We start from the raw sequence: 576,716 nt of genomic DNA on the forward strand, positions 1-576,716 counted from the left end.
GGAATACAAGGATTCTTCAGTGTACGCAAATCAATCAGTGTGATACACCATATTAACAAACTGAAGAATAAAAACCATATGATCATCTCAATAGATGCAGAAAAAGCTTTTGACAAAATTCAACACCCATTTATGACAAAAACCTTCCAGAAAGGGCATAGAGGAAACTTACCTCAACATAATAAAGGCCATGTATGACAAACCCACAGTCAACATTGTCCTCAATGGTGAAAAACTGAAACCATTTCAACTAAGATCAGGAAGAAGACAAGGTTGCCCACTCTCACCACTATTATTCAACATAGTTTTGGAAGTGTTAGCCACAGCAATCAGAGAAGAAAAAGAAATAAAGGAATCCAAATCAGAAAAGAAGAAGTAAAGCTGTCACTGTTTGCAGATGACGTGATACTATATATAGAGAATCCTAAAGATGCTACCAGAAAACTACTAGAGCTAATCAGTGAAATTGGTAAAGTAGCAGGATACAAAATTAATGCACAGAAATCTCTTGCATTCCTATACACTAATGATGAAAAATCTGAAAGTGAAATTAAGAAAACACTCCCATTTACCATTGCAACAAAAAGAATAAAATACCTAGGAATAAACCTACCTAAGGAGACAAAAGACCTGTATGCAGAAAATTATAAGACACTGATGAAAGAAATCAAAGATGATACAAATAGATGGAGAGATATACCATGTTCTTGGATTGGAAGAATCAACATTGTGAAAATGACTCTACTACCCAAAGCAATCTACAGATTCAATGCAATCCCTATCAAACTACCACTGGCATTTTTCACAGAACTAGAACAAAAATTTCACAATTTTGTATGGAAACACAAAAGACTCCGAATAGCCAAAGCAATCTTGAGAACGAAAAATAGAGCTGGAGGAATCAGGCTCCCTGACTTCAGACTATATTACAAAGCTACAGTAATCAAGACAGTTTGGTACTGGCACAAAAACAGAAACATAGATCAATGGAACAGGATAGAAAGCCCAGAGATAAACCCACGCACATATGGTCACCTTGTCTTTGATAAAGGAGGCGAGCAAATACAGTGGAGAAAAGACAGCCTCTTCAATAAGTTGTGCTGGGAAAACTGGACAGGTACATGTAAAACTATGAAATTAGAACACTCCCTAATACCATACACAAAAATAAACTCAAAATGGATTAAAGACCTAAATGTAAGGCCAGACACTGTGGAACTCTTAGAGGAAAACATAGGCAGAACACTCTATGACATAAATCACAGCAAGATCCTTTTTGACCCAACTCCTAGAGAAATGGAAATAAGAACACAAATAAACAAATGGGACCTAATGAAACTTAAAAGCTTTTGCACAGCAAAGGAAACCATAAACAAGACCAAAGACAACCCTCAGAATGGGAGAAAATATTTGCAAATGAAGCAACTGACAAAGGATTAATCTCCAAGATTTACAAGCAGCTCATGCAGCTCAATAACAAAAAAACAACCAATCCAAAAATGGGCAGAAGACCTAAATAGACATTTCTCCAAAGAAGATATACAGATGGCCAACAGACACATGAAAGAATGCTCAACATCATCAATCATTAGAGAAATGCAAATCAAAACTACAATGAGACATCATCTCACACTGGTCAGAATGGCCATCATCAAAAAGTCTAGAAACAATAAATGCTGGAGAGGGTGTGGAGAAAAGGGAACACTCCTGCACTGTTGGTGGGAATGTAAATTGATACAGCCACTATGGAGAACAGTATGGAGGTTCCTTTAAAAACTAAAAATAGAACTACCATACGACCCAGCAATCCCACTACTGGGCATATACCTGAGAAAACCATAATTCAAAAGAGTCATGTACCAAAAATGTTCATAGCAGCTCTATTTACAATAGCCAGGACATGGAAGCAACCTAAGTGTCCATCATCGGATGAATGGATAAAGAAGATGTGGCACATATATACAATGGAATATTACTCAGCCATAAAAAGAAACGAATGGAGTTATTTGTAGTGAGGTGGATGGAGTTAGAGTCTGTCATACAGAGTGAAGTAAGTCAGAAAGAGAAAAACTAATACAGTATGCTAACACATATATATGGAATCTAAGGAAAAAAAAAAAAAGGTCAGGAAGAACCTAGTGGCAAGACGGGAATAAAGACACAGACCTACTAGAGAATGGACTTGAGGATATGGGGAGGGGGAGGGGTAAGATGTGACAGGGTGAGAGAGTGGCACGGACATATATACTCTACCAAATGTAAAATAGATAGCTAGTGGGAAGCAGCCGCATAGCACAGGGAGATCAGCTCGGTGCTTTGTGACCACCTAGAGGGGTGGGATAGGGAGGGTGGGAGGGAGGGAGACGCAAGAGGGAAGAGATATGGGAACATATGTATTTGTATAACTGGTTCACTTTGTTATAAAGCAGAAACTAACACACCATTGTAAAGCAATTATACTCCAATAAAGATGTTAAAAAAATAAAAGAAGGTAGATCAAAAAAGAAGTGATGTTTGAAAAAACAAAGTACCATGAGTGCAAAAATGTTCTTTTCCTATCATAATGTAATTATACTGAAACTTTATTACGTTTCATATTAGTCATTTCTAATCTATCTTTAGTAATTGATAATAAGGAACTACTTCATTTTACATAAGATCAGATTCAAGTGTTATTATTTTCCTGAGCTGCTTTTATTTGAAAATAAGTTCATGTGACTTTACAGAAAGTGACCCCCACAAAAAATTAAGTGACATATCCTAAATTATTTCATAAGATCTCTGAGTAATGATTTATTTGTTCAATACCCATGAAGGTGATATATTTTAATATGTCTTTTTTTGATATTTTAATTATTTATTGCCAGTTAGGTGCCCATGTTATTTATATTAGTGTTGACCAGATTCCACTGAGTCTCAAAAGTAACTAAATATTAATTATTAATAATGAGTTATGGCAATTATATTTCTATAGCCCATACACTGAAGTTGATGTATCACTGTAAATAAGAAAACCATTCAAAGACAGAAGATGATAGCCAGACCTGGAATTTCAATAAATGTTCTTTGTTTTTATTTTTTTCCTATTTATTTATTTATTTAATTTTTCTGTTTTGTAAATATATGTTCATTTGTATCATTTCTTTTTAGATTCTGCATATAAGTGATATCATATACTTCACTCGGTGACAATCTCTAGGTCCGTCCATGTTGCTGCAAATGGCAGGATTTCATTCTTTTTATGCTGAGTAATATTCCATTGTATATATGTACCACATCTTTATCCATTCTCTGTCGATGGACATTTAGGTTGCTTCCATGTCTTGGCTATTGTAAACAATGAATGCAATGAAAAATGCGGTGCATTAGCCTTTTGGACCATGTTTTTCTCCAGATATATGCCCAGGAGTAGGATTGCAGGGTCATATGGTAGCTCTATTTTTAGTTTTTTAAGGAACCTCTACTGTTCTCCATAGTGGCTGTTACCAATTTACATTCCCACCAACAGTATAGGAGGGTCCCCTTCTCTCCACACCCTCTCCAGCATTTATTCTTTGTGGATTTTTGTTGATAGCCATTTTGACTGGTGTGAGGTGATATCTCATTGTAGTTTTGATCTGCATTTCTCTAATCATTAGTGATATTGAACATCTTTTCATTGGCCATCCATATGTCTTCTTTGGAAAAATGTCTGTTTAGGTCTTCTGCCCATTTTTTGATTGGGTTGTTTATTTTGATGATATTAAGCCACTTGAGCTGTTTGTAAATTTTGGAGTCTAATCCCTTGTCGTTCAAATAATTTGCAGATATTTTCTCCCAGTCTGTAGGTGGTCTTTTCATTCTATTTATGGTTTCCTTTGCTGTGAGAAAGCTTTTGAGTTTAATTAGATTCCATTTGTTTATTTTTGTTTTTATTTCCATTATTCTGGGAGACACATCAGAAAAGACATTGCTGCAATTTATGTCAGAGAGTGTTCTGCCTATGTTTTCCTCTAGGAGTTTTATAGTGTCTGGTCTCACATTTAGGTTTTTAACCCATTTTTAGCTTGTTTTTGTGTATGGTGTTAGAGAATGATCTAATTTCATTTTTTTGCCTGTAGCTGTCCAGTTTTCCCAGCATCATTTGTTGAAGAGACTGTGTTTCCACCATTGTATAGTCTTGTCTCCTTTGTCGTAGATTAACTGACCATAGGTGTGTGGGTTTATTTCTGGCCTTTCTATCCTGTTCCATTGATCTATAGTTCTATTTTTGTGCCAGTACCATACTGTTTTGATGAATATAGCTTTGTAGTATAGTCTAAGGTCAGGGAGCCTGATTCCTCCAGCTCCATTTTTCTTTCTCAAGATTGCTTTGGCTACTCGAGGTCTTTGGTGTCCCCATACAAATTTTAAGATTTTTTCTTCTAGTTCTATGAAAAATGCCATTGGTAATTTGATATGGATTGGATTGAATCTATAGATTGCCTTGGGTAGTATAGTCATTTTGACAATATTTATTCTTCTAATCCAAGAACATGGTATATATTTCCATCTGTTTGTGTCTTTGATTTCTTTCATCAGTGCCTTTTATTTTTTGGAGTACAGGTCTTTTGTCTCCTTAGGCAGGTTTATTCCTAGGTATTTTATTCTTTTTGATGCCATGGTAAATGGGATTGTTTCTTGAACTTCTCTTTCTGATCTTGCATTGTCAGTGTATAGAAATGCAACAGATTTTTGTGTATTAATTTTATATCCTTCAATTTTATCAGATTCATTGCTGAGCTCTAGTAGTTTTCTGGTAGCGTCTTTAGGACCTTCTATGTATAGTATCATGTCATCTGCAAACAGTGACAGTTTTACTTCTTGTTTTCCAATTTGGGTTCCTTGTATTTCTTTTTCTTCTCTGATTGCCATGGCTAGGACTTCCAAAACTTTGTTGAATAAAAGTGGTGAGCATGGGCATCCTTGTCTTGTTCCTGATATTAGAGGAAATGCTTTCATCTTTTCACTGTTGAGTATGATGCTAGCTGTAGGTTTGTTGAATATGGCCTTTATTATGTTGAGGTAGGTTCACTCTATGCCCACTTTCTGGAAAGTTTTTATCATAAATGGGTGTTGAATTTGTCAAAAGTTTTTTTCTGCATCTATTGAGATGTTCATATTGTTTTTATTCTTCAATTTGTTGATGTGGTATATCACTCTGATTGATTTACCGATACTGAAAAATCCTTGCATCCCTGGGATAAATCCCACTTGATCATGTTGTATGATCCTTTTAATGTATTGTTGGATTTGAACTGCTAGTATCTTGTTGAGGATTTTTGCATCTATGTTCATCAGTGATATTGGCCTGTAATTTTCTTTTTTAGTGGTATCTTTTTCTGGTTTCTTTATCAGGATGACAGTGGCCCCATAGAATGAGTTTGGAAGTTTTCCTTCCTCTGACATTTTTTGGAACACTTTCAGCAGGTTAAGTGTTAGTTCTTCTCTAAATGTTTGATAGAATTCGCCTGTGAAGCCATCAGGTCCTTGACTTTTGTTTGTTGGGAGTTTTTAAATTACAGTTTCAATTTCAGTGCTTGTATTGGTCTGTTCATTTTTTCTAATTCTTCCTGGCTCAGTCTTGGGAGACTGTACCTTTCTAAGAAGTTGTCCATTTCTTTCAGGTTGTCCATTTTATTGGCATACAGTTGCATATAGTAGTCTCTTATGATCCTTTGTATTTCTGTGGTGTCAGTGTAACTTCTTTTTTGTTTCTAATTTTATTGATGTGAGTCCTATCCCTTTTTTTCTTGATGAGTCTGGCTAAAGTTTTATCAATTTTGTTTATCTTTTCAAAGAACCATCTTTTAGTTTCATTGATCTTTGCTATTGTCTTCTTTGTCTCTATTTCATTTATTTTTGCTCTGATCTTTATGATTTCTTTCCTTCTACTAACTTTTGGTTTTGTTTGTTCTTCTTTCTCCAGTAACTTTAGGTGTAAGGTTGGGTTGTTTATTTGAGATTTTTCTTGTTTCCTGAGGTAAGATTGTATTGCTATATACTTTCCTCTTAGAACTGCTTTTGCTGTATTCCATAGGTTTTGGATCATTGTGCTTTCATTTTCATTTGTCTCTAGGTATTTTCTGATTTCCTCTTTGATTTCTTCAGTGATCCATTGGTTGTTTAGTAGCATATTGTTTAGCCTCCATGTGTTTGTGTTTTTTATAGTTTTTTTCTTATAGTTTATTTCTAATCTCATAGCATTGTGGTTGGAAAAGATGCTTAATATGATTTCAATTTTCTTAAATTTACTGAGGCTCGTTTTGTGGCCTAGGATGTGGTCAATCCTGGAGAATGTTCTGTGTGCATGTGAGAATAATGTGTATTCTGCTTTTGAGTGGAGAGCTCTATAAATATCAATTAAGTCCATCTGTTCTAATGTGTCATTTAAGACCTGTGTTTCCGTATTGATTTTTCTGTCTGGATGATCTCTCCATTGACCAAAGTGGGGTGTTAAAGCCCCCCACTATTATTGTGTTAGTGTCAATTTCCCCCTTTATGACTGTTAGTATTTGCCTTATGTAGTTAGGTGCTCATAAGTTGGGTGCATATATGTTTACAATTATTATATCTTCTTCCTGGATTGATCCCTTGATTGCTATGTAGTGTCCTTCTTTGTCTATTATAACAGTCTTTATTTTTAAGTTTATTTTGCCTGATATGAGTATTGCTACTCCAGCTTTCTTTCGATTTCCCTTTGCATGGAATACCTTCTTCCATCCCCTCATTTTCAGTCTGTATGTGTCCCTAGGTCTGAGGTGGATCTCTTGTAGACAGCATATAAATGGATCTTGTTTTCATATCCATTCAGCCAGTCTGTTTTTCTTTTTGGTTGGAGCTTTTAACCCATTTACATTTAAGGTAATTATTGGTATGTGTGTTCCTATTGCCATTTTCTTAATTGTTTTTGGTTTGTTTTTGTGGGTCTTTTTTCTTTCCTTCCTCTTTTGTTCTCTTCTCTTGTGGTTTGATGACCATCTTTAGTGTTGTTTGGGGGTTGCTTTTTCTTTTTTTGTGTGTATCTATTGTAGTTTTTGGGTTTGCTGTTCCTATGAGGTTTTGATATAGCAGTATCTATATGAACAAGGTTGGTTTAAGTTGCTAGTCTCTTTCCCACCTAGAGGAGTTCCTTTAGCATTTGTTGCAAAGCTGGTCCGGTGGTGCTGAATTCTATTAGCTTTTGCTTGTCTGTAAAGCTTTTGATTTCTCCATCAAATCTGAATAAGAGGCTTGCTGGATAGAGTATTCTTAGTTGTAGTTTCTTCCCTTTCATCTCTTTAAATATATCTTGTCATTCCCTTCTGGCTTGCAGAGTTTCTACTGAGAAATCAGCTGTTAAGCTGATGGGAGTTCCTGTATATGTTATTTGTTGTTTTTCCCTTGTTGCTTTTAATAATTTTTCTTTGTCTTTAATTTTTGTCCATTTGATTACTATGTGTCTCGTCATGTTTCTCCTTGGGTTTATCCTGCCTGGGACTCTCTGCTCTTCCTGGACTTGGGTGGTTTTTTCTTTTCCCATGTTAGGGAATTTTTCCACTATAATCTCTTCAAATAATTTCTTGGGTCCTTTCTCTCTCTTCTCCTTCTGGGAACCCTATAATGCAAATGTTGGTGCATTTTTGTTTTTCCAGTGGTCTCTTAGGCTGTCTTCATTTTTTTTCATTCTTTTTTCCTTACTCTGTTCTGTGGCAGTGATTTCCACCATTCTGTCTTCCAAGTCACTTATTCCTTCTTCTGCCTCAGTTATTATGCTATTGATTCCTTCTAGTGTAGTTTTCATTTCAGTTATTATATTGTTCATCTCTGTTTGTTTGTTCTTTAATTCTTCTAGGTCTTTGTTAAACATTTCTTGCATCTTCTCAATCCTTGCCTCCATTCTTTTTCCAACGTCCTGGATCATCTTCACTATCATTATTCTGAATCCTTTTTCTGGAAGATTGCCTATCTCCACTTCATGTAGTTGTTTTTCTGGGGTTTTATCTTGTTTCTTCATCTTGGACATAATCCTCTGCCTTTTCATTTTGTCTATCTTTCTGTGATTGTGGTGTTCATTCCATAGACTGCAGGACTGTAGTTATTCTTCCTTCTACTGTCAGCCCTCTGGTGGATGAGGCTATCTAAGAGTCTTGTACAAGCTTCCTGATGGGAGGCACTGGTGGTGGGTAGAGCTGGGTGCTGCTCTGGTGGGCAGAACTCAATAAAACTATAATCCACTTGTTTACTGATGGGTAGGGCTGTGTGTCCTCCCTGTTGGTTGTTTGGCCTGAGGCGACCCAGCACTGGAGACTACAGGCTTTTTGGTGGGGCTAATGGAGGACTCCAGGAGGGCTCACACTAAGGAGTACTTCCCAGAACTTTTGCTGCCATTGTCCTTGTTCCTGTGGTGAGCCAGACACCCTCCTGCCTCTGCAGGAGACCCTCCAACACAAGCAGGTAGGTCTGGTTAAGTCTTCTATGGGGTCACTACTCCTTCCCCCTGGGTCCTGGTGTGCACAAGACTTTGTGTGTGCCCTCCAAGAGTGGAGTCTCTGTTTCCACGAATCCTATCAAAGTCCTGCAATCAAATCCTGCTGGCCTTCAAAGTCTGATTCTCTGGGGATTCCTCCTCCCATTGCTAGACTCCCAGGTTGGAAAACCCAAGGTTGGGCTCAGAACCTTCACTCCAGTGGGTAGACTTCTCTGGTATAATTGTTCTCCAGTTTGTGAGTCACCTACCCAGCAGTTATGGGATTTGATTTTATCGTGATTGCACCCCTCCTACCGTCTAATTGTGGCTTCTCCTTTGTCTTTGGATGTGGGATATCTTTTTTGGTGAGTTCCAGTGTCTTCCTGTCAATGATTGTTCAGCAGTTAGTTGTGATTCTGGTGCTCTCACAAGAAGGAGTGAGCGCACGTCCTTCTCCTCCCCATCTTGAACCAATCTCCAGTAGATGTTTTAATCTAGAAGTCTTTATTCAATTTCACTGCAATATGTAGAATAGTTTTTGATATATTATATACAATGCTTAGAATAGTGTGTATCTCACAATAGGTGCCTTTTAAATTTTTGTTGAAGAAATGACTCAAGGGATCAATGGTACAATAAAATTTTAAAAAACAATAGCAAGATGAGTTTCTCCCTCCAAGGACCATTACTTTTTCCCATAACCAAAGAACTGAATATCTTTCTTGTTAATTGATATGTTCTAATCCTCCCGATCAACCCAAAGAATTAAAAAGTGTGGTAATAGTTCTTATTATTAGGACTCTATTTTTCAGTAGATTTGGTCACCTTGCAATTACTGGAATTACATTGAGATGGACATGTTTTTAGGATGGATTATGTTTGTTTTTATTTACCATTTTGTAGATATATACAAGCCATCCAACTTTCAAGGCCTTATGTAACCAACGGTTCCTTCCTTGCTGTCACAGCAAGCCTACTCCTTTCACAGCCCATTATCAATATATGCTCTACACAGCATATGTCATCTTCACCTAATCAGTCCATAATATTATTGAACTGCGGTGAGCATTTGTAGCCCAAGAGAGTTTTGAGTTTCTCCAAACCCTATGATGCTAGAATCTACAATGTAGTAGGAAGAAACCAGACTTTTTATTTAAATCTATGAGATTCTATTAACCTCTACTGATCTATTATTAAATACTCTTTAATGACATTAACCTTCATATTTTTATTAAATGAAATAAAAAGATGTTGGAAATTCCCTGGTGGTCCAGTGGTTGGGACTCCATGCTCTCACTGCCTGGTTCAATCCCTGGTCAGGGGACTAAGAGGTGGGGTGTGGAATAAAAACAAAAACAAAGCAAAACACAGGAATTTTGAAAAATAAATAAATAAAAAAAAAATTTTAAGGTGATGTTATTATGAACCTTTTCCATGGTAAAATGGCTGATGAAAGAGCTCTTTACAACTAACAGTAAGGTTGAGGTAGGAGTGCTATTGCAGAATAGGTATAACTTGTATTTATAACTAAAATGTCATATTTATCTTTTTTCTCCTCTGCAATGTGGTGAAGTCAATGTTTACAACCAGTCCACACATTTACAGACAGCCAGTTAATTTTCTGGTGTCACTAGGATGGCTATACATATACTTGAACATATACTTTTGAACATGTACACATTAAAAAATCCTGTAGGGTGAAAAAGCATGAGAAGTGTTTTCCAGAATTCTTTATTCTTTATTATTATTAAAGTATAATTAATATAAAATATATTAGTTTCAGGTATACAACAGTGATTCAATGTCTGTATACATTATCAAATGATCATCACAATAAATTTAGTCACCATCCATCCCTATAAAAAGTTAATACAACAAAAAAAGTTAATACAATATTATTGACTGCATTCACCATGGTTTACGTTAGATTTCCCATGGCCCATTCTCTTTATAACTGGAAATTTGTACCACCCAATCCCCATCATCCATTTTGCCCACCCCGAAACCCTGCTCCCTTCTGGCAACCACCGGTCTGTCCTCTGTATCTATGAGCCTGGTTTTGTTTGTCCATTTGTTTTGTTTTTTATATTTTGCATATATGTGAAATCATACAGTATTTGTCTTTCTCTGACTCATTTCACTTAGCATAATACCATCAAGTTCCATCCATGTTGTTGCAGATGGCAAGATTTCATTCTTTTTTATGGCTAAAATTTTGCATATTCTTTATCCATTCATTCATTAACACTGTTTGTATCCCTATTGTAACATTTGGCTATTGTAAATAATGCTGCAGTGAACATAAGGGTATGTATATCTTTACAATGAGTGTTTTTTATTTCTTCAGATAAACCCCTAGAAGTAGAATTGCTGAATTTTATGGTAGTTCTATTTTTAATTTTTTGAGGAATCTTTAAACTGTTTTCCTTAGTGGCTGCATGAATTTACATTCCCACCAACAGTTTACAAGTGTTTCCTTTTCTCCACATCCTTGCCAACACTTACTGTCTTTTTGATAATAGCCATTTTGACAGGTGTGAGGAGATATCATGGTTTTGGTTTCATTTCCCTGATGACTAGTGAAGCTGAGCATCTTTTCATGTGCCTGTTGGCCATCTATATGTCTTCTTTTGACAAAGGTCTATTCAGGTGCTCTGCCCATTTTTAACTGGATTTTTTTTTATGTTGAATTGCATAAGTCCCTTATATACTTTGAATATTTGCCCCTTATCAGATGTATGATTTGCAAATATCTTCTCCCATTCAGTAGGCAGCCTTTTCATTTTTTTTTTATTATGGTGCTTTAATTTTTTTTTTTTTTACATTATTTATTTATTTATTTATTTTATTTTTTTAGCTGTGTTGGGTCTTCATTTCGTGCGAGGGCTTTCTCTAGTTGCGGCAAGCGGGGGCCACTCTTCATCGTGGTGCAGGGACCACTCTTCATCACAGTGCGCAGGCCTCTCACTATCACGGCCCCTCCCATTGCGGGGCACAGGCTCCAGACGCGCAGGCTCATCAGGTGTGGCTCACGGGCCCAGTTGCTCCGCGGCATGTGGGATCCTCCCAGACCAGGGCTCGAACCCGTGTCCCCTGCATTAGCAGGCAGATTCTCAACCACTGCGCCACCAGGGAAGCCCAGCCTTTTCATTTTGTTGATGTTTATTCTTCACTGTGTAAAAGCTTGTTAGTTTGATATAATCCCATTTTTAATTTTCACTTTTGCCTTTGCCTGTGGAATCAGATTCAAAAAAATATCACTAAAATCAATGTCAAAAAGGTTACTGCCTATGTTTTCTTTGAGGAAATTTATGGTCTCAGGTCTTACATTCAAGGCTTTAATCCATTTTGAGTTAATTTTTTATATGGTGTAAAATAATGGTCCAGTTTTATTCTTTTGCATGAAGCTGTCCACTTTTCTCAACATCATTGTTGAAGAGACGACATATCTCTTTTCCCTGTTGTATATTCTTGCTTCCTTTGTCATAGATTAATTGACCATATAAGAATAGGTTTATTTCTGAGCTCTCTATTCTGCTCTATTGATCTCTGTCTATTTTTGTGCCAGTACCATACTGTTTTGCTTACTATAGCTTTGTGGTATATTTTGAAATCAGGGAGCATTATTCCTCTGGATTTGTTCTTCTTTCTCAATTTGCTTTGGCTACTTGGGGTCTTTGGTGTTTCTATATATATTTTAGGATTTTTTTTTAGTTCTGTGAAAAATATCATTGGTATTTTGATAGGGGTTATATTGAATCCATAGATTTCTTTGGGTAGTAGAGGTATTTGAAAATATTAATTTTTCCAATCCAAGAACATTGTTTATGTTTTTATTTATTTGTGTCTTCTTCAATTTTCTTCATCAATGTCTTATAGTTTTCATAGTACAAATTTTTCACCTCCTTAGTTAAATTTATTCCTAGGTATTTTATTTTTTGTTGTGATTGTAAATGGAATTGTTTTCTTAGATTTTCTTTCTGAAAGTTTGTTATTAGTGTATAGAAAAGTAATAACATATTAATTCTGTGTCTTTCATCTTTACTGAATTTATTAGTTCGAACAGCTTTTTGATGGAGTCTTTAGAGTTTCTTGTGCATAGTATCATGTCATCTGCAAATAGTGACAATTTTACTTCTTCCTTTCCAATTGGTGCCATTTATTATTTTTTCTTGCCTAATTGCTGTGGCTAGAATCTTTTTTTGGTTTTCTTTCTTTCTTCTTTTTTTTTTTTGCTGCAAGGATATGTCTTTTTTGTTTTTTTTGGGGGGGGTGCTGTTTGTCCTTATTTTTAACCTTGCCAAGGAATCCAGCAATACAGATTTTAATTGTCTGGCACAGTCACTGACCAGAGCAATTTTCTCTGGGCTCAAAAAATCTGGGTGACATTTTGAGCAAATTTACTATCTCTTTTCTTTCAGGGTAAAAAATATTCTTTCTACCCATCATGACATGGTGTTGTCCTGGGAACTCCATCAAAGCACAGACTCACTAATCAAGTTTCTTTGCATAGGATTAAGATGGAAATGTTCATTTTTAAAAAATACAATCCACGTTTTCTTAAAATCTGTTGTCATTATTCCATAGGAGGAGTGGGGAATCCAATGTTACATGGAGATCATTGATCCCAGGGTGTGCAGACAGGGAGATAGCATTCAGGCTTGTTATAGTTGTTTGGTTTGGAATTTTTTTGTTCTTTCAGATCTGATCCTTCTTTATCCTCTTGTTGCCTAGGGTTGGGGTTGGAGTAGGAGGGGGAAGTGAGCAGTCCTCTGACTGAGGGAGGAGATGGAGTGGAGGCCTTTGTTTTAAGACCACGTTCTAATTATGTGGTTAGAATTTCCAATACTGTGTTGAATGAAAGTGGTGAGAGTTGGCATCTTGTCTTGTTCCTGATCTTAGAGGAAAAGGTTTCAGCTTTTCACCATTGAGTATGATAGCTGTGTGTTTGTCATAAATGGCATTTATTATGTTGATGCATATACCACTATGTTGAGAATTTTTATCATAAATGGATATGAAACTTTTTCGAATGCTTTTTATGCATCTATTGAAAGGATTATATGATTTTTGTCTTTTATTTTGTTAATGTGGTGTATCACATTGGTTGATTTGCAGATGTTGAACCATCCTTGCAGCCCTGGAATAAATCCTACTTGTTCATGGTGTATGATCCTTTTAATGCATTGTTGAATTCAGTTTGCTAATATTTTGTTGAGGATTTTTGCATCTGTACTCATCAGGCATATTGGCCTGTAATTTTTTTTAATGTGTGTGGTGTCTTTGGTTTTGGTATCAGGGTGATGCTGGCTTTGTAAAATGAATTTGAAAGCCATCTCTCTTATTCAGTTTTTTTTGAATAGTTTGAGAAGGATAGGTATTAAATCTTCTTTGAATATTTGGTAGAATTCACCAGTGAAGCTGTCTAATCCTAGACATTTGTTTGTTGAGAATTTTTTGATTACTGATTCAATCTCATTACTAGTAATTGGTCTATTTAGGTTTTCTATTTCATCATGATTCATGGAATTGGAAGATTGTAAATTTCTAGGAACTTATCCATTTCTTCCTGGTTGTCCAATTTGTTGGTGTATAATTGTTCATAGTAGTCTCATAATCATTTGTATTTCTGTGGTATAAGTTATAATGTCTCCTCTTTTATTTCCAATTTTATTTATTTGGCCCATCTCCTTTTTTTTCTTGCTGAGTCTGGCTAAATGTTTGTCAGTTTTGTTTATTGTTTTAAAAAACAGCTCTTAGTTTCATTGATATTTTCTAAGTTTTTAGTCTCTATTTCATTTATTTTCACTCCGATCTTTATTATTTCCTTCCTTCTACTAATTTTGGGTTTTGTTTCTTCTTCTTTTTCTAGTTCCTTTAAGTATAAGATTAGATTGTTTGAATTTTTTATTGTCTTTTGAGGTGGGCTTGTAATGCTATAATCTCCCTTCTTAGAACTGATTTTGGTGCATTCCATAGACTTTAGAATGTTGTGTTTCCATTTTCATTTGTCTCCAGGTAATTTTTGATTCTCAACTTGATTTCTTCAGTTACCGATTTGTTGTTCAATAGCATGTTGTTTAGTCTCTTTGTGTTTGTGTTTTTCCTTGTGTTTTACAAGTTTTCTTCTTGTAATTGATTTGTACTTTCATATCACTGAGGTTGGAAAAGATGCTTGCTATGATTTCAATGTTCTTAAATTTATTGAGACTTGTTTTATGACCTAACATGTGATCTATCCTGGATAATGTTCCATGTGCACATGAAAAAAAAAATGTGTATTTTTATGCTTTCAGATGGAATGTTCTCTATATATCTATTAAATTCATCTGCTCTTAATGTGTTGTTTAAGGCTAGTGTTTTCTTATTGATTTTTTGTCTGGAAGACCTATCCATTGATGTAAATGGGGTATTAAAGCCTCCTATTATTGCTGTGAATTTCTCCCTTTATGTGTGTTAATATCTGCTTTATATATATTTAGGTGCTCCTATGTTGGGTGCATAAATATGTACAAATGTTATTTCTTCTTGTTGGACTGATTCTTTATCATTATGTTATGCTGTTCTCTGTCATTGTTAGAGTCTTTGTTTTAAGGCCTATTTTGCCCAATAGACCTAGTATTTTGCCTAGTACTGTTACCCCAGCTTTTTTTTGGTTTCCATTTTCATGGAATATCTTTTTCCATCCTTTCCGTTTCAGTCTCTGTGTGTTTTTATCTGTAGTGAGTCTCTTATAGGCAGCATATATATGGGTCTTGTTTTTTTTATCCATTTAGCCATGCTTTGTCTTTTGATTGGAGCATTTAGTCAATTTACATTGAAAATAATTGTTGTTAGGTATGTACTTATTGCCATTTTATTCCTTGTTTTCTGATTGTTTTTGTAGCTCTTCTCTGTTTCTTTCTTCTTCTCTTGTTCTCTTCCCTTGTGGTTTGATGACTTACTTTAGTGCTTTGTTTAGATTTCTTTCCTATTATTTTTTTTTTGTGTATCTGTTATAGGTTTTTGGTTTATAGTTACCATGAGATGTGTATATGTGTTTGTAGTTACCATGAGATGTGTATATATATATATATGTGTATATGAGATGTATATATATGTGTGTATATGAGATGCATATATATATATGAGAGAGAGAGAGAGCAGTCTATTTTGACAGTCAAGTTAGAACACATTTCAAAAGCGCTATATTTTTACTCTTCTCCACATTTTGTTTCCGTTGTCTTATTTTACAACTTTAATTTTGTGCATTTCTTAACTAATTATTGTAGTTAAAGTTGATTTAACTAATTTTGTCTTTTGACCTTCATGTTAGCTTTATAAGTGGTTGATCCACTACCTTTAGTTTGTTTGCCTTTACTATTGAGGATTTTTTCTTGCATATATTTTTTTATTTCTAGTTATAGCTTTTTGTTTCAGCTTAGAGAAGTAAGTCCCTTGAACATTTCTTGTAAGGCGGGTTTAGTGGTGATGAACTCTTTTAGTCTTTGCTTGTCTGGGAAACTCTTATCTCTCCTTCAACTCTGTATGACAACCTAGCTGTGTAGAGTATTCTTGGTTGGAGTTTTTTTCCTTTCTGTCTTTTGTCCTGCAAAGTTTCTGCTGACAAATCAGCTAATAGTCTTATGGTGGTTCCCTTGTACATAACTGGTTGTTTTTCTCTTGCTGCTTTTAGATTTTTCCTTTATCTTTAATTTTCAATATTTTAATTATGTTTCTTGGTGTGGATCTCATTGGATTCATCTTGTTTAAAGCTCTCTTTGCTTCCTGGACCTGGATCTCTTTTTTCTTTCCCAGGTTAGGGAAGTTTTCAGCCAGAATTTCTTCAAGTAAATTTTCTGCCAATTTTATTTCCTATGGCAGATTTCCTATGGTGAAAGTGGAATTAGGAATTAGAATATGTGTGAATTATATTGCTTTCCAAAATGTTTGTATCAAATTAGTAGGAGATAGGTATCCATTTTCACTAAAACAATGTTGTAATTTGCTGTAATTTTTGATGTCCTTTTTTGTTTGTATGTTAGTTTTGTTTTGATTTGGGGGGGCACTTCGCCAAGCAAAAGTGAAAATATTAAGGTTTTATTTAGTTTGCATCTTGGGTTCACTTGCAAAGATAACTTGTGTTAGAAATATGAATTGCCAGATGGAATCAGTGAGACCCTTATTTTGCTGTAGAAGTAATATAGTGAAAAAGAAAGAAAGTGAGATTTGGAGTTGAAACAACTATATCTGCTAATAAAATACAATTTTCTTGTTTTTTTTAAGAAGGTTATTTTTTCTCTTTTCAAAAATTTTTTTTTCTTCCCCTAAACTAAGGGATGTTTAAAATCCAGCTATTCAATGATTTTTTTTATAATAAAATTAAAGGCATGTAAAAGGAAATCTGATTTATGTTGTCTGAATGAACTAAAAAATTTAATGTAACATGAGTAGTTGTTTCATGAACAAAAGTGCTCCTTTACATTCTTAAACATCTTTAATTTATAGAAAGCATTTCAAGTTCTTTCAAAATTCATTTTTATAGTTCTCCCTGGAAAGTTATTTGTCTTATGCATTTAGAACTTTCATTAGATTTACATCTCTCTTATTCTGTCATTCCAACTGGACTTTGAGCTTCTCATGGGTTACATCCTTCCCTTTATAAGAATACCTTACATAGGACCTACTATAATCCTGGGGACATACAAACATTTCAATAGAATTCAATCGGCCTGATCATCATCTTATTAGGGAATATGATTAGAATGTTATATCTCCATTTTGCTGAGGAGAATCAGTATTACTGGGGACAGAGGAATTTTATCACATGATTCATTTCATAGGGCTTGGGGTATGGAGTGATGGTAGAGTGACAATGTTTTCTGATCTGTGCTCAGCTGGATGCTTTTTTATAAAAGGCCACTCTCTCAGGTTCCTTTCCACAGTTAAACATCTTTTCTTTTAAGAGAGAGAGGAAGAGGCCATGTAACTGCCAGTTATACCTAAGCTATGTTTATTAAGTGTGTTGATATATGATCTCCGACATCTAGCAATTTGAGGGCTTCCCTGTTGACACCTTCAGGTTACCTGAGATTCCTGATTAAACCTCAAAAATAAAGGTAATATATATTTTTGTTTTCTGAAGTTACAGCTGTCTTGGAGCTCAGGGACATCCCTGCCTGTGACCACCTCTGAAAAGGCTTCAGTGTCTTCTGGTCACTTGCCCAGTAGTTCCTCCTGGTATGAAAAAGGTCTCTTAAAGTGTATAAGAAGGTATTGTGTCTACCTCAGCTGAAGCAATCCTAACTGTATATTATAGAGCCGAGGAAGCTTGTTTCTGGTCTGGCATGTAAGGAGCTTGGGAGTTATACACCACCCTAATAACAAGTAAAAAGCTGAACAAACTGAAAATCAACAACTCTTCCATATGAGAAGTGAGGTCACAGGGCAAATTGCTGCCCCCTAAACTAGAGACAAGAGGACACAGAGAATCACAACTTACTTAAGCAAAAAGTCAAGAGCAGAAACCTCTATGGGAAGCAGTGCCAAGGTGAGAAAACTAAATTGTAATTGATAGAAGCTCAGTGTGGAAAAGTGTGAGAGTTAAAAATTCCAGGATGTCACAGTCATACTGAGGCTTCCATACACTTTTTTGAGCTTTACTTCTAAGAGCTCTACGAGGTTCTGACAGTGGAGATTGGGGAAAATCTCTCAGGCTTCTGGCAGGAGGAAGAAAAAGGAAGCATTTTGAAATAGGCCAGAGCATTCTGTTCTTAACAAGGTCAAGAGAAACTGAGTTACTACAGCCTACCTGCTTGGAGCTTTATCAGAATCTAATTGACCTGGAGGAAGGGAAATACCCATCTCTAGTTCCCTATAGTCATCTTGTTCCACTTAAGGGAAAAAAAAAAAAACCTGAGAACTTGTGAAGTTCATAGCCCAGGGCACAGGCCTCACTAAAAATACTGAGACCTAATCACAGAACTATAGAACACTTCTCCTCCACCCACACCCTATGTCTGTATCACTAAAGGCCTATTTATTGGAGGTTCCTTTATCCAGTATGTCAAGTCCATCTTTCAACAAAAAAATTACGAGGCATACTAAGAGGTAAAAAACACAGCTTGAAGAGACAGAACAGCATCAAATCAGATTCAGATATGCCAATGATGTTGAAATTATCAACTGAGAATTTGTTGTAACTATGATTAATTTGCTAAAGACTCTAATGGAAAAAGTAGACATATGCAAGAGCAGAGGGGTAATGTAAGCAGAGAGATGAGAGTTCAAGAAAGAATCTATTCTTTCAATAAAAGAAATGCTAAAGCTCAAAAACATTTTGACAGAATGAAGACTGACTTTGATGGGTTCATTAATAGATTGGAAACGGCTCAGAAAAGAATCCCTGAACTTGAGAATATGTCAACAGAACTTTCAAACTAAAATCAAAGAGAAAAAAGACTTAAAAAATTGAACAGAATATCCAAGAATGTGGGACAATTCCAAAAGGTGGTAACATACATGTAATGGAAATATCAGAAGGAGAAGAAGAAATAGAAGAAAATATTGAAGCAATAATGACTGAGAATTTCCTCAAATTTATGTCAGATAACAGATCAATGATCTAGGAAGCTCAGATAAATGCCAAAAAACCTACACTTAGGCATGTCATATTCAAACTGCAGAAAATCAAAAATAAAGAAAAAAATCTTGAAGGAAGCCAGAGGAAAAAAACACCTTACTTATGGAGGAGAAATATTAGAATTACATCTGATTTCTCAGAAACCAGGTAAGTAGGAAGAGAGTGGAGTGAAATATTTAAAGTGTTGAGAGAAAAAAACAACAACAGAAACACACCAACCTTGAATTCTGGATCCTGTAAAATTATCCTTCAAAAGTGAAGAAGAAATAGATCTTCTCAGATGAAAATTGAGGGAATTTGTTGCCATAAGACCTGACTTGCAAGAAATGTTAAAAGAAGTTCTTCAGAGAGAAAGAAAATGATGTAGGTCAGAAACTTGGCAACAACAAAAAGAATGAGTGAAGGTAAATTAAAAACTTTTATTTTTCTTATTCATAATTGATTGAACAAATAGTTTATTCAAAATAATAACAACACGGCATTCAATGTATAACTTATGTACAAGTGAAATGAATGAGAGCAGAAATAAAAGGAACAGAAATGAGAAATTAGGAATATTTTGTTATTATATGGTACTTATTCTACCTGTGAAGGAGTATAGTGTTATTTGAAATGGACTTATATTAGTTGCACACACATATTGCAAACTAGGGCAACCGCTTTAAAAAAGTGAGGAAAAAAAGTATAATTGATACACTAAGAACAAAGAGGAATGGGATCATATAATATGTTCAATTAAAACCCCAAAGGGCAGAAAAAGTAGAAAAAATAGGAACACAGAACAAAGGCAACAAATAGAAAAGAGTAACAAATATGATAGACATTACATCACTTTAAATGTCAATGGTCTAAATACACCAATTAAAAAGTGGATTGTCACAGTGGATCAAAAAACAAGACCCAACAATATGTTGCCTTCAAGAAACCCACTTTAAATATAAAGACACATATAGATTAAAAGTAAAGGGATGGAGAAAGAAATACCAAGCTAACACTAATTAAAAGAAGCTGGAGTAGCTATATTCATTTCAGACAGAGAACAGTTTAGAGCAAGGAAACTTATTAGGATTCTGAAGGTTAATTCATAAATGTAAATTTGGGCATGTTTTCAGAAATTACTGATCATTTTTGACTTTAACTAAATCCTAATCCTTTCACATTTGACTCTAAATTATACTGTCAGTTTTATCCAGTAGTTATGTTTTAGTTCCTAAATCCATAACCAGAGACCCTGCAGGAAGAAAATAGTACAAAAATTTTCAGATAGAGGCAGGTATCAATTTTTCCATGATAAAGCTCATTGTAAAAAACAACAACAACAATAAAGGGAAGTGGTTAAAAGTGACAGAAACTGACCTGGGTCTAAGTTCAGACTCTACAAGTTATGCTACTGAATATGTTACATTACTTCCTGTGACTCAATTATTTCCTCATTCATAAAGTTGTGGTAATAACAGTCTTTTTTGTATAGGGTTTTTGTGAGGATAGAATAAAATGATGTATGCAAAGTATCTGTCATATGAGTTGTTGTCTATAAAGAAAACATAGAAATAGATTAATTTATTATAAAACACGCAAATTCCACCCCAAGCTTGCTATCCTAATATTTAATAATTTTGTTATTATCAATAGATTTCCCCTTCTTTTAACAGGAATCATAACAAACAAAATTTATCATCCAAATGTGTTTATGTGAATACACATGCATTCATATACCACACGGAATTTGCTGTTTGATTATAACAGCTTTCCTATACAGAGGTTCATTTTCAAACCATGCTTGTTGATATTGTCCGGGTGCCATGGTGTCATTTTCATCATTATTTTAGCCCAGAAAAATCTTCCACTGTTTCTTTGTGGACCAAAGGAGCACCTGTGATGCATGCATCCATTTATTCTTCAAATATTTATTGAGCACATATTATATGCTAGGTGTTGTATGAGGTGCTGGAGGCAGTTCAGGGGTAAATAATACAAGTTCCCTGCTCTCATGCTGTGGTGTATTCTATTGGGAGAAACAGACAAGAAATAAGAAAAATAATTCTCAAATAGTGATAACACTCGGAAAGAAAATAAAACAAGGTACCTGATAATGTCATGGGGAGGAAGGGAGTAAATTAAGTTGTATAATCAGGTAGCCTCAGAGATGATTTTGAGCTGACATTGAATAACAAAAAAGAATTAGATGCACAAATAGGGTGATGAGCATACCAGGCAAAGGTAAAACCATGTGCAACACCCCTGAGTGTCAGTGACTTAGCTTTATGAATTCCTAAGTAACTTGAAGATAATCCGCTCAATTAGTTCATATTCAGTAGATGAGCTTACCATTTGAAAGAAAAACATGCTGACTCCTTTTAAAGTGATGATTTCAAAATTCTAATGCAATGGTTCTCACACAATCATGTGCTTAAGAATCACCTGGAGAGTTTGTTAAATTACAGTTTCCTGATCTAAAAGAGTTGAACTTATAAAAACAGAGAGTAGAATAGTGGTTACCAGAGACCCGGGGTTAGAGGAATTGGGGAGATGATTAAGGTTACAAACTTGGAATTAGTGGACAAATAAGGCCTGGTGAGCTTTATAGACAATATTGTATTATAAACTTCAAAGCTGCAAAGAGACTAGATCTTTTTTTTTTTTTTTTTTAAGGAGACTGATATCTTAATTGTTCTCACCACAAAAAAGAAATGTTATGTGATATGATAGAAGTATTACCTAACTCTATGGTGGTACTTCTATTGCAATAATATAATGTATCAAATCAATACATTGTATACCTTAAACTTACACAGTGTTACATATGTCAATTATATTTAAAAAAACGTTTCCTGGGCTGCAATTCCAGAGATTCTGATTCAGTAGGTCGGGTAAAGTCCACAGATTTGCATTTGTAATAAACTCACAGGTGATGCTAGTGCTACTAGTCTGGGGACAACACTTTGAGAACCACTGCTCTATCAGATCTGTCTTGTGAGTTTAATATCTATTTGACAAAAGTAAAGCATGCCAATATTTTCTTTCATGTAAAAAATTTACTTACCATGCATGGTGATCATCTGAAATTAAGTTTTGTAAGTGTAGTGGAAAAGTGCATGAAATACTGGAGGTAAAAAATACCTCCAATGTTTCATGTTGAATTCATAGCATCTATAATAATATGAGCTTAATTTCAATATAGCCTGTTGGTAAAAGGGTTAATGTCAGTTGTCATTCAGAGAGGATTTCAAAATTATTTTTTAAATGCTGAAAAGAATTTAAATGATAATTAACTGAGGGGTTTTTTAAAACTATTTTTTCATGGCTGGGAGATCACATAAATAGAAATTATATATTACATCCTGTTAATCTGGAGAAAATGAGAAGGTTGTGTTCTTATCAGCTGTGCCATTCAGGAGGATGCTAATGGAAAAGAGGTGGAGAAAGGAAGAGGGATATCAGGTTAGTCAGCGAGATCCGCTCAAACAATTCTGGTCAGCAGAGAGCTTGGCTGTTGCGCTCACACAGCCTGCATGACGTGTCAAAGAAGCCCATGTGCTCCTGTCCCTATGCACATCATGACCTTAGCATCAGGGATAGCATATGGGCGATGATACTAAGAACAGCCAACAGTTATCCAGCACTTACTATGTGCCATTCCTCTAAGTGCTTTACATGACTAACCAATGTGACCCCTCCCTGCCACAACACATATATGAGGTAGATAGTAACATCTCCATTTTATAGATAAGAAGGTGAGGCAAAGAGTAACTCAGTGATTTAGGGTACCAGGCAGTAAGTGGAAACGCTGGGATCCAAACCTAGATAATTTGTATCAGTCTGACCTCTTAAACAATGTATTATACAGATCTTCCTCATTCTGATGGGGTTACATCCTGACAAGCCAATCCTAAATTGAAAATACACTTAATACTAACCTACTGAAATCATTGCTTAGCCCAGCCTACCTCAAATGTGCTCAGAATACTTACATTAGCCTGCAGTTGGGCAAAATCATTTAACACAAAGCCTGTATTACAATAAAATGTTGAGTATCTCATGTAATTTATTGAATACTGTTTTGAAAGTGAAAACAGAATGGTTGTGTGGGTATGGGATGGTTATAAGCGTATCAGTTGTTCACCCTGGTGACAGCGTGCCTGACTGGGAGCTGTGGCTGCTGCCCTGCCCAGCATCACAAGAGAGACTATCGTACCACATGTGGCTAGCCCAGGAAAAGATCAAAATTAAAAATTCAAAGTACAGCTTCTACTAAATATGAATCACTTTCACATTATCTTATAGTTGAAAAATTAAGTTGTACCACTTTAAGTTGGAAACCATTTGTATACTGCTTCATATTTGGAAAAGAATCCCCAAATTAAAGGTTTTCAAGATTTGTGTCTATAGTCTAGGTTAAAATGAGGTATCTGATTCTTTTTCTTCACACCCTTTAAGTTATAATACAGCAATAACATGATGTCTATTTTTTAATCTTTCTGCCTGGATCTGACAAGAAGACATTCCAAATGAGGATCAAGAGAGAAAGAGTGTGGTGTAGTCACTGCAGAGAAAAATTTTGTACACACTTCCTAGTGTGTGATCTTGAGCAAATCACCAAAATGTTCTGAACTTAAGTTTTAGTATCCACAAAAGTATGACAACATTTACCCCACAAGATTAGACAATTAAATGAAGACTTTTCTGACCACCGATACAGATATGAACTGCACTATTCAGGTGTTCAGATGAGTGGACACTTTACGCATAACTTATGGGATTTTCAAGGGTCATTTTGACTGTAGGATTTTTGCCTTACCTGCTGACATCAGAATCCTTGCTTAAGATGCAACTCCATTGTAAGCCTTTGAGTGACAGTGGATCTAGTGTCTTCAGAGGATCTCCTCAGACTAGTTCTATAGTTGGGCTCAGGATGGCACACCCTAACTATGGAGATAAGTCTGATGGCTGCCCAGATCAAACAATAAAATAATGCTTACTAATAAAATCTACAGTTGGGGCAGAATGGCAATGGAGAGCAGCAGAATTCCAAAAGAACTGCCAACTGGTCATCCAGCAGGTATTTTGTTTTCATTTACAAAGCAACAACCATAAACAATTTTTGTCAATCTGACACAATGGTTCATGTCAACATCTGGTTCTGACAACAATAAGAAATAATATTTCAAGGATTTCTGAGTACTTCATTTCAAAGTTTTATATTTAGAATAACTCCTTGCAATAATTTTTAGGTATTATAAAATATTTTCAAAGGTAGTTAAGTTTAACCATGGTCAAAAAGAGGTAAAATATCATTAAAATGAGTAGTATTGCATAAATATATAGAGGTAGGTAATCTTTGTAAGTGCTTTTACTTTGTAACCTAGATCCTAAAATCCAAGGAAAAGAATTGGATAAAATACAAAACTGCAAGGGAGATAAATGAGTAGTGAATTGTCTTAACTTTTATTTGACTATTTTCATTTACAGTTCTGGCACTGACACTTTTTTTAAAAAAAGATTTAAATTTTATGTAAAGATTGAACTTCAATAAAATAACTTAAAAAACATTTACATATACATCACTAAATCTCCATAAAATATACAATACTTTTGATACAACTATAGGCTACAATGACTTTGAAGGAAATGATACGTATTCATAATTTTTAAGAGCTATCCCATGTGTCACACGTAGGAATAAATATTTATATTGGATTTGCTAAGACATGTGGAGTATTAAACACTATATAACATGCACTCTCAGAAATTAAAATATACTTTTGAAAACATATTTTAAAAGCATAAAACTGTGTTTTCATTTAATCTAGATGTACATTAGAGCTTTTAAATAGAAATTTGAACATTTATTACAAATAAAAGATACTATAACATCAAGTGAGATATAGTCCAAAAGCTGCTAGGAACCAGTTTGGACATGTAGAATATAAATTTCAACTTTGGCTAGAGATAAGTATCATTTTTTTTAAACCTCAAATGAGAAGGAATAATGTTAAATTTGCTAAAATTTTAAAACTTGACAAAATATTGGTGGTTTTTAATTTTTAGTACTTGTAAGCTATATTTCTTTTTCCCATTTATATAGATATGATAAAATCAAATGCATGGACTTAACTGTCTAAAATCAAAACCTGAATATTACTGCTAAATGAAGGTATATATTTAACATTCCATAGACCAAATCACTCAAGTGCAACAGACTGTGTTTTATACATACAAAGTAAAGATTTATAAGAATTATATTGTTTTACACTCACAAGAAAATTATGAGATAAAATTCTTTCATGTACTTCTGAACATCATTAACACTTACAAAATAACTCTCTGATGATTATTGGCACATGAAAATCTCCTTCTCTAAGAGATGATGTTTAAGAGAGTTGGTAGCAGTAAGCTGTTTGGCATTTTAAAATGATTGCTATTTCTAGAAAATAGCAGCAATATTGCTCACCCAGAAGAACTGAAAATTGATACATTGCTACAACCTGAATCACTTCATCAAATTAGCTTAACATTACTGTACATGAGGCTAAGAAAATGAATAGAAAGTGACAGAAAACAGGATGTTAAAACTAATGCAGAGAACAGTTCTGAGTCTTTTAATAGGCAGAAGCTACACATGAGCTGTAAATTTTACCCACAATTCAATACATTTTGGTATAACGCACATATTATGAATTCTCTGCTCTGGCATGGTATGTCATTCTTTTATTCGTAGTTAGTGAAAATGTCTGAATTTGGCAACTTAAGACATGATACAACAACTGTATAAATGTCAATTGTTAGGTACTTAGTATAATTTGAGATATTATAACTAAGAGAATAGTAAAAAAATCTGATTATAACAAAAATCTTATTTTATTGTTCTTAATTACTGTGCTGATGAAATAAAGTCAAAACAATTTTCCCACTCCCCTTACTGTATTACAGTATTTGTAAAATATATTAGTGTCATTAAACTAATGAGACTAGTGAGACTTTCTTAGATAACATGTGAAGAGTATTTTCTAGAATATCCTCCCCCCAAGATCTATGGATTATTATAGTACATTTCAGTTTTACTTTCTGATATAAAAGGAAAAGGATAAGTTGTCAACTTATATTTTTCCTGTTAATTCTTCCTCTACATAACTGATTTTGAAATTATATTAAACAATTTCTAAATTCTCTGCTTTAAAAGATTTCCCATTTTAGAGTGAATAACTTAAGAAATAATATTTAGACTCTTTTATATTAAAATGTTTCAGTGGGAAAATAAAAATATGGAAAGCACTTGATAGCATTACACTCATAGCATTTTCCATCTGGGAACTAACTACTGCATATGACTGGGAACAAAATTTCAAATGGAAATATTACCTTTTAAATCTAGTTTTAATTTAGATCTTTTACATATACATTAAAAATCATGTTTTGGGCCATTATTGACTAAGGTGCAACAATCAAAATCATAAGAAATTTTATATTTAAGAAAAATATTAATACCAAATCTTTAAAATCTATCTGACATCACATTCAGCCCTATGTGTTCAGATGCAGATGAAATGTTACATTCTCTTAAATCTAGTGCAGATCTCACCAGCCATCCAGCTAAGCCTCAGTAAGGGTTATGACTGTCTTCCCTATATTTTCCTAAATCACAATATACCTCTATTAAATTTGCAGCATGTTTAGAAGGAAACATATAATTTCAGCTAAAAGCATGATTCTTAATGTGTTTTAATATGGTAGGACAAATCATACCATATATAAATTGTTCTACAAAATATATATTTGATGATATTTCAAATGGAATGTATTCAAGTTGATAGTGGTAGCCAAAGATGCTTGATAACTTAAAAGGTGCATAATACTAAAAAACCTGCAAAATTCAAACATTTAATTTTTAATATACTATAAATGTTCACTGAATCTAAAAATAATACCCTAATTGTATAAGGTTCCTTTTCAAGTAGTTGTTATTAAAAAATTATAAATAATTCTTATACTGTGCCTCTCTGTCTTATACTTCAAAGATATGGAATATTATCTTTATCACTATATAAATAACAAGTAGTCCTTTATAGAAGGAATTGAGGAGAATAGAGGAAGAGAACTGTGGCTATTTTTCCCTGTTATTATGTGCATTTATGGATATAAAGTTGAAAACACCACTTGCTTATGTCAAGGAGAACAGGCTATGTTCTGCTTTAGGAAATAATGAGCCCAGGTGCTCCTTTAATAAAGTTACTGTGCATTCAGCTCAGCTGAGTATAAGCATATAGTTAAGGCTATGTATACAATAAAGAGAAGAATTGAGGCAATTATTTGGATAAATCAGGAAAACAAACTTCTAAAGAGATCACTTTATGGGTCTAAATATTTTTTCTCCACATTATATTCTGATATATATTACCACACAATAGTTCATTTTCCGCTTCACTTTACCTGTGTGAAATATTATACAGATAAGAAATTTCTTATGGGAAAAGAAATATTGATAGAATAATAACTTTCTCTATCAAAGCACATCTGTTTTCTGGGGAAAATCAAAATCAATATCCCCTTAGAAATCAATTGCCAAAGTGCCTAATTCAAGGAAAGAAGCTCTCTAATTTTTTTTTAATTACATGAAATTATCAAAGGGAGATAACTCTTTTTTGGCTGAAGGATTTTTAGGTTTAGAGAATGAACCTCCTTGGCTACATTCTCAGCTGTGATCATTGTGATAAGAACAAGCAAGAGAGACCAAACCATCTCGGAGACTGGCAGAAACATACTGAATTTAGAGACAGCCACTTTTTCACTCCAAAGAGTACCTTATTAGATATTTAGGGCTATTTTAAAATGCATCAAATGTACGCACTCTTAACTGACCACAGAAGAGTCATTCATATTTCCACTGGAACTAGCAAGTAATTTTGTGAGTGATTTTGTACATACTATATAGTTCTTAACATATGAGTGAAAATTGGAGTTCATTGATGAATGAGCATAAAAACCAATGAACACTTTGAAAAGATATTGTAGAAATGTAGTAAGTCAACATTTCTTGAAGACGTATTATATGAGAACCATTAATCTGTTCCAGTAGAAAATACCAATTTTTAGACAAGGAGGAAAAAATTCCAAGCCAAGCATGAGACAAAGGAAACACCCACAGACAAATCTATGTATCTTTTTACATAGAATGCCAGGTAAAATGAGAAAGGGTGTGCAAAATAAAAACCAGTTTATGCTCTTAGAATTAAAAGAAAAAAAAGATGAGTATCGTAAGTAACAAAATGTGACAATTCCCTTAGGAAGAGTTAGTAAAAAGTTAAGAAAAATAGAAGTCCCACTACTTAATTAAACAAACATCAGTAACAGCAGGATTATTTCTGCCACCGATTTTCTTCCTTCCTTTCTTGTTTCAGAAATTATTTGATTAAAAGAAGGGGAAAAATAGTCTGCTAGAAGTTATTTATATCACACAAATGAAGGCACAAATAGTAGGACTCCAGAGTGGATGAGTGAAGGCATGGTGAATATCAGGTGATTTTGGCATGAACAAAAACTGACCCTGAAACACAGTTGAAGATCTAGTGCTATTTTGTGTTTACAGTTGCACACTTAAATGACTAACTCAGGGTTAAAAATCTTTAAGGTCCATAAAAATCTTTTCTTTCTTACTTTCTAGCAATAAAATATACTTATCAAAACTTGCTAGCTAATCTGTGCAAATGTATACTTCTCACTGATGCAAAAAATATGTAGGAAAATAAACCCTAAAAGACCTGCTTTTCATAATGTTCAAATGATCCTATACAGAGTCAGCTTCTGAAGAACTTTCCAGATTTGAATTGGAGAGAGAAACCAAAATGTGGGATCCAAAGGATAAAAGGACAGCTGTGCCCCTGTAGGATGCACTTTTGAATTTGTTGATGAAAGCTTAAATGGAGTTTACTTTCTAATAGCTGATCACAGGTAAGCTCCATGTCCTTAGGAGAATTTAGGGCCAACAGGCCATGCTTTGACAGAAAATACCCTTGGACCATACTTCAGAATCCTTTGCTGTAAGTATATCACATATATATGATTTGGCTAGATTAGCACTGACTCAATTGCCACTAATAATTATATATAGTCTTAGGAAAAAAGGATTATCAAGGAAGTCACTGGGTACAATATTCATTTTAAACTACCTCAGGAAGGAATTATACACATTTGCTCAATAACTATTAGTTTAAAATCTCTGTAGATTTTTTTTTACATCTCTGCTTGTGAAAAAAAATGTCATTGTGATTGTATCTTCCTTGGAATCAAATAGTCTAGAATATGAAGTCATTCAAAACTAGACTGTGGAAAGAACCAGATTAAAAGCAGGGCAGTGAGGTCACCAATTGCTGTTCTTCTCTCCCAAGTTTGTTTAAATGACTAAATATATCAGCAGCTGACAATTATTCCACATCAGAAGCGTCATTGTCAGAAAGATGATAGTTACTTCCTTTCACCCGAATATATTCAATATATCTCCCTTCATCAGAATCTGAAGTACCACATGTACATAGCCTGTTATCAAAGAGTGATTCAATTTCCTCTAATTTTTTCCCTTTGGTCTCAGGAAGACAGCCGTAGATGAAAAGGAGACCCACAGCAGCGAATCCAGCATAGAGGAAGAAGGCTCCTGCAATGGGAAATAATATATATGTATAGGTTTACATTGGAAAGGGTACTTGATCTTAACTTTTCTTTCTGGTCAATCATGCATGACTGTGGTCTGAGAAGGAACCAAAAAATTGCTTCCAACCTCGTTTATTCTAATTGCTCTAATGCTGTGAATATAATGCAATTTGTCTTTCTAAACTTAAGTCATGTAATCAAACTCAAGAAGAATGACAGATCAGGCTCAGATGTAACTTCTGCTTTGAAGTCTTTCCTCACTTCCCTGGTTAGAGTTAATTGTGTTTTCATGAAACTCTGCTGAGGTAAAGTGGTATATAACAACCAAGAAGTATTATAATTATGTGAATATATTTGTCTGTCTTGTCTACTAGACTGGAGGCACTTTGAGGGAGAAATTAACTTCTCATTTGTCTTGTATTTCCAGAACCACATTCAATGACGATATTGCTGAATTCATGGGTCAATGCCCAAAGTCTGGGAGTCAACTTTGAGTTTTCTCTTACTCTCCCACCCAATACCCACTCTGTTAGAAAATCCTGTTGGATCTACCTTCAATCACAATCCAAAGATGACCACCTCTCACCATTCCTGGATATCTCTGGTCTTAAAAGACAAATGGCTGGAGAAAGGATATCAGATTGGGAGTTGGAAGATCTGGTTTAAGTCTTGCTATGTGACTTCCAGATAGTCATTTAACCTCCTCCCTGGACCTCAGTTTCCTCATTAAGTAAAATAAGATCATTTCTCAGCTCCTATTTAAATTTATGGTTTAAATTATAATTCTGTAGGTTTTACAACCCAAATCAGGACCAGGTATAGGAAAGATGGTTATGAGATGCTTGAGGAGGAGACCAGCAAAAGTGGTCTCCTCAATGACAGAGTCTATGGCTTGTCTTTGGGTTCCTAGTACAGTGCGGACACATTGGAGTGTTTAGAGAATGAACGTTCTCTTGTTGACTGCCAGATGGAACACACTGGATAGCAGATCTGAAATAAAGGGCTATACTAGACATCATGAAGACATATTTGAAAGTCAAGCTATAAGCTAAATAGTACAGCAATTAAAGAACTGAATAGTATTTCTCAGTTCTGCTGAATCATTACAGAATATGGAAAAACATTACTAAAACTACTTTCTTAAAGTAGTTTTTAGGCCTATAAAGTAGTTTAGTAGGCCTACAAGTAACCATTTCAGTACTATCCACAGAAACATTTCTTGGGAAGACTCAAGGAAAACTACAGAGGAAAAATGCTGCTGAATTGGCCACTCCAAAGCATCTGCTCTTTGGAATGAGGAGCCATGAGAAAATAAAAGGGAAACAGAGGTAAACTATGAGACATTAGGAAAAATATGAAAGGGCTGACTAAACCAAGACATAATTTGTTAGATTAAATCATCAGAAGCTATATAATTCTTAAGGAGTGGGACCTGCATAAATCAAATTCTTTCTTTAATAAAAATACAATTCCATTTACAAATATAAATAAATAAAATTAGTTCATTTCAGTGTGGTTTACATTAAACACTTACTACAAGTTTATATATTTTTATGTCTTATACTTGATAAATAATCAGAAAATAATAATAGGTCATCTGGAATGAATAGTTGAGTGTTATAGTGAGAGAAAGGCACCATGTCTCTGTAGACAGTGTAGGTCTGAAAGTCACTAAGTGATGCAGGCTGAATCCTTGAGCAGTTTCTTGAATTGTCTTGACCTTAGTTTCCTGATCTGACAGGGAAAATAAATTCTGCCTGGTTAAACTGCAAAGAATAGAAACAATGTATGTTATAGTCCTGTTAGAATTTTGGATGTTAGTTCCTCCAAAGAGTGATAGACAGCATTATTAAATTCTACTAAATGGCTAGTAAGATCAGCATGACTAATAAATTGGTAATGTTTTCATCTAAAGGGTGATACTGACAAGCTAGGTCTTGGAGAATGTGGAATTTTGAGAAAAAAATGATAGGAGATGAAGTCCTGTGTTCTGAATACAGATAAACAAAATTGTGGACATAAGAGAAATGGAATCTCTTATGAGATGGGGAGGGGCAAAGAAAGGATGGTAATCATGTTGATGATACAGAAAAAAATAAGTGCGGAGTGTAAAACATTTTAGACCAAATCAGGACACTAAACTCTAAAATATCTAACATAGTAAATATAGTCTGGCTTTATAAAATATAATATTGAGAAATATTCATCATCTTTCACAATTTAGGTGCAGTGGCATGATTAGAAGTAACAAATCAAATCTGTTAGCACTAAACTCATACAGTCAAAAACAATTAGATGGATTATGAAGATTCTTAAAGGCCATGAGGTTTCTTGTGTGTGAACCAGATTCCCAAAGCCAAATAACATTAAGGAAATTCTATTCCTTTTATAAAAATCTGAGTAATCTAAAGAAGGCAAATGTCAAAATTGCATACATGGGCTTCACTGGTGAGACCTGTGGTTAAGCCACAGAGGTGAGGTGTAGGCAGGCCTGGGAGGCTGTGACCTGCTCCATGTAATGGGCAAGTCAATTATGTAACTCACTTTCTTAATTATGCCCCCTTGGAATGAAAATGAAAAAAATGTCTGTAACAAGTCTGTCAGGATTGTTAAAGAGTGCAGATATTCCTCAGCTTTATTCTAAAGGAAATAAATCTTATTAGAATCCTATATTAAATTTCAGATTAAAACAAATATTTAATTGAATCATATAAAATGAGGAATTAAAGACCATGTTTGATTGAATTTCAGTACTTCAACACAGGAACTTTAATAATAATGCTCAACAAGGGATCTATTTAGTCACATGTGTTATAAATAAAGTGATATACTGGTGACATTTTAATGATAATTTTTAGTAATAAACATTATTGAATGGGGTCCAAGGCAGACCTTTCTAGGCAGTATAGTTTAGGAAGGAATCAAAACCTGAGGTCTCCAGAATGGCCGTCATCAAAAAGTCTACAAACAGTAAATGCTGGAGAGGGTGTGGAGAAAAGGGAACACTCCTGCACTGTTGGTGGGAATGTAAATTGATACAGCCACTATGGAGAACAGTATGGAGGTTCCTTTAAAAACTAAAAATAGAACTACCATACGACCCAGCAATCCCACTACTGGGCATATACCCTGAGAAAACCATAATTCAAAAAACGTTATGTACCACAATGTGCATTGCAGCGCTATTTACAATAGCCAGGACATGGAAGCAACCTAAGTGCCCATCGACAGATGAATGGATAAAGAAGATGTGGCACGTATATACAATGGAATATTACTCAGACATAAAAAGAAATGAAATTGAGTTATTTGTAGTGAGGTGGATAGACCTACAGTTTGTCAAACAGAGTTTAGTAAGTCAGAAAAAGAAAAACGAATACTGTATGCTAACACATATATATGGAATCTAAAAAAAAAAAAAAAAAAAAAAGGTTCTGAAGAACCTAGGGGTAGGACAGGAATAAAGATGCAGATGTAGAGAATGGACTTGAGGACACGGGGAGGGGGAAGGGTAAGCTGGGACGAAGTGAGAGAGTGGCATGGACATATATACACTACTAAATGTAGAATGGATGGCTGGTGGGACGCAGCTGCATAGCACAGGGAGATCAGCTCGGTGCTTTGTGATCACCTAGAGGGTTGGGATAGGGAGAATGGGAGGGAGACGTAAGAGGGAGGGGATATGGGGATATGTGTATATGTATGGCTGATTCACTTTGTTATACAGCAGAAGCTAACGCACCATTGTAGAGCAATTATACTTCAATAAAGATGTTGGAAAACAAACAAACAAACAAAAAATACTTGAGGTCTTATGAAACAATAAAAAAGGAAGTAAAAGAAGACATGAATATTTCCAGAGAAATACATCATTATGGTGCATATTTGTTAAATCAGGAATATAAACATATACCTTACATAAATCAGTAACCTATAGATTAAAATATAGAGCAATAAACAGAGAAAATCTAACCTGAGCTGAGATATTCTTCCACTAGTGAGGACCTAATGGACAGTGTGCTGACATGATAGAAGCTTGGCTTAATGCAAAGCAAAAAGCTTCTTCTAAGGAGATATTTTTGAAAGTAGCCTGGCTATGCCATATTTAAATTTTGTTTCTGTTGCCTCATGTTTTTCTGACAGAATGTATTCAAGGAAGAGGTGCTTTGCTATCAAAAGTCTTACCACATAGACTTTTATTATTTGGTCTATGACTTTCTATTAAAAAATGCTTTCTCAAGATATTAGTCTATATTTAGGTCTTCAAATATTTACGTGTTCTTAAGAATCAGAAAATATGGATAAATATTTATTGTGTTCATATTTATGCTGTTAGGAAGATAAGCTTATAAATTTATGTAAAACATTTTAATTGTCAAATGGGATAAGGCTGAATATACTAAATATATATCCAGTTTAAAATGCCAGTGCGTTCCCTTTCCAAGAAAATAAATATTTCTAAATGTCCCAAATGGTGATCGGCAGAGAGAGGAGTTTTATAAAGATAAAAAAAGCATTAGATAAATAGTTTTAAATAGAAGTAAATATCAATTCAGCATGTTCAGAAGAGAGGAGGAATAGACTTTTATAATGTTTCCTCATATTCACCATTCAGCCAAAAGTTCATCCGTGTATTTATTCATTTGACAAATACTTCTGAGTGCTTATTAAGTGAATAGGATGCCCTGGAGGGCACTGGGAATATAATGGTGAACAAAGCATAATCCTGGCCTAAGCGCAAGGGATTTATGGTCCAGTAGTGAGGGGTGGGGAAGGGGAGCTGACAAATAAACCTGTTCTTACAAAAAGGAATTATAAGTAGCCAGAACATGGGATGAGATGAGATGAGGTGAGAGATGGGGGAGGGGATCAGAGAATGGTCTAAGCAATAGGCATTCAATATACAATCACAGAGGCTCATGAGAAGATTAGAATGAAAACCTCCTATTTCATCATTTAGAATCCAATCACAGCTATACACTCATACAATGAAGAAATCCTCTTGCTAAAAAGCCAAAATCATTTCATTTTAGCAAAGATAAACTTGAAGTAGCTTCCCAAAGTTTTTTCCTAACTCAGTCACTTCTCAAGATTGTTTTCTTCGAGTTACGGTCTCCACACATTTTCACTTGAACACTTCTGCCACATTTATAGTTTTGGCAGTGGTAAGCGCTGGTCTCAGTGGATCCTGAAATGCTTTGGCCTGAACAGCACAGATGATAGAGTGGAAGGCATAACTCATAGCACAACATTTGGGGGAGCTACTTTAACACTACTTCCACTCTTGGATACCACTCCATCCTGTTATGAGACATCTTCAAGCATTAGCCCTAGACTCCTGCAGTTTTCTACCATTCTCTGTTTATGTTTTTTCATTAAACTAAAGGCCTTGTTGTTTAGATTTCCAACTGGGGAGATGGGTGGGAGATGTTTGGGTTTGAAGTGTAGGTGGGTGGGTGAAGGCTATAAGCAATACTGCTTAGGAAAGGAGAGTTCCTCTTATTTTTTCCCAGAAACATTTCCAAGGGCTGTGGGGAATAACAAAGCCATATAGAGACATTTATAATAGCAAAAATATAACCATCTAATCTTTCAATCACAAATGATAGCATATCTAAAAATAGAGTAGGAAAATAAAAATGAAACTATAGCTGGAAAAAATATTCTCTTACCATAGTATGTAAGATACTCTGCTGTGTGTAAAAATGTCAATGAAACCAGAACATTGAAAATCCAATTTATTCCAGATGAACATGCATTTCCTGTACTTCTTGCCCAAAGGGGATATATTTCAGAATTCACAGTCCAAGGCATTGGTCCCATTCCTGAGAAATACAAAATGAATTTCAGTAAATGTAGTAAGAAATTTAAAAGCTTAGTTTTTCTCCTTTAAATAGAGACAATTTAATTAACATAACAATAATAACAACAAAGCCTTTGTTTACCAGGTGCGAAGAAAACAAGATATAAAATAAGGCCCAGAAGTGCAGTCCAGGAGTATGGAGTAGGGCAGAAATTGTAAGCCCAAAATACTTCTTCTGTTTTGAATTTGGTTTCATTTTCACACCTGAAAAATAAGGCAATATAAATATTAACTTAGGGTTTTAGGGTATAGTTGCAGAAATTCAGTGTGATCATCTAGAAGGTATTTGGAAGTTCCTTAATGTCATTAAGGAAAAGAATCCAAGATGCTTCTCTTGAAAAATAATTTAAGATTTAAATAGGAGGATTAGATATGTAAGCTCACATAAAACTTTTTAGAGCTGAATATAATTCAAGAACAACAACACATTGTGCATTCAACTCGACAGCAAAAAAAAATCCGAATGAAAAATGGGCAGAGGATCTGAATAGACATTTTTCGAAAGAAGACATACAGATGGCCAACAAGCACATGAAAAGGTGCACAACATCACTATTCATCAGGTAAATGCAAATCAAAACCACAACGAGATATCGTCTAACATCTGTTAGAATGACTATCATCAAAAAGACAAGAAATAAAAAGTGTTGGCGAGGATGTGGAGAGAAGGGAACCCTCACGCATTGTTGGTGTGAATGTAAATTGGTGCAGCCACTATGGAAAACAGTGTGGAGATTCTTCAAAAACTTAAAAATAGAACTACCATATGATCCAGCAATTCTACTTCTGGGTATTTTTCAGAAGTAAACAAAAACACTAACTTGAAAAAATATCGGCACTCCCATGTTCACAGCAGCATTATTTTCAATAGCCGAGACATGGAATCAACCTAAGTATCCATCAATGGATGAATGGATAAAAAAAAATGTGGTGTATATATATAGTATACACATATATATAGTATTCAGTCATTAAAAGATGGAAATCTTGCCATTTGAGACAACATGGATGGACCTTGAGGGCATTATGCTTAGTGAAATAAATCAGAAAAAGACAAATACTATATGATCTCACTTATATGTGTAATATTAAAAAAAACAAAAACAAAAAAGAGCTCATAGATACAGAGAACAGATTGGTGGTTGCCAGGGGTGAGGGGTAATGTGAGGTGAAAATGGGTCAAAAGGTACAAATTCCAGTTATATAATAAATGAGTCATGAGGATGTAATATATGCCATGGTAGGTATAGTTAATAATACTGTATTGCATAAGAGAGTAGATCTTAAAAGTTATCATAAGAAATAAAATGTAAATATGTGTGGTGACGGATGATAGACTTATTGTGTTGATTTCCCAATATATTCAAATATTGAATCATTGTGTTGTACACCTGAAAGTAATATAATGTTGTATATGTAAAAATATACCTAAAAAAAAAAATTGTGTTTCATACCCATTTCATACGTCAGACATGATTTCCAGTTAGTCCTTGAAGGCTGCAGCAACAGTTTAAAACCACTGAGAGTAAGTAGGTTGTGGTAGAAAGCTTTAGATTTTGCAGTTAGGACACGATTCAAATTCCAGAACCAGATTTTTTTTTCATCTGTAAAATGGGGTATAATGCTTAACAGGTAATTTTAGGGATTAGAAGGGTCACCTGGAAAGGGGTGATAGGGGAACGTGGGCAGGGAGCAATGCTTATTTTTTATTCAAACTAACCCTTTACTTTCCTGTTGTGTGTACTTGCTTCTCTATCAGTCACTCCCTGCTGACTTTGCTTCCTAGTTCTACAGTGAAGCAAAGTCTCCTATTGTTCTAGACTGATTCTCAAGTTGAACTTCCAATTCTTTACCTTAATTGAAATCTGAATTGCACCTGAAGACATGATCAGCCTGAAAAACTTTCTCATCCTTTACTGTCATTTTTTTAGGCTATTGTTTTCTCTCTACCAACCTCTATTATTGAACCTTGACATCTAAGCCCTGTTATTATTGCTGTGTTTATGACCTCCATCGTAACACCCCATCTGACTTGATGCCTGGTCAGTCATCTTCTCCATCCCTCTCATCCTCTGTCACATTCATTTATGTCTACTTCTGGCCTGTCTGATAACTTGGCTTCATAGTTCCTTATTTAACCTCTGAAACTGTGGAAAGGGCATTATAATTAGCTTGATTTGGGACTATTTTACTTCAAAATTTTACTGTTTTACTTCTCAAACTTAGAGCATTCCATTTCTGATTACAAGCACTTTATTTCTTCATTTCTGGTAGCTTGTTCCACACCCAAATTACAATCTTTAGATTCTACACTCCTCTCAGTATTCATTCACATCACTGCTTAGACCATGCCAATACTGTCTTCGCTGACCTCTAGAATCCATCTTTCATTCCTCCATGCTTGCCTGTCATTCTCACAGTTTCAGTTCCCAACCCTGAGCAGGACCATTAACTTCCTTTAATAACTGCTTTTCAGAAGCTGGGCAAAATTATGAAACCATGCTGCTGAGTTCTATTAAAAGTTCATGCTATTTCTTCTCAGTTGGGTTCCTAATTATGCTTATTTTTATCCTTTATTGTCTTCTGTACTGAATTTTCTGCTTATTTCAGAGTAGACATTGAATAAACTTTTTGTCAACTGTTGCCTCAATTAATTAAAATATTTCTTACTATCCTCTAGTCATGAAATCTTTCCCTCTCTTTCTGGGTATGAAGAACTTGCCTCCATCTTTAAGACAATTGAGGACTTTCAATTTGAATACGCTCAATTTTTCTCTACTGGACCTCTACTTTTCTATATTTTATTTTAGATTCTTCTCCTACCTAGAATGGTAACATGTCCCTTTCTAAGGTCTGCCCTTCCTATTAGTGGTCCTGCATCTCATTCTCCTTCTGTCTCCTCTGGGGTCATGTTCCATCAGTAGTCAATTCTCTTTATGCGATCTTTAGTTTCTTCCTACTTGAGCCTACCCTTCTGTTTACAACACAAAAAATTACTCCTATTAAAATCTTTCATCCCTCTCATATTACTACTACTAGCTCATCTGAAATTACAAAGAAGTTTATACTAGTGAGCTCTGTATCCTTACTATCCACTCTTTCCTACACAAGCCCATTTCCCCACCTACTCAGACACCTGCCCGATTCTTACTCAGTCTCTATTTTTTTCCGAATCTGCTCACCCCAGAATCGAAGACCTCCTAATCCCCAAATGCACTTATCTTGCCTTAATTCTGAGGCTCTTTGATTACCCTGTGGTGGTTGATATTGCTGAAAACCCTCCTTCCTTCTCTTTCCCCTTTGCTTTTATATCTATATATCCATCTCAACTCTCTGATACATATGTCTTCATTGCTTTTTAAAATGCCTCTTCCTCCCCTCAGCCTCTAAACATAGGTGTTCTCTAAGGTTCTGGTTTGGAGCTTATACCCTCTCCCTTAATCATCTCATCTAATTTTAGGGACTTTTGATCTCCACATGGATGCTCCCTGACAGGGAGCCTAGCCTTGACCATTTCCTCAAGCTCCATTTAATAGAATTTATATATCTGCTGAATATCCATATCTAGATTTCCTGCTATGGCTACAATGGAATGCATTGTCTACTCCAGGAGGTAGAGTGAGGCTGTTCTGAGTTCAACTCATGACTCTACCACTTATAAGCTCATTCATTCAAAAATTTATATAATGAACACTTTTATATGTGTCAGACATTAGAGATAGAGCTATGAACAAAATGACCCTTTGCACTTATGGAAACGAGGGTTTAGTGGGCACAGGCACAGTCCTGTTTTCTGATCTGTAAAATAGGGGAAAGGACTATTTTCATAGGCTGTTGGCAACATTAAATGTGATTATGCGTGCTGAGTGCTTAGCACACTGCCTGGCATGTAGTGTACGCACAATAAATATTACTTTAATAGTGCTTCTCACGACGTTTCTCTGAGTTGAAATGGAGTTGAAAATAGTTGAAATCTTGGAGTTATCGGCAATATTTTCTTATCCATCTCTCTTTAAATTCTCTATACTTTTAGGTCCAAGTAAAGAAGGGTGGCCACAACTATGAGCTCTGGGACTGCCATCCTACTTTCAAATCTAGGTTAGGACACTCAGATTTGAAGCTCATATGTATGTGATCTAGGCACTTAACTTTTAAAAGCCTGTATTCCCACCTGTGAAATAAGGATTTTCCTGGCACCTACGTCAAAGAGATATTTTGAGGCATATATGAGTTAATGTAGGCAAAGAATTTCAAAAGAAATCATAATTATATTTCCTAGATGTAATTTCTTGAATCTAACTCTTCCTCTCTATGTGCATTCATACCACCCTAATTCAGACTCTTGAGTGTTTGTTTCACCAACTGTATCTGTCTGTGGCAGACTCTAGAGTAGACACTCTATGACCCATGTTTCCTGATGTTCACGCTCTTGGATCATCCTCTCCCCTTAAGTGTGGGGGTGACCTTTGATTTGTTGGTTAGAAACCAACAGAATATGGCAAAAGTGACAGGACACATGTGATTAAGATTACAGTGCTATTTAGCTGAAGTCTCTCACTCCCTTGCTGGCTTTCAAAAAGCAAGCTGCCACGTTACGGAATGCCAGTGTTGGAATGCTCATGGCAAGAACTGAGAGAAGTCTTTAGGAGCTGAGGGTAGCCTTTGGTTGACAGCTAGCAAGAAATTGAGTCCTTGATACAAAAGTTACTGAATTCTGCTAACAAAAACTAATCCTTTCCTAGTTGAGCCTCAGATGAAATCACAGCCCCAGTCAACACTTTGATTGTAGCCTTGTGAGACCCTAAGCAGAGGACCTAGCTAAGCTGTGCCTAGACTCCTGACCCACAGAAACTGATATCATAAATGTTGGTTGTTTTAAGCTGTTAAGTTTGTGGTAACATTGTTATGCAGCAATAGAAAACAAATACAGTTTCTGAATCATTTTTCCTGCTTCTAGCATTCCTTTCTTCAAACTACTACCCCATCAAGTTGAGCTCTTTAGAGCATTGTTCTTGCCACCTCATTGCTCAAAACCTCTCACCCTCCTTATTCCAAATGCCTATGAAATGGGGCCTGCAAAATTTGGCTGTAGCCTACCTTATCCGGTACTGTTGTATACAATCTCTTTCTCCAACTAAACTAAACTACTTATTTTCTGAATCTACCTTCCAGACCCAGCATCTTCTACGCATGCCATTTCCTCTAACTGAAAGCAAATTCTCACTCCTGATCTCCACCATCAAAATCTACCTCAGTCCTCAAGGCTAGTACAGATGCCACCCATTCACCTGTCTGAAATATTCTCTCCCTCCTCTCAATGCCTTTTCATTTTCCTCATCTATATTGTTATCACATAGTGCTCTGTATTATGCTGTCTGAATATACTCCCTCTTCTACTGTCCTGAGCTCTCATCCCAGGCAGCGTAGCACAAAGGTTAAGGACACAGGGTCTAGAGTCAGGCTGCATGGTTTTGAATCTCAGTTCTGCCACGTACCCACTGTTTAACTTTGGGCAAGTTACTTAACCTCTTTGTACCTTGGTTTTCTAATCCGTAAAATGGGAGTCCCTAATAATAGACTTGTTACAAAGATTAATTGCTCAGCACAAAGAAAGCAAGTTATCTAAGTGTTTGCCAAAGAATAGTCATTTTTGTGTCTCCCTTCTAAAAATCTCAATCTCTAGTCCATAATAGTACTCTGTATAGAGAAAAATGCTCATTGAATGATGAATGAAGCATACATTTGTTTAATAGTGAGTAGTAAACAGCATTAGAAATCCCCTGATCAATAATCCTCCACCTTCACTTCCCACTAGTCAAATAGTCTTTTGGGTTGTGAACATCTTAAAATGAGAAAATAGGATAGAAAGTGGGAGAGGGGAGGGGAATGATGGGAGAAAGGGATGGAGGGGGAAGAAAGGGAAAAGACAGGCTGCTGTGGAGAGAAATGCTTACAAATAATCAAATCACTAAAATTCACTAAAAAATTCTATTTACTATTTACACTGATTATTATCAAAGTTCCTTGCACGATCGCTTGCTGGAACAATGGAAAGCAGGATATTTTCAGGTACACTCTGTGCTTGCTGTGATGTAGCTTTTAACCATCTGGACACACACATTTATATGCATAAAAGGCTAACGCCTCTTCATCCTCATGCTGATTTTAGGAAAGCACTGCAGGCATGGACCTGGCAGAGTTACATACCCAGCAATACGTAGACAGCTAATGACTAAGAATGTGACATCACACATGACCTTCAAAATATAAACGCTAGAAATTCCAACTAAAAAATAAAAAATGTATATTCCAAGTGTTATTGCAAAATACCCTCATGTTTTCCTGGCTTAGTGACTGCTGGTGGAAGAACACAATGCTCTGGGGAAAGAACAAAAATACTCTCACATCAGTGTGTGGGTTGGGATAAGAAAAAGTCATGCTCTCTGATAGGGCGCCTTCTCACCACATCCTAGAGCAAAACCAGAAAATAATTACAATAATGGCAGCTGTGCAGATAGTGCTGCAGTGGACAAAGCAGAAGAATCATATGCAAACAGGCAAAATAGGTCTCATTTTGGCAGAGTGAGAGAACTACTCTTTACTAGCAGACTAGACTAACACCTGATATGTAGACCAAAAAAATGATTAGTTCCCTGTTTCAGCCATGGAGCCCACAGTGCTTCCCTTAATAATGCAGCTAGAAATTAACAGCCTTCTTTGAAGGTAGAACAATCCTCCCTTGCCTACTCAACACCCACCCCAAAATCAGTTCATACATAGAGCTATTTCTGCCTATTTTTTGGTGTTGCTTCTCCATCAGATCTCTAAAGAGTTTTGAACCAAAGAAATAACCAAAGGAACTAAGTGGTGCAATTGCTCTTGCCACAATTAACCATAAGGAACTTATTCTTTGCTTCCTACACAGGACATGCTTTTTGTTTTGTTCCTTTATTTACTATGATGGAATTATTTAAGTGCTTCATGTTCATGTATGGGGGATGGGTGAAAATACAACTTGTATTTATAGCACAAAACTTCTAATTTTATCTATCCAATCCTAATCATTGAGAAACCTACAGAACTTTGCCACCTTCCCAAAAGAGTTTATAAAAGACCTGGGGTTTTGGAGAAGGGAAGGGACAGGTTACTACGATTTGTGTGACACATCTACCATTCTTCTACTGTGTTTACTGCACATGCTTTACTTGTCAATTCATTGCGTAGAAGTGTGAGTGAAGCATGATTTCATCTCCAATTCCTGATGCAGGAGTGTGGTTTCTTTGAACAAGATCATTAAGCTATCACCTCAGAACCAAATGGATACTGCTAAGGGTTAAATTTAATAGTTCTTTATCTATAGGAATTTATGATCTGATTACACATTTATAGTCTGATGTTGGTGGTAGAGAGGTACCTAGAAAAGGATAGAGTATCTCCCCAGGAAAGGACACCTTCACTTTTGTCTGAGGAGAAATAAAGAAACACAATGCCAATCAATCAGAGGACTAGGATGATATAAATTTATAAATAACCCTAGCCATGAGAAATTTCAAATCAGCAAAGCAACCAGAAAAAGTTACTCTTACAAACGTGAATCATTACTACACAGACAGTGTAATTTCTGTTCACTAGTATAATTCCTGTATAATAAACTAACATGAAATAAACTTATGTCAAGCATAAGTTGAACTGCAACATAGCATTTAAACTCTAACATATCTGTAGTTGAATAATTTTAGGGAAGTATGGCTCCCGAGCTTGCAGTATGCAGACCATGATGAACATCTTGGCCTTGGATAATTTTCTATTGTCAAGCCTTTTCCCCTGTTTTCATGTTTTACGTTTTTCCTGCAGAGGACTGTCACATAAAGGCAAGTTGAAAAAAATCACCTCTTTTGTTAATTACTATTATTTTCTGGTGAAAATAAAACCTTTAGAATTATTGAGATGATTAAACATGGACATCAGTAAATTTCAAAAGCACTAGAAATTTGGAACTAAAAGCCATTTTTATTGAATAATAAAGAATTAATAAAGTCTTATTTATATATAAATCACTGAATATAAACCATATACCAGTATGTTGGCTAGCTTATATGTCCTAAATATGTGAAAAAGATGGACAGAATATGAGTGGGCAAGCAAATGAAAATAATAATAATACTTAAAGCTGATGAAGATACAGTGGTATTGGTATAGTCTCTAATTCTGGTAAGAATTTAAGTTAGTATAACTTCCTCTTGGGATGAAATCTGGCAGTTTTATGTAAGAATATTCACACCCAAATATTCCTGACCCAAAGTTTCATTCCTAAAATTTATCCTTAGAAAATGATCTAAATGGAAAAATATTATATGCTGAAAGATATACTTTCACTGTACTTTTATTTATCACAAGCATAACATAGTTAAATAATTAGAAAAATTGCTGATATACTACAATGGAGGGTAGTTAAGTCAATTAAGGTACCACAACTGAATAGAATAAAGGAGCCATTAAAATAATAATTATAAAGTAAGCTGGGCCAAGCCACAAAGGATGGTCTGGGTTTGAAGATTGGTCAAAATGTCTTAGATTTAACTTCAGTTACTTTCATTTTGGTATCAAACTGGCAAACAAACAGTACAATGGATGCACAATTAAGGACCCAAGTAAGAGGACATGGTCCCCTGTTGCCTGTCTGGCCCCTCCCAGACTTGTCTCTGAAGTTCTGTGCTCAATGTAGAGTAAAGAATCTGCCAAGTCAGAGGAGCCCTGAACTCTGCCTTGGAGAGAGCTCACATTAGCATTCAGGGTTCAACTCCATTTCTGTGTAAGAAAAATTTTCCACTGTATTACTTAATAAGAAAATACTTCATTCTTTTTCTTACTGCATCATCACACCTACCTGGTCATGGTCTACTTTGTAAAGATTACCTGGGAACATGGAAAATGCCATGAAGTTGGCAGTATAGGGGATATCAAACTCAAAATATTATCTAGGATATAAGGTTATATGGGTAAGAGTAAATGGAAACATGGAAAATTGGGGGGAAAGTAAATCTATTAAGATGATGATTGTTTTCACTTTTGAATTTATAGTTGTGATAGTGTCACTCTGACAAGGTGGGAAAACCTTTAGTGACTCGTAGACAACTAATCTTGGGATTCTTCTTCCATTTTTTTTCACTCTAAAATTTTTCCCATAGTAAAGGCAGACATTAAAGTTATTAGCTATTCTTCTGCTTCGACTGGCACTGAAAGGAAGGGAAATCTTGCCTTTGAATTACATACCTTCTCCATCACGCTGTTACCCAAAAGGGTTCAAAAGCTTTGGTTTGCATATTTATATGCCATAGTCATCACTACACTGCTTCCCTTCTCAGAAGTCTCACAGGGCCTGCCTCTATCCACAGCTTAGGGGTCTCCCATGTGCAAATGGTAATGCTCTGTCCCACAAACTGCCTGCCTAGCTCTAACTATGTTTGACACCAAGGCTGTCAATAGCCTTGGCATAGGGTGGATGCTTTATACCAGAGAATGTTGAGAAACGATTTATATTTTCTCTCTCTCAGGAAGACAGAATATGAAATATCTGAAGAGGATAGAGCAATACAGAAGTGAAAAGACTCAGAGAGAGAAGAATAGGCAGAGGTCATAAGAAGGGTCATGTAGCTGATAGCCATGGGGGACATGCAGAAGAGAGAGGCCAAGAGCAGACAGCTACCAGTCTGATGATTAGTATTCTAGATATCCATGAAGCAGGGCTGGGTAGAAGTTGAGACTTTTTTCTTTCTCATTTCCCCCCTTACTTTTCTATGCAACTTTACCATAAAACTTCCATTAACTGAGGAAATCAAGTGTGTCTCTGTTCTTCTCAACATGAGAAGTTCTAACAAGATAAAGGCTAAGTTCTATGATAGAGTACTGATCCTGATTCTAAATCTATAAATTCCACAGGTCCTCAAAAGAGTGTACAGAGTGTATCACAATGGCCATACAGATCCATTCCTGCAACAAGGTTTTTTCAAACATCACAACATTTCCCCATGTAGTCACTGTGGGAGGTGCTACACTTATTCTAATTATGCTGTATTATATTGCTCATATTTTCTAGAATTCCTTTGGGAATCATATTCAGAATCTGCTTCTTTGTCAGTCAAGAAAATCAACCTTATTTTTTTTTTCTTTTACTTTCTACTTCAGGCTCTCTTCCTTTCCTTTCCTTCCCTCTTTTTTTTATTTCTTGCTATCGTGAGGCAATCATGAGGAATTCTGAATTACTGGGTGGAAAGAAGAGACTGAACCAATGGAGTGGAGGTAGGGAAACAGTGTAATGGAAATAACAGCAACAAACACAGAGAAAAAGTGCATTTGTGTGTTATGGGCTCTAGAACAGTGAGAAATGAGAGGGATGATGCTAAATGGGGTTTGCTGAAGGCACCCTTCTCCAATCATCAGTATATAAGCTGATAGCCACTTGCTGTGATATCTTAAATGATGTTCATTACCTGGCACAATGTATACATTCGTCAAATAAATGAATGAAGAAAAGGCTTAATGTGTTCAATAGAGTTATTCTGCTGGTTACTACTGATTTAATAATTTAATAACAATTTAATAATTAAAAACAAATTTTCAAATAAAAAATACTAAAGCAAGTAAAATTAGTAATACAATTTATATATTATATATATAAAGGGTTAGGATTGGTCCTCATGTGATTGTGCTGTGACAAGGATCTCAGGATGGGGAGTTATACCACCCCTCTCAAGTTTCAATCAGAGACTTGAGGTTTTTCCACACTGAAGGGTTCTCTCTCCTACCTGACTTCTTTTACTGCTCCCGTTTTACTTGGGGACCTTTCTCCAGTGAGGACACAGCACCTCTATCTTCCTTCTTCCTTCCCTGGGCTTCACAGGCCAGTACTCAGTACAACATTTTACACATAAGCAATGCTCAATTAATGTTTGTTAAATAAAACAATAAAAATAATTTAATCAGTTCCCATTAAGCTGGTCTTTGATCATCTGACACTCATTTCTTATATTGTAATTTAATTTCACCAATTAAATTACAATACTATTTTACAATTATATTGTAAGCATTAGAGAAGACAGATATATTTGTCATTAAAATTTTTTAAATTCTAAGAAGGTTATTGCTACTTACTTAAAAGAGTTATTGCCTGTGGTAGTACATGTTTCCATACCATAGGCATTGCAAAATCCATCTGTATCATTTCAAACCACACCAAGACTCTGATCTGATTTTCTTTCCACTGCAAGAATGCTTGCACAGGATCCCTCACTTGTTTTTATTTGCAGGTGCATGGGAATGAATGTAGCTGATATTGCTGTAGGCTATCTTGATACAAACAATGGTATAATTTGTTCTTGGATTCTTTTCAATCCATGCTACAGCTGCCTTCCATCAAGTGTGAGTTCTATGGCTTCTTTATGAAAATTGTGCTCCCAACAGAAATGTCCTTGAATAACTGTAAATCTTCACGTGATGAAACTGACTAATATTTGTATAAAGTATTACACTATACAATACACCTTAATGTACATTAACTCATTTAATTCTCATAATAATCCAAAGCAATAGCACCATTCTTCCCATTTTGCATATGCTACAAGCCTTTTTAAAATACTGTGATTTTCCCAAGATTACACAGCAGAGGTAACAAAGATTTGAAATTCAGTGTTATCTGTTTCCTTCACCTTCAACATAATCATCCCACCAGTTAACGTATATATGAAAACCTCTCTCTCGGGGTACTTAACTTTTTGTGGAATTTAAATGGAAAAAGAATTGAGATGAAAACTCTGCTTGAAATCTCCCCTAAGTCAGTGTTCTGCCTTAATGTCGGGAGTAAAGTCAGTCATTTAAACCTCTATCTAAAATGAGGAGAATAAAATGCTTCCTAAAGAGCATTAGGAATTAAAATAAGCAGCATCATGGCAAACCTGGGCCTCTGTGTGTTGTACATTCTCTTTTGACTCAGCATCCATTTTTTCTCCAAAGCACAAAACAATAATTAGAAGAAAAAGAATGCTTATATAAGCTGGACACTAAAATATCATATAACAATCTCAATAACTGGCTAACTCATTTGAGGACAACACTACAAATGTATGACAAGGAAAACAGTCATTCTAATATTATAAGATGGCAGTATAGCAGTCTTTAAGTAATACATATTCTAAAACACAAAGCTACCTAATGACTTTGTCTGATACAGTTATAAGGAATTTAAAAAAAGTTTTCCCAGAAGTTTCTTGGAGGATGATGAAAATACATATGGAATGTCTCAGCAATTACTTAAAAAGAAATAGTGCCATTAGTTATTGACATAAAAATTTTGTAAATATGAGATGGAAAGTCAATATAATAAAACTGTAAGACAGTTTCACATTATTTTATCTCAAATTACTGCTAAAGTGAAAATGTAATAGCTTAACAAATTAAGCATTATAACTGCAATTGCCTGTTTTCTCACTTCCTGATTTGTAATAGAAATTTCTGAAACACCTTTTATCAGCAATGAAACAGAACTATAAAACAGAAAAGATGCGCCTCAGTCGTTCTAAGCAAAGGATGGTTTTTCTACCATTTCGGTGAATACAGCTAAACAGGTCCATTGAAATCCACCATATCCTTCCTTCTGATCTGTTCCTGGCACTGGAGCAAAGCAAACTGTGTCATACTCACCATCACACTCATCCTCCTAAAAACAGCTGTGGCTTCAAGCTGGGGGAGGCCCCTGCATCAGCCTTACCTGGCACCTCCTCCACTTCACTACCATCAATCACCCCTGTGCCTCCAACCCCAGCCCAGAGGCAGGTTCACAGTTGGGGCTCATTAAATATTTGTTAAATGAATTACTTTATTTCCAAAACAATTTTATGTTAAGGATAGAATGAATTAGCAATGTAATGTATCTTTTATTCTTTGTGTGAATTTTCATATATTTTGATAATCTACAGCAGGTATTTAAAGCTACATAAATTTTAACTCCAAGTAATTACTCATTTGATTATTATTTCAACAAATAAATGTCTGTGTGTTCTAGGCATGAGAATAAGCATTAGAATAGATGAAATTAAATATTAAATCATTCTATCATTCAACAATCATTTACTACAAGCTAAGTGCCAACTGAAATTATTAGAAACACAGCCAAAAAGAAATTGTCAGGTGAAGTGAGATGGGAGTTTTTATATTTCCCAACACACAGACACACATACCATAAAAGAAATATTTGTGGAAATCTGTGGTATTTTTCTTCACAGAGAGAGAAAAGGGTCTGGTAGCAATGGACAAAAGTGGAGGGTGGGCTTGGGTAGGACTCTGACGTATCTTGAAGGAGGGGACTTAGGCACATTTGCCTGTATTTGTAGGGTTGTTTAGGCGATCATCTCTAATGCCTGGTAATGAGGACTATTCTGGGCAAGTGAATAAGCAATGGACAATCTGAGATTATGGGTGTTGCATGAACATGTGAACTGAGAATTACTCAATGTTTGGGTTCTATCTTGGATCCTAGATAAACTTGTACTCTGTGGGGTGAGGGTAACCATGGTCATGGAATTATGCCTAGAAATAAGGCCAAGGTCTTAGCAGATACAGACAAATTTTAGGGTGAAAAGCATATACTCAAACTTAAGGAAGGCTTGCTATGCTTTTATTACAAAGTAAAAGGTAGTCTCCTATTGAGAAAACCTTGAATTTACCTTGGGAGAAGTTTTCCCAGAAGGACCCTTGGAGCTAGTAATATGTCTCAAAGTTCTTTCACTTAAGGGAAAGGAGGTTCCAAAGCATCTGAAATACATTCTCAGCAGATACTGGTATATACAGAGAGAACACAAAATTCAGCGGTGGGTCCTCAGGGATAGTTAGATCAGTCTGGCTACCCTAATCACACCTAGAAAACCCAGTGTCACAAAATTTAGGAGTTGGGGACACTTCAGACAAAGAATGTTAAATATGGGCTCAACCCTGGTGAGTGGATCATTTTTGCACTATCTTTACCGTATGTGGAGTGTGGAGTGTGGGAGATAGCTCATGGGCCTCTCTCTCTCCTATAACAGGTAAAAGACTATTCTCCCTGGAAAGTGAGTGCTACTTAAATTTAAGATTGCAGTAAATGGGCTACCCTGAGCTCCTTTTTGTCCCACTTGTGTTTGTTCTTGGCTTAGTACCTATAATAGCAGGAACATTTTTATATGAGTCAAATCATAGCCACAATTAAATTTTCTGTAAATGTTTTTTCTTTTAAAAAAGTTAAAATTAGGGCCCTGTAATGTAGTAAAACAATGTAATCAACCTAGATGTTAAGATAAACCTCTGATCCATATACCAGGAATGACTCAATCTGGTTAAAAGCTACAGAGGAAATGAAGATGGATTTGGGCATGTGGCCAGTTTTACACAGAGTTTGTTTAACAGAAACAAACTTTGCAATAGAGCAGACCAGGGTTTGAATTCTAGCTCAACTACTTACTAGCTTCCACCAATGACTTTAAGCAAGTTATTTAACCTACCTGAGGCTTGCTACCTTTCTTTAAAAATGCTTAGCATGTAATGAAATTATTATTATTATGAAAATAACAGTAATTATTCTTGCTATTAATAAAATGCATGTATTCAGCAGGCCTGGGCTCCAAAGACAAGAAAGAATATTTTTTCCTTCTATAAAGTTCTATACATTACAATACTCCCTTGTGGATATGATGTGTTTCCTAAAGGAGAAGGAAGTAACGTCATCTGGATTCCTAGGACATTATTTTTTTCTTCAGCTTATTTTATGTATTTATGCCAGTCACAAGCTTTTTGTTAGTCTTTTAATAAATTGTTATACTTCCTTAGCTTTCTCTTTTGTTCTTATTGAAACAATTTTTCCCTTCATTCAATCATGAATGAACTTATTGGTATTTCTATACAGTAATGTAAGCATTGTCTTTCAGACCATTATGATAAATTTTAGGATGAAAATGAATAAATAGCAAGGGTAAGAGACAAGAGAAGGTGGCCTGTGAATAAATAGATGAATCATGATGCAAAGTGAATGGAAATATTTGAGAGACTTAGCTCATATTTCTTCTTTGTCTAAAAATATAAAAGGGCGAATTCACCAAGTTTATTGATGATAAACTGATATTTGCTAGCCATGAATCGACCAAGAGAGGAGAGGTATTGTTACTTACTAAATGTACAATACAAGTTTACTGGTACTAAGATAATATGTGATACTGTTACATGTGATAGGGTTCATTCATCATAGAAATTTGACCGAAGCATGAGAATATATCCTAAGAACAATTACATAGTAATCAAAATAATATTCTATTACATACTTGTTGAAGTATATAAAAAAAGTTTTCCACTTCTAGGAGACTTATGTACATTGAAATGAACTAATCATAACTTTCTATATGTGCAAAAGAATTAGAAAGCATCTAGAACGTTCCTAAAAATACTCAAGCTTGCCTGTTAGGTCTGTAGTGATATAATGCTGCTTATGTTTTTGATAAGCACAATTAGCAGAATGCTGACTTCTATTAGAAAGTAGCTCAACAATCAAAGCTGCCCTGCAACCTGAATGTCCAAACTTCTACTTGAATTACTCATCTACATGTATCCTTTCATCATTAAATAAATATTTTGGTGTACTTCCTTAGAGCTCTTTTCCCACACATATTTAAAAATCTAGTTTTTGTGTGTGTGTGTGCAAATAAAATTAGGTTCATGATATAGTTGTTTTATAGCCTGTCTTAATTTATTAAAATTTATCATACATACAAGGAACTTCTTATAAGATATTTATGTATACTTTAAAGAACAATAATAAGATAATCACTGATATACTCAACAACCAGGTTAAGCACTACATCATTATCAGACTGCAGAAGCTGTCCGTGGGCCACTTTCTGATTGTATCCCCTCCCTTGGCCCACAGATAATCACTATCATTAATTCTGTGATAATTACGCTGTCTCTCTATTATGATCCTATTTATACACTCATTCCTAAAAAATAAATTTCTTGGTTGTGCCTGATTTTGAATTTAATATAATGGGATTATATGCTTTCTCTTATGACTTGCTTCATTCTTTAATATTATGCTTTTGAGATTTGTCCATGGTGATTCCTTTAGCTTATAGCTGATTTTCAGTGCTCTATAGTATATAGTTGTATAAAAATACCAGTTTATCCATTCAATTGTTTTTTTCCAGTTTTAAAAAGTTGCATATAATGCTGCTATGAGTATATTTTTAACGTGTCTCCTGGTGCATGTGTCAAAGAGTTTCTCTATTAAATACAGGGAAGTAGAATTGTGGGATGATAGGTATATACAAAGTCAACTTCATAGATAACACAAATCGTGTCCTAAGGAGTTGTACCAGTTTAGATTCTCCCCAGCAGTAGACAAGGGATAGCTCTGCACGGAACCTAAACAGTTTTTTTTTTTTTTTTTTTTAAAACATCTGCTAATCTGATAGATGAAATGGTAATCCATTATAGTTTTAATTTGCATTTCCTTAATTAAGAGCTAGAAGTATTATAATTATGTGAATATATTTGTCTATCTTGTCTACTAGACTGGAGGCACTTGAGGGAGAAATTTCCTTTTTATTTATCTTGTATTTCCAGAACCACATTCAATGTGATATATATATATATATAAAACAAATCTAATATCTGAAACCTCTGCAGGCAATTACTGCTGTTGTGTGTTTCTTTGATTCCCATTCATGGTGCCTAGTACCCTTGGATGTTTTGTGATTTGCTCTGTGAACTGCTTGTTTTCCTTGGAATTTTATCTATGGGAATGATTTGAGGCTTTGATTGAGGTTGATATTTCCAGATAGGATTTACATTTGCTTCTGTTAGACCCGCAGGAGCTGCTGTAAAACCAGGACCACTTTAGATTAAGTCCTCAGCTGGAGGTTTTACAGACACAGGGAGCATGAAGCCACACATAAGGGCTGACTTCTGGTTTTAAATTCTTGGGGTGGAGTGGTTTCCCCTTCTATCCACCTGAGGGCTAAGAAAGGAAAGTTTCCTTGTACTTTTCTGCAAGGGAACATTTTTTTTTTCTTTTATAACAGTTTTATCGAAGTATAATTCACATGCCATAAAATTCATCATTTTCCAGTATATACTTCAATGATTTTTAAGTGTATTCACATAGTTGTGCCACCATCATCACTATCTAATTTTGGAACATTTTCATCACCCCAAAAAGAACCCCCATCCTCGTTAGCAGTCTCCCCAATCCTTCTTCCTTCTAGCCACTGACAACCATAATTCTACTTTCTGTCTCTAGATTTGCCCATTATGGACATTTCATGGAATCGTATAGTATGTGGCCTTTTATAACTGGCTTCTTTCACTTAAAATAATGTTTTCAAGGTTATACATGGAAACTCATATTTCATTCCCTCTCAAATGCAGAGTGTAGCCCTTGACATCCTAACTTTACCTCAGTGTGACCAAGTTACTAAGTTTTAGCCATTGGAACGTGAGCAGAAATAATGTATGTGACTTCTAGGTCATTTTCTTAAAAGAAAGCTGCTTGCTCTCCCTTTCCTTTTTCCCCATTCCCATGGGCTGGCGCAAAGTGATGGTGATGGTGAGTTGGCTGAAACTATGTAGAAGGTATTATTCTTCAAATTAACAGAGAAAGAGAGTGGAGACCTAGGTGCCTGACCATGTTTTGGTGCATAGTCACAAGGTTTAGTATCTCTGGAATATTGAAATTGACTGAAATAAACCTTATTTAGATAGATCTTTTGGTTACAACAGTTTAACCTGTATACTAAATAACATAATTAGAATGTAGCATCATTTATTTTATCATTTGCTAACTGGATATTATTCCAATATTTTTAATAATAATAATGCTGCCATGAACATATATGTCCTTAACTTACTCTCCAGTTATTTCCTTATAACACATTTCTAGAAGTAGGGTTGCTAATCATGGGTTGAAGACATCATTAAGTCTCTCGATAGGTATTCACAAATTTCCATTTAGAAAGATGATTTGTTTTATTCTTGACAGTACAGTAGAGTGCTTTTTGATCATTTTTTAAAAGTTAAAACTTAAAAAAAAAACCTAAAAAGTGCTATTTGATAACGTGCTTAGGGTAAATAATAGTAACTAATGAATAGTGAAAACTATTCATTTTATTATTTGTATAAGTTCTGATGCTAAGAAAATAACACATATCTCTTCAAGGGATGTAAAGTAAGCATGTGATCATCCCTAAGCCCTTCAACTGGGAAACAATGGTAAAAATTGTATTATGTTTGCAATATAGTTATCTTTAAGTACATTAAAAAATGCTAACGTTTTCAGCGTACACTGAACTTATTTTGGATTTCTGACTTGCATTTCCTGACCTATAATTATAATGTTATTTTCCCATTTCAGCTCAATATTTTCTCATTTATGTTGTGGTTCTGTAGCAGAAAATGGTTTTCTGTTTTCATAAACAATAGCAATATGTAAAAAATATGTAAGTGGTGATTTGACACAAAATGAGGAACTAATCCAATAACCCATCTCCTCTTAGCTAAATATTTCAATCCGTTTCACATAGATGATGAGGACAGTTGCCTAATTTTTGTTGTCTCGTATTGGTAGCTTTTATGCTGTGAGAATGATAAACATAAATCAGATAATTTAACCATAGTCCCAGATACAAGTGTGCTCTAAAATAAAAAAGTTAATGGATACATGTTATATGCCAGTTATGGTAAACACAGACATACATAGACACAGACTGAAAAGCATACATTCTGCCCATATGAATATAAAAGCTATTGTTTTGATTAAAATCTACTTCACACATGACTTCTATTTGGAGTTATGGGAAACAGCCTGCAAGATGTCCCCCAGTGATCCCACTTCCTGGTACTCATGCCTTTGTGTATTTCCCACTGAAAACGGTTACCTGTGTAACTAATATTGTGGAATGATAGAGTATGATTTCTGAAGCTAGGTTCATGAAAGATATTGTGACTCCTGCCTGACTGTCTCTTGGATCATTTGTTCTGGGGAAGCCAGATGCCATGTCACGGGAACACTCAATCAGCCGGACGGGGAGTTACACATGAAAAGAAGCTAGGCATGACTGACAACAACCGGCATTATCTTGTCAGGCACATGAGTGAATCGCTTTGGAAGTGGATCCTTTAACTCTAGTTAAGACTTCAGATGAGAGCAGTCTATGAGCAACACTGAGCTAGAATTTCTCAGCTAGGCTATTTCTGGACTGCTGACCCATAGAAACTATATGGCACAATAAATGTTTATTGTTTGATGCTGCTAAATTTGGGATTTTTATTACATAGAAATAGATTACTAATATAAGGGCTTTTGAATATAAAATGAGGATCAGTTAACCTGAATAAGAAATTGAAAGGCAAAAGGAGAAACCTTAATAGTAAATTAAAATCTATATTCCCAAGTAACTTTTTTTTTTTTTTACAACTTTATTGGAGTATAATTGCTTTACAATGGTATGTTAGTTTCTGCTTTATAACAAAGTGAATCAGCTATACATATACATATATCCCCATATCTCTTCCCTCTTGCATCTTCCGCCCTCCCACCCTCCGTATCCCACCCCTCTAGGTGGTCACAAAGCACCGAGCTGATCTCCCTGGACTAGGCGGCTGCTTCTCACTAGCTATCGATTTTAGATTTGGTAGTGTATATATGTCCATGCCACTCCCTCACTTTGTCCCAGCTTACCCTTCCCCCTCCCCGTGTCCTCAAGTCCATTTTCTAGTAGGTCTGCATCTTTACTCCTGTCTTGCCCCTAGGTTCTTCATAACCATTTTTTTTTGATTCCATATATGTATTAGCATACGGTATTGGTTTTTCTCTTTCTGACTTACTTCAGTCTGTATGACAGACTCTAGGTCCATCCACCTCACTACAAATAACTTAATTTCGTTTCTTTTTATGGCTGAGTAATACTCCATTGTATATATGTGCCACATCTTCTTTATCCATTCATCTGTTGATGGACACTTAGGCTGCTTCATGTCCTGGCTATTGTAAATAGAGCTGCAATGAACATTGTGGTCCATGACTCTTTTTCAATTATGGTTTTCTCAGGGTATATGCCCAGTAGTGGGATTGCTGTGTCATATGGTAGTTCTATTTTTAGTTTTTTAAGGAACTTCCATACTGTTCTCCATAGTGGCTGTATCAATTTACATTCCCACCAACAGTGAAAGAGTGTTCCCTTTTCTCCACACCCTCTCCAGCACTTACTGTTTGTAGATTTTTTGATGATGGCCATTCTGACTAGTGTGAGGTGATACCTCATTGTAGTTTAGATTTGCATTTCTCTAATGATTAATGATGTTGAGCATTCTTTCATGTATTTGTTAGCAATCTGTATATCTTCTTTGGAGAAATGTCTATTTAGGTTTTCTGCCCATTTTTTGTATAGGGTTGTTTGTTTTTTTGATATTGAGCTGCATGAGCTGCTCGTAAATTTTGGAGATTAATCTTTTGTCAGTTGCTTCATTTACAAATAGTTTCTCCCATTCTGAGGGTTGTCTTTTTGTCTTGTTTATGGTTTCCTTTGCTATGCAAAACTTTTCAGTTTCATTAGGTTCCATTTGTTTATTTTTGTTTTTATTTCCATTTCTCTAGGAGGTGGGTCAAAAAGGATCTTGCTGTGATTTATGTCATAGAGTGTTCTGCCTATGTTTTCCTCTAAGAGTTTTTAGTGTCTGGCCTTACATTTAGGCCTTTAATCCATTTTGAGTTTATTCCATTGTATGTTCTTGCCTCTTTTATCAAAAATTAGGTGACCATATGTGCGTGGGTTTATTTCTGGGCTTTCCATCCTGTTCCATTGATCTATATTTCTATTTTTGTGCCAGTACCATACTGTCTTGATTACTGTATCTTTGTAGTATAGTCTGAAGCCATGGAGCCTGATTCCTCCAGCTCTGTTTTGCTTTCTCAAGATTGCTTTGGCTATTAGGGGTCTTTTGTGTTTCCATACAAATTGTGAAATTTTTTGTTCTAGTTCTGTGAAAAATGCCAGTGGTAGTTTGATAGGGATTGCATTGAATCTGTAGATTGCTTTGGGTAGCACAGTCATTTTCACAAGGTTGATTCTTCCAATCCAAGAACATGGTATATCTCTCCATCCACTTGTATCATCTTTAATTTCTTTCATCAGTGTCTTATAGTTTTCTTCATACAGGTCTTTTATCTCCTAACATAGGTTTTTTCCTAGGTATTTTATTCTTTTTTTTTTACAATGGTATATGGGGGTGTTCCCTTAATTTCACTTAAAGATTTTTCATCATTAGTGTATAGGAATGCAAGAGATTTCTGTGCATTAATTTTGTATCCTGCTACTTTACCAAATTCATTGATTAGCTCTAGTATTCTTCTGGTATCGTCTTTAGGATTCTCTATGTATAGTATTATCATGTCATCTGCAAAGAGTGACAGCTTTACTTCTTCTTTCCTATTTGGATTCCTTTTATTTCTTTTTCTTCTCTGACTGCTGTGGCTAAAACTTCCAAAACTATGTTGAATAATAGTGGTGAGAGTGGGCAACCTTGTCTTGTTCCTGATCTTAGTGGAAATGGTTTCAGTTTTTCACCATTGAGGACGATTTTGGCTGTGGGTTTGTCATATATGGCCTTTATTATGTTGAGGTAAGTTCTCTCTATGCCCTTTCTGGAGGGTTTTTATCATAAATGGGGGCTGAATTTTGTCAAAAGCTTTTTCTGCATCTATTGAGATGATCATATGGTTTTTCTCTTCCAATTTGTTAATATGGTGTATCATATTGATTGATTTGCGTATACTGAAGAATCCTTGCATTCCTGGGATAAACCTCACTTGATCACGGTGTATGATCCTTTTAATGTGCTGTTGGATTCTGTTTGCTAGTATTTTGTTGAAGATTTTTGCATCTATGTTCATCAGTGATATTGGCCTGTAGTTTTCTTTTTTTGTGACATCTTTGTCTGGTTTTGGTATCAGGGTGATGGGGTCCTCGTAGAATGAGTTTGGGAGTGTTCCTCCCTCCATCATACTTTGGAAGAGTTTGAGAAGGCTAGGTGTTAGCTCTTCTCTAAATGTTTGAGAGAATTCACCTGTGAAGCCATCTGGTCCTGGGCTTTTGTTTGTTGGAAGGTTTTAAATCACAGTTTCAAGTTCAGTGCTTGTGATTTGTCTGTTTATATTTTCTATTTCTTCCTGGTTCAGTCTCAGAAGGTTGTGCTTTTCTAAGAATTTGTCCATTTCTTCGAAGTTGTCCATTTTATTGGCATAGAGTTGTTTGTAGTAATCTCTCATGATCCTTTGTATTTCTGCAGTGTCAGTTGTTAATTCTCCTTTTTCATTTCTAATTCTATTGATTTGAGTCTTCTCCCTTTTTTTCTTGATGAGTCTGGCTAACGGTTTATCAATTTTGTTTATATTCTCAAAGAACCAGCTTTTAGTTTTATTGATCTTTGCTACTGTTTCCTTCATTTCTTTTTCATTTATTTCTGATCTGATTTTTATGATTTCTCTCCTTCTGCTAACTTTGGGGATTTTTTGTTCTTCTTTCTCTAATTGCTTTAGGTGTAAGGTTAGGTTGTTTATTTGAGATGTTTCTTGTTTCTTGAGGTAGGATTGTATTGTTACAAACTTCCCTCTTAGAACTGCTTTTGCTGCATCCCACAGGTTTTGGGTCATCCTGTTTTCATTGTCATTTGTTTCTAGGTATTTTTTAATTTCCTCATTGATTTCTTCAGTTATCTCTTGGTTATTTAGTAGCATATTATTTAGCCCCCATGTGTTTGTATTTTTTACAGAGTTTTTACTGTAATTGATATCTAGTCTCATGACGTTGTGTTTGGAAAAGATACTTTATATGAATTCAATTTTCTTAAATTTACCAAGGCTTGATTTGTGACCGAAGATACGATGTATCCTGGAGAATGTTCCATGAGCACTTGAGAAGATAGTGTATTCTGTTGTTTTTGGATGGAATGTCCTATAAATATAAATTAAGTCCATCTTGTTTAATGTATCATGTAAAGCTTGTGTTTCCTTATTTATTTTCATTTTGGGAGATCTGTCCATTGGTGAAAGTGGGGTGTTAAAGTCCCCTACTATGATTGTGTTACTGTCAATTTCCCCTTTTATGGCTGTTAGCATTTGCCTTATGTATTGAGGTGCTCTTATGTTGGGTGCAGAAATATTTACAATTGTTATAACTTCTTCTTGGATTGATCCCTTGATCATTATATAGTGTCCTTCTTTCTCTCTTGTGATAGTCTTTATTTTAAAGTCTATTTTGTCGGATATGAGAATTGCTACTCCAGCTTTCTTTTGATTTCCATTTGCATGGAATATCTTTTTCCATCCCCTCACTTTCAGCCTGTATGTGTCCCTAGGTCAGAAGTGGGTCTCTTTTAGACAGCATATATACAGGTCTTGTTTTTGTATCTATTTGGCCAGTCTATGTCCTTTGGTTGGAGCATTTAATCCATTTACAGTTAAGGTAATTATCAATATGTATGTTCCTATTATGATTTTCTTAATTGTTTTGGGTTTGTTATCATAAGTCTTTTTCTTCTCTTGTGTTTCCTGGCTAGAGAAGTTCCTTTAGGATTTGCTGTAAAGCTGGTTTGGTGGTGCTGAATTCTCTTAGCTTTTGCTTGTCTGTAAAGGTTTTAATTTCTCCGTTGAATCTGAATGAGATCCTTGCTGGGTAGAGTAATCTTGGTTGTAGGTTTTTCCCTTTCATCACTTTAAATATGTCCTGCCACTCCCTTCTTGCTTGCAGAGTTTCTGCTGAAAGAGCAGCTATTAACCTTATGGGGATTCCCTTGTATGTTATTTGTTGTTTTTCCCTTGCTGAATTTAATATTTTTTCTTTGTATTTAACTTTTGATAGTTTGATTATTAGGTGTCTTGGTGTGTTTCTTCTTGGATTTATCCTGTATAGGACTCTCTGTGCTTCCTGGACTTGTTAACTATTTCCTTTCCCATATTAGGGAAGTTTTCAACTATAATCTCTTTAAATATTTTCTCAGTCCCTTTCTTTTTCTATTCTTCTTCTGGGACCCCTGTAATTAGAATGTTGTTGTGTTTAATGTTGTCCCAGAGGTCTCTGAGAGTGTCCTCAGTTCTTTTCATTCTTTTTTCTTTATTCTACTCTGCAGTAGTTATTTCCACTATTTTATCTTCCAGGTCACTTATCCGTTCTTCTGCCTCAGTTATTCTGCTATTGATTCCTTCTAGAGAATTTTAAATTTCACTTATTGTGTTGTTCATCATTGTTTGTTTGCTCTTTAGTTCTTCTAGGTTCTTGTTAAACATTTCTTGTATTTTCTCCATTCTATTTCCAAGATTTTGATTCATCTTTACTATCATTACTCTGAATTCTTTTTCAGGTAGACTGCCTATTTCCTCTTCATTTGTTTCGTCTGGTGGTTTTTTACCTTGTTCCTTCATCTGCTGTGTGTTTCTCTGTTTATCATTTTGCCTAATGTACTGTGTTTGGGGTCTCCTTTTTGCAGGCTGCAGGTTCATAGTTCCCGTTGTTTTTGGTGTCTGCCCCTAGTGGGTAAGGTTGGTTCAGTGGGTTGTGTAGGCTTCCTGGTGGAGGGGACTACTGCCTGTGTTCTGGTGGATGTGGCTGGATCTTGTCTTTCTGGTGGGCAGGTCCACGTCTGGTGGTGTGTTTTGGGGTGTCTATGACCTTATTATGATTTTAGGCACCCTCTGTGCCAATGGGTGAGTTTGTATTCCTGTCTTGCTAGTTGTTTGGCATAGGGTGTCCAGCACTGTATATCTTGCTGGTCATTGAGTGGAGCTGGGTCTTGGCATTGAGATGGAGATATCTGGGAGATTTTTGCCGTTTGATATTACATGGTGCTGGGAGGTCTCTGGTGGACCAATGTCCTGAACTTGGCTCTCCCACCTCAGAGCCACAGGCCTGACACCCGGCCAAAGCACCAAGACCCTGTCAACCACATGGCTCAGAACAAAAGGGAGAAAAAAAGAAAGAAAGAAAGAAAAAAGAAAGTTATTAAAATAAAAAATAATTATTAAAAAAAAGAATTAAAACGTAATTAAAAAAAAAGAAAAAAAGGAAGAAAGAAGAGAGCAACCAAACCAAGAAACAAATCCACCAATGATAACAAGTGCTAAATATTATACTAAAAAAACCCCCAGAAAAACAAAAAACCAGAATATGGACAGACAGAACCCTAGGACAAATGGTAAAAGCAAAGCTATACAAACAAAATCACACACAGAAGCATACACATACACACTCACAAAGAGAAAAAGGAAAAAAAAAAATATTGCTTCTCCCAAAGTTCACTGCATCAATTTGGGATGATTTGTTGTCTATTCAGGTGTTCTAGAGATGTGGGTTACATGAAGTTGATTGTGGAGATTTAATCCACTGCTTCCGGGGCTGCTAGGAGAGATTTCCCTTTCTCTTCATTGTTCGCACAGCTCCTGGGTTTCAGCTTTGGATTTGGCCCCACCTCTGAGTGTAGGTTGCCTGAGAGCATCTGTTCTTTGCTCAGACAGGACAGGGTTAAATGAGCAGCTGATTAGGGGGCTCTGGCTCACTCAGGACGGGTGGAGGGAGGGTTACGGAATGTGGGGCAAGCCTGTGGTGGCAGAGGCTGGCGTGACATTGCACCAGCCTGAGGCACCCCGTGTGTTCTCCCGGGGAAGTTGTCCCTGGATCACGGGATCCTGGCAGTGGCGGGCTACACAGGCTTCCAGGAGGGGAGGTGTGGATAGTGACCTGTGCTTGCACACAGGCTTCTTGGTGGCTGTAGCAGCAGCCTTAGTGTCTCTTGCCCGTCTCTGGGTTCCATGCTGATAGCCACGGCTCACGTCATCTCTGGAGCTCGTTTAGGCGGTGCTCTTAATCCCCTTTCCTCTTGCACCACGAAACAAAGAGGTAAGAAAAAGTCTCTTGCCTCTTTGGCAGTTCCAGACTTTTTCCCGGACTCCCTCCCAGCTAGCTGTGGCGCACTAGCCCCCTTCAGGCTGTGTTCACGCATCCAACACCAGTCCTCTCCCTGGGGTCTGACCTCTGAAGCCCGAGCCTCAGCTCCCAGCCCCAACCCACCACAGCAGGTGAGTAGACAAGCCTCTCAGGCTGGTGAGGGCTGGTCAGCACTGATCCTCTGTGCGGGAATCTCTCCGCTTTGCCCTCTGCACCCCTGCTGCTGTGCTCTCCTCCATAGCTCCAAAGCTTACCCCACGCCACCCTCCATCTCCACCAGTGAAGGGGCTTCCTAGTGTGTGGAAACTTTTCCTCCTTCACAGCTCCATCCCACTAGTGCAGGTACCATCCCTATTCTTTCGTCTCTGTTTTTTCTTTCTTCTTTTGCCCTACCCAGGTACGTGGGGGAGTTTCTTGCCTTTTGGGAGGTCTGAGGTCTTCTGCCAGCGTTCAGTAGGTGTTCTGTAGGAGTTGTTCCACATGTAGATGTATTTCTGTTGTATTTGTGGGGAGGAAGGTGATCTCCACATCTTACTGTTCCACCATCTTGAAGGTCTCTCCAAGTAACTTTTAATTCATCAAAAATTTACAAGATACTATTATGAATAAGAGCCCTTTAACTCTGTCAACTGTAGAGCCAGTGCTTCACTCCTAAGTAGGCCATCTAGCCTGTGTTCAGCCTCTTTGCAAGGTACATGAATACACCTCCCAGGAATATTCTAGGCTAGTGCTAAGGCAGAGGAGAGACTCATGGGACACATCAGCTCCATTCAAGGTTTTCCTAAGTTTTAGAACATTTCCATGACACCTTTGTATAAACATAAAAATCTCTCACACCCCTTTATACTAAATGAAGTTGAAAATACTTTATAAATGGTTCCCAAAATAAATCAAGGTAATGAAACAAAGGTACTGCCTCTCTTCAAACTATATGCAGTCTCATCACCCTTATCCCCCATTCCCACCTCAAGAAAGGTACAACCACCTGGAAAATCAGTGTTGTACTTTAATTTTGAACATTAGCACCCCCAAGGTACACTTTTACAGGGACATACACAGAGTAATCTCAAGATTACAGTAAAAATAAGTTTCATTTCCATGGCCACTGGCTGAGTAAGGCAAATAAAGGAAACAAATATGACAGCTCAAAACAAAAATCTGAAATATAGCTAGTAGGTGGGTCAAAAAGATTGGAAAAATTAAGGCTACAGATTGGTCTGTACAACTAATAGCAATTCAAAAGGTGGAGACTGGATATCAGTGAAATGCAGCAACTGAGTGCATTTTGAAGGCCAATTATAAAAAAACATGCACAGAGACAAAGAGGAATAATGCCTTCCCATTACTAAAGTTTGACAATTGAGGAGGATTTGCTGAACCATGAGTTCACATTATCCAGAAAGAAACTTGGTAGACCTTTCAGTTCACTGGTCCAGAGAGAATCAAATTTATAACAGTATAATTTGTAACCTGTCAGAATCCTTAGAGTAAGAATTTGTTCCCGATCTGCATTGAAGCAACTGTTACATACAAAATATGTAATGAAGATAGATCAGCTTTTTCTTCAATTCATGAAAACAGATCCTTGCTGAGAAAACATACACAATACTTATCGTGTATTTAGTTGGAACTATTCCAATCTTCTTAGTACATGGAGAAATCAGGGCAACGCTAAAACTGCCGCTGAGCTTCCCACACCAGTCATACATCTTCAAACCCTTGGCATTTTTGCAGAGAGGTAATTGGTACTGACATGTTCTGAATAAGAACTGTAAACAAAAGAAAAATTTGTGGCTAAATTCCCTTTTGAAAATATTGATAATATAAATAGGAATGCAAGTTATGCTGAGTAAGATTTTGCAGACCCATTTCCAAGAGGGGGCTCTGTGGGTAGCAGAGTCATAAACAGAGAAGTTCCCTCAGAGATGATGACAATGTACTTGAGAGGGCTGACCTTCTGGCTAGCCTGATTCCCACTGGCACAAAGGTAGGATTCAAAATTGGTAGTATTCCATTACAAGATTATTTAAAAGTCAGGTAGTTGATCCCATAACTGACTCCCATCTATCCCCAATATCTTCTTTTGTCTTTAGCTGGAGATGTTACTTAAGTGAGGGGTTGGACCATTTTAGGGAGTTACTCAGTTTTCCTGGGTATCTTCCATGTTACAAGGAGGTATACATGTTATTAAATTTGTTTTTTTTTTTTTTTAAGTCAGGTAGTTGAATAAAAAGATGACTAGAATAGGAAAATTCACTGAAGGTACTAGTGCTGAGAGAAAGAAGATTTAATTGGGAGTCAGCTGACTTATTCTCTTGTCCCAGCTTGGCCATTAATTAGTTGGCTTTGTGAGTCTAAGCAAATCATCTAAAATGTCTGAGATTCAGTTTCCTCATCTGTATAATGAAAGAACTAGACTAGGATCTAGGAATTACTAGTTTGTGGAAAATCAATATTGTGCTGAGGAAAATTCTCAGGCTGCTTGGACCCCATTAGGAAAGGAGACTGTAACCAGATAGTAATGTCTGCCAGGGCAAGACATGGTGAAGGAATGGCTGGAGAAGGGCACAGTCACTACTCTTGGACTCAATCATCCTTAAGGGCACTTGCAACTATAACTTTCTATCATTTATTCATTGAACATAACTAACCAGAAAACCCATGGTAGGTTATTTCAAGAGCTTAGTAATGAACAGAAGGAAAATCCTTTATTGCTAAAGGTTGTTAATTTGCAGAGGTAATAATGACTATATAAGAAATTCATGTTCAGTTAAAAAAGAAAAGTAAACTTATGGTAGGTACTAGGTTGCATAGATAAAAATTCAAGATCATGACCAGAACATGGTTATGCATTTCACAGGCGTGAAGCAATATTATACCTATCAATCACAGGTATAATATCCAGCACTTCATTAAAATGCCTTGTACTTTGCCTGTTACCTCACTGTAAAACTCTAAATAGCTAGAGCAGCATTTTAAAAAAACATTGTAGGCTTTACCACCTAAATTTGAAAAGAAAATGGATTAAAAAATAGAGCTGTCAATTTACTGTCACATTTTTAATCCATGGTTTTTCTGCTGCTATTGGGGAGATCATTAACCTATTTCTCAATTATGAATTAACAAAAGCTTAGTTAAAATGTACATTTATCAAACAACAAACTAGAAAATATTTTAAGTGATTTTAGTCTAGAATAATTTACACATTCATAAAAATATTTTAAAGTACATTCTGATAAAGTTGTAAAATCATACAAGTATAGGAAAACCACAGAAGTTAATGAATTCAAATTCATTTCCTCTTGTAAGGCTTGGTACTAAGTTATCTGACCATAATGGATTGACTGTCCTTGGATCAAAAAAAACATGATGAAATCTAGCAGTAAGAGAATATGCTAATGATAAATTTCAATATCACTGACATTTTCAAGACAATAAAACCTGCTTAAGTCCATATGATAGTTTTGAGCTTTACTTGAACTCTGAAAAGAATAAAATAAAATTGCTATTCAAAAAAAATAAGTAAAATTTGCCCTCACAAGTTCTTGGGAACCTTGGTAACATTAACCTTTTTCTTTTTGTAATAGACAACATCACCAAACATCATTTCATATTAGATGAACAAAAACATAAATCATTTAAGGTCTCTCTTTTTCTTGGGTCCTAGAATCCATCTTCAAGCATCTGAATGGGAAGAATATTTTTCTTGCTTCTAAGCTAATCTTTTAAAATTCTGATTGTGGGTTTACTTTTATATCTATCAAATGCATATGTTGTTTGAGATTTTCTGGCTTTAGGGATAGGGTAAGTCATTCTAGAATATCTCTGGCCTTAAAGTAGATTGTTTTTGTAACACTGAAAATAATGGACTAAGTTATTCACTCATAAAAGAAAATATTTATGGGGCCAGGCAAAATTCTATGCTACAGCAGTGAACAATATGGAAGTCCCTGTTTGCAAAGATTTTATATTCTAGCAGTTGGAGATAGGCAATAAATAAGTAAGCAAATAATTTCAGATAATGGTAATTGTCATGAAGAAAGAAATACCAGAGTGAAAAACATAGAGAAAATCTAAGTGGAAATGGGCATTCGATTGGCTAGTCAGGGAAAGTGGGGCCAGCTTCTTCATTGTGTGACATGTGTGATTGTACAGGCCCATGCTTAGGAGAGCTTGTTTAATGCTCTGCTGTCACTGTCTTGAAGTTTTTAATAAAGGATCTTAAATTTTCATTTTACACTGAGCCTCACATGTCCCTGGTCTTGCAGAGAAGTGAGACCTGAAGGGCAAGAAGGAGCGAGAGCTCTGTGATAATGGTGGAGGGACATTCTACAAGAGGGAACAGCAACAAAATCTTGACGTGTTTGAGAAACAGAAGACTAAGAAGACTGATGCATGGAACTGAGAGAAATGCAGTGGCAGCAGGTGAGGCCAGAGAAGTAGGTAAGGGCCAGTTCATATACGGTCTTGTAGGAGATTAGATTTTATCTAGTACAAGGATCGTGTATTTGATAAAATTGTATAAGAAGGAAATTTCACTCAGTGGCAGAGGGACACAAGAAAGCTTGTCCATATACACATATTTATATATGATTATATCTACAAGCCAAATAGCACATCAGATTGAGATTTCTTGGTATAAACTGAATGATTTAGGAATGCCCAAATAGAGAAATTAACATAAAAATATGTACTAGGACAGTAAAGCCCACTAGAAGGGCAACTCAACCAGTATGGAGTAATCCAAGATAATTACATTTGAAAAGAAGTCTCAATGTAGGTATCTTCCATGGGGCCTCTGGGATACTAAAGTGACAGAAATGTCTAAATTTATTTGTAAAAGTGTTCAGAAAAGAGGAGTAACATACAGCTCCCTCCAACTGAAATATAGGACATAGGGCAGCCACTCTAGGTGCCCTTTTAAGGGACCAACCTGCAGGTTGGTGACAGCCCTGCACAGTACATAACAGAAGCAAATGGAAAAAATTTCTGGAAGAACAATCTCAATACACAGGATTTCCAAGATAAAACCATGTTGAAAATAAACTTATGCTATAATTATACAGAGCACATAAGGAAAAAAAATCTACTGTGATCAATTGCTAGTAGATAACAATAAATCACAGATTCACAGCTGCAAAAAACTTTAAACTGTAAAACTCATCTACAAGCAAAAATAAAGAATAATTAAATGATTAAAAGAAGATATCTAAGATATAAATAAGACACCATAAAATATTCATATTTGAAAAAGAATCAAATATAATTTAAAATATATAGTCATTGGAAAGAAATCCTTCAATAGATGTGCTAATCATCAGATTAGATACCAGTGAAGAAAATTAGAGAACTGGATGATCTGAGAAAATGTCCCAGAACATGGCACTAAAAAAGACATGAAATAAGAGACAAAGAAGGCAGAACGTGAAGGCCAACATGCATCTCACTGGAATTCCAGAAGGACAGAAGAGAGAGAATTTGGGGAGAGAAACAATATTTTGAGATATAATGCTGGGAACTTTTCGTAAGTGATGAGAAACAAGACTCTTAATATTCAGAAAGTACAATGATCACTTAGCAGGATAAGTAAAATTAAATTCACATCAAGGTACATTATTTGCACTACAGAATACTAAAGACAAGCAACAGGGCTTAAAGCATGCAAAGAAAGCAAAGAATACTTAAAAATGAATGATAACTACCCTGGCAGCTGGCTATTCAGAAGACTAAGAAATGACATTTTCAAAGTATTGTGAGGAAAAAAACCCTAAATCTAGATTTCTATGTCCAGGTTATTATCAATAAATAGTGATGCAAAAATAAGTAAAATTTCAGACAACTCTTGGTAGAGTTGTCTCTCAATACTCTTGCAGAAAAGGCTTCTAAAGGATACAATAGAAAGAAGAAATATATATACATATTTCTTCTTACATATATTCATATATTTATGAATATAAGTTTAGCAAAAACAGAAGGAAAAAAAATATAGAACAAGAAATTATGAGGGAGTGGCCAAGATGGTAGAGAAGGAAGACCCTGAAATAATCTCCCCTCATGGACACACCAAAATTACAGCTACTTACAGAGCAATTATCTATGAGAATGACCTAGAGACTACCAGGAAAGATTTTCCACAGCTAAAAACATAAAGAAGGAACCACAATGACATGGGTAGTAGGGACAAAGATGGGGTATAATCAGGACTCCCATGTGGGTGACCCACAAATGGGAGGAATATCACAATCATAGAGGTCCTCCTCAGAGAGTCATGGGTCTGAGCCCCACATTGGGTTCCTTAGCCTGGGGGCCCTGCACCAGGAAGACAAACTCCCAGAAGGTCTGGCTCTAAAAGCCAGTGGGGCTTATGTTCAGAAGAGCTTTAGGACTACAAGACAGAGACTCCATTATTAAGGGCGTGTGCAAAAATCTCACATGCTCTGACTCCCAGCACAGAGAGGCCTGCGTCAGGCCCACCTGCTGATATTGGAGAGCCACACAGAGAGGCAGGAGGCAATTGGGACTTCCCTTGGGGAAGGAGATGCTGGTGTCAGCCATTTTGGAGAGCTTATTCTACTGCGATAACACTGGCACTGGCAAGTGCTATTTGGGAATCTTCCCTCTAGCCTATTAGCACTGGGGACCTGGTCCAATGTCAGCACCAGCACTGAGGTGCTGATGCAGAAAGCCTGGCAGGGACCTGGCCCAATATAAGAGCAGAACTGCAGTCACCACATGAGCCAACCAGGCAGGGCTGGTTCCCAGCCTCCCACATGCCCACAGTAGTCATGTCCCCCACCCCACAACAGAAGAGCACATACAACCCCCTTATAAGGTACCCCAGGAGCATATAGTTGAACAGAGGGGACTGTGCTGCTGGGCCACATAGGAGGTCTCCTATATAAGATCACTTCTCCAAGATTGGGAAATGTTAATGACCTGCCTAACATATAGAAATAAACACAGAGAACTGAGCAAAATGAGGAGACAGAGAAATACATTCCAAATGAAGGAACAAGAAATAACCTCAGAAAATGAGCTACACAAAATGGAGATAAGCAATCTACCCAATAAAGAGTTCAAGGTAATGATCATAAAGATGCTCAATGAACCTGGGAGAAGAATGGATGAACACAGTGAGAATTTCAACAGAGTTACAAAATATGAAGAAGAACCAAACAGCTGAAGAATGCAATAACTGAAATTAAAAGTACACTAGAAGGACTCATCAGTAGATTAGATATTACAGAGAAACAGATAAGTGATCTAGAAGACAGAGTAGTGGAAATCACCCAAACTGAACAGAAAAAAAAAAAAAAAAAAGAATTAAAAAAATGAAGATAAGTTTAAGAGACTTTGGAGACAATAACTGCTATACCTAAATTTATATTTTAGGGATCCCATAGGAGAGATAGGAGAAGAGAGGGAGGAAAAAGCAGAGAAACTATCTGAAGAAAGAATAGCTGAAAATTTCCCTAACCTGGCAAGGAAACAGACATCCAGGTCATGGAAGTAAAGAGAGTTCCAAACAAGATCAACCCAAAGAGGTCGATACCAAGGCACATTGAATAAAATGTGTGAATAAAATGGCAAAAATTAAATATATAGAGAGAACCTTAGGAAAGCAGCAAGAGAAAAGTAACTAGTTAAGTAGAAGTAAACTCCCAAAAGACTACCAGCTGACTTTACAGCAGAAACTTTGAAGCCAGAAGAGTGGCAAGATATACTCAAAGTAATCAAAGGAAAAAACCTCTGAAAAGAATACTCTATCTGGCTAAGTTATCATTCAGATTTGAAGAAGAGATAAAGAGTTTTACAGACAGGTAAAAGCTAAAAGAATTCAGTACCACTGAACCAGCTTTACAAGAAATGTTAAAGAGACTTCTCTAAGTGGAAAAGAAAAGGCCACAACTAGAAATATAAAAATTATAAAAGGAAAAATCTCATTGCCAAAAGAAAACATACAGTAAAGGTAGCAAATCAAAAACTCATAAAGCTAGAAGGGGCTTTCCTGCTGGTGCAGTGGTTAAGAATCAGCTGTCAATGCAGGGGACATGGGTTCAAGACCTGGTCCAGGAAGATCCCACATGCCATGGAGTAACTAAGCCCACGAGCCACAACTACTGAGCCCGTGTGCCACAACTATTGAACCTGTGCATCTAGAGTCTGTGTTCCACAACAAGAGAAGCCACTGCAATAAGAAGCCCATGCACCACAGCAAAGAGTAGCCCCCGCTCGCCGCAACTAGAGAAAGCCCATGCGCAGCAATGAATACCCAATGCAGCCAAAAATAAATAAATAAAATAAATTTATTTAAAAAACTCATAAAGCTAGAAGGAATGTTAAAATCATCTATATCCACAATAAAAGGTTGAGATACACAAAAACAAAAAGATGTAAAATATGATGTCAAAAATATTAGATGTTGGGGGGTAGTAAATATGTAAGGTGGTAAGAATGTGCTTGAATTTAAGAGATTATCAACTTAAAATAATATATTTATGTGTATATGTGTATATTTGTGTACTACATACATAGTTATATATAGTTATATATGAACTTCATGGTAATAACAAACCAAAAACCTATAATAGGTACACACACAAAAAAAGAGAAAGGAATTCAAGCATAACACTCAAGATAGTCATCAAATTACAAAGGAAGAGAGCAAAAGCAAAAGGAGCCAAAAAAATAAATAAATAAAACTACAAAACAACCAGAAAAAATTAACAAAAGAGCAATAAGTACATACCAAACAATAACTACTTTAAATTTAAATGGATAATATGCTCCAATCCAAAGATATAGACTGGCTGAATGGATACAAAAACAAGACTTGCATATTTGCTGCTTACAAGAGACTGACTTCAGATCTAAAGGCACACAGAAAGTGAAATTGAAAGGATGGAAAAAGATATTCGATGAAAATGGAAATCAAAAGAAAGCTGGGGTATCAATACTTGTATCAGACAAAACAGACTTTAAAACAAAGACTGTAACAAGAGACAAAGAAGGACGTTACATAATGATAAAGGGATCAAACCAAGAAGAAAATATAACAATTGCAAATATATATTCACCCAGTGTAGGAGCACCTAAATACATAAAGCAAAAAGAAACAAACATAAAGGGGGAAATTGACAGTAAGACAATAATAGTTGGGGGGACTAACATGCCACATATATCAATGGAAAGATGATCCAGACAGAAAATCAATAAAGAAATACTGGCAGTAAACAGCACATTAGACCAGATGGATTTAATAGATATATAGAAAACATTCCATGCAAAACAGGCAGAATTACACATTTTTTAAAAAAGTGCACAAGGAACATTCTTCAGGATAGATGACATGCTAGGCCACAAAACAAGTCTCAAAATTTAAGAATATTAAAATTAAAAAAAAGAATATTAAAATTACATTAAATATATTTCTGACCACAAATGTATTGACTATAAATCAACTAACAGAAAAAACTACAAAAACCAAACATGTGGAGTCTAAATAATATGCTACTAAACAACCAATGGATCACTGACAAAATCAAAGAGTAATTAAAAAATATCTAGAGACAAATAAAAAATAGATAAAAACAATCCAAAATATACCATATGTAGCAAAACCAGTTCTAAGATTATAGTGATAAAAGCCTACCTCAGAAAATAAGAAAAATCACAACTAAACAATCTAATCTTACACCTAAAGGGACTAGAAGAAGAAAACAAAAAATCCAACATTAGTAGAAAGAAAGAAATAATAAAGATCAGAGCAGAAATAAAATAAATAGAGACTAGAAAAACAATAGAAAAGATCAATGAAACCAGAGACGGTCTCTAGTAAATATAAACAAAATTGGGAAAAATTTAGCCAGACACATCAATAAAAAAAGAGAGAGGGCTCAGATCAATAAAATCATAAATGAAAGAGGAGAAGTACAATCAACATCACAGAAATACAAAGGATCAAAAAGGTTACTATGAACAATATATGCCAATGAAATGGACAACCTAGAGGACATGGATAAATTCCTAGAAGTCTACAATCCCCCAAGATTGACTCGGGAAGAAATAGAAAATATGAAGCAGACTAAATTACCAGCAAAGAGTGAATCAGTAAATCAAAACATCTCCCAAAAAACAAAAGTCCAGGCCATATGACTTCAGAGGTGAATTCTACAAAACACTTAAAGAAGAGTTAACACCTATCCTTCTTAAACTATGTCCAAAAATGTGAAGAGGAAGGACAGTTGTAACTTCATGTACAAGGCAGCATCATCTTGATAGCAAAAGCAGACAAAGACACTACAAAAAAAAAAATCACTGATGAAAATAGATGCCAAAATCTTCAACAAAATATTAGCAAACCTAATTCAACAATACATTAAAAGGATCATACACCATGATTAAGTGGGATTAATCCTAGGGATGCAAGGATGGTTCAATATTTACAAATCCATCAATGTGAAACCCCACATCAAAAAGAAGAATAAAAATCATATGATCATCGCAATAGATGCAAAAAAACTTTTTGGCAAAATTCAAAATCTATTTATGATACAAACTGTCAACAAAGTGGGTATAGAGGGAACATACCTCAATATAATAAAGGCCATATATGACAGCCAACTTCATATTCAACAGTGAAAAGCTGAAAGCATTTCCTCTAAGATCAAAGAGATGATAAGCATGCCCATTCTGGCCACTTTTATTCAACACAGTATTGGAATTCCTAGCCACAGCAATCAGACAAGAATACAAAATAAAAGGAATCTAAATGAGAAGGGGAGAAGTAAAACAGTCATTGTTCACAGATGACATGATACACTACATGGAAAACCCAAAAGACGCTACCAAAAACTATTAGAACAAATAAGTGAATTCAGTAATGTTGTAGGATACAAAGTTAATACTTGTACTCTGAAAACGATATGACATTAATGAAAGAAACTGAAGATGACACAAACAAATGGAAAGACATATCATGCTCATGGACTGGAAGAATAATATTGTTAAAATGTCACTACTACCCCAGGCAACCTACAGATTCAATGCAATGCCTATGAAAATACCAAATGCATTTTTTTTTCACAAAACTGAACAAGTAATTCTAAAGTTTTTATGGAAACACAAAGACTCAATAGCCAAAGAAAAAAGCTGGAGGTATCATGCTGCCTGATTTCAAACTATACTAAAAAGCTGTAGTCATCAAAACAGTGTGGTACTAGCACAGCAACAGACACATAGATCAAAGGAACAGAAATGAGAGCACAGAAATAAACCCACACATACATGGTCAATTAATCTACAACAAAGAATGTAAGATTATACAATGGGGAAAAGTCACTCTCCAATAAATGGTGTTAAGAAAACTGGACATCTACATGCAAAAGAATCAAACTGAATTACTTTCTCACACAATGTACAAAAATAAACTCAAATGGATAAAAGACTTGAAAAGTAGGAACTGAAACCATTAAAATCCTAGATGAACACATAGGCAGTGGGCTCTCTGACATCAGACTTAGGAATGTTTTTTTTGGATCTGTCTCCTCAGGCAAGAGAAACAAAAGCAAAAATACATAAATGGGACTATATCCAAATAAAAAGCTTTTGCACAGTGAAGGAAACTATCAACTAAATAAAAAAGCCATCTACAGAATGGGAGGAGATATATGCAAATGATACACTTGATAAGAGGTTAATAACCAAAATACATAAAGAATTCATACAACTCAACATCAAAAAAACAAACCATGCAATTAAAATATGGATAGATGACCTGCATAGACATTTTTCCAAAGAAGACATACAGATGGGCAGCAGGCATACAAAAAGATACTCAGCATCACTAATCATCAGGGAAATGCAAATCAAAACCACAATGAGCTATCACTTCACACCTGTCAGAAAGACTATTATTAAAAAGGTCATAAATAACAAGTATTGGCAAGGATTTAGAGAAAAGGGAACCCTCACGCACTGTTGGTGGGAATGTAAATTGGTGCAGCCACTGTGGAAAACACTATGGAGGTTCCTCAAAAGATTCAAAGTAGAACTACCATATGATCCATGAATTTCATTTCTGGGTGTTCACCCAAAGAAAACAAAAATAGTAATTCAAAAAGATAAATGTACCCCAATGTTCACTGTAGCATTACTTACAACAGCTTAGATATGGAAGCAACCTAAGTGCCCACAGATAGATGAATGGATAAAAAAGATGTTATACACACACACACATGCATGTGCATGCACACACACACACAATGAAATATTACTCAGCCATAAAAAATTGAAATCTTGCCTTTTGTGACAACATGGATGGACCTGGAGGGTATTATGCTAAGTGAAATAAGTCAGACAAAGACAAATACCATGTGATCTCACTTATATGTGTGATCTAAAAACAAAAACAGACAATGAAAACAGACTCATAGGTACAGAAAACAAACAGGTGGTTGTCAGAAGGGAAGCAGGTAGAGGGTGTTGGGAAAAATAGGTGAAGGGAATTATGAGGTACAAACCTCCAGTTAGAAAATAAATAAGCCATGGGGATGTAATATACAGCATAAGGAATATGGTCAATACTATTGTAATAACTTTGTATGGGGAGAGATGACTACTAGACTTATGGTGATCATTTCATAATGCATGCAAATGTCAAATCATTAAGTACACCTGAAACTAATATAAAATTGTACATCAACTATATTTTATTAAAAAAGAAAGAAATTATGAACAGAAAACTGGTTTGCATGTGGATAAATGTAAACAAGCAGTGATTTGATGAAAAGGCACTGGTTAGAATGTTGGGAAAAAAATACTATGTTTGCTATTCAGAAGACATACCTAAATATATGGATGCAGATAGTTGAAATAATAATGAAGAAAAAGATATAACAAACAAAATTAACAAAAAGAAAACTGGTGAAACTACACAATGATAGACATGGATTTTAAGGCAAAAATAGTTATCAGGAATAAATGATTCATAATAATAAAAGGTTCATTTCATCAGAAAAATATAATAGTTCTCATCTTGTAAACACCTGATTAAATATGCTTCAAGCTATGTAGAGCAACACTAGGATTTCAAATAAAACTGACAACTTCACAATCATGAGGATAGAATTGAACATTCATTCTCGAAAACTCCTAGGTTAATAATAATTATTATCTGTCAAAACCAATTTACTTATCATTCTCATGTTATAAACATATGCTTGCTTTAGTATTCCCTGATTCCTCTGCTCTTAGGTTGTTCTGCCACTTTTGCTAATGCAGTGTAACATAAAGGGGACACAGACTGGTTAATTAATTTACTCAACAAATATTTACTGCTTGAGTCCTAGGCTCCAGGCATTTTTCTAGTCTGTGGTGTCAGAAAAGGTCTCTACTCTCATGGAGCTTACATTCTAGGTGGGCACACAGAAAACAAACAGATAAACATACAAATATGTTTGTATTTACATGTTAAATATAAACATAGTATTATAAATACTAAAAAGGGAAACAAAACAGAGTGAGAAGTACAAGGAGTAGGGCAGGGGTAGTTTGCTATTTTTATAGGGCTCTCAGTTAAGGGCTCTAATGTAAGGTGATGATTGAGCAGAGATGGAAGAGAGCACTCCCTGTAGGTATCTGAAGAGAGGCAAGTGTGAAACCCAAAGACGGAAGCCTGCTCAGTACCTGCAAGAACAGAGGCTGCAGCAAAGTGAGCAAGGAAGACTGCATTGGGAGGCCAGGTCAGAGAAGTGTGTGTTCCATGTGCTCAGAGTGTGTAGGACTTTGTAGGGGTGGTTTTTATTCCAAGTGACACGGGAAGCCATGAGAGCGTTCTGAACAGAATAGTAGTGTGAACTGGCTTCCAGTTTAAAGGGTCACTGTGGCAGTTTTGTGGAGAACATAGTACAGGGGAGGCTGTGCAGGTGCCGGGGCTAACACAGGCAGATGAGTTAGGAGGCTTCTAAAGTAATCCAGGGGAGAGAGGACAGTAGCTGGAAACAAGGGTACAAGAAGTGGACGGGATGGGAAGAAGTAGGATTCTGGGTCTATTGTGAAGAGGGCCCACAGGATAAATGATGAGCCTTTTCCAGCCAGCAGCAGCCACCCACATTATACTCTTTCTTTCAGGTTCTTAATGCCTCTGATTTGTTGTTCTTTTCACAGTCCTAACCCCCATAGGCTATTGGCCTGAAAAAACTGTATTGAAAAACTGATCTATTGCAACATGTGTAAAAAAAAAAAAAAAAAAGCTTTGAAGAAGTTGTAAATACTGTTAAGAGCTCTCATTAAAAAATCTGTTCTTTGAAAAATGCTATTGGTATTTTGATAGGGATTGCAATGAATCTGAGATTGTCTTGGGTAGTATGGTCATTTTAACAATACTAATTTTTCTAATTCATGAACACAGTATACCTTTCCATCTGTTTGTGTCATCTTCAATTTCTTTCATCAGTGTCCTAGTAGGTTTTGAGTACAACAGGTCTTTTACCTCCTTAGGTAAGTCTATTCTTAGATTAAGTTTATTCTTTTTGATGCAATGGTAAATGATATTGTTTCCTTAAATTCTCTTTCTGATAGCTCATTGTTACTGTATAGCAGTGCAACAGATTTCTGTATATTGATCTTGTATCCTGCAACTTTACCAAATTCACTGATGAGCTCTAGTGGTTTTTTGGTATCATCTTTAGGATTTTCTGTGTATAGTATCATGTCACCTGCAAACAGTGACAGTTTTACTTCTCCCTTTGCAACCTGGATTCCTTTTATTTTTCTTGTCTGATCACTGTTGGCTAAAACTTCTAAGACTATGTTGAATAAAAGTGGCAAGAGTGGGCATCCTTGTCTTGCTTCTGATCTTAGAGGAAATGCTTTCAGCTTTTCAACACTGAGTGTCATGTTTGCCATTGGCTTATCATATATGGCCTTTATTATGCTGAATTATGTTCCCTTTATACCCACCTTCTGGAGACTTTTTATCATAAATCGATGTTGAATTTTGTCAAAAGCTTTTTCTGCATCTATTGAGATGATCATATGGTTTTTATTCTCCAAATTGTTAATGTGATGTATCACATTGACTGATTTGTGGATACTGAACCATCCTTGCATCCATGAGATAAATCTCACTTGATCACAGTGTATATTTTTAATGTATTGTTGGATTGAGTTTGATAATATTTTGCTGAGGATATTTATATCTATGTTCATCAGTGATATTGACCTGTAATCTTTTTGTACGTGTTTGATATCTTTCTCTGGTTTTGGTATCGGGGTGATTCTGGCCTCTTAGAATGCATTCAGAAGCATTCCTTCCTCTGCCATTTTTTGGTATAGTCTGAGAACGATAGATGTTAATTCTCCTCTAAATGTTTGGTAGAATTCACCTGTGAAGCCATTTGGTCCTGTACTTTCATTTGTTGGGAGTTTTTATTACTGGTCAATTTCAGTACTGGTAATGGGTCTGTTCATATTTTCTATTTCTTCTTGGTTCAGTCTCGGGAGACTGTACATTTCTAGGAATTTGTCCATTTCTTATAGGTTATCCATTTTATTGGCATATAGTTGTTTGCAGTAATCAATTTGTATGGAAACACAAAACACCCTAAATAGTGAAAACAATCTTGAGAAAAAAGAACAGAGCTAGAGGTATCACCCTCTCTGACTTCAGACTATACTACAGAACTATAGTAATCTAAATAGTATGGTACTGGCAGAAAAACAGACACATAGATCATTGGAACATAACAGAGAGCTCAGAAATAAACCCACACACTTATGGCCAGTTAATCAATGACAAAGGAGGCAAGAATATACAATGGAGAAAAGACAGTCTCTTCAATAAGTGATGCTGGGAAAACTGGAAAGCTACACATAAAAGAATGAGATTAGAACACTTCCTCACACCATATACAAAAGTAAACTCAAAATGGATTAAAAACCTAAATGTAAGACCAGAAACCATAAAAATTGTAGGAGAAAACATAGGCAAAACACTTTGACATAAATCATAGTACTATTCTTTTGGATTTGTCCCCTAAGGCAAAGGAAACAAAAGCAAAAATAAACAAATGGGACCTAATTAAACTTAAAAGCTTTTGCATAGCACTAGAAACCACTGACAAAATGTAAAGACAACATACTGAATGTGAGAATATATTTGCAAATGATATGAGTGATAAAGGGTTAATATCCAAAAATACAAATAGTTCAAATAACTCAATATCAAAAACCAAACAATCTGATTAAAAAATTGGCTAGAAGACCTGAACAGACCTTTTTCCAAAGAAGACATACAGATGGCCTACAGGCCCATGAAAAGGTGCTCAACATCACTAATCATCAGGGAAATACAAATAAAAAAACATGAGATATCGCCTCACACCTGTCAGAACAGCTATCATCAAAAAGACCACAAATAACAAATGTTGGGAAGGATGTGGAGAAAAGGGAACCCTTGTATACTTTTGGTATGAATGTAATTTGGTGTAGCCACTGTGGAAAACAGTATGGAGGTTCTTCAAAACCTAAAAATAGAACTACCATATGATCCAGCAATTCTACTCCTGGGTATTTATCTGAAGAAAATGAAAACTAACTAACTTGAGAAGATACATGCATCTCAGTGTTATTAGCAGCATTATTTACAATAGTCAACATATGGAAGCAATCTAAGTGTCCATCAATAGATGAATGGATAAAGAAGATGTGGTATATATATGTACAATTGGATACTACTCAGCCATAAAAAAGAATGGAATTTTGCTGTTTGCAACAACATGGATGAACTTGGATGGTATTATGCTTAGCGAAATAAGTCAGGTAGAGAAAGTCAAATACTGTATGATATGACTTATGTGTGAAATCTAAAAATAACACAAACTAGTAAATACAACAAAAAAGAAACAGACTGACAGATATAGAGAAAAAAACTAGTGGTTACCAGTGCAAAGAGAGAAGAGGGGAGAGGCAAGATAGGGGTAGGGAATTAAGAGGTGCAAACAACTATGTGTAAAATAAATGAAATACAATGATATACTGTACAGCATAGGGAATATAGCCAATATTTTATAATAACTATAAATGGAGTATAATATTCAAAAATTGTGAATCACTATGTTGTACACCTAAAACTTATATAATATTGTAAATCAACTATACCTCAATAAAAATCTATTCTACATAAACAATCTGTTCATTAAAAGGCAAAGGGAAGTAAAGGGAGTTTGGGGGGTGGCACCTCCTCAGTAACTCAGGTACCCAGGAAACTGGATCTGAGTGGGCAATGCAGTCAAGGTCTTAGACAAATGACAGAGAAAGAGGAGTTACCTGGCCTTTTCTTCACTTTTGTTTGCTGAACGGAAAAAGGAAAGATAGCTGAATGGACATTTTAGAAACATAGGCAGAAAGCAGAAAGCTGTGGGGAGAATTCACCTAGTTTCATGTGTAAATGGGTAAATCAGCAAGAGACAATTAATGGTTGGTGTATTCATTAAACACTTTACTTAGCTATAGCAGCTTGCCTGAAATTTTTACAACTTTCTTTCTGATATTGGCTGCTGCCTGAGAAAGCTTAGAGTGACAAAATCTTAGCTACAGCAGAACAGATTATTTAAAATCACAAGATCATTTGTATATGAATGCATAAAACAGGCTCCTGAGAATGTAATTTCAAAATCAAAAAATTAATAAAAATGTGTTGAGAAGTTTATATTTTAGAGTTGATTTCCCTGATCTTGCCTGAAACCCCTGAAGCTGAACTATCAGACCAAAAGCTCTCAATCCTTTTGAAAATGAAATGAAGGATATGTCGGAACCATACCTTTGTCCAACAAAGTGTAAGGTATTCTTAAGGGAAATATCTAATTGACGCTAGGTGCCTGATGAATTACCCTTTTCCAGGACAAAAGGGTATTCTGTCTTTTTCCCCTAAATGATACTGGATACATTTCGCCTAGGCTCCAATTAGAAGCGACACAGGATGCTGACTGCATTTATCATTACCTGCATATTATAAAATGTCCATAAAAAGGCATGTTTTCAGTTGAGATAAAATCTAATCTGAGACAGATCTAGGTGCTAGATAAATGAAATACTACTGTGCTTGAAAAGCTATAACTTCTTCAAGAAAACTTCCTTATAGTTCAACTCAGGAAAAAGATCTCAAGGGTACTTTAGACAGTATACAAACGGTCAACATCATAATATTTGAAAATTCTCCTAAGTGCTTAAATTACATATGGGAAACAATTTAGTTGTTATAAGTTTTGTCATGTAATAATGAAATCAAGATATTTGAAAATAACTTTTTAGCATTTAAAATGGGAAACAACCCAGATGTCCTTCAATTGGTGAATGGTTAAAAATGATACATTCAGTTCTATGCAATACGAGTTAGCAATACAAAGGAACAAACTACTGATATATCAATACAAACCTCTAGAGAATTATGTTGATAAAAAAGCCAGCCCCCGAAGGTTACATACTTTATGATAAAATTTATTGAACATTCTTGAAATGACAAAATTATCGTAATAGAAATCATAGTGTTTGTCAGGGGTAAAGGCCAGGGGTGGAGAGGTTTGAGGGGAGGGGAGTGGAGGAAAGTGAATATCACTATAACAGAGCAATATCTGGGATCCTTGTGGTGATGGAACTGTACCTCGACTGTGCTGGTGGATATGCAGGTGTACAACTGTGATGAAATACACACACACACATACAAGTAAAACTTGGGAAACCTAAATAAGATCAGTGGGTCAATATCCAGGTTGTGATACTGTAGTACAGGTATGCAAAATGTTATCACTGAGGGAAACTGGGTAAGGAGTACATGGGATCTCTTTCCATTTTTTTTTTAAATTGAGGTAAAATTGGCTTATAACATTACATAATTTTCATGTGAACAGTATAATTTGAATTCTTGTACACACTACAGTGTACTCAGCACTAAAAGGCTAATAATAATATTGCATTCCACTGATTTTAGTAATAGTATCCTTTGCTGTACAGAAGCTTTTCAGTTTAATGGCAGTCCCATTTGTTTATTTTCGCTTTTGTTTCCCTTGCCAGTATCCAAAAAGACACTACCAAGACCAATGTCAAAGTGTACTGCCTATGATTTGTTCTAGGAGTTTTATGGTTTCAGGTCTTACATTCAAGTATTTAATCCATTTGATTCATTTTTAATCCATGGTGTAAGATAGTGACCTAGCTTTATTATTTTTTGTGTGGCTGTCCAGTTTTCCCAACATCACTTATTGAAGAGACTTTCCTTTCTCTAGTGTATGTTTTGGGTAATTTTTTGTAGATTAGTTGTCCATGTATTTGTGGGTTTATTTCTGGGCTCTCACTTCTGTTCCATTGATCTGTGTGTCTGTTTTTCTGCCAGTATCATGCTGTTTTGATGACTGTAGCTTTGTAGTATACCTTAAAATCAGAGAGCATGGTACTTCCAGATTTGTTCTTTTTTCTCAGGATTGCTTTGGTTATTCAGGGTCTTCTGTGGTTACAAACAAATTTTAGAATTTTTTGTTCTGTATTTGTGGAAAATGTCATTGGGATTTTGATAGGGATTGCTTTGAATCTGTAGATTGCATTAGGTAATACGGACATTTTAACAATGTTAATTCTTCCAATCCATAAGCATGAAGTATCTTTCCATTTCTTTGTGTCTTCAATTTCTTTCAACAATGGGTTATAGCTTTCAGTGTACAGGTCTTTCACCTACTTGGTTAAATTTTTCCTATGTATTTTATTCTTTTTGTAGTGGATGAAAATGGGATCATTTTCTTAATTTCTCTTTCTGCTAGTTCATTGTAAGTGTATAGAAACACAACAAATTTTTTTGTACATTAATTTTGTACCCTGAAACTTTATTATATTGGTTTATTATTTCTAATAATTTTTTGTGGGTGTCTTTAGGGTTTTCCACATCTAAAATCATTTCATGCACAAATAGTGACAGTTTTACTTCTTTATTTCTAATTTGGATGCCATGTATTTCTTTTTCTTGACTAATTGCTCTGGCTAGGACTTCCAATACTATGTTGAATAAGAGTGGAGAGAGTGGGGATCCTTGTCTTGTTCCTGATCTTAGAGGAATAGGTTTCAGCTTTTCATCATGGAGTATGATGTTAGCTGTGGGTTTGTCATGTATGGCCTTTATTATGTTGAGGTACCTTCCTTCTATACCCATTTTATTGGAAGTTTTTATCATAAATGAATGTTGAAGCTTGTCAAATGCATCTTTTGAGATGATCACATCATATGATTTTTACCCTTCAGTTTGTTAATGTGGTCTGTCACATTGACTAATTGGCAGATGTTAAACCATCCTTGCATCCCTGGAATAAATCCCACTTGATCTTCATGCATGATCCTTTTAATGTATTGTTTATTTGGTTGCTACTATCTTGTTTAGTATTTTTTCATCTATGTTCAAGATATATTAGGCTGCAACTTCTTTTCAGGGGTATTCCTTGTCTTGTTTTGTTATTAGGGTAATATAGGCCTCATAAAATCATTTAGGAAGCATTGCCTCTTCTTCAGTTTTTTGGAAGAGTTTGAGAAGGACAGGTATTAAATCTTTTTTTAATTTGTTTGGTAGAATTCATCAGTGCAGCCCTCTGGTCCTGGACTTTTATGTTTTGGGAGCTTTTTGATCTTACTAATGACTTGTCTGTTCAGATTTTCTATTTCTTCATGATTCTGTCATGGACAGTTGTATGATTTTAAGAATGTATCCATTTTCTTCCAGATTGTTCACTCTGTTGGCATGTAGCTGTTCATAGCAGTTTCTTATAATCCTTTTATTTCTGTGGAATCCATTGTAACTTCTCCTCTTTCATTTCTGGTTTTATTTATTGAGGCTTCTCTCTTTTCTTTTCTTAGTGAGTCTAGCTAACATTTGTCAATTTTGTTTATCATTTTGAAAAACCAGCTCTTAGTTTCATTGATCTTTTGTTTTTTCAGTCTTCACTTCATTTATTTCCACTCTTATTTTATTATTTCCTTCCTTTCGACTGACTTTGGGCTTCATTTCTTCTTCTTTTTCTAGTTCCATTAGGTGTAAGCTAAGATTTGTGTATTTGAGATTTATCTCTTTTTTTGTGATGGGCCTATATTGCTATAAAAGTACCACTTTTGCTGCTTCCCATAGATTTTGGTGGGTCTATTTTCATTTTCATTTGTCTTGAGGTATTTTTTTTAATCCTCCTTTGATTTTTTCTATGACCCAATAGTTGTTCAGTAGCTGCTGTTTATTTTCCACGTATTTGATTTTTTTCAGCTTTCTTCTTCTTATTGCTGATTTCAAGTTTCTTACTGTTGTGTTCAGAAAAGATGTTTGATATGATTTCAAACTTTTTAAGTTTACTGAGACCTGTTTTGTGGCCCTAGCATGTGATCTATTCTGGAGAATGTTCCATGTGCACTTGAGAATGTGTATTCTGCTGCTCTTGGATGGAATGTACTGTATATACGTATTAAGTCCATCTGATCCACTATTTCCTTTAAGGCTGATATTTCCTTGCTACTTTCTGTCAGGATTATCTATCCATTGTTGTAAATGGGTGTGTTAAAGGTCCCTACTAGTATTGCTGCCAATTGCTACCCTTAGGTCTGTTAATAATTGCTTTATACATTTTGGTGCTCCTATGTTAAGTGCATATATGTTAATAAATGTCATGTCTTCTTAATATATTGACCCCTTTGTTATTATATAATATCCATCTTTGTCTCTTGATACCTCTTTTGGCATGAAGTCTTTTCTGTCTGATATGAGTATGGTTACACCTGCTTCTGTTGGTTACCATATACTTGGGGAATCATCTTCTATCACTTTACTTCCAGCCTATTTGTCTTTAGAGCTGAGATGAGTCTCCTGGGGGAAGCATATATTAGTTGGATCTTGTTTTTCTTTTTTTTTTTTTTTTTTTTTATAAATTTATTTATTTATTTATTTATTTATTTATGGCTGTGTTGGGTCTTCGTTTCTGTGTGAGGGCTTCCTTTAATTGCGGCGAGCGGGGGCCACTCTTCATCCCCGTGCGTGGGCCTCTCACTATCGCGGCCTCTCTTGTTGCAGAGCACAGGCTCCAGACGCGCAGGCTCAGTAGTTGTGGAGCATGGGCCTAGTTGCTCCGTGGCATGTGGGATCTTCCCAGACCAGGGCTCAAACCCGTGGTCCCCTGCATTGGCAGGCAGATTCTCAACCACTGCGCCACCAGGGAAGCCTGGATCTTGTTTTTCAATCCATCCAGCCATTCTGTGTATTTTGATTGGTGAATTCAATCTATTTACATTTAGGGTGATTACTGATAGATGAGGACTTAGTACTGCCATTTATCTTTTGTTTTCTGGTTCTCAATATCTCCATTGTTTATTTGTCCTTGTGTTTCTGTCTGCTATTTTAATTTGGTGGCTTTCTATAATTTTTTTCTGTTTTTTAATTTTTTTATGTTTTGTGTCTATTCTAGATTTTTGTTTTGTGGTTACCACGAGGTTTGTAATAAAACCTTTAATAGATAAAATAGTCCTTTTTCTGCTGATATCATTTATCTTCATTTGCCTATACAGGTTGCATCCTTTTCTTCTTCCCCTTTGCTTTTATTGTCACAGATTGACCCCTTTTATTTTGCAAGTTTGTTACCAAATCAAAGTAGCTATAGTTATTTTTAATGCTTTCTTCCCCTTTAACATTTATGATATAATTCTTTAACAACCTATTCTCATATAGAGTTGCAATTTTCTGATTCTGTCTGTCTATTTATCACCTTACTCAAGTTTTGTGTACTTTTGCAATTTCATTTCAGGTAGAAAAGCTCCTTTCAACATTTCTTGTTAGGTAGGTTCTAGTGGTGATGAACTCCCTCAGCTTTTGTTTGTCTTGGGAAAGCCTTTACTTCTCCTTCATATCTGAATGATAACTTTGCTGGATAGAGTATTCTTGGCTGACATGTTTTTTATCTTTCAATATTTTAAGTATGTCATTCATTCTGGTCTGTAGAATTTCTTCTGAGAAATGTGCTGATAGCCTAGTGAGATATCAGCCTAATTGGTGCCTTTTTATCCCCCCTAGCTGCCTTTAAAATTCTTTCCTTATGACTGACTTTTTAATATAATGTGTTTTGGAGAAGGTCTTTCTGCATTTAGATAATTAGGTGTTCTATTAGCTTTGTTGATTTGCATATATAGTTCCATCCTCAGGTTTGGAAAATTCTCAGATGTTATTTCTTCTTAATAAAACTCTCTGCTACCTTCTCTCTCTCTTCTTCTTCTGGGATACTCATTAACTTTATGTTGCCTTTTCTAATGGTGTGGAATAGTTACTGTAGAGTTTTTTTTCATTAAAAAAAATCTTAATTCTCTCTCCTATTTAAATCATTTCTAGATTTCTATCTTCAAGTTTGCTAATTCTCTCTTCAATATGGTCAGCTCTACTTCCAATGCTTTCTAATGAATTCTTCATCTCATTTAGTGAGTTTTTCAGCTCCACAATTTCTGTTTGGTTCTTTATTAGAGCTTTGATCTCTAGTAAAGTATTCCTTCTGTTCATTAATTTTATTCCTGAGCTCACTGAACTGCCTGTCTGAGTTTTCTTTTAGCTCACTGAGTTTCTTCATGACAACTATTTTGAATTCTCTGTCAGTTAGATATCAACATTATGTGACTTTGGTTTTAGATGTTTTATCATTTTCTTTTTGTGATACTGTGTTATTGTGGTTTTTCATGGTGCTTGATGAGTTGTTCCTCTGCTGGTGTATTTGATGTAGCAAACAACTTTCTTAGTGGGGGGGCCCCACATCAAGCCCCCGCCCACCACACCCATAAATTTTTTTTTTAAATAAAATAAATAAATTTATTAAAAAAAAAAAAAGAAAGAAAGAAACAGAAGCAGCCCACCCTCATGGCCATCAGGCGCAGCTGCTGAAGAGCTGCTCTGAGCCTAGGGGCAGACTCTTTTTTTGCCTTAGGGGCAAAGCTTTGATTTTAACAAGTGGAAAGATTGGCAATTCGAGATCTTTGTTTTGTTTTTCAGTAGGTGGCACTATAGCCCAAGTTTCTGATATCTCTCACCTGAGGTGCTTCTGGCTAGATTGGAGAATCAGCACTTTCCACCCTCTACCAAAACCACCGCCTCTGCCAGAGGTGTCCCTAGTGCCTTTGTCTTTGTTGCTTGTTCCTCCAGGGTTCCTGGTGCCTTGCTGCTGCTGCTGTTAATGGTGTTGGTGTCACCACCAGGGGCATGGTGATGGAAGGCACCTCTGATGTGTCTGGGGTCACCTGGGTCATGGGCACCATCACCATGTTGGAGGAAGGGAGAAGGTGGTGGGGAGAGCTGGGGTCAGGGATGCCTCCACTGCATCCAAGGTTGTTAGGTTTGTGGGTACAACCACTGTAACAGGGTGGCCTGAGTTACATCACTGTGGCTAGAGGGTCCAAGCTTACAGGACCTGCCACCTCTGCCCAGTTCCCTGCCTGTGGGTGCCGCTGTGACTGGGAGGCTGGAGTCATGTGCACTACCTCCACTGCTGTTACTGGGTTTGTCTGGGGATGTGGCCTCAGCCACTGTGGTCAGGGACCAGGATTGTGGGCACCGTCTCTGCTGTTCCCCTTGTTCTGCCTCCTCTATGTGTTCCAATCTACCCATGTTCAGATGCACAGATGTATGGATCTCTCCAGAATCTTGCTGTGTTGGGTGGAGGAACCCTTGTAGAGTTACGGATGTTTAACTAGATGTAGATTGAAGGGGAGAGACAAAGGAACCATCCCATAATGCTATGATGCTGATATCACTCACCCTTAATTTCTTAAAGCTGCCTGTAAATCTAAAATTATTTAAAATTAAAAGGTTAAAAAGTTTTAAATAAAGCATGGCTAGAAGACATGATAAATGTATGAGCTTGGCTAATCATTCACTTTCAAAGGTAAACTGATAAAGTTATTCAGAATTTGGCTTTTAATAACTACCAGCAGAATCTTGCAGTAGCTCATGGTGTCACCAAACGCTGCTTGCTAAAAGGAGAATCAGTCTGCCCTTTGAAAACAGCTAGAAAAACGTAATTTTGTATCTTAGGATCTGCTTTTGGTCACTAGAGATTCGTTTTGCTTTTCTAGAATTTCAAATAAAGACAACTATACATTATATATTGCTTTGTGTCTAGATTCTTCTGCCCAATATAGTGTTTTGAAATTCTACCAAGGTATTGGATATACCAGTCATTCATTTTGTTTATTTCTGAGTGGTATTCAACTGTTAGGGTATATCATAGTTTGTTTATCCATTCACCTATTGATGTAATCTTTGGAGTAGTTTCCAGTTTTGTCTATTATGAATGAGGCTGCTATGAACAATAACATATAAATCTTTCTTGGACACATGTTTTTATCACACTTGAGTAAATACGTAGTAGTTGGATTACTGGATTGTACAGAAAATGTATGATAAGCTTTATACGAAACTTCCCAGCTGATTTCCAAAGTGTTTGTACCAGTTTACATTCCTACAAACATGCTTTGCAACCTCACTAACACTTGGTAGTGGTCAGTCTTTTTCATTTTAGCTATTCTAGTGGTTAGCTGTGGCGTGGCATGTCACAGTGATTTTTATTTGCATTTCTCTGATGACTAACAATGTTAAACATCTCATTATGTGCTTATTTGCCATCTCTATATTGTGTTTGGTAAAGTGTCTGTTCAAATCTTTTGGTCTTTATTTGGGTTATTGTTTCCTTGTTTATCTTATTATTAAGTTGTAAAAATTCTTTTTTTTTTTTTTTTAATGGTTTCATGAGCAGTGATGGGGGGCCTCTGTGTTTTGTTTTTGTTTTTTAAATTTATTTATTTTTATTTATTTATGGCTATGTTGGGTCTTCGTTTCTGTGCGAGGGCTTTCTCTAGTTGTGGCAAGCAGGGGCCACTCTTCATTGCGGTGCGTGGGCCTCTCACTATCGCGGCCTCTCTTGTTGTGGAGCACAGGCTCCAGACGCGCAGGCTAGGTAATTGTGGCTCACGGGCCCAGTTGCTCCGCGGCATGTGGGATCTTCCCGGACCAGGGCTCGAACCCGTGTCCCCTGCATTGGCAGGCAGATTCTCAACCACTGTGCCACCAGGGAAGCCTGTAAAAATTCTTTATCCATAAAGTTCTTTGTCAGATACATGTATTGCAAATATTTACTTCTGGTCTGTAAATATTACTTCTAGTCTGTATGCTTTTCACTCTTTTAACAGTGTCTTTCAGAGTAGATGATTTTAATTTTGATGAACTCTAATATATCAAAAAATTTTCTCTTTTATTGTCTGTGCTTTTGAGTCCCTACCTTCCTAAAAATTATTTGCCTATCTTGAAGTCACAAAGACTTCCTCCTACGTTTTCCTATAGAAGTTTTATGATTCTAAAGTTTTACATTTAGGTCTATGATCCATTTTGAGTTATTTATTGTTTATGGTGTGAGGTAAGGATTGAGGTCCATTTCTCCCTGATTCAGATAGCCAATTTTTCTAGTGCCATTTGTTGAAAAGAATATCCTTTCCTCATTGAATTAACTTTGTATCTCTGTTAAAAATCAACTGGTCATACATGTATGGATTTATTTCTAGACTCTATTCTGTTTCATTCATGTGTATATCTGTCCTACCAATACCACTTGTCTTGATTACTGTAATTTTATAGTAAGTCTTGAAATCCTTCAAGCCAAATCTTCATTGTTCTTCTTTTTCAAAACGTTTTGGCCACTCCACTTCTTTTGTATTTCTGTATAAACCTTAGAATCGACTGGCCATTTTTACAGAATAAGCTGTTAGGATTTTGATTGGTATTATTTGAATGTATAGATCAATTTTGAGAAAACTGACATCTTAACAATACTGATCTTCCAATTCATGAGCCTGTTATATCTCTCTACTTAGATCGTCAGTTCATTCAGCAAACATTCTGTAGTTTTCAGTGTAGTGGTCTTGACATTTCTTGTTCTATTTATCTTTTAAGAATTTATACATTTTGGTGTATTATAATTAGCTTTGTTTTTAAAACACATTTCACTTGCCAGTTGTTAAGTATTAGAAATAAAACTTATTGTTGTATATTGACCTTTTTAAGAACTTGCTAACCTCACTTATTTGTTCTAGTAGCTTTTGTGTAAAAATAGTGTCATCTGAAAATAGAAATACATGTTCTTTTCCAACCTGTATGCTTTTTCTTGCCTTATTATACCAGATAAACTTCAATAAATGTTGCATGGAAGTAGTAATAGACATTCTAACCTTGTTCCCAAGGTTAGAAGGAAAATTTTCAGTTTTCACCATTAAGTATGATGTTAGCTGTAGGGCTTTCCCACAAATGTCCTTTATCAGTGTTGAGGAAGTTTCCTTCTAATACTATCCTTCTGAGAGTCTTTATCACAAATGGGTGTTGAATTTTGTCAAAAACTTTTCTGTATATATTGAGATGATCATATGTGCTTTTACCTTTATTTTATTAGTATGATGAATTACATCCAACCGATTTCAGAGGATAAATCAATCTAGCATTCCTTTATATTGCTGTTTCAATTTGAGAATTTCTGTATCTATATATATGAGGATATTAGGATATTGTTCTATAATTCTCCTTTTTTTGGAGTTTTTGTATGGCTTTGGTACCAAGATGATACCAATCTTAAGTTCCCCTGCCCTCCACTTCCCCTGCTACTTTCTGAAAGAGTTTATGTAAGATTGGCATTATTTCTTCCTTAAATATCTGGTATCATTCACCAAGGAAGCCATCTGGGTTTGGGTTTTCTTTGTGGGGAGGTTTTTAATTACAAATTTGATTTTTAAAATAGATATAAGATGATTTAAGTTTTTAATTTTTGTGTGTGTTTTGGTAATTTGTATCTTCAAAGATTTTTGTCCACTTCATCTAAGTCTTCTCTTTTAATTCTAATAGTAATGAGTTATATATTCTCTATCTTTTTTTTCCCCTTGATGAATCTAGGTATAGTTAATCAACTTTATTGCTCTCTTTAAAAATAGCTTTTGATTGCATTTACTTTACTGCTTTATCTACTGTCCTGTATTCTATTTTTTTGATTTCTGTGTATCCTTTCTTTTCTTCTACTTACTATGGGTTTTATTTGCTCTTCATTTCCTAGCTTCATAATTGGAAGTTGTTAGATTATTGATTTGAGACCTTTCTTATTTTCTAATATAATTATTTTAAACTAACATTTGCCCTAAGCATTGCTTTAAGCTGCATCCCAAGATTTTTGATGTATTTTCATTTTCACTGGGTTAAAAATATTTTCTAATTTACTTTGTGAGTTCTTCCTTACACTATGGGCTACCTGGCAGTGTGCTGTTTAATTTCTAAATGTGTGGAAATTTTTGTGAAAACTTTTTTTTTTTTACTGATTTCTAAGTTAATTTTACTGTGGTCAGAAAATGCACTTTATATGAATTCACTTATTTAACATGTTGAGACTTGTTTTATAACCCAGAATATTGTAGATCTTAGTAATGTTCCATGTTCATTTGAGAAGAGTATGTATTCTGCTGTTGTTGGGTGGAATGTTCTGCAAATATCCAGTCGGTTAGGTCCTGTTGGTTGACAGTACTGTTCAAGTCTTCCATGTCTTTAGTATTTTTTGTCTGTTTGTACTATCAACTACTCAGACAGTGGTGAAAAACTCTCCAATTATAATTGTAGATTCAGTTTTTGCTTTATGCAGTTTTAAGCTTTCCTATTAGAGATATATACACTTAAGATTTTTATATCTTTTTGATGAATTGGCCCTTTTATTATGAAGTGTCTCTCTTTATCTCTAATAATATTCCCATCCCTTTACTTCTAACCCATAATTGTCTTTATATTTAAATTGCTTTTTCTCCCCTAGACAGCAAATAGTTAAGTATTGTTTTTTTAAAATCCACTTGGACAATTTCTGTTTTTTATTTATTTGGAGTTTCTAGACAACTTACATTTAATTTGTCAATATAGTTGGTTTAAATCTACCACCTGTTTGTCTTGTATTTCTCCCATCTGACCTTCATTACTCCTCCTATTCTTTTTTTAGGATTTCTGTTGCCATAACTGCATATGTTTTCATATTCCATTTTATCTCTTCTATTTGCTTCTTAGCTATCACTTTTGTTTTAGTTTTTAGTCATTAATCTAGGCCATCATTTATTTTGATATAATATGAACATTTTCTTTTACTACAAATATGTTCATATATACTCAAAAGACAACCAATATAATTAATTTGATATACCCATAATAAACCTTCAACAACTATAAATACATTTGTTTCATCTAAACACCCACTAACTCTCCTCTCTTAGACTATTTAGACGCAAATTCCAGACATCATATTACAGGCATACCTCATTTTCTTATTCTTTACAGATATTGCATTTTTTAGAAATCAAAGGTTTGTAGCAACTCTGTATTGTCAGATGGTCAGCATTTTTTAACAATAAAGTATTTTTCAAATTAAGATATCTACACTGTTTTTGTAGACATAATGCTATTGCATATTTAACAGACTGCAGTATAGCGTAAACATAACTTTTATATGTACTGGGAAACCAAAAAATTCGTGTGACTGGCTTTATTGTGATATTTGCTTTACTGCAATGATCTGGAACCAAACCTGCAATATCTCAAAGGTATGCCTATATTTCATCTGTAACTATTTCAGTATGTATCTCTGCAAGGACTTTTAAAAATGTAAAAGCAATATAATTAGTGCATTTAAAAAATTAACAATAAATTCTTAATAGCATTAAATACCCAATCACTGTTTCAGATTTCTCTGGTTGAACTTTAAAAGATTTTTTTTCCACATGTTATTTGAATTGAGATTCAAATAAGGTCATTCCTTGCAATTGTTTTGCTTTTATTGGGGTGGTGGGAATGAAAGATTCAGGGAGATTTAAAAAACACTGCTGCTATCATTACCATCTTTGAATCCCATCATGACTTCCGTTTTGATTTAAAATTTAAAATAATATTAAGAGATTTAATTTGTAATATTAATTAAACCAAACTCCTACACTACATACATTTTTTGAATTATGGTCTCCATTTTATATCGAAGAATGTCAATCTTGGAAATTCTCTAATGCCTACCCTCACAAATCTTAGGTAACTCCATATTTTAAAAGTCTCAATTTTGGACAATATCCAGTAGGAGTGATTTCCTATTGCTTCATTAATATTATATTGCCAATTCCTGTAAGGCCATAATCACAAACACCTTTCAGGAGGAGGAAAACTGCTCAAGAATATTCTCTTAAATTTTGCCTGCACAATGTTGTTTATTTCTTTATGACAATTAGGGGTTAAGTTAACTTAAAATGTGAAGACTAGGGACAAGACTCCAAAATATTAACCAACCATTCTGATGTAGACTGTACTTCTTGGAGTTGTAATGTCATTACTTCATTCACCCGCTCAAGGCAATGAGCTACAGATATAGACAGCAGTTGATAGTTTACGAGGAATAAGCTCATTGATGACATTTAATGAATTATTTATAATTTCCTCAGCATACATTTTTTTTTACCAGCCTAAACTTTTTACAAGTAGAGGGTAAAGTGGAAACATCTATTACTTTAAGAAAAACACAAGGCTTGAGCTGATTTTATTATGTCATCAAATAACATACTGTCTTACTAAAGAAATTTAATAAAAATTCTGATAATACTAAGCATTGGTATAATTGTATAAAGTATAATGAAAATGAATTGTGAAAGTTCTTATAAACTTAAGAATGCATTTGTAGGAAATGAACTTTTTATCTCAAAATACTTGCATGCTTAATAAAGAAATTTTTAATTTTACATTTGCCAATTAGGTATGCAATTCCAGTTTGCAAAGTTAGTTAAATCAGGAAGTTATCTTAGATTGTGGAAGTTATCTATAGATTGTGGAAATGAGATTTACAATCAGGTCTTTTTAATCAAGTGTACATATTCTTTTCACATATATTTTCATTTGACTTTTTCAATGATCTTGCATGGCAAGTAAAATCCTTCTTTCCATTTTAAAGATAAGCAAACTGATAACAAGACAGGTAAAATAAATGACCCAATGGCACACTGTGGTCAGCTACTGAGTCCAGATAAAAATCAAAGTCTTCTGACTCCATGTAGTGCATTCTTTCTGCTATACCAGAGGTCAATTCATTTTAGACTTTTGAAAAAAACTTCCGGAATCCCATATACTCAACTATGAGTCAGAAATAGAAAAAGAGACAATAGAATAAGGCTTAGAATCCTGTGAGCTGTGGTGGATATGATAATGGTCTGGCCTTTATTGTTAACTATTGTCATTTCTACTACAAGTTTCTCAAAAAAGTCTGGCCTTGTCTATATTACACAAAATCATCCAGAAGAATACAATTGACAGATTCTTTGTCAAAACACCTATAGAGGACTGGTGGCTGTAGCACTGTCATTTTCCTTATTACTATTCTTTCAACAATTTTCACACATACTGAGAGATTTCTATGTGCCAGGCATAATGCCTGGCAGATAGAACAACACTGTCTAACTTTGCCCTTGAGAAGTTTCCAGTTTGAGGATAGTCAGAGGAAAACAGGTATATAAATTGCCGTAATGCAACATAAGGAAATAGTTATAGATTATTGATAAAGTACTAGAGAGCAGCTGTACTTAAGGCATTGAGAATAGGGTGTTTTGGAGTAATAGCTGAAAAGTATCTTAATATATGCTAGCTGTAATGAAATAACTTCCTATATTTCCAGTCTGAGAAAAATAATTAACTACTATTTTACAATAGTTGATAAATTATATCACAGGCCACCACTCTGTAAGAGATTTTTGAGAGTTTTCTGTAAGGCCACACTTTTTATATATTTTATGTATAAAACAAATGTAGCCAAAAAACTGGAGAAGTAAAATAATCTTTTAATGTTTACACTTCAGAATCAGTGGGTGATATTATAAATCCAGAGGTTTCTGAAATATTTTCCCTTTTGTTCAGAGAAATATGTTTTGTTCAAGAAATTCAATTAGATGTTCAAGTATTAACCAGTTAGCTATACTGTAGATCCTACAGTGTTCACAAAATTCTAACTATAACATTTAAATCCATGAGGCATACAGTGTGTCCTAGAGTGATACTGAAGTTTGAAATAGTTTCACTTGAATTTGCCTCTTCCTCTTAAAATTTTAGTGAACTGATTGTTTGTTTCTGGGTTGGGTCTATGCTTTATTGTCACGCTTCTCAAATTAGCACATGTGCTACAGAATAAAAGCACATTTCCAAAGAACAAAAATTTTCCTTTTTTTACTGATGGGATGAAGGATGAGAGGTGGTAGGTTGGTGTTGTCTAGAAAAATTAATGGATAAGTAGTAACAATTATAATACTAAACTGAACGTGGCTATACTTTAGAATATAAAGGAGAATTCATATAAATTTAAAAAAACACTAGATTAAAAACCAAACAAATACAAACAAATAAACCTGCCCTCTCATGCGTCTCTTTGGACTATGCTGCCAGAACCTCTATCCATTGGCTTTTATTCTACTTAGCTCTTAGGGATAAGTTTGTGATAAGCAACGTTTTATTGAATTCAGAATAATTCTGAATATTATTATTTTTAAGAGTTTGAAAGACTTTAATAAAAAAAGGCATAGAGGATCAGATGCTTTGAACATGTTTTATATCCAATAACACTAGATGTGCCTATCATTTCTCTTATCTTGGGCAAGTATATTATTATTCCAGTGTCGTTTGGGTCATTTCCAATTTTAGAAAGACAACAGCCACAAACGCCTTGAAGGGGGGAAAAGAATATGTAGGTAGTGAGTGACTTTCTCCTTCTCTTTTCAAAACAGCACACACAGAATATCTCATTCAATTTTTTGAGTTGGAAGATAAAAGAAGAATGAATGGTACTGGGAAAACACTAACTTCTTTGAACATCTCACTCAGGAGTACTGAAAACAAATTCATAAGGGCTAGAAAGTGTCTTTCCAAAAACTCAGATTAATTCACAACCAGTTTTATGTCACTCATTTCAGGAGTGGTGTGTATGTGTGGGGTGGGATGGAGGAGGTCATCAGTCAAGGTTACACTGCTGCTACAAATCACAAGTAAATTCACGGGGTGATCAGCTCTATTCCTATTTCAATTTAGGATGGGCTCTGCCAGCTTCCAATTTTGGATTACATGCTCCACAAATTTAGGCTCACAATAATTTATACTCTATCACCTCCTCATCTAAAGCAGAAAACAATACCTTGCCTGAAATGAAATGGCTGCACTACAGGACATGAAAAATTTATAGAAACCAGTTGAGAAAAGAAACTGATGATTGCTGAGGGGTTTAATGAAACAAAGATATAGTACCCTTCATCTACATTCAAAAAAAAGTTATTTGTACACAGTAGATATAATAAAATCAATGCTATATATACTATTTCATCTTTAGTTTTTGTATATGTTAAATATATACTTAAGAAATTTCTATACCCAATGTATACAGCTACTAAATACTAAATCCGTAAGAAAAATTCAAAGCTGTCAATCTTATGAGGACTTTATCAACATCTAGAGCAATTCTGCTTACTTCAAAGGCAGTTCTTTGCCCAGGCAAGAGAGATCTGCAAATAAGAAAAAACTCACTACAGAGAATACTGACTATGTCCACAGTGTGTTTCCTGAGCTGCCTTCCTGGAACTTGTCTACCTTTGCCCTTTTTATCTCCAGATTCTTCTCTACTTTATCATTCCAATTTGGATATCTTTATGATAACATCTTCCAGCTCTTTATCCTCTCCCCATACTCCTAATTTACTTCCTGCATTATACTCTGCTGCTGAGCTTTCTTGAGCCGCTCCTATGACCCAACTGACATACTTAAGAGTGTGATCCCCCTTCATAGTTATGCCAAATAAATGAAACCAGAATACGTCATGCCAAAATAGCCTTTTCCATATAAGAATTATTTTTGATCTAAAGGCAATTAAAAAGCAGCAAAAGCAGGAAAGCTCTCTGCCCTTCTCCTATGTGCCTAAAAGCAGGACATAAATTTAGAAAGATGTCCCTCCTTCCCTCTCTAAAAATCACAGGAACAACTTTAGGCTCTTACCAGCCTGGAGATGGCACCAGAGGAATCTATGTAACAGACTTTACCAACTAGCCTTGATCTCCCATTCCTTTCCCATATATTTGCCTTCCTACAATTTGCCACCTCTAGGGACTCAAGGTCCTTTGCTTTTGCCTTGTCACTTTCTAAAATTTATTGTTCTTTGTTGAAAATGCTACATAAGCCTGAATTCTGAGCCACCTCTTTGAGTTATTCATTCCTGAGCTTCTCACATTAACATGTATATATGAGATATAGATGTTAATAAACTCCTGTTTGTTTTCTCTGGTTAGTCTGTCTTGTTACAGAGCCTAGCCGAGAACCTAGGATGGATAGAGGAAGAATTTTCTCCCCTATGTGAATTCTCAGAGCTTGCCTCCCTCCTGGCTCAGGGCAGACAGAACTAATCACATAGAAATTCTCAGGCTTAAATAAGCAGCAGTACTAAATATGTTTCCTGGTTTAATTGTAAAAGATATAGACTATTTCCTTCTTAATTTCTATTTAAAGGAGCAAAGTTGTAACACTATATCAAGAATTATTTGCTAAATGTTCACTGCTCCCAAGATATCAGATATCTTACAAATCAATGAAGAACTCAGAATAATAGCTTTGTTAACAAGGAAGAGGATGTTCTGGGCAATAATACATCTTTGCTGAACTCTGATGTTACTAAAAGTGGCTTCTGTGACATTGCCGAAGACAAGGACATTTCTGTGCTTCGTAATCACCTTTGAAATTCTTTTTCAAGTCTGTCTAACTGTCCTACTTGATCTCTCCCAATTCTTAAGAATACTAAACTTTGCAATCCTATTTTAGGTTATAGGCAAAGTTATTAGTTAATGTTTGTTGAATAAATAGGCAGAATATATATAGATAATAAGTTTCATACATGTTTTCCCCCACATGACAACTACAGTCTGAATGCACAGATGTAGAAAAGAGTTTCAGATGTTATTGAAATATAAAATGTTGACTTAACTCTGTTCTGCCCTTTCCTTCATCCCTAGATTCTCTTGAGCAGAATTCTGATCTCCTGTTTCCTAAGCCAAATAATTAAAAAGTAACAATAGGTCTGCATAATCAACTACTTCCTAAAAGCTCAATGCTAAAACAAGTAAGATGATTTTCCATTACTAATCAGTTTTCAGTCAACCAGCATGCACCCACAAGGAAACAAAATCAGTACAGTTATCTGAACAATAGTTTCCCATCCCTGATGCTTCAAAAGTTTGGATAGCTCTAATATTTTAATAAATGGGATTCCATGCATCACACATCAATCTCATTTTTAAGCTTTCAATGAAATTTTCATCAAGAATAATAAAGAACATTCACTGCAGTGTTATTCACAAGAGCCAAGATACTGAAACGACCCAAGTGTCTGTCCATGGATGTATGGACAAAGAAAACATGGTTTTATGTATGTGTGTGTATACACACACACACACACAATGGAATATTATTCAACCATAAAAAGAGGAATATCCTGCTATTTGTGACAAAATGGATGAGCCAGGAGAGCATTATGCTAAGTGAAATAAATCAGACACAGAAAGACAAATACTGTATGATCTCACTTATATGTGGAATCTAAAAAGTCAAGCTCATAGAACCAGAGAGTAGAATGGAGGTTGTCAAGGTCCAGGGGAATGCAAGAAATAGAGAGACGTTGGTCAAGGGGCACAAACTTTCACTTATAAGATGAGTAAGTTCTGGGGACCTAATGTACACCACAGTGATTGCAGTTAACAATACAGAATTTTATATTTGAAATTTGCTGAGAGAGTAAATCTTAAATGTTCTCACCACACACAAACACATAAAAGGTAACTATGTGAAGTGCTGGGTGTGATAACTAACTTGATGATGGTAGGCATTTCACGATGTATATGTATGTTAAATCACCATGTTATACACCTTAAGAAAATCATATTGTACAACCTAAATATAAACAACTTTTATTTGTCAATCATATCTCAATAAAGCTGGAAAAAATAATAATAAAGAATAATATATGCTATATCTTCATGAGGCTTAAAAGCTCATAAAATTAATTAATGATTTATTAATGGGTTTACAGTTTAGAGACATTTTCCTTAGTTATGTCATAGAAAGTTCAAGTAAGTTACCATGATAGGGCGTATTCACCATTATTTTAAAATATACTTAAAGTGGGAACACATAATTTTATAAATATTTACAGTCTATACTTTATATCTGAAATACTCTGCCTCATAGCTTGCCATAAACATTTATTCCTCAAGCCTTCCATTATTTGAAATTGGTAAAGCCAGGTTTGGTTTTTAAACTCATTCCATATTTGCACATGCTACAACACATTTTCACACACCTTCTCTCCAAATGGCCTTGACCTTAAGTAGTATACATGGTAAATACTTTTCTTTTTTACGTATTTGTAAAAAGAAACATTCATTTATTTACAATTACTTTAAAATTTGCTTGCATAAATGTTTCTATCTGTCCTAGATTATAAGTCTTGAGGTAATGTCTGTGTCTTTTTATCAATAAATACATTTTTTTTTGTTTTCACAGAAGAAAATATTTATAAGCCTTGTAAATCATCACATACATCACATACAAAGGACAAAGCAGAAAAGAGGGAAGATAAGATCCAATATGCAGAATATTGTAGAAAGATCACAGAGCTCTTTAGAGGCAGAGCTGAGTCTGAATTTCTGCTCTGCTGCTTATTTTGTGACTTCAGTCAAGTTTCCTAACATCCCTGGCCTTATTTTTTTTCCCTACCTCAGAGGATAGTAATGAGGACTAAGCTAATGTATATAAAATACTTGGTGGAGTTGCTGGAACGTAAAAAGTTTCCAGTAATGGTAGTAACTGCAGTTTATCATCATTGTTGTAGACATTATTTTTGTCTTCCTCTCATTATTGGAGCTGGTTATTCAGCGTCCTAAGGCCTTTTTCATCTCCTCACCCTTCACCTTCCTTTTGACCCCTGTTCTTTACTGCAGAACTCTTTTTCCTGCTCTTCTCATGAGTGCCCTAAGCTTCAGATACCACCCTTTCATCGTTAACTCCCAAACTGATATCTCCAGTCTGGCTTCCTATTCTACATCTCCAGTTAAATGCTGAAATGTTGTTTCAAATTTAACATGTCTAAAACTAATTTATGTCTCTCATAATCTTTCCCACATCAGTAGGAGTGGTGGACAAGAAGCCACAAGTGCACAGAGAACTAGGCCAGGCTTAGGTACACGAAGATCCCCTAAATCTCTCAGCCTTCAGCTCCTGACCCTGTAAAGTTCCTCCGGGATGGGGAGAGCCTTGCTCACACAGACTTTATATCTCATGTGTACTGCTGGTGTCCAAATCCTGGCCATGGCAGTCACTGCCATTACCTTGTTACTGGTGAGTCCTGGCATTGAATAGGAAGACTTCTAGATATTTCTGGGTTTTAATTCCGGTCCCTTCCTAAGTCCATAACTTTGTCTAAGTCACAGCCCTGCTCTGTGGCTTGGTTTCCTCACTTGTAACACAAGGGTGAAGATACTAACACTAAGGTAACCATATAATTTTAGTGCAAACCAAGACACTTTTGAGAATGAAAGGGAGCTGTTAATAATTATGATTAGAGTCACAAGCATACCATGACTATCCTGGGCAAACCAGGAAGTAGAGTGGCCCTAGCTATCACTCAAATCCCTTCCTGCATTTCTAATAGTTGAAATAAATACATTTTTAATAGCATATAGCACAATATCAAATTTCAATTGTTATAAAATGACTTCAGAAAAAAAAACCTCTTTGTATTTCCAGTTACAAATAGATAGAATTTAAACATGAATAGAATTTAAATTGTTACAAAAAGCCAACCTACCAATAATTAAACGTAAAAATATTAACATATATGAATTTGTACATGCATAACAGGTTTATTTCCAACCTTTTCCCCATACTCATATATCAAATAAATAAATAACGACAAAAAGGAAAAAAAAAATTTATTTTTTAGAGGGTTCCAGGGCACATGTGCCTCTGAAATGAAAATAAAGTTGGTTAATACTTTGGAACTATTTACTTTAAAACTAAATTCTTAGATGACATGGGGAGCACTTATCATAACAGATGACAAGTGATGATACAGTGAACAGTGTTATAATGAATTCTTCCCAGAAATCACAGGGATAGAGTATTGTGTTCTCAGTTTCCAGGTTGCCATTTTGGTATTATTTTGAAACAGTAAGAATTCTGATTGGTTCTGGTTCATGAATGTCTATGCAAATTCCAAGTGATAAAACATGCAGTTGTTACTGTACAAACTGTAGAAGTTGTAAACCCAGATAATAACTAATGGAAAACCAATTTTGTTCACTTTTTCTGAAGCTAGCACTGAAACCATGAGAGTAGGAAGGACTTGAGTGCTAAATTATGTGTACTGAGGCAGCAGCTCTTTAATGTGAGTAACTGGATTTTAGTTCACACCTGCTATCTAGCAAGAAACTTCCTGAGAGTATTTGGATTTCTAATGCTATCCTTCTTTCTGTATCTTAGCAATGCGTATAGTCTTCCCTTTAAATGTCTTTATTAAAAAATATAACAACATTTTAAACTGCAGATACCATTACTCTATATATCCCTTATATTAATAAATTTCCAAATGCCTTGCCTTACCTTCTACCCATGCTTTTAAAAATTCTTCCCTCTTTTTTCTATCAGAATTTTACCTTCTAAACCCAAAGCCATTCACGTTAGCCCCTACTTAAAAACCTAACAGCTCCTACCACGTATAGCAATATCCTTCAAAGTTAAGGCATTTGGTAACCACCATGTCTTTCTTTTTCCTGTATTATTATTTGTTTAATAGTTTTTTAAAATGAGCTTCCTTTTATAGCGTAAGTAAATTTTGTGCCACTTGCACAGTGGAATGCAGTTCATCTTGCTTTATCAGTCAGAAGAGAATAGGTTATGCAGAGGTAACAAAAGAGCCCCAAATCCCAGTGCCATAAACTGGGTTAATTTATTGCTCATGCTACTGGTCCATTGAGGTTAGTCGTGATTCTGCTCCACATTTTCTTTACTCTGTGACCAAAGCTAATGGAACACCTTCTATACTGGGACATTGACAACTTTACTGCAGAGGGAAAAGAGGATATGGCCAATCATTGCTCTTAAAGCTTCAGTTTAGAAATGACACAGATTGGTTCCACTTTCATTTCCTTGGCCAGAGCAAGGCATGTGGATAAGACTGAATGGGCCAGGGAAATCTAATCCTTTCCTAGCGAGTGCAGCAGATAGTTTGAACAATAATAGAATCAAACACACTTATCAAAAATAGAAGATAATTAAAATAAAATGGAATGAAAACAAAATGTTATTAATTTCTAGTTAGATAATATTTCCTACCAAGTGTTAAAATTTTGCCAACTGATTTTCTTCTTAATATATTTAGAATATTTGAAAGAGAACTATATCTCTCTATATGATATAATTCATATCCACATCCAGGTATAACATAAAGTCATTCACCAAAAATCATTACCAGTATGATTTCCACACCTATGAAAATACATCTACAAAAGTCAAAATAGAACTCCTAAATAAGGCTCTCTGAAACTCTGATCCAACTCACATTTCCAGTATCAGCTCCAGCCATGCATTTTCCTTCCTCTTGTTCCCACTGCTCCCTATGCCCCCTTTTTGACAAATCCCAACCTCCCCAGACTTCATCTCTGCGGTACCACACCTTCTGTTGCTTAATTGCACCATTACTTGATGAACCAAGACTCACTTCTGTTATATTTACCAAGCACATGCAATTCATGCCTCGGCCCTTATTCTCATACAAAAAGTCTTACAGTCTTCTTTAGTGAGAAATAACTCACAGATTACTTTTCAGATGAAGTATAAACTGAAGAGTAATTTTAAAAATGTAAAAGGAAAAGGAAGTGACCAGAAATGTAAGGTTTTGGCCTAAGATGAAGGGTAGTCAAAACATTATGAACATTACTACTTAGATAAAACTGTTAAAATGTGTTTATTTATTATAATTAAATGTCAATGAAGAAATTGGACAAACTAACATGGAGGAGGGAGATAAATTATTCAGAAATGTTTTGCTCTTTTCTGATTTGTACACTTTGCAACATAAATAGCACCAGAATCTGCAATATAGATAATCACTAAATCCAAGAAAGTCTTAGTTTCTGGACTTGAAAAAAGAGGCTTGCCATCTCTGAAATTATTTATGGATAGATAAAACTTACAAATATATACTATACAGCTACAGATCTTAAAGGGATTAATCTAACATAATGATTTCTATTCAAGCAAAAGCATGAAGAAAAGTGTAATTTAAAAAGCAAAATTGTGAGGCTACCATCACCTTGATATGAAAACCAGACAAAGGTATCACATAAAAAAGAAAATTACAGGCCAATATCACTGATGAACATAGATGCAAGAATTCTCAACAAAATACTAGCAAACCAAATGCAACTATACATTAAAAGGATCATACACCATGATCAAGTGGGATTTATCCCAGGGATGCAAGGATTATTCAATATCCACAAATCAATCAATGTGATACACCACATTAACAAAACGAAGAATAAAAACCATATGATCATCTCAAATAGATGCAGAAAAAGCTTTTGATAAAATTCAACATCCATTTATGGCAAAAACTCACCAGAAAGTGGGCATAGAGGGAACATACCTCAACATAATAAAGGCCATATATGACAAACCCACAGATAACATCTTAGTCAATGGTGAAGAGCTGAAAGCATCTCCTGTAAGATCAGGAACAAGACAAGGATGTCCACTCTCGTCACTTTTATTCAACATAGTTTGGGAATTCTCAGCCATAGCAATCAGAGAAGAAAAGGAATCCAAATTGAAAAGGAAGATGTAAAACTGTCACTATTTGCAGATGACACGATACTATACATAGAAAATTCTAAAGGCACCAGCAGAAAACTACCAGAGCTCATCAATGAATTAGGTAAAGATTCAGGATACAAAATTAATATACAGAAATATGCTGCATTTCTATACACTAACAATGAAATATCAGAAAGAGAAACTATGGAAACAATCCCATTTACTATCACATCAGAAAGACAAAAAGCTAGGAATAAACCTCCCTAAGGAGGCAAAAGACCTGTACTCTTAAAACTATAAAATGCTGATGAAAGATACTGAAGACCACATGAACAGGTGGAAAGATACACCGTGTTCTTGGATTGGACAAATCAACATTGTTAAAATGACCATACTACCCAAGGCAATCTACAGATTCAGTGTAATCCCTATTAAATTACCAATGGCATTTTTCACAGAACAGGAACAAAAAATTTTAAAATTTTTATGGAAACACAAAAGACATCGAATAGCCAAAACAATCTTGAGAAAGAAGAATGGAGCTGGAGGAATCACACCCCCTGACTTCAGACTATACTACAAAGCTACAGTCATCAAAACAGTATGGTACTGGCACAAAAACAGACACATAGATCAACGGAACAGGATAGAAAGCCCAGAAATACACCCACATGCTTATGGTCAATTAATCTACAATAAAGGAGGCAAGAATACGCATTAGAGAAAAGGCAGTCTCTTCAATAAGTGGTGCTGGGAAAACTGGACAGCTACATGTAAAAGAATGAAATTAGAACATTCTCTAACACCATATACAAAAATAAACTCAAAATAGATTAAAGACCTAAATGTAAGACAGGATACTATAAAACTCCTAGAGGAAAACATAGGTAGGACACTCTTTGACATAAATTGCAGCAATATTTTTTCGGCTCTGTCTCCTAGAGTACTGGAAACAAAACCAAAAATAAACAAATGGGATATAATTAAACTTAAAAGCTTTTGCACAGTAAAGGGAACTATAAATAAAACGAGAAGATAATCTATGGAATAGGAGAACATATTTGCAAATGATGTGACTGACATGGGATTAATTTCCAAAATATACAAACAGCTCATGAAGCTCAATATCAAAAAACAAACAACCCAATCAAAAAATAGGCAGAAGACCTAAACAGGCATTTCTACACAGAAGACATACAGATGGACAACAGACACATGAAAAGATGCTCAACATTACTAATTATTAGAGAAATGCAAATCAAACCAGAATGAGGTATCACCTCACACCAGTCAGAATGGTCATCATTTAAAAGTCTACAAACAATAAATGCTCTGAGAGGGTGTGGAGAAAAGGGAACCCTCCTACATTGTTGGTGGGAATGTAAACTGGTGCAACCATTATGGAGAACAGTAGTTCCTTAAAAAACTGAAAATAGAGTTGCCATATGATCCAGCAATCCCACTCCTGGGAGTATATCCAAAGAAAACTCTAAGTTGAAAAGATAAACGCACCCCAATGTTCATAGTGGCACTATTTACAATAGCCAAGACAAGGAAGCAAACTAAATGTCCATTGACAGATGAATGGATAAAGAAGATGTGGTATATATACACAATAGCATACTACTCAGCCATAGAAAAAGAGTGAAATAATGCCATTTTCAGCAACATGGATGGACCTAGAGATTATCATAGTCAGTGAAGTACACCAGACACAGAAAGACAAATATCATGTCACTTTTATGTGGAATCTAAAAAAGTGATACAAATGAACTTATTTACAAAACAGAAAGAGACTCACAGATGTAGAAAACAAACTTATGGCTACCAAAGGGGAACTTGGGGTTAACAGATACAGACTACTACATATAAAATAGATAAACAACAAGGACCTACTCTATAGCACAGGGAACTATATTCAGTATCTTGTAATAACCTATAATGGAAAAGAATCTGAAAAAGAATATATATATATGTACAATTGAATCACTTTTCTCTACACCTGAAAGATTACCAATCAACTCTACCTCAATAAAAAAATAAAAATTATAAAAATTTAAAACAGCAAAATTGATTAAAAGTATCCTATGTTAGATTCTCTATTACTTCTCTCTATATATAAAATATATGCTAGCAAAAATTAATTTTGAACTATACTGTTATTAGTTTAGGAGCAGAGCTTGAGGATTTTAAATCCCTAATATGAATAACTAATAAAAATATCAATCTTGTACATGAATAATTAAGATACTGATATAGTTTGTTAATGATAAAATAAATTCCTTTTTCTAAATGCAAAACTGATACATGTCTTTAAAAATTAAAAAAGAAGAGGTGATAAAGGGAAAATCCCCTTTTTACTATTTGGCCTACTTCTGTAATACATCTGATCTTATACTGTCACCATAGATACATTGCTTCCCTAGCATACCAATGAATGTTTGGAGGAAATTTGCTGAATACTTCTTCCAATAATTATTAAAAAGTATTTTTCATGTAGTATGACCACAAGCAATATGCAGTATGCATATTTGGAGTACACGGTTAATTTTTATTTTTTAAACTTTCTTAGTGTTTTAATGAGTACCAAGTAAACATTTAAGATTGTTTACTAAAAATCACATCATTCTCATTTTTCCTTTAGAATGAATGTAGAAGATATCACTAAAATGAAATAATGGGAACATCATATCCTCTCATTTGGAACTTTGTTACTTTCAAACCCTTATATATTTTCTGGTGATGGCAGACTTTTCCCTTTTTGTTATTTAGTGATTATTGACTGAATGGTAAGGCACTGAGGCATTTAAAATACTGCAGGATACAGACATTGGAATTTATAATCTAATAAAAGAGAAGATATATCCAAACTCAAATCACTATCACATAAGACAGTATAATTATCATAAGTTATACAGGTAAGTGCTAGAGGGGACAACAGGGGATATAATAAGCATTGTTCTCTGGGGCTAATCAGAGAGATTGCAAAGAAAAAGTGATACCTAATCTGGGCAAAACATGATGCTTAGAAGTCAGAGTCAGAGATTCAAAAGAGGGAGAAGGAGGGTAAATCCTAGGCAGAAAGCACAGCATGAGGAAAGGCAAAGAGATCAGAAATCATAATGGATATTAGGGTGACAGCAGGGGGTTTCGATTGACTAGACTTCTGTGTGGGAGAGTGGTGGGTAGCTGGGAAGACAGGCTGGTGTTGTATCAGAGTGCAGCTTTGAGAAAAATATCTGCTGAATGAATACAATAAACCAGACGTTCAGTGCAAGTTAGAACAATGAATTGCCAAATAAGGGTCTATCTGGCTATTTTGGTGTGTCTAATTACAGAGCGAAAATGTTGTATTATAGGAAACAAATACTGAATCAGCATATTAAGAAAGTATCCCTAATTAACAATACTTTTAAAGAGTCAGGATATTTGAAGTACCAGAATAGATTATTTTTGTTTTTGTGTGTATAGAAAGCCAGGAGAGATGGAGGTGCATGAATAGACACAGATAAATAAATAGAAAGTATTCTAATGCACTTATCTGTTAGGAAGTGCTTATTCTAGTCTAGAAAATGTGTTATTGACAAATGTAAGAAAAATAAAAATTATTACAGGATATTTACTACTTATATGTGTGCAGAACATTACATTTTTATGAGTGTCTTCAGAAATACTCATTTAAAGTTCATAAAAACCATACTGCTGTGGATAAAAGGGAACCCTCAAATGTTGGTGGGAATGTAAATTGGTGCAGCCACTTTGGAAACAGTATGAAGGTTTCTTAAAACACTAAAAATAGAGCTACCCACATGATCAAGCAATCCCACTCCTGGGTACATATCCAGAAAAAATGAAAACTCTAATTCGAAAAGATATATGTACCCCAGTGTTCATAGCAGCACTATTTATAATAGCTAAGACACAGAAGCAACCTAAATGTCCATTGACAGATGAATGGATAGAGAAGATGTGTGTGTGTGTGTGTGTGTGTGTCTATAGATATATATATACACACATACACACGCATATATATATACATATATATATATCTATAGACACACACACACACAATGGAATATTGTATGTTATATTGTATATTAGGAGTATGAGATTAACAGACACAACTACTATTACATAAATAGACAAGCAACAAGGATTTACTGTATAGCACAGGGAATTATATTCAATATCTTGAATAACCTATAATGGAATATTACCTGAAAAAAATAACTGAATCACTGTGCTATACATCTTAAACTAACACAGTATTGTAAACCAACTATACTTCAATAAAAACAAATAAAAACCATATTATTCAACACAGCAATTATATTATTCCCATTTTAAAGATGAAGATTGGGGCTCAGAGAGGCCCAGGCTATCCCAGTGCCAATGATGAGGGAAATGGTAAAAGCTCAAATTTGAAACCGACTCAAAAATGTGCATCTTTCTTCTACCCAACTGTTGCTACCCTAAAAGCAATGGACTTACTGGCTTTTTGACTTTGAGAAAGTAATTCAGACCCTCTAAGCCTCACTGTCTTCATCTGTACAATGGGAATAAAAATCACACTTCACAGAGGTATCAAGCTGGCTCTGGAAAGTTATGTTTTTTCTAGAAAACTGTCTATTTTATTTGTTTCCAAATGCACTGGACAGCATTATTCATAATATTCTCTTATGAAGTTTAAAATCTTTACTATCTTTATATGTCCTTTTTTCTCATTCTAAATACTGTCTGTGCCTTCTCTCTCTTCTTAACCAGTATTGCCAGAGGTTTCTCCATTAAATTTGTCTTCTCTAAGAACCAACTTTTGTTTTTGGATCTTCTCTAGTATTTCTTTGCTTTGCATTATTTTTTCCTCTTGTCTTTTAATTTCCATCCTCTGCTTACTCTACAGGCTAACTCTGTATTCTAGCTCTCACTTCTTGTGGATCTTCTCAGTTACTAATTTCAGTGTCCTGGTTTCCATTATGATTCCTTCTTAACCCATTAATTAATTTGAAGATTTTTTTTAAGTTTACAGACTAAAGTAAAAGACGTGATAAATATCTTTCTATTGCTTTGCAGTGTTATCACTGAAAAGACATTTTACACAATACTGATTATCTGGATTTACTTAGAATTTATTGGAATTTACATTTATATAAATTTATTCTTTGTGCTTGAATATGGTAAATCTTCATAGTGTTTTATGTTTGCTTGAAAAGAATGAAGTTCTCTGTGTGTTAGGTTCATTATTTAACTCTTACATCAAGCTTGTTATTAAGTTTTCCAAATTCGCTAACCTCTGCTATTTTTTGTCTTCTTGATTGAGCACTTATCTAATTTTTTCCACTCCTTTATTTCCAACTTTTCAATGATTGTCTCTTGTAAACAGCATATAACTGCATTAAAAAAATCTAGTGCGAGGAACTTTGTCTTTCATAGGTATGTTTAATTGAGTTATTTTCACTCTAATAACAGGTACATTTACATGTAACTAATTTTGCTGGGTTTTTTTTTTTTTTTTTTTTTGGTGGTTTCTCTTAACCATGTTTTTTTCCTGTAATTTTCCCCTTTTCCTGTCTTTATTAGTTTGACTGATTCTCTTTTTTCTCTCTGTACTAGTATATATCTTTAAGAGATTATACTTATATTTTTAACACCTATATTTAACAAGTTGCAAAACTAATTATAATCTCCATTTCCTTCTGAAAACAAACAAAAGAATATAGAGGGCTTTTTTTTTCCCCCAAAGTTCCCATACCACATTCTATGTTATTTATCCAGAAATTTAGCTTTCCAAGTTTTTTATTTTTTTACAAAATTTACTTAAGTATAACATTTGTTATATATGTATATATATGTGTATATATATACACACACGCACATACATACCCATATACTGCACAAATCATGTGTGCAGCTTTCAGTATAATTGAAAAAATTATACTATTTCCTTTTTTTCTTTTAAACATATTAAAGTCTCTTAAAATTTTTTTTTTTTGGTAATACAAGGTTCTTTAGGTATTCATTCTTCCATCTGTCACACTTGGTGGCTTCCTTTCCTTCATAAATTGATGTAGTTTAAAATTTTTGACTATCTCATATTTGCTTTCCATGGAAGTCTCATGTTGTCCTGGATTCTGACAATTGCATGTTTCTTTCTGAGTTAGCTCTATAGATGTCTCCAGTTTGGGACCCACTTTTTTTTTTTCACTCTTCATGTTTCTCCTATGGTTCCCCCTTCACAAAGGCAGTGTGAAATTAGAAGCCATATTTCCCCACAGCAAATGCTCCTGGTTTTGATTTCTCATGTGTGACGCTATTTCTATTCAAGGTCCCAAGTGGGCCACAGAGAATTTAGCAGCTTGCCTAGCCCAGGCCAACAGCTTTTCCTGTCTCTATTTCAGAGCCTTTGGTAGTCCATCATAGCTCCAGAGTCAAGACCTGCACCTTTGTCTTCTCAGCACCTAAAATACTAGCCTCTCACCCTTTAGGCCGGCTTCTGATATTCCCATGGGCTGCTAGGTTTCCACATGGGCTAACTGCTCTCATTCTCATTGGTGGCACGTGGGCATTTCTCTCAAGTTCAGCTGTGAATTAAACCTGTATTTGCCTGTGTGGGGGAGGCATGTGGGAGGTACAGAGGACGATGGACGGGAGGAGGTTTTCTATCAGCTAAGTGTACTATATTTTCTAGACGTATGTTAAATGATTTTAACACGGATTTTCCTTCTTAAAAGTTTTAATTGTAAAGTACACATTACATAAAAGTTACCATCTTAACTAACCATTTTAAATTTTAATCATTTTTTATTGTACAGTTCAGTAGTGTTAAGCATATTCACCTTAGTGTGCAAGCAACCTCCAAAACTCATTCCATTTCCGAAACTGAAACTCCATGCCCATTAAACAAACTCCTTATTCCCTTCTTGCCCCTGCCTGTGGCAACCACCATTCTTCTTCCTGTCTCTATAAACCTGACTACTCTAGGTACCTCATATTAGTGGAGTCATACGGTATTTGTTCATTTCACTTATCATCATGTCTTCAAGGTTCATTCATGTTGTAGTAGCCAGAATTTCTTTCCTTTAAATATGAATAATATGTCATTGTTTGTATATACAGTTTGTTTATCCATTCATCTGTCAAATAACACTCGAGTTGCTTCCATCTTTTAGCTATTATGAATAATGCTGCTATGAACATGGGTATTCAAATATAACTTCAAGACCTTGTTTTCAATTCTTTTGGACATATACCCAGAAATGGAATCGTTAAATGATATATAATTCTGTCTTAAAATACTGTTTTCCATACTGGTTGCACCATTTCACATTCCTATCCACAGTGCATACAGTTTGTAATTTTTCCACATCCTTCACAACAATTGTTGTTTTGTTTTTGTTGTTGTTTTTTATCCTAAGGGTCTGAGGTATAACTCATTGTAGTTTTGACTTGCATTCCCTAATGATTAGTGATGCTGAACCGTTTTTCATGTGCTTGGTCATTTGTATATCTCTTTTGAGAACTAACTGATTTTAAACAATCTTTTGATTGAAATATAACTACATAGATATAGAAAAGCATGCTGATTGACTTAAAGTTTGTTTCCAACTAATTATAGTTGATTATATGGACAAATGGTTTTCATTATGTTGAGATAATTCAGAGTACATCAAAATCAGCATACTATCCCCATCATGAATGGTATTATCATTTTACCTGGTGTCTTTTCAGAAAAGAGCTACAATTAGAGATCTCAGTTTCTGTCTATGAATTGCCTCAATACTTGACCCTAAAACATCTAGAAATAGTATATCTCAAATATGAATCCAAGGTAATGGTAGATTTTACCCTGAAAATTCCATTCTAGGTAACTGCATAAAACCTGTCAACCAACTAATAAACAAAAATATAGTGAATGCTATTTTACCTACAAATGGAAAATCTGTCGTAGGAATTTTTCATGGTTAACACATCCTGCATTTTTTGCTTCCTTTCTAGAACAGATTGAGGCAACCCACCACAGTGGCCAAGCTAGGAGGAGGGTTGTTGCTTAGCACAGAGAAGAGTGAGAAAACCTGTTTTTTTTTTCAGGGGGGCGGGCAGTAAAGAATTTGAGGTTATTCTAAGAATAGTCCACAAACATGAAAGTTCTTTGTATATTTTGTTTAGTTCTTTGTATTTTTCCTACTTGGGTATTATCTGTTTTCACTTTTCTCTAGTAGTGTGTGTAACCAAGGAATAATGGTACAAAAATATAAATAAAATCTAAGAATAAGTTGAAATGAAAGAAGTAATACACATTTCTATTAAAAAGTTGTACAATTTGTTATTTGCAAAAAGAACAAGATTCTTATTTTGAGACCTCTGACCTCTAGACCTTCTACTGAGGAAGAGAGAAACATCTAATTTTAGCATCCCTTTACCATCAGTAGACAGTTCCCTTAAGTTTGTATATTAATTCTATGAAATACAGGAAACTACATACACAGATTTCATAATGTTCATAATTCTTGACTAGTAACTTTCAGGTTTTTTCTATTGAAAAAAATCATAAGGGTTAAAGCTGTAAACTATTACATCTAAAAATATTTAATCAATTAACTTCCTAATAAAGCTTGACTGATGAAAAGTATGCGCTGGGTGTTTTTAAAAGAAGCTCTTTCATGTTTTCATTTTAAGTAATAATTGCATTTCTTTTACATATTTCTTTTTAATCAGTGTATTTAAAATGTGGTCTAGATTTTCACTCAACTACCATATAATTATTTCCACTTCTTGAGTAATTCCCTAATAAAATGATTAACGACAACAGCATAATGATTAATAATGATATATTAACTTCATGGCTCTAGGAGATACAAGCATTTTATACAGATTTCATTGCCTTCATCAGTATTAGGAGACAGAATGAGAGGGATACTACTCTTTTTTATGAGAATATTAAACACAAAGAGGTTAAAGCATGTCAAATAATACTTACATGTTTTTGTGTCCATGAATATGAATATTAGTTCATATTTGTTCTATACTATATTTCTTTTTATGTGCCTACTATAAACCAATGTGATCTGTCAAAAAGAGAAAGGTTTATACTTTCTCATACATGCCTATAATTACCAACTTTATCCTTACTTTGTTTAATTTCTCTGACTTCCAGGAAAGTACTAAAAGAATAAAGAATTAAAGTGATAGTAATTCATTTTGACTTGACAATTTTCTGTCTTTCACTTAAGTTTGGGAGTTTGGAAATTATTAGTATAATTTAAAAATACCCAAACAGGAAGAAACTGCCTTGGCAATATTTAGAAATACCTGCCTCAAGATCCAAACTCCTGTAGCTTATTAGGACAACACTGGGTCTGAAATTTGGATTTCCTGAAGTCTAGGCTAGAGTTTATATTCTAAGTTTGTGAAACGTACAGTTGCAATGTTGTCTACCCACACTCATCAGGAATATGCTGCAAAAGTAATGTAGTTATAAAGACCAGTTTCAAAGATCTTTAAAGACGACCAATTTAAAAGAAGTAGAGTCATTGAGCGTAAGTGCAGTCATTCTGTAAGTTTAAAAATAAGACTCATTCTGAAATTTTATTGTATATTCTTATGGTATATACTGAGCTACATACCTGCCCCAGGCTGCCTCGTTTGTAGATGCTTTATTAACTGGAACACAGGAGGAGTCACTGACAGCTGATTTATTCATCTTATAGCAGAAACCGCAGTCTGGATCCAACATACATTCATTACAGTAACTGTAAAATGAAACGAGTTGTAGTCATGTTAGCAGAGACAATTGCTGCTCAGTCAGTACACAATATGTGCTCCCCTGCATTTTCCACTTTACTTTGCAGTAAGCTTGGAGCCATGGCACTTGTTTTGGCCATGGCAAATGACATGTGCTGAGACAGGTGAGAGCTGGCTGGTCTCTTCCATCTCTCCCTCCTCTGGTTGCAGCAACTCTGGAAACTACTTTGAGATGGAGGAGGATTGGATGTGCAATATTGGATGTAGAAGAACCCCTGTCTACCTACAGCAAATATACTTTTGTTTTCCTAAGCCACTGAGATTTGTTACTGGAGCATGGACTGGTCCATCTTGAACCAGCTTGCCTGGTTCCTAACTGTACCAAAGCATTTATTTCTCTTAAATGTCTCCATCATGTACCATATCTTCTAAAAAATGGAATTTTCCCCTAATATATATCATGAAATAGAAAATTCAAAGAATGAAAAAAATTATATCTAGAGAAAAAAGTTAAAAAATAAAAATGCCACCACCCAAATAATGGTCACTGTTAACATCTTGGTGGACATCTGTATTTTTAATAAATATATATTGAAAATCAACTATGTTGTGTGCTTAATTTAAAAAAGTTGTAACCTTTCAAAATTGTATAATTTTTTTTTTATTTTTTAGGCTGCACCATGTGGCATGTGGGATCTCAGTTCCCCGACCAGGGATCAAACCCAGGACCCTGCATTGGGAGCACAGAGTCTTAACCACTGGACCACCAGGGAAGTCCGTAAATTTTTTTTTAAAAAGAGAAAAGAAAAAAAAGTTGGTGTAGGGAAAAAGGCTAACTTTTCTCTAAGTTAATTACATCCACTGATTGGATTACAGAGTCATAACCAATTAATCATTGCTCACCTAACAGCAGTATCCTAAATGCAGGAAAATTTTAAAGAGGCAAAATCCTTTAGAGGGCAGGGTTTTCCAACATAAGCCTACAGTGTGCTTGTAGAATGAGTTTTCTCACTGTCATACTATTTGCCAGACAAACCTGGAGCACTTTATACATAGCAGGCACACACAAGGTATGGAGACCCTAAGGTGAATAAGCTAAAGTCCCCTCACCTTGATAGATAAAAGGCAATGATGAGAAATAGCTACACCAGTAAATAATGGTAATATGATAGAAAACAGTTAAGAACTACTCTAAGGACAGAGACCTGATTATTCGCCTGTAAGAGTGGGGGATAATTTCAGAAACGATATTTGAACTGGATCATAAGAGAAATTTACCCAGCAAAGAGGTAGAGAGAAAGGCATTTCAGAGAACTGCTTGTTCTTGAGTTGGCCAAAAAGTTCATTCGGGTTTTTCCATAACATCTCACAGAAAAAACCTGAACGAACTCCATACATAATTAAAGAACAGTCAATACAGACTTATTAAATATCTACTGTGTACAAGTAATTACACAGTGGGGTGTGGGAGAGAAACAGGGTAAGAACTACCACAAGTTACCCAAAGAAGACATGAATCCTCAAAACCAAAATACTTCTTTGATACATTTAGCTAAATGGAAAAAAACTGGCGTTGTTTAAAAATTAGATTATTGCCATTTCAGCCTCTGTCTGTAAACCTTTCCTTTGCAAATAGTCTATTTTTAATGAGACTTCAATCGTATTCTAAAAGCAAAAAAGAGGTCTTTCAAAGCCTACCAAAAGATCAATACACTTTAGAAAGGTGATACAGTATTGTGAATCTAAAATTTCCCACACTGGTGATAAGCGAAATAAAACAATAGAAAGCATAAGAAGTATTCCGAGCTTCTGGCTTTGAGAACTAGACTAGGCTAATTTGGAAAGGAAGATCATTCCTACTAGTATTTTGTTTATTTATTTGTTTGTTTGCTTTTTTATTCTGTCCATATGAGGTAGAATTAACAACTTTGATTGCTTCAATGGCTTTAAATGATACTTATTTGGGAAATGTCAATTCATCCATTTGTAGAGAAGTGACTCTCTACTTAATTTCTCAAAAAATACTTATTTCCTATAAAAGGCCAAAAAACTTAATGATAAAGACTAATAGTTACCAAGAACCTACTGTATGTGCATGTCAGACATACAAGGTGTTACCCATAATGCTCTGCCTCTCTATCACCATTCAAGCATCCAACTCTGACCACAACCTTCCATTCTTCCAGCTTTCTTCCTAAATGATCCCTGCTCTGCCATGATCATTCATGCAACAAATACAAATATTTTACACTTACTCTGTGCCAGGCACTATTCCAGGGGCTGGGACTCATTAGCGAACAAAACAGTTTCTCTGCCCTCATGAAGCCGATTTGTATATTAGACCTCCTGGTGACCTCCAATTAAGTGATCTATTTGCTCCCTATTCCTTAGCTTTTTCCTTTCTTTAGTTCTGTCCTTAACTAGCTTATTGACCACGACCCATCATTTCAACATCCTAAATTTCCCTGCCTATTTATCTTCTCATTTCACCCATCTAGCTATATATGAACACAAACATTTGCCTTTTCTGTGCCTTCACCCACCTACCCAAATGCAGTTGAAGGAATTACACAACACGGCAGATCAGTAGTTCCTCTGTAACACACTACTACCAGCCTCAAAAGGATCCTCAACAGCCTGAAATTCTCAATAGTTTTCTCTAGTCAACTCTATAGGAGGACTATTTTAACCATTCTACACAAAAACTATTCCTCAAATCTACAATGCTCCATTTCCCTTTACTCTCTGCAAATGACCTCAACTTCAGCTTTACAGAGAAAACAGATGAAAGTGGTAAAGATGGGAAATTTATAATCTTATAGCAAACATATAAACCATTCTACTTTCCTATGCTCCAGTTATGAAGAGAAGCCATTCTTCTCAGCTGAGGTCAACTTCTCCATCTGGGCTTTCATCCCATTCCATCTCCTCAGGTCATCTCAAACCTGATTATTGCTCCTTCTTTCTCTTAAGATAAAAGATTAGATTTTTGATTGTGATATTTTTCTCCTTTTAATGTAGGCATTTATAGCTATAAATTTCCCCCTAAGCACTGCTTTAATTGCATCCCATATTTGGTGTGTTATGTCTTCATTTTCATTCATCTCAAAGTATTTTGTAATTTCCCTTGTGATTTCATCTTTGATCCATTAACAATTGAGGAGTGCATTATTTAATTTTCATATACTTGTGAATTTCCCAGATTTCTTTGTTAGTGATTTGTGATTTCTAATTTCACTCCACTGTGATCAGAGAACATACTCTGTATTATTTCAATCCTTTTAAAATTTACCAAGGCTCGCTTTGTGGCCTAGCATATGATCTGTCCTGGAGAATGTTCCTTGTACATTTATGAAGAATGTGTTATTCTGTTGTTGTTGGGTGAAGTGTTCTCTAGATGTCTGTTAGATCTAGATGGTTTATATACAATATACTAATCTTAAAGCATCTTGGCCCCTTGGTTTCTATCAGCCTTCACCTCCACTTAACTTCCTCCACATCCTGGTAATTGTCATTATCTTGAAGAGGGGTCAGCAAACTATAGCCCTTGAGACAAATACAGACCACCCCCTGTTTTTGTAAATAAAGTTTTACTGAAACATAGCCATGCCCATTTGTTTACTTATCTATGAATACCTTCAACTTCAAGGGCAGAGTTGAGAAGTCTAACAGAATCCATATGGCCTGCAAAGCCACAGACATTTACTATCTTACCCTTTACAGGAAGTCTGCTGATCCCTGATCTTAATCACAAACACAGATTTCTTATACCTTTCCTTCAAGATCTCTTACTTCTTTACTCCTAGGATAACTGTTCTTCTGTCTCAGAGATCTTCCACACTCCTTTTTTCCTGATGCTTCACTAACTTCATGGCTTTGCATCCTGCTCTGTCAGACTTTCATGGTAAACGACTTTAACCACTTTCACCAGACCCTCAACGTTTTTGTATTTAGGTTCTCCTATAAAGTCAACCTATAAACTTTTATGTTTGTTTCTTTCTATGTTTTTACTTTCTACATCTAAGTTGCTCTTCACTGGTGGAGAATTAACATAACCAGGCATATTGGTGAAACTCCACAATCACAGTATTCAACTGCAGCTGGATCCTCACTGCTGAGAGGAAACTTTTACCTGTCCCTAATCAGTGATTTTCCCCACTCCCACAACTGATATCCCAAATGCCCACAACTCTCCTACAATCCCAATCCTTATTTCCTCCTACAAATCTTTTTGAAAATGGCCTTGCCTTGCTTCCCAGTGAAAACTGAAGAGATTAGGAATGAACTTTTTCAACTTTAAACTCAGACGTGAACAAAGATATCTATAGCCACATCTATCCTCGCCTGTTTTCCTCCAGGCTCTGAAAAAGAATTGCTCAAAGGTCATCCTATCAGAGCTTTTAATCTTACTCCCCTTGGTCTTCACTAGGACCAACACTTTGTCCCATTGGTTATTTTCTTCTCTTTATACTTTTAGACCTCTCCTAGAACATACCCCATAGTTTATGTGCAGGCTCTGGCCTTTCTCATATTAAAAAAGCATGAAAAACTTTCTTTTGTACTACTTCACACCAGTTCATGGAGTCGGTCAGTGAAAAGAGGCCAAATATTAAAAAGAATTCAATTTCCTTGCCATCTCAGGGAGTGGGCCACTGTTGGGAACTGATTGGCCAACTGATCTGGCCTTGGAGCCTCTCAGGCTTCTGAAGGCAAAGTATGATTCCCTACCACTCCCTTATCCTTGACCTGGAATATTTGTTTTTCATCATTTGGACTATTTTATGGCAAAATTCTCCCAAATGTAACATTTCTAACTTCAACTTGACATTTAGAAGATAACACAAAACTTTAAATATCCTGGGGAATCTGCTAATTGACCTTTTACAGAGAGCATATATCAAACTGTGGCTTTAACAAATAGTGTTGAAAAAAGGAACAACTTCTAGAAGTGGCTATTTTTTATTCATGATTTGCTCTTTAAGGCTTTCTTGAACATGACCTGATAAATTTACATGAGATTTTCTAAATATAAAATTTGAGAATTTAAATATTCTGTTACTAAATATATTGTTACTAAATCAATGCTCATAAGAACATTCTAAGCATAGATTAAAATATTTTTTTGTGAAAAGCAGACTGGTATATTAGGCCCTATTTGTCCCCTTTCACAGTATGACCTGGTGAGTTCTAAATTTTGGACTTCAAGTTTTCCATCCCAAGAGCACATGATCTCTAAGAACCCACCCAGTTGCAAGATTCTACATGAAAGAAAAAGAAATACATATACTCTCACTCTAAATTCACACAAACTTTAACAGCGTAAAACATATTAGGATGCTGTAACATCTCACAAATATTTACTCTTACATACTTATTTCAAGGGCAGAATTATTAGTGTGCCTTACTTTAAGAAATTCTAAAGTTACAAAGGAAACGAATTAAGAAAGCATTTACAAAAGGGCTATGTTTTATCAAAGGAATTGCTGAATTAATTACATAAAATGGGGATCCCTCTCTTTTGATACAAAATATTTTAAACTTCAGACAAGTCAGTATATAGTACAGTTGATGGTGATGGCCTTCCTCTCTGCTCTGTGCACACCTCCATTGTAGAACTTACAATGTTCTTTACTGACTGGTTTGCAAGGACCTGAGGGAAAAGGCCATGCTTATGAACTCTGCAAATGCAGCACCCCAGTGTAGGCTAGATACCCAACCCAATGCATGTTTATTGAATGAATCAAAGCATGGTAGCTCTATAAATCAAGGCACACTGTAGGTTCATTAATCTGTTTCTGCTCGTTAATAGAAAATAATTTTGGGGGGTGGGTAGCTTGGAGTGAATATTTGAGTCATTTTTTGGAATAAAATTAAAAGAAGGTAAAAGCTAGTGTCAGATGGTACTTTAAGCTAAGCCCAGTTTTTAAATTGTCAGAGGCTAAAGCTGCCATTTGCAAACATTTAATCCACAACCTAAATGGAACTGGTTAGTAATTTTGATAACTCACTTTCAGAAACAGCAGCTGCAAGGGCCAATTTCCTTGAAGCCCAAAGAAAAGAGCCACACAGAGAGAGGGCTCTTTTTACATCATAGCCTGCAAAATTTCGTAGTAAAAGGACATTATGATATTTAGAGAGAAATTGTGGTAAATAAGTGTGCCCAGAATGCATGCTGTTGTTCTTGACTGGGGATATTTTCAATTGGGGAGAATATACAATAGCCAATGTTCTACTAGGGGATGAAACTGCTGGGGAAACTAGCAGAGCACACTAGAAACTCTACTATGAAACTGGAAAATATATAATCCAGACAATAACTACAATTAGAACCAAACAGTTCTTTTCTTGCTAGTTTCAAGGAAGGAAGATTTAACTTTTTAATCTCTGACATTTCTTTTTAGAAAGGGAGAAAAATAAGTATTCAGATATTTAGAAAAAAACTGGTTCTAAAATCTTAAAATATTTCCAATTAAAGTAAAAAAGAGTAGAATAAAAGGTGGCTTAGTGTCTAAGGGAGAGAAAGGATGGCCTATTTTCATTCAGTCAATCTTTTACATGTTTCATATGGCACTCAGGGTCTTAACCAAATGTGTCCTCTTCTCTCTCCTGAGAAAATCTTTTAAAAATTGATTTCGGTTAATTTCAAACATTTTAAGTTTCTACTCTGTGAAGTCGAGTGTGAATCTGGCCCTATAGAAAACAGTCCATTTGTTTTTAAGTATGTCTCCTTAAATCCAATAAGATAAGAACATTAAGAACAGTGGTCTTAAAATGCCTGTCTTGGCATGGCCTAAATTAAAAAAAAAAATCAGTTGTGGTAAATGCAGGTGTTAGGACAATCCATTGCCACAGGTCCACTTTCATTCTCTGTGGGTAACTGTTCACTCATTTATTCCTTATGCATGAGTTTAATACCCTACTTTGTGTAATTATGTCACTCTGTTTCCCAGACAGCTATTCTAAATTTTCTCTACTCCTTACTATGCCCTCCTTACTCCTAACTGTCCCCATTGCCTTCAAGTAGGCAACCTGGAATCCAGTTTACTCTTACTGGGGGGACAGCTGGCCTTGCTTGTAGCTCTCTGCAGGGCCAGATTTCTTCACGAGTTCTGCAAAGAGAACTCCAGGACACCTGCCTTCTTTCTCAGCCAGACAGTAGATGTCAGGGGACTCCCCCTCCTCATTTGGACTGTGAAAGTAGGGAACTTGTGAGAATTTTTTTAAAAATAAGAAATTCTGGGGGACTTAAGTAAATCGTTGGAAATTAATTTAAAAAGCTAGGGACTACTGGTGCTGATTTTATGAAGTAAGTCATGCCTCACCACTTCATGAAAACTGCCCTAACAGAGATTGCTGGTGATCTTCTCATTGTTAACTCTGGGTGCTTTTCTTTCCTAAACTTATCATTCTATGATAAAATTTCCTAAACATTTTCCCTCTTTCCTAAAATTTTCTCATTCCTTGACACCATGCCCTTTATGTTTCTTCCACCTCTCAGACTGATGCATCTTTTCTTTCTCCTTGGTTCTGTTCTTGGCAATCTTCTTTCATTACTCTGTATAACTTTTGCTGGGAAACATCAGCAGTACACAACCATTATTATCAGTGATACACAGAGACTCCATGACCTGTTTCTCTAGTTTGTTTCTCCTCCCTAAGTGCCAGACCCATATTTCCACCACCCAATTTTCTGAATGTTCACAAGTACCTAAAACTCCACCTTTGACTTTCCCCTCAAAGCTTTCCTACTGCTCTTCTGTGTCTCACAATTTAATAACCTGAGCATGATCTGAGACCACTCACATTTAAATAGTTACAACTCCATCATGTCTATCTCCAAAGCATGTGTAGTTTCTCTACTCTCCATTCTTACCACTTCTCACTGGGACTTTGACTTGAACTTGCCACCTCTCACCTGAACTCTTCCAATAGTCTTCTACTGAGTCTTCCTGCTTCTAGACTCCTTCCACTTCATCTTCTACATTGTCCTAAATCTAACCTGATCCAAACTCTCTCTTGTTTAAATCCTGCAATAGCTTTCCATTGCCTATAGGATGAAGACCAATCTTATTATGGCATGATCTAGTCCCTTCTTGTCAATCTTTTGTGCTATTTCTCCACAGATGTCATGGGTTGTAGCCATTCCATACAAACTGCAGGATTCAGAATATGACATGTTCTTATGTTTTTCCTCGTAATGTTTTCTCTGTCTGAACTATTACTTTCCACCTTTGTTTTCCTACACATTTGCCTCGAGACTCATATTTGGCATCACCTCCTCTGTGAAACTCAGACCCCAGCAGAATTAGATGTATCACTATGTTATCAGAGGATCACAAAAGTCTATTATTATTACTGCCCATCCCACCATTTCTCTAAGGGTTTGTGATATGTTTGCCTTCCCTTAATGCACTGTGACCTTTTCAAGGTAGAGACTTTTGTCTTGTACATCTTTTATTCCTAGTGATTTCCATGTTGCCTGATAGCTAAGTGTTCAATAAATACCTGTTGTGTAAATAAAGGGATGAATGAATGTCACTTATATTGACAACAGATTTGGTAGTTCTCCCTGCAGTTCCATTAGAGAAGTGACATCTCATTCACCACATCTTGGTCCATGAGATCATAGGGTTGAAGCTTGAAATCAAGCTATGAATTGTTCCTTACAATTCATGGCTCTCAGATCAAATCCACATATAATTTGCTGCAACCTTTTGGAACACAGTCATATTTCTCATCACTTCCCCTTAGAAACTGAGGCTGAAAAAGCAGTGGATTCCTGAGTTAGAGGCAAAAAGTAATTCACAGAAGTGAGGCTTGCTGATTAAAAGCAAGCACAGGATCTTGCTCTTCGGTGCTATTAAATAAGGAAAGTTTAGCTGATTTGTCAGAGTGGGTTTCTTTTTTTAAAAAAAAAATTTTATTAGTACTTTAGGCTCTAATTTCTAGTCACTGATTGTCTAACCTTCTTTTATGAATTCTTGGATTTGTTCTCCTATTTTATCTCAGAAAAGTACACCAATAAACTCTCTAAAGGGGAGGGGGGTAGAAGAAGAGAGTTCTATCTGCCAAGCCCATCACCTTCAATAGGGCTAAGTGCTTTCCTATTATACTACATAAACTTTTGGTCAACATACTTAAAAACAAAACCCTCAATTCCAACTTTGCAAATATAAGATGACATGTATATGCATGTGTTTATATACGTACATATGTGTATTTATGTAAGTAAATCTGTGTGTGTGTGTATATATATATATATATATATGCACACGTATTTAAATACAAATTTTTCAGTCTATAAGTTGAGAGTAAATTCAGATTTACAATACTATTTGGTAATCAACACATAGGCACCCAAATACAATATAATTAGTGTGCAACATGTCACCTTCAAAGGAAAAAAACAGTAATTCATCTTCTCTGGTGACAGTATATGTTATTCATTTTGATGGGACAGAAAAAATATTAGAAGAAACATTAAGAGATTGGAATTTTTAGGTTTGCCAACAGACCAAGTCGATTAGCATTTGTAGATTTGAAGAGAATTGTGGAGGGTGTGTTTTATTGTGGCGCTATCACAGAGCTCACCACATGCAGAACACTGTACATGTGCTTAGTTAATCCTTACATGGGCTTTATGAGAGATGCTTTACTTTCCTTTTTGTTAGATGAGAAACCTGACATTTAGAGAGATTAAGCTATCTAAGCAAGGTCACACAGCTAAAATGTGGCAGAGCCGGAATTCAGACCTAAGTGTATTGACTCCAAATGCCCAGATTTTTATAAGTTTATTTAAAGTGAAATAGGCTAAAAGTTTTAAAGGAAATATGCTAAAATTAATATTGGAAAGAAAAGAACTACAGCTTCTATAGCAGTGTAAAGTTTACAAAGCACTTTCACATACACTGTGTCATCTGGTCTTTCCAACAAGTTGGTGAGGTATGCATTAAAATTCCTACTTTACAGATGAGAAAACCAAAGCTCAGAAAAGCAAGCCTTGCTCATGTCCCTAATGCAGGTTCTCTGACTCCAAACGCAATTTTTACTCTACTTAGCCTTTAATTTGTTGAAATTTAAAGTTATCCTTGTGAGAAAATTGATTAGCATATTGAAGATACTGACATTGTGATAGATAAAATAAATACTTATTCTGCATAGATGATTTGGAATCTTCTGTTGTCTTGTGTAGAGAGCATACGAAGCAGTGGTTACACTCCCAGGAAAATGAAGGCAGAGAGGTCAACACAATTTGGAAAAGTGGTGACCACTATGGCACATACTTTTATTTTAATTAAAATTTTTTATTGAGAAAAAACTCACATAATATAAAATTTACTATTTTAACCATTTTAGAGTTTACAATTCAGTAATTTTTATTATATTCAGAGTTGTGCAACCATCACCACTATCCAATTCCAGAAAATTTCCAACACCCAAAATAAACCTCATATCTCCCAATTTCCACCTCTCACCATTTCATGGCACCCACTAAACTACTGCATGTCTCAACAGATTTCTGTATATAAATGCAATCATATAATATGTGGTCTTCTGTTTCTGGCTTCTTTCAATATGATGTTTTCAAGGTTCATCCAAATTTTAGTACTTCATTCTTTTCTATAGCTGTGTAATATTTCATTGTGTGGATATACCATATTTTGTTTATCCATTCATCAGCTGATGGAACAATTGGGTTATTTCTACTTTTTGGCTATTATGAATAATGCTGCTAGAAACATTTGTGTACAAGGTTTTATGTGAGCGTTTTAAAAAATTCTTTTGAGTATATGCCTAGGAGTGGAATTGCTGGGTCCCATGGTAGATAACTCTATGTTTAATGCTTTGAAAACTGACAAACTGTTTCATGCATGTCAAACATGTTTCATGTTCTGATATTTAATCTTCAACCAATTGTACTGGTACAGGCATAGTCTTGAATGTCATCAATTTTTCCAGAGCAGTAGTCAACTGAAGAACTTTGTCATTTTTAATGGGTACCACCAAAAAAGAAGATGTTTTCCAGATAACAGTGCTATCAATCAGCAGAAAGAAAATTCTTTACGCCTTTCTGCAGAAAGAATGATAGGGAATCTTGGCCAATAAAAGCAGCAAATAAATTGTGGGAAGATACAAGTAATGTTCACCAATGTCTCGTTGCCCTCCATTTCAAGGTTTATGGAGGATTATAATTCCCTATCCTCTTGAAGTTAGGAGCAGCCAAGTGACTAGCTGTGGTCATATATTGTGAGTAAGTAATAGTGGTAGGTCACTATTTATCTCTGCGATGAATCCTAAAGCCTTGAGGTAAGAGGTGGCATCATAAAATGTGGGAACTTCCATTAGCCTAGGTTCCTGAGACATGAGCAGAGCCTTTATTGCTTTAAACCACTAATATTTTGGTGTTTTTCTTTTTTTGTGTGTGTGTTATAAGGTAATGCCTTTCCTAACCTGACTGCTATAACAGCTGAAATTATTTATGTATCATCCTGGTTATCAGCTACAGTAATATGATTATTGACACGTGATTTTATTGAAGAGTTACAAACTGATCACTATTTTGTTGACAGATACTTTATATTAAGTCACATAGTTTTACCAAAATAATAATAAATAAAAATAATGTAAGAACACAGTTTTGTTTGGGGCTCATCATTACCATTTGAAGACTTTTATATAAGCCTTATTTTATGTATTTGTGATTGTATTTGTATAAACACTGTCCCTAAAAAGCTGTATAACACACTCCTAAGATATGCATTTAACTAATCACACCACCAGATATGAGTTGCTGATTTCTGCATAGTGCTCCTAACACTAGCTCTTCTACTTATTGAGAGCTTTCCAATATTTCAAGGTCTAGGTCTGTTGTTAACTTTCACTGTTTGGAGTATAAAAAGTGAAATGTGAATATATAGTATAGTATCTGCATTCTTTGTGAATACATGGTTATATTGACTTTCATATATTTTCTTTAGGTCAACACGAAAAAATAGGTTGTTTTAAAATAACAATATTTTTTTTATCCATCTGTGCAAACACTTCTTAAAACTGCCTCTCTTTGGGGGACCCATTTTTGTTTGTTCATTTGCTTTGATAATTCACAATTATATTTTAAGTATTACCCAAGTATCTCCTTATGCAGCAAGAAAGAAACTTGGTGATCAAGCCTGTTTTATATTTTTCATCAAACCCTACAACACCTGGCACTATGTTTAACATACTGGCAAGTGCTTCACACAGAGAAAACAAAATCAGGAGGTAAAATACATTTTGGTTTATTTGGCTTTGCTTATCAGCTCTTCCATGGTTGCTTGGAGGACTTTTTGATTTTCATAGGAAATGATATGTTTGAACGTGAAGGACAAAGTGAGTTTTACTTGGAGAGTGAGAGAAACAATCAGCCCTGAAGCCCCAGAATGATGCTTGATTTGGAAGTTGCGCTGCTTCATGGAGATGAAATGAGGTGGCCTGGACGTCATCTCTCTGGACATGATTATGTCCTTTGATGCCTGCAACTCTAGTGTGATCATGTGCTCTTTCAAACTAGAACCTGCCTCACTGACAGCATTTTACAAAATAAAAAGAATTCAAAGTAGATGAAACCAATAGGAACCAGTAAAGTGATGTCAGGGGTTGGGTCAAAATACTAATACCAGCACACAGTGATTCTTCCTCTCTAAGGAAAATATTCAGATTCACACATATCATACATCTCTCCATAACTAAAGAAGGAAGATAAGAAGAGAACAGCTTTCATAGTCTTTTTTTTTTTTTCTCATCTGAGTGTATAGGTACAGTCTAATTTGCCCAAAAGGTATTTCTTTGTGAGTGCAACTCATCTCTTTGTTTCTTTTCTTAAATTACTTTCTCCATATTTATCTATCTGTGTAACAGAGGCCTAAAAAACAACACTCACCACAAACCAACTAAACAAAATAAAAACTACAATTAAACTTGCATCAGATACTCAAATTCAAAACTATGTGGTTAAGGCCACTCTGCTCAAAGGAAACCAAAGGTAGTGAATCATTTAAAACACTTAAGAATGATTTCACTTTATGTTAAGCACTTGCTTTTATAGCAAAGATGTTCTATGATGATACTGCTAACAGCAGAAAAAGAATTTTCTGAGCAGAGTAAATACGTGTAAATGAAAATAAATGAACGAAATAAAAATAAATGAACGAAATAAAAATAAATCTTCTTTAAGTCCCAAATAGACTACCACTCACAAAAATGGTTTCTTAGAGAAAGAATCTCAATTACACTGAATGAGTGAAAATACACCAACATAGGTATTTTTAGACCTACTGGCTTTTGATCATCAGGAATTACTGTCCACTTCCCAAAGAGTGTGTAACACCTGTCAGTAGAAGCATCCTGCTGCTTAACTGGTAAATTTCAGAATGATAAGTGTAGTGCTAGCTGGGCTCTTACTTAAAGCTAGTTTTACTGTCTGCTAAGCGATATGATCTTCTAAACTTCTTCACTCAACTTATTTAAGCCTCAGTGTCATTGGTAACATGGGGGAAATAATACCATCTACCTCCGTTTTGCTGAAGGATAAAAGAGAGAATCCATGTAAGCCTTAGCACAGCAGTTGGCACATCGTGACTATACGATAAATGGTAGCTGACATGATTACTCCTTTTGAATAGACGAGCAAACCACACAACAAAGAGCAGCTATTTCACTGGTTTCCAAGGCCAAAAGAAATGCAATAAATGAAGAGACTGTAATGATTCTTCCTCCCTTGCAAAGCTGGAGGTACATTATCTAATGTGGCCATATTTCTTGCCACCTGCAAAGCTGACCTTAGACTTCCAGTCACTATAAAGAGAACGAAACCAAAAAAAGTAAGTAGCTAGAGCCCTATTTAATCAGTTAATTCATCCTTCCTGCTGTCAAGCAGAACCACCTATTCATGTCCCATAAAGTTAACTCCAGTACTGTTGTGTCAAAGATTGTTAGTGTTCTATCCCTAGATTCCTTCTTTGCTTCCTCCTTTGTAAGAGAATTCTGATTCTTAACTGGGAACACTGTGCCCCTTGTCCCTTCCTCTCCCAACCACTGAAGAAAAGAATACATTTCCCAGTTTCCATTAAAACTAGATATGACCAGGGGACTAATTCTGACTTGTGAGAAGTATTGTGTGGGATTTCAGGAAGGCTTCAATTCAAAGGGAGCTGATTCAGCCAGGAAGCATTGCTCCTTCTACATTTTGTCCTTCTGGCCTGTGTCACAGACATGACTGTGGTGCTCCTGCAGCCATCCTGGACCTTCCTCATGAACTTGTGAAGAATACTTATATGGGTACAGCAAAAAGACAGGTGCCTGGATCCCAGATGACACTAGGTATAGCACAATGATTCCAAAATCCCTGCCTTTGAATTTATCTTACATGAGCAAGAAAGAAACTCCTTTCTTGTTTAAGAGTTATTTTGGGTTCTTTTGTTATCCACAGCCAAACACAATTCCTCACTGATAGAAAAATACTTATTCAAATGCTTAAAACATATTTTTGCTAATTTCTATATATATATTCTGAAATATCAGCTTCTACCCAAGTCGCAACATCTCTGAAGATATGAGACTTGAGTATGGGTTCAAAATGTAAATAAAAGCCATTCTAAGATATTGCCAGCTCCTGACAAGGGGCTATATCTCATGTTTTGTTTTCTTAACAGCTGGCACAACACTTGGTAAATGGTCAGTAATGGAGGCCAAATGAAAGAATAAAAAGTGGGAAAAAAAATCCCTAATAGTGTCTCTGTGTACCTATAATTGCATATTTGTAATTCTGGATCTTCTCAGTGATGCAGTCAATGTCTAGTGGTGAATGGGGCATTTACCAAGCATGCTGGTTCCTTCAAGTTACTTGGACACCAAGAAAGGTGACCTAAAAGTCTCTAAGAGTTAATGCTTCACCCAGTTAATTGCACTCACCCCAGAATGGCTGAGCCTTCATGGCTGGCCTCTCATCTGTGAGACTCCAGCTTGGTGACGATGAGGGCAGTGAGTGCTCTAGCTTGTCACGGTTATTTTGCTTTGTGATTCTGTTTTTTGAGGTGCTTATGACTGCATCTATCTTACTTCAGCACCTCTCTGAGATGGTAAATTGTTCCTCTGTGACTCTTCCTTATAGGGTAATGGAGCAATTAAGCTTCTTTTTTAGTGCTACAATTTCTGTTGCTCTGATTTCTCTCTGACAGAATAATTACCATGTGTGTCCCTCTTGGAGTCTCAAAGATTCATATTTATTTGAGTTTCATTTATGTGTAAATTTCTTAGCTTTTTCTACTGTATGTTCAATTTGTTGCCTTTATTTTTTAATACTTTAATCCTCAAAGATCTTGTAGACCCTAACTTTCAGAATTATATGGCCATTCCCCTCTTTTCTTTCCTGGTTAGATTTCAAAGCTCTGTTTACTTTTTTTTTTTTTTTTAATTCTCTCAGAGGGGTATTTTTCTTCTGTTTTGTTATTAATATATAAATATATAGTTAATATAACAGTAATATATATAAATTTATTTTAGACCTGCAGTTTAAAATCTATAGATTCTTGTGTCTTTCCACATCTTCCTTGATAACTCAATTCAAATTGAGTTTATCAGGACAAAATAGACAAGTGCTGAAAGCTCAGTGCAAGAATCCAATCAAACAGCAATGAAGCATTATCAGTGTTATCACCAGGACTGAGGAGCGGTTTAGAGTACTGCAATGGACTTGTTTGAAAACCTTGAATTAGCTGAGGTAGGCATAAGACCGATGGAAAAATTTCTTATTGAATTTCAGATCAGTTTATGTAATTATTACAGTTACAGAGGAAAAATACATGTCAACACCATAGTCATGCACACATCAGTCTCAATACTTGGCTAAATCAGTAAACAAATACATTATATAAGACATGATTTTAGCTGCTAGGTATATAAAGAAGAAAGCAGAGAGGAAAAAAAACAAGAAAAAAAAAAAACAGGAAACATAATTCCTCCTTTCAAGTTACAAATTTCCATTTGGAAAGACAAGCTACAAAAACTGGGCAGTTAAGTAACATTAACATTAACTTGTAAATAATAAGTCATTCCAGTCACCAAGACCTGACAAGAGCCCATCCCTTCACTTCAGGTCTCAATTTAGACCCAAAGGTTTGCTCCTCTGCCATCTCTACTTTGCTGCCAGAGTGGCCTCTGTAAAACACATATCTGATAATGATATTCTTAATAGCTTCACATAATTTTTTTTTAAATGAGAGAGTCCAAAATCTTATTACCTTTATACATGACTTTTTTTTTTTCCACAGAAGATGTCTTAAATGAATTTTTTTTCTTTTTAAATCTTTATTGGAGTATAATTGCCTTACAATGGTGTGTTAGTTTCTGCTTTATAACAAAGTGAATCAGCTCTACATATACATACATCCCCATATCTCCTCCCTCTTGTGTCTCCCTCCCACCCTCCCTATCCCACCCCTCTAGGTGGTCACAAAGCACTGAGCTGATCTCCCTGTGCTATGTGACTGCTTCCCACTAGCTATCGGTTTTACATTTGGTAGTGTATATATGTCCATGCCACTCTCTCATTTTGCCCCAGCTTACCCTTCCCCCTCCCCGTGTCCTCAAGTCCATTCTCTAGTAGGTCTGCTTCTTTATTCCCGTCCTGCCCCTAGATTCTTCATGACCATTTTTTTTTTTTTTTAGATTCCATATATATGTGTTAGCATACAGTATTTGTTTTTCTCTTTCTGACTTACTTCACTCTGTATGACAGACTCTAGGTCCATCCACCTCACTACAAAACTCAATTTCGTTTCTTTTATGCTGAGTAATATTCCATTGTATATATGTGCCACATCTTCTTTATCCATTCATCTGTCGATGGACAATTAGGTTGCTTCCGTGTCCTGGCTATTGTAAATAGAGCTGTAATGAACATTGTGGTACATGACTCTTTTTGAATTATGGTTTTCTTAGGGTATATGCCCAGTAGTGGGATTGCTGGGTCATATGATAGTTCTATTTTTAGTTTTTTAAGGAACCTCCATACTTTTCTCCATAGTGGCTGTATCAATTTACACTCCCACCAACAGTGCAAGAGGGTTCCCTTTTCTCCACACCCTCTCCAGCATTTATTGTTTGTAGATTTTTTTACACATGACTTCTTATAACTTAAATTCCCAACAGTCTCTTCAGGTTTTATTTCTTGCCATTTCCTACTTCTGTTTAGAGATCACCATATGTCTCCTAAATGGAATTATAGGCAGCATCTCATTTCTGAAAATTTGTCTGAAATTCAGCATCTGAAAGTAGGAGAGGTATCTGCTACAGAAGAACTACCATAGAGCCTTCCCTGGGAAGTGTCTCCTTTCCAGGCCTCTGCCTCTCTGCCACAGGGCTGGGAAAGATGGTTGGAAAGCCCCTGCTCTTTGAACTTCTGAACTAGCCTGTGACAGACACCTGGAGCAGGTGTTGTCAAGGCTGCTGGGGGTGGGGAGTGGGGGGTCTCTATCCTCACTATCCTCCACAGCCTCAGCAGCAGAGACCACCATGGGGGCGAGGCCTTGGCTGTTCTCCTCTACAAACCCAGGTGACCCTGGTAAAGCTCGCCACATGCCTAACTGTCTAATAGAGGCAGGGGATGGGAGGGTGATTGGGCCAGGCCCTGGGAACTGATGCTCACTGGTGACGCTGACCCTGATTGGCAAGTGAGCCCCTCTGCTTGGAAAAGAAAGGGAAAGGGACAGGAGACAGTTGTAGATCCTCTGAGCTGGGCTGATGCAGCTCTGCTAAGCTCAGCATAAGCACTTTTGAGAACCTTCAGGACCCCCTTACATGGCTTAGCCTTTTCTCTTACTCTCAGTGCTCCCATACCAGAAATTAAAATTACTGTTCCACAGAACATCTCCAAAAAATTAGGCATATAAGGCACATAGTTCAATGAAATGGAAAATATGAATTTTGTGAAATCGAGTATCTGAAACTAGAGAATATCCTGTACTTGTAGTTTCTAGAAAATATTAAGCTTTCTCCTGTTTCTGTACACACGCTATTTCCTCTGTCTGGGATGCTGTCTTCCTCTGCTTATTCCATCTAACTCCAACCAGTTCCTCACTGCCCAGCTTTGGGAAGCCTTCTATAATAAGGAGTAATTGCTTTAAAACATAATTAGATGAATGGCTCTTTAAAATACTGAGTTCCTCTACTGCAGTGATATATTTTTCAACAATCTAGGGATTAAGTAAAATAAGGTGGCCTATAGACATTAGTAGAATAGATATTAAAAAAGTACAACACTCTAACTCCTCTTGTAATTCTTCTGTAGTTGAACTGAAAATGGCACTCTCAGTTTGCATAAGAATGTAAGACCACTTTGGTACACACATTTGCAAGATGAAAAGCAGTAATATTAAATTTAGCCTGTTTAGATTTCTGAAGTTTATTTTTATAATTTATAGCAAGCCATCACACACATACATTATACACTTATATAATATGAAAGATGAAAATAAAGTTAACAAATAGTTATAACTGTGTAAACATTAGTATGTGTTAACTGCCAAGAATTTATACGTTCATTTACTAGTGGTTTTTCTATAATACAACACACAATTGCATAGCATATATGAGTAAGGATAATATACTTTCTTGCTGAATTTGATTACACAGGCCAAGATTTGAGGGATTTATTGTTTTGAGGGATAAACTACTATCTTAAATTTCAAATATTTATTATTTTACACTAAAATTCTGTGAAGATATCTAACTGACATAGTCACAAATCAATTTCACAATGATAAAAATTAAAAATCAGGAAGAACTAAATATTTAGGTCCCACAAAGTTAAACATTTATATAAATACTAATCAATTTAAATAAAATAAAGATTTCCTTTGCTTTCAAAATGAATGAACTAGAAAATGCTAATAAGTACTCTCAATGAAATAATTTTTATTCCTGATTTGAAAAGACTAATCAGCATGCATTTATCATAAAAATCAAAATCAAACAAAAGAAAGGGGAATAAGAAGCTTAAAAAATTAAATTCTGACCCTCATCTGGGCTACTGGCAATGACTTTATGATTCATTGATAATTATAAAAATGAGCAGTACATTTTTAACCTCTGTGAAGGGTGGAAACTTTATTATCTACCAGCAAGTTGGTTGTAATGTACAACATCATTTCAAAAAATTTTGTTCTATGATGAAATTAGCATAGAATTTACATAATGATCAATGTTAATTGCCAAGGAGTAACAGGTTTCCACAAAAACCGGTAACTATGCAATTTAGATGCACATGGAGAAAAATGCCAGTTACTCTAGATGTATCAAGTGAAAAGCAGGGGAATAAAGGACTGATTTGTATTATCAGCTACTTAATAATATGGCATGCTCAAGATATGCTGAGCTTTGAGTATCAATCACTATAAATTAAGTACCCCTACACAGTTTAAAATAAATTTTCTAAGTTTACCTTCCAAAAATGATAGAATCATCTATTTCACTGTCAAGAACACTGTCACAGGACTGGATAATGTATTCCTTTTTTAAATATAGGACAAAATAGGGATGATATTCTAGAGTGGATTGACTTGAAATGTGAACAAAATTCCAGGTTGATTTTATTTACTCATTGTAATGATCAGAGCTCTAGAATGAGAATAAAAGTCCTTGAGTTTAGGAGATACATGTTTTCCCCTTTACCTCTTTGTGTTACTTCAGATCTAAATGGATAAGTTCAGAAGAGCTTTTCTCAAAAGTCTTTTGAGTTCAAGAGGGAGTAAAAATGATATTTCAAATAAAAGTATAAGTGACAGCAAATACTGTTCTTATTATGGGACTGCTGTACTTAACTGGAAAGCAAGGGAAAGGCTCTCCTGATTTATATCTTTGAAATTGTGTTCTAAGAAGTAAGCTACAGTGAGATTTCAGAGTCCCAGACTCATGTTACATAAGTACTATCCTAACCACATGTAAAGCATCTGTTCTTGTATGTCATTCATCCAATCACCCAGCCCTGTTACGCCCCTCCAAAATATCTCTTGAGTCTCTACTGCCACTGTCAAGGCTGCATTATTTTCTTACCTAGGCTACTGATTTCTTTTATCTGATCTCCTTTCACTGCCCTTTGTCCTGCTCTAATCAACTCTCCTAAGCAGCCAGAGTGATCTTTTAGAAACACAAATCTGATTAAATCATTCTTATCTTATCATTCTTTAAAGGCTTCTCAGTATTCTGATGCTGTCTAAAATTCTCATGGTTTATGAGGGTCCCAGTGTGGTCTGTCACTGGCCTGCCATCCAGTCTATCTTTGTGCTGTTCTCTTGCTCATGCTTAGGGCCTGTACACATGATGTCCCCTCTTCCTGGAATGCTCTTCCCCCACTCTTTGCAAACCTAAAATAAAAAGCTTTCTTTTTTGTCTTTAAGGCTTCCCAAAAAGCACTTCTTGACTGTGGAAAATAAGGTTTGAGTAGGGGATCTTGCCACTGTGGGGGCCTGGCAGGTCCTCGGTCAAAAGCCCAGGCATCAAGATAAAAAGGTCATGAGGAACTCAATGAATATGTCCCATAAGTGGTCAACTTCCACCATCCTCCTATCCAGATGTCAAATTCGGTACTGGGTATTTAAGTGCTAGCAAAAGACATGTACAATTATTGGAGATAAAGGTACATGATAAGGTTATGTGGGCTTTATGTTTCAAATCTCATTTTCCCTTTCAACTAATTTAATTACATCTATCTTTATCTTAAGTCTGTGGATATTATTCAACAGATATAGCATATTTTCTTCCGTAGTTTTATTAATATTAACCTCAAGGCCTATTAGCTTGTACCATCAGGCCAAAAAAAATTAAAATATGTTATTTTTAAAGGAAATCAGTAAGTTTTAGAAAACAAAATTCAACAAAAGTAAAAGTCTCATTCACAGTATAACACTATATTCATTGTCAAGTTGCTAAGAATTATTAGAAACAAACACATTATCAGTCAGCAGGATGCCAAATACTGAAAGAAAAGGGGGGGGGGTAATAGGGTTTCTGCACATTTCTAAGGTCAGATAAGAGTTTTATGATTGAAACTAACAGTCTCATAGTGCTAATGCCAATGACATGTGCTCAATCACACAAGGTTGGCAAAAGGAGAAGAAAAGTGTAGTGAATGCAAAATTATTTTTTATTGTAAATGAACTTTGACAAGACTAACTATAATTAGTTAGGCATATACAGTTTCTCAAAACTAGTGTCACCACCATAGGGAGGTCTATAGATGAAGGAACGGTTTGTCAACCTGGATATTTGGAAACTTCATTTAGAGAGGGAAATATGAAAATATTACTCTATAGAAAAAGAGCCACATTGATTATTTTTGTACTCTTGGTTTAATAATGTTCAAGAAGAAAAAAAAAGGAAAGAAAGAAAGCTGGCAGTTACGCAGTTAAAAATTACTGAAGCGGGCTTCCCTGGTGGTGCAGTGGTTAAGAATCCACCTGCCAATGCAGGGGCCACGGGTTTGAGCCCTGGTCCAGGAAGAACCCACATGCCACGGAGCAACTAAGCCCGTGCGTCACGACTACTGAGCCTGTGCTCTAGAGCCCGCAAGCCACAACTACTGAAGCCCGTGTGCCTAGAGCCCATGCTCGGCAACAAGAGAAGCCACTGCAATGAGAAGCCCGCGCATCGCAACGAAGAGTAGCCTGCGCTCGCTGCAAGTAGAGAATGCCCGTGCACAGCAACGAAGACCCAACACAGCCGAAAATAAATAAATAAAATAAATAAATTAAAAAAAAATACTGACGCGTATGGCAGTGGTTCTTAATTAAACATGTACTGGAATCACCTATTCTCCACTGTCCTGGTGAGGCAGATCTGTGGGAGTGAGGGACGGGCAGCTTTAAGTACCTCCTCAGATGGTTCTAGGTAAGACTCTCAAATGAAAAATATTAATAGCAAAAAGAGCAGTGAATTAGAGGCAGAGTCCCTTTAGTCAATTTCTCTTTCAATTACCCCAACTCATTTCCATGATATATTCTACCTGGTTGCTCATAGTTAATCAATTACTTATTTTTAATTCCTGTTGATTTTTCTCTCTTAGATATATCTAGAATCTGTCTACCTATTTATCTTGAGTATCACCTTCATAGTCCAGGCAGTTATCAATCTCTCTCATAGACAATTCTAATAATCAGTCCGCCTATATCAACATGTGCTCTCTGTGCCCCAGAGAGAAAGTTTAGAATAGAAAATCTGGTCAAGTCACGACTTAAAACTGCTTAAAATTAAAACACTACTTAATACTGCTTAAAACTCCTCTTCTTCAAAAGATGGGAAATATTTCTACCCATCATCACAATCTCATCTCTTATAATAGGTTTATGGATGATAACAATGGCTATAATATTTATTGAGTGCTTATTATGTGCTGAGCACTGTTTTAGGTGCTTTCCATATATTAATTCATCCTTACTACAATCCTATGAATAGGTGTTCCAAAATATTTTTTAAATGCATGCATGCATGAATGAATGAATTAGTGGCAATGTGATGAAAGCCCTAGGACAAGAGTACCTTGCAATTCTACAGCTGTATACTTTAAGACATATGTTTACTTTGAAGGGTTTGAATATAATGAGATCATACTTACAAATAATAAAAAGTCAAAAGATTCGAGGGAAGTGTTACATAGGAAATGTTTAAATCCTCAAAGCTTGGATAGCTCTCATAAGAAAATATGTTTATTAGTAATTTGAGAGCATGGAGCTTAAGGCCGTATTAGGAGTATGCATGTGTATTCTTATACGGATATATGATTCAGATGATACCCCCACTAGAGTTATTTCTCCTAGCCTTAGTTGGCACCCTGTGACTGTACACAGTTTTAGCTGCAAGAAAGTGGATCTGAAAGATGTTCTTTAATACATTTGGTTCACAAAATCTAACCAGGACTTGGAACAAAATATCATCAATTAAAAAATTAAAAATTCTAAAAAGGGTAAGTTCTTATTAGAAATTATTTAGGGTAGTCAATGTCTTGGGTCCAAAGTCATTAGTGAGCCCCAACCTACAATACTTTTGGTTCTAACCTACCTGGTGATGCTACACAATCAATATTTATTGAATTAAAATAAAGAACAACCATTTTTCCTGAACCATTCACTTTCTTAAATCTTCTACTCTAGTCAGAATGCATTACATACTAGTCACTGTAGAATATAGATTTCTACAAGTGGAGGTGCTGAATCGAGGGGTCTATGTATTTAAGTTTTAATTAGGTGAAAGTATATTAATTTCCAAAATGGAGAAAATTTACACTCCACCAATAGTATACAATGTTCTTAAGATACGGGGAGGGGGAAGGGTAAGCTGGGACAAAGTGAGAGAGTGGCATGGACATATATACACTACCAAATGTAAAATAGATAGCTAGTGGGAAGCAGCCGCATAGCACAGGGAGATCAGCTCGGTGTTTTGTGACCACCTAGAGGGGTGGGATAGGGAGGGTGGAGGTGAGGGAGACGCAAGAGGGAGGAGATATGGGGATATATGTATATGTATAGCTGATTCACTTTGTTATAAAGCAGAAACTAACACACCATTGTAAAGCAATTATACTCCAATAAAGATGTTAAACAAAAAAAAAAGATTGGGCTTCCCGGTGGCGCAGCGGTTAAGAATCCACCTGCCAATGCAGGGGACACGGGTTCGAGCCCTGGTCCGGGAAGATCCCACATGCTGCAGAGCAACTAAGCCCGGGCGCTACAACTACTGAGCCTGCGCTCTAGGGCCCGCAAGCCACAGCTACTGAGCCCATGCACAACTACTGAAGCCTGCGCACCTAGAGCCCGTGCTCCACAACAAGAGAAGCCACCGCAATGAGAAGCCCGTTGACACAACTAGAGAAAGCCCACGCACAGCAATGAAGACCCAATGCAGCCAAAAATAAATAAATAAAATAAATAAAATAAAAAAAAAAGATAGATACTAAACCATCTCTCCTTTGTTATAAAGCAGAAACTAACACACCATTGTAAAGCAATTATACTCCAATAAAGATGTTAAAAAAAAAAAAAAGATAGATACTAAACCATCTCTCCCTTTAAATCTGTTTTCTTTTTTCAATTTTCCTATATGGATCATTCCAAGAGGAAAACATACCACCTATACTTACAGCATGAACATTACTCATCCTAAGGTCAGGCAAACATAACTGTTTCATGTTTATCTCCTTTTTAATTTTTATTTTTCTTCCAGTCTTATTGAGATATAACTGACATAAAGCATTGTATAGTTTAAGGTTTACAGTATAATGATTTGACTTATATACATCATGAAATGAGTATCAGAGTAAGTTTAGTGAACATCCATCATCTCGTATAGATACAAAATTAAAGAAATAAAATAAATCTTTTTCTTGTGATGAGAACTCAGGATTTACTCTCTTAACAACTTTCATATATGTTGTATATTGTATGTTTCATGTTTATTGTAAAGAGATGAGAAATGTGTATAGGTAGTTTTAACAACAACAAAATCAGTAAGGGAACTGTAGATATATTTTATAAAATCACTCAGACTATAAATACATGTTATCAAATTCTCACAAAGCCTAATATGTTACTCTGAAAGAAAGCACAAAAGAAATAAGTGTTTTGCATACTCAGTGACTCCCAGAGGACATCTAAAATTTGGTTCTGTTTTCAAAAATTGCTGCCCATTTTTGTGATAAGAATAAAATTAGGTTGTACCACTTCTCTCACTCCACTACAACTTTATATTATATTGGTAGGTGATAGTATCTTATTGTCACTTACCTATATTGGTAGGTAGATGATAATAACTTAGATGGATCAGGAGGATTAATAGATTGATGACCATAAATTGCTGTGCAGTGAACTATACTATGGCAATAAATATTTTTATTTAAATTTTAAAAGTCAATGTCAGGAAAATTATTTCATTATGTAAATCATTAAAAAGTTAGTTATTCCTTTCCTATATCAGAACTTCATAAAAATTTTTTTCATATTCTCTGGCTGACTTTCTGCCTTTAGTTGACCTGACAGTGTATCAATCTTATTCTGAATCTAAATTGCTGCATCTAAATCATACATCAGATCTAGAGGGTATTCTAAGTTGTTCAAACAATAGTAATTTTTTAATAATTTGTTAGAGGTAACTGTGTTAAAAAACATTTAACTTAAAATATCTGGCAAGAAAAACAAAATTAGAGCATGCAGAATTCTAGCAATGGTCTGTCATCTTTCTAGCAGTTGAGGTGAGATGTCCAAGAGAAAGTAAAGATCACTACATCAGAAATAGTCTACACTAAGGGTAACTTCTTTAAGACACCTTTCAATCTCCTTTAGAACATAAAGACTGTTAAAAAAAAAAACAAACAGTAAAGCGATAAACATATAAACTATTCATTTCCAAGGCAAGTGGATATCACAAATTGCAACCAGAAAGACATAATAATATATGTCTTCCTCATTGTTGTAATGAGAAGGCACCATAAATTCTGTTCAGTGAGAAGCTCCTAGTGATTCCAAGTGGAATTTAGTATATCAGTGTAATGTTTTAATTTCACATAGGAGTATCTGACTTAATAAATCATTTACCCATTGATTTGAGACTTAGGTCTGGTTAGTTGTAGCTGAAGGAATATCATTTTTTGTTTTTAAAGCTATTCTATCCATATATTTTAAAGGGGTCATTAGCCTTTCCAGCCACTAAACTGAAGTAAAAAACTTTGAAACTCTCCTGACAAATTTATTAATTGATCTGTTCAATCATTCAATCTTTAATTAATTCACTTGCTCATTCTTCAGTCCATCTGTCAGCCCATGTATGCATCCATCCATTTCTCCATCTATCAATCTATCACGTAGGGTGTAAACTGTTAAACTTAATGAGCTCTTAAACCTGCAGCTGACCATTAAAACACTCTCTTCTACCAACTCTTTCCACTTTTTATTGCTCTGCAAGAAACCTAGTAGTCAGAGGAAACATTATTTTCTGCTTAAATGAATGAGGCGATACCTGTGGAACACAGTGAAGATTAATTGCTAGAATATCCAGATGATAAACAACTGTATCAGACCTGTACATCATGGAAAAGTTTAATTACTGATGAAAGTTCTTTATTTCATCTAGAATGTAGATGTCACCGAGTCATATACGATATAAAATAGTTTCACAGTATTCCTGCTTAGATTCTGTATCAATATATATACTTTCAACTTCCAGAGAAACATCACCAAAATTGTGTCTAATAATTCACTTTTCCTTAAGCATGCATTTACACATGCTGTTCTTTGTATATGCTCTTCCTCCTCCTGGTGGTCCCTCCCTAACACCTTTCCCATTTTCTTCCTTTCCACCATTAAGTCTGGATACCTAGCAAGCTCCTACTCACCTTTCCTATTTTAGGAAAGTTATAAGCAAAACAAAAAAGTTACCACAGTTAGGTTAAGGAAGGGGACCATTATAAAATCTCACCTGTATCTTGTGCAAGAAGTGTTCTGATCTAAAGGAGCTATTGGATTAAAAGTGATGGGTGGAGAAACCTGGGCTGATAGCAGAAATCCCAAAGCAAGAATAATGAGTGCTACGGTGGTACCTAAAAAAAAAAAAAAAAAAAAAAAAAAAAGGAAAAGAAAAAAAAGTTTTACATCAGAAAAGAATTGACAACATTCTTCCAAAGCGGACTGGGTTTGGCAAGACATATCTCTAAAAAAATACCTTGATCTATCTTCATTGGATTAAAAAAAAAAAATGATCCTTATACATATATATTGTCATAAAAACTCACTAGCATATTCACTGTGAGAAATGACAAGAGTAAAATTCAAATCAAATACATTTGCTAGCCAAGCAGTAGGTTGGTTAATAACTTTCTAAACAAACACCATCTTGCATTGCTGTCTCAAAATCAATTAATGTAACCAATATTATTGAGTGCCTAACATGTTAGAAGTATGAAAGGCAACAGATTTACACCAAGTGTTCCTTTCATTACCAAGAAAATTGTTCTAATGTCAATCAATCTGCGAAGACCCAAATAAGTAAACTAAAAAGTAACAAACTAAATATTTCAAAAGCAGTTGAAAGAGTATTTCTCATTAAAAAGGAGTGGCATTTGGTAAAGACTTAAAATGTCAGAAATGACATAACACATATATTCAGTTTTCTTTCCTGTTGGCACTTGGAAGTGGAATATTTGTCTTTTGATTTTAAGGTGCAGAATGTGATTATATGTATCACTTAAAAAGCTCATTTTTGAGTCCCTGATAGAAATACTGATAGTAAATAAGAAAGTTTTCAAATTTCTGACTATTGTTCCAGCCATTGTGAAGATTAAAAAAAGGGTCATGGGAAGAAAGGAGAAAGAAAATATGGCTGCATTTGTTTGTACAATTTATTAGAACGAGGCAACGTGTTTAAAATATGGAATTCAGGGAGGTCATTTATGTAGCAGTAAAGTTTCTATTAGATAAATGGGAAAGTAATTTAAGAATGACCAAAAATATTTTTTAAATGGACAAAAGAACAACTTTGGGAGGCACTGTGAAAGTGCAATTGGATTACATAATAGGTTTGTGTTTAAGATAGAGGGGATGTGTCAAGTTAAGCACTGTGGTTAAGTCCTAGCTCTGCTGTTTCTTGACTCAGTGATCTTGGGCAAAACACAAGACCTTTCCAAAATTCTATTCTTTCTGCTGAAACTGGGGTTTAGTGAGAATACTCACCTTGCAGAATTGCAGTGAATTTTAAATATCACAATACATTTGAAAGATTTTTATAATGCTAAAAAATGTTAATCATTGTACTATAATTATCATTAGAAACAGCAGCAGCAGCATATTTTTAAAACTCTAGAAAAAAGTTGAAAAAGGGGGAGGAGGCTTGAAGAAAAGATCAGAAGCCATTTTACCACACCAGGATGAAGAGGCATGAATCTAAAATCACAGTTCATTTTCCCCTTGTTGGCTTAAAATTCAAACCAGAACTAGGAATAGTTTGAGGTATTATTTTCTCAAAAATCTACCAGGCCATGAATTGGGAAACAAAACAGAAGTCTGTCTCTTAGAAAGAGAAAAGATATATTAGGCCTGTAAATAAAAATTATCCCTCTCTCCTCAAACAAAGCAAAATAAACCATGAGTTTTACTGTTACTTTGTCTATGAAAGAAGCTGGGTCCCTAGGTATTTTCCCAAATTACCTCCATAGAATATTGTCATGGGACAGGTAAGATTTGTTTCAACCTGGAAAAGTTGATACTTTTGGATGTGATGGAAAGATGATACTCTTCTTTCATAACACTACTTAAATAACTTGTCTGTGATAAACTGTAAACTCTTAGATAGTATACCTAACACATACTAATATATGTTCAATTCTAGTGCCTGGCATAGAGCAGATCCCATAGAACCACAGATTTTTGCAATACTGGCTATTTTTGAAGAAAACAACAAAACATGTTAAGACTATTCAGTTGAGGTCATGGGGTTAGTATGGGACAAATATCCTAGATGAGAGTTCTGCAGTATTGATATTATATCTCGTGGATCCATCTCTGAAAAAGTCCAACCAACTTGCAAAATTTGGGGGAAAACCCATTTTGGATACAAAAAATCCCTAAATAGTTGAAGGTTTATCCTTCTTAAACACAAATTTATTTTTATTTTGACCCATTGGGGATGGAAATCTTTTAAAAGTCAGTATCATTCCTTTACTTTATTACATATAGTAGTGTTTCTCAATCCTGGCTTCCTTTGGAAAGCAAATCTTTAGAATGTACCTCAACCTCTGAATCAGAGTCTCCAGAAAATGGGGATCCGATAACATGACTCCACAGGTGATTGTGATACCCAGACAGGGTAAAAATCCTTATGAGACGATAAACTCCTTAAGGGAAGGGAATGGCGTCTTACGTGACTTTATTTATGGAATAAATTTTAAAACGATCACCTCAACCCTTCATATACTCATATATCTTTAAGGCTTAAAACTACTTGAATTATCTATTTCCTTTAATTTAACAAATTACAGATGTCTTATCAGTCATTTGTTAGTATTTAAAGTTGTTATAGTTGTTGTCAATGATCCATTATTGCAACCTAGATTTGAGTCCAATACAGGAAGGCCTTGTATGAAAGGATCTTCTCCACTGTACTGGGTAGGTTGGGGACATTCTTTATATTTTAAGAGAAGAGTCCCTCTTAACCAAGTATACTGTCACATTTTGGAATTCTGATATTATTTTCCTAATTAAAATGTTCTCCATAGGAGGTGAAGTGTGTTGGATAAAAACATCTGATGAAATAAGTTACCTTAATTACCTGGTACAGGGTTTGGATTATTAGTAAATACTCAGAAAAAAATAATTTCCCTCCCTAAGACTCTAACAGAGCACACTTTTTGTGTGTAAGTATCACCTGCACATACTCCAGACCTCATCTTCAGAGATTCTAATTTAGTTGATCTGGGGTTGGGTCCCAAGAATTCACAATTTAAAATAAGTATCCCTGGCAACTCTGATGAAGACAGCCTGTGAGTAATGTTTTAGGAAATATTCCACTACCAAAATATCTGGCAGAAAATAACACAGTGTTTCTGGCTTTCTGATTTATAAGCAATAAAGCTACATAGATATAAGCCTTCCTCTATTAAAAGGATCAAGAGGTTGTCATTAAATTCGTAATATTTACAAGAAAGACCAGTTCTCTTAGGGAGCTTTGAAAATATTAAAAGTCAGAACACCACAAAATGTCCTACGTTTAAAATTATTCATGGACTATATATTTTACATTTCTTTGTATAAAGAGTTTCTTTGTCCCGGTTTAACTAAATACAGTTTATTTGTAGTAATTTTTAAAGAACAAGTTCCTATTGAAAAAGTTATTTTGATATTTTTTTTTTTACTATTTTTCACCCAATATAATAAAATAAATCATAATAAAAACACAAAATAGGGAATAAAACTGAATCAAAAGTTTAAAAATTCTATTAGGTGAAAATAGTGAAAAAAAACATATCAAATTAATTTCTTTAAAATTTTTAAAAATAAATAAATAAATAAAATCTTAAAAAATTTTTTGGTGCTAATTCTTTAAAAAGTACGACAAATAATCTGTATTTAGCTAGACCCAGGACAAAGAAATTCTTTATACAAAGAAATACAAATATACAGTCCACGAATAATTTAAAAGTAGGACATTTTGTGGCTTTTAATATTTTCAAAGCTTGCTAACAGAACTGGTCTTTCTTGTAAATATTACAAGTTTAATGACAACCTCTTAATTCTGCAGGAAAGAAAAGTGCCTCCAGGTTGCTCATAAAGGCAGTCCCTGGAATCTCTTGGTCTTTCCCCCAAGTCTTAATACTTTCTTTTAATAGTCAGGGATGGGCTCTGGAAATCCTTGGGGCAGAGGACCTACGTGGCAGGGTGAAACATGACATCAGCAAGAGGAGTTCAGGAAAGTTCCTGGATTCTGATGCAAGTTGATTTTACGTTATGGTTAAAACAACAAAGAATCACTCTTTGGCAGTAACACTACTGTGATAGCAAAATGCTTTGGGCATTTTACTGTCTGTGTCAGGCACTGTTTGAAATGTTATACATGTATAAATGTGTTTAGTCTTCATTACAACCCTATGAAGTGGAGACTATAATTAACCCCGATTTACAAATGAGAAAATAGAACCTTGCTCAATATCACACAATTCAAACCCAAACAGTCTGGCTTTATATCTATAATGCCTCAAAATCCTGGAATACAACAAACGAAGGGACAGAGGTTGCTAGTAAAAGCATTTTCCCCCATCTCAAAAATCAGCATTTTTCTCCAAATCTCAAAACCCAAATCCCAAATTCAAGACCTGAAATTCTATTTAAAAAATAGGCCTCTTGAGGTAGCAATATACTAAGGCCCTGTCAAATGTGTCCATTTAAAAAATTTTAAAGCAGCTATTACCTCTTCTTAGAGTTGACCTGAACCTCAGGCGTCGGCAAATCCAATTTTCAACCCACTGTAGGAATTTGTTTCTAGCACATCACTGCCTGATGGCCATCTACCCTTTTGTTGAGAGTTTACCGTCCTAATGAGGCAGCCCAATTCATTGTTGGATAGCTCTGATTATTAGGAATATTTTTCTTATATTAAGTAAAAAATCTATGTCCTCATAACAGCTACCATCTGTGAGAATAAGATATCTATTAGGTGTCTCTTTAGTCTTTTTTCTGGGCCTAAACACTTCTGGTTCCTTGAACAGCTTTATAAATATATGGTTTTTAACCCTCACTTGTCCCTCATCTTTCCTCACTTACCCTCCCGCTTCCCTATATACATTGGTTGTTGCGATTACCTTTGCCTTTTAATCAGACAGTCTTCCCCCTACCTTCCCCTCAGTGCTGATACTGCAGTTCAACTTACATTATTGAATTCAAGGCTTCCACTCAAGGCAAGAACAGAGGGCGGAAGCATTCCACTCTTCCTTCTGGAGTTAAGGGTCGGAGGGAGTATGTGCTCTTAATAACTGAGTATGAAACTCCAAATGTATTTTCTCATCAAAATCTGGGACAACTGCCTTGAGCAGTTCTATTAGATCAGTGTTTTAGGTATAATTTAGTTACAATAGAATTTAGTTAATGCAGGCCTGGAAACTTTACATTTTAATACAAAAATGTATTCTTACTCTAAATAAACTTATAAAGGAGTTATTAGAGGACAGCTAATTGATAAGTAGGAATCTGCTTGTATATTTGAAAAAGATTAGAAAATTATATGATGCAAACATGTGAAGACAATGACAGAGATGGGTCTCCTTTTGGCAAGTGAAACGGCCCTTGCATTACAGAGAAATAATAAATGAAACGGGTGGGATTTAAAGACAAAAGATACTTGAATGTGAGAAGGGTTTTTCTTATTTAGTTATCATAGGAAACATACTTAACCAACCAGAATTTACACTAGGATTTAGGCCTCGTTCAAACACAAAAAGAGTCTGTTCCTGCTTTGTGAAGAAATTATATTGTTCTAATGTTCCACTGGTGAAAGAACTTTGAAAAAAAATGCTCCAAATTTACTTCCACATTATCCCAAATTTAAAAAAACTATGTTAAAAAGTGAGTTTATGAATACCAAGTTTTCTTTTTCATTTTGTACCTTTGAGCAAAACTCAAAATAATAACAGCAAAATGCTACCCTCAGTAGGTTCAAATTGTTATCACAATTCTAATTTCTAGTTATATATCATAATAAGTTCTTATTAAAAAAATTTTTCAGAGGAACTCTATTATTTAGCTATGAAAACTATATCAGAAGTGGTATTGGTACTGTATTTTAAAAGGTTAACTTGCCATCATTAGAGAAAAGTTTATAACTGAATTCTTCGGCACCTACCTGCTAAACTACCAAACGTAAGCTTTCTGCGACCCACTTTCTCAACAAGCCAGACACCCACAAGTGTGAAAATGAAATTTGTGAAGGCTGTAACTGAAGCCAGCCATATTGCAAGTCTATCATCTTCAACACCAGACATCTGCAGAATGGTTGCACTGTAGTACCTGGGAGGCAAGAATAAAACAATTGTTAGTTATTCAAAGAAACAGTTATTCATATAGAAAAATATCTACCCGACTAAAACAGACCAGGAATAACTATTAATAACACCAAGTTAAGATGGGAATTCATGCAGACTATTTAAAGGATCACAATATAGAGACTGTATTCAGATGAATTCATTTCTAACTTTGTATCAGTACGAAGAAATACTCAAGCAAGTGAATAGAGGGCTGAAGCCTTTAAAAGTTGAATGTACCCCACACCTAGGGACAGTTGACAGCTGGTAGTTTCACTAAAACTACCAAGGATAAAGCTCCAAATCCATGGAATGAATCAGAAGTCACCATACGCTGTAAATTTAGTACTTAAAAGAATAAAGAGAACTGCTACATATACTAAAGAAAATGTGATATAATGGCAAAAATCTGGTACAAGTAAAGAACTTCTTCAAAGACACAAGGAGTAAGAATATATCAGTTTATCTGGCATCTGGTAAGGAGATAAGAAACTTACATGATGTACACAAAGAATGCCTTTGTGGTTCCTAGAAGGGTATACTCTTTGGTAAGTCTCCAGCACAATGTGCCTAGTTAGGTTCTATAGACTCATTTTGTTCCAAATAAATACACTGGAAACTGGCTCTAAAAAATCATAATGCCAACTTGTTGATGCACAATGGGAGATATGTCTGGTATGTTTAAGTGACAGGTTTCTCACAGGACATTTTTTTTCCGGGGGAAACATCAGGAGCTGTATCAGAAGATTACTTTAAAGTGGCCCTTAAAACAAAGGAAGCAAAATACTCCTGGCAAATCATCTACGAAATGTGACAAAATTATAATCCTGAAGATACATTCTGAACCATGGCTTTGCCTAGCTTTTAAGCCATTCCAAAACAACAAGTTAGCTTTACCAAAATCCAACAGTTGGCATCTGAGCAATGTATTCAGTCAAGCTGGATATTTCCATAGTTACAATCTACAGTTTCTGGATATTAGTCAACTTTTTCATAATATTTCAAAAATAAAATCTGCTTGAATACATTTAAGTCTCATTGATTCATCAATGGCTACTGTCTACTATTTTTTAAATTCTTATTTTACTTTTTAAAATTTTTATTGGAGTGTAGTTGATTTACAATGTTGTGTTAGTTTCTGTTGTGTTAGTTTAACAAGGTGAATCAGTTATACATATACATATATCCATTCTTTTTTAGATTCTTTTCCCATATAGGTCATTACAGAGTATTGAGTAGAGTTCCCTGTGCTATACAGTAGGTCCTTATTAGTTATCTATTTTACATACAGTAGTGTGTATATGTCAATTCCAATCTCCCAATTTATCCCTTCCCCCTCTTTCTCCACTGGTAACTATAGTTTGTTTTCTACATTTGTGACTCTATTTCTGTTTTGTAAATAAGTTCATTTGTACCATTTTTTTTTAGATTCCACATATAAGCGATATCATATGATATTTGTGTTAGTCTGACTCAGTATGACAATTCTAGGTCCATCCATGTTGCTGCAAATGGCATTACTTTGTTTTTTTTATGGCTGAGTAATATTCCATTGCATATATGTACCACATCTTCTTTATCCATTCCTCTGTTGATGGACAGTTAGGTTGTTTCCATATCTTGGCTATTGTAAATAGTGCTGCATTGAATATAGGGGTGCATGTATCTTTTTGAATTATAATTTCTTCTGGATATATGCTCAAGAGTGGGATTGCTGGATAATGTTGGGCAGGGCCATGTCGAGGGGTGCATTTTGAGGTAGCTATGAGCTCAGTACGACTTTAGGCAGCCTGTCTGCTAATGGGTGGAGCTATGTTCCTGTCTTGCTGGTTGTTTGGCCTGAGGCATTCCAGCTCTGGAGCCTGTAGGCTGTTGGATGGGGCCGCATCTTGGTGCTGAAATGGGGACCTCCAGGAGAGCTCACGCAGATCAGTCTTTCCTGGGGCCTCTGCCACCAGTGTCCTTGCCCCCACAGTGAGCTACAGCTGACCCCCGCCTCCTCAGGATACCCTCCAAGACCCCTAGTTAGGTGTAGCCCCGGTTCCTATGGAGGTATTTCTTTGTGCTGGGTCCCAGTGCACCTGAGACCTTTGTGCACCCTCCGAGAGTGGAGTCTCTGTTTCTCCCTGAGTGTGAAGCTCCTGCACTCAGGCCCTGCTGGCCTTCAAAGCCAAGTGCTCTGTGGGTTCTTCCTCCTGATGCCTGACCCTCAGACTGTCTTGGAGGGCTATTTTCATGTGGGAACATCCCTGTGTAGGCTGTGTGGGTTTAATATTTTTTGGTGTGAGTGCTGTTTTTAGTATGGATGTCTGCTACCTCTCACCTCAGTGCATGCTGGCTGTTATCCCCTTGATAGGAGGTGTGACTGTTGTTGTGGTGACCAGAGTCTGCACTGGATATTGAGCGGGGCCTCCCCTTTGCTCTGTGGTTGTCACTGTCCTGTCAGGGGCAGGGCCTGCTCCCTAGATGTTGGAGTACAGGGCCCCAGATCTGTTTCTGAGCTGTGTTTCTGAGCTGTGGTATGAGGTAGGCAGGACTGGAGCACCCCCACTGGGAGAGAAGCCTTTGAGTTTTTCTCTTCTGGAGCTGTTCACCTGTAAGTGTACTCTGTTGTGTCACTTTTCACCCGTTGTGTGGTCTCACAAATTACACTGTTGTTGGAAATGCTCTCAGCCCCATCTTAACCATGGGTATGCTGGCAATTGGCCCTGGTGTCTCTAAGGCATTGTTTTCACTAGGCCTCCAGTGCAGATCCACCAAAGTCAGGTCCCAGGACTGCAGTAATCGTGCACCTGCACCCGCTGGCGGAGTTATGGAGGCACCTCAGACTCTGGCCTGGCCCAATCCTCACCTGTACGTGCCCACAAAGCCCACAGCTGCCAAAGCTAGACCTGTCTCAGCTGCAGTAGCGCTCTTCCATTCGGATGTTCTACAGGTGCTGAAGTTACAAAGCCGGCAGCGGGGCTGTAAATCCGTGGTTCCCGCAGCCACAAGAAGAGATTTCAGCTCTTCTTCATTAGATGCATGGCCTCTGGGGCTTAGCTGTGGTTTCAGCCCCACCTCTGTGTGGCCTCTCACCAGAGTCTGCTCCATAGGCTACCCAGGAGAACCGGTGCCCACCCAGGCAGGCGGGGGCGGAGCGGGAGACAGGCGGGTCATGGGAGCCTGTTCTAGTGGGAGCCCCTCCTAGTGCCTGCGGAGGCTGGGGCCTGCACGTAGGCAACGCGGCTGCAATGGTGGCCCCGCCCCTTGCGTGCCACTCAACAATGGCGCCCTGCCTCTATGGCAGCCCAAGCTTCTAACGTGAACATTCCCAGTTGTGGAGCTCCTCACTCCCGTCCCTTCAGGCTGTCTCTTGTCAGCTAACAGCTGTCCACTCCCTGGGTCTACTCTCCAAACCCTACGTTCCAGCACCCAGCCCCCGTGCACCACGGCGGACACCTGTCTCAGGCTGAGGCACGCAGGGCTGTGGCAGGGACCATCTGTGTACCTCTCACTCTGTCCTACCTGCCACAGACCAATTGCCGCGCTCTCCTCTGAGCCCCCGAAGCTACCCTTCTGTCCCAGCTGATCTCCCCGCTGGTGAGGGGGCTTCCTCGGTGCGGGAACTTCTTCTCCAGCTCCGCACCAGGGGTGCAGGTTCCGTCCCGTTTCTTTTTTTATTTCTTTCATCCTACCTGGCTGCATGGGGATTTTACTGGTCCTTTTAGGTGTCCAAGGTCCTCTGCTAGTGTTCAGCAGGTGCTCTGTGAGAGCTGTTCCATTTGTAGATGTATTCTTGATGTACTTGTGCGGAGAGGTGAACTCCACGTCCTCCTATTCCGCCACCTTCAGTAGTGATTTTTAAAAAGTCTGTTTTTTAAATTAATGATGATCTTCTTATGTAAAATAGTAACACCAACATGAACTCATTCATCTTAATAAAAAGTGTTTTCCTTTTTTAAAGTGGTAAACTAATAACTTACTATGCAGCGTGAAGGATGTATTTTACTGATCACACTAAAAGTTATGTTAACCATTTTAAGATTTTGAATTCTGACAGCTGTTATAAAAAAAACTCCCAGTGAAACCTCTCCCATCATTGTGACAATTGTGAACATTTTGCAGTCAGACTGTAAAGTGATAATAAAGATTATGAAAACAATTCAGTCCATATGAATGGTACTATACAGTTTCCAAGTGCTACTCCATACATTATCGCATTTTCATAAAGACCTGGGCAGCAAGATCATACCTGTATGTAACCACTGAGAAACTCACATAAATCTAGAAAGGCAGAAAACAGAAATGCTGAGAGAAAATTCAAATATTTAAAGCCAAAAGAATTTGATACTTGTCATGCTATTCTATTACATTTTAGAATCTTCTCAATGTTTTAGGAATAACAACAGATACACTGCACAAAGTAATGCTTCCAAATAGAGCGAGAATAAACTAAACAAAACAGATATATTACAAAAGGCCCCCCCCTCTCTATTTGGGGATGCAGAACCTACAGACACTGAGGGCTGACTGTACTTTGTCATTTTATATGAGGGACTTCAGCATCCACTGATTTGAGTATCCATGGAGGTCCTTGAACCAATCTCCCGTGGGTACTGAGGGACAACTGTATTTCGATGTTTTCATTTTTGACACAATAAAATCATGAAATTACAGGTGTTAAATTAATGGCTAGAAATGGGAGTGGTATCAAACAAAATAAGTTGGTCAGTTTATTTTATTTATTTATTTAGTGATTTTTAACAAAATATTTATTTATTTAGGCTGTGCCAGGTGTTAGTTGCAGCATGCATGCGGGATCTAGTTTTCCGACCAGGGATCGAACCCGGGCCCCCTGCATTGGGAGTGCAGAGTCTTACCCACTAGACCACCAGGGAAGTCCCCAGAATTTTATTTAAAATGAAAAATGTGTCCTAGGTATGTAAAATAATTTCTTTTATGGTACTTAATTTATAGAGGACTATAAGTAAAGAGTGGCCTGGGAATCAGAAACTGTCATTCTAAAGGCATCTCTGTGGTGTGCTGGCCAGATCAGGTAACATAAGCATTTGTTCACTTAATATTTATGTATTGAGGACATACTATTAAGCTATGTGAGTTACTGAGAGCCCACAGATATGTTATTAGATCCAGTTGTTGCCCTAAAGAAACTCACAGTTTAGTGTAAGACAATGAAACGGAAAGAAATAATTTTAATATCGCAAGGTATACAAATCACAATGTGGCATAAAGGACAGACCAAATAATTTTCTTTGATGTATAAAGTTCCTTGACTTTCTAGTAAATTTAATGTTTGAGTTGAGTTTTGAAGAATTCATAGGGGTTTGCCAGCAGGTGTGATGATCTGGGAGGACATTGGTGGTAAAGGAAATGACACGTACGAACGAAAAAGTACAAAATACTATGCTGGGCTCATAGACCAAAAGTATGTTACCATGGCTGAACATAAGAAGGTCCATAGGAAAGAGAAGTATGACATAAGGCTGTAGCAGAAGGTTTTGTTATAGAGGGGTCTTGATTGCCATGCTACACGTTTGGTTTTTATTCTGTAGGCAATGGAGAACCATGAAATGGACTTTAAAGAGAAGTAACACAATTAAGTCTGTTCTGTGAAAAGATCACTCTAACTACAGCAAACTGGGCAGACAGGATGCAGACGGAAACAAGGGTATATTTCTTTAAAGCATTTTCAGGTCATTATACTGGAAACGGGACCCTGTAGATGTTCTGTATTAATGTGAAACAGTGAGAGCAAAGGCTGGAATTCAATGATGGCCTTATATCCTCCTGTCATCAAGAGTTGCAACTTCAACCCACACTAAATCTTTTTCTGGATGGAGTGTCTTGAGTTTTCATCCTCATTTTTCTTTGTAAAACATTGGTAAATGTATTAGGTTTTACTGCTGCCATAAATTACCACAAACTTAATGGCTTAAATCAACATAAATTTATTTTCTAACAGGTCTATCAGTCAGAAATCTGACACAGGTTTCATTGGGTGTCAAAAATCAAAGATGCCAGCTGGAGAGGCTCCAGGGGAAATAGATTTCTTTGCTTTTTTTGGCTTTTACAAGTCTCCCACATGCCCTGGCTTGAGGGTCCCCCTTCCTCAATATTCAAAGCCAACAAAGGCAGGTCCAGTCCCTCTCAGGTCCTTTCACTCTGATATTCCCTTCTGCTTCCTCTACATTTAAAGACCTTTGTGATTACACTATCCCAGATAACCAGGATAATCTCCTTATTTTAAGGTAAATTGATTAGCAGATTTAATTCGATCTGCAACCTTAATTTCCCTTTGCCATGTAATGTAAAATATTCACAGGTTGTTTACAACATGCACATCTTTGGAGGGGATTGTTCTAGTACATAAAGGTGCTAATAAACAGTAAAATAAGCAAAAGGCCAACAGTTAGAACGAGAAGGGGAGGAATGAAGATAAGGATATTCACTTAAAGGGTAATCAGTTCCAGAAGAATTTAGACAATAACTATATTCCCTTTCATAGACTCTTTCAAGGGCAGGGGATGACATATCTAGGTCAGAATAATTCATGAACCTAGTTTTTAAAAGTCAGGTCATGGAGTGGTGAAAAGACACATTTAATTTACATTTTAAAATGTGTGAATTGCAATGTTTTTGTAAATGATGCTATCAGCCAACCATTTATGTAATAGGCTACCACTGTACTTAGTCTGAGCCTTTATGTAGTAGTTTAAATTTGCACAAAGCAAACAGAGTTTTCGTCATAAGAGAACAATATGAACAACTAAAAAAGGTTTTCTTTCCTTTTTAGACTCAAAGGAGGGATGCCTTCTCTTTTCAAAATCATTTTATACTATCTATCTGACAAACTATCATCATCTTCAAAGATTCCCTGGGTAACCTTTGGTTATCTCACACATACTATCTGTTCCCCAGAGTGAATATGAAAGGCCTGAAGGCAGTGTGTTCTCACAGAAGACCAGCTTCACAAATCTCTATAGATGTCTAAGAACAGAAACAGCCAGATTGTATGTATATCGCTATCTTAGAGATTATGTGAGAGGCAGCTTCCAGTTCTGAATTTTAAATTTGAATAAAACAAAGTAGCTCTGGAAAACATGTAGGCTTTGCTAATAGCAATCTATCCTAATGATGACTTTTAACTAGCAATAAAAGCATAAACATGAGCACTTTATATGCTGAGCAAAATACATATGTTATGTTCCTATTTGAATAAAGCATTTCATAGGGATTTCTGAAAAAGTTATTTTTTTCAGCTTCTTGAAGCCACAGCCTGTCTTTTTCACTATTGCTAATATAAGTGTTAATTTAACAGCAAGAAGTTGGTACCCAATAATTGTTTGTTAAATTTATTGAACTTATCTACCACCAACTTTTAAAAAGGAATTAAGAATATTTATAATAAAAAACATGACAGAATTGCTAACATAAAAATAAAAGACTGAGAAGAGAGAGTAGGAGGGATAAAAGATAAAGATAACTATACGAAAACTTTGGATGTATAATCACTATAAGCTAGCGCTAAAATTTCTGGCAGCCAAGGCAAAATAGTAAATGATTGTTTTAACTGTCTGACAAAAAAAAAAAAAAAAACAATTCAAAATGAAACTAAACTTTTTCGGGCAGGAAATTATAAAGAATTTAATTTCATGAGTAAAAGAGATATGGAATATACTCTTCCTGACACTGTCAGCCAGTCTAAATACAACAAATTAACAGATGAAACTTAGTCATAATTATTTTAATTCATGTGGCACAAAGGTGATATGTACTAGCAGTGCTGCGGATAGTTTCCAAATACAAACCTTGTCTTACTCAATAGCCTTACAGGTCACGTTCACACTTGGGAGAACGACCAAGTTAAATGAGAAGATTGGAACTTATGGAGCATAGCTGAAGGGCTATAAACTCTGAAAGATTCCCATTATCTAAGTTATGTTGTTTGATTCTTTTGGCCCCTATTTGTATCATATGCCAGAATACACTGACTACAGATTTAAGATTCTATTCTAATAGAGATGTTCTTTTAATGGAAAATATTATATTTTCCTACTGGGATGGTGTTTATACAGTCAAAAACATGGGTAACTATGGTAACTACATCAATAGCTTTAAGAGAAGAATATTTCACCCAAATAAAAAAATCTTAAAAACAGTTTACAAAATAATTAAACTTTTTGAATCTATTTTATGTATTTTGTATATTGAGAAATCTTCTTTGTGTATTATTAGATGCAAACCATAAAGCCAAAAATAGAAGTTAGAAAAGTAGAAATTAGGATTTCATTTATATCATACATATGTTTAAGCTAGTATACTAGTTTACTGTTGTCATACTATTCTTAAATCAGGCAATGATCCAAAAATTATAGTAATCCACAGAAAGCATAATTACTTACCACATTTAATATATTACAAGACAGTTTTCGTAATTTAAATGATTTTATTAATCTTTTGGGAAGAAAAAAGTAAAAATGTGCCAAAGGAAATTAGGGATTTCTACAGACCCTCAGGGTACCCAATGTGACTGGTACTCCATCTCAGAGACCAGTCCCTCACCCTGGCTTCACATGACTGGAAACCTCAGGAGAAATAACTGATCTCACCCAGCTTAACCACATCATTAACCTTCCCCTGTGCATCATTAAGAACAATGATAGAAGCTCTCTAATCTGACCTCCAATTCATCAATACGCCAGATTAACCTATTAATTCTTTCTATAAAATATATGGCCACAGGGCATTGAATATTTGGGACTTCATGCAGGCTCACATTCCCCATTTGTTGAATGTATGTGTATCAAATCAGGTGTGTTTGTTCCCAAACCTGTTTATGCCTGTCATTATAATTATGTAATTTAATCAAATAATACCTAAATCAATAAAATATAAGATGCTAAAAGAGAGTTACATTAAAAACAAAACTGTATGCTTTTAAAAAGTCAATAACAGTTAAATTATTTTAAAAAAATTTGTGGGCAACACAACCACAAAAAAATTGGGGATAAGATGTAAAAGTCTAAGAAGATTCTGCCCTTAGGATTCTTCTCGTATGTCTTTCAGTTCTTGTTCTATTTGAAAGAAACTAAACCTGGAATTCATAGATGACAATATTGAGTGTGGTTTATGAAAGAAAAACAATTTGGAAGTTCAAGCAGTGGATGTGATGAATTATTGTACAACTAAAAATAAAATGTTGAAGGTATATATGTATCATTTCCTCATAACTGTCTGTTTCAGTTAACTAAACAAGAGCCGATCTTCATCATGTCAGTTAAGAGGGTTTCCACCTTTCCTCACCATATCTCACAACCCTACTTATTTCAGCAACAAGCAGCAATCCAAGGCTTTCAGCTCACCTATTTCCAGCTGGTCACTTACTTCCATATTAACCTGTAGATTCAGTAATTTGCCTCAATCTTCCTCTTGTCCCAGCCCTCCCACACTCTTTCCCTGGGCCCTGTTAACTAAGTCTGGACATGAGGGTACCACCTTCTTACAGCTTGGATCTAGAGTCCAGGCTGTTTTTCTCTCACATCCTGTAAACTCAAGGAGACCTGAAGAAGAGGAGAGGGTAGCAAGGGGAATAAATGAACTACAGCATCCTCTAACCCTCCTTTTTCAGTTGTAGGCCTATTTCTGGTCACTCCTCATTCAGTGGCAATTTCAGTACCTGCCTCACAATTTCTTCTCCACTTCTACCTCTGTGTCATGATTCTTTGTAAGAGTAGCGTCAACATGGTCCACCCATAAAACACCTAGTCTCTTAACTGCTTCACTTCTAAAATCCTTCAATTATCTTAGTCTCTGACCAGCACCACCTGGTCACAGCTCGCTTACTTGAATTCCTCCACCCACACAATTCTTCACTCTTGTGGAGACTTTTACGCCATACATTCTACCTCTTTTTGGTTATCCATCATCACCCATTTCTGCTTCTTTCCTATAACTGTACTTAGAGTCTTAAGTAGTTTAGATTTCCCAATCCGGTGGTTCTCAGGTATTGATGTGCTACAGAATGACCTGGAGGACCTGTTAAAACACAAATTGCTAGGCCCCACTCTGAATTTTTGATTCAGTAGGTCTAAGACCAAGAATTTGCACTTCCAACAAGTTTCCAGGTGATGCTGACACTGCTTTGAAAACTTACTCCCCAAACCATTATTATAATCATTTTCTTTTTACCATTCTCAAATTCCCTGGCCTATTCCCCCTTTGTAATATTCATGCCATAAAATCCAACTCTGTCTACTTACATTCAGCTATTCTTCCACTCTGCAATTACACCTAGCAGCTGAAAGGTTCTAGAGAGAAACACACAAATTGACCTCACATGAAATTCCCTAAGGTGCAAACTCTACAGCTCTCAAAAGGATGATTTCATAGTATCTCCCTTCTTTCCACTGTTCCAGTCTAAATAGCCTCAGGTGAAATCTCGCCTAATATTCACTGAGAAAGTGTGAACAATCAGAGAGGTACAACCTCATCTTACCACCACCAAATCTATCAACTTACCTGATCAATTCTACATTAATTCATGGAAAATCAACTAGCATTCAAATATTTCTCTTCTAGATTCCTTCTTCAATATTTGCTACTTGAATTATTAATCTTTTCATCTGCTATTCCTCAGCAATTTATGTGTACCTCTCTTACAATACATACCACTTCCCTTCTGGTATTGGAGTTAACTTACCTTTTTAAAGTGTATAATTCAGTGGTTTTTAGTATACCTATGACTAAATTTAAATCCCTTAATTAAAATAATGTTCACAATAAAGTATTAAAGCAACCCAGAGGGTTTAAAGAAATAAAAATGTTTCTGGAGTAGGGTGAGAGGGAAGGGTAGAGTTTCAATACACTCCTCACCACCATGCATTCCTGATTCAGCTGCACTCCTTTCCACTCCACTGGCCAGCCTGGTACCCGGGTACCCTCAAGGCTAGGGAAGAGAACCTTAAAAGTGACTGTCTGACTTGTGAGCCTTTTTACTCAAACAATGACAAATTTTCTCTTTAGCTCCAAGTTGTATACGTATAACACCTCTTTAAAGCAAACAAGAGGCAAAAAGGTGATGGTCTATTTAAAATTTTTCTCAGGGGGTCTAAGAGCCTGAGTGAGAAAAAAGGGCAGGTCATGTCATTTACTTTATGAAAAAACTGCTTTTGGCACTATCAAAAGGGTATAAAATGGTATTTTATTTTAAGCTACAAGGCACTCAAAAGTTTGTTTGTAAGCAAAAGTTTACAAGAACTTTCATTCTATGTAAAAGCAACATTTCACAGCATGGTCAACAAAACTGTGATTATGCAAAGATATGTAGTTTTATGCACATTATTTATAACTGTAAATCTCTGCAGAATCACAGATTGGGAAAACAGACCAAGAATATGGAAGATGAAGTAAAAAAAAAGAAAAAACAAAATGCAAAATTATTTAGAGAGCAGAATCTCAACTATTAAAATTAATCACAGAAAAATAAGACAAATAAATACACCAAAATGTTAAGATACACTAAATCAAAGATTTTAGATGCCTTTTCTTCTTTATAGGTTTCCACTTTTCCATAATAAACATATGCTATTTAAAAGTATTAAAATTTTGTAGATTAGAATATGTCATACATTGTATTCAGGCACCATAAACCTCCAACTCTGTGAACTAAATCCAATATTATTTTAAGTAAAACAAACATGAAATAATAATCATGAGGAACTAATATATGTCTGTTTCTCTTCAGATAAAGCCACTTACAACTTGTTTTTTCTTTGCCAAATTTAGTATTTTCTTAGATGAAATGATATATTTTTTTATGTCTTAGTGCCCAAAACACCACACTGTAATAAATTTGTAATTTATCTATTTAATTCAACAAAAATTTACATGATAATAGTAATAGATGTTTTAGTGGAAGATAAGTATATAATGGCTGAATGTCTCAATTATATGCAATTAAAATATATTTATTCGAGGCGTACTATGTGCTAGAGATAGTGGGATATAAAAAGACAAGTAATATCTGGGACTGTTTGGGGAGGGCAGGGTCTCTCATTCCACTGAGGGAAACTGCCATACATATAAAAAATTACATCCCAATGGGCCAAGTTTTATGGGAGCTGTAAGATTAAAGTGCTATTCAAACATAAAGGCAGTGATCAACTCCACCCAACAGTCCAAATTGTTAATCAGTGATTCCAATTAGCCATATTACCACATCTCATATTCCAACATTGAAAAAAATACAAAAGGTCAAGGAATTTAGGGTGCTAGTTACCACAAGACTTAGTCTGGGACAGCCTTTGAAACCAGCTCAAGGATCATGCACAGAGAGAAGTAGAAAGGACTTGTGAGACTATAAATCATAATCAGAATGACAAACACCTATTTGGTTCACTGACTAGAAAAACTGTAGTGGCAGAGATGGATGTTATAGCCAGGAAGGAAATTCTTGATTTTGATTTCATAGGAGATGGCAATGATCTGAATGTGACTACATTTAAGGTGAGCCTTTGATGCAGGGGATCCATGATAAATGGGAACGGAGCTCCATTCACTGGTGCTCATGAAGCCAAAGTGTTGAGTGAGGAAGAAGGCATACTGGAAGGAAAGGATGCTATAAAGGTCAACAGGATTGCTCACTTCTCAAAGAGTGAGAACAACACACTGCCTGGCTGTACTTGAAATTCCCTAATATGCTCACTCTTCCACTCTCCAAAATGATGAGTCCATCTCCTGAGGAAGAGTGGGCTTGTGGAACAAGAGAAGGCAGCAGAAGTAGAATGCAATTCTGTGAACAAGGTACCAGAGAATTCCGTCACCTATCATGTAAAAAGTATACAGATAATTTTCTTTGTTTCCCTATTTCCTGCTATACTGTGGATGAAGGAATTGCATGGCGTGACTTAACTGTTCTAGATATGAAAACCAATACCTATAAGTTTAGATGATTACAATAAACTTTCTATGAAAAGATAAATATTAATGGATAGTATAGTCACCACAAGGACCCAGAGAGAAGTTCTCTCTGACCTTAGTAAGGAGGAGTTCTTGTGCTTCTCTGGGATAATTGATTTTTTTCAATCTTAGGGACACTGTGAAACATGTATTGTCTATATTGTATTGGCTGCTAAAACATTTAGAGTAACACGATTCTCAAACTGTAGTGTGAATAAAAATCAATCTGGAGATTGTAACAAACACAAGATTCTAAGTTGTCCATCCTCTTTGCTCATCCCCACCCACTCACCACTGCCCAGAATTGATTCATTTTAAGAGATTCTAACTTAGGGGGTTCCAAGAACACTTTGAAAATGATAGGCTTTGTGACCTAGTTCATACAGACACTACTCTACAGCAAGTTTCTTTTACAGAAATCATCTTATCTTGTCCTACTTTGTCCTCTTTCCTAAATCACTATCTTTAAAGATTGTACCTACTGCCTCTCTATATGTTTATTTAAGTCCTCTTAAACTTCTTCTGGAATAAGGAAGGGTTGAAGTGAATAAAGACTTTTGAATTAGTATGAATAAATCTTATTTTTCCCTTTCCAAATATTGGGGAAAGAAAGCTGATCAATTTTTTAACAGCAGAGGAACAAGTTGAGCTGTAACAGCCTTGGGCAAAAAACACTGCAAAGAGACGGCTCCCACACCAGTGTATTATTAAACAGTAAATTAGGCTGACTTGATGCAGGCACGTTGACAGCACTGTGCCCTTTGATGTTCAAAGAAAGACCTAAAACTGCACTTGGTTCATTTCAAGTGCATGCAGGCAGCACCAGGACATGCTTGTTCAATTATTAGTGGAAGTGCAGGACCTTTCACCAATGACAGAAAAAATTCTGCCTATGTGTACACATGAAGTTTGACCTCAAGAAGAAAAAGCAATTATCAGTGAGTCAGCATACATTTATTGAGGTGATACATCATGAAAGACATTCATTTTAATGTTTAAATACTATAGAAAAGCATTGAATCATCTTGTTAATTCTGAAAAACCAGAATTAGGAAAATACTTTTGAGTTAAATATTTTTGTGTGTCTGAATTGACTGGATTGCCTTAATTCTCCACTTTCTTTTAAATATGTAGAATTGGTTCTATAAATGCCCTTTTCATTTCTTGTTTTTTATGATGAAAACCTAAAGCTGCTTCATAAGAAACATGGAAGAGAAAAACAACAAGAATAATGGCTAACATTTATTAGCATTTTCTGAGTCTATGAAACTCAATTTTAGAGTTGGAGCTGATGGCAGAACTTCTCTCCTGATAAAAGTGGAAAAGGAGAAATAACATCTATTGAGCATTTACCATATGCCAAGTAGTAGCCAGATGTGATTTACCCATATTATATCATTCAATCATCATACTTTATGAAAATGTAAACTCAATAAGAGTCAATAATAAGTATTTTTAGGGTATAATTAACTCAACATAAAGCTCTCCATTCTCACACATACTCAGGATCCCAAAGAGACTGTTATGGAAATTCTTACTCAGTTTATTCACTCTATGCACAGCGCAAAACATAAACCCTATGTGCACATTTACAACTTTACAATTTTTTTCTGCATGAAAACTATTTTCATTTTCTGCAGCTAGAGTCTTTTGTATTGTTTAACACTTTTGCTGCCAAATAAATTGTCGTTAATTCATAAAATATAAAAATCATAAAATTACACTTAGTTAGAAAGAGACCTTCAGAGATGGGCCAATGGATGGGCAGCCAGCCTGTTACAAGAGATATCCCAGAAGCATGCTGCCCCTTAAGGGGGCTATAGAGCACTAGCTTGTCCCAGAAGCCCAAAGCCAACTAAACTCTCCTCTCCACTGGGAACTCTGGAATCAATTAAAATAAACTTAAGTAACAGACTTAAAGGGGAATATAAATAACAAAAAGAGCATCTTTACAAACGTAGGAGAAAAAGGAGAAGTAGAATTACTCACACATTCTGTCTATTATGGTGATGGTGGGGCAAGGAACTATTGGATACTGAACAGGAGTTTTGTTTTGTTTTGTTTTTTAAACACCGGAGATTAGACTTCCTTCTCCTTCCAGCTGCTTCTATTTTAATGACCTGACTGTGGTTGAGGATTACTTACTTATTCCAGTTCTATGAGAAAGCAACCTGTTATTCTGTTGTGAAGACTATTGTTATATTTTAACTAAATCTGTGTGTGTGTGTGTGTGTGTGTTTTGATTTCTAGAAGTTCTTTCTTCTTGGCAAGGAAGGCACAGAAGTGACAGTATTACTACAGAGAGGAAAGAGCATGGACCTGGAGCCAAGAAGTATGTGCTTATTCTTGTCACTGTATGAGGCCCCTCTTCTGTTTTGCCTTCCCCTTATTGATTAAATAAGGCAGAAGCCAGAGGGGTATGGTGTGAACAGACCAGTGATCAACAACTCTTTTCCTTCTAATTTCAGGAACCTTCAAAAAATGGGTTTGCCCCTGCTCTGTACCCTACATCCCAGACCCACTCGCAGCCTTGTGATGGATTGCCTGGAAACTCTATGGAACTGATCTGGCAGATATCAACTAATGAATCGATTGGGCTGACTTAGTAAAAACCCCTGGAGAATCCATGTTCCTCTGGAGAAGTAGCAGAGCCATGTAAGTAGGCTGCCTCAAATGCCCAAGTTCTGCTGCTTGTCTAGTTCACGGGAGAAAATGCTTATGTACTTAACCGTTCTAGGTTCTTTACTTAAAACATACAATTTAGCGACGTACTTACAATTAGTGACAGTATGCAAAACTTATCCTGTTTTTGAATATTTACCCTTTATCAGACAGGACAGAATTGCAAGAGGGCACTGAACTAACTTTTCGTGATCCCTTTTTAAATATGATGTTAACAGTGGCATAACAGGCAAAGAAGTTCAACATAGAGATCCCTTTGAATATAGACAGTATTTCCTTCTGTATGGAATTCTTATAATCAAAATTTTATAATATAATACTACTTGATGAGACTTAGCTTTATATCCTGACTCATACAGCTATAATCTCATACAGTTATGATCTGCTTATATCTGAATAAAAACAACTAAAATTATTCCAGGATTTCAAATAACCATAAACACTGAACTATTTTTCTTCTGAATGGTTCAAAGTGTTTACTTTTCAAAAATACAAATGAAAACTCTCCCTATATTGAACAATATAACTTAAAATGTTAGCCATGATACTGTGGTTTTAGAAATATTTACAAACTAGATGAAGGGATTGCTCTTATTTTTACTAAAAGCAAACCAGATGTTGGCTTACGTTATCATGTCATACTATTCATTTTAAAGTTTATTAGGCCTATCTTTTTGCAGATCATACATATCTGACTGCTCACTTATTTATCATTTATAATTCCAATTCAAATCTCAAAATTTGTTATCAATCTCATATTTGTTGCTAAATTTTTCATTATGTATTTCTAAATTATTACCTTATTTTCTCAGGATGCTATATATTTCTCTTAAAATTTAAAGTACTGGCAGATTCTTGTGCTTTTTTATATTAAATGAGAAATTTTAACATACATTAATACAAGTATATGCTTCCTCTCAAACAAGTTATTCTATATTTTATAATTATTAGAGTGTGAACGTACTTTACACCCCCACACACTATTATACACTTCAAGTGAGTACAGGCAGAGTTTATGCTTTAGTGGTGAAAAATATTTTACTTTAAGTTCTAAACCCTCATTTGTTCTTATTATCCCATATGATTATTTCAACTAAAAAATAAATATAATTATTCATATCTTTATCTGCTTCCGCTTCCAACTTGTCTCTGGCTAATAATATTTTTTATTTCTATAATAAGTTAAAATTGCTACATGTGAGTAGAAACTCTACAATCTGTAAAATAATCCCAGTCACCAGTATTAAGTATTATATGTCTGTATCACTTTTTTAGTATGAAATCATGCAATTATTAGTATATAAAATCTTGAGTCATATGTAATGAAGAAGTAAGGAGAATATTATTCAATTTACAGGAAAATGTTGGCCATCTGTTTACCTTAAAAAAAGAGATGTAATTGAAAACTCATGTAGTTCATTAGAGCATCATTATTATTATACAACATGGTTTATGAAACTGAAAAAAATTAAAACCACGTTGTGCCTGGCAGAGTAATGGTCTTCCAAAGGTGTCCATGTCCTAATGTCCAGAATCTGTGAAAATGTTATTTACTTTACACAGTAAAGGAAAATTAAGGTTGCAGATGGAATTAAGGTTGACCTTGAGATAGGGAAATGATAGTTGATTATTCAGGTGGGCCCAACATAACCACAAGAGTCTTAAAAGTGAAAGATGGAGGCAGAGAAGAGTCAGAGAGACATGTGACTAAGAAGGAGGTCAAAGTGACGTGATGTGAGGATTCAACTCACCATTGCTGGCTTTGAAGATGGATTTTTGGGTGGAGGATGGGAGGGGGCATGAACTGAGGGTTGCCTTTAGAAGTTGGACAGGCAAGGAAATGGATTCTTCCCTACACATTCCAGAATGGAATGCAGTCTTGCTGACATCTTGATCTCAGCCCATTGAGACCCCTGTCACATTTCTGACATAGAGGATTTAAGATAATAAATTTGTAGGATTTTTGTAAGTCACTAAATTTGTGGGGTTTTGCAGCAGCAACAGAAAACTAATACATTGATACCCTACCATTATGAGATTGGTTAAACAAACTATGGCCTAGCTATACAAAATAATTCTATAAACTATTAAAAACATTTTAAAATGATAAGTAATAACATGGAAAATAGTAACATCCTACTATTAAGTATAAAACTAATAAATGGGTATATATGACATGATTTTAATTCTGTAAGTCAAAGTATATACACATAACATAAAAAGGGAAATGTCATCTCTGAGAGATGGGATTATGAAAAATTTAAATATATTTCTTTTTACTTTTTCATGTTAATGATTAATTTTATTACATACATATTCTTAAAAAACAAATGGTAACAGAAAAATGTTGGGAACCTAAATTACTAAGTCCCTCAAAGTTTCAAAAGTACTTTTTCAGATCTAATTTGAAGATGCATATAAGAAGCTTCTTCTCTTGGAAAACTTTACCAACCATTCCCCATCCCCATCACCCTTTCCATTAAGCACTAAGCTCCCATCTATGCACTGTGATTACTATTAACATGGGATCTTCGCATTGTAGGATAACTGCTTCTTTATTTCTGTGACTCCTCCATTGAACTCTCAATAACCTTAAGGAAGGCACCCTATTTTGCTCATGATTGCATATTCCTATCCATTCACAGAGCTTGGCTCATGAGTAAAATCATTAATAGTTTAGGCCAGAGAAGATGGGGGGTTTATAATTTATTTTAAGAAAGCATATGAACACCTCTGATATACTTACTCAACCCTACTGCTTCTTCAGTTAATGAATTATAAGAGCAATGAAAGTATGTTACTTCATGAGTTCTATAGTGAAGATTAAGACAGGAATTTGAAAATAATGGATATTTTCTGCAGGCCTATTTTACTGCCAACAGTCCTCAAGGTTTGCAATTCTGCATCTTAGAAACCTGGAGGCTTAGAGAGGTTAAGAACTTGCCTGAGGTTAGTGGTAGGGATGGGTTCAGATAAGGACTCATCCCCCTAAATCACACTGCTGCTTAAATCTGTATGAGTTCAACATTTATCTATAGCCTTTCCTAGTCACTCAGCTGAGACAATCTGTCTCCTTTACTGTGAAATTAACATTTTTATAAGTGGTCTCATCATCATCATTATTGCCTATGGTTCTGCTTTTTTTTTTTAAAAAAAAATAGGTTTGTAAAGATACAGGAGGAAAATAATCCTTATCTTGGGAAATATGTTTATCTCAATAATGAATATGGTTTTGTTAGTAGGTTTAATCAAGCCTATTAATTCTCTCCTGTGGAGAAGAGCAGACTTAACTTCTGTTCTCAAAAATTTGCAAACCATCAGGGAGCATGCATTTTATTGTAGTTTATGTTTCCACTTCTGCACCACATAGTATACTATTTATATTGTAAGTAATAAAAGGAGCCTGAGCTGAGAGAAAGCCATGGTTACATTTCTGTAACTATTAAGGCTGTCTCTTACCCCATCTATATCATTAGTCTGCATGTCTTGGAGCAGGTTGGCAAGGGCACATTTCCTTATCCTTTCACTGGTTGGGTCACAGGGATAGATATGCTGGCTTGTGCATGTCTTTACTCCTCCCTGAGGGGATCCATGATACTGTTTGGCCCGGCCACAGGAGCTGCCATTGGTGCTATGCTATAACAGATTTCACTGGATGAGCTCTAGATTGCTTATGATTTTATCACTGTGCCTTGATCTGTAGACTGTTGAGGCTTAACTTTAGTCAAGAGGAAGACACTATAGAAAAAAAATTGCTATCCTCATTTTAATTTTCATTGGTTTCTTGTTTTTTTTTTTTTAAATGATAATTTGAGTGCATTAAACAATAAACCTATTTCTTTGAGCAGATTCTCATGAATCTGCCTTTCATCTCAACCACAGAAAATAGCGATTAATGAATATCAATAGTAGCCTGGTCAATTAATTTGGACCTAGTTGGTTTTCTTTAAAAACAAACAAGAAGGGCTTCCCTGGTGGCGCAGTGGTTGAGAATCTGCCTGCCAATGCAGGGGACAAGGGTTCGAGCCCTGGTCTGGGAGGATCCCACGTGCCGCGGAGCAACTGGGCCTGTGAGCCACAATTACTGAGCCTGCGCGTCTGGAGCCTGTGCTCCGCAACAAGAGAGGCCGCGATAGCGAGAGGCCCGCGCACCGCAATGAAGAGTGGCCCCTGCTTGCCGCAACTAGAGAAAGCCCTCACACAGAAACGAAGACCCAACACAGCCATAAATAAGTAAATAAATAAATAAAACCCAAAACCAACTAATTATTAAAAACAAACAAACAAACAAGAAGTATCATATTTGTTCCAAACTGGTAATAGAAAAACTCTCTGTAACAGAGGGGATAAAAATTTGTCCCTAACATGAGTATAGACCTAAGTTTAAAAGCAGAGGTCAAATCAGCCAAAGTTCTACTAGATTTTCTGCCTTTTACATAAGCCAAAATTGTAGAGCATCATGAAGTTTGCAAAGAAAGCAAATCCTGACATTTATACTGATACTCGGCCAAACCTTATATTGAAAAATAAAATTAAAAATTTTAACTAGATTCTAATTTTGATATTACAATCTGAATTCAAGTTACTCAATTCAATTAATTGAATTCAATCTCCATATTACTGAAATGAAAACCATGATAATGTACTCTTTGCATATTCTCTACTGAGAAAGACAGTACAAAACATTAAATAAGAGAAACCAATGAGGGTTACAGAGAATAAGAAAGTGAAACCATATAAGTCATACCATTTAAGTTAGGCTGGCCAATTCTCTACGAAAATACCTGATGGCATTTTAAACAGATGGTTGTCTTCTTCCAATAATTTATTTTATCTGTATCTATTTTACAGAAAATAAAATATTTATTTGAAAATTTACAGCTCTTTTCTACTAAAAATAAAATTTAGGGTTAATTTAAAAGTAAGAAGTCAGATTCCAAATAGAAAAACTAACCTTTTGTACAATAAATAATATGTGCTTTTGGGGGGGGGACAAGGTTTGTTTATGGGAGGAGTCCTGGACCTGGTTTTAAAGTCTTCATTTTCAAGTTATTTATTTAACTAACCTTAAAAGAAACATATTTTCTGCAATTTATTTTAAGCATAAAAAATAATGGCTTCAGATTCTGTTAATAATTGAAAACATAAAAAGTCAATCCATTCTTTTTGTTAAACAATAAATTAATTTTTACAACTGATAAATGTGTTAGTAGGGAGTAACATAAATATTGAAAAAATTAACATGTACAATATTTCAAAAGGCAAAGCAATTTACTTTTTTTTTTTTTTTTTTAATATTTTTTTTTTTTTTTTTTTTTAATATTTATTTTTGGCTGTGTTGGGTCTTCGTTTCTGTGCGAGGGCTTTCTCCAGCTGCGGCAAGTGGGGGCCACTCTTCATCGCGGTGCACAGGCCTCTCACTATAGCGGCCTCTCTTGTTGCGGAGCACAGGCTCCAGACGTGCAGGCTCAGTAGTTGTGGCTCACGGGCCCAGTTGCTCCGTGGCATGTGGGATCCTCCCAGACCAGGGCTCGAACCCGTGTCCCCTGCATTGGCAGGCAGATTCTCAACCACTGCACCACCAGGGAAGCCCCGCAATTTACTTTTAAATGTTTTAGTACACTTGGTAGGCAGTTGGTACATTATGGTTAGCACATTTTAATAAATGTTTTTGCAAGCATTTAGCAAGCATGGTCATACCAGCATTCTACTAGCTACAGTACCATATCACTAGGTCTTTGCATATAGCAGCAGCTCTATTAACTAAATTGAAAATGAAGGACTCTGAAAGTCTTGATTTGTCTTCAATTGTTATCAGTAAAAAATACGGCCATCACAGCTTTTGAGTTAAAACTTTATTTTGCTTTACTTTGTTTAATTCTAATTCACCGAATACTAGTTATCCACATTTTCAATCTGATTAACAGAACATTCATGAACATGATGAATAAAAGTAGATTACAACAAGATTTTTGTAGAATTTTTTCTCTGAGCTACTATAATCAACATTCAGACATGTAAGTCACTAAACCTTTAAGGAAAACATTTGCTTGATATGAGAAAAGAATGTCAAGAAGAGGTAAAATTAGCCTTCAAGTCTACAAAAATAATTTGTCCTGCTGAATTGATTTAGCTTGGATATTGGCATGGTTAAACCCAGACCATATTTGAAACGGATTAAAAATTCTAACACTGAACTGATTAAAGGGCAAAATAAAATTAAACCGATCTTTTTGTGTTACTTCAAAGGTATATATTTTAGAATCAGGGTAAACAACTACAGCAGACATCAGCAATCATTACGTTCAAGGTCAATCCAAAGGACTAGCTAGGCTCATGGGAGAATACTGGCCTTCGGTGGCAATAAAAAATACAAGTAAAACAAATGTAAAGATTAGGGAAGAAAGCAGGGAGATGAAACAAAGATAAAGAGAGAAAAAGCAAGCAAAAAGGGAAAGAAAGGAAAAGGAAGGTAAGACAAAAAAGAAGAAGAAATGGAGATGAAACCACAGAGTACTAACAATAACTGTCCAAGCTACTGCTACACAGAAAGCTGGTGAGCAAACCCTACTATACCTGTACTTAAAATGCACTCTAGGACCATGACCTAAATCCTGTAGGAAAGAGAAGGAACCACAACCAGCAGCAGAAGAACACTAAGTAATAGGTGGTGAGTGGGTCTGCCACTCTTGGATGCACCTTAGGATGTACTAAACTGCAAAAGTTACAGGTATTTTTCAAAGAAAAATACGATTTCCAGAAGAAAATAATAGTGCTCAACAGCATTTAAATATGTCCAAAGTTTTCTTAGAAATTGAAGACTTCAGATATTATTCAGTATATCCCAGTAAAACACCTTGTACTTCATATTTATTAGTTTTTCATACAATCAAAAGCTTGTAAAGTTATATACACTTTTATTGAAAAACAAATTATTTTGCCAATAGTGAGTTAAAATATTTGCAACTTTTATAATTGTTACAATCAAGTTACATGCATGAAAAAACCCATGTCTTTTTTTTTTTTTTAACTGGAATTTCAACTTGCTATATGGTGGAGTGTATATGTAATATATGTCTTCACTTATCTTATTTTAACCAAAAAGATGGGATAGCAAAAGGAAAAAAAAAACTGAAGAAGAGACAATTTCTAACCCTTAGTTCAGTGCTTACTTTCACGAGGGCAAGCAATTGATATTAATTGTTATTTCTGTATCAGTATTCCTGTGAATAAAGAGACCTCTGGAGTAAGAGACATATTATGCCTTTTGGCCAATCTTTCTGTGACCTAATCCTTCCATCCATTAAAAAAAAGGATGGTGACAACTGATATCTATATAATACACACATTTAAAACAAAGAGACTAGCTCAAACCCTTTATTATTTTTTATTGTTAATTTTTTAAAATTGAAGTAGAGCTGATTTGTAATATAGTGTTAGTTTTAGGTATATAGCATAATGACTCAGTATTCTTGCAGATTAAATTCCATTACGGGTTATTACAATGTATTGAATATAATTCCCTGTGCTATATAGTCTATCGTTGGTCCTTATCTATTTTAAATATAGTAGTTTGTATCTGTTAATCCCATATCCTTAATTTGTCCCTCCCCTGCCTTTTACTCTTCCTTTGCTAACCACAATTTTGTTGTCTATGAGTCTCTCTCTGTTTTGCATATACATTCATTTTTATTATTTTTTAGATTCCACTATTCCACTATGTATATAAGTGATATTACATAGGATTTGTCTTTGTCTAACTTACTTCACTAAAGCATAATATCTTCTAGGTCCATCCATGTTGCTGCAAGTGGCAGTATTTCATTCTTGTTTAATGGCTGAGTAATATTTCACTGTATATATACCACATCTTCTTAATCCAATTGTCTGTTGATGGACATTTAGGTTATTCTCGTATGTTGGCTATTGTAAATAATGCTGCTGTGAACACTGGGGTGCATGTATCTTTTCAAATTAGTGTTTTTGTTTTTTTCTGGATATATACCCAGGAGTAGCACTGCTGGGTCATACGGTAGTTCTATTTTTAGTTTTTTGAGGAACCTCCATACTGTTTTCCAGAGTGTCTGCACCAATTTACATCCCTACTAACAGTGTACAAGGGTCCACTTTTCTCTGCATCCTTGTCAGCATTTGCTATTTGTGGTCTTTTTGATAACAACCATTCTGACAGGTGTGAGGTAATCAAGCACTTTGAAAGAACACGGTTATATTTCTGCTGGTCTTCAAAGACAGACTTTAAGCTATGCCCAAATAGGGCTCCCAATTTCAGAATCTCATCCCTCTGCTTAACAGACAGCTGTTATAACAATCAATTGCCTACCACAAGTATGCAGGAAAAGATATAACAATTACACTGCTATAACTAGTAGGATGGAGATGTTTTACTGTTTCTACAAGGAACTGCTGTTGAACTACAGCCTTTAATTCAAGAGTTAGGCAGCACTGGCCCAATAGAGCATTGTGTGATGATGGAAATGTGTTATATTTGCTTGTCCAATATGAAAGAAACACCAACCACCTGTGGTTATTGAATACTGGAAATGCGGCAAGTGCTACTGAGGAAGTGAATTTTAGATTTTACTTAATTTCAAATTAATTTTCATTAAAATGCATGTGGCCATTCTATTCCACAGAGCTATTCTATTGACAGCACAGAGTTAGAGAATCTGTAACTAAAGGCCCAAATGAAGTTAATATCTCCAGTTTATAAAAATTAGAAAACACAATATTAAAAAAAAATCATTCCACTGAGGGCAATCAAGATGGCGAGTAAGAGGACGTGGAGCTCACATCCCCCCACAAACACAACAAAAATACATCTACATATGGAACGATCCTCACTGAAAACTAATTGGAAACTGGCAGAAGGACTCCTATACAACCAAGGCTGTAAGAAAGATACATATGTTCTTGGATAGGAGGGGAAGAACAGTGATTAGGTTGGGACCTGTGCCCCTGGGAGGGGACTGAGAGGAGAAGGGAGATTACATGAGTGGACACTCACCATGGGGAATGAGCAGGTTGAGCCATAGACTGTGCATTCCAGTCCTGGGGTCCTACAAGGAGGAGACAAGCCCCCTTGGGTGGTTGGAGGACCGCTGGGTCAGACAGAAAGGCTGGAGAAACCTGGACGGTGCTCACAAGGGGCGCACAAACTAGCCCGAGGCAGGGTGCAGAGAGGTCTGCCCTATCAGCAGTCAGCTTTCCTGTGACAGACTCACTGTGGGCTCCAGTCTGAGCTGAGCAAGTGCTCCAGCCCTGCTCACTCCACACCACAGTGCAGCACTGGATCTGGGGCTGCCAGAACCAGGGGAAAGACTCAACCTGGTCCCAAGGTGGAGCCTGGGTGGGATAGCAGTGGCCATTGCTGGTGCTTACTCAGGCAGAGACTCATAAGCAGCCCAGATCCCTGATGGTGGCTGCTGTACCACAGCTAATCCCCAGACATGAGCTGAGAGTCCACATGGGTCCCCACCTGGCCTGCAGAGTGGTTCCACAACAGTGGGGGAGCAGTGAAGGCTGGGAGCAGTGATAAGCTGTGAGAGACAAAGGGGTCTTGCATGTAAGGCTGCATCTGAGCAGAGCCACAGACGCCTACACTGGCAGCTCCTCGGATCTCTGTTGGTGAACAGGCCTCACTTGTTTCAGCATTCCCCTTCTCTGGGGCAAAGGTCCCAGTGCAGGTAGAGGGAAAAACACACACTTAAAGGGAACAGAGCCAGTTCAAGCCTGAACCTCAGGGCTTCTGCTCCAGTAACTTAGAATCTAGTGGTAAGCAACTTAGACTGGGTGGTGAGCAGAAAAGTCTAGCCTCATATCTGCAGCCTGTTCTAGCCCGTCCATCTCCAGCCCCACCCACTACCAAGGTGACTGCTGCCAGCACACCCAGAGGAAAGACGACTGCATCCATGTTAAACCCAGCTCTCCCATCAAAGGCATTGGGCACATGCAGTCTGTATAGATACAGTACCACACAACAATACCCCTTTAAGGCTGTAATAAGTAACTGTTTCACCTAAATTCATAGAGGTAGAGAAAGTTAAAGCAAAATGAAAAGGCAGAGGAACTACTCTTAATTGAAAGAGCAAAAGAAAAATCCCTGAAAAAATAAATAATGAAACAGAAATAAACAGTTTACCAGATAAAGAATTCAAAACATTGCTGTAAGAATGTTAACTGAATTAGGGAAAAGAATTGATCTAAACACTGAATATTTTAACAAGGAACCAGAAAATATTAAAAAAAATCAGAAATGGATAATTCAACAGCTGAAATTAAAAAAACACACAGTAAAAGGAATGAATAGCAGACTCAATGATACAGAAGAATGCATAAGTGATCTAGATGGAATGATGGAAATCTCCCAATCAGAACAGAAGAAAGAAAAGAAAACTTTCAAAAATGAAAGCAATTTAAGAGATCACTGAAATAACATAAAGCATTCTGACATTCACATTATAGGGGTTCCAGAAGGAGAAGAGAAAAGGAAGGGGATAGAAAAGGTATTTGAGGAAATTATGGCTGATAACTTCCTAAACCTGAAGAAAGAAACAGATATCCAGGTACAGGAAGCTCAGAGGATCCCAAACTAGATGAACTCAAACAGACCCACTCTAAGACACATCAGAATTAACATAGCAAATGTTAAATATAAAGAGAGAATTCTAAAGGCAGCAATAGAAAAAAAAAAAAAGACACATACACAGGGATCCCTATGAGACTATCAGTTGATTTCTCTGCAGAAACTTTTCAGGCCAGAAGGTAGTGGCATAATATATTCAAAGTGTTAAGGTAAAAATCCTGCAACCTAGGATACTCTACCAAGCAAGATTATCATTTAGAACAGGAGGGGAGATAAAGAACTTCTCAGACAAGGACAAACTAAAAGAATTCATCAATACTAAACCTACCCTAAGAAAAATGTAGAAGAGCCTTGTCTAAATGGAAAGGAAGTATGAATCTATAGGAAAGGGAAAATTCCACAAAGAAAGGGAAATATATATTAAGAATTGAGGACCAACCAATTAAGTAAGCCAGGGCATAGATTAAAAGACAAAAAACTGTAAAAGAAACAATAACTACAGTAAACAGTTAAGGGATAACCATAAAGATGTAAAATATAACATCAGAAACACAAAATGTGGGAGAAGGGAGTAAAAAATGTAGATCTTTTAGAATATGTTTGAACATAAATGACTACCAGTTTAAAACAAGTAGATATAATTATAGGTCAACATATATGAACCCCACGGTAACCACAAATCAAAAAACCTAAAATAGATACACAAAACACAAAAAAGAAATGAACACAAGCATACTACTAGAGAAAATCATCAAACCACAAGGGAAGAAGCAAAAAGAAGAAGAAATGAACAGAAACAGAAAAGAACTATAAAAACAACTAGAAAAGTTATAAAATGATGATAAGTACATACCTACCAATAACTTTATTTATTAACATCTTTATTGGAGTATAATTGCCTTACAATGGTGTGTTAGTTTCTGCTTTATAACAAAGTGAATCAGCTATACATATACATATATCCCCATATCTCACACCAGTCAGAATGGCCATCATCAAAAAATCTACAAACAGTAAATGCTGGAGAGGGTGTGGAGAAAAGGGAACCGTCTTGCACTGTTAGTGGGAATGTAAATTGATACAGCCACTATGGAGAACAGTATGGAGGTTCCTTAAAAAACTAAAAATAGAACTACCGTACGACCCAGCAATCCTGCTACTGGGCATATACCCTGAGAAAACCATAATTCAAAAAGAGTCATGTACCACAATGTTCACTGCAGCTCTATTTATGATAGCCAGAACATGGAAGCAACCTAAGTGTCCATTGACAGTTGAATAGATAAAGAAGATGTGGCATATATATACAATGGAATATTACTCAGCCATAAAAAGAAACGAAATTGAGTTATTTGTAGTGAGGTGGATGGTCTTAGAGACTGTCATACAAGTAAGTCAGAAAGAGAAAAACAAATACTGTATGCTAACACATATATATGGAATCTAAAAAAAAAAAAAAAAAAAAAAAAAAAATTGTTCTGAAGAACCTAGGGCCAGGACAGGAATAAAGACACAGACGTAGAGAATGGACTTGAGGACATGGGGAGGGGAGAAGGGTAAGCTCGGACAAAGTGAGGGAGTGGCATGGACATATATACACTACCAAATGTAAAATAGATAGCTAGTGGGAAGCAGCCACACAGTACAGGGAGATCAGCTTGGGGCTTTGTGTCCACCTAGAAGGGTGGATAGAAAGGGTAGGAGGGAGTTGTAAGATGGAGGAGATATGGGGATATATGTTCATGTATAGCTGATTCACTTTGTTATACAGCAGAAACTAACACACCATTGTAAAGCAATTATACTCCAATAAAGATGTTGAAAAAAAAAAAATAAAGAGCTCCATGTTGTATTCAGGTTTGTTTCCTCTATCACTGAACAAATTACTATTTCCTTAGCTAGACCCCAGGCAAAGTATAATAGCTGACTTGTCCTTAGGTCTATTTTATATGAAACATATGTATCTTTAAATTAAGGATTCCCACACAAGTCAGCATTATATTCACATTATTACATATACAGGTAATTGAGACATCATGAGAAAACAGCAGATTGTAATTTCCCATTTTACTGCTCAATCTGGGACATATGTTCATGGACTGGAACTTTAGTCACCCACACAATTTATATCTCTTGGATTATTCTCTTTCAGCATGAACAAGTTAAATGTATAAATTGTGTGACTTTGCTGTATAGGATATTTAACACATTCTTCATCTTTGTGTATAAAATGAAAGATGGAAGAAAAAGGAGGGTGAGAAGGAAAACAAATGAGTGAAAAAAATGTGTGTATGCACATGAGAGAGAACTATTTTTAAACTGAAATGTGTCCTTTTCTCCCCCTACCAGTGTGCAGTATTATTTCAATGCTCTGTTTATCCTGCTTGTAATGAATTAAACAGTGGTATATCCTTGGTACACACCATAGAAGGTCTATGTTGTTTTTAAGCTCTGCCAGGTGTACTTAAATTAAAATCATAAGAGATAAGAAATATTCTTTTTTGTACCAAAGTGAACCCTAGAAAAAGATGTGTCTAAATTAGGCTTAGCATGTCAGAGGCAGAGGTTACCATTTTCTTGCACTGCCTTGTAACTCATGTATCCCATAGAGTCATCTTCATTTACCTTATAGGCTAATAGAAAGAATAAAATATAATGGGATTTATATAATTTTACATTTACATAATTTATGTAATTTTAGTTATCTACTGTGAATGAGATGACTGACACAGCAGTTTCATGTTCAAACTCAAAAGAAATAAGCAACTGGGAAATGAATTCCCTTAAGAATTCAATGTCTTATTCTGCATCTTATTCCCTATTGAGTTGCATACAAAAGGTTGACCACATTCTGGGAAACATTTGTTCATAAAAAACTAATTTCCTTCTTCAAGGCGATGGAAAGTTAAATTACTGTGCTTAGTAGACAAGTAATAAGGCGAAGAGACAGAATTAAAAGGCCATAGGAATACAGTAATTAACTTAATTTGAATCCAGTTAGCCAATCTAGGTGGAAAAATAGGCTGAAAATCTAAATTGATATGATAGGCATAGGCTCAATTACTTAGAGAAAGTCTGAATAATATTCTGAACCTGAAATATGGCATTCATCTCATTAATCTAGGTATAGGACTTAACTGGAATACAATAAAAGGATTTCAGACTGATCTATGTGATCAGCCCTTTAATCAAAAAAGTGTATTGGATAGATTAGCTACTTTGGGCAGAATTTTTTCAAAAGGCACAAAAATATTGAAGACACAGTTATAAAATTTATCATGTGTACCAGGGATTTTAAAAATTTGATATATGAATATATTGGTTAGTTAACACATCCTTCACCTTACATAGTTACAATTGTGTGTGTGTGGGGTGAGAAATTTCAAGACCTATTCTCTTAGCAACTTTCAAATATACAATACAGTATTGTTAACTATGGTCACCTTGTTGTACATTACATCCCCAGAATGTACTTATCTTATAACTGGAAGTTTGGTTTTTTAGATTCCACATATATGTGAGATCATGTAGTATTTGTCTTTCTCTGACTTATTTCACTTAGCATAATGTCCTCAAGGTTCAGCCACACTGTTGCAAATGACAGGATTTCTTTCTAATTTAAGGCTGAATAATATCCTACTGTATATGTGTGCATAAGTCTGTGTGTGTATATATATATACATTAGTGTTTGGATATATATATATATATGTGTGTGTGTGTGTGTGTGTGTGTGTGTAATTTTCTTTAACCATTTATCTGTTCACCAACACTTAGGCTATTTCCATGTCTTGGCTATTGCAGATAATGCTGCAATGAACATGAGAGTGTACACATCTCTTAGAGATATTTCATCTCTTTTGGAAATATACCCAGAAATGAAATTGCTAGATCATATGCTGGTCCTATTTTTAATTTCTTGAGGAAATGCCATACTGTTTTCCTCAGTGGGTGTACCAACCTACATTCCCATCAACAGTGTACAAGGGTTCCCTTTTCTCCACATCCTTGCCAACACTTGTTATCTCTTGTGTTTTTAATAATAGCCTTCATAACAGTGTAATGCAATATCTCATGGTGGTTTTGATTTGGATTCCTTTGATGATAAGTGATGTTGAGTGTCTTTTCATGTAACTGTAGGCCATTTGTATATCTTCTTTGGAAAATGTCTATTCAACTCCTTTGCCTATTTTTTAATCAGATTATTATTATTTTTTTGCTGTTGAGTTGTATGAGTTCCTTATAAATTTTGGATATTAAGGCCTTATCAGATGTATAGTTTGAAAATATTTTTTTCTCTTGTTCCATAGGTTACCTTTTCTTTTTGTTGATCATTTCTTTTGCTTTGCAGAAGACTTTCAGTTTGATATAACCACTCTTGTTTATTTTTGTTTTTGTTTTTTGTTGCTTGTGCTTTTGGTGTCATATCCACAAAATCATTGCCAACACCAACGTCAAGGAGCTTTTTCCTCATGTTTTCTTCTAGGATTTTTATGGTTTCAGGTCTTACATGTAAGTTTTTAACCAACTTTGAGCTAATTTCTGTGAGTGGTGTAAGTTAGGCATCCTTTCATTATTTTGCATGTAAATACCCAGTTTTTCCAGCAGTATTTATTGAAGAGACTACCTTTTCTTCAGTAAGTATTCTTGGCTCCCTTGTCAAGTATAAGTTGACTATATATGTATGGGTTTGTTCCTGGAATCTCTATTCTGCCCATTGTTCTGTGTCTGTTTTTATGCCCATACCACATTGTTTTGATTACTATAGCTTTGTAATATAGTTCGAAATCAAGAAGTGTGATGCCTTCAGCTTTGTTCTTCTTTCTCAAGATTGCTTTGGCTATTCAGGGTCTTTTGTTGTTCCATACAAATTTTATGGTTGTTTTTATAATTTTGTAAAAAAAATGCCATTGGAATCTTGATAGGGAATGAATTGAATCCATAGATGACTTTGGATAGTATGAATATCTTAACAACATTAATTCTTCCAATTCATAAACAAAAGCTATCTTTCTATTTATTTGTGTCTTCTTCAATATCTTTCACCAATGTCTTAGAGTTTTCAGTATACTCAGAGATTTCGGTATCTCTTTCACCTCCTTGGTTAAATTTATTCTAAGTTTTTAATTCTTTTTGATGCTACTGTAAACAGAATTTTTTTAATTTATTTATTTTTCAGATAATTCATTTTTAGTGTATAGAAATGCTACTTATTTTTGTATGTTCATTTTGTGTTCTGCAATTTTATTGAATTTGTCTATTAGTTCTAGCAGTTTTTGTTGGACTTTTTGGGATTTTTTTTAATATATGTAATATTATGTCATCTGCAAACAGAAACCATTTTACTTCTTCTTTTCCAATTTGGATAGCTTTTATTTCTTTTTCTTGCCTGATTGTGCTGGCTAAAACTTCCAGTATTATGTTAAATAGGAGTGGTGATAGTGGGCATATTTGTCTTGTCCCTGATCATAGAAGAAAGTGTCATTTGAGCTGAGCATCAAACCGAAACAAGTTCTATCCCAGAATTGTTCAGTTATGAGAATCAATAAATTCCAATTTAGCTTAAGTTTCCCATCACTCAACACTAATGGGCATGGAGGCGGAAAAAACAGGGTAGACTGAATGCCTCTTGTATTGTCAGAGGAAGTGAAGAAAAGGTACTTCAAACTGGACCAATATCTCTTGGAGTCTCATATTTGGACTTATGGACAATAAATAAGATACTGCTATCCATCAGATCTCCTGCTGTTACATATTAGTTTGAAATTCAGATTCTGCCTTTGTTGGGGGGGGGTCCCTACAACCATCCTCAGTCTCAATGATTCAGTGGACAGTCTCACAGAACCAAGAAGTTGTTATATTTATGATTACAATGTACTACAGCAAAAGGATTCAAAGTAAAAAGCAGCAAGGGAAAGGCCTATTACAGTGAAATCTTTAGGAAACCAGGTGCAAACTTCCAAGAGTCTAACAGTTTAGTTACACAGGACATACTTAATTTCTTCAGTAATGAGTTGTCACAGCACCTGTGAAATGTCTACCAGGGAAGATCATTAAAGAATGAGTGCCCAGGGTATTTTACTGGGGGACAGTCACATAGGCTGGAGGATCTTGCCCTTGTAACAGAGTCCCCTCACTGATGATGCAGTGCAGGTGGCTTTGGAGGCTGTTAAATTTATGGCCTGTGTCATTCTTTTATTTACTCCCTGAATTGCAGCTGTTTGTGTTTTTTATATTTTCTATATTTCCTTGGTTCTTTAAAAACGAATGATAGAAATAGTTATTTGCTTTAAATTTTTTTTTGTAACATGTACAAAATTTCCAGCCTCTCTGAAGGAAAACGGATATTCAGTATAAAACACATTGTAGAGCTTCCCTGGTGGCGCAGTGGTTGAGAATCTGCCTGCCAATGCAGGGGACACGGGTTCGAGCCCTGGTCTGGGAAGATCCCACATGCCACGGAGCAACTAGGCCCATGCTCCACAACTACTGAGCCTGCGCGTCTGGAGCCTGTGCTCCGCAACAAGAGAGGCCGCGACAGTGAGAGGCCCGCGCACCGCAATGAAGAGTGGCTCCCGCTTGCCGCAACTAGAGAAAGCCCTAGCACAGAAACGAAGATCCAACACAGCCAAAAATAAATAAATAAATTAATTTAAAAAAAAATAAAAATAAAAAAATAAAACACATTGTAAAAATAGTTTAGACATAGTACACAGTGAGCCACTCCTGCCATTTAGAGAAAGTTTTAAATCAGTCTAGGAAACTTTATCATTCAAGTTCCCAAACACCAGCCAAAGGCCAACCTTAAAAGCCAGTGTTCCTAAGGATAGCAGTCTTAGACCTGCTATGTTGACTCTTCCCTGCACGCTATCTTTCTTTTAGGATATTTCAAGACTTCGAGTTGAATACTCCTCCAACTGCTGCCCACCACATGCTGTGGAGACTTGTTTGCTACACTGGACATCATAGATATTGCAGATGAATTTAATGTCCTACCATTTGCCCTCTTCTGATAGAAGGATGGACCTCATTTCAAGCTCCAGCCTTTCTTTATATGCCCTGCTCTGCTGCAGCCAAGTAAACTAGACTACAAACCACTGGAGATCAGGTCAATGCTCTATTTATTTTTGTATCCAGAGTTCTTAGCCCTTCATACTTCTTTAAAACATATTTTTTGGATGAATACCTACCTCCCAAGATGTAAACCTGCCATGCCCCTGAATTAATGGATCTTCCACACTGTCTTTTTGTTGTGTTGCTATCCTTTGAATGTATGTGCACATGTTCATAGACACATAAAAGGCATGACACTTTCTGACACAGACATACAGTTTAGGCAAACTAACCAAGTGTCAGCAGTAGAATGGCTGCTTCAGTTGCCGGAGCTAAAACTAGTTTACCACTTCAGCTACAAAGTCACTAAATTAACTTGAAGAACACAAATATGCCCATAGCAAAGGGCTTATGATCATATGAACAATTTTAAAATCAAAATTTTAAAATCAGAGTAACCTGCTGATCTTACCAGGAACAACAGTTAAAATGGAAATATATTTTGGTTTTTACTGCATTCTGAACATTGTATTGAAGAAAAGTGGTGAGCATTTAGGTGGCTAGGAAATCTACCTAGAAAATACCCTGCATTCAGCATTGCTGTCTTGCTGCTCTGGCTGCTCTCCACAGATCCCAGATGTAATATGCTCATAAGCAGCCTGTAATACTGTTCATCCAAGCTGCACAGTGTGTTGTGAGACTGGCAATCTCCCTCTGTGGGAAGCAAGGCTGCAGATGACTAGCTGAAAATAAAACGAAACTCAAGGCTGAATGTATCATCATGATTTTAATTAAGTTTATAGAAGAGTTGCTTCATTTTGTGGCATCTTGCCCCGTTTCTTATTTACAATACTATCTCTAAGTAAATAAGGCATTTTGAATCAAAGTACAGTAAACATCTATGAGTGAATTTTCCTCATTTTAAGTCTTACAAATGTTGCTGATTTTAATTTAGAATGCTATCTTTAAGACACCTAATACCTATAAATATTAATATTCTAAAGTATACTGCAGAATCACAGAGCTCGAGAAACCTCAGGAAGCAATTGTGTATATCCTTTTAACCTAAAGAGAAAAGGTCTGCTCCAAATTCAAACAGACGCTCATATGGCACTAGTCTTTTATTATATGAAAATACTCTCTTAAAAAATTTCCTTACCCCCGTGGGTAACTCATTCCATTACCTCTCATAGATGAGATATTCTTTGAATTTTTTTTATCAATATGTCTTTGGCTGTGATGAATAATAATTTCTGTTAGGTTAAATTATATCTGGCTTTAACATATTTATAATTTTACTTCTCAAGTGAAAACAAACAGCTGATTAAAAAGATTCTTATAATCTGAAAAGCATCCAAAATCCTAAAAACACTTCAACTTTACTGCTACAGACAAACCTGTTTGTGATAAAATTCATATGTTAGTTAGATAAGCTCTAATTCTTGCATATAAAGAACTGTGGTTTGTTTTCAATTGAGACCGTTTTACAAGGCACACCTTTCTATTGGCTTTTATACCCCCAGTCCTCAATCCCTGAGGGCAATAACTCCAATTCTCATATTCTATCTTAAGGAAAGAAATTGAGGCTATGGGCAAATTACTACCTGAAACTCTATTTAAATAACTAAAGCAAGCTTGTTAACTAAATTTCATCAGAGGTAACTGTCACAACTCCTACTGTTTATGAGGATTAAATTTATATGTACATACTCGCACATATTAGATATGTAAATCATGAGATAACTCTCCCCAGTGTTTTATCTAATCTGGAAGAAATAGTTTCTTTTCATCAGTTTCTGTGATCCTTAAGCCTGTTTTTGTTCTGCTGGGTCTCTGCTCTGTTCTATGTTGCTGGGCAACCAAGAGGATGAGGATGGAGTGGTGGCAGAGAATTTCACTTTCATTATTCAGGCCAAATAAATATTAAATCAATTACTGAAATTCTTATTAAAGTGAGAGCTACTTAAACGTAGGGGGCTCATATGTCTTCTGTGATTATTTTAAATTACAAGTTGATAAAGTGGAGATGACTGCATTAATGTTTTTTCCCCTCTTTTCCTTGAAGTATGAAAGTAGGCAAAACCATTATGAGGGAAGACAAAATAGGTAAGATAAAATTTGTTTTGCAGTGTCCATTAGGAAGTAAAAATGTATATTTACTTGATTCATTTTATAAATAGAAAAGTCAATTTTTTTTCTCTCTTAGATTTCTCCATTGTATACACTGAGCTATTTCTAAGCAGGAACTAAGCAAATTAACACATAAATCAAGGTAAATGAATAGAAGTCTTATTATATTTATATGCTATTAATGCTTAATTTATTGTTGTTATTGCATTTTAGTAACCCTTTGCAATTTTCTTGGTAATTAAAATAATATATGAATCTTATAAACAGGAAAGCTATTCTATTTTATTGGCTCTAACAAGTATGGGTATGTATTTAGTCATTAAAATATCTACATATTCATGAAAATCCATCAAGATATAAAATATTGAAAGAGAACATACTTGTATTATTTATAAACACAGTGAGCAAATTTAAATTGATTATGCTGATTTCCTTATTTTTCTCAGTTGAGAAACAGAAAATATTTGTTCACTGAGTTTACAAGCTGATCTCTAGTTTACAAGATTCCAAAAATCTATTTGTGTGGTCCTCAGGATGAGTTTTCTCATAAAACAAAAGGAAGTTAGAGGCCCTGGCCTCTCACAAAACCCTATTAAATCCATAATGTACCTGATATATAATACTAATAGAATATAGGACCCATCCATAACATAGAGTGATATTTTAGTGGGATAGTGTGTTAAATGATCCAGTTTTGAGTGCTAAAATTACCTATCCCCTGCACGTTGTCTTGGAAATAGAATCAGGCACATCTCACTCACCAATCTTCTGTAGAAAACTCTCTGCCTGTAAAATAGAAAGCTCTAAAGGTCTGGAAAGTATCTGGGCTAGATGCTCATCCTGGGAGTAATTTCTTTTTTACATGTATTTGCCTATCTGATTGTTTATCCACTGATTCTAACTCTACTTCAGCTCAAGTGCTCTCTCTCCTTCCCTAGGTACTAGAAAGAGAATGGAACCTTGGAGTCTACACTCCCAATCCACCCATTCTCTTTCCCTGATCATTCCACCTTTACAGCCACACCTTCAAAAGTTTCAGTGTGTTGGAGCCATGGTGGGAGCCACATGGGAACCACAAAGGAAGCAAGGGGGAGCTGCAAAATTTATGAATCACAAGAACTGTACAGACCATCTATTACAGGGATTGGAGATTGAGGGGCATCTTTCTTCTTAAATTTCTCTTCTCAATTTATTCCAACAACAGTGAGAAAAACAGATAAAGTTGCATGAAGGTGGTATAGATTCTAATGGTGAAGCTTGAAATGTGAACATTCTCCTGTTATTTCTACCCATTGTTGGACACCCTAATGTTTCTAATAGTAAATTCCCCTCAGACCACCACAAAGACTTATATGCTTGCTTTGGGATTATAGGTAAAGGGAAAACTGTATATGGCTGCATTCCTTTCCTCAAAACACAAGGAGGAAGAGAAACCTGGAGTTGACACAACAGATTGTATTAATGGAGGAAAAGAGAGGAGAAGAGACAGAAGGAAAGAGGGAGGGAAGGGAAAGGAAACCAGGGTGTGGCTGAGGAGAACGAGATGAAGGTCAAGGGGTAGATGCCGGGGATGCAAAAATACCAGGATGGTGGTTTTAGAGGTGAGTTTTATGGGAGTGAGGAGGTGTTTCCTTGACTTCACTTTCATCCTAATATCCAGATCAGTACTTCTTGCACCACAACTGCTGTGAGGCCTTGACTGCAGGGGTAAAGCAAAAAGCAAAATGGGTTTGCTATCTGGAAGGACCAGAAAAACAGACTTTGTATGTATGAAGAAGATGGAAGGAAATTCTATGGGGCAATTCAGAACAGGTGTGTAGCTGATAACAGGGCCTGAACAGTTATTTATAAGTGAAGGATACAGACAAGTCAGAGATGGACTATATCAAGATAAGATTTGAAAATTAGTAAGTATTAAGAGAGGTTTTTTTTTTTTTTTTAATGACTATATTAAAAAGGGAGTAATTCATGGGGGTAGAGACAAGTAGTACTCACAAGACATCTAGTGACACACATATATTTTCCATGTTTGGAAACCTCTAGGATAGAGATTAACGACAGAGGAAGAAAATTAATATTTTGTACTAATCAATTTTCAAATAAAGATAAAAGGATTATAATAAGATCTTTCTATCATACACTGCTGTGAGGTCTAAATTTATAATATTCCTCAATCATATAATTCCTTTTAAGTCATTTCTTCTTATTTCTAAATTCTATTTTAAATATGCTTTTCTTTTCTGAAATTAGTTTTACAGAATGAGAGGAATGGCATTTACAACAGGACTAACAAATTTACCCAATGACAAAATATGAATAGCTTGTATCTGTCAATAATGTGGCAAAAAAAATTTGCCAACGAATTTTTAAAACTTGATGTTCTTTGTTTTGCCTACCATGAATATTTCAGAAGAATGTGTTAACCTTCAACATATTGCTATAATATTGCTGAATACTCATTACATTCATACAGTCCTGATATAATATGTCCAAAGCCACAAAAAAACCCAAAAATCAATGTTGACTCTATGAATAAATTTATTTTATCTTTTTAAAGAGATATTCAAAGACAATTTATTCAATCTTTCTGAGTACAAGTCGTTCAAATTGTGCTAATAAAAAATACTTAGGGAATTTCATTGAAAATTAAATGAGAAAATGTAGGCAATTTGTACAGCGTGGGTACTCAACGAATACCAGTTCTCTTCTCACTTCTTTCCTTTCAGGGTATTTTTTTTTTTTTTTTTGAGGAGGTTAAGTAACATAGAGAATGTCTCCCTAATACATAGGGAATCCATAAATGTTTGGCTCTCTCCACCCTCCTTTGTCACAACTCCAGGTTACAGTAAAAAAAAAATAAATAAATAAATCATAGATGTTTGAAATAAAAGGCAAGTTAAAAGGAGCTCTGGTATTTTACCACACACACACACACACAGACACACACACAGACACAAATGCGAGAGGAGGGAAGGAGCTCTGGCCTACTATTCTATCTGGGGGTAGTTAAGGTACTACAATTTCCCCCCTTTTAGGGAGGGCCTTTAGATCCACTAGGGTTATGTGGCTTTCTCAAGAGCTCCTGGAAGAGGAAGGACTATACCCTCATTACCTGTCTCCCTGTGCAGTAATGTCCACTGTGTCACATATATTGTATATACATTTCCTTCCTGAATAATTAATGACATTAGCAATCCTGGAAATTGATATTTATTATTACATGAGTATTTCAATTTTTAATAATTGCTATATTTAAATAAATATATGTATATTTTTATAATTTAACCATTTCTTTGAGGCAAATGGTCTTTTAGTCTATACTTATGGAAAGTATGTATTTATGCTCTAACCACCCATATGGTATAGTTAATACTTGGATAAATGTCAAGTGATTTTTTTTTAAGGATACAACCATTATCAAGCCACCAATGTGTTATAGGTGATATTTTTGTAAGTCTGAGGTAATTTTTTCAGATATAATCACTGACTGGCTTCAATACATAAATACATTTGGAATACTAATATGCCTGCCTCCTGTTAGGTAGAAATTCTCTTCTGTTCTCTTGCACTCCATCTGTTATGGCAGAGGAAAATCAACAACCTCAGGAACCCACAGAACACGTCTGATAGCTGCAGGACTCAAATCCTTAGTTTAACAAATTGTCATTCACTAAGACTTCCTGACAGGAAAAACTACTACAACCTGGTGGGGCTGTGTGTGTGAGCATGATTGTGTGTGAGTGGTTTAATTAATAAGTTTGGCTTATTAAGGGAAGAACAAAATGCCCAACCTTTTTCATTTTAATAGGAATTGGTATTTCATTAATATTTCATGAGCTTCTATTTAGAGCACATGGCAAGGGTGAATATGTTCAAATTTTGGCCTTGGCAAGAACATGACTAAATTTAGCTTAAAACAACAATAGAATTTTGGTTTTTATTAATGTCTGCTTTTAATTTACTGAGCTGCCTTTAGAACATCACTGTTGTTCTGATACTTTCTTTCACTTACTGACATTATTTTAAAGTCAAATCTTTTGCTGTTTGGTGACTTAATATAAGTATTACTGTAGGTATATAACCTGTTTTGCTGTTGTTTTAGGATACTGTTACCTCATCCTGTTGTCTCCCTTTGTGATAATTAGATTTAATAAAAATTAGGGAATAAAAGGAAAAAAGCACAAGAGGATTTATTAAATGGGGGGTTTAATATAGCCCTTACCCTTTCTTGGCATTTGTTCCAGCCTCCAATTTATACTATGTTTCAATGTAAGAACAGTACCCAAAATTCACAGGCTTCCCTGACACGGCCCCTTTTTTTTCAGTTACTACTAGACAAAGGTCCATTTCCACTGCCTTCTGCAGTGTTGGCACCCTTCCCTGAAATAGGGTCTGAGAATTTCTGAGTACCAAGGAAATTACTGAGCTGTAAACTAAGATAAAATCCAATACTAAAGTCCTTTACGTGGAAATTTAAAGAAGAGTCAAGGACAGTGGGTAGTGTGTCCAAAAATTAGGGCTACATAGACAGGAACAGGGAATGGTCTCAATCAAAGGTGTGCAAGACAAACTGCCAGGCAGGACAGTACACTGTCAGATGGACAATATGGCTTGGTCACTTGCAGCTGCTCTTTAAGAGAGATTCCTGTCTCCACTTCTTTGAAATTCAGGACTGGTTCTGAGCCTCTGACTAGAGAACACTCATTCCTGACTCCTGTGATGAGCTGGAAGTGGGAGGTGGTCCAGCCTCCTGAAACCATGTAGAAAAGGGTCACTCAGTGATCCTCAGCCTCTCCTCTGAGTCCCCTTTTCCCACAATGCTCAGCTCTCCTAGGAGTTTAGCAGATAAAACCATCCTAAGATTCTGATAATTTCTAGGCTAATAGGCCACATATATAATTAAATTTCATAGCTTTTCTCTTTTAACTTAAGAATGTGTTTGATAATCATCTGTGAAAACTCTCTCGGCATTAATTCCCATTTGCATTTGCATCCCAAAACAATAGTAAATAATAATAATAAATGATAATAAATTCTATGAGGACTACCAATTCTGGACAAGATGAAGAACTACCATGGGCTGATGGATTCCTTTCCCAGCCAAATCTCAGAGCTATTACAGGTAATATTGAGTTTTGAGGTTTTCAGAACCTTACTTGGAAAATAAAACAACAGCTAAAACAATAAAAACAACCACAAACAAGAAACCCTGGGGAATAGGAAGAAATTGTCCTAACATGGTAGGTAAAGTTATAATCTAAAGAGAAAGAGTCAAAAGCCAAAGACTTGGGATGGATTGGGAATGGCTCTCTAACTGGCCTTTTTTCTCTACTGGAATTCCCTGATTAAAATATCACGTGCCCAGTCATACTGATGTGACAAGAAAGGAATACCTCCTGCTCAGTATCATCCAGAAACAGCAGGTTAACATCAAGGCAGCTCTGGAGCTCTGTTGAAGTGTAGAGCTTTTACCAGAGACTGACTGCTGACCAGGCCCCTAGTGTTCTCTACCCCTCTTTTCTGTACCTTGTGTAAACTCCAGAGGGCAGATATTTTTATTGGCTTTGTTTCCTTCCTCAGACCTAGGATAATACCTGTTACAAAACAAGTAACCACTAAATAGCTGCTGAATGAACAGGGGAAACAAAAAGAATGGTCTGAGATGTGACCACAGATGCATAGCCTAGGAAGAGGTACTAGTCTCAGACAATGAATCACATAATTACAGATACTCTGAAGATATCTTGCAGGATGTTCTGTAACAAGAAGAAAAATGAATTTTAGACAAAGCAAAGAAATAAGGGAATCAATGGCAAGTAATAACTTAGTAAATTTATTGCTAACAGAATAAGCATAAAAATTATAGAACAAAAACTCTAAAACCTTCCAACATGAAAGGAAGGGAGGTCATAGTAGAGAAGTGAGTTGAGAGACTGCTAAGATTCTTGTTGAGGGAGAAGACAGGGATACAAATTTTACACATTAGAAGGGAAAAAACAAGTATAATGAATCTTAATAAGTTAGAGATAACAAAAGAAAAAATAGAATTTGTAACTTTCTAACAAAAAAAATGAAGTCTGAGTTGTCAACATAATAGAAGGTAGGAAAGGAGGAAAAATTAAGAAAACATGATGGATAAAAACATGAAATAAGATGGCAGAAATAAAGTCTCCATACAATAACAAAGACAATAAGAATACATTTCTCAAACTCAATGATCAAAAGACTCAGATCAGATTTACAAAAAATCTAGTATTAAACTGTCCACAAAAGGCAAAGAATGGTTGATGGAGAAGATGGAAAAAAATACATAAAGTAAATGTTAACCAAATGAAAGATTAAATAGCAGTTTAAATACTAGAGCAAGCAATTTAAGAAGAAAAGAAACATACTTTGCTCCTAAATATAGTGTATTAATAAGACATAATCATAAATATATATCCATCTGAAATGAAACCACTAACAGAACAGGTACAATTTTCCACTGGAAATTTTAATACAGATTTCTTAGAAATGGATCGATCATGCAGAAAAAAAGAAGCAAATGCACAGTAAATGTGAATTACACCATTAACAAGCTCAATCTAAAAATATAAATATAGTAAAACTTTACCCAACAAACTAAATGCTCATTTTCTCCAAGATCATATGAATGTTTTATGCATTAGACCAAAAGGACCTCTCAACAAATTCCAAAAAATTAATGTATGCATCATGATTTCTATATAAATTTCAAAACTTTAATAATAAAAGAAAAGCTAAAGAAAGGTCAAGAAACTAAATAGTTAAATGAATGATCTCATAGCTAAATGAAGTGGAAGTAACAAGACAAATTATACAATGCTTAAGAGCTGAATGACAGTGAAAGTGCCACATGTCAAAGGCTGTGTGAGATGCATCTAAAGCACTAGGAAGAAATGCAGAGACTTAAATAGTTTTTCACATAAAACAAAACAGTGATAACATACAAGCTAAGCATTCTACTTGAGAAATTAAGAAATGGAATGTCTGCTTACAACAATGGTGGAATAACAGGTACTGAATTTACCCTACTATGCTAAACAATCAGAAAATCAAGTGACATATAAGAAACTAGGGTTTTGAGACTTTGGACAACAGTCAGCACAGGACAGAGAACACTGAGAGAAGGGGGGACAATGAGGTGACCTCTACAGATGTCACAGCTAGCTTCCAGACTGTAGCACAAGGGAACTCAGAGTAGTGGAGAGGAGGGTTGCACAGAGGAAAGAGTACTCCAGAGGTCTGCCATCAGTTCTCCTGAAGCCTTTGGTAAGTAATGCTCAGTGCATATGTATGGAGAAACTACTGAGGCTGGACAAAGAACCACCAAATGAGCAAGTGGAAAAAAATCCCCCAGAGCTCACATGGGGTCAGGAATAGTTTGTATACACACCAGCCAGAGTGACACACAGGGCACTGAGTAAAGTCCTTAGCATGGCATTACCTCAATAGTGTGCACACTGAAACTAGTTCTGGAACTTTCTCAACAAAATTTAAAAGCAAGCCTTGAAAAGGACAATGTTATTTACAAGTAACTGAACTATGTCCTGTCAGAATCTGTGAGGGGTCTATTTTACCCTCTTTGTAAGCTGAAAGTTAACTTGTTATTGTTTCATGGATGCTGGCAGAAGACACAGACTACTATGTCAGAGACAAAGGATTTTGTTACACAAGGAAGAGTAAGCAGCATGAATATCATATTACTTGGCAATGGTTCTCCCTTGAACACGAAGTCCCTTGGTGGCAAACACAAGTGGACCTATACAGTTGTCTGCACATGCAGAGGGTTAAATTATAGGAGATAAACACTGACCTTGGTAGAATGTGTCACTTTTAAAGCAAGTGGGAGTAAGTTTGTTAAACACTGACCTTGGTAGAATGTGCTACTTTTAAAGCAAGTGGGAGTAAGTTTGTTGTTTGTCTGAGGAAAGATGTTATCTATTTCTCAAGGCTGTTCACTGCAAATACCACCCTGTGAAATGGCCCTATAGGTGGTAAAGTATATATAAAAACTCTTAGAACTCAGTAACAACAAGACAAACAACTCAATAAAATAAGGGCATAAGATTTGACCAAATGTTTCATCTAAAAAGGTTTATAGATGGCAGAACCAACATCCTGGGGAAAGAATGTCATAGTTCAGGAATCCAGACCAAGATGGTAACACAGGAGGCTTCTGAATTTCCCTCCTCCCATGGACACATCAAATGTACAGCTAAGAAATGGAGCAATTCCCTGAGAGAATTCCAGAAACTAGCTGAGTGACTCCTATACATCAGATGACTGAGAAAATATGCACATCATCAAAACTGATAGGAAAGGCTAAAATACACCCCACCCTTGGCACAGCACCATAATCAAGAGGGAACCCTCAACTTCCAGCTTCTCTCTGAGAAACGATGGGTTTGGACTACACATCAAGTGCCCCAACTTTTAAGGCTACCATCCAAGGGATGGACCCCCAAATGAACTAGCTCTGAAAGCCAGTGGGGCTTGCATTCACAAGTCCCACAGGACTATAGCAAACAAAGAATCAGTTGTTAATGGGTGCATGAACACTTGCTGTGGCTATCCCCCCAGGGCTCAGCAAAGAGGGAGCAGGCAAAAATGCTCAACTCCCAGTCTTTCCCTGGAAGAGGTCTGACTACATACTTTACCAGCTGCTCCCTGAGGGCTTGACTTTTAATCAACCTGCATCTAGATGCTGACTGTCTTCCTCCTCTTTGGGCTACTGATGGGTCTTGGCACACCCTCTACTACTGGGAGACACTAAGAACAAAGATGGTGGCTCAGACATCACAAAGGTTTATTAGAGGGAACCAGAAGCTCAGGCCAGGTTGATCTGCAAGTTTCATCTCCTACACAAGACCAGTCTGTCAAAACTGGGAAAGGTGACTTCTATCTAACGTGTAAAAACCAACATGGAGAGTCAAGGACAATGAAGAAACAGGAATATGTCCCAAACAAAACAACAAGATAAAGCTCCAAAAACTGATCATAATGAAAAGGAGATAAGTGACTTACTGGATAGAGAATTCAAAATAATGAAAATAAAGATGCTCACTGAGGTCAGGAGAGCAATGCATGAACAAAGTCAGAATTTAAACTAAGTGAAAGAAAACACAAATGCCAAACAGAAATCAAAGAGCTGAAGAACACAATAGCTAAAGTGAAAAATTCAGTACAAGGATTCAACAACAAACTAGGTCTAGCGAAAAAAGGATAAGAGAACATGAAGGCTGGGCAGTGGAATTCACCCAATCAAAGGAGAAAAAAGAAAAAAAGAATAAAAAAGAGTGACGATAGGTTAAGAGACTTATGGGACATGATCAAGTATACCAATACCTACATGATAGGGATTCCAGAAGAGAAAAAAAAAGCAGAAAGATTATATAAATAAGTAATTGCTGAAAACTTCCCTGAACTTAGAAAAGAACCAGACATAAAGCTCCAGGAAGCCCAGAGAATTCTAAATAAGATGAATCTAAAGACATCCACAAAGATACACTATAACTAAGTTGTCAAAAGCTAAAGACAAGGAGAGAATCTTAAAAGCAGCAAGAGAAAAGCAATTTGTTACATACAAGAGAAGCCCCATAAGACTATCAGTGGATTTTTCAGCAGATACTTTGCAGGCCAGAAAAGAATAGAATGATATATTCAAAGTACCAAAAGAAAAAAAAAAACAAAACCTGCCAACCAAGAATCCCCTACCCAGCAAAGTTGTCCTTCAGAAACAAAAGAGAAATAAAGAGTTTCCAAACAAATGAAAGATGAAACAGTTCATTGCCACTAGACCAGCCTTACAGGAAATGTTAAAGGAGGTTCTTTAAGCAGAAATGAAAGGATGCTAAAGTATAAAACTCAATGGTAAAACTAAACATATAGTTAAATCCTATATAATGAGATTTATAATGGTGGTGGGGAAATCACTTATAACTCTAGTGTAAAGGATAAAAGACAAAAGTATTAAATATAACTATAACTATAATAATTTGTTGATAGATACACAATATAAAAAGATATAAAGTATGACACCAAAAGCATAAAATTTGGGAGGAGCAAAGGTAAAAATGTAGAGCTTTATTATTCATTTGAAGTTAAGTTGTTACCAACTTAAAATAGACCTTTATAGGATGTTTTATGTAAGCCTTTCAGTAACCACAAAGCGAAAACCCACAATAGATACAGTAAGATACAGAGAAAGGAATCAAAGCATACCACTGAAGGAAATCATCAAAACAAAGGAAGAGAGTAAGAGAGTAAGAACAAAGAAAGGAACTACAAAACGGCCATTAAAAATGAACACAATGGCAATAGTAACTCATTACCTGCCAATAATTACTTTAAATGTAAAGGAACTAAATTCTCAAGTCAAAAGACATAGAGTGGCTGAATGGATAAAATAATAAAACATAACTATATGTTACCTATAAGAGATTCACCTCAGCTTAAGGACACACACAGATTAAAGGTGAAGGGATGAAAAAAGATGTTCTATGAAAATGGGAACCAAAATAAAATAGGGTAGTGGACAAGAGAGATTGTAAGCCAGAACTGTAACAAGAGACAAAGGTTATTATATAATGATAAAGGGGTCAATTCATCAAGAGGATATAACGTTTGTAAATATTTATATATCTAACATGGGAGCACCTGAACACATAAAGCAAATATTAACAGATCTAAAGAAAGAAATAGACAGCAATACAATAATAGTAGGAGACTTCATTACCCCATTCTCAAAAATGCATAGATTATCCAGAAAGAAAATCAATAAAGAAATATTGGATACACACTACATGTTATACCACACTGACTTAACAGATATATGTGGAATGTTCCATCCAACAGCAGCATACACATTCTTATCAAGTGTACATTCTGCAGGATAGATCATATGTTAGGCCACAAAACAAGTATTAATAAATTTAGGAGGAATGAAAGCACATCAAGCATCTTTTCTGACCACAACTGTATAAACTTGAAATCAATTATAAGAGGAAAACTAGAAAATTCACAAGTATACAGAGATTAAACAACACTTTTCTGAACAACCAATTTCAAAGAAGAAATCAAAAATGTCTTAATACAAAGGATTAAAGATGATACAAACAGATGGAGAGAGAAATCATGTTCTTGGATTGGAAGAATGAATAATGTGAAATGACTATACTACCCAAAGCAATCTACAGATTCAATGCAATCCCTACCAAACTACCACTGGCATTTTTTACAGAACTAGAACAAAAAATCTTAAAATTTGTATGGAGACACAAAAGACCTAGAATAGCCAAAGCAGTCTTGAGGGAAAAAAACGGAGCTGGAGGAATCAGACTCCATGACTTCAGACTATACTACAAAGCTACAGTAATCAAGACAATAGGGTACTGGCACAAAAACAGGAATATAGATCAATGGAACAGGATAGAAAGCCCAGAGATAAACCCATGCACATATGGTCAACTAATCTATGACAAAAGGAGGCAAGGATATACAATGGAGAAAAGACAGTCTCTTCAATAAGTGGTGCTGGGAAAACTGGACAGCTACATGTAAAAGAATGAAATTAGAACACTCCCTAACACCATACACAAAAATAAACTCAAAATGGATTAGAGACCTAAATGTAAGACTGGACACTATAAAACTCTTAGAGGAAAACATAGGAAGAACCCTCTATGACATAAATCACAGCAACATCTTTTTTGATCCACCTCCTAGAGTAATGGAGATTAAAAACAAAAATAAACAAATGGGACCTAATGAAACTTCAAAGCTTTTGCAAACCAAAGGAAACTACAAACAAGACGAAAAGACAACCCTCAGAATGGGAGAAAATATTTGCAAATGAATCAACAGACAAAAGATTAATCTCCAAAATAAACAGCTAATGCAGCTCAATATTAAAAAAACAAACAACCCAATCAAAAAATGGTCAGAAGACCTAAATAGACATTTTTCCAAAGAAGTCATACAAATGGCCAATAGGCACATGAAAACCTGCTCAACATCACTAATTATTACAGAAATGCAAATCAAAACTACAATGAGGAATCATGTCACACCAGTTAGAATAGGCATCATCAGAAAATGTACAAACAACAAATGCTGGAGAGGGTGTGGAGAAAAGGGAACTCTTTTGCACTGTTGGTGGGAATGTAAATTGATACAGCCACTATGGAGAACAGTATGGAGGTTCCTCAAAAAACTAAAAATAGAATTACCATATGACCCAGCAATCCCACTACTGGGCATACACCCAGAGGAAACCATAATTCAAAAAGACACATGCACCCCAGTGTTCACTGCAGCACTATTTACAATAGTCAGGTCATGGAAGCAACCCAAATGCCCATCGACAGATGAATGGATAAAGATGTGGTACATATACACAATGGAATATTACTCAGCCATAAAAGGGAACGAAATTGGGTTATTTGTAGAGATGTGGATGAATCTAGAGACTGTCATACAGAGTGAAGTAAGTCAGAAAGAGAAAAACAAATATTGTATATTAATGCATATATGTGGAACCTAGAAAAATGGTACATATGAACTGGTTTGCAGGGCAGAAATTGAGACACAGATGTAGAGAACAAACGTATGGACACCAAAGTGGGAAAGCGGTGGGGGGGTGGGAGGCGTGGTGGTGTGATGAATTGGGAGATTGGGATTGACATATATACACTAATATGTATAAAATGGATAACTAGTAACAAACTGCTGTATAAAAAAATAAATAAAATTCGAAAATTAAAAAAAAAAAAAAAATTAAAAGAAACATCTCATGCATGACCTGAACATCCTAGACAAGAAGTAGATTGATGTTGCATTTTATTTTACCCAATAGATATATTCTATCAGAATGTAATTTTTGTATATAACATGTTTACAAATTGAATTAAAATTTTTTCTTTTTTACAAAAAAAAAAAAAAAAGACAAAGGAAAATGGAAGCACAACATACCAAAACTTATGGGGTGTACCAAAAGCAGCTCTAAAAAGGAAGTTTATAGCAATAAGTGCTTACATTAAGGAAAAAAATTTTCAAACAACATAACTTTACACCTCAAGGAACTCTAATAGCAAATGAAGATTAATGTAAGTAGAAGGCAGAAAATAAAGATCAGAGTAGAAATAAATGAAATAGCAACTAAAAAGACAATAGAAAAGATCAATAAAACTAAGAGATGGTCCTTTGAAAAGAAATGCTGGTTGACAAATATTTTGTTAGACTCACTAAGAAAAAAAGGAGACAAATAAAATCAGAAACAAAACAGAAGACATTACAACTGATAACACAAACATACTAAGGATCATAATAAACTACTATAAACAGTTTTACACCAACAAATTAGATAACTTGGGAGACATGGACAAATTGCTAGAAACATATAACCTACTAAGACTGGATCATGAAGAAATAGGAAATTTGAGCAGACCACTTACTAGTAAGGAGATTGAATCAGTAATCAGAAATCTCTAAACAAAGAAAAGCCCAGGACCAGATGGCTTGAACGGCAGATTCTACCAACATTTAAAGAAGAATCAATGCCTATCTTTCCAACACTCTTCCAAAAAATAAAAAAAGGAGGAAACACTTCCAAACTCATTTCATGAGGCCAGCATTACTCTGACACCAAAGACAAACAAAGGCATTATAAGAAAAGAAAGTTACAGGTCAATATCCCAGATGAGCATAGATGTAAAAGTGCTCAACAAAATATTAGCAAACCTAGTTCAAGAGCACATTATAAGGATCATACAAAATTAATCAAGCATGATGTATTTCAGGAATGCACACAAATCAATTTGAAACACCACATTAATAAAATGAAGGATAAAAATCACATGAAAATCTCAAGAGACACAGAAAAGCATTTGACAAAATTCAGTATGTTATCACAATAAAAAATCTCGACAAATTGTGTGTAGAAAGAATGTACCTCAACATAATAAATGCCATATATGACCAACCTACAGCTAACATCACACAAAACAGTGAAAAGCTTAAAGCTTTTCCTCTAACATCAGGAACAAGAAAAGAATGCCCACTCTAGTCACCTTTATTCAATAGCACTGGAAATCCTAGCCAGAGTATTAAGCAAAAAAAAAAATTTTAAAGGCATCCAAATGGGAAAGAAAGAAATAAAACTGTTTCCATTTTCAGATGACATATTATATTTAAAAAAACCTTTAAGGCTCCAGTAAAACAATGCTAGAACTAATAAAGGAATTCAGTCAAGTTGTAGGATACAAAATTGATGTATATAAAAATCAGTTGAGCTTCCACATACTAACTCTGAACTATTGGAAAGAGAAATTAAGAAAATAATTACAATTAAAATAGTACCTTGCACTCATCTTGGCCTGAGATGAGAGCAGTGAGTGTGCATACACACACCCACGGGAAGAGCTCCTCGTCCACCAGGAATGCGCTGCTCCAGCAGAATAGATGAACACAAAAAGCAAAGATCAGTTGGGGAATTTCTGTGTATCACAGAAGGATTCACTAGAGCAACTGAGTATCTTAAATCTCAGAACACTGTCAATTTTATGTATCCATTAAAGAACTAATGTTTCAAAGTAAGTTAAGCAAAATGGGAAGACAGAGAAATATGCAGCAGATGAAGGAGCAAGGTAAAAACCCACTAGACCAAACAAATGAAGAGAAAACAGGCAGTCTACTTGAAAAAGAATTCAGAATAATGAGAGTAAAGATGAGCTGAAACCTTGGAAATAGAATGGAGAAAATATAAAAAACGTTTAATAAGAACTAGAAGAACTAAAGAGCAAATAATGATGAACAACACAATAAATGAAATTAAAAATTCCCTAGAAGGAATCAATAGCAGAATAACTAAGGCAGAAGAATGGATAAGTGACCTGGAAGATAAAAAAGTGGAAATAACTACCGCAGAGAAGAATAAAGAAAAAAGAAAGAAAAGAATTGAGGACAGTCTAAGAAACCTCTGGGACAACATGAAATGCACCAACATTCGAATTATAGGGGTCTCAGAAGAAAAGAAAAAGAAAGAGTCTGAGAAAATATGTGAAGAGATTACAGTTTAAAACTTCCCTAACATAGGAAAGGAAATAGTCAATCAAGGCCAGGAAGTGCAGAGAGCCCCATACAGGAAAACTCCATGGAGAAACACGCCAAGACATATATTAATCAAACTATCAAAAATTAAATACAAAGAAAAATTATTAAAAGCAGCAAGGGAAAAGCAACAAATAACATACAAGGGAATTCCCATAAGATTAACAGCTGATCTTTCAGCAGAAACTCTGCAAGCCAGAAGGGAGTGGCAGGACATAATTAAAGTGATGAAAGGGAAAGACCTACAACCAAGATTACTCCACCCAGCACGGATCTCATTCAGATTCGATGGAGAAATTAAAAACTTTACAGACAAGCAAAAGCTAAGAGAATTCAGCAACAGAAAACCAGCTTTACAACAAATCCTAAAGGAATTTCTCTAAGTGGGAAACATTTCTCTAAGTGGGAAACACAATGCTAAAGGAAAAGACCTACAAAAACAAACCCAAAACAATTAAGAAAATGGTAATAGGAACATACATATCGATAATTACCTTAAATGTAAATGGATTAAATTATCCAGCCAAGACACAGATTGGCTGAAAGGATACAAAAACAAGACCCGTATACATGCTGTCTATAAGGACCCACTTCAGACCTAGGGACACATACAGACTGAAAGTGAGGGGATGGAAAAAGATATTCCATGCAAATGGAAATAAAAAAAAAGCTGGAGTAGCAATTCTCATATCAGACAAAATAGACTTTAAAATAAAGACTATTACAAGAGACAAAGAAGGACACTACATAACGATCAAGGGATCAATCCAATAAGAAGATATAACAATTGTAAATATTTCTGCACCCAACATAGGAGCACCTCAATACATAAGGCAAATGCTAAGAGCCATAAAAGGGGAAATGGACAGCAACACAATCATAGTAGGGGACTTTAACACCCCACTTTCACCAATGGACAGATCATCCAAAATGAAAATAAATAAGGAAACATAAGCTTTAAATAATACATTAAACAAGATGGACTTAATTTATATTTATAGGACATTCCATCCAAAAACAACAGAATACACTTTCTTCTCAAGTGCTCATGGAACATTCTCCAGGATACATCATATCTTGGGTCACAAATCAAGCCTTGGTAAATTTAAGAAAATTGAAATCATAGCAAGTATCTTTTCTGACCACAGCGCTATGAGACTAGATATCAATTACAGTAAAAACCCTGTAAAAAATACAAACACACAGAGGCTAAACAATACATTACTAAATAACCAAGAGATGACTGAAGAAATCAATGAGGAAATAAAAAATAAGTAGAAACAAATGACAATGAAAACATGACGACCCAAAACCTATGGGATGCAGCAAAAGCAGTTCTAAGAGGGAAGTTTATAGCAACACAATCCTACCTCAAGAAACAAGAAACATCTCAAATAAACAAGCTAACCATACACCTAAAGCAATCAGAGAAAGAAGAACAAAAAAACCCCAAAGGTAGCAGAAGGAAAGGAATCATAAAGATCAGATAAGAAATAAATGAAAACGAAAAGAATGAAACAATAGCAAAGATAATAAAACTAAGTGTTGGTTCTTTGAGAAGATAAACAAAATTGATAAACCACTAGGCAGACTCAACAAGAAAAAAAGGGAGGACTCAAATCAACACAATTAGAAAGGAAAAAGGAGAAGGAACAACTGACCCTGCAGAAATACAAAGAATCATGAGGGATTACTACAAGCAACTATATGCCAATAAAATGGACAACCTGGAAGAAATGGACAAATTCTTACCACAACCTTCTGAGCTGAACCAGGGAGAAAAGAAAATATAAACAGACCAATCTGAAATTGGTCTGAAATTCACTGAAATTCAAATAGTGATTAATAATCTTGCAACAAACAAAAGCCCAGGACCAGATGGCTTCACAGGCGAATTCTATCAAACGTTTAGAGAAGAGCTAACACTTATCCTTCTCAAACTCTTGCAAAATATAGCAGAGGGAGGAACACTCCCAAACTCATTCTACGAGGCCACCATCACCCTGATACCAAAACCAGACAAAGATGCCACAAAGAAAGAAAACTACAGGCCAGTTTCACTGATGAACATACATGCAAAAATCCTCAGCAAAATACTAGCAAACAGAATCCAACAGCACATTAAAAGGATCATACACTATGATCAAGTGGGTTTTATCCCAGGAATGCAAGGATTCTTCAATATGCCAATCAATCAACGTGATACACCATATTAACAAATTGGAGGAGAAAAACCATATGATCATCTCAATAGATGCAGAGAAAGCTTTTGACAAAATTCAACACCCATTTATGATAAAAAACCCTCCAGAAAGTAGGCATAGAAGGAACTTACTTCAACATAATACAGGCCATATATGACAAATCCACAGGCAACATCGTTCTCAATGGTGAAAAACTGAAACCATTTCCACTAAGATCAGGAACAAGACAAGGCTGTCCACTCTCACCACTATTACTCAACATCGTTTTGGAAGTTTTAGCCACAGCAATCAGAGAAGAAAAAGAAATAAAAGGAATCCAAATTGGAAAAGAAGAAGTAAAGCTGTCACTGTTTGCAGATGACATGATACTATACTATACTATAGAGAATCCTAAAGATGCTACCAGAAAACTACTAGAGCTAATCAATGAATTTGGTAAACTAGCAGAATACAAAATTAATGCACAGAAATCTCCTGCATTCCTATACACTAATGATGAAAATCTGAAAGAGAAATTAAGGAAACACTCCCATTTACCATTGCAACAAAAAGAATAAAATACCTAGGAATACACCTACCTAAGGAGAGAAAAGACCTGTGTGCAGAAAACTGTAAGACACTGTTGAAAGAAATTAAAGATGACACACATGGAAACAGATGGAGAGATATACCATGTTCTTGGATTGGAAGAATCAACATTGTGAAAATGACTATATGACCCAAAGCAATATACAGATTCAATGCAATCCCTCTTAAACTACCAATGGCATTTTTCACAGAAGTAGAACAAAAAATTTCACAAAAGATCCCAAATAGCCAAAGCAATCTTGAGAAAGAAATACAGAGCTGGAGGAATCAGACTCCCTGACTTCAGACTATACTACACAGCTACAGTAATCAAGACATTATGGTACTGGCACAAAAACAGAAATAAAGATCAATGGAACTGGATAGAAAGCCGAGAGATAAACCCATGCACATATGGTCACTTTATCTTTGATAAAGGAGGCAAGAATATACAATGGAAAAAAGACAGCCTCTTCAATAAGTGGTGCTGGGAAAACTGGACAGCTACACGGAAAAGAATGAAATTAGAACACTTCCTAACACCACACACAAAAATAAACTCAAAATGGATTGAAGACCTAAATGTAAGGCCAGACATTATAAACTCGTAGAGGAAAACATAGGAAGAACAATGCTTGATGTAAATCACAGCAAGATCCTTTTTGACGCACCTCCTAGAGAAATGGAAAAAAACAAAAATAAACAAATGGGACCTAATGAAACTTAAAAGCTTTTGCACAGCAACGGAAACCATAAACAAGACAAAAAGACAACCCTCAGAATGGGAGAAAATATTTGCAAACAAAGCAACTGACAAAGGATTCATCTCCAGAATACACAAGCAGCTCATGCAGCTCAATATTAAAAAGCAAACCACCTAATCCAAAAATGGACAGAAGACCTAACAGACATTTCTCCAAAGAGGATATACAGATTGCAAACAAACACATGAAAGGATGCTCAACATCACTAATCATTAGAGAAATGTGAATCAAAACTACAATGAGGTATCACCTCACACCAGTCAGAATGGCCATCATCAAAAAATCTACAAACAATAAATGCTGGACAGGGTGTGGAGAAAAGGGAACCCTCTTGCACTGTTGGTGGGAATGTAAATTGATACAGCCACTATGGAGAACAGTATTTAGGTTCCTTAAAAAACTAAAAATAGAACTACCATACGACCCAGCAATCCCACTACTGGGCATATACCCTAAGAAAATCATAATCAAAAAGAGACATGCACCACAATGTTCACTGCAGCACTATTTACAATAGCCAGGACATGGAAGCAACCTAGATGTCCACTGACAGATGAATGGATAAAGAAGATGTGGCACATATATACAATGGAATATTACTCAGCCATAAAAAGAAATGAAATTGAGTTATTTGTAGTGAGGTGGAAGGACCTAGAGTCTGTCATACAGAGTGAAGTTCTTCATAAAGAGAAAAACAAATACTGTATGCTAACCCACATGTATGGAATCTAAAAAAAAGAAAAAAATGGTTCTGATGAACCTAGGGGCAGGACAGGAATAAAGTCACAGATGTAGAGAATGGACTTGAGGACACGGGGAGGGGGAAGGGTAAGCTGGGACGAAGTGAGAGAGTAGCATTAACATATATACACTACCAAATATAAAATAGCTAGTGGGAATCAACTATATAGCACAGGGAGATCAGCTTGGTGCTTGTGACCACCTACAGGTGCTGGATAGGAAGGGTGGGAGGGAGGCGCAAGAGCGAGGGGATATTGGGATATATGTATACATACAGCTGATTCACTTTGTTATACAGCAGAAACTAACACAACATTGTAAAGCAATTATACTCCAATAAAGATGTTAAAATAAATAAGTAAATAAAATAAAATAGTAGCAAAAGAACAAAATACTTAGCACTAAATTTAACCAAGGAGGTGAAAGATCTGTACACTTAAAACTCTAATACATTAGTTAAAAAATTAAAGACACATATAAATGGAAAGATATTCCACACTCACAGACTGGAAGAATTAATATTGTTAAAATGTCCATAATAGCAAAAACAATCTACAGATTAAATGCAATACCTATCAAAATTCCAATGACATTTTTCACAGAAGTAGAACATAAAAAATTCTAAAATTTGTATGGAACCACAAGAGACTCCAAATAGCCAAAGCAATCTTGAAAACGAAAAACAAAGCTGGAGGCATCATGCTCTGTGATTTCAAACTATATTACAAAGCTGCAGTAATAAAAATAATATGGTATTGGCATTAAAATCAAACACATAGGTCAATGGAACAGAACAGAGTCCAGAAATAAATCCATGCATATATGGTCAATTGTATTTCAACAAAGGAACCAAAATTATGCAATGGGGAAAGGATAAATAGCACTGAGGAAACTAGATATCCACACAAAAGACTAGATTGCTATCTTATACATAAAAATCAACTCAAAATGGATTAAAGATTTGATCATAAGATTGTTAAACACTAAACTCCCAGAAGAAAATATAGGGAAAAAGCTTATTGACATTGATCTTACCAGTGATTTTTTGGATTTGAAACCAAAACCAAGGTGGCAAAAGCAAAAATCAACAAGTGGGACGACAACAAACTAAAAAGTTTCTGCACAGCAAAAGAAAGAATCAACAAAATGAAAAGGCAACCTGTGGAATGGGAGGAAATCTTTCCCAACCACATATACTATTTGTAATTTCCAAAATATAAAAGATAAAATGCAATAGCAAAAAACAACCCAATTAAAAAAGGACATAGGTACTGAATAGACAGTTTTGCAAAGAAGATTTACATGGCCAACAGGGACATGAAAGTTGCTCAACATCAATAATCCTCAGGGAAATGCAAATCGAAATCACAATGAGTTGTCACTTCACACCTGTTAGGATGGCTATTATCAATAAGATAAGAGATAACAAATGGTGGGAAGATGTGGAGAAAATAGAGTTGCCATACACTATTTTAGGAATGTAAACTGGTACAGACATTATGGAAAATAGTATTCCTGGTCTGAGTATTGAGGGCATTTCTCAAGAATAAAAAATAGAACTATCATGTGATACAGCAATTCTAATTCTGGATATATAACTGAAGGAAACAAAATCACTATCTCAAATAGATATCTGTACTCCCATGTTCACTTAAGCATTATTCAGAATAGCCAAGACATTCACTAGATACTCAGGTTGTTTCCATGTCTTAGAAAATAATAAATAAATATGTGAGGTGATGGATGTGTTAATTGATGGGGGTAAAAACTCTTTCACAATGTATATGTTTACCAAATCCTTATGTCATGTACTTTAAATATATTACAATTTTATTTCTCAATTATACTTTTATAAAGTTGAAAAAAGATATATGGATGGCAAATAAACACATAAAGGAATATTGAACATCATTTAGTCATTAGGGAAATGCAAATGAAAACCACAGTGAGATTCCAGTTCACCTCTACTAGAATGGCTAAAATTACCAAGACTGACTATACCAAACATTGGCAGGATATGGAAGAACCAGAACTCTCATGGAGATGCAAAATATTACAGCCACTTGGGAAAACAATTTGGCAATTTCTCAAAATGTTAAAATTACACCATATGACCCAACAGTTCTATTTCTAACTATTTACCCAAGAAAAGTGAAAATATATGTCTACACAATGATTTATATATATACATTAACAGCAGCTTTATTTGTAATGGCAAAAACTGGAATAGATTAAAATCTTCATCAACAAACAAATAATCTTAAAAAGTATATCTATGATGGAATATTACCTAGCAATAAAAGGAAAAAATGACTGATATATACAACATAAGTGAGATTCAAAAGTCTTATACTAACTGAAAGAACCAGACACAAAAGACTCCATACTGTATGATTATTCCATTTATATGAAATTCTAGAAAAGGCAAGCCTATAGTTACAAAATCAACTGAGTAGCTGTCAGGGGTAAGGGGCAGGGTGATAAATTGACTCCAAAGTGTCATGAGAAAGCTTTTGGGGGTAACAGAACTATTTTTTATTATGATTGTATACATTTGTCAAAACTCAAAACTTGTTTACTTAAAATGGTAAATTTTATTTTATATAAACCATACCTCACTAGAGTTGAATAGCCTCCCTCTAAGTGGAATGATTAACAAAACCAAAAATTGACTCTTCGAAAAGATTTATAAGATAGACAAACCTCTGGTAAGACAGATCAAAAGGAATAGACAGAAAATATAAATTAACCATAGAGTGAATCTATGGGTAACTACTATCATGAAGTATTACACAGATTAAGCACAAAATAGATGAATGAATATTATGAACAAGTATAAGCCAATGACTTGAATACTTGAATGGAATAGATCCATTCTGAAAAACAAAAACCAAAAAAAAAAAAAAAGTGAAACGGAAAACATGATGAGTTCAGTAATTTTTTAAGAAGTTGAAACAGTATCTAAAACCTTATACCACCATCCTCCCCCACCTCCCAATAAAAAACTGTTTCATGTCCAAATCATTTTCAGGACTATCTTATAAATGTTTATTATCAAACAATTATAATAAAAACTCAGAAAACAAGATATCAAGGAGAACTTTGATAACTCAATAAAGAATAGCTATCAAATTCTATAGGAAACACCATACTTAGTGAAGGAACTTTAGACATTCCCTTTAAGTCTGGGGCAAGGATGCCTGTTTTTCCATTTATGTTCAGCAGTATCATAGTCCTGGCTCATCAAATCAACCTATAAATTTTCTTAACTTTTCTCTACATCAAAAATAAACAAGTTGAACATGTGAAAGAAAATGAGATAACATTTGCAATAAGAAGAAAAACATCTGGGAATCAACCTAACAAAGAATGCACTGGATCTTCATAGGAATATTTAATAAATCCTATTAAGGGTGCAGAAGAATAAAGTTCCATGTTATAATCATGCCTATGTATATATACATACTTATGATATAGATAGCATAACAAACCAGTGGGAAATGACAGACTATATGTTAAGTGGAGAATGAAAAATTGACTCAGTATATAGAATTGAATTCCCAACCTTACATTACCAAAAAAAATCCAAAAGAATATAAGAACTAAATGCCTAAGATAAAACTATAAACTAATAGAAGGAAATGTAAGAAAATATCTTTGTGACTTTATTAAAAAGCAGAATATCTTACATATCTAAAGTGCACAAATTATGAAGGAAAAAATTGTTGACTACATCAACAAAGGACAACACAGAATTAACAGGTAGGTGATAGACTTGGAACAAAAGACTTCAAGGGATTGATATATGCAATACATAAGATACACCTTCAAGTCAGACAGAAAAAGCCAGGAAGACCAATAGAGAAATGGGTAAAGGATATGGATGGTCATGCATGGAAAAGGAATTTTCAATAAATAATAATTTTAATAATCAGAGTAAAGTTAAATCTAAAATATTAGGTAAAAATATATACCTGCCAGATTGCCAAAATTTATAAAGTTGCATAATATAAAGTGTTAGGAGGGGTGGGAATTGGGAATGGTGACACTTACACAAATACTTATAATGAATATGGATGAAGTCATATGTGAGAATAATATGAAAAGACTTGGCAAAGTTAAGAATAATATCCTAGGACTTCCCTAGTGGCACAGTGGTTAAGAATCTGCCTGCCAAAGCAAGGGACACGGGTTCGAGCCCCGGTCCGGGAAGATCCCACATGCCGCAGAGCAACTAAGCCCATGCGCCACAACTACTGAGCCTGTGCTTTAGAGCCTGCAAGCCACAACTCCTGAAGCCTGTGAGCCTAGAGCCCGTACTCCACACCAAGAGAAGCCACTGCAATGAGAAGCCCACACACCGCAACGAAGAGTAGCCTCTGCTCGCTGCAACTAGAGAAAGCCCGTGCTCAGCAACGAAGACCCAACACAGCCAAAAATAAATAAATAAATAAATAAATACATTTATTTATTTAAAAAAAAAAAAAGCCTTAAAATGATTGACCTGAAGTTGAGGTAAAAATTATTAAAAAAAAAAAAGAAGAAGAAGAATATCCTAGAACTCATAAACTCCATTCCAGGATATATATTAATACCTCAGAAATATGCTCATAGAAATTAATATGGAGATATGTAACAGGAAGTTCGTCCACGATTGTCTATAAAAGCTAAGAGATGGAGGCACCAAGGTTCTCTATCAGTAGGAAAATGGATACATTAAATGTGTTACATAAATATGCTAGGATAAAATACAGCAGTCGAAGTATTAATAATGCATATAACAACCTAACATTATGGGGGAAAGTTAGAGAACAAGATTTCTAGGACAATACCACAAAACAAAATTAATCAAAATAAGAATTTAGTAGATTGAAAGAATATATATTAAATACACTGAGTATTAAATACATAGGTACATTGAGTTCCTATAGAGAAGGAAAGATGGGGAGTGGATAATAAAAAACAGAAGAATGGCAATGATAACGTGCAAACACCTAAGAAACTAGGACAGGGCCTTGGTTATGTTTTATATTGGCATAAAAACCAGTAAGAGCTAATATAAAATTTTCAGTTAAGGTAATCACATTGACAAATGAATTAACAGTGACATGAAAAGAATGAAGCAAAGTCAAGAGCAATGTTGTCATTGGGCAGACAATCATAGTGATGCATAAGACAGTCATACAAACACCCTCACAAGGAAGTAAAATACTCATAGGGGAAGGTCAGATACCAGATTCAGTCACAAAGACAAATCATGGCTGAAGAGTTAAAAGTATATGGATCCCTTCTGAAAGGAAAGTTGAACATAGAAGTTTTGAAAAAAACTAGCCCATCAATTTTCAGTGAGTAAAAGATATAACATTTATTGTCATCTTTCACAGGGAACTTAAAAATAGTCAGTGATGAAAGGGAATTTTTGAGTATTACATATAAAGAAAGCACAAAATTCTAGGGTTAAAAATATCAAGACCAAGTTGGTTCATCAAAATGACAACCTGACAACCGAGCACATTGCTGACTTAAAAATAGCTGCAGAATCCAAACTGTCCAAACATTAATCACAGTCATCATGAAGAAATTTTGAAGCTTAAGAATATATGTGACATAAAGAGCTCAATGATTGACTCCATCATGACAAATATGATTCACAGCACATTTTCTAAGAAAAAGTTAAAAAAATAATCAAGAAGGCTTGATCACATACCTTAATTCAAAAGACATAGAATGTCTTCTAAATGCCTTTTATTCCTGCCTATTTCCAACAATCTAACCATCCTCAAAGGACAAAGATCCACCACTGAGAATATTTAAAAGAACTTGCCTTAGGAATTGATAAGCAAATTAAAAAGGAAAAATTTTTTTAAAAAACAGCAATCTTCTTTGATTCCTAAGGTGACTACTATGAAGGGACAACATTAAGAAGTATAAATTATGTATGATTTTTAAGTTCCATTATGGCACAGATACATCTCAAGTAAGGCAGTACATAATAAAGAACATAACTGAACATAATCAGCTGCCAAAATGTACTGCATTTTTCTTTTGCTCTCAGTTGTCTGGAGGAAATTTTCTGAGAAATTGAGGCCAGCAGTGCTTCCCCTTACAAAAATAAAAAACATAGATCTCCCTGTTTACTGCTAAGGAAAGTGAAAGTGAGAGTCAAAACTAATTTCTTCCTACTACTGCTAAAATCTTAATTCTGAAAATGGAAATCTCAGCTGCTAGCTTAATTATACATACTATTTGTATCCCAATATCACACACATCGACATTCTAAAACTAAATGGTATTAACAACGAAGGTTAATTATTATTTTTTCATGTGAGGAGAAAAACACTTTTAAAATTAGTCATGTTTTCCAGAAATGTTCCCTTGGAACACAGACCTCACCAGGCAGCCAGGTCAGCTTTGGCTCGCACCATCATTATATATTAAAAACATCAAGAGCACAGCAATAACCTGACTTCTACAAGAATTTGAAGTTCATGTGTTTACGTAATTAATGAACTTAGTATCTCTATCCTCCTAATTCTGTAGTCATGGTTCCGGGGAAGGAGTATAATTTAAATAATCAAAGTGGAAACAGGGACAGTTCTTCTCCTGGGGTATGCACAGGTACTAGCAATTTCATCTTCTTCCCTAATATATAGGACAGGGAAAACACAGCTTTATTCATTCTCCACCTTGGATGACCTCATGAGATTTCAAGAATCCTCTTTCTTAATTACACCAGTAAAATATGTCACATTTCACATACTCATCAACAAATAGTTATTGAACACCTGCTATGGGTCATCCACTATGCTGGTAGCAAAACCAAACATGGTCCCTCTGTTCCCGGAGGTTCTGGTTTAGGGTAGGATACACACATCAATCAAATACATACAAATAAGTTAGAATGTGATGATGACTCCAGAGAAGCATATGGAGCTTTGAGAATACAACCTAATCAGAGTGGTCAGAAGAGTCTTTCCTGAGGAAGGGATGATTAAATAGAGTTCTGAAGAGTTAACTCAGAAAAAAGGGAAAGGAAGGCTATTTATTCAGAAGACACAGCATGTACAAAGGTCTCTGGTAACACAAATGCCCATGTGGCTGAAAAGCAAAGCAGCCTTTTCCTCTTCCTTTCCCTTCTCCTCTATTATTCACTTTATCTTAATTTTATTTCTTCCCTAATCTGTTTCCAAAGATGAAAAAAATAGCTTAAGTGCAAAAAACAAACAAAAAAACCTTAATTGAAAACAAACCTTAATTGTCAATGAGGAAATGTACATAAAAATATCAATTAAACACTCATTTAGTATCTACCATGCAAAGCCCTTAGGATTAAGAAACACGGTCACTACAACATTCATATATCCAGCGTACAAGAAAGTTCACACTGTCTGTAACTTTTAGTGTTCACACCCCCAGGATCACAACCTTGTCCTAGGCAGTATAAAATCCCAGGAGTTAATATGGTACATTTTCTTTGAGCTTGAACTTAACTCAAGTTTTTGAGGAAGTGGAGCAAATTAAAATAAACATGAACATGTAGCAGAATGGAATATAGGATTCCAATTTTTGTGTGTGGTGGGGGAAATATACACAAGAGTCTTCATGGAGAACTACTTCAGGCAAGATCCTCAGGGATATTCAGGAGTCTACACTGACATTATTTTCTGTGAAAAGCATGAAAAGATCTGCTTGACATGTTGAGCGAACAACAAAACATGCCACATATTGAAAAAAGAATAGCATACCTGTGCTACCCAATTCACTCTATGTGAGTAAAGAATCTTGGCTCCTACTTAACGAAGGCCTGCACTCTCTCCATTTTTCTGTTGTGATAAACATTCACACACTAATTCCTCCCTCTTTTTGCATAGAGAAGTCAGACAATGAAGGGGTTGAAGGGAGAAGAAGACACAGGCAGCTTAAAAGACAGGGGAAGTAACTAGGTTCTAATTTCAAGTTCTAGGATCCTCCTTGACAAGACACATCATTTCCAGTGCTTGGATGCTATGAAAGTTTCTGTTGTATCCTTTCAATGATGTTACTCTTTTTTTCTTCACTTAGTTGAAGTGGGTTTTACTTCAACACAAATCAGAGACATGTCTGGAAAACAAAATCTTTACGTTCTTTATTATATTAGCTACTTCCCCTCATTCCTTAAGCATACCAAAGCCTCTCCTGTTTTATAACAAACCCAGACAAAACAACCAATCAAATAAAACTGTGTACTAGGTTGAACAGTGTTTCCACACAACTTCGGAATGTGACCTTATTTGGAAATAGGGTCTCTGCAGATGTAGTTAGTTAAGGTTAGGCCATACTGGCATAGGGTAGGCTCTAAATCCAATGACTGGTGTCTTTATAAGAAAAATGAAAGGGGGATTTAGATACAGACAGAGAAACACACAGGAAAGAAGAGCATGTGACAATGGAGGCAGAGATTGGAGTGATGTGTCTAGAAGGCCAAAAATGGCCAGCAACCACTGGAAGTTGGAAGAGGCAAGGAAGGATTCTTCTCTAGAGCCTCCAGTGGGAACATGACCCAGCAGACATCTTGATTTCAGGCTTCTGGCCTTCAGACCTGTGAGAGAATGTTTCATTTGTTTCAAGCCACCCCATTTTTGGTACTTTGTTACAGCAGCCTTAGAAAATTAATACAACCTTCTTAATACAACGTCTAGGGTGACCACACATATTGATTTGTACCTGTTGTCCAGGACAAATTATCATTGACAACCCTTTCCATTCTCAAAAGCATCCCCATTTGGATGACAAATTATGGTCACTCCACACATCCTGTATGTTAACTACTGCTCTCTCTCCACTGAAGCCAGGTTTCTTCAAAGAGATGCATTCTCCTCAGAAATTTATTTATTATCCTTTCATTCTAGCAGTGAAGAATAATTAACAAATTTGAAACTGTTTTTTGGTTTTACTTTTATTCTCAAGATTAATCACTTTCTTCCACATTTTTATTGTGAGAATTTTTAGAATTCTACAGAAAAATTTAAAATGTAGCACAATAAACATCAATTTGTTCTTTACCAGATCGAGATGACAAATGGCCCAGGGGCCAAATTTGGCCTGCCACTTGTTTTTGTATAGTCCACCAAATAAGAATGAAAACAATTTAAAAATTAAGAAAGTGTCAATTGCTATTCTTTATTGTAAACATTCTTTATCTATGACTAATTAATCATTTATCAATTATCAGGATGGAAAACTCAGTATTTTCACCATTTTCTCATTGTTCAGACTTGCAATGCCTTTCTACTTTGTCTCCTTATATATAGTCTCTCCACTACCTATTTATCTTGTCCACTTATGCCAGGTCAATTGTCTCAAATGAGGATCTTGTCAGTCTCTTATTCAGAACCCTGTAACAGCATCTCACTACCTACAAAATAAAGTTCACTTCTCCTTTGTCTCAAAGCACTCTATAGCCTATTTCCACTACTAGATTCTCACATGAACTTTGAAGTCGTCACACTCTTGAACAAAATGTGTTTACCTCTAAAACTTGAACTCTTCTGCTCAAATGGAAACACTTTACCTACTCAAGAGCATCACTCAGCAATCTTCCTTCTTTCTCCTGCATCATTTGTTTTCTCTCTACTGGAACATTCCCATCAACCAAAAAACATGCAACTTGCTTGACTCCACTTCCCCCTTTTAAAAAAAAAAAGGCAACTCAAAAGACTTGGCTGTACTCATTGTGATTCTTTTGCTCTTATTCTTCTAATTAGGTTTTTGATTGCCCCACCCTATCTCAAGGTCACCAACATCCTCCATGTTTTAAGTGTAATAGCCAATTCTTAGTCCTTCCATTAATCGGCTTATCAGCAACATCTGACACAGCTGATTACTCCCTCCTCCCTTAAATCAGCTTTTCCCCCCTACTAGGTTTGCATGAGACAGCACTTTCTAGGCTGCTCCTTCTCCTTGGTTGGATCCATCGAATGCAAAGTGCCACAGGAACATCCTTGGATCTATTCTTGTCTTTTAGCTTCTTTGTTGATTCCACCCAGTTTCAGGACTTTAAATACCATCTACCCACTGTTGACTTCTAGGTTCATATCCCCAGCCTGGACAGCTTCCCTGAACTCCTGTCCCCATTTATACATGAATATATAGGCTACTGAAACTTCATGTGAGCTCCTCATCCTTCCCCAAATTGACTGAATACAGAGTCCTCTGCATTTCAGCTCCTATAACTAATCCCTTTTACTTCTCTGACCTCATTTCCCTCACCCACTCACTGCCAGCCTTACTGGCCTCCTTGGTGCTCTTCTAACATGCCAGGCGCTTCTTAGAGTCTTGGCATGTTTTCTCTCCTCCACTTGGAATGCCCTTCCCCCAGACATACTCATGGCCTATTCCTTCAATTCTTTTATGACTTATTTTCAATTGTTACCTTCACAGTGAGGCCTCCCCTTAACACTTTAAAATTCAACCTCCTCTCTACCCCAGCCCCCATATAATCCCTTCCATTTTATTTTTCTCTACAGTATTTGCTTTCTAAAATATTACATAATTGCTTTATGTTGCTTATTATCTATCTTCCATTAGAATTTAAACTCCATGAAGGCAGCAAATTTGTGTGTTTTGTTCCCAAGGAATCCCCAGTGCCTAGAATACTACCTGATGTATAGTAGGTGCTCAAAAAGATGTTATATTCTTTAATTGAAAGGACCTTATCTACTTTATTTTGCTGTACTCCAGTGTTAATATATATATATATATATACACCATGTGAACTAATTATATTTGAGTAGAATTAAATTATTCACTAAAGTGAAAGATGAACATTATTTTAATATTTAACTCACATAGCTTACATCATCAGATGCTATGCTCTGAGACACTTCACTATACTGGCTTTTTATTCTTCTTTTTAAAACAAAACAAAAACAAAAAACAGCTTTATTGAGGTAAAATAACAAACAAATTTTGTATATATTTAAGGAGTATAACTTGATATCTTGATATACATATACATTGTGAAACGATCACCACAGTCAAGCTAATATATCTATCACTTTACATAGTTACCATTGTCTTTCCTCTTGCTTTCCTACATAAAAATTATTTGACTAATTAGAACCCTTTCCTGATTAACAAGAACTTTTTTCACATCTTAACCTCTAAAATAAAGAATTTAATTCAAATAAAATAATTTTATATCAGACATTAATCCCCCCATGCAAATTTTACAGTTAGTCCTAAATAAGGTCAAGGAAGCTTCTATTCAACCTTTGACAGGGAAGAGCCAAATCTTGACTGCACGTTGGATCTGTTTCTTTTACTTTAACATTTGCTTTCTGATGCTTTTGTTCACCAAAAGGATACTGTCTATACATAATATCTGCTCGGGGAACCCTGACCCTCTGCCTGAATGTTAAACCAAAGTGCCTTTGTTCAGGCAAACATCCAGACGCTGTCCATCTGTGGATGGCTACAAGAAAGAAGAAATTAACACATCCCCTCCCAGAAGCTGGCCACTCCAGGTGATGTCTGCAAAACTCATGGCCTTTTTACTTTACTTCCTTATCTCCTCTCCCTCTCTATGCTGTAAGAGAAACTGGCATCCAAACCCTGATAAGATGGTTATTTTGAGACTTTAGTCTGCCATCTTCTCAGTCTGCCGGCTTTCCGAATAAAGTTGTATTCTTTGCCTCAACACCTTGTCTCCGATTCGTTGGCCTGTCGTGCAGCGAGCAGACCGAGCTTGGACTTGGTAACATTTATACTGAGCAATGACTATGAATATTAGAAAGCTGACTTCATGGTACAGTAAATCATCATTCATGAGAAACAAATATACAATTATTTTTACCATATTTTATATGTATCTACAAAATAGGATGGATGGTGAGTGCGCATGTGCACAGGATTTTAGAAAGAGTTAAAGAAAAACTTTTTAGTTATAACCAGACCTGAAGTTTCTAGATGCTTGCAGATTATGAATATTTTAATGTGGAAGAATATAAACTGTATATGTGATAAATATTCTTCTTGGCTAATGCTGAAGTAAAATGCTACAATGAAAAAAAATCCCTTAGTATTTCAATATTAAAAGAGATATAATTGTGATTATGGATAACTACATCACAGATGACCTTATTGATATCTTTGTATCTTGTTTCATGTTAAGGTAAATAAAGGTACCTTATGAAAGAAAAATAATCAAGATGAACTGATACTTTTAACAATATATTACATTACTCCTTTTTTTGTTTTTCAAGAATGTTTACTCATATGTGTAAAATTTCTCTATGATACTGTCAACAACAAATTGGCACTTGCCAGCTACCTCTACAAGGATTAAATCATGAGCTGCTGCAGCTGCTGATTTTCAACACCACCTGAAAGGAGTTCATGGTGGAGAGCAGAAAGAGGCCCTCTGTGCTCTGGGAAAACTGGCAGAACAGGTCTTCAGATAGATAGATATTTTCAGGAGCCGTTTTTGAGCCCAATTCTTGTATCTCCTCATATCTAGAAAAGCACTAAAATCCTTCCTGGTGATAACTGCTCCTCGTGACTAGCAGAAACCTTCTGCAAAAAAATATGTGCTTGATTGTATGTACTCCCCCTTCACCAAAATAACATATATACTGACTTTCCCCCTTACTTCTTTGGAGCAGTTTCTCAGAACTATCTGAAATGCTGTCTCCCGGCTATAGTCCTCATTTTGCCCCAAATAAAACCTGACACAACTCTCACGTTGTGCATTTTTTTAAGTCGATAGTACATAATTAATACAGTAATTAAAAAAAAATCTATCAACCCACAGGTTTCAAAGTATAGTTATCCTAACATGTTCCAAGAAAACTGTGTAAATAAGATAATGTTTTAGACCATAATATAAAATCTTAAAAGTATAAACATACATAAACATAACAAAGAAAATCTACAAGTGCCTAATATTTTATAAACTTCATTAAAAAAACAGCAATTTTTACCTTACCTGGTGGTCATATATTAATGTAAATCACCATTGCTTTAATTAGATTTTATTTATCTAAAGAGAATTCTTCCCACATGTTCCCATATTTTGTGATGATGATTAGATGTGAAAAGCTCTACAGTGCATTCTTTCTCATTCCCCAAAGCTATTATATTAAAGCTATTATATTAAATTTCAAATATTATATTAAATTTCAAATAATTTTACCTAAACCATACTTGGCACCTTGATACACTTATTATCTCTGAATAACATTATTTTAATCAGCTTTGTTACTTAAGAGTTCAGCTGTGAAATATTAGCAAACTGATCCTTGGTAAAAGGAGTCTCAGCTGGCCTGTGCTCATCAAGGAAAATGCACCTTCTTATATTCCTCATCATCCAAGACACGTTCTAAGATGCTCGCACTACAACATATTTAAAAGCAAACCCTTCCAATACTTATAGAGTGTATGGATATATATATATATATTTTTTTTTAACCTTTTTTTCTGTATGTAACTAGAATCAGCCATATCCTACATGTATGTATGTATAATATATAATAAGAGGCTATGAATTTCTACATATTAATTATCTCCTAGGAAACCTAGCACATTAGTTAAGAACATGCTTAACCAATTCCTCTTACTGGTTAATGGCTTATACTACGGAAAAAGGCAAGTTAGGATAAGGTTGGCTAGTGGTAGAGAGAACTGTACCAGAGTTCTTCTTAACTTCTGTACTTCTTCATAACCTCTATACTGCTGAGAACTGGGGTATAAACCTAAAAACTGAACAGAACACAATGGCAGAATATATCCTGGCTTCTTCCTTCATTTAACAAAGCACTCTGGTCAACAATCATTTATAAACACAGTATAGTTGAGTAGTTAAGAGCTCTGGGGTGAAGTTCAGGCTCTGAATCTCAGCTATACTGATCACTGCTCTAAGACCTCAGGCGAAACAGGTCACTGAGCTCCAGCTTCCTTATCTGTAAAATCAGCATAGTATTCAAACCAACCATACAAAGGTATTGTGAGGATTAAAGAAAGTCATCTATGCAAAGCATTCTGGCACACAAACACAACTGAATAGACCTTAACTATCATTAGAATGCCTACTAAATGCCAGGTACTATGCCAAAAGCTAGGGACAGATAATTGAAGGAAAGCCGGTTCCTGCCCTCATTAGCTGGGAATAATAAGCAGGAATAATAAGCAGGCCTAAACAACATTGGAACTAAGCATTTCAGTACTTTGTATAAAATTTTTTGCAAAGAGTAGTTCAAATACAGAAAACCACAAGTCTGATAGGATTAAGGGTGATACTGAAATGTAAACCAAAAATAATTGAAACATAACTGACTGATTTTGGCTTTATGTATAGGATTTCTAACTGGGATATTTAGCACTGGGATTGAAATGGAGCAGGAGCCTGTGGGGCCCTCTCCAGTACAAATCCTTTCCTTGTCCGCTGCTTCTTGTTTGTAGGAAATAGGCTTCATTCAGCCTTCCTGACCTCCCCTGAGTTCCAAAGGGCAGATTCAAACAGTTGCTAGTCAGGGAAGGGAGGGAATGCAGAAAATAAGGAGGGGTGGTCAAGAAACAATACTACAGGGCTTCCCTGGTGGCGCAGTGGTTGAGAATCTGCCTGCTAATGCAGGGGACACGGGTTCGAGCCCTGGTCTGGGAAGATCCCACATGCCGCGGAGCAACTAGGCCCGTGAGCCACAACTGCTGAGCCTGCGCGTCTGGAGCCTGTGCCCCGCAACGGGAGGGGCCGCGATAGTGAAAGGCCCGCGCACGGCGATGAAGAGCGGTCCCCGCACCGCGATGAAGAGTGGCCCCCACTTGCCGCCAACTAGAGAAAGCCCTCGCACGAACCGAAGACCCAACACAGTCAAATAAATAAATAAATAAATAAATAAATAAATAAAGTAGCTATAAAAAAAAAAAATTGGAAAATAAAAGAAACAATACTACAGCCTTGGGGCAGGGTCCTGGTTCTTCCTGAAGGAAGAATATACTTAACAGTACCTTTGAGTTCTCCTGCAGGAACTAAGGCCCCCACCCAGGAGGAGGATGGTAACTACAGGCTGAGCACAAGAGTCCTGGAACACTGCCCTGTTACCTCACAACAATCAATCAGAAGAAAGTCACAGACCCTGTAGGTCTCATCCCAAATTTTGCCTATAAAAGCTTCTCCCTGAAAACCATTGGGGAGTTCAGGGTTTTGGGGGGCACAAGCCACTCGACTCCTTGCATGGCTCTACAACCTTTCTCTGCTCCGAACTCCAAGGTTTCAGTTTGTTTGGCCTCACTGTGCATCAGGCACATGATCTTGCGTTTGGTAACAGGATTGCCTATATAAGAGCTGCAAAAGGGGTAATTTTCAAGTGTTAGAATTGAGTTTTGTGCACAATCTCTGGTGTTCGCCTTGGAAGATTAGCTTGTTTTCAGGTGCCTGAATTTCCCTCTTTCTGGTCCTGGAAAATGATAATCTTCAGTTATTAATAACATCTTGTAGAGTCTTTCTGAAGCAGGAGGTTCCTCTTAGTTCAAAGAAGCCACTGACAAAGAAAGGGAGATCTCTCCTGCCCTGCTGTCACATTTCCCCCATTTCAGGAGCTTTCAGTGTGTTTTAAGTATACAGGAATGTATCCCAGCCATCCTTGCATAGGAAAGTCACCAGGGAGCTTCTAGCACCTCTAGTTGCTTATATTGAGTACACTGTTCTCAAGTGATACACATTACTGCTTATGAGTCCATGACTGATGACCAACAAAATATTCTACAAAGGGTATCAGTGCAGGGCATAAGTATTACCATATTTTTGTATTCTATTTTAGTTTGGCAATTCACAATTCTGATTTGGCCACGAGGCAGCATCTAAGAGTAACATACCTGCATTGAAGTACCCCAACTGATTATATTGGAAATGATAGTAATCCTTGTATGTGTGTCTTAAACATTCTAGCTAAGGGAAAAGGAAAATTAATTTAAATTACTACATCATAATTAGAATGCATTTCATGTGCCAATAGACTAATTCAAATAACAGGTAAAGTAATATTGAAATCAACCTTTCAATAAGGTAAAGCCACTTAACCTAAATATAACAATAAATATTATTTATAACATATCATATTATTTGTAAATACATTTTGTTTATATTTTATTTTTATTAAAAATACCTCAATAAATAAACTAGACATTATCAGAGACTGAGGGAAAGCAGAAATGGGGAATTATTGCTTAATGGGTATACATTTTCTGTTTGGGGTGATGAAAAGTTCTAGCAGTAGATAGTGGTGATGGCTGTACAACATGTGAATGTAATTAATGCCACTGAACTGTACATTTAAAAATGGTAAAAATGGTAAATTTTGTTAGATATATTTTACCACAATAAAAATACACTAAAAAAGAAGCAAAAATGGAAAAACTACAAAAAACAAAAATACTTTACAAATCTCTTAGCACCTCAGTATCTGTTCTGTCTCCCTCAAAGCACATTTTACCTGTTTATGAGGTAAAATTAGCATAAGCACATCCTTTTTTATAAACACATAAGACATGTAAATAATACAAACGTGGGAAAAGAATTAAAACCAAAAACATGCTATTATTTTCATTTATCCACTAAAGCTATAATAATTCTATTTTTTTGTGAAGGCTTTTATACTTAAAGCTCCAAAATTACTTGTATTGAATATAGCTTATCAAGGTAAATAACAAAAACAAAATAGAAAGAAGAAGTGTTATTTTAAAATGACTTTCTTTCATTTCTCTTCTGAATACATTAATAATGTAAACTCTTAAACAAATATAATTAATGTTTGCACAAAATATCCTACAGTCTTTAACTGTCAGAAAACCCAAAACATTCTTGAAAACAAAATGTTTAAACTTGTTAAAATGAAGACTTTTACCAAATATTCAAGCATAAGAGATATCCAGGTTTTTATTTTGATGTCAGTAAGTTATGTGGGAAGCTGAATTAGTCATTTAGCAAGTTGAAAGGGCTTCGCCTTTTTCTGACTCCACAGAGATACTAATTATGAAGAACAAGTTTCTTTGTCTGTCTATGTTAATACACTGCAGAAAATCTGCCAAGGACTGTTCCTTTAAAAACATTCTTCAACATTTGTTAATATCACCATACATATTACGGAATATGATATGTAATATACCACATGAATGAAAAGGTCAGCTTTCATATATATATATATATACAGATATATTATTTGCATTTGTAATATCAACCTAAAACAAGTCAGAAAGTAATAAGATGAGTTGAATGAGTGTATTTTACTTCAATCTTTCAGCTTCTGTCATTTATCTTTTACCACTGAATGTCAATCTTTAAAAAAAGAAAGTAGCCATAGTAATACATGTCAATGACTGAATTTACTTATACCAGCTGAGCATGTACAATGACAGCACATTAGTACTTTTCGTTCGTATATTTAAAAAAATTAAACAAGAGAAGTACTTTTGAAATAAGGGTAAAGAAATATTCAAAAGTCTAAAAGCTATGGTTTGGAAATTTTATAATTTTTCATGGCTTAATTTCTTTTAGATAAATTATTTTGGTTTTTATTATTAAAAAAGTCACACAAGTATCTAATAATACTAGTTCCCTATATCACTTCTAACTCATTTCTGAGGTCATTGCCACTTTACTTTCAGTTGTTATTTACTTCTATATCTGTCTGTATGTTGATGTTTTTTGATAAAAAGTTTTCAGCAATTCCTATCCATTATTCCCTTAATCATCGGGATTTAGCACCCTGTTACTATTCCTACTACCACCCACACAAACACCTTGTTCATATTCCTATCCTCCCAATACTGTTACAATAGTCCCCCCTTATCCATGGGGGATACGTTCCAAGACCCCCATTGGATGCCTGAAACCACCAAACCCTACATATACTACATTTTTTTCCAAACATACCTATGATAAAGTTTAATTTATAAATCGGCCACAGTAAGAGATTAACAACAATAACAATAAAATAGAACAATTATAACGGTATACTATAATAAAAGTTATGTGAATGTGGTCTCCCTCTTTCTCTCAAAATATCTCACTGTATAAATTCTATGCCTTTTCATCTTAACTAAGCACTCATCACACATTGAGGCCATAACTTCTGCAGTTTAAGGTGTGAAAGCAAAACTAGCATAAATTTCATTCTCTCTTCACAATTTAATGGATAGAAGATTCATTCTTACCACAGATCTTAGCAACCTTGGCAAAAGACTTTTTTCTTTCCTTATCAAGTCAAGAACTTTCACCTTTCCACTTAAAGGAAGCAGTTTATGACTATTCTTTGGTATATCCAAATTGCCAGCATTATTACTCTTGTGCTTTGGAGCCTTTATCAAGTAAAATAAGTGTTGCTTGAATACAAGTACTGTGATACTTCAACAATCGCTATGATTACTGATTTTCATCTTCCTCAAGAAGAACCTTCAGAAACCTTGTTACACTCAAATCAGGAGACTTCAATAGCTTCCTCTTAATAATGGAACAGCCAGACAGAAGATAAGTAAGGAAACAGAGAACTTAACACAACTAGACCTAACAGACATATACAAAATAGTCTCCTTAAGTGCACACAGAACATTTTCCAGAATAGACCATGTGTTTTTAGGCCATTAATTAAAGTCTCAATAGATTTAAAAATACATATCATATAAAGTATCTTCTCTGACCACAATGGGATGGAGTTAGAAATCAATAACAGAAGTAAAACTGGAAAATTCACAAATTTGTGGAAATAAAACAACATAATCTTAAACAATCAATAGATCAAAAAAGAAAAATCACAATGGAAATTGGAAAATATGTAAAGACTAATAAAAACAAAAACACAACATACAAAACTTATGGGATGCAGCAAAAGCAGTGTTAAGGGGAAAATTTATAGCCATAAGCCCTTACATTAAAAAATAAGAGAGATCTCAAATCAACAACCTAACTTTACAATTTAAGGAACTAGAAAAAGAGGAATAAACTAAACCCAAAGCTAGCAGTAGGAAGGAAATAATTGAGATTAGAGGTAAACAAAGTAAAGAAAAGAAAAATAATGCAGTCAAAAGTTGGTCCTGGACTTCCCTGGTGGTGCAGAGGTTAAGAATCTGCCTGCCAATGCAGGGGACATGGGTTCAAGCCCTGGTCCAGGAAGATCCCACATGCCACAGAGCAAGTAAGCATGTGCGCCACAACTACTGAGCCTGTGCTCTAGAGCCTGCGAGCCACAACTACTGAGCCCACATGCCACAACTGCTGAAGCCTGTGTGCCTAGAGCCCATGCTCCGCAACAAGAGAAGCCACCGCAATGAGAAGCCCGTGCACTGCAACGAAGAGTAGCCTCCACTCGCCACAACTAGAGAAAAGCCTGCGCGCAGCAGCAAAGATCCAATGCAGCCAAAACTAAATAAATAAATTTTTTAAAAAAGCAATAGAAGAATTAAAAAAAAGAAGTTGGTTCTTTGAAAAGATCAATAAATTTGACAAATCTTTAGCTAGATGGACTAAATAAAAAAGAGAAGACTCAAGTACTAAAATCAGAAATGAAAGTGGGGACATTACTACAGATACTACAGCAATAAAAAGGATTATAAGAGAGTACTATGAACAATTATATCCAATAAATTGGATAAACTACATGTAATGGACTACATGTAATTCCAAGAAACACAAAACTTACTAAGACTAAATTATGAAGAAACAGAACATCTGAATAAACCTACAATTATTAAGGTGTTTAAATCAGTAGTCAAAAATCTTCCAACAAAGAAAAGCCCTGGATTAGATGGCTTCACTAGTGAATTCTACCAAACATTTAAACAACTACTATCAATCCTTTCCAAACTTTTCCAAAAAATTGAAGAGGAAGGAACACTTTCTAACTCATTCAATGAGGTCAGCATTACCCAGACACCAAAGCCAGAGAGACATTATAAAATTAAAGACCAACAGTCTTTATGAACAAACTAGCGAACCAAATTTAGCAGCATATTAAAAGGATTATACATCATGAACAAGTGGGATTTATTATGGGAATGTAAGGATGGTTCAACATATGAAAATCAATCAATGCAATATGTCATATCAACAAAAGGAAAAAATCACATGATCACATCTTAACTGATGCAGAAAAAGCATTTGATAAAATTCAACACCCTTTTGTGATAAAGACAGTCAACAAACCAGGAATAGAAGAAAACTACCTCAACATAATAAAAGCAATATAAGAAAAACCCATAGTAAACATTATACTCAATGGTGAAAGACTAAATGCTTTTCCTCCAAGATCAGGAACAAGACAAGGATGCCCATTTTCCACTTTGATTCAGCATAGTATTGGAAGTTCTAGCCAGAGCAATTAGGCAAGAAAAATAAAGGAGAAGTAAAATGATCTCTGTTAGCAGATAACATGGTCTTTTACGCCAAAACCCCTAAAGTTTCTATAAAAATTCTGCCAGAAGTAATAAACAAATTCAGCAAAGTAGCAGGATATAAAGCCAACAGACAAAAATCAGTTGCATTTCTATACAATGACAATGAACAATCTCAAAGGAAATAAAGAAAATAATTCCATGTACAACAGCATCAAAAAAAATAAAATACTTAGAAATTAACTTAAGCAAGGAGGTGAAAGACTCGTACAACGAAAACTACAATTTTTTCTAAAAGAAATTAAGGAAGACATAAATACATGGAAACACATCCCATGTTCATGGATTGGAGGACTTAATATTGCTAAGATGTCAGACTTAATATTGCTAAGATGTCAATACTATCCACAGTGTTCTACAGATTCAATGCAATTCCTACAAATGTCTCAGGGATTTTTTTTCAGAAATAGAAATAGAAAATTCATATGGAATTTTGACAGTCTTTTCAACAAATGGTTCTGGGAAAACTGGATATCTAAATGCAAAAGAAAGGAATTGGATCCTTACCTAACACCACATTCAAAAATTAACTCAATATGGGTCAAAGATCTAAATGTAAGACCTAAAATTATAAAACTCTTAGAAGAAGACACAGGACAAAATCTTCATGAAATGATTTCTTATATATAACACCAGAGGCACAGGCAACAAAAGAAAAAAATACACAAATTAGATTTCTTAAAAATTTTGTGCATCAAAAGACAATATCAACAGAGTAACAAAGTAGCCCACAGAATGGGAGAACATTTTGCAAATCATATATCCTATAAGAGATTAATAGCCACAATACATAGAATACTCTTAAAACTAAATAACCAAACACAGATTGTTGAGTCCATAAATCTGTAAATTTGTATCTCCTAACAAATTTCAGAGGCTTTTCTGCCAGTACTTTTTCTATTTCTTTTTTCTGCTCCATTATTGCACTCTCTCCATCTGAGACTCCATTTTTCTTCTGAAATTGCCTCACATAATCTGAGGCTATCTTTACTCAAAAAAAAACTTTTTTCTTTCTCTTCTTCAGATTTTTATTGTCTTCATTCTGATATTAAAGCCATCTAGTAAACACTTTACTTCTGGTACTTTATTTTTCAGTTGTAAAATTTGCATTTGGTTATTCTTCATAGTTTCTTGAGATTCCCTTTCTTTTCATTCATTACAAACATATCATCTTACATCTCTTGGAGCATAGTTATAACCCATGCTTTAAAATTGTTATCTAATGACTCCAACGTCTGGGTCATTCTGGGGTTGCCTATGGAATAATTAATGAAAACAAAACCAAAACAACCATTATTTTAGAAAAGCTGCATTTTAATTAGATTCTTAACATGGAGGATTCAATGATTTAATAAAATAAAATAAAATGCATATTTCTTTCCCTCTAAGATGCTTCAGTTTTATTAAATGGAAAGATGAATGATAAATTAATTGAATATGAAAAAAACTGTCTAAAGCATTTAAAACCAAATCAACTAATAGCACATTTAAGTCACATCAATATTTACCAATCTTTCATAGCAGTACAGAGTTTAATAAAAAATAAATAATTTTCCTATTTTATTTAAGTTAACCACATTAATTTCTTTAGTGACTCTCACCTAGTTGTTAGGATATCCTATGCAGTCCTTTAAGAAAGGGATAGATTCCAAAATACAAAAGGAGCCTATTGCTTCAACTGGGCATGGATTTGATGCACTTCTTTATTTGGTTGGTTAAATATTTATAATACTGAAACAAAGGTTGTTCGGAATTTCTTGGAAAAATTCAAATAATGTGCAGAACATTAAAGCAGTGAGAAATAAAATGTCCCTCAAAACACAATAAATTCATCCTCAGTCATTAAAATATGTGAATAATAGTAATCCTTTTTATTTAAGTAATTCTTTCCACTCAAAGACAAGGAAGATTTTATTAAATAGTGACTGATAACTATTTTGAGGAAGTGAATAATACCCCTTTAGTCAGTTTTTAAGAATATCCTACATGTACGTTTCAGGTTTAGAGGCTTGGGAAGTTTCAAAGACATATGTTATAACGAGTGCTCTCAGGAAACATTATAGATACTTTTCTTATGAGGAATTTCAAAAATTCAAACATATTTATATGGTTCTGACATTTATAAAAGTGGGAGCCGAGAGATGAACTGCATGGTCAGCATTCTATAATAAATGAGTGAGACATGTAATATTGTTTTGTAAACTGCTCTTAAGTATTTTGACATATCTTTCCCTGGTATTTTAACAGCCATATCATAATTTCAATAGATAATAAATCTTTACAATTTTATAAACTGTATATATTTCTAACTTTAAATGTGAAGAATTCTTATAGGTTTCATTTATAGAGAAAATTCTCTTCCTGATGCTACTTGATTGAGAAAGGCTGCTCAGCTGATGGAGCAATCCATCAAGGTGTCAGTACATAATTAATAGTACCTTTAGAACCAATGCATTTAGTTTGTTCACATACAAATTAAACAGTAATAGATTGTGTACTAAGCATTTTAAAGAGATAAGATTCCTGTCAGCCAAATATCTATAGTTCTTGTATTAAAATCAAATGGCGTGGTGCTTCTGAGTCGAGAAATAATGTTTCTCTCTCATTCTCTTTATGAAATGCTCCATTACATTTTGTGCATTTTATAGAATTTTTTAAAATCTTGAATTTCACAAGTTTACTTCTACCTTTGATCCCTGATACCAAAATACTTGTAGAATTTAATATTTTCTTCTAGGTATAGAATAATGATCAATGTACGAAGTAAACTAATTGAAAACTGGTGAGGCATATGAATTAAAAAGTTTCGTGGAAAAAGTATAAACATATTAATCAAAGCATATCCTTGCCTTTTTCTCCCCCAAATGTCATTTAAAATATAAAATCTTTACTATACAATACGTTAGTTCAGGATTACATGGGCTATTAAAGTTAATAAATGTTTTATATTTCAAAGAAGCATATTCATTATATCTGGCCTACATCTAATTAGAATGTATCTTTTCTAAAAGAATAACACCAAACAAGAAAAGAATATTGCATTTGCTATTGTTACCCTCAAAGCTGTTTTTCAAAATCAATATGCAATGCTATAGAAACTTGGCTAAATTTTGTTTCATATCCAAAATTTTTATTTTAAGGGACATTCAGAAAAGCTAAAGGATATGCTTTAATTTGATGAATTTATTAAGCTTCAGTATGTTCAAAGCACTGTGCTGATATACAAAACATGACTGTTTTATTTTAACATTTATTGAGCTCCTATGGAATTTTGGAATACAAAAATAAACGGTACATACCCTTGAAGTCCCTGAAATAAGTAATTAAATAAATTAAACTTCAAGTTAACTGGACACACAAACATTAAAGTATAAATTAAAACGTATTTGTAATTGTAAGCTTAGTATCAAATGTATATATTGTTGAAAAATGAATTAAATTTCCAGTAACAAGAGCCTGGTATATGTTTAAGAATTTATTACTTACATTACTTCATTTTGATTCTCTCCTATAGCAACATTATTTCTAAAAGGGAAACAATGTTTTAACACAACAACATCTATTTCAAAGATCAAACAATGATATTTCACACATCAGAAAAACAAATTTAATGTCACAGAGCACTAAGTTTTGATATGCTTTTGCCCAGTTTCTGCTTACTAATTCGAGTAAAAAATCTTACTCAGACTAAAAAAGTCTATAAAGTAAATCCATGCTATTTCTTTCTCTTTTTTTAATTGAAGTATAGTTGATTTACAATGCGATTTCTAATATGTAAATTTACTGATTTAATTTGAGAGCCTGCCAATCCTTCATTCAGGCTCTGACTGCACTTTCTGTGTAAGTGGTGGTACCAAGAGTGCTTCTTCTAATAAAAGAGCAATACATAAAATAGAACCAAAATGCTAGATTCTCTACTATACAGATGATGAGAGTTAAGATTTTTAAATCTTAAAAATTTTGAAGATATATTAAATACAGAACCAATTTTTATAGTGAAATAGTTGTTTATTTTTGTTTTGCATTACTTTCCTTTTTTAATTGAAGTATGTTGATTTACAATATCATGTTACTTTCAGGTGTACAGCACAGCGATTCAGTTATACACACACACACACACACACACACATTCTTCTTCAAATTCTCTTCCCTTATAGGTCATTACAAAACACTGAGTGTAGTTCCCTGAGCTATACAGTAGGTCCTTTTAGGTTATCTATGTGCTATATAGTAGTGTATATATGTTAATCCTAACCTCCTAATTTATCCCTCCTCCTACCACCCATCCCCCTTTGATAATATAAATCTGTTTTCTATGTTGATGAGTTTCTCTGTGTTTTGGAAATAAGTTCATTTGTACCTTTTTTGTTTTTTTTAGATTCCATATATAAGTGATATCGTATGATATGAATCTTTCTCTGTCTGGCTTACTTCACCGAGTACGATAATCTCTAGGTCCACTCATGTTGCTACAAATGGCATTATTACATTTTTTATGGCTAAATTGTATTCCATTGTATATATATATATACCACATCTTCTTTATCCATTCATCTATCAATGGACATTTAGGTTACTTCCATGTCTTGGTTATTGTAGTGATGCAGTGAACACTGGGGTGCATGTATGTTTTCAAATTATGGTTTTCTCCAGATATATGCCCAGGAGTGGGATTGCAGGATCATATGGTAGCTCTATTTTTAGTTTTTTAAGGAACCCCATACTGTTGCCCATAGTGGCTGTAGCTGTACCAATTTACATTCCCACCAACAGGGTAGGAGGGTTCCTTTTTCTCTACACCCTCTCCAGGATTTATTATTTGTAAGCTTTTTGATGATGGCCATTCTGACCAGTGTGAGGTCATACCTCTTTGTAGTTTTGATTTGCATTTCTCTAATAATTAGCAATGTTGAGCATCTTTTTATGTGCCTTGTGGCCATCTGTATGTCTTCTCTGGAGAAATATTTAGAACTTCTGCTCAATTTTTGATTGGGTTGTTTGCTTTTTTGATTTGAGCTGTAGGAGCTGTTTGTACTTTTTGGAGAATAATCCCTTGTCGGTTGCACTGTTTGCAAATATTTTCTCCCATTCTGTAGGTTGTCTTTTTGTTTTGTTTATGGTTTCTTTTGCTGTGCAGCAAAAGCTTTTAAGTTTAATTAGGTCTGATTTGTTTATTTATTTCCATTACTCTAGCAGACGGATCCAAAAAGATATTGCTGCAATTTATGTGAAAGAGTGTCCTGCCTATGTTTTCTTCTAGGAGTTTTATAGTATTTGGTCTTACAGTTAGGTCTTTAATCCATTTTGAGTTTACTTTTGTGTATGGTGTTAGAGAATATTCTAATTTCATTCTTTCACATGTAGCTGTCCAGTTTTCCCAGCACCACTTACTGAAGAGACTGTTTTTTCTCCAATGCATATTCTTGCCTCCTTTGTCATAGATTAATTGAGATCAGGAACAAGACAAGGATGTTCACTCTCACCACTTTTATTCAACATAGTTTTCGAAGCTCTAGCCATGACAGAGAAGAAAAAGAAATAAAAGGGATCCAAATTGGAAAAGAAGAGGTAAAACTCTCACTGTTTGCAGATGACATAATACTACACACAGAAAATCCTAAAGATGCTACCAGAATGTTACTAGAGTTCATCAATGAATTCAGTAAAGTTGCAGGATACAAAATTAATACACAGAAATCTGTTGCATTTCTATACACTAACAATGAAAGATTAGAAAGAGAAATTTAGAAAACAGTCCCATTTACCGTTGCATCAAAAAAAAAAAAAAAACCTAGCAATAAACCTACCTAAGGAGGCAAAAGATCTGTACTCCAAAAACTATAAAATGCTGATGAAAGAAACTGAAGCTGACAGAAACAGATGGAAAGATATACCATGTTCCTGGATTGGAAGAAGCAAAATTGTCAAAATGACCATACTACTAAAGGCAATCTACAGATTCAATGCAATTCCTATGAAATTACCAATGGCATTTTTCACAGAACTAGAATAAAATATCTTTAAATTTGTTTGGAAACACAAAAGACCTTGAATAGCCAAAGCAATCTTGAGAAAGAAAAACAGAGCTGGAGGAATCAGACTCCCTGACTTCCGACTACACTACAAAGCTGCAGTAATCAAAATAGTATGGTACTGGCACAAAAACAGAAATATAGATCAATGGAACAGGATATGGTCCTCTAATCTATGACAGAACTAATATTTTAAAACAACATGTATTTTACTTCAGAGAAGCATTTCAATTATGAACTCAACTATATTTTGCCTTAATATTTTAAAATACTTATGTCCAGTTAAACCCAGTACCTTTATTTCCTCAACTTGTCCACTAAAACTACTATAAAATAAGTTAAAAGTTTTAAAAACTATGCAAAGATAAAGAACATTAGACTAGAAGTTTCAGACTGATCAGAGATTAGACATGTGATGACTTGCTTAAAACATCAGAACATATGGGAGTGGGGGAGCAAGGGATGAGTTACATGACAGAACTCCAGAAAAGTCCAAGGATTGGAGGTACCAGATATTTCAGACACTGACTGAAAACAAGTTGAGAGGCTTTATAACAATCAGTTAGAGCCCCTCGTCTCCCTCCCAGATCTCTCACCCTACCCACACCTGGAAGGAGGCAGAGGTTTAATGTCTAGAGACTGAGCAACCAAGCTTGCAGATTTGAGGAGAACAGGTACAATGAAGGCCAGCTGGAAGGCATGGTCTGAAAATGAGAGTCTATGGCTTGAAAATTCTGAGGGAGAACAACAATTAAGTCTGGGGGCAGAATAGAGATTTTCACAGTCTCAGTGTTTTTTTACTTCCCATTGAGCTTTTCACAGTCAACTACTGCATTGTAAGGCTAAAGAGAGGAAATGAGATCCAGGAAACAGGGAAGCTAATGAGAAGAGAAGTAAAGAGAATTCCTACAGCTGTGCCTGGACAGCATCCTGATGGGGGAATGGGGCAGGCAGGATAATGGAGGCTCCAGGAGGAGGATCAGCAAGGAAGGCAAGGCGTGGGGAAGCAGAAGTACAAGGATGGATTTCCTGATGTTTCTTATTAGGTTTAACCAACAAGAGAGGGGTTTCACAGTTCCACTGAGGAGTGTGCAGACAGGATTAATGAGGGGTACACAGAACACTGAGCAAATTAAAGGAGGAGGCAATTATTTACAATAGGGGAGGAAAAAATGTTGGTACGCATGTATCAATCAGTTCACCAGGCCAGGCTCAGGCACAGTAAGGTAGAGAAAGATGGAGGTGTCACCTGAGTAGCAAACAGAAGATGTGCAGCACAACAGAAGTACACATACTCACAGCGCACTGAGTTGCTCAGTTGGAAACAATGTTTCTGTGGTCACAATGCTGAAAACAGTGAACATTAGTTAATCCCAAAACTTGAGATATAATTATAAAGGTGGGGGGAATTGTGTGAATGTGAATGTGAATGGAGGTGGTTGGAAGAAGTATCTTCTGTAATGGAAAGTCAATACAGAATTGCAAACATTGAAATCAATAAAAATTATATAAATATTATTTACTTAGAAATACAGATAGTGTTAATATGGAAAGAAATATCTAAAAGAAGTGAAAGTAATTGTCCTTGGAGAGTAGAACTTGAGGTAAAGGATGAGGGACAGGGATAACTGCTTTTCATGGTAAACCTTATACTACCTTCACTCTTGTATATGTAATACCACAATAAAAATTAAACTCAAAATATAAAATATGAATAACGTTAAAATGAGTCTGTGACTTTTTTAACCCACCACATAAATGACTGAGATTCAAGAGCATAGTTTATTGTTTATTGAAAATACTTTAAAATCAGGAAAATAGGAAAACTTGTTTTACTGTGCTTTAATAGATCAGTCTTCAAATCAGTCAAGTCTTCAAAATCAAATAGAATTTGATTCATATTCTACTATCAAAATAACCAGCTAACCAATATTTTTCACCTGGTTGTTGAAACATTATATACATGGAACCTAAGTTACCAGTATAATTTTAATAACCAAATTAATTCATAAATTGGCTTTCTAATGAACTTGTGGGAACAAATGATTACTATACGATCTATGCTGAGAAGCCCTAATCGTTTCAGATTTTTTGGTTTTAGAAATCATTTGAATTATCAACTAATATATCCATATTAGAGATAACCATTTAAATACAAACATACTAACAATTGATACATGGGAATGATCTTGTGCACCTTTCACCTCTAACACTGTCAGAACAATTATAAGCATCATCTACTTCCTTCTTCCCCTACCAGGGGCAAGACAAACACCCTACAATAACCAGAGTTCTCATCACTACAACCAGCTGCCCTTGCCAATGCCTTTGCTGTTGCCACTCCCTCTCCTGTGCACCCATTCTCCTGCTGACAGGGTCTGGTACCTACTTACACCCACACCTGTACCTGGGCCTCCTGACCATCTGTGTTCTCTCATTCTACTCCCGTCTGGAACTGGTGCCACAGGAATTCTGGGGCTGAGGGAAAATACACTTGGAATCTTGAGTTGTAACTTGGAAGTTTTCCTACAACAGCAATGATATGATTGTTTCAGCACTTCAGATATGGTAAGGCATAAGGGGATTTTGTATAACAGTTTAACATAGCCACATAGTTAACCACCGGGAAATTTCCAACTGAATTTTAAATTCTTAGAAGATAACCAATTAGTAAGTTTGAGGTACACTCTGTAAAGATTAGTGAAAGAAAGAAATACTCTCCCACAAAAAAACAGCCAGAACATAAATACCTACAATTGTAAATACTTATCTGAATTTACTTGTTTGCATTTTACCCTAATTACAAAAATGTTATTATAGATTTAATTTATTGTATATTATTCTGTATTATTATACTATAGATTTATTGAGGTCCAATCACGGAGTCCTCATTTTGTTACTCATGAAGCTATTCTTCTCTTTACTGATTGTTGCAAAGATTCATCTCACTGAACTGCAAACTGACCCTGTGCAATACAATTTGGCAATCCAGTTCGTTCATTTGGGATAAACCCAAAGTCTATATAAAAACCTTTCTTCCATGCTGTTCTCAGTTCTGTGTTTTAATGGAATGAGGGATATACGGGAGTGATTTTGATTTTACTATATATTACTCCAATACTTCTCCACCTACAAGGTTTGCCAATTCAGAGATTTGGGTAAAGAGGAAAATAGAAAAGGAATTTTTTCTCAGTTGTTTAATAAATTTACTAAGGATTTGGAAAAGTCAGGCACTTCAAATAAAGGTAGCATGCAGTATGACTACATTTCTTGACTATTAAAGCAAAATAAATAAATGCTCCAACATTTGACCCACCAAGACACTTAGTTCCCCATCTTTCAAAACTTCAGCAAGACTTTACTATAAAGAAACAGCAAAGGGCACATGATCATCAGTGACATCATTTGGTTCTAAAGAAGGGAAACAGAACAAGCATTTGTCCACATTTCCAATGCTACCAATATTTTCTGAGTGTCTACTGTATGCTGAGCAAAATTTAAAGGTGAATAAGACAGATGAGGGCTCTACTCTCATGAGCTTATTAACAAACAAGTAAACAAAGAGGATAATTTTAGGCAGTGATAAATACTATGAAGAAAATAAATGGAGAGATATAACAGTGAAGGGAGGAGGTCAAATAGGGTCAAGGCCTATCTGAGGTGTTGACATTTTAATTTAGACACAAGTGACAAGGAACCGCCACTGGGAAGATCTAGAGAAAGATCTTTCCAGGCAGAAGGAAAAGCAACTGCAAAGTCTCTAAGGTGGGAAACAAACATAGAGAGTTTGAGAAACAAATGAAAGGAAAAAAGCCATTGTGCTTGAAACCTGGTGAGTGCTGGGGTGAGTAGCAGGAGATGAGGATGGTAAACAAGATGTGAGCCCAAAGAGCAGAGTCACAGGAACATGGTGAAAAGCTGGGCTGACTTTAAGTGTGATGGAAAGCTACCAGAAGTTTCTGAGTAATAGAGAGTTAAGATCTTAATTCTGGCTGCTCTGTGGAGAATGGTTTATGGAGGGTAAACATGGAAACAGAAAGACCAGTTAGGAGACTGACAATTGCAATAAATGAGACAATAGTGGCTAGTGTGGCTGGTAGTAGTGGAGATGAAGATAAGCGGAAGGATATACACTACCATAGTGCTGAAGTTCCCAAACTTGTTTGCTTCATGGAGCCCTTAGTGTCTGAGTAATTTTTTTCAGCACCTCTAAGCCAAAAGAAATACCTAATGGTTCTGTTTATTAAAGTAAAACTACTTAATACTGGTAGTCTGAGCATGTAGTGTTTCCCTCACACATTTAATTTAAAATATCCCTCGGCTCCCCTGTAAGGAGTGTCTCATGCCTCTGCACAGTTTGAAAATCATGGTTTTGGGGCTAAGACTTACTGGAGAACTGGATTGGGAAGTAAAAAGAGAAGAAAATCAACGATGACTCCTGGGTTTTGGGCCTGAGCAACTGGATAGATGGGAGCACTGCTCACTGAGATGGGTAAGAATGAAGGAAAACACAACCACCCTGGAAGGTAGATTATATCCCATTTGTAAATAAGAAAGCTGAGACTTCGAGTGGCTGTGTAAGTCATGCAAGGTAGCACAACTGGTCAGGAAACATGGTAAAATTTGACTCCAGATCTGTCTGATGCCAAATAAAATAATAATGTAATAAATAATGAGCTGCTGTAAGTTAGTCACCTTAGAGTACATTAAATATGGTATCTCATTTAATTCTAACAACATTGTTAGATAGATCTGTCTGATTCAGACGTCACCTACAGCACATTCCCTCTTAGGTGATAAAAATGATTGTAAAGTGTTGGCAAATGGTAGTCTCATCCACTTAGTCTCAAAAACATTTTTTTTAATGTGGAATGAAGGTCTTGAGGGTAGAAGATGAAACTGAACATTTTACAAATATCCACAGCTTTGCTGTAATGATTAGACTATACTGCTATTCCTAAAATCAGAGCAATCTAAATTATCTGCCCTCATTTTTATCCATTATTGAACAGGACATACATGCGAAAGTTCTAAGTAGACTATTAATTGAATGTTGATTTCTTAGGGCAGGTGGCACAACCTTAACTGTCTTGATGGTGTCCAGCCATGGAGACTAGCAGGGAATGTGGGGAACTGGAGAGGACATATAGGCTCCAAGAGGCAATGCAGTCCCCTTGAAATCCGGACTTTAGTGTGAAGTTTAACAAGTGCAAAAATTCTGTCCTTTCCAAAGAAAACATGTCTCGGGGCTAAATTTAGTCCTTGTAAATAGTCTTACATACAGAATTAAACTTCTCCAACAAAGTTATGACAAGTGACTGAGGGGAGAACCTTAAGGAAGTTGAAGAAGATCATCAGAAGAATCCAGGGGGAGACTGTTAATTCTATGCAGGAAACTGTAGTTAAAATCACATAGTTAAATATACTCTATATGTTTTCTATTTTCTGGTACTGTGTGTTTTTACAGAAATGGAAACAGGAGCACCTTATATTTCGTTCTGTATATTTTAATCTGCCCAGTAAAAAATAATCTTATCAAAATAAATGAAGATGTTCCAGCAGGGAACACTGTTCATTTTTCTCCCTGCCATGAATGACATGTCATTAGACTATTTGTCTCTGCATCTAGCAGCTTAATAGCATTTGAAATCCTGTAATTCTATCAGCCACAGGAAGTACTATCACAAATGTGGACAGAAGTCACTACCTTAGCTCTTCAGTTGCCCTAAGAAGGAACCAAGAGCTCTGTCTTCAGAATTTTTGTCATGGGACCTTCAGTGTTGAAACCCAAACTAAACTTAAAGAGTATCTAACCAATATTATACATTAGTAGAAATGTCATTATAGCTTGTCACTAATTCTAAAGATAAGAACTCATCTGGCAGTGGTTTTGAAAAATCCTGTTCTCAAATCTTGAATGTCATTGGTTTTGTTTTCCTGAGGTCATAACTGCAAACTAGTTAAGGAAGACACTCACATAGTCAGACAGAAACAGACCCAGCATAACACGATACTATGACCATGGTGATGAACAGAATAAAAACAGAACAGTCAGTAGGAACAAAAATCTAGCTGGCTCTCCCTGGGGAGTACTTTGAGGGGGGGCAATTTTATTATTTGTATAGTCTTTCTGGGGAAATAAAAAAATAAATCTGCAGTTTTATAAAGCATAAATGTTAAATAAAGCACAAACAAATAAAGCACAATAATTGTTATGACAGATATCTACTCAGACTGTTATAGGAGGCTAAAGGAGGATCGTCTGAATTAGCTCCTGAGTGTAGGGAGATGGCATGTGACCTGAGTTGGGAGAACGGTATGTATGAAGGCCCTGAGGCTTCAATTAATCATCACCTAAAGCAGAGGACGTTCCACATAGCAGGAGGCAAAAGCATGTGAGAAGTGGTCGGACACAGGACAGTGCAGAGATGGACAAAAGTCAGACCACGAAGGGCTCTAGACTTTGAGCTCTGCTGAACGCTATGCCTACCATTAAATGATTTTAAGTCAAGATGGGGTAGGATTTGACTTTGTTTCGGAAAGTTCACACGCAGAGATAAGAAGGATGAAATGAGGGACGTGAGATTTATTGCAGAAAAATTCTCCGTGCATCTCCTCCTATGGTATTGCCCAGCTGTCTGGCCTCAAATCCTCCCTCACAAAGGGAGGTTCACTTTGATTTTTCTCTCTTAGGAATTAGGAATTGAGACAATTCCAGTCAATCTTTTGTGACGCTTGAACTTAGAAGTATATCCAAGGTTATGGTGGCAGAGTGTGATCATATATGAGCAAAACCAGAGAAAGATCTCAAAGAGAAAGAAGGAAGAGAATGCATATAGCCAGAGAGAAACAAGAACACAATACCACGTGGACACAGAGGCTGCGTTTCTGGTTTCAGCCCTGATGAAATAAAAATTTAGATTTTAAGGCAAGACAAGAAAAAATTTAAATGTAAAATTTTTCTCTGCCCATTTTGGCCTCTACCCTTCCTTCTACTGTACATCTACATTATGCCTTAACCAGACCTCCCCAATAGGAGAAATACCGGCTCAACCACATAGATCAATTTTTCCCCTTCTGGCACCAGTGATGTAGCTCCTTAGAAGGTAACACTTCTTTCTCAATCCTGTAAGGGGTCACAATGACCCACTATTTTCCTTGTAGGTGCAGACATCTTTGGTGAACTTTATGCATGTCCAATGCCAATTTATCATTTCCCTTAAAGATAACAATTGGTGCAGAACAGACTAGTCAGACAACCTGAGGAGATACTGGGCCAAACCTACTGGAAGTTCTTGGCTTAAATATTTACTTATGACCTACTAGCTATATTACTTCTATTCTGCCTATTTTATAAGATTATTGTTTCTTGCATTACCAAATGTGTGACTGAGCATCAGATAAAATTAATGATGATTAGGTAACTTGAAACGATTGATCAAATATATAGTTCTATAAGATCAATGATTGTAATAATACTGTAACTCTAGATATGGGAAGAAGCAATGAGAGGGAACCATTTCCTGGATCATAACAGACTAGTAAAGCAGTGGTCCAGAGGCTTTGGCTACTGGTAACAGGGCCTAGTCCAGTAATAGCACATTGAGTGACCTATCAATGGAATCCTTGCCTGATCTGGGAATGAGCGTTCCTAGCACTGTGGGACAAACTGGTCACGAAATGCCTCCCAAACCTTGGTCAAAATTAAGACTGAAAGGGAAGGGATTGTAAAATAAAGAATGTTGCCCACCACTTCTACAAGAATCAAGTCATTAATCACTGCAGTCGCTGACCTACAATATACCCAGAAAGGAATTCCAGGCAAAGATCAGGATGAGGTAAAAGTGACAGAACTGCCCCTCAGATAGTTAGATATTTTCAGGAGAAATTTTTATGAACCTGATTCTTGTGTCTTCCCATACCTATAAAAGCACTAAAACCATTAACTAAGATGTCTATTCCTAGTGACTAGCAGTGACCTTCTACTGAGATGTGTGCTTGGTTGCATGTACTCCCTTCACCAAAATCACACATATATTGGCCTCCCCCTTTACCTCTTCAGAAGATTCTCAGAGCTCTCTGAGAGACTGTCTCCCAGGTTATAATCCTCAGGTTGGCCCAAATAAAGAAAATTTCCATTTCTTTCTTAGATTTGACTATTGATTGATTTTTTTGTTGACAGCCTCTTGGTAGGTGCAGCTGTATTTCTTGACTTCAGTCCCTGTGCCCTTACTGTAAACTGCCCTGATTTTTCTTAAGTTAGGTTGGAGTAAAATTCAAATACTTGCAAATACAATGAGCCCTAACTAAAGCAGGGCCTAAACTCGGACAGATAATGAAAATGAAGAGAATAGGAAGGATATAAAAGGTGTTAAGGGAGTAAAGTTAAGGAAATTGCAACTGGTTGCATTTGGGTGTCTTGGCTCCCCAGCCATAGTCTTGGGCACCCACTAGTCATACCCTTCACTGAGATGGGGAGAATAGGAGGAGGGGCAGAATTGGTGAGAAACAATAGGGATTCAGTTTTGTGCATGTAGAGATTGATGAGAGTAGGATATCCAAATAAAAATGCCCAGCAGTTGAATATGACTGTGCATCTCAGAGGAGTTCTGATCTGAAAATGTAGGCTAAGCCACCTCTTCCATGTAGTTGGTCATTGAAACTATGGAAGTGAACAGAATCTCCCAGCAGAGTTGTAAGCCAAGGCCTGCGGAGTACCAGCCTTAAAGTATAAATTGAGAAGAAAAAGTCATGAAGGAGACTCAAGATGAAATGCTATGACGTGCCAATAAGGGAAAATTTTTAAAGAGAATGCTGGCCAAGTGAGGACATCCCAGATACCTGACTAATTGAGAGGATAACAAATGTGAGTGTGTGAGAAGAGGAGAACCAAACTCCCCAACATCCTCTAAGTACCTCCTGGGTGGCAGACATTTCATGCCTCACTTCATCTTCAAAGCAACCTTTCAAGACAGGTGACAGTATATCCTTTTAAAGATAAAGGAAAAGACCAAAGTTCCCTGGGGATGGGCTATGTCATATTGTGTTTATCTAGTCCCTGGAGGAGTGCCTTCCACCGATTTGTTTAAAGAATGAACATTTTTACAATTTTGTAATAGTCTACCTGGAACTAACTGGACTGGTTACTCTCAAACTCACATATGATTTGGGGGGCAAGGTTCTGCTTTAGGGACACAGCAGGCCTATTTCCTGGGGCACATCCCTGGATTTCATGCTGTTATTTCAACTCATTAACAGCATCTTCATTTCTTCTGCTTACCTTTCAGCAAAACACATCAGTCAGAGAAAGGGCAGTCAAGGAAACCATATTTTCATATCACCAAAGATGTCCTGAGGAACCCAAATCTTAGTTGCTGATACTTTACAAACCAGTGGAGATAAATTTTGATTAATTATCACAGAACCTTAAATTCACATCTGACTTGGAAAACATGCCAAAAGGATCTGACTATCTTTTGATGTAAACCGCAAGTCATGCCACCCAGGGTATACTTAGTCACAGATCCCCCACTTCCTAAGGAGGCATTATTAGCTCTTATTGTTCAAAAGTCATTGAGGTCTTTTCTGGTTTGCTTATATGTGGAATCTAGAAAAATGGTACAGATGAACTTATTTGTAAAGCAGAAACAGAGTCACAGATGTAGAGAACAAACTTATGGTTACCAAGGAGGGAAGAGGGGATGCAATGAGTTGGGAGATTGGGACTGACATACATACAATACTATGTATAAAAGAGATAACTAATGAGAACCTACTGTATAGCACAGGGAACTCTACTCAGTGTTCTGTGGTGACCTAAATGGGAAGGAAATCTAAAAAAGAGTGGATATATGTATACGTATGACTGACTCACTTTGCTGTACAGCAAGAAACTAACACAACACTGTAAAGCAACTATACTCCAATAACAATTAATTAAAAATAAAATTCATTGAAGTCTTTTCTCCCTGACTTAAGAGGTAAAGAATGTATCTAACACTGAAGCAGACAACACTCCTACCACATTTATAAGTTAGAAGAAAAACACTATTTTGACTTCTTTCTATATTTTGAAAATTAGAGACAAGTATGAAAAAAAGGGTATTACAACAATTTTGCTTCTACAAAGGATGCTTCAAATGCTGGACTGATGGATAGGTTTGGGCCAAAGAGAATGAATCAACTATGGAATGGCCCTGCTTTCCACAAATGCTCTGGAATTTCTAAGCTGCAACACACAGTGAGCGGAAGGGAAGTTAACATGGTCTCAGTTCCCCTCTTGGGCATGAACCATACAGGATATTTCATTTAATCACAAGAAGCACAGGAGGTATTTTTCCTGATTTTCAGATCACTGAGGCTCTGAGAAGTTAAGAAGCTTGTGGAGTTTACACAGCTAGCAAGCGTGATGGGTTTCAATTTAAATTCAGATCTAACACCATAGGTTGTGTTAATATTTGATGTACCATGTTTCTACCCCCAAAATGACTCCATATAAAGAAAAATTTTAAAATAACAAAAAGTCGTTTATATGTTCCCTCTGTATTTTCGAGGTAGAATTAGTCACTCATTTTTTCTGTGTTCATATAGCATATTAATTTGTTTTTTTATAATACTGCATTATAATTATTTGGTCTGTCTGCTTAGGTAGAATATAGACTTCTCAAAGACAAGAATTTTAGTTTCCAAATATTTGAAGCTCTATCAACAATATAGTAAATGCTGGTTGAAGAATAAATAAATGAATACTTTAGCAGATGTAGTCTTAAGATTCCTATTACAGGACACAATTATTTGTGAATTATAAAAAGAAAACAAAAGATTATAATATTCAAGAAAATATACTCTCACCATCTCTTATGAAACTCCCATTTTATTGCTTACATTTTTCTTTTTATATTAAAATCAATCTGCTGATAACTTTTCACTCAAGAAAGGTTTAAAGTATTTCAAACACAAATGTTTGAGCTTCCACTTTCACTTGAAACTCCATTTTTCCTCATTCAAATGTACATTAAAGTCCATCTATTTCACTTTATAGGTAATTAGAATGAAGGCAGTTACCTGGCATGCCCAAAGTTCCATGGTGGAGACAGATCTCTTGAAACTAATTATCCTGATTCCTGGGTCAATATTCTTCCCAGCACTCTAAACTCATCTTTCAAAGAGTGAACATGAAACTGAACCATTTTCTCATTCATTCAATGACTTTCACCCAATGAACACAAATGACTAAAATACACTCATCTTGAAACATTCCAATGAGATAAGCATATTATCTTTCAATAGCTTTTTGGATTATGTTATGAGCCCTACTGAGGATGCAGAGAGAGGAGAAGGTTCACATTAGTGAGTTAGTATTTTGGTCCACTCATGCTGCCTGCTGAGGACCTCAGAGAGAGTAAAATGTCTCCTCTGGTTCAGACTTACAACATAAGAGAGCATAAATCCTTATTCTTTTCTTCTTATTTCCTGTCACCTTTATTTTTCTCTGCATTTACCACCATCTGGCCTGCTTGTTGTGCCATGTTTCCTGATTGCATGGTAATTTTTTACACTAGGAGAGCTTGTTGGGGATAAAATATGAGAATGGAACAGATTCAGAAATACTGCACTTATGAAATTAAATTAATTAAATATGATTAACAAATATCATACCATCAGCCTGGCCTGCCCAAGAACTCTAGATCAGAATATAGAGCAAAGGCCTCAACTGGGTACCAATAGATTAAATAGTTTGATGAGTTTTATGATTCTTGAGATGGATGCAATTTTATTAGCACAGAGTCGTTTTGGACTTTTATCCTTGGGTGGTAGTGAATTTCATTAACTTTTATTTGTTGACTTATATTACCCCCAAACAAGCTTTAAAGATTCAGCCCTGGGCATTTCAGGTGTTTTACAACTGAAGGGTAGCCCAGGTGACCTAGAGTCAGAAAATCAGCGTTCTACCCTCAGCTCTAAAACTTATTGTGTGAGTGGACAAGTCACTTTAACTCATTAAGCCTTTGCTGCCTTGGCTTGAGAATAAACAGAACTGCCCTGCCTACTCAACAGGATTTTTATAAAGAACAAGGGAGATCATGTCTATGAAAATATTTTATAGTGTTAGATATATATATATAAAACAGTAAACATTTTTGTTTTTATCATGACAATAATAAATAATTACACCATTAGACAGGCTAAGAGTTTTGTCCTATTTTTCCTTTTCTGTTAATATTTATTGAGCTAATACATGCTAGAGTAGTACTGGTATTAATGCTCAATAAGCATACCTATTAAGATTATTATTGCAAGGGCATATTTTCCAAATATTTTCCGAAATATTTTCTATTATCTCTTATAAATACAATAGAAGTGACCCACTGGGGATTAAGGTAAAGCAGTTATAGAGGTAAGAATGATCTGCCCAGCCAATATAATTGCCTATTTCCCACCCCTACTTTAAGTTAGTAGAAAAGGGAAGAGTAAGAAGAGATGAAGCTGGGAGCATTAACCTAAAAGAAGAGCAGCTTAAAAATAAAGGACTGGTATGGAGTGTCCAAAAGAAGTTTACACACCTACAGTTCCTTTTACCTGAAGATGACATAAAAAGATTAAAATTCTGGATTTCCTTTTCTTTACTGCGGATTTTCTGTGTAACCTTAAAATAAGCCATTGAACCTCTTGGTCTTCCCAGGTAAAAATCTGATACCTTCCACCTGTCCAAGATGGACTGATTTTATGTTTATCAACACATATCAAAATATAGCTTATTTTAAGTTCCTCAAAAGAAGCAAGATGCTATCAAACCCAGATGGAACCAGTTGTTTTCTTTCTTTCTCTTTTTTTCCTTTCTCTCTCCCTCCCTACCTACCTGCATACCTTCCTAATTACTCACCCATACACATTTTGGTTGTGGTAATAATAATGTGGGAAGGATCCATTTATTAATAAAATAAAAATTCTTAGTCAGAAAATTGAAAATTATTGACACTATAACTAGGGTTTAGAATAGATCACATGAGAATTTCTTAAGAGAGCTGTCTTCACATTAACCATCATCATCTTCATCTATCATTACTCTCCCTTTTATTTTGACAGATGTGGAAATATTTTATTGGTCTGTGAGGCAGTGCAATAATATAGCAGGAATTTATTAGGAAAACAGAACTCCATTTGCTCTGTTCTTTCTCTCTTGTGAATAGAGAATAATCTATTCAGCTGCATGTTTGAAATTATTAAGTGATCAGAGTCATAACAGAAAATTGCCTCCTCTAAAAGTTAAATGTACTGTTTGAAGTATGTAATCGTTTTAAGATCTTAGAAGTCCTATGCACAATAGGATAGAAGAGGATGATAAGGTATGGGTTAGGATATAAACATAAGTTATACAAATAAAAGATACTTAAATACACTCACACCACATATATATTTTTTTCATGGTAGAGAATGAAAAAACTAAATATTCCAAGAAGTAAATCTATTTCCTTAACTGAGACAGAACATTAAATAATTCATGGAGATAGAAATAAAGATCCCATGAGGGAGAAAAGAGAAAACTAAACATGGTAAGATTACATAATACAATTTTAAGGATGATTTATCTTTCAATATTTTCCCATATGATCTTTCTATGAACTTTTCTTGGCAAAAAATAGAATTCAAAATACCTCATATTTCAGGTTCACACAAACTTGGGGTGAAAGATGGATTTCATAAAAAACATTTCAACTTCTACAGATTATTGAGTAGAACAAACAAAAAAGATTTTCAGAAATAGGGCATATTTTAATTTAGGTTAATAAACTAGATTTTCACATAGGGTTATTACTGCATTGCATTATTTGAAAGCATGGTGCTAGTCTTGTTACAATTCCATATCATCACCACACTGAGGACAGTGGACGTGCCTCAGAAAAGTCATGGTGTGCCACATCCAGAAACAAAAATGCTGGGCACCATACCAACAGATGGGCCTAAATAGAGCTGATAAAGGTGAGGAAAAAAATGAAAGTAAATGTTAGAGGGAAGGAGGAGAAAACCAATATTAAAAATGTAGTCCAGGAAGCTGAAGTCCAACAAGAATTACCATCAAAGTCAAATTCACAAATGGCATGGATGTATTCAAGGTGGAGTTTCTTAGCAAATTCCAATTTAATCTAATTGGTCATTGGGCCCTAGCCATTATTTTAACTAATTCACTCTCCTCAAATTACCGTGGAATAATTCATTATAACCCAAGTAATTTTAAAGGAAAATATCAAGACTCCCAAATACAAACGGTTTACTAGGTAAAATTTAATTTTACATAATTTGTATTTTTCTAATGAATAATTTTAACAACAGGTAGTGGGGGAACGCTTCTAAGATTTAGGAGCTTTTCACCCAACAACTAGATTCTCAGCAAAAATCGTGGCTTTTCTCTAACCCACATTCTATCACCTAGGATCTTAAAAGTCCCCCCTTGGAATAGTCCTACATAGACTTTATGACAATTTGAAATTCTGTATTAAACTGTGAGTTTATTTAATGTGTTGTTTGCTCCACCAGCCTGTATGCTCTGTAGGGCCAAGGACCATGTCTACTTTATTCACTGCTATGTACCTAGTACAAAATAGACCATCAAAAATGGGTTTAATATTGAATGAATGAAACATGGTAGAACCCCCACTATTCCCCCTGCTCCACCCACAACACACATATAACTTTGGGAATTAGTCTGAAAACTAGAAAACAGGAAACTTGTGTGTCTTCCCTACTTCTCTGCTCCCACTCGATCTCTGGCCCACTGTACTCTGGTTGTAAAAAACATACTTCTATTAATGTTATCACATTGCATTGTAACTGACTGCCCTAAAAGGAAATGAACTAGTTATCTGTGTGTCCATTAATCTCTAATAATGCCAGGTGATTTCCTTTTGTTTTACTTTTTAATGTGAATCAAGAAATAGCTTATGAAAATGATACATTCAGTAGCTCAGAATATAGGGACATATTGGATGGCATAAAAGAGAAATTGTGTAAAATCAAGTAAAGTCAATAATTACAACAAACAAAAGGTCACTTCCTTCTAGTTACAATTTTACAGGATTTAAACAATTGTAAAGTTAAGTATCTTCCAAAAGGAGAATTCTACACATTTAATAAAAACAAATCACCAAGAGTCCTACACTTTTTTCCATATAAAATAATTCCTTCACAATCTTTTCAGTAAAAAAACAGAAAGAAATACATACATGATGGTGTTAATGCCTGAGAGCTGTTGGAACATTTGTAGGCCACAACCCACAATTAAAGCTCGGCGAGTTGGGGGATAACTCAGCATTCTGCAGATCACAGGTCCGGCTTTTATAAAAAAGAAAGAAAAAGAAGGACATGTCTATTATTTTTAGCTCCCAGAGTAATTATTCCCATTAGGATAAATTTCCCCAAATCTCTGTGAAATCAACATGACTGGGCATTTAAAAATAGAACATATGTACTTTTACAGAAACCTGGGCACAATATATTTTTGAAAACAGTACATATTTGAGTTAAAACTATAAAATCAACAAGAGAGAATTCAAGTTAAAGCAATTTATAGATACTAGAAAGATCTACATAACTGTAACGGCCACAAATTATTCTTCCTTAAATCCCTACGAGCTGTATTAACCACTCTTTGTTCTTCTGCTTCCTGGGCAATTAATTACTATTTAAATCCATTCAATGTGGGACTACTTACAAAGTCACTGGAAAAATTGCTTTAATCAACTGAAAGAATGGCATTCATTAAAAACAATTAAACAAGTAACAGAATTCATTACAATTTATTTGGCTAAAGTAACAAAATTCATTCCAGTCTATTTAATTCAAGTTAAGGAATTTGGGGGTGATATCAGAATTGGTTATGACTGTAATGGATATTATTAATAAAAATTACCCAAAAGGTAAAAAAAAGGATGAAATTTAATGTCTATTTTATATAGGCATATATGTATGATATTTCTAGATATTTTTAATAGTTCCCTAAGAGGTATTCAATGATCATTTCAAAATATAAATGGGCTTTCAAAACGGTGCAGATCCCTTGGTCCCTATGTCAGAACTCTAGATCAATTCTGAAAAGCTGTAGATCTGAACCACTGAGGCCTTAAGTAAGATGACTAACCAACTGATGCCTGTTGTCTGGGCATAATTACCTAAAGTGCCCCTTCTATTCCCAGAAGTGCTTGTTATGCCTTCACCTTAGCCTTAAGAGGCATTCTATATAGTGTCCTTATGGGACCAGAGTTGACTCCTAGGACCTATGGTATAGTCTGGGATCACTGGGATGTTAATTGCTTCATTAGCAGCATTTTTCCTGGAGGCAATTTTCATTAGTGAACCCTAAACCAAGTCAGGTAAATTAAATTCTGAGGAAATTTCACCATTTCAGAATCTTTTGGAAATCTAATATTCCAGTTCACAGAAACGGAATATGGAATAGAACATGTTATTGTCTGAGCAATAAAAGTTAATACAGGATGTTAAGCCAGGGGATTAATTAGAACTGAACATTACTGGGGTGAGGATATTCATCTCTACACAGGTATGATTACAATCACGTGAAGACTTGATTTACTGCAAACAATTTTGTCTCTAAATGCTAAGACTGGACACACCCATTTAGAAAGCAGGGTGAGAGTATTATAAATGTCAAAATGTTTTAGATGCAAGTAAAGTGGTATTAAAACCTAGTATATCAGAAAGGTTATATGAAATAGGTAGACTTTGTGACAATATTGAAATATATCTGGATCAGTTCTCTGAAAGATAAGCAGACTCATCTGCAAATTTAGGTATCTATGAATGAGCCACAAAATAAGAAATGTGCACAGCATTAGATAAATATCTATTTCCATAAATCAAAATATTCAAATAAAAGATTATAATTTACCTTATATACCATGGAAAAATTTTAAAATGACATCTATGATGTTGTAACAAAACAAAACAAAACAAGAAACACCCAACCCTTTTTTCAGCTTTTAAGAAACTCCACAGATGAGAAACTGGCCTTCTGCAAGAAATCTATCATAATCTTTGGAGAGCTGTATCCACTTTCACTAATAAACTGTTCCATGGTTTGATAGACAGATTAGGTAATACTGATTTTGGAGGGCAGAAAAATAAAGAGAAAATTATGACAAATTCGGATTAAAGTTTGACTTGCCAAAATATCAAGAGATAAATTATCACATAAACATCACATATTTATTTCCTAGTTTTAAAAAATCTGGGCTCTGAAAAAAGGAGCTGGAGGAATCAGGCTCCCTGACTTCAGACTATACTACAAAGCTACAGTAGTCAAAACAGTATGGAACTGGCACAAAAACTGAAATACAGATCAGTGGAACAGGATAGAAAGTCCAGAGAAAAACCCAAGCACCTATGGTCACCTAGTCTATGACAAAGGAGGCAAGAATATACAATGGAGAAAAGACAAGTCTTTTCAATAAGTGGCGCTGGGAAAACTGGACAGCTACCTGTAAAAGAATGAAATTAGAACACTCCTTAACACCATACACAAAATAAACTCAAAATGGATTAAAGACCTAAATGTAAAGCCAGATATTATAAAACTCTTAGAGGAAAACATAGGCAGAACACTCTTTGACATAAATTGAAGCAAGATCTTTTTTAATCCACCTTCTAGAGTAATAAAAATAAAAACAAAAATAACAAATGGAACCTGATTAAACTTAAAAGCTTTTGCACAGCAAAGGAAACCATAAACAAAATGAAAAGGCAACCCACATAATGAGAGAAGATATTTGCAAAAGAAGCAGCTTACAAGGGATTAATCTCCAAAATATACAAATAGCTCATGCAGCTCAATATCAAAAAAACCCAAACAACTCATCAAAAAGTGGGTGGAAGATCTAAATAGACATTTCTCCAAAGAAGACATACAGATGGCCAAAAAGCACATGAAAAGATGCTCAACATCACTAATTATTAGAGAAATGCAAATCAAAACTACAATGAGGTATCACCTCACGCCGGTCAGAATGGCCAACATCAAAAAATCTACGAACAGTAAATGCTGGAGAGGGTGTGGAGAAAAGGGAGCCCTCCTATGCTGTTGGTGGCAATGTAAATTGGTACAACCATTATGGAGAACAGTATGGAGGTTCCTTAAAAAACTAAAAATAGAGCTACCATATGATCCTGCAATCCCACTCCTGGGCATATGTCTGGAGAAAACCATAATTTGAAAACATACATGCACCCCAATGTTAACTGCAGCACTATTTACGATAGCCAGGACACGTAAGCAACCTAAATGTTCATTGACAGAGGAATGGATAAAGAAGATGTGGTATATATATACAATGGAATATTACTCAGCCATAAAACAGAATGAAATGTCATTTGCAGCAACATGGATGGACCTAGAGATTGTCATACTGAGTGAAGTAAGTCAGACAGAGAAACACAAATATCTTATGATATCACTTATATGTGCAATCTAAAAGAAAATGGTACAAATGAACTTATTTACAAAACAGAAATATAGTCTCAGATGTAGAAAACAAACTTATGGTTACCAAGGGGGAAAGCAGTGGGGGAGGGGAGGGATATACTGGGAGATTGGGATTGACATATACACACTATTATATATAAAATAGATAACTAAGAAGGACCTACTGAATAGTATAGGGAACTCTTCTCAATACTCTGTAATGACCTACATGGGAAAAGAATCTAAAAAAGAGTGGATGTATGTATATGTGTAACTGATTCACTTTGCTGTACAGCAGAAACTAACACAATATTTTAAATCAACTATACTCCAATAAAAATTAAAAAAAAAAACAACATGGTTACATCTAAAAAAAATCTGGGTTTTGGACTTTCTTTTGGATTTCCTGTAAAAAATAAACAATGGTAGTTCCTTTATAAGACTGGATTTTTTTTTTAAAGATAAATTTTGGTCACAGCAGCTGCATATCTGATTATGCATAAACAAAAGTAAAAAATTTCCTTTTATTAAAATCATAAACCTAGCTTTATTAGGCAGTAAAACTAACTTAACAAATGCAAACCATTAATCTTTATATCACAGAAGCTGAGGCGAAGACAAATTCAAATACATGAATTGGTTGAATGTTCATAAGTGAAAATTTAAAATGTCATGCTCTACTTATTACATTTCTTTTGACTTTTGTAATTAAAAACATTTTTATGTATACAACCATTTCACACCTTATTTTTAACAAAACATCTGTGTCTTTGAAATACAGAAATTCCCACACAATAAAAACTAAAACCTCTAGATAACAAAAGCAGAATGGAAACGCAGAACTCAAAATATAACACATAATAAAACAATAGAGGCAAAAACCGCAAATGGGTTCATCTTTTCCATCATTCTGGACACCTCATACTAAGTAACTTTCACAATGGTTGTCCAGGTGTGGCAGGTGCTCTGGTGGCTCTGGTGGCAGGGCTGAAAAGGACAGTGCAACAAGTGCAACCACTCCTGTGGACAGGATGTCTGTGAGGAAGCTGAGTCTACAAAAGTTTCTCCAGGTATGATTAAAAATGTACTAGAACACACTTCGTATAAAAGTCCAGCTCTTGACTTCCACTTCCAGCCAAGATGGAGTAACAGTTATCAGATTTACCTCCAACATGAAACAACTAAAAAGTCAGGCAAAACTGCATGAAACAGTAGTTCTCATGATAATGGGACAAAGAATAGTGACCCCTGATATTCAGGAAGCAAATGAGATGAACCCTCCAAATGCCCCAGCCTAAGCCTGGAAAAAAGTATCCAGGCTATAGCACAGGGAGGGGAAAGCAGGCAGACGCTGGTGGTCTCCTTGAGTTGAAAAGATGCAGCTCAGGATCCAGGTGGCTAGAGTTCACAGGGCAGCGTGCTGGAGAGGAGAGACTCACGGAGAGGACACTGGAGATCTGCAGGGCTCCTTGATTTTTCAGTTGAATACTGATCAGTGGATGTGTGTGAGGAAACTACCCAGTCAGGGGAAAGAGCCACAGGAAAGGATGAAAGAAATGAACCCCAGGAATTTACACAGGACTGAGAGTGAAAAACCTAGAGCATAAGGAAGAATATTCAGAAGGGTTTTTACCTCAGTAATGGTATAAATTTAGTCCTGGCTTAAACATTACTTGGGCACCATCTAAACAGTTTAAATGAAAGACCCAAATGCTTCCAAGGAACTGAATAGCATCCCACAACTAAGTTCAACAGTAAGATAAAATTGATAATGTCTGGCATACCATATAAAATTACGAGGCATGCAAAAAGGCAGGAAAGTACAACTTGTAATGATAAAGGGATTAATTCAGCAAGAGGATATAGCAATCCTAAATGTCTCTGCACCTAATAAAAGCTTCAAAATATATGAAACAAAAAACACAACTGCAAGGGAAAATAGAAAAACCCACAATTATACTTGGATATTTCATCACCTCTTTCTGAGTAATAGTAAAAGTAGGCTGATAATCAGCAAAGATACAGAAGACGACATCAACAGTACTATCAACAAACTTGACCTGACATTTAGACAATACCCTACAGACCAAATGTTCTTTCCAAGAGTAAATGCATGGTAAATGTCTTGGAACATTTACTGAGATAGATTATATTATATTCTGAGCTCTAAATCCAGTCTCAATTAACTTAAAAGGATTCAAGTCATACAAAGAATGTTCTTTGATCATAATAAAATTAATATACAAATCAATAAACTGAAAGATAACTGGAAAATTCCCTCCAGACCAGAAACTGAATAACATATTTCCATGGATCAAAGAAAGAATGGGAAATGAGAAAGTATTCTGAACTGAAAGAATATGAAAATGCATCATATGAAAATTTGTGGAATGGAGCTAAAGTATAACAGAGGAAAATTTATAGCAGTGACTTTGGCTTCCACCTTACAAAACCAGAAGAAGAGTGACAAAGCAAACCTCAAAAAAGCACAAGATAAAAAAATAAGAAAGATCAGAATGGAAATCCATTAAATAGATAAGGAGACAATTGAGAAAAAAATTAATGAAACCAAAATCTGGTTCTTTGAAAACATCAATAAAATTGATAAACTTTGAGCAAGACTATGGAAGGCTGAATAATGGCCCCTCAAAAGATACATACCTGCTAATCCCTGGAACTTGTTAATGTTACCTTAGATGTCAAAAAAAAAAGACTGTGCAGATGTGATTAAGTTAAGGATTTTTGATGTGGGAAGATCATCCTGGATTATTTGGGTTGGCCCTAAATGTCAATCACATGTATCCCTATAAGAGGGAGGCAGAGGGAGATTCAGGACAGAATGGGAGAAGGCAGTGTGACCATGAATGCAGATACTGAATTGTGTAGCCATAAGCCAAGGAATAATGGAGGGAGGGAGGGAGGGAAAAAGGGAGAGAGGGAGGGAGGGAAAAAGGGAGAGAGGGAGGGAGGGAAAAAGGGAGAGAGGGAAGGAGGGAGGGGGGGAGAAAGGGAGAGAGGGAGGGAGGGAGGGAGGGAGGAAAAGGGAGGAGGGAGGGAGGGAGGGAGGGGGGGGGGAGGGGGAGGGAGAGAGGGAAAGGGAGGGAAGGAAGGAGGGAGGGAGAGACAGAGGGAGGGAGGGAAGGAGGGAGGGAGGGAGAAAGGGAGAGAGGGAAGGAGGGAGGGAGGGAGGGAGGGAGAAAGGGAAGGAGGGAGAGAGGGAAGGGGAGAGAAGGAAGGAGGGAGGGAGGGAGAAAGGGAGAGAGGAAAGGAGGGAGGGAGGGAGAAAGGGAGAGAGGGAAGGAGGGAGGGAGGGGGGGAGAGGGGGAGGGAGAGGTCTGTTTTCTTCTTCATGAGAGAGGGTTCCACTCTCATGACCTCATCTAAACCAATTGTCTCCCAAAAACTCCATCTCCAAACACCGTCACTTTGGGCATTAGGGCTTCAACATATGAATTTTGGGGAGACACAAACATTCAGTCCATAACACCAAGAATATTAGGCATCTGTTCAAATCTCAGTGAATTTTCTAATATTTTGATACCTCTTCATGACTTATGAACCATTTTTCATCATCGTAAGAGTGCTACCAAGTAAGAAAGAACAGGTAATATTATTGAGGAAAGAAGTACATAGAGATCAGGTAACTTTCCAAAGGTCACAAACTATTAAGTATGTAGAGCTAGGACTTGAGCTAACTTCTGTTCATGCCATAAATGACAAGAAATTTTATATGTATACTTAAATGAGCTGATTTTCCTTAGCATAAAAAGAAAATCAACACTTATGAATAGTATGAGTAACAAAACACAAAACTAAAGCACTTTCAAGCTACAGGAATACACATTCTCTGTGTTCATCATGACTCGATCCCTCCATCTCTTTTTTTTCTCTTATCTTTTTTATGGCCTCACTTGCCACTATCGCCAGTCTTTACTCTCGAGTTATCTATCTCAAATCATTCATTTCAATCTGTTCTTTTCTCCAATCCTATATCCAGGGAGTTGAACATTGTTTACAAATAATTAGGAAAATAGACCTGGTTTCTTGGCAAATTAAGGGTTTCTGTGAGTCAGGCCCTCCATGCTACCTGAGGAGTGCCATTCATCTCGAGATGGCTCTCAATTACATTCTCAACCACATCCATTTCAAACACTCCTCCTTGGACTTCCATTGTTCTCTGCAGCCTTTCAGACCAAGTATTCCCTAGCTCACTTAGCATACTTGAAGCACCGACCATCAGCCTACTCTTTGCTAGGTACAGAAACATGAAGAGGTCCTGCCCTGCAAGAGCTCATAATATCAGAGTGGGGAGGGAATCACACACAGAAACAAAACGAGTTGCACCACAAAAATCTAAGGGCTCTAACAGAGGTACATGTAAAGTATTATCAGACTGAGGAATAGGGAAGAACCCAGAAAGGGTGTGCCAGCTCAAGGTCATATAAAAGAGAAGTCATCATTTCTCACCCCAAACACTATGGTACCTAATTTCACATTAAGTCAGGATAAAAAAATGTGGCATTTGGCTATTCATTCCCTCTTCCTAATTTCCATATCCAATGAGTTGCCAAATTCTTATGAAAATTAATGTATATATACCTGACTTCTTTCCACAAAATGTCAGAAAAACTTCTCTTGCTTTTGCATCCGTGCCCTCCCCAGCTCTCTACTGCCCTGCTGGGCTCTCATCTGAGGGCTCTCATCCGTGTCCTTGGTGAGACCGCATGGCAGTGGACAGTACTTGCGCAGGCCACCGTTGATATTCCAGCTCCCCCACTCAGCTGCCATGAGGTTTTGCCCATGTTATTCAATCTTGCTAAGCCTCTATCTCCTCCTTGGTTAAGTGGACATAGTAGTAGTACTTGTCATTATGAAGATTAGAGATAGTAAACTACCAGGCATACACTATGTGTAATGGTTAATCTGTGTGTCAGCTTTACTGGGTTACAGGGTGCCCAGATATTTGATTAAACATTACTTCTGGATGTGTCTATAAGGGTATCTGGATAAGATTAACATTTGAATCGGTAGACTGAGTAAAGCAGACTGCCCTCTCCAATGTGGATGGGCCTCATACAATCCATGAGGACCTAAAATACAACAAAAAGAGGAGGAAGGGAAGGTCTGTTCTCTCAGTCTGCCTATTATAGAGCTAGGACATTGGTTTTCTCCTGCCCTCTGACTAGGATTTTCACCATCAGCTCTCCTGGGTCTCCAGCTTGCCAAGGGCAGAGTAGACTGTCTTATCAGCCTCCATTATCATGTGAGCCCATTCCCCATAATACATAAATCTCATAGAAGATATATATATATATATATACACACATATTAGATATAAATATAGATATAGATACAGATATAGATATAGACATAGATGTCCTATTGGTTCTATTTCTTTGGAAAACCCTGACTAATACTAACTCACATGTTATGTATTCAATAACAATGCCTTGTTTGTGTATGGTCTCCACATCTCCAGTCTCTACTGAATCAATCCAGCCTCTCCACATTGCTTCCATCCTGTCTACTAAAGCATAACACTGATCACTTTCTTCACTGACCTGTTCAAAACTTTTGATAACAGACCCATCAGGGTCTACTTCATGAAAGGCACACTCCTGCCTTTCAAGACTTATCTCACACTACTTCTTCTCTAACACACATGGCTTCAACAATCTTTGGGTAGCCTGTTTTACACAAAGAAGCCTCATATTTTTACATTTCTGTCTCGTATAATGTTCCTGTTCTATGAGGTCGCCCCTGATCCCAAAAGAAGATATTCTCTCATCAGAATGATGGTGTCAGTTTCATACTTCTCTTATGTTCTCACTGATGGCTAATTTGTTTTACAGGTTATGTAGCTGATGTCTCTTCCATACTGGATTACGATCTTTATACTGGATTATGTGGGGTGAATGGCCCAGGTTTTATCTCTGTTTTATCATTTTGCTTCCCATTGTACTTAGCTTAGGGTCATGCAAATAGAAGAGATTCAATAAATATCTGTTTAATGAACATGAAGAAGAAAAGAAGGAGGAAAGGGAAGAAGGGAGAAAGAAACACTGGAGCGAATAATGGTTACTGAGATCAAGAATGAAGCAATCTGAATACACTGCAAGTTGCTTAACAATGTTGTGATTAATTATAAACTACCACTAAGATCTTGAGCACAGCCATGCTGTTTTCCTCTTCAATATGCAGCAGATGATGTTTGTGATTACAAGCTGGTGCTTGGCACATGTTCTGTTCGGAAGAATGGACTGCTGCTATTGATAAATTCAACCCCATGTGGTTCAATCATTCCTTCACAGTCTGGCATTTATACCAATACATTCTGAAATCCTTCTAAAGAATCAATTTGCCAAGATGTTGTGTTGGGCTGATTGTCTATAGCTGCCTGTTTGTGAGCTGATCATGGTACAGTATGCACTGACTCAGTAATCTAGTCATTATTATTCCAGGTTGCTAAAGTAAAGACTGTTTTCTGTGATAGGGCTTAATGTTACTAAAATACTGTTTTTCAAAAACCTACTCTTGTTACTACCAAGAATTCTTTTTAAATTCTAAAAATATTTCCTTCATCAAAGGTATCTACATAAACAAAAGCCATCATAAAATATATCCCCTAGCCAAGCAATTCTCAAACAAGAGATCTCTGAACTTCATAACAGCCATGGGAGTGTGGTGTGTTACTGAGGGGAAGAATGTTAAGAATTACTACTTCAGAAAACCTTTCTTGAGCAAAGTGAAGTATCTTTTTTTTTAAAGAAATGAGTAATTCTTAGTAAATAAATAAATGAGTAGTCCTTAAACCATTATATTCTTAACATTAATACTGTCTTTAGCAAAGCAATTTTTAAGTGAAAGGACACATACTTTTAACCTGATGGTATTCTGAGAGTATTTTCATAACAAGTTGTCATCCTTAGTGATATAAAGTTTCTCACTTACCTAACTTTTCAATAGATATTAAACACTAAGATATAAGACAGTGTATGACTTGCATCTGCTAAAGGCTATACAACCATAAGCAGTGTTGAACAGTATAAAGAGTAAGAGTCTCCAAAACAGGAAAACCCAGATTCAAATCCAGCTCAGCTATGTAGAAGCTGTGTGACCCTGGGCGGGTTCCTTACCCTTTCTGAGCCTCGCATGCCTCATATGAGATAACATCTACTTCACAATTGTATTTTGATAATTAAAGGTGGTAATACATGTGAAGTATATTGCACCAAAACTCAAATAATGATGCTATGATTTCATCTATCAGCTCTGTAGAATTTCTCCGTAGTTGAATACAATTTGAAAGTTTTGAATAAAAAACAACTGTCAATAAATTACATAGGGTTTCCTTCTATGTAAACAAAGAGATTTCATTCTTAAGGTCCCATAAAATAATTCAAAAAGCTTCATTAACATAAAAATAGATTAATTTTATAGTTATAATTTCTATATCTTTTATAATTAACAGAACACTCCTACACAGATGATTGATAAACACAAGGTGATAAATCAATAGGAATTATACTTCAGGCTCCTGTAATAAATGGCAGTTCTATCAAATTCATTTATATATACTGCCAAACTATTCATACAAATACAGATAAATTAGAATGATCTTATTCCCCTGGCTTCATTTTAGATCACATGTAGCCTTCCTAGAATCTAAGTATTTCTACATTACTATCAGTTAAACATTTTAAGATATATGAACTATGTTTCTAAACATTAATCATTTGCTTGGTTAAAAAAGTATGTATTTATATGGATATTTGAATTCTATATGTATATTTGGACATATTCGATTAACATGATTTTTTTTTAGATTCAAGCATTCAACAAATAAGTACTATTGAGAATAAAGATGAAAATCTAACCATGATTCATGTATTTCATACTGTTCTTTCTTGCTATATTTAGCTTTACATGTGATAGTTACTATGAATAAATATACCAAAAAGATAAAAACCAGGCCGAATTAAATGGTCCATGATCTTACAGTGGGGCAGAATATCTAAAATCACGTTTGTTCCACCAGATTCTGGAAGCATGACTGCTGCAAACATATGTGGTACCTTGAAATATAATATCTTAAAGGAAAGAGACTGTGTTTTCTGTCAGCATGATTCTTGGAAAACCATATTTATTTCAAAAATATCCAGGAATGAGAAACAAAAAAGAACCAAAACAAATTTATAAGGATATATATATATATACATATTTTCTAATTCCAAAGCAGTTCTCCTGTCACAACTCTCTGCCTACTTTTCAATTACATCTTATAAAGAAAAAAGATAAATAAAAATAAAAATAATTGTCTCCTACCTGTGAAAAAAATATGTGATAGTTATTAAATATAGAGTAAGAAATAAAGATGTTCTGAGGTGTGGCCAAGATGGTGGAGTAGGAAGACCCTGAGCTTACCTCCTCCCATGGGCACACCAAAATCACAACTATTTACAGAGTAACTATTAAAGAGAAAGACTGGAAGACTAGAAAAAAAGATGCTCTACAACCGAAGAAATGAAGAAGAAACCACAACAAGTTGGGTAAGAGGGGCAGAGACGTATAGTCAAGACCCATACCCCAGGGTGAACATCCCACAAATGGGAGGATAATTACAATTGCAGAGGTTCTCCCCAAGAAGTGAGGGGTCTGAGGTCCACATTGGGCTCCCCAGTCAGGAAGTCCTACACTCAGAAGATGAGCCCCCAGAGTGTTTCACTTTGAAGGCCAGCAAACTTTAATTTTTGGAGAGCCAGAGGCTTGTGGGAAATAAAAGACTCCACTCTTATAGGGTGCACACAAAATCTCACATGCTCTGGGACCCAGGGCAGAAGCAGTAATTTGACAGGTGCCTGGGTCAGACCTACCTGCTCATCTTAGAGAGCATTCCAGAGAGGCAGGAGGCAACTGGAGCTCACACTGGGGACACAGACCCTGGCAGCAGCCATTTCTGGGAGCTTCTTCTACCACAAGGACACTACTGCAGGCAAGCACCATTTTGGAATCCTCCCTCAGCTTATTAGATTCAGGACATGGCACCACCTACCAGCCTGTTACCACCTGTACTGGGATGCCTCAGGCCAAGCATCTACCCAGGCAAGGACACAGCATCTACCCACCAGACCTGTTGCCTTAAGACCCCCTGAGCCCTCAGCTGTCCTGGGACACGGCCTTGTCCACCAGAGGGTCCAGGACACAGCCCTGCACACCAGGTGATAAACTAGGCCCAGGACCCATAGAGCCCTGCAGCTAGAGACCCCAGGATGCAGTTCAGCCCATCAGTGGGCCTATACTAGACACAGGACCAGCTTTACCCACCAGTGGGCAGGCACCAGCCCCAGGATAGCAGAGACCCAGGCCCAACCCACCAGCAGGCCACACATCAATTCTGGGACCCCAAGGGCCCTACAGCCAGAGACCCCAGGATATGCCTTGCCCAACAACGGGCAGGCACTAGTCCCAGGTCAAGGTCTCACCTATCAATGGGTGGGCACCAGCTGTGGAATCCCCTGGGCTCTGACCCCACCCACCAGTGGGTGAACATGAGCCCCAGGACAACCACGGACCTGCAGCCTATCAGTACCCAGGTCACAAAACAGCAGGCAGGCACCAGAGCAGGGAACTCTTGAACCCTGGCCCCACTCACCAGCATGCCAACACCAACTCTGGGACACCTTGGGTCCCTCAGTAAGCCACCCTAAGATTCCTCCCCTCCCCACCATTGGGCAAACACAAGCTTCAGGACACCCTGGCCTCTGCAGCCAGCTATGTAAGGAGCTAGCATCACCCATCAGCAGGCTGAAACTAGATCTGAGACCCCTGGCACAACTATCCATCCGAGATACCAGCACTGCTTAACAGTGGGCCAGCACTAGACCTGGCCCCACTCACTAGCAGCCAACAGCTTCCACACAAGGAAGGGCCTGGCAACCAACCAGGTCAGAAGCCAGACACACTTACCAGAACACCCACAGTTCTAAGCTCGTCATGACAGAATGACCCACATAGCCCACATGGGGGGCACCCATAGAGCATATACTTCTAATGACCAGAGCAGAGTAAGCTGCTGGGACACATAGGATGTCTCCTACAAAAGGTAACTTCTCCAAGGTTGGGAAACATAATCAACTTATTAAATACATAGAAATAAAAACAGGAGCTTAGGCAAAATGAGGTAACAGACAAATATGTTCCAAACAAAGGAACAAAATAAAGCCCCAGAAGAAATACAAAGTGAAGTGAAGATAAGAAATCTACCCAATAAAGAGTTTAAGGTCATGATTATAAAGCTGTTCCAAGAACTCAGGAGAAGATTGGATGAACAGAGTAAGAGGTTAGAAGCTTTTAAAAGAGTTAGAAAATACAAAGAAGAACCAAAAACTGATGACGACTACAATAACTGAAATAAAAAATACACCAGAAGGAATCAACAGTAGATTAGATGATATCAGCGAATGGAAGACAGAGTACTGGAAAACACTGAAGATGAACAGAAGAAGGTAAAAGAAGAAAAGAAAATGAGGACAGTTTAAGAGACCTCAGTGACAGCATCAAGTGTACTAATATTCACGTTACAGGGAGAAAGAGAAAGCTAGAGAAAGGGGCAGAGAATATATTTGAAGATATAATAGCTGAAAACTTCACTAACCTGAGAAAGGAAACAGATGTCCAGGTCCGGGAAGCACATACAGTCCCAAACAGAATCAGTACAAGGAAGAACACACCAAGACACATTGTAATTAAATGGCAAAAATCCAAGATAATGAGAGAATATTAAAAGCAGCAAGGGACTGTCTCTATTGCTGCTGCTACTGCTGCTGCTGCCGCCACTGCCACCACTGCTACTGCTGCCGGCAGAGCTGCTGGGAGTGGGCATCTCCTGTCTGGGATACCCACCATTGCAGCATCTCCTGCACACCCTGGCCCCAAACGGACCTGCCAGCCCCAGGGAACAAAAGTTGAGCCCCCCCTGTCCTCTCCTGCTGAAGCCAGAGGATGACTTGAGAGGGCTGAGTGGAGAGTGTGGTCCTCAGCGGCGGGCGGGGAAGGAGACCTTCAAAATGGTGGAGGAGTAAGACGCGGAAATCACCTTCCTCCCCACAAATACATCAAAATACATCTACATGTGGAACAACTCCTACAGAACACCTACTGAACATAGTAGAAGACCTCAGACTTCCCAAAAGGCAAGAAACTCCCCACGTACCTGGGCAGGGAAAAAGAAAAAAGAAAAAATGGAGACAAAAGAACAGGGACAGGACCTGCACCTCTGGGAGGGAGCTGTGAAGGAGGAAAAGTTTCCACACACTAGGAAGCCCCTTCACTGCCGGGGATGAGGGGTGGGTGGGGGGAAAGCTTCGGAGCCACAGAGGAGAGCGCAGCAACCGGGGTGTGGAGGGCAAAGCGGAGAGATTCCCGCACAGAGGATCAGTGCCGACCAGCATTCACCAGCCTGAGAGGCTTGTCTGCTCCCCGCCGGGGTGGGTGGGGGCTGGGAGCTGAGTCCTGGGGCTTCAGAGGTCAGATCCCAGGGAGAGGACTGGGGTTGGCTGTGTGAACACAGCCTGAAGGGGGCTAGTGAACCAGAGCTAGCCGGGATAGAGTCCAGGAAAAAGTCTGCACTTGCCTCAGAGGTAAGAGACCATTGTTTTGGGGTGCACAAGAGGAGGGGATTCCTTCCCCGTCTGCCCACAGAAGGCAGAGCATGGCCTAAACAAGCTCCAGAGATGGATGTGAGCCATGGCTATCAGCTCGGACCCCAGAGACAGGCATGAAACAATAATGCTGTCACGGCTGCCACCAAGAATCCTGTGTGCAAAGAGTTCACTACCCACACCACACCCCTCGGTGAACCTGTGCAGCCCGCCACTGCCAGGGTCCCAAGATCCAGGGACAACCAACTTCCCCAGGAGAACACACGGCATGCATCAGGCTGTTACAATGTCACACTGGCCTCTGCCACTGCAGCCTAGCCTGCATTCCAATTATGACTACCATGCCCCTCCCTCTCTCCGGCCCGAGTGAGCAAGAGAGCCCTAATTAGCCACTGTTTTAACCCCCTCCTGTCTGGGCAGAGAACAGATGCCTGAGGGTGGCCTACACACAAAGGCAAGGTCAAAACCAAAGCTGAAACCCAGGAGCTGTGTGAACAAAGAAGAGAAAGGGAAATTTCTCCGTGCAGCTTCAGGAGCAGCAGATTAAATGCCTACAATCAACTTGATGAACCCTGCATCTGTGGAATACCTGAATAGACAACAAATGCTCCCAAAATTGAGGCGGTGGACTTTGGGAGCAACTGTAGACTCGGGGTTTGCTTTCTGCATTTGATTTGTTTCTGGTTTTTAGGTTTATCTTAGATTAGCTTTTAGTGCTTGTTCTCATTGGTGGATTTGTTTATTGGTTTGGTGGTTTTCTTCTTTTTTTTCTTTTTTATTTTTTTTTCTTTTATTCTTTTTTTATATAAAAATTTTTTTTTTCCTTTTTTCTCTTTTTGTGAGTGTGTATGGTATGTTTCTTTGTGTGATATTCTCTGTTTAGCTTTGCTTTTACCATTTGTCCTAGGGTTCTGACTGTTCGTTTTGTTGTTGTTGTGGTTTGTTTTCTTTTTATGGGTGTGTGTGTGTGTATGTTTCTTTGTGTGATTTTGTTAGTTTAGCTTTACTTTTACCATTTGGTTTGGAGCTCTATCTGTTCATTTTGTTTGTTTGTTTGTTTGTTTGTTTTCCTTTCTTTCTTTCTTTTCTGCTGAGACGTGTGGCTGACAGGGTCTTAGTGCTCTGGCCGGGTGTCTGGCCTGAGCCTTCAAGGTGGGAGAGCCAGGTCCAGGACATTGGACCACCAGAGGCCTCCCGGTCCCACGTATTATCAATCGGCAAGAGATCTCCCAGAGATCTCCGTCTCAACACTAAGACCCAGCTCCACCCAACGGCCAGCAAGCTCCACTGCTGGACGTCCCATGCCAAACAACTAGCAAGACAGGAACACAACCCCAACCATTAGCAGACAGGCTGCCTAAAGTCATACTAAGTTAACATATACCCCAAAACACACTACCAGACGTGGCCCTCCCTACCAGAAGAACAAGATTCACCCCACCCACTAGAACACAGGCAAGAGTCGCTTCCACTAGGAAGCCAACACAAGCCACTGAACCAATCTCACCCATTGCGGGCAGACAACAAAAACAACGGAAATTACAAACCTGGAGCCAGCGAAAAGGAGACCCCAAACACAGTAAGTTAAACAGACTGAGAAGACACAGAAATATGCAGCACATGAAGGAGCAAGGTAAAAACCTACAGACTAAACAAATGAAGAGGAAATAGGTAGTCTACCTGAAAAAGAATTCAGAGTAATGATAGTAAAGATGATCCAAGATCTTGGTAATAGGATGGAGAAAATACAAGAAACGTTTAACAAGGACACAGAAGAACAAAAGAGCAAACAAACAATGATGAACAACACAATAAATGAAATTAAAATTCTCTAGAAGGAATCACCATCAAAATAACTGAGGGAGAAGAGTGGATAAGTGACCTGGAATATAAAATAGTGGAAATAACTGCCACAGAGCAGAATAAAGAAAAAAAGAATGGAAAGAATTGGGGACAGTCTCAGAGACCTCTGGGACAACACTGAACGCACCAACATTCGAATAATAGGGGTCGCAGAATAAGAAGAGGAAAATAAAACGTCTGACAAAATATATGAAGAGATTATAGTTGAAAACTTCCCTAAAGCGGAAAGGAAAATCGTCAATCAAGTCCAGGAAGCACAGAGTCCCATACAGAATAAATCCAAGGATAAACACACCAACACACATATTAATCCAACTATCAAAAATTAAATACAAAGAAAAAATATTAAAAGCAGAAAGGGAAAAGCAACAAATAACATACAATGGAATCCCCAAAAGGTTAACAGCTGATCTTTCAGCAGAAAAACTGCAAACTAGAAGGGAGTGGAAGGACATATTTAAAATGATGAAAGCGAAAAACTTACAAGATTACTCTACCCAGCAAGGAACTCAGGCAGATTCGACGGAGAAATTAAAACCTTTACAGACAAGCAAAAGTTAAGAGAATTCAGCACCACCAAACCAGCTTTACAACAAATGCTAAAGGAACTTCTCTAGCCAGGAAACATGAGAGAAGGAAAACACTTACAATAACAAATCCAAAACAATTAAGAAAAATGGTAATAGGAACATACATATCGATAATTACCTTAAATGTAAATGGATTACATGCTCCAACCAAAGACATAGACTGGCTGAACGGATACAAAAATAAGACTCATATATATGCTGTCTACAAGAGACCCACTTCAGACCTAGGGACACATACAGACTGAAAGTGACGGGATGGAAAAAGATATTCCATGCAAATGGAAATCAAAAGAAAGCTGGAGTAGCAATTCTCATATGAGACAAAATAGACTTTACAATAAAGACTATTACAAGACACAAAGAAGGACATTACATAATGATCAAGGGATCAATCCAAGAAGTTATAACAATTGTAAATATTTATGCACCCAACATAGGAGCACCTCAATACATAAGGCAAATGCTAACAGTCATAAAAGGGGAAATCGACAGTAACACAATCATAGTTGAGGACTTTAACAGCCCACTTTCACTGATGGACAGATCATCCAAAATGAAATTAACAGAGAAACACAAGCTTTAAATGACACATTAAACCAGAGGGACTTAACTGATATTTATTGCACATTCCATCCAAAAACAACAGAATACACTTTCTTCTCAACTGCTCATGGAACATTCTCCAGGACAGATCATATCTTGGGTCACAAATCAAGCCTTGACAAATTTAATAAAATTGAAATCATACCAAGTATCTTTTCCGACCACAATGCTATGAGACTAGATATCAATTAAAGGAAAAAAACTGTAAAAAATAAAAACACATGGAGGCTAAACAATACACTACTAAATGACCAAGAGATCACTGAAGAAATCAAAAAATACCTAGAAAAAAATGACAATGAAAACATGACGACTCAAAACCTATGGGGTGCAGCAAAAGGAATTCTAACAGGGAAGTTTATAGCAATACAATCCTACCTCAATAAACAAGAAACATCTCAAACAACCTAACCTTACACCAAAAGCAATTAGAGAAAAATAACAAAGAAAACCCAAAGTTAGCAGAAGGAAAGAAACCATAAAGATCAGATCAGAAATAAACGAAAAAGAAATCAAGGAAGCAACAGCAAAGATCAATAAAACTAAAAGCTGGTTCTTTGACAAAATAAACAAAATTGATAAACCACTAGCCAGACTCATTAAGAAAAACAGGGAGAAGACGCACATCAACAGAATTAGAAAGGAAAAAGGAGAAGGAACAGCTGACCCTGAAGAAATACAAAGAATCACAAGGGATTACTACAAGCAACTATATGCCAATAAAATGGACAACCTGGAAGAAATGGACAAATTCTTAGAAAAGCACAAACTTCAGAGACTAAACCAGGAAGAAACAGAAAATATGAACAGCCCAATCACAAGCATTGAAATTGAAACTGTGATTAAAAATCTTCCAACAAACAAAAGCCCAGGACAAGATGCCTTCACAGATGAATTCTATCAAACATTTAGAGAAGAGCTAACACCTATCCTTCTCAAACTCTTCCAAAATATAATGGAGGGAGAAACACTCCCAAACTCATTCTATGAGGCCACCATCACACCTGATACCAAAACCAGACAATGATGTCACAAAAAAGAAAACTACAGACCAATATCACTGATGAACATACATGAAAAAATCCTCAACAAAATACTACCAACAGAATCCAACACGCACATTAAAAGGATCATACACCATGATCAAGTGGGGTTTATCCTTGGAATGCAAAGATTCTTCAGTATACGCAAATCAATCAATTGTGATTCACCATATTAACATATTGAAGGAGAAAACCATATATAATCTCAATAGATGCAGAAAAATTTTTCGACAAAATTCAACACCCATTTATGATAAAAACTCTCCAGAAATGGGCATAGAGGGAAACTTCACCTCAACCTGATAAAGGCCTATATGACAAACCCACAGCCAAATCATTTTCAATGGTGAAAAAACTGAAACCATTTCCTCTAAGATCAGGAAAGAAGCCAAGGTTGTGCACTCTCACCACTATTATTCAAAATAGTTTGGGAAGTATTAGCCACGGTTAATCAGGAAGAAAATGAAATAAAACGAATCCAACCTGTAAAAGAAGAAGTAAAACGTGAATGTTTGCAGATGACATGATACTATACATAGAGGAATCTTAAAGATGCTACAAGAAATTACTGGAGCTAATGAATGAATTGGTAAAGTCGTGGGATACAAAATTAATGCACAGAAATCTCTTGCTATCCTATATACTGACAAAAAAATCTGAAGAAAGATTCAGGAAAGGAACACTCCCATTTATCATCTGCAACAAAAAGAATATAAATACCTAGGAATAAACTACCTAAGGAGACCAAAGACCTGTGATGCCAGAAACTGTAGACACAGAGAAAGAAATGAAACGTGATAACAAACAGATGGAGAGCTATAGCATGTTCTTGGTTAGAAGAAAGCAACATGTGAAATGACTATTACTACGCAAAGCAATCTACCAATTCTAATGCAATCCCTATCAACCATCAATGGCATTTTTCACAGAACCATAACCAAAAAATTTTACAATTTGTATGGAAATACAAAAGACCCTGAATAGCCAAAGCAGTTCTTGAGAAAGAAAAAACGGAGCTGGAGGAATCAAGGCTCCCTGACTTCAGGCTATACTACAAAGATACATAATCAAGGACAGTATGGTACTGGTACAAAAACCGAATAAAAGATCAATGGAAAAGGATAGAAAGCCCCGAGATAAACCCACACATAGGGTCATTTATCTTTGACAAAGGAGGCCAAGAATATACAATGGAGAAAAGAACAGCCTCTTCAATAAGTGGTGCTGGAAAACTGGACCAGCTACCATGTAAAAGAATATGAAATTAGAACACTCCCTAACACCATACACAAAAATAAACTCAAAATGGATTAAAGACCTAAATGTAAGGCCAGACACTAGACAACTCTTAGAGGAAAACACAAGCAGAACACTCTATGACATACACCACAGCAAGATCCTTTTTGACCCACCTCCTAGAGAAATGGAAATAAAAAGAAAAATAAACAAATGGGACCTAATGAAACTTAAAACCTTTTGCACAGCAAAGGGAAACAAACAAGATGAAAAGACAACCCTCAGAATGGGAGAAAATATTTGCAAATGATGTAACTGACATAGGATTAATCTCCAAAATATAGAGGCAGCTCATGAAGCTCAATATCAAAAAAAAAAAAAGAAACAACCCATTCCAAAAATGGGTGGAAGACCTAAATAGACATTTCTCCACAGAAGACATACAGATTACCAACAAACACATATGCTCAACATTACTAATCATTAGAGAAATGCAAATCAGAACCACAATGAGGTATCACCTCACTCCGGTCAGAATGGCCATCATCAACAAATCTACAAGCAATAAATCTGGAGAGGTGTGGAGAAAAGAGAACCCTTTTGCACTGTTGGTGGAATGTAAATTGATACAGCCACTATGAGAACAGTATGGAGGTTCCTTCAAAAACTAAAAGTAGAACAACCACATGACCCAGCAAACCCACTACTGGGCATATACCCTGAGAAAACCATAATTCAAAAAGAGTCATGTACCACAATGTTCATTGCAGGACTATTTACAATAGCCAGGACATGGAAGCAACCTAAGTGTCCATCGACAGATGAATGGATAAAGATGTGCCACATATATACAATGGAATATTACTCAGCCATAAAATGAAACAAAATTGAGTTATTTGTAGTGAGGTGGATGGACCTAGAGTCTGTCATACAGAGTGAAGTAAGTCAGAAATAGAAAAACAAATACCATATACTAACACATATATATGGAATCTAAAAAAAAAAAAAAATTGGTCCTGATGAACCTAGGGGCAGGACAGTAATAAAGATGCAGACGTAGAGAATGGACTTGAGGACGTGGGAGGGGGAAGGGTAAGGTGGAACAAAGTGAGACAGTAGCATTGACATACATACACAACCAAGTATAGAATAGATAGATAGTGGGAAGCAGCTGCATAGCACAGGGAGATCAGCTCAGTGCTTTGTGACCACCTAGAGGGGTGGGATAGGGAGGATGGGAGGGAGGCACAAGAGTGAGGGGATATGGGGATATATGTATACATATAGCTGATTCACTTTGTTATATAGCAGAAACTAACAGAACATTGTAAAGCAATTATACTCCAATAAAGATGTTAAAAAAATTTATTACATGCCAAAAAATAAAATAAAATAAAATAAAAAATAAAAGCAGCATGGGAAGAGCCACAGGTTATATATAACAGAACCCCCTTAAGGCTATCAGATGACTTTTCAGGAGAAACACTGCAGGCCAGAAGGGAGTGGCATGATATATTTAAAGGGATGAAAGGGAAAACTTAAAACCAAGAATACTTCACCTGGCAAGGTTTTCATTCAGATTTTATGGAGAGATAAAAGTTTTACAGAGAAGCAACAGCTGAAAGAGTTCAGCACCACAAAACCAGTTTTACAACCGATATTAAAGGGACTACTCTAAGTGAAAAAGGCCACAACTAGAACCTGGAATATTACAAAAAGAAAATTCTCTCTGGTAAAGGCAATACACAGTTAAGTTGGTAAATCAAGCACATATAACCTAGTAGGAAAGTTAAAAGACAAAAGTAGTAAAATCATCTGTATCTGCAATAAGTAGTTATATATACATATTATATATAATATATATTTATATAAATTATATAAATGTATATATTTATATATTTATAAACATTATTTATATTATATTTATATATATATAAAATGTTGCTGATCTATTAAATTTAAATGCATTTTAAGAACCCTGCATTTTTATTAATATATAATTATATATATAATTATATATATAATTATATATAATTAATTATATGTATACAATTAATTATATATTATATAAAAAATATATATATTTATATATATTATACACATGCATTTGAACTTAATAGATCAGCAACTTTATATATATATACAGAGAGAGACAGAGAGAGAGAGAGAGAGAGATTGCTATATACAGAAACTGATTTCAGATCTAAAGATCAACACAGACTGAAAGTTCGGAGATAGAAAAAGGTATTACATGCAAATGCAAATGAAAAGAAAGCCAGGTTATCAATACTTGTATCAGACAAAATAGACTTTAAAAGAAAGACTGTAACAAGAGGCAAAGAAGGACATTACAATATGATCAAGGGATCAATCCAAGAATAGGACATAACAATTGCAAATATATATTCATCCAACATAGAAGCACCTAAACACAGAAAGCAAATATTGACAGTCATAATGGAAGAAACTGACAGTAACACAATAATAGTAGGGAACATTAACACCTCACTTACATCAATGAACAGATCGTCCAGACAGAAAATCAATAATGAATAACTGGCCTTACATGACACATTACACCAGATGGATTTATGTGTGTGTGTGGTGTGTGTGTGTGTGTGTGTGTGTGTGTGTGTGTAACATTCCATCCAAAACAGCAAGTTACACATTCTTTTCAAAGGCAAATGAAACATTTTCCAGCAGGATATAACACTTGAAAGGTAATAATCAAGTCTCAGTAAATTAAAATAACTGAAATCATACCAAGCATCTTTTCTTAACACAGTGATATTAGACTAGAAGGAAAAATCAACTACAAGAAAAAAATGCAAAGAAACACAAACACGTGGAGGCTAAACAATATGCTATTAAACAAACAATGGATTACTGAAGAAATCAAAGAAGAATCAGAAAGTAATGTAAGGCAAATGAAAACGAAAACACAAAGATCCAAAATTTATGGGATGCAGCAAAAGCAGTTCTAAGAGAGAAGATTAGAGCTATACAAGCTTACCTCAGGAAAAAAGAAAAATCTTAAATAAATGATATAACCTTAACACCTAAAGGAACTACATAAAGAACAAACAAAGTCCAAAGGTAGTAGTAGGAAAAAAATGATAAAGTTCAGAGCAGAAATAAATGAAATAGAGACCATGAAAAACAATAGCAAAGATCAATGAAACAGAGCTGGTTCTATGAAAAGATAAACAAAATTGATAAACATTTAGACAGACTCATCAAGAAAAAAAAGTGAAAAGGCCCAAATCAGGAAAATCAGAAATGAAAAAAGGAAAGTTACAATTGACACCACAGAAATGCAAAGGATCATAAGAGATTTCTATGAACATTTATATGCCAATAAAATGGACAAATTCCTAGAAATGTATAATCTCCCAAGACTTAACCAAGGAAGAAAAAGAAAATATGAACAGACCAATTATCAGTAATGAAACTGAATCAGTAATAAAGAAATTCCCAACAAACAAAAATCCAGAATCAGATGGCTTCACAGGTGAATTTTACCAAATATTTAGAGAAGAGTTAACACCTATCCTTCTCAAACTACTCCAAAAAACTGCAGAGGAAGGAACCACTTCTGAACTCATTCTAAGAAGCCAGTGTCACCCTGATACCAAAACCAGACAAAGGTATTACAACAAAAAGAAAATTACATACCAATATCACTGATGAACACAGATGCAAAAATCCTCAACAAAGTATTAGCAAACCAAATTCAACAATATATTAAGAGGATCATACAGCATGATCAAGTGTTATTTATCCCAGGCATGCAAGGAGGGTTCAATATTCATAAATCAATCAATGTGATACACCACAATAACAAATTGAAGAATATAAATCTTATGATCATCTAAATAGATGCAGAAAAAGTTTTGACAAAATCCAACAACATTTATGATAAAAACCCTCAACAAAGTGGATTTACAGGGAATATATCTCAACATAATAAAGGCCATACATGACAAGCCCACAGCTAACATCATACTCAATGGTGAAAAACTGAAACCATTTCCTCTAATATCAGGAACAAGACAAGGATGCCTACTTTCACTACTTTTATTCAACATATTATTGGAAGTCCTAGCCACAGCATTAAGACAAGAAAAAGAAATAAAAGGAATCCAAATTGGAAAGAAAAGTAAAACCGTCAGTGTTTGTAGATGACCTGATAATATACATAGAAAATCCTGAACACCACCAAAAAAGTACTAGAGCTCATCAATAAATTTGGTAAAGTTGCAGGATACTAAATTAATATACAGAAATCTGTTGCATTTCTATACACTAAGAGCAAACTATCAGAAAGAGAAATTAAGAAAACAACCTTATTCACAATCACATCAAAAAGAATAAAATACCTGGCATAAATCTAACTAAGGAGGTAAAAGAACTGTACTCAGAAAACTATAAGACATTAATGAAATAAATTGAAGACTACACAAACAGATGGAATGAGATACTGTGTCCAGTTTGGAAGAATTAATATTGTTAAAATGACCACACTACCCAAGGTAATCTACAGATTCAATGCAATCCCTATCAAAACACCAATAGCATTCTTTATAGAACTAGAACAAATAATTCTAAAATTATATGGAAACACAAAAGACCCCAAATAGCCCAAAGAGTCTTGATAAAGAACAAAGCTGGAGATATCATGCTCCCTGATTTCAAACTCTATTACAAAGCTACAGTAATCAGAAAAGTCTGGTACTGGCACAAATACAGACCCATAGATCAACTGAGTAGAATAGAGAGACTAGACATGAATCCACACCTATATGGGCAATGAATGTATGACAAAGGAAGCAAGAATATGCAGTGGGGAAAAGACACCCTCTTCAGTAAATGGTGTTGGGAAAACTAGACAGCTACATGTAAAAGAATCAAACTGGACTACAGTTCCACACCATGCACAAAAATAAATTAAAAGTGCCTTAAAGACTTAACTGTAAGACCTGAAACCATAAAACTACTACTAGAAGAAAACATAGGCAAGTAAGCTTTTTGCCATAGGTCTTATTAATATTTTTTTTGGATATGTCTCCTCAGGTAAGGGAAACAAATGGGACTACATCCAACTAAAAAGCTTTTTCACAGCTAAGGAAACTATCAACAAAATGAAAAGGCCACCTGTTGACTGGGAGAAGATATATGCAAATGATATATCTGATAAGGGGTTAATATCCAAATATACAAAGAACTCATGCAACTCAACATCAAAAAAACAAACAACCCAATTAAAATATGGGCAGAGGATCTGAACAGATATTTTTCCAAAAGGATATACAGATGGGCACAAGACACATGAAAAGATGATCAACATCACTAACCAGTAGGGAAATGCAAATCAAAACCACAATGAGATATCACCTCATACATGTCAGAATGGCAATTATCAAAAAGACAAAAAATAACAAGTATTGGTAAGGATGTGGATAAAAGGAACCCTTGTGCACTGTTGGTGGGAATGTAAACTGTTGCAGCCACTATGGAATACAGTATGGAGATTCCTAGGAAATTAAAAATAGAAGTACCATGTGATCCAGCAATTCCACTTCTGGGTATTTATCCAAATAAAACAAATAATAATTAGAGAAGATATATGCATCCCTTGTTCATTCCAGTATTATTTCCAATAGCCAAAGTGTGGAAGCAACCTACATGCCCATTGACAGATGAATGAATAAAGAAGATGTGGTATATATATGTATATATGGAATATTACTCACCCTACTCAGCCATCAAAAAAAAAAGAAAGAAACCTTGCCATTTGTGACAATATGGATGGACCTAGAGGGTATTATGCTAAGTGAAATACAGACAGAGAAAGACAAAACTGTATGATTTTGCTTACATGTTATATCTACAAAAACAAAAGAAATGAACAAACATAACAAAACAGAAACAGAGTTATAGATATAAGGAATAAACAGGTGTTTGCCAGGGGGAGGGAGCTGGGAGTAAGAAAGGAATAGGTAAGGAAGATCTGGAGGTATAAACTTCCAGTTACAAAACACATGAGTCAAGAGGATGAAATGTACAGGATGAGGAATACAGTCAGTAATTATGTAATATTTTTGTATGATGACATCTGTAACTAGAGTTATGCTGGTGATCATTTTGAAGTGTACAGAAATAGTGAATCACTATGCTGTGTAATAGGAATTAACATAGTGTTGTAGGTCAATTAAACTTTCAAAAACAAACAAACAACAAACTTATAGAAAAAGAGATCAGATTTGTGGTTACCAGAGGCAGGGGGTTGGGGGGGAGGATTAGATGAAGGCAGTCAAAAGGTATAAAGTTCTAGTTATAAGATACATAAGTTCTAGGGATGTACTGTACAACGTGATAAATATAATTAACTCTGCTGTGTGTTATATATGAAAGTTGTTAAGAGAGTAAATCCTAAGAGTTCTCATCACAGGGAAATTTTTTTCTATTTAACTCTGTATCTATATGAGATGATGGATATTCACTAGACCTATTGTAGTTATTTCATGATGTATGTAAATCAAATCATTGTGCTGTACACCTTGAACTTACACAGTGCTATATGTCAATTATATCTCAATAAAACTGGAAGAAAATATCAAAAAAAGAAATAAAGATATTCTGTAAAAAGAACTTAGTGCTAAGTTCTCCAAAATAGAATGATCTTTAAATAGAGCTTTGGGTTCATGGAAAAGAAGAGTTGATTAAAAATATGGATTTTCCAGTACTCTCATCTTTCACTTATAGGTTTAACTCCTAAAATAAATAAAACTTATGTCGGAATGTAAATGCTGCTGAAAAAGGAACAAAGCAATAACCTTATCTTCAATTTGTTCAGGTATGCTAGGACACGTGAGATTTAAAATGTCTTTACCACACCATGAACACAACAGACAGATCCTACAAGGGAGCTCCATAAATGTGTTTGGTCCCTAAATGCAAGAGAGTTGGTACACAGGATCCTGAAGGCCACAAGGTCGATGATGGATTCTAGAATGTATTTTGCTCACAGTGTCATTCAAGAAACATCCTATATCATAGTATATAAATAAAACAAATCTCTCTTCTTAGGGATGCTTTTATTCATGGCATCTCAGCAATTAAGGTCTTTCCGCCAAAGCTCTGCATGGCTGCTGAGCTTGCTTTGAGTTAGTAAAGGATACCAGTCACTTCGGCAGACCTAGAGAAAAGGTTGATCTATAGAGCAAGTATGAATCAAACCCTGGATTTCCATAGAAAAATTCACTATATATGCCATTTAGTCTTCTCGTCTTTATTTACAAAATTTCAGAAGAAAACAATCACCAGTAAAATGTTCCATACAAATGAGAAATATAATCATTGTATTTCCCAAATCTAATAACTTAAATAACAGTAAGACCAGTTAACTGGCATAAACACAGCTTCATTTATTCCAGAAGGATATGCTAAGAACAATACAGTACCACAATAATCATTTTAACTTTCTTTTCCACAAAACATTTTATGGCCTAAAGTGATCAACTAAACACCCCCTCCTCATGCGATCAATACCTAAGGCAAATCAATATTGAAAAGGAAGTTCATGCACATTAACAAGCTGGTATATTAGTTTTAGTTTTAGTTTTGTTTTAGTTTTAAAAAGCTATTGGATTTCCATAATGAATCAATCTTTTTATTGTTTCTCTGCTAACAACTCATCCTGTTACTTTTAGCAAAGCTGAAAGAACAAAATGAGATAACTAGAAAAGGTGGAGAGATTGATAACTCTGGGTGAGTTCAAAATACTTTTAAAAACCACTTATAAATCTGGGTTAGAATGAAGTAATCTTCTAAATTAACACGAAACAAAAAAGAATTTCAAAAATAAATTTTCACAAATTTCTACTTACAAATACAGTGATATATATCTCTATCCATCCATCCATCCATCCATCCATCCATCTATATGAGGGGGCTCAGCTTTGTAAATCTATGGTTTAGGTTTATTCATATATTATAAAGATTGGTTCAGAAATTTCAGTGACCTTTTACGCAGAGTGTAATTTTCAGTGTTCTTGGTCTATGAGGGCGGTTTCCTTCAAGGTCACAACTTTATTTTAAGATAAATCTATGACATATCACTACCTGAAACATAACTCATCACTCAATGAAACCCAATAAAATAGTACTACATCCAAAGGAAAGCAAAGGGAAACTAAAGCTCTCAAATAACATTTAGGAGTGATTAATATTATTTTATTAACTTTAGGCACATAGCATATCTCTGAGTACCCAGGGCTACTTAGGCATCTGGAGAAATATCTTTTGAATTCTCCTTGCCCAGTTGTTATACACAGCAGGATAACACATAAAAGCAACATTAAAAGCTATCCTGTGCTATGGTGGTCAAAATGGATTTAGTGAAAATGCTGAAGGGATGATCAGCAGGAGTTTTGTTTAAATCAAATCTTGGACATGAGAGGTACGCTAGCATAATACAGCATCTACGGGAAACGGGGCTTTCCTGTACACTACAAGGGTGTTAAAATTGTTAAAATCTTCCTTTTTCCCTCATACGTACATACATGTACACACAGACATATGTATGTTTATGGATATATAAATATATGTGTGTGTGTATATGTATGTGTATATATTATTTACACACACACAGACACACACACACACACACACACACACACACAGATTTTGCAATTCAATGATCACCATTACAGAATCTCTTATTACTTACAGAAATTTAGTTCCTCATCCCCCTTTTTGACCTCTTTTCCACTCCTACTTAGATGAGGAAAATGAGGTATCATTAAAGATATAAATAAATTTTTCAAATTGCTACAACAATTCTGTTCCTTCTTCCTTGCTTTTGTTTAATTCATAGGCACATGCCCACAAGACTAAAACTTCTGAAAAACCGTGGCAGAATTTCAGCAGAGAACAATTGGCAGCAGGAAATGGGAGAAGTGAGTTCCACATGTCCTGCTCTAGAAACTGTATGGTAAGAATGAGAAAAATAATAATATTGGTGTTCGATTAGCACAGCCAGCAGAGCCTGCTAGCCTGAAAACAGATACACACAATGAGCGTCCCTGCTGATCACACCTTCAGTATTTTCACTAAATCCATTTTGACGACCATAGCACAAGATAGATTTTAATGCTGCTTTTATGTATTAAGCTACTGTGTATAACAACTGGGCTAAGAGAATTCGAAAGACATTTCTCCAGATGTGCTTGCTTTTAGATGTCTGTGGGTATCTAACCTTATTTCCTTGATATTTTTAACTTGTGATTGTTTTCCATTAGGCAGATTCTTCCAATCTTTTAACATGACACAACCTAAATTTTACTTGATGTGGTTTAAGAAGCTCTTCTAGATAAATATGGCTCTCTAGGGATGAGGTCAGTACTGCAAATCTACATATGGCCGTTTTATTTTGAGGCATGTCTGTAGTTACCATATGGTCAATAGCAGTCTGTGAAGGGAGTCAGGATGTGTCTATTTAAAATACTGACTGAAATTTGAGTTTCTACTTAGAAATGCTTTGATCCTTCTACTTTTTCTGAATGCTGAAACTTAGTCTTTTAAAAATGCAACCTGCTCACTGTACCACAAAATTCAATTACAAAATAAAACTCATTTCTATGTATTTTTCAGTTATGCATATATAAAAAAGCAGAGCATTATATTCATTGTCAGAGATGTGGAAGTGATTCTAATCTCGATACTCAATTTGTTTATGGTTTACTTAGACTATATCCTTGTATGGCTCGTGATCATTTGAATACAAAATTTAATTAGGGGTGAAGCAATGTGTGGCCGAATGCTTTTCAGGGATGTTCTAGAACATCCTGTCCTCTGAGGTCCCTTAAAACAAAAAGATTCTAAGACTCTGTTAAATGAAACTATTTTAGCAACATTTATGTTAAAAAATATATGGCTCTTCATGTGAAATATAGCCATGATGTAGCTGTTACGTAGGAGTATAAACAAATGTTGTATTTGAGTGAGGTCTGTAGCTATTATGAATTATTCCCATTCATTATTCATCAAGTTACTATAAATGTTTTAGGAAAATAGTGAAAAGTCATTTTTTCAGCACTCTCCTAAAAGCTACTCTTCATAAATATTCTATTTAGCTTATTAGTATAAAGCTTTCACTTTACTGCTATATATCCATTTGGTATTTTAAGGAAAAAGCAACACATCTGTGGGGGAATTGAGTGGTTCTAAAGGGACAAAGCAAACTAAATTATTCCTGATAAAACAAAAAACTGACATTTAAAACCAGGAAATGGCATTTTCATAACCTCAAAAATATCTGTTCTAAAATGATGTTTTGACTTAAGAGAGTCATGACTTAAATAGAATCCCCATCCACACATACTTTCAACTCACTTTGCAGATTACCTCAAATCTTCAAGCAATTCAGAAGCCATGTGATGTAAATTCCTGTAACTTACTTAGCTCCTTTCCAATACAAAGTTCCTCAATTCCATTACCTGTTTCTCTTCCCCTTCCAGCTCACTGAAAGTAATCCTTTCCTCCCTGAGCCTCCATTTACATGGTCCTGTCTCCTTCCTCCTCTGAGATCTTGGACATCATTATTCCCCTTTCTTCCCTTTCAATCAGTTCCTCTATCCCAATTATGCCAAACTACAATTTTATCATTTGTGAAAGAATATCTACACATGCTTTCTCGATTTCTGCCACTGTAAGCTCCCCCACCCCCATCCCTCACCATTCTACTGAAACAACTCTCTCAAAAGGTCATTAATGATATTCTAATTGCTAATTCTAATAATGAAGTAGTCATTTTCTTTGAACTCCTTACATTTCATGTTATGTCCAGTTCTTTTGCAAAACTCTCTTATCCTTTGCTTTCTCTGACACTACAGAATTTTGTTTCTCCTCTAACATTTCTTTGTTTTATTTCATTGACCCCTGCTGGATCCTTTTCTTCTTTCATCCTTCATGTAGGCATTCTCCAAGGTTCTTCCCCAAGTCCTTTAAATTCTATTGTAGCCAGTCTTTTTTACTTCTAAAACACCATCTTTTAATTTAAAAAAATTTTAAAATGCACACACAAAAAATTTTTACTGATAATTCCATACTTTTTGAACACCAAAGTACTATATTAATATAATAAGTACCCTGATGTTTCAAGAACTAACTTTATAAACCACATTACTGCATTTGCTGTCCTAGAGGACATTTTCTCCTATCCACACTGGGTATCTCCTATATGAAGCCTCATGTAAGAAAATATGTAAATGCCAGTGAAAGTATGCGGGGGACATGAGTTTGAGCCCTGGCCCGGGAAGATCCCACATACCATAGAGCAACTAAGCCCATGTGCCACAACTACTGAGCCTGCACTCTAGAGCCCGCGAGCCACAACTACTGAAGCCCGCACACCTAGAGCCTGTGCTCCGCAACAAGAGAAGCCACCACGACGAGAAGCCTGCACACCGCAACGAAGAGTAGCCTCCGCTTGCCACAACTAGAGAAGGCCTGCATGCAGCAACAAAGACCCAATGCAGCCAAAAATAAGCTAATTTAAAAAAAAAAATTTGTTGCGTTTGCTGTCCTGGAGGACATTTTCTCTTATCCACACTGGGTATCCCCTATATGAAGCCTCATGTAAGAAAATATGTAAATGCCAGTGAAAGTATCATTCCATTTTTCTTCCTCGTGGACAGTGAGAATCATGTACCTGATTGTATTATTCTTCCTGTTATGGCTGATAGGAGGCTCAGAATCAAGTACGCAACCAATCGTTACTGTTTACGCCTCTATGGTCAATAATATATATCTACACATTAGTTGTCCCCCTGGTATTGACTTTCTCTTCTAATTTTCAATTTCCCACATCATTATGTTTTTATTTTTATTTTAGCTCCATTTATTTAATATATTTACCATAAGTTTCCCCAAATCATTTAGGGAATAAGACATAACAAAACAAGCAAACAAATAAAACAGAACAACTGTGGGTACTCAGCAAATTCAAAATCAAATTCATTAAATAACTCACAGTTATACACACAAAAACAAATAAATATGATATCCCTGCTCTGTGTCCCTTTTTGGGGATAAAAGGTATAAAAAAAAAAGTCTTTCTAGAACTATCAGCTCATTTTTTGTTTCTCTGCTCCTTATATACTACTTTGGGTTGATCAACAAATATGCTTGTCAAATGGCCTCAGACTATCCCCTACTTCCATTTCATACTTTGTGACCAATTATCAAACTAATGAGCAGCCATAATCATTTCACTCCCTTCTTCAAGATATAATTTCAGTGTTTCCCCTGATGCTTAGAGACTCCTTATTATGGTGCTCAAAATAGTTTCAAATCTAACTCCCATAATATAACCACACTGAACCTGTCACCACTCAGTAACACATACACTGCCACCCCTCTATGCCTTATTCCAAGTTCTTCATCTTCCTGGAGTGCTTAAACCAGTAGCAAATCTCCTCCTCCCAAATCCTACCCATCCCTTGAGGTCCAGCTCAAATAAGATCTTATCCATGGAGTCCTTCTCTAATGTGGCACAAATGTCAGAATTATTTGCTTGCTCCTATTTTTCACACTCCTCTCATATCTCTTATATTTTGACTTGCACGATGACCATTTTTATACATATCTTTATCTATCAGGTGTTTAAGCTCCTTAACAGCTTAGTTCATGTGTTATAGATATATCTGTCTCCTTGGTGTGGCTTACAGCACGTGCTCACTGAGAGATTACTGAACTGAATTATTAAAAAGAATTTGGTTTATATAAAACATTTCCTTTAAATGGTTTTCATCTAATAAACATTTATTTCTTTTAAGGTCTAACATTAACAAATAATTTTAAATGTGGTAACCTTTGTCAAAAGGTACAAGAAGCTTATTAACCATAAGCTTTTCCATCATTTCAGAATTGGCTTGCATCATGTCAGCATCTCTGGGTGGATGAAAATCTCTCTGCTATAGATTCTTATGGCAGTGAGTAAATAAATAGGTGGTTCCTCTCATTACCTTATGACTTACTACATATACTATATATAGCTATAAATTATAATTATAATTTATATTAGGCGTTTGGAACAATATACATGTCTACAATGAAAAATGAAGATATTGTGTATGTATAAAGGTTGACTGAGATGCCCTACTTCTTAGGAAATCATCTGATAAAAACACAGTGAAAAACTGAAGGAATAAAATACGTTGTTCATTGGGACCTTTCATTCACACCTCACTGGTCAACTGAAATCTGTAAGAATCATATGGTAGAAACAGAGGAACAGCATTTATGGCTAAAGTAGGGCAGAGAACATAGTCCATAAAGTCTAAAGCCCTTCTGTTGGGAAACATATCTCCCAGGATCCTGCTGCCCAAGAATGCAGTTTATGCAGATATTGGTTAATTAACATGACTCATCCATTATAATTACTGCACTTCCTAATGACCTTGGTTCTTATTTTACTGAGAAAAGAGAAGCAATTAGAGGAGAACTAATTCATCTTCTCACCACCACAAAGGCAATCTCCCTGTATCTTGACCCATATGTATACTCTGCCATCTCCTCAGTACAAGGCTAGCCTCCCTACTTAAGATCTGAATCCTAGCCCTTCGAGCCCACAGAGAATATAATTATATTCCCTCTATCCCAACATCAGTTTTCCCTGTCAATTGGATCCTTCCCATTAGCACATAATCTCGATGTAGTTAACATCCACAGTAAAATAAACTGAAATGTCAACTTTCAGAAAATCCACATCATCCTCCAGTTCATGCCTAATTTTTCTGACCTAGTTTACAGAAAAGCTCCTTAAGAGTCATCTTACATCTCTGCTTCCTTACCTCCTGCTCTCTTCTCAACCCCATTCTCAGCAGGCTTTCATGCCCACCGACCCATTGAAATTGTTCTTGTCAAGGTCTCCAGCTACCTCCACTTTGCATATTCAATGATCAATCCTAAGCTATGAGCAACACAGAAAACAGCTGTTTTCCCTTCCATCCTGAAACACTTCCATCACTAACTTCCAGAAGCCACTTTCTCCTAGATTTACTCCTCCATCACTGGATGCCTCTGCTCAGTCTCCTCTGCTGGATCCACATTTTGGGATGCCCTAAGGCCCAGATCCTTTCTTTTCTCTCCATGTATGCATTCTCCATGGATCTCCTCCAATCCCACGACTCCCAAATTAACATTGCCATGCCAACCTCACCTCTGAGCTCCAAACTTACACATTCAACTTTTTACCCCACATCTGCATTTGAATATATAATCATCACCTCACATGATACTATCCAAAACAGTACTCTTGATTCCCAAGCAATTTACTTCTTTAGCATTCCTCTTTGCACGAAATAAAACCTCCATTCACCCAGCTGCTTAAGCAACTAGAGGCATCTCTCCCTCACACCTGTCAATAAAATGTATACACTTAGGCTGCTTTTTTCTCCATAGCACAATATATTTGTTTTCTAGGGTACTGTTTCTCTCCCTCACCAGACAAGTTTCTATGCGGGTGGGGTCCTCGACTCTAATGCCTATCCCCCAAACAGTCCATGCCTTGCATATTTGTTGAGAGAATTCTTTTGCTTCAAAAACTACAACTGCTTTTGATTCAAGGCATATTTCCATACCATTCTGTCCGATCTTTCCAGTATCAGAGTCAGTGGAAAAAGCACGTATTCCGGAATTATAGATATGCCTGAGTTTCTGTATGAGCTCTGCTCTACTACCCCACCCCCACCAGCATCATTATCCTTGTCAGTGACATCATTTATTCAGCACTTACTATATTCCACAAACTATGTTAACTTCCTCATACACATCATTTAATTATAACAACATTTATATGAGGCAAGTGTTATCATTCCTGTTTCATGAATCACAGAAATGCTAACTGGTATACCCAGAATTTAGTTGAGGATCTGATTCCAAAGCTCCTCCTCTTAATCCATATGTTCTCCTACAACCCCAGTTCAACAAATTGCCCAAGGCCTCCTGCATAGTTATGAATGGCACAGAGAGGACTCAGGCCATATCTGACCCCAACTCATGTTCTTACTGTGCTGATATAATCAGTGTCCTCATCTATAGAGCAGGGTGATGATGACACAAATCAAGATGATGATGTATGCACACTGCCTGGACAAGGTATGCAGTCATCAGCTACTAGCCCCCTGTCCTGAGTTCTGACACTTGTATGCACTAGACTGCATTTTCAAAAGGTTTACATTATTTCCAAAAGTTTTTAGTCCCTGTATTATCTTCCAGTATTTTTGAAGCACCTCTTCATTGAGAATCTAAGTGTAAATGCTACAAAATTATTTTACAAGATACGTTCAAACTTATTAAAGTACCATATTATATAGCAACTTGTACAATTTTAGAAAAATGGCATGGAACAATGACAAACATCACTGAAAACGACTGCCTTTAAACTATCTGAGAAGTTTCACAGTATGAATTCTGATAAATTACACTATACATTTTCTTTGTAAACTTTTACATAATTTTTCACAGAAAACTTAGTGGCAAAATCCATTTCTGTTGTCAACATTTCCTAAATGTCAAATTAATCAAATGTTTTGTGTTCAAGCACTTTTACGTGTTATAACCGAATTATAGCTCAATTTTACTTTGCTATTCAGAAATTGTAAATTTCATAGTAGCATCAAAAAGCATGCATTCTTTCTCTCCAAGATTTTTCTTTTATATCACATAACCAAATACTTTTGCTATGCCTGGAAAGGGCTGAACTGCTGCTCACCATGGAGATCCTTTTAACCCATGCCTCCAGTTTAGACAGACATTTAACAGACAGATTTGGAGAGCGCATTTCATGTAGGCAAACTATATACTTTCTGTTAAACAGTAAGTGTTAAAAATTAAGGTAGAGGAAAAAAATTATCCCCTCCACCTGGCTTACACTTTGTTAATTTGCTATGGAATAGGAAGAAGATAATGCCCCAAGGAGGGGACCGAGAAAGGTTTGTACTTCCTAATATTAAACCAATACAGCAATTTTAACTACACACATCCTATCTGCATTTTGAATTTCCATACAAAAATAAGTCCATGTAATAAGCTTTATTCAAGTGACTACTTGGACAGTGTCTATATTTTTACTATATTTGTGACACTGAAAGGTAGTGAAATTTTTCTAAATTTCTCCATGATAGATGCCATTAATTTTAATTGAAGCTTCCCATTCCCTGCTTATCCTTGGCAGATAAAACAGTTTAGAAATTGCAACCAAATATAAGATTTCCCAAGAGGAATCTGAAAATAAGTTATAAGTATTCAAGTAAGCCACCTGTCTGAAGATTTACTTATTTGATCAGAATAGCTTTCCAAACTTCAAACAACCCATGCAGATATAGCTCTTTAAACACAACTGTTTTTATTTCATTTTCTATTAACATGCATCACAAATGCATACAACAACTCTAAAGAGTCAAAGTATATAAATATTCAACAAAGCATATTTCTTATAAATCCTGAGTTATAAATAAAGGTCAAACCATGTTCTTAAATTTGAACATTCTAAATAATTATATGTACTAACAGCAGACTAGGAGTGCTCCCTTCTAAGTTAAGTATCCAAATATAACAACTCATGCATCATCAGAACAATGACACCATTCAGAAATGTGAATCACACAGTTGTCATAGGCGTCAGCCTTGCTCAGGAGTGCATCTTCTTGTCTTCTAATAGGGCTGAAAACAGACCTTGAAATAGCTGCTCCCTTAAAAAATAGTCTCAGGTACCCATTATGACCACACCAAAGTAAGTTCTTTGTAGTTACCATCAAATGCAATTTATCATCATCATCAGGACTGTAATAACTGCTAGGCTCAAAGATAAATTGGACATGTTCCTTATCCTCAAGAAACCTACACTGTAGATGGCACTGATCACAGTAGGCTAAGGTAAGAGCTATCAAAGGTGAATGAAAGACCTGAGAGTTGAGAACAGAAGAGAGCTATTCTAGCTGAAGTAGACTCTATAGGAACACCTACATAATATGTAATCCCATTTATTATTTTTAAAGTGATTATTTATTAGTTCCATGATTCATTTCAAGTTATAATCATTAACTTTCATAAATGCAATTTATGGTGTTTCCTATGTATAACAGTGTTTTAACTTTAAATCAGAAATATATCATTTGAGCGTGGAGGACCAAACTGACTTACCTTATCAAATATTTTATATAAGAACTTTTCATTGTATATTTTCCATCTACCAAAGCCCAAACTCCCATCTTTCTAGACACTTACATCTCTTGAAGCTTTCTAGCCTTATCATTAGATGAAGAATAAAATCTACTTCTAGAAAAACTTTAGTCTGGTCTTTCTCTACCCCTAATCCTACTATTGCTACCTCATGTAATATACTAACATGTTTTACTAAAAATTAAATTTTAAAAAATCAGAAAGGAAAGCATGAAAACAACATATATATTTTAAGCTAATGACTGGATTTCATTAGGTTTGATGCCTATGGTAAAACTGGGGGCTGAAGGGATTAGAGAGAGGAAGGTTGGCATGGACTAATATTTATTTAATTCCTACTAGATTCAAACTCTATGCAAATTAATCTGCACTGTTACCTAAGAGATTTGTAATATTAATCTCATTTGGCAGATTAGAAAACAAAGGCTCAGAGAGGCAAAGTAACTTTTTAAAGATCAAAGAACTAGTAAATGCTAAGGTCAATGCCCATCTGACTTCAAAGTCCCAAAAAGTCCCTAATCTTTCCACATATCAAACTGTTTCTCTAATTTCTTTCAGACATTGAACAGCAACTGAGGCAAACAGAACTTCATTCATGATTACAGAGATTGTTTTGTCTCAATCTTCACTTTCCCTAGAAGAAAAAGCGACCCTCTCTAAAAAGAAGTACAGCCTTTTACTATTCTTATTACATTAAAAATGGTTATGGAAGAAGCATTTCATATGTCATTAGTAGAAATGGGGCTTGCAGACCGAGATGAATGACGTATACAGTACAGAGCATCTATAGCAGCCCAGAAGAAAGTTTTCTGTTATATGTAGACCATTTCAGGCTTACTTTTCTTGACTTGTCTGCAATAGTGCTGGCCTTTTTTTTTTTCTTACATGTTGAACCATTAGGAATTTTTCAAAAAAATTTAATAAATATTTGCTTTCAAGTAAAAAAAAAAAACGTTATGAAGTAATGTGGCTCATTTTTGAAGAAACATATCAGAACTTCAAAATCTGTTTCCTTCAAAGTCACCTTGGGAAGGAAATTATACAATCATTTCAGTGATGATGTTACAGATCAAAGTATTTCTGAAAATCTTCTAGAACATCTTCAGCACCAGTGGCACACTATGAATATCCTCAGTGGTCACAAAGTTTCATCCTTTGCAAAAGAATTTGGTTTTTGAGAGTGGAGTCATCCAAAGGCAAGCCTTATTGATAAGATGGCTTGTTTAGTTGAGTAAAAGCATTTGAGATGAAAAAGAGGTGCCAATAAATTAACAAGCTATGCCAAGCTATTGTGTATTCTTCGCCTGCTTTAAATACCCACCCCTCTTCTATCTAAATTATCTTTCATAAGCACATGTTTGTTTTCTTTATAGTCCTTATTACTACTTTTAAAAGTATTTACTGTGTGTTTTTATTAATATTGTCTCCCCTACTACATTATAAGCTTTTGAGCTCAATAACCATGTGATTTTGTCACCACAGTATATCTGGCATCTAGAGAGAACTGATACAAGAGTAAGAATACAGTAAATTTTTGTTGAGTGAGTGAATGAAACATTGGTTTGTGACTCAAGAACTGGCTCTCAAGGTAATTCTAATAAAAGCAGAACTCTTCTGAGCAGCAAATGGCAGTATCACTAAAGTATAGTCCTTCTCCCTCAAAATGAGAGAATAGGTAAATTCTTCTTGGTTGATTAAGAAATTTTTACTTTTAGAGTCATACTCTCTCTTTAATAAACTGCTCACAAAATAGTATAATAAAGCAATAATAAATGTAATATTTTATAAATAAGGAGTTTAATGAAAAAAAGATATAGGAATAATTTTTTGATCTAATTTTTGTTTCTATCCAATTTAAATGTAAATTTCTGGTACATAAACTATGAATCAATATGCTATACTATATATATAAAGAAAGTAAATTATTAGAAAACCATTACTACCACTGATTATAAAGGTTTAATGCAGAAATTTCTGGGTTATTAACAACCAGTAAATAATCCCATTTATTATTTTTAAAGTGATTATTTTAAAATCAAACCATTTACTTCTTTAATAATGTTTCATAAAAAGTAGCCAATAGTTTCTTTCAGTTAATTTTTCAAGTGGCTGATGTCCTTGTTGACTAAAACTTGAGAGTATTCTATAGGGATTGAAAGATGTTTGTTAACATCTTTATGGTTTTGAAAATAGCAAAGCAAACAGCTCTTAAACAAATAGCTTTTCAGGTGCTCATTAACTGCCAGAGATTTGCTGTCATATATCTTTGGAAAGATGGAAGAAGCATTCTATAGGATGTCACTGGGGAAATCACAAAGAAGTTTGACAATAATTTTTAAGCTCTTCAAAAGCAAGAACATCAAAACTAGAATACCAAATCCACCAACTTGCTTCTTCAACCTGTAGTTAGTTTACTTATATGTTTGGGGGAGGACTATATGGAAACAATTTTTATAATAATAATAATATACAGTTAATGTTGATAATCTGGAAAGTTCCAAAAAATGAAAAACAGGGGAGACAATCTCCAGAGTCATAGTCTAGAAGAAACTACTCTTATTATGGTCTTGTTTCTCTTCCTGGTGCTTTATTGTGTATACTGCTCATCCTGCTGTTTGTTGCTTATTATCAGATGGCTTGATAAAAATTCCCATAGCTTCCCTTTACTTTTATTCCTCACAGCTGCTTATTTCCTTTTTCTGAAATTACCAGGTTAGCTTTTAATTGCATTCTTTGAGGCATATTACCATTGCTTGTTGATAAAAATGAAATAAAATTATTCATGGGAGGTAAAAATGGTTAGGGAAAGTATTAAAGAACTGACCAAAATGATTATTAATTCACAGTGTGTCTTTTGATAATTTCCTTTTGAAGTGTCAAAAAGATAAATGAAAGGTGTAAAAATGCTCCAGAAGCTAAGAAACAAGGTTAAGTATTTGATGCATAGATGAGTTGTAGACCAGAAGATTACTTTTAGGAAACCATAAAACAACACACTGACATGTGAAGAAACATCTAAAGTTTGGGTGCTAAAAGGAAATGTTTACAAACCCCGGCAGTGGTCCTATACCTTATAATCCACCCACCAAAATGTCAGATTTAGGATCATAGGCAGCTTGACCAACCAAAAATTAAACAAATCCCTCAGTTTTTTAGTTTCCTTGTAGTAGAGTGGTTCTTTTACCACTTTTCATGCTACCGTATCATAGCTCCCCTCATCAATGTCATCACATGAATATAAAGAATTTTTTCAATGTACACTTATCCTCTAGAGATACTAACCATGCTTGTTGGCTACATTTTCAACCAATTCCAGTGAGAATTACTGATTTAGCTGAGTCTTCAATTAATGAAGTGCCTTCTGATATAATGAACCACTATATTGCTTCTCAAACTATCTGCGATGGACCAAATTAAAAAAAATTTTTCAATTTGCTGCAGACTGACATTTTGTTAAATACAAAAAAATGAATTACTAGGAAAATGAAATTTCAAAAAGACACACAAAATACAAGCAATTTTCATTAGATTCAACAGACATAAAATTACTCTGTCCAATGCTATAAAAGCTTCTAAATGCTTATTCTCGATTTCTGTATTTAACCCATAGTAGATTAAAAAAGGGGGTGGTGAATTAAAGACAGGCACCAGTTTATGGGCCTCACTTTATGTCACACTGATGAAGCTGACCAATTTCAAACAGCATAAATCTTAGGCATATATATGGTGCTTGCCAACATGTTGCAGGTCTGGGTTTACATGAAGTTTATTTCCTTCAGGGTTTCTAAGGCACTGGTCTTGATTAAAGTTGCCACGTCAGATTTCCATGAACAAAATATTTAAATGTCAAAAAGATGCAGTCTCTGCCCTCAAGGATCTTAACCTAAACAGACAGATACGCAACAAACAATGACAAAATAATGAAGTAAGTGCTATAACTGAGACATGTATAAAGATCATGGTCTCAGATACCATCTATACACCAATGATTCCCAAATTCACATCACCAAATTTACCCTGTCTCCTTAACCGAAAATTTACTCATCTAGCTGTCTGCTGAATTTCTTCTTTGGATGACTAAAGGCATCTCAAACTAAGTGTGTTGAATGCAAACTCCTAATTCCCCTCCCCCAAATAATAATAATAACAACCTGCTGCTTTCACTGTCTCTCTCAATTAATGGCTACCTTATCTTCTAAAATGCTCAAGCCAAAAAATGTCAGGTCATCTTAACTCCTCTATTTCTCTTATAACCCATTTCCAGTGCATCAGCAAATACTGTCAATTCTACACTCCACCACTTCTCACCCCTCACCCCACCCCCAGCAATCACCTAGGCCTAGACCTCTTGTTTCTGGGTTATTCCAGTGGCCTTCAATTTAAGGGACCTGATTCAACCACTGTCTCACCATTGTCTATTCTGAGCACAGGAGCCAGATGAACCTTTCTAAACCCAAGTCAGTTGTGTTAGTTCTCTGCTCATAACCCTCCAGTGGCTTCCCTTCTCATTCAGAAAAAAGCCTAAATCCTTTTAGTCCCTACATAACCTGCTCTTCTTTCTGACCTTACCTCCTAAAACTTTCCAGGTCATTGTACTTTAGCCATGCTGGCCCAGATATCTGCATGGCTCACTCTCCTAACTTACTTTAGCCTTTTGAACACATGCCACCTTTCTGACCTTCCTGAAACAACCTATTAAAAAAGTGCAACCACTTTGTCCCACTGTCATCTACCATCCTTCATCTGCTCATTAATTTTTATCACCATCGCTCTTTATTAACACCTGTTATTCATATGTTTATGTGTTCATTGGTCACCTCTCGCCACTAGGAAGAAAACTTTAAGAAGGTTTCCTTTTGTTCACTGCTAAATTGTCAGTGCCCAGAACTGTACCTGGTATGTAATAGGCATTCAAAAAATATTTTCTGAATGAATGAATAATCAAAGTTGGATACCTTGCTCCAGTTGTTTATGGGGAGTATCAGGGACAGATTTACACAAACCAGATGACACTGAAACTAAGTCTTGAAAGATTCAAGCTTGTCTGATGTGGAAAGGGCTAAAAATATCATTGTCATATGCGCAATATTTTCCACAAAATCTTGAAGCAGAAGAATATATTGTAGGAAAGACTATTAACTTTCCAACTGAGAAAAACCCCAGGAAAGAAATTAATCCCCATAATCCAGAAAAGAATCAGGGTACAGATTAGCAATAAGAAAATTACCACAGTTCTCATGAAATTTTACAGATAAGAAATTAGTATAAAATATATTAAGCTCCTGAATAATATAAACGTACTCCCAGTAATCTGTTTATTATTGCCTCGACTTTTTTTTCTTTTGCTGTAAGATTTCAATTTTATTCTCCTAGAATTTTCCCTATATGATAGGACTATAGCTCTGATTTTAAAAAAGGAAACCAGGACTTCCTTGGTGGCGCAGTGGTTAAGAATCTGCCTGCCAATGCACGGGACACGGGTTCTAGCCCTGGTCCAGGAAGATCCCACATGCCGCAGAGCAACTAAGCCCATGCGCCACAACTGCTGAGCCTGCGCTCTAGAGCCCGCAAGCCACAACTACTGAACCCACGTGCCACAATTACTGAAGCCTATGCGACAAGAGAAGCCACTGCAATGAGAAGCCTGCACACCACAACTAAGAATAGCCCTCACACGCCACAACTAGAGAAAACCTGCACACGGCAACAAAGACCCAATGCAGCCAAAAGTAAATAAATAAAATAAATAATAAAAAAGGAAACCAAGGAGAAGAAAAAAGTATTCAATATGTAGCACTTCAGAGTTCTGTGGAAAATCTATTCTACTGACACCTATGCCATGCACTCTGAAATCATATTTCTCAAATATTACCTCATTTTACTAACTGCCTTATACATATTTATGTATTTTCTTGCTTATTTCTTACATTCTCATTAGAAAATGAATTCCTTCAAACAGAGTAGGGACTTGTCTATCTTTCCCACAGTACCCCTAGGGTCTGATAGGTGCCAACCACACAGAGCAATCAATAAATGCTCAATGAATAAATAAAAATAAATATTTATTGAATAAATAAAATTCAAGTAATAAATAAATGAATGTTTCACACAGGGAGTTAAGACTTTAACTTCCAGCACGTATTTTAGCAGTACATTTTCTCCTGAGTAAGAGGTCTTCTCCTTAACGACATCATCAAAAGTATAAGTAGAATTGTGTCCACACTTGCATTTCTGGCTTTACCACCTCTGGGAATAGTATCTCAGCACATACTAGAGAAGCATAAAGTGTGGGAAAAGTTGCTCTGATGATATAGTGCTTGGAGAAACAGGACCAAAGAAGGCAAAGGGATTCTTGCAACCTTGGTTTCAGGGCGGCAACTAGGTATCTCTGCCTCACAGAGGTGACACTTGGGGCCTTCTGTCATCCTCTCGTGGCAGCTGTGCTTGGGACACTTCAATGTATTACTAAGCATACTTAATGTATGCATTATATAACGTGATCACAGTTTAAAAACTTTAAGCAATGCCAATTGTCTCTATAATAAAACCTTTAGTAAAAGCCAAAATAGTATTGCTCCTTAAATCTCTAAACTCCCACACACACACTCAAATTAGTCTCAATTGTATTAAATTTACAAACCTAAGCATCAAGGCCTAAATCTTCTCTATTTTTTCCTTCACTGCAGCATCCATTTCTCCCTCCCTCCACCTCATCTTCTGCTGCTCACCATCAAAATTCACTCATTCATTCATTTATGCATTCATTTAGTTATACATTTCATGAACGGCTATTAGCATCATTCAAAAGACGTTTTTGTGTTTATAACACATGTGAAATAATGTTTCACTGGTTGATGAAGGAACCTCAACTCCTGCTAATTCCCTGTCAATCATTGCAGGTAGTAATCAACAGTGCCTTCTGTATTGGTTCAGACAGCTGCCCGGGAACCGTCTTTCTTTCCTGGTTCAGGTCTCCTCAGGCTGTGGCAGCTCCCTAATTGGCTTTGTGAACAAAAACACTTCACCACTGCCTTCCCCACCCACTTTAGGGACCTTCTCTCAGCCTCTCCTCCCCCCACACCAGCCAGAGAAGCCAGATACCTGGAAAGCTCACTGATGGTCAGTGATCTGGAGAAAGCTGTAAAACCTGCCATAACTGCTGTTTCTCTCTTTTTAAATTGCCTGCAGGGTAATAGTGGGTGCACCTTATTCAGACCTTAAGTGTAATCAAAGTGAAAAAAGGGGAAAAAGAATGCCTAGAGAATATTTGGGTTTACCAACCAGGATGTGTGAGGTAGAAGGGGCTGGCAACTTTTAATTTTTCCATCAAAAACAAACAAAAAAACCAATTACACTCTTCTATCACCATTTCATACAGAAAAGAATTTTAAAAGTAGAAAGAATATGATCTTAGCATAAGGTGAAGTACTTCCAGAGAAAGACCCCTAGGCAACCTTATACCAAGACACATGAAAAAATAATAGCATGGTGAGTGGGACATTTTTTAATTGCCCTGAATTGATATGTGAATAGTGTCGAAAGCTTTGGTAGATCAACGGCAATTAAGTAACCTATATTCTAAAAAGGGCTCCCATGTGAGAAGAGATGGGTTGTTCCTTGTCTCCTAAGCCAACAGATAAGGGATCAAGAAAATCATCCATAAAGATAGGAGGTGCCTGCATGAATGGGGGAGTCCAGCATCTCACTGCCTAGCTGGACACGTGTTTATGAGGTATCCTTGCTGATCTGCCCCCTGTGTGTATTTGAAAAGAAGGTGGGAGATGTGGAGAGTAATGGCAGCAGGAGTAGTAGGTGGGAAGTAGGAGAGGGGAGAGTAGGGGAGTCGAATGGAGTAGCCTGAACAACTGTCATGTGGCAGAACAACTGTGATGCTTTGAGCTCATCTTAGATGAAGGGCAACGCTTTAATTCAGATATGAAATTGAAGTTTTAAATCAAATGGACTTATAAAAAATGGGGAACAGAATTTGAGAACTCTGCTTACCTATGAGAAAAGGCAGTTCTAAAAAACACAGCTGGGCTCAATGAGTAAAGAAAAATAAACTATTTTTATGTTGGAAATCTTTGAAGTTAAGACTATATAATGAACCCAATGTAAAATACTTAGTTTTCTAAGTTGGCTGCAAATCAAGGAAAATGTCTCTATGGATCAACACAGGTCCACCGTGTAGCTTTTGGGAAAGACTTGATCTAATCCAAGCTTTTATTTCACACTTGAGGAAAATGGTGCTCAGCTCACACTTAAGGACCCAGGTGATTATGCTTTCTACCCTTAACCTTTCTTCCATCTGAATATGTCATGGATAACACCAGTTGCCCCTAGTAGGGGCTAGCTGGTTAGCAAACTCAATACTGGGCAGGAGAATAACAGAATAATATTTTATAGAGGCAGTAGGCAGAAAGATGTAAATTCCACCGCCCTTCCACTCATTGGTTGTAGCCATTTTTTTTTTCACTCATGCTTCAGCTTTCCTTCCATTTTCCTCTTGCTCTCTTTTCCCATCTTCACCCATCACTCTTCTTTTTTTTTTTTTTTATTAATGTATCATCTTTTTCTTTTTTTTTAAAAATTTATTTATTTATTTTTGGCTGCGTTGGGTCTTCGTTTCTGTGTGAGGGGTTTCTCTAGTTGCGGCAAGCGGGGGCCACTCTTCATCGCGGTGCGCGGGCCTCTCACTATCAGGCCTCTCTTGTGGCGGAGCACAGGCTCCAGACGCGCAGGCTCAGTAGCTGTGGCTCACGGGCCTAGTTGCTCCGCGGCATGTGGGATCTTCCCAGACCAGGGCTCGAACCCGTGTCCCCTGCATTGGCAGGCAGATTCTCAACCACTGCGCCACCAGGGAAGCCCCATCACTCTTCTTTTTTATCTCCTTTCCTAGCTAGGGTCAATTACAGCAAATGGCAGAGTGACAGTTAAAAAAGGAAGAGACATCATTTCAGATTCTTGTCATCTGAAAGCCATTATTTTCTAATAGATATGTCATTATTATTATTATTAACAGGTTAATATCATTATATTTTACATTTTAGACCACCAAAATTAAGTGATAAGATCAAATGACCATAAAAATATATAAAAGTACAAAATCATAGTTTCCATTTTAAACATGTGCTAAAGCTGACAAAATCAAATTACTATCAATTTCTCATAAACAGAAATTGGGGCTCAGTTGGTGTTATTTTTCTTAGCTTAAACATAATGAAATTTATCATTTAGTTCACAAAGCATTTTTCAAATTGCCAACCTAAAGGTTTAAAATTCACAGATGTGTGTACAACAGTTACATATACATGCATATATGTTAATATATTTACAGTACATTGGCCTCCTTTCTTTTAAGGAAAAAAACTGAAGATACATCTTATTTTATAAATATGAACAAGTAATTAGGCATCTAAGAGGACTATCCTTATAATAGTAAAGATTTTAATTTTCAAGTATAAAACAGAATTGATTTCATCTCCTTATCCCAGTAACTATCAATTCAAGATTACATAAATAGCAATGACTATTTAAAACATATTACCACTGATGAAACTTTCCAATAATTTGAAAGTTTTTTATCATCACTACTCAATTTTTCATGCTCATCTTCTATGACTATCCTTTTTAGAAGCTAATAAATGTGCATGCTTTTAGTAGGAACCATGAAGAGAAACAATGTAATCTGGGTACCATTTCTCAGATGCTGTTTGAGAAATGCAGAGCAAGTCCCTGATGGCTTTCCTTCTGCATCCTCCACGTGAGTCAGTTGCTAGGAAACGTCAAAGAGGGATTCAGTATTAGGTCTAGGGAACAAAGAGCTAGCTTAATCGTTATCTGAACACTAACATATAACCTTCTTTAACTGTTGCCTACCTTAGAAAGCTAAAGATTGCAGGTGATGTTTTTGCAGAGAAGCAGACTTTGAGTTGTACCCTTTAACTATTTTAAACAGATTTTATTACCTACTGAAATAAGAAATAACAGCCGTAGATACCTTAAAATATTCTTTTCAGCCAGGAGTTGCACCCATCCTGCTATCCAAACTTACAGATGATAAGAACTAATCTCTTCACTGCTTCAAGCTGTATTTTGATACTGCTACACATATATACGTGTATGCACATTCACCTTTGTGTACACACACACACAATACACAAGAAATGAAAAAGAATAAGAAAGAAAGCACACACATCACCACTACCACAATAAAATACTTGGCTCAAAATAACCAGAGGAGAAAAAGGAGAAACAACTAGAAACAACTTAAGGGAAAACACACACATACACACACACACACACACACACACACACTGCACACACAGGCACATGTGTACACATATGCTCCCATACACATCAAATGCATTTCTCAGTCCTTGGGGCTTGGTTTACTTGGGCCTAAGGAAAAATAAAAGAGCTCTGAATGGGGAGCTGGGAAACATGAGATCCATTAATTCACTGTGTGACTCTGAAAAAGTGTCTTAACTTCTCTGGGAATCATTTCCCAGAAAATTAAGAGAATAATGCTAGCATAAGTAGGTTTTGGGGGGGATGGGATGAGATGATGCATGTGCAAGCATTTTAAAATTGTATAGCACCGCACATGAAAAGGGAGTATTGTTATCTTATTTATAAAATGGCCAATTCAGTGAATAGACATGTGAATAGGACTCAATATTTGAAAATCAAAATTAAGCCAACTAAAAATCATTAGTGGATGAGGTAGGGTTTTTTCCAAAATTTCATACATAAATTAGACTGTTTCATTGATATTAACATCAAAACACTTGGTGTGATTTACTAATATGGGAAAGCAATGATTCAAAACAAACAAAAAAAAAAACACAAGAAAGAATTTACCTTGTGCATGTCTCTAAAAAGGTTTTAAGTCATTTGCATTAATTCCTCCATAATTTCAAAGTAGAACAGTATATCAAACTATGAAAGATGTAAAAGTAAGCTTTTAAATAAACTATCTAAAATAATGACGTCTTCGTCTTTTCCATGCTAAAAGTAGCTTTGCCATCACTTCTAACTTCAAGAGAATGAACTTACAAGCTGTAGGATCTGTGACCCTCTACCAAATTCAAATTGAAACTGAATTTACATGTGGGTTATGCACCCTTTTTAGGGTGTTTCTTACAATCCCAGTGGCCAACACATACGCAAGGAATTCCAGCACCTGGGATCTGGGGGATTCCATGTATTAGTTTGCCAAGTCTGCCACAACAAAATACCAGAGATTGAGTAGCTTAAACAACAGGTATGTATTTTCTCACAGTTCTGGAGGCTGGAAGTCCAAGATCAAGGTGTGAGCATGTTTGGCTTCTCCAGAGGCCTCTCCTCTTGGCTTGTAGATGCTGCCTTTTCACTGCGCCCTCACATGGTCTTTCCTCCCTTCACATGCACCCCTGGTGTCTCTTCTTCTTCTTATAAGGACACCATAGTGAATTAGGACCCACCAACGTGACCTCATTTAATCTTAATTACCTCTGTAAAGGCCCTATTGCCCAAATACAGTCACTTCTATGGTAGTAGGGGTTAGGATGTCATAAATTTTGGAGAGGCACAATTTAGTCCATAACATTCCACTTCTAATTGATCTCAGTGGAACCCTAAGCACTAAGAAAGGTAACCAGATGACCAGCTCCAGACACAGGCTGCAAAGCATTCCCTAGTGTGCAAAAACTCCAGGTCCTTATCAAGAAAGAAAAAAACAAGGGAGGGCATGGCCATTCAGGAGAAATTATGTTAATATATATAAATACCAACATGGCTGAGGAAATAAAAGTCTCTTGGACTCACAAACTGAAAGGATAAACACTGGTATGTTCAACTGTTTTCAGAAAGTTTCCTCAACCTTAACTCCAGACTTTGGCATTTACTTAAGCTGGGCCTTCTACTAAAAGAACCGCATTGCTAAAATGCAAACTGGCAGTCAACAGTGGGGAGGGGATACAAATGACAAGCCATTATGTGATGACTTTGCAAATATTCTTTCAAAGGGAACTATAAAAATCATTAAAAACAGTTCCGGAATATTTCTAAAATTTATTTGGAGTAAAAACTCACATAGTAAACACATTTTCACTGTTTCAGCCTGAGCTCTAATCTCATCTAAAAAATTAACATCACAGAACACTGCCTTACACAAAAAATAATGTCTTATATTTTTATAGTTTTTACCATCCCCTAACATTTTCTCACTTCACCCTCATAATGACTCTGTGAGGTAGAGAAGGCGGGAAAAGATGAGGATAGTGAAACTGAGTGACATTAAATGACTTGCCCAAGGTCACAAACTAATAACCAAGGGAATCAGAACAAGAATGCAGGTCTTCTGACTTCTAAGTCAGCACTATTTATTCTTGGGACTTAATGACATTCAGGGCATCGAAACTACAATCTCGCAAATTGCTCTTTATTTAGCACCACTGGGCTGTAAAAGTCTATAAATAAAATTAGATTTGCTGAAATTCTGCACATAATCACAAAATGAATTTAGTCTAAAATAAAAATAATTCTGACCACTTCTTCAACAAATATAACATTTTAAAGGTATCAGTCGTCTTAGATTTTAGAAATAGCATTTTTGTTGACAATTTATTTCACTACGCCAAATAACTAGGTAAACATAATAAAAGTTCAAAGCAACAAAAGGAATTTCCAGGCTTCCCTGGTGGCGCAGTGGTTGAGAGTCTGCCTGCCAATGCAGGGGACACGGGTTCGAGCCCTGGTCTGGGAAGATCCCACATGCCGCGGAGCAACTGGGCCCGTGCGCCACAATTACTGAGCCTGCGCGTCTGGAGCCTGTGCTCCGCAACAAGAGAGGCCTGATAGTGAGAGGCCCGCGCACCGCAACGAAGAGTGGCCCCCACTTGCCGCAACAAGAGAAAGCCCTCGCACAGAAACGAAGACCCAACACAGCCAAAAATAAATATTAAAAAAATAAATTAATTAAAAAAAAAGGAATTTCCATAATTCATAATGCAAGGCAGAATTTAACCTAGTAGATCTTATTTATCTACTATACACATTTTCACTAGTCTATAAACATTCCTCCTGCTAACTGAAATTAATCACAACAATTGAACTACTGGAAAATTAGACTTTGATTAGGTCAAAGAAAATGTCCTTAATTAGGATGAAGGGAAAACCAACTATCAAATATCAACTACAATAAAATTTGTTTTATTGAGCACTTATTATGTGCTTATTATTAGCCTGCTAAGTGTTTTGTGTGCATTATATCGCTCAATCCTCACAACCATTCTATGAAGCGGGTACTACTTCATACCCATTTTTCAAGCCCATATTACTCTACTGCCTTGATTCTGAACACAAAGAATAACGTGATATCGCCTATCACAAGTGAAAGCAGGAGAAGAAATGGGCATATAGAGCCACAAAAATAAACTAACTTTCTAAACAGTATGCACTATTAATAAAATTAATGAATGAGATAATGGAATTTCCTCTGAAAGTCTCAAAAAAAGAAATATTTATTCTTTCATGCAACAAAACTGTTGAGTCATAAACCATAAACCATAAATCAGGCACTCTTATAGCTCCTTAAGACTCTAAGAATAATATGACACAATCCCTTCACTTGAAAAGTTCAAAGTCTACAAAGGAAGGTAAACATACAGAAGAGATTTTAAAAGGTATTAATATGAGTAATGGCATAGACTAGAGTTACAAAAATGCCATATAAAGGGGTTTCATAATGCTGGTTTTCACTCTCCTTGCAAGCCAGTGGCATGTAATATTCTGTTATTTGGGAAAAAGTAAATTTCTGATTTGCCAAAATTATGTGGACCAAATACAACTTTTTGATAGTTATACTATCTAAATAATAAATGAAGGTGAATTTTATGGTATATGAATTTCATCTTGATAAAAAAATTTTAAACAAGAATGAATGAATTGTATATCCTTCAGAATTTTACTCAATATGTTATATTTAAATGATCTTTAAGCATAACATGAAAGAGAGAATTCAAGTTAAAATCTTTTAAAGACTCTGTTGATGAGACCTTCAAGATGGTGGAGGAGTAAGAGGTGGAGATCACCTTCCTCCCCACAAATACATCAGAAATACAACTACATGTGGAACAACTCCTACGGAACACCTATTGAACACTGGCAGAAGACCTCAGACTTCCCAAAAGGCAAGAAACTCCCCACATACCTGGGCAGGGCAGAAAAAAAAAGAAAAAACAGAGACAAAAGAACAGTAACGGGACCTGCACCTCAGGGAGGGAGCTGTGAAGGAGGAAATGTTTCCACATACTAGGAAGACCCTTCACTGGCGGAGACGGGGGGTGCAAGTGGGAAGCTTCAGAGCCACAGAGGAGAGTGCAGCAACAGGGGTGCAGAGGGCAAAGCAGAGAGATACCTGCATAGAGTATCACTGCTGACCAGCACCCACAAGCCTGAGAGGCTTGTCTGCTCACCCACTGGGACGGGTGTGGGCTGGGAAGTGAGGCTTAGGCTTCGGAGGTCAGATCCTAGGGAGAGGACTGGGGTCGGCTGCATGAACACAGCCTGAAGGGGCTAGTGCACCACAGCTAGCAGGGAGGGAGTCTGAGAAAAAGTCTGGACCTGCCTAACAGGCAAGAGACCACTGTTTCGGGCTGTGCGAGGAGAGGGGATTCAGAGCACCGCCTAAATGAGCTCCAGAGAGGGGTGCGAGCCGCGGCTATCAGCGCGGACACCAGAGACGGGCATGAAATGCTAAGGCTGCTGCTGCAGCCACCAAGAAGCCTGTGTGCAAGCACAGGTCACTATCCATACCTCCCCTCCCAGGAGCCTGTGCAGCCCACCACTGCCAGGGTCCCGTGATCCAGGGACAACTTCCCTGGGAGAACACACGGCATGCCTTGGGCTGTTACAACATCACTCTGGCCTCTGCCACCACAGGTTCGCTCCGTATTCTGTAACCCTCCCTCCCCCCGGCCTGAGTGAGCCAGAGCCCCCTAATCAGCTGCTGCTTTAACCCCATCCTGTCTGGACGGGAACAGACGACCTCAGGAGACCTACACGCAGAGGCAGGGCCAATCCAAAGCTGAACCTCAGGAGCTGTGAGAACAAAGAAGAGAAAGGGAACTTTCTCCCAGCAGCCTCAGGAGCAGCAAATTAAATTTCCACAGCCAACTTGATGTACCCTGCACCTGTGGAATACCTGAATAGACAAGAAATCATCCCAAAATTCAGGCGGTGGACTTCAGGAGCAACTGTAGACTTGGGGTTTGCTGTATGCGACTGACTGGTTTCTGCTTTTATGTTTATCTTAGTTTAGTATTTAGAGTTTATTATCATTGGTGGATTTGTTTATTGATGGTTGCTCTCTTCCTTTTTTTCTTTATATATGGATATATATATATTTTTTTCCTTTTTCTCTTTTTGTGAGTGTGTATGTGTATGCTTCTTTGTGTGATTTTGTCTGTATAGCTTTGCTTTTACCATTTGTCCCAGAATTCTGTCTGTCCGTTTTTTTTTTGTTTTTTGTTTTTAGTATAGTTCGTAGCGCTTCTTACCATTGCTGGATTTGTTTTTTGGTTTCGTTGCTCTCTTCTTTCTTCCTTTCTTTTTTCTTTACCTCCAAATTTTTTAAATTTTTAATAATATTTTAAATTATTTTTTATTTTAATAACTTTATTTCTTTTTATTTATTTATTTTTTTCCTTTCTTTTTTTTCTCCCTTTTCTTCTGAGCCGTGTGGCAGACAGGGTCTTGTGCTCCAGCCAGGTATCAGGCCTGTGCCTCTGAGGTGGGAGAACTGAGTTCAGACCATTGGTCCATCAGAGACCTCCTGGCTCCACGTAATATCAAATGGTGAAAGCTCTCCCACAGATCTCCATCTCAACGCTAAGACCCAGCTCCACTCAATGACCAGCAAGCTACAGCGCTGGACATCCTATGCCAAACAACTAGCAAGACAGGAATACAAACTCACCCATTGGCACAGAGGGTGCCTAAAATCATAATAAGGTCATAGACATCCCAAAACACAACACCAGACGTGGTCCTGCCCACCAGAAAGACAAGATCCAGCCTCATCCACCAGAACACAGGCACTAGTTCCCTCCACCAGGAAGCATACACAACCCACTGAACCAACCTCAGCCACTGGGGGCCATACCAAAAACAATGAGAACTACGAACCTGCAGCCTGAGAAAAGGAGATCCCAAACACAGTAAGTTAAGCAAAATGAGAAGACAGAGAAACACACACCAGATGAAGGAGCAAGGTAAAAAGCTACCAGACCAAATAAATGAACAGGAAATAGGCAGTCTACCTGAAAAAGAATTCAGAGTAATGATAGTAAAGATGATCCAAAATCTTGGAAATAGAATGGAGAAAATACAAGAAATGTTTAACAAGGACCTAGAAGAACTAAAGAGCAAACAAACAATGACGAACAACACAATAAATGAAATTAAAAATTCTCTAGAAGGAATCAATAGAAGATTAACTGAGGCAGAAGAACGGATAAGTGACCTGGAAGATAAAAGAGTGGAAATAACTACTGCAGAGCAGAATAAAGAAAAAAGAATGAAAAGAATTGAGGACAGTCTCAGGGAACTCTTGGCCAATATAAAACGCACCAACATTCGAATTATAGGGGTCCCAGAAGAAGAAAAGAAAAAGAAAGGGACTGACAAAATATGTGAAGAGATTAGAGTTGAAAACTCCCCTAATATGGGAAATATTCAGTCAACTCCAGGAAGCGCAGAGAGTCCCATACAGGATAAAACCAAGGAGAAACATGCCAAGACACATATTAATCAAACAACCAAAAATTAAATACAAAGAAAAAATAGTAAAAGCAGCAAGGGAAAAAAAAAACATAACATACAAAGGAATCCCCATAAGGTTAACAGGTGATCTTTCAGCAGAAACTCTGCAAGCCAGAAGGGAGTGGCAAGACATATTTTAAGTGATGAAAGGTAAAGACCTACGACCAAGATTACTCTACAGAGAAAGGATCTCATTCAGATTCGAAGGAGAAATTAAACCTTTACAGACAAGCAAAACCTAAGAAAATTCAAAACCACCAAACCAGCTTTACAACAAAAGCTAAAGGAACTTCTCTAGTCAGGAAACACAAGAGAAGGAAAAGACCTACAACAAAAACCCAAAACAATTAAGAAAATGGTAATAGGAACATACATATCAATAACTACCTTAAATGTAAATGGATTATATGCTCCAACCAAAAGACATAGACTGGTTGAACGGATACAAAACCAATACTCGTATATATGCTGTCTACAAGAGACCCACTTCAGACCTAGGGACAAATACAGACTGAAAGTGACAGGATGGAAAAAGATATTCCATGCAAATGGAAATCAAAAGAAAGCTGGAGTAGCAATTCTCATATCAGACAAAATAGACTTTAAAATAAAGACTATTACAAGAGACAAAGAAGGACACTACATAATGATCAAGGGACCAATCCAAGAAGAAGATATAACGATTGTAAATATTTATGCACCCAACATAGGAGCACCTCAATACATAACGCAAATGCTAAGAGTCATACACGGGGAAATCGACAGTAACACAATCATAGTAGGGGACTTTAACACCCCACTTTCACCAAGGGACAGATCATCCAAAATGAAAATAAATAAGGAAACACAAGTTTTAAATGATAGATTAAGCAAGATGGACTTAACTGATATTTTTAGGACATTCCATCCAAAAGCAACAGAATACACTTTCTTCTCCAGTGCTTATGGAATATTCTCCAGAATAGGTCATATCGTGGGTCACAAATCAAGCCTTGGTAAATTTAAGAAAACTGAAATCATATAAAGTATCTTTTCTGACCACAACACTATGAGACTAGATATCAATTACAGGAAAAAATCTGTAAAAAATATAAACACATGGAGGTTAAACAATACACTACTTAATAACCAAGAGATCACTGAAGGAATCAAAGAGGAAATTTTAAAAAAACCTAGAAACAAATGACAGTGAAAATACCATGACCCAAAACCTATGGGATGCAGCAAAAGCAGTTCTAAGAGGGAAGTTTATAGCAATACAATCCTACCTCAAGAAACAAGAAACACCTCAAATAAACAACCTAACTTTATACCTAAAGCAATTAGAGAAAGAACAAAAAAACTCCAAAGTTAGTAGAAGGAAAGAAATCATAAAAATCAAATCAGAAATAAATGAAAAAGAAATGAAGGAAACAATAGCAAAGATCAATAAAACTAAAAGCTGGTTCTTTGAGAAGATAAACAAAATTGATAAACCATTAGCCAGATGCATCAAGAAAAAGAGGGAGAAGACTGAAATCAAAAGAATTAGAAATGAAAAAGGAGAAGTAACAACTGACACTGCAGAAATACAATGGATCATGAGGGATTACTACACGCAACTATATGCCAATAAAATGGACAAGCTGGAACAAATGGACAAATTGTTAAAAAAACACAACCTTCCGAGACTGAACCAGGAAGAAATAGAAAATATAAACAGACCAATCACAAGCACTGAAATTGAGACAGTGATTAAAAATCTTCCATCAATCCAAAGCCCAGGACCAGATGGCTTCACAGGCGAATTCTCTCAAACACTTAAAGAAGAGCTAACACCTATCCTTCTCAAACTCTTCCAAACTACAGCAGAGGGAGTAACACTCCCAAATTCATTCTATGAGGCCACCATCACCCTGATACCAAACCAGACAAAGATGTCACAAAGAAAGAAAACTACAGGCCAATATCACTGATGAACATAAATGCAAAAATCCTCAACAACTTACTAGCAAACAGAATCTAAAATCACATTAAAAGGATCATACACCATGATCAAGTGGGGTTTATCCCAGGAATTCAAGGATTCTCCAATATATGCAAATCAATCAATGTGATACACCATATTAACAAACTGAAGGAGAAAAACCATATGATCATCTCAATAGATGCCGAGAGAGCTTTCGAGAAAATTCAACATGCATTTATGATAAAAACCCTCCAGAAAGTAGGCATAGAGGGAACTCACCTCAACATAATAAAGGCCATATATGACAAACCCATAGCCAACATCATTCTCAATGGTGAAGAACTGAAACCATTTCCTCTAAGACCAGGAACAAGACAAGGTTGTCCACTCTCACCACTATTATTCAACATAGTTTTGGAAGTTTTAGCCACAGTAAACAGAGAAGAAAAAGAAATAAAAGGAATCCAAATCAGATAAGAAGTAAAATTGTCACTGTTTGCAGATGACATGATACTATACATAGAGAATCCTAAAGATGCTACCAGAAAACTACTAGAGCTAATCAATGAATCTGGTAAAGTTGCAGGATACAAAATTAATGCACAGAAATCTCTTGCATTCCTGTACACTAATGATGAAAAATCTGAAAGAGAAATTAAGGAAACACTACCATATACCATTCCAACAAAAATAATAAGATACCTAGGAATAAACCTACCTAAGGAGACAAAAGACCTGTATGTAGAAAACAATAAGACACTGATGAAAGAAATTAAAGATGATACCAACAGATGGAGAGATATACCATGTTCTTGGATTGGAAGAATCAACATTGTGAAAATGACTATACTACCCAAAGCAATCTACAGATTCAGTGCAATCCCTATCAAACTACCAATGGCATTTTTCACAGAACTAGAACAAAAAATTTCACAGTTTGTATGGAAACACAAAAGACACTGAAGAGCCAAAGCAATCTTGAGAAAGAAAAACAGAGCTGGAGGAATCAGACTCCTGGACTTCAGACTATACTACAAAGCTACAGTAATCAAGACAGTATGGTACTGCCACAAAAACAGAAATATAGATCAATGCAACAGGATAGAAAGTCCAGAGATAAATCCGCGCACATTTGGTTAACCTTATTTTTGATAAAGGAGGCAAAAGTATACAGTGGAGAAAAGACAGCCTCTTCAATAAGTGGTGCTGGGAAAACTGGACAGCTACATGTAAAAGAATGAAATTAGAACACTCCCTAACACCGTACACAAAAATAAAGTCAAAATGGATTAAAGACCTAAATGTAAGGCCAGACACTATCAAACTCTTAGAGGAAAACATAGGCAGAACACTCTATGACATAAATCACTAGATCTTTTTTGACCCACCTCCTAGAGAAATGGAAATAAAAACAAAAATAAACAAATGGGACCTAATGAAACTTAAAAGATTTTGCACAGCAAAGGAAAACATAAACAAGACGAAAAGACAACCCTCAGAATGGGAGAAAATATTTGCAAATGAAGCAACTGACAAAGGATTAATCTCTAAAATTTACAAGCAGCTCGTGCAGCTAAATATAAAAAAAACAAACAACCCAATCCAAAAATGGGCAGAAGACTCAAATAGACATTTCTCCAAAGAAGATATGCAGATTGCCAAAAAACACATGAAAGGATGCTCAACATCACTAATCATTAGAGAAATGCAAATCAAAACTACAATGAGGAATCACCTGACACTGGTAAGAATGGCCATCATCAAAAAATCTAAAAACATTAAATGCTGGAGAGGGTGTGGAGAAAAGGGAACTCTCTTGCACTGTTGGTGGGAATGTCAATTGATACAACCACTGTGGAGAACAGTACTTAGGTTCCTTAAAAAACTAAAAATAGAACTACCATATGACCCAGCAATCCCACTACTGGGCATATACCCTGAGAAAAACGTAATTCAAAAAGAGTCATGTAGGAGGATTAACCAAGATGGCGGAGTAGAAGGATGTGCTCTCACTCCCTCTTGCGAGAGCACCAGAATCACAACTGGCTGCTGGACAATCATCGACAGGAAGACACTGGACTTCACCAAGGAGGATACCCCACGTCCAAGGACAGAGGAGAAGCCACAGTGAGACGGTAGGAGGGACGCCATCAGAGTGAAATCAAACCCCATAACTGCTGGGTGGGTGACTCACAGACTGGCGAGCACTTATACCACAGAAGTCCACCCACTGCAGTGAAGGTTCTGAGCCCCACATCAGGCTTCCCAACCTGGGGGTCCGGCAATGGGAGGAGGAATTCCTAGAGAATCAGACTTTGAAGCCTAGTGGGAATTGATTGCAGGACTTCGACAGGACTGGGGGAAGCAGAGACCCCACTCTTGGAGGGTGCACACAAAACAGTGTGCACATCAGGACCCAGGGGAAGGAGCAGTGACCCTGGGGGAGACTGAACCAGACATACCTGCTGGTGTCGGGGGGTCTCCTGCAGAGGCGGGGGCTGGCTCTGTTTCACCGTGGGGACAAGGACACTGGCAGCGAAGGTTCTGGGAAGTACTCCTTGGCGTGAGCCCTCCCAGAGTCTGCCATTAGCCCCACCAAAGAGCCCGTGTAGGCTCCAGTGTTGGGTTGCCTCCGGCAAAACAACCAACAGGGAGGGAACACAGCCCCACCCATCAACAGTCAAGTGGATTAAAGTTTTACGGAGCTCTGACCACCACAGCAACAGTCTGTCCTACCCACCTCCAGAGCCTCCCATCAAGCCTCTTAGATAGCCTCAACCACCAGAGGGCAGACAGCAGAAGCAAGAAAAACTACAATCCTGCAGCTTGTGGAACAAAAACCACATTTACAGAAAGATAGACAAGATGAAAAGGCAGAGGGCTATATATCAGATGAAGGAACAAGAAATAACCCCAGAAAAACAACTAAATTAAGTGGAGATAGGCAACCTTCCAGAAAAAGAATTCAGAATAATGATAGTGAAGATGATCCAGGACCTCGGAATAAGAATGGAGGCAAAGGTTGAGAAGATGCAAGAAATAATTAACAAAGACCTAGAAGAATTAAAGAACAAACAAACAGAGATGACCAATACAATAACTGAAATGAAAACTACACTAGAAGGAATCAATAGCAGAATAACTGAGGCAGAAGAACGGATAAGTGACCTGGAAGACAGAATGGTGAAATTCACTGCTGCGAACAGACTAAAGAAAAAAGAATGAAAAGAAATGAAGACAGCCTAAGAGACCTCTGGGACAACATTAAACGCAACAACATTCGCATTATAGGGGTCCCAGAAGGAGAAGAGAGACAGAAAGGACCAGAGAAAATATTGGAAGAGATTATAGTCGAAAACTTCCCTAACATGGGAAAGGAAATAGCCACCCAAGTCCAGGAAGCGCAGAGAGTCCCATACAGGATAAACCCAAGGAGAAGCACGCCGAGACACATAGTAATCAAAGTGGCAAAAACTAAAGACAAAGAAAAAGTATTGAAAGCAGCAAGGGAAAAATGACAAATAACATACAAGGGAACTCCCATAAGGTTAACAGCTGAATTCTCAGTGGAAACTCTACAAGCCAGAAGGGAGTGGCATGATATACTTAAAGTGATGAAACGGAAGAACCTACAACCAAGATTACTCTACCTGGCAAGGATCTCATTTAGATTTCATGGAGAAATCAAAAGCTTTACAGACAAGCAAAAGCTAAGAGAATTCAGCACCACCAAACCAGCTCACAACAAATGCTAAAAGAACTTCTATAAGTGGGAAACACAAGAGAAGAAAAGGACCTACAAAAACAAACCCAAAACAATTAAGAAAATGGTCATAGGAACATACATATCGATAATTACCCTAAATGTGAATGGATTAAATGCTCCAACCAAAAGACACAGGCTTGCTGAATGGATACAAAAACAAGACCCATATATATGCTGTCTACAAGAGACCCACTTTAGACCTAGGGACACATACAGACTGAAAGTGAGGGGATGGAAAAAGATATTCCATGCAAATGGAAATCAAAAGAAAGCTGGAGTAGCTATACTCATATCAGATAAAATAGACTTTAAAATAAAGAATGTGAAAAGAGACAAGGAAGGACACTACATAATGATCAAGGGATCAATCCAAGAAGAAGATATAACAATTATAAATATATATGCACCCAACATAGGAGCACCTCAATACATAAGGCAACTGCTAACAGCTATAAAAGAGGAAATCGACAGTAACACAATAATAGTGAGGGACATTAACACCTCACTTACACCAATGGACAAATCATCCAAAATGAAAATAAATAAGGAAACAGAAGTTTTAAATGACACAATAGAGCAGATAGATTTAATTGATATTTATAGGACATTCCATCCAAAAACAGCAGATTACATGTTCTTCTCAAGTGCGCATGGAACATTCTCCAGGATAGATCACATCTTGGGCCACAAATCAAACCTCAGTAAATTTAAGAAAATTAAAATTATATCAAGCATCTTTTCTGACCACAACGCTATGAGATTAGAAATGAATTACAGGGAAAAAAACGTAAAAAACACAAACACATGGAGGCTAAAAAAATATATTACTAAATAACCAAGAGATCACTGAAGAAATCAAAGAGGAAATCAAAAAATACCTAGAGACAAATGACAATGAAAATACGACGACCCAAAACCTATGGGATGCAGCAAAAGCAGTTCTAGGAGGGAAATTTATAGCTATACAAGCCTACCTAAAGAAACAAGAAAAATCTCAAGTAAACAATCTAACCTTACACCTAAAGAAACTAGAGAAAGAAGAACAAACAAAACCCATAGTTAGCAGAAGGAAAGAAATCATAAAGATCAGAGCAGAAATAAATGAAATAGAAACAAAGAAAACAATAGCAAAGGTCAATAAAACTAAAAGCTGTTTCTTTGAGAAGATAAAAGAAATTGATAAGCCATTAGCCAGACTCATCAAGAAAAAGAGGGAGAGGACTCAAATCAATAAAATCAGAAATGAAAAAGGAGAAGTTACAACAGACACCGCAAAAATACAAAGCATCCTAAGAGACTACTACAAGCAACTTTATGCCAATAAAATGGAAAACCTGGAAGAAATGGACAAATTCTTAGAAAGGTATAACCTTCCAAGACTGAACCAGGAAGAAACAGAAAATATGAACAGACCAATCACAAGTAATGAAATTGAAACTGTGATTAAAAATCTTCCAGCAAACAAAAGTCCAGGACCAGATGGCTTCACAGGTGAATTCTATCAAACATTTAGAGAATAGCTAACACCTATCCTTCTCAAACTCTTCCAAAAAATTGCAGAGGAAGGAACACTCCCAAACTCATTCTATGAGGCCACCATCACCCTGATACCAAAACCAGACAAAGACACTACAAAAAAAGAAAATTACAGACCAATATCACTGATGAATATAGATGCAAAAATCCTCAACAAAATACCGGCAAACAGAATCCAACAACACATTAAAAGGATCATACACCACGATCAAGTGGGTTTTATCCCAGGGATGCAAGGATTCTTCAATATACACAAATCAATCAAAGTGATACACCATATTAACAAATTGAAGAATAAAAACCATATGATCATCTCAATAGATGCAGAAAAAGGTTTTGACAAAATTCAACACCCATTTATGATAAAAACTCTCCAGAAAGTGGGCATAGAGGGAACCTACCTCAACATAATAAAGGCCATATATGACAAACCCACAGTAAACATCATTCTCAACGGTGAAAAACTGAAAGCATTTCCTCTAAGATCAGGAACGAGACAAGGATGTCCACTCTCACCACTATTATTCAACATAGTTCTGGAAGTCCTAGCCACAGCAATTAGAGAATAAATAAATAAATAAAAGGAATACAAATTGGAAAAGAAGAAGTAAAACTGTCACTGTTTGCAGATGACATGACACTATACATAGAGAATCCTAAAACTGCCACCAGAAAACTGCTAGAGCTAATTAATGAATATGGTAAAGTTGCAGGATACAAAATTAATGCACAGAAATCTCTTGCATTCCTATACACTAATGATGAAAAATCTGAAAGAGAAATTATGGAAACACTTCCATTTACCATTGCAACAAAAAGAATAAATACCTAGGAATAAACCTACCTAGGGAGACAAAAGACCTGTATGCAGAAAACTATAAGACATTGATGAAAGAAATTAAAGATGATACCAACAGATGGAGAGATATACCATGTTCTTGGATTGGAAGAATCAACATTGTGAAAATGACTCTACTACCCAAAGCAATCTACAGATTTAATGAAATCCCTATCAAATTACCAATGGCATTTTTTACAGAGCTAGAATAAATCATCTTAAAATTTGTATGGAGACACAAAAGACCCCGAATAGCCAAAGCAGTCTTGAGGGGAAAAAACGGAGCTGGAGGAATCAGACTCCCTGACTTCAGACTATACTACAAAGCTACAGTAATCAAGACAATATGGTAGTAGCACAAAAACAGAAACATAGATCAATGGAACAAGAAAGAAAGCCCAGAGATAAACCCACGCACCTATGTTCAACTAATCTATGACAAAGGAGGCAAAGATATACAATGGAGAAAAGACAATCTCTTCAATAAATGGTGCTGGGAAAACTGGACAGCTACATGTAAAAGAATGAAATTAGAATACTCCCTAACACCATACACAAAAATAAACTCAAAATGGATTAGAGACCTAAATGTAAGATTGGACACTATAAAACTCTTAGAGGAAAACATAGGAAGAACACTCCTTGACATAAATCACAGCAAGCTCTTTTTTGATCCACCTCCTAGAGTAATGGAAATAAAAACCAAAATAAACAAATGGGACCTAATGAAACTTCAAAGCTTTTGCACAGCAAAGGAAACCATAAACAAGACAAAAAGACAACCCTCAGAATGGGAGAAAATATTTGCAAACGAATCAACGGACAAAGGATTAATCTCCAAAATATATAAACAGCTCATTCAGCTCAATATTAAAGAAACAAACACCCCAATCCAAAAATGGGCAGAAGACCTAAATAGACATTTCTCCAAAGAAGACATACAGACGGCCACGAAGCACATGAAAAGATGCTCAACATCACTAATTATTAGAGAAATGCAAATCAAAACTACAATGAGGTATCACCTCACACCAGTTAGAATGGGCATCATCAGAAAATCTACAAACAACAAATGCTGGAGAGGGTGTGGAGAAAAGGGAACCCTCTTGCACTGTTGGTGGGAATGTAAATTGATACAGCCACTATGGAGAACAATATGGAGGTTCCTTAAAAAACTAAAAATAGAATTAGCATATGACCCAGCAATCCCCTACTGGGCATATACCCAGAGAAAACCGTAATCCAAAAAGACACATGCACCCAAATGTTCATTGCAGCACTATTTACAATAGCCAGGTCATGGAAGCAACCTAAATGCCCACTGACAGACAAATGGATAAAGAAATTGTGGTACATATATACAATGGAATATTACTCAGCCATAAAAAGGAACTAAATTGAGTCATTTGTTGAGACGTGGATGGATCTAGAGACTGTCATACAGAGTGAAGTAAGTCAGAAAGAGAAAAACAAATATCGTATATTAACGCATGTATGTGGAACCTAGAAAAATGGTACAGATGAGCTGGTTTGCAGGGCAGAAGTTGAGACACAGATGTAGAGAACAGACATATGGACACCAAGGGGGGAAAACTGCGGTGGGGTGGGGATGGTGGTGTGCTGAATTGGGCGATTGGGATTGACATGTATACACTGATGTGTATAAAATTGATGACTAATAAGAACCTGCAGTAAAAACAAACAAACAAAACAACTAATACTAAACTTTCATTGGGTTATTTGTATGGAAATATGTTAATATAAATGTTTCAGACATTACATGAAATTTCTAAAAATCTTATATGTTCTGGTATAATGTTATAAGTCATAATCCTAGTTACTACTTTAAAATGTATATCTCAGAAATAACTAAATTTCTTGTCAACTGCATTATTATGAACTTTCATCAAAACTTTAACCGTGGTCATTTTTAAGTCTTTTGTCATTTACAGACAGTTCTGGGTGTACTCAGATGCTTTTGCAAATATGTTCCTATAAAAGGGTTTCATCTTCAAGAAATTCATGGAAAAGACTCTGACAAGTACAGGTTTCTGGTAACTGACTGTACTGCTGAACTGAATGAATAAGCATTTTCAGAACTCTAATGAAAAACTGATGAACTCATAAAAGTGCTAACAAAAGATGAAGATAAAAAAAAATTAATTACATGGGACTGAGTGAACTGATGAGGATGAGTATAATTTTTGTGACTTTCTGTTTGAATTAAAAAAAAAAAAATCCCACAAGGACTCAGAGGCAAAGAATATACAAATCAATTTTCACTGCAAAGTAAAGGAGCTCTTTCAGTGGGGGATTACTGGACTGAATGTTAATATTATGACATAGTATGAGTGTGTTTCATGTTTGGTAATTGCAATCATTGTTGCTTTTGTTGTGGTCATCCATGTACAATGCTTGGTGTCAGTCTATTTATCTCTTGTAAAAATAAAATACAGTGTGTGTGTGTGTGTGTGTGAAAAAAAAAAAGAAGAAGGAGTTCTTGAAACTCTGAGGGAATTATAGAGAAGTCTTTGTGTCTATAAATATCACTCTGAAATAATGCATTTTCTCGGAAAAAACTAGGCATAAAATTGTAGGAAAAAACTTCATGAAATGAAAGAGCATGTGAGATGGCCATACAAGAAAAAGAATATTCTCAGAGAATAATGAACAGTGTGGAGTTCAGCAGAAGGGTAATACAGATTCAGAGAGTAAAACTTCGGAGAGCCTAATTATGAGTTCCTCATATTTCATCTTTGGAGACACGGTAGTCATTGGAAATATGATGTTATAGGATGACGTTAACATACTTAAATATTTTCGTTTAGAAATGACCACTTAGAACCAGAATAAATGAAAGAGAACACAAAATAAATAAAATAAAATAAAATAAAAAAGAGTCATGTACCACAATGTTCATTGCATCTCTATTTACAATAGCCAGGACAGGGAAGCAACCTAAGTGTCCATTGACAGATGAATGGATAAAGACGATGTGGCACATATATACAATGGAATATTACTCAGCCATAAAAAGAAATGAAATTGAGTTATTTGTAGTGAGGTGGATGGACCCAAAGACTGTCATACAGAGTGAAGTAAGTCAAAAAGAGAAAAACAAATACCGAATGCTAGCACACATATATGGAATCTAAAACAAACAAACAAACAAAAAGGTTCTGAAGAACCCTAGGGGCAGGACAGGAATAAAGATGCAGACGTAGAGAAGGGACTTGAGGACACGGGGAGGGGAAGGGTAAGCTGGGACGAAGTGAGAGAGTGGCATGGACTTATATACACTACCAAATGCAAAGTAGATAGCGAGTGTGAAGCAGCTGCATAGCACAGGGAGATCAGCTCGGTGCTTTGTGACCACCTAGAGGGGTGGGATAAGGAGGGTGGGAGGAAGACGCAAGAGGGAGGGGATATGGGGATATATGTATATGTATAGCTGATTCACTTTGTTATAAAGCAGAAACTAACACACTATTGCAAAGCAATTATACTCCAATAAAGTTGTTAAAAAAAAAAAAAAACAGACTGTTGATCAGTTATCCTACTACATAGCAAGGTCTCCTACATAAGAGTCAGTAGAGCAAATCAGACTTCCTGTTTCAGTAATAAGAAAAGCTGCACTTCTTCCAAACAAGTATACATTTTCATCAAATGAGCATCATAGATGTAATAAGTGACCATGCTGCCCCCCCTTTTCCCTGACTGTTAGCATTTTTTACACAGTGACATTTTAATTTTTCATAACTACCTTATTATACACATACACACAAAAATTTAAAGAGAATTTCAGAAATACATAAAAGCAAATATAAATAACAAAAAAAGTGATAAAACATCAGTTAGAGAGACCCTGATTCTTATTTAAGTCCTGTGGCTAAGTGACTCAGTAGACTAGCAATAAAAGAAACATGATCCTGATAAGCACTTATGAAAGAATTACATAAAGTTGTGGATGGAATATTATGTTAGTAACCTTCCAATAATGCCCATGCAAGGACATTACTGTCCTTTCACACAAAATATTCGTTTGATCACTCAGATATATTACACAGTACGTTCTTCCAAGGTGATCTCCTCTCCAACAGGCCAGCGAGTGCTCCCCAAGCTCCCAGAAACATAGCAACTCAGGATAAAATCTGGTATGCCTCTTGCTCACATTTATTCACTCATCCACCTTCAGTTCATATTATTTCATCAAAGTAAGATATTTTCAGAGAAAAGCACTATTTTGAACAATCTAAACATCTAAACAATCTAAAATGAAACAATGTATGGAATAATAGCCATTTATTTGCCTTACTCCATTTTACTAACCAACACTCACAAACATTCATTTCATACTAAATAAACAACAAGTTTGTGGAATAAGTCTCCCTTATTAAATTTATTTTCAGTTAGAATACTTGAAAATAGTTGTCAAACACAAATAAACAGTTGACATTTTTATGAGGTACCCAATCATACAAATCATGATGGCTCTTAATATGGTATGACACCATCAAAAAAGTAAATATAAGTTAGCAATTTCAAGCATAAACTTTCTGGAGGCTTTTTGTAACTGCTAAGCAAAGAAAGTTGGAAATTTTTAATTCCTTGTAGCAAAAAGTATTATAGCTTCTTTTTGTTATTGATTTATTTATACCTCCCCTTACTCCAAAAAAAAAAAAAAGAAGTATTTAAAGCAGTTAACTTGTTTGTGACTTACAAATCAAATTATTTGCTCTTTTAGCACTTTATATATGAGAGTATTTTACCTGGAAATTGCCCAGAGGGCGCATTATATTTTAAGAAACAAGTACAGTTGATCCTTGAACAACACTGGGGTTAATCTGCGTATAACTTATAATCAGCTCAATGTATCCTTGGTTCCTCTATATCCGTGGATTCAACGAACCACAAACCAGTACTGCAGTACTGTAGTATTCACCATTGAAATATATCCTCATATAAATCCACCTGCTCAGTTCAAACCCATGTTGTTCAAGTGTCAACAGTAATTCTACTGCTTTTTTAATGAGTGAATCTCTGATACTAGTTCAAAGAACTCTAAATTCTGACAGCTCTTAATAATATCTTTTACTGTCAGTCTAACAGGCAATTCCAGTAAGGTTTTATTAAAAATAAAGACACAGACCTACTAGAGAATGGACTTGAGGATACGGGGAGGGGGAAGGGTAAGCTGGGACGAAGTGAGAGAGTAGCATGGACATATATACACTACCAAACGTAAAATAGATAGCTAGTAGGAAGCAGCCGCGTAGCACAGGGAGATAAGCTCGGTGCTTTGTGACCACCTAGAGGGGTAGGATAGGGAGGGTGGGAGGGAGGGAGACGCAAGAGGGAAGATATGGGGACATATGTATATGTATAACTGATTCACTTTGTTATAAACCAGAAACTAACACACCATTGTAAAGCAATTATACTCCAATAAAGATGTTTAAAAAATGCTATCTTATTATTTACGAGTAGTAACCCATTGGCAACATAAAATGAGTCATTACTAATGAATTACAATTACCAGAGGACACTGTTTTAGACTCTTCTGATGATGAAAACACAATTAACTATACCTATAAAACATCTCAGAAGACTGCTTTAAATGAACAATTTCAGGCTAACATAATGAAAATCACTAGTTACACCATCAGATGAAATGGCTTTCTGGAAGGTGGATATTGGGGTTAGAGATATTTCTGTTTCTATGCCTCATATTACAGATTCTGAAATTGTTCTTCAAAGATGGCCACCTACTTAATACAAGTTAGAATCCAGTCATTCTGCAATTTCTCATATCAATATTTGTTATTGATATTGCAGTGCTAGCTTCCGAAGAAAGTAATGGATATCTTCTAGGACCAAGGAAGAGAGAAATGAAAACATCAGTTAACCAAATAATGAATGGGAGCTGTCAGTAAGAACCAAACTTAAAAGTCAAAGTTGCCCTGTAGGAAAAGTTGCCCTGTAGGATATTGAATCCTTAAGTCTAAGCCTTGGGCACACTGCACAGTGGGGTAGCTAATTCTAAGACTCCCACTAAGGTGAATTTTGAAGGGGCTAAACAACATCCCAAATCCCTGATATGCCTTAACGTTTGATATAAAAATGCGAATCTTCCCGAAAGAGAAACCTTCAATAAGTGTTGGGATTTTACTTTAAGAAATGCACCGAATCTATAATTCCTCAGCTCCCAGAGTGGTGAAGTTAGGAACGTGTTTCCACAGCAGACCAGGAGGCCCCCTTACAAAAGCTTATTGGCAGGGATGTGAAACAAGATCTCTGAAATAAAAATATGCACACTGAGGAAAGAAAGCACCTAGGCTAGTGACCTGTGCCCTACATCACGATTTGAGAGCTTGCGGGGAAAAAAGGCTCAATACAGCTGAATGTATGGCTGCTGCAGAATCAAAGTCTGTCTCTGGACCAGCAATTGTGATTTGTAAAGCAATAGGAGAGGCTGAGCATGTGAACCAAAAAGAGCTGTAACCTGGTGTGGTACCAGAGGCATGTGCCCCCCTACAAAAGATTCCTATGCCTTAATCCCTGGAATCTTCATACATACAGCCTTCTTTATCTTATACCTATCATCTATTATCTTTTTTGTTACATTACATGGCAAACGGAACTTCCAGATGTGATTAAGGTGATGATAGATTTCTTTCAATAAGACAGTTAAGGGTTTCAGTGATTCAACTTAAAGAATAAATTTAAATGATGTGCTCTTTTGGCTCTCTGAGCAACACCTGCTGGTTGGCAAAAACAAGCATCTTATGAAAAGTGGCAAAAAGGGAGCCAAGAAAAAAGGTCGATCCATTTTCTAAGAAAAACTGCTATGGTATGAAAGCACCAGCTGTGTTTGATATAAGAAATATTGGGAAAACGCTAGTCACAAGAACTCAAGGAACCAAAAGTGATCTGGTGGCCTCAAGGGTTTCTGAAGTGAGATTTACTAACTGCAGAATGAAGAATTTAAAGTTAGAAAATTCAACCTAATTACTGAGAATGTTCAAAAACTACCTGACTAATTTCCATAGCATGGATCTTACTCATGAAAAGATGTGCTCCATGATCAAAAACATAGCAGATATGAATGAAGCTCATGTTGATGTCAAGACTACTGATGGTTATTTGCTTTTTCTGTTCTGCATTGGTTTTACTAAAAAAACACAAAAATCAGATTGAGAAGACCTCTTATGGTCACCATCAACAGGTCCACCAAATCCAGATGAAGATGGAAATCATGAGCTGGAAGGTGCAGACAAATGACTTGAAAGAAGCAGTCAACAAAGTGATTCCAGATAGCACTGAAAAAGATATGGAAAAGGCTAATCTACTTAATCCCCACCCCCACCCCCATGATGTAGTCATTAGCAAAGTAAAAATGCTGAAGAAGCTCAATTTGAATTGGGAAAATTCATGGAGCTTCACCGTGAAGGTAGTGGTTCTGGAAAAGTTACTGGGGATGAGATAGGTGTTAAAGTTGACCAAGCTGAAAGATACGAGCCATCAGTCCAAGAATCTCTTTAAAATCCAGTCTTTTAATGGTGACAAATAAAAAGTCTTATTTGCCAAAAAAAAAAAAATTAGTGATGTGACCAAATTTATAATTCCAAGTTTGTAGAGCAATTCAAATAATTTCAAATCAATAATGGGAACTCATTATTTAAAACAATCTCACTGTTGAGCTCTCTATAAACTTAGTTTCTCATACATAAAACTTACTTAATATGAGGTAAACTGAACATTGAATCAAATGTCTATTTTTTTTTCCAACGGAGCAGATAATAAGTTTGAAGCATATATGCTGGCTAGACCTAAATCATACCCAAGTCTTAGAATTAATCCAGCTTCCCAAAGACATATTAGGGAAATGGTGAGAAACCTTGGACCTTTCAACAGCATTCAACATACAAGTCAAGCTGGAAATTACATGTGATAATTCTCTATTTTATGCCAATCAATGTGCTCAGTTCCCTACATACTTCATTTCATTTAACCCTCACTTCAGCAAGGTAGCTATTGCTATTCCCATTGCCAAGTTTACCTAGGCAATAAGGGAAAAAGCTCTTACCCAAACCTGGTCTATCGTCATACAAGAACATGACGAAGACATCTTACCTTCATTCATAAATATTAAATTGGAAAATACTTTAGTAGAGATCCTGAAAGTCCATGAGGTGGCAATATTATTCCATGAAATGATCAACCTCTCAATCTATCTCTGCTTTTCTCCCTCTCCCTTCATAGCCTATTTGTCTCTCCCTGGATTTCAATATAGTTCCATATAAAAAAGAAAAAAAAGTTTAAAAAAAGAGTAGAATTCCTCGTAGTAGTTGTTCAATACACAAGCTTTAGAACCAACTCATCACAAATATTGGCCTTCCTTATTTTACTATATTTTAATTAAATTAAGTATATTTTTAAAAATCTTCCTAAATGTATAAATTCTCAAAATTGCCTTTCAGAAAGACAGAGACAGAAACAGGCAGAAACTAGGGTTAGATCATTAATTCTTGTATTTTTGTTCTAACCATCTTCATCCTCTTCTCTTTCTCAGATGTCATGTCTCTTCTCCCCTTTGTTCTCATTCCATGTACATTACCATTATTACCATTACTATTTAGAAATATCAGTATGAACTCAGGTTTAGCCTAATATAGATATACCTGGTTACATATAGAAATATTTATAGATATGTATATCTACCTGGAATTGTATATGCACATATATTTCCTTGCTCTCAGCTGAGCGGGCCTAAAAGCAATAATACTTACATGGCAATGAGCACAGCAAGTGCCAGACCTTGGTTTCTAATACTGTTCTCCAACTGGAGTTGAGTCAGAAATTAAGGAAATGCTAAAAACAAAAATAATGACAGGAGTAGATCAGAGGGGCATAAGGGCCAACTAAAAGAGCTAGCAGAGGCGAAGGCTGAATAATTTATGCAGCAAAATAAATTGGATTATAACCCAAAGTATAAAGTAAATATCCATGAGTCCATAGTGATGTATATGTGATGAATAAATAAATAGATGGAGAAAAAGAAACAAATCTCCCATGTGAAAGAATTCCAAAAAAATTATGTAGATACCTGTCCTCAAAGAGGTGAAGATAACGTCCAAACTTTGAGTGAGGGCTATGCTGTGAGTTTTTTTCAAAGAGTACAGTAAAGAAGGTTGCAGGCTGGAAGGGGAGAAGAGTAACTGCACCATACATCAACAGTGACGAGTCATGTTGATAGTATGCACTCTTGATATGATGTTATGAAAATGGCACTTTATCTTTATGGTCTTCCTTCCAAACGCCCACAGTCTCAGTCTAACCATGAGGAAAAACTCAGATAAATCCCAGTTGAGGGACTTTCTACAAAATATATGACCAATATTCCTCATATCTGAGGGTCAACAAAATCAAGGAAGGTCTGAGAAATTCACAGTCTGAAAGAGCCTAAGGTGACATGATAGTTAAATGTAATGTGGTATCATGGATAGGATCCTGGAACAGAAAAAAAGGACATTAAGTAAAACTAACAAAATATGAATAGTGAGGTTTAGACTGAGAGATCACGATGGCAGTGTTAAGAGGACATGAAGCTTACCTCCCCCAACAAACACATCAAAAATACATCTACATGTGGAATAATTCTCATGGAAAACTAACTGGAAACTGGCAGAAGGACTCCTGTACAACCAAGGCTGTAAGAAAGATACACATGTAATCTGGTATGACGGGAAGAAAAGCATCAGATCGGGACCTGTGCCCCTGGGAGGGGACTCAACAGAAAAGGGAGATAATATGGGCAGACCCTCATGCTGAGGAGTGAGTGGATAGAACCACAGACTGGGCTTCCCAGTCCTGGGGTCCTATGCAGAGGAGACAAACCCCCCTGACAGCCTGGAGAACCACTGGGACAGAGAGAAAGGCTGGAGAAGCCTAGATTCCACTTGTGAGGAGCGCTGGCTTGCCCCCAGTTAGGGCAGAGAGAGGTCTGTCCTAACTGCTGCCTCCTCACCATGCTCCCCAGTCTGAGCCTAGTGAATGCCCCAGCCCCATCCACCCCAGGCCACAGCCTAGCACTAGATCTGGGGCAGCCACAACAGGGGAAAAGACACAATCGTGGGCTGCATCTGAGTGGAACCACAGACATCTGCACAGACAGGGCATCGGACCTCTGTAAGCACACAAGCCCCACTTGCTTCAGCACTCCCCTCCTTTGAGGCAAAAGTCCCAGTATAGGGAGAAGGAAAAACACACACTTAAAGGGAACACAGTCAGCTTGAACCAGACCCTCAGGGCTTCTTCTCCAGCAAATTGGAAACAAGTCCCACTCTTGACAGGGTAGTGATGGTCACTGAGCAGATAGGAAGTCCTGCCTCACACCATGAGCAGGCTCTAGCTAACTCCCTTATCTCCAGCCTCACCACCTACCAAGGTGATAGGTGCCAGCACACCCTGAGGAAAGACATGATTGTGTCCACATCAAATGCAGCCCTCCCACCAGAGTCACTGGGTACATGCAGTCTGCATAGGGATGCTCCCATGAATGAACACCCCTTCAAGATCACAATACGTAATTGTTTCAACTAAAATCATGGAGACAGAGAAACTTAAGTTAAAAAAAAAAACAAAAAAAACCAAAGTCAAATAGAGTAAGAGAAACATAAGTTATGAAACAGAAATAAACAATTTACCAGATAAAGAATTCAAAACATTGGTAATAAAAAATGTTAACTGAATTAGGGAGAGAATTGTTTTAAACACAGATCATTTTAACAAAGGACTGTAAGATAGAAAAAGACCCAACCAAAAATAGGTAATTCAATATATGAGATAGGAAAACTCTAAAAGCAATCAATAGCAGACTAAATGACACAGAGGAACACACAAGTGATCTGGAAGATAGAATAATGGAAATCACCCAATCAGAACAGCAGACAGAAAGGCAAAGGCAAGAAAACAAGGGCAACATACGAGATCTCAGGGATAACATCAAATGTGCAAACAGTCACATGATAGGAGTTCCAAAAGGAGAAGAGAGAGAAGGGTATCAAAAATGTATTTGAAGAAATTACGGCTGAAAACTTCCCAAACCTAAAGAAGGAAACAATTAGCCACGTACAGGAAACACAGAGGGTCCCAAACAAGCTGAAGGTCCCAAACACACACACCAAGACATATCATAATTAAAATGTCAAAAGTTAAAGATAGAGAGAATTCTAAAGGCAGCAAGAGAAACAGAAAGTCATATACAAAGGAATCCCCATAAGGCTATACACTGATTTCTCTGCAAATACTTTTCAGGACGGAAGGGCATGGCATGATATATTCGAAGTGCTGAAAGGGAAAAAAAATGCAACCTAGGATACTCTACACAGCAAGACTATCATTTAGAATAGAAGGAGATAAAGAATTTCTCCAACAAGGAAAAACTAAAAGAATTCAGCAATACTAAACCTACCATAAAAGAAATGTTGAAGGGTCTTCTCTAAATGGAAAAGTAGTAAGAATCTACAGGAAAGGGACAATTCCAATAAGAAAGGCAAATATATAGTAAGGATTGAGGATCACTTAAATAAGCCAGTACATATATTAAAAGACAAAAAATTGTAAAAGCAACTATAACTACAATAAACAGTAAGGTGATAAGAATGAAGATGTAAAATATGTCACTAAAAACACAAAATGTGGGAGAGGGGAGTAAAAAATATAGATCTTTTAGAATGTGCTTGAATTTATGACAATCAGTTTAGATCAAGTAGATATAATTAAGGATTAAGATATATGAACCCCATGGTAACCACAAAAATACAAAAAGAAAGGAACCCAAGCTTACTACTAAAGAAAATCACCAAACCACAAGAGGAGAAATAAAAAGAAGAAATGAACAGAGACGAACTATAAAAACAACTGGAAAACAAGGAATAAAATGGCCATAAGTACATACCTACCAATAATTACTTTAAATGTCAATGGACTAAATGCTCCAATCAAGACACGGGGCAGCTGATTTGATTTAAAAAAAAAAAGACCCTTCAAAATGCTGCCCACAAGAGACTCACTTCAGGGCTAAAGACACACACACAGACTGAAAGTGAAGGGGAGGGAAAGATATTTCGTGCAAATGGAAACAACAAGAGAGTAGGGGTAGCCATACTTGTATCAGACAAAAAAGACATTAAAACAAGGCTATAACAAAGGGCATTAAAATATATGTACCCAACACAGGAGCACCTAAATGTGTAAAACAATACTAACAGACATAAAGAGAGAAATTGACAATACAATAATAGTAGGGGACTTTAACACCCCACTGACATCACTGGACAGATCATCCAGATAGAAAATCAATAAGGCAACAGTAATCTTAAATGACACAAAAGCCCAGTTGGACTTAAATATCTAACGAACATTACCTCCAAAAACAGTAAAATATACATTCTTTTCAAGTGCACATGGAACTTTCTCCAGGATAGTTCACAGACTTGGCCATAAAACAAGCCTCAACAAATTTACAAGGAGAAAAATTATACCAAGCATTTTTTTCCTACCACAGTGGTATGAAACTAGAGATCAACTACAGAAAGAACTATGGGAAAAGAACAAACATGTACACTAAACAGTATGCTACTGATGATGAAATCAAAGAGGAAATCAGAAAATACTTTGAGACAAATGAAAATGGAAATATAACTTTCCAAAATCTATGGATTCAGTAAAAACAGTTTTAAAAGGGAAGTTCATAGTGATATAGGCCTTCCTCAGGAAACAAGAAAAATCTCAAATAAAGAATCTAACCTACCACCTAAAATAATCAGAAAGAAGAAAAACAAAGTAAAAGCAGAAAGAAGAAAATAATAAAGATCAGAGAGGAAATAAAATAGAGATTAAAAAAAATTTTTTTTAAATCCATGAAACCAAGATCTGGTTTTTTTTGAAAAGATAAACAAAATTGATAAATCTGTAGCCAAACACAGAAAGAAGAAAAAAAGAAAGGTATCCAAATTTGAAGGAAACAGGTAAAACTGTCACTATTTGCAGATGACATGATACTTTATATAGAGAACCCTAAAGTCTCCACTCAAAAATTATTAGAACTAATAAATAAATTCAGCAAGGCAGCACGATACAAGATTAATATACAGGAACCTGTTGTCATTCTATACACTAATAATAAACTAGCAGAAAGAGAAAGTTAAAAAAATCCCCTTTAAAATCGCACCAAAAAGAATAATATACCTAGAAATCAACTTAACCAAGGAGGTGAAAGACCTATACTCTGAAAACTCTAAAACACTGGTGAAGAAAATTGAAAATGATACAAAAAACAAAAAGATATCCTGTGCTCTTGGACTGAAAGAATTAATATTGTAAAAGTGGCCACTTTACCCAAAAGGATGATTCAAGAAATAAAAGTTGATATAAACATATTTCTTTACATTTGAAGGTGAACATATTCTAAGAGAGTAAAGTGTTTACTCTGTAGAAGGATGATGAGAGGTAACAAAGTTTGGGCACTGTCATTCTTTTGCATTATAAATCTTTAGGATTATTTGATTTTTAAAAAGCTTTGGGTATCCTTTGCCTTAATATTTTTTAAGGTAAAGATAAAACTTTTAAAAGTAATATGTGTTAAGAAAATTGACATAACCTTACAGAGAGATCAAATAATTTGTTTTTAAGTGGCAGAATCAGAATTAGAAACCAGGCCACATGAGTTCAGTCCACGTGCTTGGCTTTATGCTTTACCTTTTTACGTGGTTGAATGAAAAAATAAAATAGAATTACTGTGATATAGAAAACAATGAATGGCAGGTATTGTTATAACTATATACCAATGTAAATTTTTTAAATCAAAGAATTTCTTGCTGAAAAGCAACTTGTTACTTTTAACAAAACTCTACTTTCCCCCATTCTTTCCCTTCTTCAACAGAAAGAATGTGCTAACTGGCAAAGTAACTGATATCTAGGACCATCCACAAAGGCATGAATGTGAGACTTTTGACATCCTTTATAGATCATGTATCAATCCCTCCAGAAATATGTGTAATTGATATAGTGTGCTTCTAAATTATCTTCTCTCAAAGAAAAATTTAAATAGCTAATTTTATTAAACAACAGACTGTGTATTGCATTGATAGTTTCAATTTTAAATGGAAATTCTCTCCACCCAAATTTATTACTGGAAACTTTACAGCCGAATAACAAGGTTTTATCTGTCCTTTTCTCCTCCATTTTTTTTCAGAATGCCAACTTTCTCTACCTCACACCCATCAGGATGACTATTATCATAAAAACAGAAAACACCCAGTGTTAGTGAGAACATGGAGAATTTGGAACCCCTGTGCACTGTCGGTGGCAATGTAAAACGGTAGTCACTATGGAAAACAGTCTGGCAGTTCATCAAAAAATTAAGTATAGACTTACCACATGACCCAGAAATTCCACTTCTGGGTATACACTCAAAAGAACTGAAAGTAGGGACTCAAACAGATATTTGTACACCCATGTTCAAAGTAGCACTATTCACAATAGCCAAAAGGTAGAAGCAATCAACAGATGAATGGATAAGCAAAATGTGGTGTGTGTGTTTGTGTGTGTCTATGTGTACATGTATATATAATGGTATATTATTAGTTATATTATACATAAGTTAGCAAATATATATAATAGAATAATATTCAGCCTTAAAAAGGAAGTAAATTGTGGCACATGCCACTCATGGATGAACCTCAAGAACATTATTCTAAGTGAATTAAGCCAGACAGAAAAGATAAATACCATATGATTCCACTTAAATGAGGTACCTAGGGTAGTCAAATTCATAGAGACAAGGGTTGGGGAGGAAGGAATGGGAAGTTAATGGGTACAGGGTTTCCGACGTATGAGATGAAAAGTTACAGAGATGAATGGTGGTGATGGTAGCACAATGTTATGAATGTACTTAATACTACTGAAATGTAACTTAAAAATGATTTAAGATGGTAAGTATTATGTTGTATGTATTTAACCACAAAAAAGTTTTTTATTCCAATTTTCTAAGTTAAATAATCCTTTGGTAAATATTGGCTAACCCTAATTTATCTATAATCATTTACCATTGTTTCTAGCAAAAGTGTGTGTTTTTCAACAAATTAGCAAAAGGAAATTAGGGTGGAAAATATTCACCTTTTGGGATTTTAAAAATCACTGAAGAAGTAAAGAGAAAAAAAGAAAGCCTATAGCTATGGTATGAAGAGATCTCTAAACTGAAGTGATCTGACTATAGTTCACAGGACAGGTGAAGGAAGAGTGAAATTTACTTGAGGTCGTGCCATGTGGGCAAAAACAAATCCCTCATGTAGAGATATGACTACACTTTTATAGTGGTAGTGGGCATACGGGGGCTCCTAGTAATTCTGAATGATAGTTTGCAAAGGCAATGTGGGTATGTAGCCAGAAGGGTGGGTGGGTATGGTATGATCACTTAAACTAAAAGGACAACTCAGAAAGTGAAACCTTCACTGCCTCAAAGAGCAATACCTAGACCTGCAGTGGTTCTCAAAGGACAGCACAAAAGAGTAGTATCAGAATCACCTGAAAACCTGTTAGAAAAGCAAATTCTTGGGCCAGACCTACTGACTCAGATTGTTGGGCAAGCTCTCTCTGCAGGTGATTCAGATGTACAATAGTTAAGAGCCATTGTTCTAAACTATACTAAGTGCCATGTAACCACCAAAGACTATTTTAAGTCCCTGGCTCTCTACATTGACTGCACGTTAGCATCACCTGGAAGCTTCTGAGGTTGGGCCCCACCTCAGAAAGTCTGATTTAATAGTTGCTTATTTATTTGTTTAGATTCCTAGTATTCCTATGTTCAGCCATGGTGGAGAATCATGTCTTTAAATGTCTCAATCAAACTGGTTTAAAAATTTAAGAAAGAAAAACAGTGTATTAATGTTTTAAGTCACAAAATACTCATATTTTTTTGCCAAGTAAATATAAATTAATAACTAAAACAACTACAGAGTCAGCTAATACTTAGGCAAAATACAAAGTTGAAATCAACAATACAGATTTAACAGTTAAAAATAAAAAACGAAAAGGGTTTTATTAAACAAGTCAATTGTGAAAAACATAAGACTGGAAAAATTATTTTTCTAAAAAGAAATTTTGAAATACATAAGCTCTAGCAGAGTGGTAAGAAAAACTGACTTTGCAACTCAGGTACAGGTGGGCAAAAGTTTTTGGCTCTGTCATCCATCAGCTGTAACATTTTGGTTAATTTCATTTTTCTTTCCTAAGCTTCCACTTCTCTTCCACTATAAAATAGTCAATATTATGAGCCTATATCAAAGCGAGGTTGTGAGGATTAAATAAATAAAACATGTAAAGTACTTAGTACAATAACTGGCACATATTTATGCTAAGTGTGGGCTTATAACTAAGAAGAAAATCATACTAAAATGAAAATACAGCAACAAAACTATGTGTAAGTTCTAAGAGTCTGGTAAAACATCTCTGTGATATTCTAAGCTAAGAAAAAAGTATAAAAACAACAGCAATACTAAAACTTTAGGGGAGTTCTCCCTATCTTTTGTGGAGGCAGCGAGTATAGCTGTGGATGTTGCATTCAACTTCCTTACCTCCTGTCAATGGAAGCAACCCGTTGTTCACTCAGGCCTCTCTAGGGATTAAGTGCTTCACAAGAGTTTTAAAATACATGCCAGCAGTTGTGCTAGACAGTGTTCAAATATGGATAACGAATTCTTACTCTCTTTGATTCCAAGATAATATTTTTAATTTCTTCATTAAGTTAACCATTACTAATGAAAAGGAGGGATTTCCCTGGTGGTCCAGTAGTAGAGAATCCGCCTTACAATGCAGGGGACGCGGGTTCGATCCTTGGTTAGGGAACTAAGATCCCACATGCCGCGGGGCAACTAAGCCTGTGTGCCACAATTACTGAGCTCACGAGGTGCCTCAACTAGAGCCTGCGTGCCACAAACTACAGAGCCCTCATGCTCTGGAACCCACGCGCCACAACTACAGAGCCCATGCGCCCTGGAGCCTGCGCACCACAACTAGAAAAGAGAAAATCCACACGCCACAACTAGAGAGAAGCCCGTGCACCACAATGCAACAAAAGATCCCGCATGCCTCAACAAGATCCCGTGTGCCACGACTAAGACCCAACGCTGCCAAAAATAAATAAATAAATAATAAATCTTAAAAAAAAATAATGAAAAGGAAATCCCATTTGAGTATCTATAATGCTAGTAGATGCATATTTACTGCTGATTTTTCCAGTTTGCAGCAGTGAGCCATTAATTAGCCCTTATAACAAAAATGAGTCAGATATTCTAATTAGCAAACAAACACATGTGTACAATTATTCATGTCCTTTCTTTCTTTTCACTAAACTTGACCCAGTATAAGAATTTCTTGAAACTACTAAACCATGCCCACATCCCACTTCGTGTGTGAGAAGCAGTCAGTGTGCAGGCACACAGGCACATGCTTGGGCGGGGAACAGTCATTTGTTCATTTTGCTGTTAGAAATAGAGCTGATGGAATTACCAATAATTTTCATTTTTTTCCTCAATAGTTTAGGATATTTTTCAAATTTTCCATAATAAGCCTGTATTATTTTCAACATATGAAAAATTTAAGCATAGGGCCTAATCAATAACAGAAAGTCAATAAATAGTTCATGAATAAATGAAAGTAACAGTATAAATGTTCTACACCTTGGTAAGTTTTTTTGACAACTTGAGAAAAAATAAAAGCAGACAAAATTAACTGTGATTGTCCACCAAAAACTATTTTACCTACAATTATGCTTGAAAGCAACTGAAAGATTTTTTTAAATCATTAGTATTTAAAAATTAAGCATAACTCTAAAACTAGACTCTCATGATTTTTAAATGATGGTGGGCAAGGGGTAGCCCTATATAGACATTGAAGAGTGGATATGGCTCTAACGAGATAAGCTTTGTTTTGAATTCTTAGCTCCACTACTTCCTAATAGTGTGACCCTTGCGAATGTTACTTCCTTCTCAATTTTTACAACTATTAAATGAGAATAATATTTTCATGTTCCTAGGCTTGCTGTAAGAATTAAAGGGAAAAACACAGGCACAACACCTCACACATAGAAGCCATTAAATATGAGTGGTGGTAATTATTCAGGTGAAGAAACACTATCCAAATAAGATAGGAGGCAATCAGCCCTTAGTTTTCATACCATACATGTGTGCCTTATTTATGGTACATTTATAGCACACAATGGATTTTAAAGGAAAACCTAGATTTTAAATCTAAGCATTTTCCACTTCTGAGGTAATTCAACAATATCTGACTATCCCAAGTGTTAAACCAATGTAGGTGTAATTCTGAAAGAATCAGTCACTCAAAACATTTCAAGAAAGTATTTTACTAATTTTTTTTTAATAAATTTCATTCTTTCTTTCTGTTTTGTTTTTAAACCCCACATTTGTTTATTTATTTATTTATTTATTTATTTTTTGGCTGTGTTGGGTCTTCGTTTCTGTGCGAGGGCTTTCTCTAGTTGCAGCAAGCGGGGGCCACTCTTCATCGCAGTCCGCGGGCCTCTCACTATTGTGGCCTCTCTTGTTGCGGAACACAGGCTCCAGACGTGCAGGCTCAGTAGTTGTGGCTCACGGGCCTAGTTGCTACGCGGCATGTGGGCTCGAACACATGCTCGACCAGGGCTCGAACCCGTGTCCCCTGCATTAGCAGGCAGATTCTCAACCACTGCGCCACCAGGGAAGCCCTACTAATTTTTAAAAAAAATTTTAGACTGAACATAGTAACATGCCTGCTAAAATGATTCCTTATTATAATGTATTTTGTTGACTGAAACTTTGTTACTAAAAGCAGAAGTGATAGAAGACCTAAAAGGATTTTACTAAGGTATCAAAAGCAGGGGGAGTAGAAGGAAGCTCCAGGGTAAAAATATTAAATATTAAGAGTATGGAGAAATAAATTAATCCTTTATATCATATGGTGATACCTAAGGTATGTTAGATTTCTAAAAGGCTACGATTCTATGACTTTTGTCCTATATACTATGTAGCTAAGAAAGAATCTGCCACTAAAACAAATGAATCAAGACAACACTGTAATGCTATGATATAGATGGTCCACAGATCTACTTTCTAGGAACTTTTCCTAGGGAAACATATGTACATGTACAAAAGAAAACATATAAAGGATGTTCATTACAACATTGATACCAAAAATGTAATGTCCGTTAACAAAGAAACAGAAAAATAAAATGAGGTATAATCATACCTGGGATATCATATAGCAGCTAAAAGAAATGAACTAGATTTATATAAGATCTGACTCAAATTGACTGAACTTGTCTAAAGAAAACAATCACGTAACTAAACAATACACACAGTATGATACCAGAACTCTAAAAAAAATCTGTAGAGGTGTGTGGGTGTGTTTCTGTATGTAGCGGGGTGTCCTTGTCTGGAAGGATACATTTCAAGTCTGTATTAGATGGGCAAAGAGGAATTTAGCTTTATCTCTAAAGTTCCAACCTTTTAAAAGGAGGGTATATTTATATATTACTTGTTAAATTAAACTACTTTTTAAAAAAGTTCCTGATGTCTTTGATCATAAATGTTAAATCCTTTGTTTTACTAGCCAAATAAGATGTTTATGCCTAAATTGTTCAACAATGTCTGCAAAATTGTGACGACTGATGGAAGATAAAATATTATGTGGTGTAACAAAGATGTGTTACATTGGGTATAACAAAAAGTACCAAGGGTTGATTTATATTAAAGAGGTTGTCCACTGTTTTCTTTCAACAAGCTCAGGATTAAGAGACCCAGAACTCTGCTCCAAGTCAGGGACACGAGTCCTAACAAGACAATACCAAGTTAAAAGCCACCCTGAAAATCACACAGACTAACAAATAAATGTCTCTCACCTCAGCTCAAACAGTATTTTGAAATTAACTGATTTGATGACACTTCCGATCATATTACTTATACTTGCTCAACTCTTAAAGAATGTGACACATTACCTCTAATCTATACAGGCACATGGAAAGTTCAAGAAATAAAATATATGAACTAAAAAGGAAGCAAGCAGCTCTTGAATCTGGCAAGAGACAGACCTTATGTTGGTGTTTATGGAATCAAACACTAAAGGAGTATCTTCTTAAGATATAAGGTGGTGGTAAGTAAGGAAAATTATTCATAGACATCACTGAGCTGAGAGTTGTTTGGCTCTACAAGTGACCAAAGTAGAATATCTAAATATATTCTTTATTTCCACCAGAAAATACAGTAGAAAGCCTGTTGTCTGATACACTGATTATTAGGAAAATCATCTTAAGTTACATTCCTAAATAAAACAATTCATACCATTCCAAAATACATAAATGTCATTCTTCAATCTTGTGATGTGGGTCAGGCCTTTTTCTGAGCATGGATCGGTTAGCTAAAGTAGTCTTTCTTGCAAAAACCACAGATGTAGTTGTCTATAGTCTCCATAAATGGTTATGCAAATTCAACACAGAATCTAATTCTAATGATTCTCTCCCAAATCTTTTAGAGTCATCTTGCCTACAGTTAATTCAAGGGCAATTTTCTTTAGTGACACCTTTATTGAATCTTTCCAAAGCATTCAACTTAGATTTTCACTGAAATCTCTCTTTTTTTATATTTTTCTTTCCCTAAATTTCTGTAATAGTTGATTACACTGCATAATGACAGCAACCAGCACAATGGTGTAAACAGATTTGGGAACAAACCCAAGGACTTGGTAAACTGACAGCCCAACAGGTGGCAGCAGAAATACAAAGGTGTCCTGGAAAGTCATCCACCAACTGTCAGTGTGGTGTGTTTTAGAGAAGGTCTAATGAGGGTCAGGAGCCTGCCAGTTAACTGGGTTAAGTGTGAGAAGTGGAGAGAGTATCTCTGTATTGCACCTTGTGGCAATGTTAGATTACATTCAATAATCACCAGATTCATTCTTCAGTCTGTATATGGGAAGGAACACAACAACCTCAGATCCTGGCTATACCCACTGGTTCAACAACCACTGGGTAACCTCGCTGGTGCAGTACCAAGTGTTAGAGATACAAATAATGAGTTACGCAGGGTTTTTCAACCTCAGAATTGTATAGATTTGGGGCTCCTTTGCTGTGGGGGCTGTCCTGTGCATTTGGAGGACATCCCACTACGACCAGATGCCAGTAGCAGCTTCCCCTGAGCAGGGACAGCTGAAAATGTCTCCAGACATTGCTTAATGTCCACTAGAGGGCAAAATTGCTCCTGGCTGAGAACCATTGCGGTTAGGGTGAACATGGAGCTTTCGGTTTCTAGTAAATCTTGTTGGGACTCTGAACTCCACATTGAGGATCTTTGTTGCCTTTTCTGAAATTCAGAGAAGTAAGCTGTCAATGGCCAGGACTGGCCATTTGAAGGGCCAAGGGAAAAATGAAAATGTGAGCCCCTCATTCAAAAATTAAGAATTTCAAGGCAGCAACAAGTAGAGCATTAAACCAAGCACAGGGTCCTTTTGAATGCAGGGCCCCAGGCAACTGCAGAAGGTTGCACATCCACGAAGCTAGCCCTGCTGATGGCACCTAGTCATGGGCAGGGCAGGACTTATGATTTGGGATTCCTGATGCTGTGTTTCCTAAACTTAGAGTCATGTTAAGATCTATTATATCCCAACGAGGAAGGTCTCGAATTTTCCTTTATCACATTTTTCCGTTAATATTCCCTATATTTCACAAAAATATATCATATATAATAGTAAATTCACGTCTTGTCTCGATATTTTAGAAATCAGACTTTTCAACACAAACCTACTGAATGACATTGACAGTTCAAATTATAGGACCAGGAAATCATTTGTGTTTTATTGGAAACAACCATGAGGAGCTCATAATATTTTACTGGTAGCATCTGTCTCCTTTCTTTGAATGCTAGAGAAGATATTAGTGATGTTCTTTTGCCATTTGGGAACATATACTCTTTCTTCAAAGTTTATCTTTGGCAATGGATTCACTCTTTAAGTGATTAGTGTTTTGACTCCAGGTGTGGAAATTAGCGTTGTTTCAGTATAATCAAGGGAGATATAACCACTTACTATAAAATGTCAGAACATGTGTTAATGAAAGATATGATGTTTATGTTTTTCTATCGCACGTGTGACCACAATGAACCTAAAAATCTAGCTTTAATATCATCAGTTTGGTCTTACCTGCTAAAGATCACTAGGACATACTTGACTCTACCTTTTCCTTTCCTTTGTTTTTTTTTTAACATTCTTCCAAATGTAACTAAACAAGGCAAAAGTATTTCTGTTACGGATAAGGTGGCTTCCAAAACACAGGTCAGTACGTTGGTTCAGTAATGTTTAAAACAACAAATCACAATCTTCCGAACAAGTGACTGAAATCCAACTTTACCATATTCCAGAATAGAAAGTGTCATAGGAAGTCACACTTCAGCAGCCAGAGACAGCACGCCTCTGAAACCAGGACCAAATGACAATGCTGTTAAAAGCAATTGCTAGGGAATGTTTGACAAAAGATGTCACTTCTAAATCCATGCTTTCCAGTTTCTAAGTTCAAGGGTGTTGGAAGAAAAACTCCTCTAAAGATATTTCTATCATCCTTCAGACATAAGGAGGCACTGGCAAAGTATATATAGTGGCAGCTACAGAAAAAAATAGTTTTAAAAATTTGTATAATCAGAAGATATATACAAAGGACAGTTTCTAAGGAACTATTTGCAAAAATGCATCAATGAAAAAATTAATAGTCAATCTAAGAAAGAAATGGAAAATTTTACTCAAGCCAACCTGAGGGTTACAACCTGGGAGACAGTCTCTCAGACAGCTCTGAGAATTGTTCCAAAGAGGTAAAAGGGGAGGCCAGTATATGTGTGATTTTGGTGAAGGGGGTACATGCAACCAAGCACACATCTTGGTAGAAGGTCACTGCTAGTCACTAGGAACAGACATCTTAGTTAATGGTTTTAGTGCTTTATTATAGGTATGGGAAGACAGAAGAATCAGGTTCATAAAAATTTCTCCTGAAAATATCTAACTATCTGAGGGGCAGTTCTGTCAGTATTCCCAGAGTAGAGTGCCTCATCCTGATCTTCACCCTGAATTCCTTTTAGGATGTACTGTAGGTCAGTGACTGCAGTAGCTAATGACTTAATTCTTACAGAACTGGATGGTGGGCAACATTCTTTATTTTACAATCCCTTCCCTTTCAGTCTTAATTTTTTTTTTTTCAGTCTTAATTTTGACCTAGGTTTGGGTGGCATTTCATGACCAATTTGTCCACAGCACTAGGAATGCTCATTCCCAGATCAGGCAAGGATTTCACTGATAGGTCACTCAATGTGCCATTACTGGACTAGGCCCTGTTACCAGTAGCCAAAAGCCTCTGGACTGCCCATCTTACTAGTCTGTTACGGCCCAGGAAATGGTTCCCTCTCATTGCTTCTTCCCATATCTAGAGTTACACTATTACAGTCATTGACCTTATAGAACTATTTATTTGATCAATCATTTCAAATCACCTAATCATCATTCATTTTATCTGAGGCTCAGTCATACATTTGGTAATGCAAGAAACTTATCTTATAAAATAGGCAGAATAGAAGTAATATACCCAGTAACATTAGTAGGTCATAAGTAAGTATTTAAGCTAAGAACTTCCAGTAGGTGCAGCCCAGTATCTCCCCCAGGCAATCTGACCAGTCTGTTCTGCATCAACCACTATCTTCAAGAGAAATGACATATTGGCATTGGACATAAAAGTTCACCAAAGCTGTCTACATGTACAAGGTGAGTGGTGTGTCATCATGACCTTTTTATATAATTGAGAAAGGAGGAGAAATATTGATCTTTATGGTTGAGCAGGCATTTCTGCTATTGGGGAGGTATGCTTAAGGCATGATGAAGATGCACAATGCACTAGAGGGCAGGAGGGAGGCAAAAATGGGCAGAGAAAAAATTTATGTTTAAATTTTTCTTGTCTTCTCTTAAAATTCGAATTTTTATTTAACCAGAGAGTACCACAAATCACCAAGTTTTATTAAATGATGAAAGAAAAAAAAAAACGAGTAAAAATGAACTATTTTCTACAAAGGCTGAAGGAGATCTAAAACTTACAGTAGAGTAGAAAAGGGAAGGATTAATGTTAAGGGCAGAGAATCTTGTTTATCACCCTCTTCCCCATGCCTAGAATGTTGCAGGCACTCAAAAAAATATGTATTAAATGAATGGAATCAGTTGTCACCTCCAATGATAAGTGAAAAAAGACAGGTGTTTTCAAAAAGATAGTAGAATAAATTGGCTCATAGTGGATTAGATTCTGACTTCTCATTCCTTATATGAAACCTTTTAGAAATGCAAGAGGTGTGCAAACTTAATTACTTTTAGCACACCCTTGGTTACTTTGTTGGTATGCTGACCTCAATAATAATAAACACTTTGTACAGAGCTTATAATGTATTAAGCAGTATTCATATAGATTTATACATTAAATCAATCAATATTCAAAATAACTATTTGAGACAGACATGATAACTATCTCCAGGATACAAAAGAGGAAACTGAAGCACAAAGAGGTCAACTAAATTGTCTAATGTTGCACAGCTGCAATTAAGACCCAGGTGTTCTATTTCTAGAGTTCACGTTCTTAACCTCTTTACCACAGAAGTATAAAGCAATCTACAGGACAAAACACTATGATGAAAAGCACTGCTTTCCTATCTCACTCATAGTAAATATATCATTATTTCACAAATCTAGGGAAAAATTAAACTTTATGTTGCCAATCAAATATAAGGTTATCCTTTGCCAAATTTTATGGTTTGTCTTTTCAGTGTAGGGGTGGAGCTGAAGATCTTTTTGTTTGTTTTTCACTATGGTCTATGACTTCCTTTGCTTCTTTTAACCTATCTTTTAAACAGTCTTTCTCACAAAATGAATTATAGCAAGAATCTGTACATTTTATCCTCAGTTGTAATTCAGAGACCATTGTGAATTGCAGTTTATTCTCCGAAAGGAACCACTGTAAACAAATACTGAGGGAACTCCAGAGGCCTCTGGTACTTCCGAAGAAGCACATCAGATGAGATCAGCAGGGTCTCCTAGTTGGTCTCTGCTCCCTCTCAGCCCACCTAGTCTGGTGGATTGCTTAGGCTTAAAAGATCAGGATGCATAATAAAAGAGAATATTATATGGAAACATGATGTTTGAAGGAAATGTCTTCTTTTTTTATGCTTAACCCTTATAAAATTAAGAAAACCAGTGAGGGTCTTCCTAAAATAGCTACAATGGTAGCTGTGTCTTCCACAAATTTATCTCTTAATAACTGCTACCGAAGCCCTTAGAGCCACCATCAGTTCCCAGAGATTTTAAGGCAGGCAGCTCTCTAGACATAAAACACTGAATGTATAACCAATACCAATGTCAGAAAACTTGTAGATTCATGAAACCACTGAAAAGTATGGGTCTTAAGAGACTGACCAGGAGGTCATAATAGATAAAGCTGCTCATTCCACAATGAATAATTTCAAAAAGTTGCCTGGAACCTTTAAATCTTACTACTCCTTCTGTATTGAGTTCAGAGATGTTAAGTAACTTACGGAAGTCACAAGCATCAAAGCTAGGCCTTGAATCCACTCAAGTCTGCCATTTTGCAAAGCTGATCCCACTATATAATGAACTCATTATCCTAAACCTATAACGGTAAGCCACTCAGACATTTTACATTTATATTTCGCATAATGAAAATAACTTCATTATAATTTGACTGTGGGCATGCTCTTTTGGGGCTTACTTCACCAATGTACAAAACAAAGGATGAGGAATCCACTCTAATGAGCTCTTACTGTCTTTAGCCCTGCAGCAAAAGGCACTGTACATACTCCGTCCTAGTCATGCCTCACAACAACTGTGTAGTGCAGACTTCACCTGATTTTAAAGCCAAAGAGATTTAATACTTAGAAAGGAAATTAAGTATTTTCCTCATGTTTACACAGATAGCAAATGGTCAGGCTTATATTTAAACAAAACCATATAATTTCAACAGAAATGAGAAAATACAGTCTATTGAGACATAAATGTTCATATATATCTAGAACATATCTATACTCAAATATTATATAACACCAATTTCCTGCTTCCTTGTTTAGATGTTTAATCTTATCTAGTAAAGTATAAAAGCTCCTGGAAACAGGAAGCTTTGTTTTTAAAAACTTTGCATACCACACTGCGTTTAATACTATAACCTGCAAGTAGTGAACTGATAAACATGTGTCAAATAATGAATGAATATGTATGTCTGGCCCAGAGGTAAGAAAAATTCACCAAAGAACTAATGTGTGTCTGATATGCCAATTAAGTGCAAGATACAAAATGCTAACAACTGTGGAGATCTCTAGCTCCCACTAATTTACTTAAGTAGGGAAACTGTCTATCCCTCTATAAAAGGGGAAGATTTTACAACTTAGCAAACTAGTACACCAAAACATCAAGTTGAGAGACAATTCCCCTAAGAATTCCATACAAATATTCCATTTCAGTAATTTAAAATCAAGTGTTAGACTCATCCAGTTTACAAAAGACATTCCTAAATTACCACCTTCCTATACAAAATATAAGCTATATTAGATCCAGCCAAATTTTATCCATTATCCACACCAGCAGCACTGGCTTCCTTGAACTTACCAAGTACCATCCCACCCCAGGGATCTTCTTAACAATGACCAGTAGGTCCCCCTCCCAGACCACTCTTCCTGGAGACATGAGTGTGGCTGGCTCCCTCACTTCCTCAGGACTCCGCTCAGAGGGCACCTCAACAAAGAGGCCACCCCTCACCTTTCTAACCCACAGGCTCCTAACACTCTCTCGCCCCTACACACTGTACGTTTCCACATCACACTTACCACTCCTCGGTATGTTATATATTCCTTTACTGTCTGTATTCCTTCACCAGAATGTCGATCCATGAAGGCAGAGTCTGTGCTGTGGTCACTGCTGTAATCTTAGCAGTAAGAACAGAGTCTGGTGTTTGATAGGTGCTCAATTTTTGTTAAGTGAATAAATTAATGAATGTAGTGAAAGTTCTGCTGCCAATGGGTATGCAAGTTTGCCACTTACTATAGGTTCTGTTCTAATTTTACCAATTCTCCAAACTTTAAAATACACAGGAAATAGCAAACTAAGTATAAAAGAGTCATCACTTCTTTATAGAAATTCATAAGAATTTTGACATCATATATATTTTGGTAAACTGTATTTTTTGAGATAATCTTTGTATCTATTTGTGGGCCTGTACTTCCTTTTGAAAAATGATTGTATGTCCTAAACTCCCCTGTCTCAAGTTTTCAAGGGACACACCAAGTTTTGAATAATGAAATGTAGCAAATAAAACCTTCTTTCTTACTTACTTAAAGCCTTTTGATTTGTTGACTAAATACCCTTCATTGTTTAAAGGATCATTAAAAGAAACAAAAATGTATCACATGATAGACTACCCTCACTGATACTACTGGAAACCATGCAAACTGCATTCTGAATCAATGCACTTACTTTGTGTACTTCCAAGGGCTACATAAGTATAATATTAACAGATAAGATTATTGAAAGCTTTGTATGATTTAATAAGAATCTTATCTGATTCCCCTGTGTATTATTGTGTCTACACAACCCCACTGTCATCTGCCCCTATCTCTGTATTTTTGTGACCACCCATTGGAATAGTCTCCCATTCCTCCTCAGAACATTTCAATTTTATTGACAGTAGTTGGCAGTCTCTTCTTTACTTATTTTGCCAGTTAGTGATTGTTTCTTTTAGTTAGAAATAAGGTCTATCAGAATAGGGACCTTGTCTATTTTATTCAGTATGATGGGCTATAAAGTATGATGGTTAAGAGATGATTACTTAGAACGAATCTTGGCTCTGCCACTTACCAGCTGAATTAAGTAATTCAGCAAATTACTTAATCCCTCTGAGTCTGTTTCTTCATCTGTGAAATGGGGATCCTAATTGTATTTACCTCTGTTGCCGTGATAATTATACTGGTTAGACACATAATGGACTTAGAATAATATTTGGCACATAGAAAGTGCTCAACAAATATTAGCCATCATTATTGTAAAACCCCGTATCCTGGCACCTAGCATAGTACCCGAAACATGGTACGTAGCCAAACAATTCTTGTGGATAAATGAATTATTCTAACCTTACAAAACTCTGAGTTCTTAACTGCCTCTCTTCTATTATAGTTGATAGTCAATAAATAAAGTGTGATCAACCTTTATTTAAAAAACAAAACTCTGATTTGAATCAGAAAAAGTATGAACAATTATCTTTGGGAACTAATTTTAACATGGCAGGAACCATAAATAAATGAACTGATACTAGGCAGAAAAAGAGTTTCATTTTGTTCAATTCCAGCTACTAAAATGATGTGATAATATGTTACAGTTCAAGAAAGATTGTCAAAGAAATTGAATAGCCTGTGTTTCTGTATAAACAAATACACTATGTATATGAAACTGTAATACAACAAATACTTTTAAAAGCAAATCTTAAAGCATGGAAATAATACTTTTCTTATCATACAAAAATCTTAAAATTCATTGAATTACAGGTTAATGATTAAGAATATGTATCTGAACTAAGGTTTGAATTCTGACTTTTGCCACTTATTAGACAAGGAGACCTATGTTTTCTAAGCCTAAATTTCTCATCTCTAAAATAATACAATAACAATAATAACAACTTCTACTACTACTATTTCACAGGATTGTAGAATTAAAGGATGCAATAATACCACGTAAAGTGCTATACACAGTGCACAGCACATAGTAAATGCTCAAAAATGATCATTATTTTTTATTAATTTCAAACAAATTGCTAACAGATAAATTAAAATCAGAATATTCATGATTGCTTTTCAAACTTCCTCTTTAAAAACAATAAGAATTTAAGTGATACTATTCTCTTTGCTGCCAAAAAAGTCACCTGTATAGGTAAGCAGCAATTGCCATTATTCCATATGAGGATACAGAACTCATATTCTAAAACACACTATTTAAAAAAAAACACTACTCCAGAAAGCTGAATGAATGTTCAACAGGATTATTAAGCATAAGATAGAAAAATCTACAGAATTATTACATTAATGATGCCAACTGTATTTCATTAATTCTTGTGAAATGAATAGACACCCTGATGACAAGCTGTTTCAAAAAGTAAAATTAAAACATTTTTCACCGAACATTTTTGAGGAATATGAGTTTCCAATTACTTCCTGAAGTGGGTACATCTAAATATATACTAGTTAATGAGTAGCAGAAACAAAACAAACACCAAATTTCACACCTAAAGTTCTGACTACAATTCTACTGTCAAAACTGTCATTTGTTTTAAGAGTGCCAAAACCACTGTAGCCATGGCTAGTGAAAAAATATCTGGATTTCAGAAGGCTCACCTTTCACAGTAGAAGATTCTACACTTGAAGTCTGCATACCTATAAGCACCTACTCTGAATTATAATCTGTTCCCCATAGTTATTAACAAAAGCCTAATTCATTCATTTGTAAGTGGTATTTCCAGATTTGGACATGAACAGGGTCTTTTTAAAAATTAATTCTAAAATAATAATAAGTCACATAAGATTTTATAACTTTTATATTTGAAATTCCATTTTACTCATACATGTTTGACCTCAAAAAGTTTAAGTTTTTTAATTGGGCCCAACATGTTAGAGACCAAAAGAAAATACTAACTCCTCACACACAAATAAATTCCAAGTGGTTTGGTAAAAATCCACAATGAGATTTTAAATATATACATCTGCCCCTGAAAACAGGGTCATTCAACAAATAATCATGTGTGCTGAATTACATCTCCTCTTCACCAACCACTGGGGCTCCCTGGAGCTTCAGGATGACTGAGTCACACACAAGGAAGGCTTCTCATGCTGTAAGAACTCCATTTCCTCCTCCAAATCCCAGGGTCAAAGATAAGACTTCACCATCCACTCCTCCCATGTGAGTGGAAAATCAATCAGAGAAACATTAAGTACCTTGTTGATGTAGGGCAGGGACTGTATCTGGTGGCAGGGATGCAAAGATAAATAAGGATGAGTCACTAGTGGGACAGGGACGGGAAGATCAAACGTCAGCTGCCGCAGAGATGCATTACTGAGGTTCTGGAGGGGCGCAGAGAGGTAGGCACTGCCCTCCCCCATTCTGAGGTAAGACCTGCCTTCACCCTTCCTCAGAACTCCTATTTACCTGCGCTGTAAAACCCCAGGTTTTTTCCCTCTTCTTTGAGAAGTTCATTGTCAGTGAACCTCCCTATTGCAACAGCCTGAATAAAATCACCTCAACTGTCCAATGCATTTTGTCTTCCACAAAGGGTATCATCTTGCTTTGACTGTAATCCAAGGAAAGGGAGTGACAGTTTCTGTTCATGTGTGAACAAGGGGGTCAAGCCGTTTCGAAAGGGCAGCTAGGCAAAGCCTCTCTGAGCAGTGGTCTCATAAAGGTTTATTGCTTCTATTACCCAGAAGCTTCCCTGAAACGCTACCTTTTTGGTTCTGTGACTATGCACCACGTGCACAGTTACACACAGACACACTCTCACACAACTTCACCACCTGCATAGAAAGCAAAGGAGACACACCCACTAGTGAATATTATGTTGAAGAGGCTTCAATGCACATTTTTAAAGTAGAATCCCTAATTTAAAATAGTCGTAAGAGTAAAAACTGAGGCAACTGATAAAATAAGACATTTTTAATGACTGATTAAGAAGGGGTCGGCAAACCATAACCCATAGGCCAAATTTGGTCAGTTTCCTATTTTTGTAAATAATAAAATATAACAGGTACAAAATAATAAGCTTTTGTGTTTTATTGGCACAAGCCACACTCATTCCTTCACAGACTGTCTCCGGCTGCATTCATGTGGCAACAGCAGGCTGAGTAGTTCCAACAGAGACCATGTGGCCACAAAGCCAAGTATTAACTATTTGGCCCTTACAGAAAAAGTTTGGGACTCCTGGAATAAGGCATCAAAATAAAAATCATTCTACCAACAATGAGAACAGCACCAAGCCTATTACATTAAAAGCACAATTAAAATATCCCTATTAGGGCTTCCCTGGTGGCGCAATGGTTGAGAATCTGCCTGCCAATGCAGGGGACACGGGTTCGAGCCCTGATCTGGGAAGATCCCACATGCCGCAGAGCAACTAGGCCCGTGAGCCACAACTACTGAGCCTGCACGTCTGGAGCCTGTGCCCCGCAACGGGAGAGGCCGCAACAGTGAAAGGCCCGCACACCGCAATGAAGAGTGGCCCCCACTTGCCGCAACTGGAGAAAGCCCTCGCACAGAAACGAAGACCCAACACAGCCAAAAATAAATAAATAAATAAATTTATTTAAAAAAAAAAATCCCTATTAGTACCTTTTTAAAATTTCTTTCAGATGAAACATGATTTTACCTAATCTGTAGACTTTCTACTCTTGTACAACCCAATAAAAACAATACTAGCATCTACTGGACTAAGCAGAAAGAAACGTCCAAGTACTTCTATATCTGTCTTTTTCAAAATAAGTTCACACAAGTAAACTGAATGATGAATCACGTTAAATTTGCTAATGGAGAGTAGTATCAAAAGGTCTTCTTAGCATAGAAAATCCCTACTATGTTACTAGCCCTCAAATTTAATATATTCTTTTTGTGAGGCAATATTTACATTTTCTTTGCATAATGCACTGGCTGGATTAAATAGTGAAGCTCAGGAACTCCACCCAGACCATCTCAGGGTGTGTTCCACTCTACCCCACCTCCAACCTAGTCATCAACTCCCTGCCCTGAGAATCAGGATGCTCTCAGTCAATGGGGGTGGCTTCTTCCTTTTGATGATGATGGAGTCTTGGCTCTAGTGAAATAAACTGGAAAGGAAAACTGAAAGCATATTTTAAAGAAAGTTTAATAACAAGTTAAGAAATGTTTTTCTGAGAAGGAAAGGGACATGATGTTGTCTGTGTGTTGGGATGATAACCCTTGGAGGCCTTTGGGAAAGTGAATGAAGAGGGGGAGATGCCAGAAGCAAGAAGACCAGTGGAAGCCATTGTTAGCTATTACCCAAGCAGAGAAGATGAACAGAAGAAACCCAAGGCAGGCAATGACATCAAGAGTGGAGAAGAGGGAATTGATGGGAAATATGCTCTCAAGGTGAAAGCAAGTGAATTAAATTAACTTGCCAACTGACTCTGAGGGTTGTCTTGTTTATATATTTTCAGGTTGTTTTGTGTTCTTTCCTTTAGAAAAGGAAGACATTCTTAAGGAAATTTAAAAAGTTCTAAGCTTCTTAAGAGCAAGGACCAAGTCTAATTTATTTTTACAGCATCTACATCCAAACTGCATAGCACAGAAGTGGCATGATATGCACAGTTGGCCAAGTGGAATAAGGAAAGGCTTGAGAGGTGGTGGCGTGGGGCTCAGATTCTGCCTCTTTCACTTCCTAGATGTTTGACTTTGACAGCTGTTCATTTATTCAGTACAATATGGATGATAATGTCTAATTTTTAGGGTTATTTTAAGAATCAGAGAGAATGTGTGTGTGTGTGCACACACAAGAAACATTTACAGAACTAGGTATTCAGTAAATAGTTATTGCTACTGTCATTTTCACACTATTATTATTTAAATATGAATAAGACAGCAGTATAAAAGGTCTTTGCTTTTATGCAAAGCTGGTTTTAAAAGTCTCTGGGTCTCAGACTTCCCTGGTGGCACAGTAGTTAAGAATCTGCCTGCCAATGCAGGGGACACGGGTTCGAGCCCTGGTCTGGGAAGATCCCACATGCCACAGAGCAATTAACCCTGTGTGCCACAACTACTGAGCCTGCGCTCTAGAGGCCGCGAGCCACAACTACTGAGCCCACCTGCCAAAACTACTAAAGCCTGCATGCCTAGAGCCTGTGCTCCATAACAAGAGAAGCCACCGCAATGAGAAGTCCGCACACTGCAACGAAGAGCAGCCCCCACTTGCCGCAACTAGGGGAAGCCCGCGCACAGCAATGAAGACCCAACGCAGCCAAAAAAAAAAGGTCTCTGGGTCTCCTCCAACCCCTAGAAAAGAACATTTATTGGGCTCTATCTTTTAAAAAAAAAGTATTTTGAAGGTTTATTCTAAGACATGCAGTGGGAATCATTTTCAAAGAAATATCTTGAAAAATTCAGGGAGGAAACAACTATACGAAAAATGTGAGACAATTCTACAGCAATTTATTATTGATGTAGCTTCAGAAACCTAGTATTTTTCTCCTCAGTCTATTCTGCCAAGCACACATCTCCTTATCAAAGGCTACTACATTTCAAGCAATATAGATGCTGATAAGTAAGTTAACTGAAATGTAAACACCTGTGGTAAGTGTTCACTAAGATTAAAAATTAAATAATTTGTTAAAAATACTTTATTTAATTAGTTAAATTCATTAAAGTTAACTTATTAAAAATCACTCTCATTGGGTAAACCAAAGGGTTTACAGGGCTTGATGTACAGTGGTAATAGGAGGAGAAAATTAATGTTATTTGCCTACTCTATCTACCAATACAAGCTGAATTTAAAATGTTAGAAAAGGGGGACCTTCAAGATGGCGGAGCAGTAAGATGTGGAGATCACCTTACTCTCCACAAATACAACAGAAATACATCTACATGTGGAACAACTTCTATAAAACACCTACTGAACGCTGGCAGAAGACCTCAGACTTCCCAACAGGCAAGAAACTCCCCACGTACCTGGGTAGGGCAAAACAAAAAAGACACGACAGAGACAAAAGACTAAGGACAGGACCTGCACCTCTGGGAGGGAGCTGTGAAGAAGGAAAAGTTTCCACACACTAGGAAGCCCCTTCACTGGTGGAGACGGGCTGGCGGGAGGGAAGCTTTGGAGCCAGGGAGGAGAGCACAGCAACAGGGGTGCAGAGGGCAAAGCTGAGAGATTCCCGCACAGAGGATTAGTGCCGACCAGCACTCACCAGCCTCAGAGGCTTCTCTGCTCACCCGCTGGGGTGGGTGGGGGCTGGGAACTGAGGATCGGGCTTCGGAGGTCAGATCCCAGGGAGAGGACTGGGGTTGGCTGCGTGAACACTGCCTGAAGGGGGCTAGTGCGCCACAGCTAGCCAGGAGGGAGTCTGGGAAAAACTCTGGAACTGCCTAAGAGGCAAGAGATGATTGTTTCGGGGTGCGCGAGGAAAGGGGATTCAGAGCACCGCCTAAACAAGCTCCAGAGACAGGCGCGAGCCACGGCTATCAGCGCAGACCCCAGAGACGGGCATGAGACGCTAGGGCTGCTGCTGCAGCCACCAAGAAGCCTGTGTGCAAGCACAGGTCACTATCCACACTTCCCCTCCTGGGAGCCTGTGCAGCCCACCACTGCCAGGGTCCCGTGATCCAGGGACAACTTCCCCAGGAGAACACATGGCGTACCTCAGGCTCTTACAACATCACTCTGGCCTCTGCCGCCACAGGTTCGCCCCGCATTCCGTATCCCTCCCTCCCCCGCCTGAGTGAGCCAGAGCCCCCTAATCAGCTGCTCCTTTAACCCCATCCAGACAGGATGGAACAGACGCCCTCAGGAGACCTACATGCAGAGGCGGGGCCAAATCCAAAGCTGAACCCCAGGAGCTGTGCGAACAAAGAAGAGGAAGGGAATTTTCTGCCAGCAGCCTCAGGAGCAGCTGATTAAATCTCCACAATCAACTTGATGTACCCTGCATCTCTGGAATACCTGAATAGACAACAAATCATCCCAAACTGAAGCGGTGGACTTTGGGAGCAACTATACACTTGGGGTTTGCTTTCTGCATCTAATTTGTTTCTGGATTTATGTTTATCTTAGTTTAGTATTTAGATTTAATTATCATTGGTAGATTTGTTTATTGATTTGGTTGCACTCTTCCTTTTTTTTTTGTATATATAGACATATTTTTTTTTCCTTTGTCGCTTTTTGTGAGTGTGTATGTGTATGCTTCTTTGTGTGATTTTGTCTGTATAGCTTTGCTTTAACCATTTGGCCTCGGGTTTTGTCTCTTTTTTTTTTTTTAAGTATAGTTTTTAGCACTTGTTATCATAGGTGGATTGGTTTTTTGGTTTGGTTACTCTCTTCTTTCTTTCTTTACTATTTTTTTTATTACTTTTTAATTTTTTTATTTTTAATAATTTTTTTATTTTTTACTTTAATGACTTTCTTTCATTTATTTATTTATTTTTCATTCTTGTGTTCTTTCTTTTTCTCACACTTTTCTTCTAAGCCGTGTGGCTGACAGGGTTTTGGTGCTCCAGCCGGGTGTCAGGCCTGTGCCTCTGAGGTGGGAGAGCCGAGTTCGAGACACTGGTCCACCAGAGACCTCCCGGCTCCACATAACATCAAACGGTGAAAGCTCTCCCAGAGATCTCCATCTCGACGCTAAGACCGAGCTCCACTCAACAAACAGCAAGCTACAGTGCTGGACACCCTGTGCCAAACAACTGGCAAGACAGGAACATAACCCCACTGATTAGCAGAGAGGCTGCCTAAAATCATAATAAGGTCACAGACAGTGCAAAACACACCACCAGACACGGTCCTGCCCAACAGAAAGATAAGATCCAGCCTCATCCACCAGAACACAGGCACCAGTCCCCTCCACCAAGAAGCCTACACAACCCACTGAACCAACCTTAGACACTGGGGCTGACACCAAAAACAATGGGAAGTACGAACCTGCAACCAGCAAAAAGGAGACCCAAACACAGGAAGTTAAGCAAAATGAGAAGACACACACAAAGCAGATGAAGGAGCAAGGCAAAAACCCACCAGACTAAACAAATGAAGAGGAAATAGGCAGGCTACTGGAAAAAGAATTCAGAGTAATGATAGTAAAGATGATCCAAAATCTTGGGAATAAATGGAGAAAAATACAAGGAAACGTTTAACAAGGACCTAGAAGAACTAAAGAGCAAACAAACATAAAAATGAACACACAAAAAATGAAATTAAAAACTGTCTAGAAGGAATCGATAGCAGAATAGCTGAGGCAGAAGAACGGATAAGTGACCTGTAAGAAAAAATAGTAGAAATAACTATCGCAGAGCAGAATAAAGAAAAAGGAATGAAAAGAATTGAGGACAGTCTCAGAGACCTCGGGGACAACATTAAACGCACCAACACTCAAATTATAGGGGTCTCAGAAGAAGAAGAGACAAAGAAAAGGACTGAGAAAATATTTGAAGAGATTATAGTTGAAAACTTCCCTAATATGGGAAAGGAAATAGTCAATCAAGTCCAGGAAGCAAAGAGACTCCCATACAGGATAAATCCAAGGAGAAACATGCCAAGACACATATTAATCAAACTCTCAAAAATAAAATACAAAGAAAACATATTAAAAGCAGCAAGGGAAAAACGACAAATAACACACAAGGGAATCCCCATAAGGGTAACAGCTGATCTTTCAGCAGAAACTCTAAAAGCCAGAAAGGAGGGGTAGGACATATTTAAAGTGATGAAAGGGAAAAACCTACAACCAAGATTACTCTACCCAGCAAGGATCTCATTCAAATTCGACGGAGAAATTAAAACCTTTACAGACAAGCAAAACCTAAGAGAATTCAGCACCACCAAACCAGCTTTACAACAAACGCTAAAGGAATTTCTCTAGGCAGGAAACACAAAAGAAGGAAAAGACTTACAATAAAAACCCAAAACAATTAAGAAAATGGTAATAGGAACATACATATCAATAATTACCTTAAATGTAAGTGGATTAAATGCTCCAAACAAAAGACACAGACTGGCTGAACAGATACAAAAACAAGACCTGTATATATGCTGTCTACAAGAGACCCACTTCAGACCTAGGAACACATACAGACAGAAAGTGAGGGGATGGAAAAGGATATTCCATGCAAATGGAAATCAAAAGAAAGCTGGAGTAGCAATTCTCATATCAGACAAAATGGACTTTAAAATAAAGACTATTACAAGAGACAAAGAAGGACACTACATAATGATTAAGTGATCAATCCAAGAAGAAGGTGTAACAATTGTAAATATTTATGCACCCAACATAGGAGCACCTCAATATATAAGGCAAATGCTAAAAGCCAAAAAAGGGGAAACTGACAGTAACACAATAATACTAGGGGACTTTAACACCCTACTTTCACTAAAGGACATATCATCCAAAATGAAAATAAATAAGGAAACACAAGCTTTAAATAATACATTAAACAAGATGGACTTAATGGATATTTATAGGACATTCCATCCAAAAACAACAGAATACACTTTCTTCTCAAGTGCTCATAGAACATTCTCCAGGATAGATCATATCTTGGGTCACAAATCAAGCCTTGGTAAACTTAAGAAAATTGAAATCGTATCAAGTATCTTTTCCAACCACAACGCTATGAGACTAGATATCAATTATGGAAAAAAATCTGTAAAAAAAAAAAAAAAAAAAACACATGGATGCTAAACAATACACTACTAAATAACCAAGATATCACTGAAGAAATCAATGAGGAAATTAAAAAATACCTAGAAATAAATGACAATGAAAACACGACGACCCAAAACCTATGGGATGCAGCAAAAGCAGTTCTAAGAGGGAAGTTTATAGCAATACAATCCTACTTCAAGAAACAAGAAGCATCTCAAATAAACAACCTAACCTTACACCTGAAGCAATTAGAGAAATAAGAACAAAAAAACCCAAAGTTAGCAGAAGGAAAGAAATCATAAAGATCAGATCAGAAATAAATGAAAAAGAAATGAAGGAAACAATAGCAAAGATCAATAAAACAAAAATTTGGATCCATGAGAAGATAAAGAAAATTGATAAACCATTAGCCAGGCTCATCAAGAAAAAAAGGGAGAAGACTCAAATCAACAGAATTAGAAATGAAAAAGGAGAAGTAACAACTCACAATGCAGAAATGCAAAGGATCATGAGAGATTACTACAAGCAACTATATTCCAATAAAATGGAAAACCTGGAAGAAATGGACAAATTCTTAGAAAAGCACAACTTTCCGAGACTGAACCAGGAAGAAATAGAAAATATGAACAGACCAATCACAAGCACTGAAATTGAAACTGTGATTAAAAATCTTCCAACAAACAAAAGCCCAGGACCAGATGGTTTCACAGGTGAATTCTATTATACACTTAGAGAAGAGCTAACACCTATCCTTCTCAAACTCTTCCAAAATATAGCAGAGGGAGGAACACTGCCAAACTCATTCTACGAGGATACCATCACCCAGATGCCAAAACCAGACAAAGATGTCACAAGGAAAGAAAACTACAGGCCAAGATCCCTGATGAACATAGATGCAAAAATCATCAACAAAATACTAGCAAACAGAATCCAACAGCACTTTAAAAGGATCATACACCATGATCAAGTGGGGTTTATCCCAGGGATGCAAGGATTCTTCAATATACACAAATAAATCAATGTGATAAACCGTATTAACAGATTGAAGGAGAAAAACCATATGATCATCTCAATAGATGCAGAGAAAGCGTTCGATAGTATTCAACACCCATTTATGATAAAAACCCTGAAGGAAGTAGGCATAGAGGGAACTTACCTCAACATAATAAAGGCCATATATGACAAACCCACAGCCAACATGGTTCTCAATGGCGAAAAACTGAAACCATTTCCACTAAAATCAGGAACAAGACAAGGATGCCCACTCTCACCACTACTATACAACATAGTTTTGGAAGTGTTAGCCACAGCAATCAGAGAAGAAAAAGAAATAAAAGGAATCCAAATCAGAAAAGAAGAAGTAAAGCTGTCACTGTTTGCAGATGACATGATACTATACATAGAAAATCCTAAAGATGCTACCAGAAAACTTCTAGAGCTAATCAATGAATTTGGTAAAGTAGTAGGATACAAAACTAATGCACAGAAATCTGTTGCCTTCCTATACACTAATGATGAAAAATCTGAAAGAGAAATTAAGGAAACACTCCCATTTATCATTGCAACAAAAATAATAAAATACCTAGGAATAAGCCTACCTAAGGGGACAAAAGACCTGTATGCAGAAAACTATAAGACACTGGTGAAAGAAATGAAAGATGATGCAAATAGATGGAGAGATATACCATGTTCTTGGATTGGAAGAATCAACATTGTGAAAATGACTAAACTACCCAAAGCAATCTACAGATTCAATGCAATCCCTATCAAACTACCAATGGCATTTTCACAGAACTAGAACAAAAAATTTCACAGTTTGTATGGAAACACAAAAGACCCTGAAGAGCGAAAGCAATCTCGAGAAAGAAAAACGGAGCTGGAGAAATCAGGCTCCCTGACTTCTGACTATACTACAAAGCTACAGTAATCAAAACAGTATGGTACTGGAACAAAAACAGAAATATAGATCAATGGAACAGGATAGAAAGACCAAAGATAAACCCACGCACATATGGTCACCTTATTTTTGATTAAGGAGGCAAGAATATACAATGGAGAAAAGACAGCCTCTTCAATAAGTGGTGCTGAGTAAACTGGACAGCTACATGTAAAAGAATGAAATTAGAACACTCCGTAATACCATACACAAAAATAAACTCAAAATGGATTAAAGACGTAAATGTAAGGCCAGACACTATAAAATTCTTAGAGGAAAACATAGGCAGAACACTGTACGACATAAATCACAGCAAGATGCTTTTTGACCCAGCTCCTAGAGAAATGGAAATAAAAACGAAAATAAACAAATGGGACATAATGAAACTTAAAAGCTTTTGTACAGCAAAGGAAACCATAAACAAGATGAAAAGACAACCCTCAAAATGGGAGAAAATATTTGCAAATGAAGCAAGTGACAAAGGATTAATCTCCAAAATTTACAAGCAGCTCATGCAGCTCAGTATCAAAAAAACAAACAACCCAATCCAAAAATGGGCAGAAGACCTAAACAGACATTTCTCCAAAGAAGATATACAGATTGCCAACAAACACATGAAAGGATGCTCAATATCACTAATCATTAGAGAAATGCAAATCAAATCTACAATCCCCTCACACTAGTCAGAATGGCTATCATCAAAAAATCTACAAACAATAAATGCTGGAGAGGGTGTGGAGAAAAGGGAACCCTCTTGCACTGCTGGCGGGAATGTAAATTGATATAGCCACTATGGAGAACAGCATGGAGGTTCCTTAAAAAACTAAAAATAGAACTACCATGTGACCCAGCAATCCCACTACTGGGCATATGCCCTGAAAAAACCAAAATTCAAAAAGAGTCATGTACCACAATGTTCACTGCAGCTCTATTTACGATAGCCAGGACATGGCAGCAACCTAAGTGTCCATTGACAGATGAATGGATAAAGACGATGTGGCACATATATACAGTGGAATATTACTCAGCCATAAAAGGAAACGAAATTGAGTTATTTGTAGTGAGGTGGATGGACCCAGAGTCTGTCCTACAGAGTGAAGTAAGTCAGAAAGAGAAAAACCAAAACCGTATGCTAACACACATATATGGAATCTAAAAAAAAAAAGCAAAAAAATGGTTCTGAAGAACCTAGTGGCAGGACAGGAATAAAGACGCAGACGTAGATAATGGACTTGAGGACACGGGGTTGGGGAAGGGTAAGCTGGGACGAAGTGAGAGAGTGATATGGGCATATATACACTACCAAATGTAAAACAGATAGCTAGTGAGAAGCAGCCACATAGCACAGGCAGATCAGCTCGGTGCTTTGTGACCACCTAGAGGGGTGGGATAGGGAGGGTGGGAGGGAGGGAGACGCTAGAGGGAGGAGATATGGGGATATATGTGTATGTATAGCTGATTCACTTTGTTATAAAGCAGAAACTAACACACCATTGTAAAGCAATTATACTCCAATAAAGATGTTAAAAAAAATAAAACGATAAAAAAAATTAAGAGTAATTCTTCGATCTTTGAGAAACATTTGAGAAGATCTCTTCTGATATTTGTTAATAGGTAAGGTTCTTCAGATATCACACGACATGGTTATTAATACTGTGATTCTAGAGCCCATCAATGGAACTTTCCTTTTATCACTAAAAAGTCCCAACATTCAAGAGTGGTTCATGTGCCTTCCCCTTTGAGATGGAGAAAATTGGGTTTTCTTCAGAATATTCCTCTAACCTTCTCCACACCTTAGGTAACCTTTAAAGGGCACAACAACTTGTCTTTTCTCAAGGAAAAAAACTCCAGACCAGAGTTTTATTTACAAACCAGACTGTCACTTGTGTTGAATGATGGGTTTAGTGTTAAGTTGGAAATGAACTACCCTAAAGCAGCAACTCAAGAACTATATTCCTTTTGAAAGGTACTTTGTTGGGTTTTCTCCTCCTATTTGTATAAATACAGAAAAACTTCACAATGTGTAGGAGTAAAAAAGAAAAATTTGACACAATCAAAACTCCTTTAGCATGGATTTTTTTTATGAAATATGGATTTAAGTACATTGTAGCAAGAAAGCAGAAGGATGAACCATGAAGTACTACCTATCAACTTCCTAAGACAATCTGGATTTTCAATACAAATTAGTGAAAATGGCTTGAAAGGCTACAGGTAATGTGAAAAGTACTTCCTTCTCCTGTGATTTGCCGAGTGGAAAATCTTCTCTATGCCATTCTTTATCTCTTTGTCTAAGAACTATTCTAATTCTGCTTATGATTTTAAAAATTCTCTGGGGTTTAGAAAATCCAAAGCAACGTTTATTTAAAGCCATGTTGAATTAAATAGAGGTTCTTTTAAATAAGTCATGATGCCTAAAAAAGTAAGTTTAACTAAAATCTGAGGAACTTCCCTGGTGGTCCAGTGATAAAGAATTCACCTTCCAATGTAGGGGATGCAGATTCAATCCCTGGTTGGGGAACTAAGATCCCACATGCCACGGGGCAACTAAGCCTGAGCACCACACCTACTGAGCTCGGGCACCTTAATGAGAGAGCCTGCATGCCGCAAACTACAGAGCCCATGCGCTCTGGAGCCCACATGCCACAACTAGAGAAGAGAAAACCCACACGCCACAACTAGAGAGAAGCCCACACGCTGCAACGAAGATCCCATGTGCCACAACTAATACCTGACACAGCCATCAAAATTTAAAAAAAAAAAAGACATATATATTGTTTTAATAATCCTTCAGCTTACAGCTTGTTAACACAAGGATAGAATATTAAAGCAGCTTTTTACTTGACCTTTTATCTTAATCTACCCTTTACCATAGGAGATACGTATAACAACCTCACACGTTGACAATTTGGGCAATTTTGTGACAACCTCAAGAATATTAGATATAGATATGTTTTCTTGGCCTACATGTGGAAAATTGGTTGTCATCTTGCTGAGAAACAATTTGTTAATATCTATTTCAAGTTCACCCAGTAAATAGCATACATGTAATTATTCTGGGTCAGAAAGCACTGTACTATCACACGTAGAAAATATAAGCAAAACTACCAGAAATATTAGGAAAAATGACACTTTGCTCTAAGTGCAGCAGATGTCACCTGTAATGAGCATTCCACTGCAATGTCACTAGGCTGGAATTAGATTTCTAAAGAAACTTCTGGAAGGATTTCTATCAAAATCGATGATATATATCTACCCTTTCTGACCTCTCTGCAGAACATGATTTGTTGAAATGACCACAGACAATATCAGCTCACAGGAAAAGAAACTGACTTATGAGGATATGAGTCTTGATGACCTAATTGTAAAATTACTGGAGGAAAAAAAGAGAGAGATGCAGCTGTTCTTTCCTGTACACCATAGATGTGACCCCCAAAGAGCTAGAGGTAAATCAAACCAGGTTTTAAAAAACGAACTCACAGGAGGGTCTTGAATAAATTTTCTACCCTACAACATTCTTCCTTTCCAGGCTAGAGATTAAACTACCCAACAAAGGGAAAACACAAAGCCAACATTCTCCCAGATTACTGAGTTGATTTGTTGATACAATTAAACAATGTAAATCTTCTTGATGTAAATGTTTCTGCAAAGATTATACACTGCTTGGTAACCCTGAATGCACTACAATGTGACTAGCAACCAGTAGGCCTGGATCTAATTTCAGTTTAAAGCATTAGTTAGTTAGTGCCTCTAGGCTGCTACTTCTCACATATACCTAAATATTAAGATTTTAGTGCCCAAAGGGTAGGGCCAGCTTTCTCAGTGACACTTTTACATGAAATAAATCAATTTTGGAAGTATCTGTGATTTAGGTGACCTAGGTAATATTAACTGTAAAATATATATATATATATATATATATATATAAATAGATAGGACAAGAAAAAAAGCTTTTTCCTTAAAAGAAAGTCCATATACAGTTTTAAATTCCTGAGAATGACCATGTGCTGTAAACAGATGAACAGATTTGCAGGAGGCTGCCCCTGCCACCCGAGGTCTGGACTCAGTCTCCCCCTTGCGTGGCTCCCTTTATCAATCTGTTGTTGCACTGAAGTTGCCCTGACAGCTCCAAGCTCCCAAAACACTTTCCGTGGTCTTTTTGTAATGGTTCTAACATCAACATCTGCATATTTCTCTCGGGAGAAAAAGCTTTCTTTGTTTACATTTTCCCTCCAATGATCCTGCCTTAATCCCCCACTGCAGAGCCCAGAAGGGAGTGGCAGAGATGGTGCCTTATTTCATACTTTCCCTGAGCCCTGCCTAAGGGGTTCTTCTGCTAAGCATGTCAGCAACCGCCTTCACTCTCCTTTGACACCACCCTAGATAAATACCTGTTCTCTGATGCTGGATAAGAAATTGAAAAAGTTAAGAAAAAAAATGTTTTTTATTATGTGTGGTGATGGATGTTAAGTAAACTTATTGTGGTGATCATTTCACAGTATGTACATATATCAAATCATTATGTTGTACACCTGAAACTAATATAAAGTTATATGTCAATTATACCTCCATTTAAAAAAAAAAAGAAAAAGAAGAGATCTTGTCCATAATGGTGGAGTAGGAAGACCCTAAGCTCACCTCATCTCACGGGCACACCAAAATTACAACCATTTACAGAGCACCTATTGATGAGAAAGACCAGAACCTACCAGAAAAAAAAATATTATACAACTAAAGATATAAAGAAGAAACCACAATGAGATGGATAGGAGAGGCAGAGGTATAGTCAAGACCCACACCTCCAGGTGGGCAACCCACAAATGGGAGGATAATTACAATTTCAGAGGGTCCTTCACTGGGAAAACAAGCCCCCAGAATATTTGGCTTTGAAGGCCAGTAGGGTTTACATTCAGGAGAGCCAGCGGGCTGTGGAATGTAGAGACTCAACTCTTAAAGTGCACACACACCACATGCTCAGAGACCTAAGGCAGAAACAGTAATTTTAAAGGACCCTGGGTCAGACGCAGGCTGATCTTGGAGACTCTCCAGAAGAAGCAGGAGGCAACTGGAACTCACCCTGGGGACACAGACACTGGCAGTATCCATTTTGGGGAGCTTGTTCTACCACATGGACAGTGGTGCTAGCAAGCCCTCCCTCTAGCTTATCAGCCTAGGGACCCGGCCCTGCCCACTAGGCTATAAGCACCTATACTGGGACGCCTCAGGCCAAGCAACTAGCCTGGAGGGGAAACAGCCCCCCAAAAGCAGGAAAGCTGCCTTAAGACCCCTTGAGCCCATAGCCACCCCTGGACATGGCCATGTCCACCAGAGGGCCTAGGACCGAGGACCACACATCAGTGCACAGACACTAGACTTGGGACCCTCAGGGCTATCAGCTGACTTTTCATTGCAAACCCTGCAGGCCAGAAGTGAGTGTCACAACATATTTAAAGTGATGAAAGGGAAAAACCTATATCAAAGAATACCTACCCAGGAAGGCTTTCATTCAGATTTGATGGAGAGATCAAAAGGTTTACAGATAAGCAAAAGCTAAAAGAGTTCAGCACCACCATAACTCCTTTACGAGAAATGTTCAAGGAACTTCTCTAAGCAAAAAAGAAAAGGCCACAACTAGAAACATGAAAATTACTAAAAGAAAAAGCTCATTGGTAAAGGCAAAAATACAGTGAAGGTAGTAAATCAACCATGTACAAAGTCAGTAAAAAGGTTAAAAGGCAAAAGTAGTAAAATCATCTGTATCTGCAATAAGTAGTTAAGGAATACACAAAACAAAAATATGTAAAATACGACGTCAAAAAAAGTAATCCTGGGAAAGGGGAATAAAATGCAGGATTATTAAATAGCATTTGAAATTAAGAGATCAGCAGCTTAAAATAATCATATATATATATGAATACATATATTGCTATAAATATACCTCATGGTAACCACAAACCAGAAACTTATAATAGATACAAACAAAAAAGAGAAAGGAATCAAAGCATAACACTAAAGACAGTCATCAAATAACAAGGGCATAGAACAAAAGAAGAGGAAATAAACAAAAAATAACTACAAAACTACCCCAAAACAATTTTTAAAAGGCAGTAAGTACATACCTAACAATAATTACTTTAAATTTAAATAGACTACATGCTCCCATGAAAGGACATAGAGTGGCTGAATGGATACAAAAACAAACCCATATATATGCTATCTACAGTGGACTCACTTCAGATCTAAGACACACACAGACTGAAGTGAGGGGATGGAAAAAGAAATCAAAGGAGAAAAAAAAATACCTGGAGACAAATGAAAACAAAACACAATAATCCAAAATCTATGGGATGTAGGAGAAGCAGTTCTAAGAAGGAAGTTTATAGTGATACAAGCCAACCTCAGGAAATGAGAAAAATCTCAAATGAACAACCTAACCTTACCCCTAAGGAACTAGAAAAAGAACAAACAAAACCCAAAGTTAGTAGAAGGAAAGAAATCAAAGACCAGAGTAGAAATAAATAAAATAGGAACTAAAAAAACAATAGAAGAGATCACTGAGATGAAGAGCCAGTTCTTTAAAAAGATAAACAAAATTGATAAACCTTAAGCCGGACTGACCAACAAAAAAAGAGAGGACCCAAATCGATTAAATCAGAAATGTAAAAAGGAATACTTACAACCGACACCACAGAAGTACAAAGGATCATATGAACAATTATATGCCAATAAAATGAATAATCTAGAAGAAATGGACAAACTCCTAGAAATGTACAATCTCCCAAAACTGAACCAGAAAGAAATAGAAAATATGAACAGACTGATTACCAGTAATGAAATTGAATCAATAATCAAAACTCTCAACAAATAAATGTCCAGAAACAGATGGTTTCACAGGTGAATTCTACCAAACATTTAGAGAAGAGTTAACATGTATCCTTCTTGAACTATTCCCAAAAATTGCAGAGGAAGGAATGCTTCCAAACTCATTCTATGAGGCCAGCATCACCCTGATACCAAAAACAGACAGAAATATCAAAAACAAGAAAAACAATTACAGGCCATTATCACTGATGAACATAGATGGAAAAATCCTCAACAAAATAACAGCAAACCAAATCCAGCAATACATTAAAAGAATCATACACCATGATCAAGTGGGATTTATCCCAGAGATGGCTCAATACCCACAAATCAATTAATGTGATAAACCACATTAACAAAATGAAGAATAAAAATCATATGATTATCTCAATAGATGCAGAAAAATCTTTTGATAAAATTCAACATCTGTTTATGATAAAAACTCTCCACAAAGTGGGTACAGAGAGAACATACCTCAACATAATAAAACCAAATATGAAAAACCCACAGCTAACATCATACTCAGCAGTGAAATTTGAAAGGATTCCTATAAGATGAGGAAGAAGACAAGAATACCCTCTGTCACCACTTTTATTCAGCATAGAATTGGAAGTCCCAGCCACAGCAGACAAGAAAAAGAAATAAAAGGAATCCAAATTTGAAAGGAAGAAGTAAAACTGTCACTGTTTGCAGATGACATGGTACTATACGTAGAAAATCTTAAAGCTGCCACTGAAAAAGCACTAGAGCTCATCAATTAATACAGTAAAGTTGCAGGATACAAATTTAATATATAGAAATATGTTGCATTTCTATACACTAAAAATAAAATATCAGAAAGAGAAATGTTTTAAAAATCCCATTTACCATCACATCAAAAATTATAAAATACCTAGGGAATAAATTTAACTATGGAAATAAAATACCTGTACTCAGAAAACTATAAAACGCTGTGAAAGAAATGGAAGAGGACACAAACTGATGCAAAGATATACCATGTTGATGGATAGGAAGAATTAATATTGTTAAAATGACCATACTACCCAAGGCAGTCTACAGAGTCAATGCAATCCCTATCAAACTACTAGTGGCATACTTCACAGAAATAAAACAAGTAATTTTAAAATTTGTATGGAAACACGAAGACCCTGAAAAGCCACAACAATCTTGAGAAAAATAACAGAGCTGGAGGTATCATGCTTCCTGACTTCAGACTATACTACAAAGTCATCAAAACAGTATGGTACTGGCCCAAAAACCGACACATAGATCAATGGAACAGAATAGAGCAAAATAAACTCACACATTTATGGTCAGTCAATCTATGACACAGGAGGCAAGAATACACAATGAGGAAAAGATAGTCTCTTCAATAAGTGGTGCTGGGAAAACCGGACAGCTACATGTAAAAGAATAAAATTAGAACATTTTCTCACACCATATACAAAAATAAACTCAAAATGGATTAAAGACTTAAATGTAAGACTGGAAACCATAAGACTTCTAAAAGAAAGCATAGAATACTCTTTGACATAAATCAAAGCAATGTTTTTTGGATCTGTCACCTTAGGCAATTGGGATCTATTTAAAAGCTTTTGCACAGCAAAGGAAACCATCGAAAAAATGAAAAGACAACACACAGAATGAGAGAAAATATTTGCAAATGATATGACCCATAAGGGATTAATATCCAAAAATATAAATAGCTCATACAACTCAATATCAAAAAACAACCCAATTAAAACATGGGTCAAAGACATGAATAGACGCTTTTCCAAAGAAGACACAGAGATGACCAACAGGCACATGAAAAGATGCTCAACATCACTAATCATCAGAAAAATGGAAAGCAAAACCGCAATGAGGTATCACCTCATACCTATCAGAATGGCTATCATCAAAAAGACCACAAAAAAAAAAAAAAAAGACCACAAATAACAAATGTTGGCGAAGATGTGGAAAAAAAGGGAACACTTCTACACTGTTGGTGGGAATGTAAATTGGTGCAGCCACTGTGGAAAACAGTATGGAGGTTCCTTAAAAATCTAAAAATAGAACTACCATATGATCCAGCAATTTCACTTCCGGATATTTACCCGAAGAAAACCAAAACACTAATTCAAAAAGATAAATGCACCCCTGTGTTCACTGTAGCATTATTAACAATAGCCTAGACTTGGAAGCAGCCTAAGTGCGCATGTACATACAAGTCATGACTCTATTCCACATCTATGCAACATGAAATAAACCAGTAAGATAAACCATAAGAGATAAGCAACAAAATGTTAGAAATGGTATATTATTTTGTACTCAAATGTGCTTTTAATTCTTAAAGTAGTAATTGTGTCTCTACTAATTCCAAGCTTTGGCTTGGCAACCTGGGATAAATAAAGATGTATAGTTAGTTATTACTGAAATGTCTTTAAACTCTGGTACATGTACATGTATATATATAATCAAAATGTTCCAAGAAAATTAATCTGGTAACTTAACGATACATATAATTTTGCATTTGCTGTTCCCTCTGCCTGGAACAGTCTTCCCTTTAATTCTCTACATTGCTGATTCTTTATCACCATTCAAACTCACCTCTTCAGAGAAGCGTTTCCTAATCATCCCACCTAAAGTAGCCCCTCTTCAGTCCCTCTATAAATATGTTATTATCCTGTTTGTTTCCTTCAAAGCAATTACCACAATTTGTAGTTATCTGGTAATTATTTACTCTTTTATTTATCAGTTGTGTGCCTCTTCCCAGTGGGCCAGAACCTTGTCTATCTACTTACTGCCACATCCCCACATTTATTGGTGTCACTCAATAAGTATTTCTGAATGAAAGACTCTTGTACAGTATTTATAATTTTTATTTTATTATTTTTAATTTTTTTTATTTTTGGCTGCGTCGGGTCTTAGTTGCACGCAGGATCTTCATTGCGGCATGTGGGTTTCTCTCTAGTTGTGGCGCACGGCCTCTGTAGTTTGCAGCACACGGGGGGCTCTCTAGTTGAGGCACGTGGGCTCAGTAGTTGTGTCACACGGGCTTAGTTGCCCTGCGGCATGTGGGATCTTAGTTCCCCGACCAGGGATCAAACCTGCGTCCCATGCATTGGAAGGCGTATTCTTTACCACTGGACCACCTGGGAAGTCCCAGTATTTAGAAATTTTAAAACAGGCATTTCTCACAGACTTTTAAAACTAAAAAATCAGACTGTGGAGCTGTTATAATCTGGTTCTCTTTTCTTACAAACCTAATAGAAAACTGAGGTTCAGTGCTCCCCCCAAAATCCTTTTAGGATTACAGGTTTGGAATGGAGCCAGGACAAGTCTTTCATTTCCCTGTCTCCCAATTCTGAGACCTTTCCCAACCAAGCTGTCGTTTCTTCTAGTCTCAGTTTATTAGTCCTACAGGATGTTTAAACAGTGTTGAACACAAATGAAAATTGTTTGCTTCCTTTCCCATAAACTGCCTTTTTTCCCCTATAGTGGAGAAATCACATGCTAAAGAGGTCGACTTTTATGTCATGTGCAGAAGAAGAGATGAAATCCCATTATAACCCAATCCTGTTCCACAGCATGGCCTATAAGCCTCACTTCTCCTGCAGACCTGGTCAGAGAAGCCACCATATTCACTACATAAAGTCATAAAGTCTGTTTTGAAACAGGAAGCAAATAAGTCCCATATACACTGACATTTCACACATCAAAAAAATTAATACATAGTTCAGCAGCTATGCCTATTTTCCTCAAAGAGGTCAAATTTAAACTCAAGTGACCAAGGAAAAAAATCCTACAAATAGAGGAGGGTCACATAACCAAGTACCATAATAGTCACAAGTCACAAATCCACTGGAAACTCTGACAGAAGGACATCGTTCACTGATCTGGAATCAGACCTATTTGGCTCACAGGTAGCAGGTAACTAAGCCACCATGTCTGATGATAAAACATTTCTGCCAAAAGGAAAGGTGGTCATATTAAACAACTATTTTCTACCCTCCTGGAATAGCTGAGTATTTTATGGTGCCTAGGACAAGGTTCGTCCCTCCAAGCAACTGCCCTCCACTACTCAGAGTTCCTGGGCTTGAAGTCATGGCTCAAAATTCACCTCATCAGAATCCATGGACAGATTAACACAGGTCACTCTCTAACCCTCCAACACAATGGCTGACTGTTCTCTGAGCCAGAACATTTTTGTTATTTCAAAATTAGCTGTTTCTTCATGTGTAATTGTCCATCTAGCCTATCTTTTCAAATGTAAAGTGACTGAGGGCAGGACCTTCTGGTTTGTAACACAAGTCCTAGCACTACTCTCTATTTTCCAACTGACCTGACAAGAAAACGATGCAATAAAATTCATACTGTGCAGATTATGTTTTACTGTGGTCAAATTTATCAGTCACAAAAATGAAGCCCCAAATTACTGGTGCTTGTGTAACCCTGGCAAAACTGTCTGTGTGCATTCATGCCATAATGCTATTAATTCTTTACCTTTATAAAAGAACATAAGATCAGTTTTAAAATTAAGCAAGATGACAGTACTCAAATAATACAAATCCAGAAATGGAAAAATTATTAATCCTATTAGTTACAAAGTTTACAATATTTACCCAAGCATAAGACAAATTAGGATTCAGTGGATAATATTATGGTGTTAAGATTTGTGCCACTTTGTCTTTGAAGTGATATCTGCCTTTAATTTTTCTATCAATGTGTAATGCATAACAAATAAATTTTATGTATATAATTTAAAAAAAAAGATTTGTGCCAAATGTGCATATAAAGCAATATGAGAAAATAGGTAAATAGCTAACTATTTTATCTATATCCAATAGGTATAGGTAAAATAGTGCCCTACTTAGTTCCCAAAAACGTCTAATAAAAACTAAAGCAGACACAGATAACTGTAATCCTATCTACCTCGTTTCTAAAAACCCATTTGGTTACACATTCCAAATAGTCATGAGACCCAAACAGCGTACATCGTCAACAACTGCATGGCTAGACCAGTCAGACAACTTTTTAAGTAGTCAAAGTGAAGCTACATGTTCAATGCTTTGTAGTAAAGTCAGTGGTATCCCTACTCCTAAACAAGAGGTGTTTTTTTATTAAGTTGTTGTTTCTATCCTTAACATAAATTAATAAAAACTTATGTTCTAAGTAGTATTTAATATAACCTAATACTCTGAAAAGATTTCCCCTCACACATTATTAGCACATGGGTTTCAAGTATACTGATTACATGCAATTACATTACATTACTGATTACAATATGAAACAACCTCCTATTTCGTTCAAGCAGCTGCTGAGAGGAATTTAGACAGAAGCATGAAAGAAGTTATTTGTAATTTAGATAGACACTTAAAAGTGTATTTTAAAAATTAACACAATCTTGAACTCACTAAGTGAATTAATTTTGTTAAAGCAAAATTCTCTTTAATACTTGCACTAATGTGCAGAGTATCGGAAATGCTGACAATGCCAGGCACATGGTATATACTCAGAAACTTTTTGCTAAAAATGACTTTCACCTAGAGTGGGCTCACAATTATCTAGGGGCTTTGGTCTGAGCAAGGAGGTAATAAGATCACACTGTGTATGTAAATATCATGTACTGTGTATATGTAAGTCAAACCATGTGTGGCTACCACAGTGACCAGTTTCTGCAGAGTGTTCATTCTATTGCTTCTTCAGCTCTACCAAAAGATAGTAAGAGTGAGTGAACAGACCTTCCAAGACTTGTGTATGACATATATCAATAAAGGGTTGTGTGTGTTTTTGGCATTTTCTCAGGTGTGAAAAATAATTTGACTAATATAAGTCAGCATCTCCATTGAACAACCAATTAATGTAGAGGCAGAAGGAAGGTTGAGAGAAAATGAAACAATTTTGGGAAATGTGAATCCAGCAGGGAATCGTAAAATGTCTACCTTTTCCCATCATTCCCATCTGGCAAATTGCTTACCCAAGTCAGACTGTCAAGATTACAGATCTTGCCTGAGAATTTTTAAATCCCTACATGATTTCTTCTCTGAAAATAAATTCACCAACATAAATTAACCAGAACCATGCTTTTTTGTTTTCTGACATGGTTAAATTGTGATTAGACAATTAAACATTTTAATGAGAACAGGGAAATGCAAAATTATTCCATAAATAGTATATGAAGGTATTCTTAATCTTTATAAAAATTAGTATGGAAATTAATGTAACACATGTAAACAAGGTATTTAATTTTACTAAAGTGATTTATTTTGACAATAGTTCAAACTGAACTTTTATTTAATATAGAAGGTCAATAATACATACTTATCTTTATATATTAAATATTTATATGTAAAATATACATATACTCAAAAAATGTCCCCACACTCAAAATGACAACTATGTCAATTATATCTGACTTAAAATAAAAGAAATTACAAAAATAAAAATAGTAATTATTTGAGGACAGTGGCATTATGGCAGTGTTTTCTTCATTCTTTTATAACATTATTATATTGCTTTTAAAATTAAAATATATTTATTTTGGTTTAGTTATACATATTAAACCACTTCATCATTTAGAGACATTAAATAATACTAAAAGAATATAATTTATAAGTAAAACTATTATGTAGTTTTAAAATTCATATATGTATAAAATCCACATACCTGAGCCAACCTCTTTTTCCTCTTCTTCAATGTTGTTTTTGATGCTATCATACTCCTCATCAATGGTCTGGTTACCACGCATCTGAGATAAAATTCTACGGGCCTTTTGAGTCTGTCCTTTCTGAATAAGCCATCGAGGGCTTTCAGGTAAAAAGAGAAAGCCAAAAAACTGTATAACTGCTGGAATTGCTGCAAGTCCCAGCATGTACCTGCAATAAGAAATCAATACGTTGTTGTAAAATGTGGTCTTATTAGCATTGAGTATGAATAAAAGGTTTGTGTTCACCACATTAGGAATAACATATAATGGTAAAAATTAGAATGATTTTCTTTTCATCGTATGTGCATGTGTGTGTCACCAGAAAAGATATTTTTATATTGTAGTGAAAAATTGAAAAATGAGAAAAATCTGATTCTTCTTTATCTCTCCCACAAATTACAATGAAAAAGAATGGACAAAAGTCACGATCATTTTGGATAGGCATTCTGAACCAAACACAACATGCAAAACACCAAAATCACCATTCCTATCTAATACCAATATAATTCTGTAATTTACAATATAAAAATGGGGTTAAGACAAAACTCTCTGATATCTGTTTAAAAGATATACTTTTCATTAAAATAAATGCTCAGATTTATTTCTTTACAGTTATTTCTTCTCTGTAAATGATTAGTTATGATTTCATTTTGCCATCAAGCATCATTTTTTTTTAGACAAAAAAGCACTTTACTTAACAAAAAAAGGGGGGGTGGAGGGAGAGTTAGGAAAGCACATAGCAGCCGATAGCAGAAAAAAGATGAAGTCAGATGCTAATAATCATTATTAAAATGACTAGAAATATGAAAAAGCTGCTAATGTTTTAAGTTGTCATCTTCTTCAAATGTCTATTCTTAATGACTGGCAAAATTCTAAATAACAAATAAGCATAGCACTTTAAATCTACCAGAGAAATAACAAAAATAGCAATATGAGTATATCAATATCAAAGATCTCTCCAAATTATTCTGACCACTGGACTAATCTCCTAATACCTCTAGGCCTCAATCTTTTTAAACTGAGTTAGATTACATAAACTTCAAGGTCTCTTTAAATTGGTGGCTTCTATGAATCTAGGACACCTGGATGTTTTCTATTGATCCAAGTTCCCAGAATATTTTCCATGGTAGATTTATGGTGGTAGAGCTCGGAAGGCCAGTCCTGATTACATAACAACCTATACTCACTGGTATTCATAAATCAACGAGAATTCACCTGACTCAATACACTTTTCAAAGCTGTTCTAACTTTTAAGCCATGCTAAACCTAAAGCATAGCAGTCCTGAAGACACATATCTTGTGAATAAGTCTATTATTTTCCAGGCAATTTCATTTTACTTCCAAAAAGAGTAGAAAAACAAAACACAATTGCTGCATGGGTGTTAAGAGTACCTCCTACCCAAACAGTAGCTATAAATACACTCAGAAAAATTAAGATTTAGAAAGTGAACAAAGTGTTTATGAATGACTAAATGAATCACTTGGCCTACAATATTAAAGGAAATCTTATTAGACATGTTTTATACTTTAATCCATGAGTACTGATAATTACACCAATACTTAATCACTCCTTCCTCTGCTCACCTAGAAAACATTTTTAACCTCTATTTATGTCATTATACCTTGTATTATAATAAATTATTTACCTATTTCACTTGATTGCATATTTAACTTTATATTCAACATAGCACCTTATAAAGTATCTTGCACAGTAGGCATTTAGTAAATGTTTTATGAAATGATACAAAAACAGCTATATATATCAAAACTGTCTATATAAACTAAACAGAAAACTGTTTCACACTCATATAGTAACATTTTATGCAGCAACTCTACTGGATCATTTAGCTCTGCAAAGTTACTTACACAGAAATTCTTTCCAATGAAACTATTTGTTACTCTAGATATAACCAGACCTTTTCTTCTGTTTGTTACTCTAGATATGACCAGACCTTTTCTTCTGAAGACTCATCTGATGAGAACTAGAGAGATCAGCTCACACAAATGAATATTTCTGGCCTCTTTCCCTTAAGATGTTAACTTGTATAACCAAATCTTAACGTGTGTTTTAATGCTATAAATGAATGAAATTTCTATTCAGTGTGTTCTCTCTTAAAAAATTTAAGAAAAAAGGTTATCCTACATTGCCAATTATTCAAAAGAAAAGCAATAAAAAGGTAGAAACCAAATATATTGGATTAGGAAATAAATAAGAAAAGTACTAAAGATGAAAGCCTTTACTTTTCATTTCTCTATACCTTTCTTGATCTTTCCTTCTGTTTTACAAACCCCCTTAGTGATGAATTAAGATTAAAGGGGTGCACTGACTACTTCAAAGAAGCACTGAAATGAATATAGAAACTGAATCATTTTTAGACCCGAAGATGCTCACGTAATACTTTGCACTTTACTACTCACTATTTAATCCCAGAACATAATATTTTTTAAAAATTAAAAGAAAAAAGAAAAGAAGGGAAGAAAAGGGAAAATAACAAAAAGAAAAATGCAAAGATACATATTAGCCTGTTTTTTTAAGTGAGCCGTAGAAGACAGAATACTTTAGCCCTCCAGCCTTCTGAAATCTCTAAGCCCCAAGAGTCTAGGTCTGACATTTACAATTCAATGCCTTAATACTAGGGTAGGAAAAAGGAACTCACACTCTATTGCCAAACTTTAAGGATATTAAAGCCTGTTTTCAGAGACTAGTCAAGATCAAACATGTTTTATACATTTACATCCTAAGATTTCTAAAAGTAAAACAAAGGAGCTTATTTTACTATATTTTAATTATCTTTCATGATAAAAATATTTTGATAGAAATAAATTACCATGGCTTTGTAGAGACCAAATACCCAAGAGATCAGGTAACTGTGGTTTATGATGGAGAGAGGGTAGGAGCAGACCTGGGTCATACTTCACCTCTGGACATATTAACCACAAAACCCTGATCAGGTTACATAACATTTTAATGCACAGATGACAGTGTCCATTTCATTGAGCTGTTGGGAGAATTAAGTGAGATCATTCTTTCGGTACCTAAGCACAAAGAGAAAGCTCAGCAAAAAATGTTTTTACCTCCCTGACCTTCTCCCCTCTCAACTAATTCAATGCAACTTTTCTATCCCAGCTATATCATCCACCCAAACTTTTAGTAGGCAGCAGTAACCAGTTTCTTTCTTGAGGAAAAACTGTTCCTCCAATGATATGCATACTGGAGAATAAGAAGAATAAATAAGAGTTTGCTTTGCTGTGATACTGATGAAAATTTTAACATGAGACTAAGAGAGGAGGAACTCTATAGGCTAGTTAAGGCACGATTACAGACTTACCAAGAGTCCTGTAAATCCAAGGAAACCAGGAACCAGATGAATGACAAGAGTACACTGACAAACCAGGCAGGCAATCCCCAAACAGACAAGCAGCCCCCTATTGACATGGGGGATCTCATAATTATAAGCCAAATCAAGGGTTCTAAACCCTGGCTGCACATTAGAATCACCCAGGAGACTTTTAAAACACACCAGTGTCCAGGGCCCACCTACCCTGGGGATTTTGACTAATTGCTCTGGGCTTCAAGCTCAGGGAATTCTATTTTCTTAAAAGCTCCCCAGGTGCCATCAAGGCTGAGAACCACTGATCTAAGTGTTTTAAAAATCCACGGGGTGAAAGTGAACAATAAGCACCCAAGGTCCACCTTAGAGCAAACGCCATTTACCTTCTGGAGGCCAGATAGCACATCAAGCTGACAGAAGGGGAAAGGAGGTTGACTCAATCAAAAATGCCAAGCCTTCATGAGTTCTAAAAATTTTTAGAATATTCTTTAGCATCATGATCACTCACAGAAAGATACCTTTTAAAACTTTCTAAACTGAAGTTAACAAATGAGCTATTTTCTGGTACAACTAGCAGTACCAGCGCCTGCCTACCAGAAAACTAAGGAGGGGACCTCAAATAGTAAGCAATACTTTCAAATTGTGTGTTTGGGCCACCTATCAACAAAGGAGACAAGTCGGGCTTCTTCACCTCAGATTAAGCCTTCCCAGTGTCAGGAACTGAAACTCTGTAAACCAAACAGCCCTCATTCCTGGGTGCCTGCCCTCCCCACTGTGGCTGAGCAGACCTGCTGAGCTGCTGCCATCAGACGGCCTGTGCCTCACACAAAACCAAACAAGTCCTTCATTGAACTGAACAATTTACAATCATTCTTGTTTTAAAGGAATCATATTGCTCTAACCTATGAAACAAAAGACGAGTATCTTTGAATAGATGGCCATTTAAGACAGAATTTTGCAGTTCATAATTGCCCCTCTCTGAACTGATGATAACATGGTTATCTGAAAACACAGTCAACAGATAAACATGTTTCTTATCTCTAGTAGTTCCACAGCGGTGATGATTATGTTCCAAATACATAAAAATCTACTTGAAGGTCAAACTCAGCTTAAACAGCAAAAGTAATAGCTAACACATAGCACTAGTTACTATGTGCCAAGCACTGTTCAAAAGAATTAAAATACTTTAACTCATTAATCTTCGCAACATCCCTATAAGGTAGGAACCATTATTATTACCATTTTAAAGACAAAGAAATGAGGCACAAAGAAGATACAGAACTAGGATGCGGTGGAACCAGGATTAAAACCCAGGATCCCTATAATAAATGTTTATTGTAAGTCAAGCTATAATAAATGTTTCATGATTACTTGATAATAATTCTGCAGAACTCATAAAAGGGGGCATAAATTTACCTCAGCCTCATGTTTAAGGATCGCTTTAGAAGTCTGTTGTTCACACATCTCTGTGAAATGCAGTAAAGCCCTGTGGCGATAACAGGGGAAAGGGCTGCTGGGTGCAGCCCGTCCCAATCTCGCCAAACCCTGCGTAGCACCTGACACTTAGCACCCACTGGGCTAGGGAACTGCAAACTGGATTTAACAACACAGACCCGGTCGTGGCAAATGGGATATTCTATTATCCTCAATACCAGAGTGCTTCTATGAAAACAGTTGACTATTAGTTAAAAGAAAATATATCATTTGTAAGGGTAAACTTGCAGTGCTCACTTTGAACACTGTGCCAAAATGAATTTTGATTTCGTTTTTCTTTAACATACACTGGTAAACTTTTCATACAGGAAAAATTTAGATAATAACACAATAGATAGTTTAAAATATGATTGAGAGCAAAAAATTTGGACTTGAGATTTGATCCTTTTAAAATGTTTTATATGACAGAAGTGATAGATCTAAAGTCACTTTTCTCTACACTTTGTTTTCCAATGTCTGCCTTCCAGAGGCCGCCCCAAAAGGAATTGTGCTGGATTGAGGAATTGTATCCTACATCACGTTCTGTTTACTTCTCTTCTCCCCTCTATTCTTTTTCCTCCTTAAATTCTCAAATGATGGGAAGAGGTTGCCAATGCCTTATAATGCAAGAGCTATACGATTTATGGTTTTACTTGTAAGTCAAGCTGTAACAGAAAGACTATCATAGCTAAGGGAACTGTATTACAAAATATTATATTTAAAACAAATTGTATAAAATTATTTTTATGGCTCTTGAGGTGCTGAATTCTATTAAGGGAAGACATTTTCACTCTGAGAAGCACAGTAAAGATTTTTTGGACACTGCAGTCATTTAGCCAAATATCCTCCTAATAGGCCATGACAGCATTAATGTGCAGTTCAATAATCACTTCCTTACCTGTCTCTAGACCTCGTGTTGTTAAAAGTATACATTTTTAAGCCAAATTCTCATGTTACATTTTTCTAGTCCTAGAGGATCTTGATATTTTTCAAAACAGTAAGATGAGCTCAGTCACAATCTCTGAAACTGTCCTGGGTACAGGGAGGGTTTTTAGCAATATTCTCTAATAATATCTAATACTGTCTTATAATAAACTGAAAAAAATCAAATGACAAATCTGTATTTGTTATTCCAATAGTTTTACCTCCATCCTCTATCTTCTAGCTTGCATTCTGTTTATATCTATTTGCTATTAATTTGGAAATCAAGAATGGTTAGCCCATTCTAAGAGCACAAATCAATTAGAGGAATACTGTATCATAAATACTAAGCATAATGCTATGCTTTATTCTTTAAAACTCTACAGTTTCAAATTGGTATTCTTTTACATATAACTATGAAATAAACTTTAAACCTTTTTTTCCTGAAACATTTTATTGAAAATAGAAAGGGTTAGCAGTTAGAATAAGTAAATTCTTTGAAAATGTTACTTTTTGAAGATTTACTCTGTTTGCTTTGAAAGCTAAGGCTGAACTTGCCATCTGAGATGTTTCCAGCTGTTTACCCAGCAAACATCTGAATGTAAGTTAAGTACCAAACTCTAAGCCAATCATTAAGCAATTGAGCATCATGAATGAACTTAACCAGAGAGAGTGCATTACTGTATAAATCCGAAAACATCTCCCCAAGCTCACCTTTCCAATGATCTCTATCATTATACACTTTTTAAGTTTCCCCTTAAAATGGCATAACCCCATCCCTTCAAATCACATCCAAGAACACCGTCCTTCAGCCCTATATCTAGAGCTACCCAACTTCGTTGTTCAAGAGTCCTACGGATTTTGAGTTTTTTCAAAAACTTTAAGTAATAATCACATGAGTAATGCATTTACTCCTAGATCCCTATTCTTGGATTTACAAAAGAAACAGCCACCTTTAAATATCAATGATAAAATAATTACTCGATAGTCATCAAACATGAATTGTGATTTATATATGTTCCTACTTAATGCAAGTTTTAAATGCAAGAAGATAACACTGAATTTAACTACCTGCTATAGTTACAACAACTTACTTGATAATATATTTAAAAATTTTTCTTCATTACTCACAGATCCATTTCAATAGATAAGAAATTAAAATAAGAAAATACTGCCTAAAAAAGGCTACAAATGAACTTACCTACAAAACCGAAATAGAGTTACAGATGTAGAAAATAAACTTATGCTTACCGGGGGGTAAGGGGTGGGGGAGGGATGAATTGGAAGACTGGGATTGACACATACACACTATGATATATAAAATAGATAACTAATAAGGACCTACTGTATAGCACTGGGAACTCTACTCAATACTCTGTAATGGCTTATACAGGAAAAGAATATAAAAAAGAGCAGATATATGTATTTGTACAACAGATTCATTTTGCTGTACACCTGAAACTAACACACATTGTAAATGAATTATACCCCAATAAAAATTTAAAAAAAAAAAAAAGAAAATACTGCCTAATTGAGACCTCAGGCTAATAAGTTAATTTTCCTCTGCCATTAAGGGCCATGTAGAATATCAACATCAGTGACTGATACACTTGAAAATCTGATGGCAGTTAGAGAGCAAACAGGAGACACACAGCTGGGGGTACATAATAAAAAAAAAAAAATCAATGTGTCAAGTTGGATTCTTTCAAGTAAAAAGGTGATGTGATACATCACCAGCAAATGAGCAATTTTTATGTTACCTAGTAAATGAGTCTATGTAAACTGCTAAAAAATTCATAGCCATAGATGTAAACATATATATAAGCCAAAGAAAATATTAACTCTATCTACATAGTTAGGGGAAAATCTCTCAAAGTAATTTGATATCAGTACATAAGGCAAATGGCTTGGCCGAGGTTATTTAGTGCTGTGGTCATAGCAGAAGTAGCAAGATATACTTGCTTTAATAGAATAAGATTAGATGCTATTTAAATAAATGAATGTGGTATTTTGCAGAGATATTAGATAGTTTTAAACAACATGGCAAAATGCATTAAGATGTACAAAATTCACAGTACAAGTGCTGAAAATAATGCATGCACAACCATACCTATATACACACCATTTTTTTTCAAACTCTGAATATCTTCCATATGCAAAGCTCTGTGTTTGGGATTTTGGAGATACAGAAATGACTAAGAGATATTCCCTTGCTTCAAGGAGCTCATACCTAGTAATCATGGAACAAAATTGGATTATGTAATTGCTATGACTGAGATTTAGGCACAGTGTAAGAGTAAGGAGAAAAGTTATTTCAACAGAGGATATTAGAAAAAGTGTCATGGCAGAAACAACATTTAAACTATCACTGACCATTGCAGAAAAGGAATATAATGGAGGGAGCCAATATAAGGTTGAAATTAACTTCTTTTTAGGCAAAATTTGCATATAATAAAATGAGATCCAAGGTGTACCATTCTATGAGTATATATATATGTGTGTGTGTATATATATATATATATATATATATATATATATATCCTTGTAAGTACCATCCCAATCAAGAAACAGAACTTTCCATCCCAGAAAGTTCCCTCATACCTTACCCCCTTCCAGTCAATCCCCACTGCCTTAGACAATCACTGATCGAATTTCAGTCCCCATAGCTAATTTTGCATATTGATGAACTTCATACGGAATCTTAGAGACCATACTTCTTTGTATCTAGCTTCTTTCAATCTTGTTTTTGAAATACATCCATTCTTTCTGACCCACCGATTTATTTATCAATCCTTACCAGTCTCATTGTTTTAGCTTTATAGTAAGTCTTGAAATCAGATAGTGAATCGTCCAACTTGTTCTTCAAGATGGTTTTGGCAATTCTAGGTCCTTTACTTTTCTGTAAAAATTTTAGAATCTACTTGTCCTTTTCAGTGAATTTGAATGAATGTAAGTGGTGATAGCCAACATCTTTGTCTTGAATTCCATCAGAAGGGAAAGCATTCAGGCTTTCCCCATTGAGTATAAAGCTGGCTGCAGGTTTTTTTGTAGATGCCCTTTATTAAATTCAAGAAGTGCTCTTCCATTCTAGTTTGCAGAAAGGTTTTATCATAAATAAAGGTTATTCTGTCAAATGTTTTCCTGCATATATTGAGATAGATCCTTTAGGTTTTCCTCCTTTAAATAATTTCAACATGGTGACTTGCACAAATTAATTTTCATATGGTAAACAAACTGACTTTTCTGAGAAAACTGCCTTGGTCAGTTTATATAAAAGGATTTATTATTCTTTTATATATTATTGGGTTTGATCTTACTACTATTTTAAGGATACTTCAAACTGTGTCTAGAATTTTCTTTGCTTGTAACAACTTAAGCCACTTCCAGAACTAACAAGCCATGAATCCGAACCACTGTCTTTCCCAGTGTACTGGAATCTCCATTACTACCAAAAGTGCAGCCCATCCAGGTCACTGCTGGTCTTTAACAGTCTCAGAAGGACAGAAACAAAATTAAGTAAAGTGTATTCAGTGGTAATTTCACGAAGAAGAGCCTCATTCAATTTGTTATAGGAATGGGTAGACCTTAGGTATAATATCTAACATAAAATGTATTGGAGTCTGTTATGATATACTTTAATATTTAACATGTAGTTATGAATTATTGAGAATCTGTGTCACTATTGAATGTACTAAAAAAAAACTGGGGGCTTCCCTGGTGGCGCAGTGGTTGAGAATCTGCCTGCTAATGCAGGGGACGCGGGTTCGAGCCCTGGTCTGGGAGGATCCCACATGCCGCGGAGCAACTAGGCCCGTGAGCCACAACTACTGAGCCTGCGCGTCTGGAGCCTGTGCTCCGCAACAAGAGAGGCCGCAATAGTGAGAGGCCCGTGCACCGCGATGAAGAGTGGCCCCCGCTTGCCACGACTAGAGAAAGCCCTCGCACAGAAATGAAGACCCAACACAGCCATAAATAAATAAATAAATAAAATATTTAAAAAAAAAAAAAAAAACTGGACAATTAAATGAGGCATGAGTAATTTCAGAAAAAAAAAAAAAAAGCCACAATATTAGCTATGCTGACCTCAAAACTCAGCCGGGAAGTACTCCTTCTACCTCTATTTTCTTAAAGCTTTTGTTTAAGCTTGGAGCTATTTATTCTCTAAATGTTTTATTTAATTCACCAGTGAAACCATCTGGGCCTGAAGTTAGCTTTTCAGGTAGGTTACTAGCAATGATTCAACTTAATAAATATAGGAGTATTCAGATTTTCCATTTTACCTTGTGTTTTTAGTAGAGTTGTGATTTTCAAGCAATATGTCCATTCCATCTAAGTTGTTGACTTTATTGGCACAAAGTTTTTCAAAGTATTCCCTCACTATCCTTATTATGTCCATAGAAATGATGTGCTTTTACTCCTGATATTGATAATTTGTGCTTTATCTTTTTAAATTGGTCATAATCAGTTTACCAATTTTATTAATAATTCCAAAGAACCAACATTATTTTTCTATTGTTTGTCTGCTTTGTATTACATTGGCTTCTATTCTTCATTATTTAATACCTTTTGTTTCATTTGGTTTTAATATGCTCATATTTTTCTAGCTTAACATGAAACTTAGATCATTTGACTTCTCTAATAAAATCACTTTAGCTATATATTATGCTCTAAGCACAGTTGAAGCTGCATTCTACAAATTTTGATATATATTATTTTCTTTGAACTCAAAACTGTTTTCTAATTTTCCTTCTGACATATCCTTAAATCCATGAGTTATTTAGAACATGCTGCTTTAATTTCCAAATATTTGAAGCTTTTCTGGCTATTTTATTGATGTCTAATTTAATTCTGCTATTGTCAGAGGACATATTCTATAAGAGTCATTTTTTAAATTTATTAACATTTATTTTATGATTCAGGATATGGCCAATTTTACAGAATGTCTGATGTGAATTTGAAAAAGAATGTGTACGATGCAGCTGTTGGGTGTAGCTATCCACAAATGTCAATTATGCCTAGGCAATTAAGAGTGTTTTCCAGTTTTTCTACATTTTTTGCCTAGTTGTCCTATCAGTTGCTAAGAAAAGAGTTAAAAATTTTCCCAATATGAGCCTGAATTTGTCTATTTCTTCCTTTAGTTCTGTAATTTTTAAATTGTGATAAAGTATACAAAATAAAATTTCCCATTTTAATCATATTTAAGTGTATAGATCTGTAGCATTAAGTACATTCACAATGTTGTACAACCACCATCTGTTAACTTTTGTTTATGCATTTTGAAGTAAACTATACATTCTTTATCATTTTTAATTCTGATGAATTGACTCTTTTATCATTATGAAATGTCCCTCTTCATCTCTGGTAATACCACTTGTCTTAAAGTTTACTTTGTGTGATTATTAATATAGCACACAAGCTTTCTTATACTTACTGTTTGCATAGTCTATCTTTTGCCATCCTTTCACTTTTAACCTATCTATAGCATTTTACTTAAAGTGTATCTCTTTTACACAATATAAATCTGTGCCATGCTTTTTGTACACAATGATACTTTTTTACATTTAATGTAACTGTTGCTGTAATTGGATTTTAAGTCTACCATTTTGCTATCTGCTTTCTATTTGTCCCATCTGCTATTTATTTTTTTCTTTCTTCTTTTTTTAAAATTTATTATTTATTTATTTATTTTTGGCTGTATTTGGTCTTTATTGCTACGTGCGGGCTTTCTCTAATTGTGGCAAGCAGGGGCTACTATTCCTTGCAGTGTGCGGGCTTCTCATTGCCGTGGCTTCTCTTGTTGTGGAGCACAGGCTCTAGGTCCATGGGCTTCAGTAGTTGTGGCACGTGGGCTCAGCAGCTGTGGCACAGAGTACAGGCTCAGTAGTTGTGGCGCACGGGCTTAGTTGCTCCACGGCATGTGGGATCTTCCTGGACCAGGGTTTGAACCTGTGTCCCCTGCATTGGCAGGCAGATTTTTAACCACTGCACCATCAGGGAAGTCCCTATTTATTTTTTTCTTGCCTTTGTTCAGATTATCCAAATATCTTAAGTATTTCATGTTAATTCTTATAATGGCTTCTTAGCTGTATCCTTTTGTAATCTATTCCAGTGATTGTTCTCGGGATAAAACATGCATCTTAACTTATCAGTCTACCTAGAGATAACACTGTAACTCTTCACAAACATGTATAATTCTATTTACTGACCCCAATTTTTCTGCTATTGTCATCATATATTTTATAACTTATATATATTATAAATTGCACAATAAATTTAAATGTAAACAGTCATATGTCTTTCAAAAAATGGACAGAAGAAAAAAACAAATTCCTTTATATTTGGTCTCTTATTGATAGCCACTACTTTTCCTCCCTACTGTAGATGGATGAGCTTTCATCTAGTGTCATTTCCCTTCAGTCTGAAAATTTTCCTTAGCATTTCTTATAATGCAGGAGGTCTAGTGGTGACAATTTGTCCTAACTTTAGATTATTTGAAAATGTCTTTATAAGCATAATCTTGAGGTTTGCCTATACTGACCAATTTTTCTTTCAATTATGGGTCACATTTTCTGTTTATTTGCATATCTAATAATTTTTAATGTGTTTTGAGTATTGTGGATAAACTCTGGAGACTCTAGATTTTGTTCTCTTCTGAAGAACACTCACTTTTTTATTAGGCACCTTATATCTGTGGAAGCTTGGTTTTACACTTGGCTAGTGTAAATCTGTTTTCAGTTTTGGCTTGTCTTAGGGGAAATTCCTTAATCATATAACAAGTCTCTACTCCTAAGGCTGGTGCTTCTATGATTTCCGTGGAAGTGCAAGCTCTTGGCCCCTCTAACCTGGCAGGTTTCAAATTCCAAATATGTCCTTCCTCCTATGGGCAGGAAATAAAATCTGTCTCATCTTTCACCATCTTCTAACTGTTGCTTTCTGCAGGCTCCATGGAATCTCCCCTGTAATATTCACAGTTCAGGGATCTGTAAAACATTTGTAGCAAATTAATATTCAGATTTGGTGGCTTCCTCCTTTCTGGGTCATTCTTTTCCTGGATTTTACCCCTCAAATTTCAGCTGCTCTGGCCATCCCAAACTCTAGCCACTTATACCACAAGCCAATAAAACTGTAGTTTTCTGCTTAAGTTCTCGCTGCCCAGCATCATAGATTGAGGGCTGCCCTCAGAGAAAAAGTCATAGGTGTAGATCTCATCATGAACTGTTCCCTTCAAGGATCAAATCCCCCTTTAGTTTCTTGGTGCTGGAGCTCTCCAGTGTTTTAAACATTTTTTTTTTAATTCTGTCTATGACTTATAATGGTTACCTTCAGGGGAGGTTAGTCTTATGCCAATCAGTCTCATTAGCAAACTATATTAACTTTTCACCTGGAAAATTCAGATAGTTGAACGTGGGGGCGATTTTTATTGCCAGCTTTATGCAGGATAGAGACCCAACCTAAGATTTTTCTGGAGATAACAGCAAACAATACCTAGGAACATTTAAGAGTCTATAAGTATGTTCACAGCTACTAAAACTCGTTTGATCCTCACAATAACACTGTACAATTGCTGAAGCATTAGCTAATGAGCATGTCAGTGCTTAAATAAAGCAATGCATGTGTTGTTAAAGCAAGTCTCAAATCTCTTCCGTCCACTACACCTTTATGATAAACAGTCACATATATATCTTGTATCTTAATTCTGTCAAATTACAAATATTTTCAGTAGTAAGATATTTATTTGTTAACCAAATCCATCTATCTTAAAATGGCCAATGTCATAAATTATAAGAGTACTTTCCCCAGCATAAATTTGTTTAGAAATAACACCCTCTTTTAAATATGATTCTGAAAATCATCGTATTGGCATGATTTTTAAATTGCAAAATATTACGGGGGAGAGAAGCTCATAAATTTTTTCATCTAAAGTAATGTTGATTTTTTTTAAATTATTTTCTAAGACTGTCAATAAACAAACCTGAACTCAATGTACTGTTAGAGAGTGCAATGGATTTAAAGTTCTATTCATACCTGTTAAGACTAGCCTTCCCACTTCACTCTCAAACTCCCAAATAGTAATCATTGGCCCTCCCAGTAGCCACTCTAAACTTCTCCCCATTGCCCAAATATGACTGGCTCTTTTACACTATAGGGCCTATGAAAATTATATTTCACCTAGAGTTTCCCTCTCCCGCACTCTGCCTCAAACTCTTTATTCATAAAAGACTCAGCTCAAATATTATTCCATTTGTGAAGCTAAGTTATTTATTCCCCGAGAGCTCCCATAACACTATCATTTACTTAACACGCTGACGAAAAGTCTCTCCTTCATTAGTCTGTGAGGTGCTTGATTGCTTAAGGACAGGTACATTTCTTATTGATCTTTCTATCTCTAGTATCAAGTACAACAGGAGTATGTAGTAGTGCCAAACAATTTTTTTGAATGACTGAATGATTTCCATACTCCAAAAAATTATACTCCAAAAAAAATAAAACCATGTGCCATATTGTGAAGCAATTATACTCAAATAAAAATGTTAACTGATGTCTCCAAGAGTATCATGTCAGTACCTCACACCAATATTCTGGCAGTACTCTCACAATAGGTTCCCTGAACCCACCCAAGAGCCAAGAGTTCCAATAAATTCTGGACCTCACTGTCACGTTAATCACACGCTAACATTATGGCATGAACTGCTTAAAAAGTAATAGATTCCCTTTGTCTGTAGATAAAATTTCAAAGATAAAATTTTCCAGCCTAGAATTCATAGACCTCTACAATCGGGCTCCAATCTACCATGTACATCTTAACTTCAGTTTCAAGCCTCCTGATCCTGCCCTCATCCATCCTACTCTCTGTCCTCATTTTCACCTCAGTCCACATGAATCCTGCCAATTCTTCAAAGCTCAGCACAAGTCTCACATTGTCCATGAATTAGCCTGGTGATACTCCAGAAAAATATCTAATATAGAGGTAACTAGCACTAATACCTTGTGCTTTTCATTCCACACCTGTATTACCTCAAATTTTCCTTCTTCAGCTGAAAAAGAAAAGAAAACAAAGAACATCATGTGAACGATGAAACATGCAAAAATACCCAGTATACTTTGCAAATAGCTGTATATAGTCTAGTGAGGTGGAATAAGATAACTGTAATTTAAAAAAATTAAACCTGAGAATTAGTAAAAGTCAATATAAAGGAGAATTTAGCCCTTCTATAGATATACCATTCTTTTTAATATAAATCACATGATGATTTATGTAATTATAAACAGAGGAACACTCATTGGAAAATCAGCTCTATCCAAGAGAGAAGAGCAAAGAATGTCCTGGGGCCCAGAGAGGTATGTTATTTTGAGGGATGTAAATTTTCATAGGCTCAGAAACCAGTTTTCTTTCTCTGATTTTTATGCTCAGTAAGAAATACTTACAATTAATAATTTAGTTTTTCAGCTACCTGCAAAGATATCTATTCCCCAGCATAAATTAATGAATTGGTATTTTGGTTTATAATCAATATCTTTTTACTTTGGTTAAGAGTCTCTTCCCTGGAGCCCAGTCAATTTCAGCTAAGTTCAATAAACATTTAGTAAGCCTTTACTATGTTCCAGACCCTTTCCTAGACCTAAAAATGAGTACAAGGTCAACGACATTAAAAAGCTCCAAAGTGAATTAGAAGAAACAGACAAAATAAGCAACTGGTTCAAAAAAATAGTGAGTATAAAAGTGATGCCATGTACAAAGTATTATGAAAAGGCAAAGGAACAAAGACAGTTTCACATGATATACAAGCAAAGGATTTAAAAGAGGAACAAGAACTGAACCAGTAAAGCAGGACAGAGTAGAAAGACATTATAGGCAAAGTGAGCAGAAGGAAAAAAACAAACATGAAAAAGCAAGATGTGACTAGTGTATGCAGTTTATAGACGTAACCTATGTTTGTATAAGAAGGAAGGAAGGAAGTAATAATGAATTTAAAAATCTAGGAAAGCAGGCATGGATTGGATAATGAAAGACACTACAAGCCATGATGAAGAGACTGATTTTTTTTCCTGTAGGAAATGGGGAGTCTTGGAAGCATTTTAGCAGTGGCATGTCCAGATAAGTGTTTTAGACCGATAATGGTGATGGCGAAGTTCACTTTACTATATGTTTATAGAGTGCCAGGCTTTAACTCGGCAATTAAAAAAAGAAAACCATGTGCCATATGTGAAGCAATTATACTCCAATAAAAACGTTAAAAAAAAAAAAAAGAAAGAAAGAAAACCTTTCTTTGCCTGAGGTGTAGTGAGTAAACCTCACTATGTTCAATAAGCACAATTCAAAAATATTAGCACAGAAAAGGGCAAACAGTGATAAAACGTCATGTAGGTGTTAACTACCAAAATAACTCTGTCATCTTTATAAGCACTATAATATATTAGGTAAAAATAAAATCTTTCTCAAAATTATTAGTCATCAGGGAAATGGAAATCAAAATCACAACAAGATGCCACTTCATACCCACTAAGATGACTATAATTGAAAAAGAGAGATAATAAATGTTTACTAGGATATGGAAAAACTGGAACTCATACATTGCTGAATGGGAATGTGAAATAGTGTAGCCACTTTGGAGAAAAGTCTTGCAGTTCCTCCAAAGGTAAACATAGTTACCATATGACCTAGCAATTCTACTCCTAGGTATACACCCAAGAGAACTGAAAATATATGCCCACCCTGAAACTTGTACACAAATGTTCAGAGCAGCATTATTTTTAATAGCCAAAAAAGTGGAAACCACTCAAATGTCCATCAACAGATGAATGGCTAAACAAAATGTGGTATATCCACATTACTTGCCAATAAAAAGAAATGAAGTACTGACACATGCTACAACATGGATGAACCTTAAAAACATGCTAAGTGAAAGAAGCCAGTCACAATGGACCACATATTGATACATGAAATACCCAGAATAGGCAACTCTATGAGGAAAAAAAGCAGATTAATAGTTCTAGAGCTGGGAGGAGCTGGGAAGTTGGATGATGACAGCTATGGGGTACAAGTTTTCTTTTCGGGGTAATAAAAATGTTCAAAATTTGATTGTAGTGATGACTGCACAACTCTGTAAACATACTGAAAGCCACTGAATTGTACATTTTAAATGGGTGAATTGAATGGTGTATGAATTATATTTCAATAAAGTTATTTTTAAAAACTTAATCTTTACTGATATTTTCAAAATCCTTATTTCCTCTTTCCTCATGGAGCCCAATGATATTCTTCCCAGTATAGTAGTATTATGACACTACAGTGCTACAAAAGTATCAGCAGGCAATCTTCTACTGGCAATTTTTTCTAGAAAAGCTTATCTTTCAACAGTTCAGCAAAAAACAATTTATTTCTATGACATCCAAACAATAAGAGAACAGAAGTTTTGACCCATCTGACACAAAAGGTGATTTAGTCTTTCAACAACCTCAACATCTAAGAAGTTTTTCTGTCAGTTTCATCTTCTGTATATCTTAATCTGATCACTATCATAAAAATTATCAGTAATCATATTTTAGATTATAAACACTTAGAAGCAGAATGAGGAAAAAGGTGGTTACATTTCAAGTAAAAAGAACTGGCTCTAATCTACGCCACATAATAACCATGTGGTCTCAGGCAAATATTTAACTTCTCTGAGCATTTCTTTAATCTACAAACAGGGAATAATACTAGTTCCACCAGCCTCTCAAGGTTTTGGTGAAGATCAAATGATATTCACTAACAGACTCTAAAACTGTTCATCAGTGTAAAGTGAACTAGTTAATCTGGGACACTAGGTATATGGTATGACATCAAATGTTAGTAGCTTAAAGTAGAGTTTCAGAGCAATAAAGGTCAAAAAGGCAAATAAAAAAGAAACAAAATGTTAACATATTCAAACTCTTGGAATGTAAGGAACATTTTACTTTATGATACATGAAAATATGAGTATGAGAAAGCAATTTTATATGAAACATCTAAAACCACATTTCCTTAGAACTTTTGGAATACATGGCCACAAAATGATGAATTATCTATTGTTATAATCATGAGTAAGCTATAATTGCTGATAATTCTAATGTTGATGCTTAGGTAATACTCCAATTTTCACTTGCTTGTAACCACACTCCTATGAGTCCAGGAGTCAGATGAGGTAAACACACAGCTAAGGATGCTGAAAAATAGAAGAAAATAGTACACAGAAAATTCACCTGTAAGAAAAAAAGTAGACATATTTGCATGTATACACAAATAAACATGTATTTGTACAAAAATTAAGTGGATTCAAAGTGATCTGATATGTTAATGCACTGGTCTGAATACTAGCCCAAGTTTGTTTTCCATCCTCTTATTTTATTTTTTCACCCCTTGGTTCTCCAATATTATGGGAAAAATTCACACAGGTGTGCTACTTCACTTTATTGCAAATATCTGCCTCCAACATAAGCTGGGATCTCATGGTTATTTGGAAAATCGTTTTTGTCTTCAGTCTTTTCCTTCTTGTACTTTCTATGGTAGATATAAGCATTTAACATTTTTTTTTCTCTAGGCCTCTGCCCTAGTACCTCCAAGCCCCAACTTTACTGGTTAAGAAACCAGAGGTCATAGAATGTGTTACCTTCAACTTCCCTTACAATTTACCTCTAGTAGCACCCATCTTTTATGCATTCATCAGAATAGTAAATAATAATGTGATTCATCATTTATTGAGTATTTGCCATGTGCCAAACACTGTGCTGAGTACTTTATATACAATAATTAATTTAGATCCCACAATAACCTTACAAGATAAGCATCTTTGGTCACATTTTTTACAATGACAAAAGTGAATCTCAGGGGAACTAAGTAACTTGTCCAAAGTTTGTAGCTAATTACTCATAGAAAACAGATTTAAATACAGCTCTGTCTATCACTATGTCACCCTGCCTCTCAAAAGTGTTCTAATGCCTATCCTAAGACCTCCACTTCTGCACAGGGATACCACATTCATAAATTATTTTCACTACTGTATCTTTCTTTCTTTCCTAACCCAGTACTGAGAAAAGGTACCTAAATTGCTATATTTAAGTGGTGTTGGGAAAACTGGACAGCCACAAGCAAAAGAATGAATCTTATACCATACACAAAAATTAACTCAAAATGGATTAAAAACTTGAACATAAGACCTGAAATCATAACACTCCTAGAAGAAACCATAGGCAGTAAACTCCTTGAGATAGGTCTTGGAGATAAATTTTGAATCTGAGAACAAAAGTAAAAGCAACAAAAGCAAAAATAAATAAGTGGGACTATATCATACTAAAAAGCTTTTGCACAACAAAGGAAACCATCAACAAAATGAAAAGGCAACCTACTGAATGGGAGAAAATATTTGCAAATCACATATTTGATAAGGGGTTAATATCCAAAATATATAAAGATTTCATACAAACTCAATAGCAAAAGAGCAAACTATCTGATTAAAAAATGAGCAGAGCATCTGAATAGACATGTTTTCCAAAGAAGACATTCAGATGGCCAACAGGTACATGAAAAGATGCTCAAAATCACTAATCATCAAGAAAATGCAAATCAAAACCACAATGAGATATCACCTCACACCTGTTAGGATGGCTATCATCAAAAAGACAAGAGATAACAACTGTTGGTGAGGATGTGGAGAAAAGGGAACCCTTGTGCATTGTTGGTGGGATTGTAAAATGGTGCAGCCACTGTGGAAAACAGTATGGAGGTTCCTCAAAAAATTAAAAATAGAACTACCATAATATCCAGCAATTCTACTTCTGTATATTTATCTGAAGAAAATGAAAACACTAATTCAAAAAGATATGTATATCTGTATTCCCATGTTCATTGCAGCATTATTTACAATAGCCAAGATTTGGAAACAACCTAATTGTCCAACATTGATGGAGGAATTGATAAAGAAACTGTGGTATATATACACACAATGGAATATTATTCAGTCATAAAAAAGAGTGAAATCTTGCCATTTGCAACAACATGGATGGACCTCGAGGGCACTATGCTATGTGAAATAAGACAGACAGATAAAGACAAACACTCTATGAGCTTTCTTATACAGAAATCTTATAGATTTCTGGAATCTAACAGAAAAAGCAAAATAAAAAGGCAAACAAACAAAAACCCAAGCTCATATATACAGAGAACAGACTAGGGGTTTCCAGAAGTGGTGGGTGGGGGATGGGGGAAATGGGCAAACTCTCTTTTTAGTTTAAATAAATTGCTTAATTTTTAAAATTAATAAAATAAATACATAAATAAAAATAAATTGTGATACTTGGATTAAAAACATGACTTATGTAATTTATATGTTTTCACTTAAAAACAGATTTTTAATAAAAGCAGATATATATTTCTATATTGGTTACATTAATAAAATTCCTTAACAAAATGTAAATAGATAATTTAGATCTTAAAGCTATGTGGGGCTGAAAGATTAACTGACTTCCATTGAGCTTCCAGGAAAAACTCAAAATATCAGGTTATGCTTGTAACAAGTTATCATCTCCCTCTTTCTGTTCTTCTACAGAGTGGAAAAGAAAGATGAAGTTGTTGCCTCTTCAATTTTTCAGTAATTTCTCACTATTTCGGAGATTCATTCCTTCAGAGGTAGAAAGTGGTTTAACAACGTGTGCAGACACAGCTAATGTTTTAAAGAAATGTGTCCTCTCTTCAGTGGTCCTGACAAACATACACCCTAACTGCCTTCACTGAGTTTTCTCACATGACTTTTAACAAAACTTCATCAGTCTAAGTCTTCAATAGCTTCGATTTATTGTGCTACTTACATACATAAGTTTAATTCCCTACATCCACATAGCAGCAAACCCTTTTTCTTCAGCTGTTAAGAATTAATTTCAATACTTTAAGCACCATGCTAACACACCAGAGTCTGTCTTGTGGAATATTTTATCTCCAGCACCTATACAGAGTATAGGGAAATTTTATTAAAATTTAAAACCCTGGAAGGGTTACATGAATCTGTTGTTTTGAATACCATGAAGTATATCAAAATCCAGAGCTCATAATATCTTTAAGCTTTAACATAAGATCAGTTTGTTTTACAATATTAGGTTTGAAAGTATTTTAAAGCAGTTTTTAAAACATTTTTCTCATCTCTTTTGATTCAAAGTAAGCCAAATAATGATCATAAATAATTTGTGTATTTTAAGTTTTACATATATAACATCTTTTTATATAACTAAACCTGTACCTTTAAAGACTGAGTTTTCTTTCATTCAGATTAGAATGTAGCTACCTAAATCTAAAAAAGGATGTTAGTTATATCTGCAGTTCATAAACAGCTTGTCAATCACTGATACAATTCAAAAACTCCACGCATATTTATTGCTGCATTCATTTTAAACAAATATTGCAAAATATTACATGCACTGTGAGCAATGTCACGTAAATGCTAAAACACCCTGTAAATATCAATTGTTAACGGTAGGTTCCTTGTCTAACATTAAAATAAATATCAGCTTCTTGTCCACTTTCGATTTTGCTGAATGCCATCATATAAATTAGCTATAATGATTCAAAATACCCTATATTTTTTCTATCATTTCTCAATTTTTCTTCCATTCCCTAAATAGTCATAATTCATTTGAAAATTAAATGTAAGAACTATTTACAGACCTCCATCCATCTTTCTGGAGATAACTGAAGGCTCCATCAACAACACTTGCAAAGAACTGCCCTCCCGTGATGAAGAGGGTATTAATGGTGACTAATCGACCTCTTAAATTGGGGGGTGAGACCTCAGCGATGTACACTGGCACTGTCATAGAAGCAATGCCTATAAAGGAACAATAAAAAGTAAACATTAGACATTTATTCAAGATTTCTGTTGTCATAGATATTAAGACAGATTAAGACATACACACACATATACAGGCTTAGTTTTCTACTTCAAACAAAGGTTTACCACATATTTAAAGATTTTGTTTATAAGTAGTGACTACTGCAGATAAGATGTGAGATACCAAGCTCTGAGTATCATTTTTCATATTATCACTTGAAAGCCTACGAATGAAAGTACCCCTAGAGATCTCAGATAACTTCAGAATGCATGTCAGTATGCTTTATAACTTTTTGAAGACTAAAAATAGGAAAATGCTCTCTAGATAGAATATAATTATTGAAATATTGTTGGTCCATATGGAAATGTAATCAGACAATGGTGAGAATAAAAAATTATCCCCAAATACATATTAACTATTCAAAGTCATCATTTCCAGTAGACACACCAAAACTCTTAACTGGTTTACTAATTAGATGTCTATACATTAAATCACCTTACTCAACTGGCTAGATGTACATTTCAGAAACAGCTTACAATGGATAGTACCTTGGGAATTTACAGTCTTCAAAACCAGATGATCTTAACCATAAAATAGACGGTTTTGTGGATAACGTGTATTTGGTTACATCTGCTTTAAACTTGTTTCAATATAAAATTAATACAGCATAATCTATGGTAGCAATTCTCAAACTTCACTGATCACTAGAATCACTTGTGTGGCTTTTTTTAAAAATGAAGATGCTACAGACTCAATGCAATCCCTATCAAACTACCAATGGCATTTTTCACAGAACTAGAACAAAAAATTTCACAATTTGTATAGAAACACAAAAGACCCCAAATGGACAAAGCAATCTTGAGAAAGAAAAACGGAGCTGGAGGAATCAGGCTCCCTGACTTCAGGCTATACTACAAAGCTACAGTAATCAACACAGTATGGTACTGGCACAAAAACACAAATATAGATCAATGGAACAAGATAGAAAGCCCAGAGATAAACCCACGCACATATGGTCACCTTATCTTTGATAAAGGAGGCAAGAGTATACAATGGAGAAAAGACAGCCTCTTCAATAAGTGGTGCTGGGAAAACTGGACAGCTACATGTAAAAGAATGAAATTAGAACACTCCCTGACACCATACACAAAAATAAACTCAAAATGGGTTAAAGACCTAAATGTAAGGCCAGACACTATCAAACTCTTAGAGGAAAACATAGGCAGAACACTCTATGACATAAATCACAGCAAGATCCTTTTTGACCCACCTCCTAGAGAAATGGAAATAAAAACAAAAATAAACAAATGGGACCTAATGAAACTTAATAACTTTTACACAGCAAAGGAAACTGTAAACAAGATGAAAAGACAACCCTCAGAATGGGAGAAAGTATTTGCAAATGAAGCAAGTGACAAAGGATTAATCTCCAAAATATACAAGCAGCTCATGCAGCTCAATATCAAAAAAACAAACAACCCAATCCAAAAATAGGCAGAAGACCTAAATAGATATTTCTCCAAAGAAGATATACAGATTGCCAACAAACACATGAAAGGATGCTCAACATCACTAATCATTAAAGAAATGCCAATCAAAACTACAATGAGGTATCACTTCACACCGGTCAGAATGGCCATCATCAAAAAATCTACAAACAATAAATGCTGGAGAGGGTGTGGCGAAAAGGGAACCCTTTTGCACTGTTGGTGGGAATGTAAATTGATACAGCCACTATGGAGAACAGTATGCAGGTTCCTTAAAAAACTAAAAATAGAACTACCATATGACCCAGCAATCCCACTACTGGGCATATGCCCTGAGAAAACCGTAACTGAAAAAGAGTCATTTACCACAATGTTCATTGCAGCACTATTTACAATAGCCAGGACATGGAAGCAACCTAAGTGTCCATCGACAGATGAATGGATAAAGAAGATGTGGCACATATATACAATGGAATACTACTTAGCCATAAAAAGAAATGAAATTGAGTTATTTGTAGTGAGGTGGATGGACCTAGAGACTGTTATACAGAATGAAGTAAGTCAGAAAGAGAAAAACAAAAACCATATGCTAACACATATATATGGAATCTAAAAATAAAAAATCGTTCTGAAGAAGCTAGGGGCAGGACAGGAATAAAGACACAGACGTGGAGAATGGACCTGAGGACACAGGGAGGGGGAAGGGTAAGCTGGGATGAAGTGAGAGAGTGGCATGGACATATATGTACTACAAATTATATTATATACAAATGTAAAATAGATCGCTAGTGGGAATCAGCTGAATAGCACAGGGAGATCAGCTTGGTGCTCTGTGTCCACCTAGATGGGTGGGATAGGGAGGGTGGGAGGGAGACGAAAGAGGGAAGAGATATGGGGATATATGTATATGTATAGCTGATTCACTTTGTTATGCAGCAGAAAGTAACACACCATTGTAAAGCAATTATACTCCAATAAAGATATTTTATAAATAAATAAATAAATAAATAAATAAATAAATAAATAAATAAATAAATAAAAATAAAATGAAGATCCATTCACCTCTCCCACCCAAACCTATTAAGTAGAAAACTACAGAGGCGGGAGATGAGCCTGCCTTTTAAAAATCCTCCAGGTGATCCTGATGCTCACCACATATTTTAAAAACTACAGTTCTATGGTATACAACTTTGAGCCAATCCTAAATTATTTCTTAAGAGAAAATCTTTGCCCTGCCGGCCATATCTAGCTCACTTCCCAGTGGCACTTCCAATTTCCAGATATGTCTGGTTATTTAACATAAATCTAACATCTAATCAACAGTCAGCAAAAGCATAGTGTAAAAAATTAAGGATTATCTAAAGTAATTTAATCTTTTTATATTTGTAGATACTATAAACAGATACCCAGTTTAAGCAAGAACATCAATGGGTTGCATAATAGACCCATGTAGAATTGTTTTTAATGAATTGATCTTTATGATGTCAAAAAATAGCCTGCTGCTATTGAAGGTATCAGCACTAAGAAATCCTGTGGCTGTGTTTTCTGTACAAGGGCTGAAAAGTTGCCATTTACCATTTACCACATTCCAACAAAGGAGAAACTCCTCTCTAGTCTCAGCAGCTGCAATAGTTGTGCTTCTCAATAACTGACTTGTGTTTGTTTATGGGCACTATAAATCACATAGCCGTCTTTTATCTCCCTTTTTATGTAGAAGTCAGAGAGGCACACTTCTACCAAGTGTTTTGGACTTCATGGTATTTATTCTGTGAACAAAATTCCTTCCTGATGCCACAATCATCTACAATTTCATCTATTTAAAATATTTTTTTGCTATTTATTTGCTCTGTTCAAAGGTAGAACAAATAAACAGATCAAGAAGATTTATTTAAATCGTACATATATCTACTTCTGGAATATTCATTGTACTGTTGTAAAACTACCGGTAAGCATTTATTGAGTTTGCACACAAGTCAGACCATTAAGTCTCAGAACTATATACTCTGTATTTTCTACCAATGTTATTTGCTACTATAGTGCTTGTCGGTATATGGTGATGGTGAAAAAAATCATATGATTTTATGAGTTTCATAAAATAATAAGCAAATGTTAGTAGACAAACTATGAATAGTCGTTATAATTGAATCATCACCTAAACTGCTGAAAGTTTCCATCTGACTGCTAATCAATTTAATAGCACAGACTACTCTAAATCGACTTTCATTTAACTTGGAAAGAGGAAACATTAGCTGCAAATGTTGACCTGTTAACTGTATATTCTTTTTAGTTCTTTTATGATTAGAACATCTCAATAAACTTTCAAAATCAGATAACAGTTAGATTTCTAACTGATTAGATTTCTTTTTCTGCTTTGGTCTGGCTGTAATTCAGTTGCTCTCTTTAGCCAGAGATCTTTACTCAGCCACCTAGCAGGGGATTTGAGCATGGGAAATCAGCACTGTAGTTTTAGGCAGCACAAGTTTTTCACAAAGCCCTTAGATTTTACTTGAGAGCAAATGCAGAGATGTCCTCAGGCCCTTATAAATGTTGATTATTAAAAATAAATACCAGAACACTGAAAAGTAAATGGCAAATGGAAAAGACTAAAAAACTATAAAAAGACTCACTGGATTTAGAGTTGGAAAGAATCCCAAAATATCTGTCCAAGTGCTCACACTGACTTAATGCTGTTACAATTGCCTACATCCTATTAGATATTACAGATGGACTGATTATTTAATCGTCAGAACATCCCTATAAAGGACATATAATTATCCCCACTTTACAGAGAAGGACCTTACCCCAGGTCATACAGGTAAGTAGAAACAGAATTGGAATCAGACAAAGATTCCAGAACTCAATTTTGAAAGCACTATGACTACAGTGACTGTCCCACAGAGGGAGGTAGGCTCCGGAAACAGTGGGTTTAAATTCCAGCCTTGCCACTTACCAGCTGGTTAAGTCTGGACAACTTATTTAACCTTTCTGGGTCTCTAGTTCATTTATAAATTGGAAGAATAAAAGTAACTCCTTCATAGGAGTTGAGATGATGCAATGAGTTAGTAGCATGAAAGAACTTAAAATTGTGCCTAGCATACAGAAAATAATCAGTAATGTCAGCAGTTATTTTTATTATTACAATACCTCTACTTATGAGTATGCCAACTTTTTTGATTCAGTGTGACCTTGTTAGGTGCTGGGATTATCAAGATGAGAAGTAAACAAAAATACTGCCCCTGCTATAAAGGAAGCCACATACAGCCTTACTCACAAAAACATGCAATCAAATAATTTCAGAATACCATGGTAAGGGACACAGTGCAGCTACACATTGGTTTCTATTTTGAGGTGCTGACAATGATTAGGTGGTAGCTAGGAAGGGCTGGGAAGACAATTCTGCAAAGAAGAGCATGAGCTTAAAAAATATGAAATCACATTTTCTCAGGGGTAAACAGCGTGAAGCAGAATATGTATGGAGATGAGAGACAGACAAAGCCCAAATCATGGAAGAAGTATCCTTTAATCAGCAAGTGTTCAACTAATACTTGATCTGAGCTGGGCACTGTGCTAACCACGAGGGATGAAGTGCTACACGAGAGAGCACTTCATCCCTTGTGGAGCTTAGGATCTACTGTGCAAAATGTGTGGGAACAAGTAATTAGATTTCAAGTGCAATGGGTCTCATCAAAGAGACTGGGCCCAGCCTGAGGAGTCAGAGAAACCTTGGATGAGGAGGTTGGGGGACAGGGTGGAGGGTGAGGAGGGTGAAAGATACTTTATACAACCAGACCAGCTTAGACAAAGGCCTTGAGGCAGGAAGAAATGCATCCTGTTGAGGAAGGGACTATTTTTAGAGACATAAGCAGAGACCAACCAGAGTATACAGGATCTTAGAGGCCATAATTAAGGGCTTGGTACTCAGAAACCTTTGAACAGTGTAAAGGAGGAAAAGGCATGATCAGATTCATGTTTTTAAAGGATCATACTGGTTGGAGTACGGAAAACATATTGCCGGGGAACAAGGAGTTCACTGGCAGCAGTAGATATGGAGTAAAATGGAGAGACCCTAGAAGTATGTATTCAGTATCGAGGCTGAAGAGAACATGAATGGAACTGTGAAGGAGAGGAAAAATTTGAGGATGACGTTCAGATGTCCGGAATAAGCAACTAGAAGCACGATAGATACATTGTATGAAGATATTAGAGGAGAAGCAAATTTGTGTGGAAGATAGTAAGGTCAAGTTTTAGACAGGCTGAGTCAGAGGTGCTCTGTGAAATATACAAGTAGAGAACAAGTAGAACACTCCACAAGTATGCTGGGAACATAAATTATTTACATGTAAATGTTCCCAGCCCCCTCTTTTCTCCTACCCAAATAAGAGCCTTTGCCACACTAACTAACCTTTCCTTCCTCTCTCATCCTCAAGGGAGAATCTGGTGTTTGCCGCCTAGTTCTTGGGCTGTTATCATGCTAGGCAAAAAAGGATAGAGAAGAAAACATGGGCCAAAGATCTGGTTTGTGAGACGTTCAAATGAAAAAAGACTGCAGGGAGTTGTGAATGAGAGTCTCAGGCTCAGTATGGAAAAATGGGAGCCCATAACACAGGGACTGACTGAGGTTTGACTGGGGGCGGGAGTGGATAAAAGATTTTTTGAAATATTGCTGAATTATAACCTCCATGCTATTATATTCTTCGAGACTCAAGTAAGGAGTAGTATTACTATTTAATTACTTTTAGTTGCTGGACTGTATTTCTTTAAATGCAATTCCAAACTGAGACTGGACTGGGCCCAGTGGAGCCTGGGAGTTATACAAATACCTGGAGCTCAAAAGATGGTTCTGTGTGGATGGTACATATAACGGAAACCATGGGAAGGATGAGATTTCCCAGCAATGGAACCCGAGAAGAATGCCTAGAACTGAGTCCTGAAAAATTCCAATATTTAAGAAGGAAGAAAGAAAAGAAGTGACCAGCAAGCATCTACCTTACCCTTGAATACTATGTTATTTTCTACAATCTTTTTATGTTACCATTTTGTATTTCATGTAAGGTCATCCTTTCAATAGGTAGGTGGGACAGGTATCATTCACTATCCTCTTAGAAAAGGTAAAGAACCCCAGCCTCAGAGGCAGACAATAAGAAGTTTTCAGAAAGTCCCATAGCAAGTTAACATCAAAGTGGATCTCATAGACTCCACATCCCCTAATCTTTGTAACGTGTCACTGGAAGACGGACTGCCGTGCCTGTTTCAAATGTGACCCTTTGGAAATTTCTCAGGAACATTTTATTTTTGGCCCTATTACCTTAGTGAGCACGTGTGAACTTCAAGGGGCAGAAGAGTCTGATCTCTTCCCTGCTCCTACTACCTGCTATGTGACTTACTGCCAGCAGGTGTCATGTTAAAGAGCTCAGATGAATTAGTAAGAAAAATGAGAACTGAATGTGATTAACTGTATAATTTCAAGCTAGACAAGTTTAAAGTCTCCTTTCATAAAACTGCCTTATGAAAATGGAGAACTATAAAAGAATGCCGATGATCAGGAAGAGTAGTAGTAGGCTCCATGTTCACTACTCACATTTGTCCAATATGCATATGTTAAGCACAGGCCCTGTTAACTCACTTTGCTGTCAATAAAACAACCTGGCAAGCCATCACTTGTGGATTTCTAAACATGATGTCTACTCTGGAAAAACCTTCAACATTAAGGCTATGTCACCCCAAAATCTCCATTCCACTTTGGGGAAACAACAAAGCTCACTATTCTTATGAAAGACAGTTAAGTAATATTGTATGAGATCCTGCAAATTAAGAACTAAGTGCTTCACAAATGGATGTAATTAATGATATTTAAAGTTTAGGAGTATTCTATAAAGAGCTTTTGATTTCTGCCCTATTCAAATCACTAATTAAATAAAATAAATATCTCATAAAGAAAGAACAAATTCTTAATTATCCATACTAAACTCACGAATTGAAATTAACATAAACAATGTAGTGGTACAAGTTCTTGTTAATAGCTTATTAGAGTAAATACAACCACAAAAACCTGTGTTGGTATTGTTTCTGAATAATTTTTAAAAGTTTGATTTCTAACAAAATAAAGAGGTCTACATCAATGAAAACTCATTATCATGTTTAGCTTGAGGAGCCTCACCAGAAAACTGTACCTCAGGTACTACAGCGCAACCCAATTCACACATTCTCATACTGCCAAGCTGATTCACCATAAATGGCACAAAATGCTCTTGAGCTCAAAAGTTGGCTTTCAAAATCTGCTGGAAGCCCTTTTAAAGCCCTGAGTCAGAAGTATAAATAATTTCATAACCAAATAGCATTAGAAAATCCTGTTGCGATGGGTGAATTCCCATGAATCACAGCAGCCTCTCAGCATGATAAGCCAGGCAGCAACTAATTAGCTTCTTAGAAGCACATGAAGCTACCTTTTAATAATAATGCTTCTTGAACAAGAATGATTATGAGGTCCTAATTTCATTTTGTAACTTATTGCTCTATGATCTCTAAAGAAAAAAATTTAATAAAAATAATCTGTCCAAACAAACAGTATCCCTCACTGTAGTTGTTTCAGTTTGGCTGTCCTGCCCAGGACTGCTATGTCTGCATTCTTCTAAATAACCAAGTATCTACATTTACCAGATTATTAACACCTTAGAATCCAGTTTTTGTTTTTGTTTCTTTTCTGAACAATAAGGCTTAAGGCACATAAAAACTGCTGGGCAACTTCAAAGAGCAGTAAGCCCCAACGTGATGAAAATATATACAACACCAAGTGCCTATAACAGAAGAGCCAGGTTATGAGAAAGATTCTATCTATGGGGATAATTAGCAGAGTTCATGTTCTACAGCGTTAAAAACCTCCTAACAAGGCATTACAAACATATCACCATCATTTCAACTCAGTAAAGTCTCTCACAACCTAAATGGCCTCTTCCTTTTTTATTACTTGAGAATATTATATTGATCTGCCAATGTCCTTTTTTACTGGTAACATCTCAGTAGAGCCTGTATCACATTGTTTCTCAAAGCAGGACTAAAAGCCCTTTAATGGAATGTTCATATCTCATGTATCTTCTGAACTATAATTGGTCTACGTGTCAAGCACAGACCTGGGCTTAACGGTTGTCGCTTAATACTATGGGATGCATACACAAAACCATATCCTTTTAAGTTAGTCTTAATAGATTGGTTTTATACTAAATATGTTATTTATTAGGGAAAATTTGGAAACTACAAGTAAGAAGTAAGGTAATTAAAAATCCCCTTTAAGCACAGCACCCGTAGATAACCACTATTAAAATTTGGTTATAACTTGCAGTATTTTTTTCCATAAGTCTTTAAAGGTAACTTTAACTCATTATACTGCAAATATTTTCATCCTAACTATTCTTTTCCACTAAGGAGTTTCAAACTTCTTACATAAGCTAGGCAGGTACCATAAATATAGAAGCTGACTGAGCATAAGATATAAGGTATAAAGCTGCTTACATAACAACTAAGGTACAATACACTATAGGCCAATGAAAACAGCCAAACAAAACACATCCCTATGTAGCCATATACAACACTCTTGATACTGGTTTAACACCCTTATAGTACAAAATCATTTTAAGTAACAGTATAACATTCCAGCATTCAGATAAGGTGAAAAAAGAAGTGTTCCTGGAACACACAGATGTAACCAAGGAAGGAAAATAACAGAGAAGGAAAAAATGTCTTTATGGGGAGAGATAGCAAATATAGAAATTACTAGATATGTAAGAAATTTCTTACAATAGAGTTTCGAGGTTATAAGAGAAAGAAAGCTGTATGAAATGCTGCAAAAGCAGAAGCAGTATGCTTTTACACCTGACAAATGGAATGCACAAAGGTTAATAAGAAATCAATACCTTTTCATCAAGGCAGTGAATTTAGCAGACAGCAAAGTAAGTGGTGCTTTGTCATATTTAGCTCTATGTGACATCTAGAGGTAAATGTTCTAAGGACAACAACAATGTGGACCTAAACTGGAGCTAAAAGTCTGTGAATCGCCTGCATATAGACTGTAATTGAATAGGAACAGATAAAATACTTAAGAAATATATACAGAGTAAGATAAGCTCAGGGCTAGAAGTTACCTATAGAAATATTCATCCAATAGATATAAAGGGTTGAGGAGTAAAATAGAAGGAACTATTAAAGAAAATATTAAAGTAGCAAAATAATAAATGAACACACCCTTCAAAAAATGTTTAAGCTGTTTTTCAATATGGGGTTGGGCCTTACCTAAAACGCAGGAAGAGAGCCAGGAGGAGGGAAATGGTTTAAGTAAAAAGACAACAGAGTAGAATTAAACAGGGAAATGGGTAGGGTACGGAAGGGTTGCAAGAATACTAAGAATTTAATAGCAGAATATATAAATAATTACAGAAGTAAACACCATATTGGAGGCAGTAAATAATAGAGATAAATATGTGTGAAATTTGAACCAGTGTGGAACATCAATTTGAGATGTTCTCCAAGAACGGAAAGCATAAGTTCCAGTTCAAGATGGCAACCTAAGAAGATTCTGAACTCACCTCTTCTCACAGACACGCCAAATCTACAGCTATTTATGGAACAATTGCCTCTGAAAAAAAAACCTAAACACCGGCAGAGCAACTGCTTCACATCAGGCAAATGAGAGGCAAACAACATCCAGCACCCCAACTTTTAAGATGGGTCCCTGAGAGATGATCTCCCACAACATCTAGCTTTGAAGACCAGTAGGACTCACACCCATGAGACCAACGAGGCTGGGATGAACTGAGGAATGGCTCCTAAAGGGCCAGTGCACAGACGCATCCACCCAGGTCCCAGTGGAGAAGCAGCCCTCTGAAAAGTGACCAGACTTTATACGAAAGAGACTCATTTTCGACTTTTAAATAAAGTGTTGGACTGAGGGGCAGGGGCCTCCTGGGATACTCTATGGATACGCAGGCTGGTGGGCGCCATCGTCCTGCTCTCTCTCTGCCTTGCTAAACCTGGCAGGCACCATCTCCCCACCACAACACTTTATTTTCCCTTTCCCCTGGGTGCCATCTTTATGCTCCAGCCAGTGGGTGCCATCTTGCACACTCTCATCTGCCTTACTAAAGCCAGTGGGTACCATCTTTTTCTTTTTCTTTTGTTTCTTTTATTTTCCATTGTTTTCCTTTTCTCAGCAGGTGCCATCTTTGCATTCCCCCTCTGCCATGCTCCAGAGCTCCAGTATTTCCCAGAGGGAAACTTCTACACGTATCTGGAGCCTGTTTTCACCCATGACCTGTTTTTTGCAACTGCCACCCAGGGGATGCCCCTTGATTTCCTGAAGCGCCTGGCTCTGGAGGCCAGTGGGCTTTTGTCCCTCGGACCCCTGGGATTGTAACAATTGGAGAGACAGTTCTTGGCAGACTGCCACTCTCAGTGCCCTGCACAGATAGCAGGCTAAAACACACCCTAATCTTTCTCAGAAATAAGCCTAGCTGCCTGTCCAGGAGCTTTGGCCTGAGGGGCTGGTTTCTGGTTTGGCACACTTATAGGGCCTATGGAGGGGCTGTCAGTGAACAAAGGCTGGTGAATGCAATCTTTGCACTCTCCTTCTCTCGCACTCCAGCTCATGAGCATCTTACAGAATGGAGCTTATGCACTTGTCTGACACCCTGATTTGTGTGGCTACAGCCAGGGAACAAACACACCTATGACACCTGGCTCTGGTGGCCAGTGGGGCTTAGCTCGCAGGTCCCACAGGACTGTAACCAACATAGAAAGAGGTCTTACACAGCTCCCACCCCCAGGGCACAGGAAGAGGCAACAGACTCAGGAGCTCACCTTTCTGTGAAAGAGGACTATTACCGTGCCACAACAGCAGCAACATGAGGGGTAGGCTTCTAATTAAACACACATCTAAGGTCTGACTGTAAACCTTTCCTGAGACCTTGGAGGGAGGTTACTAACTTCACATTCTCCCTCTGCAGCACTCCAGAGCACCAGAATCTGTCCAAGGGGAGCTCTTATACATATCTGGTTCCCCTGTTTTTATGACTGGTGCCTTGGTTTTTAAGGCTGCTGCCTAAGAGATACCCCTTGATCATCTGGTTCTGGTGGCCAGGAGGGCTTATGTTTCTAGGTCCCACAGGACTGAAACAATCAGAAAGACAGTACTTGGCAGGCTACCACCCCCAGAACACAACAGAGATAGCAGACTAAAACACACCCCTAGTCTTTTGGTGAAAGAAGCCTCCTTGCTAGTCATGGAGGTTCAGCCACAGGGGCAGGCTTCAGCCTTGGCACACAACTAGAAGCTATGGAGGTATGCTCAGGGATAGCAGAATGGGGACCAACATTTCTGTACTACACCTCTGCCTTGCTAAGCTCATCAATATCTCCCAGAAAGGAGTTAGTACACTTGTCTGAAGCCCTGATTTTTGTGACTGCTACCCAGGTGACACTGCCAGATCACCCTCAGAGAGCCCTCAGAGCTTAAACTTGCAGACCCACATGACTATATATTTACACTCTTTAAAAGCCATGGCCTGAGCATCTGCCTTCCAATCAACCTGAATCTAGATGCTGATTGAGATCTTCCCCTTTGGGACACTGACTGGTCTTGGCACACCCTCAATTACCAGGAGCTACTAAAAATCAAATAGGCTGCTTGGACAATCACAAAGGTTTGAAAAACAACCAAGAGCTACAGCAGGGATGAATGATAAACAAGGTTCATCTCCTATACAAGGACAAATACTATATTCAAGACTGAGAGAGGGAGTTGCTTCATTTAATACACAGAAACCAACACAGAGAGTGAAGCAAAAAAAAAAAAGAAAGAAACTGAGTAATATGTTTCCAGAGACAGAATAACATAAAACCTCATTAAAGAAAAAAAACCTTAATGAAAGGGAGATAAGTAATTGACCTGATAAAGAATTAAAAAGTAATGGTCACAAAATTGCTCACCTAACTTGGGAAAACAATGGATGAACACAGTGACAATTTCAACAAAGACAGAAAACATCAGAAAGTACCAAACAGAACTAACAGAGATGAGGAAAACAATAGCTGAACTTAAAAATACACTAGAGGGGTTCAATAACAGACGGGATGAAGTAGAAGAATGAATCAGTGAGTTGGAAGATAGAGCAATGGAACTCACCCAGACAGAGCAGAAAAATGAGGAAAGAATTTTTAAAAATGAAATTAAGGGACTTACAAGACAACATCAAGTGAACTAACATTCACATTATAGGAGTCACAGAAGGAGAGGAGAGAAAGGAGCAGAAAACTTCATTGAACAAATAGTGCCTGAAAACTTCCCTAACTTCACGAAAAAAATAGACAACCAGATTCAGAAAGCTCAGAGACTACCAAATAAGATGAACCAAAAGAGACACAAAACACAGCATGTTATAATTTTAAAATGTTAAAAGTTAACGACAAGGTGAGAATCTTAAAAGCAGCAAGAGAAAAACAACTTGTTACATGTAAGAGAAACTCCATAAGACTATCAGCAGATTTTTCAGCAGAAACTTTGCAGGCCAGAAGGGAGTGGCATGATACATCCAAAGTGATGAAAGAGAAAAACTTCCAACCAAGAATTCTCAAACTGCCAAAGTTATCATTCATAATTGAAGGAGAGAGAGAGAGTTTTCCAGATAAGCAAAAGCTAAAAAAAGTTCATCACCACTAAACTGGCCTTACAAGAAATGTTAAAAAGGCTTTTTTAAGCTGAAAAGAAAGGGCACTAATTAGTAACAAGAAACATATGAAAGTATGAGTCTCACTAGTAAAGGTAACTATACAGTAAAGGTAGCATATATATCACCTATGAAACTAATATAAAGGTTAAAAAACAAAAGTAGCAAAATAACTGTAACTACAATAATTAGTAAGGGATACAAAATATAAAGAGATGTAAAATGTGACATCAAAAATAAAATGTGTGAGGGAGAGTAAAAATGTAGAGCTTTAGAATGCATTAAAAGTTAAGTTGTCATCCACATAAAATAGACTGTTCTAAATATAAATTGTTATATGTAAGGCTCATGGTAACCACCAAGCAAAAACCTGTAGTTGATACACAAAAGATAATGAGAAAGGAATCTAAGCATCCCCCTAAGGAAAGTCATCAAACCACAAAGAAAGAGAACAAAAGAAGAAAAAAGAAACAAGAAGTACAAAACAGCCAAAACAATTTAGAAAATGGAAATAAGCACACCTACCAATAATTACTTTAAATGGAAATGGACTACAGGTTCCAATGAAAAGACAGAGTGACTGAATGGATTTAAAAAAAAAAAAAGCAAGATTCATACGTATACTGCCTATAAGAGATTCACTTCAGATGTAAGGACAGACATAGATTAGAATTGAAAGTATGGTAAAAGATATTCCATGAAAATGGAAACCAAAATAAACCTGGAGTAACTATACTTATATCACACAAAAAAGATTTTAAAACAAAGACTGTAATAAAAGATAAAGAAGGACATTAAATATTGATAAAGTGGTCATTTCAAGAAGAGAATATCACATTTGTAAATATTTATGTACCCAAAAAAGGAGCAACTAAATATATAAAGCAATATTCACACACCTAGAGGAAGTAATAGACAGTAACACGATAATACTGGGGGGATTTAATAACCCACTTACATCCAGAAAGAAAATCAGTAAGACTATATTGGCCTTAAAGGATACCTTGGACTACATGGCCTAGTCCAAGGTATACAGATATATACAGAACATTCCACAAAAAGGCAACAAAATTCATATTTTTCTCAAGTGCAAATGAAACATTCTCCAGGACAGATCATATGTAAGTCCACAAACAAATCTAAACAAATTTAAGGAGACTGAAATCATATCAAGTACTTTTACAACCAAAGTGGTATGAAACTACTAATCAAATACAAAAAGAAAATGAAAGAGTCACAAATATGTAGAGACTAAACAACACACTACTAAACAACCAATGGGTTAACAAAGAAATCGAAAGTGAAATTAAAAAATACCTGTAACAAAGAAAAATAAAAATATAACATACCAAAACTTATGGGGTTCAGCAAAAGCATTTCTAAGAGAGAATTTCAGAGTAATAAATGCCTACTTCAAAAAACAAGAAAAATTTTAAATAAACAGCCTAGCCTTACACCTAATGGAACTAGGAAAAGAATAAACACAGCCCAAAGATAGTAGATGGAAGGAAATAACAAAGATCAGAGATCAGAAATAGAAGACAACAGAAAAAAATCAATGAAACCAACAGCTGATTCTTTAAAAAGATAAACAAAATTGACAAACCTTTAGCTAGACTAAGCAAGAAAAAAATAAATAATTTTTTTTACTTTTTATTCAAATAAATAAAATCAGAAATAAAAGAAGAAACCTTTCAACTGATACCACAGAAATGAAACAGATCATAAGAAACCACACAAAATTATATGCCAATAAACTGTACAACAAAGAAGAATTTGGTAAATTCCTAGAAACATACAATCTTCTAAAACTGGATCATGGAGAAATAGAAAATGTGAAGAGACAGATTACTGGTAATGAGATTGAATCAGTAATTTAAAAACTCCCTACAAAGACCATAACCAGATGGCTTCACTGGTGAATTCTACCAAACATGAAAGAATTAGTACCTGTCCTTCTCAAACTCTTACAAAAACAGAAGAGGAAGGAACACTTCAAATTCATTTTACAAGCCCAGTAGTAGCCTGATACCAAAACAATGTAAAAATACTACAAAAAAAAATACATATAATAAGTATATATATGTAATAAGTACATACAATGAACACGTATTAGTAAAATACATATGTACACTGAAATCAGAGGCTAATATCCCTGAAAAACATAGAGGCAAAAAACCTCCACAAAACATTAGCAAGCCAAATTCAACAATACATTAAAAGGATCAGGGACTTCCCTGGTGGCGCAGTTGTTAATAATCCACCTGCCAATGCAGGGGACATGGGTTTGAGTCCTGGTTTAGGAAAATCCCACATGCCGTGGAATAACTAAGCCCGTGTGCCACAACTGCTGAGCCTGTGCTCTGGAGCCCGTGAGCCACAACTACTGCAGCCCGCGTGTCACACTCCTGAAGCCTGTGCACCTACAGCCCGTGCTCCGCACAAGAGAAGCCACTGCAATGAGAAGCCCATGCACTGCAACAAAGAGTAGTCCCTGCTCGTCACAACTAGAGAAAGCCCGCACACAGCAACGAAGACCCAATGCAGCCAAAAATAAATGAATAAAAATAAATAAATAAATAAATTTATATATTAAAAAAAAGGATCATACATCATGATCAAGTGGGATTTATCCCAGGGATGCAAGGATGGTTAAATAGCCACAAATCAACAACATGATACACCATATTAACAAAATGAAGGATACAAATCATATAATCATCTCAATACGTGCAGAAAGCTTTTGATAAAATTCAAGAGCCATTAATGATAAAAATTCCCTCCAAACTGAATACAGAGGAAACGTACCTCAACATAATAAAGACCATATATGACAAGCCCACAAAATACATATGCAATAATAAAAAGCTGACAGCTTTTCATCTAAGATCAGGGGGAGTTCCCTGGTGGCCTATTGGTTAGGATTCCAGGCTTTCACTGCTGTGGCCTGGGTTCAATCCCCAGTTGGGGAACTGAGATCCCACAAGTTGCACAGAAAAAAAAAAAAAAAAAAAAATCTAAGATCAGGAACAAGACAAGGATGCTCCCTCTCTCCACTTTCATTCAAAATAGTACTGGAATTCCTAGCCACAGCAATTAGGCAAAAGAAGTAAAAAATTAAAAATAAAATAAAAAATAAAAGGCATCCAAATTGGAAAGGAACAAGTAAAGCAGTCACTATTTGTAAATGACACAGTACGATATATAGAAAATCCTTAAAGACTCCACCAAGAAAACTGTGAACTAATAAATGAATTCAGTAAAACTGCAGGATACAAAATCAATATACAGAAATCTGCTGCATTTCTATAGACTAATAATGAATTATCAGAAAGAGAATTAAGAAAACAATCTCATTTAAAATTGCATCAAAAAGCATAAAATACCTAAGAATAAATTTAACCTGGTGAGGTGAAAGAGCTCTACACTGATAAATATAAAATACTGATGAAATAAAATGAAGATGATGCAAATAAATGGAAAGATATTCTGTGCTCATGGACTGGAAGAATGAATGTGTTTTTAGAGAATTAATAGTTGATTTACAATATTGTGTAAGTTTCAGGTGTACAGCAAAGTGATTCAGTTATATATATATTTTTCAGATTATTTTCCATTATCACAAGAAATTCATATAGTTCCCTATGCTATGCAGTAAATCATTGCTGCTTATCTATTTTAAGTATAGTAGTTTAATATCTGTTAACCCCATACTGCTAATTTATCTGCCTCCCTCCCTTTCCTCTTTGATAACCATAAGTTTGTTTTCTAAGTCTGTGAGTCAGTTTTTGTTTTCTACATAGATTCATTTGTATTATTTTTTATATCCCACATATAAGTGATAATCATATACTATTTGTTTTCTCTAACTACTACACTTAGTATGATATTTGTTAAGTCCATCCACGTTGCTGCAGATGGCAATATTCCAGTCTTTTTTATGGCTGAGTAATATTCCACTACATATATGTGTATGCATATTTGTGTGTGTATACATATATACCCATTTATCACTTCTTCTTAAACCAATCGTCTGTTGATGGGCGCTTGGGTTGTTTCCATGTACTGGCTATTGTAAATAGGGCTGCTATGAACATTGGAGTGCATCCACCTTTTAGAATTATAGTTTTCTCCAATATATGCCCAGGAGTGGGATTACAGGACCATGTGGTAACTCTATTTTTAGGTTTTTAAGGAACCTCCATACTGTTCTCCATAGTGGCTGTACCAATTTACATCCCCACTAACAGTGCACGAGGGGTTCCATTTTTTCAGCATCATCTCCACCATTTATTATTTGTAGACATCTTGATGATAGCCTTCTGGTTCCACAGTGATACCTCACTGTGGTTTTGACCTGAATTTCTCTAATAATTAGTAATGTTGACATCTTTTCATGTGCCTGTTGGCCATCTGTATGTCTTCTTTGGACAAAATTACTATTGAGATCCTCTGCTTATATTTTAATAGGATTGATTCTTTTTTTGATATTGAGTTGTATGAGCTGTTGTTTATTTTGAATATTAACCCTTTGTCAGTTGCATCATTTGTAAATATTTTCTCCCATTTCATACTTTGTCCTTTTTTGTTTTGTTGATTGTTTCCTTCACTGTGCAAAAGCTTTTCATTTAATTAGTTCCCATTTGTTTATTTTTGCTTTTATTTCTTTTGCCTTGGGAGAGTTATCCAAGAAAATACTGCTATGATTTATGTGCTAGGATGTTCTGTCTCTGTTCTCTTCTAGGAGTTTTATGGTGTCATGTCTTATATTTAGGTCTTTGAAACATTTTGAGTGTATTTTTGTATATGGTGTGAGTGAGTGTTCTAACTTCATTAAAGCACTCATAGCTGTCCAGGTTTCCCAACACCACTTGCTGAAGACACTGTCTTTTCTCCATTGTATATTCTTGCCTTCTTTGTTGTAGATTAACTGACTGTAGGTATGTTGGTTTATTTCTGGGATCTATATTCTGTTTCACCAATCTATATGTCTGTTTTTGTGCCAATACCATGCTGTTTTGATTACTGTAGCCTTGTAGTATTGTCTGAAGTCCGGAAGAGTTATGCCTCCTGCTTTGTGCTTTTTCCTAAGATTGCTTTGGCAATTCTGGATCTTTTGTGGTTCCACATAAATTTTAAGATTATTTGTTTAGTTCTGTGAAAAATGTAATGTGTATTTTCACAGGGATCACATAAAACTGTAGATTGCTTTGGGTAGTATGTCCATTTTAACAATATTAATTCTTCCAATCAAAAATGTCTTTCCATTTCTTTGAATCATCTTCAATTCCCTTTAACAATGTTTTAGGGACTTCCCTGGTGGTGCAGTGGTTAGGAGTCCGCCTGCCAATGCAGGGGAGATGGGTTCGATCCCTGCTTTGGGAAGATCCCACATGCCACAGAGCAACTAAGCCTGTGCACCACAACTACTGAGCCCAGGCACCACAACTACTGAGTCCACATGCTGCAACTACTGAAGCCCACACGCCTATAACCCATGCTCCACAACAAGAGAAGCCACCACAATGAGAAGCCTGTGCACCACAACGAAGAGTAGCCCCCACTCGCTGCAACTAGAGGAAGACTGTGTGCAGCAATGAAGACCCAAGGCAGCCAAAAAAATAAATTAAAAAAAAAAAAAAACAAGGTTTTATAGTTTTCAGCATATAGGTCTTTTACCTCCTTGATTAAGTATATTCCTAGAGTTTTTGTTTTTTTTTTTTGGTTTGCTAATATTTTGTTGAGGATTTTTGCATCTATGTACATCAAAGATATTGGTCTGTAATTTTCTTTTTTTGTAGTGTTATTTGTCTGGTTTTGGTATCAGGATGATGGTGACTTCATAGAATGAATTGGGGACTGTTCTCTCCTCTTCAATTTTTTTGAATAGTTCGATAGGATAGGTGTAAGTTTTTCTTTATATGTTTTGTAGAATTCCCCAGTGAAGCCATCTGGTCCTGGACTTTTGTTTGCAGGGAGTGTTTGTTACAGATTCTATTTCACTTCTAGTCATTGGTCTATTCCAATTATCTGTTTCTTCTTTACTCAGTTTTGGCAGGCTGTATGTTTCTAGAAACTTGTCCATTTCTTCTAGGTTTTCCATATTGTTGGCATATAACTGTTCATAATATTTTTTCTGGTATTTTATATTTCACAGCATTGGTTGTAATTCTCCTCTTTCATTTCTTATTTTGTTTATTTGGGTGCTCTCTCTTTACTTCTTGGTGAGCCTGGCCAGAGGTTTGTCAATTTTGTTTATCCTTTCAAAAAAACAGCTCTTAGTCTTATTGATTTTTTTTCTATTTATTTTAATCTCTATTTTACTTATTTCCTCTCTGATCTTTATTATTTCCTTCCTTCTGCTGATTTTGGGTTTTTTGTTCTTGTTCTAATTCTTTTAGGTGGTAGGTTAGGTTTTTTTATTTGAGATTTTTCTTGTTTCTTAAGGAAGGCCTGTATTGCTATAAACATCCCTCTTAGAAGAACTTTTGCTACATCCCATAGATTTTGAGATTGTGTTTTTATTGTTGTTTGTCTCAAGGCATTTTCTGATTTCCACTTTGATTTCATCATTGACCCACTGTTTTTTTTAGGAGCTGTTGTTTAGTCTCCATGTGATAGCTTTTGTTTCCCATTTTTCTTTCTGTGGTTGATTTCTAGTTTCATACCATCGTGGTCAGAAAAGATGCTTGAAATAATTTCTATCCTCTTAAACATTAATATGTTGAGGTTGTTTTGTAGCCTAGTATATGGTCTAACCTAGAGAATTTTCCATGCAAGCTTGAAAAAAATGTGTATTCTCTTTTTCTTGGATGTAGTGTCCTGTAGATATCAAGCAAGTCCAAATGGTCTATTGTGTCATTTAGGATCTCTGTTGCCTTATCGATTTTCTGTCTGGAAGATCTTTCCATTGATGAGAGTGGGGTGCAAAAAGTTTCCTACTATTATTGTATTCCTGTCAATTTCTCCTTTAATGTCTGTTAGTATTTCTTTTATATATTTAGGTGCTCCTACATTGGGTGCATATATGTTAACAAGTGTAATATCCTCTTCTTGTATTGATCCCTTTATCACTGTATAATGTCCTTGTCTTTTGTTACAGACTTTATTTGAAAGTCTATTTTCTCTGATATGAGTATTGCTACCCTCACTTTCTTGTCATTTCCATTTGCATAAAAATATGTTTTTCGATCCCCTCACTTTCAATCACTTTGTGTCTTTAGCCCTGAAGTGAGTCTCTTTTAGGCTCTTGTATTCTATCTTGTATTGTAGGTTCTTTTTTTCTTATCCAGTCTGCAACTCTATGTCTTTTGATAGGAGCATTTAGTACATTAACATTTAAAGTAATTATTGATAGGTATGTACTTACTGCCACTTTAAACCTTGTTTTCCAGTTGATTTTGTAGTTCTTTGTTCATTTCTTCTTTTTGCTTTTCCTTTTGTGGTTTGAAGGTTTTCTTTTGTATTATGGTGGAGTTCCTTTCTTTTCGGTTTTTGTGTATCTATTGTACGTTTTTGATTTGTGGCCACCCTGATTTTCAATTATGTTAAACCAAACTATATCTACTTGCTTTAGACTTACAGTCATATAAGTTCAAACACATTCTAAAAAATCTATATTTTTTACTCCCCTCCCCTACATTTTGTGATTTTGATGTCCTATTTACATCTTCATGTTTACCCTTTTGCTGTTAATTTTAGTCATAATCACTTTCACAAAATTTTTGGATTGTTTTTTGTAATGTACAGATTATGTACTGGCTTATTTACGTGATCTTCAATCCTTTTATGTATTTTCCTTTCCTATTGTGATTTTCCCTTTCCTATAGATTCTTGCTTCTTTTCTATTTAGAGAAGACCTTTCAATTATTCTGTAGGTTAGGTTAAGTATTTCTGTATTCTTGTAGTTTTTTCTTGTCTGTGAAATTCTTTCTCTCTCCTTCTATTCTAAATGATAATCTTACTGGGTAGAGAATCCTAGGTTGCAGGTTTTTCCCTTTCGGGACTTTGAATGTATCATGACACTCCCTTCTGGCCTGCAAATTTTCTGTAGAGAAATCAGCTGATAGTCTTATGGGGGTTCCCTTGTAACTGGCTCTTTGTTTCTCTCTTGCTGCTTTTAGAATCCTCTCTTAACCTTTAACTTTTTCCATTTTATTTATGATATGTCTTAGTGTGGGTCTGTTTGGGTTCATCTTGTTTGAGACCCTCTGTGCTTCTTATACCTGGATATCTGTTTCCTTCTTTAGGTTTGGGAAATTTTTGGCCATAATTTCCTCAAATATATTTTCAATCCCTTTCTCTCTCTTCTCCCTCTGGAACCCCTATTATGTGTAGGTTGGCACACTTTATATTATCGCATAGATCTCGTATGTTGCTTTCTTTTTTTTTTTTTTCATTTGTCTTTCTGTCTGCTGTTCTGATTGGGCGATTTCCATTAGTCTATCTTACAGATCACTTAGTCATTCTTCTGCATTACTTAGTCTGCTATTCATTGCTCCTAGATTGGTTTTTGTTTGACAATTGAGTTGTCTATTTTTGATTGGTTCATCTTTATAGTTTTCACTTCCTTGTACAGTGATCTTCATTTCTATCAATAAACTTTCTTAATTCCTTTAGCACTTTTATTACCTCCTTTGTGAACTTGGGGTCTAGTAGACTAGTGAGATCTGTTTCACTATTCTTTCATGGAATTTCTCTCGTTCTCTTCATTAGGAGTAGTTCCTCTGCTTTTTCACTTTACTTAATTTTCATAGTTATCCACTATGGTCTTAAAGTGTTGTTTTTATGTAGGAGCATCCCTGTGTAGACTGTGTGAGTCCAATATTTTTGGTGCAAGGGCATTTTTTGGCATGGATGCCAGGCACACCTTTCCTCAGAGTGTGTTGGCCATTATCCCCTTGAGCGTGGGTGTGATTGATGTTCTGGTGTCCAGAGTCTGCACTGGATTTTAGGTGCACCCTCCTTTTTGTTCCTTGGCTGTCCCAGTCCTGTCAGGGGTGAGATCTGCTCTCGAGTTGTTGGAGTAGAAGCCCTGAGGGTTGGGGTTGATAAGGCTCCCTTGCCCTTAAGTGCATGCTCTCTCCCAAAGGAGGTGAGTGCTGAAGCAAGCGAGGCCGCCTGTGTGGTCACAGCAAACCTATGCGCTACCCTTGCAGGCATCCATGGTTCTGCCCAGAGGCAGCCCAAGTTCATGTTCCTTTCTCAGCTGTGTTCATCTCAGACCTAGTGCTAGGCTGGTGCTGGGGCCTGAGGTGCTGTGACTGTAGGAATTGAGATGGTTGTGCTGCAACATGGGACCTGGGCTGTCTCTGTGGGAGGGCTCTCCCAGGACCTGTCCACCCCCAATGCGGTTTCAAGCTTCAGTGTTAGGTGAGTGGAACCACAGCATTCCCACAGGGAAAGAAACCGCTACATACTTCTCCCCAGGGGCTGTCCACCAGAAATATGTGATTCTGTGACACCACATAGTGGGCATGCAAACAAAGTTCACCATTGCCAGACCCACCTCCAACCCACCCACCATGCACAGGCTTACAATGGGCTCCAATGGCAGACCCATACCCCACTATGCACATGCTGACCATGGGCTCTGAGGGTAGGCCCAGACCCCACCTTAGGCCCCTCAGGGCTGTCTCTGGGCAGCTAGACTGATTCCTCTCCCAAGGCCTGTCCACCTGAGACTCAGCACTTAGCCACTGTGCATACTAGCAGCACCGCCTGGTGACCATTTTGGGCTGGGAAGTGCTGTGAGGTGGCAGCCATCAGCACTGGTCGCTCTCCACCCTGACTGCTAGCAAGCCAGCATGCATGCACTCCTCATAAGCAGAGTCCAGGCCCCTCTAGCCCCTCTATCTTTCTTGGCAGACCTCCTAGGAGGCATGGGCAGTTCCAAGGGTGAGGGCTTGCATGGCTGGACCCTCCCTCCTTCACAGATTCCTCCCAGAGGTGCAGGTCTTGTCCTCTTCATTTTCTTTCTATCCTACCAATTCTTGCAGCTCTGACTGTATGGGATCTTCTGCCAATTTCCAGTTGGTTTTCTGTGAGAGTTTTTCCACATGTGAGTGTATTTTTGATCTGTTTGCGGGGTGGGGGGTGGTAAACTCCATATCCTCCTACTCTGCCATCTTGATCCACCTTTTAAAGAATTAATATTTTTAAAATGCCCATAACTACTCAAAACAGTCTACAGATTCACTGCAATCCCCATTAAAATTCCATTGGCATTTTTCACAGAACTAAAACAAATAACTTTTTAGTTTGTATGGAAACACTAAAGACCTCAAATACCAAAAGCAATCTTGAGAAAGAAGAACAAAGCTGGAGGCATCAGGTTCCCTGATTTCAAATTCTATTACAAAGCTACAGTAATCAAAACAGTAAGGTACTGGCATAAAAAGAGACACGTGGAAACCAAGTGAAAAGAACAGAGAGTCCAAAAATAAACCCACTCATATATGGTCAATTAATTTATGAGAATGGAGTCAAGAATATACAATAGGGAAAGGCTAAATTCATTCAGTAAATGGTGCTGAGAAAACTGGAGAGGAACATGCAAAAAAATAGAACTAGACCACTATCTTACAATACACAAAACTTAACTCAAAATAGATTAAAGACTTGAATGTAAGACCTGAAACCATAAAACTCCTAAAAGAAAACATAAATGGTATGCACCTTCACATTGGCCTTAGCAATAATTTTTTGGATTTGACACCAAAAGCAAAAGCAATAAGAGCAAAAATTAACAAATGGAACTTCATCAAACTAAAAAGCATCTGCATAGCAAAGGAAAGCATTAACAAAAATGAAAAGGCAACCTACTGAATGGGAGAAGGGATTTGCAAATCATATATCTGATGATGGGTTAATATCCAAAATATATAAAGAACTCATACAGCTCACTAGCAAAAAAAGTAAACAATCCAATTAAAAAATGGGCAGAGGATCTCAATAGTAATATTTTCCAAAGAAGACATACAGATGGCCAACAGGAACATAAAAAGAAATCAGGGAAATACAAATCAAAACCACAATGAGATATCCCCTCACACCAGTTAGAATGGCAATTATGAAAAAGACAAGAGACAACAACTGCTGGTGAGGATGTGGATAAAAGGGAACCCTTGTGCACTGTTGGTAGGAATGTAAATTGGTACAGCTACTATGGAATACAGTTTAGATGTTCTTCAAAAAATTAAAATAGAACTACTATAATCAGGTAATTCCATTTCTGGGTATTTATCCAAAAACACTAACTGGAAAAGATATACGCATCCCCATGTTCACTGCAGGATTATTTACAATAGCCAAGAAATGGAAACAACCTAAATGTTCATGGATGAATGAATAAAGAAAATGTGATATGTTTATACAATGAAATATTATTCAGCCATAAAAAGAATGAAATCTTGCCATTTGTGACAAGATGGATGGACTTGAGGGTATTATACTCAGTAAAATAACTCAGACAGATTAAGACAAATACTATATAATCTCACTTATATGTAGAATCTAAAAAAAAAAAAAAAAACCAAAAAACCTGCCACGTTCATAGATGCAGAGAATAGATTAGTGGTTGCCAGGGTCAATGGCTGGGAGTGGGAGAAATGGGTGAAAGGAATCAAAAGGTACAAACTTTCAGTTATAAAAATAAATAAGTCATGTGGATGTAATGTACATGTAATGTACATGCTATAGTTACATGTAATGTTAACTATAGCATAGCATGTTGACTATAGTTAATACTTTATCACATACTTGAAAGTTGCTTAAACACTAAATCTTAAAAGTTATCATCAGAAGGGAAAAAAAATTTTGTGTGTATGTATGGTCATGGATTTCAACTAGAGTTACTGTGGTGATCATTTTGCAGTTATGTATAAATATCAAATAATTACGTTGTACTCCTGATACTAATTATACCTCGGTTATAATGTCAATTATACTTCAATTTAAAAATGGAAGGATGGGCTTCCCTGGTGGCGCAGTGGTTGAGAATCTGCCTGCCAATGCAGGGCACACGGGTTTGAGCCCTGGTCTGGGAAGATCCCACATGCCGCGGAGCAACTGGGCCCGTGAGCCACGATTGCTGAGCCTGCGTGTCTGGAGCCTGTGCTCCACAACAAGAGAGGCCGTGACGGTGAGAGGCCTGCGCACCGCAATGAAGAGTGGCCCCTGCTTGCCACAACTAGAGAAAGCCCTCGCACAGAAGCGAAGACCCAACACAGCCAAAAATAAATAAATTAATTAATTTAAAAAAATAAAATAAAAAATAAAAAAATAAATAAAATAAAAATGGAAGGACTTCCCTGGTGGCACACTGGTTAGGAACCTGCCTGCCAATGCAGGGGACATGGGTTCGATCTCTGGTCCAGGAAGATCCCACATGCCACAGAGCAACTGAGCCCGTGTGCCATAACTACTGAGTCTGCGCTCTAGAGCCCGTGAGCCACAACTACTGAGCTTGCATGCCACAACTACTGAAGCCTGCATGCCTAGAGCCAGTGCTCCACAACAAGAGAAGCCATCCCAATGAGAACCCCGTGCACCGCAATGAAGAGTAGCCCCAGCTTACCGCAACTAGAGAAAAGCCCGTGTGAAGCAACGAAGACCCAATGCAGCCAAAAATAAATAAATAAATAATAAATAAATAAATAAATATTTAATTGAAAAAAATAAAAATGGAAATCAAAGGAAATTAAAATGATAAAAGATATTTTTGAAAAAGAAACCATTATAAAAAAAGTAAATGGGCCCAGGGGTAGGTAGTAACAGCTAGAGACATCCTGGGAAATGTTCTGATTTGCAAGGTTAACAAAAATTGATCAGTTTTCTTATGGACAGGGCAGAAGGAAAAAAAAAAGCTTACACACAAAGTAATAAAAACCAGGCAATATGAAATGCCATATAGCAACAACTGCAACATTTAAGGAGAAAAATATTGTGATCCAAGCATTTTATGCCTTGCCAAGTTGTCTTTCAGGAGTGAGCATGTGAAAGCCAGTCTCAAGTAGGAAAAATCTCAGAAAATAAATCACCACTTTACTACTTTTGAAACAACCTCTAAACTAACCCGAAGATTAACAACAAAAACTTTATGAATAGGAAAGTTTTAGTATAAGTGGCTCAGAGGATCTGCCCCTCACTTAGTTTGGACTACAGAAATCGAGCTGAATAAGTATACCACTGAGTGCTCACTCAACTATTCTTCCTATGGCTCATCTCTTTCCCCAGTTCTAGTAACACACTTCTTCAGCTACATAGAAAGAATTTTTGGCTTGTCTGATAACTATTGATACTTCAAAGCATTAACTGCCCTTTTCCTGTTCCAGCACTTGGTAACAATCACTAAACATTTTACCTGGTGAGAACGCTAAGCTTGAGTAATTATTAAATTAAAGTTTCTTTTTTTTTTAAATGTTCATGAGACATAGATTCATAGAGCAACATAATGTCCATCTTCATTACCAAAGATCTCTATTAATGATTTCCTGTGTCTCTAAAAAGTAGACTGAATGACCCTGGCTTTTGAGTTTTTTTCAAGTGGTAAAAATCATATAAGCCACCCACCAAAAGATATTATCTTTCCCAATCTCTTCTAATATTATCTTTCTACCTAGGCCATATGAACATCGCTATGCTGCTTATACTCAAAAATCAATATAAGTAGTAAATTCTTAACCAAGTAAAAATGCATAGGAAAAAGGTACTTTTTTTAAGATCTACAGTGATACACACTTCTCCAGACTCCTCAATGATAATCCATGGTAATCATGGGAGTCTATTATAAATTTTTAATTTTTTGATGAGGAACATCGCCAACTTTGCTTCCACTTCCTCTTATTGCAGTACTATAAAATAGGGAATTATTTTCTACATGTACACGTTTTGTGTTATTGTCCAAGACACTTTTGAAATAGAAAATGGAAGTTTGTTAAAGAGCAATGGTAAGAATTAGAGCCACGCTAAAATTAAACAGAGTCTGCTTCTAGGAGCTCTAGTTCTGTATCATCTAGCTTTAAGGAAGCTAAATCTCACTAATGATAAAAGGGAATGGAGTGAAGGAGAGGGAAGATCTTTATGTTCTCTTTAACACAGAGTCAAGATTATTTTAATAGATATAACCAACTTCATAATTTGTTCTTTAGTGTATCAGGAATGCACACATAATGCTAATATCATTTGGTTGATTCTTTGAAATTGTAAGAACCAATCACAGTGAAACATATATCAATGCTTTACAATACTTTTTTCTTGGAGGGTCTAAAGAGAGTATACGGATCCTTAACATTTATAAAAGGCAATAAGCAAGATACCACAACTAACACTGTTAGAAACAGACTCCAAGTGATATGACAAATAATGAACAAGCCAAATGACTATGAAAAGAGCTGGCTTTAGAGAGAGGTGATTAAAATGAACCCCTTATTACTCTCCATGGCTTATAAACATCTTTTCACTCTACTTGTACATCTAATGGCAGCTCTAAGTCAACAGAGCCTAGCTCTGGCACAAATTATGTGGCATTAACTCTGAAATTGTCTCTTATTTCTGTTCCAGCAGCTTTGTGACACTGACAGGCCAGAACAGAAGCAGTGATTTCCAATCTTTAACAAATGATGAGGTAAGATGACTTTTACCACTGCTGCTACTCACATTTTACTTTAACGATTTAATTGTAAAAATACCTAGCTCATTGTCTTATTCTTTTTGAGTTATATTTTGCAAAATCTCTTATCTATAAGTATGTCAATGGCATATTTCAATGGGCTCTTATTTATATAAAGTCAATCTCCTATTCAAGAGAAGGCAGAGTAGGTACAAAGACCTATGATAGATAGATACAGAGGACAGACAGATGTGGAAGGATGATGAGTAGGTGACAAAAAAAAAAGATATATAACTAAATATCATTTAAATCCATTTTCAAAGGACTAATTTCAACTTGATGAAAACTTTTAAATGGGTAACTTTAAATGCAAAAAATTAAAAACTCCTTTTATTAACATCTGCCTTGGAAAATTTGGAAAAGATCCCCCAAGTCCTGAGGTTTCTTTTCTTCAGGTATGTCCCAACTTTAAGCTTGTGTTTTTCTTCATATTTATGGGAGGGGATCAGAAACATAAGAAGGGAAATTCCCATGCATAACTAGTTTCTTCTGAAATACAAAGTTGAAAGCAAGAAATACCACAGTATTTGGCCATCTCCAATGTTCTAATTAACATCAGAAATTCTTTGTTAAATGACAGCTAACATCTTGCCAGCAACAATGGAACCCAAAAGACAGTAAAATGGTATTTTCATTTTCATTGTGCTGAGAGAATATAACTATCAATCTAGGTTTCTACTCCAACAGAAAAAAATCCCTTTTCAGAACAAAGGCGAGGCTTGGATGAAGGTAGTCAAAAGGTACAAACTTCCAGTTATAATTAAGTATAATATATATAACCTAAATATAAATATAATGAACACTGCCGTGTGTTATATATAAAAGTTGTTAAGAGAGTAAACCCTAAGATTTCTCATCACAAGGAAAACATTTTTTCTATTTCTTTAATGTTTTATCTATACGAGATGATGGATGTTCACTAGACTTACTGTGATAATCGTTTCATGATATACATCAAATCATTATGCTGTACACCTTAAACATATACAGAGATGTATGAAGAAAAAAAAGAAAAAAGAAAAATTATAACTTAAAATAAAAAACTACCTGAGGAGAGCCTCAGAGTGATTATTCACATCCACTTCTCCTCTCCAACCTAGCACGAGGGAGGATTTCCCTGCTCTGTGCATGACAGACTGGCAAGCTGTGAGGTGAAGTGATATGCATTCATTTAACTCCTGGTACAAACCCTCCAGCATCTTCTTCCAATACAACAGCTACCAGGAAGCCTATGTGTCTCAGATTGTACAGCTCTATGACAGTGGAGCCTCCACCAGCCCGGATTCATGACAGACTGTGAGAAACAGTTTGACACATTACACATGTAGAGTGAGAGATAAATAAAAGTTTATTATGTTAATTTTTAAAAAAAGAATAAAAGCAAAATTCCTAAATAAGGAAATTCCAAAAGTGTATTTCTTTGGGGACCCAATCGCAGTGGGGGGGGGGGGCGGTTCTCCACACTAAAAAATGATTCTTGGACACCAACAGGATGTCTCAGAATTCAACTCAGTTCAACTCAATTCTAACATCATCTGCCCAGAGACAGCATCAGATTCCACAGGTTGCGGGCTCAGTCCTACAAGACCACCCCCTGCACACATCCCCAATTTCAAATGCCAGTTGCAAGTCTAGGCTGTGCTTCTGATCAACTGGCTACAAACTGGAGGTTCCAGGGACCAACCGCCTCCAACTCAGGATGCCAATTGCAAATCCAGGTTGTTACCTGTACCTCTGACTGACTGGCTATAAATCAGAGGTTCCCACAACTTCTTCCTAGGGTTCGATTCATTTGCTACAGCAGCACACAGAGCTCAAAGAAAATTTTTTACTTATTAGATCACCAGTTTATTATAAAAGGTTATAACACAGGAACAGCCAGATGGAGGAGATGCACAGGTCAAGGAATGGGGAAAGGATGCAGAGCTTCCATGCCCTCTTCAGGAGCCACTCTTCCAGCACCTCCACATGTTACCTAACCTGGAAGCTCTCTGAACCCTGTCCTTTTGGGTTTTTAATGGAAGCTTCATTCCATAGGCATGATTGATTAAATCATTGGCCACTGGCGACTTTATCACCCTCCTCCCCAGAGGTCAGGGAGTGGAAATGAAAGTTCCAACCCTCTAATCACAAGGTTGGCTCCACTGGCAACCAGCCCCATCCTTATGTGCTTTCCAAAAGTCACCTCCTTAACATAACAAATGGCACATTTATTACTCTCAACATTTAGGAAATTCCAACGGTTTTCAAGCTGTGTGATCCAAAAACTGTGGATGAAGACCAAATATACATGAGAAATATATCCTGGTCACCTGAATGACCAAATATATATTTCCTATAAATCATAATATCACAGTATTTCAGACAGAAAGTGATCTCAAATAGATGATGCAAGAAAAACGCAAGAAGGAATGAAAGGCATAGAATGTGGTAAATACATATGAAAATCTAAAGAACAAAACAAAACAAAACAAAACAACATTAGCAATATCTTGTGGTATATAAATGCAACCTCAGGAAGGAAATCAAAATACATGAAAAAATGGAATTAAAGTTGGGAGGAGGTTAAAAGGAGTTAATGTGATGTTAAGTTGTTTATATTATTGAGGAGGAAGATAAAGATACTGTGTAACTTCAGACTCTGTTACGTTAAATATGCATAAGTAAAATTTCAATGGCAACTACTAAAACATACATGCAAACAAAATATAACTTCCAAACTAGTTGAAAGAAAGTTGCATGAAAAAAAAATATACATACAGGGCAATTCAAAGAGGAGAGAAAAAGAAGCACAAATAAGTTGGGGATGCAAACACAGATATAAATACAATTACATCAATAATCATAATATGTGTAAATGGATCAAATGTACCAAGTAAAAAGAAGAGCAATCAGCCTGGATTTAAAGCAATCTGTCTGGATTTAAAATTTATACTTTATTTTTGTACCGAAAAAACATAAGTTAAAAGGATAGGATTAAGACTGAAAGCAAAAGAATAGAAAAGATAAATGAGGAAAAGTCTAAACAAAAAAAAGCTGAAGTAACCATATTCATCCAGACAAAATAAACATTAAAGCAAAAACATTACTAAAGACCAAACAGGTCATTTGCTAATGATAAAGGGTTCAATTCACCTGTTAAACTGTATATGGGAGATGCAAGAGGGAGGAGATATGGGGATATATGTATATGTATAGCTGATTCAATTTGTTATAAAGCAGAAACTAACACACCATTGTAAAGCAATTATACTCCAATAAAGATGTTAAAAAAAATCATATTGGGTGACAGTAACACATCTAAAATCAGTAATTGATAGATGTAGGAAATAAGTGTTCAGTGAAAAATACAGACGAGGTGAACAATACAATTAAAGTGGACCTACATCCACTTTATGAACTTTACATTCAACAAGTGAAGATATCAGTACATATTATTGTTACAAGCACAAAAGAAGCATTTATAAAAACTATCTTCTAGTCCATGAAACAGTCCTCACCATGTATCACAGGGTCAAAATGATATGGATCATGATTTCCAACCTCAAAGCAATTACACAGGAAACTTAAAAAAAAAAAAAATGCTGAGATGAATGGACACACTCCTAAAAAAAATTATTCAGGAATAATTAGAAAACCTGAATAGTCCTGTAACCATTAAAGAAACAAGATCAATGGTCAAAAAATTTTGCCATAAGGAAAACATCAAGTCTAGATGGTTTTATTTAAGTAGTTCTACCAAACTTTCAAGAAACAAATTGTGTTGGGAGACTCTTCTCTGTGGATCTCTTGGGTTTTGCATGTCTTACAAATAGGCACTGACTGCTTTGTTCCATACTGTCTTTTCAAGGATGTTTAGTATAGCAAACAGTCTTGTAAGACAGAGAGAGTATCTCTCTTCAGAGCAAAGAGCAGTTTTGAATACAGCATTAAAGATATAGATAGCATCTCCCACCAAAGCAGAAGGCAGGCATGCTTACTGCCCATTACAAAGTTTGAATTCCTTAAGCTCAGGGATCCTGTCCTGAAACACAATCCACTGTGTGTGCAAGTGTTATCCGGTTCTCTTCACATCACCATGCAGGAATTGGGGCTCAGGGAATAGGTGCAAAAATGCTGATTCTCTGGGTATTGCTGTGCATAAAAAACTGCCCTTCATCTCTGACCCAGGAAACTTGTGTCTTCTACCAGAATCCATAAAACTATGGCAGGTTAACTTTTAGCTTACAAGAAGAATAAAACCTCACACCCTTCACAGCTCCTGACATGCTTAAACCCAAAAAGGTCAGCATAAGTCCTATAGCACAAATGAGCAGATGAAAAAAGAAAAATCCTAAGAATGTATAACAAACCAAACCTAGCAGTCCACCACTGTATAAAAATGTATCATGCTATCCCGGGAACCAAGATTAGCCTCCAAATACAATATCAATTAATGTATGTACTTTAGTAAGCCATCAAAGAAGTGTAACATGCTTCTAGCAACAGATATAGAAAATGTGCTAGATAAAATTCAACATCCATTAATAATTAAAAATAAAAATGAAGAGCAAACAAAGAATTAAATGAGGACTACATTAATTTGATAAAGGGTATCCACAAAAAAATCTGTAACAAACAGCATACTTAACAAGAAATGATTAAAGCATTTTATCTGAAATTGGAAAGAAAACTTCTAGTCAACACTAGAGGTTCTAACCAATGGAATAAGACAAGAAAATATGTATAAGATTTGAAAAGGGAAAAAGTCATTATTCACAAGTAATATAATTGTGTATTTTTTTAAATCCCCAAAATACTTCAGATACATTATTGGAATTTAATAAAAGGGTTTAACAATATCACTGGATTTTAAAAAGTACTTAAAAATCTATTATATATCTACACACTAGCAATGGCAGAAAATAAAATTTTAAAATATACCATTAACAACAGCATCAACAAATATAAAACATCTAGCTTCAAGGACAGATCCTCAACTTACAATGAGGTTATGTCCCGATAAACCCATTGTAAGTTGAAAACATCTTAGGTCAAAAATGCATTCAATATGCCTAACCTACCAAAGGTCATATTTTAAATGTGCTCAGAACACTTATATTAGCCTATGTTGGGCAAAATCATCTAACGCAAAGCCTATTTTATAATAAAGTGTTGAATATCTCATGTAATTTTTTTTAATACTGTACTGAAAATAAAAACAGAATGGTTGTATAGGTACAGAATGGTTGTAAGTATATCAGTTGTTTCCCCTCATGATTGCATGGTTGACTGGGAGCTGTGGCTTGCCACCCTGCCCACCATCACAAGAGTATCATACCACATACTGCTAGCCTGGGAAAAGATCAAAATTCAAAGCAGTTCTCTACTGAATGCCATTGCTTTCACACTACTGTAAACTCAAAAAAAAAAAAAAAAAAAGACTTTTAAGGAGAAAATTATATGACTTTATTTTTACAACATTAAAGAATATCTCAATATTGATGCATAAACCATGTTCATGGATTAGAAAACTCAGTATTATAAAGATGCTAATTCTTTCCAAATTGATATATAGATTCAGAACATTCTAAATCAAAATTCCAACAAGCTTATGGGCCTTTTTTTAACTTGATAAGCTGAAAATAAAAATGGAACTTTGCAAGTTGACACTTTGATGGAAATCAAGAAACCAAGAATAGTCACTTACTCTTGAGAACAAATAAAGAACTTGTCCCCCCATGTGTCAAGATTAACTATAATGCTATTATAAGCACATAGTACATACAGACCAACAGAACAGAAGAGAACACTCAGAATGAGACACAATCATACATCAACACTTGATATATAGCAGAGGACATATTGTAGGTCAAGAGGAAAAGATGGGCCTTTTAACAAATCATGGTGAGATAACTGGCCATCAACATGTTAAAAAATGAAATTGAACCCCTACCTCTCACTATTATCAATGCAAGCTGAGTTAAAGAAATGCATTCCAAAATCAAACCTACAAAGTTTGTAATGAGGCTACTGTTTTGTAATGAGAAGATCTGCAAATCTTCAGGATAACCTACGCTAGCTGATGATAGACGGTAGCACCCTGACCAGAAATTGAGATTACTATAGTACAGATTCACAAAAAAACACTAAATTTCTTGTTTTCTTACTTTTGTAGCATCAGAAAGAGAAAGCAAAAGATCCACAGCTTGTAAATATGGAGATGGTATAAAGAAGAAAATATTGCATATTGATAACACAAAACAGAAAGAAAAAAAGCATATCTGATTTTATATATTTGAGGATTTTCAGAAAAAAATGAGAAAAAGATGTTTGTAATTAAAAACAAAATTAAGAAGTCAACTCTAAACTATTTTAGGAGTAAGTTCAGAATAAAAACTGATGGCTAAACTAAACTTTACTGCAATCTTTCATATTCCTAGAAAAAAATTACACTGGGTTGGCATGTTTTTAAAAAGTACTAAGCTGTTAGGGGAAAAAAAAAACTTAGAGTTTAAGATAAACATTCAAATTCATCTTGAGTAGGAAAAAATTTTCCTAAAATCTTTTTGAGTATTACACTAACATTAATTAGACACTAAATTTAGAGAAAAGTCTCCCTTTTGAAAACATGAATTATATATCCTGCTTTATCTATCTTTATGGAAACTTAGTGATTGGTGAAAGAGTAAGAAGTCACTGTATCTCTTCTTTTAAAATGACATTTACTGAAAAAGTTAATAGCTAGCTAGTGAAATGCAGATAAAATTACCATTTTCCAGTATCTATTTTATAATTGATGAAAGATATTCTTTCATCAATCTCTCTAAACAACTTTTTATTTTACCCCAAGGAATGGGATAAATCTATACATTTCAATTACTAAAAAATCTCTTAGTGAAGTTTTGTAGATTATTGATTGTTCCACCATTTGTAACATCTCAATTTTAAAGCCAAAAGAAAGAGAGAAAATTCAGTTCCAGGACTACTCTCTGGAATTTTCACAAACTGTCCCAATATTTACTTGAAATCTAAATTTGCTTTCCCTTTGATAAACAGTAGAAAAAGGAAGTATTCCTGCCAACAATTCATTTGAAGCATGATGTCTATATACCTAAATTAGTATAAAACTGAAAAAAAAAAAAACCAGCTTCTGTTTCTCTGTTCAGAATCACACAGCAGCTGTGAAAAGGGTTTTATTCTTCCACTTCTAAGTCAGTACATCAAAACTCTTGCCCAAGAGCCTGCCAGAAAGTCCCAAACTAATTGTAGAATTGCCATAGCGATGAAATGACAATAGCCACACGCATTCATCTGGATTACCAAGCATGGGCTATTTATAACTGGAGGAATGATTCCAACCAGAAAGTCAAAGAGGAGAGATTAATTAATTAAGGTGTGCAACTCCAAAAAATGTTATCGACAACTTCACCTTGTTTTATTCAGCTTACCTCATAAAAATAATGACTGTAATTTCATGAACTAGTTTGTTTCCTTTTGATAAAACCAAACATCATTGCTTATGTAGCAAATATCAAACATTGGGTTACTTTTCTCTAGTGGTTTTTGTGTGAAAAAAATCTTCAGTATCAATTATAAATATACGTTAAAGTATCAGGTCCATTTCTCACAACTGAGTGGTCTTAAATTTTTAACATGTAAGTTTCAAAAATAAATAAATAATAAATGTTATTTTGCTGCATTTCAACTTAAATAAAAATACCTAGGGTGAAGCAATTATCTATTGATGAAAGAAGGAAGGAAAGAATAAATATGACAATAATTCTAAAAAAGCTAATGGACTCCCACAGCGCAAGGAATTTCTTTTCATGATCAAGAGAATCTCACTCCAAGGTGAGTGTCCCACAGCTTTCTGCCTTATTAAAATTACCAAAATTGGAATCCATTATAAGCTTGTTACATCTCATAATAATATCTCAGTATATTAAGTTTCCATTACAACAAACATAGCAAAATATTTAATCAAGGCTATTAATATTCCATCAAGGATGTTATTTGAGGCTACTGTAAAATACTAAAGTGTTAGTAGTGAAAATCAACAGGAGAAATCATGGTGAATCATTAGTCATATTGTTAGAAACCCTTCAAAAATCTGTATTTTGATGGTTAATTTAGTAAATCAAGACTCATTAAATTTCAATATAAAATTATTTCAAAGAAAAATTTAAACTTTTTTCTTAAAACCAAATAATATAGATTAAAATAAAAACTTTAAAAACGTAAACACTGATATCATTATAATTAAATGACACAACAAAACAATGCCCCATTTTTTAATTTATAATTCATTCAGCAAATATTGTGGATGGTCTATACTGATGATACCATGATGTCATAACACTTAATCTTGAAAAGTTTAAAGTCTAGCTACTAAAAACTAAGTGGAGCACTAATATTTAAGTAAGACCAAATAAACAAAAATGAAGGAAACTCTAGTCCATGGTAGGCTACATGAACAGGATTATCAACATGAAAATAAATCGCTGAGATAATACAATAATTATAGATCCTTCTGGCTATTTTATTAACATACTCAGATCTCTCTGCCACCCTTCAAAACCTGAATGTTTAAAAAATGTTGTTAGCTGTCTACTAGGATTCTATAAAAATTCTGTATGGCACAGACACCTTATAACTTCTCCATTGCAACCTGAAGTGACCTGAAGAGCCAAATTATCTCAAAAGGATAGGAATATTTGATTGTGATACTATATTACAAAATTTGACCACAGTGGAGGCAAGGTAAATCAGGAGATAAACAATAATAATTTCTTGAACACCTACTATGAGCCTGGTTTTACATACATGCTTTCATTTTAATTCTCACAACTGCACTTTGGAATAGATATAGTTAGCCCAATTATACAACAAACTAAAGAATCAGAAGCCTGAATGAAGTAAACAAAATACCCAAGGTCACACAGCTAGTAAGTGGCAAGACTGTCTGATCTGAATATTCATGCTTATGTAGCCCAAGAGTCTCTCTAAAACTATTTATATTTGGCCCACTTTTCAAAAATAGTTTTAAGAAACTTACACATGAAAAACAATTTAAGAAAGTGCATGCATGTACACACACACACAAAAAAAAAAAAAATTAAAAGGAGCCATCTAATGGATGTAACTAAATGCAGACATTTGAGATTAATTATTTATTAAAGTAACTTTGAGTCCATAAAACCAGTCTCCAGGTAAAGAGGTCTGGCCAGAAAGTTTTAGGCCTGTATCTAATAATATTTAAAGCAGTGACTAGAAAGACAAGCTGTACTGAATATAATATTCAGGTAATGGCCCTAAAGTCAGCCATAAAACAAACCCATAGGCATTTCTTCCAATCTTGCTTGCCTAAAATATAACTACTCTAAAGGAAAAGTGAATGTTATATGAGTGTCTAATCAAAGAAATAACATGCACTCTTTTAAGAAATGACAGAGTAGCAAAGGCTTTCAGCTCCTTCAAACTCTACCTAACGTACATTCACTGTGAGAAGATGACCCAACATGTTTTAGATGTAGAACTAAGATATAAAGGAGCAATAATAATCACTCATTCAGAAAATATCGAACATGTACTATAATAAGATGCTATGCCTACACATAAAGATAAATAAAATACAAGGAGCCTGTAATATAGCTGGAGACACAAAACAATTAATAATAATGCATAATAGTATGTGTGAAATGAATGTTAATGATAAGGAGCGCTCCTAAATTCATAGGAGGGGAAGATCACTTTGGATTTATCAGGCAGTTTCAAAGAACTAGGCTTGAAGTAAAAAGGAGGTAACTTAATGAAAGGAAAATTATTACATCTTAATGAATAATTATATCACAGTCACATAACTGTCAAAAGCTAAATCCCAAAGTTGAATTTAAAAAAGCTTTTCTCTAGAATCATGAGACTTAACAATCCTAAAGACTTAATTTTAATATTCCTAAGGAAATTAATTTAAACTAGCTACTAAAGCAAATCACATAGTGATATATGGAGAGAGCCAAGTATTTGGATTTACTAACAGACAATATTCAATTTACAGCTCTGCCACTTACAATTCCTATGATGGGACCACTGGCAAAATATAAACCACATAAAAATGTGGGTGATAATCTTAACTCAGAGGAGGTTCAAAGAGAATATACAAGAGAAAGCAGGAGTGCTAAGTTTATTATCAAATTCTTTACAACAAATTCGGTCTAAAAAAATAAGCTGTCTGTTGTGATCAAGAACTTTCTTTGAAAAGAACTTTAATATTTAATAATGAGCAGGGTCGGTTATTTAAATATAGTAAACATGGATAAATAATAATCCTTTTTTAACTAGCTTCTTTTATTTACACAGAAGTATTAATTCTTTGGAATCATTGGTATTTATAGTATCAGACTACTGTCCTCTAAACATACAACTTTCTATTCTTTTCTTCTTTATTCTACTAATACTATTTAGTATTACTAATTTATTACATGTCTATTCAGGTCACCAGTAGGTTGCTGGTAATATGTAGGACTGAAGAAACTGCTTATTAAGGCAAATATGTTTCTGCATATATTCTTTTCTCTCTACAACCTTTATTTTACTTACTCAAAGAATATTTGTCATTATATCAATTTTTTCATTGATTTTCTCTCTTCTTTACCCTTCTTCACTGTTTAGCCTCAAACACAGGTTGATTCTAGTAAAAGTTGTTTGTTCTTACCATGTTGAACAAATATTCTGTTGCACAAAAAGTTTAACCTTCTGAATTGTAGGCACTTTTCATAAATTTAAAAATAATTATGAAACTACTCCACAAATAGGTATATATAATGAATAACTATCAAATTAATTCACTTCATCTAAGTACTCTGTTTTTTCTTTTCCAAAAGTGAAATGACCCAAAGACAGGACTAGGAAGAAAGGGCTAGGAAGTACCTGAGTAACCAAAAGTTGACCACAGGGCACGCCTGCAAGGAATTGAGGGACTGGTGAACAAATGACTTATGACCAGCCATGTTTAGGAATGTCTAAACATAAATGGGCAGAGGAAGACAGTCTTTTTACACATGTATGTTTCTTAATGGGTAAGATGATTACATACTTCGTAATTATAATAAGAGTCATAAAGACAAAGTATAAGGAAAAGCTGGTATAAGTTGGCAAATATTAGGTATGTAATACCTGTTGAAGGGAAGAGAGAGGGAGGCAAGGGAGAAAAGTCTTTATGGTATCCATTAGCAGAAATATTATATTCAGAAAAGTGCATACAGTATAATGAAAGAAATTGAATACTATACTTATTCATTTAATGTTTCTGAACAATCCTTTTGATGACATTCAGTAATAAAGTTAATTCCCTTTTGTATCCCTTCAATAAGATGAAATATTAATTTTGTAAATGATGTGGATTTTGAATGTCAAGAAATATAAAGAAATAAGTCAGAGAAAAAAGAAAAGTCTCCCAAATCATGGTGTCCAACACAATAGCTAACATTTCTGTAATAGTACATTTTATTTTAATCCATTAGCAACTACTAAATTACAAGTGTGTACATCATACTCAATGGTGAAAAACTGAAAGCATTTCCTCTAAGGTCAGGAACAAGACAAGAATATCCACTCTGGCCACTTTTACTCAACATAGTTTTGGAAGTCCTAGCCACAGCAATCAGATAAGAAAGAAATAAAAGAAATCCAAATTGGAAAAGTAGAAGTAAAACTCTCACTGTTTGCAGATGACATGATACTATACACAGAAAATTCTAAAGAGGCTACCAGAAAGTGAGCTCATCAATGAATTTGGTAAAGTCGCAGGATACAAAATTAATATGCAGAAATCCTTCTATATGCTAATAAGATCAGAAAGAGAAATTAAGGAAACAATCCCATTTACCATCGCATCAAAAAGGATAAAATACTTAGCAATAAACCTACCTAAGGAGGCAAGAGACCTATACTCCGAAAACTATAAGACACTGATGAAAAACTGAAGATGACACAAACAGATGTAAAGATATACCATATACTTGGACTGGAAGAAACAATATTGTTAAAATGACTATACTACCCAAGGCAATCTACAGAGTCAGTGCTACCCCTATCAAATTAAGAATGGCATTTTTCACAGAACTAGAACAAAAATGTTAAAAATTTGTATGGAAACACAAAAGGCCCGAATAGCCAAAGCAGTCTTGAGAAAGAAAAACGGAGCTGGAGGAATCATGCTCCCTGACTTCAGAAAATACTACAAGGCTACAGTAATCAAAACAGTGTAGTACTGGCACAAAAACATACATATAGACTGATGGAACAGGATAGAAAGCCCAGATATAAACCCACAAACCTTTGATCAATTAATCTACGACAAAGGAGGCAAGAATATACAATGGAGAAAAGATTGTCTCTTCAATAAGTGGTGCTGGGAAAACTAGACAGCTACATGTAAAAGAATGAAATTAGAACATTCTCTAACACCACATACAAAAATAAACTCAATATGAATTAAAGACCTAGATGTAAGGCCAGGTACTATAAAACTAGAGGAAAAGATAGGCAGAACACTCTTTGACATAAATAGCAGCAATATCTTTTTGGCTCCGTCTCCTAGAGTAGTGGAAATAAAAACAAAAATAAACAAGTGGGACCTAATTAAACTCAAGAGCATTTGCACAGCAAAGGAAACCATAAACAAAATGAAAAAACAACAGGGAGAAAATATTTGCAAATAATACTACCAACAAGGGATTAACTTCCAAAATATATAAACAGCTCATACAGCTCAATATATTTTTTTAAAAAATCAAAAAATAGGAAGATCTAAATAGACATTTGTCCAAAGAAGACATACAGATGGCCAACAGGCACATGAAAAAATGCTCAACATTGCTAATTATTAGAGAAATGCCAATCAAAACTACAAGATATCTCACACAGGTCAGAATGGTCATCATCAAAAAGTCTACAAATAATAAATGCTGGAGAGGGTATGGAGAAAAAGGAACCCTGCTACACTGTTGGTGGAAATGTAAATTGGTACAGCCACTATGGAGAACAGTAGGGAGGTTCCTTAAAAATATAAAAATAGAGTTACCATATGATCCATAGATCCCACTCCTGGACATATATCCCGAGAAAGCCATAATTCAAAAAGATACATTCACCCCAATGTTCACTGCAGCACTATTTACAATAGCCAAGACATGGAAGCAACCTAAATGTCCATCGATAGATGAATGTATGAAGAAGATATGGTATATATATACAACGGGATATTACTCAGCCATAAAAAAAGAATGAAATAATGCCATTTGCAGTAACACGGATGGATGTAGAGATTATCATACTAAGTGAAGCCAGACAGGGAAGACAAATATCATACGATATCATTTATATGTAGAATCTAAAAAAGAAAAAAAAAAACTACAATTGAGCTTATTTACAAAACAGAAATAGAGCCACAGGACACAGAAACAACTTATGGTTATCAACGGGGGGGGGGGGGGGAAGGGGGGGGGGGGGGAGGGATAAATTAGGAGTTTGGGATTAACATATACACACTACTATATATGAAATAGATGACCAGACAAGGACCTACTGTATAGCACAGAGAACTATATTCAGTACTTTGTAATAACCTATAAGGGAAAAGGATTTGAAAAAGAATATGTGTTTATACATATATATATACACCCGCACACACAAACACATATATATATAACTGGAATCACTTTGCTGTACACCTGAAACTAACACAACATTGTAAATCAACTACACTTCAATTTAAAAGAAAAAAAAAGTGCCTAGAGGTGCTATCTTGCTACCATGGAAATGTAGAATATATGAATTAATTAGTATTGTGATGAGAAGAGGGGAGAATGGTGCCTACCTTCCACAGAAAGAAGTTTCTTTCAATAGTTTCTTATCCATTTAACAAACACCCCATGTTTTAAAACCTCCTAATAATTTGCCATTTAAACTTTTGTTCAGATAAGGCATCAGTCACATTATTTACTTGCTATGACTTTTTAAATTTTGCATTTCATCAATAGGTTTCACATTAAATCATTATTGTGCACCACTAATTTTATACTGCTCATTATTTCTTAAGTGTAATCAGTTTAAGAGAGCTATTTGTAATTATTGTAAGAGAACTATTATTAATATGGTTCCCTTCCGTAAGAGAAGGTTTATAAACAAATTCTTGATTGAAGGGTTCCAAACACCAAAGCTATTATAAATCAAGGTGGTAAGAACATACCCTCAGGAAGGCATGAATGGAATCTGATGTAAACTAATCAGTCGTATTAGTATTAGTTTGAACAACAAGTATTTTAATAGAATGCCAACTGGTCTGTATGAAACCTAGGATGAGAAAAAAACGCCAAAGTGGAAGACTTGTCCATGTGTCTCTGGCATTGAAAAGGTAAAGAACTCCCTGAAAAAACAGTGGAAGAGTACTTGACTTGGTAGATTTCTCTCCGGATTCGAAATAAATGGGAAATGAATATTTAAATATCACGAACTATATTCTAGGTATGCTACTAACTCTCTTTGTGCTTACTCCAAGTTCACCAAGCATCTTTCCATAAAGGTGAGTGGGTTGGAAGAGAGACAAAACAAAAACAACAAAATGCTGACCAGCTAAACTGAGCACTTCAATCCACCTGGCACTTATTCTTCTCTAATTTCACAAAAGGCATCTGGTTCTTCCCCCATCTGTGCTGGGTTGAATTGGTGGGAAACAGCACTCCTAAACCTAATCAACTCAATAAAAACTGGGAAAAACCAACTTTATAGACTTGAAAATTGAGGGCCAGCACCTGGACATTAGTGACCCCAGTAAAGTTACACCATCCAACGAGGTCCTGTTTGAACAGCCACTATATATCTTTCCTTAATTGTCAATCTTCTCAATCTCTATTCAAAATATTTTTCTTTAGTTGTGATCATAATAGGTACTCCTTTTCTTTTCTGTGCATCCTTTCTTTCCCCAGAATTTTAGTTTTTATTCCTAACAACCTAAAATCATAAAATCTATTTGGAGTTTTACATTTGGCAAAACACTTCCACATTATCATCTAATTGATGCTTAGGACCACCTTCTGAAACAGGCAGGACCAGTTATAAGCCAATTTTCTTATGTGGAAACTGATGACCAAACAGGATACATACGGTGACTCAATGTATGGGTGACAGCAGTGGTTCTCAACTGGGGACAATTCCCCCCACATCTAACGACTGGGGAACATTTGGCAATATCTGGAGAAACTTTGACTGTTGCAACTGGGGGCAGGAGGTTGCTACTGGTATCAAGTTTGTACAGGTCACAGATGGTGCTAAATATCAAACAATGCACAAGATAACTCCCTACAACAAAGAATTATCCAGCCTAATATATCATACTGCCAAGACTGAAAAATCCAGTTAGGAAGAAAGAAATGAGGCCTCTCTCTGCCATTTATTAGCTTAAAACTTTATTTAACATCTCCAAGTTTCAGTTCCCTCATTTGTATAAAAGGGAATAAACTTAATTATTTTTAAATTTATATTCTATAAAATTTGCCCCTTTTGGAGTATAGTTCCATGAATTTTGATAAATGTACAGTAATGTAACTATCACCACAATCAAGATGCAGAAGACTTCCATCACCATAAAGCTTTCCCTCATGCTATCTGCAGTCAAATAGCAGCCCCACACCTACTGACTTAGGTTTTGACATCCCTATAGTTTTACCTTCTCTACAGTGTCATATAAATATTATACAACATGTAGTCTTTGAGTCTGATTTATTCACTTAATTCATTTGAGATTCAAATATGTTATGGTGGTACATATATCAGTACTTCATACCTTTTTATTGCAGAGTAATAGTCCACTGTATGGAAATACCACTGTTCATTCACCATTTGAAGGCATTCCAGCTGTTATCAGTTTTTGGTGATTATGAATAAAGCTGCTATAAACATTTGTATAAAGATTTTTGTGTGAATAAGTTTTCATTTTCCTTGTGTAAATATCTACTAGTGGGATGACTGTATGGTACGTGTATATTTAAATTAGATGGGCTGTATGGTAAGCGAATATCTAAATTAGAATGAACTGCCAAGCTGCTTTACAAAATGGCTCCACTATGTTGCATTCAAAACAGCAATATATGAGAGTTCCAGTTGCACCCTATACTCACTTGAACTTGGTATTGTCAGATTTCTATTTTAGCCATTCTAATAGGTGTATAGTGGTATCCAGTGTGGTTTTAATTTGCATTTCTCTAATAACTAATGATATAGACCATCGGTTTAAAAATTATTACTCTTTAGAGCAGTTTTAAGTTTACTGGAAAACTGGGCAGAAAGTACAGAAGTTCCCATATACCTCCTTTCACTTCCTGATCCCTTATCCCCCTAACCAGTTTCCCCATTATTAACATCTTAGATTAATGTGGTGCATTTGTTACAATTGATGAGCCAATATTCACACATTATTATTGATTAAAGTCTTGTAATTTACATGTGGGTTCACTTTTGTGTTGTATATTCTATGAGTTTTGGCAAATGTAAAATGGTAAGTATCTACCATCACAGAATCACATAGAACAGTCTCACTGCCCTGACAATCTCCTGTGCCCTGTCTATTCATTCCTCTCTCCCACCTTCCCCCCAAACTCCTGGCAATCTTTTTACTGTCCCCATAGTTTTACCTTTTCCAGAATGTCACATAGTTGGAATAATACAGTATGCAGCCTTTTCAGATTGGCTTCTTTCATTTAGTAATATGTTTAAATGCATATTCCTTGATTTTTTTTGTGTGTGGCTTGATAGCTCATTTCTTTTTAGCAGTGAGTAATATGTATCGATTGTATAAATGTATCACAGTTTATTTATCCATTCACTTATTGAAGGACATCTAAGAAAAATGTCCTTGTTTTGAAGCTACTTCATCTGATATTAACATAGACACTCAATTTTCTTTTACTTAGTGTTAGCATGATATATCTTTTCCCATTCTGTTAGCTTTTAACCTATATTTACCATTATATTTAATGTCACCTTTTTTTTGTAGAAAGTACACAGATTTCCTTTTAAGTCAATCTGACAACCTGTGTCTTTTAATTGCTGTATTTAGACCATTTACATTTAATATAATTTTGTAATTAATTTATTATTTGTTTTCCGTTTATACACTCTGCTTCTTGTTCTTCTGTTCCTCTTTATTGCCTTGTTTTGGATTTTTTGACTGTTTTTCAATATTCCATTTTAATTTATATATTGGGTCATTTGGCAGTAACACTTGGTATTATCTTTTTAGTATGTGCTCTAAGGGTTACAGTATACCTCTTAACTTTTTGGTCTACTTAAAAATCATATTTACCACTTTCAGTGAACTGCAGAAGACCACACAATAGAGAACCCTTCACCTCCCCCTCGGTAATAGGAGTAACATATATTAAAGTACATACACTGAAAAAGCATCAGACAAATGCCATGAATTTTTGTTTTGAACACCACACATAATTTAAAGAACTTAAAAGGAGAAAAATAGAATACTATATTTACCCAGTTATTTACTATTTCTGTTGCTCTTCCTTCATTCCTGATGTTCTAAGTTTCCTTGTGGTATCATTTCCCTTCAGTCTGAAAATTTTCTTAATATTTTAGGTTAGAGCTGCTAGCAATAAATATTCTTACTTTTCCTTTATTGAGAATGCTTTTCTTTTGCTTTCATTCCTGAAAGATATATTTTCACTAGATATCAAATTCTGGGTTGACAGTTTTCTCTTTCAGCACTTCACAGGTTTTCTTCCACTGTCTTCTGGCTTCCATGATTTCTGATGAGAAAACCACAATCATTACAGTCCCTAGTGTATACTGGAGGTGCAGGGCTGGGGTGGGGAGGGGGGGTGGTTCTCACTGCCTTCAAGGTTTTTTATCTTTGATTTTCAACAGTTGGACTGTAATATATCTAAGTATGGCCTTCTTTGAATTGACACTGCTTGAAGTTCACTGAGTTTCTTGAATCTGTAAGTTTATGCCTTTCACCAAATTTGAGAAGTTTTCAGCTGTTACTTCAATTTTTTTTTTTTCCTGAATCCAACTTTTTCTCCTCTCCTTTTGGGATTCTGATGTCACAAATTTTAGACCCTCTAATATTGTCCCTTATGTCCCTTAGGCTTTAATTAAAATCTTGCTCCTCTTTTCTTTTGGATAATTTCTATTGTTTGAATAATTTCTACTGATCTATCTTAAGTTCACTGACTCTTCTGTTTTCTCCCTTCTGCTAAAATGCCTGTGCAAAGTTTTTGTTTTTGTTTTTAATTTCAGATATTGTATTTTTCAGTTCTAAAATACCCATTTGGTTCTTTTTTACAGTTTTTTTTTTTTTTTTTTTTTGCTGAGAACCTCTATATTTCCATTCAAGAGTATTCACTTTTATCTCTTAGATCATAGTTATAAAAGCTGTTTTAAATTCTTTGTCTGATAAACCCATCATCTGGGTCATCTTGCAATTACCATTTGTTGATTTTTCCTTTGAGAATTGGTCAGAGCTCTCTGGTTCTTTGTATGTCAAGTAATTTTGGGTTATATTCTAGATATACTGAATATTATATGTTGTGAGTCTCTGGGTACTCTTAAAATCCTTTAGCAAATGTAGATTACTTTTTTCGTGTGTTTGAGTAATCTAGTCAGTCAACCCAGTTAGGTTCAGAATACAAATTCTGCCCTGCCTTCTGTAGGAAATAGCTCCATATCAAATCAGTTTTCAACAGCCTATGCTATTTAGGTTATTTAGGGAATAGTCTGGGACTTGAATGGTAGTTTATACCATAAACTTTGTTATGCCCCTTTGGGCATAACTGATCGGTGCATATGCAGCTTAGGGGTGAACTTGGGACTTGTGTTGATTTACACACAAATTACAAGCTCCCCCTTTTCAGCTCTCTCTTCTCCAAAATTTCCCTGACACCCTCTTGCTTCCAGGGTCCCCTTTTCACAATCTATTGTCTAGAAGTCCAGGATTTCCCTCAGAACTTTAATCTTTTACACTGGCATGCAGTTCCAGATATTTGGGACTGCCCTTGGGCAAAGTAGCAAGAGAAACTAGAGAGAAAGTAACAGTAATTTCCCCACACACTCTCTAGAGCCCAAAGACCCCTTTCCTGGTTCCTCTAGGCAGAAAGTGGGCTCTATCTCAGCGTCTTGGTGCCTGCACCATTGCCACTACCACTGCAGCAGCATAGCTTTGTGACCGGAGCTGGCCTGAAAGCAGGGCCAGGAGAGGAAAGAAAGAAAAAAGCCCACCCACAGGAGATTAAGGACAAAAAAACAAATAGTAAATTCACTGCCATACAAGTTAGGCTTCAAATTTTGACCTCCCTCCCCAATTTGCCTGCTATCATTTACTTTTCAGAGTCCTCAACTGTGTTCTGCATCATTTCCAGACTTTTTTTTTTTAATTTTATTTATTCATTTATTTATTTTTGGCTGTGTTGGGTCTTCATTTCTGTGCGAGGGCTTTCTCTAGTTGCGGCAAGCAGGGGCCACTCTTCAGTGCAGTGCACGGGCCTCTCACTATCACGGCCTCTCTTGTTGCGGAGCACAGGCTCCAGACGCGCAGGCTCAGTAGTTGTGGCTCACAGGCCGGGCCTAGCTGCTCCGCGGCATGTGGGATCTTCCCAGACCAGGGCTCGAACCCGTGTCCCCTGCATTGGCAGGCAGATTCTCAACCACTGTGCCACCAGGGAAGCCCCATTTCCAGACTTTTTAACTGTAATCAGTGGAGAGACAGGATGTAGAGGACTTACTACTCCATTTTAACCAGCACTAGATATCACTCACCATATTTTAAAATGCAGTTGTTTTCCTTTACGGCCTATAGTAGAGATACAAATATGGATTTGGGAGTTAGTAAAAGTATTCCAACAATATTAGTAACAATTAAGTATTCAGAATATTGGACATTAGACCAAATGCTTTTAACTGATACATTTATTGAAGAAGTGCACATCTCGCAAGGTAAAGGCAAAACGTCAATGTATTCTAAGATACTGTAAAAATAATCAAATAGGAAACTCCAGACCTGGGTCATGCTTTCTTCTCCATCTTTAATACTTACAAATACTTCAAACTACAAGCACTGGGCTCTCAAGTACTTACCTGTGTGTTCTATCCACCAAAAACTACTTTGAAACCGTGTCAGTTGGCTTAGAATTGTGTGGTCTATGAAAACACAAAGCCACTTTTCAATGCAACAGTTTTCCATTTAAAAACACTTTCAAAGAGTGTACTCTTCAGCTTCAACAAGATGCCTTAAATAACAAGAAATACACAAATAGCCAGCAAAGCAAGCTTCTCAAAGCACTGGCTCAAATAACAAAATTGAACGTAAATGAGGTCATTCAATCGAAGAGCTATCCAGAACTGAGTACCAATTCCTAGTGGAGGAAAACAGCAGTCTGTTAAAAGCTAAAATGATTTAGGATGAATGCAAAAAAATATACCATAGGGCAGGCTTGGCCTTAAAGCCTCATTTTCATAATGAACTTAAGTTATCTATGTAGCATCTTGTAATTTTATGAGACTAGGATTGAGCTCTCTCTCCCGTTAAGGCCTGACATGCTCTGCTTTTGTGTCCATTTCTCATTGAGAAAGGGGCCTGGAAGGTGGCAGATCATCTCAGTATTCATTTTTCTTTCCTCTCATCTGGTCAATGAAGTGCCTATGTTAAAAGAAACTGCCTAGAATCTGATGAAACTCTCTTACTTTATAGAAGAGAAAGCAAGCTCAGAGGGGTTAAGTGACTTGTCAAAAATCACATATTTAAGTAAAAGACAAAAGCAAGACCATAACACAGGATTTCCAATTTCATATGCCAAGTTCCCTCCACTCCACTACTCCATGCTGCCTTCCAAGCGAGGGTGAAACGTGGGAAACTTCTGAACCAATGCCATCTGGGAGATGCTAATCCGGGCACCAATAGCAGATACATTGGCAGTCGAAATGCAGGTGGCCTGGGTGATGTTTTTCTTAATCTCCCTGTTCCCACCTGATATCATCTTTCCGAAAAACAATTTAATTTGAAGACATCTGATTTTATCTATTCATAAAAATAAATAAAAGTAAACACGTTGCCATGAGAAAAGGAAGTGTGGTCTTTTCATTTGATGGCATATATTTTCTTAACCTGTGGTCACCAATAACATGGCAAAACCAAACCTGAACTGAGAAACAAAAGAGGCTCACAAACAAGAAGTTACATGTCTAGTCTCATGTTTTATTCCTATGGGTAAGAAATATTTCATTTTTCCCACTGGTGAAAAATACCACACTGTTTCCCTTACTACCTCAACAGCAGAAGGTATTCCAAACAATTCAGTCTTAAAAGCCAAACAGTTAGAAACTAAGAGGAAAGAACAATGGAGGGAGGCACTGTTGCCTCTTGCCCACAAGCAGAAAGACCTGTAACAAGATCGTGGCACACATAACTGCCAGGACACAATTGATGGGCAGTGTAATTAGGTGTGCCTCTAAAGCTACGGACAGATCCTAGTTGTTCCCTTGACCTAACACTGCAACATGTTTCTGGAGAAATCACCAAGTTGAGGGACTGACCTATCAAGCTAGACTTCTCTCATGTTGTTACCAAAGGTCAGTCTCAGGACATAAGTTTCACTACCTCATCCCAAGAGACATAACGAGGCCTTGAGACAGAACATCACAACCAACCCTTGAAAACGCATCTTCCCTCCCAACTGCTGCCTTAGCTCTGACGGTGAAGACAGACAATATGTCCTCAGTTTGATTTCATCAGATACCAGGTTGTTTGCTCTTGTTACTGGTGATGCAATCACACACACACACCCTCATCAAACTTCCATGACCCTCACTACCACCTTTGGCTGCAGTTCCATTCAGAAAGGATTCATCAAAGACCTATAGGCAAAGAGTAAATAATTTGTTGAAAATAAAGGTTAATCATCTAATTCGATTTCCAAAGGCCCCTGATCACTGGCGCTAAGACTCTGAAGCTACTGCTAAAGAGTATTATCTAGAGCTTTAGAATGTAACATGTCTATAGTACTTACTAAATCTCTTACCCTTTCTTTGTCTCTCCACTCTCTTCCACTCTTCAGTCCTTAAGTGGCCATATTAGTTGTACAATACTTTAGAATTAAATATCAGAACAGTTTAACCTTTAAATTAAAAAAAAAAAAAGTAAGCTTTTAGATCCATGTGGCCTTCAAATGACCTTCTTTCCCTAGAAGAAAATTACTTCCAGGAGAAAAATTTCCACTCATATGTCCTTCCTTCTGTTCTTTCTCCTTCCAATGCTCTCATTCACTTATTCTACAAGCATTTACAAAATGCCTACTATGTGCCAGCAGCTGTGATACACCCTTGGTTGGATGCAAAAATAATAAAACATTGACCCTGCCTTTAAGGAACATACATCTCATAAGGGAGCAGGGTAAGCCAACACTACTAGACATTTATATGTACCAGTTACTCTTATATAATGCTACCTAATTTAATACTCATAAAACCACTATGAAGTGGGTACTATTTTCCCTATAGCTAATGCTAACAACTCAGAAGGGGCTGGTAAAATATATAAGTTCATGGAACAAGTCACATTACAATCAGTATCAATATCATTTATACTATCCCACTGAGGAAGATACATGGTAGACTTATTAAAATCAAAATGAAATGCTAATAGCTAACACTTACTATATATTTACTATATGCTAGGCACTATCCTAAGACCTTTGTACAGTTTGTCTCATTTACTTTTCATGCCAACTCTGTGAGACAGGTATTCTTATTATCAGCTTGAAGCAGCATGGTGCAGTGGTTAAGAGACCAGACTCTGTGGTTAAACCACTGGCTTCAAATCTCACCTCCACAACTTACTAAATGCATGTCCTTCAGAAAGTTATTCAATCTCCTGTGTCTGAGATCCTATTTTATAAAATGAGAAATAACATTATTGTATGTTATGAAGATTAAATGAGTTGATACATTAGAATACTTTGAACAATGCCTAGGGGAAGAAATATATTTCAGGAAGAGGAAACAGCTCAAGTCAGATGAATTGGAAAACTACATGACTCCACTTAAAATGAGGTAGCTAAAATAGTCAAACCCATAGAGGTAGAGAGCAAACTGGTGGTTTCCGGGGGCTGTGCAGAGGGAGGAATGGGGAGCTGCTAACCATTGGGCATAAAGTTTCACTTAAGCACAATGAATAAGTTCTACGGATCCGCTGTACAACATTGTACCTATAGTTATCAACACATTACCATACACTGAAAAATTTAAGAGTAGATATCTTAAGTGCTTTTATCAGAATAAAACTTTTTAAAATAAAAACTAAAAGACTACAGACAGAAAGAGTATTACAATTTCTTCCTAACCTGCCAGGTTTTTTCTTCCACTGTACTTTACCAAATTTTTGTATGAAGGAAGGAAGGGAGGGAGGAAGAGAGATATTCATTTTTTTAGTGGCCTGAAAACGTGTTTAAAGTAAAAGGAATTAAGTATTAGGAATCAAGTAAAAGGAATCAGTGGTATAACATTTCTTTTAGGACACGAAGCTCAAAAGAGGAAGAGTTAAAGATAATAAGCACCACAGTGTGGGCAGTTCTTACTCAAAAAAAACAACAACAACGACAAAAAAAACCTGCTTGGTAGAACATGAATATTTTACTAATATCTAAACTGAAGAAGATGACATTTAAACACTGATTTTGCAAGACCACTTTATTTTAAAACTGCTATCCTTCTGACTGACCTCAAATCACATATAAATAGAATTACAAGGTAGAAGAAACTGCATCTGACTAGCCAGTCAACTGTTTGGGGGTAAGACTCATAGGTTCTTCAGAATACTTTCTGAACCCAATAATCAACAATGGCTGCCTTTTAAGGACAGGTAATTACCTAAACAGCTGTCACAGCTCCATAAGTTCTATATGGATGGGATTTGGGGGGTGTTACTCAGGGTGAAGAAGAGCTAGGGGCCTTGTCTTGAAGTATTGTTGACACAGCACGTATACTATGGGACTCCCTGGTTGCTCAGTGGTTAAGAATCCACCTGCCAATGCAGGGGACACGGGTTGGATCCCTGGTCCGGGAAGATCCCACATGCTGTGGAGCAACTAAGCCCGTGCACCACAACTACTGAGCCTGTGCTCTAGAGCCCGTGAGCCAAAACTACTGAGCCCACGCACCAAAACTATTGAAGCCCACCCACTCTAGGGCCCGCATGCCGCAACTACTGATCCCACGTGCTGCAACTACTGAAGCCTGTGTGCCTAGATCCCATGCTCCACAACAAGAGAGGCCACCACAATGAGAAGCCCATGCACAGCAACGAAGAGTAGCCCTCACTCGCCACAACTAGAGAAAGCCTGCGCGCAACAAAGACCCAATGCAGGCAAAAAAGTATACTATGTATGTGGTATATTACAGATCAATAAACAAAGAAATTCTAAAGATGGTTTTATTCACACTTTACCTAAGATCGAGAAACACCAACCTTTTTATCAGAGTAAAAACACCAACGTATAATGAGCATGGAGGAGGGAAGAAAATGAGGGGATAGGGAGGGGTGGGGACCTAAGCTCCAGGAAAGGCATGTGACAAAACAGTTGGCTTTCATTTTTACAAGGTAAGAATTTCTTTGGCAAAATATTTTTTAACAACAACAAAACTGAAGATGAACGTGTAATATTGAGCCCACACCTACTAGTTTTGAGAGCCTATGAATCTTTGAATATCTGTTCTAAAGAACTCAATTACAACTCAAGTAAGTGTGGAAATAAGTTCTAGTTTTCAGAAATTGGTAAATTTACCAAAAAGTGCTTAAGATCACAAGATTATTTGCAAGCCAATCACCTCAAGAACACTAAATAATTGATTTTCTTGAGAGGAATCATGCAAGTGGCAGAATGAATCATTTAGAGTCAAGAGAGAATTAAGGAATTCCATGGAGGATGCCAGAGACATATGGCTTGCAGAGTTGCCTTCTTCATATTCTACCAATTCTCTTTATAAAAAGAACAACAGGAAATAATGTTCTTGATTTCATAAAAACAGGCTCAAACTATATTCAAGAAGAATAAATTTGACAACTTATAACACAGGAGCCAAAAGTAATAAAATAAAATGGCACAGGTGTTGTCAGTGAGTCAAACAACATTTACCAAACACTAACAGGAAGTTACAAAAAGGGGACAGTGTCTCCCCTCTTAAGTAGTATGCAATATTAGCTGATTTACTCCATTTCAGAGGACAAGTTCCCATGTAGATTTGACAAAACCATTTCTCCACTGTAATCATCAAAGAAGCCCTTTGAATTTTAGAATCAGGTGGGACTACGGCGGTCCTCCAGTCCAGCTGTGAATACAATGCAGACTTCTCCTTCAGGTTTTAAAGAGGCCTCTCTGTCCCGTAAGCAGACTGCCTACTTGGACAGACTCCTATAGTCTCCCTACTGGACATACACTGGAGGACTCTGTCTCACTGCTGGCCAGGTCTAAGTGTGGGTCAAGAGGAAATACTGCAAACATATCTGAAATGTAAAAGATAGTATAAAGATATTATAAGCATATTACCTGTGACTTTTAATTTTTCTCAATTTTTCAGAGCATTCCAGTATCTTGAAAATATTTTGAATATTAACTCTGTTATTGAGCATAACAGTGATTTGGCTTACTCTGGGCTCCCCAGATTTGATAAGCATGGAGCACGAAGGACTGAGCTTTGGGTTGTACCCTGTTAGTGACCTCCTTCTGGGCCTACTCTTCAACCCTGATAGAGCATCCAACGAAGCCTCATCTTTTTTATTTGCCGAATTTCAGAGATTACTTGTTATCATTATCCCCCACAGGTTTAATAAAGTTTATTTTGTTCACCACCAAGTACAAAGTAAATGTTCTACAAATATGTTAAATGAAAGGAGGTATGTCAAATTCTTTATCTGTAGAATTTCCCTAATCCACCAATCCAACAATGCTTTCAAAGAAAAAAAAAATGAGGTTAGTTTAATAATACATATTCCTACTGAACCCACAAAAGGTCTTAGTAATCGTCAGACTGTTTTCTAAGTGCTTCCAAATCTTCACTTTAATATTTTATAATTTTGCTAGAAATTAATGTCATGTCTGTTGATCTATAATTCCAAGAACTCATTCCCTCTTGAACTATTCACTGTCTGCCTCTATGTCTTATCTCTGGATACCTCATCTTCATGACTGCTTAGAAATAGAAAAATTTACTGACAGTGGCTTTTAGTTCACATCTACAAATTCTTTTAATCCAAGTTGGGTTAAGTCCACTAGTTGTTCACTTAGAATAAAAGATAACTATTAACCACAGCAGTGGCTATCTATATGCAAATCTTTAATGCTTATCAACAAGTAGAATTCTGAATGCTTAATACATATAAATGTATATTTGAAAATGGTGTTAAACTTAGAAAAATATTAATTTTGAAAATGCTCCAGAACAAAATCTCTTACACGGATGAAGGTTAAATAAATGTCTGTGTAATTACCAAATGAATATCACAAAATTATGTGTTTCTTTTCCAACATTCATGTTTTTCTTAATCAGGTTAAGAAACTCAGTTTTTCAAAATGAGTTCTTACTTCCTGGATCTCAATATCTGCTTATTCACAATAAATAATGTCCTTTCTATTTGTGGCTATTTTATATTGCCTTATGAAAAAAAAATGAAGTTACTACCATAGAATCTTTAGTAAGAGATTCTTGGTAAAGATGTACACATGTAGATATTTTGTTATATAAAATAAGATCCCTGAATTCCACTTTATGTATCATACTTTGTGCAGTAAGTTAAATATTGACAATAAATTCATCCATCTAAATGTCATTAGATTCTATAAATTTTACTTATGTTGACACTGTTACAATATTAAAGTCTCATTTATTTATTCCTGTTTATTTCACAGGATAAGAAGAAAATCTGATCTAAAAACAAAAGCATATTATTAGAATCTTTTGTTGTATTTTTGTATACCGTAACAATAGCCTACACTTCAATTAAAGTTGAAACTGGCCAACTACTGACAACAAAGAGTAATGACATTTCATTTATTAATGTAGTAAATCCATTTCTTTCTATCCAGCCCTAAAGTTTAAGGTTCAAATCACACTATGGAAATTTCAAAATTTCTCCATTTAGCTATGAATTATGGATGTGAAACTATGTAAATAGGTAGCCTATTTGTACTCATACTAATATGCAAATTATAGGCCTACAAAAGATTTTCATTACTAACATGCCAGTAAAACTTAATGAGCATAACCTAGTTCTATTCACCAATCCAATAGGTATTGATGTCTAGCTACAACAGAAAGAAAATGGGAGGAAAAATTCTGATCAGTCAATCAAACACAGGTGCCAGGACTCAGCTAGACCACAGAGATTTAAAAAGGGGTTAGGGGTGGGCAAAAGACATGGTCTCTGTACGTCTAAAATTTATAGTATGGTAGAAAATACAGCTATGTAAAAACACAATTACAGCAACAACAATATTATTAGTTAATTTTTATTGAGCATTTACTAAGTACTAGGAACTATGCTAAGCTTTTAATAGAAAATACCTTATCAATTTGCCAACACAAAGAACTCTATGAAGTAAATTCTTTGTGAATCTGACTTGCTAGCTCCAGGTAGATTTTATCTGTGCTACTGTGCCTCACATATTTTTCTATTACCATCTGGATCAATGAAATATGAATATCACATATGTTAATAGAAGAGGTACAGAGAAAGGCATAAGAAAGTGTGTCTGGGATGCAGGGACTTTTTCATAGTTATTAAGGGTTAAAGCGGTTTACAAAATTAAAAACTAGAATGGTAAACTGGAAAATCTGGCTTGAGCCAGGTCTTTATAACATAATTTATTTTGTTTGACAGTTTAAGTTTCTACATTTATCTGAAGCACTTATATTCAAACAAAAGTTTAAAATGTAATCTAAGACTAGTATTTTAATTATCACAAATTGGAGTAATGATCATGCCACTTCATTGCTATGAAGAGTTACAAACTGGCTTCACTTGAAACACAGCCCCACTTTTCATACCCAGGTTTAAAATCTAAATCATTTAAGGATCAGAGCAAACTCAAGATCATGATACTTATTTTTTAAATTCCATACATTTAATACCCTCTTTTAACATTTATCACATCATAATACACTTACATATATGTTTTGTCCCCTAAATTTATAAGCAAACCCGTAAGTGGAAAACAGTATCTTTTATGAAATTCAGATTGAGCACTAAGAAGAGAACAAGAGAAGATTTCAAATTCCATATCCAGTATGGATCTTTCTCCAGGAGAAAGATTCAATGAACTTTGAAAACTGGAGTCATCACAGAGATGATTGAAGGTCAGGGAAAAGAGACCAGGTCTCTTTTATAGTCTGAGTGAAATATGACTCTCCAACACTCCTTCCCATCTTATTTTAATTCTGGGTTCAACTATAAAGATGCAACTATTTGAATCATAATCTTTCTTCCCACCAATCTCCCTGCGAGGAAAGATAAGAGACATTAGAGCATTAGTACCATCTGAAAAGGACATGCATCACGTAATAAGTTTGCATGCCAGTTGATTTCACCATTGTATGTCAATGTAGTTACTGTAAATTCATCCCTGAGACTCTGTCATTTTTCATACATGAATCAACTTCTATTTTTTTTGGACTCGCAAGACTGATGAAGAGATCTGCTTTTGTCCCAGGTACTGAGAACAATATAAGACTTGTAAATGTCTTAATTGAACCTAAAATTAATGTTTTTTCCCAACTACTTTAAAAAGTTTGAAACCGCAGACTTGAGTCAGAAGCAACCCTAGAGAACATTACCTCCACCCACTGCACACACTTCTTACAATATCCCTGATGCACAGATAATCCAATCTCAGCTCAAAAATTACTCACCAGGGTTACACAGTTTTAGTTTTTATCTACTCATTAAGCATTTATTGAATGTCTGCTGTGTGCCAGATACTATACTACGTACTCATGGAACAGGAGTAAACAAAACAGAAAAATAAAAACCTGCCTTCATGAAGATTACATCCTAGTGGAGGGAAAGAATATGTAACATAAATATCAGTTAGTGAAAAGTATCATAGAGAAAAATAAAACAGGGAGAAAAAATAGAGCAAAAAAATAAGAAATTTTTAAAAAGAGAATAGGGAATGCCAGTGGGAGGCGCTGAAACTTTAAACAGAGAGATTAAGGAAGAACTCACTAAGAGACATTTTAGGAAGTGCAAAGATGAGGGACTGAAGTGGATATCTGGGGAGTGCTTTCTTAGCAGAGGAAACAGCACTTGCAAAGGCCTGGGAGGATGACTTGTTTGTTCCTAGAGGCCAGGGTGGCTGCAGCAGGAGTAGGGAGAAGGAGAAGTAAGATCACAGGAGGAGAGGGGAAAGGCAAGAACACTACAGCACTGCAGGCCACTGGCTTTTTACTCTGAGCGAGATGGGGAGCTACTAAGGGCAGCACTATGAGTAGTAGAGAACTGGCATAATCCTATTTACATAAGAATCATTCTGGCTGTCATGTGGAGAAAAGGTAGCAAAAGGGTCAAGAAAAAGACAAAGTGAAGTATTAGGAGAGTTTGCAATGCTCCAAGTGAGAGATGGCATTTTGGATCAGGGTGAATAGCAGTGGAAGTGATAAGAAACAGAGTCTAGATATAATTAGAAGCTAATTATAGTTATATAAGCTATAAGAATATAGATTCAGAGGATTTCCTGGCAGATTGAATGTGGGGCATGAGAGTCAAGGACAACTCCAAGGCTTTTGACCCAAACACCAGGAAGGATGCCCTTACCTGGTATGTGGAAGATGGTGGGCAAAGCAGGAACCTGGGTGAGAAGCCATGGACAGGAGTCTAGAGATCTGGAGAGAGGTCTGGGCTGAGATCTAGATTTGGGAGTTTTCAGCACACATAAGGCATCCCAATGAGATGGGATGAGATCACCCGCAGTGTGAATGCAAACACAGAGGAGGAGAGCTCCAAGGAGTGATCCCTGGGGCTTGCCAAAGTTAAAAAGGTGTGGGAGATGAGGAAGAATCTGCAAAGGCTATTGAGAACGAACAGCCTAAGGAAAATCCAGGACAGTGTGGTGTCCAAGAAGCCAACGAAAGTACTTCACAAAGTCATGATTTCCTGTGTCAAATGCCTTTGACAGGTCAAATAGGATGAGGACTGAAAATTGCCCTTGGACTGAGCAACACAGAGGGCATAGAATCTTGACAAGAGCAACGTTGGTAGAATTGTAAGGGCAAAATCCTGCCTGGGAAGGGGGTCACAAAAAAATGGAAAGAGAGGAACTGAAGAGAAGGAATGCCATAGGCAACTGTTTTGTGTAAAAAAAGGAGATAAATGTGATAGTAACTGAAAGACGAAGTGAGGTAGAAAGTTGTTTTTTTTTTTCAGATGGCAAAAATAACAGCATGCTTATGGGAATGATCCAGAAGAAAGAGAAATTTATAAAAGAAAGGGATTTCATAGCTGGAATGATAGCTTTGAATAGGAGAGAAGGGATGAGCTCTCAGACACAAGTAGAGGGGCTGGCTTTGGCCAGGAGCACGAACAGTGGAAGACAGAACCTCTGGACAGTGTAGGCAGTGACATCTGAGGAAACATGAAGGAGATGAGGGAGTTTGGGGATGGACACCATCATTCTGATTGTTTCTATTTTTCATAGTGATAAAGTAAGCAAGATTCTTTCCTGGGATTCATTTAAAAAAAAAAAAAAGATAAAAAAAAATGTGCATGATACATCATGAGGTCTTGCTAATTTATGCAGAGTTAAAAATTGGGAGAAAAAAATACAACCATGCCACTTTCATATGATTAGTCTTTATACTTTTGTCATCATTTCTTAAAAAGGTCATTCCATAAAATAAAGGTAAAATTTCATTTGTAAAAATATTCTATTGCTGGAGTCTTTTGTTACATATGTGTCTGTGTATTTTAAAACAAAAATCTGAAATCCACGTACAGTTATCATGACAAATATAAAGGAAATAGTAAAAAAATGAAATATAAGTCCATTTTGTCACAGGTAAATTATATATACAATTTTATGCCTTCTTCCAAACTCTACGTCCAGCCATAACTTTTTAGATAACTGTAACCAGTGTATCCACACAACTAGGTTCTATTCTTTGGATTTATTATTTGTGGATTTATATGTATCTCAGGTCCACGTTTTCATTTTAACAGCAATGCAATGTTCCTCTTTATACCATGGTCTACATAATCATTTCCCAGTCACTAGGCACTTGGAGATTTCCCAAGTTTTTAAAACATTGCATTGTATACATCTATAAATATCTTTATGCAAAATGAGTTTTTCTTTTATTTCTTTATATTGTAATCCCTAAAGCTAAAGTTTCAGCTCAAAGAATATCTGATCAAAGTGAACCCCAAGAGCATACACCTCACCGGATTAACTTCCACATTCCAAGTATTTACTTTGGTATCTAAAATATATGAGTAATTCAAAATAGGTTTGTTGAATTCATGAACAAAAGAATTAATGCATGAAACATGACAAATATGCCTGGCTATTATCTAGAATATTCTCTAAAGAAAATTATCCCAATATATTTTAAAGCAGAAAAATCTCTTCCTAGGGTACAACCCTGAGTGTTTTCTAATTTGCTAATTTACTAAGTACAATGTTATCTTAATTTTCACTTCTAATTTTTAACAAGGTTTAACACTTTCCCAAGAGTTTATTCACTAATTACATTTTCTCTTGCTGTAAATAGTCTACTTAATATGCTTTGGGCATAAGTATATTTAGTTTTAGGTAAATAAATATACCACAATATTTTTCCAATCTGTCATTTGCTTTTAAAACCTGATTGGAGGTTTTAAAAATTATAATGTAAAGAACGATGTCACTGACACAGATAAAAGAAAATCACTCCATTCCTATCTTTTTAATTTTGATACATTTATTTTAACACTTTTTTTATTGAGGTATAGTTGATTTACAATTATTATTTCAGGTGTACAACACAGTGATTCAAAATTTTTATAGATTATACTCCATTTGGAGTTATTATAAAATATTGGCTATATTCCCTGTAATGTACAATATACCCTTGTAGCTTATGTATTTTATACATAGTAGTTTGAACCTCTTAATCCCCTCTTAATTAAGAATCCTCTTAATCCGATCTTGCCCCTCCCAGCTTCTCTCTCCCTACAAGTAACCATTAGTTTGATCTCTGTTTCTATTTTGTTATATTCACTTATTTCTTAGATTCCACTAATAAGGGATAACATACAGTATTTATCTTTGTCTGATTTATTTCATTAAGCATAATACCCTTCAGGTCCATACATGTTGTTGCAAATGGCAAAATTTCATTCTTTCTTATGGCTGAGTAGTATCCCATTGTACATATATACCACATCTTCTTTAACCATTCAGCTGTCAATGAACACTTAGAATACTTCCATATACTGGCTATTATAAATAATGCTGCTATGAACATTGAGGTACATGTATCTTTTCGAACCAGTGTTTTTGTTTTCTTCAGATATACACCCAGGAGTGAAACTGCTGGATCATATGAAAGTTCTATTTTTAGTTTTTAAATGACTCTCCATACTGTTTTCCATAGTGACTGCACCAATTTACATTTGCACCAACAGTATACAAGGGTTCCCTTTTCTCCACATCCTCGCCAACTTTTGTAATTTGTGGTCTTTTTGATGATAGCCATCCTGACAGGTGTGGGTGATATCTCATTGTGGTTTTGATTTGCATTTCTCTGATGATTACCAATGTTGAGCATCTTTCCATGTGCCTGTTGGCCATCTGTATGTCTTCTTTGGAAAAAGGTCTATTCAGGTCTTCTGCCCATTTTTAATTGGGTTTTATTTATTTTTTTGATATTGAGTTGTAGGAGCTGTTTATGTATTTTGGAATATTAACCCCTTATTGGTCATATCATTTGCAAATAATTTCTCCCATTCAGTATGTTGTCTTTTTGTTTTGTTGACGGTTTCCTTTGCTGTTCAAAAGATTTTAAGTTTAATTAGGTTTCATTAGTTTATTTTTGCTTTTATTTCCTCTGCCTTAGGAAACAGATACAAAAAAACACTGGTACGATTCATGTCGAAGAGTGTTCTGCCTACATTTTCTTCTAGTTTTATGGTTTCTGGTCTTACATTTAGGCCTTTAATCCATTTCAAGTTTATTTTTGTACATGGTGTGAGAAAATGTTCTAATTTCATTCTTTTACATGTAGTTATCCAGTTTTCCCAACACCACTTATTGAAGAGATGGTCTTTTCTCAAGAGACTGTTTTCTTGCCTCCTTTGTCATAGATTAACTGAACACAAGTGTGTAGGTTTATTTCTTGGCTCTTTATTCTGTTCCATTGATCTTCGTGCCTGTTTCTGTGCCAGTTCTGGACGGTTTTGATGACTGTAGCTTCGTAGTATAGTCTGAGGTCAGGCAGTACGATACCTCCAGCTCTGTTTTTTTTCTCAAGATTGCTTTGGGTATTCAGGGTCTTTTGTGTTTCCATACAAATTTTAAAATTATTTGTTCTAGTTCTGTAAAAAATGCCATTGGTATTTTGATAGGGATTGCAATGTATCTGTAGATATCCTTGGGTAGCATGGTCATTTTAACAATATTAATTCTTTTAAACACATTATATCTTTCCATCTGTTTGTGTCATCTTCAATTTCTTTCATCAGTGTCTTATAGTTTTCTGAGTATGTGTCTTTTACCTCCTTAGACTTCCTAGGTATTTTCTTTTTGATGTGATGCTAAATGGAATTGTTCTCTTAATTTCTCTTTCTGTTAGTTCATTATTAGTGTATAGAAAAGCAACAGATTTCTGTATATTAATCTTGTAGCCTGCAACTTTACTGAATTCGTTGATGAGCCATTACTAGTTTTTTGGTGGCATCTTTAGGATTTTCTATGTATAGTAACATGCCATCTGCAAACAGTAATAGTTTTACTTCTTTTCCAATTTGGATTTCTTTTATTTCTTTCTTATCCGATTGCTGTGGCTAGGACTTCCAATACTATATTGAATAAAAGTGGTGAGAGTGGGCATCCTTGTCTCATTCCTGATCTTAGAGGAAATGCTTTCAGCTTTTCACTGTTGAGTATGATGTTAGCTGTGGGTTTGTCATATATGGCCTTTATTATGTTGAAGTATGTTCCCTCTATACCCACTTTGTGGGGAGTTTTTATCATAAATGAATGTTGAATTTTGTCAAAAGCTTTTTCTGCATCTATTGAGATGATCAAATGATTTTTATTCTCCAATTTGTTAATGTTTCTATTTTTTTAAGCTTAGATTCTTAAAACAATATGGTATTAATGAGAATATAAGATCAAATTGCATTTACATTATTTTTCTTCATATTGTGTTTTTCTCAGTTGTTTTTCATAATTCTTTCTTTTCCCTATTATCTTATCTGACTGGTTCAATACGAAACTCTTACAAATAGTTGGATCTACTGCTGAAGTTTTTATTCTGTTCTGTTCACCTCTTTTCTGCTTTTAATAATATATTATTATACCACATAAAACATATATATTATGTATTTTATATACACATATATGTATACATACACATGTACTAACCTAGGAAATATCATTATAACTATACTTAGCTTTCACAATCAAAAACTGCTTTTATCACATAGTGGAGAGGTAAGGCACACATTGGTTCTTGATCAGAAACCTGGATTTGAATCTCAGCACTGTCACTAACAGTACTAATTTACCTAACCTCTTTGCACTCCTTTAATTCACTCTTAAACTAAGGAAAGTACTAACCTTCTTGGTTAATGAGTGAATGCACATAAAAAACATACACACATAGGCATAAAGAATGGGCTTTGTTTTAGGACCTACTATATTTTGACTTTTTACAATACCTCTATTAAGCTACCTTTAAGTAAGCATCATATCCCAAGCAATGAAGATTACGAATTTTCACAGATAAAGGGTATTCAAGGAAAAATGACAAACTGTTAGAATTCTATGTTCTTTGCAGTACGGGATGAATTTTAACTTAAAACATCATTTAAAAAGGACAAACAAGTAGAGGAAGGAATAGTAAACTCCTAAAAATTCTAAATATTTTCCTAACCTAGGAATGAATATAATGAAAGATTTTATAAGAATTTTTATAATGAAAGAATTTACAAGAATTATAAGATTTTATAAGAATATAATGAAAGATTTTGTAAGATTTTATAAGAATTTTATAAGAAACAAGCTTGCTTTCAAGAGACATGACCAAGGACTTGAACAGTTTTCGGCTTTGTGTGTTTTTTGTACATTTTCCGGCCTCACCAACTTCACTGCCAGGTGGGCAGGAGGGGCCCTGCATGGCCTCTGATATAGTCCAGATACACATATTATCTTACCTACAAAATCACGGAGGGCCACGTTACACTGACTATACTTATGCATCCAAAAATAGTGGAGAGAGGAGTTCTAGAAGCCATTTTCTTTATGATTTTATAGTAAATACTAGAATTAGGTAGACACAGCAGTACTGCTTCAAATTTTATGTTGATAATTTCTAATAATGACTATATTTCAAGAATCTTTGATATCTACTGTTAGACATGGTTGCAACTTATTTTCAGTCACTGCATTTTTCTTTCAAAACTACAAGCAGTTGCTAAGCAAACATTAAATGGTTAATGTTTAGTCCTTAAAAACCATGCACAGCATTTTCGTTTCCAATTTTCTTGCTATGTTGTACAGAATGAGTTCCTGACATGGAGTCATAAACTTGGCCCAAAAACATGATAATGAAGTTTTATATGAAAGTTTCCATTATTAAAATTCTTTTTATTCCAAAACTATTATTTTTCAAGTTTTACTAACACTATTCATTCTTTGCCTCTAAAAAGGCAGATATATCTTTTCCACTGAGAACAGAACTATTTTGTCTGTAAGTAGGCACATAAAATACTACATTACAAGACAGAGCTAATATCACAGCTTCAACTGGTTCCTTACTACTAGCTCTAACAAACAGGTTCACATTTTTACTTTCTTATTCAACCCCTCCACCTAGCCAAGAAAAGCTGCCTACTTTCCTCAATGCTTTACATTTATCACTGCCCCCTTCCCCAACCAGAAATGTACCCTTCTCTCAGATAACCAATTTTTGTAACTTTCTTCAAGACCCAGTTCAAAACTTCATCTGTCTTGCTGGAAAATAAATTTTACATAATATAACTGAACACTTGAAAGAAAGAATACTGCCCCACTTTTAAACTACTCATTCTTTCAAGTTTGACTGTTCGATTTATATTATGGAATTTTTACTCATCTGTTACTAGTTATGATAAACATAAAAATCTAAGGATAATTTAATTCCATTGATTACAAAAGGTATTAAAGCAATGATCAAGAACTACCATTTATTGATAGCCAGACAGTTTTACATGAATTAGCTCATTTAATTTCTACAACAATGCTATTTTCTAAGCGTTATCATAACACTCATTTTAAAGACATGGAAATTGAGGCACACAGTGGTAAATGCCCAAGGTTACACATCTTATGTGTGAATGTTTAACAAACACTGATGCTTTACTTTGCCAGGCACTTTAAAAGCACTTTTATAAATATGAACTCATTTAATCCTCTTAACTACCCTAGGAGGCAGGTCTTATCACCATTCTACAGATGAGGAAACTGAAGCACAGGACTTGACATAATCACCCAAGTAGTAAGTGGCCAGCCAGGGTGTGAGCCCAGGCAGTGTGAATCCAGAGGCCTCAAGCTTCACCACCATGTAGTCCCATTTCTGAATTAACAGTGAAGCAATTAAGTATGTACCTGAGCCTTCTAGTGTTCAACTACAGTAATGTTCTTTTGGGTATTACTTTTACGTACTCATTAGTTTGCTACATATTTAAGAGCTTAATATATAAACAGTGGGTAACTCAGCACAGTAAAAGACACAAATACTATTAATACCTAATTACCTAACCCCATGAGTTTCTGTTCTACCAGGGGAGATGAGTCACAGCCAAAAAGATATATACATTGTAAGGAATAACGCAGTTAAAGACCATGAGTTGCTTCAGAGAAAGTGCCAATATTTAGCAGAGGCCAACTGAGAAAGCTTTCACAATAAAGCTGAACCTGGAAGGATGAGTAAACATCCTATAGATACTTCTAGTGTAGGATTAAGAACGTGTTACTGTGCTCTCATGTTTGTCTCTCCCCCACTAGACTTAGGTCTCTGAAGAACAGCGACTAGTTTTATCTTTCTCTCTCCAACACCCAACAAAGTCATCACTCAGTAAATAGCTTTGGGACAAGGGGTAGAGAGAATGTTACAGAAAAGCTCATTCCAAACAGAGAGAACATCAGGAACTTAAAGGGAAAGCCAGCAGTTTTTAATTTTAGTTGCTGTATCATAGGCAATACCTCTGTGCTCTCCAACGCCAGGGAGCCCCACTTTCGCTATATTCCATGTGAATATACCTCCTTAAGGGTGAATACAGTGTGCATGAGCCCCCTGGAGTTGTGCAACACAGCAGCTCTGATTATAGGCATCCCTGTTCACAAGCTCTTAGCAAAGGAAAGAGATGTTCTAACCTCTAAGCTTTGCTTTTCTCATTGTCATTCCTTGACATGCTGTGGCCATGTTCTTGAAAAACTCATTTAAAAATTTTATATTTTAAAATTAACTTTCACAATAATATATCATGGTAAAAAACAATTATGCTATTTTCAGGGAGAAGCGACAGAGTTACAAAACAGTTGAGCATGGACAGACTCTGAAGCCAGACCTCTTGGGAGCTATCTCTGGCTCCACCACTCAGGAGCTTTGTGACCATGTGAAAGTTACTTCATCTCTTTTCACCTAAATATCCTCTTCTTTAAAAGAAGATACAGGCATACCTCCAAGACGTTGCAGGTTCAGTTCCAGACCACCACAATGAAGCAAATATTGCAATAAAGCAAAGCAGCAGTAAGTCTAAAAACTCAATGTACTACTTTAAGTAAAAAACACTTTATTGCTAAAAATACTGACCATCATCTGAGCCTCCAACAAGTCGTAGTCTTTTGCAATGGTAACAGAGATCACTGATCACAAATCATCGTAACAAATATAATAAAAATTGAAAAGTTTGAAATACTGCAACAATTACCAAAATGTGACACAGGGACATAAAGTGAGCAAATGCTCTTGGAGAAATGGTGCTGACAGACTTGCTCAATGCAGGATTGCTACAACACTTCAATTTGTAAAAAGCACAATTATCTGTGAGGCACAATAAAATGAGGTATGCCTGTAATAGTATTAGCTCACTGGGTTATTATGAAAATTATGGGACTATAAGCAAAATGTTTAGAAGAGTGTCTGGCATAGAGTAAGCATTGAATAAATGTTAGGTATCACTTCCAGGGTGCTGGTCGCTAAATCGATTGCCAATTCACATTCTGCCTTGAAGCGACTGGGGAGACTCCCCCTGGCACAGAGCAGGGAGATGCTGAAATCAGTACAGAAGGATGCTGGTGCCACCATGATGCCACGGTGCACTGTGGCACTGGGGACCCCATCACACTGCTCAGCCTTGTTGTGAAATGAGGCTTCTGCTGTGTGGCTTTCAAAACATATTCCAGACCACATAATTCCAAACAATGGTGCTAATATTTAATAAAAGGCCTAAGTATGAAGCATGCAGTACTCCCTCCCAACTTGAGTCTAGACGTATCTGTAAAACTTGGCTATTTTTTTCTCTATACATCCAAGGAAGTTAAAGTTTAAATATACAAAATGTTTTGGGGTTTTCTACTGTGTACATATTTTCTCCAGACAATGAAAGTTTTCTCTATAGAAGTGTTGCTTACTCTTTACTCTGAAGGACAAAGGAAAGAGAAAGGTAAGAAAATGAAAAGAGTTACAGACAGGAAGGATGGGAAGGATGTATAAAGGAACCAAGTTCAATCAGGAAGAAAAAAGAAAAATAGTTTATGTGCTTTTGAGTAAAGATGGCAAAGACTGCTTGCTATTTGAGATCTACCAGCAGGTTCTATATCATTAAAGGTGTTAAAGCCAAAGACATTAGTGTGAATCAGTCAACTCAGACTGTGTTCTTACTCTGAGCTTAAGACACAGAAGAGAGAAGTATGGATGGATAAAAAAGAGAAATGTTTTATAGAGAAGTCACATGAACAACTTCATAGAACTCACGTTAGCACTTATGTCATCTCACTGACAACTCACTCAAGGAGCGCAATGCAATACTACCAGGCAAACATAATTAGGTCATAACTCTCACTATAACTCTACAATGTCAATGCCACCAGATATAAAAGTGTGGAGGTAGCTGGGTGGGGCAGTGCACACAAACTGTTAACATGTATGAAACAAGGAAACAGAAGTCAAAGAAGTCAAATGAAGTTTTACTTTACATGTCAGTTTCATACCAGTAGAGAGCAAAATTCCAATACAGAAATCCTACTTTAAAAGAAGATAAAACCGTGCCACATCTTCTTTATCCATTCATCTGTCGATGGACACTTAGGTGGCACATAAATACAATAGAATATTACTCAGCCATAAAAAGAAACGAAATTGAGTTATTTGTAGTGAGGTGGATGGACCTAGGGACTGTCAAACAGAGTGAAGTCAGAAAGAGAAAAACAAATACCATATGCTAACATATATATATGGAATAAAAAAAAAAAAAAAAAAAATTGTTTCTGAAGAACTTAGGGGCAGGACAGGAATAAAGACACAGACATAGAGAATGGACTTGAGGACACAGGGAGGGGGAAGGGTAAGCTGGGATGAAGTGAGAGAGTAGCATCGACATATATACACTACCAAATGTAAAACAGATAGCTAGTGGGAAGCAGCTGCATCAAACAGGGAGATCAACTCAGTGCTCTGTGACCACCTAGAGGGGTGGGATAGGGAGGGTGGGAGGGAGATGCATGATGGAGGGGATATGGGAATATATGTATACATATAGCTGATTGTTATACAGCAGAAACTAACATAGCATTGTAAAGCAACTATACTCCAATAAAGATGTTAAGAAAATAATTATTCGGATAACAAACAAAAAAAGATAAAACTGAAAGAAATTATGGAGGGTGGGGAAGGGAACAAACTTGGTTGCAAAAAGAAAAAAATCAGCACTAGCTGATTAACTATTTAAAAATCTGTCTGATTCTATGATTACCTTAAATGAAATTCTTTATTGATATTAATCTCAGTATTGAGATTGTATTGAGAAAGTATGACTTTCTGATCAGACAAGATTTTACAATTGCTTTGCATTAAAGGATAAAAATTCAAAGTGCTGTTTGAATAAAACTGATACATTTTTGAAAAATATTACTCAACAGGCCATAACATACCAACTAAAAGCTGCAATAAGCAGCTACAAACTGTGTTCCAATAGAGGGAGTACCGCAACAGAGGCCGACAGAGGAGAAACTGGTATAAATCTAAGATTAATTCAGCAAACCCAGTGCTGTATAAATTAACATGTCAATTCTCAGTAAACGTTTTGGATACTGGTAAATATCTGAATTTAGACCCTTTTTAATATGCCCCACACAGGCGCTAAATCACCACTTACAGTGAGCAGTAAATGCCAACACTGTGGAAAAAGGTAGAAATTACAATGCGTGCTTTTTGGCTATGGACATGCTAACAATGATAACAGTATAGCATTCTTATACTCTGCCCTGTCACAACCTTGTGTGTGTGTTATGCATGAGAGACACAAGGTCCCAGACAATAATCACATGAAGCAAAACATGCAAATTCACACTCCTTCAATCCTTCTGTACCTAACCACACCTAAAAACTTTGATTGTAGGTACAATTTTGCTGAGCACTTACAAAATGTAACTGTGTAAAAAGACATGAAAATGAGATTCTCTATAGAATATAATAAATTCTGAGTTTGCAAATTTGTGTCCTATTTGAAATTAGAGTCTTCAGGTTTAAAAAGCTTGGTGTCAGAAGTAGTAGGGCAGGAACAATGGCAAAAGTCTGGTCCCAGGACTCAAGTCAAGGATAAGAGACAGGAGGAACCAAAGGAACCTCTGGTGAAACCAAAACCTGAAATATGCCATTTTCAAAATGGGTACTCAATAAGCTGATTTTGTTGTAACTAGTCAAGGAAACTGAACCCTTAAACTAAAACAAATACAAACACCCCCGATTTCTTATGCTTCTGTTACATGAATCATTTAATATAATTATACATTCTAATTATAGATTGAACAATTATACTCTACTGCTTGATATCTTTATATTTTTCAAAGATTTCTGTTGAAGGGAGCACTGACTCTTCCTATTCCAGTAATTCATGACCACATATTTTAGCCACCTGGTAGTAACCATCTCGGCAAAGGATTTCTCATACTACAAAATTGAAAGAGGCAAGGTGTGAAAGGAAAATCAAAATGGAGTCAGTACTGCTAAAAGAGCTCTCTTAAACAGAGCTGGGACGCCATTAAGAAAGTGCATTTCTCAGCCTGTATGGAATCTGACCTTTGGACCTGAAGTCACCCAGAACACCTGCCAGAAACTCAAGATACTTATTGGACCCCTACTCTAAAACAACTCATGATTCCTTTAGATATTTTCCAGCTTGCATCAGAGAAAATCACAATTCTTACCAGGCAACTTTTAGCAACCTCGTGACTTTCTGTCTTTACCTGACTCTTTCCCTTCCTTGGAACACTCTTTCAGGGTTACCTGAATCTGTATCTCCCAAATCAGAATTCTTAAGACCCCAAATAAACTCTTTTCTTATTTGCAGCCTCCTGATTTTTTTTTTTTTTTGCGGGGGGTGGGGGGGTTGACAAAAGGTTGAAGAAAGTAAGAGTTTAAAAGCAGAATGGTTTAAAGAAGAAGGAAAAAAAAAATTCAAGGGATGTTTAATCTGATCATATCATTTACAACTGAAATCTCCAAAGACTGTCCCCACGTAGGCAAGACCAAATAAACCCTATTCAGCCTAATCCACACCTCTCCCCGCAAAAAATCATTCCAGTTTCATGGCTGACCCATCATCACCCTTCAGTCACTTTTTGCTTCATATACTGCTTTTACTTTTTGCTGCCTTTACTCTTGCTGTTAACTTAAATGCCCAGTAATTCAAAGAGCGAAAGACTCCGAGGTTTTGTTTTTTAATTCTGATTTTGCACCAGTGACTTTGCCATTTAACTGCTGCACCTTGTTTTATTGCATACCTTGTTTCATTGAGCTTTGAAGATACTGCATTTTTTTTACAGATTGAAGGTCTGTGGTAACCCCGCAGAGAGCAGGTCTATTGGCACCATTTTTCCAGCAGCACGTGCTCACTTGTTCATGTCTCTGGGTCACATTTTAGTAATTTTCACAACATTTCAAGCTCTTTCATTATTACTATAATTGTTATGGTGATCTGTGATCAGTGATCTTTGATGTTACTAATGTAATTATTTTGGGGCACCACAAACCGCACGCATATAAGATGGGAACTTAATCAAAAAATGTTGTGTTTGTTGTGACTGCTCCAGGAACCAACAGCTTCCCAGCCCCTCTCCCCCTGTCCTCAGGCCTCCCTATTTCCCTGAAAGGCAACAGTATTTAAATTAAGCCAATTAATATCCCTACTTTTAACAGTCTCTAAGTGTTAAAGTGAAAAAAGTCACAGGTCTCTCACTTTAAATGAAAAGCTAGAAATGATTAAGCTCAATGAGGAAGGCATGTCTCAAGCCAAGACAGGCCACTAGCTAGGCCTCTTGCACCAGTTAGCCAAGTTGTGATGATGGCAAAGTTGAAGGAAATTACAAGTACTACTCCAGCAATACACAAATGATAAGAAAGCAAAATAGCCCTATTGCTAATACAGAGAAAGTTATAGTGGTCTGACAGATCAAACCAGCTACGACATTTCCTTAAGCCAAAGCCTAGTCCAGAGCAAGGGCCTAACTCTCTTCAATTCTACGAAGGCTAAGAGAGGTGAGGAAGCTGCAAAAGAAAAGTCTAAAGCTAGCAGAGGTTGGTTCATGAGGTTTAAGGAAAGAACTCCATACATAAAAGTACAGGGGAAGCAGCAAGAGCTGATGTTGAAGCTGCAGCAAGTTACCAAGAAGATCTAGTAAAGATAATTAATGAAGGTGGCTACAACTAAACAACAGATTTTCAACATAGACAAAACAGCCTTATGTTGGAAGAAGATCCCTTCTAGGACTTCCATAGATAGAGAGAGGTCAATGCCTGGCTCCAATGCTCAATTACCATTCTAAAAATCCCTGGGCCCTTAAGAATTAGGCTAAATCTACCTTGTCTGTGCTCTATGTATGGAACAAAGCCTGGATGGCAGCAAGTCTGTTTACAACACAGTTTACTGAATATTTTAAGCCCTCTATTGAGACCTACTGCTCAGAAGATTCCTTTCAAAATATTACTGCTCATTGACAATGCACCTGGTTATCCAAGAATTCTGATGGAGATGTATGAGATTGATGTTGTTTTCATGCCTGCTAACATAATATCCACTCTGCAGCTCATGGATCAAGGAGTAATTTCAACTTGCAAGTCTTTTTATTTAAGAAATACCTGTGTAAGGCTATAGCTGCCATATATAGTGATTCCTCTGATGGATACGGGCAAAGTCAATTGAAAACCTTCTGAAGGATTCACCGCTCCAGATACCATTAAGAACATTAGTGATTCATAGTAAGAGGTCTATTTTGCAACATTAACAAGAGTTTGGAAGAAGTTGATTCTAATGATGACTTTGAGGAGTTCAAAACTTCAGTGGAGGAAGTAACTGCAGATGTGGTAGAAACAGCAAGCGAACCAGAATTAGAAGTGGAGCCTGCAGATGTGACTGAATTGCTGCAATCTCATGATAAAACTTTCACGGATAAGGAGATGGTTCTTACGGATAAGCAAAGAAAGTAGTTTCTCAAAAAGAAATCTACTCCTGGTGAAGATGCTGTGAAGACTGTTGAAGTGGCAGCAACGGATTTAGAATACTATCAATACATAAAGTTAGTTGATAAATCAGTGGCAGTGTTTGAGAGGATTGATTCCAATTTTGAAAGAAGTTCTAACTATAGGTAAAATGCTATCCAAACAGCATCGCGTGCTACAGAGAAATCATTTGTGAAAGAAAGTCAACTGATGCAGCAAACTTCAGTGTTGTCTTATTTTAAGAAATTGCCACAGTTACCCAGGCTTCAGCAACCACCACCTTGATCAGTCAGTAGCCATCAATATGGAGGCAAGACCCTCCACCCCCAAAGATTACTAGCTGAAGACTCACACAATGGTTAACAATTTTTAGCAGTATTTTTAAACTAAGGTACGTACATTTTTTTTTAGACATAATACTATTTGTACACAATAGACTACAGTATAGTGTAAATATAACTTTTTATGCACTGGAAGTTTGTGTAACTCACTTTATTGCAATAGTCACTTTATTTCGGTGGTGTAGAAACAAACCCACAATATCTATGAGGTATGCATCCAGCAAAAGGAGACCTGTTTCTAGAGCTAAAAGGATTAAATGAGAGAACCTATATAAAGTAACAGCAGGGTTCCTAGTCCATACTAAAGCACCAATAATATTTCGTTTCATGGCTCTCTGTAAATCTGCTGAACTCCTACTCATCCTTCAAACCCCATTTTAAATATCTGTTTCTACAAAACCGGCTTAATTATGTGTCTATTTTCTTCCCCCCCAAAAATGCAACTGCCTATTCTCCTGTGTTTCCCATGGCACTTAGAGAAACCTCTATTGTATTTTAATTTCTTTTTTTTAAAATTAATTATTTATTTTGGCTGCGTTGGGTCTTCGTTGCTACACACGGGCTTGCTCTAGTTGCGGCGAGCGGGGGCTACTCTTTGTTGCGGTGCACGGGCTTCTCATTGTGGTGGCTTCTCTTGTTGCGGAGCACGGGCTCTAGGTGCGTGGGCTTCAGTAGTTGCAGCACGCGGGCTCACAGGCTCTAGAGTGTAGGCTCAGTAGTTGCTGCGCACGGGCTTAGTTGCTCCGCAGCATGTGGGATCTTCCGGGACCAGGGCTAGAACCCTGCATTGGCAGGCGGATTCTTAACCACTGCGCCACCAGGGAAGTCCCTAATTTCTTGTTGCTGGCCTTTCTGTTCCATTAGAGTATGCACACCTCCAGGGTGGGATTTTTATCGAATTACTGCCTACTCCGAAACTGACACAATCAATAATGGAAGCTTAATTTGCATTTGTTAAACAAATAAATGATTTCATTAAACTATTACAAACTAAAACCCTTAGATGGCCTTTCAAATATTTCATGATACCCTTAAAAAAATAATAACAATCCTAACTTAGAGCGATACCCTATCAGCAGTGGAATTTTTTAATGTTTCTGCTTACTATTCACTCATTTATTCTACAAGTACAACCAGTGCCTCCTACGGGCTGGGAGTACTGTACATTAGTGAACAAAATGAATAAAAAACTCTGTCCTCCCGGCCCTTATATTTACCACAGGTAAATCTGTGGAAGTAAGAAATTACCATTGCAAACTTGTCTGAAAACTATACCAGAAGACACATTTTGTTATTCTTCAACATTTACTAAATATCAAAAGAACGACAACAACAACAAAAACTCCTGACCACACATAAAATTTAACTACTTAAAACAGCATGAAATAAACTCAGATTTAGTGTACTAAACAAGCAAAACTGATTTTGTATCCCTAAAAAAATGCTCATGTTAGGACCCATTTCCTTGTAGCTAAAAATATTTGTGACTTCTTTTTTTGAATGGTTAGTAATCTTTGTGCGTTTTAAGAGTTCTATGTGTACAATTACATACATCACATAGATCCTAATTTGAAAGGTGGTGATGTTTAATGTGGCTTATCTGAAAATCTGTTTATGACCTTAAAACATTCTTCACTTTTTAAGTAAGGAGGGCTTTTTACGAAATTTTGTATCAGGGCTTCTAGTCTAAGGGGTGCTCTCCCTGGAAATGAGACAGGCCGTTAGTTAAAAAAAATTTAACTAATTTTTTATCAGGACCACGTCTCAACTGGCTGCACTATCAGGCAAGCAGCCCAGGTGCCACAGACACAGATGCAGTTCTTGCACACCAACCTTTCCAATCTAACCTCCGGCTTCATCCTCTTTATTGCATCCACCTGGTTCCCCACGTATGGCCTATGGTTTCCTTTCTTTACTCATTCCCTGGCTTAGAAGGTCCTTTCCTTACTTCTACTGTCAAAATACTACTCATCAACATACCATTTCTTAGGCTTTCTTCTGTTGGGAGTAATGGTACCCTCTTTTAATTCATCAGCCCTCACTGTGATCCTTTCTTATGGAGATGAGCAAGTTCTACCTTGCTTTAGTCCTGCCCTGCCACTCTCACTGAAATATAAATGCTCCTCACTGTTCTGCTCACAACATCTGGAAAGGGTCCTTACACACAACAGCGGGTTAATTTTCCTATCAGATATAAGAGTAAACATAATACCCAAATATCCAATACTTGCCATAGCTAAACACTAGGAAACTTCATTTAGAGATCTCTGCAAAACAGTATTGAATTCCAAAATCACAAATAAGATTCAGTCTTACTGAACAAATCTTGCTACCTAAAATTACATTATTTCAATGTCCGAAGAAACAAAAAAGGTAGTCTGATATCCCAGGCAGAGAATTCTGAGAAAATAATCCTGAAGGCACAGGTAGTTCCTGTACAGAGAGGTTTCATTTCAGCTGTACTTTTTGGTCATTTTGGACTTTAATGCACCAACTCAACATTTTACTGAGAGGCTTGTCCTGCTTCCCAATTAACAGTGCGATACACAAACAAAAAGGAAGTCAGTAATAATCGATTTTGGATATAAAAGTGCAGTGAGTTGGGTTTTAGGCCCATGGTTCCTACATGTGGAGTTGTATAAATGGGGCTCTCTCCCCCATAGAGCCTACAGAGAAGAGGCAAAAAGCATAAAGGTCAAACAAGTGGTGAATGGACAGATCATCAGGAGCCCAAGATTTAAAGGGCTCTTTCATCAATCCCTAGCCATAGGGAAGAAATACTTCAACAGCACCCTAAAGGAAACAAAAAAACTGAATTATGAAAGGCAACATTAAAAAAGCAACAGTGGCATGTCTTAGAAAAATTACTAGCGAGATTTAAGTCTCAACCCCCTACTTTGTCTCAAAAGTGTTTTCTAATAATACTAAGCACATTCCAAATAGCTTCCATGTGCCAAGAACTTACCAACTGCACCTCCCCTGCTCAGCAACCAGGGTGAAAAATCAATGCCAAGGGAACCTAAATCCCTTCATTTTGGAAGTAAATTGCGAACATCTACCTTGCTAGGCATTTATCCACAGGGCGAGTAGTTCCTAAATGAATTTAGGAAGTGAACATGACCTAAGGGAAAGCAGGAGAGGCAAAACAAAGAGGAGAGTGGGTGAATATAGATTTAAAGGAAAAAGTCAGAGAAACAGAAAAGGCAAGAATTTATTTGGGAAGAAAATGAAAAGCAAAGGGCAATACAAAAAGTAACAGCAAAAGAGGAGAAAAAATAATACTCCACCCTAAAGATAAATGACTAGAGAAGGAAAGTGATGAGTAGCAAAAAAATAGAGTCCAGATGACTTGATTAACTTTAAAAATTCTCTTACTATGACTTTTAAGACTGATTGGGTTCGGAGTTTGGAATCCTAGGAAAGGAAACGGTCTAGCAATGGAGAAACAAAGTGAGACAATGCTGAAAAGTAAAGAGACCCTCCTTCCTAAGCTCTAGATAGGCATCAGGTAGGGCTGGATCAAGGAAAACGCTGGTGATACGCGGGGCTCCCGGAAGGGCTCAGAGAGGCAACAATCACGCAGATTCACTTGTCTGTGGGAAATCGAAGATTACTCGTGGGCTCGGGACAGACTACAGAGAACCCCCACCCCCACCCTAGGGGGAGCCTGCGAGGCCGGACTAACAAACAGATGGGTTCTCAGAGCAGGAGCAAGAGACGCGGAGTATTACTCGGGAGCCGGCCAGACCCGACGGGGACCCCGAAGGGGCAAAAGGAACGCAGCGACTAGGGTCAAGGGCGGTGTCGCCAGGGGCCCCCCGGGCGCCCTTCGCCAAGCCGGAACTCACCGATGCCGAGCCCTACAACCAGGCGGCCGGCGAGCAGCGTCTCCTTGTTGTTCGCCGCAGCCAGCACCGTGGAGCCGGCGGTGAAGAGGGCACTGGCCAGCAGGATGGCGGCGCGGCGGCCGAAGACGCCGTTGAGGGCCCCGCCAGCCAGCGCCGAGACTGCGGCCGCCCCCACCGTGCTGGACACGAGCAGCTCCTGCCACAGCGCGTCCAGGCTGAGCTGCCGCTTGAGCAGCAGCATGGCCCCCGACACCACCCCGGTGTCATAGCCGAACAGGAAGCCGCCCAGCGCGGAGAAGACTGCCACCACGTACACGAAGGCGGGGGTCTCGTCCTGCTGGAACTGCCTCCGCGCCGCGCGCTCCAGGTCCCCGACGCCGCCGCCGCCCGAGCCCTGCAGGCTGGCGCTGGACTCGGCGGCCGCCAGGAGGCTGCGCTCCCCAGCCGTGCTCGCCGCGTCCGGCTCCTGCTGCTTCCTGCGCCGCTCGCCCATCAGGCTGCTCAGGCTCCGCAGCGTGTACTCCACATTCTCGCTCGCCTTGCGGGACATAGGGCAGGGGCCCGGGGCTGCCCGGGGGGACGAGGCTCCGCGGGCCGGCGGTCTCGGAGGGCTAGACAGCCCGAGCGGGCACAAGGAACCGCTGCCGCCGCCTTCCTCCTCCCGGCTCCCGCTCCGACTGCCACGGCAGCAGCCGCCGCCGCCGCCGCGGCCGCTCCGGGGAGAAAGTTGCTGCCCGCCGAGCCCCGGCGCTGCGGAGTTGGAGCCTGGCGGGTCTCACTCGAGACTCACGCCCCGCGCCTGCCGAGCTGGCGCTGCGGAGCGAGCGGGAGGTGGGGCCGCGGGTCACGTGCAGCCCCAGCCGGCAGGGCCGGGCCGGAGACGCTCCGCCCCCTCCCCGGGCGGGGCCAACCTGAGCCCGCCCCGATCCCTAAAACCCAACCCCCCCCCCACCCCCCGGTCGATCGTGACCTCTGACCTAGGCTCCTTCTTACGTGGCTCTCGCATCCTTACAGCTTTAAGCCCCCTAGTTTCGGGGCCGCAGCTGGGTAGCAAGCCAATGTTTGAATGCCGGCTACTAGGCTTTCAGACTCGGAGAAACCGCCTACGATGATTGCACGGTTTGGAAAGGCAAGGAGAGAATCTCTTATAAAAGCCTGAGGATGGCCAAGGCTGGAAAGGGCCTAGGAAAAAATATCCTGTTATGGCATATAGCAAGTACTCTTCCTTACTTTTATAATATTGTGACAAAAATGGGTCTGTTCTGGAGCAATTAAGTTTCTTATCGCCAGTCCCTCCTCAATTTATGCTTATTTTAAAGGCACGGTACATCTTATTTCTTTGAGGACAGAGATAACGAATCTCCCCAGGTGAATCCCAAACTTCCTTCCAGGGATTCCTGATGTGTAAAAGAAAATTCACATTTATACATTACACTCCTGTATCACCAAGGAGCTCCCACTGGTACAAAGTAAACCCAATATTTGATGTGATTTAACGTTTAAGAGGAAATCTCCACCTAACTCCCCCAACATACTCACTAAAAGGAAGGATGTCTTCTCCCCTGAGAAGTCTGCACTGTTGCCTTCCATTTGCAGGGGCAATTTTAACTGCTTCATTTGCTTGAAACAAAGCAAAGATGACATTACTTGCCACCAGTTTTTTAAACTGTTGAGTTAATTGCCGGTTGTTAGTTTTTTTCCTCACTTTGAAGTCAGTAGTAAATCATTTTATACAGCTCCACTTTAGAAGACAAACTTTGTCCCTCTGATTTGCTTTCATTCTTCAGGCTCAGGGCAGGAGGTAAAGCATCATATAATTTTGTTCCTTATCATTTCAGTGCTCTTTTATTTTCCTTATTTGAGCAAAAGTCTTAGTCTGAGGCCTATTTTTTCATGCAGCCTAAAACTTGTTCTTATTAAAGAAAAGGATTTTGTCGTTTCGTTTTCAATAAAAATTTATATTAGAATTTGTCAAAATTGCTTTCCTTTGGATTATCAGTCATGATTATCTCCATAATATAACACTTTCCTTAACAGCACCAAGGAAAAATGAACTAATGGGCTTAGAGGACTTAACTGTTTAAACTTATTGTGTGGCTTTAAAGTAAGGTTCTCTCATAATTCCCAGGGATCAATTAAACAGAGAGAGCTTTTAGCTCTGGAGCAATGAACTCTAATATTCAGGCTACAGAAAAAGATTCAGGTAAGAGAGCGCCCTTTTCCATGCCTGCTGTAATAAAACCGCGCCACCTGGTGGGGAGCCGGTTCATCGCTTTTGAAGAGCAGGGCTCTTCTACCAGATGAGAATCAGCTGGTACTGTTGACAGTTCCCTCTTGCTGAGATGAAACAAACTTCCTTTTACTCCTGTCAGGAACACCTTGGCTCCTGAGCATCCTTGCTGGAAATTCAGCTTTTGTGTCACAGAACGCTAAACTACTTAAAATGGTTCCACTCCAAATCATCACGGCACCTAAATACCTACGATCAGGTTACATCTGAAAAGAAATGTGACATGAAAAAAAGGGATCAGAGAGTTCAACAGAGTTCTCTCCAGCCCTTGGAGGGAGCCAAGTTCATTTTAACACTACAGCGTGAGTCCAAAGTATAGTTCCCTGAAGCCTGCCCCAACCGCAGATTATGATGAAATGGAAAGCTAAGGATCAAAAGACACGAGTCCTATCAGTATCACTGTTTTACTGTACAACTTTTGACAACCACTAAATTAGTCTGTTCTTTGTTTTCTTATTTGCAGAGCAGATATTGGTACAGCAATGACTCATTTACTAGAAATGAAAAATAATTTTAAAATATACCTAGTTGCTATTGCACAGTAAATAATAATTCTAAGCATCATTATTGGCTTGCAAGGTGAATTTGAAAACCCAAGTTTTAAGTACATTTGCTTTACAACCTCCAGGAAGAGGGAAAGAAGTGAGAGAGTGGTTTTAGCTGTACTGCTACAGATCCCTTTCCATTCATCTCTCCCACCATAACAGTTCCCTTTCTCCGGAGATAACCACACCTATCACTTTGAAACGTATCTTTCCAGAACTTTCTGTATGCATTTATATGTACACAGTAAAATACAAAGTTTGTTTTACTATTGTTTAGATCACAAAGAAAGAAAACCCAAATCAGACTGGTTTAAGCCAAAATTATGGTGGAGAGGGAGGATTTATTGACTCTTGTCTCTGAAAAGCTTTCAACAGGCTGATTTCAAGTACAGCTGAATATGGGCCTCAAAAACCAGGATGTCACCAAGAGCTCCATCTCTCCATTCTGCTTCTTGCTACTTGCGCTCCACTCTCCAATTCCATGTGGTAGCCAAGTGACTACAGCAGGTTCCAAGGTCTACTTCCTATTCTACTCATATCTGAGGGCCAATTAGTGCCCACATCTTGAACTATTAATAGAAGTAAATCATGTGGGCTTCGAGTGTGTTTGGGGGGGCATTCCCATAAGAAATCTGGGGTACTTTTTTGCCGGAAGACAGGCAAATAAATCCTGGGCAATAAAACCAACAGATTTGAGTTACCAAAGTAACTAGTAAAGTAACATGGCATAAAAGGCAAGTAAAGCGTTTCAGGAAGGAGGGGCTGGCTAAGAGAACCAAATATATTGCATAGAGATCAAAGAGAATAAAAACTCATATGAAATCATTGAACAGGACTATTAGAAAGTCAATGGTGAAGACCTAATGTACACCATGGTGACTAGAGTTAATAGTTAATATATTGTATACTTGAAATTTGCTAATAGAATATATCTTAAATGTTCTCACCACAAAAAAGGTAATCTGTGAGGTGATTAATATGCTAATTAGCTTGATTGTGGTAATCATTTCACAGTGCGTATATCAAAACATCACATTGTATACCTTAACAATATACATTTTTAATTTGTCAATCATACAACAATAAAGTTGGGGGGGAGAAGTGAGAAATAAAAGTCGATGGTGACTGCTGAGAATCAGAATATTGTTTTGATGGTATTTTGCTGGTATTACATTCAGAAACCAAGTAGTAATGCCAGAATCCTGCCCTATTGATCTTTCTTCCTTTCTGTATATATAATAGACAATAGCAGCATCAAAATAAATATATTATTAGTAGGTACAAAGGTAGCGGGTCCCATGGCTTAGTTATGAGGTTTAATATGTGCTTAGTACTTCCCCCCAAATCTTGCCTTTGACTTGTTCTAAGGAAGAAGAGATGGAATGGGAGGCAAGAATGGAAGGTAAGAAAACAGGATGGTCAGCATGCCCAATGGACAATGCCCTATCTAGATCTGCTTACTATATGGAGACATGGAGCAGGAAATACAAGAAAGCATGAGGCATGGATGATGTTTTAACACACATTGACCCTGCCCACTAATAACCATGCCCAACTGGGAACAGAACTTGCGACACAACATAATATCACCTCCTCCTCTTTTGGGTGGGGAGGGTTGCAGCTCCTCTTCCTCCTCAGAGACTTTTAGGAGAGCAATGTCAATTAACAGAAAATAGTGGAAATAGCAACTGTAGGTTGCATTTTCTAGAAGTCTCTTGGTAAATGCAATGAAGGAGAGAATAGTTTAAAGAGATATCAGGATCAAGAGAAGGGGTAAAGGGGTTAGGCATGACAAATTTATTCATATACTGAAGTGAAAAGAATATATTGACAAGTCAGGATCCTGCATGATTGATAGAGCAAAGTCTCAAAGAAGGCAGGGAGGAAATGAGCAAGATCATTAAGAGAGAGGCTAACCCAGCCATAGGGAAGAGGAGGAACACTTCTTCCTCTAAAAGAGAAGGCAAGCAAAAAAAAAAAAAAAAAGCAGGAAAGAAGAACATGGCATTAATAACAAAAATACAGTGTTGACCTTGGTAGCTTTTAACTGAGGGACTGGCAAGTATCTACACTATTAGCACTCAATTCTGGGTGCTGTTGTTGGCCCAAGGACTTTTACTAGGCTAGCTCTTATAGTTAATTAATAGCATAAGTAATAGTATAATCACTAACAAAAATTATAAAAGTAGAAAAAGAAAGCTTTCATGAAATGGATAATAGGGGGATGGGGGATGGAGTGAACCTAGATGTTGTAAGCAGGAACACCCAAGTTCACATCTTCAATCTGCTACTTCCTTGACTGTATGACCACTTACTTATTTTCTCTAAACTTCAGGTTTCTCTTCTGCAAAAGGAGGATAATAATACTGTATCAGTAGTTAGATGGTTTCAATCTGAGTAACAGGAAATCCATACTGAAACTGCCTTATACACTACAGAAGTGTATTATTACATAAATCTGAATGTCCAGAAGTGGCAGCATCAGGAATGGTATGATCAGTCTTTGAAAAATGGTGTCAAAGATCCAGATTCTGTCCTTTTCTCCACTCTGCTATTCTTAGTGTATTAGTTTTGCCCTCTGCTGGCTTCTATAAGAGGGCTCTAACATTTCCAGGTACCATTTTTCTAATGTATACAGAAAAGTACAGTACTTAGTCCCTATTCTCAAACGCAATATATTCCAAGTAGTAAAAGACCAACATGACTATGTTTAGATATACCTAATAATACAAAGCATAGTATACCAAATTGGAGCTAGAAACAAAAATTCCAGTGGAACTCAACTTTGATTGCAGAGTGTCAAAATATTATTTATTGACCCAAATGAGTAGCTGCAAATGATAACTGTTAAAAAAATAACAGAAAGGAAAAAAAAAAACAAATCTTGACTTGCAACTTCAAGAAATCTCTTAATTAAACAGGATGCAAAAATCTGAAATGAGAGTAGTGGGAAGTATTTGTTTCAAAGTAGAATCACTAATGAAATTAGTAACAACTCACCCTCTTTAATTGAGAAATTATTAACTTGGTATGACACTGGTTCTTCAGCCAGTTTCAGTCGTTTGACTAGTAATGGAAAATACTTTCAAATGTATCTTGTAACATGAAGAGCTCCTCACTAATGATTTTGTTTTTAAAAAGTCAGTAGGTTTTCTTTTGCATTTTGAATCCAAATTGTAAACTCACTTGTAATAGTGATTCTGTCTGAAGCAGAGTCACTATGTTGTAAGCATGGTAATAGGGTGACTCTGCTTTGCCAAACTGAGTGAACTTACCATGTTAAAACTAAGTAAATATCCAGCTGAAACAATTAATTTATATTTTGTAGTTGGAATTATTTAGATAAAATAATAAATTCCTATTTCCTTATACATTCCTCTTAACTCAGGAGAACCAAAAACTTTTAATTTAATAATACAAATTATGTAACTCACTGACCATATAAGTTACACAGCATTAACAAGCACTGCTTTGAAGGATGCTTTTGTTTTCCCAGCCAGTAGTACTTGCACATGCAAAATATGACTGTTTAAACAAACTTATGCAAAAAATATTTCAGGAAGAGTGGTCGATCTCAATGTTTCCAAAAAAACAGTATTGTAATTTCCTCTCAGATTCTCTGTCACAATTTTTACAGTGTACAGCATTGAACATTTTTATATCTCAAATACACTAAATGACAATTCAGTAACACTGAACTTGCTTTTATATCTGATTTTCATGCTGAGTCAGTAAGTATGGGACAGAGAGTCTTTATGGTGGAAATAGGAGCATTCATTACAGTAAGTCCCCTACATATGAACCTTCAAGTTGCGAACATTCAAAGATGCAAACGTGCATTCCATCAACATCAGGCATGAGTGAAACTGCAGCTTGCCCTCTGTCTCCTATTGCTGACGTTCCTTCATCTCTACCATCTCACACCTCCTCTCCCTCCTCCAGTCAGTAACTTTTCTTGCCTGTTCACTCGATGCCAGCCCCTGTATGCCAGCTGTTGTACTGTACTACTGTACTTTTCAAGGTACTGTACTATAAGATTAAAAATGTTTTCTTTTTTTTTTGTGGGTTTTTTAAAAAAATTTTTTACTTTTGGCTGCGGTGGGTCTTTGTTGTTGTGCGCGGCTTTTCTCTAGTTGCGGTGAGCGGGGGCTACTCTTTGTTGCGGTGCGCGGACTTCTCACTGCGGTGGCTTCTCCCGTTGCAGAGCACGGGCTCTAGGCTCCGGGGCTTCAGCTGGGGCTTGCGGGCTCTGGAGCGCAGGCTCAGTAGTTGTGGCGCACGGGTGAAAAGTATTATAAACCTATTACACTACAGTACTATATAGCCAATTATGTTGGGTACCTAGGCTAACTTTGTTGGACTTACAAACAAATTGGACTTATGAACGTGCTCTCGGAACAGAACTCGTTCATATGTAGGGAACTTATTGTACTCTCTTCCTGTGTTTTTTCTAAACTGAGACTCCTAGAAAACATGTCTTCATAAGTGCAATTAGAGATGTTTTATCTACAGGTCAGCCCATAGTTAAAGAAAAGTGTCCTTAGTAAATGAGAGCAGGGCCTGTGTTTTCTCTGTTCACCATTATATCCCCTGAGTCTAACATATTGCTGGCACATAAGTATTTATTGAATGAATGAATGAATGAGTGAGTGAGGGATATCAGTCTGCATGGAATCTGTTTGGCTCAGGTCTGTAAGTCATCACTTTCCATACCTATGCATAATATGATGAAATAACAAGTTGAGATAATACAAATTATGTGTATAACATGCCACCTGACCCAAACCCTAAATATAGCTCAAGCAGTGTCAGATTTTAACTGATCAAACAAGCATGCTTTTTCTTAAGAAATACACAGCATAGCCTATAGATGTTAACAGAAATAAATGCAATATTTCTTGGGCATTGAACTTTATGAAAAGCACTTTACTTTGCACTGTCTTCAATTGTCCTCATTCCCAATAGGAAAACACTGCAGACCCATATAGAAAAATAGCTGATCATTTAAATCATTATGTACCAAATTATTGAAAGAGACAAAATTCTGGTTAAGAAGAGAAGAGAGATCAATGGACTGAAATTTAAATTTAAAAAAATAAAATGGTATTTATTTTCTCCAGTTCAAAGGTATAACATAAAAAAACAAAATTGTTGCAGTAGAATTATTCCTATTCCTAATTGCTACCAAAATTGTTGATGAAATGTCAACTGATCAAACTAAAGAGTAAATAATATCATTTTGCTTTTGGGTTTTACAATATACTTAGTTTTTTTCATTTTTCTGCTCTATTAGTGATTACAGTCTATTTCATCATTAATTTGGGGACCCCTAGGTTACAAGCAGCAAAGCACAATCTCTGTGTGCTACCTCTTAACTAATAGACATCTTACCCAGCTACTAACCAGACATAATCACCCTGCTTATCACTATGTGGTTTTGCATACTATTCTAATGAAAAATTGTCAAATAGAAGAAAAATTGCATAAATTCCAAAACATAGAATAGGAATACATACAAAATCTTTTAAAAGAAAATTTTGACAATTTTCAAGCTGAAAGCTAAGTCAATATACATATCAATCAATGGTCTGTCATCTTAGAAAATTACTCTGAATTCTATGGAGAACAAGAAAGGGATGGAAATACTTTAGCAGCTCTTCCCAATACCAAAAGGAAAAAGAAAGCTTCCAAGTGCAAAAAAGCATTCCTTAGATTGCACCATTTGAAGATCTAAGATAATTTCATTATTTTCTCTAAATCATCGAATTGTTATAAGAGATGCTTGGATGAGTACAGAAAAATTCAGTTAATACGTTATTGCCACTGGCTAATGATGACAGCTATTCATCAAGGAGTGATCTGGTAAGAAAATAAGAATGTAATAGTGCACTGACAAGAAAAGCAAAGTCAATTTCTTCTGTAGGATCTTTGTTTTGTGAAATTGCCATGAAATTTTCATGCAGCAACCCTGAGGTAATCGTATATATTAAAAATACCCTGAGGCTATTTTTCATAGACCTACAGGCTAAGTGAAGACTCAGCTTTCAATTATCATCCTAATGGATGAGAAACTCACAGTGTGAATAATAAGGGGGAAAAGCAGTCAACTATATATACTCATAATTATAAACATTAAAAAAATAATGCTTCAGATTTCTGTTACAGTTTAGGTATGAAGAAAAACTGCTTTGTGTCTTTTGTTTTTAAAAACGTATGGCCTTTTAAATTTTTTCTTTTTAAAATTATCTTCTAATACAACCCATTTTTTTTTAACCTCCCTAAATTGTAGTAGACATCTATTATACTTTGTGATCTTGTACTTTTGGACACGCTTTCTCTGGGGAATTGCCTGTATTATGAGTCTCACTTTGTCAAAATAGAAGCCAGAAGTTCACTCTCCCAGCATTCCTTGGAGTTAGGGGCAGGTATATCACCCAAGGTCAGCCAGTCAAAGACATCTGCACAAGACTTTGATTGGAAGAGAATAACATGAAGAGGGAGGCTCTCTATGAAGTCTATTCTACTGAGGGTGGCAAAGACTGGCAGAGGGAAGCCATACAGCCTTGAAAAAGTGGCAGCAGGAGTAGTAGTGGGGGCATACTATGTCCAAAATTGGCAGTGGATGATGTGGTGTCTTCACCCAGCAGCAGCAGAAGAGTCTCCACTGAGCAACCAGTGGAGTAATTAAGATGTGGTTGGACGCATCGCCTCCAGGTGTGATTATCTGGCTCTTGCAAAATTCTTTGACTTCATTTATATCAATATATAATATACAATAGCCATAGTACAAAAAACTTCAATCCATAAAAAGGCAAAAAAAGAGGAAAAAGGTAATGAAGAACAGGGAAAATAGAAAAATAGCAAAATGGTCAATTTAATCCCAATCATATCAGTAGTCACATAGAAGGTAAATAGTTTAAGCATACCAATTAAAAGGCAAAGATGATCAGATTAGATATAAAACACAGAACTCAACTCTATGCTGCCTACAAGAAACCAACTTTAAATATAAAGGATATATTAAATATTGTTATATTTATTTATTATATATTAAGTATAAAAGAATAGACAAAGATACATCATGCTAACACTAGCCAAAAGAAAGCTAGATATATTAATACACACAAATAAGATAATGATAGAGGTGTTTATTCATCAGATTACATAATCTTAAAAGTTTAAGCATCTGAAAACAGAGCTTCAAGGGACTTCCCTGGCGGTCCAATGGTTGAGACCCCGTGCTTCCACTGCAGGGGGCACGGGTTCCATTCCTGGTTGGGGAACTAAGATCCCACATGCCACACGGCCAAAAAAAACAAGAAAACAAAAACCAGAACTTCAAAATAAATGATAGAGATACAAGAAAAGTAGGTAAAACCACAATTACAGTCAGATTCAATACTCATTTTTCCATGATTGATAGAAGTAGTACACAGAAAATAGGATATAACAAAGATGTAAAAGATTTGAAAAACACTATCAACCATATTAACATAATTGACACTTAGAGAACACTCCATCCAACAACAATAGAATACACATCCCTTTCAAGTACACGTGAAACAATTACCCGAGTTAGACCATAACTTGGGCTTTGAAACTAGTGTTAACAAATTTAGAGTGATTCAAGACATTAGTATATTTTCTGTTCACATGGAATTAAATTGAAATCAATACCAGAGAGCCCCCAAACATTTAGAAACTAAATAGTACATATATAAATAATCCATGTATCAAAGAAGGAATCAAAAGGGAGATTAGAAAATATTTTGAACTGAAAGAAAATATACACACAACAGACCAAAATTTGTGGGATCCCACTGAAGCAACTCTTAGGAGATATGCATAGCCTATAATAGAAACAAAAAAAGATTGCAAATCAATGACTTCAGTTTCAAACTTCAAATACAGGAAAAGGAAGAGCAAATGAAACTTTAAGTAGAGGAAAGGAAATAATAAAGGTCAAAGTGGAAATCAGTGAAATGGAAAACAGAAAAACAATAGAGAAATATCAATAAAACTAAAAGCTGGTTCTTTAAAAAGATTAATAAAATTAATAATCCTCTCATTAGATTGATCAAGGAAAAAATATAGAAGACACAAATTACCAGTATCAGGAATGAGTGAGGTTTTATCACTACACATTCCACAAATATTAAATAATAATAAGGGAATAGGATAAACAATTCATGCCAAAAAAATTTGATGAAATGGACATATTCCTTGAAATAGAAAAAAAAAAACCCTACCAAATCTCATTCAAAAAGAAATAAATAATCTGAATAGCCTTATATTTATTAAGAAACTTATAGTTTAAAACCTTCCCATGAGGAAAATTCCAGGCCCTGTTGGTTTCACAGGTAAAGTCTACCAAACATTTAAGGAGGAAATAATATGATCCATACTAACTCTTAGAAAATCAAAGAGGAGGAGAAAGTCAGCATTATCCTGATTCCAAAACCAAAGACATTTTAAGAAAACTGCAAAACTCTCATATACATAGATGCAAAATTTCTAAAAAAAATTTTAACAAATTAAATCAAACAGTGTATTAAAAGGATAATACATCATGACTAAGTGGAGTTAGTCCTAAGAATGCAAGGTTGGTTTCACATTTAAAAAAATCAGTCAATATAATTCATTATATTAAAAACTTATTTTAAGAAATTCGTATGATCATCTCAACAGATGCAGAAAAAAATTTTGAAAAATACAGCATTCATTTGTGATTTAAATAAAAACCCTCAACAAGCTAAGAATAGAAGACTTTCTCAACTTAATAAAAGGCATCTACAACTAACATCATATTTACTGATGAAAGGCTGGAACACTTTATTCTTGGTGTCAGGGGCAAACTAAAGATTTTCACTCTCACCAATTCTATTCAATACAGTACTGGAGGTTCTAGCCAAACAATAAAGCAAGACAAAGAAATAAAATAATAATAGTAAAACAAAGTTCACCCAGAGTGTAAAAAAAGTAATCAAACTGTCTTTATTCGCAGATGACATATTGGTCTCTAGAAAATCCAAAGGACTCTACAAAAGGTCTACTAGAGCCAATAAGTGAGTTTAGCAAGGTTATAAGATATACTGTCATAAACAAAAATCAGTTGTATTTCTAAATACGAGCAACAATCAAAAATTGGAATAAAAATACTATTTACAATTGCATCAAAAAATATTAGATACTTCAGGATGAATCTTACAAAAGATGTGAAAAACCTATACACTGAGAAAAACTATAAAACGTTGCTAGGAAAAATTAAAGACCTAAACAAATGGAGATATATGCTACCTTCATGGGTTGAAAAATTCAGTATTACTAAGGTGTTAATTCTCCCCAAATTGATCCATAGATTAAACACAATCCCATTCAAAATTCGAACAGGCTTTTCTTGAAGAAATTGACAAAATGGTTTAAAATTTTATATGGAAATGCAAGGAGATGAAATATCCAAAACAACTTTAAAATGAAAAAGTTGGAGGACTAACAAACATGCTTTAGTTGGCCAGTTAAAATCAAGGACTACTTGTTTTCAAGCTGTATTATAAAGCTATAGTAATCAAGGTAGTGTGGCATTGATGTAAAGAGACAAATATAACAGTGTAATAGCATAGAGTCCAGAAATAGATCCACATATGTATGCACATCTGGTTTTCAACACAGTGAAAGGCAATTGAGTGGAGAAAGGACAGCTGGAACATTTGGTTTCCCACACGCAAAAAACAGTGAACTTGAATTCATACCTTTCAGCAGACACAAAAATTAATTCAAAATGGAACATTTACCTAAATGTAAGAACCGAAAACTAAAAATCTTCTAGAAGAAAACCGAGGAGAAACTTTTTGTTGCCTTAAGTTAGGCAGAGTTCTTAAATACGCAATCAAAAGCACAATGTGTAGAAGAACAAATTGATAAATTAGTTTTCATCAAAATTGGAAATTTCTCATGTCAAAAGTTACTTTTTGTTTTAAGTAAACTTGTTATTTTGAGATAATGGTAGATTCATATGCATTGTAAGAAATAACACAAAGAGATCCTAGGTATCCTCCACCCAGTTTCCCCCAACGGTAACATTTTGCAAAACTTCGGTACAATATCACAACCAGGATATTGTTGCTGATAATAGTCAAGATACAGAATGTTTCCCACACAAGGATCTCTTATGTTGTCCTTTTAGAGCCATACTGACTTCCCTCCAGTCCTCACATCCTCCTTAACCTTGAAGACCACTAATCTGTTCTCCATTTCTGTAATCTTGTCATGTTATTTAAATGAAATCACACAGTATGTAAACTCTTGATATTGGCTTTTTTCACTCAGCATAATTCTCTGGATATTCATACAAGTTGTTGCATGTATCAATCTTTCCTCCCTTTTTCTTACTGTGTTATATTCCATGGTATGGTATACCATGGTATATTTAATCATTCACTCATTGAAGAACATCTGGGTTGTTTCCAGTTTTGGCCTATTATAAATAAAGCTACTATAAACATTTGTGTACAAGTTGTTGTGTGAACAGAAATTTTCATCTGTCTAAGATAAATGACCAAGAGTATAATCGCTGGGTTATATGGTAGTTGCGTGTTTAGTTTTTCAAGAAACTACCAAAATGATTTCTAGAGCGATTGTACCATTTTACATTCTCACCAGCGATACATTAATCCTCCAGATCCAGAATCTCCAGATCCTCATCAACATTTGGTGTTGTTACTTTGTTTCCTTTTAGCCATTCTTATAGATGCGTAGTGATATCTCATTGTGGTTTCAGTGTGCATTTTCTTTTTCCTTTCTTTTCTTCCTCTCCTCCTTTTCCTCCTCTGCCTCCTTCTTCTTCTTTCTTTTTTTTTAACTACAACTTATTTTATTTCACTGGGAAAATCTGTGTAAAGAACCGAATCTGGTTCCTATGAAGAAAACATCCCCCACAGCTTAAATAAAGGTGAAGGGGGGGGGAGCGGTAAGAGTGTGCTGCGTTGGGCTAACTCTATCACTACCTTACCTCTTGCTCTGAGGCCCTGTGTAACGGCAATCACACATGCCCAAGAGAATTCTCTGCTGGGCTCTCTCTCTCTTTTTTTTAATAATTTTTTTTTCTTTTGGCTGTGCCATGAGGCTTGTGGGGATCGACCAAGAATTGAACCCATACTCTTGGCAGTGAAAGTGTGGAGTCCTAACCACTGGACTGCCAGGGAATTCACTCTGTTGGGCTCTCTGATAAGGCCTGGAGGGCAGCTGTGACATCTGCTCTCTGGCCCATAGACACTGAAATCCTGAGAGCTGCCATGGTAGTTATCAAAAATGTGTGAATAAACAGAATTCAGAAGGGACTACATTGGTGTTTTCAGGTAGCCACATACAGGCAAGAACACTTCAACTAGGAAGGAAGATATATAATTTAACAAAAAATAGTTGTAGTAAGTTGAGAAATATCTAAACCCTCTGGAGCCAAGACCTGCCCCTTATTTCCATTCACAGTGCCACTGAATAAGCCCAGGGCTGACAGGGGAGCAGTGAGGTGGTGCCTCCTTGATGGGCCATTTGAGTCATCTACTGCATAAACATAAGAGGAGACATCCAAGGAGTAGAAGAGGAGATTTTTCATTTGCTCATTTTGTGATAGGATGTAGGGAATTGCCTGGAGGTGAAAGAAGCAAAACTTTTAGTCCTGAGTTTGTTCCAACTCCTCACAAAAGCTAAGACAGATTTTCGAAAACTTGGACCAATGTCCCACGTTCTTGAGGACCAGTGTTAACAAGTGGCTGATCTGAAAGCTTTGTTGCCATGAAATCAGTGTGGCTTATATTCTTTTTTTCATTTTCCCCTCTCAATACTAGTAGACAAGGTGTTGAGTTGGGGAAATACCAAATAATTGAGGTGAAAAAGAAGGGTCAACAGAGAGGACACTACACCAGCTTCTTGGCTCTAAAGAAGCTCTTGAGGTGATGACGTATATGCCAGATGCCAGTGAAGCTGAGGCTGATGGTCTGACTGATGGATCACCACAGGACCCCCTGCTTGGTGCTCTCCCTGCTCAGACCAAACCTCTCACTGCCAGCAGTCACCGGGCCCCAACAACTGCCATCACCAGCCCTCTGCTCACAATTAACATTTTCTTAAAGGTTATTGACGTTCAACTCTTTCTGTGTCCTAATTTGCCATCTCTATATCATCTTCAGTGAAATATCTCTTCATGTTCTTTGCCCATTTTCTAATGGATTGTTCTTTTTACTCTTGAGAATTCTTTATATCTTCTAGATAATAGTCTGTTTTGTTGTTGTTGGATATGTGGAGAACAAATATTTTCTCCAAGTCTGTAGTTTGATTTTTTTATCCTTTTAACAGAGAGCTTGGCAAAGCAAAGTTTTCAGTTTTAGTCAAATCGGATTTATTTATTTTGTCTTCTAGGGATTATGTGTTTGGTTTTGAGTCTAAGAATTTTTTTCCTGGCCCTAGACCCCAAAGATTTTCTCTTAGTTTTTTTTCTAAAAGTGTTATGGAATAAAACATACAGTGTTACACTTAATCCAGTGACCCATTTTAAGTTAATGTGTGTATAAGATGTGTGACTTAGGTCAATATTGATTTTTTTGCTCATGGATGTCCATTTACTCCAGCATCATTTTGTTGACAAGACATCTTTCTTCCACTGAATTACTTTTGCTCTTTTGTCAAAAATTAATTGGGCTATTTGTGGTGTCTGGGTGTCTATCCCTCCCCCAGTACCACACAGTCTTAACTATTGCCACTATCTAATGTGTCAAAATTGGGTAAACAGATTCTTCCCAATTTATGTTTCTTTTTTGAAATTGTATTAGCTATTCTAGTTCCTTTCCATTTCCATTTAAAATTTAGGACAATCTTGTATATATCTACAAAAATGCTGAGATTTTGATAAGAATTGTGTTGAACTTGTATATCAGTTTAGAGAGAATTGATGTCTTTATAGTGTTGAGTATGTTGAGTGTTCATATCCAGGAACGGTCTGTCTTTCCATTTATTTAACTTCTTTGATTTCTTTCATTAGCATTCCAGAGATTGTAAATGGTATATATTTACAATTTTGGCATTAACATTTTTATCACTAGTATATAGAATTATAATTGATTTTTATATTTTTATTTTTTATCATGTAACCTTGCTGAAGTTAATGTTCTTTTATCGAAAGGCAACTTTAAGAGTATAAGAAGATTAAGTTACAGACTAGAAAATATTTGCAAATTTTATGTCTGATAGAAGACTCGTACCCAGAATAAAACACTCTTGAAATTAAATAATAAACAACTCAATTAAAAGGTGAACAAAATAACCTGAAAAACATTCACCAAAGACTATATGTGTAGATAGCAAATGTGCATATGAAGTGATGCTTAATACCCACTGGTCATTAGGGAAATGTACATTAAAACCCTGATGAGGTATTACTACATACCTAATAGAATGGCTAAAAGTTAACCTACTGATCATATCAAGAGCTGACAAAGATGTGGAAGCACTGGAACATTCATCTGCAGGTGGGAATGTATAATGATACAACCACTTTTGAAAATAGTGAGACATTTTCTTTAAAAAGTTAAAAATACACTTAGTATACAATCCAGTCATTCCACTCCTAGGTATTTCTTTGAAGATGAAAGCATATGTACATACAACATTTTGTTAATGTTCATAGAAGCTTTACTAGTAGTAGACAAAAAAATGAAAACAATCCAAATCTCCATCACAGATGATTAGACAAACTGTGGTATATCTATACATGGAAAACTAATCAGAAATAAAAAGTAATGAACTATTGGTACATGTAGCAACATAGATGATCTCAAAATAATTGTGCTGAGTGAAACAAGCCAGACAAAACAGTATACCCTGTAAAATTTCATTTATATAATGTTATATTAAATGCAAACTAATCTATAGTAAATGAAAGCAGATACTGGTTGTCTTAGAATGGCATTGGGGATAGGGGAAGAGTAGGAAGAGATTTCACAGGTGCTGTAGGAAGCAGTTGAAATGGATGGTTATGTTCATTACCTTGACTGTGGTGATGGTTTTTCAGGTGTATACATATGTCAAAACTTACCAAATTATACACCTTAAATATATATAGTTTATTGAGTGTCAATTACACCTTAATAAATCTGTTTTTAAGAGCTTATATTTTAAGAGCTTACATTTATATGCCTTGGTAAAAAAAAAGAAAATATTTTTTCTATTTTATATGCTGAGTTTATTATTATTTTTTAAGCATATAAAATATTTTGTACATGAGAATGGGAAGGTTAGGGAAAAGATGGAAAGGGCTTGGGTGTCTGATGTCATCATGAAGATGCCATATCAGCTATTTTCTGCCAGCTATGTGTTCCTCATACATGAAAAAATTAAAAGCACCAATGTTTAAAAAACTACTCATCTTAAAAATTTTGTTGTTGTTGTTGTTACAAGCAGTTTAACTCAAATCATAAGAAGTTGTACCTGAATAGTCATACTAAGCCATTAAAGTATTAAAAATAGAATTGCATATCACATCTATAAGTTGTGTGTCCTGTAAATTAGGAAATCTATATTTTAAATGTAGGACTCCTTCCAGATCAAAGGTAGCCAGAAAATACAAGTACATATTTTAAGTGTTTACAAATTATGAAACCCAATCATGTGATATAAACAACCCAGGTAGGGCTATGACACTTCTATCAGTAGGCAGAAGAATCAGATATCTGTAAGTGGAACCCAGTGATGTGATTTACTGTAAATCACATTGATATAGGAGTACAAGTAATGCTAAACCTGTCCCATCAGTCTCTGATAACAATCTAGTCAGCATCAGAGCCAAAAGCTCTGATTGTGAAACCAAACAGAAGTTGGGCTGAAATTCAAGTGGGATGACATAATTATTTCCTTATCAAGTAAGCATCTCTCAACTATTAAAAGATTTAGAACTAAATACAGAAAAGTTAAAAAGAATCAGAAGCATCATATTAACATTTCTATGTTACAGAATCTGAGGTTATTAGGAATGTCCTTCTAATGAAAAAAAGAAATTAGCCTTTTAGAGCAACATACGTCAAGCATTTCATTCAATTTAAAATGAGTAATTTAGCGATTCATTTAGACTTTTGATTTTAAACTAAGCCTTTATTAAATGCATACACTGAAACATTTAAGAGAACTTAAGAACCAAATTATTCAGAAGTTTAATATCGTTATAAGAATTAATTTTATACTTCAGAGGATTTTAAGTCATAAATCAAAGGATTTAAGAAGGAAATTGAATATTGTGTATTTATAGGTATAGTTTAAAATACTTTAAAATATTAAATGGGACCAATCAAACATTATTCAGGAAATGCTAAACTAAACTATAAGTAGGTTTGTATGTTCAACTTCAAATTGTAAAGAAGAACCTTGCTAAATTGAATATCAAATTTTAATATAAAAAGAAATCCTTGGATGATCTCTTGCATTGAAAAACTGTTTTTAAGGGTATACAAATCTCACATTTAATAAGACCTTCCTGTTTTTTTTTTTTGAACTTTGTCCCACATCCCTACTGCCTCTTAAGTTCTTACATTTTTAGCTTACAAATTATCCAGTCACAGAGTTTTCAAGAACATAATTCTCAAAATTGTAGAAAACTGTCCTATATATATACCTGTGTGTTTCTTCTATTAGACTCTGAATTTCATCAAAGCAAGGATTGCTTCTTGTTCTTTATCTTCTGTGGACTTGGTAGTAAGCTTGGCACTCAATTGTTTCTCAATAGGTACTCAACAGGAGTTCAGTAATAACTGTTGAACAAACTCACTTGTTTTTCTTAAATAGAGCTCTTCCTCAGCCCTTGTACACAATGAATCCCAATATGAGGACCCTTGGCTCTTGTTATGAACATTTCTTGGGAGTCTTTTGGCTGCTTAGCACCTGACTCTTCCTTTTTTTTTTTTTTTTCTAAGACAAAACTATAGTTCAGTTTTTATTTTCTACGTAATCTCAGCCTAGAATATAAACTCCATGAGACCAGAGACCTTAGTCATAAGTATTTCCTAGGATTCGATCTCACCTCTATGTGTCCCCGGCCTGGTCTGGGAGAGCAGCAAATTCACTGGACAAGGGCTCTGCTCTTATGGATCTGATGATCTAGTGAGGACTTCACCAAGCAAGAGGCACTCACACCCGGCTTCAAAGCCTAAGTCTCTGCAGAAGGGCAGATAGGGAGGAGTCTCCTAAAGCCACTGGCTTCCAGGGTACAGGAAGTCCTGAAGTTCAGAGGCTCGAGCCCAGAGGCCACCAGGTGCTGACTCTTCCTCTGATGTTTGGAAAATCTGCTACTCTGCTAGTCTTGGTGGAGGCCTCTAACTACAGAAACCAAAAAGGCCAGATTGCTGACAGCTTTACCATGGGTTTGTGGTCTAAGCTAAGCCAGGATTTCCAAAAAATAGGAGAAAACATAGCATATTTGCAAAAGGCAACCTTAGAACAGATGTTTGTCTACCTATCGCACTGTATTTTACATCATATTATTTATATGTATTGCTTATTAATTCATTAATCAATTAAGTCATTCATTCCACCATACTTTATTTTGTGCTTACTGCATGCTAAGTACCATAGTAGGTCTTGGGCTCATAACAGTAAAAAGGAAAGACACAGTGCTTTCCCTCATTGTGCTTAATTTCTAGCTTTGAAATGAATTTCTAGTCTTAAAAGTAAAATAATGGCAAGTTTTGAAATGCACTCTGCAGAAAAAAAATATAAGGATAGCCGACATAGAAAATAGTGGCAGTCAGTAGCCATAAGTCTAAGCACTGGGGTACTTAGACTTTAATTTCTTTTTTAAGGATCTTTACTAGGGATCATAAAGGGCCAAGATAATATTTTAAGCTAAGACTAAAGGATGAGAAAGAACTGGTCATGCAGAGAAGGAAGACCACTTGTAGCAGAAGAAACAGGATGATCAGAGGATCTGAAGTTAAGCAGAGTTTGTCATGTTCAAATTAATGAAAGATCATATGACCAGAACACATGGTATGGTAGGGGGAAGGTGATGGGGAATAAGATGATTTGGGAGAAGTAACAGGGACAAGATCCATAGGGTCTTGCAGAATGAGTGTTCTCTACTGATAAACTTTCAATAAATTTTTTGTTGCTCCTCCTTGATGTTTTTCTCTCTTCCCCTGATTTTTTGAATTCTAGAATATGATGCCAGATCATTCATTTAGTCTTGAATATTCTTGCATGGTATTATGCTTTTGCTAGCACTTTAATTGTTATTGTATAGTAATTACAAATATTCATTTCTTTCTACTTCAAAATAACCCATGCAACTTAAATTTTTATTGTTAATTCTGCTGTCACCAACTTCTCTGGGGCTTTTAAATGCCTGCTCCTAAAATAATTCATCTAATGACGGTTCACACATAGGTATTTTTGCTTACATATTCTTACATTTTCTCCTCTGTTCCACAACTTCCCTAAGGCATATATTTTTTGCTCATTCTTGCAAACAGACCATTACTTTCACCAATTTCCTCTCATGCCAACAGTAGCCTACCATGTCATTATAGTTAAGTTTTTTTCAAGAGTACTTAAGAATTTTTAAAAATTCAATGCTCTATTTTTGCCTTTGAATTTCTTCACGTAGTCTTGATACTCAAAGAAATACAGACTTGAGTAAACCTTGGAGATTCTTTAGTCTCTCACCTTCATTTTACCAACAAGCTCTTTTAAATTTATCATTCATTATTCAGTGTTTAACAATCTCATATGTACAGCTTTAATTTCTTAATATCTCTTTGTTTAAAATGGCCTAACTTCTCACAATACTTTACAGAGGTCAGTTGGTATTAAAAATGTCCATGTAGTCTTTCTTAGCAAAAGTTAAAATAAAATATTAAACACACACACAGGATTAATTATCCCTAAACTCCTAGGTAAACAGATTTACAGGTCATTTGCAGGTCTTTGATACCAATTTTACTTTCATATTCATAAAATAATAGAAATGTTATTGATAATATTAACCATTCAACTGGAAGTAAGCAATATGAAAAATAAATCAAAAGGCAATTATTTACATTGCTTAATTAAATTAGATTCTCTCTTTATACTCTGCCATTCTTCTCAAATCTGTCCAGGAGATAAGCAAAAGGAAAGCAGTGAGGCTTTCCTAGTTACCAGTGGGGATCCTCCAGCCAAACTTCTCTTACCTCAAGGCTGGGAGGAAATCTACACATATCTTTTTCTCTTGTTCCCCTTCATTTGTTTAAGTAGTTGAATGACCCAATAATGCTTTCAGGTTTAAACATGTTTAAACATTTTCTTTGCTGCTAGTTGTCTAATCTGTTACTGAGAAAAAAATGCCCGAGCAGATGTTCAGAGAAATGATGTTTCCTAGGTATTGAAAAGGAAAATGCTGATCTGCATGTTATCATGAATTTAGTGTCTGCTCACTGTTGCCTTCCTTCATGGCAGGTAAAGAACAGTCTAATTATCTGAAAAAAGCAACGCTTCATCTGTTGTTGTAATGCTACAGAGATTCTATGATGAAAATCATGAATTTCTTTTTTTAAGTATCTTAGGAAAGAACAAAATTCATTCACGAGAAAACTATAAGAAGAAAATACTATATTTTAAGCATTCTATCAATAACACTATGTATTTGGTGAGAAAAGACAATCACTGATGTTTTCTGCAGTTGTTCTTCCTAAGAACAAGAATTTAAAGCCAGATGTTTTTATTTCCTACTATCTTAGGCACTGCTATTTTCACATGTGGAATTCCTATTAACTTGAAAGGTAGCACCGAATCCAGGATAAATCTGTGTGTAAGGAGACAATAAGGATTGTCACTACAGTTGTGGATAAAATATACATATATACATTGCAGCCCTATCTTTTGTCTTCAATATTACAGCTTTTGTACATGTGAAAGAGGAAAGTGCATGTTGACTAATAAATTGCTATTAAAAAAATACATCTACAGGTAAATAAATAAATAAATAAAACCATACCAGTGGCTATGAAATGAAAAGTATAAATGTCCCTCTTCCTTCTCCCCCACCCCTCCTCCCCTCCTAGTTCTACCAGGACCACCCTCTAGAAGCAGAGGTTTCTACTTTTAGTTATTTTGGTTGTTACCATTAAGGTTGAATTTACTTTGTAGCTACAGAAATTTTAACTTCAGGGTCCTCCAGGTGAATAAGTCTCTCCCAACACCCAGGGAGTGGCCCAGAAGTGGATCCAGATTATGTGGGGCCTAAAATGTATACATTTGGGAAGACACATCTGTAAGAAAATAAATGCAAAATTACATATACAAAATTGCTAGGGCTCCCCCAATGCCTTTCAAGGAGTCCTTGCAGGTGAAGATTCCAGAAGGATTAAGGATTAAACTTCATTAGTTTCAAGGTCAGTAGGTCCCTGGTTGTCATTTTTAGATTTAGCAACAACATTAGACAGTATCTGTTGATTACCTACTCAGAAGCATGAGGACATTTAGTGTACTTACCCTACCTCCCAATTTCTCTTTCCCCCACTTACCTTCTGGTTTTTATAGTTGTGTTATTGTGTTATTATATTGATAGCTAAGGTTTATGACAGTCACTAAAATTATGTTTCTAATCCTTTGTAGATTCATTCCAAAAACCAATCAACAGTAATACAATATTACTATATAAATGATATTTTCTGTTGAACCAAGTAATATGGTTGGATGCCTAAAGAAATATATGTAACCTTGTATCATTAAATTTTCTTACTCTAAGGGAAATCTTCCAAGCATCTTGAACTTATGATATTCTTTTTTTTTTTCCAAATTTTGTTCTTAACTTCTTCTGGGTAAGACTTAGCTGGCCTGTTTCTTATATCCTGTTTCCCTTTTTTGGTATTTCTTTACACACTGCCTGGATTAACTCCTCATATAATTTTTTATGCAGTTTTGTAGGAGGTAGAGTTTGTGAATGTCCTTCAAAATTGAATGACTTCATGGACTATTGTTAGTTGCAGAAAATGTTCTTTATGGAAAAATTTCAAGAACCTGTTTAATTTAGTTATCAGGTATATACTTTACCGTAATAACATGTCTTTAAGAAGAGTTTCAAAGAAAATTATAGGAAGGAAGGAAAGCATGGTAGGCATAAGGAGGTAATGTTTAATTTGTCTCAAGGTAAATGAGACCAATCTGAGATGAAATCACCTTTTGTAATTGCTAAAAAGCATGCATTTATATGGCTAAAAGCAAAGAGGAAACAGTAGATGTCATGCTATTCAACCGTAACTATTTTCTAAAAATCTAAACTTTTCCTAAAAGGTTTTTCTTCCTTTTTGTTTTCTCAGTATTCAGGCTGAGAACAACCATGCTTTGTAAACAACCAACAAATGCTCTTAATTCATATCTCAGAAGGACTTAAGAGGTATGATAAGCACTTCCTCAACGATTCAATATACTAAAAGTAATCACCCTTTCCTATTGAGGCTTGTGTGTGTGTGTGTGTGTGTGTGTGTGTGTGTGTGTTTGTGTGTGTGTGTGTGTGTGTGTGTGAAATAAATTGTTTATACTCTGGAAGCCTAGGAAAATAGTTCATTCTACTACAACTTTAGAAACTCTGCAAAGTAATACATTTACAGTGTCTAATAAGAGATTATATTTTCTTCCTGCCAATTTGCTTAATATTTTCAATAATCATTAATGCTGGTAAAAGATGAGAATACCACTCTATATAACTTTTAAAATATTTGTGCAAAAAACATGTTCATGACTCATTCATAATTCTATGGGAATCCAATAATCCCAACTCTTTTCCCCACATAGAAGAGAGTGGGTTTTAGTAAACACAAGCAGACATGACCAGCATGATTGTTTTTTATGAACTTATTGTTAGTCTGAATAGCTGTCCAGTAGAGAATGGTGTTTTTGCCATAGTCATGAGTGGGTTGAGGCAGGATATAAGGAGATGGCTTTGGCTTTCTGTTTTGCCATTCCCTGATCTTTATGTTCATTTCCTACCCCTGGTTTACCTGACTTCTTATCCCTTACCATTGTGTCCATTCTAGCATGTTTTTAAAGTCTATCCATCAATTTAGTACATAGCCCTGTGCTAGGTCATATGAGGGAAGCCAAAGAATAATGATAGTAATGCCCAAATAGTTTACACTCGAGCTAGGGAGGCAGGATTAATCCCGCTGGGATTAGAGAACATTGATGCTGAACATTGTGGTGTGGACTGTTGATTCAATAGGTATTTAGAGAAAGAAATGATCACTTTTGGTTGCAATTGCATATAATTTAGGGTTCTTTGATGGCTAGCAATAGGAGCTGACCGCCTAATGTAAGAAAAAAAATTTTAATTGGAAAGATATAATGATATCCTTACAAAAGCTACAGGAAGACTAAAGAGCTGCCCATAAAATGACAAAATCCAAAGGCTAAGCTGCCAGAATTGCTTAGCTGTCTTGTAAGAATGCTGCCCCAGAGTAAATATGCTTTGTCTATTCTTTCATGTCATGTCACTTCACTCACATATCAAAATCTCAGGAAAGAAAATGTGACTGTTCTTACTTAAGTCAAATGACAACTCCTTGACTATGGTAGACCAGGGCACCTTGATTTTCAACCCACAAAGACTGTATGTGGACTTCTGCTTTTGCCTGTGATGGAAGAGGCAATGATGGAATAATACAAAAGCCAGCTGTTTGAAAGCAACGGTCTGTGAATTACCCCTCAGCTCTTCATTACACCTCTGTTCTTAACTTGGACTCACAAAATGACAATCCAATGAAGGCAAATCTAAATAGATTTCCTACAATATTTACACCTATAAAATGAATTATTTCTTTTGTTATTCCAGATGATGGTTTGAAGGCAACAGGTTTGAACTGGAATTCTGGCTTAGGTGTTTAGAAACTGTTTGACTTTGGGTAAGTTGCTTCCTATAACTCCTCAGTTTCCTACCTTACAGATTATTGTGGGGATTAAGGCCAATTCACAGAAGAGCCGATCACAACAGATGTACAAAATAAATGGAAGCATTTGCATTATTAATGAATAAGCAAATGCATCCAGAATAGACATAACTGATGAGGTAGATAAGACTCCACTTTTCTGTTAAATAAGCTTTCTTACGCTTCTGTCCACACTAGGTAAAAATTATTAATCCAACATATTTCCTTCAAATCTTTATTGAATGAGAAAAAGTATAAATTATTTTAAATAGTATAAAAAACAATCACGGGAATTAGAGTTTTCTAGAATGGTTCATGGGAAGAAATTTTCATGTAACATAACCTTGTATTTTGAGACACGTTCAACCACCTGTTTTTGTTTAGCTTTGTTTTTTGTATTTTAAGGTAATGGTTTGAAGTCAAGTTTACAAAAGTATAACACATCACCAGCTGCTAATTAGACTGTTTTTGACCTTGATCACTGTTCTGTTACCACATTCAATGTTATATTCTGAGTATCTTATTGGTAACCTGTACATTATTATGTTTGAACACTTATAGCCCTGAAATCTAACAAAAGGTAAAGAAAGCCATTTTGTATTCGTAGTGGTAATTATTTCTGATTTTTACCATGAGGAGCTAGGGTTCTGACTACAAAATGAAGGCAAGGAGATAAGTAACTGGGACCTACAGAGTGCCTAGGGGATGCCCCCTGGATGTCTCTTGGTGCTACCATGGCCAGTGAAAATTACAGATGGACGATTGCAGCAACCACAGACTGCCAAGCACAAGGAAATCAATGGCACAGAACATTTGGGGATAAAAGTCTGGGTCACCTCAGAAGGAAAACAACATAAATCAGCCAGGCCTAAGCTGAGAGAATTCTAAATTTGGTAATGGATGAGGGAGATAAATAATGTCTATTGTGGCCTTGGAATCAGGTGTAGCGTTGGGGATGGCAGTTTGTTTCACTAACGTTCTTACATTCAGTCTCTGCAGAGATTCCAGCTGGCCACCATATTGAAAGGAATTCTGTAACTGACTGGACTTTATGGAAGGAAAAAGGAAATGTGAGTGGTAGGCACAGAGAATAGACTATTGGAACAACTCTTGTGAATCTCTTCTAATCCTTTTATTCTGATCTTAGCTGTGGAGACTAGTTCCCCTGAAGACTTCAACCAGATGCATTCAGGTGAAACCTGACAACACATTGCCTCAGGCCAATGCTGAGCACCTCTTACTTTCTGCTGGAGGGCTTCTATTAGCCAAGTCATTAGATACCACAGAATTCTCTCAGCATTCATGCTCGTGAACTAAGAAGTCCAGAGGTGTTAATGCCCTGTGGTCTAGCCTTGATCAGTGGAGAAAGGAGGTGATTGATAAATGCTTTCTCTTTTGCTCCCCCAGTGAATGGTTCTGAGATGCATTTTGCTCGTGCAGGATTGAACTCCTTGTCATCCAAAAGTGGGTAGCCAACTCAGTGTGCATTCCTCTGCTGGCTTTCTCTTCTCCATTTTTATTCTCTCTGACTCTCAATGTTGTTCCCTGGAATCATGTTCCTAAAACATTGCAGTTATCCCTAGGTATCTCTTGTGGATTGGTTCTAGGACTCTTGTGGATAACAAGATCCACGAATGTTCAGGTCCTTTATGTAAAATGGTGTACTATTTGAATTTAATCTACTTACATCCTCCCTTATACTTTAAATCATCTCTAGATTACTTTTAATACTTAATACAATGTATTGGGTTGGCCAAAAAGTTCATTTGGGTTTTTCCATAAGCTGTTACAGAAAAATGCTACATAAATAGCTGCCAGTGCATAGCAAGTTCAAGTTTTGCTTTTTTGGAACTTTCTGGAACTTAAAAAAATATTTTTGATCCACAGTTAGTCAAATCTGCAGATGCAGAGGATGTGGATACAGAAGGCAGACTATACTCTCAAATATGCTTTTCTCTCAGTTGCTACTTTTGAAAGAACCTGGACTGAGACAAGAATATAATTTGTATTTATTTAAATCCTATTAGAGACTTACTGTGATTCAAGGTATGCTTTATTCTTCTTACTTACTTTTAAACTGATAAACTTCCTTATTCACATACAAAATGAATAAATCTGGACTATTTTAAGGAAAATATCTGACATATTTCATCTATAAATATATTAATATGTATCTCATATATAAGGTCTTTAAAAAATGTAACTACAGTCCCATTATCACGTTCCTAAAATTAACAATATTTTCTTAATATTATCTAATACCTAATACGTGTTTAGTTTTCCTTAATTGTGTAATAAATGTCTTTTTTATAGTTAGTTTACTGGAGTCAGGATTATAACAAGGTCGTACAACTCTCTTAATCTATAGCAGTTCTTTTCTTTCTTTCTTTCTTTCTTTCTTTCTTTCTTTCTTTCTTTCTTTCTTTCTTTCTTTCTTTCTTTCTTTCTTCCTTCCTTCCTTCCTTCCTTCCTTTCTTTCTTTCTTTCTTCTTTTTTTTTTCTTTTCTTTGTTTCATTTATTTACTGAAAAATTGGATCATTTGTTCTGTAGAATTTCCCACATACTGGGTTTGGCTGATTGTTTCCTCAAGGTTTACTTTAAATATCAACCCTTATTAAAAAATGTAAGCATCATTTCTAAAAAGTTTGCTCTGAAAAATGTGTGTTACTGATTATCTGGGAATGGTTTCTGTCTCTGCTTCCTTGTGCTGACTTTTCTGATTTCTGACTTGAGTGCTCTGCATTCTCCATCTGCTGAGGCAAAGGAAAACTCATTTCCTGTTCACTTGGAGGAAAGAGTGACTTCTTTATTGTGTCTATGCTGAAAATGTATTTCTACGTTGAGTTGTGTTTGGTTATTTACATCATACCTCATTCCGTAATGACTTGAGGGGTTATACAAACCTACATACAAATCAAGAATTTTAAAATAATGTATTAAAGAATTAAGGGCAAAAGGAATACTAAGGTAGGAAAAATAAATATAAAATTTAAGGTGTGACTCTGAATGATGGTAACCAAGACGCTTCATATAAAACACAATTGGTCATTCTGTATGATTGTAACATATCAATGGTAGTACTATTTACCAGGGTTTATAACAGTACCTGACCCACAGGAGGAATCAAAAACTAGTTGCTGACTTTTTAACTATTTATGCTCAGTCACACAGTCTCCATATGTGACCGGCAGAAGCTATGTAAGCCATACAGACAATTTAAAACATAAATTCTATTATGTATGCATTCTTAGTATAGTCCTACTGTGAATTAAATATGAAGACATTGAGAGTAGATAGCATGTAAGAATAAGTTCAGTAGGTTTCAAAGATTTAGGTTCAAGGGTAAGATAGGACAGAAATTTACTTCTAAAGCCTGGAAATAACAGTTACTGCTTTTCCTCCATTAAAGAAAAGATATATTTATAAGAGCATTGCAATGCATTGCAAGAATAAGGAGTAACTTCAAAATACAGTAGTGACTTGCCATTTTACCTTAACAATTGGGAAAAATACTTCATAGAAGCAATTTGGAGCTAAAGGTCATCCATAGAAGTGATTGGAATACTTCTGATTAGAGCTACATATTTCTCTGAATGATACCTATGTATTTTAAAATAGAAAACAATAATTTAAAGCTCATTTAAAAGTATTATAAAACCCAAGACAGACCCTTTTTAAAATTGAAAACAAAGCTGACTGAAACACAATGAAAATATTTTTAAAATATTCAGACAAAAATAGGATTTTGATTTTTAGACACAGTAAATGCAGAAAAACAGTTTTGTTTCTTGTTAGAACCATTGAGGATTCAGGAGGATTAAATAAAATAGACATACCAACAAATGTTTCGCAGGAGAAAATTAACTTGAAAGTACTTTTAAATTTAAATTGCTATGTGAATGTAAAATTATTACTCAGTCTTACTCTGTACTTAGCATTGACAGGCACTGAAGGCAAGGAAAAAATAAGCAAACAGATAAACCAACCATAGCTTTTGGATCTTGCCTGAGAGTGGCTGACAGGAACTCCCTGTCATTATAACAGTGTAATCAATGTTTCTGGAAGTCTCTTGTCCTTTTGTTTCACAATTTGGATCAAGTTATTCTGGTGGCCAGAGATTTTTATATTCATGCACACACAAATGCCTACCAACTGAATGTTAAGTCAAGCTCAAATATTTTTTCCACTACAGTATACATATGTGACAGTTTGCAAAAATAAGGAAAAATAAAACTATAAAATTTAATTAAATGACTTCTGTAGTGTACTAAACCTTCTTGTTTAAGAATCAACCAAACTGAAACCCAATTATTTAGTGGATTCAATTCAAAGCATTTTGAGTAGCAGGGTAATAATTCTGGGTTCTTGTGTTAGAAGAATAACCAATATATGGTCAGCCATATATTTAAGTCAAAACGAGTTTAGTTGATTAAATTTATTCCTGTATTCATTACAACAAACTTTTATTACTCACTACTACAGCCAAACACTTTACTTAGTTCTAGGACTGTAGAGGCAAGTGAAGCACATTCCTTTCCCTCAAGAGCTGACAATTTAGGGACTTCTGTGGTGGTGCAGAATCAGTGGTTAAGAATCCGTCTGCCATTGCAGGGGACATGGATTCGAGCCCTGGGCCGTGAAGATCCCATATGCTGTGGAGCAACTAAGCCTGTGCGCCACAACTACTGAGCCTGTACTCTAGAGCCCGTGAGCCACAGCTACTGAGCCCACGTGCCACAACTACTGAGGCCTGCGCATCTATAGCCCATGCTCCGCAACAAGAGAAGCCACCGCAATGAGAAGCCTGCACACTGCAACGAAGAGTAGCCCCCACTTGCCGCAACTAGAGAAAGCCCGCGCGCAGCAACAAAGACCCAATGCAGCCAAAAATAAATAAATTAATTAATTTTTTTAAAACTACTAAAAATTAATAAGGAAAACATTAAAAAAAAAGAGTCGACAATTTAGTAGAGGAAATAAAAGCAAATCTAGGATTACAATTTACTCTGATATGAGCCAAATTAGAAAGATGCATGTAGAGACAGCTTTAGGTGAACAAATGGGGGGACATCAAAGTCGGTCTGAGGTTATGCCTGGGATATTTATGGATATTTAAGTAAAGGGGTGACATGACCAGATTTAAATACTATTTCTAGTATTTGAGTCTGAAACAGTGTGGGGAATCAAACTGACTGATAAGGCAACTGGTTAGAAGCTATTGCAGTAAGCCAGTTCTGAGCATGAAGCACAGCATGGTGAGGGAGAACAGAGTAGTGGGAGAACATGGCAGGACCTGGTGACTGGTGCCATGTGGGAGAGGAAGGAGAAGAAGCCAAGGGTATTGCTCAGACTTGAACAACTGGGTGAATGGTGGCACCCTTCACTGAGAGAGAAAGCATCTAAGGAGGGGGAATATTGAGGAGAAAATAAGGAATTTAATTTTGTAATTGAGTTTGAGATATGCTATCCAATTATAGATGTTTTGTGAGGAATTGGATACATGGAAAACATCAGTATTTAAGAGGACAGAAAAGGAAGAGTCCACAAGAGAAACTGCAAAGGAGTGAGAAATGTGGAGAACTGTGAGAGCTAGTGTTACACAGGCCAGTGCAGGAGAGTTTCAAGTGTAAAGATCCATGAAACCATCAAAGGCCAAGAGAGGTCAAGTAGGAAGACAAAAACATATTCATTGGCCTTTATGGCCTCAGCATGGGCAATTTCAGTAGATGCAACCTTCCAGTAGATTAAGGAGGGAATCATGGTGAGAAAGTGGAGAGGGGATGTCAGTTTCTCTTTAAAGAAATTTGGTTAAAAAGTGCAGTAGAGATCTTAAATACTAACTAAGTGGGAACATGAGGGATAAGAAAAAGGATTTTTATTTTTTATTTTTTTCTTTACAAAGTGTGGAAATACTGAGGGGAAAGAACCTATAAACTTTGAAGATAAAGGCATAGATGAAAAAATCATTGATAGCAAGCCCTTAAAGACCTAGAGGGGGTGGATAAAAGACCCATGCATAAAGGAGGAAGAACATGAAAAGAGGAAAAACTGAGGAAATTCTGGCTTAATTGGATAATTCTCTTAGTCAAGCGGGTAGCTATGTTTTGACCTCTCTGATATGGTCAGGTAGACATGGCCTTGGAGTTTGATGTCTTGTCAAGAGAGAAGAAACAGTAGCATCTGGTACCAAAATAAAAAACACAGTGCACAGGTTAATGATTATTTTAAAATATCTCATAGCAACTTCTGTCTAATACTTCCAAAGAACTATTAATAATCTTAACCATTAAAGAAAAACACTGTCATTTTTCCTTAACGAAAATGTATTCTCACCACAGCTGCTATTATCTTATCAACATCTGTCCATGCCTTATGGAAAACTTTGTTTTTCAAATGAAACTAAAAAAACAAGCCTGACATTTAATATACTTAATATGCAATCTGTCTCATGATGCGTCAATGAATTTATTTTCAATATGAAATCTAGATGAACATTTTTCCATAATTCAAAAAGAGACATGTACCACAATGTTCATTACAGCTCTATTTACAACAGCCAGGACACGGAAGCAACCTAAGTGTCCATCGACAGATGAATGGATACAGAAGATGTGGCACATATATACAATGGAATATTATTCAGCCATAAAAAGAAACAAAATTGAACTATTTGTAGTGAGGTGGATGGACCTAGAGTCTGTCATACAGAGTGAAGTAAGTCAGAAAGAGAAAAACAAATACCATATGCTAACACATATATATATGGAATCTAAAAAAAAAAAAAAGAAAAGAAAATGGTTCTGAAGAACCTAGGGGTAGGACAGGAAAAAATACGCAGACATAGAGAATGGACTTGAGGACACAGGGAGGGAGAAGGGTAAGCTGGGACGAAGTGAGAGAGTGACATGGACATATATACACTACCAAATGTAGAATGGATGGCTGGTGGGAAGCAGCTGCATAGCACAGGGAGATCAGCTCGGTGCATTGTGACCACCTAGAGGGGTGGGATAGGGACGGTGGGAGGGAGAGGAAAGAGGGAGGGGATATGGCGATATACGTATACATATAGCTGATTCACTTTGTTATACAGCAGAAACTAACACAACATTGTAAAGCAATTATACTCCAAAAAGACATTTAAAAAAAAAAAGGAGGGGACTTCCCTGGTGGCGCAGTGGTTAAGAATCCGCCTGCCAACGCAGGGGACACAGGTTTGAGCCCTGGTCAGGGAAGATCCCACATGCCACAGGAGCAACTAAACCCACGTGCTACAACTAACTACTGAAGCCAACACGCCTAGATCCCATGCTCCACAACAAGAGAGGCCACCACAATGAGAAGCCTGCACAACGAAGAGAAGAGTAGCCCCCGCTCGCTGCAACTAGAGAAAGCCTGCACACAATAATGAAGACCCAACGCAGCCATAAATAAATAAATTATTTTTTAAAAAAGGAAATTACAAGTGTAAATATATTTTAAATATGATTCCATAAATAATAATGTCATGAATTTATCAATAGGATTACTAGTTTAGCTGAAGACTTATGATAACATTCTTTATTAGAACTGTGATTTTACTTTAATAATGAAAAGTACTTTGTAGATTTGATTATATGTTTGAATTTTCTATCGAGTTATTTATATAAAAGTTACTTGCTATGATGGTTTCACAATGATGTGAATACACTTAATGCCACTGAACTGTACACTTAAAAATGGTTAAAATGGTAAATTTATGTTATGTATATTTTACCACAATAAAAAAGTCACTTACTATACAACTTAATACTCTTTAGGCTGAATAATTTTTTACTGTGAAAATAAAATATAAATAGTGAATTAGATATTTTGATGTTGCAGTGAAAGGGCATTTGAGTGTTAAATAGTATTTGAGTGCATTAGAGAAAGGGCAGAGAAAAATAAATGTCCCTACCCACCTCTATTACCCTCTGTTGCTGTACTTTAAGAAAATAATTTTTTAAATTATGCTAAAACCGCTTGTAGCTAACGAGGTCCATAACTTTAAAAGAATGTAGTTTTTCACAAATTAATCAAGGAAGATATGAAAGGAAGCACAGGAGTTAAACTAGACTCACTCCATCCCTTTTCTTGGAAGCTTTTCTGTCTTTGTTATTCTGGAAGGTAACCTGGTTGTCAAGAATACACATTTGACACACTTAAGATTTGAAAACCATATACTTGAACTATGGAGTTTGTCTTAGTCCATTCTGGCTGATAGACCTAAAAAACTACATAACTACAGACACATTAGTAGTCACTCCATTCCAAGCCCCCACCTATCAACATAGGAAAATGTTGATTTACTTTCTGTTTTTATAGATCGATTCTGGACATTTCATACAAATAGTATCATGTAATATGTACTCAGACTGGCCTCTTTCACTTAGTATAATGTTTTCAAGGTTCATCTGTGTAGTAGTATGCATCAGTACTTCATATCTTTTCATTGTTAAATAATGTTCCATTTCTGGATATGCCACATTTTTTAAAACCATTAAGCTGCTGAAGGACATTTGGGTTATTGCTACTCTGGCTATTACAAATAATGCTGCCATGAATATTAATGGACAAGTTTTTTCATGGATATATGTTTTCACTTTGGGTGAGAGGTGTAGTGATTCCTAGGAGTGGAATGCTGAACTCTATGCTTAACTTTCTGAGGAATTGCCAGACTCTTTGCCAAAGGGGCTGCACCATTTTATATCACTACCAGCAATGTGAGAGTGTTCTAATTCCTCTACATTCTTGCTAACGATTGTTATTTTCTTTTGGTCTTTATTTTGGCCATCCTAGTCAGCTGGAAGTAGCATCTTATTGTGATTTTGATTTGCATATCTTTAAGGCAGATGATTCTGAGCATCTTTTCATGTGTTTACTGGCCATTTGCCCATTTTCTTTGAAGAAATATATATTTACATTATTTGTCAATTTTATTTTTTTTAATTTTTTTATTTGTCAATTTTAAATTGGGCTGTCTTATTGTTGCATTTTATTTTTTTATTATTATTGCATTTTAATAATTATTTATAGATAGATACCAGTTCTTTATCCCATATTTTTTTTGCATATATTTTCCCCATTCTGTGGGTTGTCTTTTCATTTTCTTAATGGTATCCTTTGAAGCACAAAATATTTCATGTTGATGAAGTCCAAATTGTCAATTTTTTCTTTTGTTGTTTGTGCCTATGTTGTCATATTTAAGAAGACTCTGCATAACCCAAGGTACATGAAGGTTTACTCCTATATTTTCTTCTAAGAGTTTTATAGTTTTAGCTCATAAACGTAAGCTTATGAACCATTTTGAATTATTTTTGTGTATATTGTGGGGAAGGCATCCAACTTCATTTTCTGTATATAGATCTCCAGATATCTTGGTATCATTTGTTGAAAAAACTCTTCTTTCAAGCATAGCTCTTACTTTTCAATATTTTTTTGGCTTCTCTGAGTCCCTTAAATTTCTATATGAACTTTAGGATCAGCTTGTCAATTTCTGCAAAAAAGTCAGATGGAGTTTTGAGAGGATTCTGATTGAATCTGTACATCAGTTTGAGGACTACTCTCATCTTAACAATATTAAGTTTTCTGAACCATGAACATGGGATGTCCTCCTATTTATTTATGTTTTGTAGTCTTCAGTAGGTACAAGTCTTACATTTCTTTCATTGAACTTATTTCTAAGCATTTTATTCTTTCTGAGGCCGTTGTAAATGGAACTGCCTCATTAGTTTAATTTTCATATTGAACATTGCTAACATATAGAAATGCAATTGATTTTTGTATATTGATACTGTAACTAAGTAAATATAGAACATTTAGTTTATTCTACTTTTTGAGGCTTTTTATAAAGTTACATGTTTTTATGACCATCTGCATAATCATGATCCTTAGAAATTTGAATGATCTGAATGATGATTTAGCAGATTGCCCAACTGACTTTCATATAAATCCAGCATCTACTAATGCCTTACATTGGAAAGTAGCATGTTGATTTAGAAAAAGGGTTTCCAAAACTGACAGCTCTTGAGAAATACCTGGGGAATTTTTTAATATACATTGTCTCTTTTTATTTTAGACTGACTGAATCAGAATTTTGGGGGAAGAGCCTAAATTCTTTAATTTAAAAATATCCTAAGTTAATTTGGTGCAGTCTACCTGTGAACTTGCAATTAAGAAGTACTATATTATGCTTCTATAAGGCAAACATTCTTGTGAATTCACCTTGATGGGCCTACTTGCATGTAGTTTTTATTAATTCAATCAAAAATTTTCCACTGTAGTGAACAAAATCAAATTCCTGGTTACATGGAGCTGACATACTAGCATGGGGGAAGTTAGACAATAACAAATAAGTGGCAAAAAGCAAGCCAAGGGTTTAAAGAATGACAGAACCACAATTGTAGAGTGTGGTCAAGGGAGGCCCTTCTTGTCAGGTGATATTGAAACAGAAACCTGAATGAAAAGGAGAAAATGACCCACGGAAATCTCTAAGGAAAAAAAATGCTCTGTGCAGAAAGAATAGAGAGTGTAAAGACCCACTGAGAAGGACCTTACTTGAAATGTCCAAGAATAAGGAGGTCACTAGATTTGAGGAAGGTGAGAAACTGAGAAAGTAGTAAGAAATGAAACTGGAAAGATCAGAACACACCACATTATTCTGCATGAGATGAGAAGTTCATGTAGTTTTGTACAGAAGGGTAACATGATCTGATTTAGAGTGTTAGGGGGAGAAAAGATTATAGAAGGGCTAGTAGGAAGCTGTGGCAATTGTCTTGTTGTATACTTCTCAATGTGTAGTCTAAGGAACTCCAGGGAAATACTGAGAACCTTTCAGGAATCCATGAAGTTAAGACTATTTTCTTGATAAGTAAGATGTTATTTGCCTTTTTCACTGTGTTGACATATGCACTGATGGTGGAAAAGCAATGATGTGTAATACTGCTGTCACCTTAGCATGAATCAAGACAGTGGCACCAAACTCTACTAGAAGTCACTGTATTCTCTACAACCACAACTGTGCACATCAAAAAAAAAAAAAAGGTCTGTATATCCTTGATGTAGTAATAGAAATTATAATGTTATTAAATCTCAACCTTTGAGAACACGTCTTGTTAATAATTCCGTGTGATGAAATGAGAAGCACACATAAAGCTCTTCTGCTGTTTATGAAGGTATAATGGTTTTCTTGAAGAAAAGCATTTGTGCAAGTGAGTTGCAGGTTGAACAAGCCACCTTTTTTTTAACGGAACAGAAGATCATTAAAAGAATGTTGACAAACTATATCTATTCAAATTTGGGTATTGGGCAAATATTTTCTTGAAAATGCACAAAGTGGGTTTGCGACGTCAAGGAAAACAACTGACAGTATAGGTTGCCAATGATAAACTTTGAATTTTAAAGGAAGAATTAAATTTTGGAAAATGTGTGTCTCTCAGCATGAAGTTAATGTTTCCCAATAGTTCAAACATTTTAAGGAGACTGGTGGTGATATGTAAAACTAAGTTGCAGGAGACCTTCAAGATGGCAGAGGAGTTAAGACATGGAGATCACCTTTCTCCCTAGAAATACATCAGAAATACGTCTACATGTGGAACAACTCCTACAGAACACCTACTGAAAGCTGGCGGAAGACCTCAGACTTCCCAAAAGACAAGAAACTCCCCACATACCAGGGTAGGGCAAAAGAAAAAAGAAAAAACAGAGACAAAAGAATAAGGATGGGACCTGTACCTCTGGGAGGGAGCTGTGAAGGAGGAAAAGTTTCCACACACTAAGAAGCCCCTTCACTGGCAGAGACGGGGGGTGGCAGGGGGAAGCTTCAGAGCCATGGAAGAGAGTGCAGCAACAGGTGTGCAGAGGGCAAAGCAGAGAGATTCCCGCACAGAGGATCAATGCCAACCAGTCCTCACCAGCCTGAGAAGCTTGTCTGCTCACCTGCTGGGGTGGGTGGGGGCTGGGAGCTGAGGCTCGGGCTTTGGAGGTCAGACCCCAGGGAGAGGACTGGGGTTGGCTGTGTGAACACAGCCTGAAGGGGCTAGTGTGCCACATCTAGTCAGGAGGGAGTCCAGGAAAAAGTCTGGACCTGCGTAAGAGGCAAGAGACCATTGTTTTGGGGTGTGTGAGGAGAGGGAATTCAGAGCACCACCGGAACGAGCTCCAGAGATAGATGCGAGCAGTGGTTATCAGCGTGGACACCAGAGACTGACATGAAACGCTAAGACTACTGCTGCAGCAACCAAGAAGCCTTTGTGCAAGCACAGGTCACTATCCACACCTCCCCTCCCGGGAGCCCATGCAGCCCATCACTGCGAGGGTCCATGATCCAGGGACAACTTTCCTGGGAGGACACATGGTACACCTCAGGCTGTTGCAACATAACACCGGTCTCTGCAGCCTGTAGCCTCGTCCTGCATTCCGTGCCCCTCCATGCCCCCCACCTGAGTGAGCCAGAGCCCCCTAATCAGCTGTTCCTGTAACCCTGTCCTGTCTGGGCGGGAACAGACACCCTCAGGAGACCTACGTGCAGAGGTGGGGCCAAATCCAAAGCTGAACCCCAGGAGCTGTGTGAACAAAGAAGAGAAAGGGAACTTTCTCCCAGCAGCCTCAGGAGCAGTGGATTAAATCTTCACAATCAACTTGATGTACCCTGCATCTCTGGAATACCTGAATAGACAACTAATCATCCCAAAACTGAGGCGATGGACTTTGGGAGCAACTGTAGACTTGGGGTTTGTTTTCTGCATCTAATTTGTTTCTGGTTTTATGTTTATCTTAGTTTAGTATTTAGAGTTTATTATCATTGGTAGATTTATTTATTGATGGTTGCTCTCTTCCTCCTTTTTCTTATATATAGATTTTTAAATATATTTCCTTTTTCCCTTTTCATGAGTGTGTATGTGTATGCTTCTTTGTGTGATTTTGTCTGAATAGCTTTGCTCTTACCATTTTTTCTAGGGTTCTGTCTGTCCTATTTTCTGTGTGTGTGTTTTTTAAAGTATAGTTTTTAGCGCTTGTTATCATTGGTGGATTTGTTTTTCGGTTTGGTTGCTCTCTTCTTTCTTTCTTTCCTTTCTTTTCTTTTTGTTTTACTTAAATTTTTTTTTTATTTTTAGTAATTTTTACATTTTTTAATTTTAATTATTTTTTTTCTTTTTCTTTTTTTCTCCTTTACCTTCTGAGCCACGTGGCAGACAAGGTCTTGGTGCTCCAGCCGGGTGTCAGGCCTCTGCCTTTTAGGTGGGAGAGCCGAGTTCAGGACATTGGTCCACCAGAGACCTCCTGTCTCCACACATTATCAAATGGTGAAAGCTCTCCCACAGATCTCCATCTCAAAGCTAAGATCCAGCTCAACTCAACGACCAGCAAGATACAGTGCTGGACACCCTGTGCCAAACAACTATCAAGACAGGAACACAACACCACCCATTACCAGAGAGGCTGCCTAAAATCATAATAAGGTCACAGACACCCCAAAACATACCACTGGACGTGGTCCTTCCCACCAGAAAGACAGGATGCAGCCTCATCCACCAGAACACAGGCACTAGTCCCCTCCATGAGGAAGCCTACACAACCCACTGAACCAACCTTAGCCACTGGGGACAGACACCAAAAACAACGGGAGCTACGAACCTGCAGCCTGCGAAAAGGAGACCCCAAACACAGTAAGTCAAGCAAAATGAGAAGATAGAGAAACATACAGCAGATGAAGGAGCAAGGTAAAAACCCACCAGGCCAAACAAATGAGGAGGAAATAAGCCATCTACCTGAAAAAGAATTGAGAATAATGATAGTAAAGATGATCCAAAATCTTGGAAATAGGATGTAGAAAATACAAGAAACGTTTCAAAAGGACCTAGAAGAACTAAAGAGCAAACAAATGATGATGAACAACACAATGAAATTAAAAATTCTCTAGAAGGAATCAATGGCAGAATAACTGAGGAAGAAGAATGGATAGTGACCTGGAAGATAAAATAGTGGAAATAGCTACCACAGAGCAGAATAAAGAAAAAAGAATGAAAAGAATTGAGGACAGTCTTAGAGACCTCGGGGACAACATTAAACGTAACAACATTCTAATTATAGAGGTCCCAGAAGAAGAAGAGAAAAAGAAAGGGACTGAGAAAATATTTGAAGAGATTATAGTTGAAAACTTCACTAATATGGGAATGGGAATAGTCAATCAAGTCCAGGAAGTGCACAGAGTCCCATACCGGATAAATCCAAAGAGAAACTCGCCAAGACACATATTAATCAAACTATCAAAAATTAAACACAAAGAAAAAACATTAAAAGCAGCAAGGGAAAAACAACAAATAACACACAAGGGAATCTCCATAAGGTTAAAAGCTAATCTTTCAACAGAAACTCTGCAAGCCAGGAGGGAGTGGCAGGACATATTTAAAGTGATGAAAGGGAAAAACCTACAACCAAGATTATGCCACCCAGCAAGAATCTCATTCAGATTCGATGGAGAAATTAAAACCTTCACAGACAAGCAAAAGCTAAGAGAATTCAGCACCACCAAACCAGCTTTACAACAAATGTTAAAGGAACTTCTCTAGGCAGGAAACACAAGTAAAGGAAAAGACCTACAAAAATAAACCCAAAACATTTAAGAAAATGGTAATAGGAACATACATATTGATAACTACCTTAAATGTAAATGGATTAAATGATCCAACCAAAACACATAGACTGGCTGAATGGATACAAAAATAAGACCTGTATATATTCTGTCTACAAGAGACCCACTTCAGACCTAGGGACACATGCAGACTGAAAGTGAGGAGATGGAAAAAGATATTCCATGCAAATGGAAATCAAAAGAAAGCTGAAGTAGCAATTCTCATATCAGACAAAATAGACTTTAAAATAAAAACTATCACAAGAGACAAAGAAGGACACTACATAATGATCAAGGGATCAATCAAAGAAGAAGATATAACAATTGGAAATATTTATGCACCCAACATAGGAGCACCTCAATACATAAGGCAAATACTAACAGCCATAAAAGGGGAAATCGAAAGTAACAGAATCATAGTAGGGGACTTTAACACCCCACTTTCACCAATGGACAGATCATCCAAACAGAAAATAAATAAGGAAACACAAGCTTTAAATGATAAAATAAACAAGTTGGACTTTATTGATATTTATAGGACATTCCATCCAAAACAAACAGAATACACTTTCTTCTCAAGTGCTCATAGAAATTTCTCCAGGATAGATCATATCTTTGGTCACAAATCAAGCTTTCGTAAATTTAAGAAAATTGAAATTGTATCAAGTATCTGTTCCAAACACAACGTTATGAGACTAGATATCAATTACAGTAAAAACTCTGTAAAAAATACAAACACATAGGGGCTAAACATTACACTACTAAATAACCAAGAGATCACTGAAGAAATCAAAGAGGAAATAAAAAAATACCTAGAAACAAATGACAATGAAAACACGGCGACCCAAAACCGATGGGATGCAGCAAAAGCAGTTCTAAGAGGGAAGTTTATAGCAACACAATCTTACCTCAAGTAACAAGAAACATCTCAAACAAACAACCTAACCTTACACCTAAAGCAATTAGAGAAAGAAGAACAAAAATCCCCAAAGTTAGCAGAAGGAAAGAAATCATAAAGATCAGATCAGAAATAAATCAAAAAGAAATGAAGGAAACAATAACACAGATCAATAAACCTAAAAGCTGGTTCTTTGAGAAGATAAACAAAATTGAGAAACCATTAACCAGACTCATCAAGAGAAAAAGGGAGAAGACTCAAGCCAATAGAATTAGAAATGAAAAAGGAGAAGTAACCACTGACACTGCAGAAATACAAAAGATCATGAGAGATTACTACAAGCAACCGTATGTCAATAAAATGGACAACCTGGAAGAAATGGACAAATTCTTAGAAAAGCACAACCTTCCGAGACTGAACCAGGAAGAAATAGAAAATATAAAGAGACCAATCACAAGCACTGAAATTGAAACTGTGATTAAAAATCATTCAACAAACAAAAATCCAGGACCAGATGGCTTCACAGGTGAATTCTATCAAACATTTAGAGAAGAGCTAACACCTATCCTTCTCAAACTCTTCCAAATTATAGCAGAGGGAGGAACCCTCCCAAACTCACTCTATGAGGGCACCGTCACCCAGATGCCAAAACCAGACAAAGATGTCACAAAGAAAGAAAACTACAGGCCAATATCACTGATGAACATAAATGCAAAAATCCTCAACAGAATACTAGCAAACAGAATCCAACAGCACATTAAAAGAATCATACACCATGATCAAGTGGGGTTTATCCCAGGAATGCAAGGATTCTTCAATATACGCAAATCAATGTGATACACCATATGATCATCTCAATAGATGCAGAAAAAGCTTTTGACAAAATTCAACACACATTTATGATAAAAACCCTCCAGAAATTAGGCATAGAGAGAACTTACCTAAACATAATAAAGGCCATATATGACACTCCCACAGCCAACATCATTCTCAATGGTGAAAAACTGAAACCATTTCCTCTAAGATCAGGAACAAGACAAGGTTGCCCACTCTCACCACTATTATTCAACATTGTTTTGGAAGTTTTAGCCACAGCAATCAGGGAAGAAAAAGAAATAAAAGGAATCCCAATTGGAAAAGAAGAAGTAAAGCTGTCACTGTTTGCAGATGACATGATACTATACATAGAGAATCCTAAAGATGCTACCAGAAAACTACTAGAGCTAATCAATGAATTTGGTAAAGTAGCAGGATACAAAAGTAATGCACAGAAATCTCTTGCATTCCTATACACTAATGATGAAAAATCTGAAAGAGAAATTATGGAAACACTCCCATTTACGATTCCAACAGAAAGAATAAAATACCTAGGAATAAACCTACCTAAGGAGACAAAATACCTGTATGCAGAAAACTATAAGATACTGATGAAAGAAATTAAAGATGATACAAACAAATAGAGAGATATACCATGTTCTTGGATTGGAAGAATCAACATTGTAAAAAAGACTATACTGCCCAAAGCAATCTACAGATTCAATGTAATCCCTATCAAACTACCACTGGCATTTTTCACAGAATTAGAACAGAAAATTGAACAATTTATATGGAAACACTAAAGACTCCGAAGAGCCACAGCAATCTTTAGAAAGAAAAACGGAGCTGGAGAACTTAGGCTCCCTGACTTCAGACTATACTACAAAGCTACAGTAATCAAGATGGTATGGTACTGGCACAAAAGCAGAAATATAGATCAAGGGAACAGGATAGAAAGCCCAGAGATAAACCCATGCACATATGGTCACCTTATTTTTGATGAATGAGACAAGAATATGCAATGGAGAAAAGACAGCCTCTGCAACAAAGTGGTGCTGGGAAAACTGGACAACTACATGTAAAAGAATGAAATTAGAACACTCCCTAACACCATACACAAAAATAAACTCAAAATGGATTAAAGACATAAATATAAGGCCAGACACTATAAAACTCTTAGATGAAAACAAACATAGGCAGAACCCACTATGACATAAATCACAGCAAGATCCTTTTTGACCCACCTCCTAGAGAAATGGAAATAGAAACAAAAATAAACAAATGGGACCTAATGAAACTTAACAGGTTTTGCACAGTGAAGGAGACCATAAACAAGACGAAAAGACAACCCTCAGAATGGGAGAAAATATTTGCAAATGAAACAACTGACCAAGGATTAATCTTCACAATATACAAGCAGCTCATGCAGCTCAATATCAAAAAAACAAACAACCCAATCCAAAAATGGGCAGAAGACCTAAACAGACATTTCTCCAAAGAAGATATACATGTTGCCAACAAACACATGAAAGAAGGCTCAACATCATTAATCATTAGAGAAATACAAATCAAAACTACAATGAGATTTCACCTCACACCAGTCAGAATAGCCATCATCACAAAATCTACAAACAATAATTGCTGGAGAGTGTGTGGAGAAAAAGGAACCCTCTTTCACTGTTGGTGGGAATGTAAATTGATTCAGGTACTATAAAACAGTACAGAGCTTCCTTGAAAAACTAAAAATAGAACTACCATATGACCCAGCAATCCCACTACTGGGCATATACCCTGAGAAAACTGAAATTCAAAAAGAGTCATGGACCACAATGTTCATTGCAGTTCTATTTACAATAGCCAGGACATGGAAGCCACCTAAGTGTCCATTGACAGATGAATGGATAAAGAAGATGTGGCACATATATACAATGGAATACTACTCAGTCATAAAAAGAAACGAAATTGAGTTATTTGTAGTGAGGTGGATGGACCTAGAGACTGTCATACAGGGTGAAGTAAGTCAGAAAGAGAGAAACAAATACCGTATACTAACACATATATATGGAATCTAAAAAAGAAAAGAAAAGAAAATGGTTCTGAAGAGCCTAGGGGCAGGGCAGTAATAAAGACGCAGATGTAGAGAATGGACTTGAGGACACGGGGAAGGGGAAGGGGAAGCTGGGACGAAGTGAAAGAGTGGCATGCACATATATATACTACCAAATGTAAAATAGATAGCTAGTGGGAAGCAGCTGCATAGCACAGGGAGATCACCTAGGTGCTTTGTGACCACCTAGAAGGGTGGGGTAAGGAGGGTGGGAGGGAGATGCAAGAGGAAGGAGATATGTCGATATATGTATATGTATAGCTGATTCACATTGTTATAAAGCAGAAACTAACACACCATTGTAAAGCAATTATAGTCCAATAAAGATGTTAGAAAAAATAAAAAATAGAACTATGTCGTTCTTCCAATTTTTAAATAATATAGTTATTTGGTGGAGATCATGATAGTGAAATTGAAAGATGTAGAGCCCACCTCCACTCATAAAAACACCAAAAATATAATCCAACAGAGCAAAGAAGAGGCCCCGTTCAACATTAAGTGCAGGCTCTGGTCCCCACAGTACCAATCACAACCCCAATCAAGGGGATAATGGCCAGCACATCCTGAGGACAGATGTGGCAGTCATCCACACCAAAAGCAACCAAAAATATTGGACTCACACAGGTTCCTCAGGGAAGCTCCCACATAAAAACTGCTCTTCAAGACCACAGTGGATAACTGTTTCTCCTAAATTTATAGAGTCAGGGAAATAGAAAGAAAATGAAGAAAAGGGAACCACTCCCACTTTAAAGAACAACAAAATCCTCCTCAAAGAACAAATAATGAAACAGACCTCTCCAGTCTATTAGACCCCAAGTTCAAAAAGGAGGTAATAAAAATGCTGATGAATTAAGAAACGTTATCAGTAGAAATGCAGATAACAGTAACAAGGAACTAGAAACTATAAATAAGAGCCAATCAAAGTTGGGCAACTCACTTGTTGGGATGAAAACTGAGCTAAAGGTGATAAACAGCAAACTAAATAATAATAAGAAGAGTGTTATAAAGCAGAAACTAACACAGCATTGTAAAGCAATTATACTCCAATAAAGATGTTAAAGAAAAATAAGAAGAGTGAATAAGTGATCTAGAAGATAGAATAGTGGAAATTAATCAGAACAGCAGACAGAAAGCCAAATGAAAAAAAAATGAAAGCAGTATAGGAGACCTATGGGATAATATAAAGTGTGCCAATGTATGTATAAAGGGGATCCAGAGGAGAAGCTAGAGAGAAGGTGATTGGAAATGTATTTGTAGAAATTATGGCCAAAAATTTCCTAAACCTAAAGAAGGAAGCAGATATCCAGGTACAGGAAACACAGAGGGTCCCAAACAAAATGAACCCAAACAGACCCATACGAAGACATATCATAAATAAAATCGAAAAAGTTAAAGATTAAGAGAGGATTCTAAAAGCAGCAAGAGAAAACCAAAGAGCCAGTTACAAGGGAACCCCCATGAGACTATCAGCTGATTTCTCTAAAGAAAATTTGCAGGCCAGAAGGGAGTGTCATGATATCTTCAAAGTCCTGAAAGGGAAAAACCTGCAACCCAGGATACTCTACCCAGCAAGATTATCATTTAGAGTACAAGGAGAGAGAAAGAATTCCACAGACAAGCAAAAACTACAAGAATACAGCAGTACTAAATCTAACCTAAAGAAATATTGAAAGGTCTTCTCAAAACCAGGGTAGCCACAAATCAAAATATACAATAGATTCACAAAAACCAAAAAGAAGAAAACTCAAGCATAAATAATACAAAAGAAAACCATTAAACCACAAAGGAAAAAGAAACAGAAAAAGAAAGGAACAAAAAAGAAATATAAAAGCAACTGGAAAAAAAGTTTACAATGGCAATAAATACATACCTATCAATAATTAGCTTAAATGTCAATGGTCTAAATGCTCCAGTCTAAAGACATAGAGCAGCAGATTAGATAATAAAACAAGAGCCAACAATATGCCTATAAGAGACCCACTTTAGGGTGAAGGACATGCAGATTGCAAGTGAGGAAATTGAAAAAAGATATTTCATGCAAACAGAAATGATAGGAATGTGGTAGTAGTGATACTCACATGAGACAAAATAGACTTAAAACAAAGGCCATAAAGAAAGATAAAGAATGACACTATATAATGATATAAGGATCAATACAAGAAGAGGATATTACACTCATTAATACATATGCACCTAATATAGGAGCACCTAAATATAAAACAAATACTAACAGACATAAAGGGAGAAACTGATGAGAATACAATAATAGTAGGAGACATTAACACCTCACTCACATCAATGGACAAATCTTCCAGACAAAAAATTAATGAGGCAAAAGAGATCCTAAATGACACAATAGAACATTTAGACTTAATTGATATTTTCAGGACATTACAGCCAAAAAAACCCCCAGAATACACATTCTTTTCAAGGGCACAAGGAACATTCTCTAGGATAGACCACATACTAGGACACAAAACAAACTTCAACAAATTTACAAGTATAGAAATTATTTCAAGCATCTTTTCTGACCACAATGATATTAAACTAGAAGTCAACCACAGAAAGAGATATGAGAAAAAAATGATTACATGGTGACTAAACAACATGATACTAAATAACCAATGGGCCAAAGATGAAATCAAAGAGGAAATTTTAAAATACCTTGAGAAAAATGACAGTGAAAACAATTACAAAATCTACGGGATGCAGCAAAATCAGTCCTAAGAGGGACCTGTATACTAATACAGGCTTCCTCAAAAACAAGAAAAATCTCAAATAAACAATGTAACCTACTACCTAAAAGAATTAGAAAGAGAAGAACAAACAAAAGTTAAAGTCAGCAGAAGGAAGGAAACAATAGGATCAGAGCAGAGATAAATAAGATAGAGATTAAAAAACAATAGAAAAGGTCAATAAAACCAAGAACTGTTCTTTTGAAAGGATAAACAAAACTGACAAACCTCTGGCCAGGCTCACCAAGAAGAAAAGAAAGAGGACCCAAATAACAAAATAAGAAATGAAAGAGGAGAAATAACAACTGATACCATAGAAATATAAAAAACCATAAGAGACTACTATGAACAATTATACAACAACGAATCTGACAACCTAGAAGAAATGGACAAGTTTCTAGAAATATATGGCCCACCAAAACTGAATCAAGAAGAAATAGATGATTTGAAGACAACAATCACTAGAAGTGAAATAGAATCTGTAATTTAAAAAATCTCCCTGAAAACAGAAGTCCAGGACCAGATGGTTTCACTGGGGAATTCTACCAAATATACAAAGAAGAACTTATACCAATTCTTCCCAAACTCTTCCAAAAGATTGAAGAGGAAGGAACACTCCCAAATTCATTCTACAAAGCTAACATCACCCTGATACCAAAACCAGACAAAGATACTACCAGAAAAGAAAATTACAAGTTCAATATCTTTGATGAATATAGACATAAAAATCCTCAACAAAATATTAGCAAACCAAATCCAGCAACACATAAGGAGGATCATACACCATGATCAAGTTGGATTATCCCAGATTCACAAGGATGGTTCAACATAGCAAATCAATCAATGTGATATACCACAGCAACAAAAGAAAAGACAAAAACCACATGATCATCTCAATAGATGCAGAAAAAGCATTTGATAAAATTCAGAATACATTCATGATAAAAAACTCTCACCAAAGTGGATAGATGGAACATATCTCAGCATAATAAAAGTTATTTATGAGAGAGGATCAAGATGGTGGAGGGTAAGACATGGAGTTCATCTTCTCCCCACAGATGCATCAAAAATGCATCTACATGTGGAACATCTCTCACAGAACATCTACTGAACAGTGGAAGAAGACTTCAGACTTCCAAAAGGGCAAGAAAATCTCCATGTAACTGGGCAGGACAAAAGAAAAAAAAGAGTGAAAGGAATGGGATGGGACCTGCACCCCTGGGAGGGAGCTGTGAAAGAGGAAAGGTTTCCACACACAGGAAAGTCCCCTCTCTGGCAGGGAGATCAGCCAGGACAGAGGGGGAGTTTCAGAGCCCAGAGAAGACAGCAACAGGTTTGCGGAGGACAAAGCAGAGAGAGACCTACACAAATGATTTGTGCCAACCAGCACTCCCCAGCCTGAGATGTTTGTCTGTTGGGGCTGCCAGGGGCTGGGTGCTGAGGGTCAGGCTTCAGAGGTCAGACCCTGAGGAGAGGATGGGGGTTGGCTGCATGAAGACAGCCTGAGAGGGCTAGGATGTGGTGTGCCACAACTAGGGAGTATGGGAAGAAGCCTGGGCCTGTCAGAGAGGCAAGGTGCAATTGTTAGGGAGCACACGTGGAGACGAGTGGGCCCACCATAGGAGCTTCTTTCTCTATGAACTCTCAGGTGACAGGGCACTGCCTACATGAACTACGGGGGCAGGTGTGAGCTGCCACTGCCATCTCAGACTCCAGAGGCAGGCGTGAACTGCTCTCATTGAGGGTCCTGCAGCTCACTGAGGGTGGGTGCAGCTCACTACCTTCACCACCCCGGGAGTACATGCAGCCAGTCGCCTCCGCCAAGGGACCCACAACCCGGAGCCAACCACTGCACCTGCCTTTCTGGGAGCGTGCACATGAGCTGTGCACCTGCACACCCCCTATCAAGGGGATAACCACCAGTACATGCTGAGGAAAGAGACGGCAAGCATCCAAACCAAAAACAGCCCTCATGCCAAAAAAATATTAAACCCACACAAGCTACACAGGGATGCTCCCACATATAAATAGTTCTCCAAGACTACAGTAGATATTTGTTTCTCCTAAACTCACAGAGTAAGAGAAATATAAGCAAAATGAAGAATCAGAGGAACCACTCTCAGTTAAAAGACCAAGAGAATTCCCCTGAAGGAACAAACAATGAAACAGACCTCTTCAGTCTAACAGACACCGAGTTCAAAAAGGAGGTAATGAAAATACTGAAGAAAGGCTATTGACAGAAATGCAGATTGATGTAAAAAGGAACTAGAAACTATAAGGAAGAGTCAAGAAAAATTAGAAAACTCATTTGCTGATGTGAAAGCTGAGCTCAAGGCAATGAATAGCAGAATGAACAATGCAGAAAAAAAGAATAAGTGACCTGGAAGATAGAATAATGGAAATTACCCAATCAAAAGAGCAGACAGAAAGCCAAATGAAAAAAATAATGAAAGCAATATAAGAGACATATAGGATAATATAAAGTGAGCCAATCTATGCATAATAGGGATTCCAGAAGGAGAAGAAAGAGAAAAGAGGATTGAAGATGTATCTGAAGAAATTATGGCTGAAAACTTCCCAAACCTAAAAAGGAAACTGTTATCCAGATACAGGAAGCACAGAGGGTCCAAAACAAGATGAACCCAAACAGACCTACACCAAGACATATTATACTAAAAAATGGCAAAATTTAAAGATAAAGGGAGGTTTCTAAAGGCAACAAGAGAAAAACAAAGAGTTAATTACAAGGGAACCCCCATAAGGCTATCAGCTGATTTCTCTACAGAAATACTGCAGGCCAGAAGGGAGTGGCAAAATATATTCAAAGTTTGAAAGAGAAAAATCTGCAATCTAGAAACTACCCAGCAATATTATCATTTAGAATAAGAGGAGAAATAAAGAATTTCTCAGACAAGAAAAAACTAAAAGAATACAGCAATAGTAAACTTATCCTAAAAGAAATATTGAAAGGTCATCTCTAAATAGAAAATAAGCAAGAAAATATAGGAAAGAGGAAATCAAAATTGGAAAGTAAATCAGTTAAATAAACAAGTATACAGATCAAAAAAAAAACCTATCTAGAAAACAATGATAAACTCATGGAACAGCAAAAAGATAAACATGAAGATGTAAAGAGGGACCTCAAAATCATAAAATGTGGGGAAGAAGAGTAAGAAAATGCAGATTCTTTTTTTTTAGAATGTTTTGAGCTTATATGCCTATCAGTCTAAAGCAAGCAGATATAGGAAGGGGTTAATATACTTGAAAAACAGGGTAACCACAAATCAAAAACATAAAAACCAAAAAGAAGAGAACACAAGCATAAAATAAAAGGAAACCATCAAACCAGAAAAAGAAAAACAAAAAGAGAAAGAATGGAATATAGAAGAAACAAAGAATCAACTAGAAAACAAGGTTTGAAATGACAATAAATACTTATGTATCAATAATTACCTTAAATGTCAATGGACTGAATGCTCCAATCAAAGACATAGAGGGGCAGACTGGATTAAAAAAACAAGAGCCTACAATATGCTGCCTACAAGAGACCCACCTTAGCACAAAGAACACACATAGATTGAAAGTGAAAGGATGGAAAAAGATATTCCAGGCAAATGGAAATGACAAGAAAGCAGGAGTTGTAATACTCATATCAGACAAAATAAACTTCAAGGTAAAGAATATAAAGAAAAATAAAGAAGGACACTATATAATGATAAAAGGATCAATACAGGAAGAAGATATTACACTCATCAACTTATATGCACTTAATATAGGAGCACTTAAATACATAAAACAAATGCTAACAGACATGAAAGGAGAAATCAATGAAAATACAATAATAGGAGGAGACTTTAACACCCCACTCACATCAATGGACAGATCTTCCAGACAGAGAATCAATAAGGCAACAGAGATCCTAAATGATACAATAGAACAGTTAGACTTGATATTTTCAGGACATTACATCCATGAAAAACAGAACACACCTTCTTTTCAAGCTCACATGGAACATTCTCTAGGATTGACCACATACTAGGACACAAAACTAACCTCAACAAATTTAAGAGTATAGAAATTATTTCAAGCATCTTCTCTGACCACAATGGCATGAAACTAGAAATCAACCACAGGAAAAGAAAAGAGAAAAAAATGACTACATGGAGACTAAAAACCATACTACTAAAAAAAGAGTGGGTCAATGAGGAAATCAAAAAGGAAATTAAAAAATACCTTGAGACAAACGACAATGAAAATAATTACAAAATCTATGGGATGCAGAAAAGGCAGTACTTAGAGGGAAGTTCATAGCCATACAGGCTTCCTCAAAAAACAAGAAAAATCTCAAGTCAACAACCTAACCTACCACCTAAAAGAATTAGAAAAAGAAAAACAAACAAAACCTAAAGTCAGTAGAAGGAAGGAAATAATAAAGATCAGGAAGGAAATAAATAAAATAGAGATTAAAAAACAATAGAAAAAACTCAATAAAACCAAGAGCTGTTTCTTTGAAAGGGTAAACAAAATTGACAAACTTCTGGCCAGGCTCACCAAGAAGAAAAAGGAGAGAACTCAAATAACAAAATAAGAAATGAAAAAGGAGAAATCTCAACTGATACCACAGAAATGCATAAAACCATAAGATAATACTATGAACAATTATATGTCAACAAATTTGACAACCTAGAAGAAATGGACAACTTTTTAGAAACATACAGCCCACCAAAATTGAATCAAGAAGAAATAGATGATTTGAACAGACCAATCACTAGAAGTAAATTAGAATCTGTAATAAAAAAAAAAGTTCCCTACAAACAAAAGTCCAGGACCAGATGGCTTCACAGGTGAATTCTACCAAACATACAAAGAACTTATACTGATTCTTCTCAAACTCTTCCAAAAGATTGAAGAAGAGGGAACACTCCCAGAGACATTCTATGAAGCCACAGTTACCCTGATACCAAAACCAGAAAAAGACACCACCACCACCAAAAAAATAAAATTACAGGCCAATATTTTTGATGAATATAGATGCAAAAATTCTCAACAAAATATTAGCAAACTGAATCCAACAACATATAAAAAATATCATACAGAATGACCAAGTGGGATTCATCCCAAGTTCATGAGGATGGTCCAACTTTGCAAATCAATCAATGTAATACACCACATTAACAAAAGAAGAGTCAAAAACCACATGATCAAAAAAAAAAAATGATCATCTCAATAGATGTAGAAAAAGCATTTGACAAAATTCAACATTCATTCATGATAAAAATTCTTACCAAAGCGGGAATAGAGGGAACTTATTTCAACATAGTAAAAGCCATTTATGACAAACCCACAGTCAATATAATACTCAACAGTGAAAAGCTAAAATCCTTCCAGATAAAATCTGGAACAAGACAAGGATGCCCACTCTCACCACTTCTATTCAACATAATATTGGAAGTCTTAGCCACAGTAATCAGATAAGAAAAAGAAATAAAACATATCCAAATTGGAAGGGAAGAGGTAAAATTGTCACTATATGCAGATTTCATAATACTATATATACAAAACCCTAAGGACTCCACACAAAGACTACTAATAAATAAATTCAGCAAAGTAACAGGATACAAGATTGACATTCAAAGATTGGTTGCATTTCTTTACACTAAAAATGAAATATCAGAAAGAGAATGTTAAAAAAAAAAAACTTTTAAAATAGCACCAAAAACCCCCACAAAACCCTAAGAATAAACTTGACCAAGTAGGTGAAAGACTTATATGCTAAAAACTATAAAACATTAATAAAAGAAATGAAAAAGGTTTCAAAGAAATAGAAAGATAGCCCATGCTCTTGGATTAGAAGAATTATTATTGTTAAAATGGCAGTACTACCCAAAGCAATCTACAGATTTAACGTGATCCCTATCAAAATACCCAAGACCTTTTTCACAGAACTAGAATAAATAACCCTAAAATTTACATGCTACCATAAAAGACATATAATTTCCAAAGCAATCTTGAGGGGGGGAAAAAACAAAGCAGTAAGCATAACTCTCCCAGACTTCAGACAATACTACAAAGCTACAGTTATCAAAACAGTGTGCTATTGGCACAAAAACAGACAAACAGATCAATGGAACAGAATAGAGAACCCAGAAACAAACCCACACACCTATGGTCAATTAATCTTTGACAAAGGAGGAAAGAATATAAAATGGGAAAAAGACAGTGTCTCCAGCAAGTGGTGCTGGGAAACTTAGACAGCCACATGTGAATCAATGAAGTTAGAACATACCCTCACACCATGCACAAAAAGAAACTCAAAATGGCTTAAAGACTTAAACATAAGACATGACACCACAGAACTCCTAGAAGAGAGCATAAGCAAAACATTCTCTGATATAAATCATACCAATGTTTTATTAGGTCAGTCTCCCAAGGCAATAGAAATAAAAACAAAAATAAACAAATGGGACCTAATCAAACTTACAAGCTTTTGCACAGCAAAGGAAACCATAAAAACAAAGAAACAAACAAACAAAACTGAAAAGACAACCTATGAAAGGGGAGAAAATATTTGCAAATGATGCGACAGACAAGGGCTTAATCTCCAAAATATACAAACAGCTAATACAATTCAACAACAATAACAACAAAAACCAAACAGCCCAATATAAAAATGGGCAGAAGACCTTAAGAGACATTTATCCAAAGAACACATACAGATGGCAACGAGGCACATGAAACGATGTTCGGCATCACTAATTATTACAGAAATGCAAATCAAAACTACAATGAGGTACCTCCTCACACCAGTCAGAATGGCCATCAATAAAAAGTCTACAAATAACAAATGCTGGACAGGCTGTGGAGAAAAGGGAACGCTTCTACACTCTTGGTGGGAATGTAAGTTGGTGTAGCCACTATGGAAAACAGTGTGGAGGTTCCTCAGAAAACTAAAAATAGAATTACCTATGATCCAGCAATCCCACTCCTGGGCCTATACTCAGACAAAACTATAATTCAACAAGATATATGCACCTCTATGTTCATAGCAGCACTATTCACAATAGCCAAAACATGGAAACAATCTAAATGTCCATCAACAGATGAATGGATAAAGAAGATGTGGTATGTAAATACAATGGAATCCTACTCACCCATAAAAAAGAACGAAATAATGCCATTTGCAGCAACATGGATGCAACTAGAGATTATCATCTTAAGTGAAGTAAGTCAGAAAGAGAAAGACAAATACCACATGATATCACTTATATTTGGAATCTAAAATATGGCACAAATGAACCTATCTACAAAACAGAAACAGACTCACAGACATAAAGAACAGATCTGTGGTTGCCAAGGGGGCGGGGTGTGAGGAGGGAAGGACTGGGAGTGTGAGATTAGCAGATGTAAACTATTATGTTTAGGATGGATAAACAACAAGGTTCTACTGAATAGCACAGGGAACTATATTCAATATCCTGTGATAAACCATAATGGAAAAGAATATTAAAAAAAGAGAATGTCTCTATGTGTATAACTGAGTCACTTTGCTGTACAGCAGAGATTGGCACAACATTGCAAATCAACTATACTTCAATAAAAAAATGAAATAAAAAAAAAGCTATTTATGACAAATCCACAGCCAACATAATACTGAACAGTGAAAAGCTGAAAGCCTTCCTGCTAAAATCTGGAACAATACCAAGATGCCCACTCTCACCACCTCTATTCAACATAGTATTGGAAGTTCTAGTCACAGCAATCAGACAAGAAAAAGAAATAAAACCTATCTAAATTGTAAGGGAAGAGGTAAAATTGTCATTATATGCAGATAACCCCAAAGACTCTACACAAAAACTACTAGAACTGATAAACAAATTCAGGAAGTTAGTAAGATACAAGATTAACATACAGAAATCTACTGCATTTCTTTACACTAACAATGAAATATCAGAAAGAGAAAGTAAAAAAAAAGAATCCCTTTTAAAGTTGCATCAAAAAAATAAAATAAAATACTTAGAAAAAAACCTTACCAAGAAGGTGAAAGACATATATGCTGAGAACTATAAAACACTGATAAAGGAAATTGAAGGGAATTCAAAGAAATGGAAAGATATTCCATGCTCCTGGATTGAAAGAATTAATATTGTTAAAATGCCCATACTACCCAAAGCAATCTACAGATTTAATGTGATCCCTATCAAATCACCCATGACATTTTTCAAAGAACTAGAACAAATAATCCTAAAATTTATATGGAACCACAAAAGACCCAGAATTACCAAAGCAATTGTGAGGGAAAAAAAAAAACCCAACAAAGCAGTAAGCATAACCCACCCAGACTTCAGACAATACTACAAAGCTACAGTAATCAAAACTGCATGGTATTGGCACAAAAACTGACACATGGATCAATGGAACAGAAGAGAAGGCCCAGAAATATACCCACACAACTATGGTCAATTAATATTTAACAAAGGAGGCAAGAATATACAATGGAAAAAATGACAGTCTCTCTGGCAAGTAGTGCTGGGAAAGCTGGACAGTCACACGTAAATCAATGAAGTTAGAACACTCCCTTGCACCATACACAAAAATAAACTCAAAATGGCTGTTGTAAATACTAGACGACATCATAAAACTCATTCATAGACTAGAACATAGACAAAATATTTTTGGACATAAATCATAGCAATATTTTCTTAGGTCACTCTCCCAAGGCGACAGGAATGAAAGTGAAAATAAGCAAATGGAACATAATTAAATTCAAAACTTTTGCATAGTGAAGGAAACAATCAAGAAAACAAAACAAAAACTATGGAATGGGAGAAATATTTGCAAATGATGCAACTGTCAAGGAGTTAATATCCAAAATAAACAAATAGCTCATACAACTCAATATCAAAAAAATCAAACAGCCCAATCAAAAAATGGGCAGAAGGCCTCAATAGACATTTCTCCAAAGAAGACACACAGATGGCCAACAAACACATGAAAAGATGCTCAACATCACTAATTATTAGAAAAATGCAAATCAAAACTACAATGAGATACCACCTCACACCTGTCAGAATGGCCATAATTAAAAAGTCTACAAATAACAAATGCTGGACAGGCTGTGGAGAAAAGGGAATGCTTCTACACTGTTGGTGGGAATGTAAGTTGGTGTAGCCACTATGGAAAACATTGTGGAGGTTCCTCAGAAAGCTAAAAATAGAATTACCATATGATCCAGCGATCCCACTCCTGGGTCTATGTCTGGAGAAAATTCTAATTTGAAAAGATACATTCATTGTAATGTTCATAGCAGCACTATTTACAATAGCCAAGACATGGCAGCAACCTAAATATCCATTGACAGATGAATGGATAAAGAAGATGTGGTATATATATATAATGGAATCCTACTCAGCCATAAAAAAGAATGAAATAATGCCATTTGCAGCAACATGGATGAGAGATTATCATACTAAGTGAAGTAAGTCAGTCAGAGAAAGACAAATATCATATGATATCACTTATGTGGGGAATCTAAAATACGGCACAAATGAACCTATCTACAAAACAGAAAGAGACTCACAGCCATAGAAAAAAAACTTATAGTTACCAATGGGGAAAGGGAGGAGGAGGAATAAATTAGGAGCTTTGGATTAACAGATACACACTAATACATAAAAAGTTAACAGCAACTTCCTACCATATAGCACAGGGAACTATATTCAATACCTTGTAATAACCTACAATGGAAAAGAATCAGGAAAAAAATATATAAAAATACATATATATGTATTAGAATCACTTTTCTGTACACTAGAAACTAAAACAACATTGTAAATCAATTCTTCAGTAGCAAATATCATTCATAAATCTTATGTTAACATGTTACAGTTTATTATTGTTATTTTTCAAAGGTCTAATAAATTAAAACAGGCTTTCAGAAGGACAAATATTGTATGATTCAACCTATATCATGACTCTAAAATAGTCAAACGTTTTCATTCTTTTACATGTAGTTGTCCAGTTTTCCCAGTACCACTTATTGAAGAGACTGTCTTTTCTCCATTGTATATGCTTTCTTCCTTTGTTGTAAATTGACTGACTATAGTTGTGTGGGTTTATTTCTGGGCCCTCTATACTCTCCCATTGAGCTATGTGTCTGCTTTTGTGTCAGTACCATACAGTTTTTATTACTGTAGCTTTGTATTATAATCTAAAGTCAAGGAGCATGATTCCTCAAGCTCTATTCTTCCTTCTCATGATTGTTTTGGTTATTGGAGGTCTTTTGTGTTTCTATACAAAATTTAAAATTATTTGTTTTAGTTCTGCAAAAAAATGCCATTTATATTTTGATAGGGATTGCATTGAATCTGTAGATTGACCTGGGTAGTATGGTCATTTAACAATATTAATTTTTCCAATCCAAGAACTCAGTATATCTTTCCATCTGTTTGTGTCATCTTCAATTTCTTTCATCAGTGTCTTATATATTTTGAGTACAGATCTTTTACTTCTCTAGGTAGATTTATTCCAGGTATTTTATTCTTTTTGATGTGATCATAAATGGGATTGTTTCCTTAATTTCTCTTTCTGATATTTCATTGTTAGTGTATAAAAATGCAACAAATTTCTGTGTCTTAATTTTGTATCCTGCAACTTTACCAAATTAATTGTCTAACACCATACTAAAAACCTAAATGAATTAAAGACCTAAATGTAAGACCAGATACTATAAAACTCCTAGAGGAAAATATAGGCAGAACACTCTTTGACATAAATTGCAGCAATATTTTTTTGGATCTGTCTCCTAAGTAAATGAAATAAAAGCAAAACAAAGAAATGGGACATAATTAAATTTAAAAGCTTTTTAACAGCAAAGGAAACCATGGACTAAACCAAAGGACAACCTACTGAATGGAAGATGATATTTGCAAATGATATGACTGATAAGGGATTAATATTCAGCATATAAAAACAGCTCATACAACTCAACATCAAGAAAACAAAAAACCTAATTAAAAAATGGGCATTACTGAATAGACCTTTTTCCAAAGAGGAAATGCAGATGGCTAACAGGCACATGAAAAGACATGGAGGGCATCATTCTAAGTGAAATAAGTCAGACAGAGAAAGACAAACACTGTATGATATCACTTATATGTGGAATCTAAAATACAATAAATTAGTGAATATAACAAAAAAGAAGCATACTCACAGATATAGAGAACAAACTAGTCATTACCAGTGGGGAGAGGAAAGGGGGAGGGACTCTAGGGCTAAGGGATTAAGAGATACAAACTATTAGGTATAAAATAACCTACAAGGTTATATTGTACAACATGGGAACTGTAGCCAATATTTTATAATAACTATAAATAGAGTATAACCTTTAAAAATAGTGAATCACTATATTGTACATCTGTAGCTTATGTAATATTGTACAGCAGCTCTACTTCAATTAAAAATAAAATAAAATAGACACATAGAAGTAGAGAGTGCAATGGTGTTGCCAGGGGTGGGGTGTGTGTGGGGGTGTAGCAATGGAGAGCTGCTAATCAACTGGTATAAAGTTCCAGTTACTCAAGGTGATTAAGTTCTAGAGCTCTGCTGTATAACATTGTGCCTATAGTAACAATACAGCATTGCATGCTTAAAAATGTGTTGAGGGTTGATCTCATGTTAAGCGTTCTTACCACTGTAAAAAAGAAAAGAAAAGAAAACAAAAATCATGGGCTTTTGTGTTACAAATACCAGAGTCAATGTCACTTTGTGTGTCCTTGGGAGATTTATTTAATCTCTCTGAGATTTATTTATTTATTTATTTCAGATTTATTTAATCTGAAAAAAATATTGCCCCAATTTATGTCAAATCTCTCTCTCTGAGATTTATTTAATCTCTCAGTTTCCTTATCTGCTATGAGGAAAATACCCACAAATCTTGTAGGCTTGTTGTGCACATTAAATTAAATGAGGCAACTTATTCAGGGAACACATTACAGTTCTAAGGATATAAATGCACATTATAAAGTTATCTTTATTTAAGTATTCCTTCTTTTCAAGATTCTTTAAGTTTTAGTCCAGCATTCTGTCAAACATTGGAACAAAGTGTCTGCACTATGGTGTTTTAGATATGCCTTTTCTATGCTACGGCATATTATAATATGTTCTCTTAACATTTATGGAGATTATTTATCTCATATGTGTTAGGGACAAATGAAAAGGACAAAGTAATGTCTAACGTATGAAAGAGATTTCATTAAAGTCAAAATCTCAAAATGTGGGAGAATAACATTTAAAACCTTTACTATCAAGTATTAAATCACTGATGGAAATAGAGACATTCATTCATTCCTTTGAGATGAATTCACTGAGTTCATACTGAGTCAGATACTACTAGGTGCTAGTAATCCAGAACTGGATGATAAAATGTTCACCTCCAAATAATTTATGGTTGCTCAGGGAGAACCAAAAATTCAAATAAGCCAATACAAGGATATAGGTACCATGATAGAAAGGTCTAGAATAGAGAGAGAGAAAGTATGAAAGATAAAGTAGTTAATTTGTCTGTGGGAGATGAATGGCAGTCAGAGGAGTTTTCCTAGAACAGGTGATGTTGGGCTGTACCTGAAAACACAGTATGTATTTGCCTGGTGGATAATGGCAGTGGGGCTTAGAGTAGAGCATTCTAAGGAAAGACAACAAAGTGAGCAAAGCCACAGAGGTGTGAAATAGCATGACATGCTTTAGGAGATGCTGGAATTTCCATATAATTGGAAGAGAATATGAAAATAGGAAGTGACAAGAAATAAGCTGTGGCTTGATCACGGAGAGCTCCATATATTTGTGAGTGAGCCACTAAAAGATAAAGACCCATATCTACTCCCTCACTTCCATCCAAAATCCATCTAAGATATATTTCCAGGAATAGTAGTTCAAATTTCAAAAGTGATTTTTAGATGAAATTAAGGGAGGTCTTTAAAATTACCTAAAACCCACAAAATAGCTTCTTCAAAAGATGCTTGGGTATAGTGGGGAAATTTCCAAACACTGAATTTGAATTTATCTTTGTGCCTCCGAGTGCTTTTTCTGGCAGTTACATCATGAACATCTGCTTGAATTATCTTAGTTCTTATGAAATTTTGCTTATCCACAGAGAGAAACACATATTGTTGGCCCAAGTCCAATATGCACTTTCTTCCCTAGGCTTTGAAAAAGATATCAAAAAGGAGTTATTAAATTGCTGAATAACTTAAGAGACTTAAAAAATATCACTGAAAGATGTCCAGGGTTGAGAATTTGGAAATATTTATAAATTCCATATACAGTGAAGAATGAGGATAATAGTGATATAATTTTTGAAACTTTTTCCATTGAATAAGAGTCTAATCTTCATAACAAATGAAAGAAAACAACAACAAAATCAGCAACAAAATAAAGTATAGAAAAATATGTAACTATTATCCTTACACATGAAAAGATTTGTAAAGGCCTCAGTGAAGTACAATAAGTTGAACTGAAGTACAATAAGTTGAACTGAATATACTTAGCAGGAGAGCTCAGTAACACATGTCAAATGTTATAGAGAAGAAAAGGGTATCATGGAAAAAGAAAAGACGAGTTGATATAAGATGCTGTCTTATGCCCCTTTGAAGTATTCCTTTAGATCCTGTATCACTGGATCAGTGGCATACTGAGATGAGAACTAGAAACATCAAGGTTTATTATTGTGGGGGAAAAATCCCCCGAGAATACTGAGTACCTAATTAAAATCGTATCTGAAATAGATATTAGAGGTAGGCATAACAGTCACTTCAAAAATAAATGGTAGATGGTCATCCATTTAGTTATTTACCATTTATCCATTTATTCATTCATAAATCTTCTTTAAAGTATTATAGAGTGCTTACTATAGGCCGGTTTCTGGCTTGAGTAATTTGTTATATTTTATGCTATTTTAGATTATATCTTCTTTAAAATTCCATTTTATAATACTCCATGCTGGTTTATAAAAATGAAATACATAGGTATAAATCTAATAAAAAAATTTATGTGGTCTTTTTGAAGAAAATTATAATACTTGTTAAAGACAACTCCAAATGGATACACATAGACTAAAATATTCAAAATGCTAAAATACTAAAAGACTCAATAGGTTTTCTTGCAGAGAATGATAAGATGATTCTAAATATACACATAGAAGATCAAAGGGTTAAAAACAGATAAGAATTTCCTGAAGAATATTGGAAGCATGTTTTATCAAATATAAAAAGTTAGTGTGTGTTGGTTAGTGGTTATTGTAGCTGCCTTCCAAATATAAAAAGTTATATAGCTTAGTAACTAATGAAGAATTAACTCAAGGGTCTACAAATTGACCAATAAAATAGAATAAGGAGTCCAGAATCAGATCCACATATAAGTGGAAAATTTATTTATGGCAGAGCTACTCTTGCAGATAACTGTAGATAAAAAGGACTTTTCAAATAAATTATGCTGGAAAAACTGATTATGCAAATGAAAAATATTGAAATTTAAATGCTATCTTACATATATAATTGTTAATTATCTGTACTGCGCAACATATTAGCCCAACACTTAGGGCTAATAAATAACACATTTATTTCACACAGTTTATGCAAATTAGAAGTTCAAGAGCAGCTTATTTGGTAGTTCTGTCTCAGAGTCTCTCATGAGGTTGCAGTCAAAATGTTAACCAGGTGCTTCAGTCTTCTGAAAGCAAGACTGAGACAGGAGGACCCACTTCAGAGATGACTTATTCATATGGCTGTTGTCAACCAGTTTCTTACTGGCTCTTGGCTAGGGAGAGTTCAGCCCCTACCCACATGGACTACTCCACTGGGCTGCCTGAGTATCCTCACAACATGGCAGCTGTTTTCTCCTATAGTTAGCGATATAAGAGAGAGCAAAATGGAGACTGCAATGCCTTTTATTATCTAGACTCAGAGGTCAAAAACCATTATTTCCACATCTAGTATTTATTACACAGGTTAGCCTTATTCATTGTGGGGAGATAATACACAAGGGTAAGAATAACAGAGGCAGGGATTATTGGAGGCCATCTTGGAAACTGGCTACCACATATACACAGGAAAATTATAGGTGAATTAAATAATTCTATAATACTTTTGAAAGACAGTCTATGAGAATCCTTAGTATCTCACAGCAAAATTCTCAAGCAAGAAACAAACTACTCAAATTATAAAGGAAAAGATTGATAAATTCAATTATATTAAAAATAAAACATCTATCAAAAATGCATATAGAAAGTGAAAAACAAGTCAAAATAGAAGATATTTGAAACAAATTTAATTTAAAATTATTAATATCCAGAATATACAAAGAACAGCAAACCAACACTAAAAAGTTACCCAAAAGAAAAATGGGCAAAATATTTGAGAAAGCTCCTCACAGAAAAAAGAATGGTCTAAAAACATTAAAATATAATCAGCTTCATTAGTAATCAAGAAACTGCAAATTATAGCCAAAGTGTGATATCATTACACGTCCATTTGATTTGTAAAAACTAAGAAATAATGAGTTTATCAATTTATGATGATGTAGAGCTATGGGAAAACCTTATGTATGGCTGGCAGAAGTGTAAAGTGTCCAACCATTCTGGATCATAATTTGGCATTATGTACTGTAGTTGAGAATGTGTATACCTAGTGACCCAGAAATTTCTCTTCTAGAGAAAATCTTACATATATGCACCAGGAAACATGCACAAGTATCTTTGTAGAATCGCTGTAATAGCAAAAAAAAAAAAAAAAAACTGGAAACAACTCAAATGACCAACAGTAGAATGGATACAGAAATGACACTTATACAGTGGAATCCTATTCAGCTGTGGGTGGGTAAGGCTGAAAGTGTAAGACTGAAGGAAGATTGAAAAACAGCCAAACAAACAAACAAGTTAGAGACACTATAGCAAATTTAAATGTCCATCAGTAAGGAGTGGGAGGTTGAAGACATAGGAGAGACAGGTGGAATGGACATTTCTTCTTTAGACATGGGGGAGTAGATAAGAGTGAGTATGTATTTATTTAAAAATAGTTATTGTGTACCCACTCTATGCCAGGGCCTGTTGATACAAAGGATGAAGGTAGCTTTGAGAATTGGGTCATAGGTATTTGATGGAAAGTCTGTATAAAAGCTTTCTTTTTCTTTCTGAATATGGGGTGGAGGGTCATTTCCTAAGGGTGAGGGAAAAGCTTGGGGCTTGAGATTTAAAGAGAGTGAAGATTTTAAATTGTGTGGAAACAGGAGAGCAAACTAATGAAGGAAACAAAGCAGTTGAATTGGGCAGTGTTGAAAATCCAGTTAAGGTTGTTGAATTTGTAGCCAGAATTCCCAGTTGTACAATTTTCACCAGCATTGCATAGTGCAGATATATTGTTTTAGGGGTTTTTTTCCCTAGCAGGTGGTGACAAAAGGATAACAGGGTTGAAGAATTTAGGACAGTGATAAGAGGTTGTTTGAAATGACAGACTATGGATGCCGGTGAGTCTGATTGCTAATTAAACTTCTGAAGCAGAGTTTACCATTTATGTGTATCCAGAAATCAAGTAATGTAATATAGGTATCTGATGAGGAATCTTATTTAAAATCACAAGGGCTGTGAAGTTAAAACTCCACTAGAAGGAAACTGATCAATGAGAGGCAGGAGATGGAAAGGGTCCCGCAGATATATTTTGATCTCTTCCAGCCCCTGACTATTTGGAGATGCAAAAAATTCCACATGTCCTGCAATACAAGTTATGTTTTCTTGTGAAACTACAGCCAGGTCAGTAATACACCCCCTTATATTTTCTTTTCTTCCTTGCTTCACTTTCCTTTTTACCTCATTCTTGCTTCCCTGGAATTTCACTTCCTGATAAAACAGCAGGGAAGCTTTATTCAGGCTCTGTGTGTTTCTGTTTGTTTGTTTTTTGTTTTTTTGTTTTTTTAAGGTGCTCAGAGGAAGACAAAATGAATTTCTCTGCTGAATTTGGAGTTCTTCGTGGCAATTCAGGATGGCGAGGGCAGGGAAGAGACTAGATAGAAGTGGGAAGATGAATAAGGAGCCAAAGAGATGGTATGAGGCTGAGGGTCTATATGCAGTGAGGTAGCAATGAAAAATCCCTGGTAGTGGGTGGGATGGCTGAAGTATTTTGAACTAGGATGTCTATTATTCAATTTAAGATGATGATATTTCTTCCAGGTAAATTCTCTCCTATCCCTTTTCTCCCCCAAATTTAGTACATTATATTACATAATATGTCTTATTATTTTTTAAATTTTGTGGTACTATAATAAATGACTGAATTTCATATCTGGGTTAATATGACCTGGAACAGAAAGGATAGCCGAAAAGGTGAAAAGGTAAACTAATTCAAAGAGCAGAAAGCTAGAAGCCAGAAGAACAAAGAAAATGTAAGACCTAGATAATTTTCAGAAAACTTGAGAAAAGTTTTGTGCTGACATGAGTCATGGAATGGGATGATGGAGGAAATTTTATTCAGACATTAAGGGGACTGGCGATCCCACATGACATCTAGGGTACAGATAATATACACTTCATCAGGCAGTGTCCCTCACAGAGGCATGTACTGCAGTGATACTGATTTTTAGCTGTCTCTTTTTATACATTTATATGCAGAAGTCTTTTTCTGAAAAAAAGAAGGTACATTTATTTTCTTTAATCAATATTTATGGAACTATGTATTGATATTAGAATTAAATTATTATGGATGCTACTTCAGATATGAGATTTTGTTGCTATGACTGTCAATACGTGGGAATTGCTATTTGAGACAATTTATTCAGTCCTGTGCTCAGTTTTATTAGGAATGCCATAAGCTCTTCATGAAAATCTTTATGTTCATAAGGCAATAGTTGGTTGTTCCATGCTAATCTATTATAAGCAGTGTGAAAATCTGTTATAGGTAGGGTTAAAAAAAAAGTATGCCTACTAAAAGGACTATAAATGTTGGAAAATGTATTTCTTCTTATTCTGGTAGAAATTTCTACTTCATAATTTACTAAATAATAATTTTCAAGAATACAATCACATACATTTACTATGAATAGAAAAATTGACAAAAATCCTTCCAAAATCTTTCATAAGTCATATTTTATTCATGCCAATTAAGTTCGCAGATACCTAGCATTTTCTAAATCAGAATGACAGTTAAAGCTGCCTGTCATTTCTAGCATGATTCAAAATATCTCATATAAAAGTGAATTATGAGCAATGTATACAGTATACTTGCTGGCCTAATACCATTAAAATTTTTGCATATCAACGGTTAAAACTGAACTATGCTTTTCAACACCTAAATGTGATACAACAAACCAGCTCTGGCTGGTATTTCATGGCACATATTACAATAACAGATCATCCAATTTAGACAGAAAAGAATTATTGTTCCATTCTTCCAAATGGGTTGTACCAATTAATTCTGTTCAACTTCATATAACAGACTGCAGTAGCTTAACTTAATAGGAGCTCACTTCCCCCACATAACAAGAAGTCTGGAGGTAGGCAGTCTAAAGCTGGTGCAGTTGCTTAGAGAACTCATTAAACCAGGATCCTTCTAATCATCCTCCTCTGCCATCTTTAGTATATGGTTATTATCCACTTGTTCACAAGATAGCTGCTCCGCCTCCAGATATCATGTATCTCAGATGGAAGAGAACAGAATGAAGAGCAAAATATGTGTTTTATTGGGAAAACAATAGCCTTCCCATATTATACTCTACCCAGGAAGCTTCCTCTTATATCTTGTAAATCTAGATTGCAGGTGAACCTAGGTTAGAGAAAGTCTGGGGAGAAGAATTTTTAAACTGGGCACACTGCTACCCCTAAAGTTTGAGGAATAAAGAAGAGTTGAATAAATATTAAATAGGTAATCAGCAGGATCTGCCATATGGGTCAAAAAACTTGACTTACAGAAAATGATACTGCAACATCATTATGTCACCAAAGTACACTGGTAGCAGCCTAAAAGGCAAACATTATTTAGTAATATAAAACATGTTACCAAAAAAGATTCATTGATTAAGAGGAAGTAAGATTCAAGAGTTTTAAGCAATTCTCACAAAAGGCTAGAATAAACCATTTGGTATTAGGTTAGTGTCAGAGACTTTAGTATGAATTCCTATATCTATCTACCTAACCATTCATCTATCATCTGTCTACAGATGGAGAGATACAGAAATAATTATATGCATATGTTTATACATACATATGTTTCCTAGTTCTATGAGCACACTGAGTGCCCAGATCTTGGTTTCTAAATACCATTTGCCAATAAAAGCAATCAGAGCTCCTTGGAAAAATAGTTGATTCTAGGGCTGGGGCAATAGAAATACCAGGAAATACTAGATGAACCTGGAGCATCTTATAATGCCAGAAAGTAAGGAAGTGCTTAAGAAAACAAAAGAATGGGGGCATGTCAAAAGGCCACGGGAACAAATCTGAAAGAGATCCCAATGGCCAAAGCTGGAAAATGTGGGCAACAAAATAAATAGTATTGGATTATAACCCAAAGTATAAAATATACATTAGTCCGTACTGATATAAAGAAATAACTGAATAAACAAATAAATGGAAAAGAAGAGACAAACCTTCCTTATAGAAAATTCCAAATAGCATATGCAAATACTCCCCCCTTCAGGAGGTGGAGCTTAATTCTCCCCACCTTCAGTGTGGGCTGGACATAGTGATCCCTTCCAAAGAACTGTGAAAAGAAAAAATGGAAAAACCAGCAATGTTATAATGGAAAAACTTGGCAAGCACAATCTTAACCTAGTGATCAAGGTTATCTTACCAGTGATAAGTCATGTTGATATCATGAACCTCTGATTTGATGTTATGAGAAGGACACTGCCACCTTTTCAGTATTCTACACACCCACCCACCCACACACACCCACACACACACACACACGAACCCTAACTCCAGTCTAATCATGAGAAAAACATCAGACAAAACCAAATTTGAAGACGATCTACAAAATACAAATTCCTCAAAACTGTCAAGGTCATGAAAAACAGGGAAAATCTGAGAGACTGTCATAGATCAGAGAAGACTAAGGAGGTATGACCACTAAATGCAAAGTGATATCCTGGATGAAAATCTGGGATAGAGAAAAACATTAGTGGAAAAATGGAATAAATTTGGGGGTTTAGTTCACAGTAATGTGCCAATATTAGTGTCTAAATTTTGACAAATGTAACATGGTGATGTAAGATGTTAACATGAGGGGAAACTGGGTGAAGGGTATATAAAAATTCTCTATACTATCTTTGCAGTTCTTCTGTAAATCTAAAATTATTCTAAAATAAGTTTTTAAATATACTCACATAGTTACAATTGGAAATGATAATAGCCTACTAATGAGACACTATGACATTATGAACTTATAACTAATGGTCTTCAAAACATCTCACGATGGATAACCACAAATTGCTTAAGATACCTACAGTTATTGCATTAATACCAGACTGGTTCAAGTTCCAGATCCTAAGGAAACAGAAGCCAAAGTGTAAAAAGATATTTAATTTGAACTTTTCACTAAAAAGTATTTCCAAGGAGATTTCTGGATGACTCTAACCTTTCCAAGGTCAAGTGAAAGCTGCCAGCAGGTGCAATTCATCTTTCTATTGTCTTCTTCAAAATTAGCATATTCATGATTAGGAACTCTGTTTGTAAAAGAAATTTTTATCAAATCCTATAAATTATTTTCCCCCACAAAATAGAATTACCTTGAAAAATCCCATTCAAAAAAATTGCTTCTACTTAAGAACATGCATTTTTAGAGCAGCAGCTTTGGCAATCAGCTAAGATTAGCATAGGAAATCAGTACGTCAGAATTTTAATCTTGCTTTGTCACTCATTCTTTCAATGACCTTTAAAAGTTTACTTAACATGTTCCTTGGCCACCAAATGAGGTTAATGAAATTCTCTAGGTTAAAAAACAAAAACAGGAGAAACAATTACATAATCATCAAAAAGCAACTTAAAATAAAAGTGTTAAATAAAAATATCTGTTGTGGAAAGACATCATACCACTTTGTGGTGATCAAAGAGATATTTATTTTCTTCAGTTTCCTATTTATTAACAGCAAAGTTGGATGGCAGTAACAAAAAAGGTAGCATTTCTACTGAGAAACAGAACAAAATGCAGTGATGAATGAAATAAAGTTAATCTTAAACCACCTCCCCCCAAAAAGATCCACTCAGAATGTTTTCTTTTTTCATGTAGAGAAGCTTCTTCCAGAAACCCAGTATGAATTTAAACATACTAGGTTACAATTAGCATAAGAGCCACTGAGCTTCAACCTTTAAAACTTTCAAGAAAAGAATAGTCTTTTGAGTGTCAGCTAAGAAATTAAGAGAAAAGAATCTCTCCAAAATATATCAGCATCCTTCTTTTAGTCTCTGATTCTAGATTAACTTTTGGGAGGTGTTTGAATCCTTTGATATCAAGGAATGCAAGCACAAGGCTTATGTGCAGGAACTGGAATGTATGATTCTGAAGAGCTGTGCAATTTTAGAGAACTTATTCATTGTGCATTTTGCCACTTCACAGAGGTCCACAAGGGGGCACTCTTTTGCTGAGATTTTCTACACATTTTAAGGTAAAAACAGATTTTATGATAAGGATATTTGGCACCAATAAATAGATATGCACGTTTAATTTCTCATGGTTATTTCAGTTGCATTATCTTAGTCAGTTTCTTCCTTTGCTATGTTTCTCCAGGTGATTCTTTTTTTAACTGTGGTGAAATATGCATAACATAAAATTTGCCATTTTAACCATTTTAAAGTGTAAAGTTCAGTAGCATTAAGTACATTCACATTGTTGTGCAACCATCATCGCCATCCATATGCATAACTTCTTCATCTTTCCAAACTGAAACTCTGTACATATTAAACAAGCCTACTTCCCCCTCTCTCTAACCCCTGGCTACCACCAGACTTTCTGTCTACAAATTTGACTACTCTAGGTATATGTATAAGGGGACTCATATAGCATTTGTCCCTTTGTGACTCATGTATTTCACCTTGCATAATTCTTTGAAGTTCATACATGTTCTAGATGATTCTTAAACGGTCTGTTTCTAACCTTACTAAGTACCAAAGCTTTACCAAAAGCTGTGTTAAATGAGGCATATGTCATTGGCACTTCTGTGTTTGTGCCAGATTGTATCAATCTGTTACAATTTTTTTTCTGTTTGTCCATATCCCTCAACTTCCTTACTCAATATTATTTGATGAGTCAAATTCAGAGCAACCTTCTTTACTAAATTCATCATAGAAATTCATGCTTTACTGTGATCTTTAATTCTCATTTAAAGGACTTGTCATCCCACATTTGCAGGTGACCGTAGTTGCAACTTTTGTACAAGGTCAGTTCTGACAAGCCAGCCAGGGCTTCAAGTAGTTTTCAATCTGCTGCCTCCATGCTGTGACTGGGAGTAAGCAAGTCTATGCTTGCATGCTTTAACCACAGAGCCTTGGTTCTCTTACAGTCCTCCAGTAAGCCCCACCGGTTTTGAAGCAAGGTAAGGAGGCTTGTTTTCCTGGTGTCTGACCCCAGGGCTGGGGTGCCTAATATGTGGCTTGAACCCATCGCTCCCCGGGGAGGATTCCTGAGGCTGTGATATCCCCCCCTCCACTCCTGTGTTCCCCAACAGACACAGTGCAGATCCCAACCAGATCCCTTCTCATCCCTTCCTACCAGACTCTGTGTGGATCTTTCTTTACAGCCTTGGTTGCTGAAGATCCGTCCTGCTAGTCCCCAGGTTGATTTCAGCAAGCGTCAATATACAGTGGTAGATTTGATGTGTTTGTGAGGGGAGGTGAGCCCAGCATCCTCCTACTCCTTCCTCTTGATCCCTTTCTTGGCAGTACATAGTTTGATATTGTTCTTAGTAATATTTTTGGGATATATGTCTCCTTAGGCATGGGAAACAAAAGGAAAAATAAGCAAATTGGATTACATTAAACTAAAAAGCTTTTGCACAGTGAAGGAAACTGTCAACAAAATGAGAAGGCCATCTACTGAATGGGAGAAGATATTTGCAAATGATATACCCCATAAGAGGTTAATACCCAGGGAATTCCCTGGTAGTCCAGTGGTTAGGACACGGCACTTTCACTACCAGGGCCCGGGTTCAATCCCTGGTCAGGGAACTAAGATCCTGCAAGCTGCATGACACTGAAAAAAAAAATAGAGAGAGAGAGAAAGGTTAATATCCAAAATATGCAGAGAACTCATATAATTCAACATCAAAAAACAAATAACCCAATTAAAAAATGGGTACAGGATCTGAATAGACATTTTTCCAAAGAAGACATACAGCTGACCAACAAGCACATGAAAAGATGCTAAATATCACTAATCATCAGGGAAATGCAAGTCAAAACCACAATAACACTTCACATGTGTCAGAATGGCTAGCATCAAAATGACAACAAATAACAAGAGTTTGCGAGGTTGTGGAGAAGAGGGAACCCTTGTGCCCCGTTGGTGGGAATGTAAATTGGTGCAGCCACTGTGGAAAACAGTATGGAGATTTTTTAAGAAATTAAAATCCAGCAATTTCATTCCTGAGTATTTAACTAATTCAAAAAGATATATTCACCCCTATGGCATTGCAGTATTATTTAAAATAGCCAAGATACGGAAGCAATCTAAATGCCCATCAATAGATAAATGGTTTAAGAGGCTTTTCCTTAGAAGAATATTTAAACCATGGCTCAAAGCTCAAATTAGGCAGAGTTCCTCATACTTCATAAAATTTTGTTTTATTTTGTTTCCTTAATCTTTTATTCTATATAATAGCTAGAATCTGGTTTAAAGGCTCAAATGAGAGTTTTAGATGGAAATAAAAACCTTTATTTCTTAATCTCTATATTATATGTGGTTATGTTCTGGGACAGGTGAATTTACTGAAAGCTTAGGACAGCCATTCCAAAGATAAAGAAAAGAGAATTTTAAAGGGACTGAATAGTTGGTGATCTAGATAAAGTTTTAAAATTTGCAAGTTTGACTTTACAGTTCCATTGAATGTAGGATGATCCCTTCTTTTGAAGATATTAAGTTATTTTGGGACTTAATAGATTTAATTTATTAATAAGTTCAGATTTTCTGGACCGTTGAATAATAATAATAATAATTGCTATGATGTGTTTAATCTATGTGTGGTGCAATTACATGGATATTATGTGCATTGTCTCATGTACTCTTCACAGTGACCCTGCAACATAGTTTCAAGAAAACTGAAGACCCTACAGGTTAACTTGGTAGTTTGTATATAATTGAAGAATTATAATACAAGCCAAGGCAGTCTCACTCCATACTGGTTCTGTGCTCTTAAAATACACATGTTATGTATATTTATGTCATATTATGTGTATTTTACCACAGTACATCCTGCTCCCTCCTTGAAGGAATCCTTAATTTAAGCAGAAAGGTTTTTACTCATCCTATTTTTGCAACTAATGAACTTTTATGATTTTGGCAAAGCATTTGACCTGCATTCTGATCTATACAATGAGGGTCTTGGATTAAACGATTTCTCAGGTCTCTTTTCCTTTCTTTTGGCAAGGGAGAGTCCTCTTGCTGAGTGAAGTCATTTTTCTTTGAATGGCTGGCAGAGTGGTTTTGGCTCACCTGTAATGCACAGTTTAGCAGAGGCAGTAGAGGATAAAGTCTGTCTCACTCCACAAGCCAAGAAGGAGCAGGTGGGGTCGATTTCTTGTGTTCTGGGGGAAGCTATTTGTCAGTGATAACCTAGATAACTTTGGATAGGTGCAACAACAGCATATGGTATGTTTAGATGCTAATTGCTGCCTCATCTGTGAGCACTTCAGTTTTTATTTTACGCACAAGCCTGGTGATTATAAAAATAAAGGTAAATTTTGAAAAACCTGAATTAACAACCTGAAATTATATCTCTTCTCTTTCTGGTTAAATTATATCTCTTCTCTTTCTGTTGTTAGCTGAAAATGTTCTACTAGTTTTTTGGTCGTTTAAGATAGAAGAGGTAGAATGAAGATGCTTGATAATGTAGTTACTGTGCAACCTTACCGTTTCTATGTACACAGGTGATACATAGGGAGTGATAAAGTATGCGCAAGCAGTGAGCACATGGAAGATATTTCTCATGTGACAGAGCTAGAGTCTGAGATCTGGAATTGGAGAATCTATAGGTAAGAAAGAAATGCGGCAAATTACAAAGGCCTCTATTGAGAGCAAGAATATGGGGCTTATATTACATAGCTGGATGGGCAGAAGCTCACCAGAAATGGCCTTGACTTCAAGAAAGGGAGACAAACATATGGTCCTTTGAAGCAGGATTTGCTTTAACCAAATTTCAGGGAAGATTAAAAAAAAAAAGAAAGGAAACTAAGAGTATGGTATGCTCTGCTCTTATTTAATGAGCCTTGCCTAATTTAATTCTTACAGCAATTTGGTAAGGTAAGTGGTACTAATTTCATTGCATAAGTGAGAAAATGGAGACTTAAGAGATGTTCAGTAGGTTAAGTCCAGTATTTTTATCATTATATTATGCCTGGTAGGTGATCATTCACACTTATTGTTTCTTTCATATTATTAGTATTCTCTTTTATGAATTCAACAGAGGAAGACTATTCTGTTGTGAATTTTCTTTGTATTTGTACTAAATATGAAGGATTTAACTCTGACCCTTCCTGGTGAGCTTACTGAATTCCAGAACAAGCTACATACTAATTTTATTGCAAATATTGCTTTCATAAAGAATTTCCTCAAAGCATCACAATAATTTAAATCGGGAAATTGTGCATAGTCAAGGAAAAAGACAATTACAAGTTACTTAAAGTGGTCTTTACAATTTAGCCAGTTCAATTTCTGACTCATAGATCGAAGGCCAAGATGGCGTGGCCCCACTGAGGGAGTTCTTGGTGTGTCTCTGTATAGCCTGACTGAGGGCAGGTGAGATTTCTTTTGGAAGATGTTGTAGTATGTTCTCTGGAGTTAGAGTAAAAGGAGAGTGATTATGTAGCATCATAGAGTTAGAGCTAGATAAGTGCAATGTTACATGGAACATAGTGTGTTCTAATCTCGTGTCACAATAATAATGAGGATGATGGTTTACATATTGTATGATGTCTGTATGGCTTTCACATACCCCAACACAGTTCCTTATCACTACCACCCAGCGAGGCAAGCAGAGCATATCCCCCACTGTCCCCCATTTTATAGAAAATTCAAACAATCGAAAGGAATGAGGCTTAGAGACATTAGATGGCTTACCTGAGGTCACATGGATGCAAGAGGGTGAATCAGCAGTCAGCTTTATCTTCTGGTTTTTCCTTGTCCCTTTGCTGTTAGAATCATTGGTGTTAAAATCATCTTCATTCTCCTCATTTCTCATCTGCAACTTACCTCTTCCAGAAATTCTTTTTAATTTTGTTGTAGGGAACTTGGGCCAATGATAGTAAATTTATAGTTACCTGAAATTCAGGGAAGTAGGCTATGTTTTTTAAATGAACGATATGCAAATAAACATAGATTTCCGCATCAATTTCAAACACTTGAACACATCTTTCAGCAAAATCTTGGGTGAGAATTCTCTAACAGAACTCAAAGGAATTACGAAGTAATTATTCCACAATTGTCCAACTGAGCACAACAAAACACATACTGAGTGACAATTTATGTGCAAATCACAGAATAGGTACTGTGGGAGGTAAAATAAATAAATAAAATAAAATATTGTCTCTACCCATCAGTGGTTTATTAATTATGGGGAAAAAGAACACTATATTCTTTACTTTTTATTCTTTATTCTGTCTATTGTTCCATTAAGGATTCAAGAAACTCACAATAATATACTTTAAATAAGTATAAAATAAAATAAAATGAAATAAAATAAAATAAGATCCACAATCCTTCAGCTTTCTAAGGTTTCCACTATTTATTTATTTATTTATTTATTTTTATTGACGTATAATTGACTTGCAATATTATATTAGTTTCAGGTTTATAACACAGTGATTCAATATTTTTTATACATTACAAAATGATCACCATGATAAGTCTAGTTACAATCTGTCACTGTACAAAGTAATTACAGTATTATTGACTATATATATTCCCTATGCTGTGTATTACATCCCTGTGGCTTATTTTTTTGTAATGGGAGGTTTGTACCTCCCTCTCCTATTTCACTCATCCTTCAACTGCTTTCTCTCTGGCAACCACCAGTTTGTTCTCTGTATCTATGAGTCTGTTTCTTTTTTGCTATGTTTGTTTTGTTTTTTATATTCCACACGTGTGAAATCATATGGTATTTGTCTATCTCTGTCTGATTTATTTCACTTAGCATAATACCCTCTAGGTCCATTTATGCTATCCCAAATGGCAAGATTTCATTCTTTTTTTATGGCTGAGTAATATTGTGTGTATATATAGTGTGCATATATATATATACACATATATACATATAAACATTATATATATATATATATATATATATATATATATATATATCATGTCTTCTTTATCCATTCATCTATAGGTGGACACTTAAGTTGCTTCCATATCTTGGCTATTTTACATAATGCTGCTATGAACATAGGGGTGCATATATCTTATTGAATTAGTGTTTTTGTTTTCTTCAAAAAAGTCCAGAAGTGGAATTGCTGGATTGTATGGTAGTTCTATTTTTAATTTTTGAGGAACCTCCATACTATTTTCCATAGTGCCTGTACCGATTTACATTCACACCAACAGTGCAAAGGGGTTCCCTTTTCTCTACATCCTTGCCAACACTTGTTATTTCTTGCCTTTTTGATAATAACCATTATGACAGTGTTCAGGATACCTCATTATGATTTTATTTGCATTTCCCTGATGATTAGTGGTGTTAAGAATGTTTTCATGTACCTGTTGGCCATCTGTATTCTTCTTTGGAAAATAATTCTTTGTTGTAGTTCTGTGAAAAATGTCATTGTTATCTTGATGGAATTGCATTGAATCCATAGATTGCCTTGGGTAGTATGGTTACTGTAACAATATAAATTCTTCCAATCTATGAACACAGTATATCTTTCCCTTTGTTTGTGTCACCTTCAATTTCTTTCATCAATGTCTTATTGTTTTCTGAGTATGTCTTTTACCTCCTTGGCTAGATTTATTCCTAGGCATTTTATTCTTTTTGATGTGGTTGTAAATGGGATTATTTTCTTAATTACACTTTCCAATAGTTGTTAGTGTAGAGAAAAGCAACAGATTTCTGTATATTAATTTTATATTCTGCAACTTTACTGAATTCATTTATTAGTTCTAATAGTTTTTTTGGTGGCATCTTTAGGATTATCTGTCTATCTATCTATCTATCATATCATCTGCAAACAGTGACAGTTTTACTTCTTTCTTTCCAGTTTGGATGCCTTTTATTTCCTTTTCTTGTCTAATTGGTGTGGCTAGGACTTTCAATACTATATTGAATAAAAGTGGTGAGAGTGGGCATCTTTGCCTTGTTCCTGTTGTTAGAGGAAATGCTTTCAGTTTTTTCCCATCAAGTATGATGTTGGCTATAGGTTTGTCATATATGACCTTGATTATGTTGAGGTATGTTCCCTCTATATTCACTTTGTTGAGAGTTTTTATCATGAATGGGTGTCAAATTTTGTCAAAAAAATTGAGATGATGATTGTATGATTTTTAGTCTTCAGGTAGTTAAGTTGGTATATCATATTGATTGATTTGTGGATATTGAACCATCCTTGTATTCGTAGGGTAAATCCCACTTGTGTATGATCCTTTTAATGTATTGTAGTATTCAGCTTGCTAATATTTTGCTGAGGATTTTTGCATCTATGTTCGTTAAGGATTTTTTTTTTTTGCTTGTGGTGTCTGTCTGGTTTTGGTATTAGGGTGTTACTGGTGCTTTAGAATGAGTTTGGAAGCATTGTTTCACCTTCAATTTTTGGCAATAGTTTGAGAAGAATAGGCATTAACTCTTCTTTAAATGTTTGATAAAATTCCCCTGTGAAGCCATCTGTTCCTGGACTTTCATTTGTTGGGAGTTTTTTTTTTTTACTGATTCAATATTATTACTTGTAATTGGTTTGTTCATAATTTATGCTTCTTCCTGATTCAGTCTTGGGAAATTGTACATTTCTAGGAATTTATTTCTTCTAGGTTGTTCATTTTATTGTACATAATTGTTCATTGTAATCTCTTATGATCTTTTGTATTTCTGTAATGCTGGTTGTAACTTCTCCTTTTTCATTTCTGATTTTATTGGTTTGGGCCCTCTCTTTTTCTTGTTAAGTCTGGCTAAATGCTTATTAATTTTGTTTACCTTTTAAAAGAACCAGTTCTTGGTTTCATTGATCTTTTTCAGTGTTTTTTAGTCTCTATTTCATTTATTTCTGCTCTAATGTTTAATATTTCCCTTCTTTCACTAACTTTGGGTTTTATTTGTTCTTTTTCTAGTTCATTTGGTATAATATTAAGTAGCTCATTTGAGATTTTTCTTGTTTCCTGAAGTAGGTTTGTATTGCTGTAAACTTCCCTCTTAGAATTGTCTTGCTGTGTCCCATAGATTTTGGATCCTTTTGGTCCATTTTCACTTGTCTTCAGAAAATTTTTAATTTTTTTAAAAGATTTCTTCAGTGACCCATTGATTGTTTAGTAGCATACTGTTTAGCCTCCATGTGTTTGTGTTTTTTGCAGTTTTTTTCTTGTAGCTGATTTCTAGTCTCATACCATTTGGTCAGAAAAGATGCTTGATATTGATTTCAATCTTGAATTTATTGAGACTTGTTTCATGGCCTAACTTGTGATCTATTCTGGAGAATATTTCAAGTGCACTTGAAAAGATAGTGTATTCTGCTGCTTTTGAGTGGAATTCAAATATTCAATATATATCTATTAAGTTCATCTGGTGTAATGTTGTTTAAGGCCAATGTTTCCTTATTGATTTCCATCTAGATGATCTATCCATTGATGTAAGTGGGGTGTTAAAATTCCTTACTATTATTATGTTACTGTCAATTTTTCCCTTCATGTCTGTTAATATTTTCTGTATTTATTTAGGTGCTCCTATATTGGATGCATATATATTTATATATTATATGTTCTTGTTGGATTGATCCCTGTATCATTATATAATGTCCTTCTTTGTCTTTTGTTACAGACTTTGTTTTAAAGTTTATTTTGTCTGATACAAGTATTGCTACCCAGGTTTCTCTTCATTTACATTTAAATGGAATACATTTTCCATCTCCTCACTTTCTGTATGTGTATGTCTTCAGATCTGAAGTGAGTCTTTTGTAGGCAGCATGCACATATGGGTCTTGTTTTTTTATCCATGCAGCCACTCTCTGTCTTTTGATTGGAGCATTAATCCATTTATGTTTAAAGTAATTATTGATAGGTAGGTACTTATTGCCATTTTGTAGTTGTTTTGGGGTTGTTTTGTAGTTCTTTTTGTTTCTTTTTTTCTCTCTTTTCTTGTTATTTGATGGCTATCTTTAGTGTTATGTTTGGATTCCTTTCTCTTTTTTGTGTTTGTATCTATTATAGATTTTTCATTGTTGTTACCATGAGGTTTATATGTAAGAAATATATTTTTTGTTTGGTTTTGTTTATATATATTATATTTTGTTTTGAGTATGCATACTTGTATGTATAAACATAAATTTTATCTATACTTACATAAATATATATACTTGTAAGCATATATATACTTTATTATTTAAGTTGATGATCTTTTAAATTCAAATGCATTCTAATAACCCTGCATTTTTATCTCCCACCTTCATGTTTAATGTTTTTGACATCATTTTTTACATCTTTTTGTTTCATGTATCCCTTAACTACTTATTGTGAATATAGATGATTTTACTACTTTTGTCTTTCAACCTTCCTACTAGCTTTAGGTGGCTGATCTACTACCTTTACTGTACTTTTGCCTTTACCAATGACATTTTCCTTTTGTAATATTCATATTTCTAGCTGTAGCCTTTTCTATTCTGCTTAGAGAGGTCCCTTTAACATTTCTTGTAAAGCTGGTTTAGTGGTGCTGGATTCTTTTAGCTTTTGCTTGTCTGTGAAACCCTTTATCTCTCCTTCAAATCTGAATGATAGTCCTGCCTGGTAGAGCATTCTTGGTTGTAGGTTTTTTACTTTCATTTCTTTGAATATATAGTGCCTCTTCCTTCTGACTTTCTGCTGAGAAGTCAGCTGACAATCTTATGTAGTTTCCTTGCATATAACTAGTTGCTTTTCCTTTGCTGCTTTTAATATTCTCTCTAGTGTTTAACCATTTTAATTAAAGTGTGCCTTAGTGTGGGCCTCTTTGAGTTCATCTTGCTTGGGACTCTCTGTGCTTCCTGAACCTGCATGTCTGTTTCCTTTCCTGGGTTAAAGAAGTTTTCAGCTATTATTTCTTCAAACAAATTCTCTGCTGATTTCTCTTTCTTCTCTTTCTGGGATCCCTATAATGTGAATATTAGTATGCTTGATGTTGTCTCAGAGATCACTTAAGCTATCCTCATTTTCTCTATTTCTCTTTTTGTTTTTTGTTGTTGTTTTATCTTTTTTTTTTTTTTGTCAGCTTGGGTGATTTCCACTATTCTGTCTTCTGGTTTGTTGATCTGTTATTCTGTACCTCTAATCTACAGTTGATCAGTTGATTCTTCCTAGTGTATTTTTTATTTCAGTTATTATATCCTTTATCTCTGTTTATTTCATTTTTATATTTCCTAACTCTTTGTTAAACTTCTCACTGTGTTTTTCCATTCTTCCCCTGAGATTTTTGAGCATCTTTATGATCATTATCTTGAACTCTATCAAGTAGATTCCTTATTTCCATTTCATTTAGTTCTTCTTCTGAGATTTTGCCATATTCCTTTGTTTGGAACCTAGTCCTATGTCTATTCATTTTGCTTAATTCTCTGTGCTTATTTCAATGTATTGTGTAGGTCCTTTATATTTCCCAATCTTGCAGAAGTGTCCTTATGTAGGAAACGTTCTGTGGGGCCCAGCAGCACACTCCCCTCTGGTCACTAGAGCTATAAGCTCTAGGGGTTCCTCCTATGTGGGCTTCTTGAGCTCTTCTGTTGTGGTAAGGCCAACTACTGTGGGCATGCAGCTGAGTGTGGTTGGGTCCTGACAGTTGAGTGCCTGGCCCACTGTGGGCCTGGGGGTCTTGGGGCTGGTGGTCCCAGGGTTAGTGCTGGACTGCTGGTAGACAGGTAAGCCACTGGTGCTAATAGCTTAGAGGGAGGACCCCAAAATGGTCCTTGCCAGCACCAATGTCCTCATGGTAGAAGGAGATCCCAAAAATGTTTGCTGCCAGCTTCTCCATCCCCAGGAGAATTCCTCATTGCCCCTTACCTCTCTGAGGGGGCTCTACAAGATCAACAAGTGGGTATAACCAAGGCTCTTTTCAAATTACTGCATCATGCCTGGGACCAGAGTGCATGAGATTTTGCACTTGCACATTAATATTGCAGTCTCTGTTTCTTACTGCCCTCCAGCTCTCCCATACACAAACCCTACTGCCTTCAAAGCCAGACATTCTGTGGGCTCATATTTCTGGTGCAGGACCTCCCAGGATGTGGGATATGAGGTTCAGACCCCTTGCTCCCTGGGGAGAACCTCTGCAATTGTGATTATCCTCCCATTTTGGTGTCTTGACTATACCACTTCTGTGCCCCTCCTACACATCTCATTGTGGTTCCTTCCTTATATCTTTAGCTGTGGGAAATATTTTCTTTTAGTTTTCATGTGTTTCTCATAATAGATTGTTGCTCTGTAAATAGTTGTAATTTATGTGCTTATGGGAGGGGGTGAGCTCAGGGTCTTCCTGCTCTGCCATCTTGTCCACACATCCCCTCAGTAGAATTCCTCTCTTTAAAAAGTAATGACCAAATATAAATTCTTTTTTTTTAGCCAAGTGACTTTTGACTATTGCCATACCCACAACATTTCTGAGAATTCACAGGGAAAATTTCAATGTCTTGATGAACATCTATCAGTTTTTCCTAACTCTTGCTTAAGTTTCTTTAGTCAATCACTTCTGACACTCATTCTTGCTTCTACAAGATATTCCAAATCTCTTCGATTCACTTTATTGTAAAATAGTGCCAACACAATACTGATGTTATTTTTGTATCACTTATATATTGCCACAATAATGATATGCAACAAAAGCTACAAACCTTAGTGACATACAACAATATATATGTTTTGCCCATATGTGGTGGGTGGTTAGCTAGGTGCTTTTGCTGATCTCATTTGGACTTGTTCTCATGTCCAGGAGTCAACTGGCTGTCATCCAATTTGGTAAGACCTTGCCTATGACAATTGTGGAGGCTTGCCTGTGTTTTACATGCCTCTTGTTCCAGCAGGCTAGCTGGCACATGTTTTCACGGCAATGGAAGACGGCAAGGACAGGCCAGTGCAGGTGCTTTTCAAGATCTGTTTGCATCATCTTATCTAACCTCCCATGGCCCAAAGCCAGTCAGAGGGCTAAGCCTAGCATCAGAGTGCAAAAGGACATGGATATAAGGATAAATTCATAAAATAGTTAAAGGCTGTGAGAAGACTACATTTCTGTCATTTTGAAAAATCACCACATAGTGAAAAAAAAAAGTGAGAATTATGGTTAGGAATTAACTTGAGTTCTTCATTTCCAAAAGTAATTATTTATGAGTTATCTGAAATGACATAGAAGAGTTCAAATGCCCTGTTTCAATTTTGGAAAATGCTTAAAGTGATATTTTGAACTTAAAAATAATTTGAATGCAATAAGTTTATTTTAATATCCAAAATAATAGAAGAGATGATGTTTTGCTTTATTTTGTTTTGTTATTGTTATTTTTGAAAGAACAGCTGATGTTGGATCTAAGAATGAATATAAATTACATTGTGTTCAGCTTATTAGCTCTTTTAATAGAACACTGAAATTACATATTGGGTACATGTGGGAATATTCTTATAATATGTGGTTAAGAATCTCCAATTATATTTAGGAAATGCATATAGAAAGCAAAATTAAAGTACATCTTGGGAAAAAATTTACAAAATCTATTTCCAAAACACTGTGTGGCCCTTTTCTCCTTCTAACTATAAAGAAAAACTGTTTCTATAATCACTTGTACATAAAGAAATACATCTGTTCTACTACCCACTTTTTCTCATTTTTGCTTTAAAAATCTGTTACTCAGTAACGTAGATATTATAATGTAATGATTTTATAGTGGAATTGAGAATATTTTTTATTCTTAATTTTATTGAAGTGAATTTTGATTTAAAAAATAATTTAAAGAAGACATAGAATAAAACCATCTAAAATATAATTTATTTATTCTTTTCTGAATATTTGAAATGTTCATAAGATAGAAAAATCAGAAATGGGACAGGAAAACTATTTCCTCAAACAAGAGAAGTCAAGTTATGGCAATACTGTCCCTGGTTGCCTTGCTAATTTTCTTGAAGTTATGTCATAATTAACCTTCCCTGAACACCAGTGATGTATATTTAATTTTAAAAACCCATTTAGGTATTTATTATAAAATATGAAGGATGATATTGGACATAATGTGCCCAGTGATAGGCATTCTTAGTGATTTATATCTCTTAGACATTTTTATAGACCCATTTTATATTTACTGTAGAGAATTTAGAAAATATCAGCAAGAAAGAAGAAAATAGGGACTTCCCTGGTGGTCCAGTGGTTAAGACTCTGCACTCCCAACGCAAGGGGCCTGGGTTCAATCCCTGATCAGGGAACTAGATCCCGCATGCCGCAATTAAATATCCCATATGCTGCAAAGAAGATCTGCAACTAAGACCCAGCGCAGCCAAATAAATACTAAATAAATATTTTTTTAAATGAAAAAAAAAAGGAAGAAGAAAATAAAAAATCACCTGGAATCCCACATGAGGGAGCAGGAGTATATACTTCCAGTTTTTCTGTGCATATACTCACATATTCATTAGTACACATTTTTACAGGAGTGAAGTCATATGCTGTTTTGCAAATTTCTTTTTTCACTTTACAATATTTTGTGAATATTTTCTATTTTATTACATGTTTTTCTGCTATGTAATTTTAATTGTAGCATAGTGTCTACTTTATGAATGTACCAAAATTTTAGACAGTTTATTGTTGGACATTTGGATTGTTTGTATTTTGCCCTATTATGAACTCATTTATGATAAATATTTTTCCAGCTAAGTAAAATTGCTGAGAGTTCTAAGGGCAGCTTATTTTTTGTTTTACTTGAAAATCTGCCTCTTCTGTTTTTCTTCCTTTTCCTAATTATGTTTGTAGTAAATTTTTTTGGTCTTGTTTTTGTTCTGTTTTTTTTTCTTTAGTTTCCTGGAATAGGTATAAGAACATGTCACTGAATTTTGCACATAAAGAATTAGTGCCTTTTTTCTGCACTCATGGTTCTCTCTGAACCTCAGTAAAGTTTTCTTCAGTTGTACATTTAATTATTTCTGCTGTTGCATTTGTTCTGATCTTCCCTTTAGAATTACGAACATCAATATATTCATTGTCATCCATATCTGTCATCTTCTGAACTTCTCAAGAATGTCCTCTACAGCCATGTCACGCGGTATGTTGTGTTTAGACCAGCCATAGTGGAGCTTGTTAGAAATTCACAATCTCAGACCCCAGACTCTGCATTTTAACAAGAACCTCAGGTGATTCCCATACTCACTGAAGTGTGAGAAACACACTCTATAACACTGATTACATTTTCTTCAATGTAAATCCTGCTTTTTCTGGTCTTCAGTGTAGATTTTAATTTAGTCATTATATTGTGCTCTTCCTTGCAGAAATTTTCTAATCTCAGCATTTAGTCTGCCTGAGCCTCTATAACAAAATGCCACAGAATGGGTATTAATTAAATAACAGAAGTGTATTTTCTCAAAGTTATGGAGGCTAGAAATCCAAGTTCAAGGTGACAGCATGGTTGGTTTCTGATGAGGCCCCCTCTTTCTGGCTGGTGGACTCCTTCTCACTGTGTCCTCACATAGTCTTTCTTCTGTACACATGCACAGACAGTGAAAGCAAGCTCTCTGATGTTTCTTCTTATAAGGACACTAATTCTATTGGATCAGGGCACCATGCTTATGACCTCAGTTAATCTTAATTACTTCCTTAGTGTCCCCATCTCCACATACAACCATATGGGGGTTAGGGCTTCAATATATGATTTTGGGGAGGACACAAACATTCAGACCATAACACTCAGGATTTTTCTTTTTCATCCTATTGTGTTCACCCTCCTATTTCTTCTCATTCTGTTACTTTTTTTATCTCATAGTGTTGCTTTAGTTTTCTCTATTACTTTTCCCTTTCTTTTCATAGATAAGTATTTTAATCAATCTTTCTTTTTTTAATTGAGATATAACTGGCATGTAACATTATATTAGTTTCAGGGGTACAACACAATGATTCGATACATATTGTGAAATGATCACCACAATAATTTTTTAATAATTGTAATGCACACAGTTACATTTTTATTTTCTTTTGATGAGGACTTTAGGATCTCTTTTAGCAACTTTCAAATATACAATACAGTGTTATTAACTATAGTCACTGTGATGTATATTACATCCTCATGACTTATTTACTGTAGACTGGAAGTTTGTATCTTTGATCTCCTTTACCCATTTTGCCCACTCCTCACACCCCCTTTCCTGTCCCCCCTCCTCTGACAATCACCAATCTGTTTTATGTATCCATGAGTTCAGTTCTTTTTTTTTTTTAATTTCACATATAAATAAAATCATATGGTATATGTCTTTCTCTGAATTAGTTCGCTAAGCATAATACCCTCAGGGTCCATCCATGTTGTTGCAAATGGCAAGATTTTCTTACTACTCTTTCTTATATAGCTGCATTCACTCGCCCTTCCCCCAGAGGTCTATATTTTTATGTCTTACTAATACCCACACAAAGAGATTCAGTCCTAAGTTTCAATGCTTTACATCTTCACTTCCTAGTTAAAAATTTACTTTACATCAATCTCTCCTACATCATCCACAAAATTCAAGCAAAATTGATTAAATTTTGTGTTGATAAAAGCAAACAAGATAGGATTAGTGTCAAAATATAAAATTTTATTCATTCAAGAATAAAAACTTTTCTTCAAAATAAATATACATTAGCAGTAAAATAAATTTACTCTAGGACAACCAATTTAACACATTGATTTTCTCTTTCATTATAGCTTATATATCATAAATAAACCTCTGATGAAGTGATCACAAGACCAGTATATTCTTAGCTGGTTTCTACACATGATTTTGGAATTTTTCACATGAAGACAGAAATTGGAGAGCAGCTAGTCATTCTTTCTAGATTTATAATATATGAGTGAATACATGAAATTTGGAAAAAATGGCCAGAATATTAAGAGCTAATATTTCTCTAAGGAAACAAAAAAGCTTATTCTAAGGATATAAAGATAAAAAGCCAGACAAATAATAACAGACAAATTATGGAAATATTTATACGAACTTACAAAGTCGTGTTTTTTAAAAGAATTATCTCATTTTGATGAGGAAGGAAATTATCTTTAAAAAAAAGTTGTCACACGTGAAAGAAGGAAGGGTATAAACAAATAAGGAAAATAAAGAGAATGGATTTCTATTTATTTCAACCATGTTGTAGCTCTCACATGCTCGTTATTTTACTTGAAAGGACCCCTGACCTTAAACTGCTGATTCAGTTAAAAGAATTAACAAAAAGAAAAAGAGAGGTGGTGGGGTACAGGATCAAGAATAAAGGGAAGATTTTTTTCCCCCTACTTGAACTTAATTCAAAAAAGCAGAATAAATTGCTCGAAATTAGAGCTGTGAACCATTAGAACTAATACATTTAGTAAAAATGTTCATAATTTACTGAATATATCAGTAATCTTTCATCTGAACAATTACATTGGTCATAATCAATTATTACCTTTATTGAATTATTCATAATATATCATTAAATACAATGTGAAGAATCATCTAATATATAAAACTTATTTGGCAGTGTTTGGTAAATCTCTTTATGCACACGCCAATGAGATCTGTGAAAAATATAGCACTTTGTTAGCAAAACTATTTACAAATACAAGCTTTGTCATCTATGGCAATGGATGCGGTTTATGGTTCATCTTGTCTCTATTCTGTATGATTAACTCTCAGATCAGCTTCTTTCAAACTTCTGCTTGAACTTTGAGTTTCTCTCTCTCCTCTCTTCCTCCTTACCCCTCCCATTTTTAGAAAAAGGATACTGTAACACTAACAATAACGATGAAAAACAGAAGAAAAAGTGACATCTGTAGGTAATTTTTCAATTAAAAATGGTGATATTTATTCATTTTTGTCTTTATAGGGTAAAGTAATTTAAATCCTTATAAATCTAAGTAAATTTATAATTACCTGTATCCTAAGATGACACATAAAAAAAGTAGACTTGAAATTAATTGTGTGTGACTTATTCCCCACCCCAAACCCTGCCCCACTCTCCATTTTGATTTAGAGCTAACATTTTTAAAACACAGAAATAATATTTTGTCAAGTCAAAGGATTTAAAAGGCAGAAAATGAAAACCAGTAATTCCTCTTCCCAAGCACCAGGCTGTTTAATTTCCTGGAGGCAACCACAATCAACAATTTGTTTTTGTTCTGTTGTGGTTATGCTTATACTTACATATGGTAGTCATTTACCTCAATTTCTTGCTGCATTTATCTGTTATGAGGTATGAGGAATTTAGTTCACTTGCACTTTCACTTTCCGAATTGTTATTTATAGCATCAATATTAGTTCTCCTTGAAATAATACACTTGAACTCCCTATTTATATTGATTTATGCAATATCTACCACCTTCTGCCATTAAAGATGAAGAAATGAACACACTTTGCCCTTCCTTCCAGTTCTCTTCTTTGATTATCTTTTAGTTATATTATTATTTTAGTTGTGAAAAATTATAATGTTTACACTTTAACTGTAATCGTTATTCATATGTTCACATTATAAGTATTGCCTATTTGGCTTCAATTTATATTGTGGAAGAATTAATTCACTGTAATACTCATAGTGTGGTGTGATTAGAATCAAAGAAAAGAGAAAATATAATATCATTTAATATATATTTTTATCACTTAAATTTTGCCATTTGAAGGAAAATCTGCAAGCATCTGAATATAACAGATCCTGTTTTAATATTTTCTAGCTTTCTTCACTTTCATGCACAGGGGCTGGCATTTCTTAGGCACCATTTTGCTTTGTTTTGGGGTTATAGATTTTATTTTTCTGTAGTCCACTCTGGAGTATTTTCATTTATAGTATATGGGCATTATGTTCTCTAAGTTTTTGCATGTAAAAAATTCTTCAATTTTTTCTTATATTGGATCAATAATTTGTATGAATAGAGAATTCTAAGTTTAAATAATTTTTCTCAGAACCTGTCTGATGAGATATACTTCTCTTGGTTTCTTAGTTCTTTTGCTTCCCTAATGATCTTGTCCTCCACATCATGCCAATCACTCACTTCCACGGTCTTGGCTTAGACATTGTCATTACCAACTCTACCCTATCATAATCTCAGACATCCCACTCTCCCACCACCACTGTCTTCCGAGCTAAAAATCTGCACCCCAAATTCCTAAATCCTAATGGACCTCTAATCCATTGATTCTACCACCTTTCTACTGTTCATCATTTCTGTCTTGTCCTTGCATTTTATTACCCATTTTAGATTCCATGGTTTATCATAACATATTTCTTGTCTTGCTTTCCCTCCAGTTACTCTGGCAAAACCCCAACTATAGGTCAAACTGAACTCCCTTTCTATTCATTGCCTGTCCCTTAGCAGCTGAATGTGGCTGTCAGTTTAAATTCATGATCACTAAGAGGGCCTCTGTGTGGCTCTGCAGTCTACTATATTTCCCTAGTTAATGACCCCCCCACTCTTCCACTCTCCAAAACAACTCTTTCACTCCTTTGTTTCTCTTTATAAACCCTCAATTCCATTTGTTGGCCCCACTTTCAGGTGGTGACTATGCTGATGACACTTTCCTCCTATTTTTCAGGACTGCTGTGTTTTTGTTTGTTTATTTGTTTGTTTTTGGCTGCATTGGGTCTTCGTTGCTGCACGCAGGCTTTCTCTAGTTGTGGCGAGTGGGGGCTACTCTTTGCTGCGGTTCGCGGGCTTCTCATTGTGGTGGCTTCTCTTATTGCAGAGCACAGGCTCTAGGCACACGGGCTCAGTAGTTGTGGTTCGCAGGCTCTAGAGTGCAGGCTCAGTAGTTGTGGTGCATGGGCTTAGTTGTTCCACAGCATGTGGGATCTTCCCGGACCAGGGCTCGAACCCGTGTCCCCTGCACTGGCAGGTGGATTCTTAACCATTGTGCTACCAGGGAAGTCCCAGGACTGTGGGGTTTTATTCTTTGGAAACTTTCTCTTCCATTTCTTCTGAGATCTTGTGCACACCCGCATGTGAGAAGGGGAGGGGTGGGGGGGAGCACCAGATGGATATATCGGTCTCTTCTACTCAATACTTTTATTGCCCTATGGATTTTCATTTGCTTCATAGTTTACTCCATTTTCTTGTAAAAAATAATTCATGATATATATTTTTGCCATAACTTTTCAGGGCACAAAATGTAATATTTTTACAAAACCTCTGATTTTACCTTATGAGCATGATGGGAAATGCTAGATCCAAGAATCCTAAACAAACAAACAAAAAGGAATATAGATGCTTCATTTACTTATTCACCATACTTCTGAGTGCCAACCAAGTTACATACATAATGCAAACTCTGAGACTGCAGGGATAAATGAATAACAACAGAAAGTTTCAAATCTCAAAGCCTAATAAGAACTTCTCAATCTAGGACATCAAAGCATTCATGTTTAACCACTATTGTACTAATGGTGAAAGTAAGAACAGGCTTATATGCTGAACAGCAATAAAATTGTGAGAAAAAAAATTTCAGGATATACAGGGCTGTTAAGTAAGTTTGTTGAAAAAATTGGGGGAAATACTTGAGAATGAGATAAATTATCTGTTACTATAATTTTAGGTTTTTGTTATGGGCATTATGTTCTTATAATAAGTAAGAGATAAAGTAAGAAATACTATTGTGGTTTAAAAACATGTCCCCACTGTATTTTGATACACCTCCTTCAAAAGATGGAGCCTAACTTCCCTTCCCTTGAATGTGAGCTGGACTCTGACTGGCTTCTAACAACTAGAAAGTGGTGGAAGTGACACTGTGTGACATTGTGGATATGACTTTGCTTTCTCTTAGATCGTTGGCTCTGGAGGAAGCCAGCCACCGGTTGTGTCATGGGGACCCTCAGACAGCCTGTGGAGAGGCTCACATGGTGAGGAACTGAGGACTCCTGCCAAAAACCATCAACAACTTGGCAGCCAAGTGACTGGAAGTGGCATCTCCAGTCCAGTCAGGCCTTCAGATGACTGCGGCCCCTGTCGTCTCTGATTGCAACCTCGTGACAGACCCTAGGCAAGACTGCCCAGCTAATCTGTTCCCAAATTTCCTCACCCACAGAAACTGTGAAGATAATAAAAGTTTACTGTTTTAAGTTACTTAGTTTGGGGCTAATTTGTTGTGCTGCAATAAATAACTGTATATAAGTGGAGGTTTGTTAAATCAGAAACTGAAAGAAAGAAATAAAAATTAAATTCTAGTACCCAGACAGCAGTTCTAAAAGCTTGTGATACTAGTTACTTTTCACATCATAATTTAATTCCTTCCTTATTTTTTCCTGTGCAAAATTGCTTGTGGAACAACTCAAGTGTTAATGAAAGAGATATATAATTTTCATTAAAAAAGCATAGTTTTATTACAGGTTTTAGATAAAACTGGACTGTATAATTTATTCTGAGCACCTTCCCGCAACTTCTTTGTTAGTTTATGTTAATTTATCCTCATAAGATTATTAGAGTGCTAACTAAAAGGTACTTCAGAAAACAACTGCCATGAAAGAGTTCTGACATTGCACAGTGGATAGACTTATTTACATTTGTACAATACACCTACTATGAAATATAATTGTTTGAATAATTAGAATTTGTGTAAGTTTCCTTACAAATAACTTTAAAGGTATAAGTAGAGGCTTGATTCCAAAATTAGGGTCTTCCTAATCTGCCTCTTCCCAACTAAGAAAAACTGCATAGTGTACATTGGTGAATAAGGAAATATCAGAATATGGACAATGGCCAGGACCTGGTGGTTTTCTGAAGGACTTGGACAATGACCAGATTCAGTTTTGTAATAAAGTACATGGAGTTTTCTTTTAAAGGGACATTTGTACAATAAAGTGCTTTCAAGAATTTCTTTGATCTGAGAAATGGCACATACCTATGCATGTGGTTATTTGTTATATTTTCAACAGAATACTGGGCAAATATACTTTTTTACTTGGAATTTCCACAAAGATTTTAAAAGAGTTTTCTGAAGAGGTTTTAGGTACATTATAAAAGCCCTTGTAAGAAAAGTATGAAATTAAAGAACAACAAGTTGAAATACCTACATTAAAAAAAAATGTTGCTTAAAACTAGTGACAGGTCTTCCCCGGTGGCGCAGTGGTTGAGAATCCGCCTGCCAATGCAGGGGACACGGGTTCGATCCCTGGTCCGGGAAGATCCCACATGCCGCGGAGCAACTAAGCTCGTGTGCCACAACTACTGAGCCTGTGCTCTAGAGCCCGTGAACCACAACAACTGAGCCCGCGTGCTGCAACTACTGAATCCCGCGTGCCTAGAGCCCATGCTCCACAATGAGAGAAGCCACTGCAATGAGAAGCCCGCACACCACAACGAAGAGTAGCCCCCGCTCGCCGCAACTAGAGAAAGCCCGCGTGCAGCAACGAAGACCCAACACAGCCAAAAATAAATAAATAAATAAATAAATAAAATAAATTAAAAAAAAAAAACTAGTGACAATTTTATTTAGATCATTATTCCCCAATAATTTAAATAATTTTATATAAATATATATGCATATGTATATATCACGGTCACAAGGTCAAAGAAAAGTCAGATTTGAAAGACAGGTAGTCATTCTAGAAAGAGTAGCAACATGAAGCAAAAATGAAGGAAGCCTTATTGATGGTAGTAAAAGAAGTACAAGCATTCCTTAGGAGAAATGTTGATAGTTTAGATGGCAAGCTGGGAGAAAAGGAAAAGATACAAGATGCACATATCTGCTTGTTTTAATAGAAGGAGCTCAAAGGAGGAGACAAATTTATTTGTGCCTAGATCAGAAAGTTTGACTGGGCATCCCCAAATCAAACAAGGTTTGTAAAGGCAATATTGTGTAATGGTTAACACCATGGCCTCTGGAGCCACAGTGCCAGTGTTTGAACCTCAGCTGTTGTTCTTATTTTTTGTCTTTGTGCCTTAGTTTTCTGCTCTATAAAATAGGAGTAATAAAATCTCATAGAATTCTTGAAAGGATTAAGTGTGATAAAATTGATAAAGACTTTAGAACAGCATTTAAACATATAGTAAGCACTCTATAATATGAGCTATTATTACATTATTATGGATATTAACAACACTAATAAAAATAAAAGGCAAGATCTCAAGGAACAAAGTAGAATGACTTCCCTGAAGGAACCCAGATCAAAAACTATTGAGCGTTGTCCTCTCATGGTAGTACACATGAAAGATTTAGTGTTGGGTTAAACCAACTCCTAGGGGACTAAGGGAGCTAACCCGTTGCAAAGAATGATAGCCCAAGCCAAGGGCACCAGAGAGCCACCTATACTGATATGGAAGAGAAACAGAATTAGAAAGGGAAGAATATTGAGCTTCAATTTTATTGAACTTAAATTTACCAACTGAAGGAGACTTTAACTTTGGATTTTAATTTCTTTCTGGGAATTTAATAATGGAAGCAGGACTTTCATTTTCAAAATTGGAGCTGAGGATATTCTAGTTCATAATGAATCTCTGGTATTTGAAGACTAGTGGTTGAGCATATTTTGACCTAGGAAATAGAAAAGAAAATGAATTTTTTGCTTAGTATAGTTAAATAATTAAAATCTCATTCTGACCAATTTCAGAGATCACTGGGGCCCATTGTTGAATTCCCCAGTTCACTGGTCCAGGGAGACACAAAGGAAAGTCTTTTGTAGAAGTTTTATCCTCTCTTATCCCATTGGGCAAAAGCTTTTTTCCTCCACTTGAGGGAGAGTTGAAAATAAGGAACACTTCCAGACCTTCTTTCCAACCCATTTCTTATTCTTCCCTGTGTTAGTTTCTTAATGCTGCCATACAAAGTACCACACACTGAGTGGCTTACAACAATAGGAAATTATTCTCTCTCAGTTCTGGAGGCTAGAATTCTGAAATCAAGGAGTTGGTAGGGTCATGCTCCCTTCTGAAGTCTGTAGAGAAGCATCCTTTCATTCTTCTTCCTAGCTTCTGGTGGCTGCTGGCAAACCTTGCTCTCTTGACTTGCAGCTGCACAACTCTGGTCTCGACCTCCGCCTCCATCTTCACATGACCTTCTCTCTACGTATGCGTGTGTGTGTGTGTGTGTGTGTGTGTCTGTGACCAAATTTCCCTCTTCTTATAAGGACACTAGTCATTGGATTAGGGCATACCCTAAAGCAGTATGACTTCATCTTAAATTGATCACATCTGCAAAAACCTTATTTCCAAATAAGATCACATTCACAGGAACTGGGGGGTGGGGGGGGAGGGTTAAGAATTGAACGTATCTTTTTCTTGGGGGGGGCACAATTCAACCCACAACACTTCCAAAGCAAGGAGATGGTAATTCTGATTCCTTAGAACTTGTCATTTGTTGATGCACATTTAATAGTGGACAGGTTCTTTTGCCTTAAGGTTGGGGCTTAAAAATATACCATGCTCATTTATTTCCTAAATCCAGGCATATGTGGCTTTGTTTGGCTGAGAGGTATTTATACCTAATAGGCCTACCCACGCAAGAGAGGGAATCTCTCTTCTCTGACTCAGTTACAACTTTTCCTGCAACTGGGTAGGTAATTCAGGTGGGGCTTACACCGTAGAATCAGCTGCCTTCAGTTCAGAGGGAAGAGAATAGAAGGCATCACTTTAGCTTCAGATCTAAACTGCATTGTCCAACACAGATTACCAGAAACACCAAATTTAGAGGTATTAAAGCATGCACATCCAGTTTAATCAAGTAATACTTCATTCCCCATTTAGGTTGTGATCCTGTGTATATTCAGTACTCAATATGTAGTTGGTTTCTGTCTTATTTTTCTGGCATCTCTTCTCTAGAAACTCTAAGATAACAGGATGGCCACCTGAAAATCTATTTCATGGTGTATTTGATCAGCCCTACTTACACAGGGATTAAGACTTCTAGAGAGGAAAGACAAGAGTTATGTTTGGAGAGTGTCTCACGTGGGTGGAGAGCTCACTTGAGTAAAGAGAACAAAATGAAACACACATATGTAAAATTAGATATAATATATATAATACACAGGTCTATTGTTTATTATATACACAATACATATATATTACAAATACATTTATATATATACATGACTAGGTAATACCAAGTAGTGATAAATGCTATGAAGAACAATAAATCAGAGAAAGACTATAGAGAATGCTTAAGGAGTACCATTCAGAAAAAATGATCAAGGAACAATTCATGGAGAAAGTGACATTTGAGCAGAGAATTGAATGCAATGAATTAGCAGCCATGGTAAGATATTGAGGAAGACCATTCCAGACAGAGGGAATAACAAGCAAAAATGGCTGCAAGTGGGAACATACATAGATGCCCTATATGAAGGTCAGAGCAACCTGAGAGACATGAACAAGGGGAAGAAGGGTTAGAAATGAGACCAGAGAGGGACTCAGGGTCTGGAGCATTTGACCTTGTACAACCTGACGAGGACTTTCTACTCCATTCTAAATGTGATGATTCCTGACATAGTTTGAACAAAGAGGTGATATTTCATGATTGAGGTTTTGAAGGCTCACCCTGGCATGATGTGGAGAAGAAAATGTAGGGAGGCAAGGGCAGAAGCAGGAAACCAAGTAGGTGACTGCCACAATAGTCCAGATGGAGAGATGATGCTGAGAAGTCAGATTTAGAAGATATTTAAACATGCTTGCTGATGATCACATGTGGGATGAGAGACAGAGACAAGTGTCAGTTGACTCCAAGTACTGGATGTACCATTAAGTAAAAATCCTTGTGCATTACACTGGGTTGAATAGTGTCCCCCAACAATTCATGCCATCTGGAACTTCAGAATGTGCCCTTATTTGGAAATAGGGTCTTTGTAGATGCAACCAAGTTATGATGAGGTCAAACTGGATTAGGATGGGCCTTAATCCAATGACAAGTCCTTATAGAAGAGGGAATTTGGACACAGAGACATATACACAGAGGGAAGAAGGCAATGTGGAGATGAAGGCAGAGATTAGAGTAATGCAGCTGCAAGTCAAGAATTGCTGGCTACCATCAGAAGCTAGGAAGAGGCAAGGGAGGAGACTTCAGAGAGAGCATGTCTCTGTTGACACCTTAATTTCATATTTCTAGCTTCCAGAACTGAGAGAGAATAACTTTCTGTTGTTTTAAACTATTCAATTTGTGGTAATTTGTTAGGCAGTCCTAGAAAACTAGTATACTAATTAAGGTGAATACTGGTATTTTGTTTTAATTTGCATTCTTTGAGTGCTAAGAACATATTCCCATAAGACTGCTGAGCAGTAGTTCCTCTTTTTAGTTTTCTTTTCATATCCTTAGCCTTCTTACTGTTGGGTGTCTTTGTGTTTTCTTATTGATTTGTCTTAGATCTTTTATAAGATTTTTAACTCATTTACGTTTTCTACTAATAAGGTAGAGTAGGTATGGTAATCTTTTGCAATCTTTTCAGACATTCTCTTCTTTATTTAAGCACAGATTTACCAAAAAAAAAAAAAAAAGTGTGGCTATTTTGAAAAGAAATTTTAAAGAAATTAAAACCAGAATTGCTCATTTTACCTGCATGTTATTACAGTATTGGAATGTATATTTGCAAAGGTATTGCTTTCAGTAGAATAAACAAAAAATAAAAGATTACTATGAAATATGTATTCTTTAATACACTATACTTGCATATGAATTTTACCTCTTCATAGAAAAAGCCAGGCTTTTCTGGTGCTTTTGTTCTATAGGAAGAAGAGGCAGAAGAGAAGAGGGAACATTAAAAATTACTGGTTTAGTATAATTACTGAATCTAAGTTGAGAAAATTTTTTGAATAAACTCTGAATTTAATAAAATAAATACAAAGTTTTTAATGTGTAGTACATGGTATGCATTTTGAAGCTATCTCTTTTAAAAGTTGGTGTTTAATGTTTTAAGTGTAAAGATCATATTTCTTGTTTTTTTCTGATTACCTACATTAAACTAGAACTGATTCCAACTACTTATTCGTTCATCAAGTTTAACTTTTAAATATGTCTTTGTAAATATCCTTTGTTTTTTTCTGCATGTGTATACTGTTTTTTCCAAATTAAGTAAATGTATAATTTATACATAGATTGTTATAAAAGGCTACTTAAAAACTGATAATGTTGAGAAAGATTATCCAAAACTTAAAAATAAGGCATAAGTGTGCTTTCACCGTCATACCAAAGTACTGTCTAATCAGCCTGCTTAAGGGCATTTTAGAGATTGCAATTGTTTGTCTTACTTTTTACTGTTAATTGGACCCAGACTTTGCAAAGTTAGATGTTACTTTGTCAAAGACTGTTAAGTTGCAATTTATTTTTGTCTGGCAGTGAATCAAATGATGTCTTTCTAGTAGAAAAGATAACCTTAAAGGTTATGGTTTTATTATGCTGAAGAATATTAATCAGTGTTTTAGTCCTTTGGGGCTGCTATAACAAAATACCACATCTGGGTACCTTATAAAGCAAAAGAATTTATTTCTCACAGTTCTGGAGGCTGAAATTCTGAGATCATGGTTGGGTGAGGATTCTCTTCTAGGTCATATGGCAGAAGGAGCTAGGGATCTGTCAGAAGTCCCTTTTAGGGCTTCCCTGGTGGCGCAGTGGTTGAGAGTCTGCCTGCCAATGCAGGGGACACGGGTTCGAGCCCTGGTTTGGGAGGATCCCACATGCCACGGAGCAACTAGGCCCGTGAGCCACAATTACTGAGCCTGCACATCTGGAGCTTGTGCTCTGCAACAAGAGAGGCCGCAATAGTGAGAGGTCGGCGCACTGCGATGAAGAGTGGTCCCCACTTGCCGTAACTAGAGAAAGCCCTCGCACAGAGACGAAGACCCAATACAGCCATAAATAAATAAATAAATAAATAAATAAATAAATAAATAAATAAATGGATTATCACGTTAAAAAAAAAAAAGTCCCTTTTATAAAGCACTAATCCTACACATGAGGGTTCCACCTTCATGATCTAAGCACAGCCAAAAGCCACATACCATCATCTTTGGGAGTTGAGATTTCAACGTACAAATTTTGGGGGGACACAAACATTCATATCATAGCATTTAGTATTTAAAAATCTAACTTTGCAATCTTTTTTTTTTCAGTATACTTTCTTCCATTGACCATATTTACTAGTCTCTCCTTCCCTCTTTGGAACCAGCTTTACCATTCTACTTATTCCCTGATTAAGTAGTTAAATATCCTCAACATATGCTCAACTCTTTATTTTTATGAGAGTTTTGTTTTTAACTCTTTGAGATTAATACTTTGACAAAAATGAGAACCCATAATAGTATATACTGTGGTTAAACCCCAACTGCCCCCTCCATATAAACTAAATAGTATATACTGTGGTTAAACCCCAACTGCCCCCACCATACATGATGTATCTGGTATAGTATATAATTAAATTGTAGAAAATTAGACTGCTGTAATGGCAGTAATTTGAAAATATTGTTAAATAATTTTTATCTTCATTGACTCTTTGAAGACAGGTAGGGTAATTAGAGAATGAGAATAAAGTAGGTAGCAAGGGGGAGGCATTTAGACTTATCTATTCTTATAGGACATTTTACATGTTCTCAATACTTGTAGGGGAGAAAAACTTGCCACCCCAAAATGACTCTATGGCATGCAGATTATTTTGAGCTGAAAACAATTAAGGCTCAAAGGACTCAGAAAAAAACTTTGGTCTTCTCCATAATGGCCTAAAAAATGTCAACAGAGGACATATTCCAGGAAGGGAGCTATCACCGTAGATAACTATAGTATGAACTAAGTGTGTAGACAGGAAGGAACCTAACAAAGTTTGCTTGTTAAAACTCTTCTGTGCCCAATTGTCTCTTTGTAACCCAACAAACATTTGTTTAACAAACATTTGCTTACCAAACATTTGCTTTTCCATTTTCATGTGAATTTCCCTCCTCCCCTTTGAAGTCCAAACCACTACCCCCAACATCTTCTTTTGTCTTTAGCTGAAGATGGTATTTAAGGTGAAGGTTTCAGTCATTTTGGTAAGTTACACAGTTTTCCTGGGTCTCTCCTATGTATACATGCTATGAAAATTTTGTTTGATTTTCTCCTATTAATCTGTCTCATGTCAATTTAATTATTAGACCAGCTAGAAGAACCTAGAAGAGTAGAGGAAAATTTCCCCTTCCCCAACAGTTGGCAATGAGGATGGGCTGCAACTTTACTGACTGGATACTACTCTTGCCAAGACTGCTGCAGTTAAGAGCTTAGGGGAGTTTGTCATAAGGGTAAGAGGGTCTTTAAAAAAAATTTTTAAAGGGACTTCCGTGGTTGTCCAGTCCAGTGGTTGGGACTCCGCTGTAGGGAGCCTGGGTTCAATCCCTGGTCAGGGAACTAAGATCCCACATGCCACACAGCGTGGCCAAAAAAAAAAAGGTAAGTGATCTTGGTCCATAAGGGGTCTTTGTTGTCTCAAACGCTATTGTTTTACTAGTGATGTAACAAAAAGTCTTTACCCTCTTTGACAATTTTGGGGAGTAAACTTTCTGGATCTTGTGAAGGCTGTACCCTTTGCATTCTCCTGTGGGGACACCTTTTTTGTCTTACTGGTTTCAGTCACTGTTAAGACTCTATTCATCAATGGCCAGACAGTGGATCCTTCAAATTGGAAAAACTTCTTAATTGGTAAATTTTCTACAGAGCTCTCATCATAAACAGCTGTTTTACTGGTACGTATAGAAGGATCAAATTATAAGGTGGATACAAAGAAATATAACCTGTGGTGCTCCAAGGACGATGGTGCTTCAAGGACAAAGGACAACCCTGCCTGAAAAAGTTTCAGCGTTACACCCCCTACCAGACTCTTAATCGCCCTCCCCACCATGTTGCAATGGTTACAAAATTCCTGAGCCCACCTGGGCGATGTCCACCTGGGTGACAGGATCTGTCCCAAATACGGAAAGGCATATGCCCTGTCCCACTCCCACCCTACAGAAGGAAGGTATATGTGCCTCGACCAATCAGTAAACGAAATTTTCACCTTGGACCATTCCTTTGTTTTCTGGCTATAAAAACTGATCAATAGCACATGTTTGGGCTCAACTCTCCCAGACTACTAGGAAGTCAGCCAGCTCTTCGGGCAGCGACCCTTCGCTCTAATAAATTCTATCTTCTTTACATTCTGCCTTGTGTCTGGAAATTCTTCTCCAACCTGCGTTCGCACCACAGCATAACCCTTAACCTTAAACCCTTAGTTTAAAAAAAATGGTTTGGGAAGCTTTATTAAATTTGTGGCCTCAGCTTCCCCTTATGCTAATAAAAACAGATGCTAATAGAAAACATTGTTGTTAATTAACAAAAGAATGGAAAGAAGCCAAGGGAAAAGTCAAGGAACTCTTCCAAACAAGGTAAAACTTTTTAAAGTGTTATTAAGGAATAAGGTAAATAAAACAAATATTGAAAGTGTTGCAGGAAGGGGAACCCCTTACAAGGCCCAAGAATGGGCTCCTGTCTAACCTCAGAAATGAATTGTCCAAGGAGATACATTTGCTGAAAAAGCAAGAGACTTTATTGGGATGGGGCGCAGGGACGGAGAGCAGTAGGGTAAGGGAACCCAGGAGAATTGCAATGCCACATGGCTTGCAGTCTCAGATTCTGTGGTAATGAGGTTAGTTTCTAGGTTGTCTCTGGCCAGTCATTCTGACTTAGAGTCCTTCCTGGTGGTGCACGCATCGCTCAGCCAAGACAGATTCCGGCAAGAAGGAGTCTGGGAGGTTGGTAGGATGTATGGACTGGCGTCTCCTCTCTCCTTTTGACCTTTCCCGAATTCTTCTGTTTGGTAGTAAGCTTGTCAGTTCCGAATTCCTTACCGGGACCTTCTGTTGTAAGATAACTCATGCAAGTGGTTTCTATCATGCCTGGCCGGGGCAGGCGGTTTCAGTCAGTGGTTCCCCTAACAAAAGTGGTGAAGTAAAGAGAAATCAGATAGGGAAGAATCACGGGACTCAACCCAGCAGGATGGAAATCTTTAGATGGTTATTAAGAAATGGGATAAATAAAATAGAAAGCGATGTGATTAAAACAAAGATTTTAATTCAGCACTACCTAAGGTTGGATGGGCCAAAGGGACCTGTTATTTGTCCCCCCAGTATTAAAGGGCTCCAGATAAGTCTGTTTTATTTATCCCAGTTTGGAGAAATTTAAAAGACTGGAAGAAAAAAAATCACACTGAGAAACCTGACCAGCAATTTCTTGGGCCAACAGTTAGGCTGATTAATCAAGTTAAAGGTTAATAAAAGGACCTGGGTTCCCTGGCTTATCCCCTCAGTTGGGAACTAAAGCCTTTTATATAGGAATGGATTAAATGGCTGGGAAGTAGAAAGAAAGTTTCTGGGACTCTTTGTAAGAGTGAGACTTATGGGTCTTAACGGACTCTATGGTTAAAGGTATAAGAGTTAATAAAATTGAGATGAAAATTTATAAGAAAATTGTTGTATTTGAATGGGTTATAGATAAGATGGTTACATGTCCTTTTGCCTGATAGTAGTGTGGGGATGGACATTGTGTCTCACTGGGGAATGCTTCCCCCACCTGGTATTGTAAGACAGCAATATAAATCCATCCTTCAGGCAATGTTAATTGAACATGCTAAAGGAAACCAGTAGGATTGTCTGAGACCACACCGTGTGAGATGGACACTGGGCGCTGATATTCTGGGTCTAATAGAAGCAATAATGGAGGATTTTTACCCCTAGAGTGAATTGGTGTGGGTTGAATTGTGTACTCTGAAAGAGTACACAATTTATTGACTACCTTGTACAGACTTTTTTTTTTTTAAACATCTTTATTGGAGTATAATTGCTTTACAATGGTGTGTTAGTTTCTGCTTTATAACAAAGTGAGTCAGCTATACATATACATATATCCCCATATCTCCTCCCTCCTGCGTCTCCCTCCCACCCTCCCTATCCCACACCTCTAGGTGGTCACAAAGTGCAGAGCTGCTCTCCCTGTGCTATATGGTTGCTTCCCACTAGCTATCTATTTTACATTTGGTAGTATATATAAGTCCATGCCACTCTCTCAGACTTTTTAAAGCCTGATTCATTGAACCCTGAAGTTCTAGAACATAGAAATTTTTTTATTTCCATTTTAGTTAGAAATCTTCTCCCTGATAAGAAGGCACATTTGAAAAAATATAGTTGGATGGGCAGATCAGCCTTTTGATATCATTTAGGTGGCAGCCCAGTTCTCTGGGGAATTGAAGGCAACTGTCTTTGTCTTGCAAATCTCTACAAAATCAGAAATGTAAATACAGCCAACAATGGCCTGAGAGTAAGCCTGGTTTACTCAACAGGGCAAAACCTGAAATCGAAAGAAAGAAAAAGAGAAAGAGGTCTTTTAAAAGTACAAACTGCTGGAAAGGCTCCCTTGCCCAAAATCTAATCCACAGCCTCCGTAAGGATTTATCAAGGAAAAATACAAATCTTAAAAATCTTTTTCACAAATAGTAAAAAAGACTTAGCCATCTGAGCAAATAAACTTTGCTTACTCCAATAGTTATTTATAAACTAGTGAGTTTTGTATTATACCTGATTCATGATTAAAGTTTTAAAATGAAAGCTGTGAGATCTCTGGCTGTGTCTGTCTCTATGTCTATGTGTGTACATTATAGATATGGTATTTTTCTACCTCCAAATAATATTATCAAAATTAATTTGGAAAGGAGCTCTATTTAATTGGCTTAATAGAACATACTTATGAATTAAATACTGGTAAATGTAGTAGAAACTAACCCAAATGTTTTTCAAGTTCACATGATCTAGAATTAATCTTTAGTAAATAAAAGTAAATTTAAGTTATTGGTTTAATTAAAATAGGCATGTCTTCAGAGTTATCATCGTTAAATGTAAAACTTGTATTCCACCCAGGTTGACCACAAGTCAAATAAGTTCATGTTATCTCTGCTACAAAACTTGTCAGCCAAAAAAAAAAAAAAACTTGGTATGATGAAATTTCCATAAGTAATTATATAAATGTAAATGGGAAAAGGGATTTTAGGTTAACTCTCTAAGAATAATTATGCTTCATGGTATGTGACCTTAAAAATAGTTTCCCCAAATCTTTTTGGTAACTTGAAATTTAGAGTTTTGCTAAGTTAATTTAAATGATGAGAATTTATTAAATGTCTAGATTATTTCTAAATAAGATAAAATACTGAAACATTAATTGCTAAACAATTCTAAGTTTACCTATTTTTGTCTTATTACAGAAAAACTAAAGATATGTAGGTTTATTAGTAAATGAGTCTTGTACCACATTGAAAAAACATAGTTATACTATGAGAAAATGTACACATCTAGAAATTATGAAATGTATTCATGTTTGCCAGTCATAAAAATTACTGGTATAACAAACAGTTCACAATTGCAAAGTTTTAGATTTCACTAAAAACTAAGGTTTCTAAGGGTTAAAAATTCTAGTTAATACATGTCATTGAAACTACTAAAACTAACAAGGAAATGTCTTTGTATGTAAGGAAATTTTTTTAAAACTGTATAAGGAATCAAAATGCATTTTGTTAAGGAAAAGAAAGTAAGTTTGTTCTAAAGAGAGAGAGAGAAAGGGAAAGCATAGGATAAAATCTGAATGTAAAACGGAAGTCATAGAGTCAAAGAGTTTTGTGCGTGGTCATGACTGGCTAAGATTAGAATAAATTTAATTGAGTAAATGAATTTTAATGTTAAAAGTAAATTGGTACAAAACTAGAATTTTATTTTCTCTGTCTGTCAAGAGGACAAAGTTTTCTTGTAATATTGATCTGCTTTTGATAACAGATTGTAAAACTTTCTTTACCTTTTAAGTAATCTGTTGTATAATAACTTTCTGTATTTGCCTTTGAAATCTTTTATTGTCACTTTGCTTAAGTGAATAAGTATTGTTTCACAGTGAACTGTGGTTCTATTTGACAAAGTGTTTTAAAACCTTTTGATATCACTGAAAAACCCCCAAATCAAATTCTAAATGAAGTTTTTTTTAGCTCTTGCTAACTTTGGGATGTTCAGAGGGCCCCTTAAACATCTCAAACACCTTAAACATCTCAAAGCCTAAACTAATTAGGCTTATTTGGTATGTAAAATTACATGGGAAACATTGTCAAATGAGAGATGATAAAACTTCTCAGGTTTTATTGTGTGTGTAAATATTATTTATATCAATGTTCTAGAAATTACATGAAATTCCTAAAATCTGGATATGTCCTGGTATAATTTTATCAGTCATAAATCTAGTTATTATCTTAAAGTGTTGTGTGTCACAGAATTAACCAAATTTCTTTGTCAATTTAATTGTAATCAGACCTTTAACCATGCCATTTTAAGACTTTTGTCATTTTAGATAGTTATTCTTTGACCCTTTGGGAAAAATGCTTCTTCTTGAAGAAGATTCATAGAAAGGACTTTATGACATCAAACTTTCTTTTTTTTTTATAGTAATCTTTTATTTATTTATTTATTTATTTAATATTTATTTTTGGCTGTGTTGGGTCTTCGTTTCTGTGTGAGGGCTTCCTCTAGTTGCGGCTAGCGGGGGCCACTCTTCATCGCGGTGCGCGGGCCTCTCACTATCGCGGCCTCTCTTGTTGCGGAGCACAGGCTCCAGATGCGCAGGCTCAGTAGTTGTGGCTCACGGGCCTAGTTGCTCCGCGGCATGTGGGATCTTCCCAGACCAGGGCTCGAACCCGTGTCCCCTGCATTAGCAGGCAGATTCTCAACCACTGCGTCACCAGGGAAGCCCCCGCATCAAGCTTTCTGATAACATTTAGTTTATACTGCTGAACTGGGTTAGAAATTACAGAACTCAAATGGAAAACCTGATGGTTTCATAAAACTCCTAACAGAAGATCAAGCTCAACAACAATTAATTACATGGAACTGAATGAACTGATGAATATGATTATATTTTTTATGACTTTTTGTCTGAAATGTTACCAGGTTTTTATTTTGTTTTCCAGGTATAAGGAAACTTTTCCTCTTATGCCAGCTGTGACTTCAGTCATTTGGTAAATTTTATCTTTGTAAGCAGAATTGAAATATTTATCTTTTTCTCCCTACCTGATTCCTCCAGAATTTGGAAACTTGGTGAGTATTCTTATTTTCATGGCAATATCATTATTTACATAAGTTCACTAAGAACCTGTTCTCCTTATAACAGGACATACTTGGAAATATTGATTATATTACCATGGCTTTGACTGGAATGCCATATTTGAGAATATGCATAGAATCAGATATGACCAGACAACTTTAAGAAACTAATATTGACTTTATGGAGCCATAACGCCCTTTGAGAAAGCAGTCTGGTGGTACCTTGCTTACAGATTACTCAGAAACCTTACCAGGTGAATAAGGAAGGTAACTTCCTGGCAAATGCAGGGACTTCAGCATATTTGGGGGACCCCAAGAAGAGGAATTCACCCAAATCTATAGGTATTACAAATGAGTCTGATGGCAAGTTCTTGGTGTGGCTTCCTGGCCTCAAGAGGCATTTAAAAGTTCAATTTGAGATTATTTGTGAAAAGTACCCACAAAGCAGGTTTAAGAAAATGTATGGTCAATTGCTATTCTTGCTGGACTTATGGAAATAGACCAAGTTTAATGAAACTAAACTTATTTTGCAAATAAATTAGTCTTAATTTGGCTATCTTTCATATCATTGATAGTCAAATTGAAGGTGATTTTTAAAAAGAAAGAGTATTTTTTGCTTCAGCAGAAACTATAGTACACAGTTGTGGATACTAGGTTCTTGTTCTGTTAATCATCTTTGAAGTTTTGTTTTTCCACCTGTAAATTGGACTGGATCCTGAATTCTTCTAATTTCCTCAAATATTTGGCTACAACTCTCCAAACTAAAGTTTCCAGTTTTCTCTCACTTTTCACGTAGAATTACTGAGGATCAAAGCTGCTGTTTTCCTGAAGATCTGCAAAATTAAGCTGAACACCTTTATATAAACTTAAGAGAGATCACCAAAATAGCCCATGTTTAGACAATTCTCATGCCTGTTGCTGTGTAAGTCACTTAGAAAGTTTGACTAATAGTCAATGACATCATCAGAGACATTTTGTTGCCGAGATACCGTCTTTCCTGTGCACCGATGCCAAACAAATATGGAGACAGAGATTTTGGAGGAAGAGAGAGATGGCTTTATTTTTCTGCCAGGCAGAAGGGAAGACACAGCAGGCTAGCGCCTCAAGAACTGTGTCCCCCGCCTCCTTCGGGAATCGGAGAAGATTTTATATGTGGGGTTCACAGTTCGGGGTATATGATAAGAATCAAAGTAGTGAAGGTCTTGCATTCTTCTTCTTTCTGCATTATTTCAAAATAGTCACAACTGGCGTCAGGCAGCCCGGCAATTCGGTTCGTTTGTCTCTGAGTATCGGCCTGGGACCTTTTTTCTGAAATGCAAATGCTACAGGGGCTGATTTGCTACAAGGGAGTGCAGGATGTAATTCACATAGCTTTAAAGAGTAATAGGTTAGCTTTGTGAAGTACAAATCTAGTTACAGACACTACAGATTAGTAACAGTTAAAAAAAAACTAGGAGTGATTAACTCTTTCAGTCCAGGTTATGTTTCTTCTCTAGCCTGTTCACTGTTCCCTTTATTTTCCTTGTTCTCAGGAGAGGGAAGACTTTATTTCTATTTTTGCTGCAACAATTCCAAAGTGCAAAAGATGCTTTGACCTTGACATCTAGAAATCTTCTTGACTCACTGACCCCTAGGCCCAGAAACTGGCTCATAATTTGCTCCAATCATTAACCTTTGTTTTTCTTTTGTATCCATTAGAAATGCCTCTTACAAAATACCTAACTGCTTGCACCTTATAAGCCTAACTTTGAGAGCCCACCTGCATCACCACCTACTGAAATGAGTAACTGAACTGATCTATTGTCAGTACTAAGAGACTGGTTTAATGAGATGGAACAGTCTATCAACTCATCTTCTGGACTGTGAAACTTCTTAAAAGAAGTTTCAAAGGCAAGACTGTAGGGGAACAAACCTTGCCATCCCAAAATGTCTCTTTGGCATGCAGATTATTTTGAGCCAAAAACAATCAAGGCTCAAAACCTCAGGAAGATACTTTGACCTTCCCCATAACTGCCTAAAAGTATGTAAATAGAGGACCTATTCCAGGAAGGAAGCTATTATCATAATAGCTAGTATGAACTAGGTGTGTAGGTGGAAGAACCTAGCAAAGTCTGTTAAAATTCCACTGTGTCCCACTGTCTCTGCATAACCAAGCAAACATCTGTTTATCAGACATTTGCTTTTCCATTTCCATGTGAATTGCCCTCCTGCAATTAGAGGTCCAAATCACTAACCCCAACATCCCTTTTTTGTCCTTAGCTGAAGATGGTATTGAATATGAAGGTTTCTGCCATTTTGGTAAGTTACTTAGATTTCCTGGGTCACTCCTAAGTATACATGTTATTAGATTTTTGTTTGATTTTCTCCTGTTAGTCTATCTCATGTCATTTAATTCTTAGACGACCCAGAAGAACCTAGAAGGGTAGAGAGAAATTTCTTCCCCCCTGACTATACTTTCAGAGATTTGATCCCACTAGCTCTTTTTTCTACATAGTTATCTCAGAGCTTCTGGTGTTTGTTTCCTTGATGTGAATGTATTCCAAGCATACCTCTTATCTTTTTCGCTCATAGACACCATCGATGGTTACAAATATTAACTCCAAATTATGAGGTAAGTACTCTTTTTAACATACTTGTTTTACAAATATGTATGAAAAGTTGTTACTCACTGCAGCCAGCAAACTAGTAATTGAGAAGCAGAGATTTGAACGCAGACTGGTTGAGACCAGAATTTCACCTACTCAATCTCACTCAAGCCTAGCTGACTCTCCACTGTGGCTTTGGAAATAGCGCTTACTTGCTTGGCTGCCAGGAGGGACAATTGAGGTCCAGGAAGTTCAAGCATTTTGCCCAAAGGTAACTAGCCAACTAGTAGTAATTGGGATTATTTTGCTACTTCACAATAAAAAAAAAGTCAAGGAAAAAAGACAAGCTAGGATATACAAAGGGAGTGAGGTATTGTTATGAAAATTGAGCAAAAACAGGAAGAGAGGAAATTAGAGGGAAAATGTCAACAAAGGTGAGTTTGCGTATTGAAACTTGCCTGAGGTAGAATTGACTGAATTGTGCATAAATAAAGGTAGAGGAAAAGACTAAATACAGAGATAAGGCTGAGGGGAAAAAACAAAATTGTGAAAGCGCCTTTCTCTTAGACAGTTCTCTGGGGTGGATGGATATTGTGTGACAAACTTAACCCAGCACAGCTGAGTTATTGTCTAGAGAAGCTGCAGAACAAAGACTAGAGAAAAGTCAGCAGTGAGTGTCAATGATAAAATGTTGCCTGCCATATCAGTAGACAGAGGATATTACAGCCATCAAACCATCACATTGTAGTGCTGCCCACCCCCCACATGGTGAGCGCTGAGGAAACTCAGGATGGGAACAGGATGCCCGCCATCAAGTAGTCAGGCACTGCAGCCACCCCCAAAGATGCACCCTGAGGAGACCTAGGATGGGAAAACACAGGATACTGACCCCAGCTAGCTGAGGTGTATATCAAAGGAATGATTTCAGTGAGCCCAGACTCTTGCATCTTCCCATATATATAAAAGTGCTAGATTCCTTAACTTGAGACGTCTGGTTTTCTTTAATTAACAGTAATCTTTTGATGTTCTGACTACCTGGTCTTTGTTGCAAAAACTCCTAAATACCCTGGCTCCCACCTTACCTCTTCAGAACAGTCTCTCAGAGGTAAGAGAGAGGTTTAAAAAAAAGCCTTTCTTTTTACCTCTCCCTTAGCTACCTGAAGAATTTAGATAAAGGTCCTGTTCCCAGAATAGAGATATCACCAGAGATATTTGCAATTAATATGGGCTCAGTGTGGTGGGAGGGAAACTTCACAGGGCCTAGAGCTTTATCAGAGTGCACTCTGTGTCCCATTGTCTCTAGATGATCCAGTAAACATTTGTTTACCAAACATTTGCTTTTCTATCTTCTTGTAAATTGCCTTCCTCCCCTTTGAGGTCCAAACCACTATCCCCAGCAACCTCTTTTTTCTTTAGCTGAAGATGGTTTTCAAGGTGAGGATTTCGGCCATTTTAGCAAGTTTCTCAGTTTTCCTGGATCTCTCCCATGTATACATGTTATTAAACTTCTGTTTGATATTCTCCTGTTAACCTGTCTCAAGTCAATTTAATTCTTAGACCAGTCAGAAGAACCTAGACGGATAGAGGAAAATTTCTTCCCCTGAAACAGTTGAAACTAGGTAAAGGGTATGCAGGCATTCATTATATTATTCTTCAACTTTTCTGTAAGCTTGACTTTTTTTTAGACAAATGGAACAATAAAAAACAGTATATTGAGTAGGAAATACTACTTTAAGTTCTGCATTATGCTCTATATCCAGAATTATAGTCTTGAATGTTATTGTTTTTAGATCAGTGATTAGTCCATAATATTGCCTTATTTGTAAACATTTTCTCATGTTGAAATATTCTTTATAATTTTGATAATAGCTATTTTTAAATGTAACATATATATTATATGTTAGGAATTTTACATTTATTATCATTATCCCCATAACAATCCTGAAAGGTAAATGTTATTTTTTCCATTTTTCAGATAAGAAAAGAAAGGCTCAAACATGTTATTATTGCCCTTGGTCACATGCAACTATAAATGTTGGTGCTGTGATTTATGCCCAAGTGTGTCAGAATTCAAACTCTATGCTCTTTCATTCTATCACCTGCTTCCAGTGCTAAGAGATTCATTTGTTGATGGGTGGGCAGTGGTCCCTTGGGGGAGAGTCATTTATGCCAATTAAAACTTATTAAAATGATACTCATGCAAAATGAGGAAAATAAATGAATTCTGTTGCTTTATCTGTTTCTCAAAGTTGTCAAAATATGAATCCCTCTCCAAAAACCTTCAAAATGCAGGTTCATTGTCTTATTCAGGTGGCTTATCATAAGCAAGAGTTAATGTATCGGGACTTTCCTGGTGGTCTAGTGGTAAAGAATCCACCTTACAACGTAGGGTACTCAGGCTTGATCCCTGGTCAGGGAGCTAAGATCCCACATGCCGTGGGGAAACTAAGCCCATGCACCACAACTACTGAACTCTGCACCTCAACGAGAGAGCCTGAGTGCCACAAATTACAGAGAACACATGCCCTGGAGCCTGCGCGCCACAACTAGAGAGAAGCCTGCACACCACAATAAAGATACCATGTGCCACAACTAAGACCCGACGCAGCCAAAAATAAATAAAATAAATAATAAACCTTAAAAAAAAAAAAAAAAAAAAAGAGCCAGTGCTTTCTAAAAAAAAAGAGTTAATGTATCAACTGCATGTTTGACAGCACTATTTTAAAACATACTGGCATTTGGCTGTTACTTCAAGTTCCCAAATTTTTCCATTTTAAAGTATTCATATTCTTATCAATAAGTGGCACTTTCTTCCTGTAAGGCAAAGCATCAGTCATTCATGCAACAAATATTTATTGAGTACTTCATGAGTGCTTAGCATACCATGTATGCATTTTACTGGAAATCCTATTGCAAACTTAACCACATTTTGCTTCTGTTGAAGATAGTAACATTACATGATTTTTTTCCCTCATGATTTTAAAGTTTTTTGACATTAGCAAAACTATTATAGAATAGTTATATAGTAGACTATATTTTTCTTTTTTAAAATTGGAATATAGTTGATTTACAATATTATATTAGCTTCAGGTGTAAAACACAGTGATTCAATATTTTTATACATTATATTCCATTTAAAGTTATAAAATTTTGGTTATATTCCCTGTTCTGTGTATTACACCTTTGTATTTTATTTATTTTATATCTAGTAGTTTGTACCTCTTAATCTTCTTCCCTTATCTTGCCCCTCCCCCAAGCCCTCCCCCTACTGGTAACCAATAGTTTGTTCTCTGTATCTGTGAGTCTCTTTCTGTTTTGTTATATTCATTTGTTTTATTTTTTAGATTCTACAAATTAGTGAAAATATACAGTATTTGTCTTTGTCTGACTTCCTTCATTAAGCACAATACCCTCAAGTCCATCCATGTTGTTATAAATGGCAAAATTTCATTCTTTTTTTATGGCTGAGCAATACTCCACTGTGTGTGTGTGTGTGTGTATATATATATATATATATATACACACACACACACACACACACACAGATATATATACCACCTCTTCTTTATCCATTCATCTGTTGATGGACTCTTAGGTTGGTTTCATATCTTAGCTATTGTAAGTAATGCTGCTGTGAACATTAGGGTGTATATATCTTTAGGAATTAGTGAGTTTTTGTTGTTGTTGTTGTTTTTCAGACATATACCCAGTAGTAGAATTGCTGAATCATATGGTAGTTCTATTTTTAAGTTTCTGAGAAACCTTTATAATGTTTTCCATAGTGGCCATACCAATTTACATTCCCACCAAGAGTGAACTAGGGTTCCCTTTTCTCCAAATCCTAGCCAACATTCATTATTGTGGTCTTTTCGATGATAGCCATTCTGACAGATATGAAGTAATATGTAATTGTAGTTTTGATTTGAAGTTCCCTGATGATTAGTGACATTGAGCATCTTCTCCTGTGCCTGTTGGCCATCTGTATGTCTTCTTTGGAAAAATGTCTATTCCCATCTTGTGCCCATTTTTAAATCAGGTTGCTTGTTTTTTATATTGAGACATAAATATAAATCCTTTATCAGACATATCATTTGCAAATATCTTCTTCCATTCAGTAAGTCGTCTTTTTGTTTTGTTAATAGTTTCCTTTATTGTGCAAAAGCTTTTAATTTAATTAGGTCACATTTTTTTATTTTGGCTTTTGTTTCTCCTGCCTGAGGAGACAAATTCCCCCAAAACTATTGCCAGGGATTATGCCAAAGAGTGTATTGCCTAGGCTTTCTTCTAGGAGTTTTATGGTTTCCAGCCTTACATTTAGGTCTTTAATTCATTTTTAGTTTTTTTTTTTTAATATGGTATGAGAAAATGTTTTAAGTTTATTTTTTTACATGTAGTTGTCCAGTTTTCCCAATGCCACTGATTGAAGAGACTGTCTTGCCCTCTTTATATATTTTTGCCTCCTTTTTCATAGGTTAATTGACCATATGTGTTTATTTCTTGCCTCTCTATTTTGTTCCACTGATTTATGTGTCTGTTTTGTGCCAGTACCATACTGTTTTAATTACTGTAGCTTTGTATTACAGTCTGAAGTCAGGGAACATGATATCTCTAGCTTTCCTCTTTGTTCTCAAGATTAATTTGGCTATTTGGGGACTTCTGTAATTCCATACAAATTTTAGGATGATTTGTTCTAGTTCTGTGAAAAATATGGGTATTTTGATAGAGATTGCATTACATCTGTAGACTGTGTTGGGTTGTATGCATTTTTAAACAATATTAATTCTTCCAATTCATGAACATGGGATATCTTTCCATTTATTTGTATCATCTTCAATTTCCTTCATCAGTGTCTTATAGTTTTAATATTATAGGTCTTTCACGTCCTTGGTTAAGTTTATTCTTAGGTATCTTATTCTTTTTGATAAAATTGCATATGGGATTGTTTTCTTAATTTCCCATTCTGATGGTTCATTGTTACTATATGAAAACACAACAGATTGCTGTGTATTAATTTTGTATCCTGCAACTTTACTGAATTCACTTATTAGCTCTAATCATTTTTTTGTGGAGACTTTAGGGTTTTCTATATATAGTATTATGCCATCTGCAAATAGTGACAGTTTTATTCCCTCCCTTCCAATTTGGATGCTTTTTATTTGTTTTTCTTGTCTGATTGCTGTGGATAAGACTTCCAATACTGTGTTAAATAGAAATGGTGAGAGCAGGCATCCTTGAATTGTTTCTGATTTTAGAGGGAAAGCTTTCAGTTTTTCACCATTGAGTATAATATTAGCTGTGGATTTGTCATAAATGACCTTTATTATGTTGAGATATGTTCCCTCTATACCGAGTCTGTTGAGAGTTTTTACCATGAATGAGTGTCGAATTTTGTCAAATGCTTTTTCTACCTCTATTGAGGTGATCATGTGATTTTTATCCCTCATTTTGTTAGTGTGGTGTAACACATCGATTTGTGGATATTGAACCATCCTTGCATCCTTGGAATAAACCAAGTTTGATTATGGTGTATGATTCTTTTAATATATTGTTGTATTCCGTTTGCTAATATTTGTTTGAGGATTTTTTTGCATCTATATTCATGAGAGATATTAGCCTGTAATTATCTTTCTTTGTAGTATCTTTGTCTAATTTTGATATCAGGATAATGGTGGTCTTGTAGAACGAATTTGGGGATGCACCTTCCTCTTCAATTTTTGGGAATAGTTTGAGAAAGACACATAGTAACTCTTCTTTATATGTTTGGAAGAATTCCCCTGTAAAGTCATCCAGTCCTAGGCTTTTGTTGCAGGGAGTTTTTTTTTTTTTTTTTAAGTTCAATTTCAGTACTACTGATCATTGTGTTCAGATTGTCTGTTTCTGCGTTGTTCACTCTTGGAGGGTGTATGTTTCTAGATATTTGTCCGTTTCTTCTATATTGTCCAATTTGTTGACATATAACTGTCTGTAGTATACTCTTATGATTTTTTGTATCTCTGTGATATCAGTTGTTTTTATTCTCCTCTTTCATTTCTTATTTTTTTTATTTGGGCTCTCTTTTCTTTTTTTTTATTTTAATTTTATTTATTTTATTTATTTTTGGCTGTGTTGGGTCTTTGTTTCTGTGCGAGGGCTTTCACTAGTTGCAGCGAGTGGGGGCCACTCTTCATCGCGATGTGTGGGCCTCTCACTATCGCGGCCTCTCATGTTGCGGAGCACAGGCTCCAGACGCGCAGGCTCGGTAATTGTGGCTCACGGGCCTACTTGCTCCGTGGCATGTGGGATCTTCCCAGACCAGGGCTCGAACCCATGTTCCCTGAATTGACAGGCAGACTCTCAACCACTGCACCACCAGGGAAGCCCCTCTCTCTCTTTTCTTGATGAGCTTGGCTAAAGGTTTATCAATTTTGTGCATCTTTTTAAAAAAACAGCTCTCTGTTTTATTCATCTTTTATATTGTTTTTAGAATCTATTTTATTTATTTTCTCTCTGATCGTTATCATGTCCTTCTTCTGCTGGCATTGGGCTTTGTTTTTTCTTCTTTTGATAATTCATTTAGATGGTACGTTAGGTTGAGATTTTCTTGTTTTTTGAGGTATGCCTGTATCACTATAAACTGCCCTCTTAGAATTGCTTTTGCTGGGTCCTAAATATTTTGGAAAGTTTTAAAATTTTTTCTGAAATTTTTGTCTGAAAGTATTTTCTGATTTTCTCTTTGATTTGTTGTTGTTGTTGTTGACCCATTGATTTTTAGTAGCATGGTGTTTAGTATTCAGGTGTTTGTGTTTTCCCCACTTTTCTTCCTGTAATTGATTTCTCATTTCATACTGTTGTGGTCAGAAAAGATACTTGGAATACTTTCAATTCCCTCAAATCTTTTGAGAAGTGTCTCATGGCCCAGAACATGATCTATCTTAGAGAATGTCCCATGTGCACTTGAAAAGAATGTGTATTCTGCTGTTATTGGATGGAATGTCCTGTACATACCTATTAAGTCTAACTATTCTAATGTGTCCGTTAAGGTCATTGTTTCTTTATTGATTTTCTCTCTGGGTGATCTATCCATTCATGGGTTAAAGTCCGCTACTATTATTGTATTATTATCAGTTTCTCCCTTTATGTCTGTTTATGTTTGCTTTATATATTTAGATGCTCCTATATTAGGTGCACATATATGTTTACAAATGTTATATACTCTTCTTGTATTGATCCCTTTATCATTATATAATGCCCTTCTTTGTCTTTCTTTATGCCTTTGTTTTAAAGTCTATTTTTTCTGACATGAGTATTGCTACACCCACTTTCTTGTCATTTCCATTTGCATGAAATATCTTTTTCCATCCCCTCAATTTCAGTCTGTGTGTGTCTTTAGCACTGAAGTGAGTCCCTCTAAGGCAGCATATTGCAGGTTCTTGGGTTTTTTTTGTTTTCTTTTTAATCCAATTAGCCACTCTTTGTCTTTGATTGAAGCATTTTGTCCTTTAACATTTAAAGAGATTTTTGGCCTTGAACCAAGATGGCGGAGTAGAAGGACGTACTCTCACTCTCTCTTGTGAGAACACCAGAATCACAACTAGCTGCTGGACAATCATCGACAGAAGGACACTGGAACTCATCAAAAAAGATACCCCACATCCAAAGACAAAGGAGAGGCCACAATGAGACTGTAGGAGGGGCGCAATCACAGTAAAATCAAATCCCATAACTGCTAGGTGGATGACTCACAGAATGGAGAACACTTATACCACAGAACTCCACCCACTGGAGTAAAGGTTCTGAGCCCCACATCAGGCTTCACAACCTGGGGGTCCAGCAATGGGAGGAGGAATTCCTAGAGAATCAGACTTTGAAGGCTAGTGGGATTTGATTGCAGGACTTCGACAGGACTGGGGGAAACAGAGACTCCACTCTTGGAGGGCACACACAAACTAGTGTGCACATCGGGACCCAGGGGAAAGAGCAGTGATGCCAGGGGAGACTGAAACAGACCTACCTGCTAGTTTTGGAGGGTCTCCTGCAGAGGCAGGGTGTGGCTGTGGCTCACCGTGGGGACAAGAACACTGCAGCAGAAGTTCTGGGAAGTACTCTTTGGTGTGAGCCCTCCCAGAGTCTGCCATTAGCCCAACAAAGAGCCCAGGTAGGCTCCAGTGTTGGGTTGCCTCGGGCCAAACAACCAGCAGGGAGGGAACCCAGCCCCACCCATGAGCAATCAAGGCGATTAAAGTTTTACTGAGCTCTGCCCACAAGAGCAAAAGTCAGCTCTACCCACCACAAGTACCTCCCATCAGGAATCTTGCACAAGCCTCTTAGATAGCCACATCCCCCAGAGGGCAGACAGCAGAAGCAAGAAGACCTACAAATCTGCAGCCTGTGGAACAAAAACCACATTCAAAGAAAGATGGACAAGATGAAAAGGCAGAGGGCTATGTACCAGATGAAGGAACAAGATAAAACCCCAGAAAAACAACTAAATGAAGTGGAGACAGGCAACCTTCCAGAAAAAGAATTCAGAATAATGATAGTGAAGATGATCCAGGACCTCGGAAAAAGAATGGAGGCAAAGATCGAGAAGATGCAAGAAATGCTTAAAAAAGACCTAGAAGAATTAAAGAACAAACAAACAGAGATGACCAATACAATAACTGAAATGAAAACTACACTAGAAGGAATCAATAGCAGAATAACTGAGGCAGAAGAATGGATAAGTGACCTGGAAGACAGAGTGGTGGAATTCACTGCTGTGGAACAGAATAAAGAAAAAAAGAATGAAAAGAAATGAAGACAGCCTAAGAGACCTCTGGGACAACATTAAAGGCAACAACATTCGCATTATAGGGGTCCCAGAAGGAGAAGAGAGAGAGAAAGGACCCGAGAAATTATTTGAAGAGATTATAGTCGAAAACTTCCCTAACATGGGAAAGGAAATAGCCACCCAAGTCCAGGAAGCGCAGCGAGTCCCATACAGGATAAACCTAAGGAGAAACACACCGAGACACATAATAATCAAATTGGCAAAAATTAAAGACAAAGAAAAATTATTGAAAGCAGCAAGGGAAAAAGGACAAATAACATACAAAGGAACTCCCATAAGGTTAACAGCTGATTTCTCAGCAGAAACTCTACAAGCCAGAAGGGAGTGGCATGATATACTTACAGTGATGAAAGGGAAGAATCTACAACCAAGATTACCCTACCCTGCAAGGATCTCATTCAGATTGGATGGAGAAATCAAAAGCTTTACAGACAAGCAAAAGATAAGAGAATTCAGCACCACCAAACCAGCTCACAACAAATGCTAAAGGAACTTCTCTAAGTGGGAAACACAGAGAAGAAAAGGGCCTACAAAAACAAACCCAAAACAATTAAGAAAATGGTCATAGGAACATACATATCGATAATTACCTTAAACGTGAATGGATTAAAAGCTCCAACCAAAAGACACAGGATACAAAAACAAGAACCATATATATGTTGTCTACAAGAGACCCACTTCAGACCTAGGAACACATACAGACTGAAAGTGAGGAGATGGAAAAAGATATTCCATGCAAATGGAAATCAAAAGAAAGCTGGAGTAGCAATACTCATATCAGATAAAATAGACTTTAAAATAAAGTATGTTACAAGAGACAAGGAAGGACACTACATAATGACCAAGGGATCAATCCAAGAAGAAGATATAGCAATTATAAATATATATGCACCCAACATAGGAGCACATCAATACATAAGGCAACTGCTAACAGCTATAAAAGAGGAAATCGACAGTAACACAATAATAGTGGGGGACTTTAACACCTCACTTACACCAATGGACAGATCATCCAAAATGAAAATAAATAAGGAAACAGAAGCTTTAAATGACACAATAGACCAGATAGATTTAATTGATATTTATAGGACATTCCATCCAAAAACAGCATATTACACTTTCTTCTCAAGTGTGCATGAAACATTCTCCAGGATAGATCACATCTTGGGTCACAAATCAAGCCTCACTAAATTTAAGAAAATTGAAAACATATCAAGCATCTTTTCTGACCACAATGCTATGAGATTAGAAATGAATTACAGGGGAAAAAACGTAAAAAACCCAAACACATGGAGGCTAGACAATACGTTACTAAATAACCAAGAGGTCACTGAAGAAGTCAAAGAGGAAACCAAAAAATACCTAGAGACAAATAACAATGAAAACACGACAATCCAAAACCTATGGAATTCAGCAAAAGCAGTTCTAAGAGGGAAGTTTATAGCTATACAAGCCTACCTCAAGAAACAAGAAAAATCTCAAATAAACAATCTAACCTTACACCTGAAGGAACTAGAGAAAGAAGAACAAACAAAACTCAAAGTTAGCAGAAGGGAAGAAATCATAAAGATCAGAGCAGAAATCAATGAAATAGAAAAAAAGAAAACAATAGCAAAGATAAATAAAACTAAAAACTTTTTCTTTGAGAAGATAAACAAAATTGATAAACCATTAGCCAGACTCATCAAGAAAAAGAGGGAGAGGACTCAAATCAATAAAATTAGAAACGAAAAAGAAGAAGTTACAACAGACACTGCAGAAATACAAAGCATCCTAAGAGACTACTACAAGCAACTCTATGCCAATAAAATGGACAACCTGGAAAAAATGGAGAAATTCTTAGAAAGGTATAACCTTCCACGACTGAACCAGGAAGAAAGAGAAAATATGAACAGACCAATCACAATTAATGAAATTGAAACTGTGATTAAAAGTCTTCCAACAAACAAAAGCCCAGAACCAGATTGTTTCACAGGTGAATTCTATCAAACATTTAGAGAAGAGCTAACACCCATCTGTCTCAACCTCTTCCAAAAAATTGCGAAGGAAGGAACACTCCCAGACTCATTCTATGAGGCCACCATCACCCGGATACGAAAACCAGACAAAGATAGTACAAAAAAAGAAAATTACAGACCAATATCACTGATGAATATAGATACAAAAATCCTCAACAAAATAGTAGCAAACAGAATCCAACAGCACATTAAAAGAATCATACACCAAGACCAAGTGGGATTTATCCCAGGGATGCAAGGATTCTTCAATATATGCAAATCAATCAATGTGATACACCATATTAACAAATTGAAGAATAAAAACCATATGATCATCTGAATAGATGCAGAAAAAGCTTTGGGCAAAATTCAACACCCATTTATGATAAAAACTCTCCAGAAAGTGGGTATAGAGGGAACCTACCTCAATATAATAAAGGCCATATACGACAAACCCACAGCAAACATCATTCTCAATGGTGAAAAACTGAAAGCATTTCCTCTAAGATCAGGAACAATAAAAGGATGTTCACTCTCACCACTATTATTCAACATAGTTTTGGAAGCCCTAGCCATGGCAATCAGAGAAGAAAAAGAAATAAAAGAAATACAAATTGGAAAAGAAGAAGTAAAACTGTCACTGTTTGCAGATGACATGATAGTATACATAGAGAATGCTAAAGATACCACCAGAAAACTACTAGAGCTAATCAATGAATTTGGTAAAGTTGCAGGATACAAAATTAATGCACAGAAATCTCTTGCATTCTTATACACTAATGATGAAAAATCTGAAAGAGAAATTAAGGAAACACTCCCATTTACCATTGCAACAAAAGGAATAAAATACCTAGGAATAAACCTACCTAGGGAGAGAAAAGACCTTTATGCAGATAACTATAAGATACTGATGAAAGAAATTTAAGATGATACCACCAGATGGAGAGATATACCATGCTCTTGGATTAGAAGAATCAATATTGTGAAAATGACTATACTAACCAAAGCAATCTACAGATTCAATACAACCCCTATCAAATTACCAATGACATTTTTTATGGAACTAGAAAAAAAATCTAAAAATTTGTATGGAGACACAAAAGACCCCAAATAGCAAAAGCAGTCTTGAGGGAAAAAAACGGAGCTGGAGGAATCAGACTCCCTGACTTCAGACTATACTACAAAGCTACAGTAATCAAGACAATATGGTACTGGCACAAAAACAGAAACATAGATCAATGGAACAAGATAGAAAGCCCAGAGATAAACCCACACACCTATGGTCAACTAATCTATGACAAAGGAGGCAAGGATATACAATGGAGAAAAGACAGTCTCTTCAATAAGTGGTGTTGGGAAAACTGGACAGCTACATGTAAAAGAATGAAATTAGAATACTCCCTAACACCATACACAAAAATAAACTCAAAATGGATTAAAGACCTAAATGTAAGGCCAGACACTATAAAACTCTTAGAGGAAAACATAGGCAGAACACTCTATGACATAAATCAAAGCAAGATCCTTTTTGACCCACCTCCTAAAGAAATGGAAATAAAAACAAAAACAAACAAAAGGGACCTAATGAAACTTAAAAGCTTTTGCACAGCAAAGGAAACCATAAACAAGACGAAAAGACAATCCTTAGAATGGGACAAAATATTTGCAAATGAATCAACGGACAAAGGATTAATCTCCAAAATATATAAACAGCTTATGCAGCTCAATATTAAAAAAAAAAAACAACAACAACCCAATCCAGAAATGGGCAGAAAACCTAAACAGACATTTCTCTATTTCTAAATAGAGATTTCATTTTAGAAACCTTTCCCGACCACACGTGTACAATCCTCTGGGTTTCCCATGCATGCTTTAGCTGTAGGAAAATTTCCTTGAACCTGGAGATTTGGGAGCCATGGAATGGGTACCATGCAGTATTACTTTAAAGGGTCTGCATTTGCTCACCCGACCTCACCAATCCTCTCAGCCCCAACGGTGTCCAGACTTATGTCTCATCCTGCTGTGGGTCTAGATGTGGTCAATCCAGGTTACATCACAGCCCCTGAATGTATTTTGTAAGAATTTCTCTCTCTTTCACTGTCTTTTTTTTTTCTAATTTATTTTTATAATGGGGTTTAGCTGATATTCACTGCTAAGAAGATGGCCAAGAAGCACATGAAATGCTGCTCAACATCACTAATTATTGGAGAAATGCAAATCAAAAGTACAATGAGGTATCACCTCACACCAGTTAGAATGGGTGTCATCAGAAAATCTACAAACAAATGCTGGAGAGGGTGTGGAGAAAAGGGAACCCTCTTGCACTGTTGGTGGGAATGTAAATTGATACAGCCACTATGGAGAACAGTATGGAGGTTCCTTAAAAATCTAAAAATAAAATCATCATATGATCCAGCAATCCCACTACTCAGCATATAACCAGAGAAAGCCATAATTCAAAAAGACACATGCACCCCAATGTTCATTGCAGCACTATTTACAATAACCAGGTCATGGAAGCAAGCTAAATGCCCATCAACAGATGAATGGATAAAGAAGATTAGGCACATATATACAATGGAATATTACTCAACTATAAAAAGGAACGAAATTGGGCCATTTGTTGAGATGTGGATGGATCTAGAGACTGTCATACAGAATGAAGTAAGTTAGAAAGAGAAAAACAAATATCGTATATTAACGCATATATGTGGAACCTAGAAAAATGGTACAGATGAATCGGTTTGCAGGGCAGGAACTGAGACACTGATGTAGAGAACAAACGTATGGACACCAAGTGGGGAAAGCGGCAGGGGTGTGGGGGTGATGGTGTGATGAATTTGGCGATTGGGATTGACATGTATACACTGATGTGTATAAAACTGATGACTAATAAGAACCTGCTGTATAAAAATAAAATAAAATAAAATTTAAAAATTAAAAAAAAACATTTAAAGTGGTTACTGATAGGTATGTATTTTTTACCATTTTGTTTCTTGTTTTCTGGTTGTTTTTGTAGTTCTCTTTTCTTTTCTTCTTCTATTAGTTTCTTGTCTTGTGGTTTGATGATTTTCTTTAGTTGTATGCTTGTGTTCCTTTCTTTAGTGGTATGCTTGTGTATCTACTGGAGGTTTTGGACTTGTGATTAACATGGGATTCATATATGTTGACTTACAACTATATCTACTTGTTTTAAACTGGTAGGTATTTAACTTCATTTAAACACATTCTAACTGAGCTACATTTTTTACTCCTCTCTCCCATGTTTTGTGTTTCAATGTCAAATTTTACATCTTTATGTTTATCCCCTTGTATTTATAGGTGATTTTATAATTTTTGTCTTTTAATATTTTAAGTAGCTTACTTAAGTGGTAGATGCACTGCCTTTACTATATATTTGCCTCTACTAGTGGAATTTTTCCTTTCGTATAAATTCTTACTTCTTGTCATAGTGTTTTCTTTTCCACTTAAAAAAGATCTTTAACACTTCTTGTAAGGTAGGTTTAGTATTGATGTACATTTTTAGTTTTTCCTTGTCTGAGAAGTTCTTTATCTTTTCTTCAATTTTGAATGATTACTGTGATGTGTAGAGTATCCTAGATTGTAGTTTTTGTTTTCTTTTTCCTTTCAACACTTTAAATATATCATGCTACTCCCTTATGGCCTATAGAGCTGTTGCTGAAAAATTAACTGATAGACTTATAGGGGTTCCTTGGTATGTGCCTCTTTGTTTTTCTCTTGCTGACTTTAGAATTCTCTCTTTATATTTAACTCTTGCCATTTTAATCATGTTATGTATTGGTGTGGGACTGATTGGATTCATCTTGTTTGGGAATCTCTGTGCTTCCTATACCTGGATATATATTTCCTTCTCCAGGTTCAGGAAGTTTTCAGCCATAATTTCATCCAATACATTTTCTACCTCTTTCTCTTTCTCTTCTCCTTCTGGAACCCCTATTTGCAAATGTTAAGATGCTTGATGTTGTCTCTGAGGTTCCTTAAGCTATTCCCATTTTTAAAAATTTATTTTTCTTTTTGCTGTTTTGAATGGGTGATTTCCATTGTTCTATCTTCCAGATCACTTATGTGTTCTTTTGTATCACCTGGTCTGCTGTTAATTCCCTCTAGAGTAGTTTTCATTTCAGTTATTCACTTCAGTTCTGACTGGTTCTTTTTTATATTTTCTAGTTCTTTGTTAAAATTCTCACTGTGCTCATCTATTCTTTTCCTGAGTTCAGTTAGCTTTCTTCTTCTTACTGTTTTGAATTCTTTATCAGATAAATTATTTCCCTCTGTTTCATTAGGGTTTTTTTTTTCCAGAGTTTTTTTCTTTTTCTTTAATTTGAATCATATTTTTCCATCTTCTCATTTTGTTTAACTTTCTCTGTCTCTGTAAAATTCGGTGAAATGGTTACCTATCCTGGTATTGAAGGTGTGTCCTTATGCGGGAGCATCCTTATGCATTCTTCATGTACCCAACATTCTTCACCCTCCACTTAGCCTTGTTCCTTTCTGAGTGTGTGCAGGGGCAGGTGCTCTGGTGCTGGCAGTCTCTATCCTGGAGCTAACCTCACTCCTTTCTGACGGTGAAAATTGATGTCCACTCTGGTGTTGGTGGTCTCTTCCCTGGACATAGTCTTGTTTCCTCCTGAGTGTGTACATCAATGTGCATGCTGGCAATGGCTTCCTCTATGCTGGTCAGAGGCAGGGCTGGGGTCAGAACTGGTTCTGTTCCCTCCACATGTGCGCACTCTCATTGACAATGGCAGCCTCTGCCTTCATGGGAAGTAGTGCAGAAGCAAGAGGGTCTGGAGTAGGATCCTGGAATAAGCTAAGGTTGGGGGCACACTGGTGTAATCCTGGCAAGGGTCAGAGATTCAGGCAGTTTTCAATCTGCTGCCTACACATTGTGACTGGGAGTAAGCAAGTCTGTGTGTGTGCTCGTTAAGAGCAGAGTCTCGGTTTCTACAGCTCTCCAGTAGACCCCACTGGCTTTTAAACTAGCTAATGGGGCTCATATTCCTAGTGTTAGACCTCAGATCTGGGGTGCCTAATAAGCGACTTGAATTCCTTGATCCCCAGGGAAGATCCCCAAGCCTGTAATTTCCCCCTCCTTTTCTGTGTACTCCACTAGGGGTGCAGGTCTTGAACAGATGCTTCTTTTTCCTTCTTACCAGACTCTATGTGGATCTATCTTTACAGCCTTGGTTATAGAAAAGCTCTTCTGCTAGTCCCCAGGTTGACTTTAGTGAGAGCTGGTCTATATATAGTTGTAGTTTCGATGTGTTTGTGAGGGGAGATGAGCCCAGCATCCTCCTACTCTGCCATCTTGATCTTCTTTGGTGAACTATTTTTAACATAACCATTTACTTATAAGCTCCAAACTAAACAAGGAAGAATGTTTATGTGTAAAGTTTAAGAAAATTCACAAAGTTCTTGATAAAGCCACTAGAATATTTTAAAATGTGGAATCTTCTTGACCATGGGAAGATTTCAATATGAGAGGACAGATGAGATGAGCCCTTGGAATCACCTCCAACATGTGCACTTAGATGAATAATGGTGAGTGTAGAGATTGTCAGGGAGGAAGAAATTTTCCTTTACCCTTCTAGGTTCTTCTGGCTGATCTAAGAATTAAATTGATGTGGGACAGATTAACAGTAGAAAATCAAACAAACTTTCAATAACATGTACACCCAGGAGACACCCAGGGAAACTGAGTAACTCACCAAAATGGCTGAAATCCTCACCTTAAACACAGTTTTCAGCTAAAGACAAAAAGGGATGTTGGGGTAGTGATTTGGACCTCAAGGGGAAGAAGGCAATTTACATGACCATGGAAAAGCAAGTTTGGTAAACAGATGTTTGCTTGCTTATGCAGAGACAATGAGACACAGAGTGAAATTTTAACAGACTTTGCTTTCTTCCTTCCTGTCTATGCACCTAGTTCATACTATAATTATCCATGGTAATAGTTCCCATCTTGGACAAGCTCCTCTACCTATACATTCTTTTAGGCATTAAGGGGGAAGGTCCAAGTTTCTTCCTGAGTCTTTTTGGGCCTTGATTGATTTCATCTTGAAATAATTCACATGCCAAAGAGACCTTTTGGGGTGGCAAATTTTGCTCCCCTACAGGATCATTGTTTAATTTTTAGGTTATTAGAGCAAAAGGGTATTTGCTCGAAATTTTACTAATAATGTTTGGGTACATGACTAGTTAAGTAAAGAAACTTGTTTGTAATGGTTAATTTCCTCAAGCTCTGTTTGATGAGATGACATGCTCCCAAGATTCTCTTTAACAACAGGCCCATGGTACGAGCACAAAAACAGAAATATAGATCAATGGAACAGGACAGAAAGCCCAGAGATAAACACATGCACATATGGTCACCTTATTTTTGATAAAGGAGGCAAGAATATACAATGGAGAAAAGACAGCTTCTGCAATAAGTTGTGCTTGGAAAACTGGACAGTTACATGTAAAAGAATGAAATTAGAACACTCCCTAACACCATACACAAAAATAAACTCAAAATGGATTAAAGACCTAAATGTAAGGCCAGACACTATCAAACTCTTAGAGGAAAACATAGGCAGAACACTCTATGACATAAATCACAACAAGATCCTTTTTGACCCACCTCCTAGAGAAATGGAAATAAAAACAAAAATAAACAAATGGGACCTCATGAAACTTAAAAGCTTTTGCACAGCAAAGGAAGCCATAAACAAGACGAAAAGACAACCCTCAGAATGGGAGAAAATATTTGCAAACGAAACAACTGACCAAGGATTAGTCTCCAAAATATACAAGCAGCTCATGCAGCTGAATATCAAAAAAACAAACAACCCAATCCAAAAATGGGCAGAAGACCTAAATAGGCATTTCTCCAAAGAAGATATACAGATTGCCAACAAACACATGAAAGAATGCTCAACATCACTAATCATTAGAGAAATGCAAATCAAAACTACAATGAGGTATCACCTCACACCGGTCAGAATGGAGATTATCAAAAAATCTACAAACAATAAAAGTGCTGGAGAGTGTGTGGACAAAAGGGAACCCTCTTGCACTGTTGGTGGGTATGTAAATTGATACAGCCACTATGGAGAACAGCATGGAGGTTCCTTAAAAAACTAAAAATAAAACTACCATATGACCCGGCAATCCCACTACTGGGCATATACCCAGAGAAAACCATAATTCAAGAAGAGTCATGTACTGCAATGTTCACTGCATCACTATTTACAATAGCCAGGACATGGAAGCAACCTAAGTGCCCATCAACAGATGAATGGATAAAGAAGATGAGGCACATATATACAATGGAATAT

General features: G+C 36.0%; 1 protein-coding gene and 1 pseudogene across 1 annotated transcript; one reads left to right on the forward strand and one right to left on the reverse strand.

Moving 5' to 3' along the window:
- Positions 1-29,320: 29,320 nt before the first annotated feature.
- Positions 29,321-455,082, reverse strand: SLC2A13 (solute carrier family 2 member 13). The gene is made up of 10 exons (XM_036867112.1): positions 454,397-455,082; positions 378,186-378,345; positions 356,747-356,955; positions 241,389-241,497; positions 144,712-144,875; positions 138,805-138,925; positions 112,188-112,313; positions 35,675-35,796; positions 35,402-35,554; positions 29,321-29,733 (listed from the first exon to the last, which is right to left on the reverse strand). The coding sequence occupies exons 1-10, from the start codon at positions 454,944-454,946 to the stop codon at positions 29,507-29,509; spliced, it is 1,941 nt and encodes a 646-aa protein (XP_036723007.1). The 5' UTR covers positions 454,947-455,082; the 3' UTR covers positions 29,321-29,506.
- On the forward strand, positions 306,406-311,317 carry LOC118901950 (annotated as a pseudogene).
- Positions 455,083-576,716: the final 121,634 nt, after the last annotated feature.

The sequence above is a fragment of the Balaenoptera musculus genome, chromosome 10 (assembly GCF_009873245.2).
Source record: "Balaenoptera musculus isolate JJ_BM4_2016_0621 chromosome 10, mBalMus1.pri.v3, whole genome shotgun sequence".
Classification (NCBI taxonomy): domain Eukaryota; kingdom Metazoa; phylum Chordata; class Mammalia; order Artiodactyla; family Balaenopteridae; genus Balaenoptera; species Balaenoptera musculus.

What these genes read in the sequence shown, in the direction of transcription:
- SLC2A13 (XM_036867112.1), bottom strand. Translation starts at nt 454,946, where the DNA reads ATGTCCCGCAAGGCGAGCGAGAATGTGGAGTACACGCTGCGGAGCCTG. An exon ending in GGTTGTAGGGCTCGGCATCG is followed by an intron (nt 378,346 to 454,396) that starts GTGAGTTCCGGC and finishes GTTCCTTTATAG; the next exon opens with GCATTGCTTCTATGACAGTG. An exon ending in CTCCAGAAAGATGGATGGAG is followed by an intron (nt 356,956 to 378,185) that starts GTCTGTAAATAG and finishes TTCTTATTGCAG; the next exon opens with GTACATGCTGGGACTTGCAG.